Below are 576,716 nucleotides of genomic sequence, written 5' to 3' on the forward strand. Positions count from 1 at the left end.
CTCACCTCCAAGACAACTTCAGTTCTGTCTTCAATGTTGAATTCTTCAAGCTCATATTTTGTCTTGGAGTTTAGGACTTTGATTATCCTTGTTGCATCTCCTGGTTTGTGGTCCATGTCTTCTTTTATTTTTGCTACTACTGCTTTTGACCTCTGCAATAAATCGTCCTGCTAAAAAATAATTTCAATTAAAGGCCATAATTCAGTCATTAATGCATTAATGTCTATCCAAATATTTTCTTTGGTCTGAGCAATAGTTTGTGCAATTAAATATTCATTTTCATAGACTTATGATTGCTAGTTAACTTGTAATTATTTTGAATAACAACCAAATATGCATTATCCGATTTAATTTTCTATTCCTGAATCTTTTGGAGCTGCATTTTAAGTTTTTCAATTTCTTGATCATTCAAAGATAAGTCTTCCATGGCCTTTGACAGTTGTTTTGCTGAATCAGTAGACTGTGCTTCTACTATGATGGTTGTTGCTATAGATGTCTTTGTTGCTGAAGTACCTGTTGTAGAAGTTGTAGCTATAGGAATGGCAGCTGAAATACTGAGTTGTTGTTCTTTTTCTTTTAAGAGTGATTCCATGTGAGCTTCCATTTTTTAAATTTGAACATTTTGTTCAACTATCAACTTGAACATATTTTCTTTTTCCTTTTCAAGTTGACCAACTTCCTTAGCATGTGTATGTTCAGTAGTAGGAAGTTTAAGCTGCTTCCTCATTGCTTGAATGTCAACATTCTTATTCTTTATCATCACTTCTACTACTTTGATATCACTAGGATCATATCCTAGTTTGATCACCAAATCTTCAAGAGCTTTGATTCTGGTACCTTTGGCCAAAGATGACATTCTTTCTGTTTTCATCTATGTGTGAATATTGTTCAGGGAAGCTTGCAGTTTAGAGGCTACCATAGCTAAACTTGTCAATGTGGAAGATATCACTTCACCAACTTGGTTATGCAGGTGAATCTGATCAATGGCATGATTTTTTGGTGTCAAAAGCAAAAATGGATGTTTTTTAATCTTCTTCACTTTTAGGGGCTGAAACTTTAGGTTCCTGTGATGCAGGAAAGTGTTCCCTCTGCAGACAGAGGCAACCCCTCTAGCCCTAGAGTGGGTCTAGTCACAGCAAGGACAAAACAACAATTGATTCTATTAAATAGTCATCGTTGGAGGCCTACCTCAAACTGGTGGTTGATGAAGTTTCGTTGCACTACTCCAGCTTCTGTTTCCTTCTCCTTAGAGAGTAATTGACCCGAAACAACACAAGACAACAACAAAGCACATAACCAAGAAACAACAATGATCTATTTACTCACAAAGTCAAGAAGTCATGAGCCATCAAGTAAATTGCATACAAGACATAGGAAATCATCATTGATTGTATTAATAATGAAACAAGAGTAAGCTTACAACTGAGTCTTGACATCGCAAGCCTTCTCAGAGGGTCCAACCAGTGTGTTTCCTCAATCATTCACTCTCAAAGATGGATCTCCCAAATAGCAGAATCTATTTCTCTCTCTCATTCACAAGCTTTACACAAGATTAAGGACACTCCACACCTTCTTGCAAACTATAAAGTAATCCCACACTTGTCACACTCACACCAACTATCTATCAAACTCAAAAGCAGCAGCAACACTGTACAACCAAAAGAACTCGCAGATGATAGCAATGGTGAGTGATTTTATAAGAGGAGTCTCCATGAAATGAGGGAGAGGGATCTTATCCTCAAGACAAGCAGCACGAAAGACGGAACTACCATGCCAGAGGGAGAAGGGCGACCCAAACTGACCCAACAACCAAGTCCAGAGACATCCAGAAGGCTGACTGTTGGAACGAATTCACCCAATCTGGATCGTCGCAAGTTTATAACTAAGATTTAGCGTTGACATCGCTTGTAGGCAATGTAATCAGTCAAAACGTTGCTAAAGATATCAAATAGACTCGCGCCGGAGTATGAAATCCGATCATCGTCGGAACCAGATGTACTCCCGCGATGGAAGCGTTACTGTACTGATTGTGACCACTGTCCATCGCGTATATTTAGCTAATTATCGCGACGAGGCAGAAAACTTAGGAAAAGTGGGTCAATTGGCAACATAAGGGAGCACTTATTCAGTGTAAGCATGTACTGGATACATGACACAGTAGAAGGACTGGGGTGAAGGCAATGACAAATTACTGTGTAACAGATGCCCCCTAAAGTATGAAGCCCGAGAGAGTGGGAGGGGTGAAATGCTTTACGAAACTGTCTGAGCTGAAACACCATCTGGAAGAACCTACAGACGCAAGTACCACTAAGATTTATGATAGTGAAATACATGTAGTCTAAGCATGGGTGCAGCCATCCAAAAGACATACGAACTAAGTTTATGGTATGGACGCAACCATCCTGCTAGTAAGACCATGATAATGATAAAGGTATGGTCGCAACCATCCATCAATGGGTCATGTAATCACGAACCAACCTACGCAGCCCGAACATGTGTAATCTTAGTTCGGGGTCTTGAAACCCAACCAATCATAGTACAAATTCTAGCATGCGAATAGAGGGGCTGAAGTCGAGCATGATAGAAAGCTCTTGATTACTAGTCAATGAGGAAAATCGTTAACAAGAGTGAGAGAAACCACCAATAATTCCAATGGCTCTCAAGGTACTGTCCAGTACAATCCACGAAGTGTGAAGAATGTGTTGAAGTCGAACACTAGCGGAATCACCCAATTGATGACAAATGATGAAAGTCGATCGTCAGGCGCGAAGAACTTGCCATTGAGGCATGAAAGCTCCAAGGTACCGAAGGGGATCTCTAGATCAGTCTCCTGGATAATGAGTTGATGTCGACAAGAGACAATCTGTCGCAAGAGGGCCATAATGTTTCCCCATCAATGACACGAGATAAGGAACAAGTGGTAGATGGCAAAACAGAGTATCAGAAGAGGAGGTAAGGATGTGAACTGCAGAAGGATTATACTCTTGACCATGTCGGCAACACGAATCTGGAGGGTGGCAGCATTCAGGTACCAAGGGATCGGAGGCTTGATGGAGACAGCGCAGATCAGATGAAATAAGGCTAAGTGGCAACCCAAAACTCCAAAGGCCAAATGACGATGTATGGATATCCCAACCTGACAAGAAGCAAAAGTGTCGATGTTCAAGAGTGACTAGCTGCCGCAGGTAATCAATGACAACTTCCAAAATTTCCCCCACCATTGCTGGCGAGTACCCCAATTATTTTTGAAAACAAGCTTGAAGGGGATAGCATATGCTTGTAATATAAGTTCAACCTTCGGTCGAATCCAACCTAGTAATAGTTTAACGAGCCCTAGGGAGGAGAAGCTCGAGCCTCGTTATGGTGACGAGTCCAATGTCGTCGGGGTTTAACAAGTCTGACATAGGCAAAACTCGGAGTCTTTTTCATGTTTAGAGAGTTTGAAAAAGACACGAAAAATAAAACTCCAAAGGGGCCCTTTTTCGTATATTTGTGTCTCTCGAGCCTGAAAAGGTATAAAACAATACCCGAGAGAACTGCTTGACCATTAAGATCAAGGAGTATTTTTCATGATTATTGAACTCGATCCGAAAAAGTACAAAAGCGATCAAAACCACGTCGTTTCGTAACCAATAACGAACCCGAAACGACAAAAGCCCGACAAACTTTTCGCGTTTATACGGTCGGAAAAGAGCTTAAAGCAGACCGCCCCTTATTTCGTTTAATGAGTCAAAAGGAATAACTCAGCTATATTTTCATCTTTTAAGTCAGAAAAGAGCGTTAAAGAAGACTTTATGGATCAAGTGCATACAAAGTACGTCATAACCTCACCATCTATAGCTCTGCACAAAAACACGTCAAACGTAAAACCCATTCGACATAAATGATTAATATATGTGGGAATATAGTTAAAAAACCAAAAACCCTTATTAATCATGCAATAAAAATGAAAAAACCCACATTTTAAAGTATGATTTTTTAATTTTTTCAAAAAAATTACTATAAAAGGGGGGGTAATTCATTTGTTTTTACCATTTGCACTGTTCATTTTACCTTTGAGCGTTTGGAGCATCAACTTGAGCAAACTTCTCAAGCTGATTCCGACCTCATCCATCCACGGTTCGTCCTGAAACCTTCACCAAGTAAGTACATTTCTCCTTGCGCTACATTTTAGTAGTTTTTTCATGTAATTTAGTGCTAGGTAGGTGGGATTAGGTGGATTTTCAAATCCGAGTCCGCCTCTCGGTTGTCGCAGAAAAGCCACTCGGGTTTGCGACAACCAATCGTGATTACACATACCACCTCCAGGATCGTCACGAGAAACTCATGTACTCTCGCGACGATCGCGAGAAAAATGAACTATTGACTCCGCGTCGTCGCTGTTGTTTTGAAAACAGTCGCGATGGCGACGTTAAATTGAATTTTTGTGTAAATTATAAATTTAAATTTGTAAAAGGAGCTCTAATCAATTTTTCTTGTCATGCAGGGAAACATGGCATTTGTTTGGCAAGAACGAACTCATGATATCAACGATGAGGAAGCATTCAATGATGTTGGGTGCCGAAATGTTCTACGGGCTTGCAGGCTACTGGAGTTTTTTCTCACTCCGCACCTTCGGGCTCAACCTGATTTGCTAGAGTTGCTAATTCGTGCTTGGAACCCAACAGACAGAAAATTCATTATTCCTGGCAGAGACATTAAGTTCTATGCTACGGACATATATTTCCTGATCGGATTATCTCGTCGCGGCAACAAGTCGATTCTAGAGAACCAACGGGTCGTGGGTGAATCATTAGACATGCTAATAGCACGAGTGTGCCCACGGGCACGCAAATCAAAAAGTGGGAAGGTGGCAATTCCCACAGTGGAAGACTTGGTTCTTCATGCAGTTCTATTCATGTTGATGAGGGCAGCGGGCTCCCAAGCCCAACATGAGGCAACAAAGACCCAGCTCTGGGTGGCTCTTGACTGCCTCAACCTGACCATGTTCAACTGGGCAGAAGCAGTGACGACCAACATGAAAAGACAGCTCACCAATTGTTGTTGCGGGGAGGTGAAGTAATTAGGCTACGGATCTATCTTGATCCCACTCATACTGGAGCGGGTGCCAATACTACAGTTGCAAGATATGGACTTGGACAGGCCCAAACCGCAGGAGACCAGGATCACACAGTGGGCGCATGTTATGCTACAAGGAGGTGGTGGACGATCAGTGTCATGGGGGACACTATTCTGTGAGTGGCTGGATCGCCAGACGATCTTCATCGAGGACTGGCCATATGCTGGTATGGACTTTCGTGGAGATCCCGACATGCAGCTGCCCGCTGGCGAACAGTGGGATGATGGCGGTAAAACAATTGATCACACTATTTTGTATTTTGTCTTTTATGATTTTTTTTTTAGATTTTTTATGCATATGTCCTAATGATGCATCTTATGGTACTTACAGACGTGGGACCAGAGAGGCCTGTGGGGCTAGCTCTAGAGGCACAAAGGGATCCACAGGGCATCAGAGAGCTGGCCTTGGCTCCCCCAGTTGGCAGTTTAGTGGAGATGGTGGCCCAAAATCTTGAGGGCCTGACAGAGGGGATCCCTGATTACAGGGGGATCGAGGAGGTCCCCATAGAGTACTAGATACATACAATAGGGGTGATACCTAGGGTACACCGACTTTTGATGTGAGTCGCATGAGTGGTGGTGTGCTACAGGGAGCATAACCCACCACAGTAGATGCCTAGGTTTTATTTCCTGCTGATTTTTTGACAGACATGTGTCTTGGATGTACGGAGAGCACAGACTCTATTTGGTCATATACACTTATTTTTTGAGCACCTTGGTGCGCCACACGAGATATATATATATTCCTAAGGTTCATTATTGTGTTTTGGATGCTTCTATATGTTGTTTTGATTACATGTTACGCAAATGTTTGTCTAATACATGGTTTGCTAATGCATCAGTTAACGTGTTTAATCTTCTTGGAATGTGTTGATATGTAATAAAATCAAAATCTCTTTCTAAGAATTTAACACGTAAATACAACCTTAAAATCCAATGATCTCTGACGGAATAACGGCCATTAAGCTAGTGGACAACAAGCTGAGAATCCAAATTCACAACCAATGTACGAATACCGAAAAAAATAACCTCGGTCAGTAATTCAATAACAACATTATATTTAGTGACATTGTTTGTGGTGCAAACTAGACAAACACCTTGAAGCTCTACTAACTCACTGTGAGGATCATAGATCACCCATGCCGCAGAAGAAAGATTCTGAGCACTGCGACAGGCACCATCAGCGAAACCAACGTAGGGTGTATTAGACATCTACACACGAAGCAAAAAGACACAATAAGCGGAAATTATGCCTACACACCAAGCCAGACATGAAAACATGCACACAACACATCTGCTGAAAACACATGTATGTACAAATCAAAAATGCATGGGGTTCATGCATAATATTTTTTCAAATAAAGCCCATTTCGAGGCTTATCTAGAGGGTTCCCTTCATAATCAATCAGCTCATAGGCCCCTATTTTCAAAACTCGTTTTACAATATACGGCCCATGCCACATAAGCTCGAATTTAGCTGCCCCCAGCTTATCATTTGCTTGATCATAAAGCAGGACTAAATCTCCTTCAACGAAAGAATGGGGATGGATAGTATGATCGAAGTGAGTTTTCACTCTCTTCTTCTGTGCTTCAATAGCTAGAGAGGCTAGTCGACGAGTCTCGTCCAGCTGCTCTAGGTAGAGAAGACATTCTTTTAGCGGAGTAGTGTTGGGGAGTAATTCAATGGCTAATTTTAGAGAAGGGATCTCACATTCAATGGGAAGGGTAGCCTCCAGACCGTAAACCAATTGGAACGGAGTGAACCCGATGGCATCCTTTACTGAAGTTCGGTAGGCCCATAAGGTGGAGAACAACATCAAGTGCCAGTTGGACTTGTGCATGTTGATGGTGCGTTGAAGCATCGTAACTAAAACTTTGTTGACGGCTTCCACTTGGCCATTGGCCTGGGGATAGTACGGTGTCGAGCTATCATGCTGCAAGCCTAGATGGGTCGTTAACTCAGTCATCATATGATTACGGAAATGTTTGCCGTGATCAGTGACAATAGCCTGAGGGACTCCGAACCGTGAGATGACATGATTAAATAAAAATTGTGTCGTTGTGTGACCGTCTTCAGATAGTATAGGCATCGCCTCGCCCATTTTGTGAAATAATCAACAGCAATAATGATATACCCATGCCCCCTGGCCGAGCGAGGGTTATGAGTCATATAATCAATGCCCCATTTGGCAAAAGGGCCAACGGTAAGGACAGGGTGCAATGGAGCGGGGGGCGTGCGCATCTTCCGTTGGTAGATTTGGCACTCATGACAAGAGCGGACGGCAAGAATGAAATCCTTGAAGATAGAGGGCCAAAAATAACTAGCACGGAGGATATTATGAGTAGTAGCATACCCAGACATATGACCACCATAGGCACCATAATGGCAGTAATTTAGAACTCGTTCGGCTTCCTCAAATGTTAAGCATCGACGGAGAACGGAGTCGGCACTAAGATGGTACAGGGTGTCCCCAATAATGCAATAAGGTTGAGAATGATGGCGAATCCATCGCCGAGCATCCTTGGATAAATCGAGACGAAAAGAGAACATCTGGAGATAGACAATAATATCCCCGTAACAAGGATCGAGGGTGCTAATCAAGAACAAAGTTTCATCTGGAATATGATCCTCTACCCGAGAGGGTACAGTAACAGATGGCAAAGAGAAAAGCAACTCAACAAAGATGAGGGACTTCTTAGACTTGGCAATGGTGAATTCCAAGTCGAACTCTTGGAGGATAACAATCCACTTTGAGTATTTGCCCCCCAGTAACTGACGTGACATGATGTACGTCATTGGGTTGCAATCAGAAATCACTGTCGTGGTACGCAATAATATATAGTGGCGGAAACGCTGGATGGCGCAAATAGCGACCAAAGCCAACTTCTAGACATAGGCGTATCGAGTTTCCATATCTAGTAAATTGCGGCTGAGATAATAAATGACATGCTCAGTGTCATCATCATCATCTTGAACTAGAACCATGCTAATAGTGGTATCGATAGTGGCTAAATACATAGTGTAGTCATGGTGATAATCAGGGGGACGCAACAACGGAGCAGAAACAAGGAGGGCCTTGAGGCGCTCGAATGACTCTTGTGCAGTGGCATCCCAAAGAAAAGGGGTATCCTGCTTTAATAACCGTGTATAGCCTTTCGCCACTTTGGCATAATTCGGAATGAATCGTCGTAAAAAAATTGTTGTACCCTGCAAACTCTGCAATTGCTGCAAAGAAGCAGGGGGAGGGAGATTCAGGATGGCTTCGACTTTAAGGGGATCGAGATGGATACCCTCTCGAGAGATGATGAACCCGATAAGTCTGCCTGACTCAATGCAGAAGACACACTTATGCAGATTAAGCCAGATACGATAGTGTCGACTGGTGGGCTCCAGTATTGTAGCAATAATGCTACAACTCCTGGAGCTTCCTATCTCTAATTTTATCAACCCGGTAGTTCGTAAAAACTTGGAAGCGACGGTGCTGTATGCACAAGTACTAGCTCTTGTCGCAGCTGTCACTTGGTCAGCTGGCACAAGTCCGCTAGGGCTCAAGCCAACTTCTATAGGCTCACAGAAGAAGCTTTATGAATGATGGACGAAAGCTAACTGAAAGAAGACTAATCTAGTTGCAGAAGGAAACTGAAAACCAATAAAGCATGGAAACCCTAGGAAACCCTAATTTGACTAGCTAGACCCTAACTATGCAAAACTGTGAATGAAACAACTACCAATAATGCCATTACTTGCAGTGAACTGAAATACATGTATCTAAGCTACTTGCATCTGAAAAGACATGTTTTTGTATTTTTTCATTAAGTGGTTGGATTTATTGTGATGATGCTTTTGATTAGGGTTTGGTTGTGCAGGAGCGGTTGGAATGGAAGGAAAGCATGGGCAAGGTCAGGATGGCTAAGGGAGGTCCCAGAGGGTCTCCAACATCAGTCCACAGAAGCCTACCACATTCGGATGCTCAGCAACCGAGTTTGCAGGTTTCTATAGGAAGTCTGCAGGGGATCCTACAGGAAACTCAGGGGTTTCTACAGGAAGTCTGTGCAATTCTACAGGATGATTGGCCGTGGAGGTTTTGGGAGATGGTGGAGTGTTGGAGTGGTGTAGAAGGATAGGTGAGATGGAGATAGAGCTGGTGATGGCTCAGGAGCAGAGGAATCAGATGGAGGAAGAGTGCATGCAGTGGGTTGATGTTTGGAAGGATGGGATCAACGAAAGTTAAAGTAGATGGAGCTATGTGAGAAATGGGAGAGCTGGAGGGTAAATGGGTTGGACAGAGGCCGAGTAGGGCTTGAGGATAGATCAAGAAGAAGAAGAAGAAAGTGGAGTGATAAGGAGCAGCGTAAATGAAACAAATGACTTATGCACCAAAACGAGAAATTCATTAACCTATGATAACTATGCCATGAAACCTATGAACAGCAATGGAAAACCAAGAAATGAAACTTATGCGTGGAAGTGGAATGTAGAAGTGTGCTTCAATGTCAAAAATACATGGATGGATCTTCAACGAAAATGTCTATGTTGCAGCTTGCATGGAAGTGAGAAGAACTGCGTTTCTTTTTGGTGGTTGGTTATGGACTGCACCCCAATCCCTAACAGAGATGGCAGTGGGCCTTTACAACCTTTTTGCTGGAGCTCCAATGATTTATAGCTATCCTCCTATCGAACTTAAGCAACTGAAACAAATTCACCATAAACTAATCCTATCTAAGTTCATGAAAAAGACTAAGTTAACAAACTGGAAATTCGAATTGCATGTGAAAGGAAAAACTCAAAGTGCTGAAACGAAATGCAAACACATTACAACACCGAGGAGATCTATTGCTCTCAGGTTGGGTCCTAACCTGAGAGCTATAGCTCCCTTAGAAACTCATAATGAAACCAAAATCTGACTGCCTTTATTCATAAACGAAAGTCTGATGACATGCCAAAATTGGCTTACAAAATCGAGCTGTAGCTCGTACTTCCAAATTACAAGAATAATACCAAGGTTCAAAAAGCTTCTATCCAAGGCTACGGCCTCAGTATTTATGCAAAAACGATCATCCAACAGGTGTCCTTGATTTTAGGAGCTCGGCTGTCCAACTGAAGTTTAAACTGCTGATCCTGTAGGACAGTCATAATTGCTGTTCCTGTAGAACAGTTATAACTGTTGTTCCTGTAGAACAGCTGGCTGCTTCTAAGCTCGGTGGGGAGATGGATTGGAGCTCGGAGCTATGGTGGGAATCACGAGGAAGGTCCCCAAGACCGTGGACATCCTCTCCTAAAAACCAGCAGTGCCACCTCATTGTCTCCTTGTCTCCTTTCTCGTTGTCTTTTCTCCCTTTTAATGCCAAAAACCTGAAAGCATCATGCATTAGTCACGTAGATAGAATGTCTACCCTTCTTCCTACAAACAACACGAATAAACCAAGAAATGAATGCATAAGCAATAAAAAAATGAATGGTTTGAGCAGAGCAAGTGGCCAAATGAGCCCAAATTGTACCAAAAATTGGGGCTCATCATCACCCCCTAGCTAAACTATTTGCTCATCCTTGAGCAACCTTGCCCTGGCTCCTCGTCTTTGGCCGAGAACTAGAGCCCGGAGCATGCTTTTCCTTCCCTGTTTTTGGTGGTTCTGCCTTTTCTGTCGAGGGTGGCGCTTCTTCCTTTCCCGTTTTTGGCGGCCCTGCCTTTGCTGCCTCTGGTGGTGACGAAGGTGATGCTTCTTCCCCCTTTCCTATTTCCCTGAGCCGGGCTTCGGAAGGCGACTGGCCTATTTTTCGTGTCCAGGAAGTTATTTTTGGGCTCCCCTTTTCGGGGGTGGCTGATGTTTTAGAGGGGGTTCTTGCACTGGGTGAAGTAGGGACATCCCCTGAAATGGTTTGGCTGCTGGGTGGAGGCTATGGCTTGCCCGTGGTCATCCTCTTGCTTCTCCTGGCTTCAGATGGTAGAGGGGTCTCCCTCTCCCTTTTCTCCTTCGGTTTTGGAGGTGTACTGAGGGCAGCCAGCGCCGCTGCTGCCTCCTTTTCGAGAATGCTAGCCTTCTCTTTCTTGCGTTTTGCTCTCTCAGAGCGCCTTGTAGAGGGCCCCTCCTTTTCAGATTTCGGGCTTCCTGTAGAAGACCCTGCTTTGCCCACTTCTGGGCCTCCTGTAGAAGATCCGGCTTTAGCCACTCCTGGGCTTCCTGTAGAAGGCCCTCTCTCTGTCTTCAGACCTCCTGTAGGAGGCTGTGTCTCAATGACTTTCGGGCTTCTTGTAGAAGCCCCTTTTTCCAATTTCAGGCTTCCTGTAGAAGCCCTTGTCTCTGTCTTCGGGCTTCCTGTAGAAGCCTGTTTTTGCACTTTCGGGCTTCCTGTAGAAGCCTTTGTCTCCGTTTTTGGGCTTCCTGTAGAAGCCTTGGTCTTTGCTTTTGGGCTTCCTGTAGAAGCCTTTTCCTTAATGATTTTCGGGCTTCCTGTAGAAGCCTGAGTTTGTGTTTTCGGGCTTCCTGTAGAGGCCTGTTTTTGCTTTCCTGTAGACACAGGTGTCTCCACTTCCGCTTGCTTGCCTGCCTGAGTTTTGCTTTTTGCTTTGGGTGCAAGTGCTGTTGAGGTACTTGGGCTGACGTGGACCACCTCTGCTTTGTCCATTCTGCTCTTCATCCTCTTTTCCCTTGCTGACGGGATAGGTGTGCCACCCTTTTCTTTATCCTCCTTTTCCTCATGCTTCTTCCTATGTTCTCCCTTCTGTACTGTTGTCGGGGTCTCTCGGCCTTCTTCTCTCTGTTCCTCGGCCACTGCCTCGTGTTCCTCACTGCTGGAGGAACCCGTTTCTTCGATCAACATTTTGATGTCCCCATCTTTTGTTAAATTCCGGAAGGATTCCCATGAGAGGGGGACCTTATATGAGTGCAATGCATCTTCCACGAGAAGCTTGATCAACCCATGGTGGGCTATCTGATCTGGTATTCCCTCTTTCAGCTTTGTAGCACATTCCATTAGAGACTGCAGGAGGTAATAAGGGATGCTCAGTTTTTGTTCTACAGGAAGGTCAATTCGGTGCCTCAACTCAGTGAGCAGCCGAAAGTGATATGCATACACGATGCTGAAACGGCCTTCACAAGTAATATATTTCATGATTTGCAAACTGACTTCGTTCCAAGGTGGTGACAGGCTCGTTCTTCGCACCCCGTTTTTGTCCTCCGAGAATTCTTCCTCAGGTGGAAAGAATTCCTTCTTTGCCTGCTGACTCAGCTTTCTCTCCTCTTTATCCCACGGCAGACCCATAGGAAGTTTTGTGTTCCGACTGATATGTTATGGGGTGAGCTTGAGGCTTAGACCTCTAAAGTTTACCGTGGCCAGTGTCTGAGATTTAGGCTTCAGAGCCTGCAAGAATTCTTCGGCCACTTCATCATCGTAGCCCTGCAGCTTATCACAAAAAGGCATCCATTGTGCTCTGGTGAAGAGCTCTACCACTGCTGGGTTTCTCCTTAGTTTAGTTGAATCAGTGGGTTCCCGTCTTATAAACCCACCCGGCATGATGAACACGGTCGTTTTAATTAAAGGTGGCAAATGCAAAAGAGATTTGGTCTATGAAGACAGGGCATGCACATACAAAATTCAACACAGTCTACTTATACCGACATCCTGTAGAACGGTAGCATAGGCACAGCAAACAACAATTCCACCAATATCTTTATGACCCGACTGTGGACGATGGTCTTGCCACTTCTACTAACCAGTTACATTAAGAGTTCAGGGTTACCTCTTTAATTGGCCACCTTTTTTCGTGAGGCACCCGCTTTCCTGTAGATGACTGTGTTCCTGTAGACTGCGTTCCTGTAGACTGCGTTCCTGTAGACTGCGCTCCTGTAGAACTGCGTTTCTGTAGAAGCAGTGCGCAATTCTCGGGGAGGACTGTAGTTGGCCGCGCTCGAGGTGTGCTTTACCGGCGTTCTGGTAGCCAACAGCTTGGCGTATCAAAGTGCAGAGGAGATCATAATAGCCACCCGAGTTTGAAGTGTTTGATTATAAATGTATGCGCATGATCTAGCCAATTAGATTTTGAATCGGCGCAATCCGTGGCGCGGGGGATGAGTTGTCCCCGCCGGACCGTTGGGCGACGTCATCCATCATTCGCCTGCGTATTCACTTGCTGCCGCATCCATTCCCACAGATTTGCCGCCGTCTTTTCCTGTTAAACTCATGCTTCTGACGAGAGTGTTCTCACGTGCGTGCAGTTCATTCTCTCTGTCGTGGCCGCCACCCAAACATCCAATTACACTTTAACTAGCCGATGTGGCCAGTCGACTGGCCATACGGCCGCTCAACCATTCAATTTTACGCCATGGAAACAATTTCAAAGTAAGATTCATGCGATTTGATGGAAGGAAGGGTTGAGACACTTACCTGCGTGGCTGCACACGATTTTTCAGTTCCTGGACGATGGTGAGTGGATCTACCTGCTGCATGCGACTTACATAGACCCGAAGGCTCGTGGTTACAGGTTGCCGACGATGGAGTGGATGTTTTGCTTGCATGCGCCCGCGTTTCATTTCAGATGGCGGTGCTGTGAATGGTATCCACTCGAGCAGGTTGAACTGTTACAGGATCCCCGCGAGGGGTCTCGTAACAGTCCTTTCTCCTTGGGTGCATGCTGCACGATGGCGGTTCTGGCCTTTCAATCACGTTCCCGGAGCTCTTTGATGCCTGCGGTATGAGATCCAGCATTTGTTTAGCTTTGAAAATGGCTTTTCCCGCGAGAACTCATCGATCTTCTTTGTTTGTGCAGGGAACTTGGTCGCATGTCGACAAGGATGGTGGAGCAAGGTGACAGCAATGTGCAGGGGTGCCAACAGAGGCTTGCATGCATCCAAACCAATCCATAGTCGCGAAATCTCTTTTTAAGATGAATTCTGGCCGTCCAAAACTCCTACAGGAAGTTTCCTGTAGAACACAGAGCTTCCTGTAGAAAGTTCGGCCTTCCTGTAGAAAGTCTGCACTTTCCTGTAGAAAATCCGCGCCTTCCTGTAGAAAGACTGCACCTTCCTGTAGAAAGACAGCATCTTCCTGTAGAAGATTCAAACCATGATAAAATTGCACATACCTTGAAAAAACATGGGTACTCTTGGAGGAGGTGCTGGTGAGGTTCCTTGACAGTATGATAAGGACCCTTGGCTGTGAGTTGAAGGGCTTCCTCTTCTCCATAGAGCATCTGCAACCTGCATGCAATTTTTACCATATTTTGCTTATTGTGTTTTCTTTTTTTTTCTTTTTTCTCTTTTTTTTTTTGAAAGATAACAGGGGCACCTCAAAGAGGTTTTCACCCGTGCCATCTGCCCTGAGCGCCTCAGAGAGGTTTTCACTCAAGGATCTTTTCACTTTTTCTCTCTTTTTTTTTTTTTTTTTTTTTTTTTTAAGACAATAGGGGCGCCTCAATGAGGTTTTTACCCCTACTACCTGCCTTGGGCGCCTCAATGAGGTTTTTACCCCTACTACCTGCCTTGGGCGCCTCAAAGAGGTTTTCACCCAAGGATCTTTATTTACTTTTTTTTTTCTTTTTTTTTTTTTTTTTTTTTTCTTTTTTTTTTCTTTTTTTCATTTTTTCTTCAGGGTATGCCAAAAGCAGAGGCAGAACCCTTCTCTATGACCAATACAGATTTCTCCATAGTTTTGATGAACTCTTGTCTTGAGAGAGGTCTCCTGTAGATCTTCAAACGATGCCCATTGACAAGCATGGGAATGGCTTCCTCATCAATGGTTCGAATGAGGACAGATCCATTGTCATGGCATTTCTCCACTGTATATGGTCCTAGCCATCTGGTTCTCAGCTTCCCCTTGAAATCTTTGTATCTGGAGTCATACAACAAAGCCCAATCTCCCGGCTGAAATTGCTTGTCATGGAGATGTTGGTCATGCCACACCTTTCTCTGAAGTTGAACCACTTCTGAGTGAAGGAGGGCCTGCATTCGGTGCTCATCCAGACCATTCAGCTGCAGCAGCCTTTCTTGTTGTGCATGGCTGAGATCTAGATCCAGCTGAGCTGCCATCCTCAAGGTGTTGTATTCAAACTCAATGGACAGCAAAGCTCTCTTCCCATAGACCAGCTCATACGGTGTGAAGCCGGTGGTGGTCTTCCAAGTGGTGTTGTAAGCCCATGTGGCTTCAACCAGGCGATCTGCCCAGTCCTTTCTGCTGCTGCTCACCACTTTAGTCAAGATCCCCTCCAATGCTCTATTGGTGACTTCCACCTGCCCATTTGCTTGAGGGTGATAAGGGGTGGAAGTCCTATGCTTGATCTTGTGATGAGCTAGGAGATCTTCAACCAGGTTGGAGGTGAACTGGCTCCCTTGATCGGTGACCAGCTCTCTTGGATAGCCAAACTTATAGAAGATGTTCTCTCTTAGGAACTCGGCCACCTTTTCTTCTGTTGTTGCTTTGATTGCTTTGGTCTCTGCCCACTTTGTCAAATAGTCAGTACACACAATGATGTAAATCCTTTGCCTCGAAGAGGGGTTGATTGGGCCCACAAAGTCCATGCCCCACTTCTCAAATGGCTCAAGAGTCACTTGAGGTTGGAGAGGCATCTCATCCCTTTGGGTCGGTTTCCCCATTCTTTGGCATTGGTCACACTGACTGACATATCTTCTGACATCTTGATGAAGTGTGGGCCAATAGTAGCCTGCCTGCAGGATCTTGAAGGCAGTTCTCTTTGCTGCAAAATGCCCTCCACAAGGCCCATCATGACAAGTGAGGAGGATATCAAAGACTTCCTCCTCCCTTACACAACGCCTTAGGATCTGATCGGGGCCAAGCTTGAACAGATTGCCCCCGATCCAAGTGAATGAGGCACTTTTTCTGATGATTCTGCTCTTCTCTCTGGAAGATAGGTGTGGAGGGAACTGTGCTGAAACAAGATAGTTTGCTATATCAGCAAACCATGGAGAGAGTACTGAAATAGAAAACAGATGTTCATCAGGCATCTGGTCGTCCACTGTTCCATCCTCATCTGCCGACAAATCCAATCTAGATAAAAAGTCAGCAACTACATTTTCTCTACCTGGTTTATCAACAATGGTCAAATCAAACTGCTGCAATAAAAGTAACCATCTAATAATACGAGCATTCACATCCGGTTTATTCATTAAATATCTAATAGCAGCATGGTCAGTATGTACAAAGGTCTGGTAACCAGTAATATAATGTCGGAACTTGTTCAATGCATGGACCACAGCCAAGAATTCTTTCTCGGTTACAGTGCAATTCAGCTCAGCTTTGGACAAGTTTTTGCTAACAAAGTAAATGGCATATGGAAGTTTCTGCTCAACTTGTCCTAAAGCTGCACCTATGGCTTTGTTCGAGGCATCAGTGTGGATGTGGAAAGGTAGGGCCCAGTTTGGACCTCTCAGGATTGGGGCTGACACCAACTTGTCCTTTAATTCATTTACAGCCCTCTGACAATCGTCAGTCCAATTAAACTCCACATCTTTTGCCAACAGGCCAAACAATGGCGAGGCTAGCTTGCTGAAATCTTTAATGAATCTCCGGTAGTATCCTGCTAATCCCAAGAAACTCCGGACATCCCTAACCTTTTGAGGAGGTGGAACCCTTTTGATGAGAGCAATTTTGTTAGGATCCACCTGCAATCCTTGGCAAGAAATGGTATGGCCTAGCACGGTCCCTTCAGTCATTAGGAATTCACATTTATCAGGACTAAGGGACAAGTTCATCTCAGTGCATTTGGTTAGGACTTTTCCCAGGTTGGACAATGCTTCCTGGAAGTTGGCCCCATAAGGAGTAAAGTCATCCATATAGATTTCTACTGCATCATGGACCAGCTCCGAGAAGATGCTCAAGACAGCTCTCTGAAAGGTAGCAAGAGCATTGCATAGCCCAAAGGGAAGGACTCGATAGGCAAAGGTACCCCAAGGACAAGTGAAGGTGGTCTTATCTTGGTCTTCTGGGCTGATTTGGATTTGGTTGTACCCGCTAAACCCATCCAGGAAAGAGAAGAACTTCTTTCCTGCCAGTCCATCCAACACTTGATCTATGAAAGGTAGAGGGAAATGGTCCTTCTTGGTAGCTTTGTTCAGTTCTCGGTAGTCCACACAGATTCTCCATTTCCCATTTTTCTTGGGAAACAACACTAGAGGGGACACCCATTCACTATCTGAGATGGGGTAAATGAATCTGGCATCCAACAGTTTTTGCAATTCTTCCTTAACAATGTCCTTAAGGGCTGGATTTATTCTCCTCTGAGGTTGCCTAACCGGTTTACAATCCTCTTTGATGTATATATGATGGGTACAGACCGAAGGATGGACTCCTTTCATCTCCTTATAGCTCCAAGCAAAAGCATCTAGGTGGTTGGCCAACAGACTATACAGCTCCTTTTCCTGGGAAGGAGATAGGGAGGAGCTGATCTTCAATGCTTTCTCAGGGCCGAACTCCACATTCTTGACTCTGGGAGTAACAGGGTTGGTTGTACAAAGATCCACTAAGGTGCTAGCTTGGGCATCCTCCACCAACTTCTCTAAGGGTAGCGCACTGGAAGGTGGATTCTGGATCAAGGTCTCGATCAAGTCATCCTCGGTTGGGGGGTCTCTTCTAGTGGTATCTAAGGTGCACAGAGGTGCTGAGTACACCTCGTCTTCCTCTCCTTCTTCCAACCAGAGTGGTAAGTCATGCTCTAAGGAGGGTTGGGCAGGAGGGTATAGGACTAGCTGCTTGGACATGGGACCATTTTTGATGGTCATGTTTCCTGCACGACAACTTATGTAAGCATCTGCAGTAGCTAACCAAGGCCTTCCCAAAATGAGAGGATATCCAGTAAGCTTGGCCTTTGGTTGCAGAACCAGGAAGTCTGCAGGGTATTCCCAAGAGTCAATAGAGACCAAGACATCCTCCACAATCCCTTCGGGAGTCACGGTGGAGCGATCTGCTAATTGCAGTACTGTCGAGGTCTTCCTCAAGGAACCCTGAAGATTAAGCTTAAGCATGGTATCCCTGGTCATCACATTAATGGCAGCCCCCAGATCAATCAAGGTGTGAGGTATAATGGTGCCATTGATGTGAACATCTACTACAGGACTTCCAGGATCTAGGTACTTTGGGCAGATGACTTGTCCTAGCATAAGGTCAGACAGTTGTCCTATGACATTGATAGTTGAGGCATCTTTCTTCCGTCTGCCTGGGTGTTTGAAACACTTCTCCTTAACCAGCTTGTTGTATATTGGCACATCCTTGATGGCTTGGAGAAGTGCTATTTTTACACACAACTGCTTGAGCTCACCCAGAAGCTCATCCTCCTCTGGGTTGGGTTGTGTGGTGGCTGTTAGTCTCTCAGGAAAGGGTGGAATAACCTTTGGTTCACTTTCCTGTTTATCTTCCTCATCCTCTGGGGGAGGAGGTTGGCGATCTGGTAGAGTCTTTCCAGATCGAAGATTGATCTCCTGGATCTCCACAGCATAGGTAGGGCATGAGGTTTCCCCAGTGTATACCTACTGGGCCTGTCTATTGTTGGGGTTCGGGTTCGGTTGAGCAGGCATTTGAGGTTGCCTTGGAGGAGCAGGAGGTAATGGCTGAGGTTGAACTGGTGGTGGAGGCAAGATAGCAGGAGGAGTGTTGTATTGGGGCCTCCACCCCGACTGAGGTGCACTCCATTGAGGCTGTGGCTGGGTATGTGAGTGATATGAATGAGAAGTAGGTTGAGAGGGGTACTGAGGTGGATAAGACCATGGAGGAGGCATGGACCATGAAGGATGAGCAGGGGGACCCCAGGAAGGCATAGGAGTCGATTGGTTGGGGCTGTAGTAAGCTTGAGATGCCCCTTGCATCCCCTGCTGATAAGGTCTAGATCCTTGTGGCCTCCTTTGGTTGAGGTAATAGAGAGGCTCTGTGGGAGCTTCTGTCCCTTGGTACATGGCTTTAAACCCAGGTAAGGTTGGACACTGATTTGTGGGATGGTCCTCCTCACAAACGAAACACACTTCAACCGAATGCAATGGACATTCGTTCTTAGGGTGCCTCCTTGTGCACCTAGGGCAGAAGACAACCAAGGCTCTCTCAGCCTCTTCTTTCTTTTGCTAAATCCTAAATGTGTGAAGCTGCATGGCAATAGTTTGTCTCACCTCACTCATGAGATCTTCTAATTGATTTGCAAGTTCATGTTTGGAGAAAGGGACACTAGTTGAGAGGTGGTTTCCTCTACCTCGTTTCCGAGCTGCCCTGGAGTGGTTTCTAAACACAGTCTTGATGTCCTCATAAGGCAGTTGGTAAATGTCCCCCCCAGCTAACATGTGAAGGGTGTCTAACAGGTCTTCAGGGACTCCTCGGAGCAGGACCAACTTGAGGGATTCAGGGTCAAGTGTGCACCTGGCCCGCTTATAGCTTAGTTGGAACCTCTCCTCATAATCCTCTAAGGATTCATCATTTCCCATGGACATCCAAAAGATTTCCCCCTTTGTTTCCTTGGACCTACAGTAATCCCGGTACTTGGTGTTGAAAGCTTGCTGCATCTGAGCCCAAGTGGTGATACTATTCCCAGGTAAGCCCATGAACCAGCGTAGTGCTGCATCTTTGAGAGTGGAAGGGAAAAGTTTCAACTTTTGCTCATCTTCAGTATAGTCATAGGTTCTACAAAGGACAGCAAACTCGAACAGGAAGGTGTCTGGATCTTCAGTGGTCAGCCCATGGAAGTGAGGTAAGGCAGAGGGGCTAATGTTCTTCATTTTCATCTCTCCATTGGTCTCTCAGATGGGGAAGGCACCTTCTATTCTCTCATCTTCTCTTCTATTGTCAGCCATAGCTTTAGATGGATTGGTCTCTAACTCTTCTTCTACTATAGGGTCTTTGGATATCTCAGGTTGTTCACCTATAGGTTCTTCTGGGTCACTGTCACCAAAGAAGAGAGAAGGGTGACTCAGTGATGTGGTGGGGGTGTTTGGTAGGAATTTGCCTGATCTATCTCGGTTCCTACGAGGCATGAAATGGAAAAGACTTTCTTTTTCTTTTTGCTTGCTTTTGCTTTGCTTTTCTTTTGGTACCTGCAAAACTGAGACAGATTGATCTACAACTAACTATGAAAGATGCAAAATTAACTGAAAGCAGGAAAGAACTAATCTACTTTGCTCAAATGAAATTGCAGAAAGGAAATGCTAGTCTACGCTTGCAGAAAGGAAATGCTAATCTATGAAAGCAGGAAATGCTAATCTACTTTTGCATAATGGAAATGAAGTAAACTACTCAGCAGAAGGCAAGAGTAAGGAAATAGAAGAAAAGCAACAATTACTAATACTCTGACACTTCCCCGGCAACGGCGCCAAAAAGATGGTGGGCTCCAGTATTGTAGCAATAATGCTACAACTCCTGGAGCTTCCTATCTCTAATTTTATCAACCCGGTAGTTCGTACAAACTTGGAAGCGACGGTGTTGTATGCACAAGTACTAGCTCTTGTCACAGCTGTCACTTGGTCAGCTGGCACAAGTCCGCTAGGGCTCAAGCTAACTTCTATAGGCTCACAGAAGAAGCTTTATGAATGATGGATGAAAGCTAACTGAAAGAAGACTAATCTAGTTGCAGAAGGAAACTGAAAACCAATAAAGCATGGAAACCCTAGGAAACCCTAATTTGACTAGCTAGACCCTAACTATGCAAAACTGTGAATGAAACAACTACCAATAATGCCATTACTTGCAGTGAACTGAAATACATGTATCTAAGCTACTTGCATCTGAAAAGACATGTTTTTGTATTTTTTCATTAAGTGGTTGGATTTATTGTGATGATGCTTTTGATTAGGGTTTGGTTGTGCAGGAGCGGTTGGAATGGAAGGAAAGCATGGGCAAGGTTAGGATGGCTAAGGGAGGTCCCAGAGGGTCTCCAGCATCAGTCCACAGAAGCCTACCACGTTCGGATGCTCAGCAACCGAGTTTGCAGGTTTCTACAGGAAGTCTGCAGGGGATCCTACAGGAAACTCAGGGGTTTCTACAGGAAGTCTGTGCAATTCTACAGGATGATTGGCCGTGGAGGTTTTGGGAGATGGTGGAGTGTTGGAGTGGTGTAGAAGGATAGGTGAGATGGAGATGGAGCTGGTGATGGCTCAGGAGCAGAGGAATCAGATGGAGGAAGAGTGCATGCAGTGGGTTGATGTTTGGAAGGATGGGATCAACGAAAGTTAAAGTAGATGGAGCTATGTGAGAAATGGGAGAGCTGGAGGGTAAATGAGTTGGACAGAGGCCGAGTAGGGCTTGAGGATAGATCAAGAAGAAGAAGAAGAAAGTGGAGTGATAAGGAGCAGCGTAAATGAAACAAATGACTTATGCACCAAAACGAGAAATTCATTAACCTATGATAACTATGCCATGAAACCTATGAACAGCAATGGAAAACCAAGAAATGAAACTTATGTGTGGAAGTGGAATGTAGAAGTGTGCTTCAATGTCAAAAATGCATGGATGGATCTTCAACGAAAATGTCTATGTTGCAGCTTGCATGGAAGTGAGAAGAACTGCGTTTCTTTTTGGTGGTTGGTTATGGACTGCACCCCAATCCCTAACAGAGATGGCAGTGGGCCTTTACAACCTTTTTGTTGGAGCTCCAATGATTTATAGCTATCCTCCTATCGAACTTAAGCAACTGAAACAAATTCACCATAAACTAATCCTATCTAAGTTCATGAAAAAGACTAAGTTAACAAACTGGAAATTCGAATTGCATGTGAAAGGAAAAACTCAAAGTGCTGAAACGAAATGCAAACACATTACAACACCGAGGAGATCTATTGCTCTCAGGTTGGGCCCTAACCTGAGAGCTATAGCTCCCTTAGAAACTCAGAATGAAACCAAAATCTGACTGCCTTTATTCATAAATGAAAGTCTGATGACATGCCAAAATTGGCTTACAAAACCGAGCTGTAGCTCGTACTTCCAAATTACAAGAATAATACCAAGGTTCAAAAAGCTTCTATCCAAGGCTACGGCCTCAGTATTTATGCAAAAACGATCATCCAACAGGTGTCCTTGATTTTAGGAGCTCGGCTGTCCAACTGAAGTTTAAACTGCTGATCCTGTAGGACAGTCATAATTGCTGTTCCTGTAGAACAGTTATAACTGCTGTTCCTGTAGAACAGCTAGCTGCTTCTAAGCTCGGTGGGGAGATGGATTGGAGCTCGGAGCTATGGTGGGAATCACGAGGAAGGTCCCCAAGACCGTGGACATCCTCTCCTAAAAACCAGCAGTGCCACCTCATTGTCTCCTTGTCTCCTTTCTCGTTGTCTTTTCTCCCTTTTAATGCCAAAAACCTGAAAGCATCATGCATTAGTCACGTAGATAGAATGTATACCCTTCTTCCTACAAACAACATGAATAAACCAAGAAATGAATGCATAAGCAATAAAAAAATGAATGGTTTGAGCAGAGCAAGTGGCCAAATGAGCCCAAATTGTACCAAAAATTGGGGCTCATCATCGACAGCGGAGAAAATTTTCGCGAAGGTGGGCTGGATGGTCCTGGCTCTTTGCTGAATGACCCGGAAGGTCATCCAGGTAAGGCTGCACAATGTGTCGAATATCATGAAACGCATAAGACATTGTGCGTTGGAAGGTGGCATCGGCATTTTTTAAGCCGAAGTGGAGCTTTTTATAAGCGAAGTGCCCCACGGACAGATAAAGGCAGTCTTGTGTTGATCCGCAAGCGAAATATTAATCTAGTTATAACCAGAAAAGTCGTCCGTAAATGAATATATCTCACTCCCGACACACTCATCAATTAGCTGGTCAATGAAGGGTGTAGGGTAGTTATCTTTGGGACGGGCACGATTAATATCACGATAATAAACACATACCCTAATAGTGCCTTGTTTTTTAGCCATAGGGACAATGTTAGAAACCCAATCTATAAGTGGGATGGGGTAAATGAAGTCAGCTTTAAGAAGCTTTTCAACTTCTGCTTTAATAGTTGCATCCTTTCGGGGGTGCACGGGATGTAGAAGTTTTCGAACAGGTTTGGCACCCGGATATGTAGGTATCTCATGCACCACAATGCTAGGATCAATTTCGGGCATCTCTTTGTAAGACCAAGCAAACACATCCTAAAATTCGTGAAAAATATCAGTATAACGTTGAATCTCTTCCGGAGTACAAGTTACTCCAACATGGATGTGCTCGACAATCCCTGGTTTAACAGAGATGTCGATTGGTTGAGTTTGCGTAATGTTTCCCATATTCCCTTCAGAAGACACTTGATGAACTTGGATGGGTGTTTGAAGGGGTTGAGATGGGAGACAAGGAGCAAACCGCTCGAGACAAGTAAGCATTTCCCGATGGGCAGGGAGAAACGAGGAACGATGGTGATGATCAGACCAAGGGGGTTCCTCGAAAGACATGGTCTCAATAATCGCTTCATCAGAAGGAAAAATTTCCTTTAAAGGGTCTGAAGAAGCGCCATCTCCAAGCCAAGGGGATTGAACGAACGAGTCGAGAGCTCTACTCGAAGGAGTAGATTCAGAGGATGGAGCCGATGTAGAAACAATTTCGACGTAGTTGAGCTCGGCAGGACTCAACGACATCTCATCGCCCCAGGATTCTATCTGATCGGCAGGGGGAAGAACCCAAGGATCAAAGCGAACAGAAATCATATTAATGGGGGCGATGTTGGGAGGTGGGAGTGAAAAAACACCCATACAGGCAGGATTTTTAAAGAGTCCAACATCCACACTCTCACATGGAACAGAGGTATGCTCCACAAAAGGCACGTTGCCATCGGAGGAGGTGGAGGCGAAGAAGGACATCTAGTCTACTGTGACTATCTTCCCTTGATGAGGAAAACAAGTAACATGAAATAGAGATGAAGCCACGGCTCGCATGGCATATATGCTCCACAAAAGGCATGTTTCCATCGGAGGAGGTGGAGGTGAAGAAGGACATCTGGTCTACTGTGACTATCTTCCCTTGATGAGAAAAACAAGTAACATGAAATAGAGATGAAGCCATGGCTCGCATGGCATATGTCCAGCTTCGTCCTAAAAGGAGGTTGTAAGTTAATTTAGCATCAACAACTTCGACCGTCTTCCCTTCCAGAGTAATAGGCAAGCATTAGAGTATACCATAAGGATGAGATTCTCTCCCATCAAAGGCTTCCAAGGTCGTAGGAGACTGGCTTAGAGTTGGAGAACCGATAGCCTTCCAACAAGCAACAGACATGATGCAAGTAGAAGCACCTTCATTAATGACTGTACAATGAATCGTTTTAGAATTGATGATGACCTGGATAAGGAGGGAAATTTGGTGAGGCAGTCTCGGTATATGACTGTCTAGGTCAAAAGTGATCAGGTCTAATTCGACCGGGTCAATGCCACCCATAGCCGATAGCAAGGACTTCCTCTGAGAGGGGTAGCTCTAGAGGACTTCTAATGCGGACATAGCTGACGGAGCCTGGGCTAAGTCCTCAACGATGTTGTAGTGTTGAGCAGCACGAGCATTAGGGTTGTAAGAAGACTTCCGAAGCACACCTTTAGGAGGAGGTCGAATGACCGCTTCAGCGCTAGGTCGCTCGATATGAAGGGGACCAGAACTAGACGGAGGAGCACTAGAGGGGATCTCAATCTCCTTCCCGGCAGGCGACGGATACTCTTTTTCCCAAGTACTAATGTGGACGGGGATCGTCCCAGCCATAAATACTTGAGAACCAAAGGGAGAAAAGGATTGAGATGGATTGGCCACCATTTGTGTTTACTGCGAGGGAAAAGGCTCTTTGAGTACGGCAAGAGTGCCAGGGGAACCTTTCAGCAAACGACTAACTTCAGACCACCTGGGGCAGTCCTTAGTATAGTGATCCTCGTCACAGATAAGGCAAGGATACTTAGGCTTGCGTTTGGTACCTTCCTCGGGTGGAGGTTTAGGGGAATCCTGCTTTGGTTGATCAGCCTTATTCTTTCCTTTTCCCTTCTTTTTCCCTTTCGAGGCTTTATCCACCGTGGTGGACTGAACGGTGTTAACCTCGAAAGTGTTACCAGAATTGGATACAGCCTGAGAAGTGTTTTCATTTGAAGCATTCGAATTTTGCTTCCCAGGTTTCGCGGAAGATTTCTTAGAAGAGGTATAAACAGAACCAATGACGTCGTCAACAGATGGTGTTGGTGGGGCTTTTGAAGTTCCGAGCCTCGGAGCATCAGGCAAATAATCATATAGCGTACTGGACTGGGAGTAAACCAAGTCAAGGTATCGAGCACGCGCAATAGTCTGCTCTTCAGTTACACATGCCCCCATAGCAATGTCCCGGGCTATCGGCCGACAAACGAGGTTTTGAACCAGTCGGTCAGAAGCTGATCGGGAATCCAAAACTTAATCAAACGGTGACGCCGTCTCCATTCATGGATATGATCAGAGATGTGCGTAGTCGTGGTCTGTTTTAAGGATGTTAGGAGATGTGTGCCCGTTTCATATCGAATCGGCAACTGAAAATGAGTTAAAAATGCCATAGCCAATGAGTTAAAGTCCTGCAAAGAACCACGAGCTAACTCAATATAACATTTAGCAGCAGAGCCAGTGAGGGGCCATTGAAAAATGCGGAGCCGGATTGAATCATCAAGCCACGAGTTTGACGAACACCATAGATGATAAGTCATAACATGGGCTTGGGGATCTTCTCCAACTTTACCATCAAACTTGGGACAATCACCGGGAATTTTAGTTGGAACCGACGGCCAATACGGATTATGAAGAATGGGATCATTTGTCAGTTTGGACACATCCGGTAACTCCAACGTTGCTAAAAAGGGTAATTGAGGATTAAAGGACATCTGAGGCCGCAGGTAGGAGGTAGTACCAGAATTCCACCCAGTTGCTTGTTGCCCCCACTGATTTTGTCCGGACGGATTTGGCCCAAAAGGGTTTTGTCCGTAGGGATTTTGTCCATAGGGGTTATAGCTGTAACTGGATGGTTGACCCTGGATCTGCCCCCCAGCATTCCATTGATTACCAACTTGGCCTACAGGAGCAACATACGGTTGCTGAAAATTATAGTAAGGATTGACCTGCAATTGTTGATAATTTTGGTATGGGGCAAATTGGGTTTGCCCCTGGGATTGCTGAAAACCATAAGGCGACTGGGCTCCAAATTGAGCCTGGGAGCCAGGCTGTGTTTGATAAGAAGGTTCAGATTGGGATCCAACCTGAATTTGAAGACTGGATTGGATCTGGAGCCTAAACTGGGGTTGAAAACCGGGTGGAGCTTGAGAAGCTATGATCATTTGAGTGCCCGATTGAGCAAGCCCAGACGGATGTCCTTGAGAAGACATAGGTTGAGCCATCTGGCTAGAAGGTTGGCCTAGTTGAGGTTGGCCCATTTGCCCAGAAGTTTGGACTTGCTGGGAATTGGGTTGACCTTGTGGAACCGAAGGCTGTCCAGACTGACCAGATGGTTGAGTAGGTTGGACAATTGGCTGGCCTTGTTGAATTTGAGACTGACCAACTTGTCCAAAAGGGTAGCCTTGCTGGGTACCAGGTTGGCCTTGTTGAATGTAAGGTTGTCCTGGGTTACCAGAAGGTTGCCCGAAGTACGTGAAAGAAGACCCACTCAAAGCCGAAGGTTATCCGAGAATGGGTTGTCCTTGTGGGCCAATAGTTTGCCCTAGATAAGGTTGCCCATGGTATGGTTGTCCTTAAGACTGTTGCCCGTAAGATGGTTGGCCTTGATAGGGTGGTCCTTGAACATTTGAAAACTACGCTTGGCCACCATGGTAAGTTGTGGTACTCCAAGCGACAAGCAATGGAACCGAAACCTCAACAAAAAGTTGAGATGCTATGGGTCTAGGATGATAAATATGCGCTCCTCCAGAATCATAATAATTAAACAGATTTTGAGGATCCAGATTCTGAGGAATTTGAGGATATTGATCATATGCCCCCTTGCTGGAATGGGACCAGAAGAAGGTGGGGCACTTAGGCTAGGGTCAACAACCCCAGATATGGGTGTCGGAAGGCCACTGTGTGAAGTACCTGCCGAAGGCCTCACAACAGTGGTCACCACTGAAGATGTAATGGCGGCACTGACAGTGGGGGCTGTGGAAGCCACACAAACGGTTGGCAAGTCGGGACAGACGTCACATTGTGAATCTGGGGAGTAAAAGATCCCGAAGTCGGGGTGACAGTACGAGACCACATGGAACTTGTAAGGGGAGACCTAGAACCCATGATGTCAGCCAGAGCATTATAATGTAACGGCAGCGTGATACCAAGGGAGGTGACACGGAAGGGTGAAGTTTCCGTTGGGATAGGAATTTCATCGCTCATCATCAAGGACTCTTCACTCGTGACAGGGGATGTGTCATCCATGTCAGAAGAAGACATTGGGACCGAAACACCAGGAGGAGTAAGGGGAAAATCTTCTTCGAAGGGCCCCCAAATGGGGTTCCAACGAATATCGTAAGACTCATCTTCTAGAGCGCGAGAGTTAAGCAGTTGGATACTCAGAATAACGGGAAGAGTATCACTAACAACTGGTAGCTCTGGAGCGACAGAAGATGGGGATCCTTGGTCGCTTGGAACGGGAGACAGGATCAGTGATTCCGCCAGGATGATTTAACTCAAAAGCCATAGGGAGAACTAATCGAGTAAGGAGAAAAATAACCCTACGCAAACTAAAACACAACAAGATCTAACAGGGTAAGTGTGAACGTGGTCAAATAAATTTTAAGACACAGGAACAGAACCTGACCTTTTCATCTTTAAAGAGTCGAGAAAAGGATGAAAAGATGACTCTAGTCACCTTCGAGTATTTAATGAGCTTGAAGTGACAAGTGCTCAGATGGACCTTTTATTTTAAGGAGTCTGGAAAGGAACGAAAGGGACTGCTCTGAAGAAACTAGGAAAAAGGTTTACCAAACATCCCGTAAAACTGCATATACACCTTGGCGATCATATGAAAACCAAGGAATTTCCGTACGACAGTCAATCTTCCCGAATGTTGTGTTCGGTGCGTTACGGTTTGCAAGGCAGCAGACACGGCTTCCTAGGGATATAGGATGATAACCTAGTGGGGTCTCCCAACATATACTCGACGGTACTGGGAGCACAATTCCGTGCTAGACCACTACTGAGTCATAGAAGGAGGAATCACCCAACCTTGAGTGAAAACAATAGTGACTAGGTTTAACGACGTCGGAGCACGTCTCTAGCCTAGACCTCTAAATAGTGTGTGTTATGTTCCAATGCGTTGTTAAGTTCATTCAGTTCATTTTAGAGTTGATCTTGAATTATGTTTCAGTTTTCAGGCCTTACCGTATGTATACAACAAAACCTAGGATGCAGCTAGAATGAGTGAAATATCCTTTTTCTTCAATGAACACCTACTTTCAAGAGGGTAGAGAGATCGTTCCCAAACCAAGAAAACCAAGAGAAGTAAGTGCAAACACTAAGAAACAAAATGCATCAATACATCAACCCTACAGTGCACAAATACTACTAATGATAGATTTTATCATTTGCTTTCCAATATGCAAATTTACTTCACTTTCGTATATTAAATGAATGCAGTCTTTTGATTTTGATCGCTTTAAGTTTAAGAGAAACAAACAAGCAAACAAGCAAGTGTGAAAAAACCGGTTGATCCAAAAAGTTGTGATCTATGTTTGGTAGTGAAAAGAGATTGAATCAATGCTAAAGATTGGTTCAATAATTGTCACTAAAAATCAACCAGAAACAAGCAATGGAGAAGGCTCAAACAAACCAACAAGAAAGTTGCAAACGAACCTTGGGCAAACCAGCAACCAAGCCAATTGATTCAAGAACTTGAAAGAACGAACTAGGTCACACGGGCAAAAATGCAAGATTCATTCAATAAAGCCAAAGAAAGAGTGCCTTAACCATAAACAGTCAAAAACAAGCTACTGAGCAAGAGAAAGAAGGCAAGGGATCAACAAGACTGGTAAATTGAGGAGGTAGAATTGAAAAAACAATTCTACAGGAATCGTCGCGGGTACTACACAAGCAACTAGCGGTGATAAGCCAATGTCTATAGCAACAGAGCGACGTCGTCGCGAGAGTACACGTCTCTTCCGCGACGAACTGATTGCAACATCAGTGTGACTGTTAAGCTATTTTCTGCGATGATACTAAAAAACAATGATAAACGAACAAAAACTCCCAAACAAAAACCAGTCAATCCTTCAATCAATGTAGGGATCTCCCAGATCAACCCAGGTAACCCAAAAGACTTATAGTGTATCCCCAAAATTCAAAAGACACCAAATCAAAATCAAATCAAGAGAAAACAAGAGAGGCAACATACAAAGGACTCCCCAGTGGAGTCGCCAACTTGTGATGCAGGAAAGTGTTCCCTCTGTGGACAGAGGCAACCCCTCTAGCCCTAGAGTGGGTCTAGTCACAGCAAGGACAAAACAACAATTGATTCCCTTAAATAGTCATCGTTGGAGGCCTACCTCAAACCAGTGGTTGATGAAGTTCCGTTGCGCTGCTCCAGCTTCCGTTTCCTTCTCCTTAGAGAGTAATTGACCTGAAACAACACAAGACAACGACAAAGCACATAACTAGGAAACAAAAATGATCTATTTACTCACAAAGTCAAGAAGTCATGAGCTATCAAGTAAATTGCATACAAGACATAGGAAATCATCATTGATTGTATTAATAATGAAACAAGAGTAAGCTTACAACTGAGTCTTGACGTCGCAAGCCTTCTTAGAGGGTCCAACCAGTGTGTTTCCTCAAGCATTCACTCTCAAAGATGCGTCTCCCAAATAGCAGTGTCTCTCTCTCTCTCTCTAATTCACAAGCTTTACACAAGATTAAGGACACTCCACACCTTCTTGCAAACTATAAAGCAATCCCACACTTGTCACACTCACACCAACTATCTATCAAACTCAAAAGCATCAGCAGCACTGTACAACCAAAAGAACTCGTAGATGATAGCAATGGTGAGTGATTTTATAGGAGAAGGAGTCTCTATGAAATGAGGGAGAGGGAGCTTATCCTCAAGACAAGCAGCATGAAAGATGGAACTACCATGCCAGAGGGAGGAGGGCAACCCAAACTGACCCAACAACCAGGTCCAGGGACATCACTGTTGGAACGAATTCGCCCAATCTGGATTGTCGCGAGTTTATAACTAAGATTTAGCACTGACATCGCTTGTAGGCAATGTAATCAGTCAAAACGTCGCTAAAGATATCAAATAGACTCGCGTCGGAGCATGAAATCAGATCTTCGCGGGAATCAGATGTACTCCTGCAATGGAAGCGTGAATGTACTGATTGTGACCACTGTCCATCGCGTATATTTAGCTAATTATCACGACGAGGCAGAAAACTTAGGAAAAGTGGGTCAATTGGCAACATAAGAGAGAACTTGTTCAATGTAAGCATGTTTTACTAGATACATGACACAGTAGAAGGACTAAGGTGAAGGCAGTGACAAATTACTGTGTAACAGTTCCAAGAAAGCTAATTGAAACTGTCCCTTTTTAGTTTCAAGTGCAGACAAAAGTATATGTTGGGTAGTTGAAGATTGCTTCCAAAATTTTGAATAGGTAGTGGCCTTTAATGCTTCATTCTTTCTTTTAATTTATTTGTATCTAGCAAAAATATTTTGTTGTGTTGTATCTTGAGAAACAGATGACACAGAAGAATTTGTGATCTCTTCAATTTGTGGAAAAGAAGTGGTATGAAAACCTAACAGCACAATTGTATCCTGCTCCTATGAAATCTTGTCGTCTGAGGATTCCTTATTAGTGTTTGTTTTCTTTCTCCTTTTGAAAATTGTGAAACCTTTAGCTTTAGTTTTTGAGTCTGTAGGAGACAAATTTCTCTTGGTCTTTTGGTTTCTTTTTCTTGAGGAGCCAGAGTTTGTGAATATGTCTCACTAACAATTTGTTCCTCAGCTTCCTATAATGTATTTTCCTGCCATTCTTCTTGATTTGCATATTGTTCTATCTTTGGCCTGGCTGTATGTACATAAGGTGTTGTTTTTTGCTCAACCCTCAATTTTGAAATAATTCCTAAGGGATCATAGGACCAGGTAAAACTCAACTTGAATTTCATCTTCTTTAACAAATTATCTGCCTCCTTTGTTGCTGCTCTGGTATTGACAATGAAAGGGCCAATATGTGCCTTCAACTTGAATTGTGCTTTCTGCTTCCTAGATACAAAATGCAAATTGTCCATATTCATCATTTGCATGATATATTCTAAGGCAAAGATCTTGATTGGTACAACTATCGGTAAGCTGTAGGGAGGGAGTTCACATCCATATATTTTGATCTCTGTAAATTCTGGTAGAGGTACCAGTCTCCAATATTGGCTTGCTTAGTAAGGTGCAAAATTCTTTTGATTTCAAATGAAATCCTTGGTATAACATCACTACTAAGAATACATAAGGACATATGCAATAATTGGTTTACAAAGTCATTGAAGGAATACACTTTTGTGTTCTTCCTTACCAAGGAAGTCCATTGAATGACTGGCTGAGGCTTTCCTTGTGCATATAACTTCTGTAATGAGAACTTAAACTTATCTTCTTAATGAAATAAAAGTAAATACACAAGAACTAATTGATGTTTAAAAACACCTTAAGTAGAAAAATTTAGAAACTGATCATGAATATTGTCGGCCAAAAACTGGTTGTAGTTAAAAATCAACGAGGGCTTATTACCCACAGAGAACACTAAAAAAAATCCCAATAATACTTCATCGGCCCATTGATCGGTAGGGTAACCTAACAAACATGCGACCATGGATATAACCTGCCTTCACATTTATGGGAAAATTGAAGTGGAATGGGGCGAATTAGTTCTTGGTAACTCAGGTAGGTATGACTCAAAGATATGGGCTCATTGAGGAAATGTGAGTTTTTTATAGATCTCCATGAGGGAGTCAATAGAAAAAGGGTGCAGAGGAGTTGGGAGATTGATTTGGAGTGCTTGGCATATGGATTCAGGTGTAATGACAAATAAAACTTCATTGTTTTGGGTAATTACAACCCTCTGACTAGGAAGATACTTGAGATGGCACCATGTGACAAAATTTGGGAATATATGAGTTTGGGGAAAGACAAATTGGGGTAGGAAAGACTCCCAAATACTCAATTCATCACTAAAATCTAGAAATTTCTAGTTTATCCAGTTGTAGAGTTTATGAAGATCGAATCCACATTGGGCTTCAGAGATCTTGTATTGTGTATCTACCAGAGGGACCTTATCTAGGTTAATTACAAATGGCAATGTAGGGGTTTCTACAACTAATTTCGACTTGCCTTTATGAGGAGACATCGTGAAATAACAAATTACCAGGTAGAGTATTGAATTACCAAGCTTTGATGATCACTAATGTATGAATATCGCTGCGTAGCTGTGAAATTCGGGGTCGCACTAGTGCCCCTAGAAGCTGAAATGGTGAAAAGAAGTATGTAGAGTAATGCTTGGTTTTTTTAAAAGAAGAGGTTTGAATGCATTAACAGAGTGTAACTGTTTTTTGGGGCATCTCATTAATAAATTTAGACATTGGCGCAAAGAATTAAATTGTCTAACAATTACATGAACATTTGGCAGGAAGGATTAAATGATTTAACGGTTACATGGTTGGAACGAATAGCAGAGAGACAAGTGGCGGGTATGAGTGGGGGTGAGAACGGAGACAGGAATGGGAAAGTGGTTTTCGAAAGGGGGGGAAGAGGGGTGGGTGGTTTGTGGTTTGTGGTTCAGGAGAGGGGGGTCCTAAACTCGGTGTGAGGTCGCCACGTATGAGCAGACAGTAAACACGAATTTGCTTTTCGGCAAGCCTTCTTAGAGGGTCCAACCAGTGTGTTTCCTCAAGCATTCACTCTCAAAGATGCGTCTCCCAAATAGTAGTGTCTCTCTCTCTCTCTCTCATTCACAAGATTTACACAAGATTAAGGACACTCCACACCTTCTTGCAAACTATAAAGCAATCCCACACTTGTCACACTCACACCAACTATCTATCAAACTCAAAAGCAGCAGCAGCACTGTACAACCAAAAGAACTCGCAGATGATAGCAATGGTGAGTGATTTTATAGGAGAAGGAGTCTCTATGAAATGAGGGAGAGGGAGCTTATCCTCAAGACAAGCAGCATGAAAGACGGAACTACCATGCCAGAGGGAGGAGGGCAACCCAAACTGACCCAACAACCAGGTCCAGGGACATCACTGTTGGAACGAATTCGCCCAATCTGGATTGTCGCGAGTTTATAACTAAGATTTAGCACTGACATCGCTAGTAGGCAATGTAATCAGTCAAAACATCGCTAAAGATATCAAATAGACTCGCGTCGGAGCATGAAATCCGATCGTCGCGGGAATCAGATGTACTCCTGCAATGGAAGCGTGACTGTACTGATTATGACCACTGTCCATCGCGTATATTTAGCTAATTATCACGACGAGGCAGAAAACTTAGGAAAAGTGGGTCAATTGGCAACATAAGAGAGAACTTGTTCAATGTAAGCATGTTTTACTAGATACATGACACAGTAGAAGGACTAAGGTGAAGGCAGTGACAAATTACTGTGTAACAGTTCCAAGAAAGCTAATTGAAACTGTCCCTTTTTAGTTTCAAGTGCAGACAAAAGTATATGTTGGGTAGTTGAAGATTGCTTCCAAAATTTTGAATAGGTAGTGGCCTTTAATGCTTCATTCTTTCTTTTAATTTATTTGTATCTAGCAAAAATATTTTGTTGTGTTGTATCTTGAGAAACAGATGACACAGAAGAATTTGTGATCTCTTCAATTTGTGGAAAAGAAGTGGTATGAAAACCTAACAGCACAATTGTAGCCTGCTCCTATGAAATCTTGTCGTCTGAGGATTCCTTATTAGTGTTTGTTTTCTTTCTCCTTTTGAAAATTGTGAAACCTTTAGCTTTAGTTTTTGAGTCTGTAGGAGACAAATTTCTCTTGGTCTTTTGGTTTCTTTTTCTTGAGGAGCCAGAGTTTGTGAATATGTCTCACTAACAATTTGTTCCTCAGCTTCCTATAATGTATTTTCCTGCCATTCTTCTTGATTTGCATATTGTTCTATCTCTGGCCTGGCTGTATGTACATAAGGTGTTGTTTTTTGCTCAACCCTCAATTTTGAAATAATTCCTAAGGGATCATAGGACCAGGTAAAACTCAACTTGAATTTCATCTTCTTTAACAAATTATCTGCCTCCTTTGTTGCTGCTCTGGTATTGACAATGAAAGGGCCAATTTGTGCCTTCAACTTGAATTGTGCTTTCTGCTTCCTAGATACAAAATGCAAATCGTCCATATTCATCATTTGCCTGATGTATTCTAAGGCAAAGATCTTGATTGGCACAAATATTGGTAACCTGTAGGGAGGGAGTTCACATCCATATATTTTGATCTCTGTATAATTCTGGTAGAGGTACCAGTCTCCAATTTTGGCTTGCTTAGTAAGGTGCATAATTCTTCTGATTTCAAATGAAATCCTTGGTATAACATCACTACTAAGAATACATAAGGACATATGCAATAATTGGTTTACAAAGTCATTGAAGGAATACACTTTTGTGTTCTTCCTTACCAAGGAAGTCCAGTGAATGACTGGCTGAGGCTTTCCTTGTGCATATAACTTCTGTAATGAGAACTTAAACTTATCTTCTTAATGAAATAAAAGTAAATACACAAGAACTAATTGATGTTTAAAAACACCTTAAGTAGAAAAATTTAGAAACTGATCATGAATATTGTCGGCCAAAAACTGGTTGTAGTTAAAAATCAACGAGGGCTTATTACCCATAGAGAACACTAAAAAAAATCCCAATAATACTTCGTCGGCCCATTGATTAGTAGGGTAACCTAACAAACATGTGACCATGGATATAACCTGCCTTCACATTTATGGGAAAATTGAAGTGGAATGGGGCGAATTAGTTCTTGGTAGCTCAGGTAGGTATGACTCAAAGATATGGGCTCATTGAGGAAATGTGAGTTTTTTATAGATCTCCATGAGGGAGTCAATAGAAAAAGGGTGCAGAGGAGTTGGGAGATTGATTTGGAGTGCTTGGCATATGGATTCAGGTGTAATGACAAATAAAACTTCATTGTTTTGGGTAATTACAACCCTCTGACTAGGAAGATACCTGAGATGGCACCATGTGACAAATTTTGGGAATATATGAGTTTGGGGAAAGACAAATTGGGGTAGGAAAGACTCCCAAATACTCAATTCATCACTAAAATCTAGAAATTTCTAGTTTACCCAGTTGTAGAGTTTATGAAGATCGAATCCACATTGGGCTTCAGAGATCTTGTATTGTGTATCTACCAGAGGGACCTTATCTAGGTTAATTACAAATAGCAATGTAGGGGTTTCTACAACTAATTTCGACTTGCCTTTATGAGGAGACATCGTGAAATAACAAATTACCAGGTAGAGTGTTGAATTACCAAGCTTTGATGATCACTAATGTATGAATATCGCTGCGTAGCTGTGAAATTCGGGGTCGCACTGGTGCCCCTAGAAGCTGAAATGGTGAAAAGAAGTATGTAGAGTAATACTTGGTTTTTTTAAAAGAAGAGGTGTGAATGCATTAACAGAGTGTAACTGTTTTTTGGGGCATCTCATTAATAAATTTAGACATTGGCGCAAAGAATTAAATGGTCTAACAATTACATGAACATTTGGTAGGAAGGATTAAATGATTTAACGGTTACATGGTTGGAACGAATAGCAGAGAGACAAGTGGCGGGTATGAGTGGGGGTGAGAACGGAGACAGGAATGGGAAAGTGGTTTTCGAAAGGGGGGGAAGAGGGGTGGGTGGTTTGTGGTTTGTGGTTCAGGAGAGGGGGGTCCTAAACTCGGTGTGAGGTCGCCACATATGAGCAGACGGTAAACACGAATTTGCTTTTCGAACCCCCCCCCCCCCCCCCATTAACTTCTGAAAGTGTGGGGGGGGGGGGGGTCACGAAATCATCCTCTGTCATTGATCCGGGCGGGGATGATCCAATCCATTGATTTCTAATAGTGTTTTATTGCAAGACTACACAATGTCAAATCATACTTTTATTTACAGTATAATAATCCTTTGAAATATAAAAGATTAAAATAATAACTATGTAAACTAAAATAACCCTTCGAAAAATTATATAAAGGATTAAACTAATAATAAAACAAAATAATGCGGCATTTGAACTAGCACGCAACTTTGGGATTTATTCATTTATTCTATTTTTTCATATATCTATATCCCTTTTTCATGTTTTTTTCTTTTGATATTTTGTATTTATTTGTTTTTTTCTCATTTTTCTTTTCATTTCTTTCTTTCTCTTTTATTTTTATTTTTATTTTTATTCTCTCTTTTTTTCTCCTTTTTTTCTATTTTTTTAACATAAAGGAAAAAGTAAAATAACAACAACAACAACAAATAGGGTAAAAATAAGTTACAACATAGGGGATAGTGAGGTGAAGAGGAAGTTTCAATAAAAACATCTTCTTAGACTGAATCATTTTTTAGGTCTAGATCTTTCAAAACAAAATCTTCTTAAGGAACTCAAAGGTAAGTAGGTGCACTTGGTCATACATCATCCCATACACTAATGGAGTCAAAATCATTAGGATGATGGCTTTCCAAGACTTCAGATTGATTAGGTAAATCGATTATATTTGATTCACCACCGAGATTCCTAGATTGAAAATCAACCAAGGATGGAGGAGCATTATCTTGACATGGTGGATTTTGAAAAGAGAAGAAAGATTGAAAGAATCATCTCCTTCATGCTCATCTACCTATGAAGAGTGACTACCTTGCACCTTATCACTATTTGGATTTGGAATAGGTTGATCAAGCAAACCAAGGGGCAAGAGATCATGAGAAGAGATGATAGAGGATGACAGGTATCCAAATCAGATTCAAGACTGAAGTTATGAGTGTTAATTCCATCTGGAGGAATCAAGGGATTAGCCTTCACCTTGGGCTCCATGAACCATTCCAAGCTTTCCTCCATTGGATTTGAATCATTGAAATTGGGATAAGGTTGGGAAGATGGATTAGGAATTTGATTTCTATATTTCCCAAATTCAACATTATCACAAGGAGGCACCGAATTGGTACTGGAAAAGGAGGAGGACGAGGAGCAAAAGGAATAGTAGATTCCTCCTCTGGAATTAGAGGTGTCTCACAATTTACAAAAGTTGGGGGAACATAAGCATTAGAGGGTTTAGATTCACCATGAAACGAGTTTCAAACCAAACTTTCAAACTTCCTTTTAAGGAAATCCCAATCCAAATTTTATCGTAGAAACTCGTAACATAAGTGAAGGAATCAATTAGAAAAATTCTCAACATATTCATACCTATGAAAAGCTTGATGAAGCTCCTTGAGGAAATTATCAAAAGAATGGATAGAGGTGTTGAAAATGCAAAAAAAGAATCCTAATTTAATTTTGTCCTTGAATTAAATTGGGAGTAAAATTTTAATTCCACGTCTCATGACAACTTGTATTAGTTAACTAAGTTAATTTGACTTATTTAGCTTAGTTAATTCGAGTTGAGGGTCTAACTAGAGCCATGTAGAGTGTCTCCTACTTTATAGGAGCCCTGGTTGAGTTTATTTTGAGCTACAATTAATTAATTCAGTCTAACTGAGTTAAACTCGGTTAAACTAGTTCCAAGTGATGAAGGAACTAGTGGTAGACTAGTAGTGTGGTGCTTCCTGTAGTGACCAATTAGTAAATTGATGATTCACTCATAAATAACTCGTGCATGTCATATATGAGAAAGACCCAATTGAGATTGGAGTTCAGGGACAATGTACTATCAGTTATATGATCATCCGAATTGTACAGGTGGTGCATGCAGTCAGAGGAAGGCCTGTGAGGATTGCGTAATTCATATTGAGGAATTTCCCTAATTAATAGAGGGCTAATTGCTTGAGGAACAACGCAAGGAAATAGGGACTTGGGAAAGCAAGAAATTGGTTAAGTATTGGCCTGTGCTTTTCTAAGAAGCAGTGAGACAGCTAGAGATAGTGCAAAGGTTGCTCGGGCTTGAGCAAAGCATTGTAATATTCTCATATTTTCTGACTAATGCAATAAACACATAATAGGGGTTTTTAGTTGTGGCTTTCCCCAATAAATCATTGAGTTATGTGTTGATTGAATTCTTTCTGTTGTATGCTTCGTGATTTCACGATCATTTAATTGTTTCCGCTGATGAGTAGAGTAGATTCAAGTATATTCTTTTAGCATATTACAATTAGTAGTTTGAATCTACAAGGAATTTCTACATGGTGTCAAAGCTAAAATCACTATAGAAGAGGAGAATACGAGTTTTTCTTTTGCAGGTGAAATTGAATTTGCAGTATCATACTTCAGAGCTAGCAAGATGTCGTTATACAAATTGAGACTCAAATATGCCCTTAAGGGTAATTCAAACTATATAACTTAGAAGGAAAGGATGGAGGCAGTGTTGGAAGACAACGAGCTTAAGGAATTCATAGACAAAGATATTCCTAAGCCTCCAGCAGCTGATGCTCAAGATATAGAAGAGTGGAGAAAATGTGTGGCAAAGGCGAGAAGGATTATCCTATAAGGGGTTAGAGATCATATTGTCTCAAACCTCCGAGGTAAGGAGACTCCATATGCAATGTGGAAGGCCTTGACAGCGCTGTTTCTAAACAACAGTGAGCACATGAACCTGGCGTTGAAGGACAAGCTCGGGAAAATCAAGATGGAGAAGGGCGACATAATACCAAAGTACTTGACCAATTTCACCCAATGGCAGGATGAGCTTGGAAGTGTCGGTGTTACAGTCGTTGAAGATGATCTGGTCATCCTAACACTTTTAGGCCTTCCCAAGGGCCGGCACAACTATGAGGACTCAGTTAATGGGAGGGAGAAGCTACCGAAGTGGAAGCAATCCTTGAAAGGGTTCACTCAAAAGTGTGTGGATTGTTCTCGACAGCCTCCATGGCCAAGCACAGGTATTATGTAATATTTGTAGATGATTTTTCTCGTAAGTGTTGGATTTTCTTCATGAAGAAGAAAGATCAGATGTTTGCTAAATTTTGTGAATTTAAATAACTTGTGGAGAAAGTTACTAGCGAGAAAGTTAAATCTCTCAGGAGCAATAACGGTGGAGAATAAGTGTCGAATTAATTCAAGAACTTATGTGCATCAGAGGGCATTCAACGGGAGTTAATAACACCCCATAATCCATAGCAGAATGGGGTGGCTGAAAGGAAGAACAAAAGTATTGAGGGAGTTGCACGAGCGATGTTACATGATCAGGACCTATCGTTGCATTTGTGGGCTAAAGCATGCAACACAGTTGTATATGTGTAGAATGGAAGTCCTCATCAAATTCTCGGGACGAGTACACCAAAAGAATATTTTTCCAGGTAAGAAACCAAGTGTGGCACACTTCAGGATCTTTGGTTCATCAGTCTACTTTCATTTTACCAAGGATGTAAGGAAAAAACTAGAACCAACAGCTGAGTTGGGCATATTTGTGGGGTACACTGATACACCTCATAACTATGGGGTGTACATTCCATCTCACAGGATGGCAGTGGTTCATAGAGATGTGAAGTTCGATGAAGAGAAGCCTATGAGATGTTCCCTCGAGAGGGAGCTTCAGTTGCAAGGAGAAGAGAATCTTTTAGCTCCAAAGGAAGAACCTTGGGATGATGTGGAGCAACCAAATGCAAAGGAGTAGAGAGTGGAAGCACCCACTCACATCGAGACTTCCATAGATGGAAGGAAGCACACTAGAGAGGATGACAAGTTGATGCTAGAGAGAATGTAGGAGAACCCAAATCATAGTGCAGGTAGAGGAGCTCACCAAATCGGTACACTGGTTACATGGCTTTGATGAGTGAGAGTGTATAGATTGAGCCATCCTCATTCGAGGAAGCATTGCAGAAACCATTTTTGGTTGATGCCATGGTTGAGGAGTATGAATCCATTATCATAAACAATGTTTGGGAAGTAGTCCCAAGACCAACAGACAAATCAGTGGTGAATTCCAAATGGATTTAAAAGCTAAAGAAAGCAGTAGATGGGAGTGTGGATAATCACAAGGCCAAATTTGTGGCCATAAGGTTCTCTCGAGTGGAAGGACTTTATTACGAGGAGACCTTTGCTCCAGTAGCAAGGTACTGTTCAATCAGATCTATTCTAGCACTTTCAGCGCAGATGGGATGGAAGATACATCATATGGATGTGAAGACAACATTCCTCAATGACATGATTGAGGAAGAGGTGTACATTGAGTAACTGGAAGGATTTGAGACCTTTAACAAAGAGTCTCATGTGTGCAGACTCAAACAAGCATTGTATGTATTGAAACAAGTACCCTGTGCTTGGTACACCATGATTAATAGTTATTTCACCAGGTTGGGCTTCACCAAAAGTGAAGCAGATGCGAACCTTTACCATATTGTGGTTGAAGATAAATTGTTGATTATAGTATAATATGTCGATGATTTAATTCTAACAGGTGATGATAAGATAGTAAACTCTTGCAAGAGAATTCGAGATGAAGGACCTGGGGATCATGCATTATTTCCTTGGTATGGAAGTATGGCAAGGAGATGAGGAACTGTTTGTCTCGCAGGGAAAGTATGTTAATGAGATACTGAATAAGTTCCACATGGAGAGCAACAAACCCATGGAGACTCCTATAGAAGGGAATTGGAGGAAGGAATATGCTACTTTAGGTGAAGTAGCGGAGGCTACTATTTACAGGCAGCTTGTGGGTCACTTATGTATTTGGTGAACACATGACCAAACATATGTTTTGCAGTTAACCAACTTAGTCAAGCAATGGTTAAGCCAACCAAACTCTATTGGAAGGCAGCTAAACATGTGTTGAGATACCTCATAGGAACCACTCAGTTTGTTCTTTGGTACAGAGGAACAGAGGGAGTGAAGCTCCAAGGTTTTACAGATGCAGAGTAGGCAGGGAGTTCATTCGACAGGAAGAGCACATCAGGGGGAATATTTAGGATTGGGTCAACAGTAGATTCTTGGTACAACAAGAAGAAGAGATCAGTTGCACTCAGTTCGACATAAACAAAGTACATGGTTGTTAGTCAAGCATCTTATGAGGCTATCTGGATGAGGAAGATCCTTATTGGGTAATTTGGTAAGCATATGGATTCTACAGTGATTTACTGTGACAATTAGAGTTGCATCAAACTCTCTGAGAATCCATTTTTTAATGATCGGTCCAAGCATATCAACATCTGGTAACACCATCTTCGAGATTGTGTGCAGAGGAAAATTATGTTGTTGGAATACATTCCTACAGAAGAACAAGATGTAGATATTTTGACAAAGGCATTGTCAAGATGCAAATTTGAGTTTCATAGAGGTAGGAATAGGGTAGCAGATAGTCCCTTTCTTGTTGAGAGGGAGTGTTGAAAATGTAATAAGAAAATCCTAATTTAATTTTGTCATAGAATTAAATTAGGAATAAAATTGTAATTCCACATCTCATGACAACTTGTATTAGTTAACCAAGTTTATTTGACTTAAGTTAATTCGAGTTGAGGGTCTAACTAGAGTCATGTAGAGTGTTTCCTACTTTATAGGAGCCCTCGTTGAGTTTATTTTTAGTTGTAATTAATTAATTCAGTCTAACTGAGTTAAAGTCAGTTAAACTAGTTCCAATTAATGGAGGAATTAGTGGGACGTCTAGTAGTGTGGTGTTGCCTGCAGTGATCAATCAGTAAACTGATGATTCACTCATAATTAACTCGGGCATGTCAGATCTAAGAAAGGCCCAGTTGATATTGGAGTTCAGGGACAATGTACTATTAGTTGTATGATCATTTGAATTGTATAGGTGGTGCATGCAGTCAGAGGAAGTCCTATGAGGACTGTGCAATTCATGTTGAGGAATTTCCCTAATTAATAGGGGGATGATTCCTTGAGGAATGATGCAAAGAAACATGGACTTGGGAAAGTAGGAAATTGGTTAATTATTGGCCTGAGCTTGTCCAGGAAACAATGAGACATATAGAGATAGTGCGGAGGTAGCCCGGGCTTAAGCAAAGCATTATAATCTTCTCATATTTTATGACTAAGGAAATATACAGATAGCAGGGGTTTTTGGTTGTGGCTTTCCCAAAGAAATCATTTTGTTATGTGTTGATTGTATTATTTCTCTTGTATGCTTCATGCTTTCACAATCATTAATTGTTTTTGTTGATGAGTAGAGTATATTCAAGTCTATTGTTTTATCATATTACAATTAGCAGTTTGAATCTACAAGGAATTCCTACAAGAGGAAGATGGTAAGGTCTGACACCGTCGATTAACTTGACCTTTGAGAGTGAGGAAGAAAAGCACACAAGCAATATTTTCATCATCAATTTCATAATATTCACAAAATTTAAGAAAATTAGAAATGTGCTCGATTATGGATGTTCCATCCTCGCCATCAAATTTCAATTGAGACAAGTCATAAAGAGTCTCAACAGGGATTAAAAGTTGACTAGGGGGACATAAACTAGAGAAACACCCTGAGAGTATGATTTTAGGATTAGTCATTAAAGATAAGAGATTCAACACAAACTCAAAGGGCACAACTTGTCATCTAGCCCTCCTTCTTGCGCCAGAATGTTAACAATGTTAGATACTGCCAACATACGAGGGACCTCCCTGATGTGAAGTCCCAAGTAGACCTCACACCGTTTGGAGTGGGAGCCCCATCCAGAGTATCAACCTGACAACCATAATACAAAATTTCTTCTTGGTTTCAATGGATAACATAAGATATTATGTGCACAAACCTTGAACAAGTAAGTAAGTTGACATTGTGAAACACCGATTGAAATGTGTAAAAGGAGACCTTCACGAGGGGGGAGACAAAAAGCGAGCCTCTAGAAGGAAATAATAGTACTAACCTAAGAGAGACACATGAGTAAAGAAAGATTCATTAGTTATCTAGCGAAATAGCTCACATAGACACAACAATCGTTAAACCACATACAACACACCTTCAACAAGATAAGTATCGAGGTCATTGAAATACTTCAATTTTCTTAGTACATATGAACGAAACATGTATAATAAACATCTAAAGAATAGTCCTAAGACATTCACAATGCATGCATGAAAATATGCTAGCTCATCGAGCTTCAATTATAAGGTTTAAGATCCAAGTACACAGTTACAATAGTGAGACACTAGTTCCAATAATGGAACATTAAGTCACTTCTTGCTTCTCCAAAGAATAGTTTTCTCTCCTTTGCCTAGTAGATAAGACAAGAATATCTCTCTAAATCTTAAACCTCCAAAATCCCTTTGCTTGAGTTATGAGGTTGCTTTTATAACAAGAGGAATGACCTTTCACATCCTCATGACTCTTCAATTACCCTCATGACTCTCAGACTTCTAGTGTGTCCTTTGGACTTCTAAATAGTTTTTTAACTTCTAAATGACTTTTGGACTTCTTTATAATCTTTGTCCATATATGACTATGAGACTCTTCATGTTCCACACATGGCTCTTGGACTTCCACACATTACATTTTGTCCTTTTCTTTGAAAATACACCATTACACTGTTCATGATGATGTGGCATGACATGTGGACATACATTAACCACTATGATGAAACCTGTACAAGTTACAAGTTGACAATGATTAAATGGACTTCATGATGAGGTGTCAATGGCAAGTTGTCTTTCTTGTTGCTTCATCTTTCATTCTTGATGATAGATCTGATTTCTGCTTTATCTTCATGTAAGATCCATTTTGTTGCTTATCTTCACCCTCCAAAGGGTCTTGGATCAACATTGGAATCCTTTGAGTCATCATGTAATGTATTCTTTCCATTTTGGTCCATGATTTGGTTCATGTCCCCATGATAGCTCTCTTTTGTTCTTCTTCTTTGCAAGAGTTTCTTTATGCTTTCTCCTTGCTACCTGCTCTTGAGCATCACCTTGTCATGCTGAGATGGTACTCCTGCGAATGAAAATCATTCAATACAAGGAAAAATCAGTTTAAAACATTTATCATGTCACTACCTAGCTCATGGTAGGCCTTTGAGAGGGTTAAAAGAAGGAGGCTTGATTAAGAGGGCATAATTAAACTCATCAAGGTTCACAAGAGGCCTTTAAGGTGCGCTTAAGCAAGAGAGAGAAAGCTCATGGGGTGCAAGGGTGCACTTCGAAGAGACGAAGGAGTGAGGCTTCAGACCTTCATGCCTTCAAGATGTGCTCATGTGCTCAAAGAGCCAAAGAGTGCACAAGGGCACACTCTGGAGAGATGAAGGAGTGAAGCTTCGTGCCTTCAGGCTTTCAAGGTATACTCATGCACTCAAGGACAAGGAGGGTGCATTGGCACATGCCGAAGGGATGAAGGGAAAACATTAAAGCCTTCGAGGTCCACTCATGCGCTCAAAGAGGGTGCAGTTCTTCATGTCAAAGGAGTGCGCTCAAGCTTCAGGCTTCGTGACTGTGCCATGCGCTCAAAGGGAAGGATGAAGTTGCGTTCTTCATGAATGCAACATGAGTTCTAAGAGGGTACAATTATTCGTGATGAAGGAGTGTGCTCATAGTCCTGAAATGTGCTTGTGGTTTTGAAGTGCGTCAGGCTCTCTGAGTGCACTTTTTAAGGCAAGAAGGTCCTTGTTATTCTAAAGTGCACTTTCATTGAGGCAGGCAGCACAAGGCTGGGTTACTTATCCTTAGGAAGTATTAATGCAATGTGAGAGAGAGGATACCTTATAAACGACTTAGTGCATAAGAATGGGAGGAAATATGGGTCAATGAGGTTCATGGATAAGTTGCGCTCATTACATAGTAAGAATGCTAATTCCTCTACAACTCACATTGAATAGTAGGACTGAGAAAGGGCTTCAAAATGGCTAAGTGTGAGACCAATAGAGTAAAAGAGAGAAATGCATCCGATCACAAATCAAACATGGATCACACACATCAATTCCATTGATGTAAGCTAAGGGAATGTATAGGACTTATGAACAACAATCACACCTTGAAATGACACTTGAAAAAGTTAAAGAAATTGAAGGCAACACATGCCAGAGTGAAGAAATCAAGCAAAAGAGATAGCCACGAAAGTGAAAGCAGCACTTGTGAACACAAAGGTGCGCAAAAGTGACAGTTGAGAACACTCACAAAATATAAGTACAATCACAACAAAGGTGAGGGAGACTATCAACGAAAGTGCGCATTGATTGTTGACATGAGTTTAACATCGCACAAACATTGTCTTGATGGATGGTGCCATGCTTGTTCAAGCTTGCATAAAGGAAGTGTTACCATGAACTCATCGAAGACTGAGCATGTGTGTGAAAGTGACTTGACAGTTAAAACTAGGAAGAAGGCTTAAACGTTTTACGAAACATCAAACAACCATGGAGTGGCCATAGGATGACAGACCATAAGATTCTCAGTAGGCTCCAAAATTCAAGTGTGGGAAAATTTTTGGACGGTTTTGATCGCAACGAAAACAAGATATAATGCAAAAATCATCTCAGACAACCTCATAAATTATGCAAGTTCGAGCCTTAAAGAAAGGCCTTCAAGCTATCACAACTCCACCAAAAATTGTCTTGAAACAACTCAAATGAACCTTTGCAACTTATGCAGGACTATCCTCAAGAGAGGTTCCATGTCTACTTTAGGATAGGCCCTAGAAGAGGCTAAAGATGCCTCATAAACACTTCCACAAAAGTCTGAATTTAAGCCTCAATATCTGCAAGATAAGCCTCCTTGGGTGTCAAACAATTACAATAGAACAACCTTTGAATTTCCTGAAAAATAATCATCAAATATGGCTCAGATTCCCCTTGCCACAAATATGTCCTAAAAAAAGATACTTCAGATATGTTGCCTCAAAAATAAGATCCTCTTTATATTGAATTAAGCATCAAGGGCAAGACCAATTTTTTTCTAGATTTTCCTTAAAACAGATCCAATGAGAACCCTTGGCCTCTTCATGTCTAATCCATTATACTCGTTGTGATACCATGTTGATTTTTTGTTATGCTCTTAACCTGCAAAGTAATACAGAACATAGAATATGCGAATAAAAGATACCCAGAACACAGAATATGCGAAGAAATTATACCCAGAACACAGAATAGCAATGATTTTATTACTCAGAGAGAAATGTTCACAGGCCTCTTCGAGGGGGCAACCTCCAATAGAGCAGAGCTCGATTACAAAACAAGACGTGATACTCCTCGCAGGGAGTCTCTATCCTTTATATATGACTCATACATGCAATACCACGGGCCAATATCGTGGGTTTTATTAATACCATCTATCTAATACTACCGCCCATTTACCATCTATCTAATACTACCGCCCATTTGCAACTAACTGTGGTCCCGTCATTAATTGCGGGTTAACCGCTTACAAATATTAATATGGGCTTTATTGACTCTTGACTATGACGTGATCCCATGACATAAATAAGGGGGTTAGGGTGGGACCCTAACATGCCCTCCCCCTTAAGACTAGCCTTGTCCTCAAGGCTGAAGCTGCGGAAACTGCTGAAGAATAGTGGCTGGTTCCCAAGTTGCATCTTCCGGAGAGGTGTCTTTCCATTTGACGAGGACCTCCTTAATCATGCGGCCGCGCAGGTGCTTGTCTCGTGTGTCTAGAACCTGTTCAGGTTGAAGCCAGATTGACCCTTCTTCGTCCAATTCAGGTAGACTAGTTTGAACTCGGCAATTGTTCCCAATCACTTTCTTGAGGCACGATACATGGAAAACTGGGTGGATTTTTACTGTAGGTGGCAAAGCCAACTTGTAAGCCACTTCTCCAATGCGCTGAAGTACTTGGTATGGTCCGTAGAATTTTGGAGAGAGCTTTTGACAACCCTTGTCTTTGAGTAATGTTTGCTTATATGGTTGCAGCCTCAAAAAGACCTGATCCCCTTCTTGAAATTGGCGCTCTGAGCGATGTTGGTCAGCCTGTTGCTTCATACGGTTCTAAGCTTGATGAAGATTCTCGCGCAGATGGGCAAGCATGGTTGCGCGGTGTTGTAGGAGTTGATCCACGGCTTGTACTTTGGAGCACCCCGTGAGATAAGAAGTAGGGGAAGGCGGAAGTTGTCCATAGACTGCTTCATAGGGAGTCATTTTGGTGGTGGCATGATAGTTGGTGTTATACCACCACTCCGCCAGAGGTAACCACTGTACCCAAAGGTGTTGCTTTTCTAAAGTGAAACACCTAAGGTAGGTTTCTAGACATTTGTTGACGGCTTCGGTTTGACCATCTGTTTGCGAATGATATGAAGTACTGAGTTTGAGTTGAGTGCCTTGGATTCTGAAGAGCTCCTGCCAAAAATTACTGGTGAAGATTGGGTCGCGGTCGGACACAATAGAAGTGGGCATGCCATGCAATTTGAAGATCTGATCCATGAATGTTTGAGCAACCAAAGTTGGTGTAAATGGTTGGGGTAGGGCGTAGAAATGAGCATAATTCGACAGTCGGTCCACAACCACCATGATGACTGACTTGTTCCCAGACTTTGGAAGACCTGTAATGAAATCCATGGAGACCTCCGTCCAAATTGACGCCGGAATGGGCAATGGTTGTAATGTGCCTGGTGTGTTGACGGTTTCCCCTTTGTGGCGTTGACAGACGTCACATTCTGCTACGAAAGTAAGGATGTCCTGTTTCATGCCGGCCCAAAAAAATGATCTTCTCGTGCGAGCATACGTCTTCTGAAAGCCTGAATGTCCTGCAATGGGAGATGAGTGCAATTCTGCCAAAATGCGACTTTTGAGGGTGGATGTTTGCGATATTACGACTCTGTCCTTGTAGCGAAGAATATCATTCTGCCACGAGTAGCCCTTGCTGGAATTAGGATCTACCTGCAAATGAGAAATGAGTTGAGAGAGCCCGGGATGTGAAAATCATTCCCTGCGAGCCTCTTCAATCCAGTCGGGAATGGGGAGGGAAATTGCGAGCAGAGTACTTTCCTCCTCAAATTAGCGCGACAATGCATCTGCTACCCTGTTGTCTTTCCCTTTCTTGTAAATGATCTCATAATCATATCCCAGCATTTTGGCTAACCATTTATTTTGTTGTGGGGAAGATAGGCGTTGCTCCAAAAAATATTTAAGACTGTGATGATCTGTGCGGATTTGGAAACGTCGCCCCAACAAGTAAGGTCGCCAGGTCTCGACTGCATGTAAGATGGCCATCATTTCCTTCTCGTAGGTAGATTGGCCCAGATTCCTCCCACTTAGTTGTTGGCTGGTGAAGGCCAATGGTCGCCCTTCCTGCATTAAGACCGCTCCAATACCTGTTCCTGAAGCATCACATTCAATGAAAAATGATTTGGTGAAGTCCGGTAGTGCTAAGACAGGAGTGGAACACATGACGGTTTTGAGAGCGGTAAATGCCTGTTGTGCTTCCTCATTCCAGAAGAATGAATTTTTCTTTAGGAGTTGCGTTAGGGGCTTCGCTATGCGGCCATAGTTGCGGACAAATTTACGATAATAGCCTGTGAGACCCAAAAATCCTCTCAAGCTTTTCAAGGTCTTAGGTTGAGGCCATTCTTGCATTGCCTGGATCTTTTTGGGGTCCACCTTGACACCTTCACGCCCCACAATGTGGCCCAAATACTCAACTTCTTCCATGCCAAACGAACACTTAGACATCTTGACAAATAATTTATGCGTGCGGAGCAGTTGCAAGAGTAGATCTACATGCTGAAGATGTGTCGCCCAAGTGCCACTATAGATGAGGATGTCATCGAAGAAGACAAGGACAAATTTTCTGAGATATGGTTTGAGGAGGTGATTCATAAGGCTCTGAAAAGTAGAGGGGGCATTACAGAGACCAAATGGCATGACCAGGAACTCATAATGGCCTTCATGAGTTCTGAAAGTTGTCTTGGGAATGTCGACTTCCTTCATGCGAATTTGGTGGTAGCCTGAGCGAAGATCCAACTTAGTGAAGAATTGAGCCCCATTGAGTTCGTCCAGCAAATCGTCAACCACTGGGATGGGAAATTTATCTTTGACTGTTAACTTATTGAGGGCCTTGAAGTCGGGACACATCCGCCACTCCCCATCTTTCTTGAGGACCATGACCACTGGGGATGAATAAGGACTAATGCTGGGACGAATGACACCTGCTTCCAACAATTCCTTGATGATTTTTTCTATTTCATTCTTTTGGGTGAACGGATATCTGTATGGCCGCACATTTGGGGGTTGGGCCCCTGGAACCAATGTGATGCTATGATCATGTTCCCCTCGCGAGGGTGGAAGCTCATGAGGCTTGTCAAAGACCGTTCGATGTTTATTTAAAATCTGTTGCATCTCAGGATGAATTGGCTGAGACATGGTGTCTACTACCTGGATGGCATTAAATTGAGCTACCACTCCATGATGGCCCTTTTTTAACAATTTTTCCATCCTATGCGAGCTGATGATAGAGGGGGCTCCCGCCTGTAGTCCACGGAGGGTATGTGTGGAGTTGTTCTGCTTAAAACTCATATATAACTCCTGGAAATCCATTGTGATTGGCCCAAGAGTGCGGAGCCATTCCGCGCCTAGGACAATGTCGCAACCCCCCATGTGTATTGCAAACATGTGGGTTTTCAATTGATAATCCCCCATTTGAATTTTGACATTTTCACAACGACCTTCACATTTCATTGTGCCCCCATCTGCAATCTGGACTTGGAAGTTAGAAACTGCCCGGACGAAACAATGTGCTGCTTCAGCGATCTTTTGATGGATGAAATTATGGGTACTTCCACTATCAATCAAGACTACTACTGGGCGATGTTTAAGAAAACCCCTGATTTTGAGAGTTTGAGGGGAAGAAATTCCTGCCAATGCATTTAGCGAAATAATTGGTTCATCAGATACAATCTCCTTTTGGTTATCTTCTTCGATCTCCTCCGGTTCCTCAAGTGGTGGATCTTCCTCGGTGGAGCTGTAGTCAGTGGCATCTATTTGAAAAAACTTGTGCTCTTTGCATTTATGACCCGGGGAATATTTTTCATCACAGTAGTAACATAGTCCTTGCTTCCTTCTTTCGGCCATTTCCACAGGTGACACCTTTTGAATCTTAAGTGTCTGAGTCGTATTGGGAGCCTATGCGGGACGACCTTTAGCGGGGAAGTTGGGGCAGCTGGATTGGGCTGTTAATGCACGTTCCACCTTACAGGCTACTTGGCAAGCCTCTGTCCATGTGGGAGGGTGGTGGAGTAGAACCTGAGCTTTGATGGCTTCTTTAAGACCGCTGATAAAGCATTCCATGTAGAACTCATCTGTGAGACACCTAGTGCGGAAGGCTAAGGCTTCAAAAGCAGTAATATATTCCTCCACTGTACCCGTCTGTCGGAGCTTAGTGAGACGCCCCAAAAAAGAGTCTTCCTGTTCAAAGCGACTGCGAAGAGTTTTGGCAAATTGGGCCCAATTCTGAAAATGTCCATTGCAACGCTGATGCCATTCCTTCCATTGCCATCGTTCATTGTCCAAGTACATGGTGCCCACCATAAGCTTAGTCCCCTCATCTACGATCTGATTCAATTGGAAATACTGCTCCATTTGTGCTAGCCATGCGGACGTGTGAGAACCGTCAAATTTATGCATATCCAACTTGGGAGGTCGCTGACTAGGTGGTGGATGGGTGTGCCAGACATGATGAGAGTGGCTAGACTCACCCTCATGGTATTCATGGCCATTATACGCCTCCTCGTGGGCTGGCTCCTTGCCCTTTGGGAGTGCATCATGTATCTGGTTACTTATTCCTTTAAGCTCAAGTTCGATATTCTTCACCGCAGTTTGGAGGGAGTGCACATGGTCTTCAATTTTGTCGATCCTTTCATTGGCCATCGCTTGAGCGCGAGTTTCTACCATACACCAACCTGAGGAAAAAAATTGGGACCGCCTAAAAAATTTTTACTAAGAAATTGAATGGTACCACCTTGCTCAGCTCGTCGTCCTGATTTTGATGGGCTAGGTCACCAATAAGCGCCCCGGAAGATCTCAGACTTTTTTTTTTTTTTTTGGAAAACTCCTAACGGAGTTTTACTCCTTCCTGATCAATACTGCAGTCGTCAAATCCTCAGAATGTCAATGCTGCCAAAAGTCCTGCGAAAATTATATCCAGGGACAGGAACCCTTCACAACTACTCCGATCTGGTGGATCTGAGAGGTGGAACAACTGCTGCTGCTGATTTGATGGAGCTGCGGGACTGATGTCGGTTGTTGCTGCACTTGCTGATCTGGAATAGGTGATGTGTGATCCTCCGATAGAAAGGGAACTATGGTCTTGAGGAGTGTCAGGTGCTACAGATCGCAATATACATAAGGGTCTGACAGTAGTACTCGGCCCAATGTTTCAGGGCTCTAACTAAGGAGGATCGACCGTACCCTTAGCCGTACAACCCGACTACCCTATCGTACGGGCGAGTAATCTCTCCGAGTGCTGTTCTCGGTGTACTGTAGCCACAAGACGGCCGAAGGTTTATCTATGGCGAGGTTTCAAGGGAGCTAGGGGGCTTCCTATATACCCAGAGGGTACGTGGAAGACAGTCCGTGCGCGGTTCTGTCTAATGCGCTACTACTCGAAGGGGTACCCACAGGGGTTACAAGGGAGTCCAACAGACATGACCACCTCTTGTATTTCCTGCGTGCATGCCTCCCCAAATCCGCAGGTTTATGCGCTTAACGACAGATCCCGTGGTTTAAAGACGCTGGAACACGTCTCTAGCCAAAAAAAATTTGCTAAAATTTGGAGATCCCACCGAGCCCTGGAAAGTGCTCTGATACCACTTGTTATGCTCTTAACCTGCAAAGTAATACAGAACATAGAATATGCGAATAAAAGATACCCAGAACACAGAATATGCGAAGAAATTATACCCAGAACACAGAATAGCAATGATTTTATTACTCAGAGAGAAATGTTCACAGGCCTCTTCGAGGGGGCAACCTCCAATAGAGCAGAGCTCGATTACAAAACAAGACACGATACTCCTCGCAGGGAGTCTCTATCCTTTATATATGACTCATACATGCAATACCACGGGCCAATATCGTGGGTTTTATTAATACCATCTATCTAATACTACCGCCCATTTACCATCTATCTAATACTACCGCCCATTTGCAACTAACTGTGGTCCCGTCATTAATTGCGGGTTAACCGCTTACAAATATTAATATGGGCTTTATTGACTCTTGACTATGACGTGATCCCATGACATAAATAAGGGGGTTAGGGTGGGACCCTAACATTTTTCGTGATTTCCCAATCTGATAATTACCTCCAATGATTCCTTAATTAATCATTAAGTATTTACACATAGAAAATGTCAACTGTAAAAACAATAATAACAGCGGGATCACGAAGAGATAACCAAACATAAGAGAGACACAAATTTTACCCTAGGAAAACCCTAATAAGGGAAAAACCCAACAACCTTTTCTTACCATGGCTGGCCCATTCACACTTTGACATCAATGACAATTTCTTCCAATAACCTTTAAGCTCAATTTCCTTCCTTTTGAGGAAAATTTTATGAAAAGGTATTGAAAATTAAGTTCCCAATGATTGTAACATTTGGACCCCTACTACAACATCAACACCAACCATTTGGATTATAATCATGGGACTATCCAATAAATAACACCATGGAACTTCCCTAGACAATTTACAATACCTCCATATGCAATCACTACATTAAATTTTGGTGTTGGATATACAAACCAATTAAGAATTTTCTCCAATTTGTAAATGATGACGTCATGGACACTACTTGAATCAATCAACATTGTTACCCTTTTCTTTTTATGTGTCCTTTTATTTTGAGGTTTTGTGGAATACTGATGCCTACTAATGCATGAAATATATTGTTGGAGTAGCCTCTTTTAGTTCTAGATCTTGTGATGGTTCTAATTCTCGATCTTATTCATCTTCCTAGTTGTAGAGTAATTTATTTTCACCTCATTTATGTCCCATACCATACTTACCATCAAAATTGAAACATAGTCCCTTTACTTTTATGTCCTCCATTTATTGAGGTGTTAACTTTATTGGTTTAGGAGAGGGAACATGAATTTCTTTATAGTTAATAGTGATTATTTTTCTAATAGTTGAGTTTTTAATTTCAAATTTCCTTGTGAGACTGAAATCATGCTCTAGAGGTTTTGTTTCAAAGAGAAGCATCTTATGTTGGATGCTTTCCTTTAAAGTTTCCAGAAATAGGTCTAATGAATCGTCCTTTGGAATGTTCTTTACCCTGCAATTCGAATTTTCAAATTATTGAATGTGATCAATAACTATAATTTTTTGTTGAAGACTTACCAATTAATGAAATAATTTATTGCTCTTAATATCCCCATAATGTGCTATCAATTCATTTCTAAAAATGGACTAAGATACAATAGAACCCTCTTTCCTTTCGCAAAGTCATTGACACCATACATGTTGATCTTGTTCTAAAAATATGAATGCAATACTTGCGTTTTATAAGGTTTTCACTTGGTGTAGATCAAAGTATTGCTCCACCTGGGATATTCATTATAAGATTGTTACCACCAAACTTCCCCATATTGATCTTTGGAATGTAGCAGTTACTTGGTGTAATAACCCAAATATTAATTTAATTAAAATTTCAGGGTTTTGTCTTAGATATTTAGGGCATGAATTTTTGTCTCAAAACACCACAAAATTACTCACAAATTCTCACAATAAAAATCGTTGTAGTTTAACTAATTTGAGCAACATATAAATATAATTTTCGAACTCTCTCACTATTTTATTAAAGTGGAATTCTTCAGAGGAATTGTTACATAAACTACTAAGATATAACCTAGTAATATGCTTGCCCATAAATAATTATGGCCCTCCTCGCTAATACAATTAGGCCTTAAGGTTTGCCTTTGAATGGTATGGAAACTTGGCCCCAACAATGAGTAGTACGATCTCCCCCTTTTGTTCTTCGAAATAAGGCAATTCGTACAGGAATAATTCAACCTTTTTCACTTTGGTAATTCGCCTCTTTTTATTACTTAATCTCCTTCAGGATATGATGATTCAACCCCCTCAGGTATGACGAATATGACCCTTGAAAAGCTACAAATTTGACCTCTGTGTGTGCAATAAATTTGGCCCCAAAAAATGGTGAAATTCAACCTCAATAAAATATAATCTCATCATTATCCAAACCATCGAACTCAACCCTAAAACCTAAGGAATTTGGCCTCACCAAGGTATAATAATTTGGCCCTTGTTCGTCCACATTTTTGACCTCCCAATTTTTTTTGCCTTTGTGTTAGGGTTTGATGCGACCTTCCAAAGATATCCCTCCAATTCAAACTGGCTCTCCCCCAAGAAATTTCGATCATCAATAGTGAAGATTTTGGCCCCTTTCTTTACTGATTCGGCCCAATAGTCATGTAAATCTGTAAAATCATTAAGGTCGGCCTTGGCAAAATAGCTCACTTGCCCCTTGTCAATGCTACGATTCAATTCCCAAGAAAGATTATAATTTGACATGCACAATGGATTGGGAATTTGTCCTCCTTAACCAATATTATTGGCCACAAAATCAACATGCAACATAATAATTGGCTAGGGTGTGTTTTTCAACATTGAAATTGACAATCTTCAGCTAGGGTGTGTCTTTCAACGCTGAAACTTTAAAATATTAGGGTTTCCCCTTTTCTCAACAACTCTTCGAGATCCTTGTCCATATATATATATATATATATATATATATATATATATATATATATATATATATATATTTTTCCTCGTGTACGCCTTCAATCTCCTTCTCCATTTTAACAATAAATTCCTCCTTCTAGGTCACTTTATTTCCTAAAAGTGACTTTTTATCCCTTTTATTTAAATATTATTTGTTTTGTTATGGCGACCCCTTAATTTTTTCTACAACTAGTCCATGGGATCATCTAAGATATGAATATGAGCTCCTCCTATTGTTATGGGTTGTAAAGGGGAGATTATAGTCCTCCCCTCCCAAACTTTTCTCATCCTTAAGCAAATTTCATCCTGATACCAAGATCCCAAACAAAATGGTGGAAATCTTGGGTACTAATTTATTGTATCCTAATATCATCTCGAGGTTTCCCAATTCATTCGTGATGTTAGCCTTATTTATAGTTTTGGCAATTGCTGACATTCTGGTTTCAGCTATTTGACTGTTGTTGTTGCTTCTGATGACCATCCCTCTTTGAGATGTTTTCTGATTGGAGCTGTTTTTTCTGTCAATCTTGGGATGTACTTGTGAATGTAGTTCAAGACTCCTAAAAACCTCTAAATAGTTTTTGTATCTTTCAACTCATCTGGAAACTGAGTCAATTTAGTCAACACATGTGCTTCAAAAATATCTGGGATTTTTAGAGAAACAATGTATTTCTCTAATGCAGGCTTAAAAGAAATGGCTTCAAATCTAAGATTTTTGCTCCTGTGAAAATGCTGAGGCCAAAATCAACTCCTCTAATAAGTTGATAAAAATTTAGAATCTTCAGGATCCATATCATTTTTTCACTATATTCACTAGACCAAAGATCTGAAAGACTTCTGAAAAATAACTTTACTTTCATGTTAGGCAAAGGATATACCTTTACCCATTCAACTAGAAGATCTACACAGCACTTGTATAATTTCGAAGACTGTTAAACAACAAATCTGAGTGGGTTACTTCTCCTCAACCGAACATGCGCACGCAACTATGACCTCTCTTCACAGGTCTTCAACGCCTTTCGCCTTACAGTTCCAAGTTCTTTTGGATGACAGAACTGTCCTCAGACAAGCGGCCCAAAAGGCTTCGATATTAATAACAACAAGCAAAAATACATAAGGCTTATTACAACATGAGATCTCAGAGTTCTCAATCAAGCGATGTCTTGAACATCTGCCCCTCTCATCTTATATAGATCTTCCTATCTAAACTATTCTAAAAAAGCATAAATAATTGAGGGTCCTATCGGTATAATTTTCACTGATGGTGTCTACTCAACCTTTCTGGTACATATGTACAAAATATTCTACCAAGGTCCTGTCGAACTTCTATCTGAATCATAGTCATTATCAAAATCAAATTCTTCTGAGGAATCATGTACTAGTCTGGACTCGTCGAGCATCTTTTGGTAGTGATGTTCAATCATCTTAGAGTACTCTTCGTCCCAATCGATATCTGCTGGGTCCTGGGCATCCGATTGTTTGTCCTGTAAAGTAGATTCTTTTGCTTTTCCTTTTCCTTTGGCATCTTCAGCTAAAATTATTGTCCTTCTTGATGATGCTCTTGATGACTCTCCTTGTTCCATATTCATCTTTATTTGGTGGAGTCCTTGTTGCTGAGGTGTGTACTTGGCCAATTGTTTCCCCACTTGGTAAGGAAAGGTAAAGGGTTGATCTCGATATCTAAGAAAGAATCTTTAAAGACATTTCTGATCGTGGGTGATCTCTGCACTACCAATTCGATGCCGTCTAGAAGTTCCCATTTGAAAATTTGAAACATATTATTGGAACTTTCAATTGCATGCTGAACCTATTCTTTGCAATTATCACTCATAAAGTCTTTGTTTTTCCAGCCTAATTAAAAAATCATAGATGTATAGATTCTATTTGAAATCATTAGACTAATAATATGGATCACATTATTATTCCAATTGCTTGAAATAACACTAGTAGTTACCAAGGATTTTTTATTAATTATGAATCTTAATGCCTTTGGTTCTCCTTGTAAATCGTCCATTTTTTGTAGAATCTGTATCTTTTCTGTTAACCTCAGATTTCCAAATTCATTAAACCATCCAGCATGTTGCTTGATCATTTCTTCATTATTGTTGGTCTGAATTTCTCCGATTTTCTCATGACTAAAAACTTGTGCAAAAGGATTAGGTGTAATACTTTCTCTTAGTCTGAGACTATGATAATCCCACGGAGATGAAAAAGTTCTGAGATATTGCAAAGTTCTTTGAATGCATTGAGATATCCTTGTAGTTGGCCTTTTCCTGCAGAAACCATCTTTATCTCCCAGTCAACAAACCCTTCAAATAATTTATATTGTGGAAAGGTGTCATTTGGTGCACAGTTCTCATCAAACCTCTAAAGAAAAGATGCTTCTAATTCTTCAAAAATATCTAGGATTTTTAGAGAAACAATGTATTTCTCTAATGCAGGCTTAAAAGGAATGGCTTCAAGATCTAAGATTTTTGCTCCTGTGAAAATGTTGAGGCCAAAATCAACTCCTCCAATAAGTTGATAAAAATTTAAAATCTTCAGGATCCATATCATTTTTTCAGTATATTCACTAGACCAAAGATCTGAAAGACTTCTGAAAAATAACTTTACTTTCATGTTAGGCAAAGGATATACCTTTACCAGTTCAGCGTCTAGGCCTAAAGACATACCTACATTCTTGGATTGCCATGCTTGGCATTTTCTAATCCATGTGTTTCTTCTCAGTCTCATTCCTACTACTTTCTTGGTTTCTTCTGCAAGCTAGCTAGCATGTCCTTCAAGCAGTCTAAATCTATCAACAAATGTACTAAAATTGTTGTCCTGCGGTCCTTTACCTGGAATGGTAAAACACGAACCTGGACACGTAAAAACTGCTTTGTTCATATCCCTGGTTAATGAATCAGTTAAATAATTTGAATTACCTGGGATCCATTCAACTTCAAAATCAAACTGTTGGAACCAAATCTGCCATGCAAGTATCCTTCCTTTTGCAATCTGTCTTGATATCTTGGCAGATAAAAAATATTTAAAATTTATGGAGTCTGTTCTTATTAAGAATTTTACAGGAGTAAGATATAATTCAAACCTTTGTATCCCATTGAATATAGCCAGTGTTTCTTTTTCTTCTATAAAATAATTCTTCTGGCTGGGTGTGAATTCACCTAACACATAGGCACAAAGTCTTTCTTCTCCTTTCTCCCTTCGTTCAAAAAGAACAACTGCCCAAAAATCTAAAGAAGTATCAGTTTGAAGTATAAGCAGACCATCACCTGGTGGTTGGAGTTTTGGCAATTGCTGACATTCTGCTTTCAGCTATTTGACTGTTGTTGTTGCTTCTGGTGACCATCCCTCTTTGAGATGTTTTCTGATTGGAGCTGTTTTTCTGTCAATCTTGGGATGTACTTGTGAATGTAGTTCAAGACTCCTAAAAACCTCTGAATGGTTTTTGTATCTTTCAACTCATCTGGAAACTGAGTCAATTTGGTCAACACATGTGGCTGCATCTGAATTTCACCATTAACTACATGTATTCCCAGAAAATCTATGTTGTCTTTAAATAAGACCATTTTTCTCTCTGATAAAACTATGCCATGCCGTTGAAGCCGCTTTAGAAAAACTTCTAAATGTTCTAGATGGGTTTTTACATCTAGCATATGAATTAAAATGTCATCAATGTATGTTACAAAGAAATCATACTTGGCAAAAATGAAATCCATTCGTCACTGGAAGAATGCAGGGGCATTTTTCAAACCAAATGGAACAACTTTCCATTGGCAAAATCTGGCAGGACAAGTAAAAGCAGTTTTATGTCGGTCCTCTTTCTGTATCTAAATTTGATAGTATCCAGACTTCATATCAAATTTGCTGAATACTTTGTTGTGCTGTATTTTTTGCATTATGGTTTCTGGTCTTGGCAATGGATAATTGAAACTCTGAGTAATTGCATTTAGAGGTTTATAATTTATCACCATTCTAGATTTACCTCTGACTATCTCAGAATGATTTCACACCAGAAATGTTGAACAAGAATAATGAGACTCACTTGGCTCTATGAGCTGCATTTCTAGCAATTTTTTTATCAGTCTCTTTATTTCTTGCTCGTCTGAAGGAGTGCAAGGAATCAGTTTCCCTTTGACTCCATTATCATGCAAGGTCACAATCTCTTGCATTGGACTTTCTACTACCCAAAACTGTTGTGGATTTTCTGAGCAACTTTAAAGAAGTCTATCATGGATAGCAGTTTGTTCTGTAGACCAGTTGGGATCTATACATGTCTTTTGTCTTGATTTAGATTCTGCTTTGGATTCATATATCTGTAGGACTTCTTGCCAATTGTCAGAATCTTTTAAGGGTCTTCTGGCTCCGACTCTTTTTTGACTATTTTCATGTCTTGCTTCTGAGTTTGCAATGAATAGTCTAGGCACATAAATAATATTTTTCTTCAGGTTTATAATCAGCTTATCTTCGTTGATTGTTACTGGAAGCACAGAATTTAAGAATGGAATTCCCAACATTAAACTAGCTGAAGGATCATAATGCTGTATTACATAAATCTTGACTATACTCCCTCCAACTTTTAATGAAATGTTTTCTACATAATGACTTAAACTCATAGATCCTCCTATGGTTTCAGACACTAGTATATTTTGCAAAGGTTTCTTCTGGCTGGGTGTGAATTCACCTGACGCATAGGCACAGAGTCTTTCTTCTCCTTTCTCCCTTCGTTAAAAAAGAACAGCTGCCCAAAAATCTAAAGAAGCATCAGTTTGAAGTATAAGTAGACCATCACCTGGTGGTTGGAGTTTTGGCAATTGCTAACATTCTGCTTTCAGCTATTTGACTGCTGCTGTTGCTTGTGGTGACCATCCCTCTTTGAGATGTTTTCTGATTGGAGTTGTTTTTTCCGTCAATCTTGGGATGTACTTGTGAATGTAGTTCAAGACTCCTAAAAACCTCTTAATGGTTTTTGTATATTTCAACTCATCTGGAAACTAAGTCAATTTAGTCAACACATGTGGCTGCATATGAATTTCACCATTAACTACATGTATTCCCAGAAAATCTATGTTGTCTTGAAACAAGACCATTTTTCTCTTTGATAAAACTATGCCATGTTGTTGAAGCCGCTTTAGAAAAACTTCTAACTGTTCTAGATGGGTTTTACATCTAGAATATGAATTAAAATGTCATCAATGTATGTTACAAAGAAATCATACTTGGCAAAAATGAAATCCATTCTTTGCTGGAAGAATGCAGGGGCATTTTTCAAACCAAATGGAACAACTTTCCATTGGTAAAATCCGGCAGGACAAGTAAAAGCAGTTTTATGCCCGTCCTCTTTCTGTATCTGAATTTGATAGTATCTAGACTTCATATCAAATTGGTTGAATACTTTGTTGTGCTGTATTTTTTTCATTATGGTTTCTGGTCCTAGCAATGGATAATTGAAACTCTAAGTAATTACATTTAGAGGTTTATAATTTATCACCATTCTATATTTACCTCTGACTATCTCAGAATGATTTCGCACCATAAATGTTGAACAAGAATAATGAGACTCACTTGGCTCTATGAGCTGCATTTCTAGCAATTCTTTTATCTGTCTCTTTATTTCTTGCTTGTCTAAAGGAGTGCAAGGAATCAGTTTCCCTTTGACTCCATTATCATGCAAGGTCACAATCTCTTGCATTGGACTTTCTACTACCCAAAACTGTTGTGGATTTTCTGAGCAACTTTAAAGAAGTCTATCATGGATAGCAGTTTGTTCTGTAGACCAGTTGGGATCTATATATGCCTTTTGTCTTGATTTAGATTCTGCTCTAGATTCATATATCTGTAGGACTTCTTGCCAATTGTCAGAATCTTTTAAGGGTCTTTTGGCTACGAATCTTTTTTGATATTTTCATGTCTTGCTTCTGAGTTTGCAATGAATAGTCTAGGCACAGAAATAGTCTTTTTCTTTAGGTTTATAATCAGCTTATCTTCGCTGATTATTACTGGAAGCACATAATTTAAGAATGGAATTCCAAACATTAAACTAGCTGAAGGATCATAATGTTGTATTGTAGAAATCTTGACTATACTCCCTCCAACTTTTAATGAAATGTTTTCTACATAATGAGTTAAACTCATAGATCCTCCTATGGTTTCAGACACTAGTATATTTTGCAAAGGTTTCCACAGAGATTTAAACAAAGATGGCCTAGCCAAATTGTTTGATCTGTCGGTATCTATGAATGCATCAACAGATATCCATTCATTTTTTACTTGAACTTGAACCGGGATATAAATAAGGCTATTAGTCTTGACTATCTTTTTTAATAGAGTATTTTCTTCTACTCTATTGATCTCTGGCTTAGGAAGACTGGTCGAGGCTGTGGTTCTTTTTTGAAATGGACAAAAAGAATATACTTATGGAAATGGTAAAGCAGATTGCTTACCTTTCTGTCTCGACTGCTCTGGTTGTGAACTTTTTGATTCATCTTCTGAAACATTTGTTGTTTCACTAGTGACTTCAGTATCACTTTCTTCTTCTTGTTCACTGTAATGGAGCTCTTCTGAAAAATCATCTTCTGAACAAGATAAACAGATATTCATCTTTTGTACATTTTCTTCTTCTTCTTCTGCATCTGATATTTCAGTCAAAATATATACATCTGAAATATCATCTTCTGATTCTACTATAGACCAATCATCTTGAAATTCTTCTATATCTATACAAGCTTTGAGTTTACTTGATGAATTATTTGGGCACTTTCGTGCAAAATGTCCTTCCTTTTTACAAATGAAACAACAATTGTTGTTTCTTGGTTTTGATCTTTTCTTCAAAAATTTATACTTTCTGAACGGCTTTCTTGGATTTGAGACTCTCTTGGGTTTAAATTTACCATACCTCTTTGTTTTCCTTTTCTTTTTGAACGGCGTCCATGGTAACATGATTTTGCAGACATCTGAGCTGGGTGTGATGTCATGCACCTTCTTTTGCCAACATAAGTATTTAACTTTCTTTGTAATTCTGAAAAGAAGTTCAACCCAATAAACTTGATCTAGTCTTTTATTTGTACATCTAGATCTTTCATAATGAGGTCTCCTAGATTGCCTGGTACTTTTGACAAAAAAGAAATTTTTTGAGCAACAACATTTGAGATTAGCTTTGAAAACCTTAGCCATGAAATCTTTACTGAATTGATCAAAATACTTTAGATCTTTTAATTCCATTCGACTAAGATTTGTTATCAATTGCTTTTTCTCATCAACAGGTTCTGGCACGAACTGTGTTTTTAGCAATAATTCTAATGTAGACAGTCCGACTTCCATGACGACTCTTCTCTCTTCTTCAGATGGTCCCATCCACCAGTCATAGACTATACCAGTCATACGTTTTTCTGCTAGGACCATAATGGATACATTATCCAATTTTGTTGTTATCTACATCTGATACAGAGCACCTATCCAAATTCGAATTGATTCTCGAGGGTTTGAAGAACTATCCAAATCTAGAATGTAGCCACATGTATTGGTAGCATACAGATCTTCTTCAACACATGGATACTTATTCACTTCTTTTAGGATATGAGCCTTGTTCTGGTTATTTATGGATGGCAAGATAAAAGAAGGAAATTTGGATGCAACTTGATCAAGGGTCATCACTTCCTTTTTTGAAACAAATGGTTTATTTGTTTTATATGCTTCTTTCTTTTCACTAGTTATTTTTCCAGTGTTCTTTGAAGTGGACTGTTCTGCACTAGTCGCAGTTACTGCTTCTTTTGATTCTTCTTCTTCCTGGTCCCAATAATTGGGTGCATTCATATCTATTTGAAACTTTGGGATTTCTTTAGCCTTCTTCTTCTGTCGCCTTCTTCTTCTTTCTTCCTTTTCTGATCTTTCTGATTGTTATCATAGAGCAGTTTAAGATTGGCATTTATCAATTCAACCTGTTTGCCTAAGTCATCTAGAACGTCTTCATCATGTGAACACCAGGTGGTTAGATAGTTTCCTATCTGGTTGACCTGTTCTAAATCATTTGGATTTTGTGAATTTTGTTCTAATAACGGGGCACAGTCAGCTCTTGTGGGTGGCTGTCTAGTATTTGATGAAGAAGTACAGAATTTTGTTTTAGGTGGCCATTTTCCTCCTTTTACAAATTTGCGATTTACAAACTAGAATTCCTTTATGGGTGGTATATGACTAACATATGTACGAAACATCTTATTTACAACAAAGAAAGGTTTCTCTTCTGGTATGTACAATTGATTTGTAGATAGCGGTGTACTAGTGGAAGAACTTGCTTCATCTAGTGAAGGAATATGACGATAAAAAGATTTTCTACCACTAACAGGAGGTTGTTCATTTTCTTGAATTGCTGGTAACACATGTTTTTCTAATATGACTATAGGCCGGGGTACTTTTGGTCAATCTAGAAGAATTCTAACATGACCATCTGATACGGACATTCTCTTAATATTGCTTTTTGAATTGTCTGCAAATGCCATATATTTATATTGGATATACCAGTCATTAGGCAAAGCTTCTTTATCATAATGAACACCTTCTACTTGAGCATTGCTCACACCTACAACAACACAATCTTTTAAAACTAGATGTCTTAGTTTAGGATGTACAATATTTATCAGCTGGAAAGAGGTTTGGATTAACACAGATAAATATTCACTGTCTTGAACCATTTCTAGCCCTTGTACTCCCACTAAAGCTTTCCAACAATCTTTTAAGTGAACATCAGACAAACTAATGGCATAATCTAGATAGATAGTGCCATATTGACATCCCGAGGATAGGTTTCCAAGTATTGTTCCGATCCGGGCATGATTATAATTGTTATGTCTGGTGTCGAAGACTTCTGCTATACAAGGAGTATTGAGACCATGATGAAATAATGGAGCTAATCCAATTCTAATTCCCCCAAAATGTAGATAGGAGAATTTCTTTTCAGCAAAGTATTTTTGGAATTTTTTAATTTCATCTTCAGAAAAAACAAATTGAGACCAACAATCTGTACAGATGGACCTGATATTTTTATTTTTAGTTCAACTTCTTTTAGCCAAACTTTTTTGGATAGACTGAACAAATATGGAACAGGATAAACTTCTTTAGAGCTCTATACTATCAAATTCAAGGGATCTATAGTCTACTTCGGATACAAATCGTCTATTGATATTTAAGAATGATCTTAAGAAATTGGCCATGTTGAACTTTTACAAACTATTTTAGAGATTGATTAAGTAGCTTTTATCTACACAACACATGCTTTTCGAAGGCTTCCTGGCTAACTTCATACTTTGTCTATAGAATGTATTGTTTCTTCTTAAGAACGAGTTATGGCTCTAATACCAAATTGATAACTGACAACAAAACTGATAGTCTGAAGAAAGCAAGCATAAACATAATCGATCGAGAGCCTCAGTATTAGGAACTTACTTTTGATCAATTTCGAAGAATTTCTTTTTTGTCAAAATTACCAGGCAATCTAGGAGATCTCATTATGAAAGATCTAGATGTACAAAATAAAAGACTAGATCAAGTTTATTGGGTTGACCTTCTTTTCAGAATTACAGAGAAAGTTAAATACTTATGCTGGTAAAAGAAGGCGCATGACATCACACCCAGCTCAGATGTCTGCAAGATCATGTTACCATGGACGCCGTTCAAAAAGAAAAGGAAAACAAATAGGTATGGTAAATTTAAACCCAAGAGAGTCTCAAATCCAAGAAAGTCGTTCAGAAAGTATAAATTTTTGAAGAAAAGACCAAAACCAAGAAACAACAATTGTTGTTTCATTTGTAAAAAGGAAGGAAATTTTGCATGAAAGTGCCAAAAATAATTCTTCAAGTAAACTCAAAGCTTGTATAGATATCTCCTAACGAGGTTGAAGATCATAACTCTTCATGATGGCCTAACTGCTTCACTATTTTTCTATGTTTTTTTATGTATCTTCTGTTGATGTTTCATCAAGAGTGACTATGTTGTCTTGGAAAACCAATTGCCCTTGTGGCGATGAATAAGTGTATTGTGGTTCAATATTTATCCATCTCCTAATACCCTTCCTCCACTAGTTCATTCCCTATTATCTGATCATCCTTGCCCCACTATTGTTGTTTGGCTCTAACGTTGACTCCTCTTAATTGTGGATGCCTTTCCTGTTTGGTCTCACACCACCTTCATGAGAACTCTTCATTCATTGTTGTTGGCCTCTCAACACAATTAGGATGTATTTGAGTCATCACATCTGGCATAGGTTGTAAATTCCCCCCTTTGTCTAGATATGACAAAGGGCTAATATGATGATTGTCTTATGATGACACCTTGTGCTTCTCCCTACTTCTATCTGCCATTTGTTTGAGTGTAGAAACCTTTGGGGCACCCTGAGTTATTCTTCTCAACACTACCCTCTAACATTTCATCATATTGGATCCCATCTCCATGGTCTTATAGTTTTTCCAATGCTTCCCTATAGTGATAAGCCATTGGACAGCCAATACTGCATTGAAATTTGACAGCTTCACCATGTAGAATTCATCAACCATAGTGTAGTTGTCCATCTTTAATTATGATTTTGGGACTTTCTGATTACATGCCATGATGAAATCTTTGGCCATCTCCACATTAAAGCCTGCAAATTCCCTTGTTTGGATGCCTCTTCTAGCTATTAATGGTGGTTTTCATTTCATATTCCTAGATTATCCTAGAAAACCTTCCGGTCAAGCATTTGTTCCATCGGCTGAGCATGCTTTCATTTTCCAACTTATATTGCTTGGCCTATGTGTGCTTAATCTACTTCTGATCTACCTGGTTTTGCAGTTTGTAGCCAACTGAGATAAGAATGCCAGTGAGGTGCTCTACTAGCTAACCTGCATGTCTAAAGGATATAGAGCCAATAGAAATAAAAGAGTCAGGCAGATAGACTTACTAATAAATGAAATACTAAAATGACTTACCGAGACAATAAAGTATGGGTTGACCCATCGTTGATTAGGACAGTGACTCGATGACCCCATATGGTACCTCTGACTCTGAAAGTGTTGTAGCTAGGAGCTCTTAAAACTTTGGCTATGGTTCCACCTCTTGCTTCCTCATGCGGCTCTCCTCCTCTAAACTAGAATGCCCATCATTCTACACCAGTCTCGTTTCTTATTCTCCCTCACTTTCAAAGAGCACCTCAATGTAGTGCACTTTTCCCTTCCCCCTACATATGTGCCTTGGACCCCAAGGCTTCTTGCAACTATAACAAAGTTTCTTTCTTTGTAACTCATCTTGAGTTCCTAGGTCCAACCTTCTTCTTTTGGTCTCCTCTTCCTAGGGAGGTATCATATCTTTAGCTTGCCGAAGAGGTGGGGGTTTGGAAGGTGCTTTACTTTTAGGCACTACATCCTCCATATCCTTCATCCTAGAAATGGCCTCATGTAACGTGTTAGGCTTAAAAATCCTTGACCCAACCATGCAATGGTTCAACTAACCCTCTGTGAACAACATCACCAATTGTTCTTGGGATAGATCTGTAACCATCATGACTAATCTTTAGATTAATCTCTCTGTAAAATTCAAGTAGGAGGTGATATGGGTATGACCCAATGTGATCAACTCGTGATACCACCACTTATGTGCATCACCATCCAGATGTAGTGTGGCATACTGTATGGCCTTAGATTCCCTCATGGGATTTAGTTTGAAATAAGTATCCAACTTCTCTACCCATGCTTTAGCGACCGCTCTGGTAGATCCACTAAAGGTTAGAATGCTTATTTGCTAACCTTCTTCTAAATCTCACTATCTTACCACCGTTTATTATGGTCCCTTTGCTTGCTTCTATGATTAATAGCACAATAGTCTTGGAGCGGCATAGTATTTTGGATCTATGCTCCCATTGCCTTGTACTCCCTTATATAGTCCAGGAAGCTTTCATCCTTCTTCTGTTGGTTCTCTATTGGCTCCTCCAAGAACTTGGGCATGAGAGATCTCAACGAAATCAATTTTACAGGTGGGGGTAGTGGATTGGTGGAGTTACTAGCTTCAACATGGTGATTATTGTCTCCTCCCAACAGGGTGTAGCTTCTACGTGATCCCTCTGGTTTGTTATTGGATCAAATTTTGCGAAGATTGACCATGGACTAGGCAACTTCCTTCAAAGCTTGAGCCACCTCATGTTGCCCTCTAGTCATCATTTGGGCCATTTCACGTAGTCCTCAGTCTATTTCTCGCAATACCTCTTGTTTCCCTCTAGTTAAATCTTTCAAGATGTATTTGAAACTCTCCCATGGTTAATATTCATGATCCCCCATCTTATCCTTTTCTTCCTCTTGCTCCTTCTTCTTCTTTTTGTAAGTTATGTACCCCTAATCTCCTGGAATCATCAACTAGTAACCCTTTCAGGCTGACAAGAAAACCATCTCTGATACCACTGTAATAACCCTAATTATTAATTCAATTAAAATTTCAAGGTTTTGTCTTAGAAATTTAGGGCATGAATTTTTGTCTCAAAACACCACAAAATTACTAAAAAATCTCACAATAAAAACCACCAGCAATTTAAATAAGTGAGCAACCCAAAATTACAATGATGTAACTTTGACACTATTTTATGAAACTGGAGTTCTTTGGAGAAATTGTTACATAGACTATTGAGATAGAACCTACTAATATGCTCTCCCATAAATAATTGCGACCCTCCTCACTATTACAATTCAGCCTCTAGGTTTGCCTTTGGCTGGTATGGAAACTCAACCCCATAAATAAGTAGTTTGATCTCCCCCTTCTACTCTATGAAATAAGGCAACTCACACAAGAATAATTCAACCTTTTTTCACTTTGGTAATTCGCCTCTTTTTACTACTCGATCTCCTTCGGGATATGACCATTCAACCCCCGCAGGTTGACAATTTTGGTCCTTGAAAATATATTGATTCAACCCCTATGTGTGAAATGAATTTGGCCCCAACAAATGGTGAAATTCAGCCTCAATAAAATTTAATCCCAATCCCTATCAAAATGCTCAAACTTGGTCCTAGAATCCAAGGAATTCGACCTCAACAAGATATAATAATCTGAAACTTGTTTGTCCACAATTTCGACCTCCTAAAATGATTTTCCTCAACACTAGGGTTTGGTGTGACTTTCCAAAGCTATACCTCCAATTCACGTTAACTCTCCCCCAATTGATTTTGATCTTCAACAATGAAGATTTCAACCCCTTTCTTTCCTGATTCAACCTAATAAGCATGCAAATTCATTATTGTAAATTCACTAAGCTTGCCCCTAGCAAAATAACTCACTTATGATGCTACGATTCAATTCCCAAGCAAGATGATAATTCAACCCGCACACTGGATCGAGAATGTGTCCTCCTTAATCAATCTTCTTGGCCACAAAATTAACCTGCATCACAATAATTGGCTAGGGTGTGTCTCTCAACATTGAAACATGATCCTCAACGTTATGTGTCTTTCAACATTGAAAGTATAAAATATTAAGGTTTATGTTTTTATTAGCAACTTCTAGAGCTCCTTGACAATTTCTTCAATAATTTCTTCTCATCTCCTCCTTCAATCTCCTTCTCCCTTTTAATAACAATTTATTCCTTTGGAAACCATGGGTAATACCATGTGTCACTTTATTTCAGAAATGACATTTTACCCCTTTTATTTAGTTACTATCTGTTTTATTATGGTGACCCCTTAATTTTTCCTGTTACTAGCCCATAGGATCATCAAGGCTATGACGATGAGCTCCTCCTACTGCTATGGGTTGTAAAAGGGAAAATACAATTGGTGCTAACTTAAGGCCCTAATGGTGTGGATCTTGGATTGGGAAGTTCTGAATATGGTTATGTGATTCAATATTTGTGTTCTCTAATTGTGATAAAATACTTCCTATATGTGATTGAGTCTAAACCAAATATCCTTAAATGTGAATAATCACAACACTGACCTGACCAAACTTCTTCAAGAATTTCACAATTAATTGCTACTAAAGGTGATCTTAGTAGTTAATTAAACAAGAAATGTATAAATGAAACTGAATGACACTGAATGCAAAGGCACAAGTAAAAAACACAATGTTGTTACATGGTAAAACCTTGACAGGGTGTCAAGGAAACATCCACGGGGCAAGGGATTGGATTATTTATTCAATCAACAATTATTTTCCACGATTACAATAGTTCGGGCATTCATCAGTTATATAAGAGCCTCCTCCATTACATAACTGCTGCTTCGGTATAAAACCAACTTGGCAGTAACTAATACAATTTACACAAATTTACATAATTAGTTGTCAAATTCCAACACCTGTAAACTTACCAATGGAACCTCTTTCTTGAAGAATAACAATGTTCTTTTTCATCATAGAGGGCCCAAAGTCAAGACTAGGGATGACTTCCACTCTTTTTAGAAATCTACCTTTCTTAGGACAAATCTGACCCATTGAAAAAGAACTGTGAAGCAAAGAAACATGAGCTTCCTCATTGGGATTGGGATTAGAAAGACCACCTATTAAAAGTTCAATGAACCAATAAAAATAAGAGACCCACTAATCCATTGACAAACATTAAGATCCTTGCAATATATCATGTTCTTTCTAGAACATGAGCAACCAATAACAAACCTGCAATAAAAAATGGCTAGGACATATCTACAAGAATGAGCTAAAGAAATAAACTCATTACGGATGTAACTCTTGACTTCTCCAAAATAAAGCGGTGTGGCCACAACTAAAAAAACTCTTACTATTGTGGAAGTGAAACTTCTAAAATTCTCATAACCAACAACATAATTACTCCACTCACTTTAAAATTGGTTTATTACAACATATTAGCTCTCATGTAGAATATAATATTTCTACATGATATTTAATAGCTTTTAATTAATTCATTTTAAAAACAATGTAAAGATAATGGGCTTATCGGGTATTGTTTGACATCAAAACTTTGTCAATAATAATTACAAGGTATTTACCAACGTCAAGAACTTTATGGATTTAAAATTGCAAATCGTGGAATTATTGTAAGAACTTCCTTGCCTAGAAGAATCTCCTCAAGTGATTCCTCAGCAAAAGGGCTGAAAGATAGGGCGGTGTAAGTGGCCTCAATGGGACCGCAGGGTAAATCCCTATAGCGAAGGGCGGTGTAAGTGGCCTCAATGGGACCGCTGGGTAAATCCCTATAGCGACCCCCTGGTCTCTTGTGGGGAAGAGAAATGCATATAAAGGCAACTAACCTAATGTCCATACCATAGTGTAATAGTTTTGGTGAGTGAGAAAGAAACCCTAATCTCCTTCCACACCCTACAAACCCTCGCAACGTGAACCGCAGAAAACAGCACTCGTACTCTGCTTCACTCGAAGCTTTGTTCTGCTCCATCCATTTTTCTCAAACATATTATCAGCAAGGCGAAAGATCGCTGCGGATCCCTTACTTTTCGTCTCCCAGGCCTATTTTCCTTTTCATTGTCTCGGCTTGTTCCCATTACTGGGTTCACGATGGTGCAGGTCAGTGTTTGCCTCTTTCTCTTTTACCTTTTTTCATTGTTTTTTTTAACAAATCTGTTTATTTTTAACACAGGCCTTGGGTTTCGCAGTTCCTAAAACTTTCGGTTTTATGATTTGTTTCTGTAATAGTGGCTGGTGGATCTATGTATGCATTGACCGTATCTTGAAATTGTCCTTTTTCCAGGGAGATAGTCGAAACTCTGGACCAAAACGCCCGCGAACGGACGGTAAGTGTTATTGACTCGTTTTGGTTGATAACTAGTATTGATATATCTGTTAGGAAATCAGATACGTAGACGCCAGACGTTTTTAAGGAACGTTTAGGTTGTTTGCATCATATATGAAGTTGGTATTTCCTATTTTTCGTTATTCCACACTAGTCAAGCTGCATTTGTCCATCCTTCATCTCGCTAATTTCATGTTTGTTTGTCAAATCGCATTGATAGACATCTCTCCGAAAAACCCATTAGGCGCGCAGACATTACTGTTTTCACCTACACGCGCACAGTCATATATGCTGCAAATAGATATATCCTGTGTATAGCGTGGAGTGAGGAAAAGGGTTTTAAATTTTGACGTTCTACTGTGCGCTTGAAATTTAAAAAAATGTGGGCATGACATCTAAAATGCCCCGATCCTTTTTTCAGAACATAGAGTATCAATCTACTAGTTATCCATGAACTATTTTTCACATATATATATGCCTCTGTGTATATAATGCATGTAAACGTCAATTGTTCCATGAAATTTTATAATCTTGTCAAAGTTATTGCTATTTACTAATAATAGGAACAGTAACACAGATACAATCCAAATTTCCCCGAAGTTTTAACCTAAATCAGTTCGTCTCTAATCAAGATTCTGTACCAACTCGTGTTGCGGAACTCGTGGTTAATTGGCACAAGTTCTGACTGAAATGATTAGTTGGACGAAACAATTGCCGATTTTCAGGGAAAAACCTAGTCCTCTTTCTGAGTTATGCACTCGTTCATAGTGATGCCCGATATTAGCTGCATATGGTCAGTGTAGAGCTGGTTTCTGAATAATGGCGATATGACTTTCTGGATTTTAGCTGTGGAAGAATTTCATTGGATTGAGTATGAGTTGGCTTCCTTGTTTCCTCGCATTGCAGGTCCTCGAAATGAAGGTGACTGGACATGTCCTAGCTGTGGCAATGTAAACTTCGCATTTAGAACGACTTGTAACATGAGGAATTGTTCTGCATCTAAACCGGCTGATTATCCTTTGGTAAGTGACTGATATATACTTTAATCTTTACTATAAATCAATGGAATCCTGTTCCATATAGCATGAATAGGAACTGTTTCTAATTAGTTACTAGACAATCGCGTACATCAATTATTTTAATAGTATAAGGCTATGGTAATTTGATATTGTATGAAAAACATGGAGAATTGATAATACTTTCCAGATAAGGCAAAATGTCTGATAGACATAGCATCTTTATAGTTTTCTTCAGGCTTTTCCTCATTCTAGCCTGAATCTAGTAGATAAATCTTGAATGTTTTATGTTTGTTTGTATATATTAAGAGAAAATGTTGACATCGACATTGTTGCAAGATTTTCTGACTACTGTTCTTGTGCTGACAGAAATCTGTGGGAGGGCCCATTTCAGCTCCTTATGGGCATCCCCAGTCATCCATATATATGGGTCCTCCAGTTGGTGCACCGTCTATGTATATTGGCGGTCAAAGCATGGCACCTGCATATGGTTCATCTATTCCCTTTGGTGGACCATCTAGTGTACATTACGATATGCCGTATTCCGGAGCATCTGCAGTACCCTATGACTATGGATCACATGTGACCCCAAGTGGTCCATATGGGGCTTTGCACATGCCGCCATCCTATCCACATGGACCAGTTATTGGTACAGGTATACTGTATTACCTATGCATCGAAGTTGGGGAAGCTTCTAGTTCGTCGTGTTTGCATTGAACTTGTTTCCTATCTGGAGGCTTATTCTTTTTTGATATCTGTGATATTCTAGGTACTGGTTATGGTGCTGCCCCAATCATGGATGGGTATGGTATGGGAATGCCTATGGGACGGGGTGCTTTGGTAGGTCACTAAGACTCATGTAAATAAAGGAAAGCAAATTTTTGTTTACCTGGTTTTCGACTTCTCTATCTATACATTTTTATTGGATTTTGTTTTGTGCTATTTTATTTAATGTTAAAGGCTAAAACTGTGTTTACCATTTTTTTTCATCATTTTGGGATAATTTCATTAACTTCCTTCAATGGCTTTGTATTTTCGTATAATTCCCTTTGAACTCTTATTACAATAATACTTGGACCCCACAAGTTCTTTTCCCGAATTTCTGTTGCTCTGTTTGTTGCTAAACTTGTTTTGGTTCTTAGATTGTCCCTCGATCTCAGGGCTTCCACCCTTTTTACCTGTAGTTTTTATATGAATGTCTTGTAAGTTATTCTAAATTGTTCTGTGGATATACTAGAGCCGTTACTGTAACTTCTTTCATGAGTTATTTTGAATAGAAATTACCATTGCATGTCATTGCTCATTGAATTACGTAGACCAAAACTTTACAAAGATGTTGCATGAAATATGACTCATTTCCTTTCTGTCTGGACAACCCAGGGTTTGAGGCCTGGAGGTTTCCCCGAAGAGAATGGTTCTCGAAAGCGAAGGGGAGGTGAGTTTATTTTAAATGATTTTCTACTAAACTTTCTGTTAAGTATATTGCCAGATGTTTAGCAGTGATCTAACTATTTTTTTTTATCTTCCTCAGATGGTTTATCTGATGGTGATTGGGTCTGTCCCAAATGTGGCAATACTAATTTCTCATTCCGTACAATTTGCAACATGAGGAAGTGTAATACGCCGAAACCAACTGAGAATGTGAGTTCCTGTTTAGTTCGAAGAGTTCCTCTTCAGTATTCCTTCGAGTTTTTTGGATGTGAGTGTGGGAGCAGGGAAATGCAGACGGGTGAATGGGATCACCCTCCAAATTTTAGGGAAATTCATTGGGGGAGTGTTTAGAGACCCCGTGTTTAGAAACCCCCACACCATTTTGTGAAATAGATTCATATTGGCAAAATGTTTTGATGTGTTTCCCTGAGCTTGAAAAATGGGGAGTGTGGCCAAGTGTTTGGCTAAAGGGGTGTGGGAACTGCTATGATTAAGTTTTAAAAAATGGTTAATAATTTTAACTTTCATTTTGGATTATGACACTATGGATAATGAGCATGTCATGTTTGCTTTATTATGTTAACTTGTTATCAACTTATAAAGTGTTGCTGTCCTTTTTCAGACTGCTAAAACATCAAATGGTGCTACAAAAAACCCAAACAGTAAGCTACTCTTGTCTAATATCTTGATGAGCTATATACACTTTTCTGGTTGAAATCATAGCTTCTGTGAAACCTTTTATGTTTTTGCTAATCTCATTTCTGCCATAATTTATGCTTCAGAAGTAGCACCACCTGAAGGCAGTTGGACCTGTGAGAAGTGTGGTAATATTAATTACCCTTTTCGAACCAAGTGCAACAAATCAAACTGTGGTGCAGAGAAGCCATTGGATAAAAAGCCTTCCGATAAAAGCCAATCAGATAAGGATCAGGTTTGTTACAAGTTTCTTTTGTTGACTTGAATTTATGTGAGTAGATCAGTTATTTTATGTGTTTTAATGGCCACTATAACTATTTGTTTATCGTTGTTCCTGCATCTGTCCTCGATACTTGCAATTGTTTGCTTATTTGCCATTTTAAATGATTTTGATTATAATACTATGTTATACAGTCATTATTCTGTTACACCGTTAGAAACTATGGTCATTGATTTTCCATTTTGTTACTGTTCCAGTGAGTGCTTTTTGCACTTTGGGTCCGGAGGTCCAGAGTTGTCGTCAGCATGCTCACTTATGGGTCTGAAGTCAGTTAAATGTCCTGTTGCAGCTGTTGTCGTCACGTCCATCTTTTCTGACCTTAGTCAAGTTTTATCAGCAGCCAATCAATTTCTGTGACTTAGCAACTATGGAGTGGATTCTGGTCCCCAGAGGATCTTGGTATTGTCAGTTGTCTACAGTTTGAGTTGTATTGAATCACCTGCTGGTTCTTTCAAGGTTGCAGGTTGTTATGCATGGATGTTTGACCTGGTATTCTTTAGAAGAGTTAAGATAGTATTAAGGGTTAGATACGTTGACCTAGTAGAGATCTTTTGATTTTCTAGTAAGAAAAACTTGTGGAACATGTTTGAAGTATACTTCTTTTCCATTACTGGCACCGTATAATTGCAGAAGTTTTTATCCACTATCTTTCTAGGACCGTGAAGTACTTCTGTGTTTCTAGGATTGTGAGATGGGTTCCTATTTAGTGGTCGTTTTGTTTTGTTTGAATGTTTCAATGCAGGGAATCTGTTAGGAGTTTTTGATCTTTGATGCACAATTCATGTTATGCTCAAGCATAACACATGTCTTGGTTCTAGTAATTTTAGGCGTGTATGGTAAGGTGCATTGCATTAGCTAGGATGTTTACTTGGTTAAAGGATGTTGAATTATTTGTTACCCCAATGATCTTAGTAATACTACGAATTGTCTGAACGCTGTTGTTGTCTACACTGAATATTTGTCTTCAACTTCCCTCCATTTGCTTTGTTTCCTGATAATTAGGGTATATTGGACATATGGCAGCTTCTGACATTGCCTCGTGATATCTTGATTTGCTTCCGTGTATACTTTTTGGATGTCTTAAGGTGTGTTTTAGCTATTCTATTTCAACATGCAGCCCAAGTTCATTAATTGTAGTTAAGTCTGCCGCATCACAATGATTAAATTTGGCTGAAGGATGTGTCACTTGAACGTTTTGAACAAACTCTGTATTGGTGTCAGAATTCTGATTGAAGAATGACGTGAACTGTATTTTACATTGAAAATTGCAGTTTTTGTTCCCACTAATCTGTACCTGAGGTCTTTGTTTTGATGCCAACCTCAGTGTCTATTAAATATATGGATGGTGTGAACAATATTTGCACTGAAAATTGCAGTTTTTGAGCCAGTAATTTATGCCCAAAATGTGTCCCTATCCAAAGAATGTAGTCAGTTATATTTTACATATGAGGGTGGCTTTTAATTCTGTTGATAGTAGATTATCATTATTCCTATTTCAGATAGTAGATTTTCCATTCGCATAGTAGGGTTATCTTTCAGATAGTATATTTGTCATCTTTCATGGAGGAAGAGATAATAACAAATCTTGAGTTTGAGAAGTAAACGACTATAAAGCATGGGAATTCAGATTAGGATGTGTTGAAATATTCTATATGCGTTAATGATTATTCTATGGGTGGTGGAATTTTCTAGTGAAAACATAGATTGAATAACATGGACTTGTGTAAGGCTTACTGTGATAGTTTTTAATGATCTTTAAATGAGAAGATCAATTCATAGAGAATTTGGGATTTTAGAATGGAAGCTTATTTAGTCAATAAAAGACGAGTGAAAATATTAGAATACGCTTTTACCATTATTCTGGTGTTGAATAAAAATGGCTTGAAAAATAATGTGTCTTTAGTTTTGGATAAAAGGACCCTCAACTATCTTCGCAACTTTTTGTGGTCACTGGCCACTTATGAAAGGAGTAGGCATCTTTAGAGATGCGGTGCCATTGAGGGGGGAAATACTATAATAGGAGCGGGGCAAAGGCAATTATTCCATTCGTTTATTTATTTCTCATTTGTCTGGTCATATTTTGTTCATGAGCTGCAATATATATCAGGAAATTGTTTTAGTACTATTAAATAATGATTAAATATATATAATAAATTTGAACCTTTGACATTTAGAGGACATCTCTCCCAATTTACTAAAAAAATAAAGTATGAAAACCATGCTGGAAACAGTTTCTGAAGTTTTGAGTCTTTTATTTTCAAATTAACTAATTGGTTTGGAAGATGAAAAAATAGCAAATTGGAAGAGTGGGGCTTTTATTATTCACGGTAATATTAACTTGCTTTTCTCTAAGTTCATTTACATAGAATCTCTAGTTCATTCAATCGAGGGCATTCGATTCGTTTGCTGTGTTATCCTTAACGACATTCACATCTGTGAAAGCACATTTATTTATGCAATTAACTTTAATTATGATTTTCATTTATGGGTCCCTTAACGACATTCACATCCTGTGAAAGCACATTTATTTATGCAATTAACTTTAATTATGATTTTCATTTATGGGTCCATAGTCATATTTTTTTAGTTACAAGCTACTTCTTTACTGGAAAAACTGTAACTTCTAATTTTTAGATATAGAGCACATATCTCTAGAGTGCTCAGAGAGAGAGGTTTGGTTTTCCATGATGTGGAGCAGACATTAGAGTAGATCTAGATCCCTTACATTGGAGCTCTCGCATGCTATGATGTGTGATTTTTCATGGCGTTGGGGAAAGTTAATAGATTAGATGAATGTAGGAATTCATTTGAAATAAAGGTACACAGCCAGAGAAGGAAGACAACAATTGAAGGCAATCTCCGCAAAGTGGATAAACTAACATCGTATTGGAGCGGTGAGGTAAACGTTAATTACTTTCCAAATCCCTGATTTAGTTAGCCTCTGAGCAACAGCTCTGCAAATTAAAGGAGTAAGAGAGGGAACTGATGATGCCATATGAACTGCTGCGATGCAAGCTAGTGATGTATTAAAATGCCAGAAATAATTTGACAACGACCCGGCCAGTCCTTTATGAAATTCATTCATAAGTCATTTATAGACTTGCGGAATCATTTCAGAGGATAGATGTGACAAATGAATGCAGGATGCTAATTAGAAGGCGAGCCGAGGCTGCGTGGAGCCTATATCAAATCCTTTGTCTGGACTCTGTAGGTGAGGAATTCAGATAACAGTGCAATTTTGAGTGATTACATTCCAAAAGGCCTATGATAAGGCTTTTGATATTTTTTCAGTAATTTAGTTCAAGGCTGTAATTCTGTCAAAGACTATTTTAAATTGTTTACAACAGCCGAGTTCAAACGAGTGTTTGTATATGACCCAATTGCATTGATTTAAGAGATGCATGTAAGATGACTATGACGCATTCTCTGTAGGATAAGGCTTTAGGATGATACAGATGGGATTGGACAGTTGCATGGGTAAGTGAGAATTTTTGTTCGGTCATAATGCTCCATTTAAAACTATATTTCACATGGTTTTTCGATAATCATGGATTAAAAAAATGTTATGAAAAACCGCACAGTTGTGGATTCCGTTTTTCTTCATTATGTGTATCTTAAAATACATAAATATTTGAGGACTATTCAAGGTTGTATAAATTGTTTTTTAATATTTTTCCAGTTCTGAATATTGGATGTTATTGCATCTATGATTGCATTCAAATAGATTTTTTGAAAGAAATAAATTCAAAATGGGGAATTATAATTAAATTAAACTGTTATACCCCAAATTAATCAAATTAATCAATTAACGAGTGAAAGAGAAATTAATTCAAAATAGATCGCTATAATCAAATTAAGCTTCCCACGAAGTAGGGAAAGTGAATATTATAGAGAATAAAATTGAATATGTTGCTCGCTTTTTGGATAATGTTATGGTATATTATGTTTTTATGATGGGTGGTTGTTTATAATAGGCTGTGCAACAGGCTCTGAATAAACAACAATAGTTTGTCAAGGAATCGTTCTTTTAAAAATATGGAAAAGTAAATAAACAGTGAAGATATGTTCTGCTTTTTTTGGATGATGCATTACGGTCCATTGTGTTTTTATGATAGATGGTTGTTTATAATTGGTTGTGCAAGAGGCTCTGAATAAACAACAATAGTTTGTTAAGGATTTGTTCTTTTGAATATATGGAAAAGTAAATAAATGAAATAAATAAATTTCGAAGTTAGGTTGTGCTTTTACTGGATAATGTATTATGTTTATATGATAGATGGTTTTTTATAATATGTTGTGCAACAGGCTCGGAATAAACAACAATATATTGGTGTAGGAATCGTGCTTTTAAAAATATATTAAAGCAAATAAATAAAAGAGATAAATAGTGAAGTTGTGTTTTTATTATTTCTTTATGAATTATTTGATTTGAGTGTTGTTGAATGGTGTCAATTTATATTTATATAATTTGTTTTAATTGGTGATATGTCATAGCCATTTGTAATAATACTGGCATCTATGTCCTAAATAAAATAGATAAATAGTGAAGTACATTTGTTTGTCTATGTCTAAGCACATTTGTTTGTCTCTGTTCTAAGCACATTTGTTTAAATTAAACAGATCAGCGGTTGATGATTATTTATATGATCAATACCAATATGATTGTGAACAAAATGGTGATCTCAAATTAAGAAATTATGGTGGCAATAACAATTTAATTTTGGGTGGGTAATGGATTATGGTGGCAATAACAATTTAATTTTGGGTGGGTAATGGATTGTTGTATATTTCATTTGTGTTGTTTGCAACTGCTCTATTATTTAGCATATTTTCTCACAAATTAATTTAAAAAACTTTGGGTGGTAATGTATCGTTGTCTATTTGCAACAGCTATATTATTTAGTATATTTTTTCATAAATTAATTTCAAAATACATTCGATCTCTGGGGTTTAATGGTTACATGCAAATCTATTAATGGTTAAACTAATAATGCAGCGCAAAAGAGACCAATGTAGACCATGTGACAAAATGTAGTCATATAATTAAATATGGATTAATTAAGAGGATTTGAACCTTGTATTTTCTAGTTTACATTATACTTTATAACATATAAATTGTTATATTCAATTTTATTAACTTTAAAATTAATGATGCATTGAAAGTGAGGCCAATGTTAGCCATGTGACATAATGTAATCATGTCTTCAAGTATGAAATGGTGTTTGAACAAGTATCCACTAAAACTATGAGTGGAAATTTAATTAACCATTTTTTGTTAAAATGAAAATTTGATGATGGTTATTTTTTTCTTATTTTCTTGTTTTACATTTTTTTAAATGAAAAGAGTATAAATTATATTATGTTGATGCTTGATCACAATAAATATTGACAATTGACTCTCCCTTAATGAATTATTTTCTAGTTTACATTATACTTTATATAACATATAAATTGTTGCATTCAAATGTATTAACTTTAAAATTAATAATGCATTGAAAGTGAGGCCAATGTTAGCCATGTGACATAATGTAATCATGTCTTCAATTATGAAATGGTGTTTGAACGTATCCACTAAAACTATGCGTGGAAATTTGATTAACCGTTTTTTGTTAAAATGAAAATTTGATGATTGTTTTTTTTTTTTTTTCTGATTTTCTTGTTTTACAATTTTTTTTTTTTTCTAAAAATGAAAAGAGTATAAATTATATTATGTTGATGCTTGATCACATTAAATATTGACAATTGACTCTGTTAATGAATTACAATCAAGCAAAAAACAAAATTTGCAACAATACATGCTCTAATTATGCTTATATACTTTCTTTGTTGATGGCAAAAAATATTAAATCGAGCTACAACTAAGGAAATTGAAAGAAACAATGGTGGGGGTACAAGTGGAATAGGTGGGTGGCCACCAATATCCACTTAGATCAGCGAACCCCCCCTGGGAAGTAATGCTCTCAATTGTGTTGAGTGCTTTAATGATATGGAGAAATTTATGCTCAACTTGGTCTTTGGTGAGTCACTTGCTTTGGTGCAAGATTTGTTTAGTTTTAACAACTAATACAGTTGGATAATTTGCTTTCTAGTGTTGTTGATGTGTGTTCATGATTCGATTAGTTGTGGCTTATTTCATGCAGTTTGGGTTTAGTTTGTATTGGATTTTCTGTTGAGAAATGTTCTTGATTTGTGTGTCACTGATTTGATCAGTTGTAGTCTGTTCCATGTAGTTTGGGTTTAGCTTTGTTGGTGTGAGCAATGTTTGATGTTGGTGTTGAGTAATCTCTGATGTGTCTAGTAATGGTGGAAAGTATAGCTGAAGGCGGTCCCCGTTGAACACTATGTGTAAGGCGGTCTCCCACAACTTTGGTGATGATGTAAGGCCAATATTGAAGTGGTTTGAGTTTTTGATGTGCTTCGATAAGACATTCTTTCTACAAATGTAACCAACTTTGTCACCCACTTGAAACTTGTGTGGCACATGATGTTGATCATGCCATTGCTTTTACTTGGTATTGGATTTATCCAAGATGTCCTGCACTTGTTGATAGATGTGTTGGATGCGTTCAATAATTCGGGTTGCTTTATCCACTTGGAACTGTACATGTGTGGATTATGTTTGTGTTGTCGCATAAGGCATGATAATATCAATCAGACACAATGGTTGAAAGCCCAAACCCACTTAAATGATTGCGACCAATAGAGCTATGGAGAGCTTTGTTAAAATTGTGTTGCACATAAGGAAGGTTCTCATCTCAAGTTTGTGGATGCTTGGAGTTGTACATGTGTAGTATGTTCCCTATCATCTTGTTGTTGACCTTTGTCTGGCCATTAGTTTGAGGATGGAATGCAGTCAAGTTGGTGAGCTTAGTGCCCAATAGTGTCCAAGAGGCTCAGCTAGAATGTGTGCTCAAGAACTTGCTATTCCGATATGATATAATGGTTTACGAGATTCCAAAATGTACCCATATTCGTTCAAAGAAGAGTTTGGAAGTGTCTTTTGTTGTGATATTTTTTTTACAAACCAACATATAACCATTTTAGAAGACCTGTCCATGAACACAAATACGTGGTAATTACAATGTTTGGTAGAAGAGAGGCCCGACAGATAGTCCATGGAGATGGATTCCCAGGGTTGCCTGGGAGTAGGTAGAGGAGTGTACATGCCTTGCCTCTTGATGGTTGGCTTAGTGATGGCACAGGGAGTGTAGGATTTGATATATTTTCCAATGTGCTGTTGAAGTTTTGGCCAATAAAAATATGTTTGTAGTACAACCACAATTTTCTCCGCCAAAGTGTTTTGTGACTATTGTAGTGCGCCTCCTAAATCAATTTGGCACGCTCACTTGAAGGAATACAAAGGTGGGGTACTTTCGAATTGTATCGGAAAATGTCTCACTGTGATAGACCACTAGATGCCCTCGCTGGGTGAGAACTGCACCAATAGCATAATCAAATGGTAGTTGCAGGTCTGACAATGTGAGTATAGATTTAGAGCAGAGATAATGCTTCAACTTAATGAACACCTTATATTGGGACCCAAACCATGAAAACTTTGCTTTCGCTCTGCGCTTGGTAATCTGACTCAATAACCTGGTGATAAGGGAGAATCCCAACAATGTTTTGGGCCTTGCCAATTTTATTAGAAGTTCTTGGCCAATCTCGAATGACTGAGATCTTAGCTAAATCCACATGCATGCATTACTCATCTATGATTTAACCCAGATATTAGACCTGACACATGCCAAAGGTGCATTTTTCCAAGTTGGCACAGAGTTTGTGTTGTTGTAGGGTTTGCAGGACATGTCAAATGTATTGCAAGTGCTCTTCCCAACTCTTGTTGAAGATAAGAACATCGTCCAGATATACAACCATAAATTAGTTGGTGAAGACCCATAAGATGTTATCCATTAAACTCATAAAAATTGTAGGGGCATTTGTTAACTAGAAATACACGACCTACCATTCAAAAAGACCCTCCTTGAATTTGAAAGTGATCTTCCATACATCTATGGGTTTTATTGGAACTTGGTGATAGCCAGACATTAGATCAATCTCGCTGAAATACTTGGCCCCTTTGAGCCACACATGAAAGTCATCAATTTGTGGTATTAGGTACTTGTTCTTGACAGTGATTTTGTTTAGTGCTCGATAATCAATGCAGAGCCTCTAGGGCCTATCTTTTTTTTGTACAAGTACAATTGGGCTCCCACAAGGTGATGAACTTGGTCAGGGGTGCCCTTTTTGCAACAACTCTTGGATTTGTCGCTTGATCTATTCATTTTATAGAATGGAGCGGTGGTATATCAACCCATTGGATAGAGGTGCTTCGGGGGTTAGATCAATTGAATGCTTGATCTGACAGTGTAAGGGCACCCTTGTGGGTGATGAGAAGATGTCCCTATATTCTTCTACGACTTTATCCACATGCTTCCACTGTGTGGAGGAACTTTTCCTGAGGGTTGAGGATGTGGCCACCATCATCCTTTACTTTGAGAGCGAATAAAAAAGAAAACAAATTTCCCAGTCTGGGAGATGATCTTATTGCATTGTTTAGCAGAGGTAAAAGGGATGGCAGTGGGTGGGGCTACCTATGTTATCTTGTATAACTTATTTCCCAAAGTAAATAACAGTGTAAGGCTTAGAATGATACACAACATGATGCTTTGCCAAGTATGGTTGGTCTAATACTACATCACAAACTTCAAGCAAAGCAACATCAAACAGTCCCTCATCTGTGAAGGGCTTTATGCTGTAGGGAAGATGACATTGTTGGCTGATGTGGAAATCTCGTCCTTGGTGAAGCCACTTGATGGTGTACAACTACGGGTGTGGTGTGGTTGGTAGGCCCAATTGCTTCACAACCTTCACTGAAATGAGGTTCTTTTGACTCCCACAATCGACAATGAATTGCAGCAATGCACGGTTCACCCACGAGTGTGAGTGGAAGAGACACTCCCCCTCCTTTGGATCTTTGGGCTCAATCTTCTAGACCTTGGTGGTGGCAACAATGGCATTGGGTTCTGCGTCAACAATCTGCTTCCACTTATCGTTCCCCTTGTTGGGTTATGACTAAGAATCATAATGTGCATCAAACTCTGAAGCTTTTAGCTCAACCAACAATAATTCCTTGGCATGACACTCATTTGTGTTGTGAGTGGGACTTTTGTGGAACTCGCACCACTTTCCTGCGTCCTTTGACTTCGTGGTGCCATTCTTCGCTTGCAGATTTAATGGGTTGTCTCGGGTTGCTCCACCTTGGCCTTGTGTTTTATTCTGCGGTTTGGGTGTGCTCTTGCCTTGCTTCTGATTCACAAATCCAAAGTCACACTTCTTTTCTTTAAATTTTTGTTCAATCTTGACAAAATATCAGTATGCTACACCAAGCGAGATGTCCAAGAACTCATTTTATCCCTGAATGTGTTTGCACAGACAACCATAGTACTTGAGCATCAGATGTCGCTCAGAGTCTTTCATACCCAACTTTGTGCATAGAGTATGAAAAACATTTGTGAGCTCATGCATATTTTGGTCCCTTTGCTACCGTAGTGTGGTCCATTGTATGTACTTGTCCTCATAGCTCACCATGGGGTAATATTGTTCATTGACAATGTCTCGGAAAGAGTCCCAAGAGGGGGCGACTGTAAACAGTTATTCGACCTTTCTCTCATAGTAAGTTTCCCACTTGTGCTTGACATGGGGGGCAACCTTAAGCAATGCAAAATTAATCTTCTCCCTGTCTGAGAAACTATGGACCGAAAAATAACCTAACAGATTCAACCATTTTTTTACAACATCTGCATCTATTTGACCTTCGAATATTGGGATATTGACTTGTACCTTGAAGGGGCCAGTGCCTTCGTAGTGACTGTTGGATGAAGATGCATCGCTGGTGGGCATTCATCGAAGGATCTCTTGCTCCCTCGTCGTTCATTTTTTTGCCATGGGAGGCCGTCAGTGTCGGTGGGGACAGTTTTGCAAAAGCTCAAATAGTTCAAGTTCCAACTCCTTATACCTCGACCTCGTTCGGGACATGCATAAAAAAATAGAGAATAGTAGACCGCTCTGATACCACTAATCCATATTTATGAAGGAACAAAATGAAATACAAATATAAACATAAACACATAGATACAACGAAAACAAAACTTCAATTCATTAATAACAAAGTACTGCAAACTATTTACAAGCAGATTGGAAATAAACTAGCTCATGTGGTAGTAGCTTATTTTTGAGAAGAGATGTGGCGGCCACATGTTTTTTGAACTGTGTTACATTGAGGCTCGAAGGTCTATTTATTATTGAGAAACAATAGAAAACCCTAAACATCTAAAAGCCTAACCCTAGGAGATGAAGTGGCAAAAGTCTGTGGGTCCCATTGGGGTAAATTGATACATCAACTTCCTGGGGTTGTACCTTTGGCATACAATGTCCATTTAATGCGTATGATACCTCGTTAGAATGATCTATATGAAAGCTACAACTTTCAATTGCAAATTCTTACAATACGCTACATGTTTGTTCATTTTCTAAAAAAACATCGTTTAGGGCTTTAAAATGGCTCCAAAATTCCAAGACCAGAAAAACTACCAAAAATAATAAACTATGTTACAGTTAAGGAAACTGAAAGAACCAATAATTGGGGTCCAAGTGAATAGGTAGGTGGCCCACAATATCCACTTGGATCACTAAATTGATTGTCAAGGCCTAAAACTCCAACGCTTGCACACTTGTCACCATTTGCTTCTTAAGCTTTAGAGTCATCACTATCAAGTCTAATTGGAGGACATCCAATTTCTTCATCAATTGATTGACCTTATCATTGCAACCATAACTCGTAAGCGAGGCACAACCACTGTTATTTGTTGTTCCCACTTGGCCTCTCCATATTGTAATTGCTTCTTTCTTTGTAGTGTCTCACGAATTCACCCACCTTTTGGGTCATTTCTCCCAACTGATGAAAAAATCAACAAAAGTTGTGCCCCACGAGTCCTAGGGGGTATAATTACTTTTCTCCCAAATAAGTGAGTAAATCTTGATGACGTTCAACCCGGGGACACAAAGTCCATCCAAACCGTTTACATGATTGTGCTTATTTGCAGAGTTCATGATCAATTAAGTCGTAAAAGCTTACAAATTAGAGCTTATATTTGCATTGATAATTATTAAACAAATCCAATAAACATTTCTAGTGTTATCTTCACCAAATTTATTTTCAAGTTGTCTCTTTAGAGGTCGAGCCTTTTCACTATTGTAAAGTGGCCCTCCATGATTTGCCAACTTACTAGTAACTAGGTATTGATTGACCTCCAACCAAATCCTGTTGGAATTAGATGTTTTGCTAATCCCCAACTTGTTATAAGAGGTTGAATTAACCATGAATTTGGGTCTAACTATTGCATGTTCTCCAAGGAATGAGCCACAACCTACAACAATCTCTCCCCAGTTGGAGAACTAAAATGGAAAGCTCTCTTGGCATGTGGTGCTGTTTCTCCATAAATTTATTCACTTGACACAATCCCACATGCGAGTGGAGTAAAGGCAACATCAATCTTCATAATACCCTTGTTATGATCTACAATCAGTGCTTGAAGCGGTTGTCTTGTGCTGAGGCTGTATTGTGGCTGTCAAAATATGCTTCATCCTTGCAATGGTTTCTGGAATACATCATTTGCATGCTTCAAATAAAATCGGGGTGCAGCGACATTCATCGGGCTTGCAACCCAATTTTTCTTATGATTCCTTTTTAAAATAATAATTTGTTGTTTATAGGGCCCTTTGATAATGAATAATGTATTAGATATAAGCCATGGATCCTTTCTCATTCATGTTGGGGTCTTTGGGGTTAAGGCAGTTACCAACACCCTAGATCTCCATTGATTTCTAATTGCCTGACCTAGAGTTAGCACGCTTGATTGACACTTTGGTTAGCTTCTATATTTTGACTTTTCAAGGTATGGAAGATTGTTGTGAAATTTCATCCTGTAGCCTTTTAATTCTCTTTAGAAGGTTCTCCAAGTATTCGACTCAGCTAGATTCCTTTGTATAACTGTTCAATAGTGATGTGAGAATCTGTTAAGATGTAAAGGGTTTGGAAATGTCCATAGATACCCCTATGCCATTTTAGAGGGTGTAAAGGCATTAATGAGTTGAATAAAACAACATTGTTCCAATTTTGGGATAACAATGCATATTTTGATGGAAATTCTTTCATTCTTTTCTCTCTATATACATTATTGTAAGCTCACTATTTTATGATGGAAATCGATTTCCTAGATTGGGATTTTATAGTCACTGACTAGTGCCTTCATTGTATTCAAAGAATCATTTATTTTATTTTGTAATCACGATTGAGGTACATTGTCATTGATTAATTAATAACTTTCAAGCATATTATGTTAATGGTTATTTCATTTTTTGTATTAGAAGATGTTGAAGGAATTGATGAATCTATCTTTGTGTGCATAACTATTTGATTTTCTATCTCATTTATGCATTTAATAGGAAAGTAGTGCTTGACCTCTTATCATTCATTTTCATGTTCTTTTATTTTGTCTTCTAAATGTTAGAGTCACTACCGTAACTACCTAAGTAAAGAGATATGTTGCTACGTATGGAGGTCATCGTTAGTAAATAAGGCCCATGTAGTAGTGTAACAATGATAATTGTCAAGAGGCTTATTAAAAGATTTTGTCTACTAGATTCCTACTCTATATGCTCCTTGGAGGTGGATAGAACTATATAAAGAAGTAGAAACAATGCAATGAGATACTTTTTGCAAAGTATATTTTAATTGGACCTTTGCTCATTTGGAGGTTGCTCCCTCAAAGATGCAAGCAAACATTTCTCTCATCAATAAAGATATAACATTTTGTGTCATTCTAGTTCTTTTATTGCCTATTGTTGTTGTACTCTATCATTTATTCAAATATGGGTAAATTGTATTTTCTCTACTCCAAGTCTTCTAATTTACTAATAAAGAACACCACAAGTGGTATCAAAGTAATTTCTTGAGCGAGTATTTTTTAGTCAACTTGTATGTTTATAAATTCTGTTACATTTATATAATTGTTATATTCTTTATATGGCTATCCCCATGTGCAATTTGTATGCAATGGGCACAAAAAGGGGTTATAGGGGCCAATTACCCTTGAATTTTTTTGGGTGGTTTTTTGCATCCATTTTTAGTGGCTTTTGAAACATGGCTTTTGCTCTTAGCAATTTTGTGGTGCATGATGGTTTATTCCATAGTTTTATAATTCTAGTTAAACAATTAGTAAATGGATTTGGGGTTTTGGATGTTGAAAGATCATATATATTGTATTTTAAACAATGAAGTTGATTGATTAATAAAAAATAGACGTATGGATCCAAATGGTTAACTAGTTTTCCTAATTTGGATTTGCAAGGTAAATATATGTGTAATATGTGATTGCCAATGTTTTACTTTTTTGTTTAATTAAGAATATGTGTATGCCATGCATTACTACGTTAGGTTTAAAAAATACATATATATTAACATGAGGTTCATAAAGTTACGAAGTGCTAACACAAGCTGTGCATGCTATTTAAAATACTTTTTCTTTAACTATTCTTCTTAAATAAATCCAAATTAAGTGCTAAAACACTTACCAAGAGATAACTACTTCTTGAGCTATTATCTACTATGATTTGTAATTGTAGAAGTGGGTATTACAATTTTTAGTTTGATTACAAGATGTGACAATGCTTATAATAATACATCCCACCCTGCATATTAATTTGAGATCACTCTAAGTATTAATTCTAGAATTAACTTATCACCAAATTAATTTTTAAAATTTCGAAATGTAAGAACATGTGTCTAGTAAAATAAAAATACATGCACAACAATGAACTTCAAAGAGGGGGCCCTACCTCCTTCGAGTTCTTGTTGTTAGGGAAAACACTCGTAAACTAAATGGTGTAATTTAACATTGATATTTAAGTGAACCACTACTTTTATTAAATAAAAAGCCTATTAATGACTAGAATATAGATTGTACATTTTATCAACTATTGCAAAAATAAGAGATATAGTAAAAATTTACATGAATAAACCAAAGTTAAGTGATAATAATCACTTAATTTCTCTTTTTCTCCTTTCTTTTTTCTAAACCTTTTTCCAATCCCCTCGATTGGGATCAACTAGTACCATTGCTAATTCATTTCCATATATCTGTACCATTGAAGATATAAATGAATTATTGATAAGTACCATTGAAGAAAATGCGGAGTTACGAAAGAAGGTTATCTCTCTTAAAACAGACAAAGAGGAAGCTAAAAGAAGGGAGGACATTATATGTGAAGGATATGAAGTTGAAATAGTATCTCTCAAAAAGGAGTGGAACATATCAAAATAATTTGGCAAAGTTCTCAAACACTTGATCACATTCTCAACACTCAGAAATCTCAAAGTGACAAGTTCGGGATCGATTTTTCATCAAATGCCAAGGATAATACAAGAAGCTATGCCGACGTACTTTGCAACAATCCGAAAGAAGAAAAATCATCTCATCAAAGGCCCGACTCAAATCTAAAGAATGAAGAAAGAGCAACTCCAAGGAATAAGGTTTATTCAAATCATGGCTATTATAACATGTACCAAACTATCTTTATTGGACATTGTTATTATTGTAATAATTTTGGTCATCAAGCTCAACATTGCATGGCTCATAAGAGTAAAGCACCAAGATTGAAGAATCAGACAAACAAACCGTGTAGTCTCAAAGGGCAAGGACAAATCAAGACTTTCAACTCGTTTGATCCTTTGGCCAAATTTGATCCAATTTGCTCATTATGTAATGATAATGGACACAATGAACAAAATAGCCCCCTCAAAAGTATAGAAGCAAAATATGAAAATCCCTTTATGGATAAATGTGGTTTAGATTTATGTGCTCACAATGAGGAAAATATTTGGTTTGTGGATAGTGGGTGCTCCAAAGATATGACAGGTGACAAAAGGAAGTTTGTCTCATTAAACAAAAAGGAAGGAAATGTATCCTTTGGGAGTGGGTCTTCCAAAATTGCTCGAAAATAAACCGTTAACCTTATTAATGGAAAAGGAAAGGCTCAAAATTCTTTGTTGGTAGATGGATTCAAACACAATCTCTTGAGTGCTAGCCAAATCTGTGATCAAGGACATAATGTTATATTCAACACTAAAAATTGTGAAATAAGGAACTCTTCCTCAACAGAACTTGTGGCGAAAGGAGTTAGAACATTAGATAACATCTACATTTTGAACAAAATTCAAGAAGATAACTGTTATCTAAGTCAAACAGGTGAAAGTTGGTTGTGGCATAAATGATTGGGGCATGCAAGTTTTTCTAACTTGACCAATATCAGCAAAATCAATGCAGAAAGGGACATTTCGAAGATGTCCAAACCAAACCAAGTTGTATGTGACCCATTTCAACATGGAAAACAAACTAGAACTAGCCACAAGAATAAGGAGTTCTCCACATCAAAACCTCTAGAGATCATTCATGCAGATTTATGTGGGCCAACTAGAACTCCATCTCTCCAAGGAGAATGGTATTTTGCTTTATTTGTTGATGACTATACTAGAATGATGTGCGTATATTTCATAAAATATAAATTTGAAGCATTTGAATGTTTTAAGAATGTTAAAGCTCCTGTAGAAAATGAAAAGGATTTCAAAATTAAATGTCTTAGAAGGGATAGAGGAGGAGAATTCACATCAAAAGAATTTGATGCATTTTGTAAAGAACATGGAATCGAAAGAGTGCTCTCCATTGCTATAATACCTAAGCAAAATGGGGTAGTTGAAAGGAGAAACTGAACTGTTCAAGAAATGGCCAGAACTATGTTACTAGCGGCTGACTGAAGCGAAAATTTTCGTAGGAAATAGTCGGGACAACAATTTATACCTTGAATTGAACTCAACTAAGACCAAATAACGAGAAGAATCCTTATGAATTATGGAAAGGAAGACCTGCTTCAGTAAAATACTTCAGGATTTTTGGAAGAAAATGCTTCATAAAGATCAATGATGACTCACCAGGAAAATTTGATTCTTGGGTTGACGAAGGAATATTTCTTGGGTATTCTACCAGAAGCAAAGCTTACAAATGCTACAATAATCAACTACGGAAAATAGTGGAAAGTATTGATGTGAAGATTGATGAAGAGCTTCTAGAAAATAAAATTGAAGATCATGAAGTTGATCCCTTTATTGAAGAAAGTGAAGAAGAACCTGAAAAGGAAGAAAAAGATCAAGAAAAACAAAAAGAAAAAGAACCATCTCAAACTCCTTTAAAAGTGAAATTCCTCCAAAAAAATCATATTGGAAGAGCAGATTATTGGCAATATAGCTGAATAAATACAAACCCGAAGAAGGATGACAAGTACACCAAAGAGAAATGATGTTGCTCTCCTATCTATGATAGAACGAGTGACTTTTAGTCAAGCAAGTAAGGATCCTCATTGAGTGGAATCCATGGAAGAAGAAATGTCTCAAATCGAGAAAAATGAGACATGAGAGCTGGTACCTCGTTCAAAGGATAAAAATATAATTGGAACTAAGTGGGTGTTCAAAAACAAAATGAATGAAGATGGAAAAATCAGAAAAAATAAGGCAAGACTTGTCTGTAAAGGTTATTCACAAATTGAGGGAATCGATTTTGAAGAAAGCTTTGCACCGGTAGCTCATATGGAAGCTATAAGGATGTTCTTGGCATTTGCATGCTCAAAAGGATTCAAATTCTATCAAATGGATGCAAAATCAACATTTATGAATGGGGAACTCAAGGAAGAAGTCTACATGGAGCAACCAGAAGGTTTTGATCTAGCAGAAGTAAAAGACTTTGTATTTAAGTTGAAAAAGGCATTATATGGTTTGAAACAAGCTCCTAGAGCGTCGTACACAAGATTGGATCACTATCTACAACAAAAAAACTTCAAAAAGGGGGTGGCAAGAAGTAATCTCTACATGAAGATAGATGAGGATAAATTACTAATCGCTCTTGTATATGTTGATGATTTGATTTTTGCTAGAAATAATGATGAAATGAGCCATGAGTTTGCTCAAAATATGTCAAAAGAATTTGAAATGTCAATGATTGGTGAGCTATCCTACTTCCTTGGACTACAAGTATCGCAAACCACAACAGGCAATTTATCTCTCAAACAAAATACTCAAAAGATATGCTTAAAAGATATGGAATGGAAGAATGTGCACCTATGAGCACATTGATGACAACAAACTGCAAACTCAACAAAGATGATGATTCCCCCCCAGTAGATGCAACTCTTTACAAGTCAATAATTGGAGCTCATATATACTTAATTACTACAAGGCCTGAAATTATGCAAGCAGTGGGAAGGGTAGGAAGATTTCAATCAGCTCCTAAGCAATCCCATATGTTGGTTATGAAAAGAATTATGAGATACTTGAAAGGAACCTGTGACTTTGGTCTTTGGTATCCCAAAAACACAAATACTACAGTGACAACTTATACCGATGTTGATTGGGCTGGAAGCATAGATGATCGTAAAAGCACCAGTTAAATGCATTTTTTATGGGAGATTTCCTGGTAGCTTGGCTCAACAAAAAAAATCATCTATATCTCTCTCTACAGCTGAAGTTGAATATATAGCGCAACTCACTGTTGTGCACAAATACTATGGATGAAGGAAGATTTGAAGGATATCAATATAGAAAATAAACAACCAATCACCATCTATTGTGATAACACAAGTGCTATCAGTCTCATTAAAAATCCAGTGATGCACTAAAAAGCCAAACATATACCAATCAAGTATCATTTTCTCTGTGAAGAGGTGGTTGAACAAAACATCAAGTTGGAATATATCAATACTAAGGAACAGATTGCAGATATTTTCACCAAACCTCTTCCTCGAGAAGCATTTGAACATCTCTGTCAAAAGATGGGGGTTATTTCTTTAGCATCACACTAAACCGATTCTTAAGATGCCACATGATAGGGGGAGCAGTTTGACAGGGGGAGTAGTTCGACAGGGTGAGTAGTTCGACAGGGGGAGTCCTTGTGCACTCCTTTGCCATTGATGTCAAAGGGGGAGAGAAGAAGAATATTTCCACCAATGACAAAGGCAGAGATTGTTGATCTAGATTGTCATTGATGTCAATATGAAAATATTATGGGATACCGAATGATGATGTGAAGCCAAGGAGAAGCAGATCCGTGAAGCAACAGGAGCAAGAAGCCAAGGAGGAAAGCCATCAGGGAAGCCATTGGAAAGACATTGGAAGAAGATCTATCGGAATAACGTAAGAGTGAAGAGAAGCCACATAAGCGAGAAACCAACAGTAAGGGCCGGAAGGAAGAAAAAAATGATATCGAAGGAGCTAAGAACGCAATAGTGATATCATAAGTCATAGGAGTGAAGAGAATCCAAAAAAGTGAGAAGGGTCGGAAGGAAGAAAACAATGATATCGAAGGAGCTAAGAACCCAACAGTGATATCAATGAAATATCCAATAAAGAACCAAATCATATCATATCGGCTAAAGCTCTGATTCTGACATACGTTATGGATTTGATAGGACTATCAAAATAACTTTATTGAAATATCACGTCCACTGCATCACAAGTCTTGAAGCCTTGTTACATTCAAATCCTCTGATTGCGATATGTATTGTGGACCTGATGGTTCCATTTCAATACACCTTAAATACAATATCACATCCATCGCAAATCACAAACCATAAAGTTTATTATTTTTCAACACCCCAAATCCACCGATTGTGATATGTATATTGCGAACTCGCCAGACCATTACAATTCTCCTTAATGAAATATCACGTACGCCTATCAGAACATTCATATCGCAAGCCATAAAGGGATGTATATCCAAATCCTTCGATTGCGATAACATTGCGGACCCGCTACACCATTATAGCATGACTATGAAATATCGTATCCACAATAATTACAAGTTTCAAAGGGATGTCAAATCGCCTATTGTGATAAGGCTGTGGACCCAACGGATTGCCGATTGTGATAGACCCGACGGATTTCCGATTGCAAAATAAATTTGTGGACCCGACGAAGTTATAAAAAATAATTTTGGTATAAATCGCATCCACTCCATTGGTAGTAAGGGATCGAAATATTATGATCAAACCTCCGAAGTCGCGATTGCGAGAGTTTCATAAAATTGCAATTGAGATTAAAGTAGTGACGTGGCATGTGGGGACCACCATACACCTATTATAATGTGGATTATCGTAAATAAACAAGTTTATAATATAATTAGATAAAGGCCCCTCCGATATATATTTTAATATACAAGTCAGCCTCCCTCCAATAGTCGTGTCTTTTGCGTATTGGTGAAACTCATATAAAAATGAGTTAAAATGCTTCACTTCTAAGCATCGATCTCAAGCATCAAAACATAGTATAAGGAAAGTTCACAACTTGTGAACTTGAAGAAACAAAGGAATCAAAAGGTCGAGAAGACGTAAAAGGTGCAATAGAAGCCGAAGGTTGAGTGAAGAAGGAAACTGAAGACATAGTGGGAGGATAGTCTTTTGACCTGATTCATCTTGGAAGAGGATCATACCTGAAGTGAAACCATAGCACAGACACTGACCTGTTGCAAAGACTACAAGGACATGTTTTGGTAAAGAAGTCCTTGAAAGCAGAATAATACAAACAAACATTTCTTGATAGTGTAAATCTATAAGGTCAGAGCCCTTGGGGTTGGTGCCTCATAATTGGAAGGATTGGTGTTGTTGGAGTTGGTGCTCCTAAATTCAATCTTGGTGCCTTGGTAAGATAGGGTTAGAGCCCTAGAGGTTGGAGCCTCATCAAAGTCCAAGTTGGTGCTTGGCAAAGTTCATTAGATATTGCATTCATTTTTTTCTATATTTAATAAAATCATTTCTTTGATTAAAATTGTAAAGAATCTAAAATTGTAATAATAACAATTGAAAGGAAATACTGATTCACCCCCCTCTCAGTATTTCCAACAAAGTTCTTAGAAAAATAAAAAGTTGATATATTGATTGTTCCCTCTCGATTTCTTGAGCTTGAACAAAAATAAGAATGGATAATATTTCTTCAAGAATTTTATTCTCACTCTACAAGGAAGGTTTTCAAAGTTAATCTCTTGCACATCATTATTATCCTCCTACTATATTTCCTCATACTTCGTACGCCTTGTAATTCTTCATTTTCGATTTAGGGCTTCTATAGAAGACAAAACATATTGCTTATTTTTATTTATCTTTGTTCCTTGTCATCACGCCCTTAAAACTTTTAGAAATTCCTTGTAGATTCAAATTGCTTATGTAATTTTCTAAAACAAAATACTTGAATCTACTCTACTCATCAGTAGAAACAATTAATCGATCGACAAATCACAAAAAATGAGATGAGATTCAATAACATATGCTCAGATATTTATCTAAGGGGAAAGCTTGTTGCTAAAAACCCCTTTCTATCTATATATTATATTAGATCAGAAAAATAGAGAATATTTACAATGTTTGCTCAAGCCTGAGCAACCTTTGCACTAGTACAATCTATCTCACTGCCTCACAAGCTGACTATGGCCAATACTTAGCCAATTTTTCTGCCCTCCAAGCTCATATTTCCTTGTGTTGTTTCTCAAATAATTATCCCCCTAATAATTAGGGAAATCCCCATCATGAATCACACAATCCCTATAAGCCTTTCTCTAACTATATGCACAACCTGTACAACTTGGAAAAATATACAACTAATAGTACACTTCCCTTGAACTCCAATATCAACTGGGTAACTCGAATTTCATGCATGCATGAGTTAACTATGGTTGATTTATCAGTTAACTGGTTGAACACATGAAGTTTCACCACACTGCTAGACCTCCTACTAGTTCCTCCAACAGTTGGAAGTAGTTTAACTGAAAATAACTCAATTTAACTGAATTAAACTATTATAAATCAAATTGAACTCAACCTAGGCTCCTAAAATTTAGGAACCACTCCACATGACTTAAGTTAGGCCCTAACTCAAATTAACTGAGCCAAATAAGTGAAATTAACTTAGTTAACTCATTCTCATTTTCTTGTGATGTGTAATTACAATTTTTTCCTAATTTAATTCAAGGGAAAATAAATCAAGATTTTCTTGTTGCCATTTTCAGCATGCCCTCTTAACAAGAAAGGTATTATATTCTACCCTGATTCTGCCTCTATGGAACTCGAACTTGCATCTTGACAATGCCTTCGTCAAAATAGCTTCATCTTATTCCTCTGTAGGAATGCACTCCAACAACATGATTCTCTTATACACATAATCTTGTAAATGTTGATACCGGATGTTGATATGCTTGGATTAATCATGAAACACTAGATTCTCAAATATTTTGATACAACTCTGGTTTTCACGGTAAATGACTATAGGATCCATCATCTGACAAAAAAACCCAACAATAATCTTCCTCATCCAGATATATTCATAAGTTTCTTGACTAGCAGCCATGTACTCTACTTCTACTGAAGTGAGTGCAACTGATCTCTGCTTCCTATTATACGAAGAAACTATTGTTGACCCAATAATAAGTATGTCTCCTGATGTGCTCTTCCTTTATGATGGAATACCTGCCTAATCTGCATATGTGAAGCCTTGCAACTTCACTCCCTTTGTCCGCCTGTACCAAAGAACAAACTGAGTGGTGCCTTGTTTGGCTGTCTTCCAATACAGTTTGTTTGGATTAACCATTACTTGACTAAGATGGTTAACTACATAACACATGTTTGGTCGTGTGTTCACCAAATACATAAGTGAACCCACAAGCCACTTGTAAATGGTAGCATCCACTACTTCTCTAGAAGTAGCATCTTCCTTCCTCTAATTCCATGTTAGAGGAGTCTCCATGGGTTTGCTTCTTTCCATGTGGAACTTCTTCAATATCTTTTTGGCATACTTTCCCTAAGAGACAAACAATTCCCCATCTCCTTGCCATACTTCCACATCGAGGAGATAATGCATGAGCCCCAGGTCCAAAATCTCAAATTCTCTTACAAGATCCTCTTTGCAAGATTTGACCAATTAAATCATCGAGATATAATAGTATAATCAATAATTGATAATCAACCACAATATGATAAAGGTTTGTGTCTGCTTCAATTTTGGTGCAGCCCCACTTGGTGAAATAACTTTCGATCCTAGTGTACCAAGCATGGGGTGCTTGTTTCAATCCATACAATGCTCACTTGAGTCTGCACACATGCAACTCTCTATCGAAGGTCTCAAATCCTTTAGGATGCTCAATGTACACCTCCTCCTTAATCACTCCATTGAGGAATGTTATCTTCACATCCATCTGATGTATCTTCCCTCCCATTTGCGCTACAAGTGCTAGAATTGATCTGATAGAGGAGTACCTTTCTATTGGAGCAAAGGTCTCCTCGTAATCAATTCCCTCCACTGGGGAGAACCCCTTGGCCACAAATCTGACCTTGTGTTTCTCGATTCTTTTGTATGCTACTTGTTTCACTTTGTATATCCACCTAGAACCTATCACTGACTTGTTGTCTAGTCTTGGGACAACTTTCCAAACATTGTTTCTAACTATGGAATCATATTCCTCTACCATGGCATCAACCCATACTGGCTTCTGCAATTATTCTTTGAACGAGGATGGTTTTGTCTCAACGAGCTCACTCATAAGAACCATGTCCCCAATGTACCGATCTGGCGACCTCCTCTGCCTACGCTGTGATGTGGGCACTCCCACATTCTCTCTAGCATCATGTAATAATCTGTCTGCTTCCCTTGTGCTCTTCCTTCCATCTCTAGATGTGTTTGCATGATTGGGTGCTTCCACTCTCTGCTCCTCTTCTTGTGGCTACTCCACATCATCTTGAGGTTCTTCCTTTGGAGCCAAAATCTCCTCATCTGCATGTAACTGAAGCTCCCTCTCAACGGAACATCTCATGGCCTTTTCTTCATCGAGCTTCACATCTCTACAAACACATGTCATCCTGTGAGATGGTAGGTACACCCAATAGTTGTGAGGTGTATCAATGTACCCTACAAATATGCCCAACTCAGTTGTTGACTCTATCTATTTCCTTGCATCCATGGTAACATGATAGTAAATTGATGAACTAAAGGTCCTGAAGTGTTACACATCTGGTTTCTTCCCTGAATAAGCTTCTTCTAGTGTACTCATTCCGAGAATCCGATGAGGACTCTAGTTATGCACATATACCACCATGTTTCATGCTTCAACCCACAAGTGAAACGGTAGGCCCTGATCATGTAACATCACCCTTGCAGCTCCCACAATACTTCTGTTCTTCCTCTCATCCACCCCATTTTGTTGTGGGTTATGTGGTGCTATTGACTCCCATCGAATGTCTTCTGATGCACAAAGTTTCTTGAACTCATTTGACACATATTCACCATTATTATCGCTCTTGAGAGCCTTCACTTTCCTGCTAGTGTCTTTCTCAACAAGTGCTTCAAATTCAAAAATTTGGAAAATGTATGGTCTTTCTTCTGCATGAAGAAAATCCAGCTGTTACGTGAGAAATCATCTACAAATATCACATAATACATGTGCTTGGCCGCAGAGGGAAAGGTCCACACACATCTGAGTGAACTCTTTCAAGGACTGTTTGCACTCTATTGTCCTTATCATGAAAGATGGATTTGGTGTACTTCCCCAATGTACACCCTTTTCATGTATCTCGCTTCTCTAGTGCACCCTTAGGAAGTCCTGTAGAAATCTGTTGCATGATCTTCAAAGCTCCATGGTGTAAATGGCCAAGTCTCCAATGCCATAATTCAATGATGTCTCGGATCTGCAACTTCTCTAGTTTCATGCTCAAGGAAACAAAGTCTTATACATCCAATTTGTAGAGTTTCTTCACCCAAACCCCGATCCACTTCACTTTCCCTATGGCTATATGTCTAAGGAAAGCCTTTCCTTTGTTAAATATCACATCGTAGTCACAATCTTCCAACGTAGAAAATGAAACTAAATTCTTCTTCAGACCTAGAACATACATGACATATTTTAGTGTGAGAGGAGAACCAGACTCCCTCTGAAAATTAACTGTACCGATACCGATTGCGCTATACCTTCCATCATCTCCCATCTTGATGTGCATCTGGAGGTCCTTCTCCTCCGAGTCACTGCAAAATTCTTTGTTGCCCGTCATATGGAATGAGGCTCCACTATCCATATACGACACAATACCCATCACCGATGTCACCATGCATGCAATGAGTGTGAAATCCAACTCGAATTGTGAAGCTAGAGCTTTCCCTGCCGCTCCTCCTAAGGGCTTCTTGCCAACATTCTTGTGCGGACACTTCATGGCATAATCTCCTAGATCATGACAATGAAAACATTTAATCTTCGACAACTCCTTCTTCTTGCCTATCTGACCAGAATCTCCTTTGGATTAGGATTTCTTCCCTTTCTCTTTCTTTGCCTTTCTATCCAAGGGAAAATTCTCCTCCTCATCATTCTTGGATGAGGTTCCATCTCTGGTGTTCTTACTTATCTCTTCTTGCACCAGGTCGGACCACAATCGCTCCCAATTTAGTAGCTTATCCCTCCCATTTATCAAATCCTGGTAGTTGTGTCAGCTCTTGGTAAGGCATAGAAGTGATAGGCTTACCATATCATCTTCAAAAAATGTAATACCAATACTCCCAAGTTCGTCCCGACATAGGGTGAACTTGCTCAGGTATTGTGGTATTGTGTCGCCCTTCTCCATCTTGATATTCCGAAGCTTGTCCTTCAATGCCAGCTTCATGTGGTCACTACTGTTATGAAACAAGTATATCAAGGCTTCCCACATTGCATATGGTGTATCCTTCCCATGGAGATTCGAGACATTATGATCTTAAACTCCTTCTAGTATGATCCTCCTTGCCTTTGCCACACATTTCTTCCACTGCCATATCTTGAGCATCAGTTGTTGGAGGCTTAGGAATATCATTGTCTATGAATTCCTTCAGCATGTTGTCTTCCAACATTGCCTCCATCATGCCCTTTCAAGAAATATAATTCGAGCTACCGTCAAGGTCATACTCGAGTCTCAATCCATAAAATGACATCCTGCTAGCTCTGAAGAATGATCATACAAATTCGATTTACTTGCAAAGAAAAACTCAATTTCTTCTCTTCTATTGTGATTCTTGCTCTGATACCATGTATAAATTCCTTGTATATTCAAATTGCTTATGTAATTTGATAAAACAAAAGACTTGAATCTACTCTACTCAGCAGTGAAAATAATTAATTGATTGAGAAATCACAAAACATGAGACAAGATTCAATCACATATGCTCAGATATTTATCTAAGGGGAAAGCTTGCTGCTTAAAACCCCTTCCTATTTGTATATTTCATTATATAAGAAAAATGGAGAAGATTTACAATGCTTGCTCAAGTCTGAGCAACCTCTGCACTAGTACAATCTATCTCACTGCCTCACAAGTTGACTTTGGTCAATACTTAGCCAATTTTGCTGCCTGCCAAGCTCCAATTTACTTGCGGAGTTTCTCAATGAATTAGCCTCCTATTAATTAGGGAAATCCCCATCCTGAATTGCACAATACCTATAGGCCCTTCAATGACTGCATGCACTACTTGTATAACTTGAAAATTATACAACTGATAGTACAATACCAATGAACTCTAATCTAAACCGGGTAACTCGAATCTCATGCATGCATGAATTAATTATGGATGATTTATCAGTTAACTAGTTGAACGCATGAAGCTGCACCCCATTGCTAGACCTACTACTAATTCCTCGAACAATTAGAACTAATTTAATTGACATTAACTCAATTTAACTGAATTAAACTATTACAACTCAAATTAAACTTGACCTAGGATCTTAAAATTTAGGAACCACTTTACATGAATTAAGTTAGGCCCTCAACTCGAATTAACTAATCCAACTAAGTGAAATTAACTTAGTTACCTCATTCTTGTTGCCTTGTGATGTGGAATTGTAATTTTCTCCTAATTTAATTCAAGGGAAAATTAAATTAGGATTTTCTTGTTGCCATTTTCAACAATTTTTTTGAAGAGAATTAAACCACCTTGCTCTCTAAAAACACTATTGCAATCCAGATTGTGCTTTCAACAATTGAATGCTCTCTAACTCATATCTAGTTAATTTTATCATCATGTCTTTAGTTTGATAGAGAATATTGGATCTACCCTATTGCTCACTTACTGGTAATTTGGGGTTTTGTGGATACATGGTTACAAAATTTGAAATGAGTATGCAAATGGGTAAATTAGGAAATAAAAATTAGAGGATGAAATGGGTAGATGAAGAAATGATACAATGTAGCTTCGTTGGTAACAATAATACCACCTAATTTTACGATATCAAAATTGAATTAAAACATCACATTGCACGCAACATGATGTTTATCCAATAATTGCTACATGGTATTAAAGCAATATTCAAATTAGAACGGACCTGAACTATCTAGATTCAATAGACGCAACACAAATCCGAGCTTGAAACCCTCGCACTCATGGAAGCCGCCGCCGGCGTTCAGATCGGCTTGGTTTTTTGCGCAGATCTCAGGCAGGGGAACTGCAACGCAGGTTCTCTCGTGCCCATCTCCCCCTCTTCCCATGCCGTGGACCTGGTAGGGTGGAGTTTCGATGCCAGTGATTCTTTGCGGGCATCACACGATTTGCTTGTAAATCCCGCTCAGAGTTTCCAGCCTTCTCTAGTTAATGAAGTCAGTGAGCCCCTGAGAAGAATCGGGACTCAGAACTTCACGCAGAATCACCTTTCCGTTCAACAGAATAATCTATGTGGCGAGCCTGCTCCTCAAGGAAGAGTTGACAGAAAGGAGCCAACTCGCGGATATTTGCCTGACGAAATGGATGACTTTAAGGAGGAATCAGATGAGAACACACAACCCAAGGCATTGGTCTCCCATAGGGCGGATCTCAAGATCTCTGTCTCATCCTCATTCCATTTTCGCGGCCAGATTGCCCCAGATCTCCTCTCTGCCGGAAGCAAGCAGCGAATCTGCTCCTCATTCTCGCCAGATTTGCTTGCAGAGGTTCCTCTTTTGATTCAGCCAGATCTGTTGGAAGAATCTCAGGAATTTCAAATCCAAGTCAAACTATTGGGCAAGACAAGGATGCATTGGGTTCGAGCAACAGATCTAGTCCAGGATCTTCTGCAAAAACTCGAATGCCGGCTGGGGATCCCCTCCTCCTTCCTCAGATTGTTATATAAGGGTAAGCAACTAATGAATCCCCTTCCTCTCTCTTTTTACAGCATTCATAAGGACGCCTCTATCGGGGCTTCTTTTCGTTTAAGAGGTGGTTCCTTTGGGCAGACCTCCTCTGCCCCTTCTTTCTCTTATAAAGATGCAGCTCGCAAAGACGCTGCCCAACCTCAGTCCTCTCTGAAAGAAGCCCATCCAAATGGGGCTCCAAAGCCATTTTTGGTAGACAAATCAGAGGAAATTCCTTCCATCAATTTCTCTCATGCTGAGATTGAAAATCGCTTACAGATTTTTGAAGAATCAGCACTCATTTGCAGATTTAATGGGCTTTGGCCTCGCACAACAGATCTATACCAATGGATCCACTCCACTTGGACTAAAAAAAGCAAGATTTACTTATGTTCAAAAGGATTCTTCATTGTGGTTTTTGACTCAAATGAAGATTACCAGAAGGCCTTAATGGGAGGCCCTTGGTTCTGGGGTGCGGCTGGGCTTTTTTTCACCCCCTGGTTTCCAGACTTCGACCCTTCTACAACAGTCATCACCAAGCTTCCCATTTGGGTCAGGCTCCCGAATCTTCCGGCTCATCTATGGCATGCATCTGTTTTCATAGCCATTGGAGATACTTTAGGACGCTACCTGGCTACAGACACCTCAAGAAAGGAAAATGGTCTTTACACCTACGGCAGACTTTGTGCAGAAATAGATATCAGCAAAGGACTACCGGATCAGATTAATCTCAAGATTGGAGATTTCCACTGGACTCAAACCTTGGATTACGAGAATACAGCCTTCTGATGCCGCCATTGCCATCAAACGGGCACCTCCAGAGTACATGTACTCAGTTCCTCGATAAAAAGAAGAATCTAAATCGCAAACCCAAATCCAAGCGTTGGAATCCTTGTGAGCCTCCCCGCTCAATGTACGATCTAGATTTCTCTAGTTCGGATGAGGAGGAAACTGAAGCTGTTTTGCAGAATGATGAGGCTACTGTAGCAGATGTGCAGAATGATGTGATTCCGATGGACACTCCCTCGGGTGCTCCAGCAGTCTCCTCTGACCCTCAGTTTTCTCAGAAACGTTCTCATTTTTCTTCTTCCTCAGATTCTGATAAGGATATTCCGCCGCCAGTGCAGAATAGTCTACAGCTTGTCATGGCTCAGCCAAACTCCACTGGGTGGGTCAAAGTAAACAAGAAAAAAGGCAAAAAATGTCGTGTGGCTGGAAATGACCCCTCGGGGTAGTTCTCTTAGCTGAGTTCTTTCTTTTTGTTCTCCTTTGTCTTCTTAGCCCTTTCATGGAATGTCTCTAAGGCGCGAGGTGGATAGCCTATCACCTGTGGCTCCCTTGCTTTTCTGCTTCGCTTGCTTGCAAGCTTGATTGTACTATACTTTTCTTATCTTAATAGAATTAGTCTTTATTCAGAAAAAAAAAAAAAAAAAAAAAAACATGATGTTTATCCATCAATTTATTATTAGCTATGGTGTATTGATGACATGAATATTGGTAATCAATTAATAACTATGGATATCACATTCATATCATGATAATATGGTGTAGAGTAAAGTCATGTAATAAAGTAATTTTACTGAAATAAAAAGATCTAAATCAAATGATTCCAATAAAATTCAAAATATGTAATTACAAAGGTAAAGGAAACAAGACTTATATAATGAAAAAACATGAAACTTAAGGTTAAATTGTAGTTTTATAATGATTGATGAACCAAGACAAAATCAAAATTAGCTACCTCTTTTACCAATGGATATTGTCACCTGAATATTTAGAATTATGGTCTTGTAATTGGTTGTAGCACTAAAATTGGATTGGTTTTATTCATGTTTCAATTTATGGAAACTTGTTCTTTGAATTTTGCATGTTTATGGAATTCTGGAATGGATTACAAGAAATTGTAGTTCTGTTAGCCATTGCAAATTTGTTGTAATTACTACAACTACTAGTAATTGCTATTATATACATTGAAAACATTTTTTTTTGCACTTTGTTTGCTAGAATGTTGGTTTTCAAACAAAGTTCATATCCAAATGCACGTAAAAAAAATTCACAGTTGAAATCCATTTTTAAATAAATATTTAATAATAATATTATTATTTCTCTTCTAGAAAAAATACTCAGTCTGAGGGGAAAGTAGGTGGAATATCCCTCTTATTTACCACCTCCACTTCTAATTGTTTAATTAATATTTGGAAAAACCCCTCTTTATAAATGGGCTTCTAATAGTCTCAATATATGACCATTAATCATATATGATACTCCATCATCAATAGTTTCAATTTTGCAGATACATTATAAAAAACAATATATATATTTACAATATTCAAGAATAGTTAACCATAATGAACAAAAGTTAATTATAGTCAACAAAGTCAATCATATTCAACAAAAGTCAACTATAGTCAACATGGGCATCATGTTATGGAAATTATATGTACAATAATCAAGCATAGTCAACAAACTCAACTATAGTCAACATGGGCATCATGTTATGGAAATTATATGTACAATAATCAAGTATAATCAACAAAAGTCAACCATAGTCAACATGGGTATCATGTATTGGAAATTATATGTACATTAGTCAATAGAAATCAATAAAAGTTGACCATAGTCAACTATATTCAACAAAAATCAATTATAGTTAACATGGTCATCATGTAATGGAAATTATATGTATATTAGGCAAGCATAGTCGATAAAAACTGACCATAATCAATAAAAGTCAATCACACCGAACCACAACCAAGAAAAGTAAAACATAATCAACAAAATTCAATAAAGTCAACCATATAATCAGCATGGGTATCATGTTATGAAAAGTATATGTACATTAATCAACCACAATTAACAAAAGTCAACCATATTCAACAAAAACCATCCATAGTTAACAAAAGTCAACTTGGGCATCATGTTTTGGAAATTATATGTACATTAGTCAACCATAGTCAATATAAGCATCATGTTTTGGAGATTATATGTATAATGGTCAACCATAGTAAAAAAAAACTCAACCATAGTGATTCATAAGAAACAAAAGTAAGCTATAATTAACTATAGTCAACATGGGCATCATGTTTTTGAAAATTATATGTGCAATAGGAAACAATAGTCTACCATCATCAACAAAAGTCTACCATAGTCAACAATAGTCAATTATAGCAAACATGGGCATCATGTTTAATGATAGTCAACTTTAGGCATCATGCACATAGTCAACATGGGCATACAAATTAATATAGTCATTAATGTTACCATAGTCAATAAAAGTCAACTATAATCAACCAGTCAACATGGGCATGCACATTAATATAACCATTAAAGTTAATAACTTTATGTACAATAACTATATATAATAAATTTATTATTTAAGAATTACTATAAATTTAATGTTAATGTTATTTTAAGTGTTTCAATTTTAGTTTTTAATATAAATTTTATAATTTTATTATAACTTAGTAATGTAACTTTAATATTACACCTTATATTGTTCACAATATAAATTTAATATTGTTCCCAATGTGGACGACATCGTAATGTGTTGAACAACAAATGATATTGCAATGTGATAAACAACAAACATTGTCACAACATGACGAATAATAAACAATGTTGCAATGTGATGAACAAAAAATGTCATCAAAATGTGACAACATCATCACTATGTGATGAACAACAAAAGTCATTGCAATGTGATGAATAACGAAAGACTTTGCAATGTGACGAACAATAAAAAAATTGCCATGCGATAAACAACAAATATCATTGTAACGTGATAAACAATACATGTCATTACAATGTGACAAACAATAGAAGTCATCACAATGTGATAAACAATGAACTTTGTCGTAATATGATGAACAACAAAAGTCATTACAATTTGGCAAACAAATGATGTCACAATGTGACGAACAAAAAACAACGTCACAATGGATGAACAATAAACATAATCATGGTATGACAAACAATGAAATTCATTGCAATGTGATGAACAACAAAAGTCATGACAATGCCACGAACAAGGAAAGTCATGACAATGTGATGAATAATAAACATTCTCGTAATGTGACAAACAATAAACAACATCGCAATGTGATGAACAACAAACATTGTGGCAAATTGATGAACAATAAATGTCATTACAACATGGCGAACAACAAACAACATTGTAATGCGACAAACAATAAACGCCATCACAATATGATGAACAACAAATGAAGACTTAATGTGATAAACAAAAAATGACATAAATGTGATGAATAATAAATGTTGTTGCAATGTAACACATAACAAATGACATCATAATGTGATGAACATCAAAACATCATCGTAATTGCACAAAAAAATGGTGTTGCAATGCAACAAACAAAACAATTGAGAGTCATGGTCCGCCTTGTTTAACTGAATCAAACCATGATATTCCATTAGTTGATCGAGGTCAAGCACAATCAACCATGATATTCCATTAGTTGATCGAGGTCAAGCACAATCAACCATGATCATGTGGTTGAGTATAGTCAATCATAAACAACAAGATGACCATATGCGGTCAACATAGTTAAGATGGCCAACCATTTTCAACTAAGGTTAAACATGGCCAAAGCATGATCAACAATGGCCAAAGCACGATCAACAATGGCCAACATGGTTGACTATTGTTAAGCATGGTTGACATGGTTAAAATGGCCAAGCATGGTCAACATAGATGTCACAGTGTGACAAATAGCAAATGTTAGCACAATGTGATGACAATAAACCCATCGTAACATAACAAACAAATAAAAATGTCATAACGTAATGAACAACAAAGATCATCGCAATGTGACAAACAATAAAAATCATCAAAATATGACGAATAATAAAAAATGTCATAATGTGACAAACAAAAAATGACATCACAAAGTGATGAACAACAAATGTTGTTGCAACATGACGAATAATAATTTTAATCATAATGTGACAAACAACAAAAGTCATTACAAAGTGATGAACAATGAAAGTTGTTGCAATGTGACGTACGAAGAAAGTCATTGTAATGTGACGAACAACAAAAGTCATTGCAATGTGATGAATACCTAAAATTTTCACAATGTGATAAATAACAAAAGTCATTTCAATCTAATGAACAAATGATGTTGCAATGTGAAAAACAACAAACAAGTCGCATATGACAAACAACATGTCATCGCAATGTGATGAACAATAAACATCAACACAATGTAATGAACAACAAAAGTCAATGCAATGCACTGAACAATGAAAGTCGTCACAATTTCATGAATAATGAAATTCATTGCAATGCGATGAATAGTAAATGTCATTTTAATGTGACAAACAACAAACAATGTCACAATGTGACGAACAACAAACATTGTCGCAACATGACAAACGATAAACATCACTGGAATGTGATTAACAACATACAACATCACATGTGACAAATAATAAACATAATCACAAATGATGAACAATAGATAATGTCATAATGTTCCAGACAACAAATAGCACCAATGTGATCAACAATAAATATTGTTGCAATGTAACAAACAATAAAAAATTTTAATAATCCGTTGAACAATTAACTTCATCACAATGTGATTGTTAGGCTGATTTAAGTCAATAAATTAGGACATAATATTTATATCAATCTGAGTGTTTGTAAACTTAGAAGCAAAATATAATATGTACTAAAGTTAACTAATCAAAGCTCGAAATTTTGACAAAAGTTAAAGCTATGTCAAGGAGGCATGAAACAAAACTTATAAACTATACCCACTTGTTGGAAATGTAAAGCACACTCCAAGGCTTATGAATGAATAAAATTGGAACAATGACAAAAGGGGTTGTAGATTTATAATTCAGTGGGGATTTTCTTGCTAATAGAAGCAAGTGAACACTCTAGTAGTCATTTTGCCAATCTAATAGACTTTAGCCTAATACCGATTGTAAAAATTAGAATGAATTATGGCCTTCTCCATTTGTGAGTGTGAATATAGGTGGTCATTTATAATCCTATACTCATCTTCTTAACTAGGATGTACCCAAATAATTAATCTACTTCAAGAAAGCAACAAATGATTGAAATCAATGAACTATGGTGCTAAGTAATACAATTCTAAGTGAAAAAGCTGTGAAAATGGTTGGGGACTTTTCCACGGAGAAAAATGGTGGATGGAACTCCCGGTGCTTTGCTCAACCTTGTCAATTATATTACTCTCCCAAGCAATAGTTATTCTATGATAAAGAAATCTCATAAACCATACTTGAAATCATTGAATGTAAGTAACCCTATAAACAAATTATGAAAAATATAATAATGAATATACTAGTTCACACAAGTATGAAAAAATATTATGAACACAGATCTAAAAATATAAGAGAGAGAGAGTATGAACATAAAAGAACATAAATATACAGGCCATACCAACATGTATAAAATGAATGAACAACACCGAGAAAGGAGTGCACAGACTGTGGTTTATGTGGGCCCTCCACACCTCAGCAAGAGCACTACTTTGTCTACCAAAAGTTGGAACTTACAATAACAACATATATTAATGTAAATAAGGTTTCAAAATTTTGCAGTTAGAGCCACAAAGATGTTTCTCAAAATTTTCTAATTACAAACTTTAAAATCAATGTTTTGCAAACATTGTTTGCTTGGTTTTATAAATAAAAACATAAAAAAAGTACCATTAAAGATTTCTTGTTGTTGGTTTTGGCTGATTCTAGGGATGGTTTTAGATCAAATTGACCTTGTTTAGCACTTATATCAAGGACCAAAGCAAGAAAAGTCAGATCTTAGCTAAATCGCCAAATTATGTTGTGTTTTCCTAGCTGAACTGAGCATGTTGACCGAGCACCTCGAGATTGATTTTTGGCAAGGGGATGGGTATTCATCCATCCCAGGACATTGATCTTCAAAACCCATATATTGGAATTTGCACAAATTTTCTACGATTGTCAAAATGAATGATGATTTATGAGATATAGTGTTTCCTTTAAATTCATATTACAATGCATTTATCTCACAATTTTTTTTGAAAATTAAAAATATGCAACAAAATACCTTGGGAAACAATTTATTGCGCGAAACATGACCAACTATCATCAAAATAGCTAAAGAGGGTTTTATTAAGGCCAAACAAGGTACTACACCATAACAAATATTTTGTCATAAAGGAGGCTTGACATCTCCCCTGAACCAAAGATGGAGCAAATCCTTAAGCTCAAAATTCTCCTCAAAATGTTCACTATATCTACCAAATAGACATGTCTGCTTGTAACAAAATATCTACATTGTTCTTGGATGTATTCATTTTGCTACTCTTGTTCATCATGTTGTTGCCCATGTTATTCATTTTTTGGCTCATTCTCATTGATTATAACATAATGATTTTCTCTAAGAAATGATACTCATTCTACTAACATCTTAATAAGCCCATGATTATATAAGATTTATGTCTCATTTCCTAAAGGATTTTGTATTAACCTTTCCATCTTAGTAATACTTTTGAGAAAATACTATGGAAGGTTTAATGGCTTTCCCCCTCTCAAGTGTTGTAGGATCCTGATGTGATAGAGATAAATAAACTAAACCCACCCTCACATGTAATATAATTTTTGAACTATCAAGGAAATTTCATCCTAGGGATGTCTAAGCCAAGAATACGTAATTTACCAATTAGGTTTTCTTTGCCTTTTATGCAATAGGTCCAAGGTTTACCTTCTAGATTTTGTCTTGAACTACTTTTCTCCCTCTTGGGGTAACCCTATTACCTAGATAAGTAGACATTTTGAAACATGAACAATGAGATTTCCTACTTGGGCACAATTATTCCCATTAAAAGACAATGGGAATTCTCTTAAAACATTCTTATTGTAGCCCTTAAATCTAAGAAGGATGTCTATCCAATTTTTGTCCTCCAAGATCTTGATGGTATTGACATGGTACCTATTGATTTCAAAACCATAAGGTTCAATCTTTCTGGTCATTTTTATTCCCTATGACAAGCCTTAAATTAAGCATGCGTATCATTGTATGTCTTGATTCTTCAAACTAGGTACGTATGCCAACACTATATATCAACAATGTATATCAAGTCAGCTTGTATATAAACACTTGATATCCTTGTATGCTTAAGATCTTCAAATTGTATGCCACATCCCTTGCAGGTATTTGTATACCCAAAATATGCTATTAAATAGTTAATATGACCATTCATTGAATCATAGACATAATGCATAATTCTATGAAAAATGACGACATGAAATTTGAGCATACAATACTCTTTGTCTCAAATACAAAATATTAAATCATTTAGGGCAAAATAAGTTATGAGTGAGTCACGAAAGTTTGAGAAATTAACCCTCATTTTCAAGAAAATTATGTTTTTAACTGTTGAGTGTTGATTAAAAACCGAACCCTTCCTTTCTTGTTTTCCCTATCTAGATAACATTGGTTTGATCAACAAATTGAAAGGAAATGAATCTTTCCTTGTATAATTGAGCAAGAACTTTTCTAGGGTTTTGTTTCAAAACATTTATGAGATATTAAAACAACATAGAGACTAAATTAACCAAGGAAATATCATTCTTTCTGAGAAATTTCCCTACCATCCCTGTGTTTCAACCAAAATCATTCGTTGGTTTCGAAATGGAGATTCAAAACAATATGTAATCTAGGGAAAAAAAATGATTCCAAGTTTATCGAAGTACACAAAAAATTTGATTTTTTTTAGAGCAATTATTTTTTGTTGGAACAAATTCTCCCTTTTCATCTATTGCTGAGAAAATTGCTTCAATCCTACTAGCAATACATACCTTTAATTTCTATATCCTTGAGTTCCTTCACGGGTTTTTACAATTCCCTTCAACGTACTCTTAATGTGACTTAAGGAGATTTCTCCTTTACATTTTAAAGATGCATTTTAAACATGTGCTTCTTAACTATAACCCCATGCTCCTTTGAATACAATGTAACACTCGTTTGTAGACTTATCAACTAAGATGTAAATTCACAACTAAACTCTCCAAGTGTTAATGCAAAATTCAACTTAGGTGTATAGAGATGGTAGTTCAATTCACATGTCAATCAATTCCCAACTTAAACATCTCTCAATTATTCTCTTAAATTAGCTTGTATCTTATACTAACTTGAATTTTGGAGTGCAACCCTTGGAATGCAGTTTTCAACAGACTTTTGCTTTATGAAATAGGGTATACTATGTGGTATGTTTTGAAAACAAAGTATGGTCTCAAAACACTTATTCCCATTAATCATTACCTTGTTTGGAGACTTCGATCTTTTTTAGGCACAGTTTCATACCACTTGAGTCATATCACAAACCTTCCTTTTTAATTATTACCCTCTGTCACTAGGCTCATAGTTGTCGTAAGTTTGATGATGAATGCACTAACATTTAGTTAAGTGATGACTACCATAACATTAACCTCTCCCCCTTACTTTTATAATAGGTTTGAAATAACACTTACTTAGTTGACTTGCTCCATTTTTTTTTGTATTCTCATTAGATTAAGTCGTGTCCCTTTTCATATCATCCTTTTGTCTTTCATTATATTTCAATCCTCGAGATGGACCTTTTATATCATAAACCTGACCTTTTGTATTATGATAATTTCTATCTTGTCTTCCATTATGGAATTTTTTTTCTTATGATATGATATATAATCGTAAAAGATAGTATGAGATGATAGTGTAAAACTATAAGATATATGTTAAGTTATGGTATGTTCTATGCTTATAACAGTTTACTTCTTTTCCTTATTATATTCCAAAGATTAGCAATCACACATACATAAAGTAAAGTGCAGATAGAACATTAAACGATCGACAGAAAACAAGCCAAGACAAGAGACACAAGATGTGGCGGCTAGCCAGGGACAAACCCTACAATGTGTGGGGAAACCCTTTGATCAAATCTTCTTTTATCTTCAATAATTCAGCGGAGAGAAATAGTACAATAAATCTGATTCATATCAGCAGTAGCAAACCCTAGATCAACAACATCAGCATTAGCGGCTTCATTATCAAACTAGGGCAGACGATATCTTGCAAACCGTTCATTGGATTGACTTCATTCCACCACCAAAAGTTGTGGCTTTCAGAGGAGGTTCAGATGAACCTACATCACAGTTCCAAAGAGGAGATCTTCTAGGCCACGCAGGTCAATCTTTACTTCTGCAGTTTCCGGCTTCAAACTAGGGCAGTCGATATCTTGCAAACCGTTCATCAGATTGACTTTATTCCACCACCAAAAGTTGCAGCTTTCAGAGGAGGTTCAGATGAACCTACAAAACAGTTCCAAAGAGGAGATCTTCTAGGCCACGCAAGTCAATCTTTACTTCTACAATTGCAGCTTCAAATTCAATAGCTTCCGGCTTCACATGTGTGAGAGAGAGACCCATTTCAGCGCAATAGAGAAGAGACTCATTTCTGCGTAGTAGAGAGAGAGAGAGATGTGATGAGATGAGTGAGTCCAAATGAGGAAAAGTCCTCTTATATTTATACACAACATTGGTGGGTGAATAGATGCGACTGTTGGGCTTCTGAGCCTACATGAGTTGTAGGTCGGCTTGACAATAATTCCATAATCAAAATAAATTCATATCTCCATGAATACTTATCGGAATCGGATGATCTTTATATCAATCCTACACCTCTCGACGAGAGGAATCTAATAAAAATATTATAAGCCATGAATAAGATGACCCACATGAAGTCTTGCCCTGGTTGCCAATTTTAACACTCCCTCTCAACCATGGAGAACTTCATCTGCAATCTGTCTATCGGTCGTTAATATTCATCCATAAAATGCACTGCCCTGTACAGCCTGACCCTTGCCCTGCTCTGCTTTATTCTGCATGTTCTGCTTTGTCTTGTTCTGCACTGCACTGATATGTACTGTTTTGCTCTGCTCTTGCATTGTTCTGTTCTGCTATGCTTTTGTCCGAATTATGAAGAAGAAGAAATGATCGAGGATGTATCATACTGACTCAAAGTCAATCTCAGAGTATGTACCACTGGTCCCAGACCAGTCTCAACCAACCCGAAGTCAACGTCATAGTGAGTACAGCTCCACTGGTCCTAGACCAGTATCATCCTCCACTGACTCAAAGTCAGTCTCAGAGTGCGTACCACTGGTCCCAGACCAGTCTCAGCCGACCCGAAGTCAGCTTCATAGTAAGTACCACTCCTACCACTGGTCCCAGACTAGTATCGCAGTCTCAGAGAGTGTACCACTGGTCCCAGACCAGTCTCAACCGACCCGAAGTCAGCGTCATAGTATGTACCACTCTCATTGGTCCCAGACTAGTACTGCACTGACACGAAGTCAGTCTCGGAGTATGTACCACTGGTCCTAGACCAGTCTCAACCGACCCGAAGTCAGCGTCATAGTATGGTACAACTCCTACCACTGGTCCCAGACCAGTATCACAGTCTTAGAGAGTGTACCACTGGTCCCAGACCAGTCTCAACCGACCCGAAGTCAGCGTCATAATATGTACCACTCTCACTGGTCCCAGACCAGTACTGCACTGACACGAAGTCAGTCTCGAAGTATGTACCACTGGTCCCAGACCAGTCTCAATCGACCTGAAGTCAGTGTCATAGTATGGTACAACTCCTATCACTGGTCCCAGACCAGTATCATTGATCCCAGATCAATGGAGGTCATCCTAGCGTAGGGAGTATGGTAGATATGACGATGCGTCCATCGGTACTACTATGGTCCCTAACTTCATTTCCCTGCTCATTGATCTGATGAGAGGTACTTCCCATGAGTCCCAGACTGCATGGGTAGGATGCCTCAACAGGAGAAATAATCAATCCTATCCTCACAGGAGAACACATCAATCCTGCTACAATTGCCGTGGAGAACACATCAATCCAGGCTGCCATGGAGAACACATGAATCCAGGCCTCACAAGAGAACTAATCATCCTTCTACACAGGAGAGCGAATCATCCTGTTCCACAAGAAAGCGAATCATCTTGTCCCACAAGAGAGCGAATCATCTTGTTCCAGTGTGCACCACCAGGGGAGGGTGAGTCACCCTGTGGTCATATGATGCTCCAGTAGGAACTGCAAGCCCTCAGAGCTCCCAGAGCTCAATGTATGCAACATGCAGGACCCTTGTATAAGGGTTTCTTGCCCACTCCAAGTCATTTGGGAAAATCACAGATTAGATCTTTCCTCGGGGCTTTGACAAGGTGTATCAACATGTACATCATCTTAATGTGATGGAGCTTCCTTGCTCATCTACTTACCATATCCCAGATGATGTCTATTTGCTGGAGCAATTGACGAATACAGGATTCCTTAATAATCGAATCCCACCTCTAGTTGTTACAGAGAATCACAGTGGTATCCAATGTAAATCCAAACAGCTCACTGAAGAGCTTTCGCAACCAGAATGCCTCACACGAGGTTATGCTAGCAAAAATATATCCTGCTTTGGCGGTGCTCAAAGCCACCGACTTCTACTTCCTGCTCATCCAGGATATCAAAGCAGATCCCAAGGTGAAACAATACCCGAAAGTGCTCTTATGGTCCACCACACTGCCTGCCAAATCAACATCAGTATATCCAAGTAGTCTCACATCTCCGACAGTGTATCTTAATCCATGAGAGATTGTGTCCTGAAGACATCTCAGAAGATTCCTGGCATCAATCCAGTGAGGCTCAACCAAATATGAGCTCACAATGCTAACTGAAAAACATATGTTCAGACGGAGGTTCACCAAGAACATCAATGCGAATGAGTTTTTGAAACTCAGAGGCATTTCCCAAGTCTGGTCCGACATCACTACCATATAACTTCTAAAAGTTAAGATCCTCGAGGTAGTCACAGGCTTGCAGTCCATCATACCGAATCTTTCCAATATATTTACCACATATTTTCCTTGAGATAGGAAAATTTCCCTTGGCTTCTGCCACACTTCAAGTCCTTGGTCCTTCATTTCAAATTCAGAAGCCATCTCCCTCTTACATTTGTGAATGAGAGGGTTTTCACCTATTAGAAAGAGGTCATCCACATACAACACCAGTATGAGAGGCTTGTCATATTCAACCTTAAAGTAAAGGTTAGGATCAGCTTCACTCCTAGTGAATCCCAGCTTCATCAAGTAGCTATCGATCCTCTCATACCATGCTCGGGGTGCTTGCTTCAACCCATAGAGAGCCTTCTTCAACCTGCATACATGAGATTTTCAATCATAAATCTCAAATCCTTCAGGTTGCTCCACATAGACCTCTTCTTTGATAGAACCATGCAAGAAAGCGGTCTTAACATCCATCTGATGTAGGTTCCATCCTCGCGAAGCCACAAGGGCTATGATCAAGAGGATGGTCGTATATCTGGCAACAGGTGCAAATATCATAGTCTATACCTCCCTTATGGGATAAACCATGAGCAACAAAATGAACCTTATACTTTTCCATACTTCCATTTGCTACATGCTTTATCTTGTAAAGCCATTTTGAAGTAACAATTGTCTTGTCTAGGGTCTGGGAACTACTTCCAAGACATAATTCTCCATAATAGGCTCATATTCTATGGTCATAGCATCCTTCCATAGTTAATGCTTGATGACATCTGAGAATGATGAAGGTTCATTTTGTATGATCGTGCTCATGATGGTCAGGTATCCCTGATACCTGTTAAGTTTCTTACTTTGATGGAAGGTTCCTCAGGGTGCAGCATGTCCTTCAGCATCATCAAGTATCCCCCTAATCCATGAAGGCCTCTTCCTAGAAGAGGAAGGCTCATGTGGATGAGGATCAATCGGATCCATGGGTTCTTCTACATCAGGCATTGATTCATCATCCTTTTCTTTCGGTTCCCTGGTGTCGGCTTCTTGAGAGCTACTCAAAGTCAGCAGATTGTCCACCTTGCTGAGAGCCATATCTTTGTCAAAGGTGACATCATGACTAATCACGACTTCCCTTTGACCGGTGGTGAACATTTCTTTAGGAGTTTAGGAACCCAATGCTTGATGAGGGCATCGATTTTGTACATATACGGCGGTGATTGTAGTTTCAGCCCATAGAAACTTTGGAAGTCTTTGATCATGTAGCATGGCCCGGACAACTTCCATCATCGTGTGGTTCTTCCTTCCCACCACACCATTCTGCTCAGGAGTATGTGGTGTAGTAGTCTCCCTCTTAATGCCAACCTCAGGTATGCCTGAGTAAACCAATTGTAATATATTGGAGGTCTTGCTTTGGCTTGAGGGGAATGGTCCCCTTTTGAGCTTTCCTTTGGCACATCCCGGACATACACCTCCTTTCTCTACTTGGAATTCGGGCATCCCTGTTACCATCTGTCCTACATCGGGTAGAGCTTTGTAATGAAGGTGGGCAAACCTCCGATGCCAAAGTTCGGACTAAAGAGTTGTGTCACAAGACATGACACCTAACAGACTTCCATCGACCTGATATAATGAATCAACACTAAACCCAAGAGTAAAGGCATCTTTAACATTATTTTTCCATATACATACCTTGCCATTGCTGAAGGTTACCTTGTAGCCTCTGTCTTCCATTGCCAAGATGGACACTAGGTTCCTTTTGAGGTCAGGTGCATTTAATACATCCTAGAATTTCTAACCATCTTGAATGCTTGTCCTCTTCCTTGATTCCCAACTCTCCTCTTACCTTTGCCATTGAATTTGTCATTCCTTTGATTGCCATCAGAGGGATTTCGAGTTGCACCACTGCATACTGTACCATGCTTCTCTAATCATGATTATCATCATGCTGCCCATGTCCATGATTTTATCCATCATAATGCTGCTCAAACTAGTGTGCATCATCATCATGCTATCCTATATGTCCATGATCTCATTCATCATGATGCTCATGATCTCATACATAGTGACTTGCTTTATCGCAAATGTAACCTCGTCAGTTTCTTCTAGCCTTAGGTCCAACCTTTCCTTTTGATTTAGTTCCAGAATTATTTCTTTTCTTTGCATGAGAAGAAAAGACAACAGGAGGACCTTTAGGCATGGGCATTTCTTGCACTTCTTCCCTTGTTTCTTCTTGAATGCATCTAGCCATTAATTCCTCGAAACCAGGAATTACATTATAGTTCAAAAGAGTAGTCCTGAACACATACCATTCAAATGGAAATCCTCCAAGAGTTGTGAGTGCCATTTCTCTGTCAGTAATAGTTTCCCCAATAGATAGGATATCGTTCTTGATCTCGGTGATTCTTAAGAAGTATGCTTTCATACTTTCATCTTTACCCTTCTTGATTTCCCTCAGCTTATTTCTAAGAAACAAAACTTGATTTGCATCATTAACTTTAAATAAACTCACCAGTCTATCGTAGATTTCCTTGGAGGTGTCCAGTTCAGAGATGTAGGCCACCAAGTGCTTGTCGATAGAGTCCCGGATGATCTTCTATTGTTTTGACTTCTCCATTTTTTCATTTGTTCCAGGTAGCAGCAGATGCATTTGATGGAGGCTCAACAATATTGCCTCTCACATGATCCAACACTCCTTGATTCTCAAGGGTTAGATCGATAGACATCTTGCATCCGTGATAGTCAGCTTTCTCACGGAGCTTGTCTTCAGCAGGAAAGAGTGTTGAGGACCCCATAGTTCTTTTAGGATAGCCTTGCCAATATTCTCTTTGATGATTTCTCTTGCTCTTACTCGGGCTTTGTCTTCACCTCAGCTCTGATACCATGTTAATTTATGGTATGTTCTATGCTTATAACAGTTTACTTCTTTTCCTTATTATATTCCAAATATTAGCAATCACACGTACATAAAGTAAAGTGCAGATAGAACATTAAACGATCGACAGAAAACAAGCCATGACAAGAGACACAAGATGTGGTGGCTAGCCAGGGACAAACCCCACAATGTGTGGGGAAACCCTTTGATCAAATCTTCTTTTATCTTCAATAATTCAACAGAGAGAAATAGTACAATAAATCTGATTCATATCAGCAGTAGCAAACCCTAGATCAACAACATCAGCATTAGCGGCTTCATTATCAAACTAGGGCAGACTATATCTTGCAAACCATTCGTCGGATTGACTTCATTCCACCACCAAAAGTTGCGGCTTTCAGAGGAGGTTCAGATTAACCTACAACACAGTTCCAAAGAGGAGATCTTCTAGGCCACGCAGGTCAATCTTTACTTCTGCAGTTGCAGCTTCAGTTTCAGCAGTTTTCGGCTTCAAACTAGGGCAGTCGATATCTTGCAAACCATTCGTCGGATTGACTTCATTCCACCAAAAAAAGTTGCGGCTTTCAGAGGAGGTTCAGATGAACCTACAATGCAGTCCAAAGAGGAGATCTTCTAGGCCACGCAAGTCAATCTTTACTTCTGCAGTTGCAGCTTCAAATTCAACAGCTTCCGGCTTCACATGTGTGAGAGAGAGACCCATTTCAGCGCAGTAGAGAAGAGACTCATTTCTGCTTAGTAGAGAGAGAGAGATGTGATTAGATGAGTGAGTCCAAATGAGGAAAAGTCCTCTTATATTTATACACAACGTTGGTGGGTGAATAGATGCGACTGTTGGGCTTCTGAGCCTACATGAATTGTAGGTCGGCTCGACAATAATTCCATAATCAAAATAAATTCATATCTCCATGAATACTTATTGGAATCGGATGATATTTATATCAATCCTACACCTCTTGACGAGAGGAATCTAATAAAAATATTATCAGCCATGAATAAGATGACCCACATGAAGTTTTGCCCTAGTTGCCAATTTTAACAATATAGGATAATGGGAATAGGATTACAAAAAATAGGATATGTATAAAATAATGGAAATAGGATAATAAATGTAGGATGGAAATATGAAAATGATATAAACAATGTAGGATATTTTATTAGTCAAGGTTTATGTTTTAATGTTTTGTTTTTCAATGTAGGATAGGCTAAAGTGAAGTTTTTTATGAAATTGATTAAAGCAAGCACAAAATTTTAGGGGTTTGAACCACTTAAAATTTTGTGGTGATGAAATCTTCGAAGACGCTATTTGTTGCTATAATTTTAATTCTAAATAGAAATGAAATAATTTGAGAATTGTAAAAATTTACTAAACCATTTCCTTGTAGCTAGCTTTAGATTGTTGATAGGTTCTTAGATGATGTGATAGGTAATTTGTATTTTTTTAGTGATGAAGTGGCCATATACTTGGACCGATGTTGAAGTAGTTTCTTTCTTAAACCTTTGTTTGTAGCCTTGGGTGTTTGTTTCTTTTGTTGGATCCATTTATTCCTTTCTTTTAGTGGATTATTCTCCTCTTTGAGTTGTTTAACTTCTTTTATGAGAGCCAAATTTTGTCTTGAGAATACTTCATTTTGTGCTTTGAATGTCTAATGTATACTACCTAAGATTTCACCAAAGGTTGTGATTTCCTTTAGCATAGGAGATAATGCTGCTCCATTGATGATTTATTGTTGATGATCTTATTGACTTGGATAGATCATGATGCTATTTTATGATGGAACCTTGGAGGAACTTATCATCCTTAATTAACCATCTACAAAATTACTCAAGATGGATAAAATATTTGGAGTAGAATAAGACTAGTACCTATAGATATATACAAATCTGATATACAACCTCTGAAAGTAAATATCTAAACTTATGTACATGAAATAAATAGGGCATTATCAATCTTTGCAAATATCCTCTTTTAGAATCCTCGATGGGGGTGCTAATGGATATGAGTGAGGTACATGTTGGGGCATTCAATCCCCTCCCCACATGACATTCATCATGAGGAAGTGTGTCAAAGAAGCCTCCAGTGGTGAGTGGGAGCTGAAGGTTCTTGATTGCATTCTTGGTATATCTGGTATTTGGACACCCGCTGGACTTGGTAGTTGGCTTCAGAGAATGGGCTACAAGAACATGGTGGGTCACATTTCTCTAGTAGCATAGGGTGTAAATCTGTCTCCGCCATCCCCTACCCTCTGTTCTAAGACAACAAGGCCGAACAACAATTTAGGCACTAATGGTTTCGCCTCCTTCACGGTGGTGGTTCAGGGTATAATTATTTAGGACTCGGGTTCGTCGAGGCCTGTATACAAAGTGGGAAATATCCTAGAGTTTTTGCATGTAGGATACCAAGGAGGGTGGGTTACCATAGCGTTTTATCTCGAGGTCTCCTCCATTTCCATCCCGCTAGTAAAATTTTCATGCCTAGTTTTATTTTCATCTCAAGCTTTGTACTTTGGTTGCTCCCATATTTTCAATGTAGAAGCATTTGTATGGATCCAGGTGTTTGTCGTAGAGGCTATCGGTGGTGGCGGAAGCTTATTCATGGGCTTTTTCTTCTCCCTTGTAGTAATTCATCTCTGGTGGACCAATGGGGATGTGGGGTTGTAGCCTCTGGGATTCTGTTTCCTTTTGTGGGGTATGAGAGTTATCTTAAGCTCAGGGGGCCTAGAGGAGGTTGGGTCTCTGACTTTCATACATGCTTGGCATGAAAGTATGTTGGTTTTTCCCATTTAGGAGGGAAAAATATGGTCAACCTATCATTAGAGGCCATCCTTGTGACTCACATTTCACATCCTACTTGTTTCTTTGACTAGTGGGGTAACCTGGACTCTTCACGGGAGTTGGTACATTAGGCGTAAGGCTTCGAGTGGGTGGTGTGAGGTACTAAGCTAGAGGCACATGTATCACCAATGTGAATGCGCTCGCAAGGGCGTAGGGCCTCAGGGATAAGACATTGTCCACCGTGTGAAACACTGATATTTTGGAGAAGAGGTAGGCCAACATCCAACCAATTCACCGAGGAGAGTAGACATACCCCATCCTTTTGATTCTCTAGAAGCATAAATTCATCGAGTTACATCACTCTTAGAGCAACTAGCTTGATATCAGCATGAGGATTGTGACAAAGTTATTGCTTTTATGAATGACCTCCAACACAACCAATGAAACATGATGGATAGGCTGGTCGCACTGTGTCGCAGCCAGAAAATGATTCATGAGAGGTTGGACCATCTAGAACATAGGATGGAACACATGGAAGCTCACATTCACAAAGCCTTTCATCCTCCTCCACCACTAGGCAATGAACCGGGCACTCCAACTATGGGTAACTTGGTTGACCAAGGATGAATGTTGGTTGCATTTTGGTTCTTGGGATCTTATGGGTAGTTTGAGATATTTGTATCTGGTCTCTCAGTTTCAATTTTTTGGTGCCAATGTTTTTGCCACTACCTTTTGGCCAACAAGTCTGGTAGGAATGAGGCCAAAATATTTTTGCAACCAAGCTTCTCACAATGTATCATTAACAGGAGTTAGTAGAAAACTGTGATTTATAAAAAAAATTATCCCATTTTAGACTAAATCTGATCTTCACAAGAAATAATTAATAATAAAAAATGTTAATCATCTGGTAGATATCTTATTAATTACAGAATAAGATTTATACAAAATAATTACAAACAATTCATAAGAAACAAATCCAAAGAAGATAGATAAAAAAAAAATGCAGTTGTTTACCTACTGGGAAGTGATAACTAGCTTAGACCTTCTTGCAATGTTTTCTTCATAAAATATTCATATTATTTTCGATTTGAGTGATTACAAAGCCTATTTGAAGTGGATTAATATATATACTTCAAGTACAAATAGGTTTTCAAAGTGGTTTAAAACTATATACTAAACATGATGAAAAGCACCCGAGTTTATAGAGCTACTTTTGAATTTTTTACTAGACCAATTGTCACTATTTAGAGTGTAACTTTTCCGTTAAAGATCATATTGATGTGATTCCACTTGGAGATTAAATTATATTAATTTTTATCTTTAATAGAAACAAGTTTCTAAAATAACTTTTTTGATATCATAAAAATGTTGATAATCAGACCTATGAGGTAAAGCTTCACTACGCTAATTTTAATACATGGAGTCACTAAATGTGGCATAATGTTTTCACTTGACCTCCAAATGAGATGATTCAATTTGTGGCTTAAACTAGAATTGAAATTCTATCTACCGTAGAAACATATTTTAAAAATAAGATGACTTGATATGTGAGATATGTCGATGAACAATCAAGATGTAGAATTGTCACAATGCAGATTTTATGACAAACAATTAGTAATTTGAGCATAACATTTTTATGAAATGTCGGATTTAGGTAATTCAAAATGTCTTGGAAATTGGATTACAAGGGTTCTCTCCCCTATAAATAGTTTGTAAAAATAATTCCATTAAATCTCTCAAATATCGATTGTACTAACTTTGTCCTTAAATTTCCAACTTGAGACCTAGTAACTATTTTGGCCATATATTTTTCATTTAAGATCCAAATTGGAAAATTCAAAATGGGTTAGAAACTAGGTTACAAGGAATTGTATATAAACATGCTTTAAGAATGAGCCCAAATGGTTCTACACAATAGGGCTATTTTGGCTACATTTTTCTATAAAATCCTCTTAAAATGAGTATTGAGCAACGATTTGGATGATTAGTCATGCAAGATTGTACCAACTTATTTGAAAAAAAAAAAACCAATTAATTTATTATTTTATACCATTCTATGCTATTTTAGAAAAACAAGTCATTCCCTCAAGTACAAGGGAATTTTCAATGCATCCATTTGAGTAACAAGATCATAAAAACTCATACCCAAGTTTGAAAAACATACCTTAATGAATGCTTGGGCATTAGAGCTCAGATGCTCATATGGTTTGATGCCAACATATTTTGAGAATATGAATGGTATTATGGCCTAATGACTGTTTGGAACCAAGTTTCAAAGTGATGTTTGACTCCTTGGGCTTCCTATGTTGTCATATCATAATTTTCACCTTGTGAAAGTTTTTCAATAAATTCTTAAATGCACAAGGGTTCTTGTATCGCTTCACTAGGTGTGGCTCATGACTCATTTTCCTCCTTACAAGGAAAATAGAATAAGCTTCTAGGTTCTCCTCTTGTGGATAATTTTTATGGATGCTTTGCTTCTCTTCTATCTTTTGAAATGAAGATTCATCCCTAGTGAAAATTATGAATTGCAGACATGGATTTGAGAAGATCCTTGTGGTGGAATACATTCCTTTAATGAAAAAATTCTTAGTATATTCCTTTGTCTCTGCATTTTAAATGGATTAGTGGTTGGTTTGATTAGTGGACAAGGTTTTTTTTATGTATCTTTCTAATCCCTAAGCCTAGTGAGAATTCATAAATAAACATAATTAAAACTAAATTTAATTCAAGCAAACAAATATAAAATTGACTTGGGTTTTCAGATACTCAACTAAAGTAAATGTGAGTCCTTACATCTCGTCTTACTACCTCCACTCCTCCAAATCCTAAATGTTTGAAAAATATGATATATGTGTGTGTGTGTTCATAAACTTAAGAGTATGATACCATATGTAGAGAGCTAGATGAGATTGGTTGTCATGTCTAAATTAAGTACTAAAGTTAGCTAATCAAAACTCAAAATTTTGACAAAAGTTAAAGCTAAGTCAATGAAGCATGAAACAAAAAATTCTAAACTACACACACTTGTTGGAAACGTAAACCACACTCAAAGGCTTATGAATGATTGAAATTGAAATAAGTGTAAAAGGGGTTGAATTTTAGTAGATTGATAATTCACTAGGGATTTTCTTACTAATAGAAGCAAGTGGACACTTTAGTGCTCATTTAATAAATCTGATAGACTTTATCCCAATACCAATTGCAAAGATGAGAATGATTATGGCCTTCTCCATTTGTGCAAGCAAAAATGGGTGGTCACTCATAATCTTCTATTCGTCTTCTTAACTAGGATGTACCCAAATAATTGATCTCCTTTAAGAAATCAATAAATGACTAAAGCAATGGTTATGGTGCTAAGTAATATAATACTAAGTGAAAAAGTTGTGAAAATGATCAAGGCATTTTCCACAAAGAAAATTTGTGGATGACACTTCCAGTGTTTTGCTCAACCTTTTCAATTAGATTAATCTCCCAAGCAACATTTATTCTATGAGAAATAAATCTCATAGACCATACTTGAAATCATTGAATGTAAACAAAAAAAGTTACCAAATTAATGAGAATTGTAACCTCAAAACGAAAAATATAGCCCAAAAAATCCCCATTTTTGCGCAAAAAAATGAAAAAACACCGTGAAAACGATGAGTGTTGATGTTGCATCAACGTTGATTTTTTTTTTTTTTTTTGGCTAGAATTCCCAAAAAAAAAAATAGCAACAACATTAAAAACCAATTTTTTTTCTTCACTAAACATGAAAAAATGAATAAATATTCCAAAAAAAGTGTTGATGTTGTATCGACACCATTTTTTTCAACTTAATTTTTTTTTTTTTTTTTTAAACAATGACATTAAAAAACTAAATTTTGTGCAAAAAACATGAAAAACGCCCCAAAATCGAAAAGTGTTCATATTGCATCAATTTTTTTTGGTTAAAATTCCAATGTGTTTTAGCAATGGAATTAAAAAAAATATCACGGCTCCAAAAAAATTTAAAATTCCAATAGTTTTTTTATGATAATGTTCATTATGAAATATCACGAATCCAAAAAATCTAAAACTTCCAACAATTTTCAACCATGGCATTAAAGACAAATAACATAACTCCAAAAAAACTTAAAATTTTGACATTTTTGAATCATGACATTAAAGATAAAATGTCACGACTCCGAAAAACCTTAAATTATTGACATTTTTCAACCATGGAATTAAAATGAAATATCATGAAAAAACCCTTAAAAATGAATACCTAACTCAAAGAGTCATTATAACAAAAATATTTTTAAAAAATGCTAAATGTATAGCTCTTTTAAAATCTTAGCCTAAGACAACTCGACACATAGCAATGAAAATTTAAAAATAAACCATCAAATTAACATACACTAGGGGTTGGGATGCACTTCACCCAATTGCAATGAAAACTTAAAAAATCAACCATGAAATTAACACGTACTAGGGACAAATTTGATCTATTATAACCAAAAATTTAAAATCAACTATCAAATTTATACATAGTGAGATCATGTTGTTAGTCGAGTATTGACACGAAACCCACATCCAAAAAAAAATAAATTAATCAAAACTAAAATAAAAAAATTTAAAACATTAAAAAATATAAAATGACAAAAAAATATCAAACATAAAAAATTAAAAACACAACGAAAAATAACAAAAGGAAAATAATGAAAAGCCAATTTTTTTTGTTGTTGCTAAAAACACTATTTAAAAAATAAAAATAAAAAATATAACAAATAATAATAAAAAATTATTCTTAAAAGGAATTAAAAAATAAAAATAAAAATAAAAACAATATTAAAAACATTTTTTGAAAATTTAACAAAGAAAATGATTTAAAATTATTAAATATTAAATGACAAAACAAATTTTAAAAATAAAAAAATATTACAAGAATTTAAAAATTAACACATACATAAACATTAAAAAACAAAATAAAAATAAAAAAAATATTTAAAAAAGAATATTAAAAAACACTGAGGGGGTCGAGGGATTAATGCCCCACCTTGCCCTGACGCCAAAGAGCCAAAGAGCCGCAAGCAAGGGCACTAGGAGAGGCGAGCCTTGCCTGCGGATCTTTGGCGCCATGGTAGGGTAGATCCCTAGACTCCCCACCCTAAAATATTTCTTTTTTTTTAGATTTTTTTTTAGAAAAATTGTAATATTATTTATTTATTTCTTTTAAATTTGGTTTGTAATTTTTTTTTTTCAATATTTGTTTGTTTGTTTGTTTTTTTTTTTTTTTTTTTAGATATATATATATATATATTTTTTATATAGAATTTTTTTCCTATATCTTTTCTTTTTCATTTTTTTTTTCCTAGTTTGTCTTTGACAAAAAATATCTATGGTTTATCCATAGTTTAACATTGAGAACTTCATTATTATTATTATTATTTAAATTTATTTATTTGTAAGGTGATTCGTTGAAGTTTTATTATGGGTTGTTTAGTAACATACATTTCTATTAGTTACTAATTTTTGTTTTACTTCCTTTTTATTTACTTTTTTTTTTTAATGAATTATAGTTTTTTTGTCCATATTATTATATTGAAAACATATTTTAATAAATTTAATTATAAAAACTAATATATATATATATATATGTGTTATATATATATATATATATATATATATATTAAAGCATATATATGTTAATATAAATAAAATTAGTTAATCATATTTCTTAATTTTTGGTAATTACATTTAACAATACAATATTTTATTACTTGTTTTATTTTTGTGATGAAACCTTTGTCTTTATCATTTTTTAATTTAATTAAGCTATATTTAAGCTAAGTGAATACTAGCTACTTTTTATTTCGATTTTTTTATTTTTATTTTTGAAAAATAATCACAAGCTTGGCAGGATTACATCTTCATCATTTCCAATATATCACCTCGTAGGGAATTGAACCAACAACTTTACATCAAATAATGACTTAACCAATTACTATCTATCCAAAACTCTAGAAAATTTAAATAATTTTTTTTTAATTAATTTATAATATTTTAATTATTTATTTCCCTTTATTTTAAATTATAATTAATTTATAATATTATAATTATTTATTTCCCTTTATTTTAAATACCCGTGGTCACATTACAGAAACAATGACGACATTTGATCTCTAAAACCGCTTGGCCTCCTCAACACTCTCGACTATATGCTGCAACACCTCATTATATTCTCGCATCCGAGGAAATCTTCCGAGTTTCAGGTGGAAGTACGCCACCTTAATGACAAGATCGTTGAATATTAATTGCAGACAATCATTATCAGGTAGCGACTCATTGCGTGCATCCCTAAAGGTAGTATAATGCGGTGGAGGTGGCACTTTCGTTTGGACATGCCCTGGCTCCTAGTTTGCAGCTTTGTCCTCCCTCAATTGCAATTAGCTAGGCTTATGAGTGACCGCCATGCCTCTAGTATTTATGGTCACTATGCACCCCGTGGTTGGCCGAACACTTGGTGCTTACTGGTGCAGGAGACGATGGTGAATAGGTATTTCTCTGTACTTTACGTTGGGAACTCGGTTAATTGTGATGGCCTGACTATCCCACACAGTTTTTGGTCTCTTCTCTGTCTGTCGACTGTCATGGTCCAATTCCATACTTGAATTCGTCTCTAGTTGGTAAACTTCGAGGTCGGGTCTGTGGGAATTTGGTGTACCTGACAGACTGCAATACCTCTCCAAAGTCCTTCAAAGAAGTTGACTCCTTTTATCACTTGCCTAGTCTGTTTGTATATGATGGGGAGAACCAGAGATGGCAGGTTCTATGACTAATTCCACGGATCAAGTTTTTGGATGGTGCACTTGTGAGGAAAACAGGGTCTCCAACAGTCGCTTGCAAAGGTCATGCCCTCCTGGCGAAACATATTATCTCAGAGATATCCGCTAGCATGCTTATGAATGCTGGCAATCGTGGCTTTGGGAAACTTCAAGCAAGAGGGTCTCACTTGTGCCTCTAGACAATTCGCACCGTGTAGCTCCAGGAAACTCTTGGTCTGTGGAATTCATAGCTTCAAAATGTTTTATAAGTGGAACATTGTTACTTGTTAGTTCCTTTTTCTCTTAGCAAATGGTAGCATTTTGATTTTGTTTCGTTGATTGGCCACAAGGCCTTAATGCCTCTATTTTCTCAAGGCACCATGTCAATTTTTTTATTTAAAAATGGAAGGGCATAAACTTAAAACAAAGTCTCTTCTCGATTGTAAATTAACTTCCAAAATTACAACATAAAGATGTAGAGCATCACATAAAACTGCAATTTAATAGGCATCTAAAAACATGAACAAGTCATGATAAGAGAAAACCTGAATCATCACGATAACCCCTCTACTAGGCTACTTCTCGGGATTAGCTTCTAAAGGTCAAATCATTCTATTGTCTTATTCGAAATTGGTTGAATGTATACCATGCTTTACAAAAAAGACTGACTCCCAAAACTGCCTTCTACTACCAAATAGCTTTCAAAGCTAATATAATGCATGCATTCATCACAAGAGATTCTCTCTTGAGATATCTAGGCTATCAAAACAAAAACTTTTTCAACAAACCCTCTAAGCAAGATTCTCTCCAACAAGGTCTCCAAAAACTCTCAACAAGCTCTCTCAAGCAAACTCTCTCTCTCTCTAAAAATTTTCTCTCACCAAAACAAAGGGTACATAAAATTTTTTACAACTTTCTGAGATCCATAAACAAAAGAGAGAATATCTCCTTAAATCCACATATCAAGGAGAGAATAACTCTCTTGATCCATTTAAAAAAAACTTATCAGATTTTTGAAGAGAAAATATCTCAAATCCACCCAACTTGAACCTTATCCACATTTAAAAAAAAGGTCAACTCTCCTCTTGAAATCAGGAAATTGTTTGTGAGGTGGATTCTCACACTTAATTCAGTTTCCATTTTCCAAATTCAATGCGATATACTTGAGCTCATCCACATGAAGCTCATATCAAACCTTTAACATTTTAAATTTTAAAATGCTCACAACCTCGGCTTCAATGAACTTTTCCTTTGGCATGAAAAACTTTGGAAAACTGTGCCGAGAGCCTCGTGATCATACCTCACCAGGGAGGGAAGCTTTTGGCCCACCAAAAGCGCAAGAAGTTGAAAATTGATTATGATATCAGGTTATTGATTTTCTACAGAATTAGATACAATTTTGATTACAAAGACAAAGAATCTGCTCTTTCTCCATATGACTGCTCTAACAATGATAAATGGCCTCGATTTCGCTGCAACTTCTGCCCTTTATTTTGTAGCATTATGCAATAAATATCTCACCTTGAAAGTGTGAAGAACAGATCTGCAATCTCTGACTCTTCTTCGCGCACGAAATAAAAATGATATTCTGCCGATATTTTTCTCATCAACCAGTGCATTGAACAAAAAGGATCCGCAACTGATAATCCTCGTTTTGTGTTTGTCTAGGGCCAAGTCCAGCAAAATGGGAAATGAAATCAAACCCCTAAGCTTTATTCAAAGTGCGAGACATGATATAATTTTCCCTGTCTCAATATCTTCTTGACCCACAAACCAGAAACCAAAGGTACTCAACATCAAAGAGTTTTCCATTTTTGTATAGATCCTCTAAGAATCAATGGAACACCTCGTTGATTGAAAGCATCAACAATGTGAACTACATATGTACCATGAGGAGAACAGCCTTCCTCCAGCACAATCCATTAGAAACATTGCAAGTGTTATAAAGAGCAACATTGGAAGACAGGTAACTGCACATGGACTCTGCCTTAATACCTGCTTGAACTAACAGGGTGTCAACTCCAGATTGTTCAAGTATTTGAGGTGTGAAATTAAGGACTGATGGGTGCGTAAATGCACGTCCACAAATTCCTTGCACGTATTTCTGCCTCGTCAAGCTTAGCAACATTTTCTTTGAAATACCCGAAGAAACATTAGAAATTTTAAAAATAGTTGTATCCCACCTTTACTTTCAAGAATATACAACATTAAATATCTCATACCTGAATGAACTCAACACAATACACAGTTTGGTCAATCGTGTTTTTCAGTTTTAGGGACATTGCACATAGAAATTTCACTAGTATGGATACTAGTTGGGAACTTCCCGTTCCATGTGACTTGTAAGAACATCATTTTTGGTGGATTCGATCCCATCAAAAATTTCAGGGATGAGACATTGTTTTTTTCTGTGATTTCAGTACCAATTATCAACATGTCAGTTGTTTTTGAAGCATATATTTCAGAAATTTTTGGAGTTATAAAGATCCAACCTTTGATAGATGGAACCACAAGTTTTTGGTTCTTTCAAATCCGGAACAAAATATTTTCTTTCCTGCGTCTCTGAATTTTTTTTCGAACCAGCTTCACTACTTTCATAAGAAATATATGAAAACGAGGTACTTAAACTGCTAGTATCTGGTGGTTGACATTGGTTCTTGTGGCCTTGCCTCCAGTGAATTATCTGACACTTTCCTGAGCTGTTTCAACAATTTATCAATCCTCGGGGTGGCAATTCCAGATTGTCCCAGTTAAACAGTGTTGGGTATTTTTAATTGGAGAAAATACCAAAAACCAAATAAATTCAAACACACAGAGGCAATGCTCTGTTTTACCTCCACAGGATCTTCTTGTGCACAGACAGCTTAAATTTTTTTTTTTACTGAGGAACAGAGTATTTCACCATAAAAGATTTCTATTCATTAAAACAAAAAAAAATTCACTCTGTCTTCATATAAGAATTTACACTGCTGTAAAATTCCCAATAACTTTTACTGCTGTAAAACCTCCATTCACATTTACTGGTGTAAAACACTTTTACATACTGCTGTAAAAACAAAACTTACAGAGTTACAAAAAGAACACGCACCACCATTTTCTTTATGCACTACTTGTGCAAAAACCACACATGGTTTTCTTACACTTTTGTTTTACAATACCTAACAAAAGCATTACAATCTGTTCCTTATGATTGTGCATACAACTCTCTGTTCTATTTCGCTGCTGCGAACACACCCACATTTTCTTCCCGTGTGTCATACATAAAAAAAATTAACACATAAAAACATGCCTATTAAAACATACAACTAACACACATAAAAAAAACTTTACGTGCCGTAAAAAAAAACATGAAACGTATATCATATGGGACATATGCCCATAATCAAAATTAAAGCCTCCACCTAATATCTACGAAGACACATTAAAGACCATTGATTCCACTACGGCGGTCAACGGAAAAATCATTCACTCCACGCAACAATCGATTTGACATGGGCCCGTGCACCTTCCGGAGATCAACGGCGGAGATTTCGTGCCCAGATCACTTGGCTGATCCAACGAGGTTCGCACACCAACCTCGGGCAAAACAAACGAACTTTACTGTCCGGGGAAAATGGTTTTGGGGGGTTCGTACAAGAGACGCGTGGCGGCAGGTGAGAGTGTTCGGAGGGCTCCAAGGAAAAACAGCCTTTGCCAAAAGGCGGTGCGAACAAGATAGATGGTTTTGTTTAGTGGTTTTCGGCTGCGTTGAAATTACACATTTAACACTCCCCTTTAATTTCAACCGCTGGGCATTCTGTCATACCCAGACACTTCCTCAAAAATTCGAAACTCTTCTGAACCAGTGGCTTTGTCAAGATGTCTGCAACCTGTTCCTGAGTCCTGCAATGTTCTAGGACAATTTCTCCATTGTTCACTAATTCTCTGATGTAGTGAAACCTTGTATCAATGTGTTTCGTTCTCTTATGAAACACTGAATTCTTTGACAAAGCAATAGCAGAGCTATTGTCACAAAAGACCACTGTTGCTTTTGCCTGCTCTTGGCCTAAGCTTCTCAACATCCTTCTCATCCAAACTGCCTGACATGCTGCTGCTGTCGCTGCCACATATTCTGCCTCTGCTGTAGATAATGCTACAATGGATTGCTTCTTAGAAGCCCATGAAATGGCTCCTGAACCCATGTTAAAAACATAACCGGAAGTGCTCTTCCGATCATCTACACTTCCAGCCCAATCGCTATCAGTGTATCCAACCAAATCTGAATGTTCTGAGGCATGATATAAAATTCCAAACATTTTAGTGCCTTTGACATACCTCAAAATTCTCTTTGCTGCCTGCCAATGTGCCTCCTTTGGCCTCTCCATGAACCTGGAAATCAAACTAACAGCATACATAATATCAGGCCTAGTTGCTGTTAAATACATAAGGCTGCCCACAATGCTTTTGTACAGGCTAGGATCAAAATCCTTGCTGCTGTCCTCTCTGCTGAGTTTTAATCCCATCACTGTGGGAGTGATGGCTGCCTTACATTCTTGCATCTTAAATCTGCCCAAAACTTGATTTACATATCTTGCTTGAGATATAAAAATTCCTTTTTCATTTTGATCTACTTCTATGCCTAAGAAGTATCTCAAGAAACCCATGTCAGTCATTTCAAATTCATTCTTCATGACTGATTTAAAATTCTCAATAAGATAAATATCATTTCCAGTGAAAATAACATCATCTACATACAAGACAACAATTAAAATTTTACCATCCTTTTCCTTGATGTAGACTGTGGGTTCTCCTTCACATTTGTCAAATTCATTCTCCAATAGATATGAATCTATCCTGCTGTACCATGCTCTTGGCGCTTGCTTCAGCCCATAAAGAGCTTTCTTCAATTTGCACACTTTGTGCTCTTCTCCTTTCTTCTCATATCCGAGAGGCTGTTCCACATAGACCTCTTCCATTAACACTCCATTTAGGAATGCTGATTTCACATCCATTTGGTAGACTTTCCATTTGTTTTGAGCTGCTATGGACAGCACTGCTCTCACGGTTTCCATTCTTGCAACCGGGGCGAAAGTCTCCTCATAATCTCTCCCATACTGCTGCTTGTAGCCTTTGACAACCAGCCTTGCTTTATGCCTTTCAATCTTGCCTTCAGCATTGCTCTTGGTCTTGTAGACCCATTTCACACCAATGACTTCTTTGCCTTTCGGTAGCTCAACCAAATCCCATGTTTTGTTTCTCTCTATGGCATTCATCTCTTCATCCATAGCTTCTATCCATTTCCTATCTTTAATAGCTTCTTCAAAATGAATAGGATCATCAACATGACAATACAAGGCAAATAAGGAATTCATTCCTTCATCATAAATGTCACTTAGATTTCTAAACTTCTTACCTCTTTCACTTGGTGTGCAAGTGCTTGAAGATGCACTTGAATTTCCTCCTTGTGGTGTGCTTGGAGAAGCACTCTCATTGATTCTCAATGGTGTACCTTGCTGTTCTTGTGTTGGTGCTGCTGTTTGGGGATTCATTTCAGCCACCTCCTCTTCATCTTCATCATGAGGCAAACAGCTTTTAATGTTCACTGTTTTCTCTATGCTTCCATCCCAAGCTTCCTCTTCAATGAATTGAACATCTCTGCTGACAAAAAACTTCTTGGTAGATGGAATGTACAGCCTGTAGGCTTTGGATTCATCACTGTATCCAATGAAGATGCATTTCTCCCCTTTGCTGTCCAACTTCCTCCTTAGCTGATCCGGAATGTGTGCATAGGCCACACACCCAAAAACTCTCATGTGGGTGACTCCTTGCTTTCTCCCACTCCATGCCTCTTCTGGCACTTTGTTCATGACTGCTTTTGTAGGACACCTGTTCAAAATATAAACTGCACAATGTACAGCTTCAGCCCAATACTCATTTGGCAAATGCTTTGCCTTCAACATGCTCCTTGCCATCTCCATGATGGTTCTGTTCTTCTTTTCAGCAACTCCATTTTGCTGTGGGGTGTACCGAGTTGTGAACTGTTTATGTATTCCATTTTCTCTACAAAACTTTAGGAATTCATTTGAGATATACTCACCTCCTCTATCAGTTCTCAATACTTTTATGTGCAGCCCGCTTTGGTTCTCCACAAGTGCTTTGAAATTTTGGAATTTCACAAACACTTCACTTTTGTTTTTAAGGAAATATATCCAAGTCTTCCTTGTAAAATCATCAATGAATGTCAAGAAATATAGGCTGCCTGCTAATGATGGAGCTTGCATTGGTCCACACAAATCTGAGTGGATAATCTCTAAGGGTGCCTTTGCCCTTATACTTTTCCCTGATGGAAAACTCTCTCTATGTTGTTTGCCCAATATACAACCTTCACAAAGGCTGTCCGGCTTCTCTATCAATGGTAATCCCTTTACCATTCCTTTTCTGCTCAACAAATTTAGACCTCCAAAATTTAGATGCCCGAATCTCAGGTGCCATAACCAGTTCTCATCCTTTGGCACGCTTTGGAAGGCCTCTTGGGTGACTGCTGCCATTTCCCTTTTGTTTTTCATGTCTGCCCGGATTCGGAGAGGGAACATCCTGTTCCTTGTCATCTTCACTTCAGCAATGCATCTTTTGCTGGGTGGTATGTCCATGATGGTGCACACATCATTTACAAAGTAAACATTGTAACCCTTTTGGATAAGTTGTCCAACACTCAATAGGTTACATCTCATTCCGGGGACATAGTATACATCTGCTATGGTTTTCCTTTCTCCTTGTTTTGTAAATATTTTTACCTCCCCTTTTCCCATAACAGACACTTTACAATCAGTTCCTAGTGTGACCTCTGATTTCAAATTCTGATTTAAGGCTGAAAAGAGGGCTACATTCCCTGTCATATGGTTGCTGCAACCTGAGTCTAAAAACCAAATGTCTTCACTATGTGTTTCAGCCATGTTACAAGCTAACAGGACATTTTCTTGACTGCTGTTTTCTCTTGTAACATTTGCATTCTGTCTGTTGTTCATATCATGATGTTTCTTTCTACAATCACTAGCATAATGTCCATACTTTTTGCAATAATAGCATTGAACATTAGATTTATCATACCTTTGTCCTTGAGCCTGATACTGATCTCTTTGTTGGCTGCTGCCTTGACCTTGGTTCTGATTTGGATTGCTGCCTCTTCCTTGTACATTTGCTGGGCTGTTCCTTCCACCTCTGTTCTGGCTTCTGCCTCTTCCTCTTCGGTTTCCTCTTCCTTGACCCCTTCCTCTTCCAAAGGACATCTGGGTCTTGAAGGCTTGCTCAAGGGATGAGTTTTCATTCCTACTCAACCTCTGCTCATGAGTTATCAGTGATGCATGTAGCTCATCAACTGAATATTTTGAGAGATCCTTTGTCTCTTCAATGGTGGTGACTATGGCATCGAACCTTGAGGGTAAGACCCTCAATATTTTCTCCACTATTCTTCTATCTTCAATTGTTTCTCCATGAGTTCTCATTTGTGTGATTACACCAATCACATGAGTGAAGAATGATTCAATGTTGTCTGACTCCTTCATGTTCAAGTTTTCAAAATCCTTTCTCAGCATTTGCAATTTTGCTGTCTTCACTCTCTCCATGCCTTGATAGGCTGTCTTGAGAGTTTGCCATGCTTCATGTGATGTTGTAGCTGCTGCTATCCTTGGGAATATACTCTGGTCCACTGCTTGATACAACAATACAATGGCCTTTGCATCCTTCTTCCTATTGAGCTTCAGCTGATCCTTCTCTCCCTGAGTTAATGCATTGAACTCAGTTTCATCTGCTGGTTCCTCAAACCCATATTCTACTAGTTCCCATATATCTTGAGCGATGAACAAAGCTCTCATGGTTATAGACCAGTAGTCATAGTTCTTCCCATTAAAGTGTGGGAGCTGGGTGTTGAACATACCCATGCTTGTGCTTGCCATTCCTTGCATCTTGAACTATGGTTTTAAATCCTTGACTGTGATTTTTTTTAAAAAACTGACTGTCTTCAGCAATAACAAGAGAAATGCTTTTGGGGAATACCTGAATCCTTCGCTGTCTGAGTCTTCTGTCTGCCTGAGAGGTTTTGCTGCAGCAACAACCTTCTCCCTTCAGCTTCTTTGTCTCCTACAAAGAGCCTAAGCCTTGCTCCGATACCACTGTTGGGTATTTTTAATTGGAGAAAATACCAAAAACCAAATAAATTCAAACACACAGAGGCAATGCTCTGTTTTACCTCCACAGGATCTTCTTGTGCACAGACAGCTTAAATTTTTTTTTTACTGAGGAACAGAGTATTTCACCATAAAAGATTTCTATTCATTAAAACAAAAAAAAATTCACTCTGTCTTCATATAAGAATTTACACTGCTGTAAAATTCCCAATAACTTTTACTGCTGTAAAACCTCCATTCACATTTACTGGTGTAAAACACTTTTACATACTGCTGTAAAAACAAAACTTACAGAGTTACAAAAGGAACACGCACCACCATTTTCTTTATGCACTACTTGTGCAAAAACCACACATGGTTTTCTTACACTTTTGTTTTACAATACCTAACAAAAGCATTACAATCTGTTCCTTATGATTGTGCATACAACTCTCTGTTCTATTTCGCTGCTGCGAACACACCCACATTTTCTTCCCGTGTGTCATACATAAAAAAAATTAACACATAAAAACATGCCTATTAAAACATACAACTAACACACATAAAAAAAACTTTACGTGCCGTAAAAAAAACATGAAACGTATATCATATGGGACATATGCCCATAATCAAAATTAAAGCCTCCACCTAATATCTACGAAGACACATTAAAGACCATTGATTCCACTACGGCGGTCAACGGAAAAATCATTCACTCCACGCAACAATCGATTTGACATGGGCCCGTGCACCTTCCGGAGATCAACGGCGGAGATTTCGTGCCCAGATCACTTGGCTGATCCAACGAGGTTCGCACACCAACCTCGGGCAAAACAAACGAACTTTACTGTCCGGGGAAAATGGTTTTGGGGGGTTCGTACAAGAGACGCGTGGCGGCAGGTGAGAGTGTTCGGAGGGCTCCAAGGAAAAACAGCCTTTGCCAAAAGGCGGTGCGAACAAGATAGATGGTTTTGTTTGGTGGTTTTCGGCTGCGTTGAAATTACACATTTAACTTCCCGTTAAATGTGACTTGTAAGAACATCATTTTTGGTGGATTCGATCCCATCAAAAATTTCAGGGATGAGACATTGTTTTTTTCTGTGATTTCAGTACCAATTATCAACATGTCAGTTGTTTTTGAAGCATATATTTCAGAAATTTTTGGAGTTATAAAGATCCAACCTTTGATAGATGGAACCACAAGTTTTTGGTTCTTTCAAATCCGGAACAAAATATTTTCTTTCCTGCGTCTCTGAATTTTTTTTCGAACCAGCTTCACTACTTTCATAAGAAATATATGAAAACGAGGTACTTAAACTGCTAGTATCTGGTGGTTGACATTGGTTCTTGTGGCCTTGCCTCCAGTGAATTATCTGACACTTTCCTGAGCTGTTTCAACAATTTATCAATCCTCGGGGTGGCAATTCCAGATTGTCCCAGTTAAACAGCTCGATAAAGGACTCGTACGGAAAGAATAAATCACTTGGTTTTGCTAGACTTTCATTATTATTCCTGCAGCTTTTCCCGTTGGGCTTTTTGAAGATTTGTAGAGTTTTCCTCGGATCTTTTCAAACCATTGACAGTGGGATGAGAACCTTCAAGTTGCACTGCAACCAATGACTCTCCTTCTATGATGTTATTGTGTTCACATGAAATGGGGAAAATAGAAACCTTTTCTCTGTGTGGAGAAGAATGCACTAGATAAGCTGCAAAAGTTAGCTTCGTTGTACTGTTAGACAGATAAACCTTTGGACCCTGCCAAAATTATAGCATTAGATTCATTTGGCTGAAGTTTTTGAAATTTGATGGTACTGTTGATTCTTGAACTACAACAAGCATCCCTGATTATCGATGAATTGGTGGAGCTTGACTTAAAGGGAACCGAATCCAAGCAAGAAGAATTTGGCCCAGAAATTCCAGAACTAGAGATAGTGTTATCACAACTTCTGGAACAACCATTGACAACAAGATCACAACATTCATCCTGCACTACAAATGACGACTCTCCTTGCAAGAAATTTGAGCCTCCACTTTAGCTCTTCTTGAAAAATCGTGGCATCGATCTTCAAGATTGCATCAAATATTAATGATGCCACTATCACCATCAAACTGCACAACTATCTGGAATGCTTCTGTGGACTGTGAATACGTTTGCATGCCATCATTTCACAGTGAATTTTCAACGCATCTTCAATAGGATCATGAGATCCTCGTAGTTTCCTCGGTAGATCCATTGAACGCGGGTCGTTGCCTTTGGTAACAAACTCTACATTTCGTATACCATTATTGGTGGAACAACCTGGAAAATAGATGCAGATCTTAACCGTCCATTTGAAACTGTCATTTGCATTAAGTTCCTTATGCAAATCTCTCCATAGATTCAGTTTTTTTGTTTAGAAAAGGCAACGATAGCGGTTGGAACTGAACTGGACCCACGTAATATTATCACCCTAACATTGTTGACCTCAGTTGAATGGTTGATTCGTGGGTTGTTCCATTACTATTTTGTGCACCATTCGAAACGTCCAGCACAACCACTGCCAAATCGTGGATTTGTGTCGTTTCGTTGACAGGGCTGTGGCCATCGTTACACCTGTTACAACGTATACCAATCTAGCACCATTTACCATGGATTCGACGATTTGTATGCCCACCAATGCATAATGTCATCCATCAGTTTTTGCTCGGTCAACGAAATTGAATTGCAGCTCACGATTTGATTGATTTCCACAGGAACCCTAATCCTTCACAGTAGTCACATTTCCTTTTCCTGTTCAGTCAATGGATTCTAACAAATCTTCACCATCAAAATACTAGTATCGAGGTTTGAGAGACCTCAACCAGCGTTCCTTGGTGTCCAACTTGGCACCCAGATTTTCCGCCTTGAATTCCTCGTTCTTTATCAACCAATCTAAGTATTTAACAACTAAAGACATGTGTAGTGTTTGCAGTCATTTTTTACTATGTTCCACTGCTTGTTTCAAGCGCTTAGAGACTATAACATTGCCAAGCCACAAGTTCTATTCTCAATCCATGATCAGTTAGTTCAGTTACTCCGACTAGTTCATACACTGTAAAATTGGATATATGATTGAATTTCATCAAACGAAATACACAAAGGAATAAACATGCCTATGCATGTAGCAGTAGATATAGCCGATTTTACGGTCAAATCTCGCATGTAGATCCAATTTTTTTTTTTTTTCCTCTCTCTTTTTTAAAACCAAATGATTTCAGTTATGCAGAAATTCCAACCATTTTTTACCAATCTAGTTAATAATTTTTTTTTTAAACTTGATTTCATCATGCTCGTTTTCTTAATAAATTTGTTGACGAATACTATCCAATGTTTCACTTTTGCAGCCTCCTTTGGCATGTACTTTTGCATGGGCTTCTGGCTGGGCATATGGTAAAACGTTGAATGAAGCTTTCAACATTTGTTGACCAAATGACCATTTCGATGACAATGCGTGCAATATTTCTGAACTTGCGGCTTGCTTTCGCCATTATCTTTATAGGGATATGGAGATTGGACCTTTTGTTATTTTTCCTTCATGACTTTTCTGTACATCGTCATTTTTTTCTAGCATTTGGAAACTTTATGATTGGTCAGCTCACAAATGAACACACCATTTTATGTCAAAAACCATTATTTCTACTGCCATGTTTCTTGTAATTGACAAAAACTTTAGTGTAGTCAGGGCTATATGGTCCTTTGATGTTTGTCTTTTTCACAAATTTGACGAGGTGAACCCTAAGATGCCGAATTTCCCTTCGAAACACCAATTGCTTCAATGGTCATGGAAAACTGTCCAATCTCTTCTTTTCCATATCCTATCCCAGCATATCAAGATCGATCTTCAAGCATAATGAGTTATATTATACCTTGCCCATGGATTCCCAAGCCTTTCCCTACATAATCCATTTTTAATAACAATTACGACCCAATTCCTTGGGTATTCTTTGAAAGAGCCAAAACCAGTGTCTTTTTATGAGGAAATTGAATGTGAAAAAGTGTTTCTTACCTCATTAACCTTAGCATTCTGACACTTCACAAGGTTCTCTTTTGCATCTTGCAATTGCAATTCCATTTCTCTGAGTCTATTTTGGAGCTCTTGCTTTTCATCTTCCAATATCTTCATATGCTTCTACAACTCATTGCTTTCTTTGTTATCATTATACAATTCTTCTACCATTTTTTTCATGGTTAAGAAACCTTGAAAATCTTTTGAGTTTTGATAAATACTTGCAAAGAAAGGATCAAAATGTGACATCTTGAATTCAAGGGAATTATATTTTCCTTACTTGAACAAAAGTTGTCAAATGTACCCATTAAGCCAAACAATCAACCGCCCTCATACCAAATGATCTAAAAATTGGAGAATGTAAACTTAAAACAAAGTCTCTTCTCTGGACTATAAGGGCTTGTAAATTAAGTTCCAAAATTACAACATAGAATTCTAGAGCATCACATAAAACTATAACTTAATAAGCATAATAAAAACACGAACGAGCCATGATAAGAGAAAACATGAATCATCAAGACAAAGATGATAACAAAGTTCACCCCCTCCACTAGGCTATGTCTCTAGATTCACCTCCAAAGGTTGAATCGTTTTATTGTCTTCTTCAAAAGATGTTGAATGTATACAATGCTTTACAAAAAGGACTGACTCCCAAAATTTCATTCTACTACAAAGAGCTTTCAAGGCCAATACAATGCATACATTCCTCAGAAAGACATCCTCTCTTGAGCTCTCAGAGCTATCAAAGCAAAAAATTCTTCAACAAACTCTCTAAACAGGACTCGCTCAAACAAGCTCTCCCAAAACTCTCAACAAGTTGTCTCAAGCAAACTCTCTCTCCCTCCGAAAACTCTCTCTCACAAAAAACAAAGAGTACATAAGAGAATTTACAACTTTTTGAAATCCATACACAAAGGAGAGAATATCTCCTTAAATCCACATATCAAGGAGAGAATAACTCTATTGATCCATAAAAAGAGGAACTTATGAGATTTTTTAGGTAAAAGTATCTCAACTCCACCAAACTTGGACCTTATCCACATTTTTAAGAAAATATCAACTTCCATAGGAAATTGTTTGTGAGGTGGATTCTCACACGTAATTCACTTTCCATTTTCCAAATTCAATGTGATATACTTGAGCTCATCATGTATCCACATGAAGCTCATATCAAACATTTTAAATTTTAAAATGCTCACAATCTAGGCTTCAATGAACTTTGCCTTTGGCATGGAAAACTTTGGAAAACTATGTCAAGATCCTCTTGGATCAATTTTGGAAAGTTTTTTTGCTTATCTAAAGTGAAAATTAGGAAAAGACGTTGTAATATGAAGATATTGAACTTGTGTTACTGGTCAATTTTCCCACTAGGCAGACTAGTAACACAATGCACTATTTTTTGTAATGCCACACGAACTTCAAACAAAACAAAAAAATGTTTCAAATGTTTTTGTTTTTTTAAATTTTATTCTAAACAATTTGTTTTAATTTTGTTATTTTGATTTTTTTTTGTTGTAAAAGTTGTTTTTAACTTTTTTTTTACTTAAAATTTATGTGAATCATTATTTTTTGGAAAAAAAAAAATCAAATGTTATCATCTTTGGACGTAAAGTTCATAAAATTTGTTATTTTTTCAACTGTTCAAATTTTTTTCGATAAAATCCCACGAGGTTTAGAATAGATGGTGATGGGGTGTACTGTTAAGTCACTATGTGATGTGAAGATCACTGGTTCGAAACTCCGTGGGTAAATATCCATCCATGTTAAGGGTTGGTGTGGCCCTGGCAAGGTGTGATGCCCAGGTGATTTTGATGGCTTAGATGCCCCTGGGTCGTTGTTTCTCAAGCCATAGGTCAATCTTGAAGTGATCTCTGGAGAACTCAGACAACTTGACAAAAAAAATCTATGAAAATCCTTTATTTGACATGTCATTTTTAGTGAAAAGGTCCCAAAATGTGTTTATTATTATTATTAATTTTGTTTGATTGTCAAGTGGTCTGAGTTCATCTGAGATTACATCAGGTTTGACTTGTGGCTTGAGAAACCGCGACCCAGGGGCATCTAAGCCGTCAAAATTACTCTTGGATCACACTCGGCCTAGACCACACCAACCCTTAACATGTTAAAAATAGCAACAAAAAATTCCAATTTAATTTGTTCTTGAATTAAATTGTGAATTAAAATTGTAATTCTATTCTCATAGCAACTTGTAATAGTTAATTAAGTTAAATTGACTTAATGGACTTAGGAAATTCGAGTTGGAAGTCCATCTAGAGTCATGTAGAGTGAACCTTAAATTTTAGAGGCCGAGGTTGATGTATTTGGAGTTGTAATTAGATAAGTCAATCTAACTGAGTTATAGTCAGTTAAACTAGTTCTAACTGTTGGAGGAACTAGTAGAGGTCTAGTAGTTGAGTAGTCCACCAGTTCATCCCTAGTACCACACTAGCTAACTGAAGATTCACTCAAAAATAACTCATGCATGTCAGTTCAGAGGAAGACTGAGTTGAGACTAGAGTGCAGGGACAATGTACTATCAGTTATATAATTTTCTGAGTTATACAGATGGTGCATGCAATCAATTGAGGACCTGTGTTTGGATTGCATAGTTTTGGAGGAAGGATTTACCAATTAAATATGGGCTAATTCTCTAAAGAATTTGCTTAAGGAATTAGGGGCTTGGCAGGAAACAAAATTGGCTAAGTGTTGGCTTGAGCTGGCTTGTGAGGAAAAGAGTTAGATCATACTTGTGCAGGGATGGTTCTAGTGTGAAAAAGCATTGTATTTTATTCTCAGATCTTTTGGTTAATGCAATATAGATAGTTTGGGTTTTGAGTAGTTGCTTTCCCCAGAGAAATATTATTTTATGTGTGATTGATATTCTTCTTATTTCTGCTTATTGTTTCCATCGATCATTTTTTGGTTTCCACAGAGAAGAGTAGAGTAGATTCTTGTCTTGTATTTTAGTGTATCACATGAGATGTTGAATCTACAAAAAAATCTACACGGTATTAGAGTTGAAGACAATATAAAAGAGGATATTTCGAGTTTGTTGTGCAGGTGAAAATCAAATTTGAAGTTCATACTTCAAAGTTAGCAATATGACCTTCTACAGTTTTAGACTTGAGTTAGCCTTGGAAGGAAACTTGATTTACATAGCCTAGAAGGACAGGATGGAAGCAGTGCTAGAAGACAATGGCCTAAAGGAATTCATTGATCAAGACATTCCTAAGCCTCCATCATCAGATGCTAAAGATCTAGTTGAATGGAGAAAGTGTGTGGCAAAGGCGAGGCAGATTATCCTTGAGGGAGTTTGAGATCACATTGTCTCAAGTCTCCATGGTAAGGAAACTCCATACTCAATGTGGAAGGCTTTGACAAACCTGTTTCAGAATAAAAGTGACCATAGGAAGTTGAAACTGAAGGAAAAACTCAGAAATATCAAGATGGAGAAGGGCGACTCTATTCCAAAGTACTTGACCAAGTTCACTCATTGTTATGATGAGCTTGGAAGTGTCAGGATTACTATTGCCGAGGACAATATGGTGAGCCTAGATCTTTTAGGACTTCCCAAGAGTTGGAACAGTTATCAGGACTCTGTCAATGGGAGGGAGAAGCTACCAGAACAGTTGTGGTCGGATTTGGTACAGGAATAGATTCGGAGGAACACCAGAGACAGATCCTCATAAAAGACTAAAGATGAGGAAAATTGTACCATAGTGGCTATGTGTTACACTAAAAAATGTCACCATGACCATTTACAGTTAGGATGACTCTATCAACAGTCATGCTACCCTCTTAGGCAAGTCTTATGCCTCTGCTTTCCATGTCAAACTCCAAAAAAGAGAGAAAGTCTTTCTAAATGTATTTATCTCTGGGGACGCAGGTTCTCTCAACCTTACCTGCGGGGACGCACCCAATGTTCACAAAAACTGCGTCTTTGGACGCTCTGTATGTAAAGGTGCAGGTGCGTCCCCCTGAAAAGGTTAAAATGCGCAAGTTTCATCTTTAAAAAGTCACTTGTGGTTATTTCTAGAGCATTCTAGAAGGTTGTTCGACGTGTATTGAGCGCCTCCAGATGGTTCATGCACTCCTACTAAAGAGGAACTTATCCCATCAATAAGGGAGCTATCCCATCCAAAGAGGGGATTATCCCATTGATGGTGGACCTGATTAACTTCCTCTTGAGCACTATAAGTACAGGCATTGGGCCAGAAGGAGGAGAGGTTGAAAGCTATACATTTCTAAGGGTAAATGCTGCAGGAATTAGGACTCCCATTTAGAAGCTTGTGAGGAGAGATTGCCATCTTTGCTTGTTCTATTTGGAAGTGGGTGAGCTTTGTCAAAGTAAAGGAGAACTCTTGATGGACCCTGGGAGGGACTTGCACAACACCAAGGCTCAGGTTGTATTTGTTCCTTTTGTTACCTATTAATGCAAATGAGTCCATTCTTCTCAATAACTTGTTATTTATGAGTTGTTTCATGTACTCCTTGGTCTATGTGTTAAATATGTTTTATTCTATGAGATTATCAAGTGCTATTTAATCGTTTGATTGTTAGTGTATGCAGGTTTCAAAGTGAAGGAGGAGCTCATCCGGATCAGCGGAGCTGGACTGCTACAACAGCGTTGGATTACAGGTAGGATCTAAACACTTGATTTCCCGTATAGTAAATGCATGTTTAGAGAAGGATTGCTCTTGTTTGTCTTGTTTGTCACTAGAGAGTCTTAGGCTCCTAGGGAGGTTGGTTGTGTCCGCACAATCGACTCTTTCCGCCTGACAAATTGGCGACTCTGCTGGGGATTCCATTAATGTGAAAAGTCTTTTCCTTTGTGTGAACTTTGCTCTGAGAAAATTGGTTTATTTTTCTGGTTTTGGCTCTGTGACTTTGTCTGTGGGTGGGTTAGCTTAGGATTAGATTCATTTTGGTTTTTCTTGAGTTTTTCAGTAGGACGCACCCTCTGAGTGTTGCACAGTGCGTCCCTGGACGCACTGTCGCTGTGTGCACAGAGCGGGCCCGCACCTGTGCTAACGGGTCGCCTGCGTCCCCTGCTAAAATTTGAGAAAATTCCATTTTTTGCATTTTTGCTCTTAGATTTAGTTTTTTCTTAGTTTTTACTGCCCAGATTCATTAGTCCTTTGTCAGAGATCTTCACCTGAACTTGTTTCGATAGCATTGAGTGTTTTAGTGGATTTCATGGAAGTTTAAGCCCTAGGGTTTGATTTTTGAGTAGGTCTTGTAGTGACTTTGGCGGTAGAAGTTGTCAAGCCTTAGATCTCTCTGGTTTTGTCAGCATTCTAAGAAGTCAGATCTGTCGTAAAGTCTACCTGTGTGAGCAACTTACTATTGAGTTGTCTCTTTGGGCAAATTTCGAAGTGCTTGTTGTTTAAGTCTTGAATTCCATTTTACAAAAAGAACAAAAAGATTTGAGTTTTGTTTTGACTAGTCTTTTGATTCTGCATTAGCTGGTCCTTGATTTGATTTTGGTCAAGTAAAACAACCTAGAATCATCTTTGTGAGCTTTTGCCTTGTTAGGTTTGCTTAGAGTAATTTCCTTTTTGATTTTCTTGTGAGTCAAGTTTTCATAGTTTTTATAGCTTTTAAGATTGATTTTCGTTACAATAGATTTATATGCTTTATTAAAAAGAGAAAATACAAAAACATCTCCTTTGAAAAGTTTTGTTTCAAGTAGCTTTGAAAAGTTTTGAAAGAAAAAGAGTTTTTTCGTGCACGTAAGGAGTGGTCATGTTTGTATGCTTGAAAAGAAAAAGAGAATTGTTTCTTTGATTGTCTTTTCTAAGGAAGTGGTTTTCTTTAAAATTTGCATTCTCTCAACTCTCTTAGTTAAGAAATTCATTGAAAAAGGAAAAGTAGCGTAAATCATCTTAGGTGCATCTTTGTAGTGGTTTGAGTCGAGTCTACACACCATTGGTTTCACTTCCGCTACCTTTTGTCTTTAAGAAAAACCATAAAATTAACGCTTAAAGTAAAATCGACGTAGTAATTTTTATTTACTAGGGCTCTGAAACACCAATTTAGATCAGGCTAGTGTCTTGGAGTAGGTGAGTAATTAACTCTCCAAGACAACAAAACCAAACAAGTAGCTTATCTTGTGATAGAATAAATCCAATTGTCTCATTTGTACTCTGGGAAAGCTCCTCTTAAAGGAGAAGCACGAGCTCGTGTCCGAACCAGTGAGGGGATCATTCCCCCCTCGTTGGGAACGACGCCAGACACGCACGTATTACAAACGGTAAACCTCGGATTAACCATTGTCGAGGAGCCAGGGGTCACTTGTCGGTAAACCTTGGATTATTGTCAAGGAGCCGGCAAGGGGATTGAGCTTGCTACTCTGCCCTTGCGTGCTGTCGGAGTTTAGACTGTTCCCCCAGGTGCATTTGTTGCGATTGGTAACCTTAGTGACCATTATCTTTAGGATTCTACCGAGGTGACGGTGGAGGGAAGGTCCCACTGTACCTGGAGCAGACGTCGGCTATACTCACTTGGATTTTCTGGGGGGTTCACTTCACTCGAGACGGTTAAAGTGGAGGAACTTGGTCCAGTCTATTCATTAAGCAGGTTGTCGGGGTAACTGTTCCACCTGCCACTTCTGTACTGAATCCAGCGATGTTGGGCTTCATCACCAACTAGCGCTTTCGGTCTGGAAGGCTACTGTTTGTGCTTGGTTTGACGCCCTAGATTCTTTAGGCGTGTGATTCAAATTTGTTTGGTTCTTTAGAGGCTTTAGGTGGTTTGATTTGAAATTTTATTTTGTTTTCGTGTGTAGTAGTTAAAAGTTTTTAGCTGTGGCGGAATTACCGAGACAGTCCCGTAGACTTCGGGGCAAGTCACCTGAAATTGTTACCGGAACAGATTTGTTAAGAAAACTCCGTAGATCGCGGGGTGGATCTCCTGAAGACGTTCCGGGTCAGTACGAAGGGTTGAAGGTCCTTGTAACTCCTCCTAGTGGCAGTAGAGTAGGTTCACCTGAAGAAGGAGAATCTTCCTTGGTAGTCCATCCAGATTACCAAAGTTTAGAGACAGGTTATAATCCCGAAGCTGTTACAGTTTCTGAGCTTGTTGGTAGTTTTTCGTCTGCTAGTGATACAGGCGAAGAACCAGAAATATCTGAACCTGTTACTCCGACTTCTAGTGTTCCTGATTCACCGAGAATAGAAAGAATTATCACCGAAAATCTTCCTACTGGTTTGATTGCTATTGAAGAACTTGCTCCAGAGGAAGAAATAGGCGTCTCTAACCTTGAAGATCAACTTACTATTGATCTAAGGGAGCGTGAATCTATCTTTTACAGTCCTCCTAGAAGTACTACTTGGTACCTTTCGTTAACCAATTATTTAGACAACTTTGGGCTAGGTTTTTCCACACCTCGTACTCCTTTTCCACCTGGAGGTATTCATACTCCTGTAAATATGTCTGGTCAGTCGTCCGTGTTTACTCAAAGTCCTGAATCTTTCTTACACGGCGGTCCTTCTGTTCCCACCGGGTATCAATCTCTTTCTGGTACTTTTGCGGGGGCATCTCCTCAACCCGTTGATCATGGGTTATTAGTTGGAAACAGTGGTAATATACCATTGGGTGTAGGAGACATTTACATGATGTCAGGTTCAGTTCCCGTTTCCCAACCTCAAGGTGGCCAATTACCGCCTGGGGGGCAGCCTCAGTTAACTCCTGGGGGGCAACCTCAAGGTACATCATTTGTGTCTGGGGGACAACCTCAAGGTCAGTACGCGCCTATGGTGCAATACATACCTCAAGGTCAACCCCAGCCTCAATATGTACCCCAGGGTCAACCTCAGTATCAATATCAACCTCAAGGATGGCAACCTCAAGGATGGCAACCTCAAGGGTATCAACCTCAAGGTCAAGGTCAACCCCAGTATCCGTATTTACCTCAAGGTTATCAACCTCAAGGTCAATACTCAGGTCAAGGTTATCAACCACCTCAAGGTCAATCATATGGTCAAAATGTGGGAACTACACCTTACAATTATCAATCCTATCCTCAATCCGGCTATGGATCTCAGTATCCTCAACCTGTTACGGGTCAATACCCTGGAATGTTAGTGTGGGATCCGTCACAGGGTCAACAGGTGTTGCAGCCAAGTATACAGTTGGTACCTCAAGCTGGACAACCCGTAGTTTCTGGTCCACCCCAGCAACCGCAACCTGTCCAGTCAAATGTTCAAACTTCTGTAACTTCGGTAGTTACTCAGCCGCCAATTGCACCTAGTACTCCATCTCAAACGGCTGCTGCAACTACCGCCACATCTACCATACTTACTTCTGGAGTATCGACGGCTCCGGTTTCTACTGTCTCTGTAACCACTCCTCAGACATCTTTACCGTTGTCTGGATCTACGATTCAAACCACGGTCCAGATGCCTGTAGGTCAGCCTGGTATAAGTACGGTTGTCACTACTCAACCTCAATTTGTTCACCAACCGTACCAGGGACAGTACCAACCTGGGCAAGCTGTCCAACAACCGGTTTACCAGTATCAACCGTATCCTGGGTACACTTATCAACAACCTCAACAACCCCAGTACGGTCCGGTTAATCCTGGTTTTCCAGGAGGATATAATATCCCAAATGCGACTCCTGTTCCTAGTTATCCTGGATATCCTCCTCCTGGGGCTGGTATTGTGACCCAGAGTTTTAGAGATCCTAACCGGCAGTTACCGTTTATCGCAACTTTGGATTTACCAGACTTGACGCGCCTAACGAACGATCCAATTCAATATCTTCAGTTCTGGCCGCCAATGCCAAATAAGTTGCCCAGTGATATACCCAAGTTCGAAGGTAAGTCTGGAGAGGATCCGTCCAATCACGTGATGACTTACCACCTCTGGTGTGCTTCAAATTCTATCTCGGATGATTCGATCCGCTTACGTCTTTTCCAGCGTACACTCATTGGTCTCGCGGCCAAGTGGTACATTGAGTTACCACGGGCCTCTTTTTACAATTTTAGCCAGTTAGCTACCTCGTTCTTAACTCACTTTCAGTTGCCGGTCAGATACGATAACGGCACGGAGTTATTAACTTCACTAAAACAATCAACGTCCACGTATATTTCTGATCACATTCATGAGTGGAGACGTCGAAGAAGGCTAGTGAAAGTTTTTATCCCGGACCAAATCTTAGCTGAATGGTTTGTTAAATCATTATTACCGAAGATTACTGAAGATGTAGCTAAGGCCGGAGTAGTTACTGAGGAGCAAGTCATTGCTCAGGCACAATACCTTGACTTAGTTTACACTCAGTCGGGTACGTTACACGAGAAGATTCCAGGATCTTCCAAAGTCGAATCAAATCGCTGCTGCTCCTTCGGGATCTCATGCCGCTGATGGTATGATTGGTATCGTGAATACAAAGAGCAAGAAGAAGTCTTCCAAGGCTTCAACTACTCCTATTATCACTTTGCCTGATTCCCCGACAGGAGAGTCTTCTCCTGAACTTACCGCCGATATTCACGCTGTAGAGTCATCTACGGCCAAATCAAAAAACGGTGGAAAGAAGAAAGGAAAGAAGAAGGCTAAAGCAGACAAGGCTCCGAAGGAGAAAACGGAAAAGTCGGAAACCAATGACGAAAAACGCAAACCTCGATATCCTTGTCTTATTTGTGAAGAGGATCATTTTACGAGAGATTGCCCTCATCGGGCCGAGGTTGTGAAAATAGTCAAAGGTTCTCCCACTCCTGCTGTGTTAAAAAATCCATTTCCGGAGCAGGAGAATAAGATGATAGGTTCTTCCTCGAATGCCAGTGAAGAACCCATTTTGATGATGTCTCATGTGAGGATTGCGACTCGATCGCAAGATTATGGTAGTAAGGCTCCTGTTGATGGTAAGGAAGCAGAATCTTCTCATTCTAACCCATCAACCTCAGCTCCTGGTTCCGATCCACTACAGATCGAAAAACCTAACCCGGACTTAGTAATTAAACCGCCCGCCAAGGGTGTACTTCGAAGGTCTGCTTTCAATCCACATGCGAGAGCAGCCCAGAATTACAACATTGTTGAGGACTTAGCTGTTTCACCCTCAGCAATGTCGGCGTTAGAAGTGCTGCAATCATGCCCAGCACAACGAAAATTACTTTTGTCGGCTATCGGAGCTGTTGATGTTCAGGACCCGAACCTGATAATCTTCGATCTAGAAAATAGTACACCACGTCTCCCCCATCAAATGGCTTTCCAAATTCCAGTGATAGTCAAAAACAGGCCTATTCATCGGACTGTGATTGATGAGGGAGCTTCTACGTGTATTATGTCGATTCAATGTTGGAGATCTCTTGGTTCTCCTTCGTTGAACCAATCCCCCACCATCCTTAAGGCCTTTGATGGCCGTGGGTTCCGTCCGTTTGGTATTCTACAGGAATTGCCTATAGGGGTAGAAGGTAAAACCGTTAGTCTGGATGTGGAGGTGGTTGATGCCCCTCTAGACTACAACCTTCTTTTGGGTCGAAGTTGGTCATATGCTATGACAGCGGTCGTTTCATCGGTCTTCAGAGTAATTAAGTTTCCACATAACGGTAAGATCGTGACTATTGATCAGCTGACATACTTTTCATCCGACCCAGCCTCTTCAGAGAGTATCCAGCATGTCGGTAAGACGACAATCCCTTATAGGGACGTTGGTGTAGGTTTAGTTAAAGATTCCGGTTTACTGGGAACTTTTCCTCTCCCTCCACTCAGCGTAGATCCTTCATTTGCAACAATTCATATGATTACATCAGAAAACATTATTTATGATGATCCTTGGATTGTCCCATCTGAATCTGAGATAGACTCATTCGGTGATGCTATGCCTTTGAGTCCATATGAAATTGCTTATGAAGCTGTCATGTCTTTTACCGACTCGCGTTCAACCGAAATCGACCAAATGAATGTGGTCAGTGAAGAATCACTTTTCACCTCAACCTTAGAACGGATAGCGTTTCCCGAAGTCGTGTCATCTGACGAACAACTTCGCGAAATCCTAAGTGTAGACGATCTACCATGGGAAGATCTCCATCACAGATCTTCGTTTTTACCTAAGGATGATGCTTTTGAAAATGATTTTTCATCTATCTTTACCGCTGAATATGTCAAAGACGCTCAGGATCCAACGAAACATTCTGATTCAGAGTTGAATTTAGGGAATATTTCTCGTACTATTCCCATTGATATTTCAGTGAAGCCCGGAATTGAGGAAAACATTCATATAGGTGCCGCATGTACAGAAGATGAAATCCAAACTTACAAGGCCCTATTCCAAGAATTCCGCGATGTGTTTGCCTGGTCTTACGAGGAAATGCCGGGAATCGATCCTGCCATTGTTGTTCATGAAATAAAGACCTACCCGGATGCTAAACCCGTCCGGCAACGGTTGCGTCAGATTCACCCTCGAAAAGCGGCTGCGATTAAAGCAGAAGTCGAAAAGCTGTTGAAAGCAGGTTTCATTTATCCGATCCCGTTAACGGATTGGGTATCGAATATTGTTCCGGTCAACAAGAAACAAGGAACAATAAGAATCTGTATCGACTATAGGGATATAAATCGAGCTTGTCCAAAAGACAACTATCCTACGCCTTATATCGATCAAATTATTGATGATTGTGCCGGAAGTGAAATGTTTTCCTTTATGGATGGTTTTTCGGGCTATAATCAAATCAATATTCTACCTGCCGACCAACCAAAAACGGCATTCATTTGTCCATGGGGGACATTTGCTTATTGCAAATTACCTTTTGGGCTTAAGAATGCCGGCGCTACTTTTGGGCGATGTCTTACGCATTTCATGACATCAAGCACATTGTGCAACCGTACCTCGATGATTTGCCTGCTCATTCTTTACATCGGGCTGATCACCTTGTCCACTTACGAGCAATCTTTATGAGGTGTAGGCATTATCGAATTCGGTTGAATCCCCACAAGTGTGTTTTCTGTATAGAAACAGGTCGATTGCTGGGATTTGTTGTTTCAAAAGCCGGCATTCGCGTCGATCCCTCGAAGGTCGAAGCTATCATCAAATTGCCTCCTCCTTCGAGTTTGCGCCAACTCCAAAGTTTGCAAGGGAAAGCGAACTTTTTACGCCGATTCATCCCAAACTACGCCGAGGTCACTAAAGGTTTTACACGGTTGTTGAAACAGAACGCTCAATTCTTTTGGGACGAGATTGCCCAACAATCTTTTGATGCACTAAAACACGCGTTGACCCATGCACCGTTGTTGCATCCTCCCAACTACAACCAGGACTACTTCTTATACCTCGCAGCTTCGCATTCCACCATTGGAATGGTGTTAGTTCAAGAAGATGAATTCGGAGCGGAACATGTGATATATTATCTTAGTAGGACCTTAAATCCCACTGAGTTAAAATATTCGCATGTGGAGAAATTGGCCCTGGCAGCCGTTCAAGCTGTCCAGCGTTTTCGTCACTACATTCTTCTCCGTAAAACTACAGTTATTTCGGATTGCAACCCTATGATTTATATTTTGACAAAACAACTGCTAGGGGGCAAGTACTCTAAATGGATCGTTATCCTGCAAGAGTTCGACTTGGAGTTCGAGAAGTCCAAGTCTAAGAAATCCTTAGTTTTTGCGGAATTGATGTGTGATTTCCCGTGTGCTGACACAGAAACTGTGGCAGAGGAGTCCATTGCGGACGAATCTTTGTTTCTTATCAGTACTTTAGATCCGTGGTACGGAGATATAATCATCTATCTCCAAACCCAAACCTTTCGGCCTGAAGCTTCCAAAGCGGACCGTCGAAAAATTCGGTTTCAATCCCAGCAATACAAAATTATTGGAGATACACTTTATCGCCGGGGGGCAGACTTAGTTTTTCGACGTTGTTTAACTCACGAAGAGGCTGAGAGGGTTTTGAATGATTGTCACTCTGGAGCATGTGGCGGTCATATGTCTGGGTATGCCACAGCTCAGAAGGTGTTGCGCGCTGGTTACTTCTGGCCATCTATGTTTAAAGATTGTATCATTGCAGTCCGAAAGTGCCACAACTGCCAAGTGTTTGATCGAAAGATGCGCGCACCACCTGCTCCTCTCCACCCTATAATTGCCGTTGGTCCATTCGCCAAATGGGGTATCGACTTTATTACTTGTAACCCTCACTCGGCCGGGGGGCATGCGTATATCATCCTCGCGGTTGATTATTTTACTAAATGGGCCGAGGCGATGCCTACATTCGACGCAAGCGGCAAAACAGCTGCAGTTTTCGTATTCAATCATATTATAACTAGGTTTGGTGTCCCACAAGCAATCATTACTGACCATGGGAGCCATTTTCGAAACATCATGATGACTGAGCTTACAAGCCAGCTTGGTTTGCGCCACGATAGCTCTACTCCTTATTATCCGCAAGCCAACGGTTTGGTTGAGTCTATCAACAAAGTTCTGGTTATCATGATCCGACGAACCATTGGTATTCATCGGTCGAATTGGCACAACATGTTATTTTCAGCGCTATGGGCATACCGAACCTCAGTGAAAAATTCAACAGGGTTCACTCCTTTCCAGCTAGTTTATGGCTTGGAAGCTGTGTTACCCATTGAATGCGAAATCCCATCACTTCAAATGGCTGTCGAATTACTCCTAGCTACTTCCGAAGAGGAGAAACGTTTATTATACTTAGCTAAATTAGATGAGACTCGACGTGACGCTACATTGGCAATCGAGACTCACGCGAAGCGAATGAAAGCTCAGTATGATAGAAATGTGACCCCTCGAAGTTTTTCGGAGGGAGACCTAGTGCTATTATATGATCAAGCTAACGATAAGCTAGGTGCTGGAAAATTCGTTCCTATGTGGCATGGACCCTACATTGTAAAGCGAAAGCTAGCAAAAGGGGCTTATGAGCTGGTTGATTTTGATGGGGACTCTTTGGGTAAACCCAGAAATGGACTTTACCTAAAGAGGTATTATGCTTAAATGGTGGGTATGGAGAATTTTTTAGTTAGGTTAGGTTTTCTTTCTAGCTAGTATGCTTGTTAGTTAGTCAGTGTGTTTAGCTTAGAGAGTGTGTTTTTCGTCGTTATTCTGGCTTATCTTGGTTTTACTCTTGATATTGCAGATGTCGACGCCTCTCCAAACATACATTGGATTTGCTGATGGTGCTTGTCGTAGTACACAGAATATCTCTTCCGCAGCTTGGGTTATCTATTCACCCTCTGACGAGTTAGTTTCTATGCATGGGGTAAGCCTCGGTCAAACAACGAACAACATTGCAGAATACAGTGCAGTGGTTGAATTATTATCTGAATCTATTTCATTTGGAATTCGACGTTTGATAGTGAGGTTAGATTCTGAACTTGTTGTATTACAGCTTAATAGAGTTTATGCCATTAGAAATCCTGTGTTATTAAGGTTGTTTTTGAGAGTGTGTCTCTTGGAACGTGAATTTGATTACATTGAATATCAACATATTCCAAGGTCTTTAAATACATTAGCAGATGCAATTGCTTCTCGAATGTTAGATAGACATTTACGATAATCATGCAAGTAAATTTAAAAACATTTCATCACATATGTTAAACAAGATAAGCCGGTAATAGTGATATATATATAGATAGGAGTGTGTCAAAAAATATACATCGTCTTCGATCATAGGTTGAAAAACACCTTATGATCGGCAAAAATGATAGAGTACAAAAAGGTCAAAAATGTCACATGTGTCTACAAAGTGACTAGCCAATCACTGGTGGTGCTCCCTATACGACACCACTGCACGGGCTACCTTGCGCAAAAATCTCCTAAACGGTCCAGGGACCGCGACTACATAGCGCTGAAGCCTGATAGGAATATCATCCATGGTAGTCTCAGGCATATCCGCCGTCAGACGCTCTAGATCATGCTCCAACTCAGCCAGTACCTCTGTAGCCGCCGCGTCCTGTGGGGCCGGTACCGGTGCAACTGGATGTCTCCTCTCAAAAGGCCGGAGGTTGGCTGGGCGCTGTGGACCAACATTTGCATTTTGAAAATTTTTACTGTCAGTTTTGAGACGATATATATAAAAACAAAAAAAATACATAATTTGAAAACTTGTGAAAAATAAAGTACCTCTGTCATCCCATTGTTCTCCCTGTGGAAGAACCATGTCCGGATCATGTCGAAAATCTACTCCGGCATACAGAAAGTCCTGGATCGAGAAAACCTAGTCCTCCAACCAGTGAAAGTAACTATCAGAAAATCGAACAATTGCCGCGCCCTCGTCAGGATGCCGGGCCATCACCGCAACCCATCGTACCAGCTTTGGCTCCCGAGGACCCAAGATATCAACAGTGAGTTGCTGAGGGATCAGCATCAGAACTCTCTCTAAGGCAAAGCTCACGACTAAAGGCCCATATCCAAAAGTTTTTAGTCGTCCGTTCTTTGCCTTAGTCAGTTGGCTCTTCACATTAGCCGACACAGCATCACACCAGTTGAAAATGGTGCCTTGGTAACAGTCAATTGCCATCCGCATTTGGGACCCGGAAGCAATGTGTAAAGCGGCTGCACCGCAAATTCTGGTAACCGTGAACGCTATAACTTTGAGCTCACGCAGAGAGATGTGTTTGATCTCCACGCCTTTTGAATGGTGTGCACCAATCTTCCCGGAGACTAACAAGGGATTGGCCACCCGGCCTAGTCCCGGCTAGATTGAGTTGCTCGCCTCTATTTGGCAAGCCAGTGAGAAAGTATACATCAGAGGGCTCTATCTCGAGCTGGTGCCCTCCTATGTAAAAGCATTGCTCTTGAACGTTCCATCTCTCAACCAGCCATTCTAAGAATCTCACCTGAGCCCTCATGCCAGGTATGGCCCAGTATTTATATAGCCCGCATTCTTTTAGGGCATCAATGGAAGGTTGATGTTCAATTGCAGCTAAATCAACGTCCTCGTGCTCTCTTTCTCTCCAATCCAACATGGTAAATGCCCTACACACCAAGAAACAATGATTAGAACTGATTTGGGGAAATTTGAATGGTTATTTGTGGAGATTGGGGTTTTAAAATCCGCCTTTCACGGAGGACGCACCCCGCGTTTACAACACAGGGCGTCCGGACGCAGCTGGCCTGAAGGTGGGCTGCGTCCCCCGACCATTTTCCTGTATAGGAAAAAGTCGGGGGACGCAGGTCACCCGAAGGGCACCTGCGTCCACCGAGGGGCGCATTTTGAAACCTAAACCCCCCCAAAAAACAAAACTAAAACCTAAAAATCAATTTTAATCGGATGAAATTGAAGAGTAGGATGTTGTAAAATACCTGGAAGAGACGGCGTTCGATTCTGACGGTCGGATTTTCCGCAGCAACCACGGGAAGTTTCTTGCCAAAAGCCCTTTTTTCAACCTCAACAGTAAAATGGTAAAAATGATATTGTAAAAAGTCTTTTTATAGGTTTTTTGGATGAATTTGTTCATTTTTCACCATGGAAAGATGTTTTTCGATGTATTTTTGCCTATCTTAAATAGGTATGAGTAATGTGTTGCTTTTGTGCAGGACAAAGGGACTTAGAGGGAAAATTGTCATTTTTCACGAACCAAAATATCAGAGTCATCTTTTAAGCCCTTTTCTGACTCCTAAAAAATGAAAAGATTGCTGAGCGTTTCTTTTACACTCGTTAAAACGGAATTAAAAGACGGTCCCCTTATAGCTCTTTTCTGACCGTAAAATCAGGAAAAGATTGCCGGGTTTTTGTCGTTTCAAACTCGATACGGAAATAAAACGACGTGTCCTTGATCGCTTTTTACTTTTCAGGTCAGTGACACTAATTATGAAAGTACTCCTTGGTCGCAAGATCAAGCGGTTCCCCCAGGTATTATTTTATACTTTTTCGGGCTTGAGGGACACAAATCTACGAAAAAGTTCAACTTGGAGTCTTCTTAAGTTTTTCAGACTCTCTAAAATTGAAAAACGCCGAGTTTCTCCTATACTGGGCTCGTTAAACATTTCACAGTAAAGGACCTGTTCAATTACAAACAGGAACGAACCACTCCTTCCTAGGGTTCGAATCAAAACTAGGTTGGACTCATCCGAAGGATGAGCTTATAATCAAGCATATGTTATCCTCCTCAAGCTTGTTAAAAATAAAGAGGTACTTGCCAGAAATGGTGGGGGAAAAGAGAGAAGAATGAGCCTATTTGTTACCTTTTGTCTCAGAAGAAACTTTATTACCACTCTTGAACACGACACTTTTTCATTCACCTGGGTTGGGAAATCCTTACCTCACAGTTGATCAAACCACTTTGAAAGTCTTTAACCGGGTTCCGGGGATTAATTTTGAATTATTCATCACCAAGCCATCTGTCGTGTCGTTATGTGTTCAAGAGGTCTGCAAGTAAAACTTTCATCTGCAAAATACTTGTCATCCGTTTAACCATCCCTGAGTCAGTCCTTACAACAACATTTCTTCAACTTGAACAATGATTTCGTGTTGCAGGCTTGCCTGCAACGAGTCGCTTTCTATCGACATCAACACATTATCTAGAGAGATGACTTAGAGATCGTCAGTACCTTGAAGTCTGCATGCATCAATGGTAGGTTTCTCGCCTTTGACGTCAGTTTACATCATTGACTTTCGATCAAAGGATTCCGTGAAATGTTCGACATCAACTCATTCATTCACATCTCATGGATTGTACTGGGTACTTTGAGAACCATTGACATTACTGGTGGTCTCTCTCACGCTTGTTAACAGTTTACATCATCGACTGGTAATCAAGTGGTTTCTACCATGTTCGACATCAACTCATTTATTCGCATGGCTAGAATCGTACCAATTCAAGAAGTAGAAATGAAGACCCTGGATCTAGTTTCTACCATCCAGGCTGCGAGGAGTTTTGTATTCATTATCTAAGTAGACTAATCACAAATAGATGGCTGCGCCCATACTGTGTCTACAAAAGTCTATGATTATGATGTACTGCAAGATCATTCCTGTATCAGAGTAGTTAGTCTGTTAGTTAAAGTTTTAATCTGAGTATGGGAATGCCTACCTCAGTGATGATATAATCTTATACATGTATTTTGTGTTGAAAATTGCAGGTTCTGACCAGGCTCTCCATGAGATAATCCTTGAAATGATAAAGCACTTCACCCTTCCTAGATAATACAAAACCCTAATCTATTTCAGGCTTCGCACTTTAGGGGGCAATCTGTTACACTAAAAAATGTCACCATGACCATTTACAGTTAGGATGACTCTATCAACAGTCATGCTACCCTCTTAGGCAAGTCTTATGCCTCTGCTTTCCATGTCAAACTCCAAAAAAGAGAGAAAGTCTTTCTAAATGTATTTATCTCTGGGGACGCAGGTTCTCTCAACCTTACCTGCGGGGACGCACCCAATGTTCACAAAAACTGCGTCTTTGGACGCTCTGTATGTAAAGGTGCAGGTGCGTCCCCCTGAAAAGGTTAAAATGCGCAAGTTTCATCTTTAAAAAGTCACTTGTGGTTATTTCTAGAGCATTCTAGAAGGTTGTTCGACGTGTATTGAGCGCCTCCAGATGGTTCATGCACTCCTACCAAAGAGGAACTTATCCCATCAATAAGGGAGCTATCCCATCCAAAGAGGGGATTATCCCATTGATGGTGGACCTGATTAACTTCCTCTTGAGCACTATAAGTACAGGCATTGGGCCAGAAGGAGGAGAGGTTCTAAGGGTAAATGCTGCAGGAATTAGGACTCCCATTTAGAAGCTTGTGAGGAGAGATTGCCATCTTTGCTTGTTCTATTTGGAAGTGGGTGAGCTTTGTCAAAGTAAAGGAGAACTCTTGATGGACCCTGGGAGGGACTTGCACAACACCAAGGCTCAGGTTGTATTTGTTCCTTTTGTTACCTATTAATGCAAATGAGTCCATTCTTCTCAATAACTTGTTATTTATGAGTTGTTTCATGTACTCCTTGGTCTATGTGTTAAATATGTTTTATTCTATGAGATTATCAAGTGCTATTTAATCGTTTGATTGTTAGTGTATGCAGGTTTCAAAGTGAAGGAGGAGCTCATCCGGATCAACGGAGCTGGACTGCTACAACAGCGTTGGATTACAGGTAGGATCTAAACACTTGATTTCCCGTATAGTAAATGCATGTTTAGAGAAGGATTGCTCTTGTTTGTCTTGTTTGTCACTAGAGAGTCTTAGGCTCCTAGGGAGGTTGGTTGTGTCCGCACAATCGACTCTTTCCGCCTGACACTATGACAAAGAAAGGGAAAGGGAAGGCGTCCCATTCCAAATCAGATTCTTATCATGGAGGCAAGAAGAAGGACATGTCGAAAGTCAAGTGCTTTCATTGTCACGAGCTGGGACATTTTTCTACAATTTGTCCACTCAAGAAGTCCAAGAAGAAGCCCTCAGGAGGAGTGGCAGGTGAGGCTCTTGCCTGAAAATTCAAACTGGACTTTACCCTCATCCCATGTATGGTGTCATCGATAATGGGTAGTGTATGGTACCTAGACAGTGGAGCTTCTTTCCACATGACTAGTAACAAGGAGCTCTTTAGTAACTTGGCGGAGAAGGATCTCCATATTCATATTGAGATGGGTGATTGTAGGTTTTAACCCCGTACAAAAATCACCTGCATACGAATTCTAAAACACATAAAATAAAAAATGTGAGAGCATAACACATAAAACACATAAACACAAAGATCTTCCCCTCGATCCCAAAACCGGGACTACCAGCTTGATTTTTCATTATGTTCCTTTCAATGTTATAATACATATTTATACATGCCGAAGCATCCAATACCATGGACCGAAAACCATCGTGTCCAATACCATGGACCGAAAACCATCACGTCCAAAAACATGTGCGAAAATCATGCACAAAACCATAGGTGGGTATGCCCATCCTAACATAGGGTCCAACCAAAATTTTCCGGGGCACTGCCCCGGACCCCATAAAGTGGGGTTATGGGTATACCTCAAACCCCACGTGACCCTCCCCCTCTAACGCCGGTTAACTACGTGGGCTAGTCGTGGAAAGAATATAACACAACCCAACATTCTCCCACTTGTTGTTTTCTTTCCACAGGGGGCCACAAGAGAGCTTAGTCATTTTTACAGCCCTGAAACGTCCATTGTCTCTCTACACCAAGAGAACTTCTCAGAGCTCACAGATTTGTCAATGCATCTGCAATATTCTTCAAAGTGTCCACCTTTACCATCAACACATTTTTGTCTTCTATCATATCCCTCACAAAGTGATACTGAACATCAATGTGCTTTGTGTTTGAAAGATATGTGGGGTTATTTGCCAAGAAAATTGCACTTTGGCTGTCAAAGTCTATCCTTATAGCTTCCTATACTAACCCCATACTTGAACACAATCTCTACAACCAAACTGCTTCCTTGCTTGCATGAGTGGCTGCCATGTATTCTGCCTCTATAGTTGATAGTGCCACTATAGATTGTTTCTTATTCATCCAAATGACTGCACGTCCAAATAGGTTAAACACATACCCACTTGTAGATATTCTCTAATCCAAATCTCTTTCCGAGTCTGCATCAACAAAGCCACAAATATCCAACATTCTGTCCAATCCTGGTCTTCCTTCGTAGCACAAACCATAATCACTAGTGCCACGCAAATACCTGAAAACCCGCTTCACTGTTGTCCAATGCTCCTTCCCTGGTTTTGACATAAACCTGCTCAATACTCCCATTGCATGTGCAATGTCTGGTCTAGTATAGACCATTTCATACATCAGGCTACCGACTGCACTTGCATATGGAACATGGGACATGTCCTCTTCCTCTTCTTCTGTCTTGGGACACTGTTAAGCAGATAACCTCACACATACAGGAATAGGAACCTTCACCGATTTACTATCATGCATATTAAACCTTTGCAGTATTGTCTCGACATACTTCCTCTGGTTTAACCAGAGCTTCCTCTTTTCCCGATCTCTTTTAATTTCCATGCCCAAAATATAGTTTGCAGCACCAAGATCTTTCAGGTCGAATTTGGAGGACAATTGGGTCTTCAAATCCTGGATAATTTATTTGTCATTTCCAACCAGTAACATATCATCCACATACAAGACCAGATAAATAACACGGTCGCCAATTAATTTAAAATACACACAGTGATCTGCTTTGCTTCTGGTGAAGCCAAGTCCCTGTATAAACGTATCAAATTTCTGATACCACATCCTTGGTGATTGTTTTAACCCATACAAAGACTTCTTTAACTTGCATACCAGTTCTTTCTTACCCTTCACCCCAAAGCCTTTAGGTTTCTTCATGTAGATTTCCTCTTCTAGATCCCTATTAAGAAATGTTGTCTTCACATCCATCTATTCTACCTCAAAATCAAAGGCAGCAACAACAGATAAAAGTAATCTAATAGAAGTTACCTTGGCAACAGGAGAAAAATATCACCAAAATCAATTCCCGGCACCTGGGAATAACCTTTTTCTACCAACCGAGCTTTGTATTTGTCCACATTTCCTTTTGCATTTGTCTTCTTCTTGAACACCCATTTGTTGCCAATGGGTTTCCTTCCAGCCGACAACTCCACTAGATCCCAAGCCTCGTTTTTGTGCAAAGATGCCATTTCATCAACCATGGCCTCTTTCTAGAGTTTTCCATCCTCTGAATCCATTGCTTCCTTCACAGTTCTGGGATCATCATCAGTAACAGGCAAAGAAAAATTTGAACAGAAAGCAGATGGACTATACCTTTCTGGCTGCCTTCTTTCTCGAACTAATCTTCTCACAGCCGGAGTTTGTGCCTCTTCATATTCTAATTCCTCCTCTGCTGTAGAGTCTGATTCTTCCTCCTTTAGCTCAAACTCTATCTTCTCAAGTTCCTTTGGTTGAAATTCATGTTTAATAACATCTTTAACCTCTCTGAACACCACATCTCGGCTATACACAACCTTCCTTGTTACTAGGTTCCAAAGCTTATAACCCTTTAAACCATCCTTATACCCAATAAAGATGCACTTTTCAGATTTACCATCCAACTTGGTTCTTTTCTCCTTTGGAACATGTACATATACATCACATCCAAATACCCTCAGATGTGAAAGAGAGGGTTTCTTACCAGTCCATACCTCTTGTGGAGTCTTATCCTCTAACGCTAATGAAGGTGAATTGTTAACCAGGTAACATGCAGTATCCCCGCCTCTGCCCAGAATTCTTATCCTAACCCAACACCACTGAGCACGCTTCTTGCCCTTTCCATCAACGTCTTATCATTCTTTCTGCAACTCCATTTTGTTGAGATGTATATGGAGTAGTCTTCTGTCGTGCTATACCACACTTCTTACAGAATTCTTCAAATTCCTTGCTGCAGAACTCTCCACCATTATCTATCCTCAACACCTTTATATTCTTCTCTGTCTAATTTTCCACGAGAGCCTTAAATTCTTTAAACCTGTCAAAGGCTTCAGATTTATTCTTAAGGAAATATATTCATGTATTCCTTGAGAAGTCATCTATAAATGATACATAGTACACAGACTTACCCAGTGATGGAACCTTCACAGGTCCAAACACATCACTGTGCACAAGTTCTAATATCTGTTTCGCCCTCTTATTACAAGAGGGGAAACTCACCCGATTCTGCTTCCCATATACACAATTTTCACAGAAATAAAAATCTAAAGAGCTATTACTCATACCTTCTACCATACCTTTACCATGAAGTATTAAAAGGCCCTTCTCTCCAATATGTCCAAGCCTTTTATGCCAAAACATGGTCTTCTCTCCAGAGACCACTAGATTTTCTGCTCCACTTTCAAGAACCACAGAACTGTTACACCCATCAATAACAGTGCTACCTTGCAGCTTGTACAAAGTTCCAATTGGAACTCCTTGCATCAATACCAATGCTCCCCGAACCATTTTGCAGGTATCCTTCTCAAACATTGTTTTTACACCTGCATCATCCAACTTGCTTATAGAAATTAGATTTTTGGCCAATGCAGGAATATGCAGAACACCCGGAAGTGTTCTAACCCTTCCACCTTGCAACTTCAACTTTACTTTTTAGCGACCAATGATTCTAGCTTTCCTATCATCCCCTAAGAAGACATCACCACCATCGTATTTCTCATACTCGTAGAACCACTCTCTATGGGGAGTGAAGTGAAAGGGTGCACCTGAGTCAATCAACCATGCCTCATGGTCTACATGTGTACTTGAAGAAGCCAAGTACACATCCCCACCTTCATCTGAGGTGGTTTTCGCCTCTGCAGAAGGAGCATCATCAGATCCATTTCCTTTATTAGGAGCTTTAGATTTACAGTCCCTTTTGTAGTGCCCTTCCTTTCTGCATTTCCAGCACACCACCTTTACAGGTTTTCCTGGAGATTTAGATCTCCCACTCGATGAATTATTTTTGTTTCTATTCTGGGATCGTCCTCATACAGAAAAGGCATCACCATTCTGGTTCTCCATATTTTTCCGTCTCATCTCCTCCATCAGCAAGGATGAGACTATTTCATCAAACTGCAAGGCAGTTGCATTGTTGCCTATTGCAATAACTAGATTATCCCACGAATCTGGTAGAGAACACAACAAACTGATGCACTTATCTTCATCTGAAATTTTAATATCAACAGATGCTAACTGAATTACCATAGTATTAAATGCGTTCATATGCTCTGTCACCGAGTCTCCATCTTTCATCCTCAGGTTATACAACTTTTTCTGCAGGAACAGTTTATTCACCAGAGACTTAGATTGGTACAAAGTCCCTAACTTGTCCCACAAAGCCATCGCCGTAGCTTCCCCTGTAACATTCAACAATACTGAATCTGAGACACACAATCGCATTATGCTCTTTGCCTTCCGATCCAACTTTTTCCATTCTTCATCGGACACTCCCGTTGGTTTAGTACCCAGATCTACCGTGACCCACTAATCTTTATCCACCAATAGATCCTCCATCTTGAGTTTCCACAACTCAAAACTCTGACCATTAAATTTCTTGATCTCTATCGTTCCACTGCTCGCCATCTTCTTTGATCTCGCAAATCTCCCACTGAACAGGGTCTACCACAGGCCCGAGCAAAGACCCTCAGCAACAAAGGCGTCCCCTTGAAGCCAAAACAACTCTGATACCAAATGTAGGTTTTAACCCCGTACAGAAATAACCTGCATATGAATTATAAAACACAAAATAAAAAATGTGAGAGCATAACACATAAAACACATATACACAAAGATCTTCCCCTGGATCCCAAAACTAGGACTACCAGCTTGATTTTTCATTATGTTCCTTTCAATGTTATAATACATATTTATACATGCCAAAGCATCCAATACCATGGACCGAAAACCATTGCGTCCAATACCATGGACCAAAAACCATCACGTCCAAAAACATGTGTGAAAATCATGCACAAAACCATAGGTGGGTCCAACCATCCTAACATAGGGTCCAAAACCAAAATTTATAAAGCGGGGTTACGGGTATACCTCAAACCCCATGTGACCCTCCCCCTCTAACCCCCAGTTAACTACATGGGCTAGTCGTGGAAAGAATATAACACAACCCAACAGTGATGATGAGAGGTATAGTGCTACCGAGCTTGGTACAGTTACCTTTCAGAGGAGTTGAGTGCTCCCCTCACTTTGTGAGATGTTATGTATGTTCCTGGTTTGAAGAATAATGTGGTATCTATTGCCATGTTGGAGGATAGAGTCTCCGATGCGATCTTTAGTAAGGGAAATGTGTTCCTTCATCACATAGCCATAAGACAGGTAAAGAGTATAGGGATTTGAGTGAAGTATCTATACAAGTTGGAGGTAGAAGGTTGTGTTGCCTTGAGCACCAAAGCAGAGAAGGTGTAGAGCCGAGACATCAGTGAGTTGTGGAAATTACGGTTAGGACACTTCCAACATGGCGCTTTGAAAATCATGCAGCAAATTTCTACCAGTCTTCCCAAAGGTACACTAGAGCAATTTGAGACATGTAAAGGGTATACTTTGGGAAAATTCACCAAAGCTTCCTTTCACGACAAAGATAGCACAGACGATCCTCGATCGAGTCCATTCAAATGTGTGTGGATCGTTCTCGACAACATCCATGGCCAAGCACAAGTATTATGTTATATTTGTTGATGACTTTTCTTGTAAATGCTAGATATTTTTCATGCAGAAGAAAGATTAGAATTTTACAAAGTTTTTGTGAATTTAAAGTATTGGCCGAGAAAGATACTGGAAAGAAGGTTAAAGCTCTCAGGAGTGATAACGGTGGAGAGTATGTGTCAAATGATTTTAAAAACTTATGTGTAGCAGAAGGCGTTCGACGAGAGTTAGCAACACCTAATAACCCACAACAAAATGGGATGGCTGAAAGGAAGAATAGAAGCATTGTAGGGGAAACACATGCGATGTTGCATGATTAAGGCCTACCACTACACTTGTGGGCCAAGGGATGTAACACAACAGTTTATTTGTAGAACATAAGCCCTCATCATATTCTTGGGATGAGTACACGAAAGGAGGCTTTCTTAGGGAAGAGACCAGATGTGGGTCGCTTCAGGATTTTTGGATCATCAATATATTTCCATGTGACCAAAGATGCATGGAAGAATCTTGAGCCAACAATAGAGTTGGGGATATTTTTGGGGTACATTGATACACCTCACAACTATCGGGTGTACCTGTCGACCAATAGAATGACAGTGATTCGTAGGGATGTAAAATTCGATGAAGAGAATTCCATGAGATATTCCCTTGAGAGGGAGCTTCAAATACATGCAGTTGAGGAGTTTTTAGCTCCTAAGGAGGAACCATAGATTGATCTGGAGCATCCATATGCAGAGGATTCGAGAGTGGAGACATCCACTCTGGCAAAGCCTTCCAGAGATAGGAGAAAGCACACCAGAGAGGATGAAAGTTTATTGCATGATGCAAGAGAGAATGTGGGAGCACCCACATCGCAACACAAGTAGAGGAGGTCACCAGAGAGGTACATTAGATACATGGCTCTTATGAGTGGATGTGTTGAGACAAAGCCATCTTATTTTGAGGAAGCAGTGCAGAAACCGGTTTGGGTTGATGCCATGGTTGAGGAGTATGAATCCATTATCAGGAACAATGTTTGGGATGTGGTCCCAAGACTAGCAGACAAGTCAGTGGTGAGTTCCCAATGGCTTTACAAGGTAAAGCAAGCAGTGGATGGTAGTGTGGAGAAACATAAGGCCAGGTTCGTGGCCCGAGGATTTTCTCAGGTGGAGGGGATTGATTACGATGAGACCTTTGCTCCTGTTGCAAGGTACTCATCAATCAAATCCATTTTGGCACTGTCAACACAGATGGGCTTTATGGGCTAAAATAAGCACCCCATGCTTGGTACACCAGGATCGATAACTACTTCACTAGGTTGGGCTTCACCAAAAGTGAAGTATATGTGAACCTTTACCATATTATGGTTGAAGGTAAATTGTTGATTATTGTTTTATATGTCGACGATTTGATTCTGATAGGTGATGATAAGTTGATCAAGTCTTGAAAAGAGGATCTTGCAAGAGAGTTTGAAATGAAGGACTTGGGGCTCATGCACTACTTTATGGGCATGGAAGTATGACAAGGTGATGGGGAACTTTTTGTCTCTCAGGGCAAGTATGCCAACAAGATACTGAAAAGGTTCCACATGGAGAGCAGTAAACCCATGGAGACTCCTCTAGCAGGTAACTGGAGGAAGGAGGATGCTACTTTTGGCAAATGGAAGCTACGGTTTACAGGCAACTTCTGGGTTCACTCATATATTTGGAGAACACATGATCGTACATGTGCTATGTAGTTAACTAGCTTAGTCAATCGATGGTTAGGCTGACCAAGCTGTATTGGAAGTCGGTCAAGCATGCATTGAGATATCTCAAAGGCACTACTCAGTATGGTTTATGGTACAAACAAAAAAAGGGAGTGAAGCTTCAAGGCTTCACCGATGCAGATTGGGCAGGGAGTCCATTTGACAAGAATAGCACATCAGGGGGGACTTCAGTATTGGGTCAACAATCGTTACTTGGTACAACAAGAAACAAAGATCAGTTGCACTCAGTTCAACATAGGTAGAGTACATGGTTTCTAGTCAAGCAGCTTGTGAGGCCATCTCAATGAGGAAGATTCTAGTTCATTTGTTTGGTCATCATATGGATCCAACTGTGATTTACTGTGACAATCAGAGTTGTATCAAACTCTTTAAAAATCTAGTTTTTCATAATCAATCCAAGCATATTGATATTTGGTATCATCATCTTCGAGATTGTGTGCAGAGGAGGATTATGTTGTTGGAGTACATTCCATAGAGGAGCAGGATACAGATATCTTTAAAAAGGCATTGTCAAGATGTAAATTCTAGTTTCATAGAGATGGGATCAGGGTAGCTAATAATCCCTTTCTTGTTGAGAGGGAGTGTTAAAAATAGCAACAAGAAATTCTAATTTAATTTTTCGTTGAATTAAATTGTAATTCTATTATCATATCAACTTGTATAGTTAATTAAGTTAAATTGACTTAATTGAATTAGGAAATTCGAGTTGGAAGTTTATCTAAATCCTTGTAGAGTGATCCCTAAATTTTAGGGGCCCAGGTTGAGTTCTTTGGAGTTGTAATTAGATAACTCAGTATAACTGAGTTATAGTCAGTTAAAGTAGTTCTAATTGTTGGAGGAACTAGTAGAGGTATAGTAGTGGAGTAGTGCACCAGTGCATCCCCAATACCACACTAGCTAATTGAAGATTCACTCATAAATAAGTCATGCATGTCAGTTCAGAGGAAGACCTAGTTGAGACTAGAGTGCAAGGATAATGTACTATCAATTGTATAATTTTATGAGTTGTATAGATGATACATGCAATTAGTTGAGGACTTATGTTTGGATTGCGCAGTTATGGAGGAAGGGTTTCTCGATTAAATATGGGATACTTCTCTTAGGAATTGTGCAAGGAAGTAGGGGCTTAGCAGGCAACAGAATTGGCTAAGTGTTGGCTTGAGCTGGCTTGTGAGGCAAAGAGTTATCATACTTGTGCAGGGATTGTTCTAGTGTGAAAAACCATTGTATTTTCTTCTCAGATCTTCTGGTTAATGCAATATAGATAGTCGGGGTTTTGAGGAGTTGCTTTCCCCAGAGAAATATTGTGTTATGTGAAACTTATTTTCTTCCTCTTTCTGCTTATTGTTTTCATTGATCATTTTATTTATTTATTTATTTTTATTTTTATTTATTTATTATTATTATTATTATTATTAATTTTATTTTATTTTATTTATTATTATTATTATTTTAATTTTTTAATTAATTAATTTATTTTTAATTTTTATTATTATTTTTTTTAATCTTTTTTTTTTTTTTTTTTTTTTTTTTTTTTTTTTTCGCTGAGAAGAGTAGTGTAGATTCTTGTCTCGTGTTTTAGTATATCACATGAGCTATTGAATCTACAGAAAAATCTACATAACATGACTAGATATGTTCCCACAAAGTTTTAAACCGATGACTTTCACATCACAGAGTGACTTAACAGTACACTCCATCATCGTCTATTCTACACCCCATGGGCGTGTTTTTTTCTAATTATATTTATATGCTAAATTCGTATGGGCGTGTCTAATATTTTTTTGAGACAATTATTTTTTGTATTGAAGTAATAATTAATGATACATAAATATATAAAAAGTACTAAATTTAATATATATATATATATATATATATATATATATATATATTTATAATTTTATTTATTTCTTTATTTCTTTATTATTATTATTATTATTTTTGTTTTTTTTTTGCAAAGAAAATTAAAAATTTCATTACAAAAAAACATTGCAAAGAAAAACAAAAAACACAAGATTGAAAAACCCTTAAAAACGAACATCTCAAGAAGAAAACGAAGAATAAGAAGAAGAAGACAACTTGAAAAATGGTTAAATAACCAACCTTTAAAAAAGGTGCATACTTAAGACATAAGAAAATTTAGAGTGTCAAAAATATGCCTTCGAATAAAAAAAAAGGTTGATGCTACATCAACACTTTTCAAAATTGACATGAAAATTACTAATATTTTAAAAAAAATGCTAGTACTTAATACATAAAAACATTTGAAGCGTCAAAAATATGCTCCAAAAAAAAGGTTGATGCTACATCGACACTTTTCAAAATGGACATGAAAATCATGTTTTTTTGCGACCTCTAAAAAAAACAGAACTCGATACAATTCTCGTTAAGTTGGTAACTTTGTTACAACCATATAAACAAATTATGAACAACATTGTAACAATGAATATACTAGTGAGTTCATACAAGCATGAACAACTATTATGAACAAAGGATTAAAAATATACAAGAGAAAGAGTATGAACATAAAAGAGCATAAGAGAAAATGAATATACATGCCATACCAACAAATATCAAATGAGCTCACCAATATATTCATTGTTATATTATCCTTCATAATTTGTTTATATGGATGTTTACATTCAATGATTTCAAGTATGGTTTATACAATCCATACCAACATATATCAAATAAATGAACAACACATGTAAAGCAATGCACAAAGTGTGGTTTGTGGGTTGCCTCCACACCTCAATAAGCACAATAATTTTCCTACAAGATTTTGAAAGATAGCAACAACATATATTAAGTAAAACAAGGCTTCAAATTAATCTAAGATGCTCTGCGTCTGCGTCACTACAGTGATCCTCGTGCCCTCGTGCTCAGTGACCCTACAACCCTGGGCACTTTGTTGTTTGTCAGTAGGCTCTAATCTCCCTTCTGTTGACCTCTTGTGCCCTCGTGCTCAATGAAACTATTGGTTGGGTGCGCCTGTCATCAACTTTGATATTCGTTTTCATTGATCCTTCCCTCTTCTTGGCAGATTCATATGGATTTCCCCTTTTAGCCCATGATTGGAAACCTTCCTACCCATTAACCTCCAATGGTTGGGTCAGTCTCCCCTTCTCCCTTGGATCATGAGATCGTGGCATTCAACTCATTTATCGCAAATGGGCCCAAGTTTTAGAGAGCCTTTGAATCTTGCTTTGTTAAAAATCTTGATGATATCCCCCAGATCAAGATTTTTGTGCCTCAGGTTTGACATCGAGCTCTTCAACTTGTAGATTAGAGTTTGGTTGGATAGTGTATAGGAATTTAGCCTTCCCCAAAGATTTTCCATCAAAGGATCTTGAAAAATTGCAATCCGATCATCAAAGGCGTGGTCTTTTATTCCTTATGTGGGAAAGGGTTCTTCACCTTCTATTTCAAAAACAAAGTTGACCATGATCTGATATTTTGAAGTGGACCTTACTTCATGGGAGCCAAGGATTCTACTTAGATCGATGGAGCCCGAACTTCAATCCGGAATGTGATTTTCTGTCCACAAGTCTGGTGTGGGTGATATTTACCTTCCTTCCCTTGCATTGTTGGAATTATCCAACTTTCAAAAAGATAAGCAATGCCCTAGGAAAATACAACTGTGCTGAGCCGAGAGATGGTCTCTTTTCCTATGCAATAATTTGTGTCAAAGTGTACCTTGATAAGGACCTTCCTACATCCATAAATATTAGCATGGACAGTTGGACACACATTCAAGAGGTGGACTATGATCAAACACCTTTTAAATGCAAGAGTTGTCATGAATATGGCCATTTTGAAAGAAACTTTTCCAAAAAGGTCGAAGATCACTCCAATCAAGGTGAGTAGGGAGAACAATGGAAACCATCCAAGAGGAGTAAGGCCCTCAACATCAAAACCTCACTTCACAACAACAACCTCAACAATTTTAGAAAAATCCACCCCCCAGAATCCCTTAAGCCTAGATGAAGAACAATGGGGAGGGGACATGAAAATTTCCAACTCCAGGAGATTCGAGAAATCGATATGAGGCCCTAAATAATCTTAGAGAAGAAGAGGAAATTCCTCCATCTGGATCCACGGGGAAATATCAACCTTTCTAAGTCTCTAAGGTTCCCTTCCAGGCCTCCCGTGAGAAGGAAGCATCCCCTTCAGAGGATACAGATTCCTCCTAGACCGATTCTTTAGATGAGGAAGAGAACTTCCTCTCCTCGAAAGAAGTAAAAATTGGTACCACCTTTGCAAGTTCGATAGACGAAATATTAGAAGCTAAGAAAGTTTGAGATAAGGAACACAAGACACGTCCTTTAGGCTGAAAAACTAATTAGGAACTAAGGATCGAGCAAATAAAAAAAGAGAAGGAAGTGGGGCACTAGTCCACTCTAAAAGATCTCCACTTTGGTGAATTGGGGAATAAAGGGAATAAGAGAAATGCAAGTTCTAGCCCCACCAAAGGGGTGAATGCCTTTAAAAGTAAGCAATGATCATTCTCTCTTGGAATTGCAGAGGCATAAAGTCTAAAAAAAGAAGATTGGAAGTCAAATCCTTGATCTTAAAGGAAAAACCCTCAATCGCCCTTCTGCAAGAAACAAAGATGCAAGAACAAGACATAATAGTGATTCACCAACAAATCTTGAACGGTAGTGAAATAGAGGTATTAAATGCAAGAGGAGCATTAGGAGGTCTATGCACACTTTGGGATCCAGCTCAAGTCAGATTGATAGTTTCCTTCCAGAAATCCCATTGGATTGCATCTTCATTCTTGGATCTTTCTTCCAAAAAGGTATGCTTTGTAGTTAATCTTTATATTCATGTCCACTTTCATGATAAATAGGCATGTTGGGCCTCTCTGATGGCATTGAAGGATTCAAATTTTGGATCTAATAATATCTTTGGAGGTGACTTCAATACTACTCATTTGAGATGGGAAAAAAGGGGGGCCTTCCCATCATGGAACCCTTTCAGGAGCACATGGAGGCTCTCATATCCTTCTTCAATCTCTTTGACCCTATCCCATCCAATCTCAAATACACATGGAATAATAAGAGGTTCGGGTCCTCCCACATCACCGCTATATTGGATCAATTTCTCATTATTGATACCTTCTTGTAATGTAACCTATCTATTAGGTTTGAAAGTGTCTCCAGGAATGGATCATACCACTTTTCAATTAGATCGGTCCTTGCTCTCCTCATTTATTTTGGCCCTATTCCCTTTCGATGCTGCCCGCTATGGTTTACTCAGAAATATTTTCATACCTTTGTTTCCAACTCTTGGTCCCAATGGGTGGATGGCAGGCCTATCAGAATATGGGAAAAAAAGTTAAAAGGTTAAATGATTGTATCAAGATTTGGGCCAAAGCCACGAAGAGGGAAAAAAAGGCGGCCTTAAGAGATCTAGAGTGAACCATGATCTCTGTCAACACAAGTATGGATGAAAGAGAAGTGACCACATAAATGTTGCAAAAGGAAAGAATCTCCTTTGATAAATACCACTCAACGCTTAAAGAGGAATAGGAATATTGGAGGATCAATTCTAAAAGCGTTTGGATGAAGGCAGGGGATCAAAAACACTAAATTCTTCCAAAAGTAGGCCAAGAATAGAGAGAGGAAGAAATTAATTTAGTCAATATCCAACAAATAAAGGAAGAATTGGCCACCTTATTCAACAAATTATACTCATAAGTCCCCCCTCAATGAGAGGAGTCTAAAGAATATATGTTGGAGAACATCCATCCCATGATATTCGGAGATATTAACAATCAACACACTCTAACCCCCACTGAATATGAAACTCTCAAAGTGGTCTTCTCTTTTCACCCGGATAATGCCCTAGGACCAAATGGCTTCTCTACATTTTTCTTCCAACATTTATAGGGAACTATTAAATATTATCTTTTATAATGGGGGTATATTCGTTAAAACATGGCTGCATAGGAGGAGGAATTAATTCATCATTCCTAGCCCTGATCCCAAATGAAGTTAGTCCTTCATCCTTCTCAATATTCTGGTCCATCTCCCTATGAGACATATCTTATAAGATCATCTCCAAGTTAATTACAAACCGTCTTAAGAGAATTCTTCCATACATCATCTCAAAAACCAAGGGGGTTTTGTTACATGAAGGCATATCTTTGACAAAATTATCATGGTGCAGGAAGCCATTCAGTCCAACAGATCGAGGAAAGATAAAGGAATGGAAATAAACTTGGATTTAACCATTGCTTTTGATCGAGTAAGACATACTTTTATGTTCAAAATTCTAAGTAAGATGGGTTTTAATGATAAATTTATTCAATGTATTTCTCTCTGCATCAAGTCTCCTTGGATTGCACCTTTAGTTGATGGAAGATTCACATGATTCTTTCAATCTTGCAGGGGTCTTCACCAAGGTTTTCCACTCTATCCCTTTCTATATATTATCTTGGCATATTCCCTGAGTAGACACCTAGAACATGAACGTCGATTTGGGAAACTGTCAGGTCTCAGATTTACTCATGAAGTCAAGAGTGTAAACGACACCCAGTTTGCAGATGACACCATTTTAATGGGAGGTGCGTCGATGGCTATAAAAAAATGTTTCAAAGTGGCCTTGGACCATTTCTTGGAGGCGTTTAGAGGTCTAAAAAATTAAGTCAAATCCAAGGTCTATGCTTGGAACATATCAGCAAAGAAGAGACATCATATTGGAGAGATGTTGGAATATACCATTGTTGAGCATTGGAGAGAGTTTAAGTATTTAGCAATCTCGATCTGGCTTCAATTGTACTCTCTAAATGCATGGAACAATGTGATTGAAAAGGATAAGGGAAGGATGGACTCTTGAGGATCCAGATGGATCACCTTAGCAAGGCACATAATTCTTATCAAGGCATTCCTTTCACCCATTCACATCTTTTAGTTTCTGGTTATACTTTCTCCCCACTATATTCTCATTGCTTTGGGGAAAATAGTTTAGATTTTTTTGTGGGTAGGGAACATACCAACCATTAAAAAGTTTTGTTTGGTCAATTGGCCCACAATTCGATCCCCCATTGAGCATGGAGGATTGGGAATTAGAGATCCTATCATAGTTAATCAAGTGACGAGAGCCAAATTTCTCTCAAAAATAAGGTTAAAGCCTGATGCCTGGTGGGTTCTTTTTCTTATTTCTATTTATAAGGCAAGTTGGGAAGATGCGCAAAACATACTACAAACTAGAAATATCTCAGCAATATGGAAATTAATTACATCAACAAACTCTTTCATTGATATGCATATTAGTTGGACTTCGAGGATTAGTTCAAGCATCAATATTTGGCCATATTCTATCATGAACAAACCTCCTTTGCTCTTTGATCCATATCTCTAACCCCTCCATCAAGTCTTAGCAAGTAATGGAATCCAAACCCTAAGAAAATTTCTAAATGGGATACCGAAGGTAGGTGGTCTGGCTAGAGAACAAAAATTATCCCTTCACATTTGTAAAGGATGGCCGAAAATTTTTAGGATGGGCTGTCAATACGTGCTCCCTAGCACCAAGAAGTAGAGGATCAGTTGGGATGGAAGGCACATAAGTACCTAGTGAAGGAAGGGTATTATTGACCACACTTTGTCAACAGTTCGAGAGAGAAATGTACAAGGAAGTGGAGAAATTTTTTCAAAGATCAAAGATCAAAGTCATCATGAATTAATCATTGTAAACCCAATTTCTGCAAGGTCTATTGTAAATTATGCTAGTATGACCATTTAATTATGTAACAACACATAGGTAAGCCTTTGAATTTGGCAAAGGATGTCATCCTGGGAATTTTTTTAACCTCCCTAAATTATGTGTGTTTGTAAACACGTATAATCAACAAAGTTTTTCTTCGAGCTATAACCCCAAAGCTAGGGTGGAATTCATTGACAAGGCCTTAGGTGAGTCCCAGTGTCTATCAAGTCTATTGTAAAAGTGTTTTTAGGAATAATTTTAGTACATGGTCCCTCATAATCAGAACATCATGTCTAAATTATTTTATTATAAGCACACTTGATTTCATACTAGATCATATTGTGTTGTAGAATTGGTTAGTCTTGAGGGTCTGGTCTAAATGTAGTTCCCCTTCTACGGGTTGAATTAATTGTAATATTTTGATGTAAAAATATTTTAGTGTGTGTTTCCTTGCAATCAGACACCATGGTTAAAATATATGAGGATGGAAAAATAATTAAATCCCCCTCCAGAGTCAATTAATTAATTTTTTCTAGCAAAATTAAATAAAAATCCTAAGCCAAAAAGTTATTTAATTTTTCTATCAAAATTAAATAAAAATCCTAAGTGAGAAAGTTAATTAATTTTGAGTCAGAAAATAATTATAGAGAAGTTAATTTTTCTCCAAGTGGAAAATAATAAAAAATTCGCCAGTCAAAAGGAAGTCAATTTTGGAGGTCCTCCACTAAGGGAAAAAAATGATATGTTAAGAAAATTTGAGCCCTTGGACCTTGGTGATTAAGTCAAAGTCAAAATTTAGAGGAAATTAATCCAAAACATTAATTTTTGGATTAATAAAAAATGTTTTTTAAGAGAAATTCGAAAATTTTCTCAAAAATAAAAATTCGACGATCAAGATTAATTTGACAAGAATCAAGACAACTAGTTGTTATTTTACACTTAGAGGGGTTTTTCTCTATATAAATAAATTATCGAGCTTCTATTTGTCATCTTCGGGTGAAGTAATTTTCTATTAATGCACTAAGCTTCTCCTCTGCTAGAAATATTTTTCTAACAATAGAAAGACTTTGGGGTTTCAGTTGATGGTGTTCTTCGATCTATTGATCTCTAGTATGTGCTAGTGTATTTTTTATCATCACTATTGTGCCAAATATTACAGATGCTATTTCATTTGTTAGTGATAAGAACATTATACTGGTACGAGTTTTCTTAGGTGATCTAATAATTATTTTAAGATTGAATAGAGATTTACAGGTACTCTAGCCCTTGGGCTCCAAGTTCACAAACTATGGGGACGCGCTAACCCTGTTTGAGCTCCAAGCTTTCATCGTGACGAATTATTTTGTAGAAGGGTTTTTATTGTTTGTCCATATTATTTATTCAAAAATTCTCAAAAAAAGAATTTAATCTTGGGCTACAAAGATTTAATTTGCTAATGAGAGCTAATATTTATATTTTGTAAATATTGTATATTTGTAAATAAATCTAACCCTTGTTTTAATTTTGTAGCATTTGGGGTTTTGGGATTTTATTTTTTGTATATATGGAGGTTTTGAGAATTCTTTGCATTCATTTGTGTAGGTGATTCTTCAAGCCTTCAAAGAGAAATTGAATTTTTGTGAAGGAACTAGTCCTATGGCTAGGGTTTGAAGGGTTTCTTCCTCTAAGCTCAACTCTTAGCCATTAAGGGAAGTCGCTAGCTCTTAGAGGTAACTTTTCATGGATTTTGTGGAGTTTTTGGTTAATCTTTAGTGTTTTGCAGGGGTCTTATTTGTTTTGAGGACTCTAAGGCCTTGTTTAAGCCTCCATCCCTGGTCGTAGCCCTTTTTTCCTTTATCTAGTGAGGTTGTGGCCCTTGTTAGGGCCTTTTTCCCTTATCATGTTCCTATTAAGGCCTCAAACCTTGGATGACAACCCTTATAGGGGCTCCTCCTATGCCTCTTTTGTAGCTCCCTTTCCCTTCCTTCTCTTAGCCGCAAACCTACATTGGTCTCTTCTAGCCTTGACGTCAACCCTATTGGCCTTGTTTCTCAAAGTTGTGGAATTTATAGGCCTTCTTTCCCTCATCATTGCCTTTACTTGTCCTTAGTCTATCCCTTCAACCTTGATCTTTGTCATATCTTGAGTTAGCATTGGTTTTGTGGCTCTAATATATTGTTTTGTAGACATCCTGATGGTTTTTGGAGCTAATGATTGTGGTTACAAGTGGGAAAGTTCCTTGAAAGAGCTTCATTGTCCTAACAAGGCCATAAGGCCTAGTGGTTTGACCTCCTATCCCTCTTCTCTTGTCATTGTTTCATATATAATTCTGAAGCACATTGTGACAATGGTATCGTCAAGGCCTAAACATGCATAAATTAAGTCTAAATTCATTAATCATTCACCTAAGGCAATAAACATTGATCTTGTGATTGTATTGGTTGCATATAAGTGAGATTTTGAGGAGTGTGGTTGAATTTTTAATGGTTGATATATCACCTACAACCATCCTAAGTCACTAACTATAGCGACATAAACTCCTAACAATGGCATAAAAGCATGCTAATAATCATATCATATCTTTGGTAAATAATTGGCTTGCATTTAATTAGCATCTCTTGTCATTCTTTGGAGGAATGTTATGTTAGTTTGAGGTCTGATATATGCTTCATAAGGTCTTATCGCAATCTTGACAGATGAAAAAAGGAGTTAATAAGCATCTCATCTCATTGGTGAATCTTTTGCATGGTTGGGTTTGCATATCTAGGACTATTGTGATCATCTTCTTGGCTGCCATTTCTTGCATCCATTGAACTTTGCATACATTTGAATCTCATTGCATTTGGAATCCTCATCTAATTAACAAATATAAATTCTCTCATTTTTCCTAATAAGAATACAAAAAGATAATTGCTCTAAAGGTTAATTCGCATTCTTGATGAGTAAGCTTACTACCATCATTAGTTGCTTTTGTTCTCTAAAGTGGTTCTAGATGCAAGTACTTTTACACATTGAAAAGTTATTAGTGCATTGTGTTGCCTAAAGGATAGCTAGCTTCTATTGTGACATTGGTATTTAAAATAATTCTTACTAATCATTGTAATCATTGCTAAAGGAATTGATAAGTAGTTACATTGCTTTTCAAAGTACTAACATTGTGTTTTGCAAGTGAGCACCATATCTCAATTCATAATCTTGCAAAATCAACTCACTCTTAAAGCACCAAATTGACTATCATATTGTGATAAGAATAGTATTGGTATTCAAGTAGTTGCTAACTATGTTGAAAGATTATCATTATCTAATTGGCACTCTAATATTGTTAAGAAGAGCATTGAATTTGTGCGCTTTGCATTTCATGAGCAATTGTTCATTATAATATTGTCAAATCTTGAATTAATTTTCTCTCTTCTTGTCTTTGGATAATTGAATTCATTCATTAAGCACTGCTTTGGTGAAGATTGTCTTTGAAAATTGCTAAGTATTTTCCTTCATTTTTCTAATATCATTATAATTTGTCTCTAAGTACTTAAAGACTTAACAATCTCACCTAACGTTAATCACTCATATTTTTCATTTTGCATTCTACGACTAGCTTGCATTAATTAACTTACCTCCAAGCATAAGCTTGGTTGAAAGACTCTAGGACCACCTTTCTCACCCAGCTTGAGAAATCTAGACCCTCTCTTGTGGTTAACACAATGACCTTGTAGACATGAAAGCCACAGTCTCTACGGCACCGGAGGCATCCAGTGGTTAGAATTCCAGGGGAGGTATCGTTAATATAGCCTTTGTTATCTTCTCCTAGGATTTTATCCACAACCTACACTAGAGACTAGTTTCAAAACAACTAAGAGAAAGGACTCACATAGGTAGGCATCTAAATTAAAATTAACTAAGACTTTTCACTTCACATAGATTTAGGTGTCACATTTCATATAGGATAGTGTGCATCCTAAGCAATAATTGTTCCTCCAATATTGGTAACCAATTTATATTAAGTAAGTAATTTGACTCCATAAGGAATTGGTATCTTAACTAATTTAATCTAAGTGTGCTAATAATTAGGCTTGCTAAATCATCATTTACCAAGTTGTTAGACCATTTAGTTTTTTCTCCCAGACTACTCATTTCCCGAAAAGTCTCTCATCCACACATTTCATAGGGACTATGCCCCATATATCGCTTTGGGAGAAAGCTAGAATGCAGAGGGTAGGGATCAGAGAGACAACCCCCACCCTGAGTCGTTGTCACATTCACCTGTACAATTTTGGCAACAACAGGTATGAAGATATCCTCTTCTCTCAACAGGTTCCTCTAAAGTCTTCTATCTGGACGAAGATTTGGATGAATAATGACATTCCTAAAATGAACTCCTTTTGTTAGCTTCTTGTACATAAAAAAATCCTTACCATTGAGAATCTCGAAAAGATGAAGATCCACACTCCTTCAAGATGTCCTTTATTCCTAAAGGATGAAGAATCCATTTCTCACTTTTTTATTCGGTTCCCTTACTCCTCACAGGTCTAGTCTTGTGCCTTGGGTCCCCTTTTCGCTTGTTTGATCTCCCCTGTAGGGGTAAATCTTAAATTTTCAAAATGGCATAAGCATTATGAGGGCTCTTTCTATGAGAAAGGTTACTTCAAATGGATATGGATCCCCGTGCCTAAACACATTTTCTAGCTAATATGGCTCATTCGTAATAGTGTAACCTTTAAAGGCACATTCATTTGTCCTCGAGCCTAAAATCTCTAAGCACTTTCCCTATGTATAAAATCCAATCAACGACACTTGCTTGATCGAGACCCATCCCTTGAAAATAAAAAAAATCCTCTTGATTGAAACTTTGGTTGACCCCTTAGGTCCTATCCATGTCTCTTCTCATCCTCCTCCCTTTAATCCCTGTTGGAAATTTCATCTCTTTGATCCAGAATTTGAGCAATGCAATATCTCTCAAGACAACTGACTTCTTTTTGTTGATGGAGCATCAAATCAAAACCCAAGGATGGCAAGAGAGGGATGGGTCCTATGGGACCCCGTTGAGCATCAAGAAATTAAGTCTTCTCCTAGGATTGTCCTTAGCCAAGGATCTCAGATTCTCCAGGATTATTATTATAGGGGAATCTCTCATATCCATACATCTTCTACAAAAAGATGCATCCTCTAATCCAACGAGCTATATCTAATTTTGCAAAGGATGAAGAGCATGTTGGAATCCTTCCACCATAAAAGATTTTATCATATCCTAAGAAGCCATAATAAGATGGAAGACCAACAAGCTAATCAAGCTTGCGAGCTGGAGAAGGGTCAAATAGAGGTAAATGGGAAAAGGAGTTGAAAATCAGTCCATGAATTGGAAAATGTACATCTTATATCTCTTTATGACTCCAGATCTTGAATGCTTCAGAGTTAAAGGGTGCAATCATAGCTTAATTATCAAATTCATGGGAAATATTACAATTCAAGTCCAATCAATGTTCTTTGATGTGAGTTCCTTAATTGGACATGGTCTTATATGGGAGGGTTGTTAGTTTTTGTAGCATTATATGGTGTTCTAATCTCAAGAATTTGTGAAGATGTAAAACCCATGAGTTCTCCAAAACCTAGAAATCGTTTTTGGGAATTCTGCTTAGAGATTGCTCAATTAAATTAATTGACCATAATTAATAATTTCCTACATCTAACATAGGAAAAATGATTAATTAATAATAATTAATCGTGAAATGTGACAATTCTCTATAAACTCACATAGATTGACTTGGAGGTGATCCTAGCCATCGATTAATTTTTAATCTGGTTATTGAAGTCTCAACTGGACATTATAAGAAGAGGTTGATGGGTAGATAGAGAATACACAAATTCATATACTTAGTAATCTAGGCAGTTCGATCCAACAATGATATTGAACCAGTGATTGAGTAGCTGGTGGCAGAGGGGAAAATATAGTGAGTTTGAAGGAATTTTTCCAGTTTCAAAGAGTCAACAGTGAAGGGCCACATTTTCTAGAGAAGTTTCGGAGACCCTACACAAATAGCTTTAGAGGGAGATCAATTTTGATGTGGAGAAGGGTGATTCAGTTGCAGTTGGTCTGGAAAATATCTAGGAGGCCAAGTGAGTCAATTTCGGTGGCAGATTCAACAAGGACGTCATCTTTCCAGCAGTTTTGGGGCATAGTGAGATGTGGTATCATATGGTTTGAGTCTGAATTTACAAGGAAAGTTATTGCACGAGTGAAAAAAATCTTACCTGTTCATGGAAGACAGTGCGCACTCCCATATGCACATAAAGAGAGAAGTAACATTTTAAACAATAGAAAATTGAAGAGAGTAAGTGTAAAAAAAAAAAAATGACCTAGTGAGGATTTTGTTATAGGCTCTAACAAAGTAAACCAGAGAGGTGTTGTGCCATAAGAAAACAAAACCTAAAAATGCTTTGAAGTGTACCCCACATTCTGCTCGAAAGTTAGGGCCATTGGATTGATTTGGTCTATGCTTTCATTGCTCCCTATATATGAAATAAAAACAAGAATGGATCCAACCACATTGACTATGAGCACGACCATTTCCCGACAGTGGAAAAATAAACGAGAGAAAAACCAACGAGCTAAAAATACAAAAAAAAAAATTAGCTGAAGGAAACAGAGAAATGAAATTAAAGGAAAGGAACCTCAAAATGGGCGTCACACCTAGAATTAGAGCACAAAATATAATGTCATCGACTGAGGAGAGATATCAGAAAGAAGAGCGAATATTAGGAGGATCAGTCCACATAACCACCATAAAAAGGGGAGTGAAATTAACTAGAAAAAAAATTACGTGTAAAAACTCGAGAAGGGACAAATGGTGAAGGTGCGCGAAGTCGGCCTTGCGTCCATGACCTTTGCGTGGCCACTAGAGGCCATATGTTGAGGAATGGATAAGAGTGATGTTGTTATGGCACCAAATGCCGAAGGAAGCAAAGAAAAGGGTATACTAACCAAATGAATTTGGGTTAGAAAGATTAGGATTGCATAGTTAGATCATAGTCATTGATTGCTATCCTCTTATCCCAACCATTCAAATGCTGCCAATGTGGTCACATGCACTCCATATGAAGGAGGTAGGCGTGACAGGAGTGGATTGAACATTTATTTTCTCAAGGCATAGCCAATCAAGTAGCATTTAAGAACATTTGGGATTTGTATAATTAACTATCCAGAGCGATTAAATATGCGCCCATGGAAGTTAATTTAGGCTATGTTAAGTGGATAGTAGCACCAAAATATCTAAGTACATTACAAAACCTTAGAGTGGTGCACCCTCACATACCTTCACAGATAGACATATTAACATTATCATAATACTTGTAATGAACCCAAGTTAAAAATAACTTTTATTGGTCAAGGGGTGTATATCAACATTGATATTATGCCTCTTGATGTATATACTAAACATAGGCATGAGGATCAACTGTGAAGTGTAGAATAGGGATAAAATTAAGATGGATAAGCCTACAAATGTATATTTTGTAATAAATTCATGGAATAAACTTACAAATACATATATATTTTTAACTCATAGATGAGGAAGGGTTCTGAGAGTTCATGAATAATATCTTGTCCAACATTTATTAAAACAAGAACATACATGACGATAGGAGTAATTTTTTCTATATATATATATATATATATATATTAATAATAAATAAAAATTGATTGTAGTGGATTGTTGGTTTGTGACATATTCCTCCCTAGATCTTCCCTTTCATACAAGTTTCCTTGATCAATTTTTTATAGATTAGTATATCCTTGATTTCTTGAAGAAGAGGTCTCCTTACACAAATATTTGTTATCTAATATAAAAGAGTGTTTGTGATTTTATCAGGATGCTTACTTTCCAACCTCTATGGAAATGGTGGAACAAGAGATACTAAATTTGTTGCATATTTATTTTTCTCAATCTCTTCCTCCTTTTGATTTTTAGATATATCTTGTTGCACAAGAATTTCATATTGTCCAATGATTACTAGAGGTGGAGGATTTTGGTTTGTCTTTCCTAAATGAAGGTGCATATCATTAATCTAAAGAGAATTTAGGGAGTAGGTCTTAAAATCGGAAGGTTCACTATTGTAGATACGTTGGGCCTATTTATTATTTGGATTAGGTATAGGTTGATCTGGCATCGGTGGTGCTCTTGGTAGCTATTAGACAAGGTTTTTGAGAAGGCATATAGGAGGAAGCATTAAAAAAGGATACAAAAGTTGAGGTCTCCAACTTGATGGGAATGAACTAGAGAATTGAGTTGCAGGGTGAAACTAAAATGAAGTTCCCTCATCTTGCTATGTTTGAGGATTTTTCAATTGAAAAGAGAGCTAGTTTGGAAGTGGGGCTTATACAATAGGAATCCATTTAGATTGGTGGAATTGATTTTAAATAAGGGAATAATATGGATAGTTTTCAGAATATTGGAAAGGTTTGGAGGGTCATGCCCTTCTTTCGTTCATATAAAACAAGGTTTCCATGGGATCCTTTGGGCCTTCCCCCTCAAAACTGCTTTAAAGGAGGAATTTTGTGAGTGAGATAGAGCTTGCGCAAGCACTATTCAGAGTTTGTATGAGTAGACAATTTTTCCAGTTGTCGAAATAGGATCGGGCATGGTATTGAGGTATTTTCCTCACAGATATTTTGGCAAGATTATTTTTTTGATTGGATAGCCAATTGGGCATCCAAAGTTTGTACTCATAATTCCACCGTTGCATAATAATGAAAACCCTCACTGGTGCATCGATTTTCTGATATTGGGTGTTTTTGGGGACAATTGTAAAAAAAAAAATAACAGTTTCATCATTTTTGTGTGTGTGCTAACATTTCTCAGTTCCTATTTTTTCTTCTGTTGAAGAAATTGCAGTGTGAATTATTTGTGGTTTATCGTAGCAAATAAACTGCTTAATAATTAACCACTTAGAATAATAATTTCTAGTTGCTGCATTTCAAGGAATTTTCACATGGTATCAGCGTATATTTGATATATGGGAAGCTCAAAAGTGGAAGAGGGAGAAAATTCCATGTTCAAAGGGAGCAAGAGGCATAAATTTTTAGTATGCGCAATGCCTAGCCAGGCAATGTGAATTATTGGATAGGGGCTTGATTTTCAGTAGCAAGGTGGCAAAGAATTTGGCTTGTCAAGAAGAGTGATTCCAAGTGCAGAGAGAGCATCGAATCAACATTTTTGCAGAGCATATTTTCTTGTTTGGGCACAAAGTGTTTGCAACAATTTGTTAGAGAAAATTCAGTGTTGGGTGGAAGAGGAAGTGCACAAACTGAGGGAATTTCTCTCAGAGGGGTTCTAGTTCAAAAATCCAATATTTCCGGTTAAAGTAGGGAGTAGAAGCAGGCGGATTTTCCTCACTCCAGAAGGGAGTGCGAATATCAGTGCTAACAACCGAGCATGAGAAAGAGGGAGATTTTTTTCGGTGTGTGTTATATTCTTTCCACGACTAGCCCCAAGCATGAAGCCAAGGGGCGGAAAGCGCTCCCTTTGTTGTACCGGGCGCATCAGGGGGGTCACAGGGGGGCGAAACTCCCCCTTGTTAGGGGGTTTGAGGGGGGAGGTAGCCCACTCTACAAGATCCGAGGCAATGCCCTAGGAAAAAAAATTGGACCCTATATTAGGTGGGTAGACCTACCTATGGTTTTCACATGGTTTTGGGAATGATGGTTTTCTACCGATGGTATTTTGTAGATCTGGTCAAGGGAAGTATGGTTATGTACTAATCCAGGGTTAATGGATTGGGGTTTATGGATTCTTAGACATGTATATGTATGTATTGTAACATCGAAAGGAATATAATGAAAAATCAATCTGGTAGTCTCGATTTTGGGATCCAGGGGAAAGTCTATTTGTATATCTATTTTATGTTTTATGCTCTTGTCATTGTTTATTTTCTGTTTTTAGAATTTGTTTGCAGGTACTTTCTATAAATGGTTAAAACCTACACGTCTCAGGTCGAGTTTTTGCAGAAATGGCGATAGTCGGACTTAGATATTAGGACAGGTTGGAAGGAGCCTCCAACTATATCATATAGAAGGCCAGGATGTCCTTCTTGTTAGATGATCATGGCCTAAAAACCTATGCAAATAACGTTGTGGCAGAGCCTACCACTCCAAATCAGCTGAAATAGTTCAAGAAAGAGATGGCCAAGGAGAAGCAGATGATCTTGGATGGAGACTGAGATTGTATAGTCTCACACATAGCAGTTAAGAATACAACCAAAGAGACGTGGGATGTTGTCTGAAGGATATATCAAAATCCTTTCGAGCAGCGAAAGATGTTCTTGAAAGAAAATATGAGGGATATTCAAATGTAGAAGGGGTAAGGTGTTGATCCCTTTCTCACCATACTTTAAGATATCCTGCATGAGCTTGCACTCATTGGCGAGGCGCCTCCAGATACAAAGCTTGTGTGTTTGACCTCGAATAGTGTCTTCAAGGAATGGGAAATATTTGTAAAAGGAATGTTGGGATGAGATACATTACCAAGGTGGGAAAGGATGTGGTCAGACCTATAATAGGAAGAAATGAGGTGAACTCTAGTGAAGGTATCAATCAATGACAATAGTAGCAAAGGATCGAAAGGTGTGAAGGAGGAAGAAAATGTGGCCCTCACATCAATGGGGAAGGCAAAAGGTTTTAGTCAGGGACAAGGCTTGCAAGGGGAGAAGAAGAAAAAGAAGGATATATCTAAGATCAAGTGCTTTATGTGTGGCGAGTTTGTCCACTATAGTACTCATTGTCCTTAGAGGAATAAGGACAAGCATGAGAAGTATGATCAAGCGACAACATCTGCAACGATAGACAAGTTTTCCTCTAGGTTGGAGGTCGATTTCTCTATGTTTGTAGCTATACCTCCAGGAGTGAGGTGGGGCGATGTGGAGCTTTAGTCCCAAAGTTGCATAGAGATTTGGGTAGGGTCCATCGAGGTAAGCGTCGGATGGTGTTTTCTCATGGATCATTACCCTTGCTACAGGGGGCCATAGGATTCAGTAGAAGGAGGATCAATTCTAGTTGATGCAGTCAAACTGGTAGTTGTAGACTAGTTGAAGTCAGATACTAAGAAGTGCAGAGAAATTTTGATAGCATAGCAGAAGGCTCAGTAGAAGAATCAATAATACCATAGATTTCCTAGTGGACAGAGCAGAGGCTAGTAGCATTTAGGGACTCAAGAGATAGTTGCAACATAGAGACACAAATGATTATGTATTTTGGATGCTTCTCGGTTGCAGTAGTTGCATTAGAAACAACAACAATTGAAAGGGTTATTTGTTGAGTTGCGGTGTAGATGTAGAGTTGGAAGAAATACAAGATGTATAATGCAGTGTCAGCAACAACACAAATGTAGCAACATGGTTCAACTACAATCAATGGAAAATGAATCAGAGTTAGCATAGTGTTTAGTAGACATTGGTAGGCATCTACAATTGTCAGACATCAGTGGTGTGGTTGGAGGATGTTATATAGACATAGTTTGGAGAGAACACTTTCCTCACTAAGAGGGAGTGTTAGTTTTTGTAACATTAGATGGTGTTCTAGTCTCGAGACTTTGTGGAGAGGATTAAAAAGAGTTCTCCAAAACCCAATTTTCGTAAATTCCACCTAGAGATGGCTCAATTAAATTAATTGACCATAATTAAAAATTTATGAAGTCTAACTTAGGAAAAATGATTAATTAATAGTAATTAATTAAGAAAGGTGGAAATTATATATAAAATTTGATTGACTTGGATATGATCTTAGCCATTGATTAAGTTTTAATCTTGGTCGTTGAAGCCTCAACTGGAGATTATAAGAAGAGGTCGATGGGTAGATGGAGAATACACCAGTGTCGATACTCAATGATCTAGGCAATTCGATCTAGTAATGAGCTCAAGACAATGATTGAGTAGGAGGTGGGAGAGGGGCAGAAATAGTGAGTCTGGAGAATTTTTTCTAGTTCTGGAGAGTCAACAACAAAAGGGTCGTATTTCCTAGAGAAGTTGTGCAGACCACGCACAAATAGCTTCAGAGGGAGATCAATTTTGTTGTGGAGAAGGGTGATTCAGTTGTAGTTGATCCAGAAAATCTCTAGGAGACTAAGCGAGTCAATTCTAGTGGCAGAGACAGTCAGGACACCAACTTTCTACTAGTTCCGAGACATAGTGAGATAGATCATGCGCAAGCACTACGCAGAGGTTGTACAAGAAACTAGTTTTTCCAGTTGTCGGAATTGGATTGGTGTGGTGTTGAGGTATTTTCCTCACAAATATTTTGGCAAAATTATTTCGCTGATTGGATAGCAAGATGGGCATCCAAAAAATATACTCAGAATTCCACTACTACACAATAATAAAAACCCTCATCATTGCACTGGTTTTCGCACGTTGAGGTTTTCCGGGGAGAATTGTCCAAAAATAACGGTGTCATAATTTTTTTTTTGTGCTAGCATTTCTCAGTTCCTATTTTTGCTTTCGTAGTATTTTATTTTATGCATAAATTGTAGTGTGAATTATTATTTGTTTGTCGTAGAAAATAAATGACTTAATAATTAACCAGTTAGAAGAATAATTTCCAGTTGTTGCATTTCAAGGAATTTTCACAAGGGGGCATAAGGCTAGCATGCTAGCCATGCTCCCTCTTGTAATTAGCTATCGGTAATTCTAATCAACTGGCCTTGGCCTTTAATCCCCAAGAGTGAGACTCATATCCTCCCGGTCTTGGTATCTACATTAGCTATAGCGAGAAGGATTGAATTTGTGCGGAGAGATCAGAGATCCCATCAAGCATTCATGGAGGAGGGAACCTGGTCCACCAAGCTCAGTATTTATCTGCCAAGAATGGATTTTCACATGCAAATAATGAAGACAAGATCCCTATTTTCCCTCCCTGGAGTCTTGACCATTGGGAGGAGAAGTAAGGACTAGCGTTCAGTTCGAATAGGACTAGTAATTTTAGACTTGCAACCAGTTCGAATAGAAATTGGAAATCTATGCAAGAAACATTGAATAGGGGAAAGGCCAAATTGCACACCCAACAAACCAAGAAAACATGGAGTAATAATACAAAGGGCTCACAAGTTTCCTTCTTGCATTTGGCTTCAAATTCAGTAATACGTTGTTTCCAAACTTGGTTCAACTTTCCAATTTTGTTTGCAAGCTCTTTAGAAGGATTTGTCTCTCTGCATCTTTGTTGGAATTTCTGGATGGGCTCTAGACTTGTGTTGCAAAGAGACAATATCATGAATAGGAGAAGGAATGGCAGTTGGGATTTAATGGACCCTCACAGGAATCACGAAGATGAAGAAAATCCCCCAAAGTGTCCTCACTGCCTTCACTTGCATGTAGACAATAGTAAAGAGGGTCACCTCCTTTTGCAAATTATTGAACAGCTCTCCCTCCAAGTAGCGTATCAAGAAAACAAGTTGCTTACCATGCAACAACAGATGGATTGTCAGAATGATGAAATTGATCCTCTTTGATGTTAAGTGGAGAACATGTCGAGGCCATTCTCAACAACAGGATAACAACCAAGCGAAGGAACTACAAACATTTAATTCGAGGATGCAATGTCAAGAGATTCCCCTCATAGTGAATGTGTATAAATTTCACCGTAGATCACCTAATAATGCAATATAATAAAGAATAATACTTGATCTACTTCTACTCTCAAACTTTGCGGAAGCTTAATTAATTTGAGCAGGATCAATCAGAACACATATAACAGAGAAGAAGAAATCATACACGTGCAACACAGAAGAATACTATGGGGAAAGCCTCAGATAAAAACCCCGATCTCTGTATTATCATACAAGTGGAAATATGTCCGGATTACACAAATCATTAGCTCACAAGCTATCCTTCTCTCAGTACAATCGTGCAATACCGTTCACATACTAAATAGACACAAGATATGCCTTCCCTCAGCCCTCCAAGCCTCCTATTTGCTTGTGCACTTTCTCTTGGGGTCCAATGTTGCCACTTGTGTGAATTGGCCTCATCACACACTCATCAAACTCAAAAGTAACTGCGCAGTCTCCAAGGAATGAACTCCTTCTGCATGCAAGAGATATCCTTTATAGGAAAATTCCTCCAACTGATAGTACAACATCCCTTCCTTTAATCTCAACTGGGTCTTTCTCTGAACTGACATGCATGAGTTATTTATGAGAGAATATTCAGTTATCTGGAGAACACTAGTTGCATGCATGCATGCATTAACTGACTGAACTCACAATTAGTTCCTCCAACTGTTTGGAACTAATTTAACTGGACTTAACTTAGTTAACTAAGCTAACTAATTACAACTCAAATACAACTCATCCTTATCTCATTAATTAAGGGATAACTTCCTCAATCAACGGGATAACTGTTGCATGTCTTCACATAGACTTCATGTTTGATTTTCTCCAACTAATTAACTCAAGATGAATTAATTTATTATTTTTCAAACAACTAGTGAGACTAAATTCGAATTTTAATTCTCAATTTTGATTCAAGGACAAATCAAAATTGGAACATATCCTTAAATTCTATTTATAGAAATGTTATTTTTAGCATTTCTATTTTTATCATTTCTTGTTGCTATTTTCAACAGAATGAACATATATTGTAAAATGGTGTTCCTTTGTGGTCAATTTTTTAGGATATATAGCTGTAAACAATCCAATAGAAAGGATTTAGCCTTTGGTTTTGGTGATGTGGAGGTTGAATCTCCCAAAAATATTTATGTTGTCATAGAATCTGAACTTTGAAATTCTGTAAACTTCACAGTTTTTGTCATGACCTGGGCGTAGATTTTATAAAATCTCTACTCATTATTGTTAAAAAAATAAGGCTTCAAATTATTGAAGTTTGAGCTACAAATATGTTTCTCGTAGTTTTCTAATTACAAACTCTAAAATAATTGTGTTGCAAGCATTGTTTGCTTGTTTTTATAAGCAAAAATATAACAAACCACCCAAAACTCTTTCTTGTTTTTGTTTGTGGTTGATTTTGAGGATTGATTTAGATCAAATTGATCTTCTCTAATACACATATCATGGATCAAAGTGAGAAAATTCGGATCTGAGTGAAATCCCTAAATCGTGTTGCATTTTCATGGCTTAAATAAGCACATTGACCAAGCACTCCAAGATCGCTTTTGGGCAACTGGATGGGTATCCATCCATCTTGGGATATTGATATTCAAAACTAAAATCTCAGAATTTTCTTAGATTTCGTGCAAGTATATAAAATAATGATTATTTACGATATTAATTATTTCTTGTAAATTCATATTAGAATGCATTTATTTCATGAATTTTTGAAAATTAAAAATATGCAATGGAATACCTCAGGAAACATGTTTGTTGGTTTTCTTAAGGCCAAATAAGGTACTACACCATAGCAAAAAAATGATCATAAAGGAGGAATGACAATGATGCACAAAAAATGATGTTATAATGTGATGAACATCAACATTTCGTCTCAATTGGACAACAAAATGATGTTGTAATGCAAAAAACAAAGCCATTGACTACGACGGTTAACCATGCTTAACTAATTCAACCATGATCTTTCATTTGTTGATCGAGGTCAAACACAATCATCCATGGTCATTTGTCATTGAGCATAATTAATTGTAGACAACAAGATGACTATATGTGTTCAACACACTCAAGATGGCCAACCATGTTCATCCAAGTTCAAAAATGGCCAAAGCATTGTCAACATGTAAATCACAATGTGGTGAATATCAAAAATAATTGCAATGTTATGAACAATAAATGTTATTGCAATGTAATTAACAACAAAAAATGTCATAATGTGACAAACAACAAACATCATTTCAATGTGACAATCAATAAACATCATCATAATGTAATGAATAATAAACAACATCGCTATGTGGTGAAAAAAAAAAGAATTGCATAATGTGACAAACAACAAATTTCATTACCGTGATGAACAATAAGCATCATTACAACATGATAAGAAATAAACAATGTTACAATGTGATGCACAAAAAAATTCATCATAATATCACGAACAAAAAATGTCATCATAATGTGATGAGCAATAAACGTTGTCACAATATGACGAACAACAAACAACAATTCAACGTGAGAAATAACAAATGAAGTCACAATTTAATGAAAAATAAACATTTTCAGAGTGTGATGAACAATAAACAACATCACAATGTGATGAATAATAAATGTCATCCCAATGCGACACATAAAAATTGGCGTTACAATGTGATGAACATCAAATGTCATTGCAATTGGAGAAAAAAATGTTGTTGCAATGCAACAAAGAAAACCATTGATAACCATGTTCAATCGTGTTTACGTATGTCAACCGTGATCTTCCCTTGGTTAACTAAAGTTAAACACGGTCAACCATGGTCAAGATGGCTAACCATATTCAACTAAGGTCAAACATGGCCAAACTACACTCAACAATGGTCTACATAGTTAACATTGTTGAAAATGGTTAATCGTGGTCAACCATCGTCAACATGGGCGACCATGGTCAACCATTGTCAACCACATTCATCTATAGGTAAATTTTGACAACCCTGATCTACCATGTCTAACCATAGCCAATCATATTTTGGCATAGTCAATCATGATTTAATATGCTCAACCATGGTCAAGCAAGTTTAGCCAGGGTCAAACAATGGGGGGTCCTTGTTGACTAATATATTACTTGTTTCATTCATAAAGGTGGTTTTTAAATTGTGAAAAATAAAGCCAATATATTGTAGGTATTGGGGGGATATGGGGTAGGGGGGGAATTATAGGTATTAAGGGGCTAAAAATGGTTATTTAGTAAAAGCATGGGTTACTTTTACTAGAAATTTGTATTGGGAGGAGGTTCAACAAAAGGATTATGGGAGGCTTTTATCAATATCTAGTAAGATTAGGGTATTCTTTAATATCCCATGAATGTGGGTGCTATGGCATAGGTTGACTAGGTGGAGACCCCATGGATCAAACATGGTCACCAAGTTCAACCATAGTCACCCATGTTTAACCATGATATATCATAGTTAACCAGGGTCAAGCATGTTCATCCATGCCCAACCACAATCAAATATAATCAACCATAGAAAACCTAGTCAATCATGGTCAAACCATGGACATCAACAGTCAACATGTACAACTATATGGACAACATGGAATACCATGGTCAATCAAGCTTAACCATGGCCAAACAAGGTCACCAAGTTTAGCCATGGTCAACCTTGCCCAACAATGTAACATAAATACGTTGTTACATTAATGGTTGACCATGTTCAATCATGGTCAACCTCATCAACCCTCTTCAGCCATTATTATAAAATTAACATTAACACCAATGCAACATCAATGATGGTCAACCATGGTTGAAAAATATTTAAGTAGAAATGATCAACATTAATGTAACAAATACATTGTTACATTAATGGTCCACCATGGTCAATCGTGGTTGACCTCATCAACCCTTTTCAACCATTAATGTAACATTGACATTAACACCAATGTAACAACAACCATGGTTGACAAACATTAATGTAAAAATTCCCAACATTAATGTAACATAAAAACATTATTATGTTAATGGCCAACGTTGTTATCGAATTTCAACCATAGTCAAGCTTGCCAAAAATGGTAAACCGTTGTTAACCTCGTCAATCCTCTTGAACCATAGTAAACCATCAACAACCCTTGACAACTATGGTTAACTTGGTCAACCCTTGACAACTATGTTTAACCATATTTAGACAATGTCAACCATAGTCAACCATGGTCTACTAATCTTCCCACACACGCTAGCAATTAACTAGCATGACCACATTAATAAAGTGGTTGATATACGTCGATAGGTGTCATTTTCTACCTTTTCATATGTCAATCAGTGCGATTATAGGTGGAAAATGATGCCTACTAGTGTATATCAACCACCTTGTTGATGTGACTATGCTAGTATGTTATAAATAGCCATTTCTCTGGAAATGTCCTCTAAATCAAATCAAATTATCAAATTCTTATAAGTTGACAATTTATTGTTTTATCAGATTTCATTGTCGTCAATTTCAAACCCATATATGAACTAGGAGACTTAAGGAAATGAACATGAATCAAGTAAGTTGGGCTTAGATAGACAAACATGAGAAAAAAAAATTACATCAACCATGGGTTGTAGTTGAATACATGTGATGTGTTCTAGCTCACCAAAGTTGAGATTTCATGTTTTTCATTCTTTATTTTCTCTCTATACTCTCAAGTTGACAATAATCAATGCATCTCGTCCATTCAAATTTATCCACATTTTAGCTAGCTTTGGTCAATAAATGTATTTAATTTCCCACTTGGATAGACACTTGTGTTAATAAGACATGTTGTTACCTAAACCATATGTTATAGAGAAGTATTCCCTAGAAATGTCAACCAAATTAAATCATATTATGTAAGTAATGGTGATTTACTGGAGCTTTATAACATAGCTCATTACGGTATTTACAATAATAACCACATATACACACATACAAATTTTCTTCAAATAGAAAATAATCATATTGTCTATGGAGCTTTATAAATCTAGCTTGATACATTATTTACAATGATATACACATATACACATATGCACATTTTCTCATCCAACAAATAAAAGGATATGATGCTTGCATCCACAATAAGTGAATCCATAGGCTCACACCTCTATCCTCAACGTAATACCAAGATTCACCTCCTTCCCAGGAAGTCCAAAATCCACTACAAGGTCAAATTTTCATCCAATGTCTAGCGTTGTAATCCAGCACTACTTTTCCTCTCAGTGAACAATTATTGGCTCATTATTTCAGGGCACACTCCCAATGTGCATTTGATTCCATATGGAAATTCGAATGACCAAAACAAATATATCCCCGACCTCCCCTTATTTGCTACATAGTCCCTCGGGCAATCCAATCACCCCCTTCCATGCAGTCACACACCTTCCAAGTTCCACTGGGACCCCCATCCCGAACAATCCATCCCTCAGCAAGGTTTCCTCACATCGGAAGGTCCAAAAACCAAGGCATATTCCTACCTTAAAACCATCATACCGGTTATAGAATTCTCATGGAAATCAATGGACATTATTGGGTACCAATATCCCATAATGGCCCTGCTCCTGAATGCTTCACCAACATACTGTTGCTTCTTCAAATTTCTTTTGTTGTTGCTGCTAATGCTTGTCATCAGTTTTGACCACCCAACTGGTCATTTCATGCTTCCCTATACCAAACACATAATTTCCATTAGATTCAAAATAAATTGAAATAACTTCAAATCATACCTCATTGGTGGCCCATCAACTAGGTACACTTGCAATTTTGTTTGTTTGCTATCACAACAAGTAAACTAACATCCTTGACCAAATCCTCATGTATAAACATATCACATCAGGTTAGCTCAAAACATAACCATCATAGATCAAAATCATAAATCACATGTAACCATCATAAACCATAATCATAGATCACATGTAATCATCATAGACCATAATCATAAATCACATGCATAATAAAACTGAAATAAAATATTTATACTTATCCTTTAATCAATCCTTAGATTCTACCTTTGTCCTTATTTCATACGCACACCAGATCAGTTGCCACACCCGACAAACACCCAATGCCTTCTCCTCAACCATGTGCACATACACATAGTGTGCATCACACACATATAACCACACACGACATACATCATTATCAATACATGCACCTACACCTGACATATCACACATACACCTACACCCAGTGCACAACATATACATACTCCTACATTCGGTGTACACCAAAACACAATAAATACACCTACACCTGGTGTCCAACACAACACAAATACGTCTATAGAGCACAACACAATGAATACATATGGCACAATACCATGACTACACAATGCACATACATGGTACCGCATGCCCACAACACAACATGTATGACATGCACACAACACCACATGTACACAGTACCATATGTACATCATGTACACAGCACCGCCTATACACAATACCATCTACACAAGATGTGCACAACAACACGTGCATGACACCACCTGCACAATGTGTACACAATGCCACATGTACACTGCACATGTACTATGTGTACACAATACCACATGTACACAGTACCACATGCACGACATGTACACGACACCAGATGTACACAACATCACATGCACGACATGTACACAACACCCCCTACACACAACACCACATGTAAAATCATGGACACAACACCATATGTACATAGTGCCACTTGTACAACATGCACACAACACCATATGTACATAGAACTACATATACAACATGTACATAACATCATATGTACACAACACTACATATCCAACATGCACAAAGCACCATATGCACACAACGTTGCATATTCATCATGCGCATAGTACGATATGTACACAACACCGCATATCCAACATGTACATAGCACCACCTACACCCAACACTTCATATGTGATATACACACAACACCATATATACAACAGACACACAACATCATAGGTACAATCACTAAATATACAATATGCACAATAGTAGCACTGCACATCCAAAACCACATTGTCACTACCAAGAACCATTGCTTCTAGTGTCTCTCCACCATCCATGCTTATCCTATCATGTCACGGATCATGTTGCTTTCATTTCATTGATGTATCCCTCGGCCTAGCCTGTCCATAACATAAACATGCTATAATAAGATAATATCAATTCATATCCACGTGATACTGACCTCATAGATTTGTCAGGACTACACTTCCCACTTGATTCTTCATGAACGATGAACCTCCTCATGGCATTCACCTACATAAGAAATCATTCCTTCACAAGAATGATTCCTAACGACCCTGTCAGACATCAACATGCATACATACATATATATACATATAAATATTATCATTAAACAATCATGATCCTGTCAGACAACGACATACATACATGCATACATATATACATATAAACATTAGCATAAAACAATCATGATTCATGATGACCCTATCACACATGACATACATACATACATACATGTATATATATAGACATTAGCATAATCATGATCACAACATAATTACCAGATATCATAAGGTCAAGGTTAAGAGAACTCCCTTTATCTGTCCACGACATGCACAACATTGAGAACAATGATTCCTAGCATAGCCAAGGCATCTGACACCTCAAGTCCATTTACTTTACCTTTCCTAATTACTTTTCTCGTGATTGTCCTGCCATCATCCATTTACACCAATGGACCCAACCAATCCAACTAGTTGTCATACTCTTACCTTCAACTGCCCTTATACATGCACTGACTTCGTTTGAGTCTTACATTTCCTGTTGGATTTCATTCAGATCTCCCCAAGGTCCACTAAATTTCCTCTTTCCCAACAAATTCCCAAGACCCTCAAGATATAAAAGGTAAGAAAAAAAACGCCAACAAGAATAAAACCATGAAAACCAATAACAATACGACACCAAAAACAAAGTGGTATGGCCATACACTATACATAAACAAAGTTGCAAATCAAGTGCATACAAAGCACAAAGAATCAAAATCACAATACTCTCATGACTCAATCCCCATTGTTCCCAGAGATTCCAAAGGAAATCTCAACCTGATTCTTCTTCAGAATTTCATGGAAATCTCTTTGCCATGCAACCCCCTGCATCATATTGCCATAAACACATAACTGTGAGTGCATAAATAAATATAACAATACATCATTTGCCTTTTCTTGTTGTCCCAAGAACGTTGTTTGCAACTGAATACATCCACACCATCTCTCAAGGGACTCCAATTCTTTGATGAATTTATCCATAACCAGAACCAATTGGTATACCTGTCAAATACAAATTTATGAATATAACACATATCCTCATAATGTCAAACAAACTCAGGGTTAAGAAGACTTCATGTATGCAAAGCACTCATTCATTTGGATATGCGATTTCCAAAAAAATCCAAAGGATTTTTCACCCAATTCATTTTTTTTTACCTTTTCCTTGCTGCAATTGAGTCTTAATATGCATTTTCACATCACCCACATGTAAGTTATATAAACACATCAACTATTACCTTGTCAAGTTAATACCAAGCATGTTTCCCTGCAACTGCTCACACATGTCAGTCTCATGTTCCAAAGATCAAGACATCATGTATATTAATTTGAAATCAACTTTTTCCAAGTCTAACAACCATGTCATACTCAACAATCAACTCACATTCATTAGTCATAACACATAATTCTACACCTATCACCTACTTACACTCAAGTACATATGAGTTGTCTCAACACATATGTATTAGTACAACCATCTTAAAACAATATCATTTCGACAAGAAATATTATAGACACATACTCATATAATTCAAGTAATCAAACATTCAAACAACTAATAGATGGCATAATAGACACCAAACACTCAAACACCAAATAAACAACATAGTCAAACATTCAAACACCAAATAGATGACATAAGAAAACTCATACCTTAATGTATCTCAAGGGAGGTTATCTTGTCCGCAAAATCAATCTAGCTTAGCACAATCTAACTTCACAACATATCAACTCAAACATAAATAAGGTCATGATATCCATAATAGTCACTAGCTAACATGTTCACACCATAAACTCATAAACAATTATCATTCATACAGAATAATCACATCTGCACAGTTAGTCTAGATTAGCATGACATAATATCACAACATGAGTTTTCTTATGTATAACCATTTGCCAACCCGGTATGGGATTACCATGTTCCACTCGACCGTAGATTGGCTGAGCCAAGTCTCTCTTCTGCCAATCACCCACGTGCCATATTCCAAGCATGATTATGGGATCTCATAAAACACATCAATCAAAACCATACAGGGCTTCCAAAGGCCAAACCACCTTAACCCATCAAATAATGATTCCACCTCATGGTTGGACATCACAAACCATCACCAGATTAGTCTCTACTCAATCCTTCTAGGGCTCCAGAGTGTTTGTTCCAACTCGACTTCCAAGAATAGTAACTCAACCCATGACTGCTACTAGGCTCTAGAGCGTTTTTCCAACCAAGGCTCTAGGACTAGTAACTCAATCCACAGCTTTTGTCGGGCTCCATAGCGTTTGTCCAACCAAGGCTCCAAGACTAGTAACTCAAACCACCAAGGGCTCTAGAGCATTTGTCCAACCAAGGCTTCAAGACTAATAACTCAACCTAAGTTATTACAAGGCTTCCAAAGCGTTTTTCCAACCAAAGGCTCCAGGACTAGTAACTCAAACCAAGTCGTTACAAGGCTTTGTTTTGGAGAATTTGGTATCTACAGATAAATACTAATTCCCTAGATAAGTAGCCATATCTAGAACAATAGTTTAAAGTATTTTAGTCCTTCCCCATAAGCAATAGATAAGATGAGAAGATGAGAAGACCTACTTGTAGTTCTGATTTCCTCTCGTCCCCCTTGTATCGATCCTATCGCTCCTTCGCATACTTAATACGCTTGAGAAGCACATGTAAACACAACAAACAAACAAAAAATCAATCAAAGCAAAAGATCTATTGAATATAAGTGAATGGAATCAGATACATTTCACACATATAAGTATTATAAAACAATACAAACATATGGGAGAAAGGTTCAAACACTTTATTGAATAGAAGAAGGAATTACAACGAGTGTGTCTGATTCAAAGTCATTCCTCCAGCTTGGATCCCATCCACATCACATAAAAAGCATGACAAACTTGTAGCATTACAATACTTGCTTCAAAGCCAAATCTCATAGCAACATTATCTCCTTACAATTCAACATAATCCAGCCCCTGATCACTTAGATGAGTGGTCAATTTATAGGGAGATGAAGGAGGTTTTGTCATAAATAGTGGCATTGAATGGCCTTCCATACTTAGAATTAGTTCCATGGAGGAAGGGATGAGAGGATATGATGCATATTAACTCATTCCTCATCCATTTTCGAGCTCATAGGAGTTGATAAGTGAGGGAACCTTCTATATGACTCCAAAAGATAAGAATATTCCCCAAACCCTATGTGAATTTCGCTCAAACTCACCAAGCGCAGGTGAAAGGAAGCCTAAGTGCTCTACTAAGCACCCTGGCATGGACTTAACTGCTCTGCAGTGCACCCTTACATGGGTCTACCTACGTTGGTCCCTCTAGAGGTCATTTCAGGATGTCTTCAAGTCATGAAATTATCTGGGAAGGAGGCATTCAAAGGGGTGACTTGTTTAGGGCATCTAGTAACTGAAATTAGGGTTTGATGAGCCCTAAAACACTGATATGAGTGATGGGATTGATGTGCCCAAATGGATCTGTAACAGCTACCCCCTAAAGCATGAAGTCGGAAAAATGCCAATGTCGAATGAAATGCTTTATGATGTGATGAGGAGGTATCGAAGTGGAAGGTGACCTTCATCAATTACAATACATATATCATGATATTTGATTTTTACATGAATCATTAAGGGAAGGCATACCCATTCTCAGCTTATAAACTTTCATTACATGTACATAAACAATAATCTATAGATATAGACCCATGATTGGAGTGACCATCAATGTAAAGCCATTGTACATATGATTTAGTACTCCTGAAATCGCAACCTGGATGGATGAAACTAGATCTGGGGTCTTCTATCTCGTTAAATCATTCGCTCAAGTACGAGCCTAACCATGTGAATATGTGATCTGAAGTCGAACATGGGAAGACACCATCTGATTACCAGCCAATGATGTGAGTCGTTAACAAATGCGAGAGAAATCACCGATAATGATAATGATCCTCAAGGTACTGCAGTACATTCTGCACGGTGTGAATGGATGATTTGATGTCGAACACCATACAAAGTCTTTCGGTCGAAGGCCATTGATGTTAGCCTATTGCCAGAAGCGAGAAACCTGCCATTGATGTATGCAAGCCTCAAGGTACTGGAAGGGTGTTTCTAAGTCAACTTCTTGGATAATGAGCTGATGTTGACAAGAAGCAACTTGTCACAGGAGGGCCTTAATGTATCCCACATCAACGACACGAAATCAGTGTAGTGATTTTAGAGATGGAATTCAATTGACGACACAAGGTTCAGGAATGGCGGTCATGAAAATGAATGTTTATGGTATTGCAAAGGATGAATTTTCACTGAATGACTTCTCTTGAACATGTCGGCGACACTGAAATGAATTGGTAGCATTGATCCAAAACAAAGTGATGGATGGTATGATAGACCAATGATATGATAACCATCAAGCTGATAACCCAACCCAAATAATCATGGTGATGGAGTGAAAGTGTCATGTTCAAGAGCGACCTGCTACCATAAAGTGGTTTTCCCCTTTTTCCCATTTTCCAAGTCATTGTTGACCAATACCTCTTTATTTTTATCAAGCTTGAGGAGGATAACATATGCTTGTTGTATAATTCCACCCTTCGGGTAAATCCATCGCTATTTGATGTTTTAACGAGTTTAACGACAAAGATAACTCGGTCCTTTTCATCTTTAGAGAGTTTGAAAAGGGACAAAAAGAAAACTCCATAAGTTCTTTTTCGTTGATTTGTCTCTCAAGATTGAAAAAGCGTAAAACAATACGAGAGAGAACCTATTGACCATGTTCGGTCAACATATTCCTTTTTCGTAGTTAATCTATCTCAACCCGAAAAAGGGTTAAACTTATACTAAGTAGATGTCATTTCCAATTCGTTAACGAGCTGAAAAGGACAAGCGCTCGGCAATCTTTTCATATTTTGAGAGTCTGAAAAGAGCTTAAAGAGGACTCCACTTTGAGGAACGAGTGGTGTCTAGGGTAGCAAACATGTTGATTTATGTGAAGAGGATGGATAATAAGACCACTCATTGCAATTATTTCTCAAAAAGCGTAAAACAACCAAGTGAAAGTGTATGATCGGCCAAAGCGATGGTGGCGATGGGATGAAAACAACCAAGGCTCATCTGATGAAAGAGGCTGATAGAATGGCATTCATGAGGGTTAAAATGGAGATGGGTTCATTTTTACACAAGCTTGAACCATAGGGAAATATGCTTGGGTTCAGTTTCATGTTTACACAAGCTTGAAACGAAAAACTATGCTTGGATTTAGTTTCATGTTTACACAAGCTTGAAATGAAAAACTATGCTTGGATTTAGTTTCATTTTTACACAAGCTTGAAACGAAGAACTATGCTTGATATTGGTTTACATGCCCCTAGCATGATGAAAAGGAGAGTCTCCTGTAACCAGATGGAAGTTGTTGCGGTGAAGCAAGATGGTTATCCAACACCTTTTTGGCTTCATCCAAATAGGGACAAAGGTGAATGGGGTGATTCCCTTCACATAACCTACAGGGAAACTTAACTTTAGCATGCCCCCCAAGCTTCATTACATTCACCTAAGTAGACTACTCGTGGCTATCAGGTGGATGGAATGAAGGTTCTTTTACGAGATCAAGTGAAAGACTCGACTGGGATTTTACGAGATCTAATCAAATATTCGACTTGTAACTTTGCTCCAGGGGACATTGTTTCATTTTTTAATGAGCTTGACACAAGACAAGGAAATCTGCTCAGATTCCTTATTTCATTTTTTAACGAGCTTGACACAAGATAAGGAGCTATGCTTATATTCCTTGTTTCATTTTTTAACGAGGTTGACACAAGACAAGGAACTATCCTCATGGGAGTTGTTTCATTTTTTAACGAGGTTGACACAAGACAAGGAACTGTCCTCATATCCTTGGTTTCATTTTTTTAACGAGCTTGACACAAGACAAGGAACTATGCTTGTATTCCTTGTTTCTTCTTTAACAAGGTTGACACAAGACCATGAACTATCCTCATATCCCTTCGTTCACGAATCATAAGAGGTCATGACTTCCAAGAAGTTCTCATCAGATGAGAGAACAATGCTCTGGAAAGAGAGATCTAGTTCCAATGCCCCCAGTATATAATGTACAACATTATTGAATTGATCGTCAGTAGATGTAGGCATGGAACGGGTTGCCACATAATTAACCCGTGGCAGGGATGGTACCATTAGTACAAAAGGACCATTTAGGGAAGATGGTTAACTAGAAACCATATTTGGACTGGGAAATGAAATTTGTTCAACGGTGACAATTCTGCCTTCATGCGGGAAACAAATCACCCGAAAGAGTGTTGAAATAATAACTCCCATGTCATAAACATAGTCGCGCCAAAGAAGTATATTGTAATCTAAAGGGTCCGGTACTATCATCACATTCAGATAAACAATTTTTCCTCCCAAAGTAATAGGCAACTGAGGAAGGATCCCTAACGGTTGACTGGTTCCTCTATTAAAAGCCAACAGATTCTGGGTAACAAGCACAAGAAGCAGCGAACCGAGCGTTTGCCAAGCAGTAGAGGAAAGGATACTCACTGATGCACCTTCATCTATAATAGTGTCAGATACAATCATATTACAAACCTATACTATGATCTAGAAAGGCACATAAGAAGGAAGATAGAATCCTGTTAGTGGATTCCAATCAAAGGAATTTACTAGACTACTTAGAGGGGGTACTGTAGAAACGGGAGAATTAACCCATTGAGTTACAAGAACGGGAGGATTTTCCTCCTATCTTGATGGAACAGGAGGATTGCCCCCAAGCTCATTTGAATCTGAAGAAATGAAAAGAACTTGAGTGGTATCATATTCACTCTCTTCGGGAAAGGTACGATTAACTGAAGGTGAAATTGGGTCAATTGTTTCCTTGACCTATTGATTTGGGTCGGGTATAGACTCATAGGATTCACTTTCAGAGAGATTGGGTTTGACCAACAGTTGATTTTGGTCAGTCAATTCATCAACTAGCGAAGGATTTAGGGAGAGTTTCCTGTAACCAAATGGAAGTCACTGCAGAGAAGCATGACGGTTATCCAACACTGTTTGGTTTCATCCAGATAGGGACAATGGTGAATGGGGTGATTCCCTTCACATAACCTATAGGGAAACTTAACTTTACCCTTCTTTCCATGAACTTTACTACCACTAGTTGATGGTGTGTCACCAGCATGATCTCTAGAAGTTGATGACACAGGATGATGTGAACGAGAAGAACATTCTTCTAAGATCTGAGGAATATCAGGACAATTTTGAAGAGGATGGTCTCTAGCACAAAATTTGAATGGATATCAAACTTTGTGAGGCTTGATGGACAGTTTCTCATCAGATGTTGCATTCAAAGCAATGGTTGTTTGGTTGCCCCTCTGCTGAATTTGCTTCTTCATCTTCTTCTTCTTCCCTTTCTTCTTCTTCTTAGCCACCTAGTTACTAGTACCAATACTTTTACCAGGCGAAGAGGAAGAATGGGAGGAAGAAACAACCAAGGAAGAAGGCAAAGGATCAACTTTAGGATCATCTGGAGGTTGATTTTTTCCAGTTGGAGGTGTACTCAATTACGGAGAATTCACTACATTTTGAACCAAGGAGGTTGAAAGCAACCATACTGGAAAGCCAATGGTAAGTACCAATAGGGATAATGTAGCCATATAAGGAGCACCAATATTTCCAAAAGGAGGAAAAGGATTAGGATTCCCATCAAAAGGAATTCCTTGATCGGTGGACTCCGGATTTATCGCCATATGTTTCAGCCTAATATCAACTAAGGAGTGAGCATGGAGGATGTTATCCATGGTCAATAAATTTTATTTTAATCAAAGTAACATAACAAAACAAAACAGGGATAATCTAGGAAAAAGGTTTACCAAGCAACTGTGAACTGTAGAATACCTCCTGGCGAACCGATAAGTATGGGCATGCAATCTCCCCGAATGTTGTGTTTGGTGTATCACAGTGTACAAGGCGGCGGCCAACTTGATTACCTAAGGATGGATAGAAACCTAGTGTTGTCCTCCCATATATACCTGAAAGTACATGGAGGCCCAATCCATATAAGCGTTGTCTAATGCAAAACATCACAGTGAGAGAATTCCCATATACTTTACATACTGTAACACCGCCCTATATACACGAAGGTACGTGGACAAGCTATGATATACTCACGTACGTGGAATGAGGTATCACACTTGGAATGTATTGCAAACAAGTTAGTGACAACTACTTTGTTTTACGACGCCGGAACACGTCTCTAGCCTAGAACCACTAAATGTTTTCGTTAATGACAATGCTCCATTAGGTAAATTGACGTTAATTTTAAGTTGATCTTGCTTAGTAATTTGCCTTTCAAGTTCACGGCGTGATGTATTCTGAAATTACGAGGAATGCAACTATCATGATAAGCATTCTTTCCATTCAATTTAACAATGAAAATCCTATCTACTTAGGGATAGAGCAATCGGATTTCTTTTGATCAAAGAGCAAAGAGAACAATCTAATGCAATTTCCCTACACTATTCCTATGAGCACACACAAACTTTTCAATGCAACATGCATGTATTTCTTTTCGATTTCCTTAATGTGAATATGAACAAAAGGAAATATGCACATGCAATCAATCAATCTTTCATAAGAACGAAGACTTTTACGACAGTTCTGTTTTGAAGGAAAAGAAGACTTTACGACACTTTCTATTGAATCAAAGATTAATCAACTATATTCTAACTTTGACTATACACTGATAATGACAAAGAAAACATTTAAGAAGAATTAATCAATCAAGTTAAATTAGGTCTAGAAAAGGAGATAGAAACTTGTTCTTTGAGACATAACATTCATTGATCAATCAACAAACTAACTAACATAGAAAAGTTGGCAAAAACACATTCCAAAGGTGGGAAACTGACCCTAGGAGGATCAATGTAGCTCTGAATGGGAGACAGTGTGCTTTAGAGCATTGTACCTAAGTTGGGGTCCTATGCAGCGCACTGTGTCCCTCACAAGCCTGCGCTGGTGACAATGAGCCATTTCAAAAGGCAATTTGACACAGGTTTAACCAAATTTTCAATGAAAAAGACCTGAATTACAATCAATGAACACAAGTAAGGTCTCCAAGGATGTCCTAGGAGGTGGAAAAGCTACTAGGAAAGAGGATCTTCCCTAGCGGAGTCGCCAATTTGTTTTGGAGAATTTGGTATCTACGGATAAATACTAATTCCCTAGATAAGTAGCCATATCTAGAACAACAGTTTAAAGTATTTTGGTCTTTCCCTATAAGTAATAGATAAGATGAGAAGATGAGAAGAACTACTTGTAGTTTCACTTTCCTCTCATCTCCCTTGCATCGATCCTGTCTCTCCTTCCCGTACTTAATATGCTTGAGAAGTACTTGTAAACACAACAGAAAACAAAGAATCAATCAAAGCAAAAGATCTATTGAATATAAGTGAATGGGGTCAGATACATTTCACACATATAAGCATTATAAGACAATACAAACATATGGGAGAAAGGGTCAAATGCTTTATTGAATAGAAAAAGGAATTACAACCATTGTATCTGATTCAAAGTCATTCCTCCAGCTTGGATCCCATCCACATCACATCAAAAGCATGAGAAACTTGTAGCATTACAATACTTGCTTCAAAGCCAAATCTCATAGCAACATTATCTCCTTACAATTCAACATAATCCAGCCCCTGATCACTTAGATGAGTGGTAAATTTATAGGGAGATGAAGGAGGTTTTGTCATAAATGGTGGCATTGAATGGCCTTCCATACTTAGAATTAGTTCCATGAAGGAAGGGATGAGAGGATAGGATGCATCTTAACTCATTCCTCATCCATTTTCGAGCTCATAGGAGTTGATAAGTGAGGGAACCTTCTAGATGATTCCAAAAGAAAAGAATATTCCCCAAACCCTATGTGAATTTCACTCAAACTCGCCCAGCGCAGTGAAAGGAAGCCTAAGTTCTCTGTAGAGCACCCTGGCATGGACTTAGCTGCTCTACAATGCACCCTTACATGGGCCTACCTGCATTCGTCCCTGTAGAGGTCATTTCAGGATGTCTTCGTCATGAAACTGTCCGGGAAAGAGGCATTCAAAGGGGTGACTTGTTTAGGGTATGTAGCAACAAAAATTAGGGTTTGATAAGCCCTAAAACATTGATCCGGATGATGGGATTGATGTGCCCAAATGGATCTGTAACAGGCTTCCATACCATTTGTCCAACCAAGGCTCCAAGAACTAATAACTCAACCCATAGCCATAGGAATATTAGAACCAACCAGAAAACAAAAGTAAAACCCACAACACCATGGCTATCCAGGAAATGGAAAGGCTATCAAAACCAATGTCAATCCAGGGAATCCTCCATGCCAATGACAGATCATAACTAATAAACCACATGTGTTCCAGAACAAGTGTTTGGTCAATTTAGTGTGTCCTAAATTGCTATTTAAAATGTCAATCCAAGAGTCGTAAACTGCTGAAGTGAAGTGCACTGTATGTGCAAGATAACCGATTTCTTAGTCTTTTGTCGTTTTTGAGTTTTTTGGTTTGTTTTTGGGTTTATCTTTTGTGGATTCCCTAGTGTGAGATGGCGAAGTTGAAAGTCAAGTATGGATGGTAATGGTGATTTATAAAATGATTTTCCAAACTTTAAAGTTCTCAAAAAGAAGGTTTCAAACTGACTGTGATGAAATCAATTCTCAAAAGGAAATAAATGTACCAAAAAAGTGAACTAGTGACAATGGCCCAGTATCCTTACTGCTGTATGAAAAAGAAAATAAAAACTGAACTCAAAGCAACTAAAAGGCTGAAAGCAAAGCAAACTAAATCACACTACTTCAACCCACATTCTGATCCTTCACCTTCGACTCGCTCTGGCTATAGGAAGTAATCATAAACAAGCTGAGTAATATGATATCTAAATTGCATGAAATCAAATTGCATAAAAGGAAACTAAGATTTAACTACTCATTCATATTTCAATTCTTGAAAATGACATAAGTAATTTAATCTCTAACTTGCAGGAAAGAAAACTAAATCATACTACATCAAGTAATATTCTGATTCCTCACTAATTTAGTCGCTTGGCTATAGGAAGGAAATCATAAACAGATGCGTAATATGATATCTAAGTGGCAGAAAAGTAAATAAGCAAAGCAAAATTGAAAGAAGTGACAATGCTGGAATTAAAACTCAGTAAATGAAAATCAACAGAAAGGACAAGATGATCTCATGTCAATAGTCATTAAAAATATGTAAATTTTCCTGGGCTGCCTACAAAAAAACCTATAAGAAAAGCACTGATCAGCTAACATTTATGAGAAAACATAAAAGGAAATATGAACAGCAGTTAATCATGAACATCAGAACAGCGTAATATATACAAGCAATGATTATAAAAACAGTAACACAATGAAAGAAAGTAAGAAACTATACAGAGCCTTGGTGTACAAGGGCCCTCTGCAACCTCAGCCAGTCAATACTCAGTCACAAATCGAATTCAGGAATGCTGTCTTCTCATATATTAAAGTGCAGTAATAAGAAAAAAGTAAAGCACAGTACAGTGGGCTTATAACAACAGTCAAAATTACATCTGAAAAAATAACTATCTAGCGTATACCAACGTGTTATTTATAAGTGAAAATGCTGCAACTAATTCCTAGATTCTACGCTACCAAACAGACACGTAAATCTCCACGGCCTGAGATGTAGCGGTATGGTAATTATGACAGTTAAATCCATAGAGTGGTGGCTGCTCGATTCAGTTCACGGGTTGATCCATAGGTGTGCTAACACCTCCGGAAATTGAGGATCGTGCCACGCAAACCTTCACGTGGGCAAAACAGAGCCGTGCCACCGCAAAACTCTTGGTTTGACCCCTCCTTTGACCGTCTTTGACCATGGCTGTTTGTGAGTGATTCGGCTGAACTGAGGGGACACACTCCATGTACATGTCACTTGCAGCTTGCCCATGTGGCCAGTTCCTCCATTGGACACCTGTAACATAGTCTTTAACAAAATGGCTGCGGAAACTTGAACAGGCTGCAGAAAGTGACAAGTTTCCGCAGCTGCTTGAACAAAAATCTAAATCAAACAGCAGTCATAAACATAGTTAGGAAACCATTTCATAAGCTCCTTTTAGACTAATATGCAATGATTTGACAGCTTGGTGGATCAAGTAAATGGAAAAGAAGGCTCAAAAGGTATATAGGGAAGATGCAGGTTTGGGACTCAACATACCCCCACTGTGAAGGTGTTGCATGTCCTCATGCAACCAAAATTCAGTCATTCCCCTCTAATTCATATGTTCTAAAGCCTCTGCTAGGACATCTAGCCCTCTTTTCTTCTTCTTTGGTGCTACCACCATCCTGGGTTTCCTTATTAGACATCTGAATTTGAGATTGATCAATTCTCTGCTCAATTTTCTGCACTTTTTCTTCAGTTTCTTGTTTTTCTTTTGCCATAGTCCCAAATGAAGCATAGTGTTATCATGAATAATTTTATCTACTTTACTCTGCTCCTTGAGTGCTTCATTTTCTTGCTTGATATGCATGTTTCAAACCTCTAATTCAAATACCTCCTGCTTTAAGGACTGAACTTGTGCATCTGGTGTCATGTGGGGCAGAGTGGTACTCGGACCTGCAGCTGATTTTTCTAAAGATTCCAAGTAGTCATATACCTCCTGTTGATTGGGATCTATTTCAGGTGTCTTTCTTGGACTGAGTTCAAAATCTTGTGGAGGAGGAGGACTGCTCTCTAGCTCTGGCCGAGAAGGGCTTTCATCAATATGTGGAGGACTAGTTTCAATACTTGGCTGAGGACGAGGTGGACTACGGCCAGCTGGAGGTTTCTCGGGTGTCTCACCACCCAAGTCAATGAAGTGGGGCCGTTTTACTTGTGTTTTACTCCCCTTTCCTCTTAGCCTGGTGCTTCTCCTTAAGTATGGTGGACTAGTACTCCCTTCTTGTATACTCTGTTTCCCTTTTTCCTTTTTCTTTGCTATAGCAGCCTGTTCTTGAAGATGCACTAATCTCTCCGACAGTGGTTGATAATCCTCCTCTATGGATGGCTCAGGTGATTGGTAGACTTCTTGGATGGTTCTTTTGCCTTTCACTTTTTTCTGTTTCTTGTCCTTAGTTCTGTTTTCTTTTTCTTTTTGACCAACTTCTTGAGTTTCTGTAGTAGGAGAGTCTTGGACTATGGCACTCTTTTCTTTTCTCCTACTTTTTCTTGGTGTCTTTGGTGTACTACTTTCAGATGGCTCTTGAAAGTAGTTTCTTATCAAGAATTGCTCCCAAGTATCTTTGTTTTTCTTTAGTTGGTCCTCAATGAGAATTTTTACAAGTCCATGATGATATAGATGAGGTTCTATATTGCCTATGTGTTTTTGGACTGTAATACTCATCTTTTTCAAACTCAACAGTAAGAAATAAGGCAAATTAAGAGTTTGACTCTCTAAGAAATTCATCAACAGTCTAGCATGGTACATGTACATTGAACCAAAGCGTCCTTTGCAAGTGATAAATTTTTGGATAACTAACAGCAGACTGGCCCATTCTTCTTTCAATGCATGAACAGGAATTCCTTTAGTAAACATAATGGTGTCCATACCTGGGTTTCTTAGCATAATTCTCCATGCCTGTTCATCCACGCTTTTGTTTTTGAACCATCGCTCACCTTCCTGGGGTAAGCCTGTGGCAGCTGCTACTGTTGTTTCAATCACCGTGAGCTTCAGATCTCCAATCTCCACCATTTGGCCATCGAAAGACCATGCAAAAGCTTTGGTTACCTCTTTATTATAGCCGTTAAACTTTTGGATGAAGTGTAACCATTTGGCTTTCTTCAGCAAATCTTTTGCTTGAGGGTAACCTTCTAAATATTTCGGTCCTTCTGGTTCTGCCCTTAGTAATTTTCCCATTCCTTCCTCTGTTTTGAATTTCAACTGAGAATTCAATCGCGTGTGAGGGTTTAGCAGAGGGAAGGTGGCTCGGTTGCAGGGTTTATGGTAAAATGCAGTGGCTGCAATTGGTAGTAGGTAACGGTAATGCTTCGGATTACAGGCAGAACAGAGGATGAGCAGCCGCAAATGAGTTCACAAGTTGAAATGCGTGTATGTGAAGAGTATGATCTTAATAGAATGGTAAGTGGGAGTGAAGTCGATATTTTTGAATTAACGGATGCATACGAAATATTACACGTTTCAATGGATGGCTGCAGGAAATGCGGTGGAGAGGAGCCGTAATGGGATAGATCACATCTCATGAGTACAGGTGGTAAATGAAAGTGCAGTCAACTTGAGTTTAAACCCGAAAATCAATCATGAGACCGTTAAGAAATGAATGCATGGTGTGTGGAATAATATCGTGGAATAGGAGTGGGTAATGGAGCTATCGTACCGAATCATTTCACATAGTAGAGCTTTTATGGTTTTATAACTATGCATAATCATCACTTTAATTGCTATTTGATAAAAAAAATTGCTCATACCTTTGGAAACCTTGTCATTTCTTGCTCATAGCTCTTAACCAACTGCTCTTTCTTGATGTCTTGGAGATGCTCCATGTCTTCATAGCATTTTCTCAATTACTCCTGCATTTTCATGATTATTGCACTAACATTTTGACTGTGAATTTGAAAAACAGAGTGGTGGTAGCTGCGGAAATCGTTTCTGGCTGCGGAAACTGTTTCTGGCTGCGGAAACTGCTTCTAGCTGCGGAAACTGGGACAGCACCCACTTAGCTAAACAAAGATATTTAGAAAAGAACTAACTGAGTGAAAATAGTCCTGAAAGGGACTTTTATTGATGAAATGAAAATGAAATGAGTGGAATGGAGTGAAAGTGAAGCGGAGTGAAGTGAAATGAAAATGAGAATGAGATGGAGATGGAGTGAAATGGCAAATGAGGTGGAGTGAAGATGGAAAAAGAAGGAGAGGAGAGATTTTTCTTTTTTTTGCAAAATATAGAGTGTCAGGTGTCCCTGATTTTCACTCTATATTTTCTGTATAAGACCACCAATCTATGATTGGTTTTCAGGCTTATACAATTTTTTTATTTTTTTATTTTTTTTATTTTTAACTAAAAGAAACAAAGGCTAGGCTGGTGGGGAAGAAGGATTCTTCTCCACCAGCCTTATTGCAGAATTCTCTTGGAACATTTTGACAAATTCCTCTTTTGAGAGTGGCTTATGATAAATTTTCAATCGGTGGCCATTCACAATGAGAGGAGTTTGAAATTCATCAATGGTCTTGATTCTTACCGCTCCATTGTTAAAGACTTTGTCAATCTCATATGGCCCAAGCCAATGGGTCTGAAATTTACCTTTGAAGTCTTTAAACTTGGAATCAAATAGTAGCGCCCAATCTCCCTCTTGAAACTTTTTCTCTTTGATATATCTGTCATGCCACTTAGCTCTTTGATGTTGAACTAGATTAGTCCTTAAAATTGCTTCTTGTCTGATCTCATCTAGCTCATTCAGCTACTCCATTCTGTGCTTTTGTGCTTCTGATAGATTCATCCCCAACTGGACTGCCATCTTGAAAGTCTTGACTTGAAACTCAATGGGGAGCAGGACTTCTTTCCCATAAACAAGTTCATAGGGAGAATGTCCTGTTGTATTCCTCCATGTAGTTCTGTAGGCCCACAAGGCTTCAGGAAGCCTCTCTGCCCAATCTCTTCTGTGTAGATGGACAATTTTGGTGATGATGCTCTCAAGAACTTTGTTTGTAGACTCCACTTGGCCATTTGCTTGCGGATGGTAAGGAGTAGATTTTCTGTGCTTGATTTTGTATTCTTCCATAAGCTTCTCCATCAAGTTAGATGTAAATTGACTTCCCTGATCTGTCACAATTTCTCTTGGGACACCAAAACGAGTAAAAATATCCTCATAAAGAAAATGAACAACTGAATTTTCAGTGGCAGAAGGTAATGCTTTGGCTTCTACCCATTTAGTGACATAATCAGTGCATACAAATATATACTTCTTACGTTTAGATGGTGGATTAATGGGTCCAATGAAATCTAAAGCCCATTTTTTAAAGGGTTCGATGAGTACCTGCGGTTGTAATGGCATTTCATTTGAAAGAGTCGATCTCCCAACTCTTTGGCAACTGTCACACCTTCTGACATATTGTTTTGCATCTTTTAAAAGGGAAGGCCAATAATATCCTAAAGAAAGGATTTTATAGGTCGTCCTTTTGTCAACAAAGTGTCCACCGCATGGTTCATCATGACATGCCTTGAGGATGTCAGGCATTTCATCTTCCCAAACACATCTTCTGATCACACATTCTAGCCTTGTTTTAAACAATTCATTAGAAATCCATGAATAATTCGAACTCTCCTGAATAATTCTTCTTTTTTCACTAGGAAATAAATGTGGAGGTAGCTTCCCTGTAACCAAATAGTTAGCAATATCTGCATACCAAGGAGTCTTAGTAGTTACTACAAATAAATATTCATCTGGAAACTTATCCTCTACAGGATAATCTTCATTAGTATTTTGGATTCTAGACAAGAAATCAGCTACTGTATTTTTTTTCCCTGGTCTATCCAACACAGTAATATTGAATTCTTGTAAAAGTAAGAGCCATCTTGTAACTCTGCCATTAGTAACAGGTTTGCTCATTAGATATCTAATTGCAAAATGATCAGTATGGACAAAAGTTTCATAGCCTGTTATATAATGTCTAAACTTATTGCTTGCATGAACAACAGCTAAGAACTCTTTTTCAGTCACAGTATAGTTTAACTCGGTGGGAGTCAAATTTTTACTGGTGTAGTAAATGGCATAAGGAACTAAATCCTTTTGACCCAACACAGCTCCTAGACCTGTATCTGAAGCATCTGTAGAAATATGGAAAGGAAGTTTCCAATTTGGCCCTCTCAAAATGGGTGCTTCAGATATTCTTGTTTTCAAAGTTTCAAATGCAGATTGACAATCAGGATCCCATTTGAATTCACAGTCTTTTGTAAGTAATTTGAAGAGTGGAGATGCTATTTTGGTGAAGTTTTCGATAAATCTTCTATAGTATCCAGTAAATCCAAGGAAACTTCTAACATCTTTCTGACAATTTGGAATAGGCAACTTGGAGATGACTTCAACTTTTGATCTATCAACTTTAATCCCATCCCTTGAAATATGATGTCCTAAAACAATCCCTTCAGTAAACATCATAAATCATTTTTCATGACTCAATGAAAGGTTTGTCTCTTTACACCTTATAAGGACTTTTTCCAAATTCTCTAATGCCTCTTCAAATGAATTACCATAAACTGTAAAATCATCCATATAAACCTCTACACAATCATGGATTAGATCAGAAAAGATTCCTAGTACTGCCCTTTGAAATGTTGCGGGTGCATTACATAATCCAAAAGGAAGTACTCGGTAAGCAAAAGTTCCCCATGGACAGGTAAATGTGGTCTTATCTTGATCTTCAAGTGCTACCTGAATCTGATTATAGCCACTAAAACCATCCAAAAATAAAAAATACTTTTTGCATGCTAAAGTATCTAATACCTGATCGATAAAGGGTAAAGGAAAGTGATCCTTCAAAGTTGCTTTGTTCAATTCCCTGTAATCAATGCATACCCTCCATTTACCATTCTTTTTAGGTACTATAACCAAAGGAGAAACCCATCGACTATCTGAAATTGGATAAATGAAGTTTACATTGAGTAGTTTTTGGAGCTCTTATTTCACTATCTCCCTAAGGTTTGGATTCATCCTTCTCTGAGGTTGTCTGATTGGTCTACTGTTTTCCTCGATGTAGATGTGATGAATGCAAGTTTTAGGGTCAATACCTTTCATATCAGTATACTCCCATGCAAATGCAGTAGAATGTTTTTGCAAGATTTTGGTTAGCTCTCCCTGTTGTGATCTTTCCAAGTTTTTGTTAATATTCAATGTTTTACCTGGAAAGATCTCAATGGCGGAACTACCAAACTCTTCCATAGAGAAAAGAGACATTTGTCTAGATGATAGATACTCAATGTCAGAATCTAACTGAAGTTGTGTGTGGTCATATTCTGAAGATGTTTCAAAGTTTTCTAATGTGTTCAGAATTTGACTATCTTCACTGATTTCAGAAATGGTAAAGACAGGTTGTATAGTATCCTCATCATCAACCCACTCATTATCCCCTATTTCTGTAATTGCTTTTGCTGGAGGATACAGATTGAATTTCTTTATCGAATTACCATCAGAAATATACATATCCCCAGACCTACAACTGATAAAAGCATCAGTTGTGGCTAGCCAAGGTCTTCCTAAGATGAGAGGGTTTCCTCCTAAATTACTCTTGGGAGTTAAAATCATGAAATCTACTAGATATTCCCAAGAGTCTAAGGAGACCGAAATGTCTTCTAATACACCATCTGGTTTGATAATTGATCGATCTACAAGTTGCCGTAAAGTAGGTGTAAAAAGAAGATTGGGAAGTTTCAGCTGTTCCATAGTTTGTCTACTCATAATGTTGATAGCAGCCCCTAGATCAATCAAATTATTTGGAATTTCTACCCCATTGATATGTGTTTTGACAATTGGACTACCAGGATCTACATACTTCTGCATAGTAATTTTTCCCATCATGATATCTGCAATTTTTCCTACCAGGTGGATTCTTCTTGTATCTCTTGGTTTCCTTCCTGGTCTTTTAAGACTCAACTCCTTTATTGTTTTTGCTAGAATAGGAATCTCTCTAATGGCTTGTAACAAGGGAATCTTGATACAGACTGTTATCACTGACAAAATTTCAATGCCAAATGTCTTACATTTGTTTGATGGTAAAACACATAAATCATTTTTAGCAGTTTCGCAGCGCAACATCTTTTAGGTGATTTCGCAGCGCGCTGCGAAACCCCTGTAGCAGCCTGTTTCAGCAGAAAAAACTCTGTTTTCTGCGTTTACTAGCAAATTTCCAGAAGGGATTCTGAGCAGCTGAAAACTTAATTTTGAAAACTGAAAGAGGCTTTTATTCCTAACATACCAAACTACAAAAACCTCTTTCAGTTTCTTCAAATTCGTTCTGAGGTGGGAGGAATTTATGTTTAAACTTGCGCTACGAAACTGCGAAACTGCTGTAGGTGCTGATTTATAAGGAAAATGAGCAGTTTAATGGTGAGGTCAGCAGATTTCTGAAGGAAACGCCAAAGTAATGAAAGAGATATCACTCAAGGCTATCATAGCCATTTAGAGAATGACAGGTGGACCTTTTGGTAAAGGTAAAATTTTTATCTCAAGTCAAACTTTTGTAAAGCTACTTTATGACAAATTAGGGTTTAGCAGAATGGCATACGAGGGATATCTTTTTGGTTCATACACCTGGCTATCCATGAGGCCTCCAACGCATTTGAAGTATGGTGAGGCTCGTAAGTTTTGGGATATTAAAGGAGTTGAGACATGTTGCTTGATTTTCTGAAGATGGTAGGAGACAAGCACCATAAAAATAGGAATTTTGATCCTAATGATAAATGATCCATCAGCGCCTTCAGGTATCCAAAGTCAGTGTTCCTTGCACCTGTAGCTCAGTCATCTTGAGCCTAACCAACAAAAGACAGCTGTCAAAGATCAAGAAAAGAATCAGGCATACGAGGAGATGAAGTTAGAGTTTTAGTGTGATTAGGACTCTTTGTAATTACAGCTCAATACTTTATGTATTTAATGAGTTTGTTTAAAGTAGATAAGGATAGTTAATGATAGTTCATCGAGCTCCCCTCATGCTTGTTGAGGAGACTCAAGATAGTTTTAGTTTTGGTTTTCCTATATATAGTGAAAACTCTGATGTAAGTAAGGTTGGATATTATGAAAAAACAGAGTTTTTATCAGCTTGTGTAAGAAGACTTTTGACAGTAATATAAGAATTACTTTTTATTCCCAAGATTCATCATGTGTTCAAATGCTCAGAATGTGTGAAGTGTTGTCATTATCCTTTATGTATTTTACAGCTCACTAAATGTGCAATCACTCTGAATTCACCTAGTGCTCAGACTTCCTGTGTATATTTATGAGTTGTGGTTCTTTTTTGAGAAATGTTTTGAGTGTTGAACATTATATGCCTTGGCTTCTATGATTGAGTGATTAATAATTTACTGCAGAAGTATATGACTCCATGAGCCCAATGGAAGAAGTGTTGTTTTGTTTTTCCAACCAGCTTTATTTTCATGAAATGTGTGAAGAGTTAGCCATCTGTTTTTGTAATTGATTCTTATCAAAAGTATGTGAGAGAGCCCTCTCTGACTAAGGAGGCTAATCCTTAGTCTAAAGTCTGGTTGAAATAGTTACATGAAGTCTTGCTAGGTAGCAGCCCTTAGTACTGATTTTGTGATAACACAGACATTCTTTAATTCATCTAGAAAATCATAGTCAGGCAACAATATTTGTTTTTCCACCCCTTTGTCAATTTGTAGTCTTTCAGGAAAAGGAGGTGTGGATGAAGGTGCAGGTTGCTCAACTATAGGAGTTGTGGGGGTTGATTCTTTTTCTTTTTCTTTTTGAGTGCTTGGGTTTTGAAGAGATGCTTCAGAACCTTTATTGGCTTCAAGAGAATATTCCTCAGAAATGCTTTGCTTTTGGGCATCTATAGAAGGTTTATCTAAAACTCTACCAGATCTGAGTTGTACATCATTGAGAGGAACAATCATATAGGTAGGAAATTGTTGACCTTCTACCATGTAAGCATTTTGAGGGTTTTTATTGTTGGGGTTTGGCAATGGCTGGGAAGGTAGTTGATTTGGATTTTGTTGGAATGGAAGCAAGAGTTGAGAATTTGGATTCTGTTGAGAAGGTTGTTATTGTTGTGGAAATGGCAATGATAGTTGTGGATTTTGATTTGGAATATGTGGAGCTTGTTGGTTTTGAAAATATGGAGGATATTGATAAAATTGAGCAAATCTCCCATAAGGATTTTGCATACCTTGTACCCATGATTGAAAAGGATTTTGAGGTTGGGACCAAGGTTGTTGCCAAGGATTCCAATTTGGTGGGGGTTGAAAGTTCATAGAGTTATTAAACCCTTGGTTTTGTTGCCCCTGCCAAGGTCTCCTTGCAACAAAACAGAGAAACTTAATTGTATTTGGATCTTCTTGAAAGGCGGCTTTGAACCCAGGAATTGAAGGATAATCCTTGGTCTCATGATTTTCTGAACAAATCACACATGTTTCTACAACTTTTGCATCCAAGGGACATTCCCTTAGAGCATGTTTCTTTCTACATTTTGGGCAAAAGATGGCCAAAGCTTCAACTTCTGCTTTCTGCTTGTTTTGTATTTTAAGGGTGTCTAGTTGCTCACTAAGACTCCCTAAGATATCAGTTTTGAATTCATCAAGCATGTTGCCAATCTCAGCCCTAATTACTGATCCAGTTGCAGATTTTTTTGCTCTAATGAGAAAAGGATCTCTAGGCCCTTTTCCGGTTTTAGATTTTCCCCTTGAGAGATGGACACATAGCTCTGCTATATCATGAAGTGGAAGTTGAGATATATCTCCTTTTCCCATCATGTTCAAAATATCTATCCATTCATCTCTAATGGCTCTTAATAGAAGGGCTTTCAAGGTTTCCTCATCTAAGTTACTCATTTTTTCTCTTTTCAGGCTGTATTGGAATCTTTCAAGTAAATCCTCCAAGTTTTCATCCTCTCTTTGCACCATTTTGAATACTTCATCCTTGTGATTGGTGGGCATACAATAGTCCAGGTATCTATCCAAAAATGTTTGTTTCATATCATTCCAAGTCCTAATGGATTGAGTGAGTAATCCCATGAACCATTTCAAAGCACCTCCTTTCAATGTTGAAGGAAACAGTTTGAGTTTTTGAGAGTCTTCCAAATAATCATAAGTTCGACACACGACTTCAAACTCAAATAGAAATGTTTCAGGATCCTCATTTCTTAACCCATGAAAGTTTGGGAGGACAGATGGTGATATGTTTTTCATCGTTTCTTAAGAATCCTCATCAACTATAGGAAATCTGAATGAATTATCTCCATCCCTATTTCCCCCATTGTTACCTCTACCTCCTCCATTGTTTCCTCCTCCTCCTCCTCTACCTCTACCTCTACCAAATCCGTTTACTACTTCCTCTGTCATGATAGTTTCCCCAGAGACTTCAGAGTCCTCTGGTTCCTCTACTAATGGCGAACGAGGAGGAATTTATCCTTCTTCTTCCTCAAGTGATTCTACTTGTTCAATTACAATGTGTCTCCCTGTAGAAGGAAAGAAAGGATCTTTTCCTAATTCAGATTCGATGGATGGTGTGGGAGAGTCTCCTAGTTCAACTACTGCCTCTTGAATTCCAGGAATCCTAAGACTAGGAGTGTGAGTTGGAGATGATGGAGGTGTCTCTTGTCTATTCCTTGAAGTAGATGGAGTCGTAAAAATCGAACTCTTGGCCCTAGCTAAAAACCTTCCCCTAGAATCTCTTGCTCTATGCATGTCATTTTTTATTTTTCTTCAAGTCGGGCTAATAATTCTCTTTCTGATCTTCCAGGTCACTCTAGGTGCAAGAAGAGAGCATACTCAAGAAATTATTAGACAAATAACTCTCTTTTCTGATCCTCCAGATCACACTAGGTGCAAGAGGAGAGCATACTTTGAGAAGTTATCAATTTTTCCTTCCTTGATTTTTTTTTTTCTTTAAGAAATTGGCTACCTAGTTTCACTTCCCCAGCAACGGCACCAAAATGTTTGGTCAATTTAGTGTGTCCTAAATTGCTATTTAAAATTTCAATCTGGGAGTCGTAAACTGCTGAAGTGAAGTGCATTGTATGTGCAAGATAACCGATTTCTTAGTCTTTTGTCGTTTTTGAGTTTTTTGGTTTGTTTTTGGGTTTATCTTTTGTGGATTCCCTAGTGTGAGATGGCGAAATTGAAATTCAAGTATGGATGGTAATGGTGATTTCTACAATGATTTTCCAAACTTTAAAGTTCTCAAAAAGAAGGTTTCAAACTGACTGTGATGAAATCAATTCTCAAAAGGAAATAAATGTACCAAAACAGTGAACTAGTGACAATGGCCCAGTATCCTTACTGTTGTATGAAAAAGAAAATAAAAACTGAACTCAAAGAAACTAAAAGACTGAAAGCAAAGCAAACTAAATCACACTACTTCAACCCACATTCTGACCCTTCACCTTTCGACTCGCTCCGGCTATAGGAAGTAATCATAAACAAGCTGAGTAATATGATATCTAAATTGCAGGAAATCAAATTGCATAAAAGGAAACTAAGATTTAACTACTCATTCATATTTCAATTCTTGAAAATGACATAAGTAATTTAATATATAACTTGCAGGAAAGCAAACTAAATCATACTACATCAAGTAATATTCTGATTCCTCACTAATTGAGTCGCTTGGCTATAGGAAGGAAATCATAAACAAATGAGTAATATGATATCTAAGTGGCAGAAAAGTAAATAAGCAAAGCAAAATTGAAAGAAGTGACAATGCTGGAATTAAAACTCAGTAAATGAAAATCAACAGAAAGGACAAGATGATCTCATGTCAGTAGTCATTAAAAATATGTAAATTTTCCCGGGCTGCCTACAAAAAAACCTGTAAGAAAAGCACTGATCAGCTAACAGTTATGAGAAAACATAAAAGGAAATATGGACAACAATTAATCATGAACATCAGAACATCATAATATATACAAGCAATGATTATAAAAATAGTAACACAATGAAAGCAAGTAAGAAACTATACAAAGCCTTGGTGTACAGGGGCCCTCTGCAACCTCAGCCAGTCAATACTCAGTCAGAAATCGAATTCAGGAATGCTGTCTTCTCATATATTAAAGTGTAGTAATAAGACAAAAGTAAAGCACAATACAATGGGCTTATAACAACAGTCAAAATTACATCTGAAAAACTAACTATCCAGTGTATACCAACACGTTATTTATAAGTGAAAATGCTGCAACTAATTCCTAGATTCTACGCTGCCAAACAGACACGTAAATCTCCACGGCCTGAGATCTAGCGGTATGGTAATTATGACAGTTAAATCCATGGAGTGGTGGCTGCTCGATTCAGTTCACGGGTTGATCCACAGGTGTGCCAACACCTCCGGAAATTGAGGATCGTGCCACGCAAACCTTCACGTGGGCAAAACAGAGCCGTGCCACCGCAAAACTCTTGGTTTGACCCCTCCTTTGACCGTCTTTGACCATGGTTGTTTGTGAGTGATTCGGCTGAACTGAGGGGACACGCTCCATGTACATGTCACTTGCAGCTTGCCCATGTGGCCGGTTCCTCCATTGGACACCTGTAACATAGTCTTTAACAAAATGGCTGCGGAAACTTGAGCTGGCTGCGGAAAGTGACAAGTTTCCGCAGCTGCTTGAACAAAAATCTAAATCAAATAGCAATCATAAAAATAGTTAGGAAACCATTTCATAAGCTCTTTTTAGACTAATATGCAATGATTTGACAGCTTGGTGGATCAAGTAAATGGAAAAGAAGGTTGAAAAGGTATATAGGGAAGATGCAGGTTTGGGACTCAACAACAAGTGAGGAAACCATACATGCAACTCAGTACCTGCAAGCAAAACCCATTGTAGTTGTTGATCTCGATGTCCTCTTACACTTTCTTTCTCTTCCTTTGCCTTCTTTCCCCAAGCATCCAAGTATGCCACACTCTCTAAGAGTGATCCAAGGAAAATCTAAGTGTCCAAGAGTATGAGAGAGAGAGAGAATAGAAGAGAGTTTCACCAAAACCTTTCAAAGAAGCTTCCCAACTGATACTCAGAAGCCTTCTTATCAATGAGGCCTTTATTTTCTTCATTTTCCTTCATTTTCCTCGTCACATGCAACCTGTTACCTTTCACCTTCCTTTTCTCTTAATTTCCTTTATTTTCATAAATAAAATGCCAATAAATGCCTCATGCCTTTCCAAAGACTTTTCCATTTCCTTTGCCAATTTCCTAGCCATAATAAACTGAAGTGACACCCCACTAGGATGTTTTTGTCCACCATTCAGCTTGGAATACGTGTCCCAAGACTTTGGTCTTATAGTTTTATATTTACATGGATTTCTAACTAGGGTTGTTACAATGAGTCTTACTATAAATCAGAATATCCTCTAAGTATACTGAGACAAAGTCATCAATAAATGGTCTCAACACATGATTCATAACTCTCATGAATGTTGCGGGTGCATTGCAAAGCCTAAACGACATAACTAACCATTCAAACAAACCTTGTTTTGTCTTAAATCTAGTTTTTCAAATATCATCTTTAGAAATCCTTATCTGATGATAACCGCCTCTCAATTCTAACTTAGTAAAGTAAACAACATCCTTTAACTGATCTAGCAAATCATCAATGCGAGGAAGAGGATAGCAATTATGTGCCGTGATTTTTTTCAAAGATCTAAAATCCACACACATGTGCCATGTACCATCTTTCTTTGGAACCAAGACAATATGAGACCCACAAGGAGATGTGCTAGGCCTGATGACCCCTTTGTCAAGCAGCTCTTAAATTTGCTTCTTTATTTCTGTATTCTCCAAAACTAACATTCTATACATGCCATTATTTGGAAGTGGTGCATCCTATTGTAAATGAATCTCATGTTGGAATCCCCTTTTAGGAGGCAACCCTTCAGGCTCCTGAAACATATTGTCTAATTGTTAACAAATTAAACCTATTCATGCTTGAGTTTTGAATCGCATCTTGTGAAAGCTTCAGATTCAACAGTATCTCTAGCTTTAATCATCAACAACACAAAATTTTTACTACCATTTACAACTCTCTAAGAGTGATCCAAGGAAAATCTAAGTGTCCAAGAGTATGAGAGAGAGAGAGAATAGAAGAGAGTTTCACCAAAACCTTTCAAAGAAGCTTCCCAAATGATACTCAGAAGCCTTTTTATCAATGAGGCCATTATTTTCTTCATTTTCCTTCATTTTCCTCGTCACATGCAACCTATTACCTTTCACCTTCCTTTTCTCTTAATTTCCTTTAGTTTCATAAATAAAATGCCAATAAATGCCTCGTGCCTTTCCAAAGCCTTTTCCATTTCCTTTGCCAATTTCCTAGCCATAATAAACTGAAGTGACACCCCACTAGGATGTTTTTGTCCACCATTCAGCTTGGAATACGTGTCCCAAGACTTTGGTCTTATAGTTTTATATTTACATGGATTTTTAACTAGGGTTGTTACAATGAGTCTTACTATAAATCAGAATATCCTCTAAGTATACTGAGACAAAGTCATCAATAAATGGTCTCAACACATGATTCATAACTCTCATGAATGTTGCGGGTGCATTGCAAAGCCTAAACGACATAACTAACCATTCAAACAAACCTTGTTTTGTCTTAAATCTAGTTTTTCAAATATCATCTTTAGAAATCCTTATCTGATGATAACCGCCTCTCAATTCTAACTTAGTAAAGTAAACAACATCCTTTAACTGATCTAGCAAATCATCAATGCGAGGAAGAGGATAGCAATTATGTACTGTGATTTTGTTCAAAGATCTAAAATCCACACACATGTGCCATGTACCATCTTTCTTTGGAACCAAGACAATATGAGACCCACAAGGAGATGTGCTAGGCCTGATGACCCCTTTGTCAAGCAGCTCTTAAATTTGCTTCTTTATTTCTGTATTCTCCAAAACTGACATTCTATACATGCCATTATTTGGAAGTCGTGCATCCTATTGTAAATGAATCTCATGTTGGATTCCCCTTTTAGGAGGCAACCCTTCAGGCTCCTGAAACATATTGTCTAATTGTTAACAAATTAAACCTATTCATGCTTGAGTTTTGAATCGCATCTTGTGAAAGCTTCAGATTCAACAGTATCTCTAGCTTTAATCATCAACAACAAAAAATTGTTACTACCATTTACAACTCTCTAAGAGTGATCCAAGGAAAATCTAAGTGTCCAAGAGTATGAGAGAGAGAGAGAATAGAAGAGAGTTTCACCAAAACCTTTCAAAGAAGCTTCCCGACTGATACTCAGAAGCCTTTTTATCAATGAGGCCTTTATTTTCTTCATTTTCCTCGTCACATGCAACCTATTACCTTTCACCTTCCTTTTCTCTTAATTTCCTTTATTTTCATAAATAAAATGCCAATAAATGCCTCGTGCCTTTCTAAAGCCTTTTCCATTTCCTTTGCCAATTTCCTAGCCATAATAAACTGAAGTGACACCCCACTAGGATGTTTTTGTCCACCATTCAGCTTGGAATACGTGTCCCAATACTTTGGTCTTATAGTTTTATATTTACATGGATTTTTAACTAGGGTTGTTACAATGAGTCTTACTATAAATCAGAATATCCTCCAAGTATACTGAGACAAAGTCATCAATAAATGGTCTCAACACATGATTCATAACTCTCATGAATGTTGCGGGTGCATTGCAAAGCCTAAACGACATAACTAACCATTCAAACAAACCTTGTTTTGTCTTAAATCTAGTTTTTCAAATATCATCTTTAGAAATCCTTATCTGATGATAACCGCCTCTCAATTCTAACTTAGTAAAGTAAACAACATCCTTTAACTGATCTAGCAAATCATCAATGCGAGGAAGAGGATAGCAATTATGCACCGTGATTTTGTTCAAAGATCTAAAATCCACACACATGTGCCATGTACCATCTTTCTTTGGAACCAAGACAATATGAGACCCACAAGGAGATGTGCTAGGCCTGATGACCCCTTTGTCAAGCAGCTCTTAAATTTGCTTCTTTATTTCTGTATTCTCCAAAACTAACATTCTATACATGCCATTATTTGGAAGTGGTGCATCCTATTGTAAATGAATCTCATGTTGGAATCCCCTTTTAGGAGGCAACCCTTCAGGCTCCTGAAACATATTGTCTAATTGTTAACAAATTAAACCTATTCATGCTTGAGTTTTGAATCGCATCTTGTGAAAGCTTCAGATTCAACAGTATCTCTAGCTTTAATCATCAACAACACAAAATTTTTACTACCATTTACAACTCTCTAAGAGTGATCCAAGGAAAATCTAAGTGTCCAAGAGTATGAGAGAGAGAGAGAATAGAAGAGAGTTTCACCAAAACCTTTCAAAGAAGCTTCCCAAATGATACTCAGAAGCCTTTTTATCAATGAGGCCATTATTTTCTTCATTTTCCTTCATTTTCCTCGTCACATGCAACCTATTACCTTTCACCTTCCTTTTCTCTTAATTTCCTTTAGTTTCATAAATAAAATGCCAATAAATGCCTCGTGCCTTTCCAAAGCCTTTTCCATTTCCTTTGCCAATTTCCTAGCCATAATAAACTGAAGTGACACCCCACTAGGATGTTTTTGTCCACCATTCAGCTTGGAATACGTGTCCCAAGACTTTGGTCTTATAGTTTTATATTTATATGGATTTTTAACTAGGGTTGTTACAATGAGTCTTACTATAAATCAGAATATCCTCTAAGTATACTGAGACAAAGTCATCAATAAATGGTCTCAACACATGATTCATAACTCTCATGAATGTTGCGGGTGCATTGCAAAGCCTAAACGACATAACTAACCATTCAAACAAACCTTGTTTTGTCTTAAATCTAGTTTTTCAAATATCATCTTTAGAAATCCTTATCTGATGATAACCGCCTCTCAATTCTAACTTAGTAAAGTAAACAACATCCTTTAACTGATCTAGCAAATCATCAATGTGAGGAAGAGGATAGCAATTATGTACTGTGATTTTGTTCAAAGATCTAAAATCCACACACATGTGCCATGTACCATCTTTCTTTGGAACCAAGACAATATGAGACCCACAAGGAGATGTGCTAGGCCTGATGACCCCTTTGTCAAGCAGCTCTTAAATTTGCTTCTTTATTTCTGTATTCTCCAAAACTGACATTCTATACATGCCATTATTTGGAAGTCGTGCATCCTATTGTAAATGAATCTCATGTTGGATTCCCCTTTTAGGAGGCAACCCTTCAGGCTCCTGAAACATATTGTCTAATTGTTAACAAATTAAACCTATTCATGCTTGAGTTTTGAATCGCATCTTGTGAAAGCTTCAGATTCAACAGTATCTCTAGCTTTAATCATCAACAACACAAAATTGTTACTACCATTTACAACTCTCTAAGAGTGATCCAAGGAAAATCTAAGTGTCCAAGAGTATGAGAGAGAGAGAGAATAGAAGAGAGTTTCACCAAAACCTTTCAAAGAAGCTTCCCGACTGATACTCAGAAGCCTTTTTATCAATGAGGCCTTTATTTTCTTCATTTTCCTCGTCACATGCAACCTATTACCTTTCACCTTCCTTTTCTCTTAATTTCCTTTATTTTCATAAATAAAATGCCAATAAATGCCTCGTGCCTTTCCAAAGCCTTTTCCATTTCCTTTGCCAATTTCCTAGCCATAATAAACTGAAGTGACACCCCACTAGGATGTTTTTGTCCACCATTCAGCTTGGAATACGTGTCCCAAGACTTTGGTCTTATAGTTTTATATTTACATGGATTTTTAACTAGGGTTGTTACAATGAGTCTTACTATAAATCAGAATATCCTCTAAGTATACTGAGACAAAGTCATCAATAAATGGTCTCAACACATGATTCATAACTCTCATGAATGTTGCGGGTGCATTGCAAAGCCTAAACGACATAACTAACCATTCAAACAAACCTTGTTTTGTCTTAAATCTAGTTTTTCAAATATCATCTTTAGAAATCCTTATCTGATGATAATCGCCTCTCAATTCTAACTTAGTAAAGTAAACAACATCCTTTAACTGATCTAGCAAATCATCAATGCGAGGAAGAGGATAGCAATTATGCACCGTGATTTTGTTCAAAGATCTAAAATCCACACACATGTGCCATGTACCATCTTTCTTTGGAACCAAGACAATATGAGACCCACAAGGAGATGTGCTAGGCCTGATGACCCCTTTGTCAAGCAGCTCTTAAATTTGCTTCTTTATTTCTGTATTCTCCAAAACTAACATTCTATACATGCCATTATTTGGAAGTGGTGCATCCTATTGTAAATGAATCTCATGTTGGATTCCCCTTTTAGGAGGCAACCCTTCAGGCTCCTGAAACATATTGTCTAATTGTTAACAAATTAAACCTATTCATGCTTGATTTTTGAATCGCATCTTGTGAAAGCTTCAGATTCAACAGTATCTCTAGCTTTAATCATTAACAACACAAAATTGTTACTACCATTTACAAGCCTTTTCATCTGACCAGCAATTACAAGAGATAAGTTCATCTTCTTGAGATGTGCTTTAATATTTTCCCAACTCCATATTTAAAAATATGATATTTGTTCTCATGATGATAGAATATGGATTTTGGTCATACAAGTATGGACTCCCTATAAAAATTCCACATATGTCAAGTGGTACAACATTGAGCTCTACCTCGTCTATAAAATTTGCAATGATGGTGAATTTGAGTTTACGTTTTCTTGTCACTTGTAATTTGGCATCATCACATACCCAAGCCAAATGGTAAGGTTTAGTATGTGGTGCAGTTTCTAGATTTAGTTTCTTGACATTTGCTTTAGAGATAATATTGAATTGGGATCCAGTATTAAATAATGTATCAACTTTTGTATGTTTTGTAATGAACCTAATATGAAAAATCTCACTTCTTTCTTTATCATTTTGAGACACAATAGGCTTACTAGAAGAACTAGTAAATGCATTAGAAGTTATATCTTTCATTCCCATGGTTGTGATTTTGGTTTCATCACCTGAATCATATCCTAGATATTTTTGAGTTGTAGCAACAGTCTTTTGTTTCCCCTTGTTATTGAACTTCTTTGGTCTCATTTATGGATGTAATTTCCAACAGTGGTCTTAATCATGGACTTCTTTTGAACAATGTTCACAGGTAAGTTTCTCTCCCTCTTTCTTGACTGTAGCATTATTTTTGTGTTTGCTTTTAAACTTCCCCTTTCCTTTGTCTCCAAATTTGGATGGTTTCTTGTTAGTCTCTTGAGGAACATTCTTGCCTCTTGATTCTAAATGATTTGCCTGAACACATAATTCATCTAGATTGGTGGGATTAACCATAAGTATAGTATGTCTCAAATAAATCTATAATCCACTTATGTATTTAAGCAAAGTGCCTTGTAAATACAAATCGGCACCCAAGATTAACTCTCTTCTTCTAAATTATTGTGCGTAACTTTGGACACTGACCTTTAGCTTGTCTAAAATTTTTCCAATCCATAATTGCTTTTTGCTTGTAAGCTAATGGATAAAATTTCCTTCTTAATGTGGCTATTAAATCATTGCAATAAGAGATAATTTTACCACTTCTCTTCAAATCTTCTTGAGTTTTTACCTCCCACTAGATGAGGGTTGTACTTTCCAAATGAAGAGAAGCAATTTGGATCTTTGTAACATCATCATCAATCTTTTGAATCCCGCAATAGACTTTAATTTGGCGAACCCAATTATCTAACTTTTCATCATTTAATTCCCCATTGTACATAGGAAATTCAAACTTGACATCAAGCTTAAGCAAAGGAGACTTAGCATATCCTTTTAGAGATCTAGGAGGAGTATGTCTAGGTGTTGAAGGAGGTGAAGAAGGAGGTGAGGATGGAGGTGAGGATGGAGGTGAAGATTGAGCTAAAGGAGGAGGTGGAGGTGTATTTTTTATCCCATCACCACCATTACCTTTTTGTTGATTAGAACTTTTTCCTTGCAACCTTGTTGTCCTCTCATTGTACAACACTTTCACCATCTTAGACATATCATAGAAAGCCTTTCTAAAATATCTCTCATCCTCAGACATCAACTCATGTCCTTCTTCATGTGCCATGACTGGTGGAGTTTTTGGAGTTTATAACCCCCTTGAACCAATTTCAGGGTTTGGTTCTTCAAGGAATCCTTCTATTCTTAATTTAGACCTCGTAATCATTCAAGAAAAACTTGAAAAAACCGTCGGACCTTCAAACAACCATGTTCTAATACCAAACTGATATGAAATTAAAAATTTAAGGTCTCTTGGAAAAGTTAGTTTATGTCTTGTGGGAAATGGATCAAAATTCCAAAAGCACATAAACTCAGTAAACTTAGTTAAGTTTTGTAGATTTTAATAGTGAAAAATAGACAACATGCAGCATCACAAAACAACAATTTTATGGCAAAGTTCTCCCCTCTTAGGCTACGTCTTTAGGTCTAGCTTCCAATGTTGGCCCTTTAGATTATATGCTCAAAATGTTAATTACATCAACATACAATTCTCAAATCACAAAACTAACGTTAACATTGTGTTCAGACAACCAAAAACCCTTGTGTAGGCTCTTATTAGGCTCAAAAAGGATGAAAAATGGCCAAGTTAGGCCTCCTTGTTCACTTCCCTACTAACTGTCCTACAAAAATTACCTCTTTGTCAAAACTGACAACGAATTTTCTTTTGGCAGAACCACTAAGCAAAAAATTGGCACAGGTTCAGCGACTTTTCTGCTGCAAATGGTGTAATTTGTTGGATACTTAAATGCGCCAATAGGGTCGTGCACATGTTCCTTCACCCTCAGTTTTGTTTATATGGGTGTAATGTGGTCAAATGCACGGGACAATGGCCACACACCCACCGTCTCCCTGCTTCAGGTCACTTGTGGTGGTAAGAACCGCGGGCAGGGTGCCGCATGCACGCCCCTCCAGCCTAGTCCAATGTTAGTTATGGTATATTAAATGGGACCGGGGGTTAGGGCTAACTCCCTACCCCCTCCACCTTGGCACTACACACGGTCACATATAATGACATATAACCGGGGTTGGGCCGGCCCCCCCCCCAAACTGTCGATCAAAATTAAAATAAATATAAGTGCCCCACTTTACATGTTAGGAACCAATGGGTGGTCCAACAGTAAGTCGAATGATTTGCTCACCAGAGGTATTGGGTTCAAACCCCGCCGAGTCGATCAGTTGCCTAACAAAATTTTGCACGAACTCTAAGGGCCACGTGGCACCCTCCCATTGGTCCACATGGCACCTCTCGATTGGTCAAACCCAAAACTCACTAAACAATAAAAAGATATCAAAATGCCATGTACAATCATACACACATGAGATTGGCCCGTCTAACCACCATACTGCCCAGTCATTGTGTTAATGTAAGTTCCACGTCACTATATGGCCTTCCCAGTCAACTGCCCATTCAACCATGCAAGTTAACTTTTTAGTTGTTTGCCAAAAACTTGAAAACGTGATAAATTCCTCATACAGTGTCAGATTGAGGCGATTCAAGTGTCATTGGAATGAGAATGACGAGAACATGGAGACATTTCTTATTTGGGATGGACAAAGACAACTAAAAAATCCACTTTAAATTATAACTTAATTCTATGTATGAGGGGAGAGATCTTAAATATGAATGGTGAATTAAATTCAAGGAATCACCAAAAACAATCACCTACTGAATTCCTAGATTCACAATTTGCCTCAAACCATGATATAAGGCATAGGTTTCAACAACATTTTTGGAAGTGTGACCTAAACCCCATTCATACCTATGTTCTTCTTTATTGTCAGGGAACACCCCCCCCCCCCCCCACCCCGGCACAATACTAACCTTAGATACAACCACAATATTTAAAACATAATAAATAATATATACATGGTTTTACAAAAAGGTTAAATATTTTAGCTAAATTTTTATACATTATTAAAAATTATTAACTTCTTTATATTTATCTTTTTTGCAATATATAACTCAATTTTCTCCCATACAACTTAATATGGGAGATGTCATGTAATGTTAAATAATTTATTTTGTTTGTGAATTTAAATTGTATTGCCTCAAAATGTCTTCATACGATAATAAAACATATCATTATTTATGATATGTCTAGTTACAATTTGCCTCAAGGGAAACCAAATCTATTAACCATGGACAAGAGCACAGATAATGCAAAATGATAACAATTATCACTATGAAATTTATGACAACTAACATAGACTAGACTACAGAAAGTAAAAGACAACTGCCAAGTGGCTAAACATAACATCAAGAGTTAGGTGAAGTAACTAGAGCTAGAACTTGAGCATTGGTTCCAACTGGTGTAGGAGGTTTTATATCACATTGTAGATGGCTTTATAGGTGAGCAATATGAACATCTAAACTAGCAAGACATGAGCAGTGGTGACATTGCACATGCTTGATTTCATTCAGAGAAGAGATTATATTAATGTGATCTTCATGTTTCTCCTTCACAACCCTGTCCAGGAGTGCCTTCATATACCAATGAAGGGTGATGGAGTTCAAATATTGGATTCGTCTTTCGTTGGTGTGTCCAGGGTTAGGAACCCAATTAGCTCCTTAGCTTGAATTTCTAAGATAGAGTAGGCTTGTCGATCATAGGTAGTTAAGGCTTCAAGTTGGCAGATTTCCTCTTGAATTTCTAAAGGATTGGTAGAGTGGAAAATGGTTGCGACATCTTGGGTTTGGGCTTGGGTTCATGGTCAGGTATAAGGACCTCTACCCGCAAGCCCCTGATGGCACCACATTCACTGTCGGGGCATATTACACTAGATAATCAAGGGCCATAATATAATTCTTTCCCAAAACACCCAAAAACATGAGGGATTGGATATGAGAAGACCAAAAAAAAGTAAATTCCATGGAGGCCCAGATTTCCAAAGAGGTGTATGATGGATTCTAATGGAAAATGATTTCTAATGGGGCATAGATAAAATACTCCTGGCAGGATCCAACAACCACTGAGAGGAAACATAATCCAAACCACAACTCACCTTCACTGAGCTCAAAGCATTACATGCCAAAACCCACCAAATAGACCGAAGACAAGTGAAGAAGTTGTTAAAACCAAAGGAATTGGACATAGAGAGAATTACCCAATGTTGACTAACCCACCAGACCTAAACCTACTTAGTCATGAGATTTCATTGAAGGTTCATGTCTCCCACTCCTTCAATGTTTGTCACAATGGTTGTCGTTAGTGCCCCATGTGATGCCTTCACTGGTTGCCTCAAGATTTTTCCCTCGTTGTTTCTCAGCATCTAGTGCATGAGCTGGAGAACCTCAAACCTTGGAGCTCAATCTCCCAAAATTTTATGCATGCCAAGCCATGGCCCATAACACAGAGGAATCCCACAATTTACGCCATATCCTTGAGTCTTTGCCACTAAATGCAAGCCCCTAGCTACCTGTCACCTAAAGGAATTGTTCCACTTGCAGCGGACGTATAACACAAACATAGCAAAAAAAGCTAGAAAGCAAGGTCTCTCATCTTAGAGTGCTCGAGCATAGATAAGTTTGCCATAAGATTGTAAAGTGTTAATAGATGTTTGCATGTGTGTTGCATGGAGTGGGTTTCCCATGCCACCTCCCCTCTTAAATGAAATGGGAGGTGGCAGGATCTCCTACCACACTCGCACTCCCCCCTTCATCTAACATCCCAAATTCCAACACCCTAATCAGGGACATGTAATGTTAAATAAATTTAAAAATAATAAAGAAGTTATTTACATTAAAAATAAATAAAAAATATAAATATAAATAATTTTTAAATATTAAAAAAATATAAGTTACATCTAAAATAGTTTCAATTTATACTTTTGAATGAGAATTAAATATTAAAGGGGTTGCTAATTTTACCATATTTCATTAATAATAATAGAAAATTCACTTTAAAAATATATATTTTAAATGTTACCATTACTTTACTAATAATTTTTTTAACCGAAATAAGAATTTCTGGAAAATTGGTAACTTTGATTCTAAAGATTGGTTGATACTATTATACCACATACAACTATTTCATAAATTCCACAAACATGTAAATTACAACATGTCTTTGGAAACTTGAACCCACTCGACTAAGAAACTAATTGTTCACCAAACCACTAAAACTAAGATCCTTTGACACCACATGTCAATAATAATAGAAAAAAAAAATTACTTTAAAAAAAATACCAACTTTTGAGTAAACAAAATTCAAGTTTATTTTAAAGTAATTCTAGATTTATATTTTTAAGTTAGAATTAAAATAAAAAGGATTATAAATTTTAACATATGTCAATAACAACCCAATGGGGGTGGATAACCTGAGGATATTGGGAGTCGTAGATGGCCTCCCTCCAAACTCTCCATGTGAATGATAGGCAAGTGGGCTACGTGGTAGGGCATGCAACAATAAACCCATGTGAAACCTTCCATCAGTGCTTGAGCGCATTTATGTGAAGGCAAGTACGAGATGGGTCCCATGCGGCGATCGATGGGTATCTAATGTTATTATGGTGATGGAAGTTTGGGGTGTGTGTTTCAGACTAGCACCTTAAGCCAAACTCAAGGCCTATCGATGAGTATTGGAGATTTGAAGGGATGACCTACCATACCTCATATTATGACAAGGGTGGCACACATTTGCAGAAGGGAGCCTTCGACCACTCAGATTTTGTTTATTCATGTATTCTCTATAGTGTCCTCCAGATTGGGGGAGCTTTCAAAGCCTAAATTTTTTATGGCTCTAACCTTGAAATTTGCATGAATTGTGGTTTATCGTAGGATATATTCCTGGAAATGTTGGTGGAGTTGGGTGGAGTATCAGTGGGGAATTGGGGAGGTTTGTCACACGGAATTTGTCAAGGGTGCGGACACGACTGACCTTCCTAGAAGTCTAAGACGTTCTAATGACAAACAAGACAAAATGGAGTGATCTTTCTCTAAATACACCTTTTACAATATGAAAACTACAAGTGTTTAGGCTTACCTTATTCCAAAACACTGTTGTTGAAGTCCGTTCTTGACGATCCGGATGAGCTCCTCCTTCAAGTCAATTCCTGCAACCACAAACAATCAAACAATTACCAAGCACTTGCATTTCATATAATAAAACATATATTCAACATGCAGACCAAGGAACACATGAAATAACTCATTAACACAAGCTATTGAGAAAAATAAACCAGTTTGTATTAATAACGAAACAAAGAAACTCTTACAACCTGGCCTTGGTGTTGTGCAAGTTCCTCCCAGGGTCCATCAAGGGTTTTCCTCTACTTTGACAAAGCTCACCCCCTCCCAAGTAGAATCAAGTGAAGACAATCTCTCCTCACAAAGGCTCTAATGGAAGACCTAAATCCTGCAGCATTTACCCAAAGAAAATGTATAGCTCCAACCTCTTCTCCTTCTGGCTCAATGCCTTTATTTATAGTGCTGTAAAGAGGTTATTCAGGTCCACTATCAATGGGATCATCCCCCTCTTTGGGTGGGATAGCTCCCTTATTGATGGGATAAGTTCCCCCTTAATAGAGATACATGAACCAACTGGAGGCGCATCCATTTCATCAAACCGACCTCTAGAATGTTCTAGAAGTAACCACAAGTAACTTTTTCAAGATAAAACTCGCGCATTTTGCCTTTTACAGAGGGACGCACCTGTCCCTTAACATACAGAGCGTCCATGGACGCAGATTTTGTGAACAAGGTCAGCGTCCCCACAGGTAAGGCTAGAGAGAACCTGCGACCCCAGAGATAAACATAGTTTTTACAAGACTTTCTCTCTTCTTTGAGTTTGAGATGGATAACAGAGGCATGAGACTTGCCTAAGAGGGTAGCATGACTGTTGATTTGAGCCATACTAACTGTAAGTAGTCAAGGTGACATTTTTTAGTGTAACAGATTGCCCCCTAAAGTGCGAAGCCTGGAATAGAATAGGGTTTTGTAATTCTAGGAAGGGTGAAGCGCTTTATCATTTCAAGGATTGTCTTGTGGATGGCCTGGTTGGAACCTGCAATTTTCAACACAAAATACATGGATAAGATTATATCATCACTGAGGTAGGCATTCCCATACTCATATTCAAAACTTTAACTAATGGACTAACTATTCTGATACAGGAAAGATCTTGCAGTACATCATTTTTATAGACTTTTGTAGACACAGTATGGACGCAGCCATCTGTTTATGATTAGTCTACATAGATAATGAATACAAAACTCCTCGCAGCCTGGATGGTAGAAACTAGATCCAGGGTCTTCACTTCTACTTCCCGAATTGGTACGATTCTAGCCATGTGATTAAATGATTCGATGTCGAACATGATAGAAACCACTTGATTACCAGTCAATGATGTAAACTGTTAACAAGCGTGAGAGAAACCACCAGTAATGTCAATGGTTCTCAAAGTACCAAGCACAACCCGTGAAATGTGAATAGATGTTTTGATGTCGAACACTTCACGGAATCCTTTGATCGAAAGTCAATGATGTAAACTGACGTCAAAGGCGAGAAACCTGCCATTGATGCATGCAGACTTCAAGGTACTGTCGATTCCTAAGTCATCTTTCTAGATAATGTGTCGATGTCGATAGAAAGCGACCCGTTGCAGGCAAGCCCGCAACACGAAATCATTGTTCAAGTTGAAGAAATATTGCTGTAAGGACTGACTCAGGGATGGTCAAATGGATGACAAGTATTTTGCAGATGAAAGTTTTGCTTGCAGACCTCTTGAACACATAACGACACAACAGATGGCTTGGTGACGAATAACTCAAAGTTAATCCCCGAAACCCGGTTAAAGACTTTCAAAGTGATTTGGTCAACTGTGAGGTAAAAGATTTCCCAACCCAGGTGAATGAAAAGTGTCGTGTTCAAGAGTGGTAATAAAGTTTCTTCTGAGACAAAAGGTGACAAACAGGTTCATTCTTCTCTCTTTTCCCCCACCATTTCTGGCAAGTACCTCTTTATTTTTAACAAGCTTGAGGAGGATAACATATGCTTGATTATAAGCTCATCCTTCGGACGAGTCCAACCTAGTTTAAATTCGAACCCTAGGAAGGAGTGGTTCGTTCCTGTTTGTAATTGAACAGGTCCTCTACTGTAAAAGTTTAACGAGCCCAGTATAGGAGAAACTCGGCGTTTTTCAATTTTAGAGAGTCTGAAAAAACTAAAGGAGACTCCACGTTGAACTTTTTCGTATATTTGTGTCCCTCAAGCCCGAAAAAGTATAAAATAATACCTGGGGGAACCGCTTGATCTTGCGACCAAGGAGTACTTTCATAATAGTGTCGTTGACCTGAAAAGTAAAAAGCGATCAAGGACACGTCGTTTTATTTCCTTATCGAGTTCGAAACGACAAAAACCCGGCAATCTTTTCCTGATTTTGCGGTCAGAAAAGAGCTAAAAGGGGACCGTCCTTTAATTCCGTTTTAACGAGTGAAAAAGAAACACTCGGCGATCTTTTCATGTTTTAGGAGTCAGAAAAGGGCTTAAAAGATGACTCTGATATTTTTGTTTGTGAAAAATTACAATTTCCCTCGAAATCCCTTTGTCCTGCACAAAAGCAACACATTACTCATACCTGTTTAAAATAGGCAAAAATACATTCAAAAACATCTTTTCATGGTAAAAAATGAACTAATTCATCCAAAAAACCTATAAAAAGACCTTTTACCATGTCATTTTTACCGTTTCACTGTTGAGGTTGAAAAAGGAGCTTTTGACAAGAAACTTCCCGTGGTCGCTGCGGAAAATCTGACCGTCGGAATCGAACGCCGTCTCATCCAGGTATTTTACACATCCTACTCTGCATTTCTATCCGTTTAGAATCAATTTTTAGGTTTTAGTTTCATTTTTTGGGGGGGTTTTGGTTTTGGAATGCGCCTCTCGGTGGACGCAGGTGCCCTTCGGGTGACCTGCGTCCCCCGACTTTTTCTCATACGGGAAAACGGTCGGAAGACGCAGTCCGCCTTCAGGCCAGCTGCGTCCGGGCGCCCTGTGCTACAAAGCCGGGGTGCGTCCTCCGAGAAACGCGCATTTCAAAACCCCAACTCTCTCAAAAAACCACCAAAAATTCCCAAATCAATTTCTAATTGCTATTTTTGATATGCAGGGCATTAATCATGTTAGACTGGAGAGAAAGAGAGCATGTAGAGGAAGATGAAGCTGCAATAAATCATCAACCTTCCCTGGATGCCCTAAGAGCATGCGGATTATACAAATATTGGACCATACCGGGCATGAGGGGCCAGGTAAGATTCTTGGAATGGCTGGTTGAGCGATGGAACGTACAAGAACAATGCTTTTACATAGGAGGGCACCAGCTCGAGATAGAGCCCTCGGATGTATACTTTCTCACTGGCTTGCCAAACAGAGGTGAGCAACTCAGTCTTGCGGGGACTAGGCCGGGTGGCCAATCCCTTGATAGTCTCCGCGAGGATTGGTGCACACGTGGGGCTCACCATTCAAAAGGCATAGAGATAAAACACATCACTCTACCGGAACTCAAAGTCATAGCGTTCACGGTTACCAGAATTTGCGGCGCGGCCGCTTTACACATTGCTTCCGGATCCCAAATGCGGATGGCAATTGACTGTTACCAAGGCACCATTTTCAACTGGTGTGAAGCTGTGTCGGCTCATATGAAGAGCCAACTGACCAAGGCAAAGAACGGACGACTAAAGACTTTTGGATATGGGCCTATAGTCGTGAGCTTTGCCTTGGAGAGAGTTCCAATGCTGATCCCTCAGCAACTCACTGTTGATATCTTGGGTCCTCAGCAGCCAAAGCTGATACGATGGGTTGCGGTGATGGCCCGGCATCCTGACGAGGGCGCGACAGTAGTTCGATTCTCAGATAGTTATTTTGACTGGTTAGAGGGCCAGCTTTTTGTGATACAGGACTTTCCGTATGCCGGAATGGATTTCAGAGGTGATCCGGACATGGTTCTTCCACAGGGAGAACAATGGGATGACAGAGGTACTTTTTATTTTCACAAGTTTTCTAGTTATGTATTTTTTGTATTTTTTATATATATCGTCTCAAAATTAATAGTAAACTTTTTTCAAAATGCAGATGTTGGTCCACAGCGTCCAGCCAACCTCCGGCCTTATGATAGACTACATCCAGCTGCACCGGTACCGGCCCCACAGGATGTGACAGCAGAAGTACTAGCTGAGTTGGAGCATGATCTAGAGCGTCTCACGGCAGATATACCTGAGACTACTATGGACGACATTCCTATCAGGCTTCAGCGCTTCGTAGTCGCGGTCCCTGGACCGTTTAGGAGATTTTTGCGTAAGGTAGCCCGCGCAGTGGTGTCGTACAGAGAGCACCACCAGTGATTGACTAGTCACTTTTGTAGTCACATGTGACATTTTTGACTTTTTGTACTATCATTTTGCCGATCATAAGGTGTTTTAAACCTATGATCGAAGACGATGTATATATTTTTGACACACTTCTATCTATATATATATCACTATTACCGGCTTATCTTGTTTAACATATGTGATGAAATGTTTTTAAATTTACTTGCATGATTATCGTAAATGTCTGTCCAACATTCGAGAAGCAATTGCATCTGCTAATGTATTCAAAGACCTTGGAATATGTTGATATTCAATGTAATCAAATTCACGTTCCAAGAGACGCACTCTCAAAAACAACCTTAATAACACAGGATTTCTAATGGCATAAACTCTATTAAGCTGTAATACAACAAGTTCAGAATCTAACCTCACTATCAAACGTCGAATTCCAAATGAAATAGATTCGGATAATAATTCAACCACTGCGCTGTATTCTGCAATGTTATTCGTTGTTTGACCGAGGCTTACCCCATGCATAGAAACTAACTCGTCAGAGGGCGAATAGATAACCCAAGCTGCGGAAGAGATATTCCGTGTATTACGACAAGCACCATCAGCAAATCCAATGTATGTTTGGAGAGGCGTCGACATCTACAATATCAAGAGTAAAACCAAGATAAGCCAGAATAATGACGAAAAACCACACTCGCTAAGCTAAGCACACTGACTAAACTAACACACTTGCTAGCTAGAAAGGAAATCTAACCTATCTAAAAATTTCTCCATACCCATCATTTTAAGCATAATACCTCTTTAGGTAAAGTCCATTTCTGGGTTTACCCAAAGAGTCCCCATCAAAATCAACTAACTCATAAGCCCCTTTTGCTAGCTTTCGCTTTACAATGTAGGGCCCATGCCACATGGGAACGAATTTTCCGGCACCTAGCTTATCGTTAGCTTGATCATATAATAGTACTAGGTCTCCTTCCAAAAAACTTCGAGGGGTTACATTTTTATCGTACTGAGCTTTCATTCGTTTCGCGTGAGTCTCGATAGCTAAAGTAGCGTCACGTCGAGTCTCATCTAATTTAGCCAAGTATAATAACCGTTTCTCCTCTTCGGAAGTAGCTGGAAGTAATTCGACAGCCATTTGAAGTGATGGGATTTCGCATTCAATAGGTAACACAGCTTCTAAGCCATAAACTAGCTGGAAAGGGGTGAAACCTGTTGAATTTTTCACTGAAGTTCGATATGCCCATAGCGCCGAAAATAACATGTTATGCCAATTCGTTCGATGGATACCAATGATCCGTCGAATCATGATGACTAGAACTTTGTTGATTGACTCAACCAAACCGTTGGCTTGCGGATAATAAGGAGTAGAGCTATCGTGGCGCAAACCAAGCTGGCTTGTAAGCTCAGTCATCATGACGTTTCGAAAATGGCTCCCATGGTCAGTAATGATTGCTTGTGGGACACCAAACCTAGTTATGATATGATTGAATACGAAAACTGCAGCTGTCTTGCCGCTTGCGTCGAATGTAGGCATCGCCTCGGCCCATTTTGTAAAATAATCAACCGCGAGGATGATATACGCATGCCCCCCGGCCGAGTGAGGGTTACAAGTAATAAAGTCAATGCCCCATTTGGCGAATGGACCAGCGGCAATTATAGGGTGGAGAGGAGCAGGTGGAGCGCGCATCTTTCGATCAAACACTTGACAGTTGTGGCATGTTCTGACAGCAAGGATACAATCTTTAAACATAGACGGCCAGAAATAGCCAGCGCGCAACACCTTCTGAGCTGTGGCATACCCAGACATATGACCGCCACATGCTCCAGAGTGACAATCATTCAAAACTCTCTCAGCCTCTTCGTGAGTTAAACAACGTCGAAAAACTAAGTCTGCCCCCCGGCGATAAAGTGTATCTCCAATAATTCTGTATTGCTGGGATCGAAACCGAATTTTTCGACGGTCTTCCTTGGAAGCTTCAGGCCGAAAGGTTTGGGTTTGGAGATAGATGATTATATCCCCATACCACGGATCTAAAGTGCTAATAAGAAACAAAGATTCGTCCGCAATGGACTCCTCTGCCACAGTCTCTGTGTCAGCACTCGGGAAATCACACATCAATTCCGCAAAAACTAAAGATTTCTTAGACTTGGACTTCTCGAACTCCAAGTCGAACTCTTGCAGGATAACAATCCATTTAGAGTACTTGCCCCCTAGCAGTTGTTTTGTCAAAATATAAATCATAGGGTTGCAATCCGAAATAACCGTAGTTTTGCGAAGAAGAATGTAGTGACGAAAACGCTGGACAGCTTGAACGGCTGCCAGGGCCAATTTCTCCACATGCGAATATTTTAACTCAGTGGGATTTAAGGTTCTACTAAGATAATATATCACATGCTCTGCTTTGAATTCATCTTCTTGAACTAACACCATTCCAATGGTGGAATGCGAAGCTGCGAGGTATAAGAAGTAGTCCTGGTTGTAGTTGGGAGGATGCAATAACGGTGCATGGGTCAACGCGTGTTTTAATGCATCAAAAGATTGTTGGGCAATCTCGTCCCAAAAGAATTGTGCGTTCTGTTTCAACAACCGTGTAAAACCTTTAGTGACCTCGGCGTAGTTTGGGATGAATCGGCGTAAAAAGTTCGCTTTCCCTTGCAAACTTTGGAGTTGGCGCAAACTCGAAGGAGGAGGCAATTTGATGATAGCCTCGACTTTCGAGGGATCGACGCGAATGCCGGCTTTTGAAACAACAAATCCCAGCAATCGACCTGTTTCTATACAGAAAACACACTTGTGGGGATTCAACCGAATCCGATAATGCCTACACCTCATAAAGATTGCTCGTAGGTGGACAAGGTGATCAGCTCGACGTAAAGAATGAGCAGGCAAATCATCGAGATAGGGTTGCACAATGTGCTTGATGTCATGAAATGCATAAGACATTGCCCGTTGAAAAGTGGCCCCGGCATTTTTAAGTCCAAAAGGTAATTTGCAATAAGCAAATGTCCCCCATGGACAAATGAATGCCGTTTTTGGTTGATCGGCAGGTAGAATATTGATTTGATTATAGCCTGAGAAACCATCCATGAAGGAAAACATCTCACTTCCGGCACAATCATCAATAATTTGATCGATATAAGGCGTAGGATAGTTGTCTTTTGGACAAGCTCGATTTATATCCCTATAGTCGATACAGATTCTTATTGTTCCTTGTTTTTTATTGACGGGAACAATATTCGATACCCAATCCGTTAACGGGATTGGATAAATGAAACCTGCTTTCAACAGCTTTTCGACTTCTGCTTTAATCGCAGCCGCTTTTCGAGGGTGAATCTGACGCAACTGTTGCCGAATGGGTTTAGCATCCGGGTAGGTTTTGATTTCATGAACAACAATGGCAGGATCAATTCCCGGCATTTCCTCGTAAGACCAGGCAAACACGTCGCGGAATTCTTGGAATAGGGCCTTGTAAGTTTGGATTTCTTCTTCAGTACATGCGGCACCTATATGAATGTTCTCCTCGATTCCGGGCTTCACTGAAATATCAATGTGAATAGTACGAGAAATATTCCCTAAATTCAGCTCTGAATCAGAATGTTTCGTTGGATCCTGAGCGTCTTTGACATATTCAGCGGTAAAGATAGATGAAAAATCGTTTTCAAATGCATCATCCTTAGGTAAAAACGAAGATCTATGATGGAGATCTTCCCATGGTAGATCATCTACACTTAGGATTTCGCGAAGTTGTTCGTCAGATGACACTTCTTCGGGAAACGTTATCCGTTCTAAGGGTGAGGTGAAAAGTGACTCTTCACTGACCACATTCATTTGGTCGGTTTCGGTTGAATGAAAGTCGGTAAAAGACATAAGAGCTTCATAAGCAATCTCATACGGACTCAACGGCATAACATCACCGAGTGAGTCTAGCTCAGAGTCAGATGGAACATACCAAGGATCATCATAAATAATGTTTTCTGACGTGATCATATGAATCGTTGCAAACGAAGGGTCTGCATTGAGTGGAGGGAGAGGAAAAGTTCCCAGTAAACCGGAATCCTTAACTAAACCGACACCAATGTCTCTATAAGGGATTGTCGTTTTGCCAACATGCTGGATAGTTTCTGAAGAGGTTGGGTCGGATGAAAAGTATGTCAGCTGATCAATAGTCACGATCTTACCGTTATGTGGAAACTTAATGACTCTGAAGACCGATGAAACGACCGCTGTCATAGCATATGACCAACTTCGACCCAAAAGAAGGTTGTAGTCGCCAATTTGGAGTCGCCAATTTGTCACACGGAATTTGTCAAGGGTGCGGACACGACTGACCTTCCTAGAAGTCTAAGACGTTCTAATGACAAACAAGACAAAATGGAGTGATCTTTCTCTAAATACACCTTTTACAATATGAAAACTACAAGTGTTTAGGCTTACCTTATTCCAAAACGCTGTTGTTGAAGTCCGTTCTTGACGATCCGGATGAGCTCCTCCTTCAAGTCAATTCCTGCAACCACAAACAATCAAACAATTACCAAGCACTTGCATTTCATATAATAAAACATATATTCAACATGCAGACCAAGGAACACATGAAATAACTCATTAACACAAGCTATTGAGAAAAATAAACCAGTTTGTATTAATAACGAAACAAAGAAACTCTTACAACCTGGCCTTGGTGTTGTGCAAGTTCCTCCCAGGGTCCATCAAGGGTTTTCCTCTACTTTGACAAAGCTCACCCTCTCCCAAGTAGAATCAAGTGAAGACAATCTCTCCTCACAAAGGCTCTAATGGAAGACCTAAATCCTGCAGCATTTACCCAAAGAAAATGTATAGCTCCAACCTCTTCTCCTTCTGGCTCAATGCCTTTATTTATAGTGCTGTAAAGAGGTTATTCAGGTCCACTATCAATGGGATCATCCCCCTCTTTGGGTGGGATAGCTCCCTTATTGATGGGATAAGTTCCCCCTTAATAGAGATACATGAACCAACTGGAGGCGCATCCATTTCATCAAACCGACCTCTAGAATGTTCTAGAAGTAACCACAAGTAACTTTTTCAAGATAAAACTCGCGCATTTTGCCTTTTACAGAGGGACGCACCTGTCCCTTAACATACAGAGCGTCCATGGACGCAGATTTTGTGAACAAGGTCAGCGTCCCCGCAGGTAAGGCTAGAGAGAACCTGCGACCCCAGAGATAAACATAGTTTTTACAAGACTTTCTCTCTTCTTTGAGTTTGAGATGGATAACAGAGGCATGAGACTTGCCTAAGAGGGTAGCATGACTGTTGATTTGAGCCATACTAACTGTAAGTAGTCAAGGTGACATTTTTTAGTGTAACAAGGTTTCTACCCCAATTTCCTCTCGTTGCATTAGGTCTGTGATATGTGTATAAATTCCTTGTAGATTCAAACTGCATATTGTAATATGCTAAAACAATTGACTTGATTAGACTCTACTCATCAACTAAAACAATAAACAATCGATGAAATCACGAAGCATACAAGATAAAGACAATTCAATCACACATAACACAACTATTTTTTGGGGAAAGCCATAGCTAAAAATCCCTCCTATCTGTATATTTCATTAATCCGAAAATATGAGAAAATTACAATGCTTTGCTTAAGCTCGAGCAACCTCTACACTATCACTGTCTATCTCATTACTTCCCAGACAATCTCAAGCCAATACGTAGCCAATTCTGTTGCCAGCCAAGCTCTTATTTCCTTGTGCATTTCCCTTGGGAATTATCCCATGTTTAATTGGGAAATTCCACAATTATGAATTGCGCAATCATCATAGGCCTTCCTCTAATTGCATGCACCACCTATACAATTCAGATGATTATACAACAAATAGTACATTATCCCTGAACTCCAATCTCAACTGGGTAACTCTCAGATCTGACAAGCATGAGTTTTTTATGAGTGAATCATCAGTTAACAGGCTGAACACATGAAGCAGCACCCCACTGTTTGACATCCTACTAGTTCCTCCATCAATTGGAATTAGTTTAACTGATTTTAACTCATTTAAACTGAATAAATTAATTACAACTCAAAATAAACTCAATGAGGGCTCCTATAAAGTAGGAGACACTCTACATGACTCAAGTTAGACCCTCAACTCGAATTAACTGAGCCAAATGAGCTAAATTAACTTAGTTAACTATTACAAGTTGTCATGAGATGTAGACTTACAATTTAATTCCTACTTTAATTCAAGGACAAAATTAAATTAGGATTTTATTATTGCATTTTCAAAACTCCCTCTCAACAACAAAGGGATTATTTGCTACCCTGATCCTACCTCTGTGAAACTCAAATTTGCATCTTGGCAATGACTTTGTCAAAATATTTGCTTCATGTTCCTCTGTAGGAATGTATTCCAGCAACATGATTCTCCTCTGCACACAATCTCGTAGATAGTGATACCACATGTCGATATTCTTAGACCGATCATGAAAAACTGGATTCGCAAAGAGTTTGATAGAACTCTGATTATCACTGTAGGATCCATCTGTTGACTAAATAACCCAACAAGGGTCTTCCTCATCCAAATAGCCTCACAAGCTACTTGACTAGCGGCCATGTATTTTGCTTATATTGAACTGAGTGCAACTGATCTTTGCTTCATGTTGTACCAAGAAACAGTTGTTGACCCAATATTGAAGATTCCCCTTGATGTGCTCCTCACGTCAGATGGACTCCCTGACCAATTTTCATATGTGAGACCTTGAAGCTTCACTCCATCTATCCATCTGTACCAAAGACCAAACTGAGTGGTGCCTATGAGGTATCTCAACACATGTTTAGTTGCCTTCCAATAAAGTTTGGTTGGCTTAACCATGGCTTGACTAAGTTGGTTAACTACAAAACACAAGTCTGGTCATGTGCTCACAAAATACATAAGTGAAAGCACAAGTTGTGTATAAATAGTAGCCTCCATTACTTCACCTAAGGTAGCATCTTCCTTCCTCCAATTACCTGCTAGAGGAGTCTCCATGGGTTTGTTGCTCTCCATGTGGAACTCCTTCAGTGTCTCGTTGTCATACTTGCCTTGAGAGACAAAAAGTTCCCCATCACATTGTCGTACTTCCATACCCATAAATTAATGCATGAGCCCAAGGTCCTTCATCTAGAATTCTCTTGCAAGATCCTCTTTCCAAGATTTTATCAGCATCTCATCACCTGTTAGAATCAAATCATCGACATATAATACTATAATCAATAATTTACCTTCAACCACAATATGGTAAATTTTCACATCTGCTTCACTTTTGGTGAAGCCAAACCCGGTGAAATAACTTTCAATCATGGTGTACCAAACACGAGGTCCATAACACGCTTACTTGAGTCTGCACACATGCAACTCTCTGTTGAAGGTCTCAAATCCTTGTGGCTGCTCAATACACACCTCTTCCTCAATCATAACATTGAGGAATGTTGTCTTCACGTCCAGCTGATGTATCATCCATCCCATCTACACTGATAGTGCTAGAATATATATGATTCAATAGTACCTTGCTACTAGAGCAAAGGTCTCATCGTAATAAATTCCCTCCACCTACGAGAACCCTCTGGCCACAAATATGGCCTTGTGTTTCTCCACAATCCCATCTGATGCTTGCTTTACCTTGCAAATCCATCTAGAACTCACCACTAACTTGTCTATTGGTCTTGGGACCACTTCCAAAATGTTGAAAATGCAACAAGATGATGGAGCTTAGTGAAAAGAAGTCGCCTTCACTAAGTGGGCCCGCAGGCTATTTTTGGCGCAAAGTCTATTTTTAGACTATGTCTATTTTTAGACATATGGATCATGGTCTATGAGTTGCAGGATGCTATTTATGGATGATTGGTCATGTTGGTAAAAATAGATGGACCTCTATTTTTAGACATATGGGCGGAGTCTATTTTTAGACTGCCAGTCTAAAAATAGAATAGTGGAATATTATTAGCTCTTAATAATATTTGGACTATAAACATTATCTTGTCCTCTTTCAGCACTTCAGTTCGAACTACGGATGTGGCACATGCAACTACCAGAAGGAAATACGCTTTTCCTATGGGTTAGTTGAGCTATTGCATGATGGACTTCAGTTAGAACTCAAGTGATTGAGTTTGGTGGAGTTGATTGAGGAGTTGATGGAGTTGTGTTCAGTTTGACTTAGTTGAACTAGTTGTATTTAGTCTAACTGTCAAATACACTAGTGATGAGTGATGTGAATTAGTTATTAATTAATTCACTAATTATTAACTCATAAATCAACTAAAGAATACATCAGTTAACTCAGTGCATGGACAGTTCAGTGGAGACAAGTGTTAGAGGTGGGTGAAAGAGTGAGACTGTTATCAGTTGTGACTATAGTTGTGCATAAGATTTGCACAATCATTGATGGAGATTGCCAATGAGGATTGCGCAGTACAAGCCAAAGGAATTCGAGCTTGGATGTGATCTATTCTCATTTTGGATTGCACAATAGAGGCAGGCAAACAGTGGAGGAGATTTGAACCTGTGACTTGTTCAAATCTGAGCTAGTTTGTGTGTAGCAGGTGTAGATAGTACTGAGTACTTGTGAGGAGTATTGTACTATGTATTGTTACATGTTCTCTATCATTATAATATACAGATAGTTCGAGGTTTTCAGTTGTATGCTTTCCCCATTACATACTGTGTTGATATGTGCGATTGATGTTTCAATGTGTGCATGCGGTTGTTTCTTTAATTCCGCAAATTGATGATCAATGTAGAGGAGATTATGTATTATGCATGCATTCTGCAAATAGTGTATAATCAGGATAATCTCTATGAATAAGTGTTATATTATTCAAAATTTCTACATGGTATCAGAGCGAAGTTGATCATCAGATCTATTATTCAGAAAGTGAATACATTTTATTTCTTCAGGCAGTGTCTGTAATCGGGCCAGGTAGCCTCTGGATTCATCCTTCTTTTGGAAGGCAAGATATCTGGTAAATGCCCATATAGTCAATCTCTGTACGAGAAATACTTTTTTCTCACGAATTTTAGATCAGAAGCAGTTGAGTTTTGAGCTGGTGGAATTCGAATTTGCAGCAGTGTTTTCTTGGTGTCGAAGTTGAAATGTCTTTCAACGGATTGCGATTGGAGTATGCCCTTGAAGGCAGCTCGAATTATATTGCATGGAAAGACAGGATGGAGGCGGTGTTAGATGACAATGGGTTGAAGGAGTTCATAGAGGCTGAGGTCCCAAAGCCTACTGATGTTGCTCACGTTGAGGCTTGGCAAAAGAAGACAGCAAAGTGTCGAAGGATTCTATTGGAGGGCATGAAGGATCACATTGTATCCAGCCTGCATGGAAAGGCTTCTCCATACTTGATGTGGAAAGCGTTGACAGATTTATTCCAAAGCAAGAGCAACCAGAGGAAGTTGGTGCTCAAGGATAAACTCAGAAACATTAAGTGTGAGAAAGGAGACAGTATACCCAAGTATCTCACGAAGTTCACCCAATGCCAGGATGAGCTGGGAAGTGTGGGGGTGACTGTCGATGATGAGGACTTGGTGAGCTTGGCTCTCCTTGGTCTTCCGAAGAGTTGGCATTCCTATCTGGACTCTGTCAATGGTCGGGAGAAATTTCCAGGATGGGAAAGACTTTGGTCTGATCTTGTGCAAGAGGAGATCAGGCGGAATACCAGGGACGGATCTTCATCAAAGGCATCTAATGAAGAAAATTGCGCTTTGGCTGCCAAAGAAAAGAAGGGGAAGAACAAGAAAGCTTCTCATTCCGGTGCAAAAGGCAAGAAGCAGGACATGTCGATGAAGAAAATTGTGCTTTGGCTACCAAAGCAAAGAAGGGGAAGAACAAGAAAGCTTCTTATTCTGGTGCGAAAGGCAAGAAGCAGGACATGTCGATGAAGAAAATTGCACTTTGGCTGCCAAAGCAAAGAAGGGGAAGAACAAGAAAGCTTCTCATTGCGGTGCGAAAGGCAAGAAGCAGGACATGTCCAAGGTGAAGTGCTTTCACTGTCACTAGCACGAACATTATGCCACAAATTGTCCACAGAAGAAGAAAAATAAGCAAGTTTTTGGATCTGCAGCGGGAGAGGCCTTAGCCTCGCAGTTTGAGCTGGATTTTTCATTGATCGCATGCTTAGTATTAAGTGTGATGGGATCGGTATGGTTTTTAGATAGTGGTGTGTCTTTTCACATAACAGGAGATCGAGATTTGTTTTCTAATCTAGATGAGAAAGATCTTGGAGTGCACATCGAGATGGGCAATGATGGTAGATACAGTGCGACCAGTATCGGTACCATTTCCTTTGAGAAGGAGTCTAGTAAACCCTTCGTATTGAAGGAAGTGATGCATGTTCCAGGATTGAAGAAGAATCTTATCTCTGTGGCGATGTTAGAAGACAAGGGATATGATGTTGTCTTCAGCGAGGGAAAGGCTTTCCTGCACAGTAAGACAACTGGAGAAACCCGGAAGATAGGGGTTCGAGTCAAGAACCTTTATCAATTGCATGTAGATGGCTATGTAGCAATGGCATGCAAGGCAAAAGGATTGGTGAGCCGGGATGATGGCAAGCTGTGCCACCGGAGATTGGGCCACCTTCACCATGGAGCCTCGAAGATACTACAGTAGATTTATACTGGGCTTCCTAAAGGCACTCTTTCACAGTCAGATCAGTGCAAGGGGTGTACTTTGGGAAAATTTGTGAAAGCCACCTTTCACGAGAAGGATAGTCGTGCCACGACGATCCTTGAGAGAATTCACACAGACGTGTGTGGACCTTTCTCAGTAGCTTTGACAGCAAAGCATAATTACTATGTGATCTTTGTTGATGATTTCTCTCGAAAGTGTTGGATCTTCTTAATGCAGAAGAAGAGCAAGACACACTCAAAGTTCTGTGAGTTCAAAGCACTGGTCGAGAAGGAAACGGGGAAGAAGGTGAAGGCTCTTAGGAGTGACAATGGTGGGGAATTCATCTCTGGTGAGTTCAAGGACTTCTGCGGTGCAGAAGGGATTCGAAGAGAGCTCATAGCTCCCCATAACCCACAGCAGAACGGGGTTGCTGAGTGGAAGAACAGAACGATCGTGGGTGTTGCATGGGCGATGTTGCATGATCAGGACCTACCCCTTCACTTGTGGGTGGAGGCATGCAATACTACAGTATATGTGCAGAACCGTTGTCCTCACAAGATACTTGGCATGAGTACACCCGAGGAGGCTTATTCTGGTAAGAGGCCTGATATTTCCCATTTGAGGATTTTTGGTTCTCCTGTTTACATGCATGTGACGAAGGATGCCAGGAAGAAGTTGGAGCCGACCGCAGAGGTTGGGATATTTGTGGGGTACACTGATACGCCCCACAACTATCATGTGTATTTTCCAGACAGTCGCAAGACTGTTGTGCGACGGGATATCAAATTTCAGGAGGAGAAAGCCATGAAGTGTTCGCTTGAGAGGGAGCCACACTTGCATGCAGATGAGGAGCTATTAGTTCCTAAGGATGAGCTTCAGGATGTGGATCAACCACAAGATGAAGTTCATGGAGTGGAAGAGACCACTCATGCAGCGCCAACCATCAGAGGGCGAAAGCGCACTACAGAAGCTGAGCGATTGGCTCAAGATGCAGAGAAGGTTGTAGGACCACCTACAGCACAGCGCGGACAGAGATAGTCACCTGATCGGTACACCGGATACATGGCTCTTGTGAGAAAATGTGTCGTGACTGAGCCATCCTCTTTTGAGGAAGCTATGGATGATCCCGCATGGGTAGATGCCATGGTGGAAGAGTATGATTCGATTGTTAGAAATAGTGCATGGGAGATTGTCCCAAGACCGGAGGGGAAATCAGTGGTGGGTTCGAGATGGATCTACAAAGTGAAGTAGGAAGCTGACGGGAGTGTGGAGAAGTACAAGGCAAGATTTGTTGCCTGAGGCTTATCACAGATAAAGGGGATCGATTATGAGGAGACCTTTGCACATGTCGCAAGGTATTCTTCCATACGGACGATTCTTTCTCTCTCAGCACAGATGGGGTGGCACATCCATCAGATGGATGTGAAGACTGTGTTCCTCAACGGAGTCATTGAGGAGGAGGTGTACATAAAGCAGCCTGAAGGTTTCGAGATCTTCAGCAGCGAGTCGCATGTGTGCAGGCTCAAGAGAGCGTTGTATGGGTTGAAACAAGCACCTCGTGCTTGGTACACACGGATAAACAGTTATTTCACTAGACTTGGATTCTCCAAGAGTGAGGCGGATCCTAACCTATACCAGATTGTGGTGGAGGGTAAGTTGTTGATCATTGTACTTTATGTAGATGATTTGATTTTGACAGGAGATGAGCTGTTGATACTTTCATGCAAGGAGGATCTTGCTAGAGAGTTTGAGATGAAGGACTTGGGCCTCCTTCATTATTTCCTGGGATTGGAAATTTGGCAGCGCAGTGATGGACTATTTGTTTCTCAGGGTAAGTATGCCCGGGAGATACTGGAGAAGTTCAACATGCATGGCTGCAAGCCTGTTGATACTCCTCTTCCTGGAGGTTGGAGGAAGGAGGATGCTACTTCAGTGGAGGTAGTGGATGCCACTGTTTATCGACAGTTGGTGGGGTCGCTTATGTATCTGGTCAATACACGACCCGATATATGTTACATTGTTAACCAACTTTCACAAGCTATGGTTAAGCCAACCAAGCTCTTCTGGAAGGCAGGCAAGCATGTATTGCGTTATTTCAGAGGCACATCGGGATATGGATTGTGGTACAGACAGGAGGATGAGGTGAAGCTATGTGGCTTCACGGATGCAGATTGGGTAGGGAGCCCAACGGACAAAAGGAGCACATCTGGAGGGATCTTCAGTATCGGGTCAACAACAGTTTCTTGGTACAGTAGGAAGCAGAGATCCGTGGCACTCAGTTCAGCAGAGGCTGAGTATATGGCAGCAATTTTGGCTGCATGCGAGGCTATATGGATGAGGAAGATCCTGGTCGGGTTGTTCGGGTCACTCTTGGAGCCTACTGTGATTTATTGTGATAACCAGAGTTGCATTAAAATCTCGGCTAATCCAGTATTTCACGATAGATCCAAGCACATTGACATCAAGTACCATCATATCAGAGATTATGTGCAGCGGAGAATCATGTTACTTTCATACATTCCCACGGAGAATCAGGATGCTGATATCTTGACGAAGGCGCTCACCAGGAGCAAATTCGAATACCACAGAGGCAGGATAGGGGTTGCAGATAATCCATATCTTGTTGAGAGGTAGTGTTGAAAATGTAACAAGATGATGGAGCTTAGTGAAAAGAAGTCGCCTTCACTAAGTGGGCCCACAGGCTATTTTTGGCGCAAAGTCTATTTTTAGACTATGTCTATTTTTAGACATATGGATCATGGTCTATGAGTTGCAGGATGATATTTATGGATGATTGGTCATGTTGGTAAAAATAGATGGACCTCTATTTTTAGACATATGGGCGGAGTCTATTTTTAGATTGCCAGTCTAAAAATAGAACAGTCGAATATTATTAGCTTTTAATAATATTTGGACTATAAACATTATCTTATCCTCTTGCAGCACTTCAGTTTGAGCTATGGATGTGGCACATGCAACTGCCAAAAAGAAATACACTTTTCCTATGGGTTAGTTGAGCTATTGCATGATGGACTTCAATTAGAACTCAAGTGATTGAGTTTGGTGGAGTTGATTGAGGAGTTGATGGAGTTGTGTTCAGTTTGACTTAGTTGAACTAGTTGTATTTAGTCTAACTGTCAAATACACTAGTGATGAGTGATGTGAATTAGTTATTAATTAATTCACTAATTCTTAACTCATAAATCAACTAAAGAATACATCAATTAACTAAGTGCATGGACAGTTCAGTGGAGACAAGTGTTAGAGGTGGGTGAAAGAGTGAGACTGCTATCAGTTGTGACTATAGTTGTGCATGAGATTTTCACAATCATTGATGGAGATTGCCAATGAGGATTGTGCAGTACAAGCCAAGGGAATTCGAGCTTGGATGTGATCTATTCTCGTTTTGGATTGCGCAGTAGAGGCAGGCAAACAGTGGAGGAGATTTGAACCTGTGACTTGTTCAGATCTGAGCTAGTTTGTGTGTAGCAAGTGGAGATAGTACTGAGTACTTGTGAAGAGTATTGTACTATGTATTGTTACATGTTCTCTATCATTATAATATACAGATAGTTCTGGGTTTTCAGTTGCATGCTTTCCCCATTACATACTGTGTTGATATGTGTGATTGATGTTTCAATGTGCGCATGCGATTGTTTCTTTAATTCTGCAAATTGATGATCAACGTAGAGGAGGTTATGTATTATGCATGCATTCCGCAAATAGTGTATAATCAGGATAATCTTTGTGAATAAGTGTTATATTATTCAAAATTTCTACACAAAACATTGTTTTTGATAATGGAGTCATACTCCTCAACCATGGCACCAAGCCATACTGGTTGATGCACTACTTCCTCAACTGAGAATGGCTCAACCTCTACACTCTCACTCATTAGATCCATGTAGCCAGTGTACCGATCTGGTGACCTCCTCTGCCAGCATTGTGATGTGGGTGCTCCCGCATTCTCTCTAACATCATGCAGCAATCTATCAACCTCTCTAGTGTGCTTCCTTCCATCTCTAGAAGTATTTGCATGAGCGGGTTCTTCCACTCTTTGCTCCTCTGCATGTGGTTGCTACACATCATCTTGAACTTCCTCCTTTGGAGCTAAAAGTTCCTCATATGCATGTAATTGAATATCCATCTCAAGGGAACATCTCTTGGCCTTCTCTTCATCCAAATTCACATCTATATAAACCATTTTCATCATGTTGGATGGTAGGTACACTTGATAGTTGTGAGGTGTATCAGTGCACATCACAAACATGCCCAACTCAGTTGTTGGCTCTAGATTTTTCTTTACATCCGTAATAACATGACAGTAGACTGATGAACCAAATCTTGAAGTGTTCCACATCTAGTTCCTTACCTAAAAACACTTCTTTTGGTGTGCTCATCCCGATAATTCGATGAGGAATTATGTTCTGCAAATCAACAGTTGTGTTGCATTCTTCATCCCACAAATGCAATGATAGGCCCCAATCATGTAACATCACCCGTGCAACTCCCACAACACTTTTTTTCTTCCTTTCAGCCACCCCATTTTGTTGTGGGTTATGAGGTGTTATTAACTCGTCGAATGCCTTCTTATGCACATAATTTCTTGAATCCATTCAACACATATTCTCCACCGTTATTGCTTTTGAGAGATTTAACTTTCATGCCAGTATCTTTCTCGACAAGTGCTTTAAATTCACAAAATTTAGCGAACATCTAATCTTTCTACATGAATAAAATACAATACTTACTATAAAAACCATCAACAAATATTACATAATGCATGTTCTTCACCATGGATGTTGTCGATAATGATCCACACACATCTGAGTGAACTCTATCAAGGATTGCTTGCTCTCGATTGTCTTTATCATGAAACGAAGCTTTGGTGTACTTCCCCAATGTACACCCTTTGCATATGTCTCTCTACTCTAGTGTACCCTTGGGAAGTCCTGTATAAATTTGTTACATGATCTTCAAAGCTTCATGGTGTAAGTGACCCAATCTTCTATGCCACAACTCGCTGATGTCTCAGCTCTACACCTTCTTTGCTTTTGTGCTCAAAACAACATAGTCTTCTACATCCAATTTTTAGAGGTTCTTCACCTAAACCCCGATATGCTTCACCTGTCCCGACGCTATGTGATGAAGTAAGGCCTTTCCCTTGCTAAATATCACATCATAGCCATGGTCCTACAACATGGCAATTAAAACCAAATTCTTCTTCAAACCTGGAACATACATGACATCATTTAATGTGAGAGGAGAACGAGACTGTTACACTAAAAAATGTCACCTTGACTACTTACAGTTAGTATGGCTCAAATCAACAGTCATGCTACCCTCTTAGGCAAGTCTCATGCCTCTGTTATCCATCTCAAACTCAAAGAAGAGAGAAAGTCTTGTAAAAACTATGTTTATCTCTGGGGTCGCAGGTTCTCTCTAGCCTTACCTGCGGGGACGCTGACCATGTTCACAAAATCTGCGTCCATGGACGCTCTGTATGTTAAGGGACAGGTGCGTCCCTCTGTAAAAGGCAAAATGCGCGAGTTTTATCTTGAAAAAGTTACTTGTGGTTACTTCTAGAACATTCTAGAGGTCGGTTTGATGAAATGGATGCGCCTCCAGTTGGTTCATGTATCTCTATTAAGGGGGAACTTATCCCATCAATAAGGGAGCTATCCCACCCAAAGAGGGGGATGATCCCATTGATAGTGGACCTGAATAACCTCTTTACAGCACTATAAATAAAGGCATTGAGCCAGAAGGAGAAGAGGTTGGAGCTATACATTTTCTTTGGGTAAATGCTGCAGGATTTAGGTCTTCCATTAGAGCCTTTGTGAGGAGAGATTGTCTTCACTTGATTCTACTTGGGAGAGGGTGAGCTTTGTCAAAGTAGAGGAAAACCCTTGATGGACCCTGGGAGGAACTTGCACAACACCAAGGCCAGGTTGTAAGAGTTTCTTTGTTTCGTTATTAATACAAACTGGTTTATTTTTCTCAATAGCTTGTGTTAATGAGTTATTTCATGTGTTCCTTGGTCTGCATGTTGAATATATGTTTTATTATATGAAATGCAAGTGCTTGGTAATTGTTTGATTGTTTGTGGTTGCAGGAATTGACTTGAAGGAGGAGCTCATCCGGATCGTCAAGAACGGACTTCAACAACAGCGTTTTGGAATAAGGTAAGCCTAAACACTTGTAGTTTTCATGTTGTAAAAGGTGTATTTAGAGAAAGATCACTCCATTTTGTCTTGTTTGTCATTAGAATGTCTTAGACTTCTAGGAAGGTCAGTCGTGTCCGCACCCTTGACAAATTCCGTGTGACAAATTGGCGACTCCGCTGGGGAATCCATTAATGAGAGAGTCTTTTCCTTTATATGAACTTTGCTTTGAGAAAATCATTTTTATTTTCTGGTTTTTGACTGTGAGAATTAGTATTTGGGTGGCTTAGCTTTAGATTTAGTTAGATTTGGTTTTTCTTCATTTTTCCAGAAGGACGCACCCTCTGAGTACTGCACAGTGCGTCTTTGGACGCGCTGTTGCCGTCTGCACAGAGCGGGGCCGCACCTGTGACAACGGGTTGCCTGCGTCTTCCTGTAAAACTTAAGAAAATTCCATTTTTGCTTTAAATTGCTTTTAGATTTTGTTTTTTCTTAGTGTTTTCTGCCCAGATCCTTTAGTACCCTGTCAAGAATTTTCACCTGAACTAGTTTTGTGAGCTTTGAGTGTTTTAGTGGTTTTCAACGAAGTTTAGACCTAGGGTTTGATTTTTGGAAAGGCTTTGTAGTGACTTTGATAGTAGAAAGTTGTCCAGCCTTAGATCTCTCTGGTTAGTCAACCTTCTTAGAAGTCGGGCCTGTCGTAAAGTCTCCTTTTGTGAGCAACTTGCCATTTGAGTTGTTTTGGGTCAAATTTCGAATTGCTTGTTTATAAAGTATTGATTTCCATTTTACAAAAAGAACAAAAAGATTAGAGTTTTGTTTTGGCTAGTTTTTGGTTCTGCAATAAGCTAGTCCTTGATTTGATTGTGATCAAGTAAAACACCTTAGAAATAATCATTGTTAGTTTTGGCCTCGTTAAGATTGCTTAGAGTAAATTTGCCTTTAGTTTGCTTATGAGTGCATTTTCATAGATTTTAAGAGTTGTTAAGATTGATTTTTGGTTATATTAGATTTATTTGCTTTATTAAAAGAAAAATACAAAAACATCTTCTTAAAAAGTCTTGTTTCAAGTAGCTTTTTGTTTTCGAAAGAAGAAAAGAGTTTTTTCGTGCATGTAAAGAGAGGTTATGTTTTTATGCTTGGAAAAGACAAACGAATTGTTTCTTTGATTGTCTTCAATTAAGAAGTTGCTTTTATAAAGATTGCATTCTCTCAACTTTTTAGTTAAGCAATTCATCGAAAAAGTAAAGTAGTGGATAAATCATTCTAGGTGCATTTTGTAGTGGTTTCGAGTCGAGTCAACACACCACTGGTTTCACTTCCATCACCTTTTGACTTAAGAAACAACCTTAAAAGTAACGCTTAAATTAAAATCAATCTAGTAATCTTTATTTTTCTAGGGCTCTGAAGCACCAACATAGCTTAGGCTAGGGTCTTGGAGTAGGTGAGTACTTAACTCTCCAAGACTACAAAACCAAACAGATAGTCTATCTTGAGTAGAACAAATCCAATTGTTTCAGTTACATTCTGGGAAAGCTCCTCTTAAAGGAGAAGCACGAGCTCGTGTCCGAACCAGTGAGGGGATCATTCCTCCCTCGTTGGGAACGACGCCAGGCAGTACGTATTACAAACGGTAAACCTCGGATTAACCATTGTCGAGGAGCCAGGGGTCACTTATCGGTAAACCTTGGATTGTTGTCAAGGAGCCGGTAAGGGGATTGGAGCTTGCTACTCTGCCCTTGCGTGCTGTCGGAGTTTAGACTGTTCCCCCAGGTGTAATTGTTGTGATTGGTAACCTTAGTGGCCATAATATCTAGGATTCTACCCAAGGTGACGGTGGAGGGAAGGTCCCACTGTACCTGGAGCAGACGTCGGTTATACTCACTTGGATTTTCTGGGGGGTTCGCTTCACTTCGAGACGGTTAAAGTGGAGGAACTTGGTCCAGTCTATTCATTAAGCAGGTTGCCGGGGTAACTGTTCCACCCACCATTTCTGTACTGAATCCTGCGAGGTTGGGCCTAATCACCAACTAGCGCTTTTGGTCCGGAAGACTACTGTTTGTGTGTGGTTTGACGCTCTAGATTATTTAGGCGTGTGCTTCAAATTTGTTTGCTTCTTTAGAAGACTTTAGGTGGTTTGATTTGAAATTTTTTACTTTGTTTTCGTGTGTTGTAGTTAAAATCTTTAATTGTGGCGGAATTACCGAGACAGTCCCGTAGACTTCGGGGCAAGTCTCCTGAGATTGTTACCGGAATAGATTTGTTAAGAAAACTCCGTAAATCGCGGGGTGAATCTCCTGAAGACATTCCGGGTCATTTAGAAGGGTTAAAGGTCCTTGTAACTCCTCCTAGTGGCAGTAGAGTAGGATCACCTGAAGAAGGAGAATCTTCCTTGGTAGTCCATCCAGATTACCAAAGTTTAGAAACAGGTTACAATCCCGAAGCTGTTACAGTTTCCGAGCTTGCTGGTAGTTTTTCATCTGCCAGTGAAACAGGCGAAGAACCTGAAATTTCCGAACCTGTTACTCCAACTCCTAGTGTTCCTGATTCACCAAGAATAGAAAGAATTATCACCGAAAATCTTCCTGTTGGATTAATTGCTATAGAAGAACTTGTTCCAGAGGAAGAAATAGGCGTTTCTGATTCTGAAGATCTAATTACCCTTGATCTAAGGGAGCGTGAATCCATCTTTTACAGTCCTCCTAGAAGTGAATCTTGGTACCTTGCATTAACCAATTTTTTAGACAACTCAGTAGGTTTTTCTACACCTCGTACTCCGGTTCCACCTAGAGGAATTCATTCTCCTGTAAATATGTCTGGTCAGTCATCTGTGTTTTCACAAAGTCCTGAATCATTTTTACATGGCGGTCCTTCTGTTCCTACTGGGTATCAATCACTTTCTGGTACCTTTGCGGGAGCATCTCCTCAACCCGTTGATCATGGGTTATTAGTTGGAAACAGTGGTAATGTACCATTGAGTATAGGTGACGTTTATATGATGTCAGGTTCAACTCCCATTAACCAACCTCAAGGTGGCCAATTACCGCCTGGGGGGCAACCTTCGTTAATGCCTGGGGGGCAACCTCAAGGTACTTCATTCGTGACTGGGGGGCAACCTCAAGGGTATCAACCCCAGCCTCAATATGTACCCCAAAGTCAACCTCAGTATCAATATCAACCTCAAGGATGGCAACCTCAAGGATGGCAACCCCAAGGGTATCAACCCCAAGGGTATCAACCTCAAGGATACCAACCTCAAGGTCAAGGTCAACCCCAGTATTCGTATTTACCTCAAGGTTATCAACCTACGGGTCAATACCCTGGTCAAGGTTATCAACCACCTCAAGGGCAATCATATGGGACTGCACCTTACAGTTATCAACCCTATCCTCAATACGGCTATGGATCTCAGTATCCTCAACCTGTTACGAGTCAATACCCTGGAATGTTAACATGGGATCCGTCACAGGGTCAACAGATGTCGCAACCAAGTATACAGTCGGTACCTCAAGCAGGACAACCTGCAGTTCCTGGTCCACCCCAGCAACCGCAACCTGTCCAGTCAAGTGTTCAGACCCCTGTAACTTCTGTAGTTACTCAGCCGCCAATTGCACCTGGTACTCCACCTCACACGGCTGCAGCAACTACCGCTTCATCTACCATGCTTACTTCTGGAGTATCGGCAGCTCCGGTTTCTACTGTCCCTGTAACCACTCCTCAGACATCTGTACCGTTGTCTGGACCCACGGTTCAAACCACAGTCCAGATGCCTGCAGGCCAACCTGGTACAAGTACGGTTGTTACTACTCAACCTCAATTTGTTCAACCTCCGTACCAGGGACAGTATCAACCTGGGCAAGCTGCCCAACAACCGGTTTACCAGTATCAACCGTATCCTGGGTACACTTATCAACCACCTCAGCAACCCCAGTACGGTCCGGTTAATCCTGGTTTTCCAGGAGGATATAATATCCCAAATGCGACTCCTGTTCCTAGTTATCCTGGATATCCTCCTCCTGGGGCTGGTATTGTGACTCAGAGTTTTAGAGATCCTAACCGGCAGTTACCGTTTATTGCGACTTTAGATTTACCCGACTTGACGCGCCTAACGAACGATCCAATTCAATATCTTCAGTTCTGGCCGCCAATGCCAAATAAGTTGCCCAGCGATATACCCAAGTTCGAAGGTAAGTCTGGAGAGGATCCGTCTAATCACGTGATGACTTACCACCTCTGGTGTGCATCAAATTCCATCTCAGATGATTCCATCCGCTTACGTCTTTTCCAGCGTACACTCATTGGTCTCGCAGCCAAGTGGTACATTGAGTTACCACGGGCCTCTTTTTACAACTTTAGCCAGTTAGCTACCTCGTTCTTAACTCATTTTCAGTTACCAGTCAGATACGATAATGGTACAGAATTATTAACTTCGCTAAAACAATCGACATCCACGTACATTTCTGATCACATCCATGAGTGGAGACGTCGAAGAAGATTAGTGAAAGTTTTTATCCCGGACCAAATCTTAGCTGAATGGTTTGTCAAATCATTATTACCAAGAATTACTGAAGATGTAGCTAAGGCCGGAGTAGTTACTGAGGAGCAAGTCATTGCTCAGGCACAATACCTTGACTTAGTTTACACTCAGTCGGGTACGTTACACGAGAAAATTCCGGATCTTCCAAAGTCAAACCAAATCGCTGCTGCTCCTTCGGGATCTCATGCCGCTGATGGTATGATTGGTATCGTGACTACGAAGAGTAAGAAGAAGTCTTCCAAGACCTCCAATACTCCAATTATCACTTTGCCTGATTCTCCGACAGGAGAGTCTTCTCCTCCTGAACTTACCGCCGACATTCACGCTGTAGAGTCATCTACGGCCAAATCAAAAAACGGTGGAAAGAAGAAAGGAAAGAAGAAGGCTAAAGCAGACAAGGCTCCAAAGGAGAAAACGGAAAAGTCGGAAACCAATGACGAAAAACGCAAACCTCGATATCCTTGTCTTATTTGTGAAGAAGATCATTTTACGAGAGACTGCCCTCATCGGGCCGAGGTAGTGAAAATAGTCAAAGGTTCTCCCACTCCTGCTGTGTTAAAAAATCCATTTCCAGAGCAGGAGAATAAGATGATAGGTTCTTCTTCGAATGCCAGTGAAGAACCCATTTTGATGATGTCTCATGTCAGGATTGCGACTCGATCGCAAGATTATGGTAGTAAGGCTCCTGTTGATGGTAAGGAAGCAGAATCTTCTCACTCTAACCCATCAACCTCAGCTCCTGGTTCCGATCCACTACAGATCGAAAAACCTAACCCAGACTTAGTGATTAAGCCGCCCGCCAAGGGTGTACTTCGAAGGTCTGCTTTCAATCCACATGCGAGAGCAGCCCAGAATTACAACATTGTTGAAGACTTAGCTGTTTCACCTTCAGCAATGTCGGCACTCGAAGTGCTGCAATCATGTCCAGCGCAACGAAAATTGCTTTTGTCGGCTATTGGAGCTGTCGATGTTCAGGACCCGAACCTAATGATCTTTGATCTAGAAAGTAGTACACCGCGTCTCCCCCATCAAATGGCTTTCCAAATTCCAGTGATAGTCAAAAACAGGCCTATTCATCGGACTGTGATTGATGAGGGAGCTTCTACGTGTATTATGTCGATTCAATGTTGGAGATCGCTTGGTTCTCCTTCGTTGAACCAATCCCCCACCATCCTTAAGGCCTTTGATGGCCGTGGGTTCCGTCCGTTTGGTATTCTACAAGAATTGCCTATAGGGGTCGAAGGTAAAACCGTTAGTCTGGATGTGGAAGTGGTTGATGCCCCTCTAGACTACAACCTTCTTTTGGGTCGAAGTTGGTCATATGCTATGACAGCGGTCGTTTCATCGGTCTTCAGAGTCATTAAGTTTCCACATAACGGTAAGATCGTGACTATTGATCAGCTGACATACTTTTCATCCGACCCAACCTCTTCAGAAACTATCCAGCATGTTGGTAAAACGACAATCCCTTATAGGGACATTGGTGTAGGTTTAGTTAAGGATTCCGGTTTACTGGGAACTTTTCCTCTCCCTCCACTCAATGCAGACCCTTCGTTTGCAACAATTCATATGATCACGTCAGAAAACATTATTTATGATGATCCTTGGTATGTTCCCTCTGACTCTGAGCTAGACTCACTCGGTGATGTTATGCCGTTGAGTCCGTATGAGATTGCTTATGAAGCTCTTATGTCTTTTACCGACTTTCATTCAACCGAAACCGACCAAATGAATGTGGTCAGTGAAGAGTCACTTTTCACCTCACCCTTAGAACGGATAACGTTTCCCGAAGAAGTGTCATCTGACGAACAACTTCGCGAAATCCTAAGTGTAGATGATCTACCATGGGAAGATCTCCATCACAGATCTTCGTTTTTACCTAAGGATGATGCATTTGAAAATGATTTTTCATCTATCTTTACCGCTGAATATGTCAAAGACGCTCAGGATCCAACGAAACATTCTGATTCAGAGCTGAATTTAGGGAATATTTCTCGTACTATTCCCATTGATATTTCAGTGAAGCCCGGAATCGAGGAGAACATTCATATAGGTGCCGCATGTACTGAAGAAGAAATCCAAACTTACAAGGCCCTATTCCAAGAATTCCGCGACGTGTTTGCCTGGTCTTACGAGGAAATGCCGGGAATTGATCCTGCCATTGTTGTTCATGAAATCAAAACCTACCCGGATGCTAAACCCATTCGGCAACGGTTGCGTCAGATTCACCCTCGAAAAGCGGCTGCGATTAAAGCAGAAGTCGAAAAGCTGTTGAAAGCAGGTTTCATTTATCCGATCCCGTTAACGGATTGGGTATCGAATATTGTTCCCGTCAATAAAAAACAAGGAACAATAAGAATCTGTATCGACTATAGGGATATCAATCGAGCTTGTCCAAAAGACAACTATCCTACGCCTTATATCGATCAAATTATTGATGATTGTGCCGGAAGTGAGATGTTTTCCTTCATGGATGGTTTCTCAGGCTATAATCAAATCAATATTCTACCTGCCGATCAACCAAAAACGGCATTCATTTGTCCATGGGGGACATTTGCTTATTGCAAATTACCTTTTGGACTTAAGAATGCCGGGGCCACTTTTCAACGGGCGATGTCTTATGCATTTCATGACATCAAGCACATTGTGCAACCCTATCTCGATGATTTGCCTGCTCATTCTTTACAACGAGCTGATCACCTTGTCCACCTACGAGCAATCTTTATGAGGTGTAGGCATTATCGAATTCGGTTGAATCCCCACAAGTGTGTTTTCTGTATAGAAACAGGTCGATTGCTGGGATTTGTTGTTTCAAAAGCCGGCATTCGCGTCGATCCCTCGAAAGTCGAGGCTATCATCAAATTGCCTCCTCCTTCGAGTTTGCGCCAACTCCAAAGTTTGCAAGGGAAAGCGAACTTTTTACGCCGATTCATCCCAAACTACGCCGAGGTCACTAAAGGTTTTACACGGTTGTTGAAACAGAACGCACAATTCTTTTGGGACGAGATTGCCCAACAATCTTTTGATGCATTAAAACACGCGTTGACCCATGCACCGTTATTGCATCCTCCCAACTACAACCAGGACTACTTCTTATACCTCGCAGCTTCGCATTCCACCATTGGAATGGTGTTAGTTCAAGAAGATGAATTCAAAGCAGAGCATGTGATATATTATCTTAGTAGAACCTTAAATCCCACTGAGTTAAAATATTCGCATGTGGAGAAATTGGCCCTGGCAGCCGTTCAAGCTGTCCAGCGTTTTCGTCACTACATTCTTCTCCGCAAAACTACAGTTATTTCGGATTGCAACCCTATGATTTATATTTTGACAAAACAACTGCTAGGGGGCAAGTACTCTAAATGGATTGTTATCCTGCAAGAGTTCGACTTGGAGTTCGAGAAGTCCAAGTCTAAGAAATCTTTAGTTTTTGCGGAATTGATGTGTGATTTCCCGAGTGCTGACACAGAGACTGTGGCAGAGGAGTCCATTGCGGACGAATCTTTGTTTCTTATTAGCACTTTAGATCCGTGGTATGGGGATATAATCATCTATCTCCAAACCCAAACCTTTCGGCCTGAAGCTTCCAAGGAAGACCGTCGAAAAATTCGGTTTCGATCCCAGCAATACAGAATTATTGGAGATACACTTTATCGCCGGGGGGCAGACTTAGTTTTTCGACGTTGTTTAACTCACGAAGAGGCTGAGAGAGTTTTGAATGATTGTCACTCTGGAGCATGTGGCGGTCATATGTCTGGGTATGCCACAGCTCAGAAGGTGTTGCGCGCTGGCTATTTCTGGCCGTCTATGTTTAAAGATTGTATCCTTGCTGTCAGAACATGCCACAACTGTCAAGTGTTTGATCGAAAGATGCGCGCTCCACCTGCTCCTCTCCACCCTATAATTGCCGCTGGTCCATTCGCCAAATGGGGCATTGACTTTATTACTTGTAACCCTCACTCGGCCGGGGGGCATGCGTATATCATCCTCGCGGTTGATTATTTTACAAAATGGGCCGAGGCGATGCCTACATTCGACGCAAGCGGCAAGACAGCTGCAGTTTTCGTATTCAATCATATCATAACTAGGTTTGGTGTCCCACAAGCAATCATTACTGACCATGGGAGCCATTTTCGAAACGTCATGATGACTGAGCTTACAAGCCAGCTTGGTTTGCGCCACGATAGCTCTACTCCTTATTATCCGCAAGCCAACGGTTTGGTTGAGTCAATCAACAAAGTTCTAGTCATCATGATTCGACGGATCATTGGTATCCATCGAACGAATTGGCATAACATGTTATTTTCGGCGCTATGGGCATATCGAACTTCAGTGAAAAATTCAACAGGTTTCACCCCTTTCCAGCTAGTTTATGGCTTAGAAGCTGTGTTACCTATTGAATGCGAAATCCCATCACTTCAAATGGCTGTCGAATTACTTCCAGCTACTTCCGAAGAGGAGAAACGGTTATTATACTTGGCTAAATTAGATGAGACTCGACGTGACGCTACTTTAGCTATCGAGACTCACGCGAAACGAATGAAAGCTCAGTACGATAAAAATGTAACCCCTCGAAGTTTTTCGGAAGGAGACCTAGTACTATTATATGATCAAGCTAACGATAAGCTAGGTGCCGGAAAATTCGTTCCCATGTGGCATGGGCCCTACATTGTAAAGCGAAAGCTAGCAAAAGGGGCTTATGAGTTAGTTGATTTTGATGGGGACTCTTTGGGTAAACCCAGAAATGGACTTTACCTAAAGAGGTATTATGCTTAAAATGATGGGTATGGAGAAATTTTTAGATAGGTTAGATTTCCTTTCTAGCTAGCAAGTGTGTTAGTTTAGTCAGTGTGCTTAGCTTAGCGAGTGTGGTTTTTCGTCATTATTCTGGCTTATCTTGGTTTTACTCTTGATATTGTAGATGTCGACGCCTCTCCAAACATACATTGGATTTGCTGATGGTGCTTGTCGTAATACACGGAATATCTCTTCCGCAGCTTGGGTTATCTATTCGCCCTCTGACGAGTTAGTTTCTATGCATGGGGTAAGCCTCGGTCAAACAACGAATAACATTGCAGAATACAGTGCAGTGGTTGAATTATTATCCGAATCTATTTCATTTGGAATTCGACGTTTGATAGTGAGGTTAGATTCTGAACTTGTTGTATTACAGCTTAATAGAGTTTATGCCATTAGAAATCCTGTGTTATTAAGGTTGTTTTTGAGAGTGCGTCTCTTGGAACGTGAATTTGATTACATTGAATATCAACATATTCCAAGGTCTTTGAATACATTAGCAGATGCAATTGCTTCTCGAATGTTGGACAGACATTTACGATAATCATGCAAGTAAATTTAAAAACATTTCATCACATATGTTAAACAAGATAAGCCGGTAATAGTGATATATATAGATAGAAGTGTGTCAAAAAATATATACATCGTCTTCGATCATAGGTTTAAAACACCTTATGATCGGCAAAATGATAGTACAAAAAGTCAAAAATGTCACATGTGACTACAAAAGTGACTAGTCAATCACTGGTGGTGCTCTCTGTACGACACCACTGCGCGGGCTACCTTACGCAAAAATCTCCTAAACGGTCCAGGGACCGCGACTACGAAGCGCTGAAGCCTGATAGGAATGTCGTCCATAGTAGTCTCAGGTATATCTGCCGTGAGACGCTCTAGATCATGCTCCAACTCAGCTAGTACTTCTGCTGTCGCATCCTGTGGGGCCGGTACCGGTGCAGCTGGATGTAGTCTATCATAAGGCCGGAGGTTGGCTGGACGCTGTGGACCAACATCTGCATTTTGAAAGATTTACTATTAGTTTTGAGACGATATATATAAAAAATACAAAAAATACATAACTAGAAAACTTGTGAAAATAAAAAGTACCTCTGTCGTCCCATTGTTCTCCCTGTGGAAGAACCATGTCCGGATCACCTCTGAAATCCATTCCGGCATACGGAAAGTCCTGTATCACAAAAAGCTGGCCCTCTAACCAGTCAAAATAACTATCTGAGAATCGAACTACTGTCGCGCCCTCGTCAGGATGCCGGGCCATCACCGCAACCCATCGTATCAGCTTTGGCTGCTGAGGACCCAAGATATCAACAGTGAGTTGCTGAGGGATCAGCATTGGAATTCTCTCCAAGGCAAAGCTCACGACTATAGGCCCATATCCAAAAGTCTTTAGTCGTCCGTTCTTTGCCTTGGTCAGTTGGCTCTTCATATGAGCCGACACAGCTTCACACCAGTTGAAAATGGTGCCTTGGTAACAGTCAATTGCCATCCGCATTTGGGATCCGGAAGCAATGTGTAAAGCGGCCGCGCCGCAAATTCTGGTAACCGTGAACGCTATGACTTTGAGTTCCGGTAGAGTGATGTGTTTTATCTCTATGCCTTTTGAATGGTGAGCCCCACGTGTGCACCAATCCTCGCGGAGACTATCAAGGGATTGGCCACCCGGCCTAGTCCCCGCAAGACTGAGTTGCTCACCTCTGTTTGGCAAGCCAGTGAGAAAGTATACATCCGAGGGCTCTATCTCGAGCTGGTGCCCTCCTATGTAAAAGCATTGTTCTTGTACGTTCCATCGCTCAACCAGCCATTCCAAGAATCTTACCTGGCCCCTCATGCCCGGTATGGTCCAATATTTGTATAATCCGCATGCTCTTAGGGCATCCAGGGAAGGTTGATGATTTATTGCAGCTTCATCTTCCTCTACATGCTCTCTTTCTCTCCAGTCTAACATGATTAATGCCCTGCATATCAAAAATAGCAATTAGAAATTGATTTGGGAATTTTTGGTGGTTTTTTGAGAGAGTTGGGGTTTTGAAATGCGCGTTTCTCGGAGGACGCACCCCGGCTTTGTAGCACAGGGCGCCCGGACGCAGCTGGCCTGAAGGCGGGCTGCGTCTTCCGACCGTTTTCCCGTATGAGAAAAAGTCGGGGGACGCAGGTCACCCGAAGGGCACCTGCGTCCGCCGAGAGGCGCATTCCAAAACCAAAACCCCCCCAAAAAATGAAACTAAGACCTAAAAATTGATTCTAAACGGATAGAAATGCAGAGTAGGATGTGTAAAATACCTGGATGAGACGGCGTTCGATTCCGACGGTCAGATTTTCCGCAGCGACCACGGGAAGTTTCTTGTCAAAAGCTCCTTTTTCAACCTCAACAGTGAAACGGTAAAAATGACATGGTAAAAGGTCTTTTTATAGGTTTTTTGGATGAATTAGTTCATTTTTTACCATGAAAAGATGTTTTTGAATGTATTTTTGCCTATTTTAAACAGGTATGAGTAATGTGTTGCTTTTGTGCAGGACAAAGGGATTTCGAGGGAAATTGTAATTTTTCACAAACAAAAATATCAGAGTCATCTTTTAAGCCCTTTTCTGACTCCTAAAACATGAAAAGATCGCCGAGTGTTTCTTTTTCACTCGTTAAAACGGAATTAAAAGACGGTCCCCTTTTAGCTCTTTTCTGACCGCAAAATCAGGAAAAGATTGCCGGGTTTTTGTCGTTTCAAACTCGATAAGGAAATAAAACGACGTGTCCTTGATCGCTTTTTACTTTTCAGGTTAACGACACTATTATGAAAGTACTCCTTGGTCGCAAGATCAAGCGGTTCCCCCAGGTATTATTTTATACTTTTTCGGGCTTGAGGGACACAAATATACGAAAAAGTTCAACGTGGAGTCTCCTTTAGTTTTTTCAGACTCTCTAAAATTGAAAAACGCCGAGTTTCTCCTATACTGGGCTCGTTAAACTTTTACAGTAGAGGACCTGTTCAATTACAAACAGGAACGAACCACTCCTTCCTAGGGTTCGAATTTAAACTAGGTTGGACTCGTCCGAAGGATGAGCTTATAATCAAGCATATGTTATCCTCCTCAAGCTTGTTAAAAATAAAGAGGTACTTGCCAGAAATGGTGGGGGAAAAGAGAGAAGAATGAACCTGTTTGTCACCTTTTGTCTCAGAAGAAACTTTATTACCACTCTTGAACACGACACTTTTCATTCACCTGGGTTGGGAAATCTTTTACCTCACAGTTGACCAAATCACTTTGAAAGTCTTTAACCGGGTTTCGGGGATTAACTTTGAGTTATTCGTCACCAAGCCATCTGTTGTGTCGTTATGTGTTCAAGAGGTCTGCAAGCAAAACTTTCATCTGCAAAATACTTGTCATCCATTTGACCATCCCTGAGTCAGTCCTTACAGCAACATTTCTTCAACTTGAACAATGATTTCGTGTTGCGGGCTTGCCTGCAACGGGTCGCTTTCTATCGACATCGACACATTATCTAGAAAGATGACTTAGGAATCGACAGTACCTTGAAGTCTGCATGCATCAATGGCAGGTTTCTCGCCTTTGACGTCAGTTTACATCATTGACTTTCGATCAGAGGATTCCGTGAAGTGTTCGACATCAAAACATCTATTCACATTTCACGGGTTGTGCTTGGTACTTTGAGAACCATTGACATTACTGGTGGTTTCTCTCACGCTTGTTAACAGTTTACATCATTGACTGGTAATCAAGTGGTTTCTACCATGTTCGACATCGAATCATTTAATCACATGGCTAGAATCGTACCAATTCGGGAAGTAGAAGTGAAGACCCTGGATCTAGTTTCTACCATCCAGGCTGCGAGGAGTTTTGTATTCATTATCTATGTAGACTAATCATAAACAGATGGCTGCGTCCATACTGTGTCTACAAAAGTCTATAAAAATGATGTACTGCAAGATCATTCCTGTATCAGAATAGTTAGTCCATTAGTTAAAGTTTTGAATCTGAGTATGGGAATGCCTACCTCAGTGATGATATAATCTTATCCATGTATTTTGTGTTGAAAATTGCAGGTTCCAACCAGGCCATCCACAAGACAATCCTTGAAATGATAAAGCGCTTCACCCTTCCTAGAATTACAAAACCCTATTCTATTCCAGGCTTCGCACTTTAGGGGGCAATCTGTTACACTAAAAAATGTCACCTTGACTACTTACAGTTAGTATGGCTCAAATCAACAGTCATGCTACCCTCTTAGGCAAGTCTCATGCCTCTGTTATCCATCTCAAACTCAAAGAAGAGAGAAAGTCTTGTAAAAACTATGTTTATCTCTGGGGTCGCAGGTTCTCTCTAGCCTTACCTGCGGGGACGCTGACCATGTTCACAAAATCTGCGTCCATGGACGCTCTGTATGTTAAGGGACAGGTGCGTCCCTCTGTAAAAGGCAAAATGCGCGAGTTTTATCTTGAAAAAGTTACTTGTGGTTACTTCTAGAACATTCTAGAGGTCGGTTTGATGAAATGGATGCGCCTCCAGTTGGTTCATGTATCTCTATTAAGGGGGAACTTATCCCATCAATAAGGGAGCTATCCCACCCAAAGAGGGGGATGATCCCATTGATAGTGGACCTGAATAACCTCTTTACAGCACTATAAATAAAGGCATTGAGCCAGAAGGAGAAGAGGTTGGAGCTATACATTTTCTTTGGGTAAATGCTGCAGGATTTAGGTCTTCCATTAGAGCCTTTGTGAGGAGAGATTGTCTTCACTTGATTCTACTTGGGAGAGGGTGAGCTTTGTCAAAGTAGAGGAAAACCCTTGATGGACCCTGGGAGGAACTTGCACAACACCAAGGCCAGGTTGTAAGAGTTTCTTTGTTTCGTTATTAATACAAACTGGTTTATTTTTCTCAATAGCTTGTGTTAATGAGTTATTTCATGTGTTCCTTGGTCTGCATGTTGAATATATGTTTTATTATATGAAATGCAAGTGCTTGGTAATTGTTTGATTGTTTGTGGTTGCAGGAATTGACTTGAAGGAGGAGCTCATCCGGATCGTCAAGAACGGACTTCAACAACAGCGTTTTGGAATAAGGTAAGCCTAAACACTTGTAGTTTTCATGTTGTAAAAGGTGTATTTAGAGAAAGATCACTCCATTTTGTCTTGTTTGTCATTAGAACGTCTTAGACTTCTAGGAAGGTCAGTCGTGTCCGCACCCTTGACAAATTCCGTGTGACAGAGACTCCCTTGAAAGTTAATAGAACTGATGTCATTCGAATTATACCTCCCATCATCTCCCATCTCGATGTGCATCTAGAGGTCCTTCTCCTCCAAGTAACTGAAGAACTCTTTGTTTTTGGTCATATGGAATGAGGCTCCACTATCTAGGTACCACATACTACCCATCACCAATGTCACCATGCAAGTGATGAGGGTGAAATCCAGCTCGAATTGTGAAGCAAGAGCCTCACCTGCCGCTCCTCCTAAGGGCTTCTTAGTGACCTTCTTGTGTGGACACTTTGTGGCATAGTGTCCCAACTCATGATAGTGAAAACATTTAATCTTCGACATGTCTTTCTTCTTGCTGCCCTAACTTGAATCCAACTAAGGCACAATTCTCCTCATCATCATGCTTGGATGAGGATCCACCTCTGGTGTTTCATTGAATCTCTTTTTGTACCAAGTCGGACCACAATCGCTCCCACTCTGGTAGTTTCTCCCTCCGATTAACTGAGTCCTAGTAGTTGTGCCAGCTCTTGGGAAGCCCTAGAAGTGCTAGGCTCACCAAATCATCTTCAACAATCATAACACCGACACTTCCAAGCTCATCCCAACATTGGGTGAACCTGTTCAAGTACTTCAGTATTGAGTCGCCCTTCTCCATCTTTATCTTTTTGAGCTTGTTCCTCATTGCCATCTTCCAATGGTCACTTTTTTTTTAAAACAAGTCTGTCAAGTCCTTCCACATTGTAAATGGAGTTTCCTTATTATGGAGGTTCGAGACAATATGATCTTGAACTCCTTATAGGATAATCCTTCTCGCCTTTGCCACACATGTTCTCCACTCTACCAGATCTTGAGCATCAGCTGGCTTGGGAATATCTTTGTTTATGAATTCCTTAAACCTGTTGCCTTCCAACACTACCTCCATTCTATCCTTCCAAGAAATATAGTTTGAACCACCCTCAAGGGCATATTCGAGTCTCAATCTATAGAATGACATCCTGTTAGCTTTGAAGTAAGATACTGCAAATTTGATTTCTCCGCTTCTATATTGATTTCAACTCTGATACGATGTACAAATTCCTTGTAGATTCATACTGTAGATTGTAATATGCTAAAATAATTGACTTGAATCTACTCTACTCATCATCGGAAATAATAAACGATCGATGAAATAATGAAGCATACAAGAGAAAGAATTCAATCACACACAACACAATTATTTTATGGGGAAATCCATAGCTAAAAACCCTTGCTATTTATATATTTTATTAATCAGAAAATATGAGAAGATTACAACGCTTTGCTCAAGCCTGAGAAACCTCTACACTATCACTATCTATCTCACCACTCTCTAGACAAGCTCAAGCCAATGCTTAGCCAATTTTGCTTCCAACCAAGCTCCTACTTCCTTGCACAATTCCCTTGGGAATTAGCCCATATTTAATTGGGAAATTCCACAATTATGAATTGTGAAACCCTCATAGTCCTTCCTCTGATTGCATGCACCATCTGTACAATTCAGATGATTAAACAATTGATAGTACATTGTCCCTGAACTCCAATATCAACTAGGTAACTCTCAGATCTGACATGAATGAGTTATTTATGAGTGAATCATCAGTTAACTGGTTGAACACATAAAGAAACACACCATTGTCTGACCTCCTACTAGTTCCTCCATCATTTGGAACTAGTTTAAGTGACTTTAACTTGGTTAAACTAAATTAATTGATTACAACTCAAAATAAACTCAACCAAGGCTCCTATAAAGTAGGGGAAAATCTACATGACTCAACTTAGACCATCAACTTGAATTAACTGATCCAACTAAGTCAAATTAACCTAGTTAACTATTGCAATTTGTCATGACATGTGGAATTACAATTTAATTCAAGTACAAAATTAAATAAGGATTTTCTTGTTGCATTTTCAACAGTATGTTTTGGGTTTTTGACCCACCGTTGCAGTGGTGTGTGGCCTTGAGAGGGAATTTTTTTATGGGCATCTCAGCCTCTTCCTGTGGTGTTGCACTTTGCTGGGTTTGAACCACTGTCAGGTGGCCAAAATTGGGATTGAAATGGGTTCAACATGGAACAACATTGTGCTCAGTGATGGGAATTTGTTACTGTAACACCCTCCTCCCACATCTACCCAAGTAACTGGTCAACTGGGGTAAACCACTATGATATGATTCGACCTCCTATGTTATGTTAAGGAAGTGGAACCGACAAAAACACACCATACATACCTTCAACGTCAGCATCAGGACCCTCAGGAACCTTCCCAGCCTATCTACCAACCAGCCCCTGGGTCCCACAGAGATTTTGGACCACTTGACCCCTAAACGCTCCCATGCTATATGCCTGCCAGTGTCCAGGAGTCTTTGGATGTTCTCATCACAAGGCATGCCAAAGTCCAAGGACTATTTTTCTCAGTGTTGTGCCAACATCCTTGGGATTTGAGCCAATTTTTCAGGCCCAGAGCCCAGGCCACTGCCTAGAATTGAATGACACCTTCAAAACAACAAGATAACAGGGAATGACAATACAAATACAATTACTTGAGTAAGATCTTGACTGGATCCCGACTAGCCAAGATAGACATTTCTTCAAACATATCACGAATATGTAATCTACAGGAGTAAAAAATGTATATATGCATAGGGGTCTCATACTTAGCTGAGAATCACTAAGAAGCATTGATGCCTCAACACATCAACTACCATTTCATCCATTAAGTCATATATACATTGTTCATTCATTTACAAGTAGAAACACGATGAGATAAATAGATAGCTACTTTCATAAAACATATATATAACCAGCATGATAGCAACAGAAATACCAAGGAAATCACAGCCATATAATCCACACATAAACTAGTATAATAATCATAGAAATACAAGGAGAAATAACATCATGTTGATGATGCAAAATCCAAACCTGGGATGGGACTATTAGCTCTGTTGTTCAACGCTGATTTTCTAAAGGTCAGAAAGGGCTTGTTTCATTTGGTGGTTGTTATACTAAAATATCGTCACCATGATTATTTGCAGTCAGTATGGGTCTATCATCACTTGTACTGTCCTCCTAAGCAAGTCCAAGACCTCAGCTCTTCAAATCAAGCTTTAGAAGTGGGAGAAAGACATTAAATATCAATTTAACTCTGGTTCCGCACTTTCTCTCATGGTCACCTACGGTCCCGCACCTTCTGTGTACAAAAGCTGCGTACCTACCCGCTCTGTTCCTAACGGTGTAGGTGCGGACCCCTGTGAAAGTCAAAAGGTGCAAGTTTTATCTTAAAAAACTCACTTTGGGTTAATTCTAGAGTTTTCTAGAAGGAATTTTGACGTGGATTGTTCGCTCTGAGGTGGTTCATGCATCCCAAAAGAGAAGGAGCTAATCCCTTGACTAAAGGAGCTATCCCTTTGAAGGAGGGCTTTATCCCTTTGAAGGAGGACCTAGTAACTTTCCCCCATTGCACTATAAATACAGGCATTGGGGTGAGGTCTAAGGAGGTTAGAAGCTGAACATTTTGAGGGTAAATGCTAGTGAAATTAAGACTCTTTGGTTGAGCTTGAGAGGAGAGATCACATACCTCTTGGTTCCATTAGAGAGTGAGTGAAACTTGTCAAAGTAGAGGAGACATCTTGTTGGACCCTGGGAGGAGCTTGTACAGCGTCAAGGCAAAGGTTGTAAGGTTCTTCTTCTTTTGAATTAATACAATCAAACTCATTTTTCTCAACAAGTATCTTATGTTATTTGTTTCATGGACTCCTTGACTTTCATGTTAAATATGTTTTATGCAATTGGTTTTTCAGGTGCTATTTAATGTGTTTGCCTTGTTTGTGTTTGCAGATTCGTGAAAAGGAGCTCATTTGGATCAAAGGAGTGAGGGCATCCACAAGCTTGCGTTGGACCAAAGGTAGGCCCTAAAAACACTTGTTTGCTAATTGCTTATTGAGACATATTTAGAGAAAGATAGTGTCTGGTTGGTTTGCTTGTCGTTAGGTCTTCTTTAGATTCTAGGAAGGTCTATCTTGTCCGCAAGATCGACACATTCCGTGCGACAAAATGGCGACCATACTGGGGACTTGATTGTTTTCTTTGTCTATACTTTGACCTGAGAAACTGTATTTTCTGTTTCTGTTTTTGACTTGATGATTGTGGGATTGGGTGAATTTAATTAATTTTGAGTTAGTTTTCATTTTTCATAATTTTGGGAGAGGTACGCACCCTCTGATTTAAGCACAGTGCGTACTTGTACGCACCTTTGCTTTATGCATAGAGCGTAGACGCACCTGTGAAAACAGGTTGCCTGCGTACCCTGTCAAAAATTTGAAAAATTTTAAATTTTTCTCTTTTTTATCAGTTTAGAATTTGTTTATAGGTTTTAGCCATTGCCCAGACCTGCTTGTTCCCTGTCAGAAACTTTCCTTGGTTTGATTTCATTAGCATTAGGGTTTTAGGTGGAATTCCTAGGAATTTTGCTTGTTGGGTTTGTTTTTCGTTTTTGGTTGTGTAGTGGCTCTGAGCTTAGAAGCCGTAGGGACCTCGGATTACCTTGGTGTCTACCAATCTTCTTATGAGTTTGACCATTTATGAAATCTCCCCTTGTTGAGGAATCCGCTTTGAGTTTTCTCATTTCAAAATTTCGAAAAGCTTGTAGTTGAAAGTTTGGAATTTTCATTTTTTAAAAAGAAAACGAAAGATTGGTTGTTTTTTGACTAATTGTGATTCTGCATAAATTAGTCCTTAGCTCACATTTAGCTAAGTAAAACATCCTCAAAAAGACTTTTAGTAGGCTTTGACTTCAAGTAGCTTTTTATAGTTTGTAGCTCTCAAAGTTAGTCATTTTCACTAGCTTGATTGTTTTATTTACAAAATATAAAAAATCTCTTTTGAAAAGTTTGTTTTTGTAGTGATTGAGTGCTTTGAAAAGAAAAGGGAAATTTTTGTGAAATAGCAAGTGGTCTCGTTTTTGAGTGCTTTGGAAAGGAAAAGCTCTTCTTTTAATTTATTTAATTGAGAAAGATTTGTGTTTACAAGAGTATTTGCATTCTCAAACTCTTTCTTAGTTTAGAAGTTCAGCGAAGAGAAAAGATTGTTTAAATCATCTTAGGTGCATCTTTTTAGTGATTTCGAGTCGAGTCTTTACACCACGAGTTTCATCTCCGCCACCTCTTGTCTTAAACAACAACCACTAAAATTAACACTTAAAGTAAAATTCACCTAGTAACATTTTATTTCTAGGGTTCTGATACACCAACTTAGCTTAGGCTAGTGTCTTGGAGTAGGAGAGTAATTAACTCTCCAAGACAGTAAAAACAAACAAGTAGTTGTATCTTGTGGTAGGAAGAAATCCAATTGTTAGATTTATGCTATGGGAAAGCTCCTCTTAAAGGAGAAGCACGAGATCGTGTCCGAACCAGTGTGGGAATCAATCCTTCCTCATTGGGAACGACGCCAGATATTCACATATTAAAAATGCTAAACCTCGGATTAACCATTGTCGAGGAGCCTGGGGTCACTTGTTGGTAAACCTTGGATTATGTCAAGGATTCTTCAAGGGGATTGAGCTTGCTACTCTGCCCTTGCGTGCGTATCAGATCGTAGACTGTTCCCCCAGGTGTATTTGTCTCAGTTGGTAACCTTAGTGGCCATATTCTTTAGGATTCTTCATGAGGTGACAGTGGTGGGAAGATCCCACTGTGCCTGGAGCAGACGTCGGCTAGACTCACTTGGATTTTCTGGGGGGTTCACTTCACTCGAGACGGTTAAGTGGAGGAAATTGGTCCAGTCTATTCATTAAGCAGGTTTCCGGGGTAACTGTTCCAACTGCCATTTCTGTACTGAATTCTGCGACGTTGGATTTCATCACCAACTAGTGTTTTCAATCTGGAAAGTTACTATTTGTGTGTGTTTGATCTCTAGATTCTTTAGGCGTGTGATTCAAATTTGTTTGGTTCTTTAGAGGCTTTAGGTGGTTTTCAGTGAGATTTTACTTTGTTTGTGTGTGAAGTAGTTAAAAGTTTTTAACTGTGGCTGAATTACCAAGACAGTCCCGCAGACTTCGGGGCTAGTCTCCTGAGTTTGTAGCCGTGGTTGATTTACTGAGGAAGTCCCGTAGACTTCGGGGCCAACCTCCTGAAGAAGTCCCGAGCCATTTTGAAGGCTTGAATGTCCTCGTAACTCCTAGTGGCAGTAAAGTTGGGTCACCTGAGGAAGGAGAGTCTTCATTGGTTGTACATCCTGATTACCAAACTATAGTAACAGGCTATAATCCTGAATCTATTTCGGTTTCCGAACTTTCTGGTAGCTTTTCATCTACTAGTGATATAGGTGAAGAACCTGAGATATCTGAACCTGTTACTCCAACATCGGGGTTTGTCTCTCCAACTTCTAGTGGTCCTAATTCACCTAGGGTAGAAAGAGTAATCACCGAAAATCTTCCTTCTGGTTTGATAGCTATTGAAGAACTTGCTCCAGAAGAAGAAGTAGGCATCCCTATCCCTGAAAATCAACCTGTTATTGATCTAAGGGAGCGTGAATCAATTTTTTATAGTCCACCTAGAAGTACTACTTGGTATCTTTCTTTGACTAATTATTTGGAAAACCCAGCGTTAAGTTTTTCACCACCTCGTGCTCCTTATCATCCTAGAGGTTTTTATACTCCCGTAAATATGTCAGGTCAGTCGTCCATGTTTACTCAATCGCTTGAATCTTTTTTGTACAGCGGTCCTTCTGTTCCCTCTGGGTATCAGTCACTTTCTGGTACTTTTTCGGGAGCATCTCCTCAACCCATTGAACAAGGGTTATTCACTGGAAGCAATGGTGCAAAGCCGTTGAGCGTAGAGGACATTCTTATGATGTCAGGTTCTATTCCCAATTCTCAACCTCAAGGTGGCCAGTTACCGCCTGGGGGGCAACCTCAATTAACGCCTTGGGGGCAAACTCAAGGTACACAATTTGCATCTGGGGGGAAACCTCAAGGACAGTACGTACCTACGGTACAATATGTTCCTCAAGGTCAACCCCAGACTCAATATGTACCCCAAGGTCAACCCCAATATCAATTTATACCTCAAGGTCAACCCCAGTATCAGTACGTGCCTCAGGGGTATCTACCCCAAGGTCAGTACTCGAACCAAGGTTTCCAACCACTCCAAGGTCAATCTTATGTTCAAGGAACGGGAAATGTACCTTTCAATTATCAATCCTACCCTCAACCTGGTTATGGTCCTCAATATTCTCAACCTGTTATGGGTCAGTACCCCGGAATGAACATAGTGTGGGATCCATCGCAAACTCAACAGGTGTTGCAGCCAAATGGACAGTTGTCATCTCAAACTGGACAACCCTTAGTTTCTGGTCCATCCCAGCAACCAATCCAGTCTAATATTCAAACTTTTGTACCTTCGGCAGTTTCTCAGTCTGGGCCTACTGCGCCTCGTACTCCATCTCAAACGACTGCTGCAACTACCGCAACATCTGTTCAATCTACCCCACCTACTTCTGGAGTATCGACAGCTCTAGTTTCTATTGTTCTGTATCTACTCCTCAAACATCTTTACCACCGTCTAGATCCACGATTCAAACTACAGTTCAGATGCCTGTAGGACAACCTGGTTTAAGTACGGTTGTCACAAGTCAACCACAATTCACCTATCAACCGTACCAGGGACAGTACCAATTCGGTCCTCCTGTCCAACAGCCAGTTTATCAGTATCAATTGTATCCTGGTTATACTTATCAACAACCTCAACAACCCCAGTACGGTCCGGTTAATCCTGGTTTTCCGGGAGGATACAATATCCCGAACGCGATTCCTATTCCTAGTTATCCTCGATATCCTCCTCCTGGGGCTGGTCTCATGACCCAGAGTTTTAGGGATCCTAATCGGCAGTTACCGTTTATCGTAACTTTGGACCTACCAGACTTGTCGCGCCTAACGAACGATCCGATTAATTATCTTCCGTTTTGGCCGCCAATGCCGAATAAGTTGCCCAGTGACATTCCCAAGTTCGAAGGTAAATCTGGAGAGGACCCGTCGAACCATGTGATGACTTACCACCTCTGGTGTGCGTCTAACTCCATCACAGATGATTCGATCCATCTTAGACTTTTCCAGCGCACTCTAATTGGTCTCGCGGCCAAGTGGTACATTGAGTTACCGCGAGGCACTTTTTATAATTTTAGTCAGTTAGCTACCTCGTTTTTAACTCATTTTCAGTTGCTAGTCAGATATGACAATGGCACGGAATTGTTAACTTCGCTAAAACAATCGACATCCACGTATATTTCAGATCATATTCATGAGTGGAGACGTCGACGACGTTTAGTGAAGGTATTTATTCCGGATCAAATCTTGGCTGAGTGGTTTGTAAAATCTTTGTTGCGAAGGATCATTGAAGATGTTGCTAAAGCCAGAGTTGTTACTGAGGAGCAAGTGATTGCTCAAGCACAGTACCTTGACTTGGTCTATACTCAGTCAGGTACGTTACACGAAAACATCCCCGATCTTCCCAAGTCGAATCAAATCACTGCAGCTCCTTCGGGATCTCATGCCGCTGACGGTATGATTGGTACGGTTAACACTAAAAGTAAGAAGAAGTCTTCCAAGAATTCTTCTCCTATCATAACCTTGCCTGATTCCCCAATAGGAGATTCTTCTGCAGAGGTTTCCGCCGATATTCACGTTGTAGAATCATCTACGACTAAATCAAAATCTGGTGGGAAGAAGAAAGGAAAGAAGAAGAATAAAACGGACAAAAGATCAAAGGAGAAACCTGAAAAGGCGGAATCCAATGATGAAAAGCGCAATCCTCATTATCCATGTCTCATTTGTGACGAATAACATTTTACAAGAGACTGCCCTCATCGAGCAGAGGTTGCGAAGATCGTCAAAGGTTCCCAAACTCCTGTTGTCTTGAAGGATCCATTTCCAAGTCAAGACAGTAAGATGATAGGTTCTTCCTCGGGTGCCAATGAAGAACCCATATTGATGATGTCCCATGTAAGGATTGCGACTCGATCGCAAGATTATGGCAGTAAAAGTCCTGTTGATGGCAAAGAAGCAGAATCTTCTCATTCTAATCCATCAACCTCAGCTCCCGGTTCCGATCCACTACAGATCGAGAAACCTAATCCAAACTTAGTAATCAAACCGCCCGCCAAGGGTATACTTCGAAAGTCAGCTTTCAATCCACATGCGAGAGCGGCTCAGAATTATAAAATTGTTGAGGATTTAGTTTTTTCACCCTCGGCAATGTCGGCTTTGGAAGTGCTGCAATCATGACCAGCACAGCGTAAATTACTTTTGTCGGCTATAGGAGCTGTTGATGTTCAGGACCCAAACCTAATAATCTTTGATCTAGAAAATAATACACCGCGTTTGCCTCATCAAATGGCTTTCCAGATCCCAGTGATAGTCAAAAACAGGCCTATTCATCGGACTGTAATTGATGACGGAGCCTCAACGTGTATTATGTCGATACAGTGTTGGATATCGCTTGGTTCTCCTTCACTGAATCAATCCCCGACAATTCTTAAGGCCTTTGATGGCCGTGGGTTTCATCCTTTTGGCATTCTACAGGATTTGCCTATAGGGGTTGAAGGAAAAACAGTTAGTCTAGATGTGGAGGTGGTTGATGCCCCTCTAGACTACAACCTTCTCTTGGGTCGAAGTTGGTCATACATTATGATAGCGGTCGTTTCATCGGTCTTTAGAGTCATAAAGTTTCCACATAATGGAAAGATCATAACAATAGACCAGCTGGCTTACTTTTCATCCGAACCAGCCTCTTCGGAAAGTATTTAGCATGTCGGTAAAACGACTATCCCATATAAGGATGTTGGAGTAGGATTAGTTAAAGATGTCGGTTTACTGGGAACTTTTCCTTTTCCTCCAATCAACGCATCATCTTCATTTGCAACCATTCATATGATTACATCAGACACTATTTTTTATGACGACCCTTGGATCGTTCCTTCTGAATCTGAAATAGACTCATTTGGTAATTCCATGCCTTTGAGTCCATATGAAATTTACTATGAAGCTGTGCAGTCTTTTGCCGACCCGTGTTCAACCGAAAATGACTTAATGAATGTGGTCCATGAGGAATCACTTTTTACATCAACCTCAGATTTAACTACGTTTTCTGAACTTGTTCACTCTGATGAGCAAATTCGTGAAATCCTATGTGTAGATGATTTACCATGGGAAGATCTCCATCACAGATCTTCATTTTTCCCTGAGGATGATCGTTTTGAAAATGATTTCTCATCAATCTTTACGACTGAATATGTCAAGGAACCTCAGAATCCAATGAAACATCCCGATCCAGAGTTAAATTTGGGAAACATCTCTCGAACTATTCCCATTGACATTTCGGTTAAGCCCGGAATTGTTGAGAACATTCATATAGGTGCCTCGTGTACAGATGACAAAATTCAATTATATAAGGCCCTATTTCAAGAATTTCACGACGTGTTTGCCTGGTCCTATGAGGAAATGCCAGGAATTGATCCCGCGATTTTTGTTCATGAGATCAAGACTTACCCGGACGCTAAACCCGTCCGGCAACGTTTGCGTCAGATTCACCCATGAAAAGTTGTTGCAATTAAAGCAGAAGTTGACAAACTGTTGAAAGCAGGTTTCATTTATCCGACCCCATTAACGGATTGGGTATCGAATATTGTTCCGGTTAACAAAAAACAGGGGACAATAAGAATATGCATCGATTATAGGGACATTAATCGAGCCTGTCCAAAGGACAACTACCCAACTCCCTATATCGATCAAATCATTTATGATTGTGCCGGCAGCGAAATCTTTTCCTTTATGGACGGTTTTTCCGGATACAATCAAATCAACATTCTACCTGTCGATCAACCAAAAACGGCTTTCATTTGTCCATGGGGGACATTTGCTTATTGCAAATTACCTTTTGGGTTGAAGAATGCCGGAGCAACTTTTCAGAGGGCGATGTCTTATGCGTTTCATGACATCAAGCACATTGTGCAACCCTATCTCGATGAATTTCCTACTCATTCATTACATCGAGCTGATCACCTCGTCCATTTACGAGCAATCTTTATGAGGTGTAGGCATTATCGTATTCAGTTGAACCCACACAAATGTGTCTTCTGTATAGAAACGGGTCGATTGCTGGGATTTGTAGTTTCAAAAGCCAGCATTCGCGTTGATCCCTCGAAGGTCGAAGCTATCATCAATTTGCCTCCTCCTTCGAGTCTTCGCCAACTCCAAAGTTTGGAGGGGAAAGAAAACTTTTTACGACGATTCATTCCTAACTATGCCGAGGTTACAAAGGGTTTTACACGATTGTTGAAACAGAACACTCAATTCTCTTGGGATGAGATAGCTCAGAAATCTTTTGATGCACTCAAACACGCGTTGACCCATGCACCGTTGTTGCATCCTCCCAACTACAACCAGGATTACTTTTTGTATCTCGCCGCCTCCGATTCCACCATTGGAATGGTCTTAGTTCAGGAAGATGAATTCGGAACGGAACATGTGATATATTACCTTAGTCGAACGTTAAATCCAACTGAGCTAAAATACTCACATGTGGAGAAATTGGCATTGGCAGCCGTTCAAGCTGTCCAACGTTTTCGTCACTACATTTTACTACGTAAAACTGCGGTAATTTCGGATTGCAACCCTATGATTTACATTTTGACCAAACAATTGCTAGGGGGCAAGTACTCTAAATGGATCATTATCCTGCAGGAGTTCGACTTGGAGTTTTAGAAATCTAAGTCTAAGAAATCTTTAGTTTTTGCAGAGTTAATGTGTGACTTCCCGCGTGCTGACACAGAAACTGTGGTAGAGGAGCCCATTGCGGACGAATCTTTGTTTCTAATCAGCACTTTAGATCCGTGGTATGGGGATATCATCGTCTATCTCCAAACCCAATCCTTTTGGCCAGAAATTTCAAAGTCGGAACGTTGGAAAATTCGCTTCCAGTCCCAACAATTCAAAACTATTGGAGATACTCTTTATCGCCGTGGGGCGGACTCTATTTTTCGACGTTGCTTAACTCACGAAGAGGCTGAAAGGGTTCTAAATGACTGTCACTCTGGAGCATGTGGCGGTCATATGTCTGGGTATGCCACAGCCCAAAAGATATTGCGCGCTGGCTATTTCTGGCCATCCTTGTTTAAATATTGTATTACGGCGGTCCGAAAATGCCACAACTGCGAGATTTTTGATCGTAAGATGCGCGCTCCACCTGCTCCTCTCCACCCTATAATTGTCGTTGGTCCTTTTTCCAAATGGGGTATCGATTTTATTACATGTAACCCTCACTCGACCGTGGGGCATGCGTATATCATCCTTGCGGTAGATTATTTTACTAAGTGGGCCGAGGCGATGCCTACATTCGAGGCAGACGGAAAGACAGCTGCAATTTTCGTGTTCAATCATATAATTGATAGGTTTGGTGTCCCACAAGCGATAATCACTGATCATGGGCGACATTTTCGAAACGTTATGATGACCGAACTTACAGGCCAGCTTGGTTTACGTCACGATAGTTCAATCCCTTATTATCCACAAGCGAATGGTCTGGTTGAGTCCATCAACAAAGTTTTAGTTATCATGATCCGACGAATCATTGGGATTCATCAGTCGAATTGGCACAACATGCTATTTTCAGCGCTTTGGGCATACCGAACTTCAGTAAAAACATCAACAGGGTTCACTCCTTTCCAACTAGTCTATGGTTTGGAAGCTGTGTTACCCATTGAGTGCGAAATCCCGTCACTGCAAATGGGCATCGAGTTACTTCCAGCCACTTCCAAAGAGGAAAAGCGCTTGTTATACTTAGCTCAATTAGATGAGAATCGACGTGATGTTGCATTGGCAATCGAGACTCACGCAAAACGTATAAAAGCTCAGTATGATCGGAATGTGACCCCTCGAAATTTTTCGGAAGGAGACCTAGTGTTATTGTATGATCAAGCTAATGATAAATTAGGCGCTGGGAAATTCGTTCCTATGTGGCATGGTCCCTATATTGTTAAGCGAAAGCTAGCAAAAGGGGCCTATGAATTGGTAGACTTTGATGGGGACTCTTTGGGTAAACCCAGAAATGGCCTTTACTTGAAGAGGTACTATGCTTAAAAGAATGGGGTATGGAGATTTTTAATTAGGATAGTTTTTTCTTTCTAGCTGGTGTGTTTTAGTTCAAAAAAGTGTGCTTAGCTTAGAGAGTGTTTTTCCGTCATTATTCTTGCTTATCTTGGTTTTACTCTTGATATTGCAGATGTCGATGCCTCTCCAAACATACATTGGATTTGCTGATGGTGCCTGTCGTAATACACGGAACATCTCTTCCGCAGTTTGGGTTATCTATTCGCCCTCTGACGAGTTAGTTTCTATGCATGGGGTAAGCCTCGGTCAAACAACATTGCAGAGTACAGTGCAATGATTGAGTTATTGTCTGAATCTATTTCATTTGGGATTCGGAGTTTGATAGTGAGGTTAGATTCTGAACTCGTTGTATTACAGCTTAATAGAGTATATGCCATTAGAAATCCAGTGTTATTAAGATTATTTTTGAGAGTGCGTCTCTTGGGACGTGAGTTTGATTACATTGAATATCAGCATATTCCAAGGTCTTTAAATACATTAGCAGATGCAATTGCTTCTCGAATGTTAAATAGACATTTGCAATAATCATACATGTAAATTTAAAACCATTCCATAACATGATTTACAAGATAAGCCGGTAAGAGTGATCTATATATATATAGGAGTGTGTCAAAAAAAACATCGTCTTCGATCATAGGTTGAAAAACACCTTATGATCGGCAAAAATGATAAGTACAAAAAACAAAAATGTCACATGTGCCCACAAAAGGCAATCATCCTATCACTGGTGATGATCTCTATAAGAAACCACTACCTGGGCCACCTTTCAAAGGAACCTCCTAAAAGGTCTCGGGACTCCAATCACATAGCGCTGAAGTTGATGAGGAATGTCGTCTATAGTGGTCTCAGGAATATCCCCTGTCAAGTGCTCAAGATGACCCTCCAACTCGGCCAAAACCTCTACTGATTCGTCCTGTGGGGCTGGCGCGAGTGCAACTGGTTGCCTCCTCTCGAAAGGCCAGAGAGTGGCTGGCCGCTGTGGACCCACATCTGCATTTGAAATTTTTACTATCAGTTTTGAGACGATGGAAAAATAAAAATAAAAAATTAAATAGGAAAAGTTGAAAAGGATTTTACCTTACTCGTCCCACTGCTCTCCTGGTGGAAGAGCCATGTCTGGGTCACCACGGAAATCTATCCCATCGTAAGGGAAATCCTAAATGAAAAAGACCTGGTTTTCCAACCATTCGAAATACTCAGGTTTGAACCGAGCAACTTCTGTCCTCTCGTCCGGGTGACGAGCCATGACTGCAACCCATCGCATCAGTTTGGGCTCTCGAGGAAGCCCAGCTCCAACAGTAAGATGTTGTGGGATCAGCATAGGAACCCTCTCCAGGCCAAAACTCATGACCAAAGCCCCATAACCAAAGGTCTTTAGCCATCCGCTCTTGGCCCTGGTCAGTTGGCCTTTCACATTGGCCAGCACAACATTGCACAAGTTGAAGATGGTGCCTTGAAAGCAATCAGCTGCCATACACATCTGGGATCCGGTGGCAACATGTAATGCGGCAGCTCCACAAATTCTGGTGACAGTAAACGCAATCACCATGAGCTCAGGACGAGATATGGTTTTTATGTCTATCCCTTTGTCTTTAGCCTGGCTGTTGCAGTACTCTAGCCGGAGGCTATCGACAGACTGGCCACCTGGCCTAGTCCCGTATAGAGTCAAGTCCTTGCCTCTCTTAGGCAAATCAGTCAAGAAATAAATGTCCTCCGGCTCGATTTCGAGTCGGTGCCCGCTAATGAAGAAGCACTGGTCCTGTATGCTCCATCTTTCAACCAGCCACTGTAAGAAGTCCACCTGAGCCCTCATGCCAGGAATGGTCCAGAACTTGTACAATCCGCATGCCCTCAAAGCATCAAGTGAAGGCTGATGATTCCATGCGACGGTATCCACGTCCTCATGCTCCTGTTCACACCAATATAGCATGATATACTCTCTGCATCAAGTATGATTGCTAGAAAACATTTTGATTGGTCCATTTTTGAGGAATTTTGGGTTCAAAACCCTTTCTGCGGGGTACGCACCCTCCACGTTAGACACAGTGCGTGGGTCCGCACTTTGTCTACACGGAAGGTGCGGACCCCGAGCTTTTTCCCAATGGAGAAAAAGTCGGGGTCCGCGGGTCCGCAATGGTAAACCTGCGGACCCCCGCGCGCGGGTTTTGCGCCTAAAAACCCTCCCAAAAAATGAAATGAGGAACTAAATCAAAAACTAAACGGTTGAAAATGAAGAGTAGGATGATGTGGATTACCTGGAGAAGACGGTGCTCGATTCCGACGGTTGGATTTTCCACAATCTTCACAGGAACTTTTCTAAGCAAAAGCATTATTTTCTCACCATGATTATTTGTAGTCAGTATGGGTCTATCATCACTTGTATTGTCCTCCTAAGCAAGTCCAAGACCTCAGCTCTTCAAATCAAGCTTTAGAAGTGGGAGAAAGACATTAAATATCAATTTAACTCTGGTTCCGCACTTTCTCTCATGGTCACCTACGGTCCCGCACCTTCTATGTACAAAAGCTGCGTACCTACCCGCTCTGTTCCTAACGGTGTAGGTGCGGACCCCTGTGAAAGTCAAAAGGCGCAAGTTTTATCTTAAAAAACTCACTTTGGGTTAATTCTAGAGTTTTCTAGAACGAATTTTGACGTGGATTGTTCACTCTGAGGTGGTTCATGCATCCCAAAAGAGAAGGAGCTAATCCCTTGACTAAAGGAGCTATCCCTTTGAAGGAGGGCTTTATCCCTTTGAAGGAGGACCTAGTAACTTCCCCCCATTGCACTATAAATACAGGCATTGGGGTGAGGTCTAAGGAGGTTAGAAGCTGAACATTTTTAGGGTAAATGCTGGTGAAATTAAGACTCTTTGGTTGAGCTTGAGAGGAGAGATCACATACCTCTTGGTTCCATTAGAGAGTGAGTGAAACTTGTCAAAGTAGAGGAGACATCTTGTTGGACCCTGGGAGGAGCTTGTACAACGTCAAGGCAAAGGTTGTAAGGTTCTTCTTCTTTTGAATTAATACAATCAAACTCATTTTTCTCAACAAGTATCTTATGTTATTTGTTTCATGGACTCCTTGACTTTCATGTTAAATATGTTTTATGCAATTGGTTTTTCAGGTGCTATTTAATGTGTTTGCCTTGTTTTTGTTTGCAGATTCGCGAAAAGGAGCTCATTTGGATCAAAGGAGCGAGGGCATCCACAAGCTTGCGTTGGACCAAAGGTAGGCCCTAAAAACACTTGTTTTCTAATTGTTTATTGAGACATATTTAGAGAAAGATAGTGTCTGGTTGGTTTGCTTGTCGTTAGGTCTTCTTTAGATTCTAGGAAGGTCTATCTTGTCTGCAAGATCGACACATTCCGTGCGATAGTGGCATCTTCAAAGGAGCTCACAATGGTCACCTTCTCCTTTTTTCCTCCACCCCACTTATTCTCTGCCACCTCTGTCACCCTATTTTTCTCCTAAACCCAGCAAAATAGCCCCCTTTGTCTTTAAGCCCCGAGCACAAAACCTAAACCCGCCATAAAACCTCAACTATATGACTTCGCGCCTTTATAACTCATCGCCTTTTATCTCCACCGTCGATCTTCCCTACCAAATCTAACGGCTCCTGTCGCGTCCGATAAAGTAACTCGCACGATGATTTCCCCACCGTTTGATCATATCTGTAAAGATCGGATGGCATTCACTTTCATCGCGCCCAAAATTTGATCGAACGTTAGCGCGCAATGAGAGCAGTTTTTCTCTTTCATCCGCCGCTACGTGTCGATCGTTGAATGACATCGCACACCCATGTTCTTTTACTGCTTTATGCCCAAAAGCGGTGCGATCAATACCAAAACCGCCCAACCAATCCGCCCCCGCTCATTAACGCCCGCGCAGCTCCGGTGCCCGATGACCGTCCGATCTTTCTACCAAAGATATGATGGCCCCATTCATCCTGCTCTCACCCCGGCCGATAACCTCCGTCGAGCCATCTCCACCATCCATTTCCTTAATCTGATGGCCATCCTTTCCGTTCATCCAACTCGTCCACTCGCCCATGCATTACACGTCCTTCACCATTCTGTTTTCCTGAAGAAGGAAGATGACCAGCTTGCCATTACCAGTCGCTGTCAGACTTCTAACAACCATGTTTAACAGATAGTATGGCCAAGGGAGAAAGGGACATAGAACGACCCTGTGACTGCATTTATCAGTTATGGAACCCCACTAGTATGAGCATTCCAACTGCCTAAGAGGACAGCACAGCACCTGAACAAATCAGATTTATCCACTGAAGTAAGCAAATGCATTTAGAGACTCCATCAGGCAGTTAAATGCGGTTGGTGGTCAATTATGACCCCTCCATACCTAAATGGCCAAGTGCCCTTGTAATGAAAATCTATAAATACCCAAAGACAAGATGTAATCAGGGTTGATGGTTGGCATTTGATGTAAAGTTCAACTTCTGGAGACTGTAGATATTTTGTCACTTGTAGCGTCTCGTCTTCATTTTCAGCTAATACAAGCTTCTTTTGCTGTTAACTGCTCACTTTCCATTTTCCTCTGTTCTAAGTTGTGCCTGATATGCTGTGTTCTTGATCTCTTGATGTTTAGCACTAGATAGTTGTCATCCTATCTCTGTGTTAGAATCTTGTATGCATCATTGAATAGGTGGTCCAGGTTTCTTTCTATCTAATGCAGGAGAGTTGTCATCCTGTCTTTGCATTAGTAGATTAGATTTGCAGACTTCTTTACTAGTTGCAGCTGGCCATCACATGGCCTTGTGCATCTGCTGGTGTGGTTAGTATTCTCCATATTCACCTTATTCCTCAAACTGTGAGTAGTTGGTGGTCTAAAGCCTTGTAGTCCAGGGGTGTTCACGCATGTCTAGAGTGAAACAAAGTAGAAGTGGTTATCTGGCTTGAACAAAACCATCAGTCCCTCCATTAAACCTGAAAAAAATAGTTGAATTTATATGTTACCAGGCATCTCCGAGCTACAACCTAGGAGAGTTTCTTGGAATCCTAATAGGGACTTCCATGTTCCACCCAACCATAAAATGGTTGAGCCAAATCTCTCTTCATTCATTCACTCTTGTGCCATATTCCAAGCATGAATGTGGGATCTCATAGAACACATCAATCCAAAACCATCCAAGAGTTCCAGAGGCCATTGAGCTCAACCCATCAAATAGTGATTCCACCTCACAGTCAGACAACACAAAACCATCATCAGATTGGTATTTATCTAAGCCTTTTAGGACTCTAGAGTATTTGTCCAACCAAGGCTTCCAGGACTAGTAACTCCACCCATAGCTTATTACGAGCTTCCAAAGTGTTTGTCCAACCAGGGCTTCCAAGACTAGTAACTCAACCTATCAAGGGATTCTAGAGCGTTTGTCCAACTAAGGCTCCAGGACTAGTAACTCAACCCAAGATGTTACAGGTCTTCCAAAGCGTTTGTCCAACCAAGGCTTCGAGGACTAGTAACTCAACCCAATCTAAGGAAACATGAGAACCAACCAAAACAAAATAAGGAAATAAATCCACAATCACCATGGCTATCCAGGAAATGGAAAGGCTATGAAAATCCACTATCAATCCCGACCATCCTCGATAAAAATGACAGATCATGACCAATAAACCACATGCATATGCCATGCATCCCAAAACTAGTGAGGAAAACATACATGCAACTCGGTACCTACAAGAAAAACCCATTGTAGATGTTGATCTCGATGTCCTCTTGTGCTTTCCTGCTCTTCCTTTGCCTTCTTGCGGAAAAAATCCAAGTGTGCCACACCCTCCAAGAGTGCTCCTGGAAAACTTTAAGTATCCAAGACTATGAGAGAGAGATAATAATGAGAGAGCTCTAAAACTGAACTGACCAAACTCCGTGTACTGATCCTCATAAGCCTTTTTATGAATGAGGCCTCTATTTTCTTCATTTTCCATTATTTTCCTTCATTTTCCTCCTCACATGCAACCTATGACCTTTCACCTCCCTTTTCTCCTAATTTCCATTATTTTCAAAAATAAATGTGCCAAAAATTCCATTTTTCCTTTCCAAAGCCTTAGTCATTTCCTTCGACAATTTCCTTAGCCATTAATAACCAAATTAACACCCACACTAGTATGTATTTCCCAACATTCAGCTTGGAATAAGTATCCCATCAACTGTGGTTATTATTTTGACTTTATTAACTTTTATTACATGGAATTTTCACCAGGGTTGTTACAGAACCCTCCTCCTTGGGGGAACACCATCCTCGGTGTTCAACAACACCTATAACCATAATATTGTTGTAAGCAAAACATATTGTCGATGGAGATTTATAACTTAGCTTGTTATTGTATTTACAATGATCAACCCACTGAGAAGCAAACCAACATGAAAAGATAAAAAACATAACATCATAACGACATGACACCCATACCACATATTGGATCTTTATAACGTGGCTCATGGTGGTATTTACATCCATATACATATGTACATATACCAAACATCACCAAAACATGTACTAAAACATATACCAAGACATATACTAAAACACCATACCAAAATTACTTTGCCTCAACTGACAAACAAAGAAGGATACATAGCCCACATTTGATCTGTCATCTCCCATGTAGCTTCATCGGGCACAAAGTGCTTCCATTACACTTCAACCTGCTCGATTTCTCAGTTCCGGATCATGAGCACCTTTTTCTGCAATATACATTGAGGCTCCAACTGAAATTATCCATTTAGCTCCACTTGCAATACAGACTAGTCAATCACGTGATCAACATCTTTAACATACTTCTTAAGAAATGACACATTGAAAACATCATGGACATTCATTATTGGAGGCAGTGAAAGTCAATAGGCTACTAGCCCAATCCTCTCAATAATACTGAAGGGTCCACAAAACTGAGGTACCATCTTGGCACATGATCCAATTCGAAAGGAGCTCTTCTTTGGTTTCATGTGCAAGTACACTTGTTCCCCAACCTAGAACTCCTTGAACAACTTGTTCCGATTTGCATAGCTCTTCTTCTTATCCTGTGCTTCCTTTATATTTTTCTTGATTACCTGCATTTCCTGTTCCATATCTGCCAACATGTCCAACCCAATCAAAACCTCGTTAACTGGATCACTCCAACTGATAGGAGTATTGCAACTTCGCCCATACAATGCCTCAAACATACTCATCCTCAAAGATTCTTGGTACCCATTGTTGTAAGCGAACTCTACCACTGGAAGATATTCTGCCCACTTTCATTGTTGGTGCATCACATACATCCTCAACATGTATTCCAATATCCTGTTGACCCTCTCAGTCTGTCCATTTGTCTGTGGATGATAAGTTGTACTGAAGGCCAACTTTGTGCCCAAACCTGCAAATAACTCCTTCCAAAACTTGGAAGTGAACTTCACATCCATGTCTGACACAATCTTCTTTGAAACACCATGCAATCTGACCACATCTCTGATGAATACCTGTGTTACATTGCTAGCTGAGAATGTAGACTTCACTGGAATGAAGTGCGCAATCTTTGTCAACCTGTCCATAATAACCATGATGGAATCATGTGTCTCACTGTCGCCAAAAAACCTGTGATGAAGTCCATGGAAATGACTTCCCATTTCCATTCTGGAATCGCAGTCAGTTGTAGCATTCCACCTGGATGCTTACATTCTACCTTCACACGTTGACAATCAAAACATCTAGCCACATACTTTGTAACATCCTTCTTCAAATTCGACCAATAATAAAATGTCATCATTGTTGTCAGTGTCTTCTGATATCCCAGGTGCCCTGAATATGGTTTCGTATGAAACTCTCTCAAGATCACCTTATTGAGCTCACTTCTATCTGGCACATATGTCATGTCTCTAAATCTAACCAATCTGTGTGTTGTCAGGCCATAGTCCACATCCTGTGCACACGCACCTATACATGTACTACTACATGTACCTATACATGTACTACTACATGTACCCATACCTGTACTACTACATGTACTTGTACCTATACCACCACATGTACATGTGATCTACTGCAACCTGTGCATAATCTCCATATACCTGACATCCTACTGACCTTCCTGCAAGATCCTATCCTGTAAGTCTATCCCATAGGAGCTCATAGTTGCTAAGTGATTTCCCTATATTTTCCTACTAAGAGCATCTTCCAACCTATTCTCTTTACCTTTGATATATTTAATCTCGAAATCAAACTCATTTATGGTGGCCAACCACCGAGCCTACCTACCCTTCAGATTCAGTTGGTCAAATATATAATGTAACCCATTGTGATCACTCATCAACACAAATCTCCTACCCAGAAGGCAGTGTCTCCACATCTTCAATGCATGTATGATCATTTCCAACTCAAGATCATGTGTGGGGTAGTTCTGATCATGCTCATTCAATTTTCGTGACTCATAGCATACCACCTGTTCATCCTGCATAAGGACTCCACCAAGTCCTTTCTTGCAAGAATTTGTGCATACTACAAACTCTTTGTCTGATTTTGCAACCTTTAACATTGGTTCATGTGTCAACAACTGCTTAAGCTGCTCAAAACTGGCCTCACACTCCTCTATCCATTCAAACTTCTTAACTTTCTTCTGTAATGATGTAATAGGATAAGCAATCTGCGAGAAGTTCCTGATGAACCTCTTGTAATAACATGTCAATCCCATGAAATACCTCACCTCATCTACATTCATGGGAGATACCCAATCCATGATGGCCCTTATCTTTTCTGGATCTACTACAATGCCCTCCTTGGAGAGAACATGCCCCAAGTAATATACCTCAGTCTAAAAGAAACTACACTTATTGAGCTTAGCATACAACTGATGCTCTCTCAACGACCTCAACACTGTTGTTAAATGCTCGGCACGCTCTTCCTCATTTTTAGAATATACCAATATGTCATCAATGAACACAATAACAAACTTATGCAAGTACGCACACAACATACTATTCGTCAAGCACATAAATGTAGTTGGAGCATTATGGAACTACAACAAACTCATAATGCCCATACCTAGTTTGAAAAGATATCTTGTAAATGTCCTCCTCTTTGATGCGTACCTGGTGATATCTGGATCTCAAATTAGTCCTTGAGAACACTGCTACTCCCTTCAACTAATCGAACAAGTCATCAATCCTCGACAATGGATACATGTTCTTGATGGTCACTTTGTTCAACTGTTTGTAGTCAATGCATAATATGAGAGTACCATCTTTCTTCTTCACAAGAAAGACTGCCCCATGGTGATACAGTTTTCCTAATGTATCGCTTATCCAACATTTCCTACAACTACAACTTCAACTCTACCAACTGAGGTGTGCTCATCCTGTAAGGCGCCTTTGATATCGAAGCTGCCCCTAACACCAACTCAATAGAAAAGTATACCTCCCTATGAGGTGGAAAATCTAAAATGTCCTCAGGAAATACATCCTGAAACTGTTGTAGAACTGGGTACCTGTTCAAAACATCTGCATCCTCAACTTCCTTACCTTTGTCACTAGAAATGTGCACTGTGAATAACATACACCCTTTCCTACGACTGCGCTTTGCGTGCATAGTTGTTACTATCCTAACTTATGTGGCTTTCTTCTTTCCTTGTAAGACTCTTGGTTCCCCATTTTCATCCAGGCACTCAATGGAATTTTCATAACAATCCACCTTGGTTCTATGAAGGTACAACCAATCCATGCCCAACAACATATTATATGATCCCAATGGTAATACATTCAAATGTGCTAATGTAGGCATACCATTCAAATTAAATGCACAAGCTCTTACCCAATGGTGAACTCGCTTCTTTGTACCTGTAGCCAACTGCACTCACCAAGATTCTGCATGCAATTCCTTACTGAAACCACACTTATCCACCAAGTCATGACTAGCATAACTATAATTAGATCTAGGGTCAATCAAAATAGAAATAACTTGATCAAAAAGCTTACTATCCATCTCAATGATAGATGCCTGATGGTCTGTAGATTTGTTATCCAATGTTGCATAGATACAAGGAACAATTTGACCAACATCCCCAACAGTCTGTGTGTATTGTGCAATATATATCTGATGCCTACCACCCTGATTCTATGGACAATCTCTCTTGTGATGATCTTTTCCACAAGTCCAACACTTTAAAGGCTTCCAGCCTGCATCCTTATTCTATTCTTCTTATCAAAATCCCTGTCCTTTGTCAAATGCATTGACCTTCTTTTATGGCACTACATTCTCTTTATCACCTGTGCCCTAAGGTCTTACTCACTTCTTATCCCATTTTCCTTTGTTCTTTGCATTACCTTTGCAGTATGGTTTGGTCTCAGACCTATGCTTCGATTGTTCATAGCAATGCTTTAGTTTTCGGATGGCCTCCTCCAATGATCTAGGCTCATCGAACTCAATTTTGCCTTTGAATGCCATCAGTAACCCACTAGTGAATCTCTGAATCTTGGCCTTCTCCTCCTTGAGGTAAGGCACATACCTTAGTAGCACCAAGAACTTGCTAGTGTACTCATCATTTATCGTAGATCCCATTTTTAGCTCATAGAATTCCTTTGCCTTGTCATAAAAGTATCTCTCTGATAGATACTTCTTCTTGAATAGACGCTCAAAATCACTCCAAGTCAAGTCTTCCTCATGTATACCTCTAACATTCTTCACATCTTCCCACCAAATGTCTACTTTACCTTTGAGACTGAATTACTTTGGCTTTCATGTTCTTTGAATAGTAATGCATCCTGAAGAACTTCCTCATGTCAAGTAACCATGCCTATGCATCCTGTGATTTCTTCACCTCTCCATCAAATGTAGGTGGCTTTTCTTTCTTAAACACATCCAGCAAATATCCCTTATCACTCCTCTTGTAAGGATGATAACGATATCGATCATCATGCATGTCAGAACCAGAACTAGAATGGTACCTATGTCTATCCCCTCTCCTATCTGGAGTGTCCAACAATCTGCCATACCGTGTCATCTCTATCGAACTTGTGACCACCGTGCAACCTACTGCCATATGCCCCATTAGTTTTTTCCTCCTACTCATGGCTGATCTATAGTGATCCCTATCGCTACAAATCTCACAAACTCTGAAGTATCATTGCATTTACCTCTGCTACCTTCTCCTATGCTTGCATGATTATGTAATTATCTACATTACAAATCCTTATTTATTCCTTTAAGCTCCTTAGCGTACCTATCAAATTGGAAGAATTCCCAACACAATACTGCTCATCTGATCCATAGGGAGAGTCTTTTTATTCCACCATCTTGCTAGCCATTTGATATTTCTTCCTGCAAGGTATATCATATCAGCTAAACCAAATCACAATAAACCAATGTACCTTAGTATAGTTCGTCTGTAAGATCAACAAATCAACGTCATACATGTATAACATAATCATGACAGCATATATAAACATAACACATAAGCATATAACCATGCAACCATCATTCTAGCTAGAGTCTAGTCACTGATGTGTGCCCATGTCAACCACACATACTATGAACTCATGCATGATGACATCAATTGTATCAATGTACATGGAAAATTCACAACCATAAATGTAGACAATACACCAACATACATGTGGACAACACACAAACATAACCATGGTCCACACACACACGCATAAACACATGTAATCAAGAATAAACGAACAATACTTGTAACAACAGGTAGCAACGTGTAACCAAGCATACAAGGGCGATACATGTAAGTGACATATAACAACATGTAACAGGTCATACACTCATAACGATGCATTCCACAACAACACCATCAACTTCCACATCGTGACATCACTACAACCATGATCAACATCGTGCAAATGCAAAAAGAACATGGAATACAATCATAAGAGACACACATGAAAATGACATGAATGCATGAACTACACACCCATCCCATCCATTCCGAGGGGTGAACCATGCTCTGATACCACTATGTAACACCCTCCTCCCACATCTACCAAAGTAACTGGCGAACCGAGGTAAACATGCGGTGAGAGGCCACTCTGATATGATTCGACCTACAAGTTACGTTAAGGAAGTGGAACCGACTTAAACACACCATATAGGCCTTCAACATCAGCATTAAGACCCTCAAGAACCATCCCAACCTTTATGCCAACCAACACCTTGGTCCCACTGAGATTTTGGACCACTTGACCCCTGGATGCTGCCATGCTATAAGCCTGCCAGCGTCCAGGAGGCTCTGGATGCTCTCATTACAAGGCATGCCAGCATCCAGGGACTATTTTGCTCAGTAATGTGCCAACGTCCCTGGGATTTGAGCCACTTTTTTAGGCCTAGAGCCCAGGTCACTGCCATAATTGAATAATACCTTTAGAACAGTAAGATAAAAGGGAAATGATAGTACAAATACAAATACTTGAACAAGACCTTGACTAGACCCCTACTAACCATGATAGGAATTTCTTCAAACATATCATGAATATGTAATCTACAAGAGTAAATAACATATATAAGAATAGGGGTCTCATACTTAGTTGAGAATCGCTAAGAAGCATTGATGATTCAAAACATTAACTACCATGTCATCCATTAGGTCATATATACATTGTTCAATAATTTACAAGTAGAAACATGATGACAGCCATACATAGCTATTGTCATAAAACATATACATAACCAACATGATAGCAACATAAATACCAAGGAAATCATAACCATATAATCCACACATAAACCAATATAATAATCATAGAAAAACAAGGAGAAATAACATCATGTTGATGATTCAAAATCCAACCTCGGGATGGGACTTCCACGCTCCACATGACCATAGAATGGTTGAGCCAAATCTCTCTTCATCATTTCACCCTCATGCCATATTCCAAGCATGAATGTGGGATTCATAGAACACATCAATCCAAAACCATCTAGGGATTCTAGAGGCCATCCACCTCAACCCATCAAAAAGTGATTCCACCTCACAGTTGGACATCACAAAACCATCATTAGATTGGTCTCTATCTAAGCCTTCTAGGGCTCTAGAGTGTTTGTCCAACCAAGGCTTCTAGGACTAGTAACTCAACCCACATCTTATTCCGGGCTTCCAGAGAGTTTGTCCAACTAGGGTTTCTAGAACTAGTAACTCAACCCACCAAGGGCTCCCAAAGTGTTTTTCCAACCAAGGCTCCTAGGTCTAGTAACTCAACCCAAGTTGTTACAGGGCTTTCAGAGTGTTTGTCCAACTAGGGCTTCCAGGATTAGTAACTCAACCCAAGCTAAGGAAACATGAGAACTAACCAAAACAAAACAATCAAATAAATCCATAATCACCATGGTTATCTAGGAAATGGAAAGGCTAGGTAAATCCACTGTCAATCCAGCCTTCCTCCATGTCAATGATAGATCATGACCAATAAACCACATGCATATGACATGCATGCCAAAACTAGTGAGGAAAACGTACATGAAATTGTTGATTTCTGTAGCATCAGATGTACTCTTACCTCAAGATTTTGCAAAGAGGCTAAGACACATGTATTCTCAAATACCCAGAAATCGTTTGATAAAATTCCACCTAGAGATGATTTAATTAAAATAATTAACTTTTTTAAATGGTTCCCTAAATCTAAACTTAGGAAATCTGGTTAATTAAAGGGTATTGATTAAATCTGGTGTGAATCTTCTAGAATAAGACGAGGATCAACTCCCAGTTAATCTTAGTCATTGATTATGTTTTAATCTTGGTCGTTGGTGCTCCAACGAGAGATTATAAGAAGGAGTTCAATGGGCACTTGGAGAATACAGTTGTGTAGTTCAATTTCGCTAGGAAATCGATTTCCTGAGTAGCAACTGTGAGTTTTCAAAAGTGACTTAGTAAAGTAAAAGCAGTGAGAGAGGGGTAGGGATAGTAGACTAGAGGATATTTTTCCCGATCCTAGGAGTGCAAGGCAGAGAAGATAAAGAGAGGTTCAGAGAAGCAACACGGTGCCACACAGAGGTAGCACAGAGCTTCAGAGGGAGTTCAAGATTTTGCCGGGAAAGTTGAATTCCATAGCCAGAAGTTGAGATGTGATACCGGAGGGCTAGAGGATCGAAGTTCCAGCTAGCAGTAGATCAAAGGAGGAGGTGACGTAGAGCCCAGAAACTGTGATGCAGATTTGCGTAGGCTGACACAGAAGTTGCGCAAAGGTAGCGTGGGGCCATCCATCTAGAGCTTGAATCAAATTCACCAGTGACGGTGTGAGACTTTTCTCACTATCTCCTTGCCAATATTTCTTTATATCATATTTCCATTTTGGGAATCTAACGATTTGTACTCAGATTAGTACTGCATAATAAATAAAACCCTTAGTTGTTGCACCAGTTGTCCCACATTGAGTTTTTCCAGGGACATTTTTCTAAAAACAACAGTGTATATGTGTGTGTGTTTATTTATCTCCAGTGCAGTGTTTAGTTTCTGCAATATTTTATTTTGTGTAGACTGCAATGTATGTATTTCAATATTTGTCATAGAAAACTGCAAGTAATTTAACAAATGGGAGAAATATCATTAGTTTGTTGCAATAGGAATCAGGTCACCAATTTTTCACATGGTATTGGAGCACATATCATAAGCAGAAGACCTCAGAAGCAGAAGGAAGGAGGATTTTTGAATCACTACAAAGGAAGCGATTTGAAACCCTCAGGGGCAGCGGATTCCTTTGGCCAAGGAGGTCGAATTTTTGAGGAAAGATCGATTTCTCTAAGTGAGTTGACAAAGAAATTTGATTTCCAGATCAAAGCTTTCTAGAGGTAGAAGGGAGCAACATATTTTTCCTTGCAGAGCAGATCTTCAACTAGGACACAGTTATTTTGTAACAGTTGCTGGCAGAATAATGTCAGAAGGAGAGAAGAGCACATAATGAGGGAATTCCTTCCTCAGAGGACTTCTAGGCAAGAAGTTCGAATTTTCTTGGCAGAGTAGCAGTAGTTGTGTGTAGGATTTCTCACTCCAGAAGGGAGTGTGAATAGTTGGCTAGCAGCTGCACAAAGGAGAGGAGGAAGCAGTTCAACTTTTTTTAGAGATGGCATCCGCTGGGTTGAGAGATCACGATTGGTTGGACGGAGCCTCCAACTATCTGATTTGGAAGGCTAGGATCTCCTGCCTTCTATATGATTATGATCTCAAAACTTACGTCGATGGCATGGTAGTTGTACCCACCGATGCAGATCTACTCAAGAAGTACAACACTGAGATTGTGTCAGCTAAGAGGATCATTCTCGATGGAGTTAGAGATCATGTGGTATCCCATATAGCTGGCTAGGATACTAATCAACAAATATGGGAAGCATTAGCTACGATGTACAAAGAATCTTCCAAGTAGCAAACGATGTACTTAGAGGAGAAGATAAGATGCATGAGGATGAAAAAAGGGGAGCATGTAGACCCCTTCATTACTATGATTCACAATGTCTAGGATCATCTAGCTTCAGTACGATTAGCGCCCCAGCCCTCAGAGTTTGTACGCTTAGCACTGAATAACGTTTCTGAAGATTGGAAAGTTTTTGTCTAGAGCATCCTGGGCAAAGAGAAACTACCAGATTGGGAACGCGTTGTAGAATTTCCCACTGTAGATCAACAGATTATGCAATATACTAAAGCAACATAAAAGATATACTTCTACAAAAAACTTGCGGAAGCTTAATCGATTTTGAGCAAGATCAAATAGAACACATATAATAGAGAATGAGAAAGCAATCACACATGAACACAGAAGAATACTCTGGGGAAATCCTTAGCTAAAAACCCCGATCTTTGTATTATCATACAAGTGGAAATATGTGTGAATTACACAAAGCTTTAGCTCACAAGCTATCCAGCTCTCAGTAAAATCCCTCTGCTTCTCATAGAAAGTCAAAGGCTTCTCACAAACCTTCTCCTCTACCCTCCAAGCCTCTTATTTCCTTACGCAGTTTCTCCTGGGGTCCAATGCTGCCACGTGTGTGAATTCACCTGTCATACAACTCACCAAACTCAAAAGTAACTACACAATCCTGAAGCAGATAATTCCTTTTGCATGGATGAGTTTCCTATATAGGAAAAATCCTCCAACTGATAGTACATTGTCCCATCCTCTGATCTCAACTAGGTCTCTGACTGAACTGACCTGCATGAGTTATTTATGAGAGAATATTCAATCATCTGAAGTGCAACAGTTACATGCATGCATGCATTAACTAACTGAACTCACAATCAGTACAACAAACTATTTGGAACTAATTTAACTGGACTTAACTTAGTTAACTAATTACAACTCATCCTTATCTCCTTAATTAAGGGATAACTTCCTCAATCAAAGGGATAATTGTTGCATGTCTTCACATAGACTTCAAGTTTGATTTCTCCAACTAATTAACTCAAGATGAACTAATTAATTATTTTTCAAACAGCTGCTGAGACCAAATTCGAATTTTAATTCTCAATTTTAATTCAGGGACTAACTAAAATTAGAATCTATCCCAAAATGATATTTATAGCAATGTTGTTTTTAGCATTTCTATTTTTTGCTATTTCCAACAAAGTTGGAGTATACCCTGAAATGATATTTATAGCAATGTTGTTTTTAGCATTTCTTGTTGCTATTTTCAACACGTGCGTGGGATGATCTGCAGTAGGAGGAAATGAGGCGTGATCTGGTGAAGGCCACCATCAATGGCATTATAAGCAGTGGGTCAAAGAAAGTGAAGGAAGAGGAGGACGTAGCCCTTGCATCAAAGGGGCAGCAAGAGTAGCGTAGAAGAAAGAAGGACATTTCGAAGATCAAGTGCTTTAGGTGTGGTGACTTGGGCCACTACAGCACTCAGTGTCCTCTCGGAAATAAGGACAAATAGGAGAAGCAGGATCATCAAGCTGCATCTATTGAGATCGACAAGTTCTCCTCCAAACTGGAGGAAGAGTTTTCCATCATTATCGAGATGCCTCTAGGGGTGAGGTGGGGCGATCTAGAATAATAGCCCTAGAGGGCTATAAGATGGGTAGGATCCTTCAGGAGTCCACCTATTGGATCAAGACCTTTCTAGAGAGCCTATAGTTAGTAGTAGCAGGATGGAACAGTGGCAGTTGGTGCATTCAAGTACCAAAGTGACATATGTCATAGCTAGTAGTAGTCTGAGATTGAGCAACGAAGGGCAGAGTTGGAAGCATTGCAGTTGGCACAGAGCAGAGTCAACAACAGCGCAGAGGCTTCAGTTATAGTGCAAAGTCTAGCCATAGTTAGAACTCGGACGACATATTCATCATACTAACCATAGTTGGTTCAGTATTTTGGATGATTTTTCGTTGCAAATGTTGCAGTTCCAGCAACAGCAGATGGGATGGTTTGCAGTGTAGATGTAGTGTTGGCAGTAATTCAACAGGGTCGATAGCAACACAAATGCAGCTCATATTAGATTTATGCAGTGGTTGGTGGGAAGCAGATCCAGACATCAACAGCGCAATAGGAGATGGTGCAGAGACAAATTGATGCTTCAGAGGGTTGCAGCACTAGAGCACATTCCTCGCTAAGAGGGAGTGTTGATTTATGTGGCATCGGATGTGCAGGCTTGCCTCAGGATTTTGTAGAAAGGCTACGACACATGCATTCTCCAATACTCATAAATCATTTGGGAAAATTCCACCTATAGATGATTTAATTAAAATAATTAACTTTTATAAATGGTTTCTTAAGTCTAAACTTAGGAAATCTGGTTAATTAAAGGGTATTAATTAAATATGGTGTGAATCTTCTAGAAGAAGACGAGGATCAACTCCCAGTTAATCTTATCCATTGATTATGTTTTAATCTTGGTCATTGGTGCTCCAACGAGAGATCATAAAAAGGAGTTCGATGGGCACTTGGAGAATACACTTGTGCAGTTTGATTTTACTGGGAAGTCAATTTCCTCAGTAGTAGTTGTGAGTTGTCGGAAGTGCCTTAGTTAAGTCGAAGCAGTGAGAGAGGGGAAGGGATAGTAGATCAGAGGAGAGTTTTCTAGATCCAAGGAGTGCAAGGTAGAGAAGATAGAGAGAGGTTTAGAGAAGCAGTGTAGTGCCACGCAGAAGCAGCGCAAAGCTTCAAAGGGAGTTCAAGATTTAGTTGGGAAAGTCGGTTCCAGATCCAGAAGTCGGGTTGTGAGACTGAAGGGCCAGAGGATCGAAGTTCCATCCAGCAGGAGATTAGAGGAGGAGGTTTGGTCATTGTTTAAGAACGGAGCCTGAAAGCACTGAGGTCCTAGTCAAAGATAAATCAGTTGTAGAAGCCTTCAAGAAAGCAGGATGCTGGAAGTTTTGTAAGAAATTGTAGTGAGGACATACTCAAGTGACAAAGGAGTTTGCACTACATTTCACTGGCTCAAGCACAAAGGTCGGAATGCTGAACTTGAAAATTTCTCCAGAGGTCATAGCTTTGGTGACAAAGATTCCTAGGGGGTAGGATACATGGTTCAAAAACTTCAGATTCGACATGGAACCATGTAAGGTGTTTCTAAAGCCAGAGTATGTAGAAACAGAATTAACCAAGGCAGTTCCCAGAGACTACATCAAGGACAACTATGCCAACTTGCTCTTCAACATTCAACATTATTTTACCTATGAAGGCAGATATCAAAAGGTTTATTCATATCATTTTAAACTCCTGTTACATTTTACTGGTATGATTTCTCTAGATTTTCCTTACTTCTTATATTGAAGTGTAGCTAAGATGGCAGATAAAGTACAGTTGAAATCTCGAGAATGTGAAACTTCCCTGTTTCATCATGGTCTAATTAAACTGATAGTTCTACATGAAATCAAAAGGATCAACAAAGAATGGTCTTCATTTTTGTTTTTATGTGACTTTGGAGGAGAAAAACAAGGGGTAGGCATTAGCCCTAGGATTAAAGGAACTCCATCAGCGCAAACCAGCAAGTTTGTAATGTCCAGGGCAAAAAGGTATGTTAAGTTGAAACCTAGGAAGTAGGTGAAAGAGAAAGTAAGAAAAGCACCAGTAGTCATTCTTGAAACTCATAAATATACAAAGGAAAATATATATGAGGTTAAAGGAATGACACAAGAATAGTCAACCAACAAACTAGTTCAAAAGAGATTGACTAGAAGTCAAATTGCAAAGGAGAAAGGTAAAACAGTGATCTTGGGAGAAGGTTCAAGCTTGAAGGGTGATTTAAATGATATTTTAAAAGCCATTGATATTGTAGAATCCCCTTTGGTGTAGGCAGATGTGATAAAATTTGATCAAGGAAAGTCGAAGAAAATGAAACCCTCCAAGAAATTGGAATTTGAGGATGATGTTACAGCATTTGTTTTCAAACCCAGAAAACCCTTAACCAGGCAATCCAAGAAGATGCAAGAGTCCAATATTGAGCTGGGGAGAATAGAAGAAGCATCTGTTGTTCAAGAAGAGTTGATAGACTTTCCGTCTCCAAGACCTGAAGGTGACAAAAACACAGTTCCTGCCACTCAAACTGAAAAATCCAGTTACAAGGTTATGGAAGAAAGGTTAAAAGCTGCTAACAATGAAATTGCTAGACTAAGAGTGAGAGCAAGAGGGCATGCTGCTAAAAGGACATATTTCAAAAGGATGAAGGCTCTCTAGGAAGCTGAAAAGGTTTCAAAACCAGAAATAGTAAATAGTGAAACCTAGTACTTTACCTGGACTGTTCCTGCAATCAAAGAAGCCAGATTTGTAAGGAGGATTAATGCTCAGTTGAGAGCTACAAATAGGTGATTGAAGAGACAAATTGAATACCTAGAAATACAACTAACCAAATCTTGAAAACGGTCTACAGAAATAATGAAATAGGGTGATGAAAAAGGGCAGTGAAGGATATATATTAAAATAGTTTTGGCACATAAAAAGAGTTTTGGCATATAAAAAGAAGAACAACTGTGAAGAAGAACATCTTATAAGGGTAAGTGGTTTTGATTTTTGGTTGATCATATCAGTCTTCATGGAATTTTGAAAAACTCCCAAACTACAGATTTTTGAAGGTCGTGTTGAAAAAGAGCATACACAACAGTTTCGTAGCGCGCTATGAAACTGCTGAAGATGATCATTTAGCACTTATGGATGCTTTCCGGAGGTAAGGTTTGATTAGTTCCAAATTTTGAAGTTGTTGGTAGACATGGGATCATATATGAAGTTTCAGATGGCAGTGGTGTAGAAAGCAAAGTTCCAAGAAGTATTTCATAAATGATATAAAAGTTGTGCTACGAAAACAGAGTATTTTCGTAGCACAGTCATGTTTTATCCTTTCCTCCATATTTTCGAGTTTCCTTTTCTTTGCACAGGTGGAAAATGAAATTTTAATGGATTATTAATGCATGCCACATGTATACCAGCAAAACTGCTCGAAGATAAGCATAAAGGATTAAGGGCCTTAAAAGGAGGAACTCTGTCTCCTAGTTATCAAGATAATTAGGTCATGACTCAACAGGTTTTGTAACAACACTGTGGACATCATCAAGCTCGAAGACATGGGTTGGCAGCTGATTAAAGAATGTATTGAAGTCATAGATAAGGTTGTTAAAAGCATGTTTTAGGAGTTTCACTCCTATTTGTATTAGGACTCTTAAAGACAGCTAGTTGTCAAGTTGTAATTAAGTAGTTTGTTTTATGAATAGATAGGTGTCAAAGTTAGGAATTCAAATTCCTCTAAAGATGGATCATAGTATCCAAGGTTGTAAAACTCTATATAAAGCTTGAGAATCGAATTCCTCGGGGTTGGTAATTTCATTAGCAAAAGAAAGTTGTGTTATTGTAAGAAATTGTGTTTTTCATACTTAATACAGAGATCAGTTTGACTACTCAATATTCACAAGGAGTTTATGTGTTTGATGTTATTATGGCCTTGTTCAACTGCTTATTTCAGTGGTATGAGCTTGTGATACTTAGAATTCATTGGAAAATTCTATAACTTCCTTCACATGCTTGTAAACTGAGTTGATTCATTGTGTTACTGTTTTATTTATAAACCTAAACTCTAAGTGCCTTGACTTCGATGTTTTGCTGATCATGTTATTTTATTGAAGAATATCTTGACTCCATAGCCCATTAGATGTTTGCTAATCTTTGATTCAACCAATCAACCAGTTACACATTTGTCCATTTTGTTCCTAGAGTTATCCATCTAATCATTAATCAAAAATCTTAAACCTATTCAGAGAGCCCTCTCAGGTTGAGGAGGTTAAACCTCAACCAAAAGATTGGTTTAAAAGAGTTACCCAAAGTCTACTCGATCAGCAGCCTATCAAGGTTAGATTTTGTGATAACACTAGCTAATCTCAGAGTGGTGCCACTATGCTGACATTGCGCTACTCTGACTATGACATACTCCCCATCGTGCGCAGACTGTATCCACTTTTCCTGAGGCCTAGTGATGAAAAATATGTCAAGGCCAAGCTCATTCTACCTAGGCATCTCCATGATCCCAAACTACTCCCCCACTACCAATCTCAACCCTCAGAAATAACGTGATAAGTCTGCCTTGCCATTTAGTGGAGGTCTCAGTGATCCCCCATGTGTCAAACCAAAGGCGAACTAGATCACCCTCTTCCATGACCCTACTCATCATAAAGTGGAGTGATCCACCCACCAACCGGATCCCTGGATCCCTCAACCATACAGGGAGCTCATAACTCCCACTCCTCACAGGAAGTTGTTGTGTAGCACTGCTACCTACTAGAACCCATATGGCCCTCATCTCTGACCCCTGTGTGTAACCCATGGGTGGACCCCAAGTATCAGGAATCTATCCCATGCATGGAAACTTTCCCTGATCCTACCAGACCACGAAGTGAAATCTGTTATCCAAACTCCTAATGATACATCTGGATACTGCTCAAAGTCTGGGTGCCTTCATGTAGACGAAGTCTACCATCCACCATCCCTCAGGCTCCTGTGACACCTCAGACTATCTCATGAGAAGTGCATCATGCAACTCCCTTGCAATCGAATCTCGACATGTCAGCTCAAGAGTGGAACCTATGCTACCTCAGCAATAAACCATGTCGTCCCTAAGCCTCTATCCATCAGCTCGTGCCTCCACCAAACATCTCAATTGGAGATTTGTGGGTGGGTAGGTCCCCAAGGGTATGATCAAGAGTCTATAGGGGTATTGAAGAATAACCCTATGGATTACCCTCTCTGCCTCAAATCAACTGATAAATCAGTCGAACACCTTTCTCTATTGAACATGGCGTCCTCATAAGCTCAACCACGTCCTCGACAATACCAGGTGAGTTTCACCTAATGTCCTTGTCCACAAGTCTCATTGGAGGCAACGCTCCAAGGGCCCTTTCGTGTCGCTCCATATGCCACTGTATAGTACCAAGTACCACCACACTCATCAACATGCCATTGTATGTTGTAGCTTGTCCCTGTACACCACATGATATCCCTGGCTAACGCTATACCACCTTGTACCGTCTCGTGCCCTGTCTGTGTCAAGGCACTAGTCACTCCCCGCGTGTACTCACTATGATGTAAGACGCTTCTACTCCACAACACAATCCAACGCACTACAACACACCACCATGCATCTCCATGTCCACCTGTAGACCACTCCTCAATGCTAGATGCTCCCACACATCCCTAGATGTTATGGCCTACAGTTGTGTCTCTACATCTCGGCCCACACCTGATCAGTATCATCACCTCTACCAACACATCACTATACACGCCAATGAATGGATCTCCACTCAAAATCCTCCCTGAGGGATCTAAGAAGGAAATCTCCCTATGTGTCACTAGTGATGCCACCACCACTCTGCACCTCTACGTCCCCTGTGCCCCACACAAATGTGAAGAATCCCCAACTCCATACAAGGCATCATCTAGTGGCTTGCCAATGCCACCTCCTCTGACAAACTCCTACCAAAGTATGTTGATCATCCCGTGATCATGTGTATAATCATCATGCCTATCAGGCCAGGAGGTAAATCCACAATGCGAATTGTGTTTTTGCATTAAGATTGCTCATTAATATATACACGGAGGGAGAGAATCTTGGGCTTCACCTCCAAATGTCTCTTAATATTCCTAATCTCCTTATCTTTAATTACATTATTTACATGAATTTCCTAATCCCAAAGATTACGTGTCAACATTCCCCCCCTTAATCTGAAGGGATGTTGGTGAGTCCAAGCATCATTTTGAATCTTTCGAACTTTTCTCTTCCAACCGCTTTGGTGAAGATGTCTGCAATCTGCTCATTTATGGAACAATGGCGTAGATGGATTATCTTTCCTCAACATGATGTCAAATCAGATGGTATTTTGTATTGATGTGTTTCATTCGATCATGGAACTTTGGGTTCTTGGCCAATTTTATTGTAGAAGTGTTTTCAATCATGAGAGGAGTTGAATGCACTTGTTTCTCCTGCAAATCTTCCAGAATTTTCCTGAGCCACACAATTTCCTTTTTTTCTTAGGTTGTTGCCACATATTCTACCTTAATTGTGGAATGGAACTGGTTGTTTGTATGACCTCCAGGAGACAACTCCTGATCCAAGACTCATACCATAACCTGAAGTAAATACCCCAGTTTCTTTATCTCCATCAAAATCTAAATCAAAGTATCCAATCAAGCTGAAGTCACCCACCTGTGTATACTTAAGTCCAAAGTCTTTAGTTCCCTTCAAGTAGTTTAGAACCCCTTTTGTAGCATACCAATGTCCCTCACAAGGATTTTTCATAAAATTGGAGAGGATTCCAATAGAAAATGAAATATTTGGTCTGGTAGTAGTCAGGTAGTTTGTTATGTAAAAAAATTAGTTAGTATTTAATTTTAGGTTTATTATTTAATTTTAGGTTAAATTAGACGAAAGGGTATGATCATAAGATCATGCCCTTTCCCCAAAGGGTGCCCATGGCGATATATAAGCCAGGAAACCCCAATGTAAACAATCATCTTCTGTCAATTAATCATTAATACATATATCTATATATATATTCTACGTATAGAGAATTTTTTCACTTCATCTGGTATCAGAGCCAACACGAACTGGTGACACCCACAAATTCTACTGGCCATTAGGCCCTACAGGCTTTCAAAAAATAGTAGTGTGTGTGGACTATTCTTGTTCTGCTTAGAGTCTGTTGTTACAGGATTTGCAGCTAAAAATATAACTACAATCTCACACCACAACCCAAAAAAAAAAACGTTGCAGCGTTAGAAGTAATATGCTGAACCCTCGAGAATCGGCGTCATTTTTCTCTGCGATAACCTGCGGTAATATGCTGAACCCTCAGGAACCAACATCGTTTTTCTCTGCGATAACCTGCGGTAATACGCTAAACCCTCGGGAACCAGCATCATTTTTCTCTGCAGAGGGAACTGCGGTTCCGTGTGGTGGACCTGCGGTTACTTGGAATAATTATTACAGTGATATCTGCTTGAAGGTTTTTTCTTTTGAACGGTCAAAAGGGAGGTGACCCATCAGCACATGTGACTATCCACAGTAGATATATATATAACATATTTATAACGTCAAATATATATATAACGTTTATTTATATATATCTATATATATATATATATATATATATATATATAGAAGTTATATATAATACATAACTGTAGTTTAATTATAAGTTATAAAGTTATATATAAAATTAATTTAATTGATTAATTAATTAATTAAAATAATAATAATAATAATAAATTAGTTGGCTGATAAATACACGCCCCCACAAACTCGCTCAATGTCGACAATGACAATGGCGGATTTCCAAAAAAAATTGATATATGCGAAGCATAAGATAAATAACAACCACGATGAGGTCAGTAAAAGATTAGATGATTTCCAGATCAAGCTTAAGGGGCAGGCTGACAATATCAAAAGTCTTCAGGATACAACAAATTGAATAGAAACAAAGATGGAAAATCACCGTGTCCAAACAAAAGTAGATCTCAAAGAGACCTTAACATTGTTGAAACTTCTGTGTAAAAAGATGAATTATACACCCGCACAACTACTACAAGAAAATGAAGAAGATCAAGAGCACAACTCATCAGATTCAACAAAGTCAACACACTCTCATGAAAAAGTTGAATACCCAAAAAAATCAGCGACACCCCACCAAGAAATGACTAACGCGACTCTTACAAACAAGCAACTCTGGGATACCTTTACCAATCAACACCCCTTTTTTGCTCAACCATTAGCGACATACCAGCAAAGGGCAAAAGTCGAGATGCCTAAATTCGATGGAAACGAAAAAAACAATGTTGCATGGATAAATAAAGCAGAAGAATACTTTGAGATATATGAAATCAATGATGATGACGAAAATCTCAAGCACGCATCCATGAAAATGGAAGGGGAAGCATATAATTGGTATATGTGGTGGAAAAAGACAACACACGTCATTAGTTGGAGAAAATTTAAGGATGCATTCTTTAAAATATTCCAAGGTGTAAAGGAAGAAGAATTCTTTTCAAAACTCATCAAATTACAACAAAAAGGAAGTGTGGATGAATACACTAAAGAATGGGAGACCTTAGTAACACGAGTACCTGGGTTATCATAATCTCATCTAATTCAATCATATGTCTCGGGAGTCAAAACCCATTTACAAGTAGAACTTGAGATGCATGACATTACATCAATAGAAGTAGCAAGACGAAAAGCAAAAACAACCGAAAAGAAATGCGAACAAATATTTTGGTCAAAATCGAAAAAAAAAAAAAAACATATTCAAGACGAAAAATACCCGAGTATGTGGACTCAAATAATACAATATATGTTCCACCACATCGTCGTGAAAATGAAAAATCTAATGTGGAAACACAAAGGATAAAAGAGGGTAAATGTAAACGTTGTGGTGAGAAGTGGGACCCCAAACATAGATGTGCTAAAGGAAAAGAACCAAGAACCTATATAATTGTGAAGCAACCAATGATTCAAACAGTGAAGATTATGACATAGAAGAAACAGAAGATGCCCCAGAATTCTCACGAGAATTAGATGACGGAAGTATTCCGCAAGTGTCATTATCAGCTATGACAAGTATATCACAACCTCAGACCTTAAAGTTAAAAGGACACATAAAGAAGAACAATGTAGTGGTTCTCATCGACTCTGGTAGCATATACAATTTTTTAGAAGCAACCGTGGAAAAGAGACTCAATATTTTTTCATTTACCTTACCAAACATGAAAGTGATGGTAGCTAACGGTAAGTAGATTGAAAAGGTGGGGAAATGCCATAAGGTCAAATTGCAGATTCAAGACTTTAATTTAGAGTCTTCGTTCTTCATGGTACCATTAGGAGGAGTAGGTGTAGTCTTAGGTATCCAATGGCTACAAAATTTAGGTACTTATGCCACCAACCATCAAGTATAATTTATAAAATTCAAATGGGGAGGTCAGAAGTACAAATTACATGGATTCCAAGCACTAGAGAATCAAATTGTTTCATCATCTTAGATGATGAAGATGATTCGAAAAGGAGCACCCACTTATGTAGTACATTGTCACCAATTAGAAATGTTATCTGCAAATATGCCCAGTGAAGAGTCACCAGAGATACAAGATCTAATTTGGAAGCATGAAAAAGTATTTCAATACCTACCTATGAAGAAGCCACCTAATAGGGAAATTGAGAATACAATAGAAGTCAAGGCAGGGTCAGGCCCCGTCAACATCAAGCCATACCGATATCCACATCACCAAAAAACGGAAATTGAGAGATTAATCCAAGACCTCTTAAAGTGTGGGACCTTGATCATCTTGGAATATCTGATCAAGTGCAAGGACTTACCCGAAGAAGACGCTTCTTGGGAGAATGAAGTATTTTGTCAACAACATCTGTTGTTATGTATGCTTTGAGGACAAAGCATTCTTTCGAGAGGAAGGCAATGTTATGTAAAAAAATTAGTTAATATTCAATTTTAAGTTTATTATTTATTTTTAGGTTAAATTAGACGAAAGGGCATGATCATAAGATCATGCCATTTCCCCAAAGGGTGCCCATGGTGATATATAAGCCATGAAACCCCAATGTAAACAATCATCTTCTGTCAATTAATCATTAATATATATATATATATATATATATATATATATATATATATTTCTGTGTATCGAGAAGTTTTTCACTTCACTTGACTTCCTACAAGTTGTCTATACTTTGTTGCATCCTCAAATTCTTTTCCTTCAATGGATGTGAGCTTTAAGTTCTACTCCATTGGAGTAGTTAAAGGATTGCACTCAGCCATGCCAAACCTATTCAATATATCTCCAATGTACTTCTTCTGAGAGAGGAATATAAACTTCAAATGTTGAGTTACTTCAATACCAAGATAGTAGTGAACATAGCCCAAGTCAGTCCTTTCAAAACCTTTCCTCAATTACTTATTTATGGATGCAATGTAGCTCTCATTTTTCCCTATCATCAAAACATCATCTACATACACCCCAAGATATACAACTATTTTGCCAACTTTCTTGACAAACAAAGTTGCATCATCAAAATCATAATGTTTGAAGTTGAGTTTCAGAATATGTTCAGTTAACTTCTCATACCGGGCTCGTGGTGCTTGCTTGATTCCATACAAGGATTTTACAAGCTTGCATACATTGTGTTCATGCCGCTTCACAAAAAATCCTTCTGGTTGGGACATAAAAACGTTATCTTTCAAATCTCCATTAAAGAAAGTAGTTTTACATCCATTTGATGGACTTTCCAACCGTTCTAAGCTACCAAGGCAAAGAGTGTCTGGATGGTAGCCCATTTTGGTGGGGGGGAAATTATCCTCATAATCGACCCCTTCTTTCTATGCAAAACCTTTTGCCTCAAGCCAAGATTTGTGCTTATCAAATGAGCCATCAACTTTATACTTGTTCTTGTAGACCCACTTGCAGTCAATTGGTTTGGTTCCCAATGGAGGATCAACAACTTCCAAGTGCCATTCTTTATCAAGGTATCATACTCTTTCTACATTGCTTCTTTCCATTTATCATGAGAAGAGACTTCTTTGAAGGAAGTTGGTTCAAAATCTGTAGACAAATTCAATTCACAATCATAAGAAACATCCATATCAACAGGTGAATTAGAATCGTCTACATCACCTCCATTTTTATAGGTTGAATTTCTTGTTCCTGTCTTTCCAACTTCATCAGGATAAACACTTTCAAGTGATCTAAACTTAAATAGGAATGCAACAACTTATAGATATAATCATAAACACAGATATGCAACAGAAAAATATTGAACTATGCTTACAAACAGAATGGAAATAAGATAGCTCGGGAGATGGTAGCTTAGCTCTAAGAAGAGATGTAGCGGATACATGCCTCTAAACTGTGTTACAATGAGGCTCAAAGGCCTATTTATTGTTGAAAAACATGATAAAACCCTAAACAACCAAAACCCTAAACAACCAAAACCCTAACCCCGGAAATGTAACACCAAGAGTTTGTGGGCCCCGTTGGGGTTAGTTGGGTAGCCAACTTCCTAGGGTCATAACTTGGTCATATTATCTCCATTTGACGCGTACGATACCTTGTTGGAAAGGTCTATCCGATTACTACAGGTTTCACTACAAGCTCTTGCACATGGTTGTAGGCCTACCACGGACCCCAAAAAAACGTCATTTAAGGGGTCAAAATTGCTCTGGAAGTTCAAGACCCAAAAAACTGCTAAAAATACTAAATGATGAAATGAGCAAGGAAACATATGAAATTGACTAGGGGGTCTAGGTGGAATATGCGGGTGGACACCAATATCCACCTCGATCATTCCTCCCCCCCTTAGGAATCAATGGTCCCCATTGCATGCAGAGCCTCCATGAGTTGAGGAAATTTCTATTGAACCTGGTCCGTGGTGAACCACTTTCCCTAGTGAAGGAGTTGGCCTACTTTGACAACTCGATATAACTATATCCTCTATTAGCAAGTGTTCTTGATCTGTGTGTCCATGATCTGATCAATTGTGTCATGTTCCATGCAATCCAGGTTGAGCTCTGTTGGTGTGATTTGTTCTGCAAAGTCAGATGTGTCCAACAATGGTGGAAAGTATGTCCGAAGGCGATCTACATTGAACATTGAATGTAGACCAAGGAACAGTGGGATGTTGAGCTCAAAGGTCTTATCACCGACGAACGTTTTGATGGTGTATGGCCCATATCGGAGTGGGCGAAGTTTGCGGTGGGGTCCCGCAAGGTGCTTCTTCTGCAAATGTATCCAAACTTTGTGGGAGAAAAATGGTTGTTGTGGGTATGGTAATGTGAGCACTAGTTCTGAAAGTGTCTCATTGTGGTAAGCCACTGGATGCCCATGCTGAGTAAGAACCACACCAATAACATAGTAGGAGGCATTTGTCTCAATCTCAAATGGTTGTTGCGGGTATGGTAATGTGAGCACTGGTTCCTCAATCTCAAATGGTTGTTGCGGGTATGGTAATGTGAGAACTGGTTCTGAAAGTGTCTCACTGTGGTAAGCCACTGGATTCCCATGCTGAGTAAGAACCACACCAATAGCATAGTCGAAGGCATATGTCTCAATCTCAAATGGTTGTTTCAGGTATGGTAATGTGAGCACTAGTGCAGAATAGAGGTGATTCTTCAACTCAGAGAACACTTTTTGTTGGGTTTCTAACCAAAAAAACTTTGCTTTCGCTTCGCCCTTGGTGACTTGACTTAAAGGCCAAGTGATATGAGAGAACCCCAACACGAACGTACGGTAGAAATTGGCAAGACCCAAAAAGTTGCAGAGCTCTATTAGAGTGGTTAGGACTTGTCAATCCCGAATGACTTGTATCTTGGATGGGTCCACATGTACACACTGCTCATCAATAATGTATCCCAGATATTGAACATGGGTAAGGCCAAAGGTGCATTTCTCCAAGTTAGCACATAGCTTGTGTTGTCGTAGGGTTTGAAGGAACTTTCAAATTAGGTGGAGGTGATCTTACCAACTCTATTTGAAGATCAAGGTGTCATCTAAATACACCACCACGAATACATTGGTGAAGAGTCGCAAGATGTCGTCCATTAGTCTCATGAAGGTTGCAGGGGCATTCATTAATCCGAACGGTATAATCAACCATTCAAAAAGGCCCTCCTTGGATTTAAAGGCAATTTTCCACACATCATAGGGTTCGATAAGCACCTGGTGATAACCTGACTTCAAATTAATCTTGCTGAAATATTTGGCCCCTTTGAGCTGGTCCAGAAGGTCATCAATCCGCGAGATTGGCTACCTATTCTGAACAATGATCTTTTTCAATGCTCGATAGTCAATACATAGCTGCCAATTCCCATCCTTCTTCTATACCAATACAATTGGGGGCTCCCACAAGGTGATGATCTTAGCCTAGTGTGCCCTTTCTGTAATCTTTCCTGAATCTACCTCTTGATCTCATTGTTCTCCATAATAGAGCATCTATAGATCGGTCCATTGGGCAGCGGCGCGCCCGGGGTCAAATCGAGGGAGTGCTTGACCTGACAATGTAGAGGTACCCCTGTGGGTGAGACGAAAATATCCCTGTACTCCTCCATGACCTTGTCCATCTATTTTTGTTGTGCAAAGGAGCCCTACCTGGAAGCGTGGTCACAAATTTCTTCTTGCCCTGGGTGAAAATCATAAGGAAAACAAATTTCTTGGTCTTGGAAATGATCTTACTACATTTCTTTGCAATGATCAAAGAGATGGTGGTAGGTGGGGATACCTCTGGTATCATATACAACTTATTAGCCAAAGAAATAATCTCAGAGTGATGTTTAGACTCATATATAGCATGTCACTTCCATAAGTATGGTTTCCCTAACAATACATCACAAACTTCAAGTGGATAAACGTCACACAATACCTCATCTCTGAAGGGCTTGATGTTGTAAGGAAGGTGGCATTGCTGGTTGACGCAAATATATCGTCCTTGGTGAAGCCACCAGATGGTGTACGACTGCGGATTTGATGTAGTCTTTAGGCCGAGCAGCTCCATGACCTCTGCTGAAATGAGGTTTTTTTGGCTCCCACTGTTGACAATGAACTACAACAGAGAACCCTTCACCCACATCTATGAGTGGAAGAGGCATTCTCCCTCCTCTGGATCTTTAAGCTCAAGCTTCTAGATCTTGGTGGAGGCCACGGTGGCATTAGGCTCCGCATCAATGATCTGCGTCCCTTTATCAGTTCGCTTATCAGGTTATGATTCAGAGTCAGAACCTGCGCCTAATTCAGAGGCCTTCAGCTCAGCCACTAGTGACTGATTAGCCCGACACTCACTTGTATTGTGGGTGGAGCTCTTATGGAAATCACACCATTTTCTCGTGTCCTTCTTCATCTTCGTGGTGTTGTTCTTTGCTTGCAGCTTCGGCGGGCTATCCTGGGTAGCCCCCCTTGGTTCGGTCCTATGTTATGTGGTTTGGGGGCACCTTTTCCTTACTTTGGATTTGCAGATCCAAAGTCCCGCTTCTTCTGTTTAAACTTCCACTCAATCTTGACAGTGTACCAATACGCCATGCCAAGCAAGGAAATGTCCAAGAACTCCATCTCATCCTGCATGTACTTGTATAGACAGCCATGGTACTTGAGCACCAAATGCCGCTCATTATCCTTGATACTCAGCTTCGTGTGAAGGGTATGGAAAATATTTGTGAACTCTGGCACATCTTAGTCCCTTTCCTACCGTAGCGTGGTCCACTTTATGTATTTGTCTTCATAGCTCCCAACAGGGTAATATCGTTCCTTGATGGCATCTTGAAAAGAATTCCAAGTGGGTACGGCTAAAAACAATGATGGATCACTCTCGTCCTTTTGTTGACAGTAGGTTTCCCACCAGTCCTTGATGCATGGGTGGCTTTGCGAAGTGAAAAAGTAATCTTTTCCCAATTGGAAAAGTCATGAATTGAAAAATATCCTTCCAACAAATTTAACCATTTATCTGCAACGTATGCATCTATGAAGCCTTCGAATATGGGAATATCGAAGTCAACTTGTACCTTAAAAAGAGTGGCGCCTCCAGAGTGGTTGTTGGATGAAGATGCATCGTCTGTGGGTAGTTGCCAAAGGATATGGGCAAAGTTATCCATCATCGTATCCATTTATCTCTCGAGGGATTCCTCGAGCAAAATTTTGAAAGGATCTCCTGCCCCTTCATCTTTCTTTTCTTCTGCCATGGAAAGTCATCGGGTTTTGCAAGGTTGATCTTGCAATGGTTCAACCAGATCAAGCCCCAGCTCCTTATACCTTAACCTCGTTGGGGACATGCAAATAAAAATAGAGAAAGAGCAGACCACTTTGATACCACTTATCCAAACTTAAACAAGAACGCAAAAACTTACAAATATAATCATAAAACACAGAAATGCAATAGAAAAAACACTTCATTTCATTAATAGAAAAATATTGAACTATGCTTACAAACATAATGGAAATAAGATAGCTCGAACGATGGTAGCTTATCTCTGAGAAGAGATGTGGCGGCTACATGCCTCTGAATTGTGTTACAATGAGGCTCAAAGGCCTATTTATTATTGGAAAACATGAGAAAACCATAAACAACCAAAAACTAAGAATTTGTGGGGCCCGTTGGGGTTAGTTGGGTAGCCAACTTCTCGAGGTCGTAACTTGGTCATATTATCTTTGTTTGGCGCGTACGATACCTTGTTGGAAAGGTCTCACCGAGTACTACAAGTTTCATTACAAGCCCACACTTATGGCTATGGGACTGTCGTGGACCCCAAAAAACGTCTTTTAGGGGGTCAACACTGCTCTGGAAGTTCAGGACCCAAAAAATTGCTAAAAATAGTAAATGCTGAAATGAAGAAGGAAACAGATGAAACTGACTGGGGGGTATAGGTGGAATAGGTGGGTGGCCACCAATACCCACCTAGATCATCAAGTGTCTTTGTCACCCACTTTGAAGGACCTTTCTGAGATGGCCCGGGCTACTCAGTTGACTGAGTTAGGATTGAATCAAGATTGAGTCTCCCAATTTTGTCAATCACATCACTCAAAGTGCCATCAGTGGCTGGAGCTTCATGTGGGAGAGAGAGTGCTTCAAAAGAAGATTCCATAGTTTGATCCAATATAGGAATCCCCCCTTCAAGATTTGGAATCTCATTATCAAATTCTTGAAAGGACTCGGCATGTCAGAATCTATCCAAGTGATCAAGTTGCCACTTAACAACATTGTCAGCCTTGGAAGATTCAAGAAAGATCACATCTCTAGACACTACAAACTTCTTATTAACTTCATCATAGAGACGGTATGCTTTGGAGGTATTTTAATACCCCAAGAAGATACACTTACAACTCCTTGCACAAATTTTGTTTCTTTGTTCCTTAGGTATCAAGGCATAATAGGTGGAACCAAAGACCCTGAGATGCTTTACCGAAGGAATGTGTCCATACCACATTTCATAAGGATTCTTGTTTCTAATAGCATTATAAGGACACCTATTCTTTATATACACAACACATAGAATTGCATCAATCCAAAACATCAATTTTACATTCTTGAAAAACATCATGGAACGTACCATATTTAAGATTGTCCTGTTCATTCTTTCAGCTACTCCATTATGTTGGGGATTATAAGGCACAATTGTTTGATGTTTGATCCCATGATGGCTAAGATAGTTTTCAAATTCATTTGAAGCTTATTCTTTTCCATTATCAGTGTGACTAGAGCCAATATGAGATTGTCCATCATTTTTAATCCATGCATGAAAGTTCTTGAATGTTTGAAAAGCATCAAATTTGTTCTTCAATAAATAAACCCAACACATTTTGGTGTAGTCATCAATAAATGTCATCATATATTTATTTCCATTTTCATAAGGAATAGGAATTGGGCCACATAAGTCTGAATGAATAAATTCAAGTTTTCTATGTGCTCTAGAATGTGAATCATGAAAATACTGTTTGCTACACTTTCCTAAAATACAAGCATCACATTGCTTCAGTTCCCTAGGAATTATAGGCAAACCAATAACACCATTTTTCTTCAACAAGCGAAGGTTGTCATAGTTCAAGTGTCCAAATCTAGCATGCCATAAAAGACTTGATGGAAATATACCTTCATCATAATGAGATGTATGAGAAGTTTTATGGATGAGCAGAGGTACCTTGCAGCTTAATATGTCTTTCTTCTTCTTTCCCCGTCATGACAAGTGAGTGATCTGATGATTTTCTAACCTCAACCTTGCCATCAAACATATGAATGGAGATATAAAACATCATGTAGAAGAAAGTCTGGAAGACCAGGCAGTTTGATTCCGATTGTGTCAAGCCCTGATGGCTTGAGTTTTGATTTTTCTGCAAAGTATACTGCTCCATTAAAATTGTCCGTAGATTTTTCAAAAAAAATCTCTTCTAAATGTCATTTCGCAAGTTGCTCCTGAATCAAGCAACCAATCATTTTTCCAAGAAGCAAGTGAAGTGTTAAACAAGTCCTCAGTTACTCCAATATTACAATGTGCCACAACATAGTGAGCGGATTCAGGTGCTTTACCTTTCCCTTTGTCATTGGTTATACCTTTGGCTTCATTTCTTTCCTGATCAATACTATCCCAAGGCAACTTACATGTGGATGAATCATGTCCATCTCTATTGCAATGTAGGCAATGAAGATCAAAGTTTTCTCCTTGAAACTATCTGCCCCCCTGCCTCAAAAAAAAATTCTTCCTCCTCCTCTTCAGCCACCTATTCCTCTAGAAGAATCTTGTGGATGATTCTTATATTTATGTGAAAGACATATCAATTCTTCACAAGATTGAGGAGTTGTCTTCTTCCCAAAAGCATTCTCTCTCTCAACAAACTCCTTCTCAAGGGAATCAAAGGTAATCTCCTTGAGTTTTCCACTTGCTTGCAATGACTCAAGATAATTTGAATAAGTGGGATATAATTCCTTGACATAAGCTATAATAGGAATGTCTATTTGAACACCAATGGTTTTGATACCATGCATAATAGATCTTACTCCTGATGCTAAAGCAAGAGGATCATCATTACTTCAGTTCAATACTAAACAATTTAGTGATCAATTGCACAACTTCAAGTTCAGAGTGTGAGTCATAAGTTCCTTCAACTTTTGCAAGGCTTCAAAAGCATTTGAAAATGGTGAAATACAGTGACTCACCTCTTCATTTACAGATGTTGCAATCAAGGCATATGCCTTGTTACACAACATTTTGTCATTGTCCTTGTACTCCCCGTTCCTTGATCCTGGAGGACCTCTATAGTGAACCTTGCATGCTTTGCCTTCATGGAGAAACTCCCATTATGTCCCTCTTCATGAGCAGATTATTTCCCTTTTGCACCATTTCCCTTGAAACTTCTGTTTTGCCCAGTTTACAAGGTCGGCGCTAATGAACTTTGTCTCCCCCGCACCGATGTGCAGATATTAGCACTACTCCCCACGCCGACCGATGCGACTGAGTTGTGTTCCAGTCACGTCGGTCCTGTTATGGAAATTTTTTTAAATTAGAGCCGAAGCTTCCATCTCTAGAAGCTTCGTAACGAAAGTCTGGTAAATAGTTTGGCCGGATGGGGTCGAGGATGATAGTTTGAGCTCATTTCCCCTATAATGATGGAACTACATCAAGGGATAAGTCCTTCTCCCATGAGAAGAGAATCCATATCCCATCCATATTTCCAATATAAACCTCCCTTCTCCCCAATGCACAAGCTAGTTAGAGCGTTGGCTGAGTGTGAGCATACTATTTTGATTAAACAAGCAAGCTATTACTAGTTGTAGTCGTCTAGTTGTGTGAGGGAGAAGTGTGTTTGGTTTGGAGTGAAGCTTAAAAGGAAGAGCCTTTAAACAATTGTTGTTTGAAGCCATCATGGAGTGCTAGCAGAAGTGTGCGGGAACCCGGTCTTGTCAGAGGAAGACTGCGACGTTAAAACGAATGGTTGTAATCTCTCTTTGATATTAATATATGCAACTATCGATTGATTTCCTACATGTTTTGCAATATTAAATATCCATGTCTTAATGCTTATTGACTCATTATGTAGGTTGAATTGCAATTTGTCTATTATTATGTTTGTATGTTGTTGTTGTTTACTTGTTTCAGGAGCTTGAAGAAGGAAGCGAGAGATTGTTGGAACGAGCAAGTGAGGACATCATCAAGCAGGATAAGCGACCAAGAGGTAGGTCCTCTTGATTGATTCTAACCTAAGGAAATCTTCCATAAAATGTATCTGTTGTGGCTAAACCCATTATCGGGCTAGAGGAATTTGTTCATGTCCACACTTATAATTTTACCTCACCACAAATTGGCGACTCCGTTGGGGAGAACCTATCTTTTGTTTGTTTTGGATTTCATGATTTCGTGAGAACATTGCTTGTTTCACATTTTCCCTTTGGTTTTGTTTCTTTTCTCCTACTTACTAGCCTAAGTCTAAAATTCATAGTAGCAGATCTGGTCCCTGTTTTGATTTTTTTTTTTCCTTAGTTGCGTCGGCCAGTGCGTTTAATCCACTGACAATCGCGCCGACCAACGCGAATTGTTGAGGAACAGCCGCTCCGACCAGCCTCTTGTGCCTGTTGTCAGTTAGACAAGTCGCGTCGATGCCTGTAAGTGAATATTAGGGCTTGACACCAATCTTGGTGGTGGGCTCCAGTATTGTAGCAATAATGCTACAACTCCTGGAGCTTCCTTCTCTAATTTTATCAACCCGGTAGTTCGTAACAAACTTGGAAGCGACGGTGTTGTATGCACAAGTACTAGCTCTTGCCGCAGCTGTCACTTGGTCAGCTGGCACAAGTCCGCTAGGAGCTTAAGCCAACTTCTATGAGCTCTTAGAAGAAGCTTTGTAATTGATGGATGAAAGCTAACTCGAAAGAAGCTAATCTAATTGCGAAAAGAAACTGAAAGCCAAAAAGAAACGCAAACCCTAGCAAACCCTAATTCTACCAGCTAGTCCTACTAATGCAAGGAGAGAATGCAAACTACGAAAAGAGATGCCATTACTTCTAGGAAGGTAAAATGCATGTGTCTAAGTTATCACTATCTGAAGAAAACATCTTTTTGTATTTTTGATTACGTTATTAGAATTATCATGCATGTGCTTTTAACTGGCTTTTCACTATGCAGGGGTGGATCAAGGAGGAGAAATGCATGGAAGAGGTCAGGAAGGTACAGAGAGGGTCTAAGGGATCCCTAACATTCTTTCCGAGAGTTTCACAAAGTCTGGATGCCATGCAACCGTGTTTATGAACTTCTATAGGAAGTCTGCAGGGGTTTCTACAGGATGTTCTGTAATTCTTCTACAGGATGTTTCGAAATGGGATTTTGGAGCATGGATGGAGGGAAAAAGATGGAGGAATGAGTATGGAGGTGAAATAGGGGTGTGAAGAGGTCTAGGACTTGGTGGATGAGGCTAAGGAGCGATTGGATTTGTTCAAGGATGGATGAAGCGATGTTGCACAAGAAGATGAGAATCATGGCAAAGTAAGCGGATGAGGCAAATATAAGGTAAGGTTTATAAGTGAAGGATGAAGCAGGTAGGTTGGATGGAGTATGGGCAGGTAAGGAAGGATAACAGGTACTCTACACGTGGTTTTTCAAACTGAACAAACAAAGACATGCAAGAAAACAAAGATCTAGTTATGCTACCCTAATATGATCTAGCTAACAGTAACAAGAATGGACAGCAGCCGTATTTGCAAGGAAACCATGTACAACACGTGAGCAAGAACAGTCCAAAAGATCTGAATGCATGACTAAATCCTACCACTCTATTCCAAACATAAAAAGCTACTTTAACCATCAAAAGAAATCTAAATAACAAAGAAAGATCTAAATCTAGATAGCAGATTTTATTTTAAGAACGCAGCAAAACACATAAAGATAAAAAAAGGAGGTACTGGGCGCTTGAGATGGGCCCAACCCCAAGAGCTACAGCCTCCAAAGAGAGATTTAGAGCTGGTGCAAAGCTGGATTCATCTTTATTGATCAAGAAATGAAGAGTTACATTGGAACTGTCCACAAGAAGGACTTGAAAATGAGCTGAAAGCAAAGCTAATCTATTGCATAAAAATCGAACTACAAACTAGCTGACTATTGGCTACAAAATGACTAACCACTAGCTACTATCTACTGGCTAACTAGCTAACATCCACTGGCTAACCAAAATGAGGCCCTAAGCCTTCTTATTTATACAAATGGAGGACCCAACAGTCCTCCTAAACTTTAGGGACTCGGCTGCCCAAAACTTGGAGTTAACAGCAGTCCTACTTGACTTGCTTGGCTACCCTTGTGCTGATTGATTCGGTGGCCCTTGAACTCCGAGCTGATGGTGGAGAATTCGAGGTAAGGGCCCATAAATGAAGGGGACACCTTCCTACAAATCCTCTCCCTTGTCTTCCCACGAATTTGGCTGCCAAGTGCTCATTAAGACCTTCAATTTTGTCTCCAAATTGACCAAAAAGGCTACACAAAGCACCCATTAGACTTGTTGGCATAATGACTAACCAAATTCACTCTATTAACATAAATATAATCAAAAACATGCAATAAACTAATGAGAATGGTGGATTAAGTCAAATTAGGAGGTTGAATGAGCCCAAATAATTATCCATTTTTGGGGCTCATCATCACCCCCCTACTGAAAGTGTTGCTCATCCTCTGAGCAACCAATCTCTCTCCTCATCTTTGATGGCCCTGGTGGCCTCCTTGGCTAAAATCTCGGCCGATTTCTCCTTTGGCTTCCCTCTTTTCAAACTTCCTGTAGAAACAGTTTGCTGGCTTCCTGTAGAAACAGTCCTCTGTCTTCCTGTAGAAACAGTCTGCTAACTTCCTGTAGAACCAATTTTCTCTGATTTTGCTTGCTTGGCTGGGGGTGCCTTCTCCTTGAACTGTGCTGTGGCTGCCTTGGGTGTGTCCCTACTTGTTTGGCCTTTTTCAGTCTTCTCTGCTCGTGCTTGCAACCGCTTCTCCCTTGGCATTTGTGTTATTTTACCACCCCCTGCTTTGGCCTCAACAGCTTGTCCTTTTCCCTCATTCCTCTTCCTGTTCCTTCTGTGGTGGCCTTTCTTGTGTTTGTTACATCATCATTGAGACCCTCACTGTTGCTTCTTTATCATATCCATGAAGTCTACCTGAAGGTTAGATCTCCATGTGTGTCTAAACTGTGATTGCAACCGTGGAATTTTATTTCAAATACCCATTGAGAGATATCAAATTACAGTTCACACTGAGGTATGCAGGCCAATATAAATTGTATGCTAAGATCCTTGATCATAGGACAGATCCTTCAACTTCATCTCTTTGATGAAAACACTTGCAGGTTGACGAGATGATGTTCATATATATTCCTAGGTTTATACCTCCATAGATATTTCTTAATCATAGGTATACTGAGTATCACATATATTCGTTGTGATATGTCTAGACAGATCTGAATATAGAGCTGAGATGTAACCCTTGTTATTTCTGCAATATATATACACAGTCTTCTTTGTCCATCCAGGATACTGCGTTTCAGGTATGCCGAGCTTGTAATTGCTTCAGTGTTTTCTTCTCTGTAGATATGTGAGGAACTGCTGTCATTAGCCATCCTTATTGCAATAGACACCCAACTTGAGAGGTACTAACTGATGATGAAAAGAAACATACAACTCTGCCTCTATTGTTTGACCTGGACCAAGACAGGGAATCTATTGCATAGGAATAACTTTTGGTGGTTCTGATGAAACCACAGGTTGATCATGTATTCTGTTGTTGGTGCTCCAGATTCAACAGGAGACTCGATTGACTCATCAGCTTTGACAACAATGTTAAAAATTGCATCTGCTGAACGATTATAAAAAAACGAGCACAGACCATCATTGGTGAATAACATGACTGTTCATTAGAGAATGCATACATGACATTCATACCATCCCCATTTGTAAAATCTAAAAGTGTATACTTCCTGGGCTCTCTATCCACAGTTCCTATTGACAGGTTGGCATAGCCAGATAGTATAGATTCTTTTGCAGATGAAAAAGGGCCAGGAACAGGCAGGACTGGCCATAGCCATGACTCCAATGCATCATGGCGCATCAGCGGTATACTGTCAGAAATTGTAGACAGATCATAGTGATCAACTTCTTTGTCTTTTCCATGCTCACCATCCGATAAAGAGATTAGTGGTTCGACATGTTTTTTTTCCAACTTTGCTCTTTCCTTCTACATCTTTACTCATTTTATCATTTGACTCGGAAGCTTTCAACTTCACACAAGAGTTTCTAGTCAAGCTACTTGGTGAATGTCTTGACCTATCCTTGCACATAATTTCAAGGTCTGAGCCTTCACTTAACATGTGATTGATCAATTTCTTGGTCAGATCCACTTTCAGGGCCCTGCAAACTTCCTTCACTAAAGGAACAATCAGAAGACAAAGATGTATTGTCATTTATATCAGCGGAACTTTGAATCTGACACAGACTACCTAGTTTTGGTAAAGATCTATAACCTGGAGCTATGTGCTGGACAATGTGAGAAAGGGAACCAGGCAAGAAAACCCGAACATTTCTTCCTGGATGCAACAACATAGCCAGCTTGGGTGAAAAAAAAAAAGAACATGTTTTGCAAGTGCAAGTTGGATAACAGCCTACGAATTTCAGCTGAGCGCTCATTAATTTCTGCGTGATTGTTGGTGGAGTGAGGTGGCAAAGACGTGTGCTGGCCCATACAACTGTTGTGCTATCATTAACTGCAGTGGTTAACTGTGTGTTCTCTGCCTGTGATCTCATCCATCAGTTGCACTGGAGTTTAGACTACCCACACTGTCCGTGTTTTTTAAATTTCACGTGCATGACTGATCCATGCATGCTGCGTGACTTTCTCGTGAGTGCTAGAGAACTGGGTGTCTTGCTACATTCATGGCTTAATTTCAGCATTCCATTCGTTCATGCAATGCTTAGACTAGATTCATGCAATAGATGAACAAGGTTTAGTCACGTACCTGAAGTCAAACGGCTGCTTGTGAAGCTTTTTGCTGCTGCATGCTCATGTTCTGTTGCTGCATGCTTGGATCCTTTGGTTGAATGAGGGCTTGGCTGATGATTTCTGATTGCTTTTCCTTGTGCAGGTGTCCTCTGACCAAATCTAAGCTGCATGCATTTGTTTCCATGTTCAAATCTGCACCTTCAAGCTGCTGCTGCTGCAATGTCACAGAACCAGAACTTGTTTTCGCCATTTCTCCCAAACGGTAAAGCGGATTGATCTGAAACTTGCTGAGCATGTTTCTATCATCATGATGCATCTCCCATAGCAAAATCGTGATCAATGGATACACGGATTTCGAGAAAAATGGAAAATGGCTTAAGATTTCAGAGATCGATTTCTCAGAAACCGTGCATCGAAATTGGCTGAAACTACTTGGGTAGGTTACCATCACTCACATGCATATCCCCATGAAAAAGGTTTTGAAACGGATGCACGGATATGGAGAAAATGAAAAAATGGTTGATGGTGATGGAGGCTGATTTCTTGGAAACCGTGCACCGGAACGGCATGAAACTGCTCAGGCATGTTGTCATCACCCTTGTACAATTCCCCATAAAACGGTTTGTCAAATGGATGCATGGTTTTCAAGTTATGGCAAAAACAAATTTTGTTCTAGGTATTTTTGCTTCAAGGCCTTTTGCAAGTGTTTGCATGGAAGGAAAAACTGAGCTTGGGTTGTGATGCAGGTATGGAGATGATGGAGGAGGAGTTGGAAGATTGCATGAGGACTTCTGAACCCTTGAGGAAGCTACCATGTTCGCCAAACCACTTTTTGAAATCCATGTCTAGTTTCCCATAATTTCTACAGGAAGTTCCTGTAGAAGCACAATGAGAAGCACAATGAGGTGGAAAAAATGATGGAGAAAGGCAAGGGATGGACACACGAGTGCTTGTAGGCCTAATCAACAGATTCCCACCATTAGATTCACTTTTGAAATTGAATTTGGCTCGTCCAAAGGTTCTACAGGATGTTTCCTGTAGAAATACAGAGCTTCCTGTAGAAGGCACAAGAAAAATTCCTTCGACCTTGATTTGAGTGCTCCTCCTGTCATGAAACGTCCTTCTTGCAACCTGCAATTAGCCAATGGAAATTAGTTTTATTTTTTTTTCTGTTTTCCTCTTTTTTTTTGAAAAACAACTAGGGCGCCTCATGGAGGTTTTCACCCTAATTGCCTGCCCTGGGCGCCTCCAAGGAAGTTTTTCACACAAGGATCTTATTCCATTTTTATTTTCTTTTCTTTCCAACCCATTGACCGCCTCATGGAGGTTTTCAATCAATGAGCCAATCTAAGGCGCCTCCAAGGAGGTTTTCACCTTAGATTTTTATTTTCTTCTTATTTTCATTTTTTTCTTTTTTTTTCTTTTTTTTTTTCCTACCCTACCCTACTTGAAAAACAAAATCATTTTCAAGTATAAGAATACTTCCAATGGAGCCATGTGCACATCGAGATTAGAGACAAAATGATGTGAAGGCTCAAAATGCATGCTTTGACAGGTATCCGGATCTCAGAGACCAAATGATCTGGCTTTGAAGGGATCAAACATAACTGAGGAAGAAAGTATCGCTGCAACTTAGTGACCTTCTGAAACCATATCTCAATATAGCTTTGATATCCTTGGTCGTCTTGCTGATTTGGATCATTCTTCATGTCACCTTCTATCATGACCTTCTGATCTTCCTCTTTTTGTTGATCTTTCTCTTGAGTACATGGAGGATTTGATGATAACCATGAGGGAACTCTCTCGATCTCTGATTTAGATCTCTTCTCTTCATCAAGTGCAACCCATGGTTCTTTGATCTCCTCTTTGGAACCTTCTTTTTCCTTTGGTCCTTCAATGTTGTCAATAGATTCTCTCTTTTGCAACACTCTTCCTGAGCTTTGGTGAACATCATTGAGCTCAAAAGGAGTCATTTGCACATGTTGTGCCTCAGCTTTGTAATTGGGTTGAGCTACTCCATTGTATGGCTTTGGAAATGGTACGGGTAGTTGAGTGGAGGTGTGAAATTGAGATGGAGATGGATGGCATTGTGGTTGGGTAGGCATTTGGGGTTGCCTTGGTGGAGGAGGAGGCGATGGTTGTGGATGAGCAGGTGGTGGAGGAAAATGAGCGGGATGAGAGTTGTACTGGGGCCTCCACTCCTGATAAGGTGTATTCCACTAAGGCTGTGGTTGAGCATAAGAGTGAAATGAATGAGCAGCTGGTTGGGCATAATATGGATCTGTGAAGGAACGAGGAGGAGGTGTGAACCAGGAAGGATGAGTAGGGGGACCCCAAGAAGGCATGAAAGTGGCTTGATAGGGGTCATAATAGGTCTCGGGTGTCCCTTGCAGTTCCTGCTGGTAAGATCTAGGTCCATGCGGCCTCCTTTGGTTCATATAATAGAGTGGTTCAGTGGCTCCTTTGGCTCTCTGATATGCAACTTTAAGTCCAGGCAAGGAAGAGCACTGATTTGTAGGATGGTATTCTTCACAGATGAAACACACTTCTAAGGAGTGCATTGGACATTCATTCCTAGGATGCTTTCTAGTGCACCTAGGACAAAGGATGACCAAAGCGCTCTTGGCTCCCTCTTGCTTCCTTTAGATCCACAGGGTATCCAATTGCATGGCAAGAAACTGCCTCATATCACTCTTGAAATCTTCTATCTGATCTTCAAATTCGTCTTTGGACAAGGGACTGCTCCCAACATTTCTGCTTGTAGCCATTTGCTCCAAAGGAATGGTTTCTTCTTCTTCTCCCCTAGAGGTTCTTTAAATATGTCTTTTTGGCCACTTAGGGGTTCTTCTCTCACAGCCATCGAAGAAGAGAGAAGGTTGGTTGTGTGAAGTAGTGGGGGTGTTGTGCAATCATTTTTCTAACTTATCTCTACTCCTACAAGGCATGAAAAGAAATCTTTTTGATTGATTTTTGTATTTTTCTTCTTGTACCTGCAAAACTAAAATAGATTGAACTGCAACTAACTATCTTGCCGAAATGAAAATGCGGAATTGAAATGAAAGCAGGAAAGGACTAATCTATTTTGCTCAAATGAAATTGCAGGAATGAAATGCTAGTCTACGCTTGCGAAATTGAAATGCTAATCTACGCTTGCAGAAATGAAATTGCGGAATTGAAATGCTAATCTATGAAAGCGGGAAATGTCTATGCTACTTTTGCAGAATGGAAATGAAATAAACTACTTGGCAGAAGGCGAGAGGAGGAAAATAGAAGAAAAGCAACAATTACTAATACTCTGACGCTTCCCCGGCAACGGCGCCAAAAAGATGGTGGGCTCCAGTATTGTAGCAATAATGCTACAACTCCTGGAGCTTCCTTCTCTAATTTTATCAACCCGGTAGTTCGTAACAAACTTGGAAGCGACGGTGCTGTATGCACAAGTACTAGCTCTTGTCGCAGCTGTCACTTGGTCAGCTGGCACAAGTCCGCTAGGAGCTTAAGCCAACTTCTATGAGCTCTTAGAAGAAGCTTTGTAATTGATGGATGAAAGCTAACTCGAAAGAAGCTAATCTAATTGCGAAAAGAAACTGAAAGCCAAAAAGAAACGCAAACCCTAGCAAACCCTAATTCTACCAGCTAGTCCTACTAATGCAAAGGAGAGAATGCAAACTACGAAAAGAGATGCCATTACTTCTAGGAAGGTAAAATGCATGTGTCTAAGTTATCACTATCTGAAGAAAACATCTTTTTGTATTTTTGATTACGTTATTAGAATTATCATGCATGTGCTTTTAACTGGCTTTTCACTGTGCAGGGGTGGATCAAGGAGGAGAAATGCATGGAAGAGGTCAGGAAGGTACAGAGAGGGTCTAAGGGATCCCTAACATTCTTTCCGAGAGTTTCACAAAGTCTGGATGCCATGCAACCGTGTTTATGAACTTCTACAGGAAGTCTGCAAGGGTTTCTACAGGATGTTCTGTAATTCTTCTACAGGATGTTTCGAAATGGGATTTTGGAGCATGGATGGAGGAAAAAGATGGAGGAATGAGTATGGAGGTGAAATAGGGGTGTGAAGAGGTCTAGGACTTGGTGGATGAGGCTAAGGAGCGATTGGATTTGTTCAAGGATGGATGAAGCGATGTTGCACAAGAAGATGAGAATCATGGCAAAGTAAGCGGATGAGGCAAATATAAGGTAAGGTTTATAAGTGAAGGATGAAGCAGGTAGGTTGGATGGAGTATGGGCAGGTAAGGAAGGATAACAGGTACTCTGCACGTGGTTTTTCAAACTGAACAAACAAAGACATGCAAGAAAACAAAGATCTAGTTATGCTACCCTAATATGATCTAGCTAACAGTAACAAGAATGGACAACAGCTGTATTTGCAAGGAAACCATGTACAACACGTGAGCAAGAACAGTCCAAAAGATCTGAATGCATGACTAAATCCTACCACTCTATTCCAAACATAAAAAGCTACTTTAACCATCAAAAGAAATCTAAATAACAAAGAAAGATCTAAATCTAGATAGCAGATTTTATTTTAAGAATGCAACAAAACACATAAAGATAAACAAAGGAGGTATTGGGCGCTTGAGATGGGCCCAACCCCAAGAGCTACAGCCTCCAAAGAGAGATTTAGAGCTGGTGCAAAGCTAGATTCATCTTTATTGATCAAGAAATGAAGAGTTACATCGAAATTGTCCACAAGAAGGACTTGAAAATGAGCTGAAAGCAAAGCTAATCTATTGCATAAAAATCGAACTACAAACTAGCTGACTATTGGCTACAAAATGACTAACCACTAGCTACTATCTACTGGCTAACTAGCTAACATCCACTGGCTAACCAAAATGAGGCCCTAAGCCTTCTTATTTATACAAATGGAGGACCCAACAGTCCTCCTAAACTTTAGGGACTCGGCTGCCCAAAACTTGGAGTTAACAGCAGTCCTACTTGACTTGCTTGGCTGCCCTTGTGCTGATTGATTCGGTGGCCCTTGAACTCCGAGCTGATGGTGGAGAATTCGAGGTAAGGGCCCATAAATGAAGGGGACACCTTCCTACAAATCCTCTCCCTTGTCTTCCCACGAATTTGGCTGCCAAGTGCTCATTAAGACCTTCAATTTTGTCTCCAAATTGACCAAAAAGGCTACACAAAGCACCCATTAGACTTGTTGGCATAATGACTAACCAAATTCACTCTATTAACATAAATATAATCAAAAACATGCAATAAACTAATGAGAATGGTGGATTAAGTCAAATTAGGAGGTTGAATGAGACCAAATAATTATCCATTTTTGGGGCTCATCACTTGGCGAGTGTGTTCTAATCTTGTGTTTTTCACCCTGTGAGCCCTTTTGATTATTTTCTCCCTGATTAGGAAGCTACATTTCATTTGGTTTTTTGCATGATTGTTGGCTTGTCATCTTGCTATTTGATTGATTGATTCATTGAGTGGTCAGCGACGCTAGGGCATCTAGTTAGTCGCCCATTCAACAGCTTGTGGACTCATCAAGTTTGGGTGTGGGTGTGTTTGCTCCTTGCATTTGTTTTTGCTCCTTTTACGACTTTGACCTCTTTTTGCATAAGTTTGAAAAAGGTTTCATTTACTAGCTTGAATGTCTTTTTCCGACATAGATTACATTGTTGGTCTTGTGTTTGGTAAAGTTGGTGTTTCATTGATCTGAATGAACTTCTCTTTTCATGTTTTCATCTGCTTGAAGAGCTCATAGTCTCGAAAACTTTTTCATTGTAAGATTGTATGCGAAAAGTTTGTTCCGTTGTTTCATGAGAAAGTATGAAATTCTAGCTTGTTGCATCATTATGATTTGCATCTCTTAAAAACTAGAATTTCATCAGCATTTGAAAAGGGAAGAGAATTTTTTTCATTTTGAAAGGACTGGTAGATAAGTTCTTGTCAAGAAATTAGGAATTGGAATGCATTTTTCATTAGTTTATTTTTTTAAAAAGTGAAGTAGTGAAAGATCATTTCATTTTCAGTTGCTTGATTGTTTGGATTTGATTGAATAGTTCCTACCCTCTTTAGTGTAGGCATTTCATCGAATTGAAAGGGCCTTGTCCCATTTACTTGCATTTTAGTTTTTTCGATTAGCATCGCTAAGACCTGAAAACTGAAACTTAACTCAAGATCAACTCTGAAATGAATTCAATTAACCTAAGGCACATTTGACATTAACGGTCATATCTAGAAGGTCTAGGCTAGATACATGTTCCGGCGTCTTTAAACCTAGCAGTTGTCGTTAGCTTCGGCATTAGACAGCACTAGCATAGATTTTTGCTCCCCGTACCATTGGGTATATAACAGGAGACCCTACTAAGGTGCAATCCTTTTATCCTTAGGAAGCTGAGTTTTCTGCCTTGTGAACGTGATACACCAAACACAACATTCAGGAGATTGTCTGCTCGTACTTCTTGGTTCGCCAGGAGGCATTCTGCAATTCACGGTTGCCTGGTAATCCTATTTACCTAGATCATCCAGAGTAGTCATTTGATCTTTTTGACTCATTAAACTTAAAAGATCATTCGAGCACTTGTCCTTTCGAGCTCGTTTCCAATCGAAAGAAATAGGGTCATCTTTGTTTCTTTCTCAACTCTTTAAAAATGAAATAACATCAGCCTTTTATGCGTCTTAATAATTTATTTCCCACGATCCAAAACATCTTGTTAGTATTTTTTACCAAATCGTGAGTTCCCTTAAAAGGACATTTTTAAAGCCTTGAAGTTATTTGTTATGTCGACTAAGATAAGGTCATCGTGGCTAAACCATCTGGTTCACCCAATTGCTCTTCCTCTCCCCCATCTGAAAGATTGTCTGAGGAGTCGTTTCCTGAGTTATTAGAGTCACCTGAGGACCAAAATGTGGAACTCACAATTGTTTTGAGTGTTCAACCTTTGTCATCTCATCCTCTGCCTACCTTCGATTTAGGGTCATCTGCTGATCTTGGCCCAAAATCTTCGAATAACCCCGTTCGAACTCCAAAGAACTCGTCGACCACTGACGGCCAGCTTGGACTCGTTATCTGTCCTTCGAACCCTCTGTTTGACACTATTGAGATATCACCACAGCGTCCTTACATTCTATACGACCAACCCAGTGTTCCTTTGGAACTATACCCCAGTACACGTTTGGCCATTCGTCGTCACTTATTTTCAAACATGGAACCCGAAGGCGATGTTCTAGTCACTTCTCTGGATGAGTCTAAAGTTTCTACTCCACACACTAGCGAGGGGGGAGAATTGCAATTGCAGTTTCCTCCTGAGGGTTTCCCTTATTCAGAAGGTATTCCCACCAGCTTTCCACCTGGCTATGTGTCTTTGGAACACTTAGTTTCAGGCACACCTAGTGCCTCATCACTCTACCATAATCTTGTTTGGGCGTCAGGCGTCAGGCCTACGTCAGGTCTGTTCGTCATGAACACGACTTCCCAACCAGCTGTTACTTCAGTCCCGGTGCAACCCACCATCCCAAATACTCTTGTATCATCAAACCCAGTTACACATCAGTCACAACCGATGGTTTCAAAGATTGTCTATGCCAGTTCTTTTGTCCCATTAGTCAGTGGTCAGATTGTGCCACCACTTGGGGGGCAGAACCTGAATGTCTCTATGGTGTCAGGTGCCACTAATTTGAGCGGCTCACATGCTTGATATAAAATAGCCCTCTTCTGGTATTATTTATAACCCTGCTGACCCTACTGGATCAAGCAATGTCCAGTACCAACAGGTTCAGAATCCTGGTGGTCCGTCTGGATCGAGCAATGTTCAGTATCAGCAAACCTATGGGGCTCAGGTCCAATACCAAAATCCTTACGTTCCATATGGTTCTCAAGGATTGGTTAATAAACCTTACACCCTCCAATATGGGCAGTACATCCAGCCTAGCTACAACCAGATTCAGTTTGGTAATTTCTTGGGCATTGTTCAAGTACCCTTGCAACAGAAGGATAGCCTTTATAACAACCAAGGCAGCCTTTATTATCGCAAGGGTAACCTTTGTTGCAGCAAGGGTTTTCTGCGCAACATCAAGGGAAGATTCTCTCACAGCAAAGTCTCCTGCAACAACCGCAAGGCCAATCCTCCCAAAAATTGTAGCAGGATGCGAAACAGCAAATTCAATATGCTCCACATACCTCTCAACCCATACCCTCGCAGGGCCAACCTCTGCAAACCCAGGGACAATTTTTTCAACCGCAAGGTCAACCCTTGCAACAGCAAAACCAACCAGGGCAACAGCAACCCTTGTATACATATCAACAACGTCAACTCTTGCAGGGACAGGGTTAAGGTCAAGTCTTACAACAGCAGGCGTAGAATCCTCTCTTCCTAGGTCAACAGGTTCAGAATACTGTCGGCCAAGGGCATGAGGTACAAAACCCCTACGTCTAAGGGCAACGAGTGTATCAACCTTATGCCCAAGGACTACAGGTCTAAAACCCTCTTGTTCATGGACAACAGGCTCAACAGCCCTATGTTCTAGGACAACAAGTCCCATATCCATATGTCCAAGGTCAACAGGCTCAATAGCCTTTTAACACATATGTTTCCTATCAACAACCTGTGCATGGATAGTTTCAAGGCATTCAAGGTTAGAATGCTCCCTTTGGTCAAGGTAATCCACAATGGGGGCAGCCTCAGATGCCATATGGCCAAAATCCCCCACTATGGGGCCAAAATCCTTACTAGCAGGGATGGGCTCCTCCCTATGGGCTCTCTTATCGACCTCCCATACCTTTTAACACTCAATTACCTTTCTTGGCTACACTTTAGTTTCCAGATGTATCGCGCCTTACGAATGATCTGATCCTTCATTCGTTGTACTGGCCTCTGGTGTCATCCAAGATAACAAGTGATTGCCCAAAATTCGATGGAAAAGCTAAAGAAGATCCTCAGGCCCATGTGATGACATATCCCCTTTGGTGCTTGTCGAACTCATATGTGGACGATTCCATTCATTTTCGTCTTTTTCAACGGAACCTCACAGGTGCCGCAGCGAAATGGTACATCGAGTTGCCTCGAAGTACTTTCCATGACTTCAATTCGTTATCCATGACTTTCCTCACGCATTTTCAGCTACCAGTTCATTATGAAACCGGCACCTATTTTCTCACATTGCTTAAGAAAGACACTGCGACGCACATCTCCGATCATATCCATGAATGGAGACGTAGACGTCACCTGATCAAGTTCGAAATAATTGATAAGTTGCTCACTGAATGGTTTTCCAAATCATTCGTATCCCTAACTGCTCCCGATATAGCTATGGGTGGATGCGTCACTGAAGAGCAAGCCATTTCCCGTGCCCAGTACTTGAATCTGGTCTACTCTCAATCTGGCACCTTATATGAGTTGTTACCCAATGCTTCGCGACCATCATTCGATCTTGCAGCATCAAAATCACCAGTTGTTCCTCTCGTTGATGGAGTTATTAGTTCAGTATCCCAGACCCCTGCTAAAACTTCTTCTAAACAGAAGTTGGTCTCGAATGTTTCTCCTAATAGTTCATCTCAAAACCCGCTAGGCCCTGGTAAAACCTCAAAGGTCCATGCTATCTAGTCTACCGCCGCGGAAAAATCCTCGAAAGGAAAAAAGAAATGCAAAGGCAAAGCTAAAGTCGATGCCCCGAAACAGGGTCCTCCCAAATCATCTGCTGGCGAATATTCGCAATGGAAGCCTAAGTATCCCTGCCTCATTTACGAGGAGGATCACTATACTAAGGATTGTCCACGACGATCTGAAGTTAGTCGCCTACTCAAAGGGACCCCTGCTATCCTTAAAGAGCCTTTTCTGTCTCAGCAGACTCAAATGGTAGACCAAACCCGATCTGCTTCCTCTGGATCTCAAGTGTTCATGATGAGCACGCCCATTAATGTGGTCACCCGATCGAAATATTATCAAACTCCAGCTTCGTTAGTTGGGAAAGAAAAAGAAGTTGCACCTTCTTCTTCTACCCTAACCCTCCAAATCAAGCGCCCTAACCCTGATTCCGCTACGCGGCCACCCTCTCGAGGTGTGCTGCAGAAATCCTCTTATAATCCCAACACCTGAGCCACTCAACACTATAATATTGTTGAATATTTGGCTCAAGGTTCGTCATCCATGTTAGCTCTCGAGGCACTCCAAAGCTGCCCATCGCAGCGGAAATATTTGATGTCGCTATCGGGGGCATCGATCCCACTGATTCTAATTTGATCTATTTCGATCTGGAGAACCATATTCCACGGCTACCTCATCAGATTTCCTTTCTTATTCAGGTAATCATTAACGAGAATACCATCCACTACACTGTCATTGATGAAGGTGCTTCCACCTGCATCATGTCAACTGCATGTTGGAAGGCTATTGGTTCCCTTGCATTGAACCAGTCTACAAACACTTTGGAAGCTTTCGATGGGTGCAATTCGCGACCCTTCGATGTCTTACCTAACCTTCCCATCACCCTGGAAGGCAAGAAAGTGCAAGTCGAAGTAGAGATTGTTGACGCCAATCTCAATTATAATCTTCTACTCGGCCGAAGTTAGACTCATGCCATGCATGTCGTGGCGTCTTCTTTGTTTCGCGTGATCTGTTTTCCCCATCAAGGGAAGATTGTCACCGTCGATCAACTTTCTTTCTTTTCTTCTTCCTCCTCGGATGGAAATTTTCCATACGTCAAGCACTCTGGTGCTTCCTATGAGAGTGTGGGGGCAGCTCTCTTCAAAGATTCTGCCTTAATGGGAATTTTTCCACTCCCACCTCCTCATGTTGCCTCTATCAACATGGTCTCGGTCAAATTTGATCCTTGGGTCATACCTGCAATAGATCTTATTAATGCTTGGGGCGAGGTCATGCCTCTTAGTCCCACCAAAGTCAATTACGTGGAAATTGTTTCGGCTTCAAACTCTACATCCTTTGATTCTCATATGTCGAAGGCCTCTCTCAATATGAACTCTCAATCCCCTGGCTTGGCACTTTGGTATCATTTGATCCCTTAGTCGAGACCTTCCTCGTTGATGAAGGTATCATGGAAATCATGTCTCTTAAGGAAGCACCATGGATCGATATTCATCATCGATCCTCGTTCCTGCCTCACCCGGCGGTCATGTCTGTCGCTTTCAAAGAGTCCTCTTCTCCGTTTCTGCCACCGAATGTTACTCATGAAGTATGGTGGGAAGGAAATTTGGGTAATATTACCCAAACGATGTCGATTGACATTTCTATCAAACCCAATGTCGTTGAACACATTCATATTGGGGTATCTTGTTCTCCGAATGAGATCAAGACATATACTCGTCTATTTCAGGAATTATGTGATTTGTTTGCATGGTCTTACGAAGAAATGCTTGGCATCGATCCTAACATTGTGGTGCATGAAATCCCAACGTATCCGCACGCAAAGCCTGTTTGCCAACGACTTCGCTCGGTGCACCCTAGGAAGGCCGCTGCTATTAAGGATGAAGTCGAAAAGCTTCTCAAAACTAGGTTCATCTATCCCATCCCCCTTACAAACTGGGTGTCCAATATTATCCCGGTGACTAAAAAACAAGGCACGATCTATGTTTGCGTGTATTATCAAGATATTAATTGTGCCTATCCTAAAGATAACTATCCTACTCCTTTAATTGACCAAATCATTAATGAATGTGCCAGGAGCGAGATCTTTTCCTTTATGGACGGTTTTTATGGTTATAACCAGATTAATATCGCATCAGCCGACCAAGAAAAGACAACCTTTATCTGCCCATGGGGTACGTTCACGTACAAGAAGCTCCCTTTCAGCCTCAAAAATGTTGGAGCCACGTTTCAACGGGAAATGTCTTATGCGTTTCATGATATTCACAACATTGTCCAGCCTTACTTGGATGACCTTCCTGCCCATTCTCATAAGCGCCAAGATCACCCAGAGCATCTTCGACAGATTTTTCTATGATCCAGACATTATAACATTCGGTTAAATCCACACAAATGTGTTTTCTGTGTGGAATCAGAACGACTCCTCGGCTTCATCGTTTCCAAGGATGAGATTCATCTGGATCTGCTAAAAGTTGAGGCCATTGTAAATTTACCCCCTCCATATTCACTGCACCAACTTCAGAGCCTGTGAGGAAAGGCCAACTTTCTCCATTGTTTTATACCCAACTACGCCGGGCTAGCCATAGGATTTACCTGGTTTCTCAAACAAGGAACGCCCTTTACGTGGGATGAGGTGGCCCAAGAATATTTTAATGATCTTAAGGTCATCCTCATAAATTCTGCTATGTTGCATCCACCAAACTATTATCAAGATTACTTCCTTTACCTAGTCGTTTCCCCTTGCACCATTGCTACGGTGTTGGTCCAAGACAACGACGAAGGCAACGAACATGTGATCTACTACCTTAGTCGAAATCTCCTCAACACTGAAACATGTTATGCACATGTCGAGAAGTTGGCTTTGGTTGTCATTCAGGTTGTTCAACGCTTTCGGCACTATATCCTTTTACGTATGACTATAGTGATTTCTGAACGCAACCCTGTGACCTATATCCTAAATCATCGGTTGCTGGGGGGCAAGTATTCTAAATGTATCGTTATCTTGCAAGAATTCAATTTGGTCTCCACTACGGCCAAATCTAAGAAGTCACTTGTTTTCACTGAATTGATTTGTTCCCTTCCCTCCAAAGCTCTCCTTGCTGGTGCATATGAACAACTTCCAGATGAGACCCTTTTCCTGATTAGCACCCTTTATCCATGGTACGGTGATATCATCATGTATCTCCAAGCCTCCACATTTCGGTCCGCATTGACCAAGGATGATCGTCGAAGGATTCGGCATCATTCCCAACCCTACCGTATTATTGACGATACTGTATACCGTGTCAGTGTCGATTCTATTCTTCATCAATGCCTCACGATCGAGGAAGCTGAAAGAGATCTCAATGATTGCCACTCCAGAGCATGTGGTGGTCATATGTCTGGATAAAATATAGCTCAGAAAATCCTTCGCGTTGGTTATTTATGGTTGTCTATCCTCAAAGGGTTCATTCTTATTGTCCGCAAGTGTCACGAATGCCAAATTTACCAACATAAGATGCGCGCCCCACCCGCTCACCTACACCCCGTCATTACCGTTGGTCCCTTTGCCAAATGGGGCATCGATTATATGACATGTAACACTCGTTTGGCTAGGGGGCATGGTTATATTATTGTCGTTGTGGATTATTTCACCAAATGGGCCGAAGTGATGCCTACATATTCTGCAGATGGTAAGATGGCGACTCAATTCCCTTTTAACCATTTTATTTCCAAGTTTGGCGTACCCCAAGCCATTGTCATAGATCATGGCTCCCATTTTAGATTACATGATGGCAGAACTAACATTTGCATTGGGCTTGCGCCACGATGGCTCAAACCCATATTACCCTCAGACCAACAGCCAAGTTGAAGTCATGAACAAGGTTTTGATCACCATGCTTCAGCGTACCATTGCGATGCACAAGTCAAATTGGCATCTCATGCTTTTTTCAACTCTGTGGGCCTACCGAACTTCGACCAAAGACACAACTATTTTCACACCTTTCCAACTGGTTTATGGTCTGGAAGCAACATTGCCGATCGAATGTGAGATTCCTTCACTCAAGCTAGTTGTTGAACTCCTCAAAACATCACCTCAAGAGGAACACCTCTTATATTTAGAATGACTGGATGAGACTCGTCGTCTCGCTACCTTGGTCATTGAAGCACAAAAGAAACGGGTCAAATCCCATTTCGATCAATCGGTCTCCCCTCGCGCTTTCTCTAAGGGTGATTTGATCCTACTATATGACCAAGCTAACGATAAGCTGGGGGCAGGCAAGTTCGAACCTATGTGGCATGGGCCTTGTATTGTAAAACGCGTTTTGCAGAAAGGAGCCTATCAGCTTATTGATTATGAAGGAAATCCTCTCGATAAGCCCCCAAATAGGCTTTATCTCAAAAAGTACTATGCTTAGGTCATATTGCATGGATACTTATGTACATTAGTGTGTGATTCATTTTTGTACAACGCGGTTTTGTGTGATAGTTTTCAAACAGCTTTCCTATTTACTATGATTTTCTTGCTTTGCAGATGTCTACAACTCCTCACGTTGGTTTCGTTGATGGTGTTTGCCATAGTACCCGGAACTTATCATCCGCAACATGGGCTATCTATGACCCTAACGATGAGTTGATTGACCTTAAAGGTATCTGCCTGGGTCGTACAACCAACAACATTGCTGAATACAGTGCGGTCATCGAACTGTTGTTAGAAGCCATCGCTCTAGTTATCAGAGAATTGGTTGTCAACCTGGACTCACAGCTTGCTGTACTTCAACTCAATGGGTAATATCCCGCCAGGAACCCTCAAATATTACGAATATATCTCTGTATCCATCTATTTGAAAGACATTTGATTATATTACATATCATCATATTCCTAGATGCATGAATACATTGACAGATGCATTAGCTAATTACGTGTTGGATAGACATTTATGAAACATGTAAAAGATAAGCCAAACTATTTGTACCATAATAGACAGAAAAATACAACATATATGTGTGTGTGTGTGTGTGTGTGTGCGTGTGTGCGTGTGTGTGTGAGAATGTTTGATACATCAGAACCCCAAAAAATAATATGTGTGTCTACAATAACATCACCGGCTCACAGGCCTCTTACATTTGTGGCACGCGGGCCTCAAAAATATCTAAGTGTTGGACCTAGAAACTACTCAGCATGGTGGTCATGGTAGCACGAGACGCTCATGCAACCCGACTCAGCAGTCGGCAGATCCGATCTGAGACTCCCACTGTGTGCCTCTCGTACCATTGGGGCATGTCTCCTATCCGGGCATACTCCGGGATACCATGAGTCAACCCCTCGAGGTTCCTCGCAATCTCCTCCTTGTTATCACTCCCTTCCTAATAAGGGGTGACAACATCAATAAAACGAGGGACACGCCTGGCTATCGGCGACATCTCGACTAGCCACTCTGGTCTGACATCTGCATAAACAAGAGAAATGTTATAAGCATGCATATACCAAAAACAATTAAAAAAACATCAAAATAAAAAAGTTTTGATTTTTTTACCTTCGTCATCAAAGTCTTATCCATATGGTAATGGCATATCTGGATCTCCATGGAGATAAGTGCCGCTGTACAGCCAGTCCTCCACGATGATTTTATGTCATCGTAGCCATGAGAAGAATGTTGTTCAATATGACATATACTGACCCCCAGTAATCCTAGGCATCAGACGACTCCAGCAGGCTATCAACAAATCACGTGGCGCAGGAGGATCGACCTCAGTCAACTGATACTGGAACAATGGCACTTGTTCTAGGAAGAAGGTCACAAGTACTGATATGAAGCCAAATTGCTTCAAGTTCCCTGCCTTGGTCTTGGAAAACTGGTGCTTGATGTTCATCTTCATGGCCTTTGCCTAGTTGAAGATCGTAGGAGTTGTGAAGTCAATAGAATAAAGGAACTTCGACTTTTTAGTCTCATCTTCCGCCTGGGACACCTCCACACTGTTGATAGTCAATAGAAGCACCTTCAACGTCAAATCCCGTACACTGGAAATCCCTATCTTCCCACTCTTGGATTTCAAGGCCTCAGGACAGTGTTCAACAAGCAGGAAAGATATGCTTGCCCCGACCAGACGTGACCCATACAAGTTCACTGGCTCACCTCTGCGAGACAGTCCAGTGATGAAGTAGATATCTGAAGTTGTCAACTCCAGCTCCTGGTCCCCAATGACAAAAATCTCGTGATTTATGTCCCAAACGCTTATCAACTATCGAAGCAACTCGCGTTGGGCCCACATCTCTGGTGTAAGGAAAAATTTGAGGAGCCTACAAGCCCTCAAAACCTCCAGGAAATTTGGATCATTCAATGCCTGGGTGTCAACATCTTCGTGTTCTCTTTCCTTCCAATCCACCATTTTCAACAATTTCTCCCATGCAAAAGCCATTTATTTGAGTGAATCATCAATTTTGGCACATAAAATTCAAGTTTTAACAGTCAGTTCTTGAGAAAAAATGGTTTTTCCCTATCCACGATGCCAACGCTTCTGGTTTTGAAACAGTCACACCAGTCGGCGCAGATGGTTATACAAATCACCCTCGACCTATGTGATCCCGTGCCTGGAAATCGCGTCGACCGAGGGTGAAAATTTTTCTCAAAAATCTCCCTAAAAATCCTAAAAAATGACAAAAAAACATAAATGAATAGCATGAAAATGGATCTCAGGGCTTCGGCTGTTACTTGGAACTGACGGCTCGTCGATTGACCTCCCGGATCTCCCATAATATGCTTCGAAAAAACTAGGGCAAAAGTGGGTAAAAAGTCTTCACTACAAAGGTAAAATGGTAAATGGTAAAAATATATTTACTTTTCCCCTTTTTTATTCATTTTTTCATGAAAATATCAGGTTTTGTAAATATTTTTGACCTATTTTACCTCAAGGACTCGATAATACACTTTGCCTTACTTGTGATGGATTTTGGCGAAGACGATGAGTCACATTTCAGCTCTTTTCTCCACTCGTTAAACTCATATGAAAAGATTTCCGAGTATTTTTCCCTTTTTGACTTTGTTGGGTAGCGGAGGCCCCGCGTAACGGTTTTGAGGCTTAAAGCCCATAATTTAGGGTAATTATATTGTAAAAGTTCCGCGAAGTGTGCAGAGCGCAAACTGTAATAGGTCGAGTCAAAGGGTTGTCCGCCCAAAAATAATGTAAAATAATAGAAAGTGAGTTGGCTTGCCCATGGTCCACGGACCATGGGAATTGTTATAGAAATTTTTGTGCCTTACAGCATTGAGCATGAAATGTCCATAATCTAAGGGATCCAAAGTCCCTAAACATGTTGTTCCTACCCCTAGAGGAACAAGGCTAACAAACCACAGCAATTCACAGAAGTTCTCCACCAGAAACTGCTCAAAAACAAGTCAATTCAGGATCAATTCAGTGGCTCCACTAGCTGTCAGCGCTGAATGTCAAAGCCAACACTGGCTACCTACGCTGGATGTCAAAGGCAAAACTGGCTACCTGCGCTGAGCGAGAGTTGACATGTGGCAAGTTCATTCCAAGAGGTGTCAAGACCCAGGAAGCTTCCAGAATCTTCCTCAATGACACTTGCCTTAGTGAATTCGACTGGTGATGAGTAAGAGGTTCCTATTCTCCAAGTGGAAGCAAGAACCTCCAAGTGGAATCAAGAACTGACTGAGGGAGAGGACACTAGTCAGATCTCAAGCTGACTCATCCTCTCTCCAAACATCTATATATGGATCTCTCCTCCATGAGATCTGGAGGCTGGAATTTTGTTATTGCAAAGAATTGTTGTTGGTTTGAGATTGGAATCATTGGGTGCTTAATGCTTTGAAGGGGGTGAATATAGGAATTCCATTTGCTAGGAAGGAGATGCTAGATTGGAGCCCTCTGGGTTGTATCTCTTCCTGAACCTTGTTATTCATCAATAAAGCTATCTTGGTTTCTCCTATATACTGATGTATTTTGATGTATGATTGCATTAGTATGTTTAGTTTATTTCTAATCCTGAACTAGTTATGAATATGAATCCATGTCTTGTGTAGTGTTCTCTTCTTGTGATCTTGCAAAAACCTCTTGAAGCTGGGCGAGCGAGAAGGCAAGTAGCTGGGAACTTTCCAAGAGAAGAGAAACCGGATCGAGGGACAAACGGAAGACACCGGTTAGTCCATCCATCTCTCTTCATTCTTAATTCATAAAGGAAGAATACTAGAATAGCTGTCTCTGTTTTTTGCTAAGGCACTGTCACACCTTAGGTGGATAGGATCGTCCTGCATAGGCATTTTTTCCCACAACAAATTGGCGACTCCACTGGGGAGGTTTGTTTAGTCATTTTATTTGTGTTTCATCATTGTTTGTTTCATAGACTCGACAGCAACAATCGAACTGCATCTGCTATTCCCAGATGCAAAGTAGACAGTTGCTGCTTTGATCCAATCACTGGACTTGTCTATGATCTGAACAATGGACTCACAAATGATTTGATGATCCTTTGTGATAGATCTTAGTACCCCATCAAAGCATCCCTTTGATTGCACCTTGCTTGTTGCTTTTATTTGGCCTGAAACAGTAGATTAAATAGCAATCTGTGACCTAGAACCAGTGAGAAACGAGAGTTTCTCCTTCAGAGTAGACCCTGTGAAGGGATTCTGCATTTCAACGCAGGTCCCGTGAAGGCTACCTGCACTGAATGTCAAAACCCCTGTGTTGAGGTTGCGCTGAACCAGTTTGGCCTTGTGCAGCTGGGGTTCTTTGCTCTGTTTTGCCTTGTTTTGATCTCTGATTTTTGCAGCCTGTAACCAGCATAGGTACCAGTCTGATAACTCCTTTTCTCTGCTTAAATTCCACCTCCTTTTGTACAAAAAGACTGTGAGTGTTTTTATGTGTTTGTGGCATCATTTGCAGTTTTCCTTTGCATGAGTGAAATAATCATCCTGTAGCCCTTGATTCAGATCTGTTGATCATGATCTTAGGAGAGAGTTCATTGGCTGTTTGCAGTTGATTATACATTTACTTTTGTATTTGGTTTGAGTTTGTCTCTTTTAAGTGTCGAAACAAGTATTCATTTCGAAAATCGTTAAGTGTTGTAATCTCTTCTACCCTCTCTGATTTCGAAAAAGTAAACTTGTTTGTATTTGTCATTTAAAAGCAAATTCAAAGTTGTACAAAAAGCTTTCTTTGTAGGCATCAATACTAAGAAAGCGGAAAACAAACACCTGCATTGTGCATTTGCATTTTGATAGTTTGCATGTTTGATTTAGGAAAAGTGCATTAGAGTGTGTTGATTGCTCTTTGAGGAAAGATGGTGTCTTTCTTTTCCCTTAGTAGCTAGGATTTTCAAAGTTGAAAAGATATAAAGCTTGCTTATCATCTTTAGACTGCATTTAGGAATTGTATCATACATCTCGTGGTGAACCTTGAAAGGCAAACTTCTAAAAAGATCAACCTAAAATAAATTGAATGAACTTAACAATGCTTTGCAACATAACGCACAACATAGAGGTCTAGGTTAGAGACGTGTTCCGGCGTCGTAAAGCCTGGTGACTGTCGATCTCGTGGATGGTGGGTGATTCCTCCTGAGGGACGATAGCGCCAGTACGGATTGTGCTCCCACGTACCGTCGCGTATATATTGGGAGACCCCTATAGGCATAAAACCTTTATCCTTAGGAAGCCGTGTCGGCCGCCCTACTGATCGCAATGCACTGAACACAGCATTCAGGAAGATCGACCGCCCGTACCCTAAAAAGTATTCTGCGGTTTTGCGAAAAGTTTGGCACACCCTCTGCCTAGAACTCCAGAGCAGTTCCTTTTGGCCTTTTTCAGACTCTATAACGGAAAAAGTCCATCCGAGCATTTGTCACTTCGGGCTCGTTAAAACATCGAAGGAGACTAGAGTCATCTTTAGCTTTTTCTTGACTCTTTAAAACTGAAAAAGCAAGTTGTGTCTAAGCGTCGTTAAAAATTTATTTTAAACGGAACAATCACCCCTATTCCCGCGTTGATCTTTAGGTTGAAAAAATGGAGCACACCAACCAAGGAATTCCCCTTGGTGGAAATCCTAGTCCCTTCTCCTCTTTGGGAGATGTTGGTGCACCCCATATGGCCACATTGTCGCTTCCAGGACTGACAATTGGCCTGTCGGTCTGGCTCTTTTCAACCAATGTCGTTCAGAACACCATTATTCCTGAACAGTCGAGTCAACAGTTAGACCAGACCAGAGTTGCCCACCAGCCTTCTACTTCATCTAATTCTTCCTCTCCTCCTTCCTCTTCGCTTGACGGAACTGGTAAAACAAAAAACCAAGTTCCTAAGGAGAAGAAGGAAAAGAGGAAGAAAGAGAAGAAGAAGAAGGAGCCAAAAGCAACTGGGGGCAAACAAGTGTCGTCTGACAAAAATCCACACACAGCACTGACTAGGCCTAAATCGCCATGTGTCATATGCAAGGGAGACCACTTCCACAGAGATTGTCCCTGCATCCCTCGGATACTAAGGCACTGGTCTCCCTGTTTGCACAATTCGGTAGCGTCAACCTCTGATAGCCATGTTGACTGCTCACCGTCAACTAGTGAAAGTGAAGCCACAGGACAAAGAGGGAAAGCTATATTTCCCTGCAAACTGTGTGAAGGCGATCACGCCATCCACCGTTGTCCCTTCTTAGACGAGGCTAAAAGAGTTTTGGAAGATCGCCCGGTTTTACCAGTGCAACTTCCTCCTGGATATCAAAAACTCCTGCCAAGTCCTTCACTAGTCGAGAACCCGGCTCGCCCGCTCAGGTGGTCAGCCGAAGCACCTATCATTGAAGATGATCCGTCTGAATCCATACCTGACGAAAGTCAAAAGGTTGAGGCGGCAGTTGACCCGGTTTTGCCTTCAGAGGCTCTATCTTCGAATGATACCATCACAGAAGAGAATAAAGACGACACCGTCCAGATTCTCTTCATCAACACAGACTCCGACGAACAAGGGGGCAATTTTCCCATTCCTTTATCGCAGGAAGGGACTTCGTCAGAGTCATACCCGGCCGTCTATTCAGTCCCACCACCAAGCAACCTGGTTGTGTCCTTCGACTGGAACCAACTAGGCAGACCCCGTTTGCCAGCAAGCATACCATTCAGAATTATCGTTCAAATATACAGAATGGTAATGGCTGGCACTATCATTGATGAGGGGGCATCTGTGAGTATCTTTTCCTCTATTGCTTGGAAAGCGCTTGGATCGCCAGCGCTTTTGCCTGAAATGAGAAATCTATCAGGCTTTGATAAAGGAACCAGTCGACCTTTAGCGATCCTCCCCAATGTGCCCATAACATTGAAAGGGAAGACCGTTCAAATGAACGTGATGGTCGTTCAAGGACCCTTGGATTATAACCTACTCCTTGGACGAGACTATATATATTGCATGGGAGCCATCGTCTCCTCACTCTTTAGAGTAATGTGTTTTCCGCATGAAGGAAGAATGGTCAAGCTCGTGGACCAACTTTCATTTCCCGGATCACGCATCGCAAATAGTCATATACCATCCCTAAATGGTCTCTTCACGCAAGAAATGTCTCAACCCACAGTCCATCCTCCTGATGAGCGCGAGTAATCCGGGAGGATATGACTGGAACCCAGGGGGCATGCGTCCTGGTCTGCTTCGGCAGGAAAACTTTGGGTATAGGGTAGGTTTCCACGAGAGAATATGACTAGTCTGTACCCCGCCCATGCTGGAAGAGGGTTATTCTAGAATAAGATTCTTTTGTCAAAGTTATGTGAGTTGACAGATGGAGTCTCTCACCTTTGTCTATTTCGGTAGATATCGCCGAAGAAGTGTTTTTTTTGAAAGATTAACGAGACAATCTTTGGGTAACCTGAAAGAGGTAGGCCTCTCTCGGTAAAACAATTGTTTTGCCAGACTAAAGTAGGGGTAACTTTGAAACTCTGTCTTATACCTGGGGGCATGCAAACCTTTTGGAGTGCAAGCAAGGGGCAGCTATTTATTTTTTAAATATTTAGGACCTCTAACCCTTTAAACTCGTAGGATTAGTCGTTTCCAAACTTGCATAATGAAAGGATGCGGGGCATAGCTTTGTAAGATGAAGCTCCATAAAAAATAGAATCTTGATGAGACATTCTTATCATATGACTGGGTATTCGAGCAGTTTTAACACACAGTTCATGCTCGTTAAAAAATAAACGCAAGATCCGAGCAGTTTTAACGTGGACTTCATGCTCGTTAAAAAATAAACATAAGCAATGAGCAAGTGTTTCCACCAGCGTTTAAGCTCATTTTAAAATAAAAAAATGAACCTACCCGGTAAATAACCACTGTGAATGTAACCTTATCAGCCATTAAAGCCTTGGTCGTGTTTGCACCGTCACCTCCACTTTTCATTTGGCCGATCGTTCACCTCCATCTGATTGTTTACCCATTTTGAGGAACAGCTGCGAAGAGTGATTTCACCTAGCCATCCTTGTGACACTGCCGTGATTGGAAAATTCCAACCTGTACCTGGAATCAGCTGCTAACCCTGTTTATCACTCGTTCCTCAAAAGACGAGTCTTCTTTAAGCTCTTTTCAACTGACTCGTAAAATATGAAAAGATTGTCGAGTCCTTGGCCTTCCAGCTCGTTAAAGGGACAGGAAGTGTTATCCCTCCTCTAGATTTTAATCTTTTTGGACCTGAGGGATTATTGCACAAAAAGATCGAGCGCTTGTTTTATTCGGCTCGTTAAAACTATCGAAAACTCATCCCTTCTGTATTGTTTTATACTTTTTCGGACTTAAGGGATTAGATGACGAAAAAGGACTTTTGGAGTTAACTTTATGTACCTTTTCAGACTCTCTAAAAGTGAAAAGGACCGAGTTATCTTTGTCGTTAGACTCGTTAAAATCATTAAATAGCGACAAACTTGTCTTTAGACGAGAACGAGTTTCACTATCGCTAGGCTCGTTAAAACATAGCGATGGGCTTGCCCGAAGGGCAGGTTATAGAACAAGCATATGTTATCCTCCTCAAGCTTGACAAAAATAAAGAGGTACTGGTCAGCAATGACTGGGGAAAAATTGGGAGAAACTCAAGAAACCTTTGATGGTAGCAAGTCGCTCTTGAACATGACACTTTTCCTCCGTACCACAATCGGGTTGGGTTGTTTCATTCACCGGTCACATCCATGGTCTCGCCATACCATCCATATTTGGGGTAATGCTACCGATCCATCGCATCAGTGTCGCCACATGTTCAAGAGAAGTCGTTCAGAAAAGTCAACCGTGTCCCATCCACTGCCATACATTATCCTTCATCCTTTCATGACCGCCACCCTGAATCATATGTCACAGATCGTTTTCACCTCCATCAAAATCATTAGCTCCGTTCCGTGTCACTGATGTGGGATTCATTAAGGCCCTCCTTTGACGGATCGCTTCTTGTCGACATCAGCTCATTATCCAAGAAGTTGATCTGGGAACAACCCCTTCAGTACTTTGAAGCTTGCATGCCTCAATGGCAAGTTTCTCACTTCCGGCGACAGGTATACATCAATGACCTTCGACCGAAAGATTTTGCGTGGTGTTCGACGCCAAGTCCTTTATTCACACCACGTGAATTGTACTGCAGTACCTTGAGGGTCATTATCATTATCGGTGATTCCTCTCGCGCTTGTTAACGGTTTACCTCATTGACCGGTAATCAAGCGATGTCTTTCCATGTTCGACTTCAGAACATTTCTCACATGGATCGACTTGTACTTAGAGTGAAGATCGAACGAGTTTGAAGACCCCGGATCTAGTTTCATCCATCCGGGCTGCGATATATATTCAGGAAAGATAAAGACATTGACATGTACATCATTGCAGCAGATAATCATCCTACTCAAAGGATGATAATTTCATCAAAATTATCAGTCTACCATCAGACGATTGTTTGTTCTATGTACAGAAAAATGAATTTATAAAGCTGAGCATGGGAATGCCCGCCTCAGCTAGATCATGAAAGCAGTATGAAAAATAATGTATTGTATTGTATCTTATTACAGGTCTCCTCCCAGCATTGAATGAACTTCGGATCCCCCTGATAAAGCATTTCACCCGATAAACGACCTCATACTTTAGGGGGCAACTGTTATAGACATTTTTGTGCCTTACAGCATTGAGCATGAAATGTCCATAATCTAAGGGATCCAAAGTCCCTAAACATGTTGTTCCTACCCCTAGAGGAACAAGGCTAACAAACCACAGCAATTCAAAGAAGTTCTCCACCAGAAACTGCTCAAAAACAAGTCAATTCAGGATCAATTCAGTGGCTCCACTAGCTGTCAGCACTGAATGTCAAAGCCAACACTGGCTACCTGTGCTGAATGTCAAAGGCAACACTGGCTACCTGCGCTGAGCGAGAGTTGACATGTGGCAAGTTCATTCCAAGAGGTGTCAAGACCCAGGAAGCTTCCAGAATCTTCCTCAATGACACTTGCCTCAGTGAATTCGACTAGTGATGAGTAAGAGGTTCCTATTCTCCAAGTGGAAGCAAGAACCTCCAAGTGGAATCAAGAACTGACAGAGGGAGAGGACACTAGTCAGATCTCAAGCTGACTCATCCTCTCTCCAAACATCTATATATGGATCTCTCCTCCATGAGATCTGGAGGCTGGAATTTTGTTATTGCAAAGATTGTTGTTGGTTTGAGATTGGAAACATTGGGTGCTTAATGCTTTGAAGGGGGTGAAGATAGGAATTCCATTTGCTGGGAAGGAGATGCTGGATTGGAGCCCTCTGGGTTGTATCTCTTCCTGAACCTTGTTATTCATCAATAAAGCTATCTTGGTTTCTCCTATATACTGATGTATTTTGATGTATGATTGCATTAGTATGTTTAGTTTATTTCTAATCCTGAACTAGTTATGAATATGAATCCATGTCTTGTGTAGTGTTCTCTTCTTGTGATCTTGCAGAAACCTCTTGAAGATGGGCGAGCGAGAAGGCAAGTAGCTGGGAACTCTCCAAGAGAAGAGAAACCGGATCGAGGGACAAACGGAAGACACCGGTTAGTCCATCCATCTCTCTTCATTCTTAATTCATAAAGGAAGAATACTAGAATAGCTGTCTCTGTTTTTTGCTAAGGCACTGTCACACCTTAGGTGGATAGGATCGTCCTGCATAGGCATTTTTTCCCACAACAGGAATGTATAAATAGAGCGAGGCTCTAAGGATAGAAGGTAGCTTTTTGGGGAAGATCTAAGGTAGTATGGGTTTGTAATTGCAATATTCGCTCTGAGTCTGTAAGTCAGGTTCATGGGTGTTAGTAGATAGATAGAGGCTCTGCAGCTGTGTGCGCAGAGGCCTAGTAGAGTCTGCAGCTGAGTGCGCGGACCCCTGCAGCTAAGTGCGCAGGGTGGAATGGGAATGTATTGGATCAAAGTTAATAAAAGATAATTTGTTCTGGAAATATTGTATGTTTTATCACAGATCTACATGTTTATGCTTATGTTCTGAGTTTATGTAAATTTGTAAGATTTATGGGCACGCACACTGGTTATAATTGTTAAATGTTTGATTGAAGACATTAAGAATTAGATCTGATCTATAATAAAACACATTAATAATAAGAATCTAAGAAGTGCCTCACCGCCGAGCTACGCGAAGGCCAGACGAGCTATGTAGAGTAGCACAAGGGTGTAGATTGGTTCACGAACCATCCAGTCCTCATCAAGACATCCCTAGGGTGCAGAAACCTGGTTCCAGCACCCTCCCATACTACCTCGGGTGAGACTTCAGTCCGCGCTCCACAGGTTGTTGCCGAAAGGGCCGATAATGTGGGATTTGTTTGGCTAAAACACTTCCAAACATGGGTCAGCCCCATCAAGCCAACAAATGGTTCTATTGCTGAGACTGGGATCTGCCTAAGGGATGTCTGATATCGGAACGCTAGAACCTTACGAAGAAAGAAACTGAAGACTGGTTGGATCAGAAGCTGCACAAGTTCGTGATACAGGAAAACAAAAACCCGCAAATATCTAAGGAAAGGTGGTTGGATTGCTACATATACATGGAAACCCACGAGATCTTCTTTGTGTCCTTCTCGTTAGAACTGTATGAGTGGATCGTGAGGCTAGCTGACAGTCTGGGAAGGTGTAAGCTTGATCACCCGGTAATGTGGACTCCAAAGTTGGTCCGCAGGCTAGAGGTATCTGAAGATAAAATTACATGGGCGGTAGATCATTGGTTGGATCAGATAATAGGAGGGTTTATCACTGAATTTGCGATAGACACAACCGTGAGTTACAGTGAAGCGGAAAGACGTTTACTCAAGGGACCGCGGGGTAAGTACATCAAATCGTTGAATACCTAAATTAAAATGTTGTTATGTGAAAAATGGGTTATGTGAATCCATTGATGTCTGGGGTAACGCGAAGCGGAAGAGGCTACCAAGGGATCGAAGAAGTGGTAAGTGTGATCAAGTTGCTTGTATTTAGAGGCGTAGGAAATGAGGAACCAGATCAGTTCTGGTTCATGGTAAAGGTAGTATGGGAAGCCCAAGGAGTTACGGATGATAACATTAAAAAGGCTACTTTAGTAAGCACGTTGCAGGATCACGTGTTGATGTGGTATATCAAGCACTCTAGCAATCATCCAAATGTTGGAATAGCATAGATCTAGGATGCTTTAAACAAAGACTTTAGCTGACCAAAATCAGAAACTCAATCTATCATTGGATTTAAGGAAATTGTGATGTTTCCAGGCGAGACTCCATGGGATCTGGATCAGAGGCTAAAGAGCACGATACGCAAAGCCAACATGATGTTGATGCATGCACAACACCGCGCATGGTTTGTGGCCTCTTTGACACCCCATCTGAGGATGATGCTATCACAGTAGAAGATTTCAACCCAGGCAAAAGCATTGGAAATAGTGATGAGGTTGCATGAGACTCCGATACAGGATCCTGGGTTGGGAGTTCAGCAGATCCACGTGCAACTACAAAACCTATGCTTGGAGATGCAAAATTTGAAACAGGATAGGGCACCCCCGCCAGAAGCGTGAGATGAAGCAAGGTGCATAAAATGTAGAAGCTAGGGCCACAATAAGGATCATTTTCCGGTATTCGCGAACTATTTGGTGGGGGGAGGGCCAATGTCGTTGAGACCGGAGGCACAAGAAGGACCCAGTACGGTGCCCATGCTCTGGTGCACAATCTATCAGGTGTGAGGAAAGCACGCAATGGACAACTGTCATATTTTGCAGAAGTTTACACAGACCCCCTAGCAGCTATTTTGCAATTTTTGTAGATTGGTGGACCACGATGAATGAGATTGTCGGAGTTATGAATTGTTGATGGACCGAACCCCTGCCTACAGGATGCAGACTGAGGCACGAGGTCAAGATCCAGCCACGACAATAGTGTGGTGGGTTCTAGAGGCGAGGACGAGGACGGGAAGGAATGGGACCTGGACGAGGCTGTGGACAGTTAATTTGCTACAATTGTGGAGGACCTGGGCACTACGCGCGTGATTATACCAACCCAACTAGAATATTGTGTCCATATTGTGAGCAATTTGATCACGAAATGATAGATTGTCCCACACTGATAGCACAAATACGCAAGAAAAGGGCAGCATGGTCTACAGTAACGCAGAACGTCAAAATGATGAGGTATGAACCGCGTGAAGAAGACCCCAATGCGAACACGATGCTTAGAAGTGTCACAACGATAGGGGAAGATAAAGGGAAACAACTTGAAAAACATACGTGGGTTCGCAAGGCCCCTACAAAGCAACCTAAGTTCAACTTGGAACGTGCAAAGGAGACGTTTATGGAAGCTAAGAAGAGCTTCGTGGAGGTCTCTACTTCTGGTAGTAAGGATAAACCCGAGCCGAAAATGGATTCCTCTATGATAACTACCCTTTTAGAGACATGCATAAAGTTGATATGCGACAATAAGGCAGTTAATGGATTACAAGAATTGATAACAAGGTGCACACGGTCAGGTGAACCGTGAGTGGTACGCAAACTCGAAAGGCATGCTTTGCGCACCGGGTGGGAAATGTGATTGACGGTGCAGATTGGCAAGTTTGAAACGGATCAGATCATCCTAGAATTAGGTTCGAATGCGAATGTGCTACCTAAACAGACATGGGAATGCATGGGCAGGCCTGCATTACAATGGTCTCCTATTCAATTATGGATGGCGAACCAACAAAAGATCTTTCCCATGGGGAGATTCCAAGGAGTCACAGTGGACATCGAAGGCGCGATCACACAAACAAATTTTGAAGTAATAGAAATTGTGGATGACATAACCCTTACCCCGCATTGTTAGGAATAGACTGGGCCACAAATATGAATGGAATCATTAACTTAAAGAAACAGAAGATGACATTTAAGAAAAAAGTCCCTACATGTAGTTATCCCACTAGATCTAGCTGAAGCAGTACGTTGCACTGAACCTGTACGCTACGATGGAAGTGGTGATGACTTGGATTATATCTACAAAATAATTTGGCGAGATCAGGATTGGGTAAATCCGACTGTGGAGGGGCGAATACCATGGGAGCGTGCAGATTCCTTGAATTCAGAAGAAGAAGACGAACACTGGCATAATCGATTCAGTCGGGTAACAACGCTAAGCTGTAATATGATGACTAAATCACTGCGTTGTGTATCACTTCAGGATCGAGATCTACCGACGTATGATGGGTTGACAGCAATGGACGAATTCCTAAACAAATTTGAGAGCACGATACCAGAGCACTAAAGGTTCGATGCATTAAAATGGGCGTTGCGTGCAACGCTTGCGCGTTGGTGGGGAACACATGAAGGAACCTTTGAAGACTGGCGCGATTATAGGCAGATGATGCAGATAAGGTTTGGGAAGCCAGAACTACGAATAACTAAGAAATACGATGGACGTGATGTCCCGTGCATGCACCTCACCAAATGGACCTAGGCCTATGGAGAAGAACCCCAGTCGGAGTGGGTACACTTATTTTATCATACCCCGGATGTCATCCCAAAGAATTGATATACTAAAACAGAGCTCCAACATGGTACAGGTGAATGGGATATCTTGCATGAAGGATTTTTATTAATGTTCTTATTTGAGGACCAATGGATGGATACTGTTGATGATGTGTTGCAAGTTGTGAAGGCCGCCATTTTCAAAATACCACTGGAACCAGAAGAAATAGTGCAGCCAGAGTGGTCGCATCAGTTGAGCCAGGCCCTAGAATGTTACAACGTGCAGGTAGAAGATGATGATGATGACCCCAGAAACATCAATATTCCGGAAACAGAGGGGAGTCGCGAGGTTCGCAAACCAGCGATCGAGGATCCTGACATCACCTCATCATTGAAAACGAAACAAGTGAACATTGGTACGGAGGAGGAGCCGAAGTATGCAACGCTTGGGGACTATTGGGACGATGCCACAGTAAATAAGGTCGTCGAATTACTTCGCGAATATCAAGACTTATTCTCAACCAAAATAACCGAGTTAAAAGGGATCCTCGACAATCTAGGGATGATGAAGATAACTCTGAAACCGGATGTGAAGCCAGTTAAGCAGCGACCTTACCATTTGAATCCAAAGTACAAGGAAAAGGTCCGCGAAGAATTGGATAAAATGCTTGCAACGGGAATTATTGAACCTGTGGAAGAGTCTGACTGGGTGAGTCCTATGATAGTACAGGAGAAAAAACAGAAGGGCAAAATTCGAATCTGCGTGGACCTCCAAAAACTGAATGATGCCTGTGTTCATGACCCATTCCTAATGCCATTTACAGATGAGGTCCTAGAGAATGTTGGTGGACAGGAAGCGTACTCATTTACGGATGGGTTTTTAGGGTACCATCAGATCAAGATCACGCTGGAAGATAGAAGCAAGACCACCTTCACGACCGAATGGGGATGTTTTTAGTACATTGTTATGCCCTTTGGGTTAAATAATGCCCAGCAATATTTTCACGCGCAGTCTATGACACAGAAGCCGTCATACCGATGCAACACGTTGTACCCAGTTTGCCAATAGCAGCAATGACAGGCATGGCAGACCATGGGGCCTTGGAGGAGAGGCTCGCGCGACTGGAGGAACTCAAGGAGGAATGGTTTCTAGCAAGATTCCATCAGCAGGTAGAGAAGCAGTGGGAAAAATATTGGCATGATCGCCATATCAAGTTGTGCACGTTTAAAGAAAATGATCTAGTATTACTATACGACAACAAGTTCGAGAAATTCCCTGCAAAGATCCGAATGCACTGTTTGGGACCCTATGTAGTCAAAGAAGTCACAGATGGATGCGCGGTCCAACTTGGAAAGCTTAATGGATAGCTCTTCCCAAGCAGAGTAAATAGCAGTCGCTTGAAGCTCTACACGGGTGGGCTGGCTACCTGTCACCGCTCCGGATAGTTGAAAGAGAGCGCGGGACGGTAAAAACATATGTTAAGAAGTTGCATATGTCACAAGCGTCACGGTTGTGCAGAAGGGGCTGCGCTGCTGCGTGGATAGACATGGAGGTGACCATTGCTTTCACTGTTCATGACAAGATGTCTGAGTTATAGCGAAAAGGAGTGGGCGGCGGGCAATTAAGATACGAAGTACGAGCCAGATCTAGAACAATCTACCGTAGATTTAACTTTAAGGCACCAGAAAAGGAGGGAACGACTGAATTTGAATTTCAACACATCTATAAATCGAAGGGGGGCATCCACCAAACGATCTGTGGTATCGAGAGAAGTAAGCTATTGTGCCCTCCCACTGATATGGAACTGTTGATCATTGACGCTAAAGGAGTAAGCCCAGGGGTTGTAATATGGACAATAGAGATACAAGACCTTCTGGATAGTGTGATGTTGACAACCGTGGATGCTGCGCTGAGTTCAGCGTCGAAGTAGGGGATGTACTGGAAATTCTCAAACACGAAGCAGAACTGGTCCAGATGCTGCTACCTAAACCACGCGCTAGCAAGCGACCCATGAAAAATAAGGGAAAGGTGATGAATCATGAGACAAATGGTGGAATTGTAGTTAACAGTATGTCTCTAATGCACCATGAAGATTGGGATCTCACGGACAGCAACATATTTCTTGCAAAAATGCAACACAAGATGCAACAGACAGTGCGTATAGTAGACTAGAAATTGGAGACTTGCTACTTTGGCACGAAGAGTTCCCGCATGCGGCACCCTAGCTTGAGCTAAAATCCTATGAGGGGCTACTCTGTGTTAACCAAGCAGAGTAGAATGAGCATCATAGGTTGTGCGAATTAATAGAGGCAATGGAGCAGGAGCTTGAAGAAGAGTTGCAAGAGACAAGGAGGGAGCAGCAGAACGTAGTGTGTCACTCACAGGGATGGTGGACCGCGAAGCCTTGGCAGTGCATATCACCGCACCAACGAGTGACTCGAGACGAGTCATGATGATTGTGTTGGGGGCCTGTTGGGTAGTGGAGGCCCCGCGTAACAGTTTTGGGGCTTAAAGCCCATAATTAAGGGTAATGATATTCTAAAAGTTTCGCGAAGTGTGCGGAGCACGAACTATAATAGGTCGAGTCAAAGGGTTGTCAGTCCGAAAATAATGTAAAACAATAGAAAGTGAGTTGGCCTGCCCATGGTCTGAAGATCATGGGAATGTATAAATAGAGCGAGGCTCTAAGGATAGAAGGTAGCTTTTAGGGGAAGATCGGAGGTAGTATGGGTTTGTAATTTCAATATTCACTCTGAGTCTGTAAGTCTAAGTCATGGGTGTTAGTAGATAGATAGAGGCTTTGTAGATGTGTGCGTAGAGGCCTGGTAAAGTCCGCAGCTAAGTGCGCAAGGTGGAATGGGAATGTACTAGATCAAAGTTAATAAAAGATAAGTTGTTCTGGAAATATTGTGTGTTTTATCACAAATCTACATGTTTATGCTTATGTTCTGAGTTCATGTAAATCTGTAAGATTTATGGGCACGCGAACTAGTTATAACTATTAAATGTTTGATTGAAGACCTCAAGAATTAGATATGATCTATAATAAAACATATTAATAATAAGAATCTAAGAAGTGCCTCGCCTCCGAGCTATGCGAAGGCCAGACAAGCTATGCAGAGTAGCACAAGGGTGCAGATCGGTTCACGAACCGTCCAATCCTCATCAAGACATCCCTAGGGTGCGGAAACTTGATTCCAGCACCCTCCCATACTACCTCGGGTGAGACTTCAATCCGCGCTCTGCGGATTGTTGCTGAAAGGGCCAGTAGTGCAGGATTTGTTTGGCTAAAACACTTCTAAACCTAGGTCAGGCCCCATCAAGCCAACAAACTCATTAAAGAGAATAAAAATGGGGAGTCCGCTTTCAGCTTTTTTTCGACCCTTTAAAACTGAAAATATGGTCGAGCCCTTGTCGTTTCGAACTCGTTAACAGATGCGAAACGTCGTGTGCCGAGTCTAAGTTACCCCTTTTTTGGGATGGGATGCACTATTTACAAAAAAGGTACTCCTTGACTGAAATGGTCAATCGGTTCTCTCAAGTATTGTTTTCTACCTTTTCGGGCTCGATAGACATAAATGTACGAAAAGGGACAATGTGGAGTTTTCTTTTACATGTCTTTTCAAACTCTCTAAACATGAAAATGATAGCGAGTTACACCTTTGTCAGTCTCGTTAAAACTATTAAATGACATTGGATTCGTCGTCATGACAAACACAATCTTCTCCTTCCCAGGGCTCATTAAACTTACTAGGTTGAATTCGTCCAAAGGATGAACTTAAAGTGCAAGCATATGCTATCCCTTTCAAGCTTGAGATTAAAAAAATAATTGGGGTACTTGCCAGAAATGGTGGGGGGAAATTTGGAAATCTATCGAGTTGTGTCAGCAACTTACTCTTGAAAATGACACTCTTTGCTTCATGTCGGGTTGGGACATCCTCCTTTGTATCATTGACCTTCCTGAGTTTGGGCCATTCATTTTTGCCTTCCATCTGATCTCTGCTATGTCATTATGACCACCGATCCCATGGGTCCAAAAGATGCCAAACTTCCAGTTGTGTCACTAATATGTTTAAGAGTTGTCCTTCTGCAGTTACACTACCTCTGATTCTATGTATCATCCAAAAACATTTTTCATCCTCTCGTCTCCATCGATGATGTGGGATTCATTATGGCCCTCCTTCAACACTATCACTTTCCATCGACATCAACTCATTATCCAGGAAGTTGACCGAGAGACTCCCTTCCAGTGCCATAGACCTTGCATGCCTCAATGACAAGTTCTTTGCACCCGAAGACAAGTTCACATCATTGACTTTCGATCGAGTGATTTCACGAGTGTTCGACTTCAGTTCCTGTATTCACATTCTGTGAATTGTTCTGATAGTACCTTGAGGGCCATTGTCATTATTGGTGGTTTCTCTTGCGTTTGTTAACAATTTACATCATTGGTTGGTAATCAAGCGAATTTATAGAATTTTCGATGTCAACACATCTATTCGCATGCTAGAATCTGTACTTTGATCGGGTCATGTTGAAGCGCAAGACCTTGGACTCAGATCACACAAGTCCAAGTTGCGAAGTGGTATGACATGGTTTATGATGATATGCATGTCTCTTTCAGATGGTTGGTTGCGACTGGACCATGAGTTATCATATGTGATCCTTCTCATTATTGGATGGTTGAGACCATACCTTGGTTTCGTTATGATCCTCTTTGACGGATGGTTGTGCCCATACCTGGATCCATTTACATGATCATTCTCTGGATGGCTGCATCCATGCCACGATTTATGTATCATTTGACATAGATCTCAGTTTATGTGTATATATATATATATATATATATATATATATATATGTGTGTGTGTATGTGTGTGTGTACTTGATTATATATTTTCCAATGACAAACCGGTTCCCCGCACTGATTTATAAAGCATTTCATCCCTCACTTTGACTCGGCCTTCAAGCTTTAGGGGCATCTGTTACACAGCACTTTGTCATTGTCCCTGTATTCCCCATTCCTTGATCTTGGAGGACCTCTACAGTGAACCCTGCATGTTTTGCCTTCATGGAGACTCCCATTATGTCCCTCTTCATGAGAAAATCATTTCCCTTTTGCACCATTTCCCCTAAAACTTCTGTTTTGCCCAGTTTACAAGGTCAGCACTAATGACCTTTGTCTCCCCCATGCCAATGTGTAGAGATTAGCACTATTCCCCATGTTGACTGGTGTGACTGAGCCATGTTCCAGTCGCACCATTCCTGTTATAGAAAGTTTTTTAAATTAGAGCCGAAGCTTCCAGCTATAGAAGGTTCGTAACGGAAGTCTGGTAAATGGTTTGGCCGGATGGGGTTGAGGATGATAGTTTGGGCTCCTTTCCCCTACAATGATGGAACTACCTCAAGGGATAAGTCCTTCTCCCATGAGAAGAGGATCCATCTCCCATCCATATTTCCTATATAAACCTCCCTTCTTCCCAATGCACAAGTTAGTTAGAGTGTTGGCTGAGTGTGAGTATACTATTTTGATTAAACAAGAAAGCTATTACTAGTTGTATCCATCTAGTTGTGTGAGGGAGAAGTGTGTTTGGTTTGGAGTGAAGCTTAAAGGGAAGAGCCTTTAAACTATTGTTGTTTGAAGCCATAATGGAGTGCTAACAGAAGTGTGGCCCAAACGCAGGAGTTTGACCGGGCGGTGGTATGGGACTATGGAATTTTATTAACATCCTACGTATTGTAGCATGGATGTGATATGGAGGAGTTGAACAACCATAAGCAACAAAAAAACAAAACAAAAACAAAAATTGGATGGAATGTGTAATGGAGCAGAGATATGCGTTCCTACATGGAGGAAATTCACGGCAAGTGACGGAGGGGTCGAGTGGTGGAGGGGCCACATTATATATTATATGTATTGGAGATGTGGTGTGGGTTCCACAACATATGCAGAGGTATGCGTTATGGCAACGCTCAATAGAGGTGAGGTGGGTTCCGCTGCAGAGTGGGGAGAGTAGAATGGAATGGTTTACGTTGATGACATGGAGGCAATGCGGTATGGGTAGCGTGTCAGTCGAAGGAGAATCCTATGCAGAAGGAAATGTTCAACACATTCGTAAGTTCCAACATAATACACATTGGTATTTTAAATTATTCAACGCACAAAACCTTCACGACTTGCAGAGAATAGAAACCAGTCCAACCTCATTGCACATAACATTATGGAATTTTGACGGCCTTTAGTTCAACCTTCAATGCCCACTTAAGCACTAAAATATTCCATCTCATCATTGCACCATCTCCCTTCAACTTTACTTCCTTTAATAGGATTTACGCAGAGGGACAAATAATATGGCAGACTACAAAAATAACAGAAGGGAGTTACAATTGGCAGAAAAGATAAAAATGGAGTTGGCTCTAATACCATGTCAAGCGAGGAGGTAACTCCACAATGCAAATTTTGTTTTTCATTAAGATTTCTCATAAATATATACATGGAGGGAGAGACTCTTAAGCTTCACCTCCCAGTGTCTCTTCATATTCCTAATATTCTTATTTTATATTTACACTATTTACAAGAATTTCCTAATCCCAAATATTAGGACTCAACAATACTAAGACAACCCAAGGAGTTTGTCCATAACCTGGTTGGCCACTAGTGCTTACCGAAACTCCCTTAGCGAATGTGCATGCTCAACTGCTAGGTCAACTGTACCATCCAGGTCACAGTTAACCAGCATATCAAGGAAATGATAAGTAGTCCCACCCAGCTCGCAATGCCAATCTAGGCTTCCAGTATCCCCATTGCCTAGAAGCTCATGCTAAGCTACACTCAGGTCCACCACCATCTCCATATCCCACTCCACCGATGCCAACTCATAATCTCTCACCATCCAACCCCAAGAGAGGGATCGAAAGCACGAACTCCTGCACATAGAACAACCCCAACGTGTGGATGTTGCTCCCTATGCAACTTCGATGGTCTCATCCCGCTATCTAGGTCAACACATGAGATCTAACTAGGTAACTTCATCTCTCTCTCTCCAATGAGAAAAGATGACCCAACATTGCTTCTAGCCTCATCTATGTATGCCTGAAGAGGGTTGCCCCGACTCTCCAATGTTTCCTCTAACTGTACCATTAGGGAATCCAATCGTTTCCCAATGTGAGCCAACTTGGTTGCTGACTCGACACAAACCACTCTCATTCCCTCCAGCTCCTCGTTCTGTAACAGAATAACCTCATACTGATGTGGCCTTCCTTTTTAATGCTAGAAGGTCAGCCTGAAACTTATGACATTGTTTTCTGCAACCATTGTCTAATAACTCTATATCTCCTTGCGCCTCATCAAGGGTGGGTACATCTCCTGACACCTCACCCATCTACTATGTGTTGATATCACCCAAAAACTCGGACGCAACCCCAGTCACCACCTCAACGAATGGAACTACTGGGGTATTCTCTACTCTCTCCACTAAGATGTCAACCGACACGATCAAGGAAGTCTCCAACACGAGTGACCCTTGCGTCATACTAGGTGTATCTACTTGTTCCCCACAATCCTGTGTAGATGGTTGCACCCCCACAATTTGTGCAAATCTAGTGTCTCTTATGTAAGGAAGATGATAGATCTATTCTGACACCTTCATGAACTGGGTCAATAATTTTCACATATTAAATCCCCCTAGAGCCATGGGTCGTTTATAGTTAAACCCATCATTGTGTATACATGCATAAATCTTCCCAGATCTAGTTGGTTGCCCCACAGTTGGCCAAGATCATGGATCTGATACCATTGTAATATTCCTAATGGGAATATTAAGTAATAACAACCATAAATTTCTTAAATGCAACCAAAGATCAAAACACCGCAAAATAATAACACCATAACAATTGATCCCCAAAGAAGCTGGGTCATTTTATTATATTTCATGGTGGGAATACAATAAGCAAGAATAAGTGCACCTAGGCTTGCCAAAGGCAATCTAGACAAATTCCAGGTGAGAAAACAAGGTGCTCGGATGATGGGAAGTGACTTCTCCTCTATGCTCTGTGTTGCCCATGAAATCTCACTACTAGTTGGAAAGAAACAGATGTTAGGTCCTCCTCTGGTGCTCAGAAAATTCTAAGAAATTAACCTTGGCCTCTCCTTAATAAACCCAGAAAAACCCAAAAATAGTTTGTCCTTGTTTTGACGCTCAAAAATTGACCCCAAAATGCTTGGCCCTCCTTTGCTGCTGGAAAATGTCATATGTGATAGTTTGAGTGTTTTATGATCCTAAAAAACCAAGAGATGTCCTCAAATTCCCCTCCACTCAAATCCCAAACAAAGCCAGCTCCTCAATCCCTCTCACCGGGCCTCCCACAGAAATATCCACCACTCCCTATGTAGTCCTAGGGAAAAATAATGCAGGCCTAGCCACCAAATTCAATTTGTTGAGAAAGGCAAAACTACTCCTTGAAATTTCCTTCTTCCGCAAGTATTTATGTGAGGAAATAGCTCAACAATGACAAATCTCTTCCCTCTAGCACAATACCTCTCCAAGCCTTGCGTAGCTCCCTTTTCTGCATCCCACTGATGTCAAAAACTCGTGCTACTACGTGGTATCCTCCTAATTACCAGAGATGAGTAGAATTTACCTCCCTAGGGTGGCACTTGTGGCCAACTGAAGAAGAGGATGAAATTTCCCCTTGGAAACCTCTGGTGCTAAACAACACCTGTGAGTCAGTTGAACATCTTGAGCAACAACGTGTAAAATGTTAAATGATCAAAAGTGCTCTATGTTGCCTTCAACCCCTATTTATAATTGTTGCCTCCTTTTTCCTTGTTGGACCCGTAGCCAACTATTTCAACCCCCTTCCCACATGATTGACTTTTCCTCCAAGTGGTGTGTATTCCATGAGGGGAGGCCCCCACATTCAACTAAGGTTGGAATTTTGGATTTGTCCTAAGTACCACGTACCCAAAATATATTCAATGCCCAAATTGGGGATATTACAAAATAGCCCTATAAATATTTACACTTGCAATTAATAGAAAATTTTGACTTACTAAAAAAAAACATATATCAATATTAATAATAACCGAGATTTACTTTTCATTGTGAGCTTGTTTTGGAAAGAAAAATAATTAGTTTATTTGTAATAAGAAAAGTAATTAATACTATTTATGTTCATGAAATATTATAAATAATAAATAAATAAAAATTATTGTTTTTATTAGTTAAAAATGAATAAACAAGACTAGACTCTATTTATTGTGTCAACGGGGGCTTTAGAGCTCAAGGGAGATGTTGTGAGATAAAGTTAGATAAATTAAAAAAAAAAATGTGTATATTAAAAAACGAGCATAGATCCATCTTAACTGTGGATCTACCAAGTGCCGAGAAGAATCAAATCTCTCAAGATGCAAACATCTTTTTAATGCAAAACTTTAGGAAAGGTTTGCACCTCAAGAGATTTGATTTCTCTTGGCACTCAGTAGATCCGAAGTTAAAATGCATCTATGTTATTTCCTAATAATATTATTTATATATATAAATTTCACAAAATACTCTTATTTTCATTTATTAGAACTTTGATATTACATATAGTTACATTCATAATAAATATAGATAGATAAATAATTTTGGAAAAAAAATTACTGTAAATATGGTCAACTTGATCTTTATATATACACATGCAAATTCTCTCTCTCTCTCTCTCTCTCTCTCTCTCTCTCTCTCTCTCTCTCTCTCTACATATATATATATATATATATATATATATATATCTGTGTGTGTGTGAATGAGAAAAAATTTGTAATTTATTTTAAAGACAAAAATTACATATGTATATGTCGAAGCATTCCTGTGGTTGTTTCCCAAAAAAGTTACTAGTTCTACTAGTTGCATAAGGATAAAATTAGCATTGCTATTGTAATCAACATTTAAGTTGTACAAGCCCGTGGGGCTTTGGATTGACGGTGAATGGGTGCACTGTTGAGGCACTCCTTGCGATAGGTCACTGGTTCAAATCCCCCGTGGGTGATTACCTACCAAAAAAAAATAATTAAGTTATACAAAAAATAGCATTTGAGTATGAAAACTTCCGAGCAAAGTGAGCCCCCAAAATTTTCCAGCCACCTGTGGAGGTACATGAACAACTTGTAGGTGGTTTATGTTTTCATTAAGAGAAAATGCCCACACCATGAGCCCCAAAAATATAAAACCAGCCCCCCGTGGAGCCAAGACCAAAAACTTCATATTGAGTTGTCAAAAGTATGTCCCCAAATTATTGATATATCATCATTTTATACAGTCAGTCCTCAACAACACTTAGATTAAAAAAATTATAATAGTGTTATATAGAAAAAGAACGGTTTTTTATCATTTATCACTGTCCCCTGCCTTGGTAGGCCCAAGGGTAAAAAACATATTATGTTTTGTTGCCTTCTTTGTCTTCATAGATTTCACATGTTTCTTTGTCCATTTCCAATCCATTTTTGGATAACCTAACAATTGCCTTGTTCGTGTGCCTATAAATGTCATCGAAAGATATAAAAGAGAAGTGTGTGATTTTTCTTTGAATATTTTCCATAAGAGCAAGTAGAGAGTATGATTGAAGAGTAGATTTTTTCCTCATCCAATGAATGGCGTCTACGTGAAGAGAATGGATATTTTTAGAGATGAATAAAAGAATAATAGTATAAAGTGTGAAAAGCTCAGCCGTATTGTTTTTCATAGGACCAATATTAGAGGAGAAGGAGATAGAATGAGAGTGTGAGAGGTGTAAAATTCTCCCAACACCCCCAAAGGAAGGGGACCCTTGAGCTCAATCGTCGAATAAAGCCCAAGGACAATCAGTGAGGATTTCTACATGGGTAGGGGGATGGAGAGTTGAGAGAAGAAAATGATGGATAGGAAGAAGAGATGGCTAGACTTAGGAAGGAGACTTTAACCGAGTTTGGAGGGGAGTCTTCAAATATTGAAAGATTGACTCTAGCCAAATTCCCTAGTTGACAGAAAAAGACAAACATTTTATGTTATCGGGATAAGAGCTTACGATTTAGGGTTTTAAGAAGAAGGATATGTTAACTTCCTTCCATGTCAAGGCTTAAGGGAATCAAAGATTTACTTCAATGTAGAATATCTTTGTTAAGGGACAACTGTTAAATAATTGTGAGATTGATTATGCCTCTGGATTTGGGACTTTCCTTTTTAACATCAACCACATAAATAAGATAGTTTTGGAGGAAAACTAATCTTCCAAAGGGTTTTCACCCACCATGGGGGATTTCCTATGCCTGGGATTTAAGATAAATAACCATATTTTGACACATAATTCTCGTGTTAGCTATGAGTCCAGATGAGTATGTCCTCATTTTCATTTAGGTGAATGTTTAATAATTTTAGAGCCTTTATAGACTGATCCCATGAAGTTGTGCCTCACCCTCTAAACTAAGATCAAAAGATTATAGCCATGAAGAGCCAAAAGAAACCTGATTTAGGGTGAACAAATGTCTGTCTGCCAGAGCTTGAAGTAATGGGGCAGGAAGTTAATACCACTGAAGACTTCCTGTCCGTAGATATTTTCCAATTATGATGTTTTCACCATTTCCCACCTTCCAACATAAGTGATTTCCCATGATCCAAAAATCCTTGACAATCGATTTCCAAATAATGGATGTGTTTCTGGAGGATTTTATAGGAGTGTGGATCCAGTCAGAATAGATAAAGGCCAGATGTAATTTTTTGCTAATGTAATCACCTAAGGACCTATTCCTTGAATGAGTCACCATACACATTTTGCTTCCAATGATTGATAAAACTTCAAAAGTTGTTTTATACAGCAACCTCCTAATTAGTTTAGGAGAGAGATGGAATTCCAGACTGTTAGTGCGAAGGAAGGAACCTAACATAAAGTTGTTGTATTTTCCCCAAAATAGCCTTAGGAATGCAAGGAAAGGAGGCCCAAAAAACATGAATTGATTCAATGAATTATTTACAAAGCACAAGACAACTAGCCTTGGATAGCCATCATTTGCTTTAGATTCTAATTCTCATTTCTATATTTTCCAAAAGCCAAGCCCAATCTTGAATCTGATAATTACAAGATTTGAGGATAAACCCTAGGTTTTTTTTCCCTTGGACAATGTCTTTTTTTTTAACTTGAAGAATATTCTCAAGGGTGGTCAGGCCATTTTTTGGCAAAGCCCAACTGAAGAGTGATGACTTTTGTATACTTATTTGCATACCAGTGGCCTAAATGAACATCTCAAGGAGAGACTAAAGGTGGATAATATGGTGTTAAGTCCCCATTTGAAAAAATCAGGATGTCATCCACAAAGAGTTACTAAGTGGGCCAAAAAAAATTAGGTGAAATGACAATACCATTATAATGACTTCAGTGCACAACTGAAGAGATCATCCTACTAAGGCGTTTCCCCACTAGAATAAAAATCAGAGGTGAAAGAGGACAACACTATCACAAACCTAATTCAACATTAAAGAAATTGGTAACAACCCCATTGATAAGAACCATAAAGGAAGGGGTGGAGATACAATTGATGACACAAGAGAGAGAATAAAAGTGAAAACCCTAGATGGATTAATAGGAGATGGATATAGAGCTAGTTTACTTGATCAAAGGCTTTGAACTGGTCGAATTTTAGAACAAGGGATTTTTGTTTTGAGAGATGAATAAAATGGAGGGCCTCCTGAGCCAATCCAATGGCCTCATGAATTTTCCTAATTGTGGGAAATCCAAATTGCTCAAATGATTTGTGGCAAGAGAGAATGTGCTTCAGGTGTAAAGTAATGATTCTTAAGATGATCTTGTAAATAGAATTACAGAGAGAAATGGGGAGAAAGTGATCAAAGAAAGTAGGGTTGTTATATTTGAGGATGAGGTCCATAAAGGTAGAGTTGAAAGGCCCTAGAATTTTACCAAAAGAAAGAGAATACTCTACCATAGAGAGCAGATAATCTCCAATGAAATCCCAACATTTAATATGGAATTTGATTGGAAGGCCATCAGGACCTAGAATCTTGTCTTTTTGGAAATTGTGAAGGACAAATTCAAATTATTTCTTTCTAATCTCCTCCATTAGCATATCAGTATCTTCTTGCTCCACAAAATGGGGAAATGTTTGGCAACTTGGATAACCTGCTTAATGGAGACTCGATTTTCCTGGTTGAAAATATTTTTGAAGTATGAAACCCCTTCAGAGGCAGTATCGAAGAAAGAAGTAGCATATGCACCGGAGGGCATTTTTATGCCCCATATGGTATTAATAGTTTTCATATATTTTTCCAGTCGGTGGAAGAATTTTGTATTGACATCCCTTGCTGATAGCGAGAGAGATCGACTCTTTAAGTTTCACTCCTTCTCCCTTTCTAAAAGGATCATACTTCTTGATTTCTCTAGAGCTAAGATTTAATTATGAAGGTTATCAAGGGCATCATGGGAGGAAATAAGATTCCAAAGGGATTGGTTGTTTGATTCAATATATAAAAGGGATTTTGAGGATTCCTCCCTCTTTTTCCTAGCCCAGTCTTCAATGATCTCCTTGACTTTTTTGAGGTTTTGATGAAATTGGAGAGAGGGGGATTCAATGCAAGAGAGAGAAATATGGGACCATGTCAATTTTAGAAAAGTTAATAGGGATGAACCCTCCAGCCAACAAGGGTTTCGTTTGAAAGGACTTGGAGGTTTTTTTGGGTAAGCGACCAAGTCCCGGAGAATAGGAGAGTATCTGAGCTTCCCCTAATATCTGACCATTATTTGATTTCTAGCCCTGTATCCAACAAGTTTTCTGAAATAAGAAATCTACTGAATCTTTTCGTAATTCGTGGATGTCCCAAGTGATTGTTTGACCAAGTGAGAGAGAGATTTGACAATAGGGCATCACAAAGATTAAGATTTTCCAGAAGGGAGACATGAAATCACAGAGGCCATAAGGTATGGCAGAGGACCCCCATAATTCATAATTCCTAGAAGTGAAATTTAAGTCCTCGCCTAAAATTACTCTTTGAAATCTAAAAACAAGAAAACAAGCAACATAGGTCCAAAAAAATTGTCAATCTATATATGGATCGTAAACATTTATGAAGAGGAATTTAGGTTCACATAGTAAATGAATACAAATGGAAAAAATACCATGAATACCACGTTGTGATTATACATAAATATTTTAGATTCCATCTAGTGATAAGGCCACTTGATCTTCTAGAAGCATCAATGGTAGATAAATCCCAATTTGAAAGAAAAGAGTGCAAAACCTGTACAGATTTTCCACCTTCTAGCATTGTTTCCTAAAGAACAGTGACTTGAGGAGAGTGGCAATCAAAAATTCTCTTCAGGGATTTTTTTTCCAGGTGTTGAATAGATCCATGCAGTTTAAAGAAATAACTTTCATGAGGGAATAAAAGGAGGTCCAAAAGCTCTAAGCGCCCGTTTTTTGGAAGACTATTTCCCAACTTGAATTTCAAGGTGAGTTTTATGTTGGGATTTTGAGAGGAAATATTTCCAACCTCTGACAGAGGATTGGGTGGACAATTATGCATAGATTCCAAGCCCTCCACTTGGATCCAATGCGGGGGGGGGGTTGAAGAGATTTAGAAGGGGGGATGCGAGGAAAGGTATCCCACGGAAAGAAGATTGTACCAGGGAAGGGAGAGAGGGAGGGATGATAAAAGAGGACCAAAAACCATAGGGGGGAAGCAAAGATAAGGCCCCTAGATGAGAGGGAGAGGGGATGAAGGGAGCCAGTAAAGGATTTGAGAACGGGGGAGGGAGGCGAATAGGAGATGAAATCCCCAAAAGAGAGATTAGGAAATTAGAGACAAAATTTGAAGGGAGAGGTGACAATGAACAAGGAAGATTATGTAAAATACCATCATCCATATTAGTGGGGAGGGGTTGTGAACCCATACCTAAGAAAGTGGCATAGGAATTGTAAACTAAGCATAAATGTTGGCACAATATCTAGAGCTACCTAAACTTGAATAGATGTCGACCCCGAAACAATGGGATGTAGAGGCCCTAAAGACATTTGAGTAGAAGGGAGTTGTACCAATGTCCTGAAAACAGAGGGTTCCCTAAGCAGGGGGGAAAGAGAAAGGGTCTTTCCATCCTTAAGAGACACTGGAGAGTCTGAGGGAGTTTTACAGTGAGGGAGGAGGCATGGTAGAGTAAAATTCCTATTTATGAATCCACTTTTTCCTCAAAACCTTTCCAATTAGTCTCTATTTAAATGTTCGCAAACATGGTAGTGAGAGAATTTGAATGGAATGTCTTTGTACTTTATGGATTGCTTATGAGTTATTTGAACTGTAATGATGTTGATGGTTTTCAAAAGCCCCAATGCCAAATTTAAACCAACAAGAATACATGTGATATCCATGATGCCTCTGTGTTTAAAGGATAGATCAAATTCAAAGGAAAACCTTAATGATTTTTCAACCTCCCGAAATAAACTCTCCGACCAAAAAAATGGTAGAAGAGTTGGCAGTCTGGCCCAGATGTTGGGTATGTGTTATATTCTTTGCACGACTAGATCTCGATGGACCCAAGCATGGGGGGCATACCTAAGGATAGTGGGAGGGCCCACCCATGGTTTTTCACATGGTTTTAGGCATGATGGTTTTGCCTATGGTATTTTGTAGATCCGATCAAGGGAATTGTGATTATGTTATAATCCAAGGTTAATGGATTAGGGTTTATGAATGCTTCGACATGTACCTAATGTATTGTAATATTGAAAGGAAAATTAATGAAAAATCAATCAAGAAACAAGGGAATGAAGGCGATTTTCTGATGACGAGGAGGGGGGGATCCACTCCAAGACAGCCTGGAGGTGTAGGAGAGAAGGTTCCAGTGAAGATATAAGGGAGAACCTCACAATACAATAGGGGGTATTAAAAAAGATGATGACATACTACATCCTCAATGTTGTGGATAAAGTAGCAATGACCTAGGGGAGGGAGAGGGAAGAACAACTCTTGACAACCCACCTGATAGAGGTGAGCCCTACTCACACATTGGAGAGCGACAAATGTGGATTAGTTGTACCGCGTATTCATTTTCAGATGTGATTGAAGGGAGGGAGGAGGTGGTGTTTGTCAGGGGAGCCAGTTCCTTCCAAATGTTAATACCCTCCAAATGATCTAGTGTATAATCCACTATATCATCTAAGTAACCTTCGATAGTGTCCATCTGCGAAAAAAACTATAGTAGGGATCCATGGAGATTAGAGCAAAAGTTGTATGCATCAGGATATATGTAAAGACAGGAAAACGAGACAAAAAGCCCTAGCTAAAGGAGGGTTTCCTTCAAGGTCATCTATCTTGTCTCTCTCTTTATATATAAAAGTTGATGTGTGTGTGTGTGTGTATAAGGTTTCTATATTTAAAAATATTTTTATGTTTAATTATGTGTTTTTTGATTAAATTTATTATATGTTCTAAAATGTCATGATTTTTTTTAAAGCTTGGTAGGACTACATCTTCATCATGTCCAACTTCTCACCCCAATCAAGGGGGATAGCACAAGATTCGAACCCAAGACTTCCAGTTCGGTGAGAATTCATTTCAATGGCCATTGTCAATTGAGCTACCCCTTGTAGACGTTCTAAAATGTCATGTTATAAATATGAATCATTACTATTTAAATTTACTTTAATGTGATATATACAATCAGTTTTAATTTTATTAATAAAAACAAAATTACAATATAACAAATTGAATTGATTTTGTGAAGAACTTTTGGAATAAAGTGTGTAATGGAATTATAAATTGATTTTTTGGAATAAACTATGTAAATTGAATTGAATCAATTTATTATTTTTATTAATTTTTACTTCTTCTTCTTTTTTAATTAAACTGACATTATGTTTTTTTTTCCTCGGAAAAAACCATAAGTTCATTTATATTTAAAACACAATTACATTATGCAAATACACATCCACATGTGTATTCTTTGGGATCTACCCAAATCCATATCCATTATTATTTTTATTTTATTTTTGTAAATAAGATAGTATATTACTTGATAAACTGACACATTACAAAAAAAAGGGTTGTGTGGGAAAGAACCCAACACCAAGGAAAATTTTAAGAACCCCCCCCCCCAAATTTATATGTATAACAAATGGGCGAATCTCCATGGTATATAGGAAAAATGGAAGGCGATTTTATCAATAATATAATATGTATATATAATTTTTTGGCGAATCTCTCACCATGCATGGCGAATATTTTACTCAATTATAAAATCTTGTAAGATCTTGGCGAGTCTTTCACTAAATAATAAAACTTTGTAAAGTCCTAATGAATCTTACCATTGTGAACTCTTAGAGAATTTTTTGAAAAAGTATAAAACCATATATGACAAGAGCAACATGGTGGCAATATCACTGTTTTTTTTTCACAATTCCATGACATGGAACTTGTTTATAAAATTATAAAAAAGCCAACCAAGTCCCTTATAATATGCAGGTAAGCTTATAACAAAGTCTGATACCTCTACTATGCTTGTCTTCATTCAAGTGTCATAGCTGCTATACTTAACACTGTGAATCACAACTCTCTCAGAACTCAACTCTATAGTGTAATTAAAACTTTTGGAAATTGAATCTTACAACTCTATAAAAAGGATTAGTGAAATAAAAGCTTTTGTGAATGAGCCCATTAACTATCACTGCTAAACAATCAATCTAGACTATGAAGTCTTCCATCTTGATCACAATCGCGCTCATGATCAAGGGAGTGTGACCACTTGGCCTGACATAATGCCCATCATAGCTTCCAATAATCAACAACCACCTTGCAAGGACATCCTGGCTCATGTCTCATGAATTTTATTCATCAATCTTAACTGATATAAATGTTATAAATATAATATTAGAATCCTCTCCAGATTCACTGTTAATACAAGGGTAAAGGAAATTTTCTAGCTCAAGGCACTAGCCAATACCAACTTTGGTATTTGTGACCCCTTTGTGGGGATGCACCTACCCTACCCCGTTGGGTTTCTGCCTTGTAACATAGTTCAAGGATCACAAGACTTTCCAATCTTCCTACTCCATTAGACACACTTTAGATGCTATACATAGTAAATGGAAATGAAGCATTATAGAACACACAATTTCACAGAAGGAAGAAAAATCTTAGCCAGTTCAATATCAAAATCTTAACCACTGATTAATAAAGAATAACAAGTAGTGTAATGAATTGTTCCAAGTTATTTATTTACAAGCTGTAAAGAATCTAGTGGAATGGAAAATATTACTTAGGAAACCCTTCAATATTTTCTACTAATATGTATGTGCATGTACATATGAAATAAAGAGCGTTGTTGAATACAAAGTTTCCTTTTCTCTTGCCTCCATTTTGACAAATCAATGTGAAATCAGTGTCACTTTGAATCTCCTTTCCTATGTGGATGTTTTGACAAATCAATGTGAAATCAAAGTCACTTTGAATTTCCTTTCCTACAAGGGATCACATCCACAGTTGATTAGTAAAAGATAATCTACTATATATTATGTTCAAGAAACTGACTGCAGTCTATAATGGAAATGAGACCTCAAGTTCTACGTGACTTTACTATGCTCTTGAAGTGGGGGAACATGCAGCCTCTCCAAGTGAATAGTCTTAAACTAAGTGAAGATAAGGCCGATAGATCATTCAGTGTGAATCTCTTTAACCCATAATTGAATACTATTAGGACTTTCAAATTTTTCATGTAACTCAAAAATGTTGGAAGTAAGTATTTGCTTGCAGAAAAGAGTAAAACTTAAGCCTCTGCTTGAGGACAATTGATGTCACACCACTAATACTTCTCCATGGAATCTGTATAGGTAAACCACAAATGCAAAATTCCATTAGAATATTGTGTTTATTGAATACACAAATGAAATCATTGCATTTCTTTAAAATATCTTTTGAAATCAAAATTACCAAAATTACATATCAATAACCTAGTGGGTGTAGGATAAAATTCACCCGTGTCATTCACAGAAAGCATGAGAAAAAACCTAATACTATATATAAAACCAAGAAAAATTCAAATTCATCACTTCTAAGGACCTCGTAACCACTCTGCCAATACACAAGTATGTTCCTGTTTGCAGTTAGAAAAATTACCCAAATCACTGCTCGTAGTGCTCAAGAGCACGAGTATTTCAAAGATCTAGGTTTTGTACCCTGACCCGTATATTGGTTGTGGGGATAAAAAGATTATTGGCCTGTTGTAGCGTAGCCTGCATCATCTCACTAGTGAGTTTCTCTTTGGAGACTAGTAAAATAGATGGAAACCTGTATAAGTAACATGATCAAGTATACCATGTTTAAAAAAAATTATTTTGCCACTTTTGCTAAGGATTTGCACCATTGGTGTAGCTGGATTGTGGTGGTTCTAGTTCTTCAAGACTATTGAACAAAACTTTATTTGGAAATTAAGTTGTTTACGATTGTCAAATATGACTGATCATTTGAAATTCTTTGCCATTTGTTGTTAGTAAACATCAATGTCACAAAGAATAGATCCAAGCAAAAACAAGAGAGTACTTACTTTTTAAATCATTCCATCTGCCCACATCACTTCAATATCCAGAGTAAAGATGATCTATGCTGGTTTAAATCCCCCATTTAAATAGGCTACATTCCACCTAACACTACTATTAGGGTTAATAATGTTTTTTTTCATGGTATTAATCATAATCTAGCCCATGGTATTTGGCCCATAGTATTTTGCCCATAGGTTTCACCTAAATATAACGCATTTTTTGAGTGTTTGTAAATATAAGGTGACTTATGGAGTAAATATTAAAAATATATATATATATATATATATATATATATTTGTTTGTCGTACCTTTCATTTATTTATATTTTTATTAATTTACCATACCTCTTTTACAAATATGGTATTTGGCCCATAGGATTCACTTAAATAAAACCTCTTTTTTGAGCCTCATAAATAGAAAGAGGGTTATGGACTAAATATAAAAAGAGGTTTTATTTATTTAACATAAGTCTAGTTTATTTATATTTTTATTTATTTACCATAGCTTTTGAGTAAGTATAAAAAGAGGTTTTATTTATTTACCATACCTCCACTTTATTTATATTTTTATTTGTTTACACCCTTGCATGTATATAATGTGACTTATGGAGTAAATATAAAAAATGTTTTATTTAGTTACCATACCTCTTATTTATTTATATTTTTATTAATTTACCATAGCTCTTTTATAAATATGGTATTTGGCCCATAGGATTCACTTAAATAAAACCTATTCTTGGAAATTAGGGTGAATGGAAGGTTGTAACTCCTAATTTCAAGGGCTAAATTTACCTTTTTTACCTTCTCCCTTAAAATACGGTGGGCTATTTGAGGTGATTTGTAAAAATGTACTATGACACAAAATATTCGCCCACTAAAAATTTAAACCCCCTTAATTTCACCAAAGGGCGAACATTCACCCCTAAAATTTTCCATGCCCAACACAAGACCCTGCCAAAAAGGAATTACAACAATTCAAAATTAAGAAATTAGTTCTGAGAAGGGAGAAGAACGCCTTGTGGTGGCCGACCATGCAGAGATTGTGAGCCTCTGTGACAAACAGACTTTCGCGAAGTCATGGAGGCAGAAGAACATACACTTGGGAAGATAAACTGGAAGGAAACCCACTGCATCACTCCTGGTTGGTGTGACCCGATCCTCATCCAGGCGAATGGGAGTCTCCTATGAGCTTCCCTCCTGCTACGAGGTGATGACCTCATGACTCGTGGAGGCCCAAGGGTCCTCTTTCTTTATGCTTAGGGTTCCTTCAGCGGTTGAGTGAACCTTCACAGTAGACTTCTTTTTAATGACAGTGTAATTTGGAGCGTACCGAGTGATAAATCTGCAATGATGGATGGCTTCAACATACACTGCAAACTTTTCCATGAGCTGGTCAATCTTAATTTCCAGAGTCTTGGAACGCTCCTCTTGTTCATGCATAGCAAGCCCCATGATGGTATTCATTTGCCACCATGTTTCTATTGTACGCGCATAGAGGTTTTCTCATGCCTGGGTGAGACAAAGGTCAGGAATCCAAGCAAATTATACATCGATCTCCTCCGTGGTGACCTCTCTTTGGAGAGTATTGGCCTAGATAAAAAGGTCAAGAATCCAAGAAAATTATACATCGATCTCCCTCGTGGTGACCTCTCTATTGCCGAGTCTTTGGGTTAACCTTTGCTGAGTAGAACAAGGCAGCACACCTAGCAGTGGTCTCCGTGTGAGTGGTAGGGGTAGGTCCCAAGGACTACCAATGGGAGGCTGTGCGACTGCGTGCACCTCCCTTACTGGGACCAGAGGTGGAGTCAGTCTTCGGAGCCATGAGAAAAACATAGGGGCAGAAATGCAGGGGGAACCAGAGAACGAGGGGAAAACAGAGGAGGAGAAAGGTAGTGAGAAGAATGAGGAGGAGAAGGGGGAGGGGTGAATTTATAGATGCCAGGAGGAGGAGAGAGATTGGGATGAGGGAGAGGGGGCGGGAAGGGAAAGCATGCAGAGATCTAAGGAGGGGCATGGGAGTAATGGCAGAGCTGGGAGGATGAGGCTAAGAGATGGTGGTCACACAAGGGAGAGGGGAGGTGGCATCATGGGCTCTGGAGACAGCCGAGCCAAGAAAGGGACCGTACTCAGTTGCCCTCCACCTGTCCTTCGCATTGAGCAATGAATCCATATTATATTGATGAAAAGTACTCGAACAATTATTGTTCATTAAAGTTGTTGTCTTCTTCATTGTTAGATGTGCATTGCTGACAGAGTTCCCTGTCTTCCAAATCCTACCATGCTCGGGACTTCAGGCGAAGGGTACCAGCCATACCCTCATTCGCTAGTCTGTCCGTGAATTTATTTCCATTCCTTATGATTGCTTGAAAGTGAAGGCCTGCCATGCCATGAATTCCCTGCTTGATTCGTTGTATTATTTTGTTTAGGCACCAATTTCCCAAGATCTTGTCCACCTCAATACCCTGTTGAAGTTTTTTGCCAATTTAGGTAACCAGTATGGAATCTCCTTCAACTATCAGAGGAATGAGGTTGAGGTAGTGCGCTATGGTGATGTCATGTTCTAAGGCATGAAGTTTTGCAGTGTTGTTGGTAGTTGAACCTATATTGCCCTCATAAATCTAGATTGTCTCACCTTTCGAGTTTTTGAATACCCTTCCAAAACCTGTTGGGCCCAGATTCCCTTTAGCTATGCCATTGTAGTTGAGCTTGAAAGTCCCTTGCTCTGGCGGCTGCCACGTGTTATTTTTATTATCATGCCTGGGGAGGGGAGTGACTTCGCGAACCTTGATATGAAGGAGATCCAACATTGAGAGAATTCTCACTTCGCAGAGAGTAGGAGGGGCTTTGACAATCTGAGTGGGTACAGAGGTTACTTTTTTGTGGAGCATGCTTTTGATATTCGCGATAATGAATTCCTCCTGGATGGAGAGGCTGCGAAAGATTCTCGCGTTGCGTTCCTTCCACAAAGCCCAACAAATAAAACCAAGAATTAAATTCCATGCGTGATTAACCAGAGGATGGGGGGGAAAGACCATTCTCCAATTCGTGATGGTATTTTGAATGGAAGAGGGGTCTCGATCAGATCTTTTAAAGACCAAGGAAATCCAATTCCAAACATTGGAGGCGAAAGGGCAGGCATTTAAAAGATGATTGGGGGTTTCTTCATCTTGCTGGCAGAGGGGGCATCTCGAGGGGCCTATAAAGCCTTTTCTTCTTAGATTGTCCCACATTAAAACTTTTCTGTGCATGACTAACCAAAGGAAGATGGATATTTTTGGCCAGCGCTTCTTGTCCCAGATTGCATTCAATTTCGAATCTAGTCGGAGTTGGTCATGCTTTGTTATGTACCTGTAGGCTTCACTTAAGATGAAGTGTCCTATGTAGTTTTCCCCCATCTGAGCTTATCCTCAACAAAGTCAAGGAGGATTTGTCTTTTTCGTAACTCTTAGGAGACGTCCAACTAGGTTTGGGGGTTCATATGGGGAGTCCATTCCTCTTGATTGATCCAATTTCTCCATTTGTCATTTTCTTTACTTTTTCCCTAGTACTGGTTGACTTTGATCTTGCCTTTATTTTGCATTTCAGCCTTGATATGTTGATAGTGATGCTTTTCAAGTTCCGACCTTTATTGTTAGGCATCCTCCCAAAAAGAGCCTTGTTGTCGTTGCTTATTTTCTAGAAACTGTCTTTGGATGATGTCCCTGTTCTCCCAGGCTTGATTCTAGATGACAAAACCTTTGATGTTTCCGTTGAGCCTGATGATTTTCTCTTGCGTTAAGGAGGGAGCGTAATTTGCTTTCCAAAGGGTACCCCAAGGGGAGTTGGGGTTGATTATCCATCTCCATAAGTTTTTGGCTCCCAGGGCCTTTCCCAAGAGGTCTATATCTCTAGGACCGGGGCCACCATATTTTTTTGGCTTGCAGGTTTTATCCCATGCTACAAGAGCCCATTTCTATTTGACCTCAGCACCTCTCCATAAGAAGTTCCTCTGAAGGTTCCTGATTTTGTTTGAAATCAATTTTGGGGCTTCCAGAGCTGAGTACATGTAAAGCAGGATGATCTGAAGGGAAAATTTAACTAGGATAAGATGACCAACCAAATTTAGAGATGTGAATGTCCAATTGGCCAATATTTTCTCCAATTTGTTTAGAAGGTTCTCCCAAGCGGCCCGACAGAGAGGCCTATCAGTAAGGGGAACACCAATGTAGGTGGAGGGGAGAGAGCTAATAGGGATGACCAAGAGTCTGGCGATGTTCCTGCAGATGGGAAGCAGAGTGTCAAAGAAAAACAGCTTGGATTTAAGGGGATTGATGGAGGTGCCAGAAGCTGTAGAGAAGTCCGTCATGATGGAGATGAAAGAGGCACCCTCTTTGATGGATGGGAAGCCCATGAGAAGAGTATCATCCACAAATTGATGGTGAGTTGTAGGGGGGGCAGAGGCATGGGGCTGGAGGCCAAAGAGCATATCTTCATGCAGGGCGACAGTGATAGAGCGACTTAACCCTTCCGCCATTATAACAAAGAGGAAGGGAGAGATTGGATCCCCATGCCTGATACCCCTTGAAGGATAGAATGGTTGAGAATGTGAGCCATTCACAAGGATGGAGAAGAAATCTCTTGACACCAGAGCCATGATCCACTTGATGCTTTCCTTGTGGAAACCAAAAACATCCAAGATCTGTCTCATATAGTTCCAGCTTATTTTGTCAAAGGCTTTGGACATATCTAGTTGAATCAACATACCAGGTTTTTTTTTGGATTTGAGAGAAAGAATAAGCTCATGAGAGAGGATGATGTTATCCATGATTTCTCTTCCTTCCACATATCAATACTATTGGTGGGAGATGAGGAGAGGGAGGATGACTTTAATTCGATTGGCCAGAATTTTGGAGATTATTTTGTATATGACATTATAGAGGGCTATGGGCCTGAATTTGTCTGGGGAATCCACAGAGATTCCTTTGGGTATCAGAGTTAGAAAGGTGGAGTTAAGGGCTTGAAGGACAGACTTCTGAATTTGAGATTCCTCCACCAGGTTATGAACATCCAGCTTTATGATAGGCCAACAAGATTTGTAGAAATCAATGGTGAACCCATCCGGCCCTGGAGCTTTTCCATTAGGCATTCCCATGACAACATCTTCCACTTCCTGGAGGGAGACTTTCCTTAGGAGCATTTTATTATGGTCCTCCGTGAGGATTTTGGGAATATTCTTGGTGATCTTTTTGATATCCTGATCCTGATCATTCCTTGGCTCTTTGAGAAGAGAGCTGAAATAATTGGTGAGCTCTATTTCCAACTCCTCTTGAGAGTGAATGAGATGACCCTCTTGGTTCTTCAGAGCCAAAATTTTGTTGTTCCTCCTGTGTTGTATCATTATTTTATGGAAAAAAGTTGTGTTCCTTTCTCCACATTTCAGCCAATTTATTCTAGATTTTTGTTGCCACAACCTTTCTTCCTGAATGGCTCTTTCATCCCATCTTTGTTGTAGTAGTTTTTCCTCTTGCTTACTAGTCTCTGATAGCCCTTCTTCAATTATATTTTGTTGAAGAAGTTCCAGTTGTTGTTCCAAGTTTTTTTCGTCTGTAATGATATTTCCAAAAGTATCTCTATTCAATTTTTTTATTTCTTCTTTGATATGTTTTAATTTTTTTTGGAAAGTATACATTTTTTTTCCGATTCTGGAGGGAGAGTAGGTCCACCATTGTTTCATTTTTTCCATGAAATTTGGGTGGTTCAACCAGAAGACCTCAAACCTGAAAGGCTTATTCTTCAGACACATGGAAATTTGAATCTTGAGAGAGATAGGCCAGTGATCAGAGCCTGCTTTTGGAAGGATTCTCACCTCTGTTTCCCAGGAGGTGAGATAGGATGCCTCATAAAGAAGGAAGTGGTCTAAATGGGAGGCTATTTGATGGTCTCCTCCTCTTTTGTTATTCCAGGTGAATAACCCATTGCTTGTGGGAATGTCAATGAGGTTGAGGTTTTCAATGGTGGAAAGGGAAGCCTCAGAGTCCTTATCTAACTTCTAGATTCCTCCTTTCTTTTCGGATAGGTTAGTTATCATATTGAAATCACCAGCTATGATTTTAATGGGGTGGTGCACAGGGCCGAGGAGATTGGATATGATTTGGAGCATTTTGATACAGTCTATCACCTTGTGCGGGGCATAAACATTGGTTATACTAATGGTCTCGTTGGTGTCTATGATTCTCACGATCACAGTTAAGGAATGGTGAGTGGCTAGAGAAGATAGAATGTTGAATTTGGAATTTTTCCATAAAGTCATTATGCCTCCCGTCGTGCCTGTAGTCGTATCAGCCAAGGAGCTGTAAGGACTAAAGCATGATTTGAGCAGGAGGGGAGGGTGAGATGAGTCCAGTTTCGTTTCTTGAATGAGCAAGATGTCAGGATGATCAGATAGGACTCTGCTTTTCAAGATGCATTTCTTCCCAAGACTATTGAGTCCCCTAATATTCCAAGATATGCAATTCATTGACATGGAGATGGGTATAGAGCAAGAGCCTTTACATTTCCTTCATTGATTAGCTTGGCTGCCAGTTCTTGAAGGAGCTCACTGGTGGTCTTTCATCCTCACTTTCTGCTTGAGCCTTTGACGTTAAGTCCTTCTACTGGGACGTTGGCTAAAATTCCTTTTGAGGTTGTACTTTCTTGTGCTAGATTGTGGGCTTTTAGTTTCAATTCTTCCTGGAGGAGATAAGCTCCTTCGATTTTTTGTAAATGTTGTTTCGATATGGCATTTATTCCTTTTTGTTTCCATTCCGCTGCAATTGTTGCAAAGTCTACCCCCTACAGAGCTTCTTCTATTGCATCTTCCTCTAGTGTTTCCTCTATTTCTGCTGATTGCATTTTTGTATCCTCTAGCGACTACTCCTTACCTCTGTTGGTATTACCTGTGTCCCTTCCATCTTGGTCGATGTCTTCTAGGTTCATTTCTTTCTCTCTTGCTTCATCTGCTATCATTTTGTTAGGGTCCCTTTGCTATTGGTTATTGTTCAGTACCTTGAATTGATTCTGGCTTGCTTCTTTGTATAGGTTCTTCTTAGGGATAGATTTCTTCCTATTATTCTTATTCATGGAGATTACTTTGGTGAACCCTTTGCTATATTTTTGTTTATTTTCTTGCTCTTGCGTTTGATGGGTTTATTCATGGGACAGTCTCGGAAAAGATAGCCGTGCTCGTGACACTTTCTGCATCGGAAGGGAATTTGTTCATAGTCTATACTTTGCAGCAAGACTCCATCCCTAAAGATTAATTTGATTGCTTCTAGCAGAGCCTCAGAGACGTCTATGTAAACACAGATTTAGGCGTAGGAGACATAGTGACTCGTTCTGGTGCCTTCAGACATTTTTATGTACTCCCTCAGCTAGTCTCCTATACCTTTTAAGACTGAAGGAGCCCAATAATCAGTTGGTAAGGAGTAGAGGCATACCCAGACTAGAACCCTAGTGAAATCCTCTTTTTCTAGTGTGAAGTTCTCCCTCCAGAATCTCATGTATAAATCGACTGAGTTGTAGAAATAGGGTCCTCCTTCAAAAATTTTGTCTCTACCTTCTAGAAGGTTAAAGATGACTGTGAAAAATCCTTTGGAGTCGAGCTGAAGTCTGATCTCCCCTTTGGGTGTCCATTTGATCTAAATCCACCTGTTCAAGGCTCTTTCTGTTGGCCATATTCCCATGAGCTTGCATATAACTATGTGTTCCTGCATGTATTCTATGTATTTAGCTACCCCAAGGTCCTAGATTTCCAGTTCTGGGATTTTCTTAGCTTTGGGAATATAGTTGTTCTTGGTCTTTTTCCCCTGATCTTGCGGTTGCTCCTGAGATTGTAAAGGATTAACGTTTCCAGAAAAGGGCGAGTCTGCGGCCTTGGCCTTGTTTTCGCAATTGTCCTTGGTTGATCTTTTCACTATGTCTTCATTCCTTTTTGGCAACTCATTCTGCTATGGATAAGTAGTTTCTTCTTTATCCGAGCTTCCTCCTGGTGGCATACAGAAGGCAGAGCAAGAGGAAAATTTAGTGAAGAATGAAGCTTGCCCTGGCGGCCAACCAAAGACCATATCCTTGAAGGAGCGGGCGCCAAGATGTTGTAGCAGATCCGCCATGATGGGCAGGGCCCAAAGGGCTAGAACTAGAGGCACCTAAGGGAGATCGTGGAGCTCGCACAAACCCTAGTGTGCAGTTTAGATTGAGGCCATTGCTCACCATTCCCAAGATTACGTAAAATTATATCTCATATATCCATTATTATTATTATTATTATCGCTATTATTGTTATTGTTATTATTATTATTATTATTATTATTATTATTATTATTATTATTTGATCTAATGCTTCATTTATGGACAATACAACATTTCTCCCATATTAAAATGACATTTAAAGAATTACATTCGTTTACAAACAATATAACATCTCCCCCATATTGGACTGTAGAGTGCCTCTCGGTGCGATAAAAAAATACAAATTAATTTCAAAGTTTAAAAAAAAATACAACTTAAGTTTATGTTTTTGAATTAGATTTAAAGATAAAAAGATTGTTATTTTTTGGGGGTAAATGGATCCTTTCATTATTAATAAAAACTTACACATATCTTGAATTTCAAAAAGAGGACTTGTTGATGGGGTTGGATACTGCCAACATATAGGGGATCTCCCCGATGTGAGGTCCTAATTCTACCTCACACCGTTTGGTGTAGGAGTCTCGTCCAGCGATATGGTCTGGCCACCATTGCAAATGTTTTAGAGGTACACCTTGGTTACAACACATACACAAGAGGTCACAAACACCTCTTTGGGGCAACAAGTATGAAATATTTACATGACAACAAATGTAGAATGCACAGGAAACTTCCACGACTACTAAAGGCAAACGAGCCTCCAGTTAGGGAAGTAATAGTACTATCCTAAGAGATACCCACGAGTGGACAAGAAAAACTTGTTGATTTACCTGCAAATTAGTTCACAAGATAAACAACAATCATAAAAGAATAACAACACTTAGTCAACAATATCCATATCTAAGCAACAAAATATTTCATTAATATACTACAAACACATAAAGAATAATCTTATTATATTTACAATACATGCATGAAGGAGTGTTGGCTCGAAGAGCTTCTGATTATTAATGAAAGGTTCCAAGTACACTGTTACATAAGTGAAAAACTAGATCTAGTAGTGGGACATGAAGCCACAACTTGCTTCTCCAAAGACTGGTTTACCTCTTATGCAATATAAGAGAAGCCAAGGGAAAACTCTAAGAATCCAAGCACTTTACTTGAGTTAAGAGGAGCTATTTATAACAAATGACAATGAACTTTGAGTTTCCTTGTGACTATTTAACTTCTATGACCTATGGGCTTCCATACAACCTTTCACATTCTACATGTGTCTTTTCACATCCCACGTGTCTCTTGGACTTCATTACATTAAACTTATTACAAAAGACATAATACATACAAGGCGGTGGCTATATGAGACTAAAATTCTAATAGAACAAAAATGTTATCAAATAGATAAGTCATTTCCTTCTTCATGGAGCTTAAGAATAATGTACGTATGCTATACTCTGAATTATGTAGCAATGACTTTGGTCCGTACTCGCAAATCTACTTCAAACTGCATCTTCACCTCCAATGCTTCTGCCAATATAGATTTGGAGCTAGATTGTACACTATTCCACAACCATGGCAATTTCATGTGAGCTTTGGCTGGTGCAATGGCATAATGTAGAATAATGTCTGTAGCGATCTCCAAGCCTTCTTGTTATGATGTTTGTTTGATTTGTTCAATGTACTACTTCACCTTTCGTAGGATGATATCTCTACCGCTTGTCTCTCCAACTGATCCCACTGAAGGCATCATGTGCTTCTGTGTCAGGAACTCCAAACCTTTATGCAATCGACTATAAGCGGCTATGGTATTAACCGACTGTTCACTGATACAGATGTAGTTCTAACTATGGAGTCTCAACTGTACTCTATCTACTTCGACAACAATCCTATCCTTTCTAACCAACTATTGCGGAACATCTGGATATTTGGCATCCCATTCCTGAATTTGATCAACAACTCTGTTTTCCACCTTTAGGAGCTTTAGGACTTCTTGTGCTTTCTTTTGTATACCAACTAGGGGCACCACTACCTCATGTAAAAGTGTGATTTCATCATACAACTATGCCATGGTATCCTCCAATAGCCCCAATTCCTCATGTATGGTTGACTACCATTTTGTTGTGTTGAAGTTATGGGAAGATAGTCGTTGGTTTTCAATAGTGAGGTGTTCTGCTTGTTTCTTTACTGCAACTAACTCTTTCCTCAATCGTGCATTCTCATTCAACAAATATTCTGAGTTATGTTGCGCTATCGTAGCAAAAGTAACATTAGTTTCCATGATTGCTCATGGATTCCTTCTAGTATTTTTAGTTATCACCTTTTCCATGGATACAAAGATTGGATTCTGAGGATCATTTGGGAAGAATCTTCGCCTTTGTTGCATGATCCTTTTCTTCAGCTAATCAAATGTAACATTACATACATCCATGACTTTGTCTTTGGTGCAGGTGTGATTCCCATCTCATCAAATGGGATATGGCCACCTATAAGAGGAGGTTCTACCAGAGAACCCGATTCATCATCTATGGGATGGATGGCATCATATTCCTCCAATTATTCTTTTATTTCCTGAGTCATATGTTCTTCCTCCAACCTCTATGTTTCTTCCTCCTCCTGTGAATGCCTTTGTTGTTCTTCTTCCACTCTCCTTCTTTCCTCTTCTTCTTCTTGTTTCTTTCTGAGAAATTCATCTTGCTTCCTCTTCTCCTCTTCCTCTTGCTGCATCTTTGCCTCCAATTCTCTCTTTTCCTGTTCAACTTCAATAGCTCCCTTATTCAACGGGTCAAATTTCCATTTTCTACTACTTTTTGTTGTTGGATCATGCTTGATCCTTTCCCTGGGAGCCGTAGTACTTGCTTGAGTTGTTGTTGCTTGTAGTGCCTCCTATGTCTGCACATCTTGAGTTGGTGGAACTTGGGGAGAACCTGTTAGCTCTTGAAATTTCACCTCAGGCTGAGAAAGGTAAACCTCAAGGCAACATCAAACCATTTAGCCTCGTAGCTAGCCCTACGGGGCAGGAGAAGGATCTCTCCGGTCTATCTCGTAAAATCTTCAATAGATGAGATGACCAATAAGGTAACACTGATATTAGGCTAGTAAACTTATCAAAGAGTTTTATTTGGGGTTTTTTGGGTTTTTGGTGGCAAATTGAGGAGAGGGCAATTTTGGGTGCGGGGATTGGACACAGTTTCTGCAGGGGGTTCTTTGGGGCGAGGTAGGAGACAGTATTGATGCCTTTGATTGAGGTGAATGGTCAGCAATGAAAGGTGAGGAGCTAAAGAGAGCAAACAATAACTTTGAATTCTCTTTAGACAGTAGAAAACATTGAAATTAAACAAACTTAAAAGCAGAGCATGGCAGGCATGAATTCTTACTTTAACACTTCATTTGTTTAATGTGCAGAAGTAAAAGAAAGGAAATGAGTCACATAACAAGCTTACAAGTACATTTAGAAACACACCATCAACACATGAGTCCACAAGAATCCCAAAGAGGACTGCAAAACCCTGGTCTTCCTTAGCCAAAAATTGCAGAGATACAATGAATAATACAATGATAGCTTATCCCTCAAGAGTCCAACCATGAAAATGAGCAAGAAAGTACATAATATAGATGATCTAACCTCTTTCCCTGCCTCCATGGGTCGAGCTCACTATCCTAGGAGCTGTTTCAACCACTTCTAAACTAAGCACTACAAACTAGGCAGTCAAAACAACTTGCCTCTATAAGCTAGGAAACCAATTCATTCATTTAATTTTCACCTTTTTCATGAATGAATCTTCTAGAAGAGGTACATAAGAGTAAAAGTGTCATAAAAGTATATTAATTACATCAAATAGCCTAATAATCCACCCCAAAAAGTCAAACAGGGTCAAACTGCGTTTTTTCTGCGCTGTACAGTGAAATTTGGAGAAGTTTGCCTGACGGGTCGCGCGCCTTTGGGACCACATTTGGGGCACTTCCAGGTGGCCAAATTGAGCAAGAGTAGGCTTGTTGGAAAGTTTTGTGAGTCTACTTTCCAACCCAACTCGAATTTCTGAATTTGGTGGTCAATTGCCCTTCCAAAATTGCAATCTCCCAAGACTGCTTTCTGCAACTCAAAAATGTGGCAGAAAGTCAATTTTTGCTTGTTTTTTGACTTTCTGGAGGCCCAAAACTTCATAAAATCTCAAGTCCATTGATGAGCATATGTAACTTCTCATGACAAATCTGGAAATGCTGAGTTTTTGCAAAATGGAGTTGCCGGGATGAAGGGTCGCGCGGGGGGTGAGACCCGTTAATGGACGAAAACCTGTAAATTGCCTGAAAAATCAAAATTTACCAAAAATGCTCAAAATTTCTTGGGATTTGTGCTGTGGCTAGGCTATTTAGTGCCTTGGTCCTTCAGTGAGGCCTCGGTCAAGATATGGAGGGGCTCAGGCCTCTTTCTCCTTTTTTGTGCTTTGACCATGTTATCACAAAATCAAGCACTGGAAGGCTGCTGACCAGGTAGACTCTGTGTAACTGTTTCAGACCAATCTTTTGACTAAGGCTTAGCCTCCTTAGCCTGAGAGGGCTCTCTCAAAAGGTTATTGATTTTGACTATTGATGAGATGGCTAACTCTTGTAAAGTGAATTTAACAAACAAGCTGGCTGGACAGACATTACAAAGACTTCCATTGGGCTTATGGAGTTAATCATACTTCAGTAAACTATAACACTGCTCATGCATAGAAGTCAGGGCATGTGATGTTTAAATACTCAAAACAACATCTCATAGAAAACCTCAGTTTACAAATACACACAGGAAATCAGAGCAGCATAAGTGAATTCTGAGTGATTGTGTATTTATACAACTGTAAAAACATAAAGGATAAAGCAAAACCACATATCTTGAGCATTGAAACACTGTATGAATCCTGAGAAGAAAAGCAACAAATTGTATTACTGAAACTGAGTTTTTACACAAGCCAAAACAATACTCTGTTTTTTCAAATATCCAACCCTCATTACATAGATGATTCAGCTATATATAGAAACATAACTCTAACTACTTGGAGCTTCCTCCTCCAGCATGAGGGGAGCTCGATGACTGCCACTAATGACACCTATCTGCTTTGCAACAAACTATTTAATACAATAACCACTAACTGAAGTTCTAAAGAGTTCTAATTTAATTATAACTCTAACTCTATCTCCTTCGTAGAATGATTCCTCCTTGCAGCTTTGACACCTGGTTTCCTTTTCATTTGGCTGAGATGGCATGAGATGAGCAGTTAATGCCCCATATTGGCTTTGGATACTGAAGGCTTTAATCTACTCCGTGTTGGCTGAGAATATCCCTTACTTTTCGGTTCTGGTCCCCCATCACTTCGAATATGCAGCAGCATGTACTTTAAGTCTCTTTAATAACCCAAAAACAATAGAACACCACCATGTTTCCTGATGAGTTGGAGGCTTCGTTAATGGACAGGTGTGCAAGCCAAAATTCCATGTAGACAATTCATTCAACACCCTATGACCGGCAATAAAGTGGCTTTATAACCGAAGAATTTACACTAAGGTTAACACATTTCACCTTTTTGAAGGCACACCTGTCTTGATCAGAATGGCTGGGATGTCTTCATTTGATCTTTTACATAACCTTTAGGTGTTCCCTTTTGAAAATTCCCGCACATATTACCAAACTGTTTATTTGCTTTAAAAACGCCACCTACAGCAGTTTCTTACAGAAATTCCAACAACCGGCATCCTTGAAGGCTTTCTTCACGCCTTCATCTCTTAATACTAGGTCTAAACCTTCAGGCTCTGTTCTCTGACATTTTCCAGACCTATGTTCTTTCCTCTCCATTTTGCTTTTGAAATTTTCGCACAGACAATGACCAACAACTTCAACTAAAATGGTGATTCAATTCTTTTTAACTCGGCCTCGCTTGTAATCAGGCTCACTTGAAAACAGCCTCACTTGCAAACTCAAATATATCATCACACAGGCTGGTCACTTATGCATCATTTACGATCATCATAAAGATCCATGCACGGTAAAACCCATTTGAATAATATTTATGTGCATGTCTACAAATCTATTGGTGGAGTGATGGTTAATGAGCGTTTGGGAGGTACGCAAACTGACATGAGAGGACGGAAGTGGTGACTCATCAACAAACTTGACCCTTTGAGAAATATTCGCTGCAAAACGCACGAATCTGCGATTTCGCAGCGCGGTTAGTTTTGAATTGTCATAATGCGCTGCGAAACGGCTTGATGGTGACGCGCTGCGGAATGGCTAAACAATGATTACGCTGCGAAACTGACCAATAAGAGACTGCGCTGCGAAATTACGGAAAGGATCGGTGACATGGATAAGACAAGACATGGCTTATGAAACCATGATGGTGGAGGATGACCAATAGGATTAGAGTACAATTTTCATCAAACACCTTTAAAGCTCCAACCCTAAGTAAGAAACATAGAACAAAAACAATTTGACGCCAACTTTTGACATTGAACTTGGACAAAGGATTATATACAAATGTTTATAGTTCTAAGTGATAACAGACCAACCGCCTTGGATCTGGCGATTGCAATTTTGACATTTCTCTAAAACCATGACACCTGTGCAAAAAGTGAAGGAGGTTTTTCTTCTTTGGCATGTTATGGGAAAAAACCTCTCTCAGTTTTCCAAAATTCATCTTTTATTGCTCTGGAACATCATTTGAGTGCGACTTGTCCCGATGTGTGAAACAAGGAATTTTGTCGAAATGGAGCGAAATGAATGGGATAGGGGGCTTCTAAATTCTTGGGGAAATTTTTGGGAGTGGGGAGGGATGTTAGGAAGTAGGGGAAAGTGGAATCTCAAAGATTGAGCGAGGGGAAGGGGTCCAAAAGGGCAAAACACAGGCCCAACCTAGAAAATTGCCAGGTTGTAGCTAGAAACTAGGGTTTGTGCAAAAATGAGGAATTTTGGGGATCTAAGGGATGGGAAGCATTTGATAGGGTATTTTAAGGATAGGGGAAGGTGTATGAACATCTGGATACAAGTTTTGCTGATGATTTGACCATCCAAGAGAAATTGGCTTCAAAACCCTAGGAGAGGGAAATGACCTTGCCTGGGCGCAACTGAAGCATGAACAAGGTGTAAAATGACTCATTAGACACTGACATGATAATGAAAACCCTATGAATGATGATAGACTCAGCTGAATAGTGACATAGATGGGCATTTGGGCAACTTTGAAAAGAGAGAGAGCAAACCCTAGACCTAATGCCTAGTGACCAAATTTTGCTTGAAGATTCACTGAAATGACAAAATTTGACCTTGACACTCTGAGACCACTTTGTAAGAGCATATTTGATCAATGGAGGAAGGCTGGAAAGACTGACACTAACAGAACCTACTTCAATTCCTAGGTGTGTCTTTCTTAATGCATTGTACCAGTTTTTCATGTTTTCATCCTCTGCAGTGATCATTGACATATATCCCCAAGTGAAGGAAATCCTATCACAATGTTGCTTGCACACTTTCATGAGATCATACCTATGAAAGTCCTTGACTACAAAGTGTGAGTCATCTAGCTCTTACATTTCATCTTTTTCCACCTTGTGGATCTTCATCTCATACATTCCAATCCTCAAAGTGGAAGTGGGTTAAGGGGCCTTCTTACTTCTATATAGAACTCTTGACAACCCTTTATTTAACTGATAGGGAACTTCTTGCAGGACCACCTTGTTAGCCACCTATTGTGGCATAATACGAGGCGAAATTTGGCATTCGAAGCATCGGATATATGTGCCTCCTTGTGCAACAAACCAATCTACGATATCATGTTAGGCCTCTTTCACCTGTTCGATCATGCGAGGAGGGTCGATCTCATAAATCATTTGAAATATGACCGCAAAGAAATTCTCTACCAATCTGTTATATGCCCCTTTGAAACTCAACTCTGATAACACCATCGAATGGAAGTAGACTAAAAAATTGTCTTGTGGGGTCTAGTTCCAATGCATACCTCATAATGCATATCGAGCATAGATTCCATCTAAGAGATATGCTGACATGTAGAACTTTGGTGCTTGATTTGCCCTTAGAGTTGATTTGGCCAGCCCAACATGTCTCTACAAATCAAAAGAAAGTATATATGCCCAATTGAATATTTTGCCTTGAGTAACAACCAAGTTGAGCATGAATATCCAATTCTCTTCAAATACTTTTGCATTTTTTCACCCATGTGGCCTAGAACACATAGGAATAAGATACTAATACACTTCTCTCAAAATCCTAGTCAGGTAAATTTCACTTGAGCACTGTCAAAACTTATAAGCTCTTGACACCAAGACTTGATGACATCATTTATATCGAGATTGGCCCATCTAGTATAAAAGATGTAATTGGTATACTTTGTGGGCTTTGAAGTCTTATAATAAATGTGCATGCAACATCAAATTTGAATCATCCATGTGTGATAGAATCCATCCAATTGCCTATGCACAAGGTATGATTGGGAACCTACATGCAATCCTATTTATTTAGGACCGCTTGATGTTGATGTAGACTTGTTTGTCTTCCAAATTCTCATGGAACTGTTTTTGCATGAAATTTTATTTGATATCCTTCCATGTGACCTCAGTAGACTCGTCTATAAAACTTTGTGTGTCTGTAAGGATAGGAATGGCAGACTTTGTAACTTCCACTACTTCCTAAGTGCTTTCTTCTAAATCTTCTTTTGAGGCCACTCGACGAGTAGTGGGAGGTGTTATCACCTACTGCATTAAAATGTGTTTTTAGCTGTCAAAAGCGTGAAAAAGAGCAGAGAGGTTGGCAGCCATATTGCAAGGCATAAATTCACTCAAAGCCCAATCAGAACCTTTCCATTGGATATTTCTCGGAATAAGATTTCCAACGGTATGTGGATGTCCAAAAATGGACTCGTGGATTAGAAGATATGGTCTTTTGAATTTGAGGGTTTTGTCACCTTTGAAAGGAAGAAGGAAGAGCATATCGAAGGTCCCGACACATCGGCGATCACGATATCAGAGGTCTCGGCATATCAATGATAAATTTTCGCACACCATGGCATATTGGCGATCACAAATCAGAGGTCCCACAATATCAGAGGTCTGGGTTGAAATTGGTGATCGACGATCACAACAACATAAGACATGTTGCAAATTAACAATCGACAATCTTAAAGTGACCACTATAAAGGAATTGTGGGGGATGCCTAGAAGCATTTAACAAAGGAACGAGCCTTTTCTCTCTCCTCTAGAGGGTCACATGGCAGGATACCATTGGTTTTGATAAAGCCACGTGGCGTCTGACATCATCATGACATGCCAGTATGACGGACACATGTCATGCTGATTTGAAATTTCCAGGGGTCATAAGAGGCCAAAAGAGAGTGACATGTGTCACCACTCACGAGATGATACATGGCAAAGTGATGATGTCATAGTCGTAGGTCACAAATCGACGATCACAGGTCAAGGAATATCGTTGCATCAAGTTAAAACCTCTGATTGAATACTGCGATCAAGGAGTTCTGATGTGGGGGCTAGCCCAGGGTCATAGAGAAGCAAAGGCACGAGTTTGAGAACCAAGGGTGATTGCATATCGATGATTGCAAACAATGCGATATCAAAAATTTATAGAGGAGCATATCAGGGTTTCTTCCAATATGCATATCGGGGAAACACTCGATATCGTGGGCCCAAAGCAAGGTGGACAGGTGGCATAAGGTGGGTCACATGAATATGTGTGCTTTATGTATCAAAACCAATGGTTGGGTGGAGAAGTTGATAAAGGATTTTTTATAAAGTGGAGAAAGTTAATAAAGGATATATATGTTAAAAGCTTTCGTGTGGGTCCTCCCTCATTCCCTCTCAACGTGGACCAGGGCACATCAATCATCGAAGATCACATTTTTGGAGGCGTAACCAAATACAATGTTATGAAATCGTCGATTGTCGAGTTTTGACATTCAACTGGGCCCAGACGCATATGTGTTGTGGTCTTATGAGTTATACGTTTGGATTGTTGTAATGTAGTAATGCTTCAAAGAATCGACCCCCATTCCATCCAAGGGTTTAAGCCCCAAAAGGCTTTGGCCCTCAGCCCCCAGGCCTCTATCATGCAGTTTCCACCTAAGCCCCTAGGGCTAAGGTAGAGGGGACCAAAGGAGATCGGTGTTCACAATTTTACAGAGTTTGTTTAGTTTAAAACCCCCTATCTCTGAGCTCCGATAATCTTGTATGATTGTTTCATAGGGTAGGTTGGGTTCTGGTGGATTGATAAATGAAGGAAAGGGGATGGATGAGTTGGCAGTTGTGCTTAGGACATGTTATGGCCAGCATGGGTGATCGCTCCTGGTTCCTGTAAGTGAAGAATTAAAGTTGTTAAGACTGAAAGCGGTACGGAACCGACTGAGAGAGTATGAGGCACAATGTGGCAGAAACGTGGTTAGACCAGAGGCCAGCAAAGGAAGTGGCATGGAAACATTTTTACATGACCATCATTTCAATTTCACATATTAATTCTATTTTGTTGATTTTGATTGTTTTTTCTATTCCGTTTTAAAGAAATGCATCTTTCTGTTGTAATAATTTGAGGCGACAGAGCCTGCACGCCAAGACATCTAGTCAAGCATACAGTTGGATGCTCAGGATGGATATTTTGTAATTGTTTTCAAGCTCTCCCTCTCTTACGAGACCTTTTCCTGGTTTTCTAAAGGCATGTTTGAATTTCCTTATATGTTGGTTTTTCTCAAGAGATTAATACAAAGTTTCAGGTGATCCCAACCTATTAGCTTGTAGTATGTTCTTCTCTCTTTGTATTATCATATGTGTTAAATGTTCTTCTTATATTACATGTTAAGTAGCAGCTAGATGTATTTCCTTCAGATGCATATTCATTTAAATCAAAACATTGGTGGATAATGCCTACATTGTTGTAGGAATTAAATCTTTAAACAATGCTCCATGTATCTCAACATTCCATAGATATTCCCCTCTCTCGTTTCTCTCTGAGTCTTGAGATATATAATTCTTAGACCTTAAGCTTTATATGATGGACTCCTCTTCTATTATCTTCTCCCATTACTTATGTTTCAACAATTAAATTGTTGCACATTCCTAATCTGATTTGGCCACATGTGAGTTGAAGATTATTTCCTGAGTACTCCTATGTACAAGCTACTTCATATATTGTACCTTTATGAATGGTTCTGAATCAAACCCATTTACATCATTTGTGACAAACCGAAGTGTTGCAAGTCTTTAATATAAATATGTCAAACACTCTTTAAGATGTCCTAGGCATTGGTCTCCCCACTCAACTTGAGGTTGTCTCTAGGAAGCTTTCAAATCTCCATAAGCACATGTGCTACAAGTGCTAGAAAAAGTTACAACAGGAGGCATCATTCCAATAGATGATGATTGAATAATAATAACAGTAGCTGGAACACCTGCATGTGGAAGCACACTCGTGGCAATAAACATTGGCTTCAATAAATCCTCTATCTATTACAAGCAATAACTTCGCAAATCATATTTAGAAATCCATCACGATTAGCTAAGAGTGTAGGCCTATCAATGAAGAGACATGGTCATTGATACATGCAAGAAAATTGCATCAAAAAAAGGAGGGTGCATTGTCGGAGCACGAAGGGAAGTTCAAGGCTCACTCAAGGCTTCAAGGTGCACTCATTCACTCAAGAGAGAGAGAGAGAGTGAGCATCAAGGGCGTCCGACGCACTATCAAAGTATGAAGGAAATCATTCGTGGGTTTGGGTGTGCCCATGCACTCAACGGGACTAAGGAGGGCGCAAGGGCGCACACTAAAGGGATGAAGGGGCCAAGATTCTATCCTTCCCAGTGCGCTGATGCACTCAAGAGGAACAAGGAGGGCGCAGGGTGCACAATCGAAGCACAAAGGAGAAAATATTTGTCGGTTTAGGGTGCTCATGCGCTCAAGGAGGGCGCAATTCTTTGAGTTGAAAGAGTGTGCTTAAGAGGAAAACTTGATTTTCTAGGCATAGTTCTCTGAGACAGTTAGGCCTTTGTTTCCTTAAGTGTGCTATGGCTTGAAATAGCCCAAGAACAAGTTCAAAAATAAGATAAAATGATTGAAATGCTGAGAGAAAGGATCTACAAGTTCTTATATATTTTGTCACATTCATGACCAGAATGTGAAGAGTTACAAAATGCGAAGAGTCACAACCTGCAACAACAATTTGACACTTGTATTGGAGAGAATAGACTGAAACGCCAACAAAGAAACTAAAAATAAGTGAAACACCAACAAAGAAAACAAGCTCGACAACAAAAACATCAAAGGCAAGCAATAGAATTAACATGTGAAACTTACTTGGAAAGTAGATTGATAAAGAGCTCCTTGATTCAAAGAAGTGTGCTCAAACCAAATGAGAATGATTATGTGAAAGAATGATTAATTGGGTTGATTATAAAGAGCTTATATGTAAATCCATTCCATGCATGCTTGCCACTTATCAATGGATGAATGAGTTTGTTAAGTGGAGTGAAATGGGGCTCCAATTTTCGAGGAGTAGGCCCACATGCAACAAAAATCACATGCATGAAGTGGAAGACGACACAGTTCTTCATGTTGAAGGAGTGCACTCAAATGGAGGTTGCACTTACTGAGCCTAATGGAGTGTGCTCCATTAGGGAGCAATTGCTCAATGTGAAGGAGTGCGCTCAGTGCGGGCACAATGCTTCGTCATATTGGAGTGCACTTTTTCCCAAGGAGGGCGCGGTTTCTTCCAAGTATCCCTCTTTGAACTACAGTGTGAAAGATGTGCCTTTTTTTCACTTGTGTGTGTGAGATGCATGTTTTAAGATAAGGTGACAACACCTAGAAAACATTGATGTAGGAGGAACAACACTTAGAGAAAACACTGGCATAGTCAATCAAACAACATGATGACACTAGATAGCTTAGAATGATAGTTCACGTAGGCTCCAAAATTGAGTTAGGAAAAAATTTCGGAGGGTTGTTGTCGTAGCAACAACATGACTAAAATACGGGAAATACTTGAGACTAACATGCTGCCTACAAATAATAGACATTCAAAAAATGACTATGTTAATCATAACAACATAGAAAACTCCTTGACAATTCAAGATTTCAAGGGGTGAAATGCCTCATACATTTGCATGACTTTTCCTGAGTTAAATAAATTTTCACCGTCTTCTTAGATTTGTGCCTTATTGATCTTGCGACCTCGTTTTTTGGCTCCTTTGTCTTGGCCAGAGACCACATTGAAACCCATTATTTGAACCCCAAGACCATACTATGAGGAACTCAAGCCCCATTGATTGCTTTGAAGATAAGCCTTATACAAAATCCTAGCCTCATGATATGGTATGTTCTTCGCACCTTTTCCATGCCATCCTACTGCAAAGGCAACTAGTCGTGGGTCATATAGATCCATTTCTTCTAGTAGGGCTTGTACTTCAACTTCTTCCGAAGGAGCTAATCATTTCCCATGGTAATGTTTTGCTAGTGCTGTTCAAGTGAGTTTTACATTACCTCTATAGGGTTACGGTATTAAACTTCTGATGATTTCATGCTTGATTAAACATTGACTTGATCTGGAGCCTCTTATAGAGAGGAGGGAAACTCAAACCTATTTTCAAATCTAGGGATCTAGTTAGGATTTGAGGTACCTTGGGGACTCAAATTTATTCTTCTTTGGGGGAATTTTCCCAAATCAACTAGCTCCCTTTATGAAGGATTTTCTTCAAATGACTCATGGGTATTCATCATACAGTTCCTAGATGTATGTATTCGTAACATTGTCTACATCTAAATCGGAATTTTTCATAATCTAGAGATTTCTTCCAAACACTTTCTTTTTTTTAACACAGTCAGTTACTTTTTATATATTGCAAAAAAGAAGGGAAGCTAGGTCCTTGTACATTCGGAGGAAAGTTGTTTCAACTGTAGTGTGCAAAATGGGAGCACAGTCCCCACATCTACATTTGCAGCCTTGTTTATGTAAACTTCAAAAACTAAAGTGGCATATTGCCTTACATATTGTCCTAGGAACAAACTAAATTTGCATTGCATTAAGAAGAGAAAATTAAACACATTCACCAAAATTGGTTAACGAATTCTTCTTGCTGGGGGTGATGCTTCTTGCTGTACTGGAGGATGTTTCCCCTTACTGCCTTTGATTTAGAGTTTTTATGTAATCAACAACTTCTTCCATATGTTTACATTTGTACTTTAGTTCTTCTATTTCAGCTCTCTGGAGATCAATGTCTCTTTGCTTGTAGATATTTACAGTCTTCATCTCAACTCTAAGGTCCTTCAAGGCTTGATTGAAGCGTCCAATCATGAATCGATTGGCCCTACAAGTTGGGCAACTGTCATTCTTTTCTGCTTTCTCCAGAGGATTGCAAGCCATTTGATTACTCTGCTTTTCTGTGATGACTGTGGTTTCCTTGTTCTCGGTGTGAGCCCTGATATTTGGTTGACTTCTTCTTTTTCCTCTACTACTGTTGTTGTGATCTTGAGCTGTGGGATAACTCTCCAAAGTTTGACTTGATCTCCTGTGCCTCTGTCTATGCTTTAAGTTTCGGTTCAGGTCTATTGGTTGTGAAGTGCTAACCAAGGGGAGAGAAAAGGTCAGAGTTTGTAAAAGATAGTGAGAATGTGGCTCCACAGAGGCAGAGATTTGTGGTCGCCACAGAGAGGAGATTAGGCTCTGGTTTCTTATGATGATAGAGTGAAGGGAGTGCTGATGAATGGAGCAGGGGAGGATGGGAAGCTGAACGGGTGCTTGAGCAAGGCTAACAATAGAGAGAGGCCATTGTGTATTACTTCTAAAAACATGATTTAAGTAGTCAAGGAAGGAAAGAAAGTGAGTAGCTATGGATATTCCTCTCTTTGCTTCAAGCTGCTTGCAAAGGAAGAAGATGCTCTGGTCCCAAAGATAGCCGAGACTAATTTATGCGTGAGTTTGTTGAGAGAGCGAAGTCCCCAACCGATGGCTAATGCTTTTGTGGAAATGAATGGAGAGGTTGGGAGAAGGGTGGCGACGGGGAGCAAAGAGCTTTATTCTGATGGCTTCAAGCTTACTATGAGGATTGTTGGCAAGATGGCCTGAGAGATGTAGTTCAGTGCTTTCCAAGTGATGAAGATTTGTGAGAGTTGCCCCCAATTTATTGGTCTCAGAGTGGAGGAGAGACCTGCTACTATAGGTGGCCATCCTATTTTGAATAGCCTGGGAGCCTGCACAGATGTCCATGGAGACCTGACTTTTACTTGCATAACAATTTTGATCCTGGTGTTTGTGATTGACATGACAAACACCGTCTTCGCTCAGGAGAGAAGGACAACTGCAATCTTGATTCATCATGTAATGAAGCTTTTTTGGGATTGTGAGGATCATGTGCTCTGAGCGAAGTGGATTACACTTGAGAACCTCTGCTGACAAATATTCTTTGTTTTCCTCATGTGATCTGCTTCTTGACTTGATGTTTTGATCCTCATTTTTTTCCCCCTATAATTTTCCTTATGAGATACTTCGAATCTATATCTTCTTTCTCATTCCTCATTCTGGGTAAGGGAGTCATGGTATACTTTCTTCATAAACTTCATTATTCTCTTTAACAATCCCAATTGGTTTGTCAATTGCTTTGTTAGCGTGGCTATCAGCATCCTTATTTTGGTTTCTCACGACATGCTTGATAGATATTTTTCCCAGACTTTTTAAAAATTGTTCCGATCCTTTGACAAATTTTGTTGATGGCAGTGCTTTTGAAATCCTTTTCGGCTTCCATTGCAGCTATTATGATAGCCAAGTCCCCTATTATTATAGGATCCTTAATTGATTCTTTTTTTAAAAGCCTTGTACCTAGGAGAAGGCTATATGCTTCAGCCCTATTGTTTGTCTTTTCTCCAAGGCTCCACTCATAAGTTTTTTTTTTTTTTTTTCCATTTGGATCTATTATATCTTTGCATGCCCCTTCTTTACCTGGGTTTTTTTTTGCAGCTCCGTAAAAAAAAAAAAAAAAAATGTGTCTCTTCTGTTCTTTCATCCATTCTGCAAATTCTTTATCCTCCAATCCTAATTTCCACCTCTTGTTTGTGGAAGATTCTTTATTTTTTGTTGTAGCTTCCATTTTGTTTTCTAACATTGCTTTACTGTACCAATCTTTTTCTTCTTGTTGTAGATTGTTCTGGTCCATTTTTGTTATTCCATTTGTACTTATTATCTCTGCAACTTAGCTCCAAGTTTTTGATAGAATCTTGCTTAAACTTGGTTTTTATTCTTTGAAAATGCATTTGTTTCGGGCTAACCAAATTTGCTAGTACAAGATTGAAGGAAGATATTTCCATATCCTGTTTATCGTTGCCTTTTTTTTGTTGTGTATGAATAACTTTTATCCCAATTTTTATGAAGAGTTGTCAACTGAACTGTTGGATTTATGTTTATTTCCAAAGTACTTGTTAACTATTTCCAACACTCTCTCGCCACCATACAATTTATGAAGAGATGTTGAATTGTTTCTTCTTCCTTTTGGCACATGACACATTTAGAGGATCCTCTTTTTTTTTTCTTTTTCTTTTTTTCTCCAGAGGTAAGAATTTACCTTTGAGGAGGGTCCAGGTGAAGACTTTGATTTTGGGCAAACACTCTGATTTCCAAGCTGCCTTCCATAGGCTCCAGTCATTTTGACAGTGAAGTTTTTGGAGGAGGTTGTACCCAGATTTCACTGTGTAATCCCCTCCGTTTAGGTCCCAAACAAAGTCATCCTGCTCTTCTTTGTTGATGGGCGCAACCCCTGCCAATTGAACTTTTAGCATTTCACACTTACTTTTTAGTCTTGTTGGAATTGCTAGTGTTTTCCATATTAACCAGTTATTCTGATCCCAATCCAAAATGGAGTATAGAGTGTTAAAACTTTTCTCTTCCATCCATCTTTGAGGTCCTCTTAAATTTTGTTGTTGATTTAGAGGATTTCCCCCATTATTCTATCCTCCCAGATAGAAATTGTTTTGCCATTCCCTGGATTTTTGGAGATTTGATCTCTAATAAGAGGGATTATTTTTTTAACCAATTTCCAGATTTGGGTGCATGGCCTATCTAGAATAATATCAGTGATCAGCTTTGTTCTATGACAATTTAAGTATTTCATTGTTAGAACTTTTTCCGACCAGTGGCCTTCTCCATTTATCATTCTCTAGATTATTTTTGTCCCTAGAGCAACATTCATTAGTTCTGGCAGACGAATTGTTATGCCTCCTTTTTCATAGGGAAGAGTAACTTGCTCCCATCTGACTAGGCTAAATTTTTTGTTATCTTGTTTTCCTCCTTGCCAGAGGAAGCTTCTAATTATCAATTCCATTTGCTTGTGGGCACTTGCCAGGGCCATAATTATTGCATACTGATAAATAGGCAAGGCTGAAAGAAGAGCTTTAATCAGTGTCACTCTTCCTGCTAGATTGAGCCACATCACTCCCCAGTTCTGAATTTTTTCCCTCATTCTTTCCACTTGCTTGTTCCAGACTTCTGATTTTACCACTTCCTTTGCTAAGGGTAGCCCGAGATAAGTGAAATGGTTCCAATTTATTTGTAAAGGTATTTCCAATATTTGTGAAATACGCTGCATTATTTTTGTTGGGGTGTTCCAACAATAAATTCTGCATTTGGTGTTGTTTAAAATTCCTCCTGAAGCTAGGAGAAATTCATCCAATACTTTTTTGAATCGTCTTGCTATTATGCAGGATGCCCTGCCTATAAGAAGGGTATCATCTGCAAAAAGAGAGTGGTTTATATCTTTGACCCCTCTCGATATCTGGATACCTGTTATTTTTTTCTCTTTTCTTTGATTTTCCAGCAAAGCACTCAACGATTCTGCCATGATGATGTATAGGAAGGGAGAAAGCGGACAGCCTTGCCTCAGCCCTCTTGTGCTTTGGAAAAATTTATTGGGCCTTCCATTGATTAAAGGAGCTATCCAAGGGTTTGATATACAAGCCTGGATAATCTCTATGAAATTTATTGAAAATCCAAACTTTTTGAGAACTGCAGCAAGAAAGTTATGATTAACTCTATCAAAAGCATTAGCCATAACTAACTTAACAATTATTCCTCTCTTCCTTATGTGGATACTGCTATGAATGGCCTCCTGAATGATTATCATATTGTCTGTGATTTGCCTCTTGGGGACAAATCCTCCTTGATTTTCTGATATTATTTCTGGAAGAAATTTTTTAATTCTATTTGCTAGAATTTTGGTGAGAATCTTCTAAGACGAGTTGCAAAGGAAGATTGGCCTGTATCTATTAAAGGTTGTAGGATTGGGTTATTTGGGAATGAGGGTTAGGAAGGAGGATTTTGTATTTCCTCCAATCTTTTTTTTTGAAAGCATTTTTTAGCATTCTCATTATATATTTTTTTTTTAGTTTCCCAATGTTGTCTATAAAAGGCCATTGTAAACCTGTTTGGTCCTGGTGCCTTATCAGGATGAAGATTCCACACAGATTCTCTAACTTTCTCCTCAGTAATTTCTTTGTTTAATTCCCTGTTTTGCTGATCACCTTTTTTTTTAATATGTTGCAAAATTTCTTCATTAACTGCCTACTAATCACTCGTTGAAAGGAGTTCTTCGAAGTGCTTATGGGCTGCGTTTTTTATTTCTTCAACTCCTTTTATTTCTTGACCATTTACTTGAATACGTTCAATCTAATTTTTTGACCTCCTTATTTTCATTGTATTATGAAAGAAAGCTGTATTTTTGTCTCCTGATTTTAACCAGAGGCATCTTGATTTCAGTCCGCTTTCCTCTTCTTCTTGCCTGTTTTGCTTGTATATTTCCAGAAAGATTTCCTTTTCTTGTAGTTGATCTTGCTTGCTTTCTTCCTTGTTCTCTTTTTCCTTGCAAATATTATCCATTTTTGTTTGTTATTGGATTTTCCTAGCTTTGTCTCGGAGATCGTTTTCTCTTGCCCAAGTTTTTAAGTGAAACCTTAGGTTCTTTAGCTTAGTTTCCCAAACATACTAGGGAGATCCTATGACACTTTTTTTTCCAGCTATGCTTAATTTGTTTGCCAAATTCATCCTTGCTGTCCCAAATTGAATTATACCTGAAGGGAAGGGGTCCTTGGTTTTCCAGCTTACCCAAGGTTAGTACCACCGGTTTGTGATCTAAAGCTGAGTTGTGAACAATTTTACTTTTCATAAGAGTATATGCTGCTGCTATGCTTTCATGAATTAGGATTCTATCCAACCTTTCTTTTATGTTGTTTTTTCCTATTCTCTTATTGTTCCAGGTGTATTTTTCACTGCTTGGTGGAATGTCTATTAATTTTTGTTCTTCTATTATTCCTTCAAGAGCTTCTCTTGATGGATCATTATGGTAAATCCCGCCAATTTTTTCTTTTGTATTCCTTATCAGATTTAAGTCTCCTCCTACGATTAATTTCCCTCTTTGTCTCTCTGTTATTTCTCCTTTAATTGATTTCCAGCATTGTTCTTTTTCTCTGTAGTGATTTGGGGAGTACACATATATAATGTTATACTGCTCCTTTGTATTGAGGTTTCTCAAATCTGTTCTAATCTAGTGGCTGCTGATTTTTTGGGTTATTAGTTCCCATTTCCTTTTGTCCCAAACGGTGTTGATTCATCCTGATGCTCTTGTCGCTTCTAACATTGTTCCTTCATAATTTTTTAGTTTTTGGATCATTTTTTGATTTTCATGCTTGTTTATTTTGGTCTCTTGGATCATATATATGCCTGGTTGTTCCTTGGCTAAAATGTCTCTAGATGCATTGACTTTAAAGGTGGTGCCAAGACCGCGACAATTCCAAGAGACCACTATCATTATTTAATGTTGTGTTGATGTGGTCCTCCCTTTCCTCTTTGTTGAGTTTTTTCATTACTTCATGTTTTGATCCGGATTTAAACAGGAACGCAATAGATTACAGAGATAACCATAAATACAGAGATGCAATAACCATAAAAACAGAGATGCAGCGGAAATAATACTTCATTTCATTAATGGAGAATACTGAAATATGCTTACAAATAGAAATAACCCAGCTAGGGCGATGGTAGCTTATCTCTGAGAAGAGATGTGTCGGCTACATGCCTTTGAACTGTTTCGAACTGAGTTACAATGAGGCTCGAAGGCCTATTTATTGTTGAGAAAAAATGGAAAACCCTTCACATTCCAAAACCTAACCCTAGAAGATGAAACGCCAAATTGTGGGCCCCATTTGGGTAAATTGGTACATCAATTTCCCAGGGTCGTAACTTTGGCATACGATCTTCGTTTGACGCGCACGATAGCTCGTTAGAAAGATCTAATCGAGTACCCAAAAAAACGTCGTTTAGGGCCTCAAAACGGCTCCGGAAGTTCAGGACCCGAAAAACTGCTAAAAATAGTAAACTGTGCTACAATTTAGGAAACTGAAAAGACTGAAAGAGACAGTTGTGGGGGTCCAAATGGAACAGGTGGGTGGCCACCAACATCCACCTGGATCATGTTTGTTTCCCAAGATGAATCCATTGGCTGTTGCATTCCTAGTGCCATTTCTTTAGCAACTACCTCATCTCTGATTTCTTTATTTGATTTCCTTCCCACTTTTTTTTTGTTGATCCTAGATTTGGGGGATTTCTTTGGCTTTATTCCTGGTCAAAATGCGGTCCACTGAGGGAGGAGGTGGAGAGGATATAGGATTGGGGGAGGATATGAGAGCTAAGGAGTTGGGGTTAGAAGGTGGGGACTTGGAAGAGGGTGGATCAAAAGAGTCTTCCAATGGCTCAAAAGGATTTGGGGTTGTGTGATCAGGGGGAATAACCTTCGCTGGAGACTGAGAGGTTGTTTCGTTTGCTTCTTGGGGCTGTGAGATGTTTGATATGGTCTGCTTATTGGTAGGTTTTTTCCTTTTCACTTGTTCCCATGTATTTTCTTGCTCTTCTACGTTTTCTTGTTCTTTTTTTTAAGACACCTATTTGCAAAATGACCATACTCATGACATACCTGGTGTGTAATATAGAGCTCATGACATGCGAGGAAGGCATCTTCTCAATTAGTTATGTGATGATTACTCTGTCTTGGGACCCTGGAATACATGATGCAAAATTACAAAATCACATGGGGTTATTTGATTGTAGAGTGAATAAATTGAGGAGCAAATGCACTTCATAATTCATTCTTAGCGAGCAGGTTGGATTATAGTCCAATCACCCTCTAAGAATTTGGCAAAGGAAAGTCTTTATATCAAGAGTGGCATCTAGATGGTGAAGCAAGTGGGAGCTCAGTGATGACCTTCAGGCAGTTACTCGTGTCTTCTCCCACTATGAGTTATGTTCGGGGGTAAATCACCACTGCAGTTGGGAAGTGTGGTGCCTCGCTCTCTCGAGCTCTAAGGTAATTGTATCAATTCTTTCCTTATTTGGATTTGTGTGAACCCGAAGCTATATTGTTTGTTTTGTGGCCTCAGTTTACAGTTGGGAAAAGGGCATAGTCTTGCAACTAGGAATAACTTACCTTTCCTTTATGGGTTGTCTCTTTCTATTTGGGCTTCCAACTTCTAATTCAACAATCGGTCCATCCAACCAAATCCCTCTGAGCATTGGAAAGAATATTTGATGTTTTGTATTTGTCTCTTATTCAATTGGTTCTTCACTTGACTTCAGTCTTAGAGTGACTTTCTCATGGATACAAGTTCATCAGAATCAGATTCCTCTACCTCATCTATATGTGAGTATTATAGGAAACAACATGCACAATGTAACAACCCTGGTGAAAAGATCATGTAATAAAAGCTAACAAAGGCAAAATAAGACCACAATTAAGGGACACTTATTCCAAGCTGAATGTTTGGCAAATATATCTTAGTGGGCATCACTGGATGTGTGTTTTGGCTAAGGAAATTGGAAAAGGCTAAGGTAAAGGAATTAAAAGGCAAAAGGGCATTTTTGGTACATTTATTTATGAAAATAAAGGAAATTGGGAGAAAAGGAAGGTAAAAGGTCACAGGTTGCATGTGAGGAGGAAATTGAAGGAAAATAATGGAAAATTAAGAAATTAGATGCCTCATGCATTCAAAGGCTTCTACATTGCTATTACATTGTACATGTTCTTTCCTACAATGTTCACATATAGATGAGGTAGAGGTATCTGATTCTGATGAACTTGTATCCATGAGAAATTCACTCTAAGACTGAAGTCGAAAGAGAAGAGAAGAACCAATTTAATAAGAGACAAAGACAAAACATCCAATATTCTTTCCAATGCTTAGAGGGATTTGGTCGGATGGACCGATTGTTGAATTAGAAGTTGGAAGCCCAAATAGAAAGAGACAACCCATAAAGGAAAGATAAGTTATTCATAGCTGCAAGACTATGCCCTTTTCCGAACTGTAAACTGAGGCCACAAAACAAACAATATAGCTTTGGGTTCACACAAATCCAAATAAGGAGAGAATTGATACAATTACCTTAGAGCTCGAGAGAGCGAGACACCACACTTCCCAGCTGCAGTGGTGCTTTACCCACAAACATAACTCATAGTGGGAGAAGACATGAGTAACTGCCTGAAGGTCATCACTGAGCTCCACTTGCTCCACCGTCTAGATGCCACTCTTGCTATAAAGACTTTCCTTTGTCAAATTCTTAGAGGGTGACTGGACTATAATCCAACCATCTCACTAAGAATGAATTATGAAGTGCATTCGCTCCTCAATTTATTCACTCTACAATCAAATAACCCCATGTGATTCTGTAATTTCGCATCATGTATTCCAGGGTCCCGAGACAGAGTAATCATCACATAACTAATTGAGAAGACGCCTTCCTCACATGCCATGAGCTCTGTATTACAAACTAGTCTAATCTTCACCAGTGCGAATAAATGAGGCATGTTGGTAGAGATGTTGTTGTGAAAATTCATAAGATCTTGCCTAAGGTTGATAGTGATCTGCGCAGGTGCTAATAAACACAACATGATTGCATGCAAACAACGCCCAAGAGATGCCACGTTGAGCCAACATAACGCCTCTTTTGTAATCATTAATGGATGAGCCACAACAAGGTTTTACATTATAATAATACAAGGAGCTAGGGAAAAGGGGACGAGAAACAAGATAAAGAGAGGGCAAAAATGATTGGGAGTTATTAATAGGCAACCAATCATTGGCAATAATTTAGAATAGGTAAAAAAATTGAATTTGGGGATACATAGGTCAATCATGGGCCTCATTAAGGGATAATAACATAACTAGCGATACCATTGATTTCAGTTTGTCCTTCTGCCAAAAGACAAACCTTATTGGCTAGGAGATCTACTTCCTAATTGAGGATTATGAGAACATGAAAGGAGGGGGAGATAGTGAAAGAATGGAGGATACCTTTGATACAATGAAACAACAAACTTAAAATTTTATCTTTTAGAGGGGTATTAGTTCTTAAATGTTGAATAATTAGGAAGGAGACTCTGAGAATGGTAATGTCTTGGACAACTTATTGTTGGGCTATTATTAATACCAAATAAAGCCCATACATCTCTACCTGATTGTTGGATTTCCTTCCAAGACCCCACAAGAATTTGTCCACAATTATTCCTTGGAGATTTAGAAGAATCCCTCCCCCCCTTGCCACCCCTTGAAATATTATTGCTTTTATTAGTTGAGAATGAATAAAAAAAGTTTAGGATTCAAGCACCCAAAGGGGATTTTTTTTTTCAAAAGAAAAAAACCTTTATATTTAAAAAGCTTAATATACATATTACAACACTTTTAGGGCTTTTCGAGGCAAAATGCTTGTGACCAAAATTGTTCTCATCACTATAAGATACTATACAAGACTTTTCGGTTTATTACCAAACAAATATGTTGTACAGAGCTTATACCAAACTTTTGAGTCTTTTTCAAAACATAGATGTTGTACAAAGCGTACTTGCATTTGACTCATTGGGCATCAATAGAACTTTCCTCATAAAAAACTTAGATCACCTATTACAAACTTTTTTGATAAAGACAGAAAAATTAACTTGATCAAACTAGTAAGAGCTAAATTAAAAATATAATTCCTTTGACTCTTGCTCGATTCCACCCACTTGCTTGGAGATGGAAAATAAACCGACAGACATAGAGATTCTTTTGACAATTCATTGGCTTTAGAATTTAATTCCTTAAGCACGTGATTGAAAGAGATTCATTCATTGGAGGAAAAAGCTTCTTGAATATCCAAAATTAAATGTAGAACAAAGACATTTTCTATAGAAATCTTCTTCTTTGCCTAGTCAATGACTAGTTTATAATGACCCATCATTGTGGCTTTTTGATACCTTTTAAGAAGGCAACAAAAAGGAGAATTCCTAGTGCAATGAATTATGCTCTATTTTTTAAACCGCTACATAACAAATATTCAATATGCATAACATGCCTCTAACTTAAATACAACACATCTCCTATACTGCAGAAGGGGGGCTGGCCTTGGGATGCTCCATTGAAAAAACCCCACAGAATGCATTGGTCAAGAACAAGCATTATAGGACATCTCCATTTGTATTGTTTTGTGGCCAGCCTAAATTCATTTTATATCTTGACGATCAAGATCACTAAAACTTACAACTGGAATAGCCACCTATTTGAATTTAAAGAGTTACAAGCCCACCAAATTTGATATACATGAAAACATGGTAGAGTTTCATATTTCTTAACAAAGAAATTCATCATCTAGTCATGCATATAACCTTCCAACTAATATTTTGACCATTTAATACACAACAATAACTCTGATTCAACCAACTTGAAGACTTGTATAGTGTGAGGGAAGAAAATAAAGAGGAGTGAGCTATTTTCATCAGCATAATAATGTAACGAGCATCTACTAGGTCTAATCCATCCCCTTTTCAAACAAACTTCCCAGTCAGAAGTTAGTTGTTAAGAGCTAGCCACAAATTGAGTTTAGATTTAAGTGGGGCATGAACCTTCCATATATGACTCGACCACCACTTGACTTCGCCATCACTTTGGGCTTTGATGACAACAAAGTAGCCTAACTTGGCTATAAAATCCCCATTGCTTGGATTCTGTTTGGTTAATTCAATGTCCTTGAATTTTCAATCATAAATTGTTAACCAAGGTGCGTAGACTGATGAAGTACAGGTGCACAATATGTGCTTAGAAGTTATTCATTAGGTCATTATGTATTTGTTAAGATCTAAACTTAAGATGGAGGCGGTGTCTGTCAATTATATTAGTGTCGCAATTCTTAGGGATGTTGATTAAGTTTCCTAGGTATTAATCTCTATCCAATTAGTTTGTAGATGATGTGAGAGTGGTTTTACTTGTATTAGATTGTTTTGGGATTTTTTATAATCTTTATGTTGCAGCTTCTAATCCTCTAAGTGCAAAAAGAAACTTATTCTATCAGCTATGAATAAATAGTGTTTGAACTCAATTGTTTAGGAGAGAACTTTTCAATCTTTTAGTTATTCATTTTTCGCTCAAACAAAGTAACCCAAGCAACATCTATATTATGAATTGAACACACTTCGATTATGCTAAATAATAAGCAAAGGAAAGCACCATGATGTACCAGGTATAAAGTAAATTAGATAACAGTCTAGACTAGGTATAAAGCAAATTAAAGTTCTTATGCAAATAACAATTTACTGGCGAGATCATTATACTGCATTGTCACACAAAATAGAGCAATTGAAGAATTAAAGGAAATCATATTGTAATTTATTAAAACCTGCCACTGTTTGTAGGGGCCCTCCACATAACAGTTCATAGCTTCCAATAAACACAACGCTTGCACACAAAAACCAATTTTATTCACACATAATTCACAAATTGTTCACAATTATATCATTCGGCGCACAACCAAATAACAGTGCGACCATAAGTTTTATAATATGCTCTTTGGCATAATTGTATGAATAATTCAAGCCTAATATCTCTATCCTATCTAAACTTATATCGCTAAACCGTCATTTTGCTATTCCGAAAGAAAAACGATAAGGTTTCAATCGATCTCGTGTTCTATTCTTCATTAATCTAGTGGTTGACTTGGAGTTTGACTGTGATCTCCTGCACTTCTCTTAGAAAACGGTTTCAAGGGGTTAGGAAGGTGTCCACGAGGGAGCCATCCTCTATCCATCCGCACCTTTCGTTGTTGACTTGGAACTCTGGAACCTTGCGAACAATGGAGACAGCTACAGAAACCTGGATTAGCTGTGGAAACAGACTGATTCGGTAGCGAATTGCAACTTTAACAAAACAATAGGGCACAAAGTTAAATATCAACAAAAAGACATATTATTGCATACCTTCATCAAAACATGGTAGATATGGCTTTATTTAGGTGGTAAGCATATAGGAAAAAGAGAGGATCATTAGGCAAAAAGGATGTCATGGTAGGACAATTTTCAGACTCTACATTCCCCCGGACTAGAGATGTTGTATGTCCTCATACACTTCTTCCTTGTCATTTGCTTGTGCCTCTTGTTTATCATCTCCATGTTTCACTGTTTTCTTCTTTTTGGCAGAGATCGACATTCTAGGCTTCCTCATTAGAATCTTGCACTTTAAACTGATAATTTGTCTCTGCATAAATTTGTTTTCTTTATTCAGCTTCTTGTTTTTCTTATACCACAAGCTTAGGTGTAGGATCAAATTGTCACTCTTGGCAATCTGTATCTCACTCTATGTCTTCAATGCTTGATTTTCATTTTTGAGATACCGATTCAGTGTTTCTAGTTCAAATATCTCCTGCTTTAAGATGTTTGAGGCCGATCGTTCATTTACCTGGTTGCTTCCTTCTCCAGGGCTCTGAATTGTTTCCTATGTTGTTGTCTCCTTCCTTTCTAGTGACTCTATGTAGTCATATATTTCATGTTGAGTGGGGTCAATACCCGAACTATGCATTGGGATTATGGTTCTTGGTGATGATCTCGGTGACCCTGTTGGAGAATTTCCAGGGTTTTCAATTGGCTCATCCCCTATTGGCTCATCCTCTATTGGAGTATTCTCTATTGGCTCACCTTCAGCTGATTCCTTCTCATTTGGCTCATTTTACTCAAGATTAATATATTTTGTAGTTTTTGAGGTTGTTTGTGGAATCGCGCAGAACCTTGTGCTCCTCCTCAACCCCAGGGTTTGTATTTTCTGCACTTTCCTCCTTTTATTCTTTGATTTTTCTTCTAGAGGAGAGGTCTTAGTTTGTGAGAATTCTTCTTTACTTGGGCTGGCTTTCTTTCTTCTAAGGTTTCCCCTCTTCATTCTCTGCAAAATCTTTACTACAAGCAACTCTTCTTCTGTTACTTTTGTCTGAGTTTGAGGTGCTTGTTCCTTTTTCATTTCTATGGTTCTCTTTCTCCCTCTGAGGGCCCTCCTGCTACTTTGTTTTTCTGGGGATTTTTCCTCAAAGTGGTTCCTTACTAGGAAACTCTTCCAGTCATCCCCTATACTTCGGAGATGAAATTCGACCAATATTTTTACCAGGCCATGATGATACATGGTGTTTTCTATGCATTGAATTTTCTTCTGAACATTTGTAGACATTTTCTTAAGGCTATTTAGGAGGAAATAAGGGAGGTTCATCTGATGGTCCTCAAGGAAGTGCATCATCATCCTAACATGATAAAAATATATTTGCCCAAACCTACCCTCACAAGTGATAAACTTCTAAAGCACAAGTAATAAGTTTCTCCATTTGTTTTTAAGAGCAGTGCTAGGAATACCTTTTTTGTAGACTGTAGTGTCCATGTTCGGATTCTTGAGGAAGACCTTCCAGTCCTCACTTTCAATCCCTCTATTTTTAAACCATTTTTCTCCATTTCTTGGCAGCTCTATAGCCTCGGCGACCATAGACTCTATTACTGTGAGCTTTATGTCCCCATTTTTTGCTTCAATTCCATCAAATGAGCTGCAAATGTCTTGGTTACTTCCTTGTGGACGCCATTAAATTTCTTAATGAACTGCATCCATTGTATTCTTTGCAGCAACTCCCTAGTTTGTGGGTACCCCTCCAGGAATTGCTTCCCTACTAGCTCAGTTCGAATAATTATCCCCATGCCGAAGGATGCTTTGCCTCGAAGATTGGCTACCTTGACAGGAAAATGGGACTGGTAGGGTTTGCTAGCTGGCGGAAAGATGGAGTGGCTGTGAAAGATCAGAGGAGTGTAAGAATAGGGAAGAACAGATGGGTTATCATAAGGATTATGGGAATGAATCCGACCATTAGGCGCATTCAAACTTATGATTTGGTAATTAATTTGGCAGATTTGGCATAAGGTCGTGACATGACTTTTAAAGTGGTGGCATATGATATTTTGTTAGGCGGCCATTACCCTTAGGTTATAATGATTGCACTTTAGTACTATATCTTCTTAGTCATACATGCTATATAACCTTCCCTATTGTTAAATTAAAGCAGCATGTACCTTTAATTTTCTGTTGCTAACCTTATTTGTTGTCCTTTGATCTCCTGCAGGTGCCTTGTTGTCAACTGTCCTTTAATCCAAATCACCAAGCATCCTTGTAGACTTCAAAATTATTAGGCTGCAGAAATTTGTTTAGCTGCAGAAAGTTGTCCAAGCTGCAGAAAGTTGTTGATTCTGCAGCTTAAGAGAAAGAAGGCTTTAGTAGATGAACTTTATTGTTTTTTTTTTCTTTTGAAAAGAAAATTTGAAGTGCCAACAAATTGGTTTTCACTTTAAATTTTCTGTATAAACATGCCAACAACATGTTGGTTTTCATGTTTATACATTTTATTTTTTCATATTATATATATATATATATATATATATATATATATATATATATATATATATATATATATATATATATATATATATATATATATATATATATATATATATATTTATATATATATATATATATACACGCATATATATGTGTGTGTGTGCGTGTCTATATATATATATATATAATTTGTAATGAAGAAGAAACTAAATGAAAATTTTTAAGGTGGAAAAGGAGAAGAATTCTTCTTGGCCATCTTCAGTTCTGAATTATCTTGAACAATTTTAACAAATTCCTCTTTTGTTAATGCTTTCTAGTAAAGCTTGAGTCGATGTCCATTTACTAATAGAGAAGTTTTCTCTTCGTCAATAGTCTTGATTCTAATTGCACCATTATCAAAGACATTCTCAACTTCATAAGGTCCAAGCCAATGGGTTTGGAATGTCCCTTGAAATTTTTTGAATTTTCAATCAAAGAGAAATGCCCAATCTCCCAGATGAAACTTCCTTTCTTTAATGTACTTATCATGCCATCTTGACCTCTGTTGTTTCACTAAGCTGGCCCGCTGAAAGGCCTCCTGTCTGATTTCATCGAGCTCATTTAATTGTGTCATCCTTTGCTTCTGGGCCTTTGACAAGTCAAGATCTAACTAGACTGTTGTCTTATAGGCCTGGATCTAGAACTCTATTAGAAGTAAGACTTGCTTCCCATAAACAAGTTCATAGGGGGTATGTCATGTAATATTCCTTCATGTAGTCCTATAGGCCCATAAGGCTTCTAGAAGCTTTTCTACCTAGTCTTTCCTATGTAGATGTACAATCTTTGTAAGGATAGCCTCGATCACCTTATTTGTGGACTCAACTTGTCCATTGGCTTGTGGATGGTATGGAGTTGACTTTCGATGTTTTATCTTGTATTGGTCCACAAGCTTCTGCACTAGTCTGAATGTGAATTGTGTCCCTTGATTTGTTACAATTTCTCTTGGAACACCAAAATGAGTAAAAATATCCTCAAAAATAAATGAAACTACAACATTTTCAGTAGCAAAAGGAAGTGCTTTAGCTTCTACCCATTTAGTGACATAATTAGTACATACCATAATATACTTCTTTTGCTTTGAAGGTGGGCTGATTGGTCCAACAAAATTCAGTGCCCATTTTTCAAATGGTTCGATAAGTACATGTGGTTGCAGTGGAATTTCATTTGAAAGAGTAGGTTTGACCATTCCCTGACAACTATCACATCTTTTAACATATTCCTTGGTATCCCTGAAAATGGAAGGCCAATAATATCCTAAAAGTAGGATTTTTAAAGCAGTTCTCTTGTTAGAAAAATGTCCTCCACATGGCTCGTCGTGACAAGCTTTTAGTATCTCTGGTATTTCGTCCTCTCGAACACATCTTTTGATGATGAGGTCTGGTCCTGTCTTGTATAATTTCTCATTTATCCATGAATAGGATGTGCTATTGTGGACTATTCTTCTTTTTTCTTTAGGAGATTAATGAAATGGCATTTTTCCTGTGGCCAAATAGTTAGCAATATCTACATACCAAGGTGATTTAGTAGATACTACAAAAATATATTCATCAGGAAATTTATTTTCTATGGGTTGATCATTGTTTTCATTTTGTATTCTAGATAGAAAATCGACAATTGTGTTCTGTTTTCCTAGCCTATCTAGAATGGTTATGTTGAATTCTTGTAAAAGTAGGAGCCATCTAGTTATTCTTCCATTAGTGACTAGTTTATTCATTAGGTATCTAATGGCAGAATGGTCTGTGTGGACAAAAGTTTCATAGCCAATTATATAATGTCTGAATTTATTAATGGCATGAATTACAGCTAAGAACTCATTTTCGGTTACAGTATAATTTAACTCTGCAAAGGTTAAATTTTTACTAGTATAATAAATGGCATAAAGAGTGAGATCTTTTTGTCCTAAAACAACTCTTAACGCTGAATCTGAAGCATCTGTTGAGATATGGAAAGGCAATTACCAGTTATGTCCTTTTAAGATGGGTGCTTCAGAAATTCTCTTTTTCAAAGTTTTCAAAGGCAACTTGACATTCAGAATCCCAACTGAATTCACAGTCTTTAGTGAGTAATTTGAAGAGTGGGGATGCAATTTTTGTGAAGTTTTCTATAAATCTTCTATAGTATCCAGTAAAACTAAGAAAACTTCTAACATCCTTTTGACAACTTGGCACTGATAACTTAGAAATGACTTCCACCTTAGATGAGTCTACCTTAATTCCATCTCCAGAAATCTGGTGACCTGAAACAATTCCCTCGTTAAACATCATGAAACCATTTTCATGACTTAATGAGAGGTTTTTTTCTTGACATCTTATTAATACTTTTTCCAAGTTTTCTAGTGCTTCATTGAAAGAATCCCCATAGACTGTGAAATCATCCATGTACACTTCCACACAATCATGGATAAGATCGGAGAAAATGCCGAGGACCGCCCTTTGGAATGTCGTTGGAGCATTACATAACCCAAAGGGAAGTACCCGGTAAGCACAAGTTCCCCATGGACAAGTAAATGTGGTTTTATCTTCATCTTCAGGAGCTACCTAAATCTGGTTATATCCATTGAACCCATCCAAGAAGGAAAAATATTTTTTCCCTGCTAAAGTATCTAAGACCTGGTCTATGAAATGTAATGGAAAGTGGTATTTTAATGTTGCTTTGTTTAATTCCATGTAATCGGTGCATACTCTTCATTTTCCATTCTTTTTAGGGACGATTACTAGGGGTGAAACCCACTGACAGTCAGGTATTGGATAGATGAAATTTACATTTAATAATTTCTGCAATTCTTCCTTAACAATTTCTTTTAGATTTGGGTTCATTCTTCGTTGAGGTTGTCTAACTGGTCTTGCATTTTGTTCAATGTAGATATGATGTATGCAAGTTTTAGGATCAGTCCCTCTCATGTTAGTACATTCCCATGCAAATGCATAAGAATGTTTTTGTAAAATTTCTATCAACTATTTCTTTTGCATGTCTTCCAAGTTTTCATTGACATTCAAGGTTTTTCTTGGAAATATTTATATCAAGGAATTCCCAAATTTTTCCATGGAAAACAATGATACTTGTTTAGATGAGAGATATTCATTTTGACTATGCTCATAATGTGAGGAAGATTCATTATTTTCTAGTAAATTTAAAAGTTGGTCTTCCTCTTTTACTTGTTCAGTGACAAAAATAGGTTGTATATCTTCTCCATCTTCTATCCATTCTTCAGTTTTTGTATCTATTGTTGTTCTTACAGTGGTATAATGTAAATTTCTTTGTAGAATTTCCATCTGAGATAAACATATCGCCTGATCTACAGCCGATAAAAGCATGAGCTGTAGCCAACCAAGGCCTTCCTAGAATTAATGGATGTCCTCCTAGATTATTCTTGGGTGTTAAGACCATGAAATCAACAGGATATTCCCAAGAATATAAAGATACACAAACATCTTCTAACACACAATCTGGTTTAATAACAGATCTATCTGCTAATTGCAATAAGGTTGGTGTGTATTGGAGGTTAGGAAGCCTAAGTGTGTCCATAACTTGTTTGCTCATTATGTTTATAGTTGTTGCTAGGTCATTAGTGTGTTTGGTATTTCAATTTCATTGATGTGAATTTTTACAATGGGGCTTCCTAGGTATAAATATTTTTGAATTGTCGTTTTTCCCATCATAATGTCTGCAATTTTTTCGACTAACTGAATTTTTTTTATATCTTTTCTTCTTCTCCCTGATCGTTGTGTACTTAATTCCTTAATTGTTTTTGCAAAAAATTGTATTTCTTTTATGGCTTGTAATAAAGGAATCTTAATACAAACATTTCTCAATTCATCCATCATATTGTAATGAGGCAAGATAATTTGTTTCTCTACTCCTTTATCGATTTTCAACCTTTCTGGGAAAGGTGGTTTAACTGATATTGAAGGTTGTTCTACGATAGGAGTATATATTGGAATTTCTTCCGTTTGTTTATTTTCTTTTTGAGGGAGAGAAGTCTCCCCTTCTTTTGATTGATTTTTATGTTTTTGAAGATCAGATTTTGTTTTTGAATGACAACATTAGGGTTTTTTGGTAATACTTTTCCAGACCTTAATTGGACATTGTTTAGGTCTAGTGGGGTTATTACATAAGTTTGAGGATTCTGGCCCTTTGTGTTGTACACTGGTTGTTGTGGCATTTTATTGTTAAGATTTGGAAGTGGTTGAGCGGGTAGTTGATTTGATTTTTGTGGAAATGGGAGGGAAAGTTGTGGGTTTTGATTCTGAACTAGAACTTGTGGCAATTGATTAGCTTGATGAATTTGATTAAACGGGGGTAAGAATTGTGGTTGAAGGTAGGATGACAAGTATTGTTGATATTGAGCATAGGCTCCATAAGGATTTTGCCATCCTTGATTCCAAGGTTGTGATTGTGGCAGAGCCCAAGGCTGCTAGGCTGAATTCCAATTACTTTGTGAAGACTGGGCAAATTGTTGTGGTCTAAATCCTTGTGATTGATTTGGTTGGGGGTTTTGCCATGGTCTTTTGGCTATAAAGTAAAGCGGGTCTACTGGTTATGAGATTCCTTCATCATTGAATACAGCCTTAAGACCTGGTAAGGATGGACATTCCTTTGTATCATGATTGTCTGCACATATGACACAAGTTTCTATGGCTTTTGAGTCTAAGGGACACTCTCTTAGAGCATGTTTTTTCTGACATTTAGGACAGAAGATAGATAATGCAACATTTTTCAGAATTTTGCTTGTTTTGTATTTTAAGGGTGTCTATCTGTTCACTTAGGCTCCCTAAAATATTTGTTTTGAAAGTGTCAAGCAAATTTCCTATTTCTTCCCTAATAACTGTCCCAGTTGCAGACTTGTTTATTCTCGACAAGAGAGGGTCTCTACGACTCTTTCCGACTCTTGCTTTACCCCTTGAGATATGTACACATAAATCACAAATATTTGCAAATGGTAGTTGGGAAATATCTCCTTTTCCAGTTAGGTTAAGGAGATCGATCCATTCATCTTTAATGGCTCTGAGTAAAAGAGATTTTAAGGTTTCTTCATCCAAATTATCCATTTTTTCTCTTTTAACATTATAAACAAACCTTTCTACCAAGTCTTCAAGATTTTCATCTTCTTTTTGTGTCATTTTGAAGACTTCATCTTTAAGGTTACTAGGCATGCAATAATCTCTATATTTGCCTAAGAAAGCCTCTTTCATTTGTCCCCATGTTGTTATAGAATGCACTCCTAGACTCATGAACCATTTTAATGCTAAGTCTTTTAATGTGGTAGGGAACAATTTCAACTTTTGAGCATCATGCAGATAGTCATATGATCTGCATAATACTTCAAATTCGAAGAGAAATGTTTTTGGATCTTCGTTTCTTTTCCCATGGAAATTAAGAAGAATTGAGGGTGATATATTCTTCACTGTGAGGGTTGTATCCTCATCAAGAATAGGGAATCCCGAAGGATTTTGATTTCCTCTGCCTCTACACCCTCCTCTACCTCTACTTCTTCCTCTTCCTCTTCCTCCAATCCTATTTTCTTCACCATGGACATTGTGTACTTCTCCTTCCCCTTCTTCAACCATGATAGATTCTTCGGAGCTAATATAGTGTTCTTCTAATCTTTCTGGTTCCTCTATCAATGGTTGCTCAGAATAAGTTTCCAATTCCTCTTCTTTACTAGGAATTTCTAATTCTTCTCCCAAAATTTGTTCACCAGCGGGGGATAGAAAGAATACTCCTGTAATTGCGGATGTAGGATTTTCTTCAATTACAACTTTAGTAGAAGAAGTAGGTGAATTTCTGATCTTGAGACTTCAGTAAGTCTTTGTCGACTTCGGGTTTGAGTAGGTGGTGTGGAATCTCGAAATCATGGTGAAGTGAGTGGATTTGTGGGAATTAAACTTCTTTCTCGTCCTACAAATCTATCCCTACGCATGTCATGTTTTAAATTAATGATGGTTTTTTTTTACTTCTAATTGTACTTCCCCGGCAACAAGGCCAAAATGTTTGGTCAATTCAATATCCTTGAATTGTCAACCAGGGCGTGTAGACTGATGAAGTACAGGTGCACAATATGTGCTTAGAAGTTATTCATTAGGTTGTTATGTATTTGTTAAGATCTAAACTTAAGATGGAGGTGGTGTTTGTCAATTATATTAGTGCTGTAATTCTTAGGGATGTTGATTAAGTTTCCTAGGTATTAATCTCTATCCAATTAGTTTGTAGATGATGTGAGAGTGGTTTTACTTGTATTAGATTGTTTTGGGATTTTTGATCTTGAATCTTTATGCTACAGCTTCTAATCCTCTAAGTGCAAAAAGAAACTTATTCTATCAGCTATGAAGAAATACTGTTTGAACTCAATTGTTTAGGAGAGAACTTCTCACTCTTTTACTTATTCGATTTTCGCTCAAACAAAGTAACCCAAGCAACATCTCTATGATGAATTGAACACACTTCGATTATGCTAGATAATAAGCAAAGGAAAGGACCATGCTATACCAGGTATAAAGCAAATTAGATAACAATCTAAACTAGGTATAAAGCAAATTAAAGTTCTTATGCAAATAATAATTCATTGGCGAGATCATTATACTGCATTGTCACACAAAACAGAGCAATTGAAGAATTAAAGGAAATCATATTGTAATTGATTAAAACCTGCCACTATTTGTAGGGGCCTTCCACATAGCAGTTCAGAGCTTCCAATCAACACAACACTTACACACAAAAACCAATTCTATTCACACGGAATTCACAAACTGTTCACAATTATATGATTGGGCGCGCACCCAAATCACAGTGCGGCCATAAGTTTTATAACATGTCTCTTAGCATAACTGTATGAATAATTCAAGCCTAATATCTCTATCCTATCTAAACTTATATTGCTAAACCATTGTTTTTCTATTCTGAAAGCAAAACGATAAGGTTTCAATCGATCTCGGGTTCTGTTTTTCGTTAATCCGACAGTTGACTTGGAGTTTGACCGCGATCTCCTGCGCTTCTCTTAGCAAACAGTTTCAAGGGGGTAGGAAGGTGTCCACAAGGGAGCCATCCTCTATCCATCCGCACCTTTTGCTGCTGACTTGGAACTCTGGAACCTTGCGAACAATGGAGACAGCTACAGAAACCTGGATTAGCTGTGGAAACAGACTGATTCGGTAGCCAATTGCAACTTTAACAAAACAATAGGGCATAAAGTTAAATATGAACAAAAAGACATATTATTGCATACCTTCATCAAAACATAGTAGATATGGCTTTATTTAGGTGGCAAGCATATAGGAAAAAGAGAGGATCATTAGGCAAAAGAATGTCATGGTAGGACAATTTTCGGAGTCTACAGATTTTTAGACCAAAATCCTCGAGGTCATCTCGAAGATGAATGAAGTTTGAAACCAATAAGTTTATGTAACTATCCCATTTTCTTGCTTCGAAGACTAATAACGCGAGGTCGATGAAAAGATCCACCCTTCTTTTCCCCATAGATGAGGAGTAGAAGATTTGACATCTACTAAAACAAAATATTAATTTTGGTGAAGAAAATCAATAAAGAGAGGAGAAAGGAGAATTTCATTATCCACCCTTAAACATGAATCCTCCCATAGCCTTACCTTATTTGTGTTACCTACACATCAACTACCCAATTACCAATCAGAAGAAAAGTAGCCCAATTACCAATCACAAGAAGCCCAATTACCAATCAAAAGAAAAGTAGTGACTAATACTATTTAAACAATAAATTCTTTAACCTACTTCCTACACTGCTTATACAACCTACTTCCTATACCTCTCTTATGAAGTGAAAACAAATATAATAAAATTTATTAAGTTGTAATTTTTATTATTATTTAATTTCATATTATATATATTTTCCCCTGTAAATGATAAATTTGATTCCTCTCCCATGCAAGATAAGCACAAGTTAATTTAGAACTATGATTATTTATTTAGATGGTCTCAAAGTTATCTATGAGAAGACTTTCACACTACTCTGAATGTGAGAAACTTAAAGGTCATGCATGTTTTAACCAATTTGGATTATCAGAATTTAAACACAGAGCTTAGGAAGAGCATCCAGGCTTAAGAACACGCCCACGGAACTTTTGGAAACGGAGATAATAGGGCCACAAATCCATTAGTGTCATTTCAAAATCCGAGATTTATGACTTCATTTTGCCATCCAGCCATAATGGCGTTGACGGAAATGAAGTTACAATGTGAGGTGATTTGGCATACTGTTAGAATGTAGGTGCAGAAGCATCGTGCATCCCGCCAGATTTGTCGATGGATGCCCATATCAAGTCCAATGATCGTATTCCAGGGACGTTCCTTCAAACATCTTCTGTACCCTGTAATACTTATTTTCCAGGCACCAAAAATTTGCAGAAATTTCAGCTCCGATTCATCCGATTCACACTTTGGGCATGCTCAGAACCCTAGCCCCGGGCTTCAAAACCCTTCCAAAAACCCCAGAGAAAAGTCGCAAAGTTTCTTCCTCTCCAGACAACAACGTCAAAAGGAAACACTGTTCAGAAGTCTTATTACAACTCGCAGAAAATCACCTCTATTACAGTCTGCTTTGCAGATATGCAAAGTCCTCAGGTACGGAGATTGGTGTCCAGAGGTTGAAAATAAGCTCGAAAAGTTAAATCTAGAATTGAATCCTTACATTGTTAATCAGGTTTTGAAGGTTCAAGACTCTGTGGATTTGGCCTTCTCGTTTTTTGCTTGGGCCAAGACAAGAAAAGGATACAGGCACGATTATTTTACTTATAAGAGTATCATTAAAGCCCTAATACATGGGCAGCGGTTTGATTTACTGTTGCGAGTTCTCGAAGAGATGGATGCCGTAGGATTTGAAATTCACAGGTCCATTTTTAGGCTTCTTATTGCTGGCTATGTGCGGGCCGGGTTATTAGAGACAGCAACTGAGACATTTTATCGGATGATTAACTCGGGTTGTAGGGTCTTTGGTATAGATTATAATCAGTTTATTGGTGTTCTCATTCAAAGCAACCAACTTGAGTTGGCGAAGAAAATTTATTTGCAGATGGTGCAAGGTGGCTTTTCATTGATTAATTTAACCTATTCAAAGTTTGTCCGTGCGCTCTGCAAGGCAAATGAGTTCGAATTTGCTTGTGACCTTTACGTTGATATGAGTAGAAGAGGTCATACTTTAGATATTTTTACTTATAATATATTTATTCGATGCGTCTGTCAGAACAAGAAATTAGACAGGGCACTGGAGATTTTGGATCAAATGGGTGAGAGTGGTTGCAGTCCTGATGTTGTGACTTACACGACAATTATTGATGGCTTGTGTAAGGCAGAGAGAGTGTGGCATGCTTATGATGTTTGGAACAGGATGCTACAGGAAGGTTGTGAACCAGATGCGGTAGCGTGTGGAGCATTGATACACGGTCTTTGTAATGAGGGAAAAGTTGACGCAGCCTATAATCTGTTCATGAAAATGATCAAAGACATTGCTTTTAACAGCTCTGTATATAATGCCCTGATTGGCGCTTTTTGCAAAGCAGGCAAAGGGTCTAAAGCTGAAATTCTTGCTGCCTTTATGGAGAGGAATGGCTGCCTTCCAGATGTGGTTACTTACAATACTTTGATCAACTATCACTGCAAGGAGGGCCATCTGAATGAAGCTCAGAGGCTGATTCTAAAAATGACAAATAAGGGTATTGTTCCTAACAGCTATAGTTACAATGCGCTAATTGATGGCTTCTGCAAGGCAAACAAATTGGACAAAGGCTATCTGCTAGTATCTCAAACGATGGAGGTTGCTGGCCTAAGTGACGTTGTTTCATACAACACACTTATTAATGCACTTTGCAAACTTCGTAGAACTGGTACTGCTTATAAGCTGCTGAGTGAAATGGTACAGAAAGGTATTGTTCCAGATATGGTCACCTACACTGCGTTGATAAATGGGTTTTTTGAAGAAGGTCATCCTGACCTCGCAGAGGAGCTTTTCCACGAGATGTGGAGGGAAGGTTTTACGCCTGATGTGATTACCTATACCACTGTGATTAATCACTTCTGCAAGATGGGTAGGACTGACCAGGCTTGTGATCTGCTCTCTGAGATGGCAAGAAAGGGATTTAATCCTGATGTGGCTTCATACAATGCTTTAATAAATGGGCTTTGCAAATCGTTTAGAATAAGTGAGGCTGTTGAACTTTTTGAAGAAATGATAGAGAGTGGTTGCTATCCTGATGAGCATACTTACAGTCTGCTGATTAGAGGTCTTTGCCGAGAAGAAAAGCTGAGTTTAGCTTGTAAACTTTGGGATCAAATGATGGAGAAAGGCTTCATCCTTGATTCAAGCACTCGTGAAATTTTGGTTGACACTGTTCGAAGGAAGGGCACGACTGAAGGGAATACAAAACGGGTACTATTATAACTTTCCAGATTTTGCGTACGGTACCTGTTCTGTGTATCACACATCACTCTTCCTACTAGCTGATAATAGGGATACTTTTACATGATGCTTCGCACTTTATGCGTAAATAACTAGAGATCAAAATTAACTTCTCTTTGAACAAGCTTATGCTAAGAACTAGAGATCAAAATTATCTATCTTCCTTTTTCCCGTTGAACAATTTGTTCAATTAGACTTTTGTTCGTGGCTTTCTTTAATTTGTATATATTTACTTATTTTTTAAGGTGAAGCTCTCGTAAAGGCTGGAGTTCCAGGCTAGAGAATGGGCTGTCATTCATCCTTGCTTAGTTTTTAAGCAAGCAATATTTTAACAAGGGGTTTTCAAACACGCTAATTAGACAGAAGTACACTCACGGGCATGACTACCATACTGTTGCTCCTCGATCAAACAGGTTTGGATGATACTTATATCTGCAGTAAGTGTTTTCTACCCAAAATGTTTTTCTGAGTTCCTGGTAGTATGGAGAAAATCCAATAAGATAATTCCTTAATCCTGTTTGGGTCTTGTAATGCAGGTAGAGATGCATTTGTCTTAATGGTGGCAGATGTTTCACACAAGGCTGGCCATGATGATGGTATTTTTTGAATTGGATGGGGGCGAATACGGTGGTTCACAATGGCCCTGGGATGCATGTTAGCTAAAATTCCTCATTCAACCGTATAAGTAGGCTTTCTTCTAACCATGGCCATCAAGACTACTTTTCTGCCTTTCAAATGTTTTTACTCATTTGCTTATGTGTTTTAACTTTTCCCTTGTGCCAAAATTTAATGGAAAGCTGTTGTCCAATGTATGCATTTTATTTTCAATTCTTCAGCCCGTCACTATTTTTTTCCAAAAGAAAAAAATCATTATATTCGTATTTATGAATACACATGTTACTGTCCACCCAGGACTGATCATAAAAAAACTTCCTTAACTGACCTTTTACCATACCGGCTCTGAGACTCTTCTTTCTTACTTAAAATCGGACTTAGACATTGCAAAAAGCTGAAATTTTTCTATATACATTAACCCAAAACTAGTACAAGCTACCCAAAATAGGACTTAGATTTTTTGGTACGTAGGCTTAAAAAGAAATACTGTCTCCATTGAAAAATTGTTAGCTAAAAATATCAGTAACTAAAGGTGAAACTTCATGGCTTCAGAATCTTGGCCATCCCTGAATTCATATATCCGAAAGAACCAGAATGCATTGTCAATGCTTCCTTTGACAGCTCATCTACTTTCTGATTCGACTTTCTATAGAAATGTCTGAAGAAAGTCCATTGAAAAATTGTCAAGTCTTTTAAATCTCTTGCAACAAAGGACCAAGGAATGCATTCTCCATCACAGTTTTTTTGCATGCCGAATCAATCACTATTTTAGAATCTCCCTTAACCTGATTTTTGTTTATACCCTTCCTGTTAGCAAGGTATAGAAGAGTTCGAAGTGCAGTGAACTCCGCTTTTGTGTTTGTGCCCCTTCCCGGGTCATACAGAATATGGAAATAATGATTATGGTTCCAAGTGTTAGACTACCCCAACCCCGCATTTGGGCGGGTCTCCTTCGCTTGCGCCATTGAAGAATCCCATGGAATGTCCAAGTCCAACAGTGGCACGATTAGCAGCACTCTTTGTTTCCTCTGTTTTGGCTCCATACTGTACTATTTGGAAAGCTTTTCATTGAGACCTGCTATTACCACTGTAGGGATTTTCTTATCCTGAAAGATACGGAATTGCGAGCCCACCATAAACCATAAAACTTGGAAAGCATCCATATTCTTTCACCAAAGCATCCTGTAGCCATTCCTGAACACATTCCTTCTGACTTGAGTTTTTCCATGTAGCTTTAGGATTGAAATATTGCACCACCTGAGCCCAAACTTGCACTTCATAGGGACAAGATACAAACAAGTGAGAGATAGATTCTTCATTAGATTTATAGTGAGGACATGTGTTTGGACCCGTCCATCCTCTTCTAATACCATTATCCCATGAGAGTTATTTGTTGTTTAAGGCAAGCCATAATACAATTTTACATTTTAGAGGCCCATGAATTTTCTATATGGGATCCCAGCACCACCATCTCTTGTATATAAACTGAGCTTCAATCTCTGCTTTGTATCATAACATGACAGTGAAATCACCCGTGCTAGAATTTTCTGACCAACAAAGGGCATCATTTATTCTTTGGATAACCTAATAGAGTCGGAGCATAATTTACTGACATAATTGCTGCACTCAGCTGCTTCATCCCCACTCAGACCTATATCAGAAGCTGATATCTAACACCTTCTGCCCCACTCCTGAGGATTTTGAGCTTTGGCATCTGCTAGGGAGAAAATACTTGCTTCATGGAGAATTCAGATGAGATTGTTAGACAGGTGAAATTCCTCATTTGCTCCCAACCAGTTGTCCTCCCCTATTCTAACCCTCCTCTTGCTTCCCACCTTCCAAATTGTCCAGTTTCCAACTTGTGAAAAAACAGCTACCAATGCCTTCCAGACTATGGAATCTTTTTTTGAGGTTTTAGTAGGCAACCCGTACCATTCATCAATCGACATCTCATTAAGGTATTTTTACCTCCTCACTCTTCCCCATAACGAGACATTGAGAGTAAGTCGCCACAGGATTCTGGCTGCTAAAGATTGAGCAAATAGATATATGTTTTTGAGACCCTAGCTTCCCAACATTTTTGGCATTGTGACCTTTGTCCATTTTACCAAAAAATTGCCATTCAAATGGTGATTACCATACCATAAGAACTGAAAGCTTATTTTCCGAATTTTGGTAAGAATACACTTGCAATGGACACCCAATATACTGGAATGATTATTAGGACTGATTTAAGAAGAACTAAGCATCCTACCTTGGAGAGCAACTTGTTAACCCACAAAGGTATCTGGGCCTCCACTATTTTAAAAAGCCATAACTAATCAATGAATCTGTAAGAGTTAGGCTTGATGAAAAAACCTAGATACTTAAACCCCGAATCAAGGTCCTTCTGAGAAAAGGGAAGCAGATTATCCAACTAATTCATTATATCGACAGAAAGAAATTTGTCAACAAACATGACTTAGAAATATTTATTTCCATACCTGTGGCTTTATTGTACAGCTCCAAAATTAATTGACAACCTGAATGTCGTGCATTGAACTGGCTCTGAAAAGCAAGACATCATCCACAAATAAAAGTTGTGATATGAATTTTGAAGGAGTAATCTTTACTCCCCTTAATTCACCTTTTGTTCCAGCATCAGCCATAAGTTTGCTAAGACCTTGACCACCAAAAGATAAAGGAATGGTGATAAAGGACATCCCTGCCTTAGGCCTCTATTGGCATGGAAGAGAGGGGGCTCCATTTTCCAACATGCAAAGGAGACTGATTGTACACACCCCAGATCCAGTTGATTCTGTTGAGATTCATACCTAGCTGTAGTAGAATTAAACACAGATAAGTCCAATTGACCTTGTCATAAGCCTTAGACAAGTCCAATTTGAGGATCATCGCTGAAAGTTTGGACTGCTTGATAGAATAGAGAGCTTCCTGTGCTAAAGCAACAACATGCTTTGGACCCCAACTTATATATCACATTGCAGCATGAGATTGGACGAGTCATTAAGAGAGGAAGCTTCTTGCTTTTTTGGAATGACTCTGATAAAGGTGGAGTTCAAGACTCCAAGCATCTTTCCAGATCATTGAGATTCCTGGACTACTCCCAATAGGTCATTTTTTATGACATCATAGAAGCTTGTATAAAACTTCACTGTAAGCCTATCCAGACCTGGGATTTCCTTTTTTCAACGAAAATAGAGTAATTTCTTTCTTCAAGACCTCAACTTGCAAACTGTTATTCATTTCTTCATTGATAGCTGTTAAAATTGGCAACTAGGGTCAAACTCCATGTGGGTCATCTTATTTATGGCAGCTGATATTTTTCTTGGATCCCTCTCATCGAGAGGTGTAGGATTGATCTAAAGATCATCCGATTCCGATAAGTATTCATGGAGTTATGAATTTATTTGCGTTATAAGACAATTCGTCAAGGTCGGCCAGCAACCAAATAAACCCCACATGTGCTCAACGTTTTAGTATAAATAGAGGTGGCCTTCAAGTCATTTCAACATACTTGGGATCTCTTCCTCCCTAATTGTCTTTGGGTTTTAGTAGGAGGAGAGATCCTAAGGAATAAGGTTGTCATGATCCAGAGGCCAGAAAGCCGGAACTGCCGAAAAAACTGGAAAAATTGGAACTGCCAGAAAAGCTGGAAAAACCGGAACTGCTGGAAAAGCCAGAACTGCCGGAAATGTCGGAAAAGCCGAAAAAGCCAAAACTGCCGGAAATGTCGGAAAAGCCGGAACTGCCAGAAAAGCCGGAAAAGCCAGAAATCCCAGAAATGTTGGAACTACCGGAAAAGCCAGAATTGCCGGAAAAGTCGGAACTGTTGGAACTGTCGGGAACAATAGGAACTGCCGGAATTGTCGGGAACAACCGGGACTGTTGGAACTGCCGGGGACAACTGGGATTACTAGAACTGCCGGGACTGCCAGAACTGCCGAAACTGCTGGAGCATTTGTCTTCGAAGGAGAGCAGCATGCAAGGGACAACTAACTAACATTGGGACAATTGTATGATACTTAGTAGCAAATACACCAAGCATGCAATGTTACAGCTAGCATGCAAGGGACAACTAGCATGCAACAAGAAGCATGCTAAGGACAACAAGTAAGCAAGGGACAACAAGCAAGCAAGGTGCAGCCAACACATAGGTCAGGATGTCAACATGGTGCGGCAATGGCACATAATGTAGTATAGTGATGGGTACATTCATGATTAATGAAGCATGATGAGATGCAGCATATTGATGATGGGTGCAGCATGGTGCGACACGGTGAGGTGCAGCATGATGATGAAATGCAGCACAACGATAGGTGAAGGAGTCACCTTGGAGAATTAGTTGAAGCAGCATGTCTTTAACTGATCTCATGTATCATCTTCTTAGAGATGATCTATGCTCTTATCCAGATAAGTCAAAGTGTTGACTTCTGTTGTTAACGTACTATCTCCCTCTCTCTCTCTGTTGAATTATTGATGAACATATAAGAAGAATTGATCAAGGGTTTCCCCACATTGGGGTTTTTCCTTGGCTAGCGCCACATCTTGTGTCCTCTTGTTTCGGCTTGTCTTCTGCGATTTATGTTTATGTTCTATCTGGATTCTGCAGTTTACTTTAATGCTGATGTGATTGCTAATCTGGAAAAGATATGGAGCTAACTGTGAAAATTGAAATAAATTGCCCTAAGCATAGAACATACCTAAAATTAACATGGTATCAGAGTTGAGGTGAAGACAATGCCCAGGCAAGAGTGAAAGAGCAATCACCGAAGACAGTTGGGAAAGGACAAAAGGGTCAGTAGATTCCTCATCCCTCTTCAAATTCACCAAGGGTGAAGTCGAAGCAGAGAATATTATCAGAATGGCGCAGCGGAATATGGCCTACCTAAAGATCACTTCATTAGAAGATCGGATCTCAGGGTGTAAGGAAAGGTAGATAACTAGTTCGGCCATTATGCGAAGGAGTGTCCGAATGGCGGGGACACATCACTTGATGATGATAACAATCATTCCAGGGACATCTTCAATGATCAAAGGAATGACAGGTAATGCAGGTCATCAAGGAAATGGTTGAGTCTTCATAGAAAGCAAGGAACCCCAGGTATGAAGAATCAAATGTTGTTTCTGATAAGATAAAGAAGCGTTATCTTGTATTGGCCCTTTCCTTCAGATTCTTTGGGAATCTGGCTTATAGATTGTAGTGCTTCAAGGCACTTCATCAGATAGATGGGTGCACTCTCTAATTTGGTAGAGATTTAAACAATCGTGGGATTATACTTGGAGCCAATGCCACCTATCCCGGAAAGGGTGTAGGGAATGTTAACTCTCAATTGAATAAGGGTAACTTGATTCATTTACAAAATCTCTTTTATGTACCTAATTGCAAGAAGAACCTGGTGTCCATCTTGGAAATGGAAGTCAAAGGTTTCAGGGTGGCATTCATCGATTGAAAGGGATGTTTGAATTCAAGTAGAGCATGAAGGTACATGTCTGAGATGTATACGAGGACCATTCCCCTCATTAAGCAAATCCACAGGTTTGGAACAACTCGAGGAGTTTGAGATTCATGATCGGGAATCTCATGTATACAGGTGGAAGAAAGCCCTCTATGGCTTGAAGCAAAACACCCAGGTGTAGTATGAGAGGATTGATAGCTGTCTAATGAAGCTGAGATTCACTAGGAGTGAAACCGATCCAAACCATTACTCGAAGGTTGTGGATGATAGATCTCTCATATCGGCACCTTATGAGGACGACCTATTTCTGACAAGTGCAAACCCTCTCATTTGCAGAAGTAAGAGGGAGTTGGATTCCGGATGTGGAATGATAAACTGCAAGCCTGTGACTACCTCGAGGATCTTAACTTTTAGAAGTTATATGGTAGTGATGTCAGACCAGATTTGGGAAATGCCTCTGAGTTTCATAAACTCATTCGCGTTGATGTTCTTGGTGAACTTCCGTTCGGACATATGTTTTGCAGTTAGCATGGTGAGCTCATATTTGGTTGAGCCTCATTGGATTGGTGCCAAGAATCTTCTGAGATATCTTCGGGGCACAATCTCTCATGGATTGAGATACACTGCCGGAAATATGAAACTGCATGATTATTCGAATGCTGACTGGGCAAGCAGTGTGGAGGATCACTAGAGCACTTCTCAGTGCTGGTTCTCTTTGGATTTTGCTTCGATATCATGGATGAGTAGGAAGCAGAAGTCGGTTGCTATAAGCACCACCGAGACCGAATACATAGCTATGAGTATGATCTCGTGTGAAGCTGCATGGTTGCAGAAGCTCTTAAGTGAGTTGTTTGTACACATGATGAATACCACTATGATTCTCTGTGACAACCAGAGGGGGGATTCGATTATTGAGGAATCCCGTATTCAATGATTGCTCCAGCAGATAGACATCAGATACTGCCTTATCTACGATATGGTAAGTTGATGAGCGAGGAGGCTCCATCGCATTAAGACTGATGTACAGGTCGCAGACATTTTGTCAAAGCCCTGGGGAAAGGTCAAATCTGTGACTTTCCCGAATGACTTGGAGTCGTTGAGAGACCTTCTTATAAGGGTCTTGCATGTTGCATGCATTGAGCTCTGGGAGCTTTGGGGGGCTTGGGGTACTTACTGGAGCAACATACGACCACAGGGCGACTCACCCTCCCTTGGTGGTGCGCTATGAACAAGATGATTAGTTCTTTTGTGGGTCGAGATGATTAGTTCTTCCGTGGCAACTGTGGAACATGATGATTAGTTCTCCTGTGGGCCGGGATGATTAGTTCTCCCGTGGCAATTGTGGAACAGGATGATTAGTTCTCCTGTGGGCCGGGATGATTAGTTCTCCTGTGGAAACTGTGGAACAGGATGATTAGTTCTCCTGTGGGCCAGGATGATTTGTTCTCCGTGGCGATTGTGGAACAGGATAATTAGTTCTCTTGTGGGCCAGGATTATTAGTTCTCCGTGGCATCCACTGACAGGATGATTCGTTCTCCTATGGGCCAGGATGATTAGTTCTTCGTGGCATCCACTGACAGGATGATTCGTTCTCCTGTGGACAGGATGATTAGTTCTCCTATCGAGGAATCCTATCCATGCAGTCTACGACTCATGGGAAGTACCTCTCATTTGATCAATGAGCAGGGAAATGAGTACTATCGATGGACGCATCGCTGTATCTACCGTACTCCCTATGCTAGGATGACCTCCATTGGTCTGGGATCAGTATGAGTGGTTTGAGAGACTCTCTTGTGACATTGATCTGGGATCAATGAAACTGATCTGGGATCAGTATGAGTGGTTTGAGACACTCTCTTGTGATATTGATATGGGATCAATAAAACTGACTTTGGGTCAGTAAGGGTGATGTGACACACTCTCTTTAGATGAATCTGACTTCAGGTCAGTAGAGAATGGTATGAGACATTCTCGATCAATTCTTCTTCTTCATGGTTCAGCAGAGCATAGCAGAGCAAAGCGGAGCTTAGCAGAGCAGAGCTTAGCAGAGCAGAGCTCAGCAGAGCAGAGCTTAGTAGATCAAAGCAGAGCAGAGCTCAGCAGATCAGCGCAGAGCAGAGCAGTGCAGGGCATTGATGGCAGAGATACTATAGTCAGACATATGGATCAACGGATGGAGTTCTCCCTAGTTGAGAGGGAGTGTTAAAATTGGCAACTAGGGTTAAACTCCATGTGGGTCATCTTATTTATGGCAACTGATATATTTCTTGGATCCCTTTCATCGAGAGGTGTAGGATTGATCTAAAGATCATTAGATTCCGATAAGTATTCATGGAATTATGATTTTATTTGCATTATAAGAGAATTCGTCAAGGTCGGCCAACAACCAAATAAACCCCACGTGTGCTCAATGTTTTAGTATAAATAGAGGTGGACTTCAAGTCATTTCAATTTTCAACACACTTGGGATCTCTTCCTCTCTCTACTTGTCTTTGGGTTTTAGTAGGAGGAGAGATCCTAAGGAATAACGTTGTCCTGATCCAGAGGCTAGAAAGCCGGAATTGTCGGAAAAGCCGGAAATGCCGGAAAAGCTGGAAATGTCGGAATTGCTGGAAACGCCAGAATTGCTGGAAAAGCCGGACTACCGGAAAAGCTGGAAATGCCGGAAAAGCTGAAATTGCCGTAAAAGTTGGAAAAGCCGGAATTGCCGGAAAAGCCGGAACTGCCAGAAAAGCCGGAACTGTCGGGATTGCTGGAACTACCAGGAACAACCAAGCTGCCGGGAACTGCCAGAACTGCCGCGAATTGCTGAAACAGCTGGAGCATCTGTCTTCGAAGGAGGGCAACATGCAAGGGACAACTAACTAACATTGGGACAATTGTATGGTACTTAGCAACAAATACACCAAGCATGCAATGTTACAGCTAGCATGCAAGGGACAACTAGCATGTAACAACAAGCATGCTAAGGACAACAAGCAAGCAAGGGACAACAAGCAAGCAAAGTGCAGCCAACACATAGGTCAGGATGGCAACATGGTGCAACAATGGCACATAATGTAGTACAGTGATGAGTATAATCATGATTAATGAAGCGTGATGAGATGCAACATATTGATGATGGGTGCAACATGGTGCAGCGCGGTGAGGTGCAGCATGATGACGAAATGCAACACAACGATATGTGAAGGAGTCACTTTGGAGAATTAGTTGAAGCAGCATGTTTTCGACTGATCTCATGTATCATCTTCTTAGAGATGATCTATGCTCTTATTTAGATAAGTCAAAGTGTTGACTTCTGTTGTAAACGTACTATCTCTCTCTCTCTGCTGAACTATTGAAGAACATATAAGAAGAATTGATCAAGGGTTTTCCCACATTGGGATTTTTCCCTGGCTAGTGCCACATCTTGTGTCCTCTTGTCTTGGCTTGTCTTTTGCGATTTATGTTTATGTTCTATCTGCAGTTTACTTTAATGCTAATGTGATTGCTAATCTGGAAAAGATATGTAGCTAACTGTGAAAATTGAAATAAATTGATCTAAGCATAGAACATACCTAAAATTAACAATAGCTCGAGGAACTAACCTGAGGATATAAAGGAGCTCCAGAATTGGACATTCTCGTTTCTCCTTAAAAACGGAATTGGAGTGTCTTGCTCGTGCCATAATCTTTTCTTTGAAAGACCTCACCAACTCTCCGTCAGATTTTTGAATCTCGCATAATGTTTAGGCTTTTTCAAAAGTTATCATACTTGTGAAAAAATTTAGTATTGCTTTCCCCTTCCTGAATTTTCAAGGCCCAATTTTTAAGATGCCATGCAATTTCCTCCTTTGCTAAGAGGTCTTGTTTAACTGATTCTAGAGATATCAAATTGGAACGGTCCTCATTGGAGAAAATATCGAATGAATTTTCCTCGAAAGGCCTTTTAATATTTAACTTTGTTTCTTATTGGAGGGCTTGAGAGTTATCTTTAAAAGTGGCAAACCAAATCTTGGACTTTGCTTTCAGTTTGGAAATGTTATTTTCAAACTATTGCATAAAAGAAGATGGAAGATCTGATCTAAAGGGGACCCATATCTCTTCGATCATCTTTTTATAGTCTTCTTCTAAGAGCCAAGCAGGATTAAACTTTAGGGTAGTTGTTGGCTTCACATTGTCGTTGATTTTGAAGAGAATATGAAGGTGGTCACATTGACTCCTAGATGCTAACCCATGATTTAAGAAGAAAGGAATACCCTAGCATAGGCTTAGAGACAAGGAAACAATCGATCCTCTTTGAGACCATTTCTTTGTTTCTTCTAAAATTCCTCCATGTTGGGAAGATCTTTATTGGCTCCATGTCTTCTAGTTTATGAGTCTCAAAGGAGTGATAAAAAAATCTCCCAAAGAGTCCTATCTTGGATGGGTCTCACATACCTCATGTAATGAAAGAGTGAGGTTTAGATCACCACCTAAAATAATGTTTGTATCATCAAAACTCTTGAATCCGCTAGACTCCCAGAAGGGCCTTTTATCCAAATAGAGACCATATAGGTTTATTACTTTTAGACAAAAGCCCAACTCCTTTAATTATAATTCTATCGAAATGGCCAATCTTAAGGTTGTTGTCAAAAAAGCTTGGAAAGCAGGTCTCCATGCTATTAATAATCCTCTTGATAGGCCTTCCATATCCATAGTGCTAAGGACCATCCACGTAATGAAGGTTTAAAAGCAACTCGAGCTTTTGAGCTTGCAACCACTATTTCTTGAATTAATATTATTCCAGGCTCATGAGCTCTTATGATCTCTTTGAGTGCAAACATTTTTTGAGCACCCCTACTATCATTATTGTTTTACATTAGAGGTTTTCTATGTATAAATGCTTAATGATCCTATTGTCATTATTCATTACTGTATAAATGCGTCTCTTCATGATCCTACTGTCATTATTGTTTTATAGTTGAGATTTTCTATGTATAAACGCTTAATGATGAATGTGATATAAGAAGTATTAAGTGAGAAATCATCAGAAGTAATTATTAGAGTAGGAAATCATGAAAAATCAACAGGGTATCAAAGCTATGGTGAAAGAGCAACCTTGTTAAAGATTTGTAACCTTAAACCAGCAAGAGAGAATAAGTCAACAATGTTTTTGACCAAGACAAAGAGAGATCAAAATTTTATTTGAAGCCTAAGAAGGACGAATTTTGCAATAGGAGGCCATGAAGGCCTCAAGGTTGGTTTCAAGGGGGTTGAAAAGGCCTCAGTATGATAAGCACAAAGGCAGAAAAGCCTCATAGGTAGTTGAGAGATGTGCGGGCTTGTGAAGCACAAAAAGGGGTCATTGGCAGTGAGAAAAGGCTTGATACAAATTGGTTAGGTAGTTCTCCATGGATATCAAATCAATGATCCCACAAATGTAATATCTATGTTAAGGTTGATTCTCTAGTCATACCATTGCTTGATTCACTCACAATGGCTTTTATGTAATATTGTTTGGGATCAATTCTTTTGATAATATTCTTGTAGATCTTAGCTAGTTTCAAGAAGAATATATTGATGCCTTATTTGCCAACATTCAATAGCATTGCCCACATTGAAAATATTGACAATGAAGGGATAAAATTGCATAGGATTGTGAGTTTGACAGTTGAGTTGCAGGATCAAGTATAGGCCTGGTTAATAGCCAAGACACATCCTATCTGAAGGTTAAAATGCTGATCACTTGAAGGACAAATCACCTAGCATGGAGATTGTATTCTTCTACAACAAGACACTGAATTGCTCAATAGTTGGCAGACTAAGAGATCGAGTTTTATGGGAGTCAATTGCATTAATTGTTAGGAGGTCAAGAAGACTTATTTGAAGAATTTGCAGATGACTCCACTGTAAAAGAAGTTAGGACCATGTTCGTGCCACTTGATGATTGTTGATGGTGCTAGCTCACTTGTAAGATGCTATAGAGGGCATTGGAATGCCGTAGTCTTTGAAGACACCTTACTTCCTTGAAGTATTCCTTGGAGATTTGAAGCATTGTTGATGATAGTTGGAGGGTGTTGTTTCTTTACAATGTTGATCAATAAAAGGTGTAGAATACAAGTCTTATAACTATATTGGATCAATGATCTTGATACATTTGCTTGGACTAGATGGAAGATTCCTTGACTTTTGTGGACGACATCATCTCATATGTAGAGGAGCTCGTGTACTGTAGGAAGACGTAATGTCACTACACATGATGTTCAGTAGCATATAAACTGTCTTGGTATTCCAAGAAGTAATGACATCATCATAGTTTTGAATTTGGTTCAAAGTTCAAAAAGGCATAAAGACAAGATAAGGCTTGCTAAGGATGGACCAAGTATGTTCCATACACTTGTGAAGTGTGATATGTTGGATTTAAGTTTTTATACGGACCTGTGTAGGGATATTTCCTTTGGTTGCATTATACGACATGATATGTGTTTAGAAGCAAAGTGCTGTTATCTAAAATATTAATGCCATATACCTTGTACTACTGTGGAAGTATCTTGTATGACTGATATGTAGAAGATGCCTTGCGTTATACTATTGTGATTATGATTGTATTGGCTGAGATATGTTGCTGGTGCTAAGGTACCATTGCTTGATACTGACTGTTGCTAGAGCAGATTAGCACATGCCAGAGTTTTCCTTCAAGCATTTGAGATATGATCAATTTGATTTGATTCAAGAAAGTTACTCAAGAATCAGAGGGAGTTGAGAAGAAAGACTCACGCATAGAGCAAGAGAAGTCTTAACACTTGTGCTATGAGCCCTTCTTGGAAGAATTGATAGTCTTAGGGTTTGTAAACACTAGAAAAATATTAAAAAAGAAAACCCTAGTGTTTGTGGATAAAATCCTAGAGCTAGATCCAAAGTATTGAAAGTCGATGATTATGCTAAACGAAGAAAACCTAGCTCATGCAAGGAAGGAAAAGCAAGTAGCACGCATTAATGGCTAATGATGAGGATGAAAATGATGAGTTTGTAAATGGACTTCAATGATTTCTGCAAGAAGGCAAGGATCAAGAGGGAGTTGACAAGTTCCTTGCAATCCTCAAGGTCAAAAGATAAGCATTTCCTATTTTTTTTCTTCCTTGATTATTATTGCTTTATTTTTGGTTAGCCTCTTTATATCTTTTGCTTGGTTATAATTGTTTCTTCCATGACCTCCTAATGAGGGTTGTGGGCACATCGTGAAGGCTTTGGTAGCAAACGAAAGCATTGGGAAGAACGAAACAAAGCTTTTGACGAGAGGATTCTTCTAGAATGATTTGTGTTCAAGAGGGAGAAATTACATTGACATCTAGAATTATGGCTAATGACCAGAAGAGCTCCTAGTTCAGAGGGAGTATGTAGGCTAGCAAGTTTGAAGGATACTATGATAGAGGAAATTGTGTTGAAGAGAAGTCAGTGGTGACTTCCAAGTGGATCTATGAAACAAGTATGCGGTAGATGGCAACATAAAGAAGTACAAAGCGAGTATTCTCCCAGGAAGAGGGAGAGGACTATGAAGAGACATTTGCTCTAGTTGTCAGGTACACTTCTATTAAAATTATTATTTTTGTTGCTCTTGTTATGGATTGGAAATTACATTAGGTGGATTGGAGATCACTTTCCTCAATGAAGTAATTAAGGAAGAAGAAGTGTACATAGAACTACCTCAGGGCTTTGAGGTACATGAGAGGGAATCTCATGTTTGCATACCAAAGAAGGCTTTGTACAAACCTCGGGCATGGTATTCTAGGATGGATGGATATATAACGAGCCTTGGTTGATCTTGTTATCATATGACTTGTTTTTGATGGGAGCAGAAGGACTCTTGTGACAAAGGGAGCAGCAGTGGCAGGAGGATTTGCCTTCATGATAGAGGGAGTAGTCAAGCCTTGCTTTAGTGTTAAAGGGAGTTGACCTTTGAGTTCGAAATGAAATATCTTGGATGGATACATTACTTCTTGGGACTAGAAGTGTGGCAAAATCCGGGTGAGATCTTCCTTGGTCAAAGGAAGTATATTATTACGTTTCTTCAGAAATTTGTAGTGATCATTAACAAGTCCATGGCCATTCCCATGGTTACCAATATGAAGAAGCTAAGTGGTAGAGGGAGCAGATAGGATTGCCGCTGCAGGGTCTGTTACAGAGGGAGCACCCAATTAAGGTGAGCAGAAATCGACTGTGGTAACGAATACAGTGAAGGAAGCCGATCAGTGTATGATTGAGCCAAGGCACATGGCTCTAGCATGTATTGAGATATCTACATGGCATAGTGAATTATGAGTTGAGATATGTCTAAATTGATGAAATATAATTGCAGGAATAGATTGATCGGGCAGAGAGTGCAAAAGAAAGGAAGAGCACATTAGGGTTTTGTTTCAGGATGAGCAGGAAGCAGACATTTGTCGCACTCAACATTGTATATTGCAGCTAGTTTGGCGAGTTGTGAAGCAAGTGTAAGCTACTTGTAGGATTGTTTGATCTAGTGCAGGAGACGACTGTGATGACAGGTCGAAGCACATTAAGTACCACTATATTTAAGACATGGTATAGAAGGGAGCAATGAGGCTCCAATGCATTTCTACAGTCGAAGGATACTGACATTCTCACAAAGCCTCTGTCCTAGGGTGAAGTTTGTATACTTTAGGGACAAGCTTTGAGTGGTTGAGAATGCTTCCCTTGGTTAAAGGGAGTGTTGATGTTGTAGCATCAAGGGGCAGACATTCTCCCTAGGTTAGGATATTGACAGGTCAAAAGTATTGACTAGGGGCCATGTAATGTGGCTAGGGAGAATGGCGTAGAGAGCATCAAGGCTCAGAGTGCTCCCCTCAATTGCCAAGAGATACTTGGTTAGTGGGTAGAGTGAGTGCCTTTAGCATTGGGCAAGTATGTTACCATTCAATTGGCATGCAGGAATGGTAATAGCCCAGGGTTTCACCATAGGTCACAGGTGTTGACCAGGTTGCAGGTGACAACTTGGATAATTGATGAGTGAGGACTGGTCTTGACCCTAGAAGGTAAAAAGGCCAATGGTGTTGAAAAATGTGTAACTAGGTTCGGTCTTCATAAATATGAAATGTACTTCTGATTCTTGAATATTGTAAAATGAAAGAAAAATTATTATTATTATTTTTGGAGCATGGGTTTCATGCTCAAGGTCTTTTATTTTAGAGGTCAAGCACCCATTAAGTGCTTCTAGGGTTTATCTTAGGTCAAGAAGTCAAAAGAGTCATTGTCATAAGTTGAAGACCCTATCGGGCACATTGTATCTTGTAAAAAAATTATTATTGTCATTAAAAGTGTCATAATACCCTTCAAGACCAAGTTGGCTTGATAGCTGGGAAGTCGGCCTATTTTGAGGAGCCACGTCCACCTTAAGAAGCCTATATAAAAGAGGGAAATCGACCTCCTTGGAACTCATTCGTCACTCACTCAATCAAGCGAAGAGGGAAGACAAATAAGGCAACAAAGAAGGAAGAGGATGAAGAAGATTTGTTTATGGGATAATTCTCTCTCACACGTGTGAAAAAGGAAGCTAGGTTCACTGCTTCAAGTTCAAAATTCTTTATGTGCTGGAAGAGGATCAAAATTTTTGGAAAAAGGACTCAATAGGTCATCTTCTAGCCCTATACAAGGAAGCAAGGTAAGCGAAGTTGTCGGGAGGCCTTGGAAGGATAATTTCGGTCACATGTGTGGAAGAAGCGGCAGTTGTCGGGGGACGAAAATTTTAGAGTTGTAGTAGAGGTCAAAATTCTGAAGCTAGGGGGTCGAAGTTGTGCTACTGGAAGAGATTTGACTGGATTTGACTTGGACAAAGGAAGCACATCATCTGGAAGGGTTGGACTTTGTCTTGGAGGGTATTGATCTTGGTCTAGCGGTCTTGGAATTCGTCAATTGAAGAATCTATAAGAAGAGGAGATTTGCGGGTTTTCCTATGAAATGGAGAGGTTTTGGCCTTGGCATGCAGCGTACATTCTGTGTTCTTGTGTTCTATTGTTCTTCTTGTTTTGGTAGTTGTTTGCCCTATAGATTTCTCAACATGGTATTAGAGGTAAGGTTGGCGAAGGGCACAATGAAGATCTCTACTACACTAAAGAAGTTCCTAAAGAAGTGTATAAAGGTGGCAAGTCAACTCAAGAAGGACATTGAAGAAGTATGGGATCTCCTATTTTCTTTTAAGAAGGAAGTGACCAAGACATCTTCAAAGGATAAAGGATTATTCTCAGCACTCACTGGCACATTTCAAGATGAGAATATTTGGGTGATCAATGCCGGAGCATCAAGGCATTTGACTGGTCAACATAAGCAATTGAAGACATTATCAAAAGGAAAGTCCTCTTACTCTGTAGAACTTAGTGATAATAAAAGCTATCGTGTGAGAGGAATTGGATCAACTTCGATTGAGCTCGAAAATGGAGGAAACATTCATCTCAAGAATATCTTATTTGTTTCAGGTTTGCACAAAAATTTACTTTCCATTCATGCTTAGAAGGCAAGGATGATTGAGTTGAGTTCATTAATGGGAAGGTTGTAACATGGGGTAAAAAATCAAGCATAGAATATGCAAGAATGATTGGGATTCGTGAAGGAAGACTCTATAGATTGATAACTCCCCTTGTTCAATTTTTGGTTCACATTGAAGTTAGCCCATGTGAACTTTGATATAGAAGATTTGGTCATCTCCACTACAAAATCTTACCAACCCTAAATACCATAGTAAATGGCATCCCCAAACTGAAAGAAGATCATGAAGGAGTTTGCAAGGGATGTGCATTGGGTAAGAACACCAAGAGACCATTTGGAAGCAGTGCTTCAAGGTCAAAAGAAATCTTGGATCTTATTCATTCCGATGTTTGGGGTCCTATGACTCCATCTATATTATGTCACATTTATAGATGACCACTCCAGGAAAACTTGGGTTTACTTAATGAAATCCAAGGATGAAGTATTTATCAAATTTCAAGAATTCAAAGCTGAAGTAGAGAACCTTACAGAAAGGAGAATCAAGATATTAAGATCTAATAATGGAGGAGAATATACTTCCAAAGAACTTATAGCCTTCTGTAAGGAGTCTGGGATTAAGAGGGAGTTGATAGTCCCATATAATCCTGAGCAAAATGGAGTTGTAGAATGAAAGAATCAGTCCATTGAAGAAAGTGTAAAAGCAATGCTACATGATCAAGATTTGCTGAAATTCTTGTGGGGTGAAGCAACAAAGACGACTGTATGCATACAAAATTGAAGTGCCCACAAGTCACTAGATAACTTGACTCCTGAAAAAATATTCACTGGGAAGAAACCAAGCGTAGATCATCTCTGAATTTTTGGCTGTCCTGTTTATATTCTTATATGGAAGGACAAGAGAAAGAAGTTGGATCCATCAGGCATGAAGGGAACATCTGTTGGCTACAATTTTTCCTCTAAGGCCTATATGATGTACATAAAAGGACACGGAATAGAAGTTAGTCGAGATGTGATATTTGACGAAAGTATTGCTTTTAAGAAATCAAAAGATTTCCCTATGGGCTCTGATGATGAAGAACTTTTAGTATTTGAAGAGGAAGTTACTAGGGAGGAAGAAGAATCAAATCATGACGATGGAGGTCCTAGTGAACCTATACAACCTGTGGTAATCCCCAAGACTAGAAAGAGACCTAATTGGTTGAAACCCACCCTATTAGCTGCAAAGGGTCATGGAGCAGCTAAAGGCACATTTAGAGAAAGCAAAGTTAGAAAATCAGAAAGGCAGAAATATTTTCTTATATAGATAATTACTTGTGATTCTTTTATCTTTATGTTCTTCTTTTATCTTTTAGTTCATCAAACAATTACCAAAACAATAGCACAAGGACAAAAAATATAGGCAGACAGCTAGGGAAAAACCTCTATCTAGGGGAAAACCCTGTCAACAATTCTTCTTTCAATAATTTCTTGAAAAAGTCCATAACTCTTGACCTAGACAAAGACTTCCTCCACACCAAGTCAGCCCTCAAGCCTTCTTGCAGATGACGATCCGTCAAAAGCAACTTCGACCTAGCAACATCAACTTGTAGTAGCAACTTTGACCCAGTAGCAGTAGCAACAACAACTTCGACTAGACAATGAAAACTTCGATCTCCCTTGATACTCCTCAAAAGTGAGAGAGAGAGATGGCCCAAATTTCGATCTTGGTGTCTTCTATCTTCCTCCAAAAACTCGCACTCCTTTCCAACCTCCTTCCAACTCTTTTCCAATTTCGCACTTCCCAACATCTAGCTTCAGCATATCGAACTATGTGAGAGAGAATGAATTGCTCCAAATGAATTCGAACTATGTAAAAGAGAATGAATTGCTCCAAATGAATTCGAACTGCCTTGTATATATAGCCTTCCAGTGAGGTCGAATTACCCTTCTTGAGGCCGACTTGGTGTGGAGGGGACAAATAGCATATTTGACTCAATATTAATTCTTTTTACATGATTCAAGAGCTCAAGAAGAGTCTCTTTAAATGCACAATGACTCTAATGACTCAACATAAATCCTAGAAGCCCTCAATGGGCCCTTTGACCTAAAACAAGATGACCCAAGCATGAAACCCATGCTTTAATAAGTCATAATAATAATAATAAAAATATTTTCTTCATTCTTTTGATAAATACATTTCATTGTGACTCAAATGCGATTATGAAGACCGAACCTAGTTACATATTTCAACAAGCAAGAAGCCCAAAAGATATTCAGGGTATGCAACATATATGACAAAGTTAATATAAGCAGAGCCATTCACTTTTGAGGAAGCTGTCAATCATCAAGAATGGAAAGATGTTATGAACGAAGAATACCAACCGATAATGAAGAATGGGGTATGGGAGATCGTACCTAGACCTGAAGACAAGTTTGTGTGAACTTCCAAGTGGCTATACAAGATTAAACATGCAGCAAATGTAAGTATTGATAAGCATAAGGCAAAATTTGTGGCTAGGGGCTTCTCTCAACAAAAAGGCATCGATTATGAAGATACATTTGCTCTAACAACAAGGTATACAACTATTCGATGATTGGTCTCTTTGGCAGCATCGATGGGATGGAATATACATTAAATGGATGTTAAGACTGCATTCCTGAATGGCACAATTGATGAGGAAGTTTATATAGAGCAACCCATGGGATTTGAAGTCAAAGATAGAGAGGCATATGTTTGCAGGTTGAAGAAGGCATTATATGGCCTTAAGCAGGCACTAAGGGCATGGTATGCAAGGATGGATGCACCTTCAAAGATTGGCTTCACAAAAAGTTCTATTGATCCGAACCTTTATTTCAAGGTTGTAAAGGGTGAGCCTATAATCATTCTTTTGTATGTGGATGATATTCTCTTGACAGCTGTGGAAGGTCGAATCGAAGAATGCAAGAACTAGCTAGCAGGAGAATTTGATATGAAGGATCTTGGGCTGATGCACAATTATTGGTACTAGACGTCTGGCAGGGACCTAATGAGATCTATCTAGGTCAAGGGAAGTATGTGATCGAGATGTTGAAGAGGTTTGACATGATGGATTGCAAACCAATGATAATCCCAATGATCAGAAACTTGAGAAGACTAAGGAGTTCCGAATCTAGCCTAGTGGATCCAACCAGGTATAGACAATTGATTGGCTCATTGATATACTTGCTAAATACTCGACTAGGCATATGTTTTGCAGTGAGTGTTCTCAGTTAGTTCCAAATGGAGCCGAAGCATGATCATTGGATAACAACCAAACACATACTGAGATATCTGTAAGGAACAATCCACTACTGCCTGAAATATGATAGGAGGAATGATGTCCACTTGATTGGATATACAGATTCCGACTAGGGAGGCAGTGAGCATGATGGAAGGAACACTACAAGAGGATGTTTTAGTTTGGGATTCTCCATGATCTCATGGATGAGCAGAAAGCAAGATAGGATTGCTTTAAGTAGTGCTGAGGCTGAATATATTGCAACCTGTGAAGTGAGCAGAGAAGTTGCTGTATGACTTATTTGAAGGATCAATGGACCCTACAGTGATACATTGTATAAGATTGTTTGAAGACCCAGTGTTTCACGGAAAGACAAAGCATATAAACAACAAGTCACTACATTCGGAAGCTAGTACAAGATGGAGTGTTGCAGCTACAGTATATCTCAACCGATGAGTAGGTAGCTGACATATTGACAAAATCTATTCCTAATAAAAAACTTGTGTATTTGAGAGACAAGCTTGGTTTGGATGATATATCCTCCCTGGTTGAGAGGTAGAGATAGGCACATCATTCTTCTCTTCACTTGGGAAGACAAAATGGAGGATTGGGTAAGCATCTGGCATCTGATACTCTTTGAGGTTGAGGTAGGGCATCCAAGATAAGAGTAACCGAGGACAGATATTCTTTGAGGACTAGCTATCCAAGATAAGGATAGTCTGAGGAAGTACATACGCTATGAACACCCTTGTGGGGTATGTACCTTGAGAGACAATGATGATGGTGTCTATAAATCATTGGCCTCACCAACATTGTGTTCTGATCTTGTGGAGAGATAGAGTAGTTAGGCAAGGCCTTGCTATATGACAGTGATGTTTGTTATGATGCTAAACAAATGGGTTATTGATCCGACTCTTATTATGAGATCTCTTCAGATTGAGAATGTCCATGTACCATTTATGAATACCTCCCTAGTTAAGAGAGAGTGTTGAAAAATGTGTCATTAGGTTTGGTCCTCATAAGTATGAAATGTACTTTTGATTCTTGTATATTATAAAATGAAAGAAAAATTATTATTATTATTTTTGGAGCATGGGTTTCATGCTCAAGGTCTTTTATTTTAGAGGTCAAGCACCCATTGAGTGCTTCTAAGGTTTGTCCTAGGTCAAGCAGTCAAAAGAGTCATTTTCATAAGTTGAAGACCCCATCGGGCACATTGTAACATGTAAAGAAAATTGTTTTTGTCATTTAAAAGTATCAAAATACCCTTCAAGACCAAATTGACATGGCAGCTGGGAAGTTGGCCTATTTTGAGAAGCCACGTCCACCTTAAGAAGCCGATATAAAGGAGGGAAATCGACCTCCTTGGAACTCATTCATCACTCACTCATTTAAGCGAAGAAGGAAGATTTAGGCAACGAAGAAGGAAGAGGACGAAGGAGATTTATTTCTAGGCTAATTCTCTCACACACGTGCAAAAAAGGAAGCTAGGGTTTGTTGCTTCAAGGTCGAAATTCTCTATCAGTTGGAAGAGGATCAAAATTGCTGGAAGAAGGACTCAATAGGGTTAATTTTTGTAGCTTGGTAGGTACTCCAAGCCTGGAGGATTGAGTGTTTGGAGGAAGGAGCTCCACAAATGGCCTTGTGGGCTTGAAACCTAAGCTTGGGGTTTTGCACCCATCGATGTTGGGGACAAAACAATGGAGAGATTTCCACATGTGATGGATGAGGATGATAGTACTCGTTGAGACGAATTTGATGCATCAAAACTCATCTGATTCTGAGTTGTGGTTGAAGAAAAATGAATTTTTGAAGTATAGTGTGGGTGAAGAAGCCTACTAGTTTAGGTCGGCCTAGTGTTTTTGGTCACGTTATGACAGTTGGCAACCCACCTTCATGAGATTCGTTGAAGCCCTTAAGAAGACTATAAATTAAGGGCATGTGTGAGGTTATTTGGATCATCCAAGGGAGCATCTACGTCAAAGGTATACCTCTGAAATAGGACAACGAAGTCTGAGGCTAGGAAGACGAGTTTTTGGAGGCTTTTGGATTGCTGTTGAGTGCAGATTTTTTAAGGAGATGGGCCGCAGGTATCTAAGGCCTTCAGGTAGCTTGTTAGGAGGCCTAGAGGATGAGTCTTGGACTGGTTATGGAGCAGATCCCTTGCAGAAACTAGGTCACATTTTTGAGGTATGTAGTAAGGGTTTTTGTGCCAGTTTGATGTGTTTTATGTCTCTGTATGGGTTGCAAGAGAGTGTTGTAGGTACAACACTGTGGGGAGGTGATTTGGAGGGTCATGAGGCCTTGTGAGATTCTCCTCACTGAGCCACAACAATTGAAGGGAGGCTGCAACTTGAACAAAGACATTCTCCTTGAGTTTGGGGCAGATTCATCTTGCTGCTGTGAGAAGGTTGCTGTAGGGTGTGTTGAGGAGTAGCCTTATGCCCTAATATAGTGATTGAAGGCTTGGAAGGACAACAAAAGTGGTAGCCTAGTTGGAGAAGTTAACACAAGTCTGGGACAATGGTTTGGGGTTGCTGTTGTGTGCCCTAGCCAGTCCTATGAATGCACAGATCCCAAGGTAAGGGGGCAACAACAGGTTGAGGTTGCAGATGACTCCTTGGTGATAGTTGGATGTTCGATGGATGGCAGTCCTAGAATAGGACAATTGTGGACATCCTATGAGCAACTTACATCAACAACTTATGTAGAGGAGCAACAAAATGTTGCAGGGCAGTTTGGTCATCCTCTTGAGTTGATGATTTGCAAGTAGATGGGTGTCCTAGAAGAGGATTGTTGGTGAAGTTTGTTGGCAACCAAGAGGAAGGGATTCCTAGATGACTGAATGCCCTAACGAGGAGCAGATGCTACAACGAGGATTGGTCACTCGTGGTCTGTTGGAGGGCAGCGTGAGAGTGGACCAAGTGTGGACGTGGATTGGGCATTTATAGTTTGTTGGAGGACAGCGTGATAGTGCCCAAATTGAAGCTTGGCGTGCACCATCTTCATGGACCTAGATGGTTGCTAGAGTGGTAGTGGTTAAGCTCAAGGGTTGACGAACTAGAAGAGAAGTTGAGCAACCCTAGACTTGTGTGTGGAGAAGGACTTCTACAACAGATGATGGGCAGTTCTCTGACGCAACCTTAAGGCTGCTACCCCTCACATTTATCCACAGTATGCACAAATATGCATAAACACAACTGTCTCAGGTAATTGACTCTCAAAGGAGTCAAATCTTCATAATGTCAATGGTTAAGGCCCTTTATAAACAGTTCCTTTCTTTCGGAACCCAATCACCCCGCCTAAACCTTCCTATCGGGACTACTATCAACCCTCGAGTCCTCATATAAGACTTCATTACCCCTTAAACACATACATATAACCTTTCCCTTCTTTACAAGGTTATACAACACTTATCGCATCAACCCTTCCATCATTGGACTTATATATCTATAAAATCCCATATATCGACGCTATTTCCTTCATAACTCATTTACAAAGGGAAACACATGCAAACACAGCTTTCCGCGCCTCGGTACAGTCTCTGCACAGATCCCGAGGTTAACCTCATCGCAATCAGCTACCGGAACTTTCCACGGATCATATCTCATATATACCTTTATCGCCCCTTCTCTTCCAATATGTGACTATCGGAACGTTAAAATATAACTTTAACGCAATATAGAAATACACAGAAATCCCGCTTCGGGCACGGTTAGTGGATTTCAAATATTATATATTTGCCACTATAGATCCATCAGGTCCGTCCCTCCGTTTCATCGCTCCTCCGCACGCCGATAAGCCCGAACTCTGATTTGCCGATTTATCGCTATCGCGATATCACATTATCGCTCATTGGTGTATCGTTTTCCTCTATTCCCCGGCTCCTACTTCCTCCGATTGCGATTGCCGAATGAAATCAGGGCCGTCGATCCCGATTCCGATCTGACGGTCCTCGCTTAATCAGCTATCGGCGATCGCAAGGTTATAAGACCTGATCCCGATGTCACACTTCCGCCGATGCGATGTATCAATGCTCGACGCTCTGATTTGATCTAAACTGTTGATCTATGAGATCCAACAGTCACTGAGCACTCCTGCCCTCCATGCCTTTTTAACTTGACTTCGCTTGTTTTTGATGCTTTCCAGTGTTAAAACACAAATTTTCCACCAAACTCTGTCTATACAAATACGACAGCTCTATAATACATACGCTCATTCATCAATGGACCACCATCGATCCTACAGTGATCGATGGTCGATTAATATGTCTGCAATTGGGATTTTAGCTATCTACGCATACATATATGACAGAACACAAAAATGCATCAATTACACAGTTCCGCACTCAAAATCAATTCTCTGTATACAAACATAAATACAAAACTACATTTTGAGGCTCTCTCCCTTCTCTGGCCTGATTCTTCTAATTAATGGCCTCTTTCTCCTATGCTGCCCGTAGGATTACAATATTTTCGATCTTCTCCCTCTCTGTCTTGCTCTTTCTTTCAGAAAAGAAAGGAAACACATATATGCTTGATCTAACATTTTCCTTCCACAAATGAAGGAATTCACTAAATTTTAAGAAATCAAATCCTACTCTAACTAATCAATCTAACTGCATGGCTTGATCTCCACACAGGGAGGATCACTTTGCCATTTATTCCCAATTTAGTTTAGAATTAGGCAATAGTTAACTACTTACATTTATTTTGAAATTAATACAAATTAAACAACCAAGTCTTCCTCCAAACTTTCATTAGCCACAACATGTGACCACTCCATCACATTGCTGGCTAGGCCTAGATGCTCCTGCATCAGACTCCCAAGGTTTAAATTAATCATGATCTCCTGATCATACGCCTTTGATCTGTGTCCTCCTGGATCCCGTACTTTGTTTGGTAGTCTGTCCTTGGTTACTGCTGTTTGCTCATCATTATAGTTTATGACAAGCTCCCACATCTTAATTTGCAGTTTTCCATTTCCTTCACCTGTACCATTCTTTCCAGCCAATCTTCCTTTCTTCTTTTGTCCTTTATTTGTTTTATTGGAATGCTGTTGCATGAGTCTCCACATCTCATCCAATTCTTTGTCCACTTCACTTCTCATATGTTGAATGCTACTACTTGCAACTGATTGTGTTTTTTGAATAAGAACATCATAATCCCTGTGCCAATAATTTTCCATATACATTTCTGCACCCTTAAGGATCATGGTATCATATTTGTCTGCTTCTGAAATGTCATCTTCAGCCTCTTCTTCATCAATAAATCCCTGTAATATAATAGTAATTCTGTTACTATCATCTCTTGAATTCATTTCTAGTTCAACACTCCCATACTGTAGATTCAACATCATTCCATCTTTTTGAGACATTCTAATCTCACCCTTCATTAATTCGATCTGATCTTCAGAATCAACTCCTTGGTTCAAATTGACTTCACATTGCCTTGTTCCTGCATATAAATCTTCATCAGAGTTAATCAATTCATTAAACACAAATACTTTACCTTGCTTCCTCATTATGCCAACACTTCTGACAACTTCTTTCTCATATTTGTTATCCATGACAACTTTGTTCTCATTCAATTCTGGTTGTACAATTTGATCACTTATTCTTTGGCTTTCTTGCCTCTTCTCCAAAAGACTTGACTCATGCCACAAATCTGCCATCTCATTTGGAATTTCTCCCAAGAGCTCTGCACGATCTTCACTAACTGCATTGTCTGCAATATCTGTCTTTAATCCTTCTTTACTCTGGCTTTCTTCAAGGTCAATGATTTTCAATAACTATTTAACATCTACAAAGTCTTCTATATCAACTTTCAGTAGCTGCTCTCCTTTGGCTTCAGTCTTCAATAGTTGTCCAATATCTGCATAATTCACTACAGCTATGTTTAACAACTGCCTTTTCCTCTGCATCACAAGATTATGTGCATTTACTTCCTCTAGCTTCTGAAACACCATATCTTTGCTTTTCCTTTCCCTTATGACAACATCAATCAGTTGTCTTACTTCAGTGTATCCTGCATTTACACACAACATATTAGTTTCAAAACTATGAGACACCAAGGTCTCCTCAAATAATTTCATCATCAATTCTTCCAGTTGACTTCCACTTCCTGAATACACCATAAGATTCTCTATTTGGGTTGTATTAGCTTCACCAGTTTTCCTGAGAAAACTCTTTGTTCTATGTTCATATGAATGGATCTCTTCCCTTCCAAACATTCCTTTGATCTCAATAATTCTTTTGCCATCCTCCTTTTGTCTTATCCTTTGGATGTCATCTGACTGGACATCTTTCTTCACTTGGCTGTAACTTTTCTCCTTATTCTTCATATGACTGTGGGTAGTCATCTCTTCACCTGTTAATATAACAGTTTCCAATAACTGCTTGTCTTTCCTCAAGTCCACATGACCTGCAAACATACAACAATCATCAATTTTAAAAACACAATACCTTCCATGCTCTTTTGATGCTTCAAGTACCCATCCTCCATCATAGATCTTTTGGATTTCAGCTGATCCTTTTGGCTGTGATTCCATTTCTTTGAGTCTCTCTTTCTCTAACAAATCAATATGAATTTGTTCAAGTTCACTGAACTCGTTCATCAGTTTGCCATTCCACCTTTGTTGCAATAGCTTCCACTTGACCCTTTTCTTCGTTTTCCATCTGTATCTCCGGTCTGCATCTGTCTTCCTTTGTACTGCCAGACTAATCTCTTGTTCTTCATTTTGCTGCCAGTTGCCTTCCTCAAATTCGCTCTCATGTTGTTGATCATCTCTTTTAAATCGCTGGTTTCTTCCATCTTTATCCTGGATTAATACTTCTGTCTCCTTCATGTCTCTAAGGACATAACTTCCTTGTTGCCCCCGATCTTCCATCTCACCTTCAAATAATCTCTACTCAATTTCTTTGATTTCAGCGTCATACTTATTAATGCTGTCTTTCACACCTAAAGTCACATCATTAATTGAAGAGTCTAAACATTTACTTAGCTCTATAAATGTTGGAGACAGTTCATCCTTATCATGCATAGTAACCATATCCTTTTCTTCATCAGGTTCTGAAAACTTCATTTCTCCTTTAAGTTCTTTGAGCAATCTTTCCAAGAATTCTAATTCCATGTGACATCTCTCCAGCAGTTCATCACAACTTCTATTCTCAGCTTCATCCTTTTTCAGGCAATCCTCTTGAGTTATCCTGTTTTCTGCACTATCATATTGCAATCTTCTCTCCTCAATTTCATTAAACAAATTCATTTTTTTACCTCCTTGGAATACCACTGTGGCATTTTCATTAGACTTTTGGTCCATATTGACTTCATCTGACTGTCTTACACCAAACAGAATTTCATGTATGAACTCTTTCTACTGCAATAAATCAACACCACCTTCCTCTAAAAAGCATTCTCCATCATACTTCACCTCAAGAGCTTCATTCCTGTTTGTGACAGTGATCCAGGTGGATCTTTAGACACCATGGCATGGAAACGCTCGAAAATCAAAGCGTTCGGAATGATGTCGACATAGGACCAGAGCGTAGATCTCATCTTCCTGATCGCGAAGGTGTGAACGGTTCGTCAATCCTACTTCGGACGATGAAGTTATCGCGAAAAGAGCTGCCTTGGTTCCTTTGAAAAAAGGAGGCTTTTCATAAAAATGGACTTAAATCTTTATAAGGCAGATCGCACCGGAAGAAGTGCAAAGGGCGGACTTAAGGTGGGCCTTTAGAACCCCTGATCAATGATCTCTGATTAATCAGAGTCGGGGGCAGGGAATCGGCGATGTCGGAGAGTTAAGTTATGTGATCGGCGGTCAAATCGACGACATTGGCGCTTGTAAATCGGCGATGGAATGTTGGCATCGGCGGAACGGGTCGGCGAAATCCAAAGGCCGAGGACCAGGACCCCTGGGTGTAGCGAATGCGATTAGTGATCGTCGATATCGGCGGATCCCTCGATATGCAGGGCTATTGGCAGAAGCGATTAGCGATCGCCGATATCGACGATCGGAACGATTGGCGATCGGCGTCGGCGGATCCCTCGATATGCAGGGCTATTGGCAGAAGCGATAGCGATATGCGACATGATCTCAAGCGTCGGATCGGAAACTGATCAACGACCAAGATTAAATTTGCGATCAGGTGATCGGTGATCCCGATGCCAAGGGGCGATGCGATTGCGATATAGCGCGAACCCGATGGGTTTATAAGCCCGATTGTATGAAATTTGAAGTCCGGCTTTATAGTTTTCGGGTTTTTTTAATGTTTTTTGTGTATTATCTATTCTAACAGAGAAAAGGCTATTATTGTAGTTTTGTTACACCGGCCGAACTTTCCATTCAACAACATTCTATTCCTAAACAACAGACCTCCGATTTGTATGTGGCCTTGTCCCAAACGTGTTATAAAACACAATGGAGGCAGAGTGCTCGGGGGGCTGCATGCCAGAGGAAGAAAGGGCCAGAGAGAGCCTGTGCTATAGAGAGGGGGAGAGAGCCCGAGAGCCTGTGTTGAGTTCCAAAATCACCTCAATGAGGAGGCTGCGCCCGATGGAGAGCTGCAACACGAGAGGACCAGATAGCCAGAGGTAGCTAGACGGTGTTGCGTTCACTCAGAGAAGCTGGAAAGCTTGCCAGCCAGAGCGCCGCAGAGCCTGAGTGCCACAGAGCGTGATCGAGGCAGCGCGAGAAGGCAGCCAAAGAACCAGAAGGTCAGGCAGAGCCGCAGAGCTGCAGTAATGTAGCCAGAGCGCTGCAAACACCAGATAGCCCGAGAGCTACATTGCAGAGAAGTCCAGAACAATCTTCTTTTTGAGCGATGCTGTGAGATCAATGGTTCAACATTGTGACAGTTTCTGTTTCAGATGCCCCGCTTCTTCATATGGCCATTCGTAGTGAGGCCGTGACAGATTGGTAGCGGGCTGTGCCTGCGCATCGACAATGTGAACAACGCATTCACGGTGGATTGTTTCGCTAAGGATATGAACATCCACTTCTTCATGTGCCCTTTGTGGTGTGAGGTATATGATTTATTCATGTATTTCTTCTTATTCCATTATGCTGCATAGATCCTTGATTGATATTGAGGCAGGATCTTATTTATTCCATGTTGTCATGATTCCTTGCTGATTTGATGCAAAATCTTCTATATGATGTACTTGCTGTCATAACTCTTCATGTTATGCTTTGAGATCCCTTATTGTATGTTGCTGGGATACTCTTGTTTATTACATGTCGTCATGCATGTGTTTTGTTTTGACATCCCTTTTGTGCCATGTTGGCGGGATGCTCACCATGCATGTTTTTGTATCATACTGATAGGAGTCTTTTGATTGAGAGTTCCAAGTTGTGGGATATCTCTTAGAGCCACTCCTGCGTGAGGGCATTTTTCCTTGTATGATCGAGACATCATCTCTTGTGTACATCACTATTATTGACAACACTTAATGCAGTGGCCTACACCATCTTGACACCAAGGGGCCTACGTCGATGTAGTCCCTTCTGGACGAACTCCGTTATCAACGGCTTTTGTTTCTATGTGTTGATGATTGTTATATTCCTCTTCTTTTCCGCATGCAGACGTATTCATTAATGTTCTTTTAAAAAGCAATTTTAACACATCACGAAAATAAAAGGTCTTGGAAGGGTCCTTCGTCACACCCGAACCTGGATCAAACAGTTTCACCAGACTGTCTATCATCCTCTGCATATCCTGCAAACATACACAAACTATGAGAATTAAAATCACAAGGCTTCATTGCCTCATTTGCTTCCCTTGTCATCATATCTTCTAATTGTTCTGAACTATGCCAATAGTTCATGAGATCTTCAGCTGATCTGCCATTATCCTCTTCACCCAACATTTCACCCTTTTCTGGTCTACAAATGGAAACTTCCATTTCTGTCTCTGCTTCTCTGAGGTTTTCCATCAACCACTTTACCTGTCTGTGCTGCAGCCTTCTCTGCGACTTAGGCCACTTCACTGGCTTCCTCTTCAAGATCCAGCCTTGTCTTTGGTTCTCCTCTAGCAGTATTACTAATACATCGAGTTTTTCTCTTATCTCAGCCATTTCCTTGTCAATCTTTGCTTGACTCATCTGTTTCCTATGGATTGTTTGAGCACCCTTCTCCTCCATCTTGTAGCCTTCTTTTGAACCTTCCATGTGACTTTCCATAGCCATCTTCTCTTTTGTGTGAGCTCTACACCTGCAACCAATCAACTTCCTTCTAAGTTGATCTTCTCACCAAGTTTCTCCTCTGCCTGGTCTCCAAGTCCTCTTTCCTTAGAACTTGTGCTGAACAATCTTGTTCTCTTTCTCTGGTTGCTATACTCACTACTCTTAAGGACTCCTCTGTCCCTGTCTATTCCAAGCCTCAACTGGAATGAGGTTCTGCTACAATCTCTAAGAACTTCCAAAAGTTCTTCTACAGTCTTACTGCTGTAATCTAGTGCCAAACTTCATTCATTCAACATGCTGCTATTTTCATACCTCCGTAGTCATAAATTTTCATAAGCAAGGTATCCTTGCTCTGATACCAAAATGATGCAACGTTAAGGCTGCTACCCCTCACATTTACCCACAGTATGCACAAATATGCATAAACACAACTGTCCCAGGTAATTGACTCTCAAAGGAGTCAAATCTTCATAATGTCAATGGTTAAGGCCCTTTATAAACAGTTCCTTTCTTTCGGAACCCAATCACCTCGCCTAAACCTTCCTATCGGGACTGTTATCAACCCTCGAGTCCTCGTATAAGACTTCATTACCCCTTAAACACATACATATAACCTTTCCCTTCTTTACAAGGTTATATAACACTTATCGCATCAACCCTTCCATCGTTGGACTTATATATATATAAAATCCCATGTATCGGCGCTATTTCCTTCATAACTCATTTACAAAGGGAAACACATGCAAACATAGCTTTCGGCGCTTCGGTATAGTCTCTGCACAGATCTCGAGGTTAACCTCATCGCAATCGGCGATCGGAATTTTCCACGGATCATATCTCATATATGCCTCTATCGCCCCTTCTCTTCCGATATGTGACTATCAGAACGTTAAAATATAACTTTAACGCAATATAGAAATACACAGAAATCCCGCTTCGGACACGGTTAGCGGATTTCAAATATTAGATATTTGCCACTATAGATCCATCGGGTCTGTCCCTTCGTTACACCGCTCCTTCGCACGCCGATAAGCCTGAACTCCGATTTGCCGATTTATCGCTATCGCGATATCACATTATCGCTCATCGGCGTATCGTTTTCCTCTATTCCCCGGCTCCTACTTCCTCCGATTGTGATTACCGAATGAAATCAGGGCTGTCAATCCCGATTCCGATCCGATGGTCCACGCTTAATCAGCTATCAGCAATCGCAAGGTTACAAGACCTGATCTTGATGTCACACTTTCGCCGATGTGATGTATCAATGCTCAGTGCTCCGATTTGATCTAAACCGTTGATCTATGAGATCCAACGGTCACTGAGCACTCCTGTCCTCCACGCCTTTTTAACTTGACTTCGCTTGTTTTTGATGTTTTCTTGTGTTAAAACACAATTTTTCCACCAAACTCTGTCTATACAAATACGACAACTCTATAATAGATACGCTCATTCATCAATGGACCACCATCGATCCTACAGTGATCGATGGTCGATTAATATGTTTACAATTGGGATTTTAGCTATCTACGCATACATATATGACAGAACACAAAAATGCATCAATTACACAGTTTCGCACTCAAAATCAATTCTCTGTATACAAACATAAATACAAAACTACATTTTGAGGCTCTCTCCCTTCTCTGGCCCGATTCTTCTAATTAATGGCATCTTTCTCCTATGTTGCCCGTAGGCTTACAATACTCTCGATCTTCTCCCTCTCTGTCTCGCTCTTTCTTTTAGAAAAGAAAGGAAACACATATATGCTCGATCTAACAATTTCCTTCCCCAAATGAAGGAATTCACTAAATTTTAAGAAATCAAATCCTACTCTAACTAATCAATCTAATTGCTTGGCTTGATCTCCACACAGGGAGGATCACTTTGCCATTTATTCCCAATTCAGTTTAGAATTAGGCAATAGTTAACTACTTACATTTATTTTGAAATTAATACAAATTAAACAACCAAGTCTTCCTCCAAACTTTCATTAGCCACAACATGTGACCACTCCATCACATTGCTGGCTAGGCCTAGATGCTCCTGCTTCATTCTCCTAGCCTGTGTTCATTGTGGGACATTGACATCTTGCAGTGATAGGTGGCAGCCCTCCGTGCCTTATGTTGGTCTTCATCGAAGCAATGCAGTAAGACCATAGCGGGCTGAAGTCCTGAGTAGATGAGGAGCAGCAGTGGGCAGATTGAGCGTTGTTCACAAATGGAGTTGTGAACAACTTGACAGGAGTCTTGTTGTGTTGTGCCCTTGATGGACTAAGGCACAACTAGTGAGCAGATTGATAGTCAAGGTTCAGTGGCCAAATGGAATTGGAGCATTGATAGAGGCAGGAGCTTTAGATTGGGAGTCGAAGGGCTGGGTAGGTACAGGGTACGACTGAGAGGAGCTGAGAGAGTATGCGACAACCAGATGGTCAAAGCATCTTGTTGAGGTTAGATTGGTTGTCGATGGATTGACACCAAGCCCCAATTTTGTATCTTTGTATTAGTGGATGTATGAGAGCCATTATCCTTGGTACGGGAGCCCTAGACTGTCGTATTATAATTTTTGATTAATATAACGAAGTTGGGTTAAAAAATGTAAAAAGTTGTTCATATTTTGTGTCCTCGTAGATTCATTGTTGTTTATAATTATTTTGCTGTCCAAAGTAGTATCGTTGTGATTTTTGGTTTGGTAGCGTCAGCAATTTAAGATTCTATCCCAGACACCAAGGTCGTGGAGAATTAACATGGTATCAAACCATATCTGAGCTACTTTGAGGGACAATGAATTTGAGTGTGCACAATGAAGCAACTCAGAGGGAGTTGTGGGTGTTTAGATCATGGAGCAGAGGGTTCAGCTGAAGACATGGAGATGTGGTCTTGACTGGCTTGGAAGTGAGATTGGCTAGGAGTTCTGGTGGCTTAGTGAACAATAGTTTGTTGTAGTGCAGATTACTAATTATGGACTTCCGTTGATTTTCCATCGATGGTTGGGACATCTCGAGGGTTTCTTTGGTTTGGACGAGATCATGTTGATTGAGGTGGCTTCATGTGATGGACCATGGATTGGCAGGCTAGAGTCCTCACCAGACCATGATGATGATGTTGCATATGCAAGATTGGTGGGATTTGCACAAGTGGTATTTGATCCAGGAGGAATGAGTGCTTGCAAGACTGAGCTAGTGGATATCGTGTAGGCTCAGAGGGAGTCTAGCCTCAGAGGGAGCAACCTTATGGAGGTTTGGGATCTTCAGGTTCAGATATGATGAGGTAGAGGCATTACTGAGATTGCCGGGTTCATTCTACAAGGCATGCTGCAGTGATGGACGCCTGATGGCCTAGTGTCGCCGGATAATGATGGTTACTTCCTAGTCTTAGAAGTACCTCCCTCGCTAAGAGGGAGTGTTAATTTTTGTAGCTTGGGAGGTACTCCAAGCCTGGAGGATCGAGGGTTTGGAGGAGGGAGCTCCACAAATGGTCTTGTGGGCTTGAAACCCAAGCTTGGGATTTTGCACCCATCGATGTTGGGGACAAAACTATGGAGAGATTTCAACATGTGATGGATGAGGATGATAGTACTCGTCGAGACGAATCCGATGCATTGATAATCATCTGATTCTGAGTTGTGGTTGAAGAGAAATGAATTTTGGAAGTATAGTGTGGGTGAAGAAGCCTACTAATTTAGGTCAGCCTAGTGTTTTTGGTCACCTTATGACAATTGGTAGCTCACATTCATGAGATTTGTTGAAGCCCTTAAGAAGGCTATAAATTAAGGGCATGTGTGAGGTTATTTGGATCATCGAAGGAAGCATCTACGTCAAAGGTATACCTCTGAAATAGGACAACGAAGTTTGAGGCTAGGAAGACGAGTTTGTAGAGGCTTTTGGACTGTTGTTGAATGCAAATTTCTTAAGGAGCTGTGCTGCAGGTATCTAAGGCCTTTAGGCAACTTGTTAGGAGGCCTAGAGGACGACTCTTGGATTGTTATAGAGGGGATCCCTTGTAGAAACTAGGCTGCATTTATGAGGTATGTAATAAGGGTTTTCTTTGCTAGTTTGATGTGTTTTATGTCTCTGTATGGGCCGCATGAGAGTGTTGTAGGTACAACACACTGTGGGGAGGTGATTTGGAGGGCGGTGATGCCTTGTGAGATTATCCTCACTGAGCCGTAACTATTGAAGGGAGGCCGCAACCTGAACAAAGACATTCTCCTTGAGTTTGGGGCAGTTTCATCTTGTTGTTGTGAGGAGGTTGCTGTAGGGTGTGTTGAGGAGTAGCCTTGTGCTCTAATATAGTGATTGAAGGCTTGGAAGGACAACAAAAGTGGTAGCCTAGTTGGAGAAGTTATCACAGGTTTGGAACAATGGTTTGGGGTTGCTGTTGTGTGCCCTAACGAGTCCTATGAATGCACAGATCCCCTAAGGCAAGGAGGCAACAACAGGTTGAGCTTGCAGATGACTCCTTGGTGATAGCTGGATGTTAGGTGGATGGCAGTCCTAGAATAGGACAATTCTGGACATCATATGAGAAGATTACATCAACAACTTATGTAGAGGAGCAACAGAACATTGCAGGGCAGTTTAGTCATCCTCTTGAGTTGATGATTTGCAAGTAGATAGATGTCCTAGAAGAGGACTTTTGGTGAAGTCTGTTGATAGCCAAGAGGAAGGGTTTCCTAGATAATTGGATGCCCTAACTAGGAGCAGATGCTACAATGAGGATTGGTCACTCGTGGTCTGTTGGAGGGTAGAGTGAGAGTGAACCAAGTGTGGATGTGGATTGGGCATTTGTGGTCTACTGGAGGATAGCGTGATAGTGCCCAAGTTGGAGCCCGGTGTGCACCATCTTCATGGACCTAGATGGTTGCTAGAGTGGTAGTTGTTGAGCTCAAGGGTTGACGAACCATAAGAGTAGTTGAGCAGCCCTAGACTTGTGTTTGGAGAAGGACTTCTACAATAGATGATGGGAAGTCCTCCTAGCCTGTGTTCATTGTGGGAGATGGACATCTTGCAGTGATAGGTGGAAGCCCTCCATGCCTTATGTTGTACTTCATCGAAGCAACGCAGTAAGACCATAGTGGGCTGAAGTCCTTGAGTAGCTGAGGAGCAGCAGTGGGCAGATTGAGAGTTGTTCACAAACAGAGTTGTGAACAAATCAACAGGAGTCTCGATGTGTTGTGCCCTTGATGGAATAAGGCACAACTAGTGAGCAAATTGATAACCAAGGTTCAGTGGCCAGATGGACTTAGAGCATTGATAGAGGCAGGAGCTGTAGATTGGGAGCCGATGGACGGCGCAGGTACAGGGTATGATCGAGAGGAGCTGAAAGAGCATGCGACAACCATATGGTTAGAGTATCGTGTTGAGGTTAGATTGGTTGTCGATGGATTGACACCTAGACCCAATTTTGTATCTTTGTATTAGTGGATGTATGAGGGCCATTATCCTTGGTACAGGAGCCCTAGACTGTTGTATTATATGTTTGATTAATATAACGAAGTTAGGTGTACAATGATGTGTGGTTTGACGGTAAGTTACATGGGCGAAGCGTGGCAGACTGAAGTTCAAATCTCATTGAGTACAATGCCCTGCTGTGGTGGAAGCTAAAGGGGTGGATTCCCCAATCCCGTCTTGGTGGCACGTGAGTCTGCTCTTTCTAAAATCATAGGAACTTAGTATACCCGACTTGTAGGTGGTTGGCTATGCTCTTGGTGTTATAGAGGCAGCTACGAGGATTGATTTTGGGTCTCCCATAGATTAGGCCTGGCAGTTACCGATTCACCATGTGGTTAAAGAAAAAAAATATAACAAAGTTAGGTTAAAAAATGTAAAAAGTTGTCCATATTTTGTGCACTAGTAGATTTACTGTTGTTTATATTCCATTGTGCAAAGTAGTATTGTTGTGATTCTTGGTTTGGTAGCGTCAGAGATTAAGATTCTATCCCAAACACCAAGGTCGTGGCAAATCAACAAATAGGTCATCTTCTAGCCCTAGACAAGGACGCAAGGCAAGCGAAGTTGCTGGGAGGCCTTGGAAGGCTAATTTTGCTCACACGTGTGGAAGTAGTAGCAGTCGCTGGGGGCCAAAAATTTTAGACCTGTAGTAGAGGCCGAAATTCTGAAGCTGGGGGGTCGAAGTTGTGCTACTGGAAGAGATTTGATTGGGTTTGATTTGGACAAAGGAATCACATCATCCGGAAGGGTTGGACTTGGTCTCAGAGGGTGTTGGTCTTGGTCTAGAGGTCTTGGAATTCGTCAATTGAATAATCTAGAAGAAGAGGAGATTTGCGGGTTTTCTTCTCAAGTGGAGAGATTTTGGCACTGGCTTGCAGCCTACATTCCGTGTTCTTGTGTTCAATTGTTTTTCTTGTTTTGGTAGTTGTTTGATGATATACAAACATAATAATAAGTGAAGAAGATGATGAGTAAGAAAAAGTAAAAAGACATCACAAGCAGTTATCAAGAAAAGAGAAATCATTCTAACTATTGCCTAATATATTTCTCAACAAGTGGGGCCCTAGAAGGACTTTAGCCAGTGGGTGACTAGATCCATTTGCAAAGGGGATGTGGCTAGCGGGTGACTCGATTCCTTTGCATGCTGCTAATGTAGGATGCTTTCCACATGGTTCTGTAATAGAACATGAGGTGGATAGATTCATCAACATAGCAATCTTTTCAACCTTTTATTGGGATGGAGAAATTTTTTAACAATGAGATACATTTGAAGAAGTCAAAGTGAATACCTCCTTAGCTAAGAGGGAGTGTTGAATTTTGGTAGCTATGATCGGTCTTCATAAATTGTTTTAGTGCTAAAAAATATGAAAGAAATGATAAATATAAATGTATACTTCAAGTTGGCTTCAAAAGAAGGAAATTGAATTTTTGAAATTCAAATTAATTGTCTTCACAAGCTTAAGTCGGTTGGCCTACATGACACCAATTTGGGCTCATTAGATGACTATATAAAGGCTACTTGTCCTCCTCCTCAAGACACCAATTCAAATCAAATATACTCATCTTTTGTTCACATGTGGGAGTTTAGAAGAATGAATTCTAAGGCAGCAGAACCGAGATTCTTTTGAGGTAGCAGACCAAAATCTTCTAATGCATAGTTGACCAAATTCGGAGGTTAGGTTGACCAAAATTTTGGCGCTGTCTTAGTAGCCTGAATGTCTCAGGTTGACCAAGTTTGACCTAGGCATGTTTGTGGTTAGTTTGACCTTGCTTCTAACTGGAAATCAAATTGTATCTCTTGTTGAATTGGACAACTTCTCTAAGAAAACGTTGTTGGGTTTTTCCCTAGTTAGGTTTTTCCTAGGGTAAAATTTTGTGTCTCTTGTGTTTGGTTGTCTCTTCATGACCCTACTGTCATTATCGTTTTACAGTTGAGATTTTCTATGTATAAATGCTTAATGATGAATGTGATACACAAAGTATTGTGTAAGAAATATTGGAAGTATTATTAGATTAGAAAATTATGAAAAATCAACAATCTTTAATATGGTCTTATATCTATAGTTACATAGCACATTGGGATTGAAGTCATCAAAACAAGTGTGATTATCCTTTTTAGGGATCAAGGTTAGGAAAGTAGAATTGAAAGAACCCAATAACTGCCTAGATATCCTTGAGTCCTTCACTCTTAAAATGTCTTCTTTTATAAGGTCATAAAACTTTATAAAGAACTCTACAACCCATCCATCAAGTCCAGGACTTGTTCTTCTGACAAGAAGCCAATACAACTTTCTACTCTTCCTTTGTAACTTCTTCTGTCATAGTGTCATTGGCCTCCTCAACAACACAACTGATAAAAACTAAAGTAATCTTCACAATTTCAGTTATGTTTACCCTTTCTTGCTCTTTAAACAAACCATTAAAATGAGAGAACCCCACCTTCTGCATCTCCCATGTTATATTTATGTTTTCCATATGATTAGCATAATTGTGAAAATATTTTGTATTTTCATCTCCATTAGCCATCCATAAGGTCCTACTCTTTAATCTTCACTGAGCTTTCTTTTCTTCCAAAAACAACTTCTTTGTTTATTCTAAGTTTTTCTGCCTACACCTGATCTCTTCATCAATGTTTACTTCAAAATTTGTAGCACAAATATCTTCAATTTGTTCATTTATTGAGCATAAAGCTTGCTCATCACTGCTCTTTAAGTGTTCCTAGTTTTTCACAACCATCTTAATTTCTTTTGGGTTTGCTGCAAGCTAAATGCTTGTAGGCTTCCTTACAGAATAATCATATCTAATTCCTTTAGCCAAGGCTAATTTCTTGAAGCCCTCATCTTCTAACCACAAAGGGATTACTTTTGAAGAATAGGGTGCTTTATTGTCCTCCCTCTCTAATTGAAGACCTAATCCTTCTATTACAACTCAATACATTTTTAGAGAGAATACATTTTTATGAACTTTTGGCATTCATATCCTCCCCATGTTGAAAAGTGTAACTATAATGACATGTGTAATTGTGATTTTATGTAATTGATGAAAGGAAGAAAAATAAAATTATTATTGTAATGCTTGTCTCATGGGTTTCATGAGCAAGGAATATTTTTAGTGATGGCTCCCATTGTGACCCTTTAGGATTTTTCATCTAGTCATAAAAGTCAATTTGAGTCTATGTCATGTATGAAGGAACCTTCTTGGACATGTTACATTTTGTATGAGTCATTAGATAAGTATAAATAGCCCTCCAAGACAAGCACAAACATCTCCCGTCAAGTCGACTTCAAAAGGAATAATAATATCTCTTCAAATGACATGTTGGCCCAACTTTCTATCAAGTCGGCTTATTAACATGAGGAACAGCTATAAATAGACCACTCGGCCTCATTTTAGAGTAAGGGATTTTCGGTAAGTTCTGAAGTTTGTAAGTGATGTGAAGATCAACGAAAGGGTCAAGGAAGGCAGCCTATAACCAACGAGTGAAAGAAGAAGAAGATCAAACCAATTTCAGATATGTTTTGGGCTCTATCTTGTCACACGTGCAAAGTAAAGAGGCAACTTCTATTGCAGAAGTAATCGAGGGTATTACTAGAGGATTCAAGGTTGGTAAGGTCACTTGAGAAGCTGAAGTCATCAAGTCGAAGTATGTGAGGAAGTCTCCCCTCCAAGCAAAGTGGTGACAAGGTGTAGAAGTTGGTTATCATACTTCTCACATGCAATTAGGGCTGAAATAAAGTGCAGGTCTGAAGCAGAAGGAAGTCGAGGTTGAAGGGTAGTCGAGAAGAAGGAAGGACCAAAATTTTGACTAGCATTTACTTGGGCACGAAGGAAAAGAAGTGGAAGGGAACTTGTGTCTTGGTCTTGGAGAGGCAAATAGGTCAAGGGTCTTGGTTTTGGTATTCGTCAATTGAAGTCTCTATAAGAAGAAGAATTTGGTTGGGTTTTCCACTCAAGAGTGAGGGGTTTTGGCCTTGGCTGATAGCCTATATTCTGTGTCTCTTGCCTCTTTATGGTTTATGCATTGGTAGCTGTTTGATGAAAAAAGAACACTAATAATCTAAGTAAAGGAAGATCCTAATCTAAGAAAGTAAAAAGCATTCACAACTGTTACTAATAGAAGAGAAATCACTTAATCTCGATTCCTTAGATTTCTCAACACCCCAGTCCTTAGGTTGTTGGAGACAACTCAATGTACATCTACCAATCTAGCTTCCTCAAACTTATGTAAAATAAGTTTGGTAGAGGATCTTCCCTTTGTAGAATTCTCTTGATTTTCAACATTTTTGACAATGTTGCGATAATTGCGATCAGGATTGAATTGGCAAGGGTCCGGAAAATTAAAAGATCGTAAAAATTGGGATAAATCGGTAAAACTCGGCAAAAAAAAAATTAAAAAATTTTGAAATAAAAAAAATACAAAAATTAGGATTTTGGGGGAAAACATTCCTGATTTAATCGTTTAAGGGAAATAATCACGATTTTTTCAAAAAATCACGGTTTTTGCAACACTGAATTTTGATAGTCAAATCTAAATCTCCCCATAAAATAATCTTATCAGTAACAAGAAAGTTGTATTCCAAGTTCCAAGAAATTCTCCTAGAAAAGGATTGTCTTCATAGTGCATGTTATCACAAAACCTAACACCTTAGTTTACAAGGGGCTAAGACTAGTGGAACATGGAAGAATTATAATTGTCACCTAGACAACGACTTCCCTCTTTTTAGTGTAGGATGGATCCCATGCAAGGGAGGCTTCCTTAGTAGACTTAAGGAATTCCTAGGTAGGATACAATCAACTCTAAGGCATCCCATGTTGATCCTCCGTTACGCCGACAAGGATACTTAGATTTCATTCAGTGGTAGTCATCTGCAGTTCCAAACTTCATGATTTGGGTGTGAGCTGTGGCATATACGGTCGTTAAATCGATGATTTATGTCCATAAATGCCCGCGCTGTAGGCCCAATTGAGATTACAATTTGCGCTATGTGGCGGACAAGCTTAAACATTGACAAGATAGTCAAGATACACCTACTACCATTGACCGGATCGATCTGAATACAAGTCCCTTAGAATGGTGAATACTTACCGGGAGACTCTGATCCTACTAGAAATCAAAATCCAAGGTTCAAAACATCTACTTTACTTGCCTTTGTAGCGCAGTTCACTCTTGTAATAACACCACTTAGGCAGGAAGGAACCAATATCTTTTTCTTATAGCATATATACCTCTACGTCTGCCAGACCCTATACCATCACCAACCAGGTATGTTTAGGAAGTCAAGGATTAGGTGGTTATTGAAGATAAATTCCATATTTGATTGGATCAGGAACTAGGGTTGTATAGAAAGCTTATCACGTCGGTATATAATGCAATATAACCCCAAAACACTACTAACATAGAAAATACTATAAGCTACTACAAAACTTGGAATAAAATGATAAATTACAACAACATTACAAGTTATGACACCATCAAAAAATTCGGCCCTTTAGACAAATAATAAACTAGTGAAAATATGGATGGATAAAATTAGGGTTTAAATATATAGCAATTGTATAAATCTTAAATACATATAACAGCCTAGAAACCCTAGATGTCCAGCCCTAAGTGGGCCTAAAATAAAATCAGCAAATGCAATTAGTGTTTTAATATGATTTCAAAATGAAGCACATGCATAAATACCAAAACATCCTAGTCTTTTATGGCTGAAAATGAAGGTATCGCTGTTATAAATTGTTAATTTAGGTATGTTCTATGCTAAGAGAAATTTATTTCAATTTTTCCAATTAGCTCAATATCATTTCCAGATTAGCAATCACATCAGCATAATAGTAAATTGCAGATAGAACATAAACATAAATTGCAGAAGACAAGGCAAGACAAGAGGACACAAGATGTGGTCCTAGCCAGGGACAAACCCCAATGTGGAGAAACCCTTGATCAATTCTTCTTATATGTTCTTCAATAGTTCAGCAGAGAGAGAGAGAGATCATACATATACATCAGAAGTCAACACTTTGACTTGACAAGATAAGAGCATAGATCTTTTATAAGAAGATGTCTCATGAGGTAGCTTAACTAAACTCAGTTGGAGGCATGCTGCTTCAACTGATCCTCCAAAGGTGACTCCATCACCATGCGACACCGATCATTGTGCTGCACCATCATACCATGCCCAACATCACAGAGCTGCACCATGCTGCACCATCACTGTGACTCACTGAGCTGCATCTTTCATACTGCTGCACCTAATCATCATGTTGAACCTCTTTTCCATGCTGCACACATCATACTGCTGCACGTACCAGTGCTGCCTCATACTGTACCTCACTGTGACTCACTGAGCTGCATCTTTCATACTGCTGCACACAACATGCTACACTACACTTCATTGTGATGCCCATCATTATGTAGCAGAATTCAAACTTCTTGCTGCACCTTGCTGTCACATATAGTCATGGACTGTACTAGGTCACTGTTTAGGGTCTCTGTTTGCTGTGTTGGATGGTAGATGGGACAACCTTCATCAAGGACTGTTTGGACCATCAAGACAGCCCTACCAACCCTCATACATAGGCAACAATATCAAACTGATCCTAGCTGCTTCAACCTTGATTGCATATGGCTGTTTGTGACTGTCTAGTTAGTATGACAATCCTTAGTTGCCCTACGCAAGTTCAGCTGTGGTGCTATGGCCTGCGGTCTAGCACAACAACAACTTAACATGTCTAGAACAGCAGCGTTAAGGATTCCAATAACAACTCTCCTCCTGTACCTATGGCCCATACAAACCCATAGATAACCTACCTTAAAACTGCCCCACAGACCAATGTTATCCTCTGTTGAAACTCGGCCCTCAAGCCAGCTCTTCGGCCACCTAACAGTAGCTCGTATATCCTTCCATGAGCACTTAACACAGTCCCCAAACTGCCTTGCTGTCTTAGCCTCGTTGCTGCGTCTTATGGCTGTCCTTCATGACTAGAAACCCTTCCATAACAACGAATAGGGTTAGGGCATCATGACTGCGTTTATCTATGAATAGACTACGTTATTGCATCAGCTATGGCTTGTCCAAAGCTAGGCTATAACCCTTCCTTAGATCTGCGGCTAGGGCTCCAAGATTAGGGCTACCTTGCTGCGTATTGAAGCTCCCCTAAACAGTGGAGAGATCTCCCTTTGAACTGCGGCCAAACCTTCACAAGACCTACGGCTAGGATTTATTATGACAACAACTAGGGCATCCTTCTTTTGCTGTGAATAGGGTCTCCTTCTAGACCTGCGTTTAGGGCTTCATCCTCTTAGATTTCTCTTGCCACTAAGACCCAAAACAAGTGGAGATAAATCAAGAGTGAAGTGTGTGTCCAAATGACTATCAAGTCATCTCCTTTTATACTAAAACGTTGAGCACAAGAGGGGGATATTTGGTTGCTGGCCGACCTTGACGAATTGTCCCATAACACAAATAAATTCATATCTCCATGAATACTTATCGGAATCGGATGATCTCTAGATCAATTCTACACCTCTCGTTGAGAACAGTCCAAGAAAAATATCAGCTGCCATAAATAAGATGACCCACATGGAGTTTGGCCCTAGTTGCCAATTTTAACATAAACCCTATCTTTACAAACAATAAAACACAAGTTAAATTTTGGATTTTGTTATTGATTATTGGAAGAAGACTAGTGACTACTTATTTTTTCTGGGCATATGGTGTCAATTGAGGACTCCCTTGGGAGAAAGTAAGTGAATCTACGGTGATATCTAAGGTTGCCCACTACTAACCTTAGAAGATCCTCCTAGTATCGTACAAAATCCAAGAAATTCAGGGGAAGATTCTTCTCTAAAACTATTCGTAGGGTTTAAAAGAAAAGATCTATCGAAGAAAAATATAAAGAGAATGCACCCGCACATCATTTATAGACAAATCCAACAAAACTTAGAGAGACCACTTAAGAAACAAGACTTAAGAGACCACTTAAGAAACAAGACTTAAGAGACCACTTACTCAAGAAATCATGTGCACCCATAAACCCTAACCATGTAAATCCATAAAAGTTGCAAGATCATCCATAATACAATCTCTACAAGAAGTTGCTTTAGTCATCCTTCCTAGCCTTTTAGATAAAAGAGAAGTAGATAAGTAGTGATATATCTTCACAAGTAGCAATAATTTACAAGTGAGCAGTGCTTCTTCTATTATATGGGAGATCTTACACTTTTTCACTCACTAAAAGCTCGGAAAACAAATAACGCCTTTATCTTTTGCAAACCCCAGAGATAAGGCAAGAACATATAAAATATCCATGATGCAAGAGTGGATAGGTCTCAAGACCCCCAACAATGCCTCTTAAATGTAGAATAATGCTCAAAATATCAAGTTGTCCCTCATAAATGCTTGCTCTAAGGGGCATAAATTCTCTTTTAAAGTGGATAACTCACTACAACTAGCGTCTAGGGGCTTCAAAAGGTGAAATGTTGCCTCATAGGGTTGCAATGTTTGATCATCAAGGGTCACATCAAGCTCCAAAAGGTGTGATGTCATCATCAAAGTACCCAATCATCAAGCAAATGTGCCATATCCATCATCCAAATGCTAGGTCAAGTAGAAAGTGCAACATCTCATCTCCAATTAGTGGCAAGATGTATCGTTAAGGGTGCCAAGACATCAAAAGGTCCAACACCCTCCTAAGAATGTGGAACAACCTCAACCAAGAAGAGTAGTATTCCAAGGGAACCAATCGAGATATAAGTGTAAATTATAATGGTATGACTTAGGGTTTACTTAATGAGAATGGTGTCATTGACATGCAAGGTTGCATAAGATATTCATCCTCATGAGTGCCTTTGAAAAGGGAGTGCTTATGCATGTAGTTACCCTTTCCTCGTCTTAGTACCACTTTTCTTTTCTCTTTCTTATATTCTTTATTTTGCTTTACAACCCCACCTATTCTTGTATAAACATTTCATTTCATAGGGGTCAGGATAATTTAACTTAGCCCTTCTTTAGTTGTTTATTTCTTTCATAGAATTTGGGATAATGGCCTTGTTACACACCAAAAAATGGGTAACTGATAAGAAAACAACTTTTCTCCACCTTGGACAACCAAATAGTGAGCATCCCTATATGATCAGTCCATAACATGTTGTTGGAAAATCATGAGGTCTATAATTTAATCTAGATTTTCCTTTCCATAGTAATTGCTTGTGAATTTAATTTACTTCTTCATTGATCTTTATTATGATTTTTTCATCAAACAATTACCATAACATGAACATGAAGATCATAGAAATCAAGAACACAGAGGCTCCAAGCTAGGGCAAAATCCCTCCAAGGTGGAAACCCAAAAAATTCTCTTCTTATAGAATCAGATCAAATGAGATATCCAAGACCCATAACCACAAAAAACTTCTACCTCTAAATGCCAAGTCAAACCTTCTTTATTTCCAGCAGATCCATCAGCAAGAGACCAACAATAAGACATGTACAAAGGCAAATCTTCCACCAAGTCTAGCTCTAGAAGAAATCGTTTCTTTCAGACTTTGGCCATTCACTTCTTCTTTGCTCTTTCTGCGACATTTCAGACCACAATCCATCAAGTGTGTGTGTCCAAATGAGCTCCATCTTCCCTCTATTTATACTATCCAGAGGGGGTGCGAATAGACATGTCTATTGGGGCAGGGCCGACTTGACAAGTAGGCTGACTTGGCACCTAGAGGGGGTTTTGACCCAAAATTACATATTAAAAATTCTTTTTTCTTTTTCTTTACAATCGATCCAAATAGGCCTTTGACTGTTGTCGCACAGATTGTCACGACAACGCTCAGATCGGGGGCTGTCACCCTGATCCCCGATCTCTCCGTTTAAGCCTGTCTCCTGCGGCTAAGGGGGGTAGACCCTATGGGATAATGGATGACCAACTGGGGACTAGTAGGGTTGGGAGACACGAAGGGAAAAAAGCACTTAATTGATTTTATTAAGTTAATAGACCAGTGCCTTATGAAATGAATGATGAAACGATTATTTATCAAATGCTGCAGAAATATGAGCTCATTAACAATCATTTACCATCAAACAAAGCTTAACTTTTTACCAAATGCGAGATAATCAATAAATGCTTAATAGCTTAATGATACTCCAACAATTAAAATTTCGAAAGATAAAGTGCTTCAACCACGTAAAATGCTAACCAGAGATCAGATTCATATAGCTAATCTTTAAATGATCTTCTAAGCGTATTTATCCACATGAAAATGATAAATATTTGTCCCACATCAAAATTTTAGTCTCAGCAGAAAAGATATATTGCAAACACCACAAATCCCTGAGCCAACACTGAATCCGGCAAGATATTTCCAAAAATATTTTTTATATTTTTTCAAATTAAAGACTTAATGAAACTTAAAAAAAATCTAAATCTAAACTAAAATAAAAGGAACCCTTTTTGCTTTTATAATTTTTATGAATTTTTTATTGTTATATTTTTAAATGAAAAACTAAAATAACTTAAATCCTAATCCAAATCTAAAACTAAAGATTGATTAAAACTAAAACCTAAAAATAGTCAAAATTAAAATCTATTTAAAAAAATTGACTCTTTAAAACTTTTTTTTTTTTTTTAGTTAAAAAAGTTTAAATCTAAATGAAATGAAAAGTAAACAAAACTAGAAAAAAGAAGCATGAAGGAAAGATTATTTAAGTCTTTTGTTTTGTTTATATTTTATATATTTTTTAAAAGTCAAAATGAAATGAACTAAATTCAAATTAATCTAAAATCTAAAACGAAGACCTAACCAAAAATAATCGAAATGAAAATCTGAATTAAAATGAACTAACGTAACAAAAATAAAAATAAACAAGACCAAAACAATTATACTAACCCTAATCATAAACAAGGAGAAACAACTAAATTTTTTCGATTTTAAAACTAAAACCTATGAGATCAAAAGTCAAAAAGAAGGTCTAACTTTAAATCTAAGTTTAATGCTAAAATTAAAAAAAAAAAACTAAAAAAAAAGGAAATCGAAAGTTAGTAATTTTATTTTAGTGTACATTTCATAAAATTGAAATATGCTATTCTAAAATAAATTCAAATGTGAACCAAATATTTACGCTAACCTTAAGCATGTGATCCAAACATAAAATAAAAAAAATAAATTGAAAAATGCTTTGAGTTTTGTTCGCTGGTTACGCGGGCTGTGGACAGCAGAAGAAAAACGCGTAGGGAGAAGCAGCGTATGAGGGACTTGATGGTAGCGGAGGAGAGGTAGCTGGCGGCAGGTTTGATCACGTTTTTCTTTTGTTTGCAGGCTCGATTTTTGGACAGCGAGGAGAGTCTTGAAGACTGCGTGGGCATAAGAGAGAATGCTATAGCAGATGGAGGGGGCAATGTGAAGGCTGCGTGAGGACAGAGGTGACTAAAAGATGGACGCAGGTATTCAAAGGCTGCAACAACAGCAAATGAAACACCAAATCTGCGTGAAGAAGAAAGGGATGCGTGGCCTGACAGAGAAGACTGTGATAATGGACAAGATTTGGCACGCAGGGGCAGCAGATGAATGAGTTCGGTGGATGAGATAGTAAGCAACTGCGTGGAGGAGAAATGGCAGCGTTGAAGAGAGGTAAACGCAGATTGAATTTGAAGCTTGCTATATGGATAAGCGGCAAGGGTTTTATCCAGTTCATAAAAAATAAAAAAATCTTCGAGAACTTTCTTCCTGCAATACAAACGAAACCCTCCAGATCTGAAAACAACTGAAATTGAAACCCTTGTACAACAAAACAGCTTGGATAAACCCTCAGAAATCTCCAGAAAACCCTGCAACCTGTGATGAAAAAACACCCAAAAATAATGTGCAGAAAACGGAACTAAAACCCTAGATCAGCTAAACAATTACAACATTTACAACTTGCAGGCTCTAAAATAGCTAGATTTCTCGTTATGCCACATAAATATTTTCAGAATTTTAATTTAATGTGAGATGCTTCAGAAAAAATGAAAAATTTCAGATGATAAGCCCGGGATTAAAAACTAGCTGGGCTCTTTCAGAAAACACAATCCGGGAGTTGGCTGGTTCAGCCGAGAACTTCCCCTAACGCCCGGTAAACTCAAAACTAAGATTTCCTACACAACTTAAAATCAACCATTAACATAGAGGGAGAAAACAATAGTGAAAGCCAGATCAAATGGAGATACCTGTCATTATGTTTCAGAATCTCAACTATCATTCAAACCCCAGAGATCAGACAAGATACCTATGCCTGAATCAATCTTCATCAAGCTAAAATCAATAGTTGAAAATAAAATTATGCAGAAAAATAAATCATCTTACAACACTTTTAGAAGAGTAACACCAGCAAGATCTTTAACCCCAAAGTCTTTCTTTATTGCACAAAAATGAGTACAAGAGCTTTCTTTAGCACCAGACTTTCAGATCTCAATCTGATCTCAAATGACTCCTAGCATCCTATTTAAAGGAAAAATTCCTAACGGCTAATTCGAGTGATCCATGTCAAAATGATCTCGACCGTCGATGAGGATCAAGATATCTTTTAATCTCATCCGTCGAATTTTTAAATGCATTTTAATACATTAAAAACTGAAATTCTGCATTTATTTACTCAAAAAATTTGATTTATTATTATTTTATTATTTTTAAAATTTTTTATTTTATTTTTTAATTTTTTAATTATTTTTAAATTTTATTATTATTTTTATTTTTAACTTTATATATTTTATATATTTTAATTTTAATTTTAATTTTAATTTTTATTATTTATATCTTTTGTTTTTTTATTGTTTTTTATTTTTTTATTTTTATTTTTAAATGGATCTTCGAACTTAGCCTTTGGAAAAATCACCTAGGACCTAGGACTTAGGACTTAGGACCTATGAGGGGATTAAAACATTTCCCAACCCTCAAGACACTTTACATCATGACTTTTACAATTTTACATCTCAAGGGGGAAAACCCATTTGACATAGACCCACATAGACCACCCAGTTCTGCGACCAAATATAATCTAGCAGATTAACACACTAGGATTCCTCTAAAATTCTAATGACAAAATTCATTCCGGCTTTGGGGTTAGGTTGAAGGAAAACTCTGCCAATCATGGATCGGTGAGACAAAAAACCTTCCGGAACGTAGATTATCACTAGAAAATTAGGTCCACCTAGGCAATTTACATACATGACACAACTCTGCTAAGATTATTTACAATTCACACATGCAAACTGGGTTTACAAAACAATATGATCGGGTCGATGATGACCGTCGAATGGCACGGACATGTCGATCAAGGACTATCCCTTTTGCGAAGAAAAGGGTGTGTATTGTTATGGGTAGTTGACACGTAGTGGTCAACATCTTGCTCTACTTGGGGACACGTTGCTACATTGTAGGAATGTGAGAATCCAGAATCTGCATCGATGCAACACTCGACAAAATATAAGTAGCGTCCATTCAAAAATCATCATATAACATTTAAGCACATAGAAGCTCCTCATTTATTAACAAGGAAAGTAAATCTAATCCTAAATCAGAAATAAAATGCTGAAATAACAAGGAGTAGGGTTAGAAATACAATACAAAGGATGCCCTATGGCATCAGATATCATCTTTGAAGAACAGCTTGAGCATTTGGCCATTCGCAGGTAGATCAAGTGGTTCGCCATCCAATCTGCTCAAGTGGAATGAGTTTGGTCCAGCTATATCTCGAATGATGTACGGTCCCAACCACAAACTGTCGAACTTCTTATGTTTTCCTGGTTTTTCATTTTTGCGATCCCAAAGAAGTACCATATCTCCCACCTGCAAAGATCTAGATCGAGAGAATTTATCAAAGCTTTTCTTAATGTTAGATTGATTTTTACATATAGCATCAAAAGCTGTCCTACGAGCTTCATCTAACTCCACAATCTGATCTATTCTATTCTGAACAACATATTTATTAGTAGAAAAATTCTGAAGGAGTTGATACGCTGGCAATTTCAAGTGCACAGGTAAGGTTACATCCAAGCCATAAACTAATTCAAAGGGAGATTTACCAGTAGCTTTCTTCTTAGTGATTCTATCTGCCCATAAAGCATACTTGATTTTGCTATCCCATGATCTCTTATTATCTCCTACTATCTACTTGATAATGGTTATGAGATTCTTGTTACTTGATTCAGCCAGACCATTACCTTGAGGATAGTAATTTGACGAATGAGATAAGACAATGCCATACTTGAAACAAAAAGATGAAAACTCTGAGGAATTAAAAGCTTTGGCATTGTCAGTAGTGATATTAGCAGGGACACCAAATCTAGTAATGATATTATTTTCAATGAAATCCATAATAACCTTTTCAGTGGCATTCTTAGCAGGGATGGCTTCAACCCATTTAGTGAAATAATCCATAGCAGTCAAAATCCATGAGTAGCCATTGCTAGAATTTTCATGGAACTTCCCTATGAAGTCCAGACCCCAATGCTGAAAAGGTGCCTCTACAATGACAGGTTGTTGCGGCAGGGCAACAAGCTTCTATTTCCCAGTGAATAGTTGACAGGCTTGACAATTTCTAACAAACTTATGCACATCAGAAAAAATTGAAGGCCAATAATAACCAACTCTCAGGATCTTGTGGGCAGTAGTTCTAGCAGCATAATGACCACCACAAAATCCTGAATGAAACTCAGAGATTAATTTCTTGGACTCAACGTCATCAACACACCTAAGCACTATGCCCTCTGGATTTCTCCACCCAAGGCCATCCTTCATAAGGCAATACTTAGTGGCTTTTAGTCTAAGAGCCCTTCTCTTATGAGCAACTAAATGGTTAGGACATGCAAGATTCATCAAGCAATAAACTATGTCCTTGTACCACTCATGCTCTCCTAATCTTTGCAACTCCGGTGAAGATAGATCGCTAAGACAAAACAAACCAAGAGTCTTTTTGTTACCTTCAGTCAACATCTGAGCTAAACCTTGACCTTTGACTAGCTTGGTGGGTCTGATCTCTAAATCTTATTCTTGTATTTTAGTAACCCATCTAGCGGGAGTCCCTAAGCAATCGGTTTGAGTTAATATATCTTTAACAGCGGAATGTGGGACGAAAGCAATGATTTTAGAATAACCCACATAAGTTTTGAAGTGCTTAAGAGACTTGACCAAGGCATAAGCCTGATTTTCCATGGTATTGTATTTCAATTCGGAATTTTGAAGTGCTCTACTCATGAAAGCAATAGGCTGCTCGTGACCATCTTTATTCTTTTGTAGCAGGACACCAACAACGGTATCTTCGGAAGCAAAAGAAAAAATCATGAAATCCTTGGAATAATCGGGACTAACTAAGACATGAGCTCTTGCAATAGCACATTTGATTTCTTGAAAAGCCTTTTTGTCGTCTTCTTGCCAAACAAATTTTGCATCTTTCTTTAGAAGACTTTGAATAGGCTTAGCTATTTCTGCGTAATTTGGAATAAACCTTCTAATAAAATTTGTCTTTCCAAGGAAAGACTGAAGGGATCTAAGATTATGAGGAAGAGGAATCTTTTGGATTGCTTCAATTCTTTCAGGATCAATCTTGATTCCATCCTTAGAAATGATATGGCCAAGTAATTTCCCTTCTGTTACTCCAAAAACAGACTTAGCTGGATTCAAAGAAATCCCGTATTCTCTACATCTATCGAAAACCTGCCTAAGATGATTTACATGACTAATACCATCTTTAGAAAAAACAGTAAGATCATCTTGGTAAATCTCAATAAATTTCCCGATTAACCCCTTGAAGGCATAATCCATAGCCCTTTGGAATGTAGCCCCAGCATTTGTTAATCCAAACGGCATTCTGATGTATTCAAAGGTACCCCATGGTGTGGTGAATGTGGTTTTATGACGATCTTCCTTTTTAACCCATACCTGATTGTATCCAGAAAAACCATCTAGCAGCGACATCATTCCAGAACCGGTTACTCTTTGCAACAAAGTCTCCATGTTTGGCAAAGGGTAATTATCTTTCTTGCATGCTAGATTAAGGTTTCGAAAATCGACACAAAGCCTTATAGTACCATTCTTTTTCCTAATAATGACCAGATTTGAACACCATCTCGAATGCCTGGTTTGAGCGATAATTCCTGCCGCAAGCATTTTCACAAGCTCTTTCTGAACCAAAGGGGCTAATTTAGGATTAATTTGCCTAAGTTTCTGGCGAAAGGGTTTAGCATTTTCGCCTTTTAAAGGGATAGTATGTTCCATGACATCTTCCCTATAGCCCTTTAATTCATCATAAGAAAAAGTTAAAACATCTCGATATTCGCGAAGCAAATTAGTTAACTTTTTTCTTTCCTCCACACTAGTACCTCTACCAATTTTAACAATCTTTGGGTTTTCAGAGGTACCAATGTTTATCTCGAGATATTCGCCTGGGTCCATCTTATTTTCTTCTCTCAACTTCGTGGCATCATGCCGATCAAAATGTTGCTCTAAGGCAACCACATTCCTAGGAGTAGGATTTATGATATGCTCATAATTTAAAGATTCATCCTCCTGAGAATCTATCCGGAAATCCTCAAACTCATCCAGACTATTAAGAAAACGAATGACCTGTTTTTCATCATTAAAGACCTGCCAATGCTCTGAGTTATCTGGAACAGATGGTCTAAATATTACTTCCATTTTGATCTTATCATTAATTAGCTCATCAGATAACTGGAAAGTAGTAGCAGCTACGACAAGTTCATCTGCCAAACTATTTTGCTCTCTTGGGATAGATTTGAGGTCAAGGGCATCAAAGTGCTCCATAGTATCCCACACAGCATTTCGATAATTTCTTAATCTTTGATTTTTACATGTGAATTTATTCTTAAGCTGCATGATAATTAAATCAGAATCCCCCTTAATGCTAAGCAACTTAATCTTCAAAGATTTTGCCAATTCAAGACCCAACAATATAGCCTCATATTCAGCGACATTGTTGGTTGCTTCAAATTCTAATCGATAGGCAAACTTGAAAATGTGATCAAGGGGAGATTTAAGCACTATTCCAGCACCTTTACCATGCCTAGACGATGCACCATCGAAGTACATGTGCCAAACTCTATCCTTGAGATCCTTAATCTTATCATCGGGAGGAATTATGAAATTAGACATGATGGCATAGTTCCCAATGTTAGATTGCTCTTTGATTATCTCGTTGTGAGGTCTCTTAGGATCTTCGACATGAATTTTTTTTTCGGGCTCTCTATTTAGTCTTACAAAACCATCACCCCTAGGAGAAGGAATCATAGCATATGACCAATTCATTTGAATACTTCCTCCTAGATCAGAGGCCCACTTTCTAGATAAAAGCATACCCCAAGCATCAGGTACATCCACAACAACAATATCCATGACAATCATGATGTCTGGGTAAACTGATAGATGAACTTGCAAATCTTTGATCAAACCATGCACTTCAATTTTCTTAGAATCCATGGCACATATGTTATAGTAGGGTCTAGAAACTCTTAAGTTAAGCTGTTCCATGACCCTTTTAGTCATTACACAAGCTGATGCACCAGAATCCAACATGCAATTATTCAATTTATATCCATTAACTAACAAGGTGATAAAGAAAGGCTGGTGATCTTTGTTATCTGCATCTAAGCTTTGCAAATATATGGGAGCATCGTGATAGTCAACTTCCCGATTCTTCTGTTGAGAAATATTTACTTGAGGACCTTGGATAACTTTTAGTAACTTATCTCTTTGGGAAGGGATTTTAGCAATCTCGGAGACAGGAACCCAAATTTTTGCATTGTTAAACCAACTTCCCAAATCGACATCTAATCCAGAGTTTAAACCAGGGTTAAAAGTTCGAGGGGGAATTTGATTCCCGCTTTGATCTTTATCCCTTCTCTGGTAGGTCAAACCTTTATCTCTAGCAATTTCCAAGATTTGCTCGGGAGAGGGTTTTTCACCATATAACCTAGCCAAAATGTCATCTTCATTTTCAAGGTTATTTATACTAAAAGATGATGAAGGATTCGTAACATCACGACTATTTTCCTTGACCTCTATCCAATCATCCATAGACAAAGGAAACTTGCTACCTACCACATTTATTTGATCACCTGTCCCAAACATTCCATTATCCAAGATTCTTCTAACGATAGGGCAAGTGGCCTCTTCATGAAGAGCATCACAAACCCGACAATAAGGAGGAGCATTATCAACCAAATTAGTTATTGGATTAGGAGGTCTCTGCTCACTAGAATGACCTTTCTTTTGCCAATTGTTATTTTTGTTATTATTATTTCGAGGTTGGAAGTTTTGCGTTTGTGTTCTTTCCATTTGAATCAACCTATTCTGCAAAGTGGCTATCTCCTTGTTATGATTAATTTCCATGGTTTCAATCTTTTGGAGCAATTCGAGAACAAGTTCGCTTTCAGGCTCTTGAACTGCTTTTCCTTTAGGTTTTTTTAGTTTCGTAGCAGCCCTATCAAAACCTGGGATCTCAGACTTCCCAGATGCCGCCTTGTCCTTTTCAAGCTCGATAGCTAAAACCTGGCACTCCCTATAATCATTAAGTCTAGCACGCCTCAATTCATAAGATGGCTCAGGACTAAAGGCATCAATGTAAAAATCTCGAAGAGATTTGTCGGTAGGTTTATAGTCTTGAGGTAATTCTTTAATAATATCATTAAACCTTTTATTAAATTCTTCAACGGTTTCATTTTCTCTCTTTTTGATTATGCTGATAGCTTTTACCAGGTGTCTTCCTTCTCTCTTATCTCCATACTTTTCTTTGAAGGCATTAACAATCGATTGTAAGGAGTCAAATGAATTTTGAGGCTTTTCAGTAAACCAATCTAAAGCATCACCCTCCAAGGTCAGAACAAAAAGGGTCATTTTAACATCTTCATGATTAAAATCAGCGGCCCTTGCGTACTTCCCCAGCCATGAACTAAAAGCTTTCAGATGTGAATTAGCACTGATTGCGTTATCTCCCTGAAAGATAGGCAATTTATCCATTCCATGCTTTGGAGTATCATTAGGATAACCTTGAATATTAGCAAAGTTACACGGGGCGAATATGTCCATGATGTCGTGCTCAACTGGACTAGTAAAAAGTAAATGGATATCAGAGAGGGCTTCTTGTCCAAGGTTAACAAGAAGTGTACGAGAAGAGAGTTTGTGTAATCGTACCCTGAGAGCCCTTTCAGGATCAGGAGCAGGATTGCACAGACTGCTTGGATGTCTTCTAGTATACACTCTTGTAGATAATATGTGAAGTGGAGTTGCCACCCGGACAGGAAGTGAAACAGGGAAAAGCTCGAAAGGAAAGGACTAAGGACAGAAAAACTCTGTCCCCAACAACGGCGCCAAAAAATGTTGTCGCACAGATTGTCACTACAACGCTCAGATCAAGGGCTGTTACCCTGATCCCCGATCTCTCCGTTTAACCTGTCTCCCGCGGCTAAGGGGGGTAGACCCTATGGGATAATGGATGACCAACTGGGGACCAGTTGGGTTGGGAGACACGAAGGGGAAAAAGCACTTGATTGATTTTATTAAGTTAATAGACTAGTGCCTTATGAAATGAATGATGAAACGATTATTTATCAAATGCTGCAGAAATATGAGCTCATTAACAATCATTTACCATCAAACAAAGCTTAACTTTTTACCAAATGCGAGATAATCAATAAATGCTTAATAGCTTAATGATACTCCAGCAATTAAAATTTTGAAAGATAAAGTGCTTCAACCACGTAAAATGCTAACTAGAGATCAGATTCATATAGCTAATCTTTAATTTGATCTTCTAAGCGTATTTAACCACATGAAAATGATAAATATTAGTCCCACATCAAAATTTTAGCCTCAGCAGAAAAGATATATTGCAAACACGACAAATCCCTGAGCCAACACTGAATCCGGCAAGATATTTCCAAAAATATTTTTTTTATTTTTTCAAATTAAAGACTAAATGAAACTTAAAAAAAATCTAAATCTAAACTAAAATAAAAGGAACCATTTTTGCTTTTATAATTTTTATGAATTTTTTATTGTTATATTTTTAAATGAAAAACTAAAATAACTTAAATCCTAATCCAAATCTAAAACTAAAGATTGATTAAAACTAAAACCTAAAAATAGTCAAAATTAAAATCTATTTAAAAAAAATGACTCTTTAAAACATATATATATATATATATATTTTTGTTAATTTTTTTAGTTAAAAATGTTTAAATCTAAATGAAATGAAAAGTAAACAAAACTAGAAAAAAGAAACCTGAAGGAAAGATTTTTTAAGCCTTTTTTTATATTTTATATATTTTTTAAAAGTCAAAATGAAATGAACTAAATTCAAATTAATCTAAAATCTAAAACTAAGACCTAACCAAAAATAATCGAAATGAAAATCTGAATTAAAATGAACTAACGTAACAAAAATAAAAATAAACAAGACCAAAACAATTATTAATTATACTAACCCTAATCATAAACAAGGAGAAACAACTAAATTTTTTCGATTTTAAAACTAAAACCTATGAGATCTAAAGTCAAAAAGGAGGTCTAACTTTAAATCTAAGTTTAATGCTAAAAAAAAAAAAAAAACTAAAAAAAAGGAAATCGAAAGTTAGTAATTTTATTTTAGTGTACACTTCATAAAATTGAAATACACTATTCTAAAAAAAATTCAAACGTGAACCAAACATTTACGCTAACCTTAAGCATGTGATCCAAACATAAAATAAAAAAAATAAAATTGAAAAACGCTTGGAGTTTTGTTTGCTGGGTACGCGGGCTATGGACAGCAAAAGAAAAACGCGCAAGGAGAAGTAGCGTATGAGGGACTTGATGGCAGCGGAGGAGAGGTAGCTGGCGGTAGGTTTGATCACGTTTTTCTTTTGTTTGCAGGCTCGATTTTTGGACAACGAGGAGAGTCTTGAAGACTGCGTGGGCATAAGAGAGAATGCTGTAGCAGATGGAGGGGGCAGCGTGAAGGCTGCGTGAGGACAGAGGTGACTAAAAGATGGACGCAGGTATTCAAAGGCTGCAACGGCAGCAAATGAAACACCAAATCTGCGTGAAGAAGAAAGGGATGCGTGGCCTGACAGAGAAGACTGTGATAATGGACAAGATTTGGCACGCAGGGGCAGCAGATGAATGAGTTCGGTGGATGAGATAGTAAGCAACTAGGAGAAATGGTAGCGTTGAAGAGAGGTAAACGCAGATTGAATTTGAAGCTTGCTGTATGGATAAGCGGCAAGGGCTTTATCCAGTTCATAAAAAAAAAATCTTCGAGAACTTTCTTCCTGCAATACAAACGAAACCCTCCAGATCTGAAAACAACTGAAATTGAAACCCTTGGACAGCAAAACAGCTTGGATAAACCCTCGGAAGTCTCCAGAAAACCCCGCAACCTGTGATGAAAAAACACCCAAAAATAATGTGCAGAAAACGAAACTAAAACCCTAGATCAGCGAAACAATAACAACATTTACAACTTGCAGGCTCTAAAATAGCTAGATTTCTCGTTATGCCACATAAATATTTTCAGAATTTTAATTTAATGTGAGATGCTTCAGAAAAACCCTACATGCATTCATGAAAAGTTTCAGATGATAAGCCCGGGATTAAAAACTAGCTGGGCTCTTTCAGAAAACACAATCCGGGAGTTGGCTGGTTCAGCCGAGAACTTCCCCTAACGCCCGATAAACTCAAAACTAAGATTTCCTGCACAACTTAAAATCAACCATTAACATAGAGGGAGAAAACAATAGTGAAACCCATATCAAATGGAGATACCTGCCATTATGTTTCAGAATCTCAACTATCATTCAAACCCCAGAGATCAGACAAGATACCTATACCTGAATCAATCTTCATCAAGCTAAAATCAATAGCTGAAAATAAACTTATGCAGAAAAATAAATCATCTTACAACACTTTTAGAAGAGTAGCACCAGCAAGATCTTTAACCCCAAAGTCTTTCTTTATTGCACAAAAATGAGTATCAGAGAGCTTTCTTTAGCACCAGACTTTCAGATCTCAGTCTGATCTCAAATGACCCCTAGCACCCTATTTAAAGGAAAAATTCCCAATGGCTAATTCGAGTGATCCATGTCAAAATGATCTCGACTGTCGATGAGGATCAAGATATCTTTTAATCTCATTCGTCGAATTTTTAAATGCATTTTAATATATTAAAAATTGAAATTCTGCATTTATTTACTCAAAAATTTGATTTATTATTATTTTATTATTTTTAAAATTTTTTATTTTATTTTATTATTTTTTTTTGTAATTTAATTATTTTTTAATTTTGTAATTTTATTATTATTTTTATTTATTTATTTATTTTTAATTTTATATATTTTATATATTTTTTAATTTTTTTATTATTATTTATATCTCTTGTTTTTTTATTTTTTCAATTTTCAATTTTTATTTTTTAATGGGTCCTCGAACTTAGCCTTTGGAAAAATCACCTAGGACCTAGGACTTAGGACTTAGGACCTATGAGGGGATTAAAACATTTCCTAACTCTCAAGACACTTTACATCATGACTTTTAAAATTTTACATCTCAAGGGGGAAAACCCATTTGACATAGACCCACATAGACCACCCAGTTCTGCGACCAAATATAATCTAGCAGATTAACACACTAGGATTCCTCTAAGATTCTAATGACAAAATTCATTCCGGCTTTGGGTTAGGCTGAAGGAAAACTTTGCCAATCATGGATCGGTGAGACAAAAAACCTTTCGATACGTAGATTATCATTAGAAAATTATGTCCACCTAGGCAATTTACATACATGACACAACTCTGCTAAGATTATTTACAATTCACACATGCAGACTGGGTTTACAAAACAATATGATCGGGTCGATGATGACTGTCGAATGGCACGGACATGTCGATCAAGCGCTATCCCTTTTGCGAAGAAAAGGGGGTGTACTGTTATGGGTAGTTGACACGTAGTGGTCAACAGACTCTTTGACTCAAAAACCTAGAAGCATGAAGAACATGCTTGTCTAGAAAAATATTAATAATAATAATTTTTCCTTTTCTTTTCTTTTGCTTTTTACATAATGGTACAAATTATGAAACTGAAACTAGTTACATTCTCCAACACTCAACTAGGGATGTATTCATAATTGTACACTCAGTAAAGGATACTCTCAAATTGAAATGTTCTCATAAGAAGAGTTGGATTGATAAGCCATCTTTAAGCATCAACATCATAACCAACATTGTCAACATAGTAAGGCCTTTAACTGACAAGCTCATCAAAGCATAATGCTGGGAGGCTTTATGTGAGACACCACACTACCTCTTAAGGCACATACACCATCCGAACGTTCACTAGGTATGTTATTCTAGTCCTCTTCAACCACTCTTATCCTGGATACCTGTCCAATCCTCAAAGAGTGTCGGTCCACTTCCTATCTTGGATTCTCTATCCTCAAGGAGTGTCAATCTTAGATGATTATCAATCCTCGAGACTCCATTCTCCCTCCATGACCTTCACTAGACATACAACTGTTAGCCCTGGCCTAGTGCATGACACATGAAGAAGAGAATAAAATGTCCATCATCACTCCCTCTCAACCGGAGAGGAGATCCTCATTCCCTCTTGATCGGGGAATAAATCCTTGTTCCTTCTCAAACATTTAAGGAAACTCCTTACTCTTTCTTAAGAATAGAGGAAGCTCTTTAGTGTGTCTTCATCAATATATCAACTACCAATCCTTCATGGAGATCTTCAAGTCGCTGCATGACTCCTCATTTTCTTCGCATCTCATCAAATTGAGCTTTCGTCTTCTTGGATGTGATGGAACCAAATTGTGACAGGATTCGGGCCATCAACCTTTCATATCACTTTCCTCTAGTCATCATCAACAAATGCATTATATTGAGCCAATTAAAGTAGAGCTACTTATAGCTTCTTCTGATTATGAAAGTGATCTTCATTGTCATATAAACATCATGTTATATTTTTGTACTGCTACCTTTCTATCCCAAGATGATATAGACATCTTGACCACATAATCCTCCAAGGATTACCAAAGCCATCCACTCAATCCATGTATTCATTGAATTGAATTCAAAACAAACAGTTGTAGATACAATTGCCTTTACTGCCATTATGCACTTCTGCAACATCCTTTCAAGTAGCAAAACCATATATCGACCAGATAACCAAAACTAAAACATCAATATAAAAATTACCTCAATATGATTCATTGAATTGAGTTCAAAACAAACAGTTGTAGATACAATTGCCTCAACTTCCATTATGCACTTCTGCAACATCCTTTCAAGTAGCAAAACCATATATTGACCAGATAACCAAAACCAAAACATCAATATAAAAATTACCTCAATATGATGGCCTCTTGTCAAAAATATCAGATTTTTCTTACTGGCTTCCCCTGAGATCAACATTCTTTTGCATGGTCTATCTCCATTATGTACAAGAATCCTTCTCCATGCCTTCACTTTTAATCAAAGTGCCCATGGAACAAACTAAAAGCAGGCTACAATATCTTTTAATGTGGAGTTGTCATTATCAACTCTTTCTCTTTCTCCAGGGAACCATATCTAATGTTGATCAATATCATCAAACAAACTCTCCTTCTAGCCTCTTTACATGCTTTTGCAATATGTCCTACTAGCGAGCCAAGTCATATCCCAAGCAGATCATCAATATAAAATTTGCCAAATTATAACATCCTCTAGTCAGAGTGTCATGTCACATTCTGCTACTTGCTCCTTCTGAAGTCAACATCCTTTTGCATGTTTTATCTTCACATTGCAACAAGGTTCTGCTTCATCTTTTAATCATCAATGAGTTCTTGAAATGAACTCATCACTTGGAAGCTTCAATATCATTTCCTTCAGGGTCCTTACAATTCCCTCCTTCCACCATGCTTATCATTTTCAAGGAGTCATCATTAATTACGAGTGTTGCTTTGCTTTGATTTTTCATCCTTCTTATTTTTCTTCCATAGTATTGACCGCCTTCATTATGTGCTTGCAATTTTCAACAAGTACAACCAAACAAAATATACAAAGACAAAAGCATGATGTCAATTATGTCAATCTAGGGTTTCCATGATCTCTTAAAAGATGTACATCGAGGGTTTTAGTTACAAACCTTATATTTCTTGATCTAATCCTTATTAGGTTTTAAGCGGAAATCATCAGCCCTACGATTTTGACTTTCAAGCCCTAGGGTGTATACAATTCAACCCTTGCTGGGGTTTTACCACATACCCTAGATTATCCTTTCAAAATTAGATCTGCAAACCCTAGATACCAAGAGCTAGGGTTTTCTTAAAGGGAACAACTAATTAGGGTTAAGGTTTTCACACCTAGGGTTAGTTCATTTCATTGAGAATTCTAGGGCATCAAAGGGTTTATTAACATAATTCTCTTTTAACTTGACAAGTTCTTGTGATGTTTATTATATTAGTCCTTCATCATTATTAAGTTCTGTTTATCATCAAGATAAATGTCAAACAAGAAGATCACAAGTGCAAACAAAAGACACCAGAGATAGGCTCCAAGCATGGGCAAAACCCCTCAATAGGGGAAAACTTAGAAAACTTCTCTTCTTATAGAATTTCGAGGAAGATTTCCAAGACCAAGACACAAACCAGACTCACCAAGATCAAGCTAGCCACCATGAATACATGCCATTGATGCTGTAACATGTCCAACCTGTGAAAACCCTAGTTCAAGCCATCCACAAAAAAATTTCGCTTTTGTGGAGCAGAAAACAACTCACATAGCTCAGGCAGATCTCCTTTTATCTTCGCTTGCCTTCTCCTTCTCTTCTAACGCCCTCACACTCCCTTTCCAATTGTAGAACAAAATGATGATGATGTTTGTGTGGTGTACTTTAAGAGGTCAAAATCCTCTTCTATTTATAGCCTTCGCATGAGCTGGAAGGGCCTCTCTAGGCCGACTTGAAGGAGGGTGGCCAACTTGATCTTGGGGTCTTTCTTGACCTTTCTATACAACAAAACAATATATCTTTTTCTTGATACAAATGCCCATTGGGTCTTTTACATCATTATGTTGACTTTGGCTCATGACTAAACCCCTAGAGCACACAATGGATGTTGGACCTAGGACCAATGACCATGGGCAAGAAACCCATTCTCAAAATAAATAATTTTCTTTTACAAAAATATTTTTCTTTTTCTTTCTTTTGACAAGTACAATAATAATTACATCAATTCATGGTCCAAATACAATTATGAAGACTGAAACTAGTTACAACTTTCAACACTTTCTCTTAACTAGGGAGGTATTCATAATTGACCACCTGTACAAGGATAGTGCTTCCATTGAAGAGTTCTCATATGAAGAGTTGGATTGGTAAGCCATCTTGTAAGCATCAACATTATGATCACCATACAACCAACATTGTCAAGACTCAACATAGCAAGGCCTTAACTAACAAGCTCTATCTCTCAATAGATCAGAGCACAATGCTGGGAGGCTTTACATGGGACACCACACTACCTCCCAAGGTACATACCCCATCTGGATGTTCACAATGTATGTCCTTCTAGGACTATTCTCATCTTGGATTCCCAATCCTCAAAGAATATTGGTCCTCTTCGACCACTCTTGTCTTGGATACCCTGACAGATCCTCAAAGAGTGTTGGTCATGAGACTACTACCTATCTTGGATTTACAATCCTCAAGGAGTATCGGTCTCAGATGCTTACCCAATCCTCCGGACGTCATTCTCTCATCATGGCCTTCACTAAGACTTTCGTCTGTTAGTCTTGGTCTACTGCATGACACATGAAGCAGAGAATCATATCCGTCACTCCCTCTAAATCAGGGAGAAGTGTCCAACTATATCATCAATACTCCCTCTCAACCAGAGAGAAGGGTTCATCGTCAGCTACTTTGATCTCTAAGATCAAGACAATAGCTCTCAGGGCTTCTGTTGTATCTTTGTAGATAGTTTTAGGCTGGGGAACTGTGCCAAAGCATCTAAAGTAAGGTTTTGATTTAAATGGATGACCAGTGCATTAAACCTTTAAACATATATAATTTCTAAGTATTTCTGAGAAAACTAAAGGGCTGATTTTCATTCCTAACAGAACTAATCTTTGAATTGATTTGAAAAACATAAATAAATAAAGTATATAACGTGTTAAACATTCATATTTAACATCTAGTTTATCATATACAGTAGATGCGTGTAGAAGTTTTATACAATGAAACAAAACAAATTCAAGAGATGACAGAAGGAAACAATTAAAAAGTTTAGAGGAATTAACTGAGACAAGCTGTTTAGTTAATTAATCTCTTTTAATAATTATAACTTTGCAGGGGCTTTCAGGGAGATTGATATTCAATTTAGCCTTGCCCAAACTTTTATGTTACCTTCAACATGTGTAGAAATAAATATGAAAAACATAACTGATAACAAGACAAACTCACATAGATGCACAAGTTGTTCAAAATGAATCCAGAATCCTTCAATTATCTTCAGAAATAGCTTTGAACATTACAAGCATGTCATTGGTTCATTACAAGGGTTCAACGTTGACTTCTTCGAACTACCAAATACTTATAGATTCTAATTCCAAAAATATCTTAGGTCTAAGCCAAAATTTATTACAAAATGAGATAATATCTAAAACTGTTTTTGATTTACAAAAATAGAACTGGAAAATAGCTATTCTAAACTGATTCGAATAATAAACAAACAATTTAAGGGTGCTGTTTGATGGCTGCTGTCTTTAACTGAATTTTCTGCTTTTTGCTCCTCTTTCTCAGCTTGCTGCTCCTCTTTTTCCTGTGACTAGTCACTGTATTCCTTGCATTCTGTTTACTCGATGAGTTCAAGTAATTTATCTCATCCCTTTTCATCTGAGATAGAAAATTTTGTTACTTTCCTATGCCTCATTGACTTTTGTGTTTTTTTCAAAAGTTGGCCTAGTGATGAACAAATCGCTATCTTCATGCTGAATGGAAACATCATACTCCAGGCCTTCTAGGAATGCTTTCCTACTGATTGTACCTTCGACTTTGGCAAATTTGGTTCTTTTTGTTGCTACCTGGTGCAATTTGTACTGATAACCTTCTAGTGGAATCAATTGGCCAATAGAATGTTGTAGAGCTGGAAGTCCCTTTTGTTGCAGAGTATTAAATTTTTTGTGAAACTTTATAATATGTGGTTCCAAGTTTTGACATTTGTTTTCTAAATGTAACATCAAATTTTTCTTTGTCAAAGCTCTCCTTACCTCTAGGACAATATCAGTTCTATCCTCATTTCCAAATTCTTCTAATTATTCTTTAGTTTTAGAGTTGAGTACTTTAATTATTTTACTTGCTTATGCAGGCACATGCTCCAAATCTTCTTTGATTCCTGTGATGACTGCCTTTGATCTTTCCACTAACTCCTCTTGTTCAAAAATAATTTGAATAGATTTCCAAAGTTCAGTCATGGTAGAATTTATATCAATCCAGATCTTTTCTTTTGCCTCTGTTTGTGTCTGTGCAATCAATGACTCATTTTCATATTTCTCTATCTACCTGGTTAATTTGAATTTTTTTCTGAACTTCGGCCAGATATGTGTTGTCAGCCCTTATCTTGTCATTTTGAATTTTCTCCAATAGAGTTCTGAGGTTTTCAATTTCAATATCTTTTAATGACAAGTCTCCCATAGATTTTGAGAATTGCTGTGCTAACTTTTGGCTAGTGGGCTCTGTTTCTGCTATAGACACTACTGTTGTAGAAATTGCTGGTGTTGAAGTGACTACTATGGAAATTGCTACTCCTGTACTGAGTTGTAACTCTTTTTCCTTGATTAACTTTTCCATTTCTGTTTCCATCTTCTGTATCTGTATGTTCTATTCAACGATTGGTATCATTAGAAACATGCTCTCCTTCTGCGTCTCTAACTTATTGACTACATGAGCCTATGGATGTTCAGTTGTTGGCAGCATCAATTGTTTTCGCAATGCTTGAATATCAACATTTCTGCTCTTGATTATTTCCTCAGTTGCCTTTATATATTTAGGATCTAATCCTAATTTTATAACTAAATCTTCAAGCCCTTTGATTTTGGTTTCCTTTGCTAAAGAAGACATCTTTTCCAATTTTAATTGGGAATGAATGTTGTTCAGAGAAGCTTGTAGCTTAGAAGCTGCCATGGCATAACTTGTCAAAGATGAATATATCATTTCCCCTGCTTGCTTATGAAGGTCAATCTGGTCAATAGGATGAATTTGCTTGGTGTCAAATGAAAACACAAAAGTTTTATAATCTTCAGCACTTTTAGGCACAAGGACCTTTGGTTCCAAGAATGCTAATTGGAACTGACCTTTTTCATTGTCAAGGGTAGAAAGTAATCTAGTCTGAGTTGAGGAAGAATGCTTCCAAAACTTTGCATATGTGAAGTCTTTAGGGCCTCATTTTTCTTCTTCATTTCTAAGAATTTGGCAAAAATACTTTGTTGTTTTGGAGAACGAGAAGAAGGAGAAACCAATATGTCTTCAGGAATTTGCTGTAATGAAAAGGGAGACTGTGCTGATATTACAACTATTGTAAGCTCTTCAGAAGTTTGAGTTTTTGAATAATCTTCTTCAACATTTATAGTTTTCCTCCTTTTGAATACTTTGAACGCTGATCTCTGTAACTTTGACCCTGCTGGAGATACACTTTCTCTTGGTCTCTTTAGCTCTTTCTCTGTCATCCTTGGAGTTTCCAGTGTTGTTTGACTGGAAACTAGCTCCTCAATCTCCTGCAATGTATTCTCTGTCCATTCTTCCCTGTTGGCAAACTGCTCAATTTCAGGTTTTGCCACATGCATATATGGTGCAGATTTCTGAGCAATTCTCATTGATGAGATTACTTCTAATGGATCATATGACCAACTAAAACTTAAACTTCATTTGGCTCAATAAGTCATTGATATTTTTCTCTGCATCTCTGGTGTTGACTATGAATGGACCAACCTGCATTTTCAATTTAAACTTGGCTTTTTATTTTCTGGAAACAAAATGAACCTCATCCATGTTCAACATTTGTCTAATGTACTCAAGTGCAAAAATTCTCATGGGGAGAAACACTGACAATTTATATGGTTAAAGCTCGTAGCCATAAATCCCGAGTTCAGTGAAATTTTGGTATAAATACCAGTCTCCAACCTTTGTCTCCTCACTTAGATGCAAAATTCTCTTGACCTCTGTTGAAATCTCGGGGACTGCATCATTGTTTAACAAACAAGTAGCTATATACAAGAATTGATTAACAAAATCATTGAAAGAAAATTCTTCAAAGGTTTTCCTCACCAAAGATGTCGAATGGATCACTGATAGAGTGTTAAGTTATGGTATGATCTATGCTTATAACAGTTTACTTCTGTTTCTTATTATATTCCACAGATTAGCAATCACATGTACATAAAGTGAAGTGCAGAAAGAACATTAAACGATCGACAGAAAACAAGCCAAGACAAGAGACATAAGATGTGGCGGTTAGCCAGGGACAAACCCCACAATGTGTGGGGAAACCCTTTGATCAAATCTTCTTTTATTTTAAAAAATTCAATAGAGAGAAATAGTATAATAAATCTGATTTAAATCAACAGTAGAAAACCCTAGATCAACAACATCAGCATTAGCGGCTTCATCATCAAAACTAGGGTAGTGGATATCTCACAAACCGACCGTCGGATCGGCTTGATTCCACCACCAAAAGTTGTAGCCTTTAGAGGAGGTTCAGATGAACCTACAACGCAATTCAGATGAGGAGATCTTTTGGTCCACGCAGGCCAAACTTCACTTCTGCAGTTGCAACTTCAGTTTTAGTAGCTTCCTTCAAACTAGGGTAGTCGATATCTCGCAAACCATCCGTCGGATCGACTTGATTCCACCACCAAAAGTTGCAGCGTTCAGAGGAGGTTCAGATGAACCTATAGCGCAAATCAGAAAAGGAGGTTTGATGGTCCACGCTGGTCAAAGTTTGGATCTGTAGTTGCAGCTTTAGTTTCAGCAGTTTCCGGCTTCACATGTGTGAGAGAGAGACCCTTTTCTGCGCAGTAGAGAAGAGACTCTTTTCTGCGCAGTAGAGAGAGAGAGAGATGTGATCAGATGAGTGAGTGCAAATGAGGAGAAGTCCTCCTGTATTTATACACAACTGTTGATGTTTGAATAGATGCGACTGTTGGGCTTCTGAGCCTACATGAGTTGTAGGTCGGCTTGATAATAATTCCATAATCAAAATAAATTCATATCTCCATGAATACTTATCGCAATCAAATGATCTTTAGATCAATCCTACAACTCTCAACGAGAGGGATCTAATGAACATATTATCAACCATGAGTAGGATGACCCACATGAAGTTTGGCCCTAGTTTCCAATTTAACACTCCCTCTCAACTAGGGAGAACTTCATTTGCAATCTGTCTGTCGGTCGCTACTATTCATCCATCAAATGCACTGCCCTGTACAGCCTAACCCTTGCCCTGCTCTGCTCTATTCTGTCTATGTTGCTTTGTCTTGTTCTGCCCTGTATTGATCTGTACTGCTCTGCTCTGATTTTGTCCGAATTATGAAGAAGAAGAAATGATCGAGGATGTATCATATTGACTCAAAGTCAGTCTCAGAGTATGTACCACTGGTCCCAGACCAGTCTCAACCAACTCGAAGTCAGCATCATAGTGAGTACAACTCTTACCACTGGTCCCAGACCAGTATCATTGGTCCCAGATCAATGGAGGTCATCCTAGCGTAGGGAGTACGGTAGATACAACGATGCGTCCATCGGTACTACTATGGTCCCTAACTTCATTACTTTGCTCATTGATAAGATGAGAAGTACTTCCCATGAGTCCCAGGTTGCATGGGTAGGATGCCTCGACAGGAGAACTAATCAATCCTGTCCTCACAGGAGAACACATGAATCTTGCTACAATCGCCATGGAGAACGCATCAATCCAGGCCTCATAGGAGAACACATGAATCCTGCTACAATCGCCATGGAGAACACATTAATCCAGGTCTCACAGGAGAGCACATCAATCCTTATACAATCACCATGGAGAACACATCAATCCAGGCCTCACAGGAGAACACATCAATCCTGCTACAATCGCCATGGAGAACACATCAATCCAGGCCTCACAGGAGAACACATCAATCCTGCTACAATCGCCATGGAGAACACATCAATCCAGGCCTCACAGGAGAACTAATCATCCTGCTACACAGGAGAGCGAATCATCCTGTTCCACAAGAGAGTGAATCATCTTGTTCCACAAGAGAGCAAATCATCTTGTTCCAGTGCGCACCACCAGGGGAGGGTGAGTCACCCTGTGGTCGTATGTTGCTCCAATAAGAACCGCAAGCCCTCAGAGCTCTCAGAGCTCAATGTATGCAACATGCAGGACCCTTGTACAAGGGTTTCTTGACGACTCCAAGTCGTTAGGGAAAATCACAGATTAGATATTTCCTCGGGGCTTTGACAAGGTGTATCGACCTATGCATCATCTTAATGCAATGGAGCCTCCTTGCTCATCGACTTACCATATCCCAGATGATGTCTATCTGCTGGAGCAATCGACGAATACGGGATTCCTCAATAATCGAATCCCACCTCTAGTTGTTACAGAGAATCACAGTGGTATGTGTTCAAACAGCTCACTGAAGAGCTTCGCCAACCAGGTAGCTTCATACGAGATCATACTTGTAGATATATATTTGGTCTCGGCGGTGCTTATGGCAACCAACTTCTGCTTCCTGCTCATCCATTATATCGAAGCAGAATCCAAAGAGAAACAACACTAAAAGTTTTCCAGTGATCCTCCACACTACCTGCCTAATCAACATTCGAATAATCATGCAGTTTCATATTTCCGGCAGTGTATCTCAATCCATGAGAGATTTAGTCCTGAAGACATCTCAAAAGATTCTTGGCACCAATCTAGTGAGGCTCAACCAAATATGAGCACAATGCTGAGTGCAAAACATATGTTGGGACGGAGGTTCACCAAGAACATCAACACGAATGAGTTTTTGAAACTGAGAGGCATTTCCCAAATCTGGTCCGACATCACTACCATATAACTTCTGAAAGTTAAGATCCTCGAGGTAGTCACAGGCTTGCAGTCCATCATACCAAATCTTTTCGAAATCTTCACCACATATTTTCCTTGAGATAGGAAAATTTCCCTTGGCTTTTGCCACACTTCAAGTCCTTGGTTCTTCATTTCAAATTCAGAAGCCAACTCCCTCTTACATTTGTGAATGAGTGGGTATGCACCTGTTAGGAAGAGGTCATCCACATACAACACTAGTGTGAGAGGCTTGTCATCTTCAACCTTAAGGTAAAGGTTAGGATCGGCTTCACTCCTAGTGAATCCCAGCTTCATCAAGTAGCTATCGATCCTCTCATACCATGCTCGAGGAGCTTGCTTCAGCCCATAGAGAGCCTTATTCAACCTGCATACATGAGATTTTCAATCATAAATCTCAAATCCTTTGGGTTGCTCCACATAGACCTCTTCTTTGATCGAACCGTGCAAGAACGCGGTCTTGACATCCATCTGATGTAGGTTCCATCCTTGTGAAGCCGCAAGGGCTATGATCGAGCGGATGGTCGTATATCTAGCAACAAGTGCAAATATCTCATCATAGTCTATACCTTCCTTCTAGGAGAAGCCACGAGCAACAAAACGATCTGCTGCATGCTTTATCTTGTAAAGCTATTTAGAAGTGACAACTTTCTCGTTTGGGGGTCTGGGAACTACTTCCCAGACATCATTCTTCATAATAAACTCATGTTCTTCGGTCATAGCATCCTTCCATATTTGATGCTTGACGACATCTGAGAATGATGAAGGCTCATTTTGTATGATCGTGCTCATGATGGTCAGGTATCCCTCATACCTGTTAGGTTTCTTACTTTCACGGAAGGTTCTTCGGGGTGCAGCGTGTCCTGTAGCATCATCGAGTACCCCCCTAAGCCATGAAGGCCTCTTCCTAGAAGAGGAAGGCTCAGGTCGATAAATAGGATCCATGGGTTCCTCCACATCAGGCATTGTTACATTATCTACCCATAGAAACTTCAGAAATCTTTGGACAGCTTCCACAATTGTATGGTTCTTCCTTTCCGCCACACCATTCTGTTCATGAGTATGTGGAGTAGTAGTCTCCCTCTTAATGCCAGTCTCAGGTATGCCTGAGTGAACCAACTGTAATATATCGGAGGTCTTGCTTTGGCTTGAGGGGAATGGTCCCCTTTTGAGCTTTCGTTCGGCACATACACCTTCTTTCTCTACTCGAAATTTGGGCATCCCTGTCATCATTTGTCTTACATCGGGTAGAGCTTCATAATGAAGGTGGGCAAACCTCCGATGCCAAAGTTCGGACTGAAGAGATGTGTCAGAAGACATGACACCTAGCGGACTTCCACCGACCTGATATAATGAATCAACTCGAAACCCAAGAGTGAAGGCATCTTTAACATTATTTTTCCATATACGTACCTTGCCATTGCTGAAGGTTACCTTGTAGCCTTTGTCTTCCATTGCGGAAATGGACACCAGGTTCTTTTTGAGGTCAGGTACATATAATACATCCTGTAGGTGGATTGTATCTCCTTGATTCAATTTGAGAGAGACATTTCCTACACCTCTTATGGGATATTTCATATTGTCTCCAAGGACAATTTCCAGGTTCGTTTCTTTCTCTATCAGATTATAGAGAACTTCTTTGTAACCAGTGAAGTGCCTTGAGGCACCACTATCAATGAGCCAAATTCTCATTGAGTCCGTAGGAGCAGAGGTAGAGTAGTTGGTAGATAATATTCATCCTGCTTATTATCTGCAGTATTAGATTCATACCTAGAGTTTCTTGCCCTCTTGAGTGGTTGACCTCTTCCTTGATTTCGACGCTCCTTTTACCTTTGCTATTGAATTTTCCATTCCTTTGATTGCCATGAGAGGGATTTTGATCATCGTCTCGGTGTGAGTCCTTTCTATCAGGGCACTCCCTTGCATAGTGACCTGCTTTATCGCAAATATAACATCATCCTTTTCTTCCACCCTTAGGTCCAGCCTTTCCTTTTGATTTAGACCCAGAATTCTTTCTTTTCTTAGCATGAGAAGAAAAGGCAGCAGGAGAACCTTTAGGTAAGGGCACTTCTTGCTCTTATACCCTTGTTTCTTCTTGAATGCATCTAGCCATTAATTCCTCGAAACCAGGAATTACATTATTGTTCAGAAGAGTAGTCCTGAACATGTACCATTCGGATGGTAATCCTCCAAGAGTCGTGAGTGCCATTTCTCTGTCAGTAATAGTCTCCCCAATAGATAGGAGATCGTTCTTGATCTCGGTGATTCTTAAGAAGTATGCTTGCATACTCTCATCTTTACCCTTCTTGATTTCCCTCAGCTTATTTCTAAGAACCAAAACTTGATTTGCATCATTAACTTTAAATAAACTCACCAGTCTATCGTAGATTTCCTTGGAGGTGTCCAGTTCAGAGATGTAGGCCACCAAGTGCTTGTCGATGGAGTCCCGGATGAACTTCTTTGTTTTGACTTCTCCCTTTTTCCATTTGTTCTAGGCAGCAACGGATGCATTTGATGGAGGCTCAACAATATTGGCTCTTACATGGTCCAACGCTCCTTGATCTTCTAGGGTTAGATCGATAGACATCTTCCATCCGTGATAGTCAGCTTTCTCATGGAGCTTGTCTTCGACAGGAAAGAATGTTGAGGACCCCATAGTTCTTTTAGGATAGCCTTGCCAATCTTCTTTTCGGTGATTGCTCTTGCTCTTGCTCGGGCTTTGTCTTCACCTCAGCTCCGATACCATGTTAAGTTATAGTATGATCTATGCTTATAATAGTTTACTTCTTTTTCTTATTATATTCGATAGATTAGCAATCACATGTACATAAAGTAAAGTGCAGATAGAAATTAAACGATCGATAGAAAACAAGCCAAGACAAGAGACACAAGTTGTGGCGGCTAGCTAGGGACAAACCTCACAATGTGTGAGGAAACCCTTTGATCAAATCTTCTCTTATCTTCAATAATTCAGCAGAGAGAAATAGTACAATAAATCTGATTTATATCAGCAGTAGCAAACCCTAGATTAGCATCATCAACGTTAGTGGCTTTATCATCAAAACTAGGGCAGTCGATATCTCACAAACCGACCGTTGGATCGGCTTGATTCCACCACCAAAAGTTGCAGCCTTCAGAGGAGGTTCAGATGAACCTACATCGCAGTTCAGATGAGGAGATCTTCTGGTCCACGCAAGTCAAACTTCACTTCTGCAGTTGCAGCTTCAGTTTCAGCAACTTCCTTCAAATTAGGGCAGTCGATATCTCGCAAACTGTCCGTCGGATCGACTTGATTCCACCACCAAAAGTTGCAGTGTTCAGAGGAGGTTCAAATGAACCTACAACGCAGATCAGAAGAGGAGGTTAGATGGTCCACGCTGGTCAAAGTTTGGATCTACAGTTGCAGCTTTAGTTTCAGCAACTTCCGGCTTCACATGTGTGAGAGAGAGACCCTTTTCTGTGCAGTAGAGAAGAGAATCTTTTCTGCGCAGTAGAGAGAGAGAGATGTGATGAGATGAGTGAGTGCAAATGAGGAGAAGTCCTCTTGTATTTATACACAACTGTTGATGTTTGAATAGATGCGATTGTTGGGCTTCTGAGCCTACATGAGTTGTAGGTCGGCTTGATAATAATTCCATAATCAAAATAAATTCATATTTCCAACAATACTTATTGGAATCGGATGATCTTTAGATCAATCCTACACCTCTCGATGAGAGGAATCTAATGAACATATTATCAGCCATGAGTAAGATGACTCACATGAAGTTTGACCTTGGTTGCCAATTTAACATAGAGGTTTACCTTAAGCATCCAACTTTTGTAAAGGAAAGTTGAATCTTTTTGACTGATGATATAAGAACAAGTAAACCAAAATTGATCTATGTTTAAATGATTCTTCAGCGCTGAACTTTAAAAACTGATCATGAATAATATTGGAAAGAAATTGATTGTAGTTGAACATAATTGAAGGTTTTTACTAGAAGAAAATACTGATAGAAAGCCCAAAATGACTTCATCAACCCACTGATTACTGTTATATCTTAACAGACAAGACACTAAGGACATAACCTGCCTAGACATCTCAGGAAACACTGCAGAGGGATAAGGAGGGTTAGTTCTGGGTAATTTTGAGTTTTCTGGTAAAAATGACTCAAATATGTGAGTTCTCTGTGGGAAAGTAAGTTTCTGTAGCTCTGGTGTTGACTATGAATGGACCAACTTGCACTTTCAATTTAAACTTGGCTTTTTGTTTTTGGAAACAAAATGAACCTCATCCATGTTTAGCATTTGTCTAATGTACTCAAGTGCAAAAATTCTCATGGGGAGAAACACTGACAATGTATATGGTCAAAGCTCGCAGCCATAAATCCCGAGTTTAGTGAAATTCTGGTATAAATACCAGTCTCCAACCTTTGTCTCCTCACTTAGATGCAAAATTCTCTTGATCTTTGTTGAAATCCTGGGGACTACATCATTGTTCAACAAAAAAGTAGCTATATACAAGAATTGATTAACGAAATCACTGAAAGAAAATTCTTCAAAGGTTTTCCTCACCAATGATGTCCAATGGATCACTGATAGAGGTTTACCTTAACATCCAACTTTTGTAAAGGAAAGTTGAATCTTTCTGACTGATGATATAAGAACAAGTAAACCAAAATTGGCTGGTGTTTAAATGATCCTTCAGCGTTTAACTTTAAAAACTGATCATGAATAATATTGGAAAGAAATTGACTATAGTTGAACATAATTGAAGGTTTTTTACCAAAAGAAAATACTGATAGAGAGCCCAAAATGACTTCATCAACCCACTGATCACTGTGATATCTTAACAAACAAGACACTAAGGAAATAACCTGCCTAGACATCTCAGGAATATTGTAGAGGGATAAGGAGGGTTAGTTTTGGGTAATTCTGAGTCTTTTGGTAAAAATGACTCAAATATGTGAGCTCTCTGTGGGAAGGTAAGTTTCTGTAGCTCTGGTGTTGACTATGAATGGACCAACCTGAGCTTTCAATTTAAAGTTGGCTTTTTGTTTTTTGGAAACAAAATGAACCTCATCCATGTTCAGCATTTGTCTAATGTACTCAAGTGCAAAAATTCTCATGGGGGAAACACTGACAATTTATATTGTTAAAGCTCGCAGCCATAAATTTCGAGTTCAGTGAAATTCTAGTATAAATACTAGTCTCCAACCTTTGTCTCCTCACTTAGATGCAAAATTCTCTTGATATCTGTTGAAATCCTGGGGACTGCATCATTGTTTAACAAACAAGTAGCTATATACAAAAATTGATTAACAAAATCACTGAAAGAAAATTCCTCAAAGGTTTTCCTCACCAAATATTGCCAATTGATCACTGATAGAGGTTTACCTTAAGCATCCAACTTTTGTAAAGGAAAGTTGAATCCTTCTGACTAATGATATAAGAACAAGTAAACCAAAACTGACTAGTGTTTAAATGATCCTTCAGTGTTGAACTTAAAAAATGATCATGAATAATATTGGAAAGAAATTGATTGTAGTCTAACATAATTGAAGGTTTTTTACTAGAAGAAAATACTGATAGAAAGCCCAAAATGACTTCATCAACCCACTGATCACTATGATATCTTAACAGACAAGACAGTAAGGAAATAACCTACCTAAGCATCTCAGGAAACATTGCAGAGGGATAAGGAGGGTTAATTTTGGGTAATTCTGAGTTTTCTGGTAAAAATGACTCAAATATGTGAGCTCTCTGTGGGAAAGTAAGTTTCTGATAGATTTCCATTAGAGCATCAGAAGAAAAAGGGTGTAAGGAGTCCTGAGGATTTAATTGGAGGGCTTGGCAAATTGACTCAGCTGTAATATGGAAAAGAGTTTCATTGTTTTGAGCAATTACAACTCTTTGACTAGGAAGATATCGGGCTCCACACCAGGCTACGAATTTTGGGAAATGATGGGTTTGAGGGAAGCAGAATTGGGGCAGCAGGGATTCCCAAAAACCGAACTCATCACTGGCGTCTTCGAACTTTTGATATGCCCAATTGTGAAGTTCGTACAGATCAAACTCACAATTGGTCTCTAGAATCTTAAACTGAGTGTCAACCAGTGGGAGTTCATCTAGATTAATGACAGGGGGCAACAAAGGATTATCTACAGGGACTTTTGATTTTCCTTTATGGGAGACCATTAGGAAAACAAAATTACTGAGAAAATTGAGATAGAGTTACTCAGAAATATGGTGGTTGGAGGTCACTGTTCACTGGGATTCTGCTTGCAGTGGCGTTCTATGAATTACAGGGACAGGCAAAATTGGCAATTTGAAAAGGATAACAGAGTTTATTAGGAGCAAATAACGGTTTCTTTGTTAGTTTAACCATTATTTTGCAGGGTACTTAAAGCAAATGAACATTAGCGGGAAATATGACTGGCAACAGTGATGTGCTAGATGTAGCAGGAGGAATAGTAGTAGGTAAATGTAGTAGGATGTTGGCAAGTAGTGAGAATAGCGAGATGTCGGATGGCGGGAGAAATGGATGGTGGAAGAGTGGTTTGTGGGGGGGGGGGGGTGCCATGGTAAATGGTATTTGGCGGAGGGGGGCCGCAACTATTGAAGAGCTGCCACGTAGAAAAAGCAGTATGCGGTATGCATGAAATACGCTTTGTGGAACCCCCCTGTTAACATTCGAGGATGCAGGGGGGTCTCGCTATTAGGCGAGGGCCGTTGATTTGGGCGGGTCCAATCTCCGCCGTTCATTGTTGCGCCATTGTTAAATGCTGACAAGTTGTGGTAAAATCAAGTAGTTTTATTATTTAAAACATACAAAATACATTTAAACTATGATGGGTGACATTTCAATGTGTGCGCAGGGGGGGACGAATTCGAAGGAATCATAGAATACATATATGCTTGGGGCTTGGGAAGGAAGACAAATAACCAGGTTGAGGCGTATGGGCTTGTTCCCAGGGCTTTCTCTGGCTCAAAAAAAGGGCATCAAGGAAATGCAAATTCTAGGTGACTCCTTGTTGATAATAAAGCACATGAGACACAATTCAACAACACAAAACACGATCCTAAACCAAATTATAAAGCACTCGCAAGGCATGATCCCTCTCTTTGATCGTGTTACTTTTTTCCACATCCTAAGAGGGAATAGTCAGGAAGCAGATAGGCAAGCAAATTTGGCATGTCGGATGAAAGAGGAAATTAGTAATGTGAGTGGTTTAAAGGAAACGAGGTTTATTCTTTATTCATGGTTATGAATTTCAAATATTTGGCAGTGAAGGGCTCTCTTAGTAGGATTAAGAAATCTGGTAAAAAGAGGCACTTTGGTATAGTTGAGTTTGCATTGCTATCCTCCCTGCCCCCCCCACTTTCTCTTCCCCCATCCCACTCTTCCCCTCCCCCTTTCATCCCCCTCCCCTTCCCATTCCCTCGTCACCCTACTCCTACCCTGTCACCCTCATCACCCTTCCCTTTCTCCCTCATCATCATTCTCTCTCTCCCCCATCACCCTACTCCTCTGCCTTCCCGGCCACCACATTGCGGCCTGCATTATTCCTTATTTCCTGACCCTTGTCCCATCGACCTTAATTTCCTCAGGCCCTTCCTCGCGCCGTGTGGCATCTCCTTGATTGGGATAAGGTTGCAGCGTGGCTGCTTTCATTATGTCCATGCTTCAATTGGCTTCAGGAGGTCTCCCACCGTGAGAGCTCTGTCTTCTCCTCCTTGTACTAGTTGTAGTGGCCGACGATTCAGCGAAGGCACCATGTGAATTTTGGGAGAGGGTGGGAAGCATTTAATCCCTCTGCTCAGAAATGGCCAGTTCGTGCGAGGGATTAAGGTGTGGGACAGGATGATGGACGCCTTGAAGAGAAGTGAAATTATTGTGGAGCATTGGGATTTTAGCAACATGAATACCCATAATCAATTTTGCATCAGAGTTTAAACCAACATCTCCTTTAAATTGATTAACGGTATGATCTTCCGCTTTAGTATTTGGATTGTCTCTGCTTGGGTGTTTTTTGCTAAGGCCCAACGATTGTGGCAGAGGAGCCTAGGCAACTTGCGTGGAGCAAATGCTAGAGTTTTTGGCACAATGGAGGTGAATTGTATTGAGGGCAATTGGGTGAAGGTGCTGGGAGTCAAGAAGAGTGGTAACACAATAGTTAAGAGCAGTAGAGACTTGCTGGTTGTATCTCTTGTCTTTAAGAAGTATAATTGGAGTATAATTGGGTCTGGGGGTAGCAACATCTCTGTGGGTTGTTGCAACATCTCTGTGGGTTTTCACAGTATCTCTAGTGGTTCCCCTGTAGTCAATAAGATTAGGATGAGAAATTCAGCAGAAGAACGGCCGGTGTCCAGGTCTTGGGGTCGTTGTCGGCCTCGGTCGAGTGGGTCGCGGGGGCGTCGGGCAGGGGAGGGTGGCAGACTAAAGCATACTTGTGAAAGTTGCGATAGGGAGTTTCTGGAATTAAGGGAGGGGCTAGCAATTGTGTAGTGATGCATCCACCAACAACAACAGGAGGCACAGAAAATGTAGGAGCATCAGATCAAGAAGAACGAGAGCATCTGGCAATTGGAGGATGAGGTGGATGCTCTAAGACAACAAATTGAGCATTTGAAGCTCAACATGGTCGAGAAATGCCTGAGGGCTATCAATGAGGACATTGGAATTGATCTGAACAATCCAACGCGATGGAAGAGTAAAAAATCCTTTCAGCGTGTTTTATGCTTATTTTTGATGGCTAACTTTAGTTGTAAATATTTACTCAACCAATATTGCAAAATGTATAGCTATAGGCTAATAGCAAGGGGAATGGTTTGGTTTTTTGGGAAAAGATACTCTGGGAAGGGATGAAAAGCATGTAAGAACAAAAGCCCTTAACAGGCTCAACACTTTGATGTAATTTTCCCGGTTTTTGGCTACGTACGGGTGCGGATTAATATATATCCACTACTCTTTATGGTTAAAAAATAAAAATAAAAATAAGTTACAACAACTTCTATCATTGTCCCACATGCGAGACTTGACCTTGCAAAGACAACTTCATTATCAAGACAGGGTACACCATCACTTTCTACTTCATCAATCTTCATCAGCGGCACCTACACGAACCAATCATCATAGAGCCTGCATCTCATTCCCTTTGAACATCAGGAAAGTGATCCTCCAAGATATGACTATTCAACTATCTGCAAATTGCTATCTTTCTTGTCATTGATCTTCTTCTTATTTGCATGGTGTACAATATCATTAAATCCTTTGGACCAATTTCTAAAGTCATTAATCAATAGATTATCTTCTTGCAATGCATCTTCTCAGGTAGCAGAACCATCGAATAATAGAGTCATCGGATAGCTTCTTCACAAGATGTCATGTCTTGTTTTCATCAACATTCTTTATCATGATCTTCCTTTAGGCATCTAAACAAGCAGAGTCGTCTTTACATCAAGCTTATTGTGTCAGAGCTTCCGTAGCTTCCTCTCAAATCAACAACCTTTCATACTTTACGAGACCATATCCAATGCTGATCATCATCATGTCTTCATTAAGAAGAGCTCAAACAAGTCCGTAGCACATCATGCTAAAGCAACTAGGCATATACCTGTAACCTACTCTTCATGTAAACTAAGAACATGAGTTAACTAAAGAAGAGGCTCAAAACATACATACCATTTACTTCAATTGGTCATCTAGTCTTCTTTAAATTGCTCCTCATCTTGAAGATGAGGCTTCATCATGCTGCAACTGTACCAATAGACTTCTAGGAAGCTTGCCCCAAATCTGAGAGAGTAGAAAATATTTGCAATATCATCATGGTCCTTCTTTCACTAGTTGAAGAAATCTTCCCATGAAGTTATTAAATGGAGGATCCTTGAGCGATCCTTACTAATCACCCGTTGCACGAGCTTCTTTACTATCATGTGCTAAATGACTACTATCAATGCATCAGGCTTTCGTATAACAAATTCTTCTATACGATCTTCTTCACCAGGCATCCATATTCTCATGCCCGATCTTCACATGAATCTTTATATCAGAGTGACCAAGGTCCAACTTGATCTTATAGTTCCTTCCTCTCATCATGCTTGCCATAAGATCTTCCTTTTATTTCTTCATGATGCACCTGCAACACTTATTGACAAACTCAACCAAGCAAAATATACGATAACAAAAGCATGATGTCAATCTTGAAAATCTAGGGTTTCCATGGAATCTTAGAGGATGGAATCCTAGGGTTTACAAATGCCAACCCTAGATCTAGGGACTTGATGTCATATACAACTCATCATCCTTATTTATTCATACTTGTCGTATGCCCTAGATTGCACACAAACCCTAGAGACCATGGATTAGGGTTTCTATGAGGGAACACACGAATCGGGTTAGGGTTTCCATATAACAAGGTTTTCTCATGTATCATCTAGGGTTTTTCAAACCTAGATATCAATACCAATAAGAATTTTCAACAACAAACTCTAGAACCATACAATTGACCAACCCTACAACATTTCATATTAGACCCTTAGTAAATGAAGATACCATACATACCTGATGATAACCTACCTCTGTCATAGTGGCTGCTATAAGTGGCCTGCTCCTCTGGATGCCAAGTGTATATCAACTCAAGATGTTCTTTTATGACAACTTCTCAAATCAAGCAATAATGCCGTTGTTCTACTACAAGACTTCACGATGGGTTTCAACCAAGGACACAATGCTACAACACTTATGAGTATAGAATTCCAAAACTCTTGTGCAACTTCACCAATTCAATAGGATCTCCTAGAAATAATATATATCTTGTCTAGAGATCTTTACAATTATCCTTGCTCTGCAATCTTCTTGAGACAAGGACTTATTACTATCAATGCAAGATGATCTCTTCCATTGCTTGTAGCTTTCCTTGACTGTCTTTAAGCAATAGAAGGATATACTTTGAATGCTGCTATGAGGATATGAGACAACCTTCTGGTTAGGGCTTCTTCAAAAACACTAATACAATCAATAAATATTTTAGAAATGTTTCTCAGGATTGGACGTTACTCATATGCAAGTCCTTGCTGTAAGAGAAGAGATCTTCAACACAATATATGCCTTTGAGGATAAATTTTGTCGTACTGATCCAACGTCAAATAATACATATCTATATGCTTAGAATAGATGTCACAAGGTCGACTTTCGGTTGTCTAGGGTCGGACCTAGTATGTATATGCTCAAAACAGGGGTTCTTACAATACCAATCTTCGTCATCATGGATATGCACAGAATCATCACAACTTCGTGGATCCTATACCACTGTAGATATGCACATAATTGTTTCTACCTTGTGGATTCTATGCCTTGTGAATTTTTTGAGAGATAGACCCACCGAAACAACTTGATCTTGAGTAGACTATATGCACATGCTATTTAGCTTCTTGATGAATGAGATAGTGACTACTTGTTTCCAGAATTAGAGGAGGTCTCGACTCCCTATTTTCAAGGTGATTAAGGCCTTTAAGATTTCAGACTTTGATTATTTATGCACATGTATGATGAGTAGGTCTCGATCCTCTATCAATAAGACTTGTGTTCAGAATTTCAGTTTGTAAAGTTTTGTAGATGTTCTATGCTAAGAGCAATTTCACTTTTCTCACAGCAATCATACAAGTAGATAAGCAAAATGCAGATAGAACATATAAGCAGATCTTACAGAAGACAAATCAGAAACAAGAAAAATGTATGTGTTCATTTCGGCGGTCAATAGGATGCTTCAACCAGCAAAGTCTCCTTTGGTCAGCCAGCCCAGCATGTGTCACAACAACCCTCCAACCAGTAGATGAGTCAACCCAAGTCAGTTCTACAAAAGTCAACGCTGTCCTGAAAAGTCAACGCAGGGGCAGCAAAACGGTCAACCCTTTGACCTCGATTTTTGTGCCAGGTAGTACGGCCTTCAAAAATCGAACCTCCCACAAGTTTTCAGCTTGTTTGGACCAAGCGTTGACCAAAGTCAACGCTGGTCAAACTTCTGCGAAACCCTAGCAGCAGAAAAATCCTCTTCGTCCTTCCCACGTGTGGCTGAAATTCGTCCTCCAGGTAGCTCGTACTTTTTAGGATGAGAAAGGAAGATGTGAGTTGTGTTATGGTCAAATTCTCTCCAACTTTTCCTGTATATATATCCATCAATGAGGGTGTGTGACACATCTGTTGGGCATGTGAGCCTACATTACAAAACTGGCTGACCTTGCACATATAATTTATTAAGAATAATAAATTCAAAATATAAGTTCTGCTCATCGGATTAAGACTATTTTTATATGGATTTTACACCTCTCCGAAAGAGGAATCCAACAAAAATATTAGCCTCTTAATCTGAGCATCAGAACATGGAGTTTGGACCTAGTTGTCCAAATTTAACACTCCCTCTCAACTAGGGAGAACTCCATCTATTAGTGCAATTAACATCGTGAGTCATCCCGCCGAAACTTGCTTTGCTGGCTTCTTTATTTCAAAACAGAAGTGGGTCAGTCACAAAGACATCATTCCCCGACTGACATAATCAGTCCAGAGGTCCCAGACCTTACAAATCTTGATCCCAGATCAAGTGGTTGGACCATGCCATCCTAGATAGAGAGTACGGCAATCTCTGATGCGTCCATCAGTCTTTGCTAATAGTCTCTAGCTTTTCCACACTTCATTGGCCAAATGAGAGGTACTTCCCATGAGCCCTGAACTCAATGGGTAGGATGCATACGGGGCACAGATTAAATGAGTGGCGAACCAGCTCAATAATCACAAGGGTGGGGCAGAAGCATTATGAGTGCTTATAGCTCCGAGAAGCTATCCCCAAAGCCCCCCAGAGCTCCCAGAGCTCATCGTCCAACAGGACCCACATCATAGGGTCTTTCCACGACACCAAGACTCTCACGGAAGGTTAGGAACTTGACCTTCCCCAGGGGCTTAGTGAGAATATCCGCGACCTGCTCATCAGTTCCTATATGATCGAGCCTTACGGCGCCTCGCTGTACCATATCCCGGATAAAGTGGTACCTGATATCAATATGCTTGGATCGGTCGTGGAACACAGGATTCTCAGTCATACGAATCCCACTCTGATTATCACAGAGTATTACAGTGGTATCTAGCACATGTTGGAACAGCTCACTAAAGAGCTTCCTCAACCAAACTGCTTCACAACAGGCCATACTAGCAGCAATGTATTCGGCCTCCGCGGTGCTCAAAGCCACCGACTTCTGCTTCCTGCTCATCCATGAGATCGAAGCAGAACCAAGATTGAAACAGCATCCAGATGTGCTCTTACGATCCACCACACTGCCAACCCAATCGGCATCAGTATATCCCCGGAGTATCACACTCCCGGCAGTGTATCTCAGCCCATGGTTTATCGTGCCCCGAAGATATCTCAAAAGATTCTTGGCACCAACCCAGTGAAAATGATGAGGCTCAACCATCTGTTGACTCAAAGTATTCACTGCAAAACATATGTCCGGACGGGTGTTCACTAAGAACATCAAAGCTCCTATAAGTTGACGATACTCAGTAGGATTGGCCAAGATAGGCCCTGCAGTGCTGCCACTCAACTTCTTAAAGTTGAATTCCATTGGTGTCGACATGGACTTACAGTCCACCATCCCAAATCTTTCCAGAAGCTTCACAATATACTTTCCTTGAGAAAGGAAAATCTCTCCAGGTCTCTGCCAGACCTCCAGGCCTAGGAAATAGTGCATCAGTCCTAGGTCTTTCATCTCGAACTCAGCAGCAAGCTCCCTCTTACATTGATGAATGAGAGGGTCATCACCTGTCAGGAAGAGGTCGTCCACATACAGCACTAGAATGAGAGGCTTTCCTTCCACAACCTTAAAGTAAAGGTTTGGATCAGCATTGCTTCGAGTGAAGCCCAGCTTCATCAAGTAACTATCCATCCTCTCATACCAAGCTCTGGGTGCTTGCTTTAACCCATAGAGGGCTTCCTTCAACCTGCAGACATAAGTGTCTCGATCTTGAACTTCAAATCCCAGAGGTTGTTCTACATACACCTCTTCCTTTATTGCACCATGCAGAAAAGCGGTCTTGACATCCATCTGATGAAGACTCCATCCTTGCGTAGCAGCAAGGGCTATGATGGATCGGATGGTGGTATATCGAGCCACAGGTGCAAATATATCGTCATAGTCAATTCCTTCCTTTTGAGAGAAGCCACGGGCAACAAATCTTGCCTTAAACTTTTCAGCACTCCCATCAGATCCATGTTTAATCTTGTAGAGCCATTTAGCAGTGACAACAGATTTGTCCTTCGGTCTCGGGACCACATCCCAGACACTATTCTTCATAATAGCCTCATATTCTTCATGCATAGCATCCTTCCAGACTTGATGCTTGATGGCTTCCTCAAAAGATCCAGGTTCAGATTGTATAATAGTACTCATGGCAGCTAGATACCCTTGGTATCTACACGGCTTCTTGCTTTCTCGGAATGTTCCCCTTGGGGCAGCATGACCCTCAGCATCTTCGAGGGTGTCCCTGAGCCATGATGGCCTCTTTCCTAGAGAAGGGGAAGGATCAATAGGGTCCATTGGCCCTTCAACATCAGGCATAGTCTCATCCTGGGGTTCTTCCAGATTTCCAGGTCTTTCTTCATGGTTTTCTTCAGATCTAGGAAGATCTACTACTTTCTTCAGGGAAGCATCTTCGTCAAAAGTGACATCATGGCTTATCTCTACTTCCCTTTGACCAGGTACATAGACTCTATATGCCTTAGAAGTCTCACTGTAGCCCACAAACATTCCTTTCTTCCCAGTAGCATCCAGCTTACTTCTCTTTTCTTTCGGCACATGAAAATAGACAGGACATCCAAAAATTCTAAAATGTGAGACATCAGGTTTCTTACCAGAGAAAAACTCTTCGGGAGTTTTGGAGTCCAAAGCGGAATGAGGGCATCGGTTTTGAATGTACACAGCAGTATTTGCAGCTTCTCCCCACAGAAACTTTGGAAGATCCTGGTCACATAGCATGGCACGGGCAGCTTCCACAATAACACCATTCTGCTCAGGAGTATATGCATTGGTAGTCTCCCTCTTAATGCCAGCTTCTCTGCAAAAGTCTTTGAACTCATTTGACTCATATTCAGTGCCATTGTCAGTCCTCAAAATCTTGATCTTCTTTCCGGTCATATTTTCCACCAAGGCTTTGAAGGTACGGAACCACATGAAAGCCTCATCCTTCTTCTTCAAGAAGTATATCCAGGTTTTGCGAGAGAAGTCATCAGTAAATGTCATATAGTAAGAACATCCCCCCAGGGATGTTACAGGCAACATACCGGAAAGATCAGAATGGACCAGATGCAATATCTCAGATGTCTTTGTGACACTTGAGGGGAAAGGTCCCCTTGTATGTTTTCCTTCAGCACAGCCCTTACATACACCTTTATGATTATATCCAAAATCAGGCATCCCTGTCACCACCTTCCTTGCTTCGGGAAGAGCCTTGTAATGAAGGTGTCCAAATCTTCGGTGCCATAGTTCGGTTTGACGGATAGTATCACAAGTCATAGCTCCCAATGGACTCCCTCCAACCTGGTAGAGTGTACCAACCCTAAAACCAATTGAGATAGCTTCCTTGAAGCTCTTCTTCCACATGAGTACCTTTCCATCAGAGAAAGTTACATTGAATCCTTTGTCTTCCATGGCAGATATAGACACAAGGTTCTTCTTCAATTTGGGTACATAGAGTACATCTTGTAGATGGAGGACTTGTCCTTGAGACAAGTGGAGGGTCACAGTCCCGGTCCCTTTCACAGGATAAGTGGCATTATCCCCAAGGATAATTTCTAGATTAGTATCCCTTTCAACCATGTCAGAAAGTGCTTCCTTGAATCCGGTGATGTGTCTTGAGGCACCACTATCGATTAGCCAGACATCCATAGTGTCGGGCGGAGATGCAGCTGAGAGAGCAGATATTAGAATATACTCATTTTTTTTTTTATCAACAACATTAAACTCCTCATACCTGGTATTTCTGGTCCTTTTAGAAGGTGGATTGTTTCCTTCAAAGTGAGCCTTCCTCTTTCCTTTGGATTTGTCATTTCTTCGATTCCCATTCCTTCGGTTGTTGTTGTTGTCGTCACTATCGGGAGAATTCTTCTGGAAGGGGCATTCTCTAGCATAGTGTCCAGTCCTATGGCAGGTGAAACATTTACCCTTCTTCTTTTGAATCTTAGTCCTTCCTTTGTCCTTGGAACCACCAGAGTTCTTCTTTCGGGAATGAGCAACATAGGCAGCATTTCTTTCATTATCAAATTCCTTCATCCTTGTTTCTTCTTGCATACATTTAGACAGAAGCTCATCAAAGTTAGGGATGGTATTATTGTTGAGAATGGTAGTTGTGAATACTTGCCATTCATATGGAAGTCCTCCAAGTGCGGTGAGAACCATCTCACGATCAGCTATTGTCTCCCCAATAGCTAGCAGATTGTTCCTGGTTTCGGTCAACTTCATAAAGAAAGTTTGAATAGACTCGTCTCGGCCCTTCTTCATATTCTTCAACTTTTTCTTGAGGAATAACACTTGGTTCACATTGTTTACTCGGAACATAAGTATCAGCTTGCCATACATCTCCTTGGATGTGCCTAGTTCAGATATGTAGGTAACCAGACTCTTATTTATGGATTCCCTGATCAGCAGCTTTGCTCTGATTTCTCCCTTCTTATACTTGTGTTTAACAGCAGCAGAGGCATTTGATGGAGGTTCTTGAATCTTCCCTGTCACATGATCTAGGAGATCATGATCTTCTAATTTGAGATCTAATAACATCTTCCAGGCATGGAAGTCATCACTTCCAGTCAGCTTGTCATTCTCCCTGAATTCAAGCTTAGAGGAATCCATTTCCTTCGATGATGATTGCTATAGATAGAGTTTGTCTTCACCTCAGCTCTGATACCATGTAAAGTTTTGTAGATGTTCTATGCTAAGAGCAATTTCATTTTTCTCACAACAATCATACAAGTAGATAAGCAAAATGCAGATAGAACATATAAGCAGATCTTACAGAAGACAAATCAGAAACAAGAAAAATGTATGTGTTCATTTCGGCGGTCAATAGGATGCTTCAACCAGCAAAGTCTCCTTTGGTCAGCCAGCCCAGCATGTGTCACAACAACCCTCCAACCAGTGGATGAGTCAACCCAAGTCAGTTCTACAAAAGTCAACGCTGTCCTGAAAAGTCAACGCAGGGGCAGCAAAACGGTCAACCCTTTGACCTCGATTTTTGTGCCAGGTAGTACGGCCTTCAAAAATCGAACCTCCCACAAGTTTTCAGCTTGTTTGGACCAAGCGTTGACCAAAGTCAACGCTGGTCAAACTTCTGCGAAACCCTAGCAGCAGAAAAATCCTCTTCGTCCTTCCCACGTGTGGCTGAAATTCGTCCTCCAGGTAGCTCGTACTTTTTAGGATGAGAGAGGAAGATGTGAGTTGTGTTATGGTCAAATTCTCTCCAACTTTTCCTGTATATATATCCATCAATGAGGGTGTGTGACACATCTGTTGGGCATGTGAGCCTACATTACAAAACTGGCTGACCTTGCACATATAATTTATTAAGAATAATAAATTCAAAATATAAGTTCTGCTCATCGGATTAAGACTATTTTTATATGGATTTTACACCTCTCAGAAAGAGGAATCCAACAAAAATATTAGCCTCTTAATCTGAGCATCAGAACATGGAGTTTGGACCTAGTTGTCCAAATTTAACACAGTTTTTTAAGAGGGAGACCGTAGCTTTATCTTTAGGGCTTTCAATGTTAGCTTATGCTCAGAACTTGATTCCTTTCCAAGATTGAGGGTGCCAATGAGTAGACAAACTTCAGAACCATTGTAGTACATAATTTTAGATCCTTTGGTGAAGATATCAGAGCTTATAAGCTCACTTTAGACCCTCGCTCTCCTTGTCAGGATACTCAACCTTCCTTAGGCTGCTTAAATTTAACTTTCGATCCTTTAAATAAAGAACGTTTATGCCCCCGCTCTTCTTGTATAGGTCTGTGGATTTTGTTACAGTGGTGAGGGCTAACATGATGCTTAGAACTTCAGTTTCTTTGTCGAGGTATTTGACCTAGAGTGGGCTATTAGATTAGCCTTTCGGTCTCCTAGAACAGGGCTTGTATGCCCTTCAAATACCCTCGCTCTTCGTGAATATGCTTGTAGCTAAACCATTGTAATTAGAGCTTGTAATTATGCCCAATTTCAAACTACTTCTTCTAGGAGCTCGGTCCTAGATGAATGATTTCCTTTGCTTGTCAAGTAGCCCTTTGTGACCTTCTTCTTGCGCTTATGCAAGTAAATCTAACTCGAATACCATGTTGAGAATTCTAGGGCATCAAGTTGTTAGGGTTAATTAACAAAATTCTCTTTTAACTTGACAAGTTCTTGTGATGTATATTATATTAGTCCTTCATCATTATTAAGTTTTGTTTATCACCAAGATAAATGTTAAACAAAATCACAAGTGCAAACAAAAGACACTAGAGATAGGCTCCAAGCCAGGGCAAAACCCCTCAACAGAGGAAAACCCAAAAAGGTTCTCTTCTTATAGAATTTCAAGGAAGACTCCCAAGACCAATACACAAACCAGACTCACCAAAATCAAGCCAGCGACTAAGAATATATGCCACTAATGTTGTAACATCTCCAACCTGTGCAAATCCTAGATCAAGCCATCCACATAAACTTTTTGCTTTTCTAGAGCAAAAAACAAACTCGCATAGCTGAGGTAGATCCCCTTTCATCTTCGTTGGCCTTCTCCTTCTCTTCTAGCACCCTTGCACTTCCTTTCCAACTGCAGAACAAAATGATGATGATGTGTGTGTGGTGTACTTTAAGAGGCCAAAATCCTCTTCTATTTATAGCCTTCGCATGAGCTAGAAGGGCTTCTCTAGGCTAACTCGAAGGAGGGTGGCCGACTTGATCTTGGGGTTTTTCTAGACCCTTTTATACAACAAAAATAATATATCTTTTTCTTGATACAGATGCCCATTGGGTCTTTTACATCATTATGTTGACTTTGACTCGAGACTAAACCCCTAGAGCACCCAAAATACACAATTTTCTTTTACAAAACTAATTTTCTTTTTCTTTCTTTTGACAAGTACAATAATAATTGCATCAATTCATGGTCCAAATACAATTATGAAGGCTGAAACTAGTTACAACTTTCAACACATTCTAGGGTTTAGAAACCCTAAATACAAAGAGTCTTTAAGACCTTACATACCTATAAACCATAGATTCTCAAAATATGCAACAGAATAATGGCAAAACCCTAAGGATTTTTCAGACCCTTTCTAATGACTATTACCATAATCTTGTGGAATGCACATAAGAATTAAACATACCTTTTACCATGCCGCCTTCTTTGCAAGCATACGATCCTTCTTCAATTGTCAAGGTCCAATCATTCTTTGCAAGCATACGATCCTTCTTCAATTGTCAAGGTCCAATCATTCTTCAACATCGGTGCTACCTATTTTTGTTCTTCAAGCTACAAAGTCCTTGTTTCTTCATGGGATTTAGAAGATCATAGTTTTGGTCTTCACATCAGCATGACGTAGTACCTGTTGTGCTTAAGAACTAGGTTCATTTTCCTTATCGCTCTTTTGCAAACACTTTTCTTTAAGGACATGCTTCGCAAAGTCTTGATCTCACAATCCAAAGCAATGTAGAAGTATTTTCATATTACTATCACTTCCACTATTAACACGAGCTTAGAGATCACTGTCATAAGAAATCATTGTTATGTAGGATGTCCTCTGCCATAAATGTGACTTCCACTTTCAGATCTTGCTAATAATGTGACCAAGACACCCATTGTGCCTAAAATTGATGCCTCTGTCATACGTTCCATTCCTTTGATTTCAAGTGCATCAAACTCTAGCGCTGTATATGCGAGCCATAAGCATGTGCAAGACATCAAATAGAGTGTAACATATATCATCGAGCCAATGATACGGAGAATGATATCGTAGAGTAGCAATGTCACTTGTCTTTTACTTCCATAATAGATCATGGTCTTGATGTCATATAGACCACTGTCTTTTATCATGGTTAATGTCATTTTCAAACGTTTCTTACTAATCCACATAGGCATCATTGTTCAAATATTATTGTTATAGATCACTGTTAGTGTCAAGGCATCGAAGAAATATGAGCCACAACGAGTCACTCTGGAATTTATGTGATTCATACGAGTTACGGTCAATGATGTGAGCCTCAAGATATTCAAGCTCAAAGCATTGCGAGCTTGTGAGCTTTGGAAAATTGTGTGCCTTATCATGCAGACCATACCATAGAATGCGGGCAGAATGTGGATTCTATAGGTCACTTAGTTCACTATCCCTATCCTTAAGTCACAAGGATGTTATACGATCTTCCCAATGCCATTAAATATATCAAAAGCAAGATAATGTGACCCACTGTAATAATATCATTGTAATATATTGTGTAGAGTGATCTATGAGCCAAGAGCGAGCCACTGTAAGGTTCAATCCACAAAAAATAAACAATGCGAATCATTGTGATGCCACAGAGGATTATAGTAGCCACTGTAAGAGATCAATTGCAGGCTAGAGTATACGTACCATAGGTGCAAGTGCGAACCATCATTATATGAGTGTGAGCCATAGCAAAGTAATGTGGCTATTTTGCAATGTTAATGAAATGCGTGCTACTATTAAATATATGAGCCACAAGCCGCTGTAATGCATGTTGAGAAATCTACAGGGCAATGATTAGAGTGGTTTCTCCTTACTTGATCACTGCTTGTGATGTCTTTTTAATTATTGGCTTTATTACTTATTATTATGTTTGTATATCATTAAACAATTACCAAAACAAGAAGAACAAGAACTCAGAATATAGGCTGCAAGCTAGGGCCAAAACCTCTCAACTTGAGAGGAAAACCCGCAAATCTCCTCTTATAGATTCTTCAATTGACGAATTCCAATACCTTTAGACTGAGCCCAATACCCCCCAAGACCAAGATCAACTTCCTCGGCTGATGTGCTATCCTTAATCTAGTCAAACCTGGTCAAATCTCTTCCAGTAGCACCACTTCGACCTTCTGCTGCAGGATTTTGGCCTCCACTGCAGACCTGAAATTTTCGGCATTCCTGCAGTTGTTGCTGACACACGTGTGAGCCTCGCTTGGCCTTACAAGGCTTCCTTAGACCTTTGCTTGCCTTTCTCTGAGTTTTGGAACTTGAGGATGACCTCTAGTGACCTTTGCTTGACATGCTTGCCTTGTTTTCTCCAAGATCGAACTTGTAGATGAAAATCCTAGATCTGTTGCAGAAACCCTAGTCTTCCTTCGCACGTGTGAGAGAGAAATAACCCAAACAAAAGTCTTCTTCCTGCCTTGTTCTTCCTCCTCCTTCGCTAGAATGAGTGATGTATGTATGTGTCTCAAGGAGGTTGAGCTTCGTCCTATATATAGGCTTTTCAAGGTGGACGCGGCTCTTCCTTTTAGGCCGACTTCCCAGGTTGACTTGGTCTTGGAGGGTATTTTGACACTTTTAAAAACAAAAATAATTTCTTTACAAGTTACAATGTGCCCGATGGGGTCTTCAACTTATGACAATGACTCTTTTGATTTCTTGACCTAGGACAAACCCTAGAAGCACTCAATGGGTGCTTGACCTATAAAATAAAAGACCTTGAGCATGAAACCCATGCTCCAAAAATAATAATAATAATTTTCTTTCATTTTACAATTTACAAGAATCAAAAGTACATTTCATATTTATGAAGATTGAACCTAGTTACACATTTTTCAACACTCCCTCTTAACTAGGGAGGTATTCATAAATGGTACATGGACATTCTCAATCTGAAGAGATCTCATAAGAAGAGTCAGATTGGTAACCCATCTGTTTAGCATCATATCAACCAACATTGTCACATAGCAAGGCCTTGATTAACAACTCTATCTCTCCACAAGATCAAAGCACAATGTTGGCGAGACCAATGATTTATAGACACCATCATCATTGTCTCTCAAGGTACATACCCCACCTAGGTGTTCACAGAGTATGACCTTCTTTGGACTATTCTTATCTTGGATAGCTAGTCCTCAAAGAATATCGGTCCATGACTACTCTTATCTTGGATGCCCTACCTCATCCTCAAAGAGTATCGGATACCAGATGCTTACTGAATCCTCCATTCTATCTTCCCAAGTGAAGACAAGAATGATGTGCCTATCCCTCACTCTGAACTAGGGAGGATACATCAACCAAACCAAGCTTGCCTCTCAAATACACAAGATTCTTATTAGGAAGAGATTTTGTCAATACGTCAACTACTTGTTCATCAATGGAGACATATTATACCTGCAATACACCTTCTTGTACTAGCTTTCGAATGTAGTGATACTTTTCATTGATATGCTTTGTCTTTCCATGAAACACTGCGTCTTCAGACAATCATATGCAACTGGTGTTATCACAATGTATCACTGTAGGGTTCATTAATCCTTCAAATATGTCGGATAACAACTTCCTTAACCAGACCGCTTCTATGCTTACTTCACAGGCTGCAATATATTCAGCCTCGACATTACTCAAAGCAATTGTATCTTGCTTTCTGCTCATCCATGAGATCACAGAGGATCCCAAACTGAAACATCCTCCTGTAGTGTCCCTTCCATCTTGCTCATTGCATCCCCAGTGAGAATCTGCATATCCCATGAGGTGGACATTATTCCTCCTATCGTATTTCAGGTAGTAGTGGATGGTTCCTTGCAGATATCTTAGAATATGTTTCGCTGCTACCTAGTGATCATGCTTTGGCTCCACTTGGAATTGGCTGAGAACATTTATTGCAAAGCATATGTCTCGTTGAGTATTCACCAAGTACATCGATGAGCCAATAAATTGTCTATACTTCGAAGGATCCACAGGGCTCGATTCAGAACACCTTAGTATTTTCAAATTTGGGATCATTGGGGTTGTCATTTTGCAATCCATCATGTCAAACCTCTTCAACATCTTGATCACACACTTTCCTTGACCTAGATAGATCTCATCAGGTCCTTGCCAGACTTCCAGTCCCAAATAGTAGTGCATTAGCCCTAGATCCTTCATGTCAAATTCTGCTGCTAGTTGCTTCTTGCATTCTTCAATTCAACTATCTACACCTGTTAAGAGAAGATCATCCACATACAGAAGAATGATTATCGGTTCACCCTTCACAACCTTAATATAAAGGTTTGGATCAATAAAACTCTTTGTGAAGCCTAATCTTTGTAGGTATGCATCCATCCTAGCATACCATGACCTTGGAGCTTGCTTGAGGCGATATAATGCCTTCTTCAATCTGCAAACATGTGCCTTTCTGCCTTTAACTTCAAATCCCAAAGGTTGTTCTATATAAACTTCCTCATCAATTGTGCCATTTAGAAATGCAACCTTGACATCCATTTGGTGGATGTTCCATCCCATCGACGCTGCCAAAGAGACCAATGAATGTATAGTTGTATACCTTGCTGTCGGAGAAAATGTCTCTTCATAGTTGTATACCTTCTAGTTGACAGAAACCTCTAGCCACAAATCTTGCCTTATACTTGTCAATACTTCCATCTGCTGCGTGTTTGATTTTATAGATCCATTTGGAAGTTACCAGAAATTTGTCTTTGGGCCTAGGCACGATCTCCCAAACTCTATTGTTCATTATAGATTGATATTCTTCATTCAGGGCATTCTTCCATTCTTGATGATTGACAACTTCTTCAAAAGTGGATGGCTCTTCTATTGGTTTTGTCATGTAGGCTGCATACCCAGAATATCGTTTGGGCTTCTTGCTTTCCCTGAATGTGACTTGAGCTGCTCCATGACCCTCTGCATCAAGTAGTGTAGACTTCAACTAGTTAGATCTATTTCTTGATTCGGGGATTCCATCTACTATACAACTTAGAGTTGGAAATATTTTGAAATGGAGATGAGAAAATCTTCTATGTCGGAGTTCACATGGGTTGATTTCAATGTGAACCAAAACTTCAACAAGGGGAGATATCAACCTGTAAAGTCTTCCCTCATGAGTACCAATTACTGTAGCATTTTCTATGCTTGATTTCTTACTCCATACTACAACTTTTCCATCAATGAAAGCCACTCTATCACCTTTATCTTCTAGACTTGAAATGGAAAGTAAATTCTTATGTAAACCTGGAACAAATAGGATGTTGTTGAGATGAATATTACCTCCATTCTCTAGTTCTATTGAGGTTGATCCAATTCCTCGCACATGATAGCTCTTATTATCTCGAAGTTCTATAGAGTAAGAAAACTTTCCTTTTGATAGTGTCTTTAGTTGCTTGTGATGACCAATCATATGCCTTGATGCTCCACTGTCGATCACCCAAATGCTTTCATCTTGAAATGTGCCTGTGAGTGTTGAGAAGAGTCCTTCGTTTTTTGTCTCAGTCACTTTCTTCTTTAGAGTAATTAGGAGATTCCATACTTCTTTGATGCCTTTCTTGAGATGGCTTGCTACCTTTGAACACTTCCTGAGAAACTTCTTCAATGTAGTAGAGATCTTCGTAATGCCCTCAACCAACCTTAGTTCTGATTCCATGTTGAGAAATCTATAGGGCAATGATTAGAGTGATTTCTCTTTACTTGATTACTGCTTGTGATGTCTTTTTAATTATTAGCTTTATTACTTATTATTATGTTTGTATGTCATCAAACAACTACCAAAACAAGAAGAACAAGAACGCAGAATATAGGCTGCAAGCCAGGGCCAAAACCTCTCCACTTGAGAAGAAAACTTGCAAATCTCTTTTCTTCCTTATAGATTCTTCAATTGACGAATTCCAAGACCTTTACGCTGAGACCAATACCCTCGAAGATCAAGACCAACCTCTCCAGATGATGTGCTATCTTTGATCCATTCAAACCTAGTCAAATCTCTTCCAGTAGCACCACTTCGATCTTCTGCTACAGAATTTCAGCTTCCATTGCAGACCTGAAATTTTCAGCCCTCCTGCAGTTTCTGTTGCCACACATGTGAGACTCGCTTGGCCTTCCAAGGCTTCCTTAGACCTTCGCTTGCCTTTCTCTGACTTCTAGAGCTTGAGGATGACCTCTAGTGACCTTCGCTTGACCTTCTTGCCTTATTTTCTCCAAGATCAAACTTGTAGATGAAAATCCTAGATCTGCTGCAGAAACCCTATTCTTCCTTCTCAGGTGTGGGAGAGAAATAGCCCAAACAAAAGTCATCTTTGTCCTCTTCCTTCTTCGCTAGAATGAGTGATGTATGTATGTGTCTCAAGGAGGTCGAGCTTCCTCCTATATATAGGCTCTTCAAGGTGGACGTGGCTCTTCCTTTTAGGCTGACTTGCCCGCTGCCAGGCCGACTTGGTCTTGGAGGGTATTTTGACACTTTTAAAGACAAATAATTTCTTTACAAGTTACAATGTGCCCGATGGGGTCTTCAACTTATGACAATGACTCTTTTGACTTCTTGACCTAGGACAAACCCTAAAAGCACTCAATGGGTACTTGATCTATAAAATAAAAGACCTTGAGCATGAAACCCATGCTCCAAAAATTATAATAATAATTTTCTTTCATTTTACAATTTAAAAGAATCAAAAGTACATTTCATATTTATGAAGACCAAACCTAGTTACACATTTTTTAACAATTCACGCCTTAGAGCGAGCTGCACAAAGTGCGAGCTTCTCATTGTAATGCAAGTCCAAGGATGTAATCGAAATATGCAAAGATTCATCCATCATAATGCACCAAGCTTAGAACGAACTTCATTATAACTAAAAGCCAAAAGACAAGCCTTTCTAGAGATTCGAGACAAGCCACATGCCACTTCATACTTTAATCAAATGCCAACTGAGTGATCTTCTAGCCTCATACTTAAATCCTTAGCTCTGATACCATGTTTGAAAATCGTGAGGCTTATAATTTAATTTAGATTTTCCTTTCCATAGTAATTGCATGTGAATTTAATTTACTTCTTCGTTAATCTTTATTTTGATTCTTTCATCAAACATTTTCCATAACATGAACATGAAGATCACAGAAATAAAAGAACACAAGATATAGGCTCCAAGCTAGGGCAAAACCCCTCCAAGGGGAAAACCCAAAAAATTCTCTTCTTATAGAATCAAATCAAATTAGATATCCAAGACCCATAACCACAAAAAACTTCCACCTCTAGATGCCAAGTCAAGCCTTCTTTCTTTCTAGCAGATCCATCAGCAAGAGACCAACAACAAGAGATGTACCAAGGCAGATCTTCCACAAACTCTAGCTCAAGAAGAAATATTTTCTTTCAGGCTTCGACCCTCTACTTCTTCTCTTCTCTTTCTGCGATATTTCAGACCACAATCCATCAAGTGTGTGTGTCCAAATGAGCTCCACCTTCCCTCTATTTATCCAGTCTAGAGGGGGTGCGAATAGACATGTCCATTGGGGCAGGGCCGACTTGACAAGTAGGCCGACTTGGCACCTAGAGGGGTTTTTGACCCAAAATTACATATTACAAATTCTTTTTTTTCTTTTCTTTACAATTGGTCGAAATAGAACTTTGACTCGTTGACTCCAAACCCTAGAAGCATGAAGAACATGCTTATCTAGAAAAATAATATATATATATATATATATATATATATATTCCGTTTTATTTTTACATAATGGTGCAAATTATGAAAACCGACAGGGATTCGCCACTTCTTGGTCTAGTAAGATTTCTTTCTCCCATCCAGTATTCCTTCTTGAAAGAAGGTGGGTCATCCATTGGTAGGTACTTTAACCATTTTGTAATCATGTTCTTTCACTTAATGTTATGGGCATACTAATATGGTTCAAGGGGAAACTTGGATGATTGATTGATCTTTGACTATATTCTTGTTCCCTCACTTAACTTGGGAGGCTAGTCTTCAACTCTAGTCTAGTGGGACCTCCTCTGAGGCCTTAGGGTTTAGAAAGGACACTACTAGGAGGCTTCGATTGAAGTAGCATGTCCAAGATATTCCATACTTACCACTTTCCCTTATTCCCATTATTCCATCTCCATTCTTAGGGCTAGTGGTCATTGGTCATGAGGATTGGCACCCTTCCATTCTCATCCTTTGTATTTGGGCTGGAAAACTTTGCCTTGGAGGTTGTTGTAGCTAAAAGAAATTTAGAAGCCATAAGAAAGCTACATTGGAAGAAAAAGATAAAATGCGAAAGATGGTTGGAACATTTGATTAGTGTGTGGGAAAAAGCCTAGCATGAGCTCTATCTCCCTTATTAACCATCACCTAGTTCCTCAAGCACATGATGCTTCATCTATAAAAGGAACTCTTGTATTGTACCAACTGTGATGAGCGATAGAGTGACTCATAATTAAGGGATATTGAATGTTAATCAATTAAGCTTGGGTTCTTGACCCATGCACCCAAATCAAAGCAAATCACAAAGAAGTAAAAGGCGCACTAGAGGGGTGGAAAAGCAGGCTGAGGAAGGGGGTAACTCATGCCTCCACGATTTCTTCTTCCTTACATCTATACGCTCAAGATGCTGGACCCCCATTAGTTGGTCATTGGCAATGACACCTCGCCTTGAAGTTATTCCCACTATGTTGCCACCATTTTCACATGCACATATGGATTGATGGGCTAAGTTGGGACTAAGTCACTGGGTTCGACGAATTCATTGTTGTAGTTTGAAATTCGTCGTACTCAAAATCAAATCAAATCTGTTTGTTGAAATTCGCCGAACTTTATGGAAAACTTGCAGAGGAACATGAACACTAACACAAATTTAAAATTGATTAAATCGTTTAAATTTAATTTCTGTTCAATAGGGTTAGGTTAGGGTTTAAAGTGAAAGAAAATTTAGAAACACAACTAAAATCTAGGTTCTAAACTTCTAAGCCCCTGCCCACATTTCACTAACATTTTTTTCTTTTCCGCAACCCTTCTTCATCAATTCTTGAAGCCTCCATTTTAGTCGTGACTCATCAAGTGAGTCCGTACACTGAGTGTTCAGAAATCTAGGGTATTTAGAGTTAACAATTTCTCTGCTTGATAATTGCTTGTGATGCACTTTTACTTCTTAATCTTATAGTCTTTTCTTCGTTAGCTTATTAATGTGTTCTTTCATCAAGACAATTACCAAAATGCATAATAAAAGACAAGTGACACAGTATGTAGGCTTCTCCAGCCAAGGCCAAAACCTCTCATCTCTTGAGAGGAAAACCCGATCAAAATTCTTCTTCTAGATCTTCAATTGATAAGTACCAATGCGATGACACAGATCCTTGACTCTAGTATCCTCTCAAGGACCTTGTCACCAACCTTGATGTTTTGCCTCTTCCTTCCTTTGCCTTTCTTCTTGATCTATAACTGCTCCTTTCCGACTCCTTCTAGAGAAACTCGGTCTCTATCCTTCTCCATTGCACCTCCACAACTTCCCTAGAGAATCTCGGTCTCTAGGTCTTCTATAGAGAAACTCGGTCTCTACTTTGATTACCTAGAAGAGTCTTTCCTTTGCTGCCCCAGAAGATTCCTTCCTTCGCTATCCCAGAAGAAACTTCGTTGCCCCAGAAGAAACTTTACTGCCCCAAAAGAAACTTCGCTGCCCTAACTTCACACCGCCCATAAGAAACTTCGCTGCCCTAGAAGAAAGTCTTCTTTGCTGATCCAAGATATCCTTTCTTCGCTGCTCCATAAGAGTCACCTTTTTCTGCGCTTACTTCGTACTTTCTTCCACACCTTCGCTGATCCAAGATATCCTTTCTTAGCTGCTCCATAAGAGTCACCTCTTTCTGCCCTTACTTCGTACTTTCTTCCACACCTTCTTCGCACTTCTCTGCACCCTTCTTCGCACTTGTTATAGGCTGAATTCAGATCAAAATTGCCTGCTTGAATGGAGGCTGAGTTGGGTTATATATACACTTTTTCATTGGGTCTTTAGGCCGACTTGAGAACTGAACTTTAGGCCGACTTGATAGCTGAACTTTAGGCCGAATTGTTCTAGCATATTTCATCATCGTTGAAGGCCGACTTGAAGAGGTTAGGTAACAAGTTCTTGGAGGATACTTTTACATAGACAAGATGACCTTTCACAAAGTGTAACATGACTTCATTACATGACAATGGCTCTTACATTTTATGACCAGATGACAAATAAATCCTAAAGACTCTCAATGGTAGTCTTGACTCAAAAACAAAATCCTTGCTCATGAAACCCATGAAGCAAGTCAATAAAATAATTTCATTTTTCTTATTTACATCTCATTACATAAAATAATATTTACATGTCGTTATGAAGACCGAACCTAGTTACACTTTTCAACACTGAGAAGTTGTGATAATGACCATAATGTTTGCTTTGCTTTTGTTGCATGTCGATGTAAAGATTGTGCAAAATCATTGCAAACAAACCACCTATTTGTGCTTCCTCGTTTCAGTCATTTTCCTGCATGTTATTTAATCCAATACCTCAGTTTGCGGTTGTGACTTAGCTGAGATCTCAAGGCCACTAGACTTATGCTACATAGTGTGTAGGTATGCTGTATCAAGCGGCGACTGCAGAGAATTAGGTGCACCATGCATAGAATTGAAGTCATAATCGAAGTTGGAGTTGGAGTCGGAGTTGGAGTCGTAGTTGTACCATAGAATATACATAATATAAACATAACGTACAATTATTTATAAACTTATATGCGAATAGGTTATATATTTATAATTACAATTTATATATAGTAATATATTAAATTCTAAAGTTGCGTTATATATATATATATATATGGTTTGTTAAACTTAATGGCGAATTTTATCACCTAGTTTTTCATTGTCAATTTTTTTATCGAACATCAAGATCGCTGAACTCGAATGCGGACTCGAACTAGGTGACCCTTGGGGGCTGGAAACACCTAATAGGGTTATCCATTTAACCATCCCTAATATAGGCAAGTAACTTGTTCATGGGACTTGATCTAGTTAGACATTTGAAGGTGAGCTTTGTGTGAAGTATTACTATGCCCCCAACATTAGATGTGGTCCACTACGATGCATTTATGGTTATTGTACCTAATGATTGTTGGTTTTCTCTTGATCTTGAGAGGGTTTTGTCAGGTGGTTCATCACAACATAGGCATCTTGAGATGATTCGCCTCCTTTCTTAGCAGCATTGCAGAGGTCGTTTTACCCATTCCAAAGAGAGGATATGACCTTGTTGATGAGCGTTGCCTATCTAGAGTAGAGCATTGGGCTACTTGATGACCCCACATGGTACTTGACAGTCCAAGGTACTCCTAGATGTTGAAAGTTGAAACATTGAGCCCATGAAGCGTGGTGTTGGAGATATTGATGATGTGCCCAATGGACCGAGGACACCCCTAGGCTGGCCTTGACACTGTGTGATGGGCATTATTTGTTCCAAAGCATGGATGATGATGGTTATCCTTGTGATGACAAGGGAGGTCTTGCACTTCACTTTTGAGCCCCAGTGCTTGAGTGAAAAAGTGCCATGTCACCACTCTTGCTCTTTAGAGGGAGATGTTGGGCACCATGGAGATGACGTCTTGGTATGGAGGCACTTTAGAGGCATGCCCATGATCTTAGAGCTACATCTTGCAGTATGGAGCACTCATTAGCCCACTTGAAACTTGTTTGTAGCATTTAGAGTTCCTTTGGAGGATGGCATCACAGTGGAGGTCTTTTTCACACGTGTGGGCATTTATGGCATCTTTTGTTATGTTTTTGAGCTATGAGGTTGGCTTGTAACCTCTATCTTGTGGAACACTTGAAGTAAATTTGTAAACTAGGGTTTGAATCTTTTGTAAAATTGAGGGAGTTAGGTCTCATATAAATATAGACTCCACTCATTTCATTTCATCATCACACATTCTATTCTTTTCTTCTCTAAGAGAGTGTGGTCTAGTATTTTTCGCTACTATAGGAAGATGTGATCTTTTGGTGATGCAACTTTCTTGAGGATTCAATTTTTGCATGGAGATGTTATTTTGGGATTGAAAGAATTGCCTATGTGGCGAATTTTTGTGAGTTTAATGCCTTATCATTGATATTGTGCATGTTGAATTTATGAAGTTGGGTTTCTATTTGTGCCATGACTAAATGCTTAATCATTGTTGGAATCTTACTACATTACTGCTTGTCAAATTATTCTCCTTGAGGCCTATAGGGAAACTCTAACTGTGCATTCCCTATATTTAGTTTCTCCCCTCACAAGAATAATAGTTAGAGTTTTAAAAGTGGATTTCGTAGTCATCCTCCCTTACTCATCAAAGTTCTTGCCTTGAAATTTAGCCCAAAAATACTCCATTGAACTCTAGTAGGATAACACACTAATCTTTAGTGTGTTGATCATCCATAAATTTCGTTAAAATTTATCTCCTTTCTCGAATTCCTAGATGTCTATGGTTTGCTGGTAGTGTTTCTAGGGAAAACTATGCGTAAAAGTGAGTTTTTTGTGGATGTTTGTGGCTCATGAATTAGGAAATGCATCCATAAATCACATGAATGCAAATTCTAGCATAGTGCAGGGTAAATTTCTCTCATTTAGGGCTGTTGTCATCCTTCTTTTCACTGTTCATGCTTACCTAACAGCCATATATATTATTTCCCTAAACTAACTCTAGTCTCTATTGGAAGGCCTTTGGTTCATTGGTATTGAATATCATTGGAAGGCCTTTTCATTGGTTGCGATATGATATTGTGCACCTTTTTATTGCATATAACTCAAACCCTAATTTATAGCAGCCTTATCTTTGTTCTAGGCATAAAGTATTTTAACCCTAGTATAGAACATCTAGGCCTAGGCCTTGCCTTTGAGGCCATATCATAGACCTCTTATTCATCACCATGAGCCATAACATTAGAATATCTTTTAGGTGATCTAGGGAAGCCTCCCGTCTGGTTACTTACCACTAAAGAGTAGGAGAAGGGTTGTTGAGGTGACAATGGAAACCTTTTCTCTTGTTGCCATAAAGTTTGGCCTCGCCCAGTGAGGGTTTGCATTGGGCTTGCTAGTTTTTTGCAGCAACATACCTCATAGCAAGGGCATAGAGTTGAAGCTTACTTTGGCTTTTGATTTATCATTAGTATTCCTTTTATTTTTCTTTTGCATTTTGAAATTCATATCATGCTCCTTTTTTTTATATAGCTGCATCAACCTTGGGCATCTAAGCCCCTTCTTCTCATGGGATTATGAAGCATAAACCTTTTTGGTGTACATGTAATAACCAAGTTGAATGAAAGGAAACCATAGAGGGAATAGAGGATTGCATGTTAATTATGGAAGGGAGATTGGCACGTTACCCTTATCAAGGCGACCTAGTATTATCCTTCTCCCCAAGATTGGCAACACTTTGGAAATTGATGATGACCACCAAGGTGAAACAAGGCAAAAAGTATGTATTCCAAGCATCATGATTCATTATTTGGTTCAAGTCATGATCCCTACTATACATTAAATGTAAACACTGTGTATGAAGGAATGGACAAATGTACATCGTGTGTTAGTAACCAATGTTTTCAAATAAGTGAGTTGAGCATGATGTAAGAGGCGACATTTGTGGGTTGTTGTTTGTCAGGGATTTTGAATGCCATCATTGAGACCATTGTCTATGACATGGATCATTGAAGAAAAATCTCTTATAGTTACCCTTAGAAGTGAGGGGGTAATAGGGTCCATAAACATTTACTATAATAAAAGTCGTTCCATGCTCCATTGAGTGAAATTTAGCTCTAATTCTTGAGGATAGAGTGGCCTGATGAATCAACAACTAGAAATTCTCAATCCTTCCAAATATTTGAGAAATCTTCTTTGATCTTTTCACCCTCATCCATAGTCTCTTGAATTAAAATGATATTTGGCTATGGAGGTCAGTTTATCTCCTTAGGGAAAGGTTTTTTGAGGCTTACCCAACCCTCATATATTAATGGACATGATTAACATTGGGCAACCATCATTGTGGCTTACCGTGCGCTAAGAGCACCTCTAAGTATAAGTTGTTTCCCAGCCAAAACCTCCCTTATGGATTGATTTTAGGTAATGGGAAGGTGATTTTTTTACCCCTTACAGGCTAACAACTTCTTTTCCTTGAGTCTCTACTGAGACCCCCTTCTACACCTCCTATGGATTCTTGTTGGACCCCTTTTCTAGATCTGAGAGAGTGTGTGCGAGGATCCAACCTAGAGGAGTCCTCATCTATATCCATACATAAATGCAATTCCAACTCCAAAATAGCAAGATTATTTGGAGGAATTTTAAGTCTAAACTGTTGATTTCATTGATAACATTTGTCCTAATAGCCTTCCTTCCCCTATGTTTATACACATTCCTAGCCTTCATTATAGGGGTATTCTTATAATTTTCAAGCATGGGCCATAATTTTGGACGAAGAATAACTCCAAAATTCTCAATTTATTTAAATAGACTGAGGAATAGATGGAATTGCCAGGCACAACCACTGATGGTGCACAAATTGTAGCTCTTGAAGGCACATCACAACTTGTAAAATTAAAGGGCACTTTAGTTCTACCAAAAAATCATTCCACCCCCACCTTTTCAACCACTATAGCCTGAGGATTGGGAGTCCCGTTATAGTCCTTGGGGTTTCTGTCACTAACTAGTTTTGCCTCCCCCCTAGACCGTTAGAAGTTAGGACCATGAAACTCCTTCCTAACCTTCAAAACCTAATCTCCCTACAATTTCCTATGCCATTTGTGAATCTGAACTTTCAATAGACACCTATTGGCCAAATGCGCATAAAAGTGGCATATCAAATCCCTGAAATGTATCCTAGTGTAACCTAGATGCGAAGCTTAGTTATGGATACGTATCTCTATCTCTAGTTCCTCAACTAGAGTTTGTGTAGGTCAAGCTCAACCTTAATGTGAGCCACTACACAAGAGGTGTCCACCTTAATGATCCATATCTAAAAATGTTATTAGGTTATTACCAATCTAATCAATGAATGAATTGAATTGATTTTCAATGAGCAATGAAGCTCAATAAATAATACAAATGTATTTACAGAAACAACAAGTTTCTATTAAGAAACAGAAACAATAAGTTTCTAATAAGAAACTGCTAATAAGATCACAAACGATCTTATCCGAATAAAATACATAAATGAGAATTAAACACTAAAATAACATTATTCTAATACCCTCCCTTAATGCTCAATCTATTTACAACACCTATAGACCCTCTGAATTTTACAAACTTATCAGGACCAAGGGGCTTGGTGAAGATGTCTGCTGGCTGCTCCGTTGTGGGAACATACAGCAATTGAATGGATCTGTCTTCAACAAGTTGTCGAATGTAGTGACAATGGGTTTCCACATGCTTTATTCGTTCATGGAAGACTGGATTCTTGGCGAGTTTTTGCACTCCCTGATTATCACAGAGCAAGGGAGTAGGACTTGCCTGGGAATCATGCATATCCGCAAGCATACGTCGAAGCCAAATTGCCTCACAAGATGCCTTAACTGCTCCCCGATACTCTGCTTCTGTCGAGGAGAGAGCCACTGCCTGCTGCTTCTTACTAGTCCATGTGACAACACCGGATCCCAGACTAAACACATACCCAGTTGTAGATTTACGGTCATCAATCGAACCTGCCCAGTCGGAATCTGTGTAACCACTGAGTGTAGGATTTGAACTTCGAGTGTACAAAAGTCCATAATCAGGAGTGCCACTCACATAATGCAGCACACGCTTTGCTGCTATCCAATGATCAGCCTTAGGAGCTGTCATGAAGCGTGAAATGTAGCTCACTGCAAAACTGATATCAGGTCTAGTGGCAGTAAGGTAGACGAGGCTGCCCACTAATTGCCTGAATAAAGATTCATCCACAAGTGGTGAGGATAACTGAGCTGAAATTTTGAGCCTTGGTTCCATAGGAGTCGTGGCATTGAAATCCTGCATTTTGAACCTGTCCACAAGACTTCTGGCATACTTGGACTGAGAGAGAAAGATGTTGTTCTCAGTCTGCCAGACTTCAACCCCCAAACAGTAATAAAGAAGTACCAAATCTGTCATATCAAAAGTGCTGCACAAATCTTGTTTGATCCCATGGATCAAATGTGCTGAACTGCCAGTAATGATAAGGTCATACACATAGACAACCACAAACAGAATATCATCACCAGTATGTTTGATATACAAATTTGCATCAGATGGACTCCGTTGAAAGCCATGATCTGTTAGGTACTTATCAATTTTCATGTACCAAGCCTGAGGGGCTTGTTTCAGACCATAGAGTGCTTTGACTAATCTACAGAATTTTTGTTCTTGACCGGCAACCTTGAATCCTGGAGGCTGCTTCATGTAGACTTCTTCCTGTAAGTCACCATTTAGAAAAGCACTCTTTACATCCATCTGATGGACTTTCCAACTGAACTGAGCTACTAAGGCAAGGATGAGCTGTATGGCACTCATCTTGGCTGTAGGAGCAAAGGTCTCCTCATAGTCTATGCGTTCCTTCTGTGAGAACCCTCGAGCAACAAGGCGAGCCTTATACTTGTCTAGGGTTTCGTTAGCTTTGTATTTCACTTTATACACTCGTTTGCAGCTAATGGGCTTCTTCCCTGCAGGAAGATCAGAAAGGGTCCAAGTGTGATTCTTCTGAAGACTCTGGAATTCAGCTTCCATAGCCTGTTCCCACTCAGGTATAACCTTAGCCTCTAAATAGGTTTAAGGCTCAAAAACACTGTGTAGGTTAGCCATAAGAGCAAAATTTACTCTAGGCTGCTGTTTGCTCTTATTTCTGGAAGTTCTACCTTCAAGGAGCTCATTATCTTGGAGATCACCAATAGTTTTAGCCCACCATTTAGGCCGAAGAGTAGAAGAACCAATATCTGGAGTAGGTGGAGGAGGCTCAGGAGCAGCAAGAGGAGGATTATTTTCCGGAGGGAACTCAGGTAGTGCATCATTAAATACTGATGCTGCGTCATCCCTCCCATCAGGTGGACCTAACGGAAGAAGAACACTGTGAGGTTGATCCTCAGAACACTGCTCAGAAGGAGGGGACTAAAAGAACCCTCTGTCTTCATCAAATACTATGTCCTGACTGAAGATAAGACGATCACTGTCTATATCTATCAGCCTATAGGCCTTGTGGTGATCACTATACCCTGTCATCATGAGTTTCTGGCTTTTGGAATCCAACTTAGAGCACTTAGCGGTTGGAATCCAAACATATGCAACCGAGCCAAACACTTTTAGGTGACTGATCTTAGGCTTACGACCAGACCAAACCTCTTTTGGAGTCTTCCCCTTAACAGCCTGATTTGGTGATCGGTTAAGAAGATAGACAGTAGTAAACATTGCTTCAGCCCAAAATTTGTTCGGAACACTCCTGTGTTGTAACATGGAATGAGCCATTTCAACAACTGTACGGTTGCGACGTTTGACAACACTGTTCCGCTGAGGAGTGTAGGGTGTAGTTAACTGGCGTTTGATGCCATGGGTATCACAGAAGTTGGAGAAAGCAAAAGAACAAAATTCCCCCCTGTTATCTGTCCTAAGAGTTATGATATTACAGCCAGACTCTTTTTCAACTAAGGACTTAAACTTTTGAAAGATACCAAATACATCAGATTTATGTTTTAGAAAGTACACCCACATCTTTCTACTGAAATCATCTACAATAAGAAATAAATATTTGCAACCAGTAATTGAAGATGTATTCATAGGACCACAAATATCAGCATGAATTAACTGGAGTACCTTAGATGCATGCCAAGATTCTCCATCCTTGAATGAAGACTGATGTTGCTTGCCAGCTTGACAGGGGCCGCACACTCCCAAATGCTGAGTTCGAATATCAGGTAACCCTGACACAAGTCCCTCCCGAGATAGCTGAGAGAGATACTAAATGTTTAGATGCCCATATCTCTGATGCCACAAAGTGCTGATGGGAGAAACCCAAGCTGCTAGAGCCATTTCTGGAGAATCACCAGTGTCAAGAAGCCTGTATAGGCCATGATCCTCTAGGCCAACAACAACCGTAAGATGAGTTTCCCTGTCAATAATGGAGCACTTGTGCGCACTGAACACCACATCGAGCTGAGGAGAGTTCCTCATAATCTGGCTGACAGACAGCAGATTAAGTTCCATACCAGGAACATAGTACACATTCAGGAAGATGAGTGTGTGCCCATCAGACTGGATCTGAACTGTACCTCTGCCAACCACTGTGTACTCCTCACCTCCGCCGAATACCACAGAATCACTGAAAGATGAGAAGTCAGTAAACCAGTCACGCCTGTGAGAGAAATGACGTGATGCACCAGAGTCAATGTACCAGGCAGAAGACGGGGCATGATCTGAGGACCTCTTAGCCATAAAGGCGTAAAAGGCAGATTCCTTCTGCTCGGAATGTTCTGCAACATTCGCTTTCTGATGAGACCCTCCCTGCTTCTTCTGTTCAGAAGCAATCCTCTGTCGACAATCTTTCTTCATGTGGCCGAACTTGTGACAGTAATTACACTGCACATTTTTCTTCTTAGCAGGATCAGAAGGCTGAGAAGAACCTTTCTGCTGAAAGGACTGAGAGGATTGATATTTGGCAGCAAAAGCATTTTCTGAGGAGGCTGATGAAGCACCACTACCAAACTGTTGTTTCCAATGATCCTGCTGCAGGAGTCTGGTGCATAACTCCGGAAACTTCAGATCAACATTAGTGGAGGTAATGTTGAGTGTTTCTGTGAAGTGCTCATAAGGTTTTGGTGGACTTTTCAGAGTGATGACTACCATATCTTCTTCCTCCATGGTCCGACCAATGGCTTCGAGCTGATCTCGAATGTCTTTAATCTTGTTAAGATGTTCCTGTAAAGACATACGTTCGTCCATCATGATGGAGAACAACTGATTCTTTAGAAAGAAAGCTCTGCTCTTGTCGGATGTTTCGTGCAATTCTTTCAAATGTTGCCAGATTTCGGCAGCTGTCTTGCCGGAAGGAATCTGTGGTAACTGATCATCAGTCGCAGAGAGTTTGAGAAGCATAATAGCCTCTCGATTTCGATCATCAAACTTATCTTGATTTGCACTAGGTATACTAAAACTGAGCTCTTTGCCCAAAACGAGCTGGTCAAGACGCCTATATTAAAAAATGGTCAACATTCTCTGTTTCTAGATGTTATAATTGGTGCCATTAAAGCGCTGATTGCCTTCCAACCTCAGGTTGGTTAGCGAGGCCATCTGCACGTTTCCCAAGACATAGAAAACAACAAAGGAGTCCAGCACAGATTTCAATGCAGATGCTGGCTGATCCGGACAAAATCTGACAGGTGCTGGTGCAATATGAAATAGAACCAGAAATCGTTCTGAGAAGCTTAGGCAGGGAGGAACTTGGAGGATAAATGCATGCCCAGAAACTAACGTGTATACAAAAAATCTATGTTTTCTGAAGAACCAAAAACATATACTGTGAGAGAGATTGATATCGCCCACGGGAGTCTCTTGACCCTCTCTCGATGTCTCGGGGTGCAGTCACAATGGGAACTGCATGTACCAGGTGAGCTACGACAATGGGTCGTACACGCTGGGGAACTTCGCAACGAAGACGCTAACCCTCGGGGGGACAACAATGCAAAACGTGGTCATCGGCTGTGGCCACGATAACGAGGGGCTGTTCATCGGTGCCTCGGGGCTTCTTGGCCTCGGCGGAGGGGCGTTGTCGTTCCCTTCGCGGTTAACGGATGAAAGCGGTAAAATATTTTCCTCGAGGCACTCTACAGTTCAGATGGGCCGCAGTGCCCAACGGAGCCGTGGTAGCGCCGATGCTAAAGAACAACCGCCTCGACACCTTCTACTATGTCTCCCTCTCCGGAATTAGCATCGGCGACAAGATGCTCTCGATCTCGGATTCCGTCTTTGGCATTGACGCCTCGGTAAATTTTTTTTTTTACAGACTCCTAGAGAGTAATTTCGAAATGAAGCACGAAATTTTTCAAACAATGAAAAATTATTTCGAAAAAAATACCCGAGCTCGGATACCATAATCAATGAATGAATTGAATTGATTTTCAATGAGCAATGAAGCTCAATAAATAATACAAATGTATTTATAGAAACAACAAGTTTCTACTAAGAAACAGAAACAACAAGTTTCTAATAAGAAATTGCTAATAAGATCACATACGATCTTTATCCGAATAAAATACATAAATGAGCATTAAACACTAAAATAACATTATTCTAATACAATCATTCAAAAGACTTCCACTAACTAGAGCTCTAAGTTTAACCGTGTTAATTTTTGGTGTATGGTTAGCCTTTTTGACATTGGGTAGAAGCTAGACCAACATCTCTTCAAGGTTAGGGTTGTACCACAAAACCATCTCATCTCCATAATTTTCTCTACATCTTCAGATCGAAAGTGGAATGCCAACCAACTTCTCACCAACTTATGATGCTCCAACTTACACCCTAAAACAAATATCCAGACTAGTTCAATCCAATCAAAGAGGTTCTTCTCAAAGATATGCCTTTGATAGAACTTGCCTCTCAATACTTTAGTAGTCATCTCAACCACCTAGCTCATGGTCACTGTTATCTCCAAAACTGGCTTAGGTTTCTCATTTGAAGGTTTTATGCACTTCTGCCCTTTCCTCCCCTCTATGACCCCTCGATTGTGACAACCCATTTCTTTACCTTTCAAAACCTTATCTCCAACAACTGTACCCTCTTCTCCTTCAACACAAACACTGACTGCTATCCTTCTTTTCAAAACTTGAGCAAGGCTTGAATGCATATTTCTCACCAACTCCTAATCAAGGATTCTCAGCTAAATAGGACTTAGACACTATTTTATCCTTCTGCTAAGCATTCAATATCTAACTAGAGAAAGTCATAGACTTAGTTATTTCCCTAGCCTCTAACAAGGAATTCACATCACCAAAACCCTCTTATTGCCAGGAAACCAATAGATCTCCAGCCTTTCTTTGAACCCATACATTACTGTTTGCACTAAACTACATCCCTTCAGAGACTGCTTGTTCTTTTGAAAATCACCTCAAGCTGCGATATTAACTTTGACTATGTCCCATAGACAGTTCATTAAACCACCTAGAAACCTCCACCACCCCATTGTTATTTAAGGTTTTTGGACCTAGACAATAGCCCTCAGGTCCATAATCTTGACAAACCTCATGAACTTCATTAAACAAGATTTAATGACCTTTGATGGGATCTATCAAGTAGTTGGTCTCATCTAATTCCAACCTTAACTTCTTGAAAACCCTAAATATCCAAGAATCCTACTCCAACTCCGTTTTTCCTCAAAAAACTTCCTTCTCTTCACAAACACTAGATAATGGCATAATTATAGGCAAATTCAATACAATGCTTTTTTGAATGGTTACTCTTTGTTAAAAATCAGATGTTCTATGTTGTTACAATCACTTAAATCCAAAACTTCTTCACGCTGCAATATAAGTTAAGTAATTGTAGATAGAACATAAACCATATAAACCATATGCACATTGGAAGACAACCAAGAACTCAATGAGACACAGAGAAGTTAGGTGAATGACCAGGGCAAAATCACAAGGGGAAAACCCAACAAGATTCTTCTTCTATTAGAAATCAATTATTCAACAGAGATACACGTGGAAAAATGTGTAACTAGGTTCGGTCTTCATTAGTATGAAATGTATTCTTGTAAATGTAAAATGAAAAAGAAATTATTATTATTGTTGAAGCATGGGTTTCATGCTCAAGTTATTTTATTTTATAGGTCAAGCACCCATTGAGTGCTTCTAGGGTTTGTCCTAGGTATAAGAGTCACTGTCATATATGGAAGACTTATGGGCACATTGTATATTGTAAATAAAAATTTATTTTGTCTTGAAATGTCAAAATACCTCGAAGATCAAGTCGACCTAATGAGCTGTCAAGTTGGTCTACATGAAGAGCCACGTCCACCCTTGAGGAAGCCTATATATAAGAGGAACTCGTCCTCCACTTGGATCATTCATTCACTCATCTCTTATGCGAAGAAGGCAAAAGAAGGAAGTCGAAGAAGGAAGTGCGAAGAAGAGAAGGATGAAGAAGTCGAAGTGTTTGGGTTTCTGCGCTGGGAAAGTCTGAGGTTCGATTTTGGAAGCAAGAGAGAAAAGAAGGCAAACAAAGGTCTCTTAGGGCATCGTACTAGCCTTAGGACTCAAGTCAAGGCAAGCGAGGTCAAGGGGAAGGCAGTTAGAGGGAGATCGAAGTCTCCTAGAGAAGCAACAACAGTTGCAACAATTATTGGGGAGCATAATTTCGGATCTACTCAGAGGTCGAAGATATTTCAATAGGAGGCCGAGGAAGACTTGATCTTGGAGTGTATTTGTCCAAGTCTAGGTCATGGTATTCGTCAATTGAAAGATCTGAAAGATAAGAAGAGATTTTACGGGTTTTACCCTCAAGAGGAGGGGTTTTGGCCCTGGCTTGCAACTTATATACTGCGTCATTATTCTTACTTTTTTTGGTAGCTGTTTGACGTATTGCACATTGTAATAAGAAAAATCAAAGCTAATAAGTAAAAAGGTAACGCAAACAATTATCAAGTTAAGAGAATTAACATATACATTGCCCTACTGAATTCTCAACAATACAGAGTACAATGAGAGAATGAAGAAGTTCACCCAAATCCGAAGAAGATCTTTGATAGCAGTAGCTGATGCAAACACTGAATCTCTTTGGCTCTCCAAGATCTGCTCTTGCTCTTCAAGACTCTCTCTCTCTCAATCTTCCTCTAGACTCTCCAACTCTCTTTCTCTCTCAAGTTCAAATTCTCCTTTCACAAGCACAATTAAGTGTGTCAAGGGAGGATGTGAGACACAAATATATAGGAAGAGCAAGGAGGTCGAATTCATGAGGGATTAACTCCTATGGTTTGAGGAGGAGTTACACATGCCAAAATAGGAGCGTAATTTATGCCATAAAGGAGAGGAGTGTAACTTATGCATTTAGGAGAGAAGAGTAACTTATGCATTAAAGAGGTGTAAGAGGAATATTTTTATGACGAGTCATTGAAGTATGTAAGAGAGTGTAAGAGGTGCACAAGAACATTAAAGAGAGAGAGGAAAGAATCCATTAGGAGCATAATTTTAAAAACCGGAACCGATTACCAAACTGGTCCACCTAATGAACTGGGTTTTGAACCGAAACCGGTCGAACTGGGACTGATCAGGTCTAAATGACCCTGTTTTAAAAAAATAAATTAAATAATTAATTTTTAATGAAAAAACTATTTTTAAGATTTAAAACCATGATTCCAAGTCACTAGCGACAAAATATGCAAAGTTTGCTCATTTATATACCATGTAAAGGTGAATATATCAAAATGGCACCGAGTGCAATACATATCATCGACAAAATACATAAGCAAGAGGTTCTAAATGGCCTATAAAGTCCCAAAACAATGCTACAAGCTATGAGGCCATTGGCCTACTACAAGACTACAAGTCTAGACTCTACACATGATCAATCATCAAATTCATCACCACTACTAGACACATGATGATCATCATCAACAAGAGCTACATAGACATCATCTGGATCAGAGTCTAAGGATGCCTTAGCCTTATCTGCAACCTCAGTAGCTCTGCCACCAATAACAATAGAAGTGGACCTAATGGAAGCACGAGTTGGTCGAGCTGCACGACTGGTGCCTTCCATTGGTTGTTTGTCTTTCCTTGATGTGGCTATTGATCTTGGTTTTAACGATGCCACCAAATCTGCTTCATCCCCCGCTAATGCCATGTCAATATCAAAATCAACATCAAACACGGGATCTTCAGTCTCCTCCTCCCATTTTGATGGGATCAATATCGTCCAACACAATGGGATCTAGATCAGGTGATTTGTTCATCATTTGGTTCCGCCTTAGTCGAAGGTTGTATTGCACGAAGACCAGATCATTTAATTGTTTTTGTTCCAAACGGTTTCTCTTCTTCGTGTGTATGTGCTAAAAAACAGACGAATTGCGCTCACAACCTGAAGCATTGCAAGTTTGGCTGAGGACTCTAATTGCAAACTTTTGCAATTGAGGACATTGGCCGCCAAATGACTCCCACCAATGTGCTGCAAAGAAAAAGACATTAATTAGTAACTTCATTCATTTCATTACTTATTTACAAATTACAAGTATTTATAGATAATTTGAATTGTAAATTTGTAAACAATTTAACTTGAAAAGAAAAACAATTTTGAAATTGGAATTGCTTACCTGGTTGATCCACATCTCTTGCCACCTTTGCCAAATTTTTGCCGAAGGTACCAACTGCCATACTGAAAAGAGTAAGTTGTCTATGTATTTCCAACTGGTTTGCATGGTTAGGGACCATGCGCTCCAAGCAATCAATCAATCCAACTCTGACCTCCCCATCCTGTAGATCTCCTAGCCGAGCTTTATAATGATACTTTGGGTTCAAAAAATACCCAGTTGCATGTATAGGACGATGGAGTTGATTTTCCATCTTTTATCAATGATGTCCCATATACGGCCATATTTAGCTAACTTGTCCTTGCAAACTAGCTTCCTTAGCCTCCTCTTGAAGATGCCAACTCCACTGACAGCTCCAAACTATCTCCAAAATAGCTCCAACTCCAACTCCAACTCCAACTCCAACTCCAACTCCAAGCCACCAAGATGACTACTCCAACAAAAACTCAACACTCTCCAAGCTCCCAATCAAACTCACAAATACTCCAAATGAGACATGTGAGACAAAATGAGAGGGACAAGGTCCTTTTAAAGGCTTGGAGAGGGTGTTTTTGGAGGGAGAGAACCCTTATTTTCCCTCGAAAACACCCTACAACCTTGGGAAACCGCGTTGCGTGGGTCCTCCACGGCCTTGGCAGCTAATTGGCTGGTTTAGGACGGAACCGGCCGGTTCTGTCCTAAATCGGCCGGTTAGGACCGCTTTTTTCCCTTTTTTTTGGCAAAATGAGGGATCAAACCGGGTTTTTCTGCCAGTTTGACTTGGTGGGCTAGTGAACTGGCTGGTTTGACCGGTTACCTGTTCAAACCGACCGGTTTTTAAAACATTGATTAAGAGAGAGAGAGAGAGAGTAACACGTGCATTAATAATTTAATTGAGGGGAGTTATATATGACATGATATTGTTCCATGATTGAAAGACTTGAATTTCCTTAATAATAATATAATAATATCATAAAGAGGATAATAATAATAATAGTAATAATAATATTGATGATTAAATTAAAAAATTAAACAATTGAGATTGATTAAGGACAAGTTAAGTGATTTTCCTTCATGTATATATATTACAAATTGATGGAAGGTGATTTAATATTTTTGGAAAGTCATGGTTGCAAAGAGACATAACTTTCTATTTTTAGAAAGTCACTCTAGAAAGGTCAGAAATGGAATTTTATTCAAGGAAATTCATCCCATAGCTTCCAACATTCAACACTCTTTATATGAAACACTTGTGTTAGCAAAATGCAATACTATTATTGGCTGGGAAAAACCATAAATTGCCAGATTATCACGTTGTATGATTTCTAGTGTCTTATTGTTGAATGTATATATATCCACAAAACACACACACTTTTGACTGGATGGGCGAGCCTGTGCTAGAGAATTGCTTGTGCACATAGTGAAGAATTATATTATGTCAGGTAAATATCCTAGTCTTACTTTTGAATACATACACACACACTTTTGCCTGGATGGGTGAGTCTCTGCTAGAGAAATGCTTGTGCACTTGGTGGACTCTACTATGTTTAATAAATAAAATCTCCTACAAGCAACTTAAATTTATTTTCTTAGCTTCAGATTGGGTCTAAAGCATAGGCATACTTGGAGAGAATGGGTAGCTTTAATCAAGTGACAGCTACATTTCTTGATGATAATTGAGATGCCGTAAATAAGGATTGGCTGATGATTCTAAATTATAACTAGCGAAGCAGATTTTGCAACTTCTCCATCCAACATTCATGCAGTGCAAGTTGTTTTGAATTCTTGAAAATGTTATGCATCCTATGTTTTAAGACTACCTGCGTGCTTATGGCTAAGACCTTATTATTGATTTACTGTTAAGTCTTTGACATGCTAGTTCTGTAATTTTCCTGGCTCCAAAGTTAAACTTATTACCTATTTTCACTGCTGCCTTTTATTTTTTCAAATTTCCTACTCGCAAAATTTTTGTTGCTTGGTTTATTCCTTCAAAATTCTGTGCAAAGAATTGCATAAAATTTTCCAAAGTCTGCAATTGTTTTTACCATTTTTCAGCTACCCTTCCCATATGATTCCTTGCCCAAATTGCAGAGCAAAGAATAACTTCTATCTCCCATGTTCAGAATAGCTTCATTATTTTTTTTCAAACACACATGAATGTTATTTTTAATATGTACATTGCTCTTTAAACAATTATTTTTCTATTGTCAAGATTCATTGCCCGCCTTCATTTTGTAAAATCGCAGGGTTTTTATTCTAGGAACCTTCTCTATCATTTTATACATAGTAATTTGGTATCTGCTGGTTTTCTAGTGCTGGTACATTGATAAAATTTAAATTTACGTGCATGGATTTTCTGGGAGTACTCAACTAATTTCAATACTGCAATTTGTTAAATGGCTGTTTGCTGTATCAACCAGTTTCATGGCAATTCATCATTTGTTTCCTGGACCCTGATTGATGGTAAAGGATGAAAGCAGCCAAGAATCCATGCGTTAGTTTAGTCCTAGCCAATTTAGAATTTAAGGAACATCTGTGAAAAGGAGCTGCAGTTTCGGATACCATGTTTGTGTGGATTTTTTTCAATGGTTAATGCTATTTTTTTCATCACTCCGATCTGTTTAAACGTTAGTAGCAATTGGCTGTTTCAATGACATTTTTGTATCCAATAATGGAGGGTGGGAGGTGATGTCGTCAGACTGTTAGCATGCTTTTTCAGCTGGTTAATTTGTATTCTGGTGGTGAAAATGACTGTTTGCTTTTGGACACGGTAATGGATGGCAGTGGATGAAACAAATGTGCTTTGAAGATTGTTTTGATGTCGTTGATTGGGAATACCATTTCATGAGCAACCATGCAATGATCGTCTTGTAAGTAATATCAAATAAGAACCTTGTGTCCAGATAAATGTTATGACAGGACTATTTCATCTGTGCGCAGCACTCTTGGCCTTGAATATAGGAAGGTTATCGCCAAGGAATATGTATGCTTGCCATGTTGCTTACAGGGATGGCTTTTTGGCCTCTAGAAATCTCCTGGTGCCCTGGTTCACTACAGCCCATTTGACGTGTCGGTTATGCTTGGTATTGAAGCTGTTTCAATAAGTTATTGGCTTGGATGATTAAAGATTTCTTACTGTCCCTGCTTTAATGATAATTTTCGAGACAGTTGATTTGATTGCTGGGCTATAATTACAGTTGTTTATGTATTCTTGGGAAGGAATTGTATCTTCTTCCCTGCTCGAAAGCAACAGCAGACACCTGACCTGTTAAGAAGGAAAGCAAGAAACACGGAAAGCTAATATGTCTGTCATTACTGTTTCTTGTACTTGAAAAACAACGTTGTTCTGTCAGTTTGAAATCTATGAATCATTTCTGGATAGCCAAGGAGTGCTTTTATGAAAGATATTGCTATGGTGAACTCTAGTTGTCTTGCACACTGGCTTAGACATATTTGATGTCAAAAAAGGTTGGCAGATTCATGTTAATGGATTCTTTTTTGCATCATATTATATGTACATGAGTGCAAGGATATGTTCAAGTACGAGGATAGATCACCAAAAGATTGGGTATGCAGATGCAAAGTATGCGTAGATCTATGCATACGGGGAGTATTAATGTGGAACAAATTCCCAACGCAAAGACATGTCACTATAATAACAGAGTTTTCAACCTCGCATAGATTAGAACCTTAAAGGTAACCCACAAGGAATGACAGCCAAACCATTAATGATGTTGGTGTCAGAGTGAGGGAGTACATTACTTTAATCCCGGATGTAAACCCCAAACCTAGTTTCTAGGTTGTCAAAGCTTTTGATGCAAGGAATAATTTATAAATCATCTCTCTCACACTACTGGAATGCATCTGGGATTCACAACACGTGCACTCAACACATAATTGCAAGGGGAGTATTAATGTAGAATGAAATCAAAATGCACAGATATGCCATTGTAGGAAGATAGCTTACAACCTCACATAGATAACCCTAAGGCAAAGGTGACCAGAATGCATAATGTAAACATTGCTGACCCTATTAGAGCTAGAATGAGGGAGGATGCTGTCACATTGACCAAAGGTCGTGCAGCCCAAAGCTAGCTTCCAGATTGTCAAATCTTTTGGTGTGGATAATGCCACATAGAACATTTACGTTTCATGTAGGATTATTCACAACACACCCGTCCAACATTGCACTTAAAAGGGGAGTATTAATTTGGAACAAAATCTCAATATAGAAAAATTGAGGTAGTTTCCAACATCTATGAATGACAACCCTAAGCCAAAGATGGCCCACAATGTTTGACATCAAAGCCATCGATGATGTTAACATTGGAGTGAGGGGGCGCGGTATCACATTGACCCAAGAACTTGCATTCCTTTGCTGACTTTCACATTTGTAAGCTCATTGGAGTGAGGGGGCGCGGTATCACATTGACCCAAGAACTTGCATTCCTTTGCTGACTTTCACATTTGTAAGCTCTTAGTGTGGGTAATGTCTTATAAATTATCTTCATCATACTGTTATGCATGAGGCATTATTCACAATACACTTGCACAACACAAAATTATAAGGGGAGTATTAATGTGGAAGAAAATCCCAACATAGAGATATGCCATTGTAATAAGATAGCTTGTAAGTCACATAGACAACCACCCTAAGACAAATATGACCCACAATGCAGGACACCAAAATGACTGATGATAGTGGTACCATAGTAAGGGAGGATGCTATACAATGACCTTGGGACTTGCATTGCAATGCCATATTCTAGATTGGTGCATATAAACCATCTTTGTGTCACAAATGTTATGCATGTGGGATTATTCACAACACACAACCAAAATACACATAGTTAGAATGGATGTGTTAATATGGAACATAATCACAACATAGGAATATACCATTGTAGTTATATAGCTTGCAATATCATATATAGATTAACCCTAAGGCAAATATGACCCACTAGACATGACACCAACACCACCAACATGTTAGCACTTCAGTTAGGACAATGTGATCAGATTGACCCTAAACACAACTTTCAAATTCACATGCTTTTAGTGTAGGAAAAACTTATAAACCATATCTTTTATTTATTTGTTTATTTTTATGCTTTTACTATATATATATATATATATATCAAGGAAACTTGTTGGGTGCTTCCCCTCATTTTAGGGATGGTATCTATGGTAAATCAGATTCGCAAAAAATTGAGGCTTTATTAACAGTCTCGTGATGATCATGATATTCATTAAATGGATCACAAAGAGCTTCCTGTTACAATGTGGGATTTGAAGCTATATTGTGCTAGACCCACTTGATTTAAACCATCTTGGCCTTACAATTATTTGAAAACTGTAATACATACATTATATAAAAGGAAATTTTCAAATTAAACGAAATTACTCAAAGATTAAACTTTACAAGTAAAACGTTTTAACATAAACAGTAGATCAAAGCATCTATAGTAAAAATCATTTTGACCCAAACCTTTATGATCCAAAATTAATCTTTGGTTTTTTTACGAACCTTAGAACATAATAAAAATCATTTCAACCCAAACCTTTGTGATCCAAAATTAATCTTTGGTTTTTTACGAACCTTAGAACATAATAAAATTCATTTCAACCCAAATCTTATGTTCCAAATGACTTATCGATCTTATTTACGAACCTTAGAACATAATAAAAGTCATTTCAACCCAAACCTTATGTTCCAAAATGACTTATCGATCTTAGAACTTTGTTGACCCTAGTGAATCAACATGTTGCTAATCACCATGGCACTTAGTGTTTTATATACCTTAAACAACCTATGACGTAAAATGTAAAATGTCGCAAACCATGTATGTGTACGTTTTATGATCTTCATTTTCAAAATAATACTATATGGGTTGGGTTTAGTGGTGGCTGCTTATGAAGATTTTGATTTTTGACCTTTGGCGTAGTTGTTTTTTTTTGAAAGATAGAGATTATTGGAAACTGAATTTGGGATGGGATTTCAGATTCCAATAGGATGCCCTATTGCCTATCTTTCGAGCTTTATTATAACAGGCCATATCGCCGGAGACTTGAACTTAAATATTTAAGTAATTGAGGCAATTGTCCTTGAATATGTTGAAGACATGTATACAATGTGTCAAATAGATACATTTGTATTTATGTTCTATAGACAAGCTTATAACTTTCTATGTAAACATTGTATTTATAATGACCTCCACAACATTACAGGGTAACATCTTGTATAGCCTCGCAAAGAACACCCAATTGAAATATTAAAAAGACTGGAGTGTATAAATAATCTATGGACATAAATAAAAATGTGGCCTTAAGGAGGAGAACAATTATTTTCGAAAGGGGCATATTTGGTTGATTTATTTGTCTACTTATACTAATGAAGCAGCTTTGAAGAAATTTGGGATTTAAAATGCATCTTCATAAAAATTATTAAAATAATAAAAGTATATGTCCTAATACATTAACACATTAAGTTAGAAGTGTAATGAAAATTAATTTATATTGTTTTATTAAATGATGCTAAGTAAATTAGACTAATATAAAATTATGAGATTATAATTCAAAATAATAATAAAAAGTCTACATTCTAATTCACATAACATCGTAATAATTATAGTAAAAATATTGGGTCAATGACAGGTTATGGATTGCTAGGTCCATGATTGGTTATGGATTATCAGGTCCATGATTGGGTATGGATTGTTGATAAATTCCACAAGAAGATATCTGGATGGGAGCATAGATGTTTATTTCTTTGGGGCAAAGTCACCCTAACTCAATCGGTCTTACAACAACTCGTTGTTTATTGGGCACATTTATTCTGCATCCCTTCTTCCATCATAACGAAGATAAATAGAATTATGGCTAGATTTATTTGGGTTGGATTTGGGATAAACACAAATTCCACCTTACAAAGATGGACATGATCACTAGGCCCAAGTCTATGGGGGGTTGGGGTACTCTGAATATCAAACTATTTAGGTGGGCACTTCTCATTAAATCACTATGGAGGGTCTCTTTGGCATAGGATTATGGAGTGATATTATCATAAACAAATACCTTATGGCATTAAGATCATTCACTGGATACGAGAGGGGCTAGTGGGTAAATGCACTGAATCCACCATCTGGAATAGTCTCAACAAAGTAAGATTCTGGTTAATTAAGAGGACTTGCTGGATTATGGGCATGGGAAAGGAGATCATCATTGGTCGAGACAATATACTTGGTACATGGATTGATATTTATTACTCAGAGGAACTTGCACGCTGCCTCAATTCTCAAGGATTCTTTTACTATGACCAGGCCATCAGGACTTGGTCGGGCATCACTCCTATTTGGAAGAGGATAGATGAGATGGGCTTGAGGGGGGATATGGCTAGGATCTGGATTAATATTGTTGCAACATTACGCAATGCAGGGATTTGCAAAGTTCCACACAAAGATTAGATTAGGTGGGAAGGGAAGTTGAAGAAAGGGTCTATCTCAGTGTTGGATACATATTTATATATATGCAACATCTTACATAATATTCATAAATGTTGTTGGTTTACAAGATTCTGGAAGTTCATATCCCTAACAAAATTATCTCATACACCTAGCTTGTATGGAAGAATAAGATGCTTACTTGGGGGAATTTGAGAAAGAGGGGCATGCTGGGACTAGGAATATGCATATTTTGCAGGTAGGAGGACAATGCACACATTCTGTTAAAATGCTGCATCGTTGTACATGTTTGGAAAAAGATCTCTGTTTTACTCTCTCTCTTACATTGAACATGTATCTATTGAAGCATGCTTGTTATGTTGGAGTACATAGGGTAAACATAGGAGGCCCATTCCACTGGTTACCTTTTTGGGAAATCTGGAAAGCAAGAAATAACATCATCTTTGATAATAAACACCGCAATGTCAATTGGATCATTGATAGAATACAGTTATGGATGAAACCACTGCTGCTGTCATATCCTCGACCACCCTCGGTTTGACACTGTACTATTGATCCAAACATTTCCTTGCTGGTTTCTTTGACGGTGCTGAACATGGGGGGAGATGCGGATGCGGTGTATGGATATGCATGGATAATAACCTGCAATATCGGATTCACTTGGGTGGGGGTTGTGGTACTAACATGAAGGCTGAGGTAATGGGATTTTGGGGTCTGATTTGGTTTACATGCTTTCTGGATATTCATAACTTAAGTATATATGGAGACTCCCGGGCCATCAACAATCATGTGTTGGGAACCTCCACTATAACACACCACCATCTATAGGGCTGGCTCCGGAACATTATACATCTACATGGCACACCTCTGGGGGTCACTATTGTTAAAATTGGCAGCTAGGGCCAAACTCCATGTGGATCACCTTATTTATGGCTTCTGATATTTTTTCCTAGATTCCTCTCATCGAGAGGTGTAGGATTGATCTAAAGATCATCCGATTTCGATACGTATTTATGGAGATATCAATATATTTTAATTATGGAGAAATTGTCAAAGTCGGCCAACAAACTTATGTAGGCTCAGAAGCCCAACAATCATGTCTATTCAACCTCAACGTTTGCATATAAATACAAGGAGCGTTCTCCTCATTTGGACAATTTCAATTCACTCATCTTCTCTTTCTCTCCCCTACGCATAAAAGGAGCCTCTCTCTCTCTCTCACGTGTGGTTGAAAGGAAGACGTCATAGGGCAAAGAAGACGCATAAAGAAGGACGCTAGGGCAGCAGGTCATCTCTTTGACCAGCATTGACCAAGCGTTGACCTTCCAGAAGTACGGATTGGGTGTGGTTGCCTCTCCTAGGCTGGCCGCAATTTTTGGCATGAAAACTGAGGTGACCTGACATCTGGTTTGACTGGTATTGGTTGCCCTAGTTTAGGGCTGCAGTTGACTTCAGAAATTTGCAAATTGACTGAACTTTTGGGTCTATTCAAGGGCTATTTCTTCAGGCTGTTTGAGGACAAGTTGGCTGGAAATTGACCAAGTATTTTAGAGGTTAATTTCAACGAGTTTGACCAAGTTTGACTTTGCTGATCTAGGGTTTGCTGTTGCTGATATAAAATTACAGAATTTAGATTTTGTACTATTTCTCTCTACTAAACTATTGAAGATAAAAGAAGATTTGATCAAAGGGTTTCCCCGCATTGGATTTGTCCCTGGCTAGCCGCCACATCTTGTGTCTTGTCTTGACTTGTTTTCTGTTGATCATTTAATGTTCTATCTGCACTTTACTTAATGTAAATGTGATTGCTAATTTGTGGCTAATAAGAAGAAAAATAAGTAAAATTCTCTAAGCATAAAGCATACCATAATTTAACATGGTATCAGAGCTAAGGTGAAGACAAAGCCCAAGCAAGAGCAAGATCAATCACCAAAGAGAAGGTTGGCAAGACTATCTTAAAAAGAAATCATGGGGTCCTCAACACACTTCCCTGCGGAAGACAAAATCCATGAGAAGTCTGACTATCACGGATGGAAGACGTCTCTCGATCTAACATTAGAAGAGTAGGAAGTGTTGGACCATGTGAGAGGTATCATTGTTGAACCTCCATCAATTTCATCCGTTGCTGCTAGGAACAAATGGACCAAGGGAGAAGTCAAAGCAAGGAAGATCATCCGGGACTCTATCGACAAGCGCTTGGTGGCCTATGTTTCCGAGATGAACACCTCCAAGGAAATCTACGATAGACTAGTGAGTTTATTTAAAGTTAATGATGCAAATCAAGTCTTGTTTCTTAGAAATACGCTGAAGGAAATTAAGAGGGCAAAGATGAGAGTATGCAAGCATATTTCATAAGGATCACCGAGACCAAGAATGATCTCCTATCTATTGGGGAAGTAATTCCTGACAGGGAAATGACACTCATAGCTCTTGGAGGACTACCATCTGAATGGTATATATTCAGGACTACTCTTCTCAACAATAACGTAATTCCTAGATTTGAGGAATTAATGGCCAGATGCATTCAAGAAGAAACGAGGATGGAAGAACAAGAAATGCCCATACTTAAAGGTCATCCCTTTCTTCTCATACTAAAAGAAGAAACAATTCCGGGGCTAAATTCAAAGGAAACGCTGGACCTAAGGGTGGAAGAAAAGGACGATGTTACAATTGCAATAAAACGGGTCACTATGCAAGGGAGTGCCTTGATAAAAGGGACTCACATCGGGACGATGATCAAAATCCCTCTCAAGGCAATCAAAGGAATGGCAGGGCAAATGGTAGAGGTAAAAGAAGTGTCAAAAATCAAGGAAGAGGACAACCATTCAAGAACGCAAGAAATTCCAGGTATGAATCTAACACTGTTAACAATAAGCAAGATGAATATTATCTACCAGCAGCTCTATCTACTATTGCTCCCCCGAACTCGCTGGGAAATTGGCTTATTGATAGTGGTGCCTCAAGGCACTTCACTGGTTACAAATAAGCTCTCTATAATTTGATAGAGAAGGAAACCAACCTGGAAATTTTTCTTGGAGATAATTCAAAATATCTCGTGAAAGGCGTAAGAAATCTCACTCTTCAATTGAATCAGGGTAATACCATCCACTTACAAGATGTATTATATGTACTTGATCTAAAAAAGAACTTGGTGTCCATTTCGGCAATGGAAGACAAAGACTACAAGGTGGCCTTCAACGATGGCAAGGTACGTGATGGAAAAAGAACTTTAAAGATGCTTTTACTCTTGGGTTTTGAGTTGATTCATTATATCAGGCCCGTGGAAGTCCTCTGGGTGTCATGACTTGTGACACATCTCTTCAGTTCGAACTATGGCATCGGAGGTTTGCTCACCTTCATTATAAAATTCTACTCGATGTAAGAAAAATGGTGACCGGGATGCCCGAGTTTAGATTAGAGCAAGAAGATGTATGTCCAGGATGTGCCGAAGGAAAGCTAAAAAGGGGATCATTCCCCTCAAGCCAAAGCAAGACCTCCGATATATTGCAGTTGGTTCACTCAGGCATATCCGGTATGATGCCTGTGAATTCCTTCGGAGGATATTTATATTACCTCACTTTTACAAATGATTATTGTCGCAAGACTTGGATATACTTCTTGAAAAAGAAGGATGAAATGTTCCCCTGGTTTCGACACTTCAAAGCCTTGATCGAGAATCAAACCGAAAAGAAGATCAAGATCTTAAGGACTAATAATGGGATTGAATATGAATCCAATGAGTTTCATGACTTTTGCAAAGAGGCTGACATTAAGAGGGAGACTACTACATCATATACTCCTGAGCAGAATGGTGTGGTGGAAAGGAAGAATCGTACAATTGTGGAAGCTGTCCGTGCTATGCTCCATGATCAAAGACTTCCGAAGTCTCTATGGGCCGAAGCTGCAAATACCGCCGTATATGTACAAAACCGATGCCCTCATCAAGCATTAGGTTCCAAGACTCCCGAAGAAATGTTCACCAGTAAGAAACTTGACGTATCTCATTTTAGAATTTTTGGAAGCCCTGTATATTTTCATGTGCCTAAGGAAAAAATGAATAAATTGGGTGCATCTAGAAAGAAATGAATCTTTGTGGGCTATAGCAAAAATACTAAGGGCTATAGAATCTGTGTAGTTGGTCAAAGGGAAGTTGAGATTAGTCATGATGTCACCTTTGACAAAGATATGGCTCTTAGCAAGGTAGACAATTTTCCTACTTTAAGGGGATCTAAAGACGCTGACACCGGGGAACAAAAGGAAAAGGAAGATGAGACGATGCCCGATGTGGAAGAACCTATGGATCCTATTGGTCCTCCTCCGCAAGAGCCTTCCTCTTCTAGGAAGAGGCCTTCGTGGCTTAAGGGGACACTTGATGATGCTAAAGGACACATTGCACCTCGAGGAACCTTCCGTGAAAGTAAAAAGTCGAATAGGTATCAGGGATACCTAACCATCATGAGCACGATCATCCAAAATGAGCCTTCGTCATTCATAGATGCCGTCAAGCATCAAGTATGGAAGGATGCTATGACCGACGAATATGAGTCCATTATGAAAAACGATGTTTGGGATGTGGTCCCCAAACCCCAGGAGAAAGCAGTGGTCACTTCAAAATGGCTTTACAAGATAAAGCATGCAGTTGATGGAAGTGTGGAAAAGTATAAGGTTCGTTTTGTCGCTCGTGGCTTCTTCCAGAAGGAAGGTATAGACTATGACGATATATTTGCACCCGTTGTCCGATATACCACCATTCGCTCGATCATAGCCCTTGTTGCTTCGCAAGGATGGAACCTACATCATATGGATGTCAAGACTGTGTTCTTACATGGTTCGATCAAAGAGGAGGTCTATGTAGAGCAACTCGAAGGATTTGAGATTTATGATCGAGAATTTCATGTGTGCAGGTTGAAGAAGGCCCTCTATGGGCTAAAGCAAGCACCTCGAGCATGGTATGAGAGGATCGATAGCTACTTGATGAAGCTGGGATTCACTAGGAGTGAAGCTGACCCTAACCTTTACTTTAAGGTTATAGATGATAAGCCTCTCATACTAGTGCTATATGTTGACGACCTCTTTCTAACAGGTGCAAACCCTTTCATTCACGAATGTAAGAGGGAGCTAGTTTCTGAGTTCGAGATGAAAGACCTAGGACTTATGCACTATTTCCTAGGACTAGAAGTCTGACAGAAACCAGGGGAGATTTTCCTATCTCAAGGAAAATATGTGGTGAAGATATTGGAGAGATTCAGCATGGTGGACTGCAAGCCCATAACTACTCCGATGGAGCTTGACTTCAAGAAGTTAAGTGGTAGCGCTGCCGGACCTGTTTTACGAAATGCTATCGAGTATCGTCAACTCGTCGGAGCATTAATGTTCTTGGTGAACTCCCTGTCCGGATATATGCTTTGCAGTCAACAAATTGAGTCAACATATGGTTGAGCCTCACCACTCACATTGGATTGGTGCCAAGAATCTGTTGAGATATCTTCATGGCACAATCACTCATGGGTTGAGATACACTGCTGGAGATGTGAGACTACTTGGGTATACTGATGCTGATTGGGCAGACAGCGTGGTGGACCAAAAGAGCACTTCCGGGTGCTGTTTCTCTTTGGGATCTGCCTCGATATCCTGGATGAGCAGGAAGCATAAGTCAGTGGCTTTGAGCACTGCCGAGGCAGAGTACATTGCTACTAGCATGGCCTCATGTGAGGCAATCAGGTTGCAAAAGCTCTTCAGTGAGCTGTTTGGATTTACATTGAATACCACCGTGATTCTGTGTGACAACCAGAGCAAGATCCATTTATCAGAGAATCCCGTTTTTCATGATCGCTCCAAGCATATCGATATCAGGGACCACTTTATTCGAGATATGGTGTAGCGAGGAGCAATAAGGCTCCAACATATCGGTACAGATGAACATGTCGCCAACATTCTAACAAAGCCCCTAGGAAAGGTCAAATTCCTGATTTTCCGGGAACGACTTGGTGTCGTTCAGAGACCCTCTTATGAGGGTTGAGTATGATGTATTGAGCTTTGGGAGCTCCAGGGGGGCGTGGGGTACTTCCTGGAGCAACATGTGACCACAAGGTGACTCACCATCCCCTGGTGGTGCACTATGTACAGGGTAAAGGTTCAACCTTCCCCTGTGACACCTGTTGGCGACTGTGGAACAAGATGATTAGCTCTCCTATGGGCCAAGATGATTTGTTCTCTGTGGCGATTGTGAAGCAGGATAATTAGTTCTCCTGTAGGCCAGGATGATTAGTTCTCCGTGGCATCCACTGGACATGATGATTAGTTCTCCTGTCGAGGCATTCTACCCATGCAGTCTGGGACTCATGGAAAGTACCTCTCATTTGATCAATGAGCAGGGAAATGAGGATAGGGACCATAGTAGTACTATCGATGGACACATCACTGTATTCACTGTGCTCCCTATGCTAGGATGACCTCCATTGATCTGGGATAAATGATACTGATCTGGGATCAGTGAGAGTGGTTCACACTCTAAGACTGACTTCGGGTCAGTGGAAGATGGTATGATACATTCTCGATCATTTCTTCTTCTTCATATTTTGAGCAGAGCATAGTAGAGCAAAGTAGAGCAGAGCATAGTGGGGTCAAGCTGTACAGGACAGTGCATTTGATGGATGGATAGCAACGACGGTCTGACAGATTGCCGATGAAGTTCTCCCTAGTTGAGAGGGAGTGTTAAAATTGGCAACTAGGGCCAAACTCCATGTGGATCACCTTATTTATGGCTTCTGATATATTTCCTAGATTCCTCTCATCGAGAGGTGTAGGATTGATCTAAAGATCATCCGATTCCGATAAGTATTTATGGAGATATGAATTTATTTTGATTATGGACAAATTGTCAAGGTCGACTAGCAAACTTATGTAGGCTCAGAAGCCCAACAGTCATGTCTATTCAACCTCAACGTTTGCATATAAATACAAGGAACATTATTCTCATTTGGACAATTTCAGTTCACTCATATTCTCTCTCTCTCTCCCCTACGCATAAAAGGAGCCTCTCTCTCTCTGACACGTGTCGCTGAAAGGAAGAAGTCCGAGGGCAAAGAAGACGTAGAAAGAAGGACGCTAGGGCAACAGGTCATCTCTTAGACTAGCGTTGACCTTCCAGAAGTACGGATTGGGTGTGGTTGCCTCTCCTATACAGGCCACAATTTTTGGCACGAAAATCGAGGTGATCTGACCTCTGGTTTGACCGGTATTGACTGCCCTAGTTTAGGGCTGCAGTTGATTTCAGAAATATGCAAATTGACTGAAATTTTGGGGCTGTTCAAGGGTTGTTTCTTCAGGCTGTTTGAGGACAAGTTGACTGTAAATTGACCAAGTATTTTAGAGGTCAATTTCAGCTAGTTTGACGAAGTATTTTAGAGGTCAATTTAGTTATATATATAATAATATAATAAAGAATATTCATTATATATGTTGTTGTTGTAGTAATAATATTTTTATATTTCATATAAAGAATATAGGCTTTGAAGGGATTTTTAAATAAAATGTCTCAAAGCTATTACAAGGATATACTCATTATAAGCTTAGTATGTCACATGTGGGAATTGAAACCAAGTGGGGAGGATAATAATAGTTTTCCCAACCACTTGAGTTACATGCAATTGACAATATATATCTCTGTCTTTCTTTACAATAGATAATTAAAGATGATTTTATTATGATTTTAATTAATGTGAGTTTTTTTTTAAGGACTCAAGAAAGTGATAATATAAAATTCTGTATATATAGTATTTTAAATGCATGACTTTGTGATGCTATTCTACACTCAAGCCTTTTCAATAGTACAAAAATCACATCAATCAAAGTTTGTATGCAAAAGTTATGCCTCCCGAAAGTTGACCTACTATGTTTAACCACCATGGTTTGAGAGGATGACACATCAACCCCCATTACTCATGCAAATGGGGCTAGCTATGTGGGGAATATGATGAAGATTCTAAAATGGTCAAATTTGTAACTCTAGTTGACAGTTGAAGGCGTCAAACCTGACCCTTAGTTGGATATCATCTATGTAATAAAAGGGCCACTAGGAGGGAAAGGGGTTCCACTCATTTTGATTGTATCTTGTTCCATAATAGAGCAAAGAAACATGGAGTGGGAGTGAGAGAGCATAACAAAAGGGGCTTAGTGTTACGTAGTAGCCTATCAAGCCATAAATCTCAGACACTTCCATAGGGAGTGTCTTCTCCTTTGTACTTGCATTATTTCCATTCCATAGAAAAGAGAGTAGAGAAGCCTCACCTTTTAGTTGAGTTTTCTCCTATGTTTCCTAGAGCACATCTTGTGTTCATTGTGGTTGATGTGTAATAGTATTTTATTGTTTTCTATTTTCCACATTTTATCTATTGTATGCATAAGTAGAAAAACAAACGTTAATAAATATGGAATTTAAGGAAATCAACCCTCATAGTATAGATTTCAGTTTACTTCAACAGATTTATTGTCTAAAACGTCAAGTGGAATATCCATGGAAAATTATGAATCATATTGGTATTAGAGTGGGTTTCTTTGTAGAATATGATGGGAAGTTGTAAGGGATCCAAGAGTCAGTTTAAGTTGGAAGTTGTAAAACCCCAACCATGGTTGGTGAATTTATTCATATTATCCCTCAAGATTCAAGAAGTAGAGATTCTCAAGGTTGGGAGTGTAGGTCGTGGATATTAGTCGCAATATGAACCTCCTTATGGTGGCCCTAGTAAACAAGCTTGGAATTGAAGGTAAAGGTTCTAACTTAGAGGTCGGATCAAGGGAAAATTGGGTGAACACGAAGACTCGAAAAATGAGTCAAGGATAGGAACCGAGAAAGAGAAGCCAACTTCGAGTGTCATAATCCCTCTTTAGGATGGAAGCAAAGATGGACATCCTACCGTATTAATGTGAGATCAATGCTTTAAAATTAAATCACTGGTTGCAATAGTTAGTAGTATATTTTAGCGCTTAACAACTATACAACAGATAAAAAATATCATTTGCTAGATTGAAATTAAAGAGCCATGCCTTGACTTGATGGGAAAGCTATATGGAGACACTTAGGTTGGAGGGTGATTCCCCATTCACTAAGTGGTAGGACTTTAAAACCCTCATAAAGTCCCAATTGTACCTTATCAAATATGTAGAGGACCAATGGATTTTATGGCACTACTTTAGGTAGATGCAAGGGTAGAGTGTTAAGGAGTATACTAAATTCAAGAATTTGGCCATCATGTTGGGTATCTCTCCTAAGAGGCCAATGTACTCCTCAAATATCTGTGGGTATAAACAACCATGTACTAAAGTAGGCGATAATAAAGTTATTGATCAAACGAGAACTATTACCTCAAAACGAGAAGTCTAGCAAAAAAACCCCAAAAAAACACGAAAAAACAACTCGAAAACGAAAAGTGTTGATTCTGCATCACCACATTTTTTTGGGTAAATTTTTAACATTTTTAAAGATGACAGTAAAAGCCAATAAAAACCAATTTTTTTGGTGCAAAAAACACTCTGAAAACGAAAGTGTTGATGCTGGAATAACGTTTTACGGGGTTTTTTTTTGTTTTTTGTTTTTTTATTTTATTATTATTATTATTTTTTTTTTTGAGGGTAAATTTTCAGCATTTTCCCCACGACCAACCTCCTTCACTTGTTCAATCAACAAAACTACAGTGACCTCAAAACGATTCTTTCCCTCCTTTTTGCTAACATAAATAAAATTTTAAATAATCCAAATTAACTGCTTCTTTCTTAAGGTTTGATAGACCATATCGGTATGAGTGGACGTTAATTATCATCATCATCAAAAATAACGTTAAAGATACAATATCATGATTTGAAAAAACCTTAAAATTCTAATAATTTTCAGGAATGATATTAAAGATACAATATCATGTCTCTGAAAAACCTTAAAATTCCAACAATATTCAGCCATGACGTTAAAGATAAAATAATTATAACTATTTTCAACCATAACATTAAAGATGAAATATTGTTACTTAGAAAAACCTTAAATTTTTGACAAATCTTCAACTATGGAATTAAAACCAAATATCATGACTACAAAAAACCTTATGTTTTCAATATATTTCAAGCATGACATTATGAAAAAATTATATGACTTAAAAAAACTTAAAAAATGAACACCTGAATGAAAGAGTCATTACACCAAGAATATATATATATATATATATATATATATATGCTAAAAGTATAGCTATTTTAAAATCTTAGCCGACAACTTGACACATTGCAACGAAAATTTAAAAATCAACCATCAAGTTGACATGCATCATAGGCGAACTCGACATATTACAATGAAATCTTAAAAATGAACCATGAAATTGACACATTGTGTGGGCAAACTTGATCTACTATAATGAAAACTTAGAAATCAACTATCAAATTGACACATAATGGGGTTGGGTTACTAGTCGAGGATTGATATAAACCATTAAAAAAATTAAAATAAAACAAAATAATAAATAAATAGATAAATAAATAAAAATGAAAAATACAAAACAAAACAAAAATTAAAATATTGAAAAAAAAGTATATAAAATAAATAAATAATTAATAAATAAAAAATATATTAAAACATAAAAAATGACACAAACAAAATCAAACATAAAAAATATATATACAAAATATCTTTTGAAGAAATCACAAAGTAGTGTACGTGTTTCGAACCACTTACCATGGTTCATTATCAAGAGAAAGATAGACAAACACAAAAAAATATATAAAAAACACAAAAAAATTCAAGTATAAAAATTGTTTAATAAAACAAAATTAACTCACTAAAGATACAAATTAAAAAAAAAAAAACCCAAAAAAACAAAAAATAAAAAATGAAAAAAAATTGAGAAAAAACATAATTCAAGGAAAAAATTTAAAAATTTAGCACTAAGAAAATAAAAAAAACAAATAAATAAAAGCAATATGGAAATTAAAAAATAAACGAATAATTTTTTTTAAAGAAAAATATTTAAATCATAAATTGAAATTACAATAAAATAAAAAAATATATTTTGAAAATGTTAAAAAAACCCACATTAAAAGAAAATTATTATAACAAATATTTTTTTTGTTAAAATAAAAATTTAAAAAAATCATTTAATTTTTATTTTTAAATTATTATAAAAAAATTTAAATTAAAAAATAATTAAAAAGAATAATTAAAAACGTAAATTAAATTAATTGTTTTTAAATAATTAATTATTTAAAAAAAATGGCGACCGAAAGAAGGGCCTGCAAGCCCGCTCTGCCTGCTGTGAGGCGACCCTCAAGCTCCCGAATGACCGGGGATCAGTTCTCCGTCCGACCGAGGGTTGATTCTGGGTTGGCGAAGTGGGCCTGCAGGGCCCTCCCCTGACTGTGAGGAAACCTTCAGGCCCCAGCCCAGTCAAAGAAAGGATGAGCACAATGAAGATGTAGAAGGGTGAAAATGTATTTGCCTATCTCACAAGAATTTAGGAAGTTCGTGATGAGCTAGCAACTTTGGGAGAGAAGCCGATGGATAAAGAGTTTGTGCATGTGGCTCTAAATGGGTTTACCAAGGATTGACATACCTTACTTCAAAGTATTGTTGGACGAGATACATTGCCAAATTGGGAATCCCTATGGAGTGACTTCATTCAAGAGGAGCTTAAGCTCATACTAGTTGAGGCTTCTACTTGCAGTGGCAAGGGTGCCAAGGTTGAGAAGGACGAGGAAAACTTTGCCCTGGCAGGTAAGAGTAGCAAGGCTAAGGGCAAGAAGGGAAAAGGTGAGGCTCTAATCAAGATCAAGTGCTTCCAATGTGATAAGTTTCGACATTATGCTAGTAAGTGTCCTAATCAGAGGGAGTCCAATAAGGATCATGTTTCCGCATTAACAGAGGTAGATGCATTTTCTACCTAGTTCGAGAAAGATTTCTTGTTAATTTCTTGCATGGAAAGCTCAACATATAACAATATATGTTATGTTGATTCAAGAGCTTCCTTTCACATGACCGAGAACAAGAAGAGTTTTAGCCTCCTGAAGGAGAAGGACATGTAGCTTCAGATTGAGCTAGGAGATGATTGTCAATATGCAGCTAGTACTGTTAGGTTTCAGAGGGAGTCAGGTAATCTTCTTCATCTCAGAGATGTTCTCTATGTTCCAGGATTGAGGCAGAATCTTGTTTTGATAGCTACTCTTGAACAAGGGATATGATATCATCTTCAACAGAGGTAAGGCATACCTCCAACAATTAGCCTCTGGATGTAAGAAGCAGATAAGTGTGAGGGTGAAGGATCTCTACATGTTGCAGTTAGAGACAGGTGCAACGTTTAGTAGCAAGGCAAGGAGTGCAAAAAGTAGAGAAGTGGTGGTTGAGCAAGAGCAGGATAGAGCTCTCAAGATGGAGTGTCAACCAGTGTTCAGTTTCAGGTTAAGCTAGTTAGCAGTTGGGTTGACCAACAGGATGATGATGATGAGGACCATAACGACTTCTAGTATAAGGAAAGTTCGAGCCAAGTGGGTAGAGGAGTTGGTTAAGGGAGATCAAAAGAGATTTGAGTCTTCCAACATCAAGAATAAGCCATAGAGGTACACATGGTACATGGCACTTATGCCTAAAGAAGTGGACTCGCAAAGCATTGTGGGAAAGAACAAAGCTTCAAAGCAGGTTCCATAGAAGAAAGCAGGGATGTCTTCTAGTTTAGAGGGAGTAGTTGCAGCAACGAAGATCTTGGTAGTATTGGGGACAAATCCAGGTGGACGAGGTTCTTCCAGGAATCCTTTCCTTGCTAAGAGGGAGTGTTGAAAATAGTAGCGAGAAATTTATTCCTTAATTTGTGTCTTAACTCGAGGAAAATTCGAGTTCCTTCTTGTGAATGCTCGAGTTCCTAAAATTTAGGAGTGCCCCTGAAAATTAGGACGATTTAGGTTATAGTTAACCGATGTGTTGAAATTGAAGGCCAAGTTCATGATTTTTAGTGTGAGTTAATTGAGGGAAAACACAAATGATTGGTTTCAAGTGATTGACTTGAAATAGGATGAGTTGTATGAGCAGTTAACTCAAGCTAACTCAATCAATCACAAAAGAATTCCTTAATTAGAAATTTCACTAATTTTAGCCATCCGAATTGCTATAAAGATGGAAGGAAGGCACAATTTGATCATTGCCTTGTGAGCATGAGTTGGTGAGACAAGACAATAGAGCTCACGGGTTTGTGAGAAATTTGCATAGGTTTGTGTGTGAGCTTGTGAGAGGAAGAGAGTGCAAGCAAAGCTTGTGCACAGATTGGTAGAGGGAAACAAAGATCAACAATCTTGTAAGGGTTTCAATCTTAGATGAAGCAGGAAAGACAAGCTTGTCTTTCAGATTAAAACAATTGTATTTTTAAGAGATCAATTGCTCAACGTTTTCTAGCAATAAAATTCTCATCAAGCAAAGGGTTTTCCCAATTGGGTTCCCTATAATTTTTTTCTCTTGAGTTGTGTGAATTGTATTTATTTTTGTTCCTATTTTGTTGCAAATTTGAAGTAGAGAAATTCTGTGTTTTAGTGAAAAGAAATCAATTTTCAGATTTTTCACTATAGCAGACCATAATTTTGTCGATTTTCTTCACAAGGTCGGGTTTTCTTAGGGTAAATACTTTGTCTCTTTGTTGCTTAGTTGTCTCTTTATTATCCTACTATTATCATTGTATTTTTGTTGATATTTTCTATGTATAAATGCTTAATGATACATGTGACATAAGTTAACTTGATCAAACAATCATTGGAAAGTAATTATCAGATTAGAAGATCAATTTCTCTTACAGAAAATCAACATGGTATCAGAGCCTTGGTGAAAGAGAAACCATCAAAGTAACTTGAAGAAGCCAAGTTTGGGAAAATATGTCATTAGCCAAATGTTCTCAAGCCCTATAATGGAAGACAAATCACAAAAGAAAGGTTGGAATTTGATGAATGTCTAAGCCTGATTACAAAGATCAGTTTGCGATACATTCTAAAGGACATTTGAAGGGCCGATTAATGTTAGTTTCGTGGCACCTCCAAGAGTAGAACCAAGGAGCCAAGAAGGCATTCTAAAATGGCGGAAAACATGACACGCGTTTGAGGTATGAACCCTTTTAAATAATTAAGGACAACTTGCTACATGAAATGGTCTAATTCAAGTCTGGTTTATGACCTAAGTTTCGAGATCATGCTTTAGATGACGACACCTTTTTCAAGAATGTCATGTGATATGGTAAATTTGATTATTTGAAATTTGGATAAAAGGGAATTTGTTAATTTGATTCAAGGAAGTTAATCTTGAGCCAATAGGGAGTTGAGGAGAAAGGCTCCAAAATAATGTTGTGACAACAAGGAACCTAAATAAGAAAATTATGGCCCACACGCAAACATTGCCTCGACAATGTGTATGAACCTTAGAAGGACAACATGAAAGGTTTGTACTAGCATCCTCACACAACCTGTTAAAATGATGGTAGAAAAGAATATTGGCATCATGAAGATGATATTGCAAGTTCAAATTGTAGTTCTAGCACAAACATTTAATAGGTTTGGTGATATGATAAATTATAAACATAATACAAATGTTAGTGATCATATTGAATCATTTGCTAGTCCAAACGGAGATGAATATTTTGTTGATATGTACAGACAAAAATTTCATTAGAGAGATTTTGACAAGAGAATGTTTTATGACAATTTTAGGTTTAGACATGAAGAGGTTAGACTGTCATTGAAGGCTACAGATTTTTTAGGTCAAAGGCTTGGTTCTAGAGGAGCTAACCAGCTAAAGGCATGTCCATAAGAAGACTTAAAGTCTTGAATAAGAAAGTACTAGGGTTTGTGAGATGAAACCCTAGAGAAAGACCTAGAATTTATGTGATGCATGACTTAATGAAGAAACCCTAGCCCTTACAAATAATCATGCATTAGCAGCTGATGTTGAGAATGATGATGACCAACCAAATCAGAAGAAGAAAAAAGAATCTAATTTTGATGATATTGCAGATTTGCTTCGTTGATTTTTGCAAGGAAGAAAGCATCAAGAGGGAGTCGACAATTCCCTTCAAGTCTCAGTAGTTTAATCAAAAGATAAGTAACTCATATCTTTCTCCCTTGATTACTATTATTTTATTATGCTTTGATCAACCTCTTGTCTTTATATTCTTTGCTTGGTCATAATTGTTTCCTCCATGGCCTCTTGAATGAGGTTTGCAAGTATATTTTGAAGGCTTCCGAGGTAATTATTCTAGCAGCATTGAGAAGAACAAAGCAAAGTTTATGACAAGAAGGTTCTCCCAGTATGAGGAAGCAACTACAAAAAAAAGACTTGCTTACAACTTCAATAGAAGGACTTGCTTGCCTAATAGAGGGAGCAACAATGGCAAGAGGATTTGCTTTAGTGTCAGAGGGAGTTTGGCCTTGAAGATCGAAATGAAGAATTCTGGTAGGTACACTGTTTCTTGAGATTGAAAATTCAGACTTGGCCAATTCCACGATGTACAAACAGTTGATTGGATTCATGATGTACCTAGTTAACACCGGGCTAGATATTCACTTTGTAGTAAACACCTTGAATCAATTTATGGTTGAGCTGAGGCATATACAATGGATGACAACAAAGCATATGGTACTTGTTGTACATTTGGATGTGCTTTGAGATATGTCTCATGAAATGAAGTTAGTCTTTGTAGGAATATCGCAAGTCATGAAGCAATGAGGCTTTAGAAGCCAAAAGAACATGGTCGGGTCACTTCATCTGAGACATAATGAAAAGAGGAGCATTAGAGCTGCAATGCATATCCAAATATGAGTAGATTATGGACAAAGATGAGCTTGGTATGATGCTGAATGTCTCTCTCATTGGAGGAGAATGATGAGGTCTTTACAGGATTGGGCTAACCATCCCCTGAAGCCATAAAAGATTTCGGTTGGGTCATAAAGGAATTTGACCAAGAGGAGATGAATACATTCACCTTTGAAGCTAGAATAACTTGGCTACCGAAAGAACTTGGCTAGGTCATAAAGGACTTTGATCGGAAAGGTGAATGGCCCAAGGCATTTATTGAGGTAATTATAGGATACATTCACCTCTGAAGACAGAAGGACTTGGCCAGGTCGACCAAAGGTGAATGTCATAGGGAAATTATAGGATTGGACAAATCTTCTCCTTAAAATCTAGAAGGATTTTTCTATGTGGACCGAAGGAAATATATGTAATTCACCTTAGAAGAACTTCGCTAGGTCATAAAGGACTTTGACCAGAAATGTGAATGATCCAAAGAAAAATTCTCTCCTAAAAATCCACAAGGAATTTGGATGCATAGGCTAGGTCATGACCAAAGGAGATTGATACATCTGCCTAAGGAGCCATAAAGAACTTTGGCCAACCTTGGATATATGAGGAATTACATTGCCCACTCTAGGATAGAGTTATTTTATAGACATGCATCAACATGACAAGCTCATGAACTTTTCTTAAGGAAGGAGAAATTTCAACAAGGGAAATATGTTGTAGAGAATACCTCCCTCACTAAGATAGAGTGTTGACTTTTTGTACCATTCAGAGTTATTCTTGCATGCCAAAAGGCCTCCCAAATTGTTGAAAAATGTGTAACTAGGTTCGGTATCCATAAATATGAAATGCACTTTTGATTATTGTATATTGTAAAATGAAATAAAAATTATTATTGTTATTTTTGAAGCGTGGATTTCATGCTCAAGGTCTTTTATTTTAGAGGTCAAGCACCCATTGAGTGCTTCTAGGGTTTATCCTAGGTCAAGAAGTCAAAAGAGCCATTGTCATATGTTGAAGACCCCATCGGGCACATTGTAACTTGTAAAAATAATTATTTTTGTATTTAGAAGTTTCAAAATACCCTCTAAGACCAAGTCGACTTTCCAACTAAGAATTTAGCCTAATTTGAGGTACTTTGTCCACCTTAGAATCCTATATATAGGAGGGAACTCGACCTTCGATGGACACAATTAATTCTCTCACCAAGCAAGTGAATGATAAGGAAAGGGGTAGCGAAGGAAGAAGAAGGATGAAGATTAAGTGATTGGGTTATTTCTCTCTCTCACATCATACGTGCGAAGGAAGGATACTAGGGTTTCTGCTGTTGGGTTAGGGTTTTGCTGCTGCAGGATCGAACTTGGAGAAAATGCAGAAATAAGGCCGAAGGAAGGCTCGTTAGGTCATCCTCAAGCCATAGAAGAAGGAGAAACTCAAGCGAGGGTCTCAAGAAGCCTTGGAACACCTAATCAACTCACACATGTGTAAGCAGTTGTTGTTGGAGGGCCGAAAATTTCAGACCTGCAGTTAAGGCCGAAATTTTGTTGCCGGGGGTCGAAGTTGTGCTACTGGAAGAGATTTGATTGGACAAAGGAAGCACATCATCAAGAAGGTCGGACTTGGCCTTGAAGAGGTATTGGTCTTGGTCTAGAAGTCTTGGAATTGGTCAATTGAAGAATCTATAGGAAGAAAAGAGATTTGTGGGCTTTCCTCTCAAGTGGAGAGGTTTTTGTCCTGGCTTGCAACCTATATCTTGTGTTCTTGTGTATTGTTGATCTTCTTGTTTTGGTAGCTGTTTGATGATAAGAATAACATAATAATACAAGAACAAGCTAAAAAATAAGAAAAAGTAAAAAGACATCACACACATTTACCAAGCTAAAGAGAAAATATCCTATTTACCGCCCTATAGATTTCTCAACATGGTATCAGAACTAAGGTGACTACATCAAGGAAATGAAACTTAAACAAGGATACTCAAGGTTCGAACCACAAGAACATCATCCAAGAAACATCAAGGACATAGAATCATCAAGAAAGGATACATAAGGCCTGAACAAACTAAGAAGCATTAAGAAGGACTACTCAAGGATCACACCATCTAGAAACAAGAAGAAGAAGAAGACCTCAAAACCCTAGATCATCCAAAGAAGGTTCCTTCAATTAAGGCATTATTGGGAAGCTTATGATATTCAAAGGAAAGAAGTTCTCAAGGACCCATCATCTACTCAATTAAAGAAAGACCCTACATTTGAAGTATCTTGGGAATGCCACCACACTCTACACTATCATCCGAGGAGGCAAGAAGAGGCATTATCATCATCATCAAGGAATCAAGGTGATATCCCTCTATTTGAGCTAAGGATCAATTTTGAAGGAATATATCTTCATCAAGAAGGCATCTTTATCAACATCATCATCACAATCAAGAAGACACCAAATTGAATATATTGTCATCAAGGAGTAGCTTCACAAGTAAGTATCTTTATATCTATGTATGAATCTATCAAAATGACTTCATTTTGCAATGAAAGCAACAAATTGGTCGGATCATTAAACTTTCTTGCATTGAGGAAGAGGACATATTTGATCCTCATAGAAAATGAAGTCGTTGGACATGTTAAGGGTTCAATCACTAAACCTCCAAATGAAGAAGCTTGAGCTCCAGCCAAGTATATGAAAGGGGAAATAAGGGGTCAAAGGATACATATAGAATCCATCAATGATCCCCTCATACCTTATGTTGCAAAGTTGGAGGCATCAAAAGAAATCTATAAAAATTTAGTAGAATTATTCTCCACAAGCATTGCTAGAGAAGTCATATCTTTAAGGACGAAGCTATACAAAATGAAGATATCAAAGGAAGGAGGAATAACCTCATACTTTATGAGGGTATCAGAAATAAGAGACAAACTGCAAGAGTTAGGGGAAATAATGTCCGATAAAGAAATGACAACAGTTGTGCTCAATCCACTACCAGAGGAATGGGGCAACTTCGTATCAAGCATCTATGAAAAGAAGGAAGCCACCCCATTCAATGAACTTTGGTCTGATTGTGTAAAATTGTAGAAACTAGGTTGAAAGCAAAGAGCGATGTGGGACCAGGTGAACAAGTTCAAGCATTTGCTGCCATGGCTAAGAGAAAAGGAAATTTTGGAAACTTTGGTCCTCAGAAAAAGAAAAAGAAGGATATGTTGAAGATCCAATGATATGGCTATTAGGAATATGAGCATCACAAGAGATTGTCAGAAATTAAAGAAGGACAACAAGATGAAGGTAAGAAATGAAGCTCATATCACTGAAGAAGTGGAAGAACCAGATGAGAAGAAATCTAAAGGGATAGATCTTCACTATTAGGGTTTCTCCAATGCATAGCAAGGAGAAGTATGAGGTGAAAATACCTCCACCATGGCAGTCAAGATGAGAAGTATTATGACGAGATGCATCTTGGTAGAATATGGCATCATATTAGAAGCATACCGTTAAAGCAAGAGATCATGACATCATTAGATAAGCTTGAAAAAATAGTTGAAGTAGAAGTCTACACGGATGTAGCAGTCATCATATAAAGGAAGTAGCTCTTGGAAACCTCATTGAAATCATATATAGTACATATGGTTGAAATAAAGTCATGTAGCATGGTAGAAGGAATTCATCATATATCATCATCATTAGAAAGGAGCATTTTCAGAATGAGGATAATCAAGATCCTCCATTGGAATCTTCACTAGAAGGTTCACCTCTACTTGGAAGAAGCAAGTGTCTCACTGATCATTCCACCTTGTGTGGGATACATTGTTTAGAAGGATGATGGTATGATGACAAAGAAGTGCAACAAGTCAAGATGATTGAATTACTCTCAATCAAGGAAAGCAAGTTGTCAAATGAAGTCTAGATGGCCAAAAGGAGAAAAGAGGTATGTATATATTTGATGGATTAAGTCATGTCATCATGTAGTTGAAAATATCATGGGTAAATGCCCTACCTCGTGAGCATGATCAAGGATCTCTTCTTTTGAAAAGATGCATGAAGGCATGGTTCACATATTGATAAGATGAAATCAACATAATATGTCCTCATATGGAATATGAGGTAGTTGACAAAGATGAAGGAACTATGGCTGGAAAGTTCTTGGGAAGCAATATGTGAAGAAAGAAAGAAGATATTGTGAAAGATGAAACTATGGTCACAGGAAGTCAACATATGATGACTAGAAGAATCAATCATGACATCTCCATTAGAAGAATACCATGATAAGTTCTGTAAAGAAATGAGACCCTTGACATATGGTCTTGGAGATGTGTTTATGGATGCACAGGAAATAAAAATGTCATGATGAAAGGCCATCATAAAAGGTAACTTTAATTTGATGTTCATTTTTTATTTTTATTTTTGAACAACATCTGGACGGGTTGATACATGGCTACTGAAAGAGGGTTGTATATGTCACCTACAACTAGCACTCATGTGGTTAGATGGAAGATCCTAAAGGAAACATGACTTGGAGGAGGTCGCAGCATGAAGAAAATCCATATGTGGACTAGAAGATCACTTTTCGATGAAGAGAAGGATGACATGACTAATGTAGCTTGTGAAGGAAAGTGAAGGATGGTCGATGCCCTGCGAATGATGAAGGCTCCATAATGAAAAATGATGAACTTCATGACATCGAAAGAAGGAGCCCCACAAGTAGCTGATCATACCATGATCTCCACCAAAGAGCAGAAAGCTATTAGAGACAAGTCCCTCAATAAGAGGGAGATTGGGTAAATTCCTTTTATAGGAATGGGTACATTCCTTTATAGGAATGGGTATATCTTCCCTAGTTGAGAGGGAGGGATAGACACATCATTCTTGTCTTCATATTGTGAAGAACGAATGGAGGATTGGGTAAGCATCTGGCATCTGATACTCTTTGAGGATGTGGTAGGGCATTGAAGATAAGAGTAGTCGAAGAGGACCAATATTCTTTGAGGACAAGAAATCAAAGATAAGAATATCCTTGGAAGGACATACCCTATGAACACTTAGGTGGGGTATGTGCCTTGAGAGACAATGATGATGGTGTCTATTAGTCATTGGTCTCACCAACATTATGCTCTGATCTTGTGGAGAGATGGAGCTGTTAGTCAAGGCCTTGCTATGTGATAATGTAGGTTGGTATGATGCTAAACAAATGGCTTACCAATCATACTCTTATGAGATCTCTTCAAATTGAGAATGTCCATGTACCATTTATGAATACCTCCCTAGTTAAGAGGGAGTGCTAAAAAATGTGTAACTAGGTTTTGTCTTCATAAATATGAAATGTACTTTTGATTCTTGTCTAATGTAAAATGAAAAAAAAAATATTATTTTTATTTTTGAAGCATAGATTTGATGCTCAAAGTCTTTTATTTTAGAGGTAAAGCACCCATTGAGTGCTTGTAGGGCTTGTCCTAGGTCAAGAAGTCAAAAGAGTCATTGTTATATGTTGAAGACCCCATCGAGCACATTGTAACTTGTAAAAATAATTATTTTTGTATTTAAAAGTGTCAAAATACTCTCCATGACCAAGTTGGTATGCCAGCTAAGAAGTCAACCTAATTTGAGGTACTTTGTCCACCTTGGAAGCTTATATATAGGAGGGAACTTGACCTCCTATGGACACAATTAATTCTCTCACCAATAAAGCGAAGGAGAAGAAGGAAAAGGGTAGCGAAGGAAGAAGAAGGATGAAGATAAAGTGATTGGGTTATTTCTCTCTCTCACACATCACACATGCAAAGGAATGCAACTAGGGTTTCTATTGTCGGGTTAGGGTTTTGTTGTTGCAGGATCAAACTTGGAGAAATTCAGAAAGAAGGTCGAAGGAAGGCTCATTAGGTCATCCTCAAGCCCTAGAAGAAGGAGAAACTCAAGTGAAGGTCTCAAGAAGCCTTGGAAAAGCTAAATCAACTCGTGTGTGGAAGCAACTGTTGCTAGAGGGGCAGAAAATTTGAGACCTGTAGTAGAGGCTATAACTCTATTGCTAGGGGTCAAAGTTGTGCTATCAGAAGATATTTAAATGGACAAAAGAAGAACATCATCAAGAAGGTAAGACTTGGTCTTGGAGAGGTATTTGTCTTGGTCTAGAGTTCTTGGAATTCATCAATTGAAGAATCTATAAGAAGAGAAGATATTTGTGGGTTTTCCTCTCAAGTGGAGAAGTTTTGGCCCTGGCTTGCAACCCATATCCTGTGTTCTTGTGCACTGTTGATATTCTTGTTTTAGTAGCTGTTTGATTATAAGAATAACATATTATACAACAAGAAGCTAATAAATAATAAAAAGTAAAAAAACATCACAAACAATTATCAAGCTAAAGAGAAATCATCCTATCTACTGCCCTATAGATTTCTCAACACAAGTCGGCCAAAGAAATTTTTGTACAAAATGAAAAAATGAAATTATTATTTAGGCTTCATGTAGGCCCCAAAAGTTAAGTTGGCACTATTTATTTTTCAAGCATCATTTAAACTGATAATTACTTGCCATTTTTCTAGCATCCTCTAAACTGATAATTACTTCTTATGATTTCTTAAGTTTATCTTTTCTTACATTCATATTCATCATAAAGCAATTACACAGAGGATGTCAACAATAAAACAAAATACTGGTAGGATCATAAAGAGACAACCAAACAAGAGAACAATCATTTTACCCTGGGAAAACCCAACAACCTTTTCCTTAGAGAAATTATTCAAGTTCAATAGAGATACATATAATCATAGACAAGGTCAGACTGATGAAAAATATAGCTAGGTCCAACTTGGTCAAATACCCTTAGATCAAATCACAATGATGCCCAATTTACTCGGCTTAGACTGCTTTGATAGGGCCAAATTTCAACCTTCTTCTTCTCTTAAGAAAGTTCATTTCTACTGCTCATATAAGCCCAAAATATCTACCATAGATCTGCCTCAGATTCATCATTTTTCTTTCCTCTGATTTTTCCTTCTTTTCCTGAGATTCATCCTTTATTCTTTGTTCAAATGGTTTGAATTTCCCTTGTACAGATGATCATCGAATTGCCTTTTGGAGGAGGTCGAAGCCTCTATTTATACTTGTCTAGGAGGCCAAAGGGGTGTGACCATAGGGGCAAGCCAAGTTGACTTTTTGGAGGGCCGACTTTACAATTTGGAGGCAAATAAATTAAATTTCAAATTTCAATTTTTTCTTTTGAAGCCGACATGAAGAACATGTCTCACATTAATCATTTATAGGGCTAACAATAAAATGACATGAATAACATGTCTTACATTTTCATTATACATATATTTCAAGGGCTAAACTATTAATTATGAAGGCTGAGCATAACTACAAAATTCAACGCTCCCTCTTAGCTAGGGAGGTAATCATAACGACTGTCTAGATGTTCTCATATTGTCAAAATTATCTAAGAAAATGTGACAACAATTGTGACATATGGTAAATCAATAGCATCAAAAAATTACCATAATCTGGTCAATAACCGCGACACACGATAAACCAATAGCATCATCCAATTACCATAATTTAGTCAAAAACTGTGACACATGGTAAATCATTAGCATCGACTAGTCACCATGATTCTGGTCGGTGCCTCTGACCCATGGTATACTGACTAGTCCAAGTTCACCATCATCCTGGTCAATCTATTTGACTCGTGGTAAAATGCTAGGGACACACTCAGTCCATTTGAGTAATCTGGTCCCAAATCAAAAGGCCACACTCTATCTAAGTAATTTTGGGCAGGATGCTAAATGCAATCACTCACTTATCTAGAGAGTAATCCAAGTTTGATGTTGAAAAGGCACCCACTCAACTGAGTGATCCTTGGCCTCTAGGACCATTCTTCCTAATTTTGGTCAACATACTTGACACAGGAAGAATGGTTGTCCACAGCAGGACCATTCTTCCTAATTCTGGTCAATATACTTGACACAAGAAGATTGTCTATCCATAATGATATCAATATTCTGGACCATTTTCACTAATCTGGTCATATTTGATATAGGGAGAATGGTTGTCCTTGATGTTGCAATTTCATCACTCTCTCTTGTTGAGAGAGACATACTCAATCACTTCAAGCTTTTCCTTGAAGTATACAAAATTCAATGTGGGACAATGACTTTGTTAGCAATATGCTTGATTGTAGAATAGTACCGAAGCCACATTGTTTCCTTCTATTCCATGTCTCCGTACTAGATCTCATTGTGCTTTGAATTGTAATCTTGGTCATCACTTGCATCTGATCAAGACAATATTGCAAGTAGCCTTTGAAGCCATACTGCTTCTCAACTTTCCAATCCAGTTGCAATATATTCAACCTCTACAATACTGAGTGCTACAAATGATTGCTTTATGCTCATTCAAGAAATTCTTGAGGTAATATTCTTGATTAACTCTTTCCGTGTTCAACACTCTCTGAATATGTGAATCCTTGTAGTTGTACTTCATTGTTTGAGGAATACCTCAAACCATAACTAATTGTGCCATGACTGAGTGTACCATGTTAGTACTCCAACACATGTCTTGGCTCAACCATAAGCTGATATGCTTCCTTCAATGGATCGAATTGTTAGCACTAGGTTTTTACCTTCCCAAAGGATCCGAATGTTTTGAATATCAGTTAATAACTTCATTTAGAAACAGTGAAAGGCTAAATATTGGTCTATGTTAAAAATTTTGTGTGAAAGGATGGCATAAGGGTTAGAAACATGTCAAACATGTTTATTATGTCATGCCTAATGTTTTACCTAAGTTTTGCAGCGAATCGAATGAAGTATACCGAAAACAGGTGGTGCTACGAAATATTTTTGTAGTGCCTACAAGAATTTTAAAATTAAAAGGTTTCTAACCGCCCTTTGAAAAATTTCAAGTTCCCAAACCGTTTTTGAAGCAATTTAAATCATGTTAAAGCTAGATGTGACATTTGGTGGACTTTCCAAGCATTAGAGAAGGTATTAAAGTTAAACCCTAAAAACTGCAGTTTTTTGTAAAAAGGCCATTTCCAGCATTCCTAGGTAACTAGTTTGTAGTTTATAGAAGAGCTTTAAGAAATGTTTACAACGTGTGACCAGGGGATTGAAGATAGTTGCAATTGAGAACAGTTGAAAAATGGGAAAGTCAGGTCATAGAAATTTGCAAAGGCAACAAGTTTACCAACTAATGGAGAGAAGTGATTTAAGAAGAAACGGAAACACTCTGTTTTTACCTGTTTTAGTCACCGTGTTCAAATAGAGATTCCAAGCAGATGGTAATGAATTTTAAAACACCAAAATATGTTTTGGGAACGAGATGGTTTTAAAAAGATCTTTCAGATTTTACACAACCATCATGGTTTGGAAAATACAAAGGAATGTTTGAGGCATATTTTTCCAGATTTTGTAATTCCGTTTTTCCCTGTTTTAGTCATTGTTTTCAAACGTCGTTTCTGAACAAGTGGTAATGAATTTCAAAAAAAAAAAGAGGTTTTTATTAAGAAGAAGATGATTTATAGAAACCTCTTTCAGTTTTGTAACAAGTTTCATGGTTTGGAAGATCCAAATACATATTTGGATCCTATTTTTCATGAATTCGCCAGATTATTTTTCTAAAAACAAACTCATAAACAACTATTGACGAGCCATCTCATCAATTCGACTTGGGGATCAAATCTAACCATCTCCTTGATTATTTCAAACAATTTACTAAAGCTGGGTCAAGAAGTTTTCAGATCCATTCCTTTTGGATCTTGAGGATTATTGCAATTAATACTTTCCACAAATTGTGGATTTGAAAGCTATGTAGTATTTCTATAAATTAAATGTAAAAGGAGGACCAAGGGTTGGTTGTTGATGAAAATATAGATATTGTATCTGTGCTGAAAGCTTTATTAACCTACAATTTTCCAAGATTTGAAGATTTTAATTAGTGACACAAAGATTCATGTGATGGTATCTCTTAGTATGTATTCTCTACATTTTTCAATATTTCCCTCTTTGTAATATTATTTGAATGTAATGTCTTCTAATATTTGAATAAGAGTAAATGTTACATAATTCATCCTTGCTTTTGATGCTCTGTCTCATAAATTTCAAATATTTGCACTCCTATCTTCTAAAGCTACTTTAGGATTCATTTCGTATGCCCTACTATAGTGGGTTTTTCTTCTATTTTATTGTTTCAGCTAATGACAAATGTCTAGGATGTGCTATCTACCTTGCCTTTGTTAATCATGATCAGACAATCAATATCTTGGTAAGTTGACATAAACACTAGCTTGTTAACTCCAATTCCCAATGGACTATCTTCCTCATGCCCAACCAAACCCTACCTCAACACAACTCAACTAAAGATATAACCGCTGTGTGAATGTATGGTCAGTTCCTAATTCAATGATTAGAATGTCAGAGAGAGCCCTCTCTAGATTGAAGGGGCTAGCCTTCAATTTGTAAGATTGGTTTGTAAAGGTTACCTTAGGAATTTCTTTTCTACAACCAACAGGATATTTCTGAGTGATAACATCTTGGTGACCATACTAGGGAAATATTGATGAGGTTTGATTTTTGACGGTGAAAAAAAATTAGACACATAGAGGCTGTACATTCATCGAGTGACTCCATTCTCAGCAAGATCCAGAATTAAAATCAACATTGATGACTCCACAATACAAAGATGACTTCTATGGAGTCCTACAAATCAATAAGGTATGCCCGATGAATTGCTCTCATGTTCATGGTTACCCAAACCGTTTGCGTCACATATACTAGCAAACTTATCTCTCAAAGTTCAGTGATTAGGAAGGAAATAATGTGGTCTACATTTAATCAAGTTTCATAGACATATAATTAAGTTGAGGGTTGCATTATTTGAAGATTGTTTGATGAAGAAGTTTATGGATACCCTGGTAGACAAAGCTAGATCATGGTATGCGTGTTTAAAACCAGGTATCTTATACTGTCTTAAATATTTCCACACAATATTCATTGAGTATTATGGGGAGTCTCATCCTTCTTTGTGATTGTTCCAAAAATGTTGTGAATATTGCGAAAAATTTATTCAGTACTTAGAAGACATTTATGGTGATGAGGTGCTTATGGATGATGAAATTATAGAGGCCCTTTATGAATATTCTTCTCAACAAGAAATAATAGAGACTAGCTTCCGTGATAATCAGGACAATTTTCAACAGATTAGAGCTTCTCCCTTGACTGAAAATGAAATAGATCAACTTCTTGGTGTAGACAGTCATGTTTCATCCCCTGAAATTGATGAAGATATGCAGCAGGTTTGTCAACTTTTATGTGACCAAGAGTATGAGGATAGTCAAACAATTGCCTCTTCAAATCAATCATTTTCTGAGTTTTTGTCTCATGATGAAATTACTGAAAATCAGAATTGTGAAAGTGCTCATATTGGTGTTTTCTCACATTTGCAAGAGAATCATGTACAAGAACTTATTTCTCTTCATTCATCTGAAAGTCAAATTGACAGTTTTCAAACAAAGTTATTGAAGGTTAATGAGGCAAGATTAGAATTGTTTGATGAGAAAGAGAGTGTTTTTAATGCACATGATGTGGCTGTCATATTTGAACTTGTTCTAGATGGTATAGAGTCTTTTTTTGATGAGAATGATGAACAATCTACTGCCATGTTTTTTGAGAATGATGTTGAGAATCAAGGTATAAAGCAAGAACAACCAACAATTGTAAATGAAGTTTGTTCTCCTGTGTTTGCTCATAAAAAAGAGGTGAATTTGCATGTTTTCCATGATCCTTTGGCCAATCTATTACAGTCATCAGTGAAGGTGGAGTTTTTTTTGTTCATAAGCTCAGGTTTTGGATTCAATTTTTGTTTTGAGTTGCCAAAATTTTACATTTTTTAATTTTCACTTTCCTGAAGCACTGTTAAGCGGTCACATTTTTTGAGCAGCTACTTTATTAGCTTCACTGGCATTTTTGTATCACCCGATTTCAATAGTTTTTTAGCTTGTTAGTGTAGGATAGTGTTCAAATAAACTTGTTGGTCAAGCATCCTTTCAGTTTGGGCTTTCAGTTAGATTTTCAGCAGTTTTGGTATTTTATTTCATGATTTTTCTGTTTCAGTTTGCAACATGTACAATTGAGTTTTAGTTTGGGTTGTAGTTTTGGCTTTTAGTTTGCAGAGAAGGTCACTAGTCAGGCTACAGGGCACAGGGTCTACATGTTCTTTACTACCTCCTAGGGAGACAATATCCTAATTGGAGCCAACTGTTAGCACTAGGTTTGTACCTTCCCAAAGGATCCAGATGTTTTTAATATCAGTGAGCAACTTCATTTAGAAACAATGAAAGGTTAAATATTGGGCTATGTTAAAAATTTTGTGCGAAAGGATGGAATAAGAGCTAGAAACATGTCAAAGAGGTTTATTATGTCATGCCTAATGTTTTATCTAAATTTTTCAGCCAATTGAATGAAGTATACTGAAAACAGGGGGCGTTACAAAATAATTTCGTAGCCCCTACATGAATTTTAAAATTAAAAGGTTTCTAACTGCCCTTTGAAGAATTTTAAGTGCCCAAACCATTTTTGAAGTAATTTAACTCATGTTAAAGCTAGATGTGACATTTGGTGGACTTTCCAAGCATTAGAGAAGGTTTTAAAGTTAAACCCTAAAAATTGCAATTTTTTGTAAAAGGGCCATTTCCAACATTCCCAGATAACCAGTTTTTAATGTACACGAGAGATTTAAGAAATGTTTACGACGTGTTACCAAGGGATTGAATATAGTTTCAGCCGAGAACAATTGAAAAATGGGAAAATCATGCCATAGAAATTTGCAGAGGCAACAAGTTTACCGACTAAAGGAGAGAAGTGATTTAATAAGAAATGACAACACTATGTTTTCTTTCTGTTTTAGGCATCATGTTCAAATAGTGATTCCAAGCAGATGGTAATCAATTTTAAAACACCAAAAGTGGTTTTTGTTGGGAACGTGCTAATTTAAAGAAACCTCTTTCAGATTTTACCTAGCCATCATGGTTTGGAAAATACAGAGGAATGTTTGAAGCCTATTTTTCCATATTTTGTAATTATGTTTTTTGCTGTTTTAGTCATTGTTTTCAAACGTAGTTTTTGAACAGGTAGTGATGAATTTCAAAAAACCAAAATATTTTTTGTTGTGAACAAGATGATTTACAAAAACCTCTTTCAGTTTTGCAACATGTGTCATGGTTTGGAAGATCCGAATGCATCTTTGGACCCTATTTTTTAGGAATTCACTAGATTTATTTTTCTAAAAATAAACTCATAGACAACTATTGATGAGCCACCTTATCAATTCGACTTGGGGATCATATCTAACCATATCCTTTATTATTTCAAACAATTTACTAAATTTGGGTTAAGAGGTTTTCAAATCCATTCCTTTTGGCTCTTGAGGATTATTGTAATTAATACTTTCCACAAATTGTGGATTTGAAACTTATGAAGTATTTCTATAAATTAAATGTAAAAGGAGGACCAAGGGTTGGTTTTTGATGAAAAGATAACTATTGTCTATGTGTTGAAAGCTTTATTAATAGTTTTCCAAGATCAGAAGATTTTGATCAGTGACACAAAGATTCATGTGATGGTATATCTTAGTCTGTATTCTCTATAGGTTTCAATGTTTCCCTCTTTGTAACATCATTTGAATGCATGGTCTTCTAATATTTGAATGAAAATAAATGTCACAAAATTCATCCTTGTTTTTGATGCTTTGTATCATAGATTCAAATATTTTCACTCCTATCTTGTAAAGCTACTTTATGATTCATTTCATATTCCCTACTTTAGTGGACTATTTTTTCTATTTTCCTCTTTCAACTACAACGATGATTTGAAATGTCTTGGATGTGCCATCTACCTTGCCTTTGTCAATCCTGATCATACAGGCAATATCTTTATAAGTTACCTTAAACCCTAGCTTGTTGACTCCATTCCCCAATGGACTATCTCCCACATGCCCAACCAAACCCTACTCCAACGCAAATCAAATGAAGATCTAGCCATTGTATGAATGTACAGTCAATTGCTAATTTAGTGACTAGCCTATTAGAGATATCCCTCTCTGGATTGAAGGGGCTAGCCTTCAATCTGTAAGATTGGTTTGTAAAGGTTACCTTAGGAATTTCTCTCCTATAGCCAAGACGATATTTTTGAGTGATGACACAATCATCACAATAGCTTTCCTATTACTCTATTTGGGTGCTCCCTTTCACATTGAAACATATCCTGCTTTGGTAATTTTGGCTACTCCCTTAGTCTGATAGATCATTTTCTCGAACTCAGAGGTCAACTCCCTCTGAAGCTAAAACAAGGTCTTCTGACTGCTTCCTCTCTTACAAAAGCAATTCTTTCTGCCACAATTTCTCCCTCTGACACATGAATCCTTCTGCTTCTATTAGAGACAAGTCAAATAGGATCAACCTTGATCCATCAATCCAAAAAATATCAATCCTAACGTGTTTGCTTATGATTGTACAAGGCCTTCTTCAATCATGAGAGAAGCCTTGAGGTAGCTCTTATTCTTTCTCAATTGAGTACAACAATATTTGATCTAGCTGATGCAATTTTCAAAGAAATGATAATACTTCTAAAAAAAGTGTACCCGACAATTGGAGCAAACATTTTGTTATGATCCTCTCCCTCTTTTTGGGAGAACCTTCTATTCTCAACTCTCGTTTTGTAATTTTCTATGCTACCATTTGCTACACACTAGATCTTGTAGATCGATTTGGAAGTCACCATGGACTTCTCTTTGGAACAATCAAGATATACTTCAAATTTTCTTATCTATATGCTCCCTTTAAGCTTAGATCTCATATAATACAATATATCTTCACAAATAACTGATTCTAGGAAAATCATATTGTCAGCTTTGCTTTGTTCTTCCACTTCTTCCATATGTTCCTAGAGCCTTGAAAACCTTCAATATATACTTGCAATCCTCACTAGGAGGTCCTGGAAGAAAAATTATAACTCAAGAAAGATAAACAAAGACAAGAGACTAGTTAATAATAAAATAATAACAATAATTAAGTAAAAGGGATATGAGTTACTCATCTTTTGAGGATCATAGGGAGTATTAGCTCCCACTTGATCTTAGCCTTCTTGCATCCACCTTTCAACTTTATCATCCTCGTCCGTATCATCATAATGATGTCATTCCTTCCTTGCATGAACTAAAGTTTCTTCTTTCAACGAAAACATTAATCTAGGTCTAGTTCTAGGGTTTTGTCCATAAATCCTAGGGATTTCTTATCCATACCCTTTTTGCTTGCTAGGGTTTATAAATCCTATATTTCCAATAAATTCATATCCAAATATCAAAACCCTAGAATTGATATGCCCTTTACAAGTGATGAAATCCATTATTTTCATCACTCAATCAAGGATTTTTCGTCCAAACAACAATAAGTCTTTGATCTTCATTTTAATGTGCAAAGAATGAACTTCATCATTCTGGGATGAGCATTGTATTTACAAAATAGATCTCAATACACAAATACCCATATTAGTAGATGCAAGTACACATGGCATCAATTCTTTATATGTTTAGAACATGTTAGATCAAAAACTTCAATCCAATAAGTCTCTAGTAATTTATATCCTTGGCCTGCTATAGTAGTGATAGAACAATACAATATTTGTAAATGACTTTGAGCTTATCATGAGAGCTTCGGTCTGAAAGTTGAAGAGGAACTCAACCTCACTGAAATTTTATATAAGTGTAGGTAATATCCAAGCAAACTTCCTTCATCAAAATGTTCTTTCTTCAAAAGCATGACATTGATCCTTTTTCCTTCTAGTCTTGATTTTCAAGGTATAGATTCTAATATTGAACATTCATATAAAATGTTTACAATATGCATCTTTCAGAGCTTCAATATCATGTTTCTGAACACAATGCAACATCTTCCAAGGAGGCACATAGGTTTGTTGTTCAACACATGAGTATTTACCACATATTTCCCTTTTGTTGCTTTCTCTTGCTTTAATTAACAATTCGAACTGTCATTATTTCTTTAAATATCAATGCTACATATTATAGGCTTGTAAGGTGAAGGGACTCCTTCATAATTTCCCTCAATGAAATCTTCAAGAATCCTTAACAAATCATACCTTAGATATATTCTTATGATCTGACTAACGAATGAATCACAACTTTTGATACATGACTTTTCAACCAATCATTTAAGTGATCATTTCTTCTATCTTATAAGAATATTGTTATATTAGACCTTTTGATCCCAAAAAAGATTGTAAATAAACTGATATAACATGCCTTCAGACTTTGAATTTTTTTTCTTGGTCTCATACTTGTCTTTAAATAACTCATCACTACAATGGAAACAATGTGATTTCCTTGGAACCAATACAAATATATGTATTGTATCTTATATCAGTTTTTGTAGTCATAATAGATCTTCAAGATAGCATTCTGCTTTAGTATCACAAGGCAACATAGTTGACTAGCTTCATAGGTTATTTATAACATTTCAAAGGAGTATTATAGCTCCAAATCAAACTAGGTCCTGGATTTCCATTTGCATAATCCAAAATTTGATCTCCAATCATAATTTGAATAATCCTTGCATGAAATATCTACTGAGGCATTTAGGCTTATAATCCAAGAGGGAAGGGATTCTAAGCTTCCAGTTGATGATCCTGAGGACATTTTCAGACTCCTATAATATCCTGAAGTTTTCAACCTTCTGTAATCTAATGTCTAAGGATGCTTTGTCCATTTCCTCAGGCTCTCGGTCTTCTATAGCAGTCCTGATATTTTTCGGCCTTTTGAACTTGGATTGAGGCTTGCTTTTGAGGATAATTTTAGGTTTTTGAGCCTAGCTTCTCGACCTACTACAATAGCCCTGAGGTCTTTTCAACATAATTTAAGGACTTTGACCCTTACTCCATATATACACATATGTTTTTGTCTTCATTTTTAGAATTGTTTTGTCCCTTTTTCATAGCAACTATTTTAACTTTCTTACCTCCTTTCACACCTTACTCAAATAATCTCGACCTTTTGTACTCAAACTGATGTTTTCTTTTGGCCTCTTTCAGACCTGAGGCTTAGAATTAGGGCTTCAATTTTGACCAAAAGCATAAATAGATATTTTATTCTTCTTGTAGACTATGACTAGAGCTCCTTTCCCTTACAATAGACATTCAACCTGAATAGAGGTTGATCTCAACCTTCTTTTGGAATGTGTTTCTTGAACCAGGGCTTTTAGGGCTAATGGCATAACAAGTCCTAGAATATTAACAAGAACAACTTCTTCTTTAACACAACTCTTACACCATAAGCTCTTGCACCATGTTGATTTTTCAAGCATCCTCTAAACTGATAATTTCTTCTTGTGATTTTTCTTAGGTTAATCTTTTCTTACATTCATATTCATTATAAAAAAATTACATAGAGGATGTCAACACTAAAACAAAATACTAGTAGGATCATAAAGAGGCAGTGAAACAAGAACACAATAATTTTACCCTAGGAAAATCCACTTGGGGGAAAACCAAATAACCTTTTCCTTAGAGAAATTATTTAAGTTCAACAGTGATACATCTAATCATAGACAACAACAGCCTGACCAACAATATAGCTAGGTGAAATTTGGTGAACTTCCCTTAAATTAGGCATAATGATGCCCAACTGATAGGGCCGAATTTCATCCTTCTTATTCTCTCAAGAAAGCTTTTTTTTGGTTTCCCAGATAATCCCAAGCCCCAAAATCTCTACCACATATCTACCTTAGATTCATCATTCCTTAGATTCTTCCTTTCTTCTTTGTTTAGATGGTATGAATTTCCATCGTACAAATGATCATCAAATTGCCTTTTGGAGGAGGTCAAAGCCTCTATTTATACTTGTCTAGGATCTTGAATGGGTATGATCATAGGGGAAAGATGATTTAAGTTTTTGGGGGGTTGACTTTACAATTTGGAGGCAAATAACTTAAATTTCAAATTTCAAAATTTTTCTTTTGAAGCCGACATGAAGGACATGTCTCACATTAATCATTTTGAGGGCTAACAATAAAATGACATGAAGAACATGTCTTACATTTTCATTATATATATATTAATTAATTATGAAGACCAACCAAACCTATAAAATTCAACAAGCCCCACAAGTGAAGGGGTGTGCCTTTTGGTCAAAAGTCACCCCATCTAACTAATATAAATATAATATGGCCTCCTCCACTTTGACTAATTCAAACATCATCTTTGTGAAGAATACAATGCCTAAGAAAGAGTCACAAATCTTCAAGACAAAACCAAGCTGGAGCTTTCTATCTTAGGGAGAAGGATGAGTAGGATCTGTTGAAGGAGTCAAGTTTTTTGCCTGCTAAATGAAGAGGAGGTTCACCAAGTTCTGTTCTGTAGAGAGGGCTACAGGGGTAGCAAAAGGGCCATAGGGGCCATAGAGGGCCACAACTATTTTGTGTTAAGGCCGCAGGCAAAGAAGGTGTCTAAGTCTAGGCTGCATACCTAGTGTAGAAATTCCCATTGTAGATCACCTGGTAATGCAATGTACTAAAGCAAAACACTTGATCTACTTCTACAACAATTGAGTGTAAGCTTAATCGAATATGAGAAATATCAAGCATGAACAAATATAACTGAGAATGAGAAGTAATCAACCATAACACAGAAGATATATCACTGGGGAAAGCACCAGCCTAAAACCCCAACTCTGTATTATCATACAAGTGGAAATCTTGTTCAAGTCACAAAAAGAATCATCTCTCAAGCTATCCTGCTCTCTCTGTAATCAATATAGCTCACAGACTCAATAGACATAGAATATATCTTCCTCAAGCCCTCCAAGCCTCCTATTTCCTTATGCAGTTTTGATTCGGGTCCAATGATATCACATGTGTGAATTGGCCTCATCACACTCACTATAACCTAAGGTCCAACTGCGCAATCCATAAGGAATAATATTCCTTTTGCATGCAAGGAATATTCACCAAGGAATATCCTAGAAACTGATAGTACACTATCCCTCCATCTGATCTCAACTAGGTCTCTGACTGAACTGACATGCATGAGTTATCCATGAGTGAATACTCAGTTATCTGAAATACAATAGTTACATGCATGCAAGCATTAACTAACTGAACTCTCATTAATTTAACAAACTATTAAATTAATCTAACTAGACTTGACTAAGTTAAACTAAGTCCACTGATTACAATTCAATATTACAACTCATCCTTATCTCTTTAACTGAAGGTTAAATTCCTCAATTAATGGAGAAACTGTTGCATGTCCTCATATAGACTTCAAGTTTGATTTTCCTTAACTGATTAACTCAAGATGAATGAATTAATTAATTTTCAAACTGCTGTTGATATCAAATTCGAATTTTACTTCCTATGTTTAGTCCAGGGACTGACTAAAATAAGAAGGGATCCCGAAATGCTATTTTTAGCACTTTCACTTTTCACCCATTGTAGCTAAGATCTCTAATGGCTGAACTACTATTTATAGGCCGACTATTTATAACAGTGCTATTTTTAGCATCTTCTATTTTTAGCATTTCTTGTTGCACACTTTTCAACACCTAGAAGGGGGTCGAGAGGACTTAGACCCTTGGGAAGCAGGGCCGAGGTGCCTCAAAAGGCCAACAAAGCTGGAAAAAGGTTGCTGTTCAGTGAAGATGGATTCCTGAGTTGGAATATGAAGATTGTTTGGTAAAGGAGGTCTAAACGACATGATTTGATGTCGGTATGTACAGTTGACTGAAGGGAGAATTCCATTGTGGAGCAACTGAGTATACATGGGATTAAAAGGAGCCATTCCTTGTGAGTTAAGGAGGAAAAGGCTTGATTGGTATCTTTGACTTAATCTTGGCACAAATTCCTAGAATATTTTGGAGTTATAATTATTGCTGATGAAAAATTTCTCCTAAGAATAAAATTTTGATGGGTTTTTTCCCAAGTTTGGGTTTTATCAGGGTAAATTTGTTGTCTCTTTGTTGCTTGACTATATCTTTATGATCCCGCTATTATCATTGTATTATTGTTGAGATTTTCTATGTATAATTGCTTAATGATACATGTGACATAAGTTAACTTGATTAAACAATAATTGGAAAGTAATTATTAGATTAGTGTGAAATTTCCACTATTGCATCTACTGGATATTTACCCCCTAACTTATGTAGTTTATTTGTCTTCTGTAATTAACTTTACGACAAATATCAATAAATTCGCTACTACAATATTCAAAAATAAATATACATTGTGGAAAATGAAATCTGGAACTGAGAAATAATGCACACACAATAAATTTGACACCAATAATTTTGGAGAATCATCCCTAGAAAAACCCCGAAGGGAAAACCAATGCAATAGGTGAGGGTTTTTTATTATAAAATCTTCAACATTTTTATAGTATAATGTTTGCTTGCCTGATATTGGCAAAGCTCCAGTTAATAATAATCTTCACTGGCTAAATAATTTGGAGATTCAAAGTCTCTTTCTGTAACTCGACCTGGCCTCTCCCAAGCCACTCACACTTCTCTTTGGCACTCGCACATCCTGGAAAAAATGCACACTGCAACACCGGGTAAATTCACTTAGCCTTTGGGAACCCTTCCCTACAAGTTGTTCTGCCTCCAATACTACTCTTGGCCCACTTGCTTTGCCTCTAGGTAATAGATCTGGTACTAGCTCAGTAAAACGATCTCCTCTACTACTCGCACTGTCAAATTGGATACTCGCACTAGCTGAATATGACCTCCTCTGTAGATAAATCGACGTCCTATTTTTGTCACTGAGAGAATGGAAAACATAGGAAATCTTTTCTAGAATCCTGCTCTCAAATCTCTGTTGAAACCCCTCGGCGGTGTCTCCCTCTACTTCAACTACGCCCTTGCTGAATCACTGCAATTGGGTAAGTTGAATTACTCAACTCTCTTGTGTCTTGTCTCACCTCCAAAACCCCATAGATTTGATCTTTATAATATTCTGTTGGAATCTCAATGACCATGATCACGTCTCAATTAATGGCTAAAATCATCTTGACCCCATCAACTCACTTTTCTGGAAGTCTCTAGAGAAAAAATGTTTTTCCTTAATTAATTTGATTTAATTAACTAGTTTCGTAAGTTAGACTTAGGAAATATTCAATTATTTGTCAATTAATCTAATTGAAATGTTTCTACGGATTTTCTCATGAAACCTTTTCTACATTTTGGAGATCTTGTGTTCCTTAGCCTTTTAGACACCACATAGACTAAAACAATTTCCCACTGCTTCCAAAAAATAACACTTCATCTTAGCGAGGAAGGTGTTCTTAACTACTCCCATCTTATCCCTGAAGAAGAAAAACTTTGCCTTGCCCAAGGCCTATGTGAGAATATCTACACTCCACTGATATGTGGGAACATGCTGTAGCCGAACTAATCCATGTTGCTGGTGTCCACAATTGTGATTGGAAAATATTCCACATGTTGCGGTAAATGAACAAACCTTTGGTAAATTGCACTTCTTCACTTTTGGTAGTTGATTTGACCTCATAGAAGCTACTCAACCCCTCTAAATCAATTTTTCCTCCTTCTCAGACTCTAAATCAACCTCTACAACTATGTACCAACAATTTACTACATCCTCTCTAGCAAATTGCGGCACTGCTAGAAATAACCATGACCTTTATTGAAAAATCAAGCCACAAACTAGGAATTGCTTCTCCTCTGCAAATTGATTTGACTAGAAATTACCTTGTTTCCTTGGAAACTCCCTCTGCCTTAGTCAACTCGCACTCCTAGAGAGATTGCATCTTCCCTCTGCAAATAAAATAGATCTCCCTATGACACTGAGAAGCTTGAAATCTCTATGAAGTAAATCCTTCTGTAATCATTGTCCACCATGTTATCACTGCTCTACTTTGATTCACCTGCTACATGCTATAGCTGAACATATTGGCGCTACTATGATCTCACACTCCTAATGTCACTGCACTGCCTCTGCATTGCTGCCATCACTCCAGTATTGAGTCTCAATCTCACTACTACTTTAATACTTTGGGCTCTCATAGCAAAGATAATGGTCCAACTGAGGAATCACATACTCAACAACTTGATCTAATCCACTGATCTAGCCCTCCTTGGCTATGATCTAGATCTCTTTGTTGCTCCTTCCTTGAAATTTGCCCAATGTGGCATAATGTATTTTCATGCTCCTCCTCCTCCCGAGGATACTGCAACTATAAGTGAAAATTCATCCTCCAACTCGGAAGAGAAATCCTTGATCTCTACTAAAGATGTTGTTTGATTATCCTTCTTGTCCTTCTTCCTCTTAGGACATTGGCTGACATAGTTACCTGTTGAGAAATGTAACTAGTTTTGGTATTCATAATTGTTGTACTCATTTCAATATGTATCCTATGTAACAAACAAGAAAAGAAAAGAAAAGTTATTATTATTAAAGCATGGGTTTAATTCTCATTATTGATGGTCTTTTAGGTAAAAGCAAGTTCTTCATGCTTCTAGGGTTTGTTAGGTCTTAAGATTTATTGTCATGAGTCAAAGGAGTCAACATCATGTTTATAAGACTTTTTCTCCCAGAAGAGAAGATTTTTTGAGTTTTCCCCTGGTTGAGAGCCTACATCTGTGTCTTGTTTTGTTGTTATTTCTTCTTGATATTATTTGATGAACAAATCTAACTAAAGGAACATAAGGAAGATAACTAAGTTTTACAAGCAAGTATTAAGAATTAAAGAAAATAAGTTTAGTACGGTGCCACTTTACATTTTCTAACATGGAAATAGAGCTAAGGTGAGCAAGGAACACAACTGGAAGGACACAAGAAAGAATTGTTGATCAAGGGATAGGAATCTCTCAAGGCCAAAAAGAAGAGGACTATCTCTTGAAGGGATCTGGTTAAAGGGTCATTGTTAGAAGACCCTTATAATCTGGGGTTTCTACATTGAGGAAGATCAAAACTACATCCATCTCGCAAGGAGGGTATTGATCCTACAAAAAGGGAAGTCTATTTGCAAGGTATCAATCTTGGAAGCTATTAGTGGAGGAATCCCAGGGAACATCTTTCAAGGGCATCATCAAGAACTTTCTGAAGGTCTTGAAGACATCAATAAGGTTGGAGATATTATTCAAGTAAGTATCACACTATCTCATAATGGTTGAATCTTCAAGTCATGTAGGTTCTTTCTGAAAGGAGAGCAGTAAGCTCATTGGGGCTTCAAACTATCTATCATGGAAGAAAAGGATTGACTTGATACTAACAGAACAATATGTAATGGGATATGTTACTAGAGAAGTTACTAAACCAAAGAAAAATAAGACACAAGAACTTGAAAAGCAAAAGAAAGGGGAAGTAAGAGCTCAAAGGCTTATAGTTGTATCAATAAAGGATACTCTTGTTCTATTTTTGGAAAACCTGAAGACTTCCAAGGCAATGTATGACAAGCTAGTGAATTTGCACTATGTAAGTACAACATGTCAAAATATGTCACTACGAAACAAGCTATATAGAATGAATAAATCAAAGGATGAGGATATTCCATCCTTCCTCATGAATGTATCTCAACTCAGAGACCATTTGCAAGGACTCATGGAACCAATCACTGATTTTGAGGTGACTGTATGAATGCATTACCACTAAAATGGAGCAACTTTGCAACAAGTATCTACTCCAAGAAGGATTCAATTCCCTTTGATGTGTTGTGGGCACAATGCATAATAGAAGAATCAAGGATCAAGGTCAAGGATGACATTGGATAAAATGAGCAGTCTCAAGCCTTTCTAGCTTAAGTAAAGAAGATGAAGAAAAGGAAATTTTGACAAGTCCAAGAAGAAATATGTTTCCAAGGTGCAATGCTTCAAGTGCAATGAGTTTGGACACTACAAGAGGGATTGTCCAAATCAATAGAACAATAAGAGAAAGGATAGAAGTGAAACTCATGTAGCCAAAACAGTGGGAGAACTTGAGAAGAAGGAAAAGAAGGAAGAAGTGAAGGATCTTTACTACTGAAAGAAGGTTCACTGACTTCTAGGTTCTTTATGAATGTTGATTTCTCTTTAGATGATATGTTTTGCATAAGCATCATAGGATAGAAGAATATGATAGTAGCATGTCTGGAATTTAATAGAGATCATCTAGGATATAAAGTTAGATCATTTTGCATAATGTTCATCCATATTATGTTAGAGATTGTCATCTTGCTTAAATGGATCATTATGATCCATGAAGGACCATCATCTTGGAAAGTCCTTGGGAAAAGCATCATGACAAGAATAGTATGTATTCTATGTAATGTGGAAACATACTAGTAAAAAGGGATGAAAGGTTGCAATGGGTCAGGATACAAAATTTTTGTGAGATATATGGATATCTAGATGATTGGATGAAAGCATAGGAATGTATGTTGAAAAGTAAACTTTAGATAAGATTCATATATGCAAGAATCTTATGAAATGAAGTTGGTTAGAAATATATGCTTAAGTACTAATGATGCTGTAAAGGAATAGAATATGAATTACTTAAGAATGTATAGAAGATTAGGACTTTCTCTAGAATATTATTTAATATTGATTAACATCTAGTATAATCTCCGAAAGAAAGGTTGTAACTTGGTAATGAAATTCGATGCTTGGGCACTCTGATGCAAGAAGGAAAGTTCAAGTGGAGATGGTCGATGAGGATGTTAATGGTACGAGAAGATCACCAAGGTAAGGTAAGTCTATTGGTTTGGTTATTTGGCTAACATATTATTTTTGGCTACTAGGAAAATAATGTTGTAGGAATACATGATGATAGTTGGGGCAAGTTCAACAATATGGACGAAGAATGTTGAGAATGTTTGGTACCTTGCAACTGTAAAGTCAAGATGAGTCCATTTTTGGATTGAAAGGGTAGCTGAATGAGAAGATATCTTGAAGTTCAAGGAAGGTCACTTTTTAGATTGAATATCGGGAAGGCCCAATGCAATGCCTTCATGATTGAAGAAGAAAGTGATGAGAAAGAGAGATGAACTGGATCCTGTCTCAAGAATGAAGAGTGGAGATGGTTCCATGATACCTTGAAAAGAAGTAGGCTCGATGCAAGAGATGTGAAGAAAAGAGGGAACCATGTAGCCATGGAGAACTTGTAGCTAGTACTCCAATGAAGACAAGCTAGAAGGCTTATGATGCTGGCTTCCATTATTGGAAGGAAGGAATCTCCTCTGGTTTGAAAGGGAGCAAAATGGGTCCCCGTAAATAAGGAGCAAGGTTCTATTCTCAAGATTAAGGGATAGTAGGGATGCACTCTCTGATTGAGAGGGAGTGATAATGGACATAACATGTGCATTCTCCTCTTCGAGTGATGAAAGAGAATTATAGAGGATTGGGTAAGCATATGTGGTTTCCTTGAGGATATAACATCCAAGAAAGGAAAGGGTCCAACACTCAATGAGGATGGGATAAGAATCCAAGAGAAGAGTGGTCGAAGAGGACTGATATTGTTTGAGGACTCAGGTATGGAGATCCAAGATAACAATAGTCCTAAAAGGACATACCTTGTGGACATCCAATTGGGTTATGTACCTTAGAGAGGTATAGTGGTATCACACATAAAGCCTCCCAGTATAATGCTCTTGCTTAAAGTAGAGCTGCTCCGGTTAGGCCTCAAGGACAGGTCATGATGATGATACTTATAATATGGCTTATCAATCTGAATATTCTTGAGAACTCTTCAATTTGAAATATGATGTTGTACTAGTTGTACAATTATGAATACCTCCGTAGTTAAGAGGGAGTGTTGAGAAACATAACTAGTTTCAGTCTTCATAATTGTTGTACTCATCTCAATGTGTATCCTATGTAACAAACAAGAAAATAAAAGAAAAGTTATTATTATTAAATCATGAGTTTCATGCT

At 39.2% G+C, this 576,716-nt stretch overlaps 2 protein-coding genes across 4 annotated transcripts; both read left to right on the top strand.

Moving 5' to 3' along the window:
- Positions 1 to 70,015: 70,015 nt before the first annotated feature.
- LOC149168611 (Ran BP2/NZF zinc finger-like superfamily protein) lies at positions 70,016 to 74,579 on the top strand. Of its 2 annotated transcripts, none has more exons than XM_089428341.1 (10): positions 70,016 to 70,287; positions 70,472 to 70,514; positions 71,420 to 71,535; positions 71,899 to 72,184; positions 72,299 to 72,369; positions 72,910 to 72,964; positions 73,061 to 73,170; positions 73,583 to 73,622; positions 73,746 to 73,891; positions 74,134 to 74,579. In XM_089428341.1, exons 1-10 carry the CDS (start codon positions 70,279 to 70,281, stop codon positions 74,134 to 74,136), a joined length of 879 nt encoding a protein of 292 aa, XP_089284467.1. In that variant the 5' UTR covers positions 70,016 to 70,278; the 3' UTR covers positions 74,137 to 74,579. The 2 variants fall into 2 exon arrangements, with proteins under 2 accessions (XP_089284467.1, XP_089284466.1); XM_089428340.1 differs by having other exon boundaries at positions 70,017 to 70,287; positions 73,743 to 73,891.
- A 338,827-nt stretch (positions 74,580 to 413,406) lies between these two features.
- Positions 413,407 to 416,442, top strand: LOC149168612 (uncharacterized). Of its 2 annotated transcripts, none has more exons than XM_089428343.1 (3): positions 413,407 to 415,799; positions 416,081 to 416,242; positions 416,366 to 416,442. In XM_089428343.1, exons 1-2 carry the CDS (start codon positions 413,685 to 413,687, stop codon positions 416,087 to 416,089), a joined length of 2,124 nt encoding a protein of 707 aa, XP_089284469.1. In that variant the 5' UTR covers positions 413,407 to 413,684; the 3' UTR covers positions 416,090 to 416,242; positions 416,366 to 416,442. The 2 variants fall into 2 exon arrangements, with proteins under 2 accessions (XP_089284469.1, XP_089284468.1); XM_089428342.1 differs by having other exon boundaries at positions 413,409 to 415,799; positions 416,075 to 416,242.
- The last annotated feature ends 160,274 nt before the right edge of the window (positions 416,443 to 576,716 follow it).

Source organism: Pinus tabuliformis, chromosome 4_2 (genome assembly GCF_031772625.1).
Source record: "Pinus tabuliformis cultivar Carrire ecotype Pingquan chromosome 4_2, CPIR1, whole genome shotgun sequence".
In the NCBI taxonomy this organism is placed as follows: Eukaryota; Viridiplantae; Streptophyta; class Pinopsida; order Pinales; family Pinaceae; genus Pinus; species Pinus tabuliformis.

What these genes read in the sequence shown, in the direction of transcription:
- LOC149168611 (XM_089428340.1), top strand. An exon ending in CTATGGGACGGGGTGCTTTG is followed by an intron (nt 72,370 to 72,909) that starts GTAGGTCACTAA and finishes TGGACAACCCAG; the next exon opens with GGTTTGAGGCCTGGAGGTTT. An exon ending in TTCTCGAAAGCGAAGGGGAG is followed by an intron (nt 72,965 to 73,060) that starts GTGAGTTTATTT and finishes TATCTTCCTCAG; the next exon opens with ATGGTTTATCTGATGGTGAT.
- LOC149168612 (XM_089428342.1), top strand. Translation starts at nt 413,685, where the DNA reads ATGCCCATATCAAGTCCAATGATCGTATTCCAGGGACGTTCCTTCAAA.